At 39.6% G+C, this 576,716-nt stretch overlaps 7 protein-coding genes, 2 long non-coding RNA genes, 1 other non-coding gene and 1 pseudogene across 16 annotated transcripts in view; 5 read left to right on the top strand and 6 right to left on the bottom strand.

Moving 5' to 3' along the window:
• The window catches only part of LOC138428860 (phospholipid-transporting ATPase ABCA3-like), a 248,510-nt gene extending 70,850 nt beyond the window's left edge, over window positions 1–177,660 (bottom strand). The window contains exons 1-16 of the mRNA XM_069569793.1: window positions 177,586–177,660; window positions 159,754–159,769; window positions 156,866–156,993; window positions 152,900–153,020; window positions 100,410–100,591; window positions 89,179–89,341; window positions 84,456–84,517; window positions 83,541–83,678; window positions 60,616–60,745; window positions 55,746–55,900; window positions 55,343–55,498; window positions 54,817–55,027; window positions 52,375–52,525; window positions 32,731–32,829; window positions 30,239–30,392; window positions 28,560–28,857 (exon numbers count right to left, since the gene is read on the bottom strand). Coding sequence (XP_069425894.1) covers window positions 28,560–28,857; window positions 30,239–30,392; window positions 32,731–32,829; window positions 52,375–52,525; window positions 54,817–55,027; window positions 55,343–55,498; window positions 55,746–55,900; window positions 60,616–60,745; window positions 83,541–83,678; window positions 84,456–84,517; window positions 89,179–89,341; window positions 100,410–100,591; window positions 152,900–153,020; window positions 156,866–156,993; window positions 159,754–159,769; window positions 177,586–177,660 — 2,239 coding nt within the window. The remainder of the gene's footprint in view (window positions 1–28,559; window positions 28,858–30,238; window positions 30,393–32,730; window positions 32,830–52,374; window positions 52,526–54,816; window positions 55,028–55,342; window positions 55,499–55,745; window positions 55,901–60,615; window positions 60,746–83,540; window positions 83,679–84,455; window positions 84,518–89,178; window positions 89,342–100,409; window positions 100,592–152,899; window positions 153,021–156,865; window positions 156,994–159,753; window positions 159,770–177,585) is intronic.
• Window positions 177,661–219,544: 41,884 nt separating this feature from the next.
• On the top strand, window positions 219,545–247,402 carry CRYM (crystallin mu). Of its 2 annotated transcripts, XM_069570298.1 has the most exons (10): window positions 219,545–219,634; window positions 221,268–221,484; window positions 223,784–225,338; window positions 225,826–225,979; window positions 227,904–227,966; window positions 233,513–233,614; window positions 240,815–240,998; window positions 244,345–244,466; window positions 245,158–245,242; window positions 247,054–247,402. In XM_069570298.1, the coding sequence occupies exons 3-10, from the start codon at window positions 225,169–225,171 to the stop codon at window positions 247,116–247,118; spliced, it is 945 nt and encodes a 314-aa protein (XP_069426399.1). In that variant the 5' UTR covers window positions 219,545–219,634; window positions 221,268–221,484; window positions 223,784–225,168; the 3' UTR covers window positions 247,119–247,402. The 2 variants fall into 2 exon arrangements, with proteins under 2 accessions (XP_069426399.1, XP_069426400.1); XM_069570299.1 differs by lacking the exons at window positions 219,545–219,634; window positions 221,268–221,484; window positions 233,513–233,614 and having other exon boundaries at window positions 224,879–225,338.
• A 493-nt stretch (window positions 247,403–247,895) lies between these two features.
• LOC138429129 (uncharacterized) lies at window positions 247,896–249,554 on the bottom strand. The gene is made up of 2 exons (XR_011252696.1): window positions 248,679–249,554; window positions 247,896–248,126 (listed from the first exon to the last, which is right to left on the bottom strand). It is a non-coding gene; the product is annotated as an uncharacterized lncRNA (long non-coding RNA).
• A 1,690-nt stretch (window positions 249,555–251,244) lies between these two features.
• ANKS4B (ankyrin repeat and sterile alpha motif domain containing 4B) lies at window positions 251,245–299,739 on the bottom strand. 3 transcript variants are annotated; one of them, XM_069570297.1, is made up of 5 exons: window positions 299,652–299,739; window positions 284,790–284,869; window positions 284,180–284,327; window positions 262,190–262,431; window positions 251,245–253,174 (listed from the first exon to the last, which is right to left on the bottom strand). In XM_069570297.1, exons 4-5 carry the CDS (start codon window positions 262,351–262,353, stop codon window positions 252,100–252,102), a joined length of 1,239 nt encoding a protein of 412 aa, XP_069426398.1. In that variant the 5' UTR covers window positions 262,354–262,431; window positions 284,180–284,327; window positions 284,790–284,869; window positions 299,652–299,739; the 3' UTR covers window positions 251,245–252,099. The 3 variants fall into 3 exon arrangements, with proteins under 3 accessions (XP_069426398.1, XP_069426397.1, XP_069426396.1); XM_069570296.1 differs by having other exon boundaries at window positions 284,198–284,327; XM_069570295.1 differs by lacking the exon at window positions 284,180–284,327.
• Window positions 265,416–298,252, top strand: ZP2 (zona pellucida glycoprotein 2). 3 transcript variants are annotated; one of them, XM_069570292.1, is made up of 19 exons: window positions 265,416–265,459; window positions 278,513–278,550; window positions 286,641–286,720; window positions 287,551–287,634; window positions 288,049–288,143; window positions 289,588–289,740; window positions 290,459–290,500; window positions 290,648–290,812; window positions 291,761–291,857; window positions 291,945–292,126; window positions 292,807–292,933; window positions 293,725–293,912; window positions 293,996–294,087; window positions 294,188–294,312; window positions 294,464–294,653; window positions 296,238–296,373; window positions 296,448–296,544; window positions 296,957–297,040; window positions 298,057–298,252. In XM_069570292.1, the coding sequence occupies exons 4-19, from the start codon at window positions 287,577–287,579 to the stop codon at window positions 298,200–298,202; spliced, it is 1,977 nt and encodes a 658-aa protein (XP_069426393.1). In that variant the 5' UTR covers window positions 265,416–265,459; window positions 278,513–278,550; window positions 286,641–286,720; window positions 287,551–287,576; the 3' UTR covers window positions 298,203–298,252. The 3 variants fall into 3 exon arrangements, with proteins under 3 accessions (XP_069426393.1, XP_069426392.1, XP_069426394.1); XM_069570291.1 differs by lacking the exon at window positions 265,416–265,459 and adding an exon at window positions 265,673–265,803; XM_069570293.1 differs by lacking the exons at window positions 265,416–265,459; window positions 278,513–278,550 and adding an exon at window positions 286,484–286,545.
• An 18,690-nt stretch (window positions 299,740–318,429) lies between the features above and the next one.
• Window positions 318,430–339,478, bottom strand: LDAF1 (lipid droplet assembly factor 1). 2 transcript variants are annotated; one of them, XR_011252695.1, is made up of 6 exons: window positions 339,279–339,416; window positions 336,263–336,456; window positions 327,770–327,938; window positions 325,946–326,084; window positions 324,485–324,655; window positions 318,430–319,006 (listed from the first exon to the last, which is right to left on the bottom strand). XR_011252695.1 is itself a non-coding variant. In XM_069570307.1 (5 exons), the coding sequence occupies exons 2-5, from the start codon at window positions 336,356–336,358 to the stop codon at window positions 324,574–324,576; spliced, it is 486 nt and encodes a 161-aa protein (XP_069426408.1). In that variant the 5' UTR covers window positions 336,359–336,456; window positions 339,279–339,478; the 3' UTR covers window positions 323,760–324,573. The 2 variants fall into 2 exon arrangements, 1 of the variants encoding a protein (XP_069426408.1); XM_069570307.1 differs by lacking the exon at window positions 318,430–319,006 and having other exon boundaries at window positions 323,760–324,655; window positions 339,279–339,478.
• Window positions 319,904–320,953, top strand: LOC138429127 (trafficking protein particle complex subunit 6B). The gene has a single exon (XM_069570314.2). The coding sequence runs from the start codon at window positions 319,999–320,001 to the stop codon at window positions 320,473–320,475; it is 477 nt and encodes a 158-aa protein (XP_069426415.1). The 5' UTR covers window positions 319,904–319,998; the 3' UTR covers window positions 320,476–320,953.
• Window positions 339,476–574,209, top strand: DNAH3 (dynein axonemal heavy chain 3). The gene is given in 61 exon segments (XM_069570315.1): window positions 339,476–339,606; window positions 344,704–344,753; window positions 349,840–349,944; window positions 350,458–350,680; window positions 355,317–355,389; window positions 355,931–356,096; window positions 358,399–358,588; window positions 359,393–359,588; window positions 365,106–365,231; window positions 366,586–366,781; window positions 368,924–369,103; window positions 374,285–374,421; window positions 377,291–377,396; window positions 377,550–377,728; window positions 389,312–389,496; window positions 390,907–391,030; window positions 396,605–396,758; window positions 397,516–397,660; window positions 403,917–404,128; window positions 407,901–407,992; window positions 413,487–413,601; window positions 421,588–421,704; window positions 423,127–423,306; window positions 423,986–424,122; window positions 426,808–427,009; window positions 428,872–428,964; window positions 432,980–433,090; window positions 439,885–439,999; window positions 445,755–445,953; window positions 447,701–447,809; window positions 448,036–448,149; window positions 448,910–449,086; window positions 451,331–451,422; window positions 453,465–453,684; window positions 454,385–454,519; window positions 461,987–462,098; window positions 463,884–464,125; window positions 466,631–466,731; window positions 469,709–469,814; window positions 473,416–473,545; window positions 483,328–483,573; window positions 500,715–500,818; window positions 504,168–504,462; window positions 507,625–507,804; window positions 510,127–510,488; window positions 510,733–510,876; window positions 512,067–512,733; window positions 514,203–514,368; window positions 516,234–516,450; window positions 519,484–519,666; window positions 530,092–530,290; window positions 541,903–544,044; window positions 551,284–551,509; window positions 554,808–555,052; window positions 557,073–557,189; window positions 560,516–560,670; window positions 561,471–561,638; window positions 563,923–564,065; window positions 568,223–568,427; window positions 569,435–569,572; window positions 573,812–574,209. Coding segments are annotated over 60 exon segments (12,291 nt in total). The 5' UTR covers window positions 339,476–339,606; window positions 344,704–344,714; the 3' UTR covers window positions 574,166–574,209.
• On the bottom strand, window positions 385,016–386,181 carry LOC138429124 (protein SET-like; annotated as a pseudogene).
• TRNAW-CCA (transfer RNA tryptophan (anticodon CCA)) lies at window positions 438,446–438,518 on the top strand. The gene has a single exon. It is a non-coding gene; the product is annotated as a tRNA-Trp (tRNA).
• Window positions 547,032–557,791, bottom strand: LOC138429130 (uncharacterized). Its single transcript, XR_011252697.1, has 3 exons — window positions 557,183–557,791; window positions 554,923–555,079; window positions 547,032–548,041 (listed from the first exon to the last, which is right to left on the bottom strand). It is a non-coding gene; the product is annotated as an uncharacterized lncRNA (long non-coding RNA).
• Window positions 574,210–576,716: the final 2,507 nt, after the last annotated feature.

The following is a 576,716-nucleotide window of genomic DNA, read 5'->3' as shown; positions in this document are numbered from 1 at the left end:
TAGATGGGGAAACAGTGGAAACAGTGTCAGACTTTATTTTGGGGGGCTCCAAAATCACTGAAGATGGTGATTGCAGCCACAAAATTAAAAGATGCTTGCTCCTTGGAAGGAAAGTTATGACCAACCTAGACAGCATATTAAAAAGCAGCGACATTACTTTGCCAAAAAGATTCTGTCTAGTCAAGGCTATGGTTTTTCCAGTGGTCATGTATGGATGTGAGAGTTGGACTGTGAAGAAAGCTGAGTGCCGAAGAATTGATGCTTTTGAACTGTGGTGTTGGAGAAGACTCTTGAGAGTCCCTTGGACTGCAAGGAGATCCAACCAGTCCATCCTAAAGGAGATCAGTCCTGGGTGTTCATTGGAAGGACTGATGTTGATGCTGAAACTCCAATACTTTGGTCACCTCATGCGAAGAGCTGACTCATTGGAAAAGACCCTGATGCCGGGAAAGATTGAGGGCAGGAGAAGGGGATGACAGAGGATGAGCTGGTTGGATGGCATCATCGACTGGATGGACACGGATTTGGGTGGACTCCAGGAATTGGTGATGGACAGGGAGGCCTGGCATGCTGTGGTTGATGGGGTCGCAAAGAGTTGGTCACGGCTGAGTGACTGAACTGAATTGAATGTAAATAGCACTGCTATTCATAATAGCCAAGGCACAGAAGAAACCTAAGTGTCCATCAACAAATAAATGGATAAAGAATATTAATCCTTTATCATTCAGCCATAAAAAGAATGAAATAATGCCATTTACAGCAAAATGGATGGACCTAGTGACTATCATACTAAATGAAGTCAGACAAAAGTAAATACTATGATATCCCTTATATACAAAATCTAAAAAATACTACAAATGAACTTGCAAAACAGAAACGACACATAGACAAAACAAAAACAAAAACAAAAACGTATGGCTACCAAAGAAGAAAGGGGAGGAATAAACTAGGAGTATGCGATTAAGAGAGACGCACCTTGAAATGTTAAATAAACAAAAAACAAAGACATGGCACAGAAAAATATATCCACTATCATGCAATAACCTGTAACAGAAAAGAATCACTTTGCTGTACACCTGAACCTAACACAATATTGTAAATCAACTCTATTTAATTAAAAAATAAAAATACATGGAAAAATCTTCATTCTGTTAACAATCCACATACACTTTACACATTTTAGCTAAATTTCACCGAGAAAATGTATTTCACTCAGTATTAATTCTCTCAAACTTCTTTTCCTCCTTCAACCTGTCAGTACCCAAACTGATTTGTAAGGACCTCCACTTCTTTATTTTTTGCACTTTGAACTTTTTATTTTATATTGGAATGTACCCTACTAACAATGTTGTGACAATTTCAGGTGGACAACAAAGGGATTCAGCCATACATATACATGTATACATTCTTCCCCAAACTCCCTTCCCATCCAGACTGACACATAACAGTGAGCAAAGTTCCCTGTGATCTACAGTAGGATCTTGCTGGTTATCCATTTTAAATATAGCAGAGTGTATATGTCGATCCTAAACTCCCTAACTATCTCTTCTCCACATTCTTCCTCATGGAGGAATAAGTTCATTCTTTAAGTCTATGAGTCTGTTTCTGTTTTGTAAATAAATTCATTTATATCATTTCTTTTTAGATTCTGCATATAAAGGATATTATACGATATTTCTGTTTCTCTGACTTCACTCAGTATGATAATCTCTAGATTCATCCATGTTGCTGCAAATGGAATTATTTCATACTTTTTAATGGTTGAGTAATATCCTGCTGTATATATCCACCACATCTTCTTTATACATTCCTCTGCTGATGCTTTTGAACTGTGGTGTTGGAGAAGACTCTTGAGAGTCCCTTGGACTGCAAGGAGATCCAACCAGTCCATTCTGAAGGAGATCAGCCCTGGGGTTTCTTTGGAAGGAATGATGCTAAAGCTGAAATTCCAGTACTTTGGCCACCTCATGGGAAGAGTTAGTTGACTCATTGGAAAAGAGTCTGATGCTAGGAGGGATTTGGGGCAGGAGGAGAAGGGGATGACAGAGGATGAGATGGCTGGATGGCATCACTGACTCGATAGATGTGAGTCTGAATGAACTCCAGGAGTTGGTGATGGACAGGGAGGCCTGACATGCTGCGATTCATGGGGTCGCAAAGAGTCAGACATGACTGAGCGACTGAACTGAACTGAACTGCTGAAGCAACATTTAGTTTGCTTCCATGTTTTGGCCATTGTAAATAGTGCTGCAACGAATATAGGGATGCATGTATCCTTTTGAAACATGTTTTTATCTTAGTATATGCCCAAGAGTGGGATTGCAGGGTCAAATGGTAGCTCTATTTTTAGTGTTTTAAGGAATCTCTGTACTGTTCTCCGTAGTGGCTGCTGTTATTGTTCAGTCACTCAGTTGTGTCCATCTCTTTGCAACCCCATGGAGTAGCTTGCCAGGCTTCTCTGTCCTTCACCATCTCCTGGAGCTTGCTCAAACTCATCTCCATTGAGTAGGTGATGCCATCCAACCATCTCATTCTATTGTCGTCCCCTTCTCCTCCTGCCTTCAATCTTTCCCGGCATCAGGGTCTTTTCTAGTGAGTCATCTCTTAGCATAAGGTGGCCAAAGTATTGGAACTTCAGCATCAGTCCTTTCAATAAATATGGAGGGTTGATTTCCTTTAGGATTGACTGGTTTGATATCCTTGCAGTCCAAAGGATTCTCAAGAGTCTTCTCTAGCACCACAGTTCAAAACCATCAGTTCTTTGGTGCTCAGCCATTTTTATGGTCCAACTCTCACATCCATGCATGGCTACTGGAAAAATCATAGCTTTCACTATATGGATGTTTGTCTGCAAAGTGATGATGTCTCTGCTTTTGAATATGCTCTCTAGGTTTGTCATAGCTTTCCTTCCAAGGAGCAAGCATCTTTTAATTTCATGGTTGCAGTCACCATCTGTAGTGATTTTGGAATCCAAAAGAATAAAGTCTGTCACTGTTTCCATTGTTTTCTCATCTATTTGCTACGAAGTGATGGGACTGGATGCCATGATCTTAGTTTTTTGAATGTTGAGTTTTAAGCCAGCTTTTCCACTCTCCTCTTTCATTTTCATCAAGAGGCTCTTTAGTTCCTCTTTTCTTTCTGCCATAAAGGTTGGGAGGAGTGTCATCTGCATATCTGAGGTTATAGATATTTCTCCCAACAGTCTTGATTCCAGCTTGCGCTTCATCCAGGTGGGCATTTCTCATGAAGCACTCTGCATATAAGTTAAATAAACAGGGTGATAATATACAGCCTCGATGTACTCTTTTCCCATTTTGAATCAGTCCATTGTTCCATGTTTGATTCTAACTGTTGCTTCTTGACCTGCATATAGTTTTCTCAGGAGGCAGGTAAGGTGGCCCAGTATTCCCATCTCTTTAAGAATTTTCCACAGATTGTTGCAATCCACACAGTCAAAGGCTTTAGCATACTCAATGAAGCAAAAGTCAATGGTTTTCTAGAATTATTTTGCTTTTTCTATGATCCAACAGATGTTGGCAGTTTGATCTCTGGTTCTTCTGCCTTTTCTAAATCCAGCTTGTACATCTGGAAGTTCTCAGTTTATGTATTGTTGACGCCTAGATTGGAGAATTTTGAGCATGACTTTCCTTGCATGTGAAATAAGTCCAATTATGTGGTAGTTTGAACATTCTTTTGCATTGCCTTTCTTTGAGATTGGAGCAAAAACAGACTTTTCCAGTCCTATGTCCACTTCTGAGTTTTCCAAATTTGCTAGTGTATTGAATTTAACACTTTAACAGCATCATCTTTAAGGATTTGAAATAACTCAGCTGTCATTCCATCATGTCCACTAGCTTTGTTCATAGTGATTCTTCCTAAGACTTCCTTGACTTCACACTTCAGAATGTTTGACCCTAGGCAAGTAATCACACCATCGTGCTTATCTGGCCCATCGTGCTTATCTGGGTCATTAAGATTTTTTTATACAGTTTTTCTGTGTATTCTTACCAACTCTTCTTAATAACTTTAGCTTCTGTTATCTCCACACCATTTCTGTCCTTCTGGGGTGGCCAATGAGGAGATACCCCTCGTCCAAGGTAAGAGAAACCCAAGTGAGATGGTAGGTGTTGCGAGAGGGCATCAGAAGGCAGACACACTGAAACCATAATCACAGGAAACTAGTCAATCTAATCACATGGACCACAGCCTTGTCTAACTCAATGAAACTAAGCCATGCTGTGTGGGGTCATCCAATGGGAGGGTCATGGTGGAGAGGTCTGACAGAATGTAGTCCACTGGAGAAGGCGATGGCAAACCACTTCAGTGTTCTTGCCTTGAGAACCCCATGAACACTATGAAAAGGCAAAAATGATAGGATACTGAAAGAGGAACTCCCCAGGTCGGTAGGTGCCCAATATGCTACTGGAGATCAGTGGAGAAATAATTCCAGAAAGAATGAAAGGATGGAGCCAAAGCAAAAACAATACCCAGTTGTGGATGTGACTGGTGATAGAAGCAAGGTCCAATGCTGTAAAGAGTAATATTGCATAAGAACCTGGAATGTTAGGTCCATGAATCAAGGCAAATTACAAGTGGTCAAACAGGAGGTGGCAAGATTGAATGTCAACATTCTAGGAATCAGCAAACTAAAATGGACTGGAATGGGTGAATTTAACTCAGATGACCATTATATCTACTACTGTGGGCAGGAATCCCTTAGAAGAAATGGAGTAGCCATCATGGTCAACAAAAGAGTCCAAAATGCAGTACTTAGACACACTCTCAAAAACTACAAAATGATCTCTGTTCTTTTCCAAGGCAAACCATTCAATATCACAGTAATCCAAGTCTATGCCCCAACCAGTAATGCTGAGGAACCTGACATTGAACAGTTCTATGAAGACCTACAAGACCTTTTAGAACTAACACCCAAAAAAAGATGTCCTTTTCATGATAGGGGACTAGAATGCAAAAGTAGGAAGTCAAGAAACACCTGAAGTAACAGGCAAACTTGGCCTTGAAATACGGAATGAAGCAGGGCAAAGGCTAATAGAGTTTTGCCAAGAGAACACACTGGTCATAGCAAACACCACTAGATGGTCAACACCGAAATCAGATTGACTATATTCTTTGCAGCCAAAGATGGAGAAGCTCTACACAGTCAGCAAAAACAAGACTGGGAGCTGACTGTGGCTCAGATCATGAGCTCATTATTGCCTAATTCAGACTTAAATTGAAGAAAGTAGGGAAAACCACTAGGCCTTTCAGGTATGACCTAAATCAGATCCCTTATCATTATACAGTGGAAATGAGAAATAGATTTAAGGGACTAGATCTGATAGATACAGTGCCAGATGAACTATGGATGGAGGTTCGTGAATTGTACAGGAGACAGGGATCAAGACAATCCCCATGGGAAAGAAATGCAAAAAAGCAAAATGGCTGTTTGGGGAGGCCTTACAAATAGCTGTGAAAAGAAGAGAAGTGAAAAGCAAAGGAGAAAAGGAAAGATATAAGCATCTGTATGCAGAGTTCCAAAGAATAGCAAGGAGAAATAAGAAAGGCTTCCTCAGCGATCAATGCAAAGAAACAGAGGAAAACAACAGAATGGGAAAGACTAGAGATCTCTTCAAGAAAATTAGAGATACCAAGGGAACATTTCATGCAAGATGGGCTCGATAAAGGAAAGAATGGTATGGACCTAAGAGAAGCAGAAGATATTAAGAAGAGGTGGCAAGAATACACGCAAGAACTGTAGAAAAAAGATCTTCAAGACCCAGATAATCATGATGGCATGATCACTCACCTAGAGCCAGACACCCTGGAATGTGAAGTCAAGTGGGCCTTAGAAAGCATCACTATGAACAAAGCTAGTGGAGGTGATGGAACTCTAGCTGAGCTATTTCAAAACCTGAAAGATGCTGCTGTGAGAGTGCTGCACTCAATATGCTAGCAAATTTGGAAAACTCAGCAGTGGCCACAGGACTGGAAAAGGTCAGTTTTCATTACAATTCCAAAGAAAGGCAATGCCAAAAAATGCTCTCATCTCACACGCTAGTAAAGCAATGCTCAAAATTCTCCAAGCCAGGTTTCAGCAATACGTGAACAGTGAACTTCCAGATGTTAGGGCTGGTTTTAGAAAAGGCAGAGGAACAAGAGATCAAATTGCCAACATATGCTGAATCATGGAAAGAGCAAGAGAGTTCCAGAAAAACATCTATTTCTGCTTTATTGACTATGCCAAAGCCTTTGACTGTGTGGGTCACAATAAAGTGTAGAAAATTCTGAAAGAGATGGGAACACCAGACCACCTGACCTGCCTCTTGAGAAACCTGTATGCAGGTCAGGAAGCAACAGTTAGAACTGGATAAGGAATAACAGACTGGTTCCAAATAGGAAAATGAGTATGTCAAGGCTGTATATTGTCACTCTGCTTATTTAACTTATATGAAGAGTACATCATGAGAAACGCTGGACTGGAAAAAACACAAGCTGGAATCAAGATTGCTGGGAGAAATATCATCAACCTCAGATATGCAGATGACAACACCCTTATGGCAGAAAGTGAAGAGGAACTCAAAAGCCTCTTGATGAAAGTGAAAGCGGAGAGTGAAAAAGTTGGCTTAAAGCTCAACATTCAGAAAACAAAGATCATGGCATCTGGTCCTATCACTTCATGGGAAATAGATGGGGAAACAGTCGAAACAGTGTCAGAGTTTATTATTTTGGGGCTCCAAAATCACTGCAGATGGTGATTGCAGCCATGAAATTAAAAGACGCTTACTGCTTGGAAGGAAAGTTATGACCAATCTAGATAGCATATTAAAAAGCAGAGACATTACTTTGCCAACAAAGGTCCATCTAGTCAAGGCTATGGTTTTTCCAGTAGTCATGTATGGATGTGAGAGTTGGACTGTGTAGAAAGCTGAGTGCCAAAGAATTCATGCTTCTGAACTGTGGTGTTGGAGAAGACTCTTGAGAGTCCCTTGGACTGCAAGGAGATCCAATCAGTCCATTCTAAAGGAGATCAGTCCTGGGTGTTCTTTGGAAGGACTGATGCTAAAGCTGAAACTCCAGTAGTTTGGCCACCTGATGCAAAGAGCTGACTCATTGGAAAAGACTCTGATGCTGGGAGGGATTGGGGGCAGGAGGAGAAGGGGATAACAGAGGATGAGATGGCTGGATGGCATCACCGACTCAATAGACATGAGTTTGGGTGAACTCCGGGAGTTGATGATGGACAAGGAGCCCTGGGATGCTGCAATTCATAGGGTCGCAAAGAGTCAGACATGACTGAACCACTGAACTGAACTGATGTGATATCTCATGGCAATTTTTATTTGTATTTCTCTAATAATTAGTGATGTTAAGCATCTTTTCATGTGCCTTTTTTCCATCTGTATGTCTTATTTGCAGGGACTTCTACTTCTAACATTACGATTAAGAAAAACAAATCATTATTAAGAAAAACTAGAAAGCTTGAATAATATCAAATATGGTTGAAACAATCAGAAAATTAGCAAAGCAACTATCTTTGGAAATACAAAGACCTAAGAGAAAAAGAAAACTCACCTAGTCAAAAGTTTTATACTACTTTTCCCTTCTGTACAGTTGTAGAAATAGAAGGTCGAGAAGCATCACAGAAAGTTGAGCAAAATACTACAGTTAATAAGAACTTACAGATGTTTCATGATGCTTAGAATAAAAAACAGAAGTTTCAAGCTTATCAAAGAAGTCACAGTATAAAAATTCAAGATAGAGAAGCTGATAGAAGTGAGCCTTATACTCAGTCTCAGAGCGTGGGCCATATCAGACATGAAGCTTATTTTTTATGGTCCATAAGCTAAGAATTATTTTTACATTTTTAATTGATGAAAAATAATATAAAAAAAGATGAAGGTGGAGAAGAAGAAAGAAGAGAGAGAGGAAAAAAAGAAGAGGGATGTGGAAGGAAGGAAGAGGTGGAGATGGAAGGAGGACGACAAGGAGGAGGAAGAAGAAAGAGGACGAGGAAGAGGGAGAACACAGAGACTGTATGTGGACTATGAAGTCTAGAGATGTTGTGGGGAGGGAGGTGGGGGGGGGTCATGTTTGGGAACGCATGTAAGAATTAAAGATTTTAAAATTTAAAAAATAAAAAAAAACAAAAAAAATAAAAATAAAACATATATCATGTGGCTTTTGTACAGAACATGCTGGATGGCTCTTGTTTTAGTAGCTGAAAAGAAAATGAGAAGCTTGCTTTATGCTACTTCGACAAAAAAAATCATTTCTTGATTCCTAAGAGTAAAAGGTGAAAGGTTAACAAATTGAAGGTAAAACTATCCTTAAAATGTTGAGGGAAATAAGTAAAGAATCAGGGAGAAAAAAAAATCTCATTCAGGGAGAAAAACTAGAGTTCAAGGCTCACTAAGAACAGAGAGATCTGGGAAATACTCTCAGTCTTTCAACCGATATATTTGAGCAGTTATATTCCAAGAGTAAAGATAAATACAATAGATCAGGTCTTATAAGACTAAATCAATATTATATCCCTTCAATCCTATTAAAGTCAGCTATCCTGTCCTGGCTATTATAAACAGTGCTGCGATGAACATTGGGGTACATGTGTCTCTTTCAATTCTGGTTTCCTCGGTGTGTATGCCCAGCAGTGGGATTGCTGGGTCATATGGAAGTTCTATTTGCAATTTTTTAAGGAATCTCCACACTGTTCTCCATAGTGGTTGCACTAGTTTGCATTCCCACCAACAGTGTAGGAGGGTTCCCTTTTCTCCACACCCTCTCCAGCATTTATTGCTTGCAGATTTTTGGATCGCAGCCATTCTGACTGGTGTGAAGTGGTACCTCATTGTGGTTTTGATTTGCATTTCTCTGACAATGAGTGATGTTGAGCATCTTTTCATGTTTTTGTTAGCTATCCGTATGTCTTCTTTGGAGAAATGTCTATTTAGTTCTTTGGCCCATTTTTTGATTGGGTCGTTTATTTTTCTGGAGTTGAGTTGCATAAGTTGCTTGTATGTTTTCAGGATTAGTTGTTTGTCAGTTGCTTCATTTGCTATTATTTTCTCCCATTCAGAAGGCTGTCTTTTCACCTTGCTTATATTTTCCTTTGTTGTGCAGAAGCTTTTAATTTTAATTAGATCCCATTTGTTTATTTTTGCTTTTATTTCCAGAATTCTGGGAGGTGGATCATAGAGGATCCTGCTGTGATTTATGTCTGAGAGTGTTTTGCCTATGTTCTCTTCTAGGAGTTTTATAGTTTCTGGTCTTACATTTAGATCTTTAATCCATTTTGAGTTTATTTTCGTGTGCAGTGTTAGAAAGTGATCTAGTTTCATTCTTTTACAAGTGGTTGACCAGTTTCCCCAGCATCACTTGTTAAAGAGATTGTCTTTACTCCATTGTATATTCTTGCCTCCTTTGTCAAAGATAAGGTGTCCATAGGTGTGTGGATTTATCTCTGGGCTTTCTATTTTGTTCCATTGATCTATATTTCTGTCTTTGTGCCAGTACCATACTGTCTGGATGACTGTGGCTTTGTAGTAGAGCCTGAAGTCAGGCAAGTTGATTCCTCCAGTTCCATTCTTCTTTCTCAAGATTGCTTTGGCTATTCGAGGTTTTTTGTATTTCCATACAAATCTTGAAATTATTTGTTCTAGTTCTGTGAAAAATATTGCTGGTAGCTTGATGGGGATTGCATTGAATTTGTAAATTGCCAGCAAAAAGACACAGATGTGTATAGCGGACTTTTGGACTCAGAGGGAGAGGGAGAGGGTGGGATGATTTGGGAGAATGGCATTGAAACATGTATACTATCATGTAAGAATCAAATCGCCAGTCTATGTCTGACGCAGGATACAGCATGCTTGGGGCTGGTGCACAGGGATGACCCAGAGGGATGTTGTGGGGAGGGAGGTGGGAGGGGGATTCATGTTTGGGATCGCATGTACACCCGTGGTGGATTCATGTCAATGTATGGCAAAACCAATACAGTATTGTAAAGTAAAATAAAGTAAAAATAAAAATTAAAAAAATGTCAGCTATCCTGAATATAACTGAGTAAATAAATAAATAAAGCCACTCAGAAGGATAATCTTAGCTTAATCCTCTACAGACTAGTATTTTAACATAATGTCCAGTATTCACTAAAAGTTACCAGATATTGTAAATGTGATCAAGAGAAAAAAGTAGTCAAAACACACCAAATATAAGGGTTAAAATAATCATAATTTGGAACAGGACCTCTGCCCTGCATTGGGGAAATTTCCCTGACGTGGAGATCAGTGACCTGCAATGTCAGTCAGTCAATTAGCAGGACCTGGGGATCATTGAAGAAGCAGGAGAGTTCCAGAAAAACATCTATTTCTGCTTTATTGATTATGCCAAAGCCTTTGACTGTGTGGATCACAATAAACTGTGGAAAATTCTGAAAGAGATGGGAATGCCAGACCACCTGACCTGCCTCTTGAGAAACCTATATGCAGGTCAGGAAGCAACAGTTAGAACTGGACATGGAACAACAGACTGGTTCCAAATAGGAAAAGGAGTACGTGAAGGCTGTATATTGTCATCCTGCTTATTTAACTTATATGCAGAGTACATCATGAGAAATGCTGGGCTGGAAGAAGCACAAGCTGGAATCAGGATCGCCGGGAGAATATCAATAACCTCAGATATGCAGATGACACCACCCTTATGGCAGATAGTGAAGAGGAACTCAAAAGCCTCTTGATGAAAGTGAAAGAGGAGAGTGAAAAAGTTGCCTTAAAGCTCAGTATTCAGAAAATGAAGATCATGGCATCTGGTCCCATCACTTCATGGGAAATAGTTGGGGAAACAGTGGAAACAGTGTCAGACTTTATTATTTTGGGCTCCAAAATCACTGCAGATGGTGATTGCAGCCATGAAATTAAAAGACGCTTACTCCTTGGAAGAAAAGTTATGATCAACCTAGATAGCATATTGAAGAGCACAGACATTACTTTGCCAACAAAGGTCTGTCTAGTCAAGGCTATGGTTTTTCCAGTGGTCATGTATGGATGTGAGAGTTGGGCTGTGAAGAAGGCTGAGTGCCAAAGAACTGTGTTGGAGGAGACTCTTGAGGTCCCTTGGATTGCAAAGAGATCCAACCAGTCCATTCTGAAGGAGATCAGCCCTGTGATTTCTTTGGAAGGAATGATGCTAAAGCTGAAACTCCAGTACTTTGGCCACCTCATGCAAAGAGTTGACTCATTGGAAAAGACCCTGTTGCTGGGAGCGATTGGGGGCAGGAGGAGAAGGGAGTGATAGAGGATGAGATGGCTGGATGGCATCACTAACTTGATGGACGTGAGTCTGAGTGAACTTCAGGAGTTGGTGATGGACAGGGAGGCTTGGCGTGCCGTACTTCATGGGGTCGCAAAGAGTTGGTCACAACTGAGCGACTGAACTGAACTGAACTAAATGACCTAGTGGTTTTCTCTGCTTTCTTCAATTTAAGTCTGAATTTTGCAAACTACTTCAGCACTCTTCCTTTTAGAACTGCGTGAAAGTGAAAGTGAAAATCTCTCAGTCATGTCTGACTCTTTGTGACCCCATGGACTATATAGTCCATGGAATTCTCCAGGCCAGAATACTGAAGTAGTTAGCTGTTCCCTTCTCCAGGGGACCTTCCCAACCCAGGGATTGAATCCAGGTCTCCTGCATTGCAGGCAGATTCTTTACCAACTGAGCTACCAAGGAAGCCCAAGAATACTGGAGTGGGTAGCCTATCCCTTTTCCAGTGGATCTTCCCAACCCAGGCCTCAAACTGGGGTCTCTAGCATTGCAGGTGGATTCTTCATCAGCTGAGTTACTAGGGAAGCCTGAAAACCCCTTGAACAGTATGAAAGGGCAAAAAGATATGAAACTGAAAGATGAACCTCTGAAGTCATTAGGTGTTCCATATACTACTGGAGAAAATTGGAGAAGTAGCTCCAAAAGGAATGAAGAGGCTGAGCCAAAGCAGAAACGATGCCCATTTGTGGATGTGTCTAGTGGTAAAAGTAAAATCCAATGCTGTCAAGGACAATATTGCATAGGAACCTGGAATGCTAGGTCCATGAATCAAGGTAAATTGGAAGTGGTCAAATAGGAGATGGCAAGAATGAACATCGACATTTAAAAATCAATAGATGAAGTGGATGAAATTGGGTAAATTTAATACAGATGACCATTATATCTACTACTGTTGGCAAGAAATGCTTAGAAGAAATAGAGTTGCCCTAATAGCCAACAAAAGAGTCCAAAATGCAGTCCTTGGATGCAATCTGAAAAACGACAGAATGATCTCTATTTGTTTCCAAGGCAAACCATTCAATATCGAGTAATCTAAGTCTATGCCCCAACCAATAATGCCAAAGAAGTTAAGTTGAACGGTTTTATAAAGATCTACAAGACGTCTTAGAACTAACACCAAAAGAAATGTCCTTTCATCACAGGGGACTGGAATACAAAAGTAGGAACTAAAGAGATACCTGGAGTAACTGGAAAGTTTGGCCTTAGAGTACAAAATGAAGGAAAGCAAAGTCTAACAGAATTTTGCCAAGAGAACACACTGATCATAACAAACACCCTCTTCCAACAACACAAGAGATGACTCTAAACATAGACATCACCAGATGGTCAATATAAAAATCAGATTGATTATATTCTTTGCAGCTGAAGTTGGAGAAGTGCTTTAGACTCGGCAAAAACAAGATCAGAAGCTGACTGTGGCTCAGATCATGAACTCCTTATTGCAAAATTCAGACTTAAATTGAATAAAGTAGGGAAAACCACAAAGCCATTCAGCTATTATGTAAATCAAATCCCTTATGATTATTCAGTGGAAGTGACAAATAGATTCAAAGGATTAGATCTGATAGCAGAGTGCCAGAAGAACTCTGAACTGGGTGTTTGTAACATTGTACAAGAGGTGTGGATCAAAACCATCCCCAAGAAATGACATGCAAAAAGGGACAGTGGTTGTCTAAGGTGGACTTACAAATAGCTGAGAAAAGAAGAGGAGTGAAAAGTAAAGGAGAAAGGAAAGATACACCCATTTGGATGCAGAGTTCCAAAGGAAAGCAAGGAGAGATAAGAAACCCTTTCTAAGTGAACAACACAAAGAAATAGAGTAAAACAATACAATGGGGAAGACTACAGATCTCCTCACAAAAGTTAGAGATAACAAGGGAACATTTCATGCAAGGATGGGCAGAATAAAAGAAAGAATGATAAGAACCTAACAGAAGCAGAAGATATTAAGAAGAGGTGGCAAAAATACGCAGAAGAACAGCAAAAAAAAAAAAAGTCTAAATGATCTAGATAATCATGATGGAGTGATCACTCACCTAGAGGCAAACATCCTAGAGTGGGCATTAGTTCAATTCGGTTCAGTCGCTCAGTCACGTCTGACTCTTTGCGACCCCATGAATTGCAGCACGCCAGGCCTCCCTGTCCATCACCAGCTCCCGGAGTTCACTCAGACTCGCGTCCATCAAGTCAGTGATGCCATCAAGCCATCTCATCCTTGGTTGTCCCCTTTTCCTCCTGCCCCCAGTCCCTCCCAGCATCAAAGTCTTTTCCAATGAGTCAACTCTCCGCATGAGGTGGCCAAAGTACTGGAGTTTCAGCTTTAAGCAGCATTCCTTCCAAAGAAATCCCAGGGGTGATCTCCTTCAGAATGGACTGGTTGAATCTCCTTGCAGTCCAAGGGACTCTCAACAGTCTTCTCCAACACCACAATTCAAAAGCATCAATTCTTCGGCGCTCAGCCTTCTTCACAGTCCAACTCTCACATCCATACATGACCACTGGAAAAACCATAGCCCTGACTAGATGGACCTTAGTTGGCAAAGTAATGTCTCTGCTTTTAAATATGCTGTCTAGTTTGGTCATAACTTTTCTTCCAAGGAGTAAGCGTCTTTTAATTTCATGGCTGCAATCACCATCTGCAGCGATTTTGGAGCCCCCCCAAATAAAGTCTGACACTGTTTCCACTGTTTCTCCATCTATTTCCCATGGAGTGATGGGACCGGATGCCATGATCTTCATTTTCTGAATGTTGAGCTTTAAGCCAACTTTTTCACTCTCCTCTTTCACTTTCATCAAGAGGATTTTGAGTTCCTCTTCACTTTCTGCCATAAGGGTGTTGTCATTTGCATATCTGAGGTTATTGATATTTCTTCCGGCAATTTTGTGTTACTTCCAGTCCAGCGTTTCTCATGATGTACTCTGCATATAAGTTAAATAAGCAGGGTGACAATATACAGCCTTGACATACTCCTTTTCCTATTTGGAACTAGTCTGTTGTTCCATGTCCAGTTCTAACTGGGCATTAAGAAGCATTATTATGAACAAAGCTAGTGGAGGTGAAACAATTCCAGCTGAGCTATTAACCTGTGGTGGATTCATGTTGATGTATGGCAAAACCAATACAAAAAAAAAAAAAGGAACAGATGAATACTAACAAAAATAAAATAAAATAAAATCCTAAAAGATGACACGGTTAAAGTGCTGCAGTCAATATGTCAGAAAATTTGGAAAACTCAGCAGTGGCCAAAGGATTGGAAAAGGTCAGTTTTCATTCCAGTCCCAAAGATGGGCAATGTGAAAGAATATTAAAACTACCACACAATTGCACTCATATCATATGCTATCTAGGTAATATCCAAAATCCTACAAACTATGCTTCAATAGTATGCGAACTGAGAACTTCCAGATATTCAAGCTTGATTTTGAAAAGGCAGAGGAACCAGAGATCAAATTGCCAACATCCATTGGATCATAGAAAAAGCAAGGAAATTCCAGAAAAACATCTACTTCTGCCTCATTGACTATGCTAAAACCTTTGACTGGGTGGATCACAACAAACTGGAAAATTCTTAAAATGGTGGAAATACCAAACCACCTTACCTGCCTCCTGAGAAACCTACATGCAGGTCAAGAAGCAACAGTTAGAACCAGACATGGAACAACGAACTGGTTCAACATTGGGAGAGGAGTATATCAAGGCTGTATATTGTCACCCTGCTTATTTTTCTATGTGGTTACCTCATGCAAAATGCTTGCTGAATGAAACTCAAGCTGGAATCAAGACTGCTGTGACAAATATCAATAACCTCAGATATGCAGATGACACCAACTTATTGGCAGAAAGCAAAGAGGAACTAAAGAGGCTGTTGGTGAAAGTGAAAGAGGAGTGTGAAAAAGCTGGCTTAAAACTCAACATTCAAAAACCTAAGATCATGGCATCCAGTCCCATCACTTCTTGGCAAATAGATGGGGAAAAATGGAAACAGTGACAGACTTAATTTTCTTGAGTTCCAAAATCACCGCAGACAGCAACTGAAGCTATGAAACTAAGACATTTGCTGTTGAAGAAAAACTATGGCATATTTAGACAATTGAAAAGCTGAGACATTACTTTGCTAATAAATGTCTGTATAGTCAAGGCTATAGCTTTTCCGGTAGTCATTTACGGGTGTGAGAGTTAAAGCATAAAAGAGGCTGAGTGCTGAAGAATTGATGTTTTGAACTGTGGTGCTAGAGAAGACTGTTGAGAGTTCCTTGGAGTGCAGGGAGATCCAACCAGCTGATCCTAAAGGAGATCAATCCTGAACTTTTTTGTATGGACTGATGCTGAAGCTGAAGCTCCAATACTTTGGCCATCTGATGCAAAGAGCAGACTCATTAGAGAAGACTCTGATGCTGGGAAAGATTGAAGGCAGGAGGTAAAGGGGATGACAGTGGATGAGATGGTTGGATGGCATCACCGATTCAATGAACATGCATTTGAGCAGACTCCAGGAGAGATTGAAGGACAGAGAAACCTGTTGTGCTGTAGTCCATGAGGTCGCAGAGTCAGACACGACTGACTCACTGAACAACAAATTGGACAGTCAAGGCCACTTTTTTTTTGCTTCTTGTTGACTTGATCAGGCCCTGCTATCTGTCACAGGCCAGTACCACCAAACCCACTTGTAGCTAGTCTCTCCAGCAATGCACTTGCCTGCCCCTAATTCAACCCCTGTCACCAGCTTCCACTCTAAACTGCATAACCAAGTTGAGAGTGTGCCACCATAGGAGAACATGCTGACAGCTAGGGATTCCACAGGTTCCAATGAGCCCAGAGCTGTTCACATCCCCTGCTACCTTCCTTGGCCACCATCATTCTGCACATGTCCACAACTGTCCTTCACTATATAGGCAGTTGCAGGTGGCACCTACAGCCAAGTGTATGCTCTAGACTCCATGGCTGCCTGATCTGATTCCTAGCTGTTTCACCGGATGCACTGCTTAGGACTCCAATAGCCATTACAACCACTGAGTACCCCCAACACACACACACCCACACACAGAGTGTTTGCCAAGGACTAAACAGATGAAAGAAAAAACATTTAATGAAATACAGCATCCTTTCATGATGAAATGTCCAGCAGTTTTGTAGAAGGAATATACCAAAACAATAAAGGGCATATGTTAATAACACAAATCCAAGACATCATCATACTCAACAATGAAAAGTTGAAAACGTGTGTGTTTTATAAAAATGTAAACCTTTGAATATGTGTTCAAGTAATAATTAACAAGGGAGCCAAGAATTTCAATGGGAAAAAGACCCTTAATAAACGGTGTTGGGAAAACTAGATACCCACATGCAGAATGAATCTGGACCCCTATTTTACAACATTCACAAAATTAACTCAAAACTGATTAAGGATTTAAAAATAAGTTGAAGTTATAAAATTGCTAGAAGAAAACAGGAAAAACCTCCCCAACATTCTTCTTTATATTGGTACTTTGGATATGACACCATAATCACAATTAACAAAACCAAAAGTAAACAAGTGAGAATACATCAAACTAAAACACTCCTACACAGCAAAGGAAACAATCAACAAAATGAAAAGCAATCTAAGGAATGGGAGAAATTATTCACAAACTATGTATCTGATGAAAAGCTAAAATACCAAATACAAAAGGAATTCATACAACTCAATAGAAAAATAATACTAACTCAGTTTAAAAATGTGCAGAGTACCAAAATAGATAGTTTTCTAAAGAAGGCATACACGGTCAACAGGTATATGCAAATGTGCTCAACATCACTAGTCATCAGGGAAATATAAATCGAAATTACAGTAAACTATCACCTAACATCTGTCAGAATGGCTATCATATAAAAGAAAAGAGATAAGTCCTGACAAGAATGTGAAAAAAAGAGAACACTTGTATACCATTGGTAGCAAAATAAAGTGGGATAGCCACTATGTAAAATACTATGGAAGTTCCTCAAAAAGTTAAAAAGATAACTACCATATGATTATTACTATGGAAGATATATTACGATGGTAGATATATACACTTCTGAGTATATATCCAAAGGAAATAAAATCACTGTCTTAAAGAAATATCTGCACCCCTCCCCATGTTCACCACAGCATTACTAACAATATTCAAGGCATGGAAACAACCTGATTGTGTATCAACAGATAAATGAATAAAGATTTATGTCTACCTATTTATAGAGAGAAATGGTAATTTCCTGGTCCTGGGCTGGGAGGTGGGAGAAATGGGGAGATGTATGTCACAGGGTACAAATTTCCTGTTATAAGTTCTGGAATCCAATGCACAGCATAGTGACTATAGTTAACAATATTGTGTCGTATACTACTACAGAGCCGACCTTTAAAGTTATAACCGCACAATGAAAAATTGTAACTTGCTGAGGTTATGGATTTATTAACAAATCTTTTGCATCAGTAATTTTGCAATATGTATGTATATAAAATCATCACATTGTATACTTAGAACACACAAAACGTCATTTGTCAGTTGTATCTCAATAACTATGGGAAAAAATAGACTTTCTGTTCAGGTCTCTTGAGATTCAATAAGAATTTTAGGATTTTTCTATTCTCCTTCCTCCAAATAACTTGGATTTTGATAGGGCCAGCACTGAAACTGAATGTTTTGAGGGGAATATTGACACCTTAGCAATATTAAATCTGCTTATCTATGAATATAGAGTATCTTTTCATTTATTTGTATCTTCTTTAATTTCTTTCAGCAAGGTTTGTCATTAAACATGTCTTTCATCTCCTGGGTTAAGTTTATTCTTAAGTATTTTATTCCTTTTTTGGTAAGAAAATGTATTTTATTTATTTATTTTTTAAATTGAAGGATAATTGCTTTACAGAATTTTGTTCTGTCAAAACACAACATGAATAACCATAGGTATACATATATTCCCTCCCTCCCATCTTCTTCCCCATTCTACCCCTCTAGGTTGATACAGAGCCCCTGTGAGTCTCCTGAGACATAAGCAAATTCCCGTTGGCTCTCTATTTTACATATGATAATGTAAGTTTCCATGTTACTCTCTGTACATCGCACCCTCTCCCCATGTCTGTAAGTCTGTTCTCTATGTCTGTTTCTCCATTGCTGCTAGGTCACTTCAGTCGTGTCCAACTCTGTGCGACCCCGTGGACTGCACCTACCAGGCTCCTCTGTCCATGGGATTTTCCAGGCAAGAGTACTGGAGTGGGTTGCCATTGCCTTCTCCATTGCTGGCCTGCAAATAAATTATTCAGTATCATCTTTCTAGATTTCGCATATATGTGTTAGTATATGATATTTATGTTTCTCTTTCTGACATACTTCACTCTGTATAATAGGCTCTAGATTCATTCACCTCATTAGAAATGATTCAAATGTGTTCCTTTTTATGGCTGAGTAATATTCCATTGTGTATATGTACCACAACTTCTTTATCCATTCATCCGTCAATGGACATCTAGGTTGCTTCCATGTCCTAGCTAATGTAAATAGTGCTGCAATGAACAAAGGGATACATGGGTCTTTTTCACTTTTGGTTTCCTCAGGGGATATGCCTAGGAGTGGGATTGCTGTGTCATATGGTGGTTTTATTCCTAGTTTTTTAAGGAATCTCCATATCATCTTCCATAGCATTTGTATCAATTAACATTCCTACCAACGGTGCAAAAAGGTTCCCTTTTCTCCACACCCTCTCCAGCATTTATTGTTTGCAGACTTTTTGTTGATAGCCATTCTGACCAGTGTGAGGTGATATCTCATTGTAGTTTTGATTTACATTTCTCTAATAATGAGCGATGTTGAGCATCTTTTCATGTGTTTGTTAGCCATCTGTGTCCTCTTTGGAGAAATGTCTGTTTAGGTCTTTTTCCCACTTTTTGACTGGGTTGTTTTTCTGGCATTGAGTTGTATGAGCTGCTTGTATATTTTGGAAATTAATCCTTAGTCAGTTGTTTCATTTGCTATTATTTTCTCCCAATATGAGGGTTGTCTTTTTGCCTTGCTTATAGTATTTTAGTCTTTTGATGCTGTTATAAATGAAATGTTTTTCTTAATTTTGTTTTTGGATTGTTCACTGTTATGTATAGAAATGCAACTAATTCTTGTGTGTTGATTTTGTACTTTGCAACTTTTCTGTATTGGTGAACTCATTTTTTTTTGTGGGAACTTAGGACATTTTGTATATAAGATCATGTTGAGAACAGAGGTAATTTGAACTTATCGCTTTCCAATTTGGATGTCTGTCTCTTTGCTGCTTAAATTCTCTAGCTAGCACTCCTAGAATTATGTTGAACAGAAATGTAAAAGCAAGTATCTTCATTTTGTTTTGATCTTAGAGGAAAATCTCTCAGTGCTTCAATATTGACCATGATTTTAGCTGTGGGCTTTTGATACAAATGTATTTATTATGTTAAGGTAGTTTCCTTCTGATTTGTTGAGCATTTTCTATCATAAAATAATTATCACTCTGTGAATTGTATTTTCTCATCAGTTGAAATGATCATGCAGTTTTTTTTTCTTTCATTCTGTTAATGCAACATGGACTGGTTTTCATGTGTTCAACCATCCTTCCATTCTAGGAATGAATCCCACTTGGTCATTGTGAATAATCCTTTTAAGGTCCTTTTGCCTTGTTTGATAGTATTTTGTTACTGAGTTTTGCATTGACATTTACTAGGGATATTGGTCTGCAGTTTTCTTATAATGTCTTTGTCTGGCTTTAGTGTCAGGGTACTGAATGCATTTGAAAGTGTTCTGTCTTTTACAATATTTTAGAAGAGATTGAGAAAACTTGGTATTAATTCTTTTCTAAATATTTGGAAAAATTCACCTGTGAAGTCATCTGGCCCTGACTGCTCTTTGTTGGGAGTCTTTTTAAAAAATTATTGATTCAATTACCTTACTTTTTATAGGATTTATTTGATTTTATATTTCTTCACAATTCAGTTTTGTGCATTTCTTGGACTTTGTCAATTTCATCTAGGTTCTCCTATGTAAAATCAGCAATAGTATTCCCTCTTTCATTTCTGGTTTAGTAATTTGAGTCTTCTCTTTTCTCCTTGTCACTCTTTGTAAATTTTCCTCAAATATATTGATCTTTTCAAAGAAACAACTCAATTTTGTTCACTTTCTCTATTGTGTTTCTATTCTTTATTTTGTTCATATCTGCCCTAGTTTTTATTATTTCTTCTTCCTGTTAGCCTTGTGTTTAGTTATTCTTCTTTTTCTAGTTTCTTAAGTTGTAAAGTTAGGTGGTTGCTTTGATAGTGTTCTTTTTTTAAATTTATTTTTAATTCAACTATAATTGCTTGACAATGTTCTGTTGGTTTCTGCTGTACAACAATGCAAATCAGCAAAATGTATACATATGTCCCCTCCCTCAGGAGCCTCCCTCCTATCCCCAGCTCCATCCCACCCTTCTAGGTTGTCAGTTTTCTTCTTTTATTTTATTTTTTAAATTTAAATTTATTTATTTTAATTAACATACACATCACACACTGCTTTTGCTACATTCCTTAATATGATATATTTTCATTTTCATTTGTCTCAAAGTATTAATATTTTCTAATTTCTCTTGTTATTTCTTATTTGACCTAATGATAGTTGAACATTGTTTTTTGCATTTCCACATTTGTTATTTTCCAGTTTTCTTGTTATTCTTATCTAGTTTCATTCAGTTATGATCAGAAAGTACACTTTGTAGGATTTCCATTTTTTAAGTTTATTAAGATTTATTCTGTGGCCTAGCATATGATCTATCCTAAGGAATCTTTCTTGTGCATGCAAGAAAAACGTGTATTCTGCTGTTTGTTGAGGGAGGTGTCCTTTTTTGTCTGTTAAGTCTAGTTGATTTATGACATTGTTCATGGTCTCTCTGTCCTTGTGGATCTTCTGTCTTACTGTTCTATTTACTGTTTAAAAATATGATACTGAAGTTTCTGATTATTATTGTATAGTGTTTATTGCTCCATTGTGTCAATGTTTGCCTCACATATTTAGGATATTTGGTGCTATGTTTATAATTGCTATAGATACCCTTTTAGATTACATCCTCTTTGTGTCTTAGTCTTATAACACTTTTTGGTTTAGAGTCTACTTTGCCTGATATTGGTATAGTTCATTCTGCTCTCTTTTGCTTACTATTTGCATGGAGTATGTGTTCTTATCCTCTCACTTACAACATATGTGTGTCCTTGCCCAATAAATTAAAATCTGCCACTGCTTCCACTTTTTCTCCCTCTATTTGCCATAATGTTGATGGGACAGGATGCCACCATCTTAGTCAAATGCTTAATTTTAAGCCAGTTTTTTCACTCTCCTCTTTCACCCTTATTAGTTATTCTTAATTTTCTGCAATTAGAGTGGTATCATATGCATGTCTGAGGTTGTTGATATTTCTCCCAGTAATCTTGATTCCAGCTTGTGGAATAAAGTTTAGCATTTTGCACAATGCACTCTGTATATAAGTTAAATAAGTAGGGTAACAATATACAGCCTTGATGTATACCTTTTCTAAATTTGAATCAGTGTATTGTTTCATGTTTGGTTCTAATTGTTGCTTCTTTCCTGCATACAGGTTTCTCAAGAGACAGGTAAAGTGGTATGGTATTCCTATCTTTTTAAGAATTTTTCATATTTTATTATGATCCACACAAAGGCTTAGTGTAGTCAATGAAGCAGAAGTAGATGCTTTTTGGAATTACCTTGCTTTTCCTATCATGAAATGGATGTTGGCAATTTGATCTTTGGTTCCCTTGCCTTTTCTAAATCCAGCTTGTACATCTGGAATTTCTTGGTTCATGTACTGTTAAAACCCAGCTTGAAGGATTTTGAGCATTAGTTTATAGCGTGTGGAATGAGCACAATTGTATGGAAGTTTGAATATTCTTTGACATTGCCTTTCTTCGGGATTGGAATGAAAACTGAACTTTTCCAGTCCTTTGGCCATTGCTGAGTTTTCCAAATTTTCTGACATATTGAGTGCAATACTTTGACACCATCATCTTTTAGGATTTTAAATGGCTCAGCTAGAATTCCATCACCTCCACTAGCTTTGTTCATAGTGATGCTTCCTAAGGTCCACTTGACTTCACACTCCAGGATGTCTGGCTCTAGGTTAGTGAGCCATCGTGGTTATCCAGGTTATTAAGAACTCCCCCCACCCACCTTTTTAAATAGTTTTTCTGTGTATTCTCACTTTTTCTTAATGTCTTCTGCTTCTCTTAGGTCCTTGCTATTTCTGTCTTTTATTGTGTTCATCTTTGCATGAAATGCTCCATTGATATCTCCAATTTACTTAAAGAGATCTCTAGTCCTTCCCATTCTATTGCTTTCCTCTATTTCTTTGCATTGTTCACTTAAGAAGGCTTTCTTATCTCTTTTTGCTATCCTCTGGAACTCTGTATTCAGTTGGGCATATCTTTCCTTTTCTCCTTTGCTTCACTTCTCTTCTTTTCTAAGCTGTTTGTAAGGCTTCCTCAGACAACCATTGTGCCTTGCTGACTTTTTTTTCCTTGATGGTGTCACCAGCTCCTGTATAGTGTTACAAACCTTCAACAATAGTTCTTAAGGTACTCTGTCTACCATTTCTAATTTGTTGAATGTATTCATTATCTTCACTGTATAACCACAGGGATCTGATTTAGGTCATACCTGAATGGACTAGTGGTTTTCCCTACTTTCTTCAATTTAAGTCTAAATTTTTCAATAAGTAGCTGATGATCTGAGCCACAGTCACCTCCAGGTCTTGTTTTTGCTGACTGCATAGAGCTTCTCCATCTTCAGCTGCAAAGAATATAATCAGTCTAACTTCAGTATTGACCATCTGGTGATGTCCGTATATAGAGTTGTCTCTTGTTTTGTTGAAAGAAAGTGCTTGCTACGACCAGTGCATTTCTCTTCACAAAATTCTGTCAGACTTTGCTCTACCTCATTTTGTATTCCAAGGCCAAACTTACCTGTTACCCCAGTTATCTCTTAACTTCTTCATTTTGCATCCCAATCCCCTATGATGAAAAGGAATCCTTTTGGTGTTAATTCTAGAAGGTCTTTTAGTTCTTCATAAAATCATTCGACCTTAGCTTCTTTGACATTAGTTGTTCGGGCATATATTTGGATTATTGTGATATTGAATGGTTTGTCTTGGAAACGAAACCAAGATCATTCTGATGTCTTTGAGATTGCACCAAAGTACTGCAATTTGGACTCTTCTGTTGGCTATGAGGGCTCCTCCATTTCTTAGGGCTTCTTGCTCACAGTAGTAGATATAACAGTTAACTGAATTAAATTTACCCATTCACGTCCATTTTAGTTCACTGATTCCTAAGATGTTGATGTTCACTTTTGCCATCTCCTGCTTGACAACATTCAGCTTACCTTGATTCATGGACCTAGCATTCCAGGTTCCTATGCAATATTATTCTTTGCAGCATTGAACTTTACCTTTAACACCAGATTTTAGTGATTTACAGTTACTTTTTAATCTTTTGTCTTTCAAATCCTGTAAAAAAGTAGGATTATAAACCAAAATTGTAATAATATTGGTTTTTACTTTTATCCATGTATTTAGCTTTACTCTAGAATTTTTATTTTCATATGGCTTTGAGTTACTGTCCAGTGTCCTTTCATATCGCTTTGAAGAAGAATCTTTAAATTTTCTTTTAGGGTAGATTTCATAATGAACTCCCTCAGTTTTTATCTCGGAATATCTCAATTTTTGAAGTGCAGTTTTGCTAAATATAGACTTCTTGGTTCACCATTTTTTTAGCTTTCATTAAATATATCATCCCACTGCCTTCTGACCCACAAGGTTTTAACTGAGAAAATTTCTGATAATCTCATTAAGGATCTCTTGTACATGATTGTTTTTCTCTTGTTGCTTTCAAGATTCTTTGTCTTTCAACAGTTTGATTATAATGTATCTCACTGTGGATCTCTCTCTGGTTGTCCTACAAGGAGTCTATTGAGCTTCTTGTATTAGCATATCCAAGTCTTTCCTCAAATTTGGAAAATTTTCAGCTTTGCTTTTTCAAGTAAGTTCTCTGTCCCTTTCTTTTTTTGCCTTCTAGAATTTTCAGAATGTGTAGCTTGGTCTGTTTTATATTGTATGATAATTTCATTAGATTTTGTTCAGTTTTCTCCTTTCCCACCCCCCCCCCCTTTTTCTGCTCCTCAAATTCAATAGCTTCAAGTATTATGTCTTCACATTTGCTGACTGTTCGTCTTCCTGCTCAAGTTTGCTGATGAATTCCTATGGTGGAGTTTTCAATTCAGTTTTGTATTTTTTAGCTTCAGAATTTTTGTTTGGTTCTTTTAAAAATTTGTCTTTGCTGATATTCTTACCATATATGGCTTTCTTGACTTACTTCAGTATTTTGCTCATGTTTCCTTTAACTTAGTGAACACATTTAAGAGAGTTAAAGTCTTTGTCCCATAAATCCAAAGCTTGTGTTTTCTAGAGTTGGTTGACTGGAGCATGTTTCTGTTTATTTGTATAGCATGTGATTTTTTTTTTGACATCTGGGATTTGAAAAAAGTTGCTATCCTAGTCTTTGCAGATTGTATCTCAGCAGAGACAGAACTTACTAATCTGTCTTGCATAAAGGTTTAATTTTTCTCAGAACATTTCTGGGCATATATATCCTCCGGGCTTATGTATATGTTTTTCCTTCATCTCTTCACTATATATGGCTGCTTTTAAATGTATTAATATCCCTATGAATTTTACCTTTGTTCCCTTTTGGGACCCTAGATGTTCTACTGTATTGTGATACCCATAATATCTTGTCCCTGGTGCCTGCATGTCTGCAGTCCCCCTTGTAGTTTTCATACCCTGGCATCTATCACTGCTTTCAGCAACTTTAATATAATATCCAAACTATGGCACTGTTCTCATTTGAGCCCTGAGTCAAGTAAATCAAATTTAGTTCTTTGCACAGTTCTCAACTTGGCCTGAATGTTGAAAAAATTCTACTCTTTTCATCCCAAAGGAGCAACCAGTAAATGCATAGCTTTCTACCAACTCAGTGTACTGTCTCATAGAGGGTGATGGTGTAAAGATAAGCAAAAACACCACAGATACCCTTACAGTTTGCATGTAGCTTTTTTGACTGGGCATTCACTTGATTGTTGCAGACACTTCACCAGTTTCTATAAGAAGCTATTTTAGCTAAACTCTCTCTCTCTTTGTGTGTGTGCGTGTGTGTGTGTTTACTAGCTATTTCTATAGGACAAGAATTTTTTAATATATAAATTTATTTATTTTAATTGGAAGCTAATTACTTTACAATATTGTACTGGTTTTGCCATACATCAACATGAATCTGCCATGGGTGTACACGTGTTCCCCATCCTGAACGCCCCTCCCACCTCCCTCCCCGTACCATCCCTCTGAGTCATCCCAGTGCACCAGCCCCGAGCATCCTGTATCCTTCATCAAACCTGGACTGGCAATTCATTTCATATATGATATTATACATGTTTCAATGCCCTTCTCCCAAATCATCCCACCCTCTCCCTCTCCCACAGAGTCCAAAAGACTGTTCTATACATCTATGTCCCTTTTGCTGCCTCACATACAGGGTTATTGTTACCATCTTTCTAGATTCCATATATATGCATTAGTATACTGTATTGGTGTTTTTCTTTCTGGCTTACTTCACTCTGTATAATTGGCTCCAGTTTCATCCACCTCATTAGAACTGATTCAAATGTATTCTTTTTAATGGCTGAGTAATACTCCATTGTGTATATGTACCACAGTTTTCTTATCCATTCATCTGCTGATGGACATCTAGGTTGCTTCCATGTCCTGGCTATTATAAACAGTGCTGCGATGAACATTGGGGTACACGTGTCTCTTTCAGTTCTGGTTTCCTTGGTGTGTATGCCCAGCAGTGGGATTGCTGGGTCATAAGGCAGTTCTATTTCCAGTTTTTTAAGGAACCTACACACTGTTCTCCATAGTGGCTGTACTAGTTTGCATTTCCACCAACAGTGTAAGAGTGTTTGTTCCCTTTACTCCACACCCTCTTCAGCATTTATTGCTTGTAGACTTTTGGATAGCAGCCATTCTGACTGGCGTGAAATGGTACTTCATTGTGGTTTTGATTTGCATTTCTCTGATAATGAATGATGTTGAGCATCTTCTCATGTGTTTGTTAACCATCTGTATGTCTTCTTTGGAGAAATGTCTGTTTAGTTCTTTGGCCCACTTTTTTGATTGAGCTGTTTATTTTTCTGGAATTTAGCTGCAGGAGTTGCTTGTATATTTTTGAGATTAGTTCTTTGTCAGCTGCTTCTGAAGGCTGTCTTTTCACCTTGCTTATAGTTTCCTTTGTTGTGCAGAAGCTTTCAATTTTAATTAGGTCCCATTTGTTTATTTTTGCTTTTATTTCCAATATTCTGGGAGGTGGGTCATAGAGGATCCTGCTGTGATTTATGTTGGATAGTGTTTTGCCTATGTTCTTCTCTAGGAGTTTTATAGTTTCTTGTCTTATCTTTAATCCATTTTGAGTTTATTTTTGTGTATGTAGAACAAGAATTTGAGGCTTCTTAGCCTACTAATTTTCTCAAGAGCTACTTGAATAATTTTTAATTAAGACAACAGCAAGACGCTAGAGCTTCTCCAGTGGCTCAGGCAGTAAAGAATCTGCCTGCAGTTGGGAGACTTGGGTTCAATCCCTGGGTTGGGAAGAGCCCCTGGAGAAGGGCATGGCAACCCACTTTAGTATTCTTGCCTGGAGAATTCCCATGGACAGAGGAGCATGGTGGGCTACAGTCCATGGGGTCACAAAGAGTTGGACATGACTGAGTGACTAACCACAGCAGAGAAAGATGATAAAAGGACTAACAAGAAGGAAGATTTAATTTGATCCTTATTATTAATATATATCTGAAATATAGTCTTTTAATTTTTGTATCAACAATATAATGTAGTGAAAAAGAATAACATTTTGAATTGGGCAAATTCATTTTCTCTCTCTCTCTTCCCTCTTCTCTTCTAAACAACTGTGTCATTTTTAATTAATAAGTGTTCATTTAGTCATCCAGTAATGGAGGAGAAAAAAATGTATGATTTACTGACAGGCTTTATGCCACCCAACCTATAATGTTTATCAACATACAATCAAGATAATGGTAGAATTAACCAACATCTCTGAATGCACTTTCACCTCTCACAATAGAACCTAAAAGATAAACCTGCTAAACTGCATAGGTAATATGTTAACATGAAGTAACACTGTTAACCAGATAGCAGCTGAAGGAAATACAAATGAATTACCTGGCAGGAAATGGTCAGTCTTGTAAAAGGACAGACTTGCCTCTTACTGGGATGATCTAGTGTAGTGTGAGTTAATATTATAATCTCTTAAAATCTAATCCCTGCTCTAATACATACTAGATGCATGAATTGGGGTGGCTCACTTAACATCTCCAAACCTTAGTGTCCCCAACTTTAGGAAATATTATTGTTATAGAAATAGACAATGCAAATACTTAGAAAAGTTCTTGCCAAAAGTACTTGTTCAGTACATATAATCGGTTACTATTACTACTTTACAAGTAAATAAGTTCTGAGTAGCCTGCCCATAAAGCTTTCACCCATACTTGTTTACCCATTTTTAGATACGGTCAATCTAGATACATACATTATAAGGAGTCTTTCAGGATTTAGGACCATCAATACCACACTGTAAGACTGGTTTTATGTGAAATTCTGTGCTACATTTCACAAAAGAAAATATTCTGGTACTTGAGTCCATTCCTTAGAAGGTGAGGGCTTCCTTGATAGCTCAGTTAGTAAAGAATCTGCCTGCAATGCAGGAGACCTGGGTTTGATCCCTGGGTTGGGAAGATCCCCTGGAGAAGGGAAAGGCTATCCACTCCAGTATTCTGGCCTAGAGAATTCCATGGACTGTATAGTCCATAGGGTCACAAAGGGTTGGACACGACTGAGCGATTCTCACTCACTTTCACTTGGAAGGTGTAGGAAATGGCTGGTAGATGACCCATACTCCAGCACCTCCATTAATAATTAACTTTTGTAGCCAGTAATTTCAACTGATTGTTCTTGCATCTGGTTTAGTTGTCTTTATGAGATTACAAAAATAAAAATAAAAATAACAAGTAACTAAATATTCCAGTTAAGACCTTTTTTTGGAAAAACACAACAGGTCTTTACCTACTAGCAGTCATTTTTTTTTTTGAAGGAGGCTTACCTTTTACTTCATGAAGTTTCTGTTTCTTAGCCTTTAGCAAGATCTCAAGATTTTTTACAAAATTCATAGTAAACTCAGAATTTCCAGAAATTGAGAAGGGCACAATTGTTTCACCATATTGTTCCAAATCCATTTCTCTCTCAAGTTCTTCACCTCTTGAAAACTCCACATCGCTCATCAAAAAATAAAAAATACCCAGGAGTGCTAGTATCTGCAGCAAGATCAAGTTCCAGTTGCGCCAAGAGAACATTGCTCTTTTCATGAACATGGCAAAGAACTGCTGACTGTAAAGAGTCCACTGACAAGACAGAAGATGGCATTACAGCATCACAATGGTCACAATATTTAATGAAATTCATTAATATTTTAAATCTTATGATCGAGGATGTATACAAGTTTATAAATATACCCTTGAACAGAAAGAACATAACCATAGTTCACAGACTAGGTGACAAATAAGACTTCTTATTTGTATAATGTGTTGATTGCAAGGATTAATGCTTCCATCTAATTACACTGAAAACCTCAAAAGGATCACTAACACATTCATAGCGTCTCTGACCAGAGCAACATCACATCTATCTTTCTTAGCCAATATTAAATTGTAATATTTCCAAATTCTTAGCCACTGACCACCAGAGAAGTCCCATCAATCAGTATTTTCTGAATGAAACAACTAGCATTTAGATGTTGTCACTGACTGGAAATAAGGTAAAGTTTAGAAGGATTCTTTTTCACATTGTTTTCTGACTTTTAAAAGATGGATTATTAGATATATTTTTGGATGACAGAATATAGCAATACAATTAATTTTTCTACACTATTCTGCAAATCTTTCATTGTCTGCATCTTTATAAGAAGGGGGAAATAAGGAAGAGTGATATAGCAGAAATGTGCAAGCAGGGAGAAGAGGAAAATTATATTTTAAAGTATCCAATTCATGGCAAACATTCCAAAGGTCATATTTTACTTGGTGTTAACTCATTAAAATGTCTCACAGAAAATTAAATTAAAGCATAAATATGTTAAATAATTTGTTTAAAGTCAAATAGCTAGTGAATAGAGCAGGAATTCCAGTTCTCTCTGGTTCAAAATTCCACTCATTAGTTGTACAATATCAACTCTGCTTCACAACTGACTCATCAGCCCTCTCAGTGAAAGTATGCTTATGGGCAACTCTGAGAAATATATCTTCCACATCAGAATCCCTAGTGTTTTGGGGGAACACTATAGGGAGTATTTAGTTAAGAGAACAAGGACAGAAATGCTTGTCAGTCCAATGAAATTTCCCATGGTAATGAAGAAAGATACTGAATTGGGAGTAAATAGTTCACTAGGAAATATCAATTCACTTCAATTCATAAATTTAAATAGTTTTATGTACATGAATAGTGATAAGTTTTATAAGAAACTTTATCAACTCTGAGTGGACTAACAGTTCAAAACTGTGATAAGTGACTCTGAGGAATAATAATGGGAAGAGTAAAAATCTAATTCCTACTATCATATTTTACTTTTGAATTAAAAAACTAACTGAATTGTTTTACATACTACTCCTTACCTGAACTTCTTTGGCTAAGAACTCAAACTCTACTTTTAATTCAATATTAAAATGAAATATTATAACTTTTATCTCATACAAATATATACAAAATTATATTCTTAGCGAAGTTGCTCACCCCAGTATTAAATGTAACATTAGAGTGCTCATTCAAGTTGGAGGGAAAAGATGATCTCTCAAAATTTCTAGGGACATTCATATTCTGATTTATGTCTTCACTTTCATCTTCACTTTTTAGGGTCTGCAAAATCGGATTATTCGATTGACTGACCCTACACACATAGAAAAAGAAAATTATTTTAACCAGAATAGTGGTTTCTAAATACATAGTTCATTATAAAATTTTCAAAAATTGAGTCAAAATTTTTAAAAAAATCACTGGCTAGAAGTTGTTAAATCTGTAAAAACTGATATTGATAATATACAGCAGTTTTATTTTCATAATGCTTCTAAGCTTATTTCAGAAAAATTAAACTAAAGAGGCTCTTTAGTTCTTCTTCACTTTCTGCCATAAGGGTGGTGTCATCTGCATAGCTGATGTTATTGATATTTCTCCTGGAAATCTTGATTCCAGCTTGTGCTTCATCCAGCCCAGCATTTTGCATCATGTACTCTGCATATAAGTTATATAAGTAGAATGACAATATACAGCGTTGATGTACTCCTTTCCCAATTTGAAACCAGCCTGTTTTTCCATGTCTTGTTCTAACTGTTGCTTCTTGACTTGCATACAGGTTTCTCAGGAGACAAGTAAGGTGGTCTGGTATTCCCATCTCTTTAAGAATTTTCCATAGTTTGTTGTGATCCACACAGTCAAAGGTTTTGGCATAGTCAATAAAGCAGAAGTAGCTGTTTCTCTGGAGCTCTCTTGTTTTTCCTATGATCCAATGGATGTTGGCAATTTGATCTCTGGTTCCTCTGCCTTTTGTAAATCCAGCTTGAACATCTGGAAGTTCATGATTCACATACTGTTAAAGTCTGGCTTGGAGAATTTTGAGCATTACTTTGCTAGCGTGTGAGATGAGTGCAATTGTGTGATAGTTTGAGCATTCTGTGGCATTGCCTTCCTTTGGGATTGGAATGAAAACGGACCTTTTCAGTCCTGTGGCAACTGCTGAGTTTTCCAGATTTGCTGGCATATTGAGTGTAGCACTATTAACAGCACCATATTTTAGGATCTTCCATCAATTCCACTAGCTTTGTCCGAGGTAATGTTTCCCAAGGTCAACTTTACTTCACACTCTGGGATGTCTGACTCTAGGTGAGTGACCACACCAAAATGGTTATTCAAGTCATTAAGACCTTTTTTGTATATTTACTGTGTATTCTTGCCACCTCTTCTTAATCTGTTCTGCTTCTGTTAGTCTCTGTCTTTCATTGTGACCATTTTTGCATGAAATTTTCCGCTTGGTATCTCTAATTTTCTGAAGAGATCTCTAGTCTTTCCCATTCTATTGTTTTCCTCTCTATCTTTGCAATGTTCATTTAAGAAAGACTTTCTTATCTCTCCTTGCAATTCTTTGGAATACTGCATTCAGTTAGGTGTCTTTCCCTTTCTCCTTGTCTTTCATTTCTATTCTTTTCTCAGCTATTTATAAGCCCTCCTTAGAAAACCACTTTGTCTTCTTGCATTTTTTTTTTTCCTTTGGGATGGTTTTGGTCACCTCCTCCTGTACAATGTCACAAACCTCCGTCCATTGTTCTTCAGGTACACTGCCTACCAGATCTAATCCCTTGAATCTACCTGAATAGTCTTTGTTCTTCCTTACTTTCTTCAATTTAAGCTTGAATTTTGCAATAATGATCTGAGCCATAGTCAGCTCCTGGTCTTATTTTTGCCAACTGTATATAATTTCTCCATCTTCTGCTGCAACCTAGCTAATCCATCTAATTTCAATATTAACTATCTAGTGATATCCATGTGTGGAGTCATCTCTTGTGTTGTTGGAAGAGAGTGTTTGCTGTGGCCAGTTTGTTCTTTTGGCAAAATTCTGTTAGCCTTTGTCCTTCTTCATTTTGTACTCCAAGGCCAAACTTGCCTGTTACTCCAGGTACTTCGTAAATTCCTGCTTTTACATTTCAGTCCCCTCTGAGAAAAAATCCATGTGGTCATTTTCATTAGTTTTCAGTGATTGTGGTTTTCATTCGGGAAGCTATGAGATTGGAGTTCTTGCTTCTTCTGGCTTCTCTCTTTGCTCTAGGCCAGTACTAACAATTCTACCCACAAAATACACAGACATTCAATTGTAATCCCAAAGTTTCAAATAATCTTATGATATATTCCTCTGCTCTAGGTATTCCATACCTGGATTTAGTTTTTTGTGCAGTTTCATAGTCTCATTTTTTTTCATTGAGTATCCTGCTTCCTAACTCTCTGAACTGATATTCTCACTCTAGTTCCATGAGTCACAGCAGCCTTAGCACATGAGGCAAGCAATGTACATAAACTGATATGTTTGTGATTCATAGAAGATAATCATAGCTAACAATCCATTACTACTTCAATTATTCTAGCTCCACACATGATGGGTCTTGCTTTCAAAATGAAATCTGATTTTAAGGAAAATAAATTTTTTTTCTACTCTCTTGCTCCCATGCATCATTACTTACCTAATGAAAACCTCTTCCATTGTAGTGATGGAGATACCAAAGCTAGCAATACCCAACTCTTCCTGTCTTTCTTCCATTTCAGTGAATAGATCTTTAAACCTAGGAGAAGAAGGTGAAGGAGCTAGTACTCGGAAGGTGATTTTCACATTAATATTTTTGTTGCCTTCAACAGTGGGGGAAAATGTAGTTTATCCTTCGCTGCAATGCTGATCATAGTTTCCATGGTAGGTGATAAATCAGGAATGTGGAATATTCCTGGAATATACATGTATGACTATCACCACCAAAGCTATAGACATACCAATCACCTCCTATAATTTCCTCCCATCCTTTTTATTATTTTTTGTTTTTGTGGTAAAAACACATAATCTGAGATCCATTCTCTTAGTGTAAATATTCAGTTCAGTTCAGTTCACTCACTCAGTTTTGTCTGACTCTTTGCGACCCCATGAATTGCAGCACACCAGGCCTCCCTGTCCATCACCAACTCCTGGAGTTCACCCAGACTCACGTCCATCGAATCAGTGATGCCATCCAGCCATCTCATCCTCTGTCGTCCCCTTTTCCTCCTGCCCCCAATCCCTCCCAGCATCAGAGTCTTTTCCAATGAGTCAACTCTTCACATGAGGTGGCCAAACTATTGGAGCTTCAGCTTTAGCATCATTCCTTCCAAAGAAATCCCAGGGCTGATCCCCTTCAGAATGGACTGGTTGGATCTCCTTGCAGTCCAAGGGACTCTCAAGAGTTTTCTCCAGCATCACAGTTCAAAAGCATCAATTCTTCGGCGCTCAGCTTTCTTCACAGTCCAACTCTCACATCCATACATGACCACTGGAAAAACCATAGCCTTGACTAGACAGACCTTTGTTGGCAAAGTAATGTCTCTGCTTTTGAATATGCTATCTAGGTTGGTCATAACTTTTCTTCCCAGGAGTAAGTGTCTTTTAATTTCATGGCTTCAATCACCATCTGCAGTGATTTTGGAGCCCCCCAAATTAAAGTCTGACACTGTTGCCCCATCTATTTGCCATCAAGTGATGGGACCAGATGCCATGATCTTCATTTTCTGAATGTTGAGCTTTAAGCCAACATTTTCACTCTCCTCTTTCACTTTCATCAAGAGGCTTTTGAGTTCCTCTTCATTTTCTGCCATAAGAGTGGTGTCATCTGCATATCTGAGATTATTGATATTTCCCCTGGCAATTTTGATTCCAGCTTGAGCTTCTTCCAGGCCAGCATTTCTTATTATGTACTCTGCATATAAGTTAAATAAGCAGAGTGACAATATACAGCCTTAACATACTTCTTTCCCTATCTGGAACTAGTCTGTTGTTCCATGTTCAGTTCTAACTGTTGCTTCCTGACTTGCATACAGGTTTCTCAAGAGGCAGATCAGGTGGTCTGGTATTCCCATCTCTTTCAGAATTTTCCACAGTTTATTGTGATCCACACAGTCAAAGGCTTTGGCATAGTCAATAAATATTAAGTATGCAATATTGTTATATGTAGCCACTATGGCGTATAGTTGATCTCCAAAACTTATTTATCTTTCATAAACCGAAATTTTGAATAAACTGAACATCAACTCCCTGTTTCCCCCTCCTCCATTCATCAGCTCTGGCAACCACAGCTCTACTCTCTGCTATTATGAATTTGACCATTTTAGATTCCATGATACAAGTGAGATCATACAGTGTTTGTTTTTGTGTGTCTGTTTTATATTACTTAGCATAGTGTCCTCTAGGTCCATCCATTCATGCTGTCACAAAAGACAGGATTTACTTCTTTTTTAAAGTTGAATTATATTCCATTGTATATACAATTTATTTTCTCTTTATTCATTTGTAGGTGGACATTTAGGTTGTTTTCATATCTTGCCTATTGTGAATAATGCTGCAATGAGCTTGGGAGTACAGGTGTTCTCTGAGATCCTGATCTCAATTCTTTTGATTAATACCCAGAAATGAGATTGCTGGATCATGTGTGGTAGTTTTATTTTTCACTTTTTGAGAAATCTCTATGCTTTTTTCCTACACAGCAAAATCTTAAGCAATACATAGTAAATGCAACTCTTAAAAGCAATTATATAGAGAAAGATTGTGAGAACAGTTTTGTGGTCTTTGTACATTTGCTCACACAGATATCGGAGAAGGCAATGGCACCCGACTCCAGTACTCTTGCCTGGAAAACCCCATGGGTGGAGGAGCCTGGTAGGCTGCAGTCCATGGGGTCGCCAAGAGTCAGACATGACTGAGCGCCTTCATTTTCACTTTTCACTTTCATGCACTGGAGAAGGAAATGGCAACCCACTCCAGTGTTCTTGCCTGGAGAATCCCAGGGACGGGGGAGCCTGGTGGGATGCTCTTTATGGGGTCACACAGTCGGACATGACTGAAGTGACTTAGCAGTAGCAGTCACATAGATATAACAGCAGACTCAAGCCCCCAAAAGTCTGAAGAAGAAAACAAAAATTTATAATGAATCAGTCAAGCATTATTATTAGCACTGTCCTTTTTATGATTTAAAATGTAGTAAATTAAAATGTTTGAAGCTCCAATATTTTGGCTACTTGATGTGAAGTGCCAACTCATTGGAAAAGACCCTGATGGTGGAAAAGATTGAAGGCAAAAGGAGAAGGGGAAGCAGAGGATGGGATGGTTAGATAGCATCACCAAGTGAATGGACAAGAATTTGAGCAAACTCCAGGAAATAGCGCAGGACAGAGGAGGTTGGTGTGCTACAGTCCGTGGGGTTGCAGAGTCAGACACAACTTAACAACTGAATAACAACAACAAAATTCAATTGGGATATCAAGATGGCAGGGTAGGAGGATGTAACACTCACATTTCCCCAGAAACACATCAAAAATATACGTACATGTGAAACAATTCTCACAAAAACTAACTAGAAACTGGCAGAACTCCAGTCAACCAATGTTTGCAACTAAAGCTGCAAGAAAGATCTCCATGTAACCAGGTAGGATGGAGAAAAGGCATTAAGTCAGGGTCTTTGCCCCTGGGAACAATCTATAAGAAGAAAATCAACACAGCCACACCCTTTCCCTGAGGAGTAAAGAGTCTGGGCATATCAATCCTATGGAGGAAATGGGCCCCCTTACCAGCTGGGAAAACTGCTAAGAGAGATAGATGGGCTAGAGATGCCTAGCTCCCTAACAGTGTATACATGTTGGCTTACTGACAATCAAGGCAGAAACAGCCTTGCACTGGAGGCTGCTGCCTCATTGCACTTTGCAATTTTAAGGGAGAAACAATTGACCCTGCTCATTCCACACCACAGCCTTGTTCAAGTTCTGTGCAGAGACCCAGTCTAGCTCTGCAGAAACTGACCAGGGTGCTTGGGGTGTGAAACAGGCCAAGTTGTGGAGGCCTTTGTCAGCAGATGTGGCAATGGGGGATATTGTCAATGTGCACAGAGGGCAGTTCCACAGGAGCTTGCAGTGATAAGTGCTAAATCTCAGGCAAACAGACCCTGGGAGAGGAATTAATATAGCTCTGCAGAGACAGCCCAGAAAGCCTGGGGGTGTGAATCAAGTGAAATGGCAATAAACATTGTCATTGCATAGGAGAACATAGTACTTTGTCTCCCAGTGAGGGCACTCCAGTTCAGCTTAGCATGAGATGTGGGACAGAGAGGTCCTGAGAAAAGTATGCCACAGAGGCAGTCCGGATCAGGTGAAAGCACAGCCACCTCAATTCATACAGCCACAGTGTCCCAACACCCAGTCACAGCCTTGTACTAGATCTGAGATGAACACAACAGAGGAATGGATAGGCATCTATGAGCCTCTGTGATTTCATGGGCTTCACATGCTTCAACAACCACCTTATTTAGGGCAGAGCTCACACTCAAGGGCAATGGAGCCATATCAAACCTGACACTCAGGACTTCAAATACAAAAACAACTGAGGGGCAGACTCTGCCCCTGATAGGGTAGCAATAGTCACAGAGCAAAGAGGAAACCCCACCTTACATCTTGCACAGACTTTAAATCTCCCAACACCAACCACACCCTGTATCAAGGAGATAAATGCCAGCACACTGGGCTCAGTGTCCATACCAAAACCAGTACTAACACAAAAATATTGGACACACACAGTTTGCACAAGTATACTCCCATATAAGAACAACCCTTGAAGTTGAAAGTATGCTGTATGTGCTATTCTCAGTTGCTTCCATTGTATCCAGCTCTTTGCGACCCCATGGATCATGGCCCACCTGACTCCTCTGTCTATGGGATTTTCCTGGCAAGAATACCTCAAGTTCACAGTAGGTAACTGTTTCTCATAAACTCATAGAGACAGAGAAAGTCAAATAAAATAAAGTCAGAGGAACTACTCCCAATTAAAAAGAAAATGAGAAATACCCTGAAAGAACAAATAATGAAACAGTACTCACCAGTTAACTAAAACCAAAAAGAAGTAATAAAAATGCTAACCAAATTAAGAAAAGCTATTGATACAAATGCAGATCACTATAAAAAAGAACTGGAAAATATAAAGGTGAACCAATCAAAAATAGACAATTCAACTGCTTAAATAAAAACCAATCTGGAAGCAATGAATATTCACAAAATAACATAGAAGAATGAATATGTGATTCAGGAGAGACAATGATTGAAGTCACCCAATCAGAACAGAAGACAGATTAATAAAAAATGTTAAAGCAACATATAATATCTAGGGGATAATAAAAATTATGCCAGCCTGTGCATAATAGGGGTTCCAGAAGAAGAAAAGAGAGACATGGGTACTAAAAATGTACTTGAAGAAATTATGGCTAAAAACTTCTCAAACTTAAGTAAGAAAACAGGCATCCAGGTACAGGATGCACAGTGTTGCAAAAAGATGAACCCCAAAAGACTCACATTGAGAAATATCATTTAAAATGGCAAAAGCAAAAGATAAAGAGAAAATTCTAAAGGCAGCAAGAGAAAATTAAGAATCATCTACAAGGGAGACTCCATGAAGCTATTGGTTGATATTTCTACAGAAACTTTGCAGACCAGAAGGGAGTGACATGATATAATCAAAGACCTGAAAGAGAAAACCTCATAACTTAAGTACCCAAAAAGATTATCATTTAGAATAGAAGAAAAGATAAAAAATTTCCTTAGACAATCAGAAACTAAAAGAATTCAGCAGTATCAAACCTACAATAAAAGAAATATTGAAAAGTCTTCTGTAAATAAAGATAAAAAAGAATCTACAGGAAAAAACAATCACAATAATAAAGGCAAACAAATAAAAAGAATGAAGATTACTAAAGTAAACCAAAGTATAGATTAAAAAATAAAACAAAATTCAAAAAATTTAAATGAATTATAACTACAATTAACAATAAAAAGACAAACATGAAAATAGGACATAAATGATAAAATCTGGAGGAAGGGAGTAGAAAAACATATATCTTTTAGAATGCATTTTATTTTGAATGACAATCTTTTTAAAGCAAGTAGATACACTTGTAGATCAACATACTTGATTTTCATTGATTTCAACCACAAATAAATGATATACATTAGATTCATAAAAACCAAACTCAATCATATTACAGAAGAAAATTATCAAGCCAAAAATGAGAAAAACAAAAAGAAGACAATATGAACAAAGAAAAACTGTAAAAACAACTGGAAAAGAAAGATTTAAATGGCTGTAAGTACATGCTGCTGCTGCCGCTGCTGCCGCCAAGTCACTTCAGTCATGTACGACTCTGTGTGACCCCATAGACAGCAGCCCACTAGGCTCCTCTGTCTCTGGGATTCTCCAGGCAAGAATACTGGAGTGGGTTGCCATTTCCTTCTCCAGGAGATCTTCCCGACCCAGGGATCGAACCCAGGCCTCCCACATTGCAGGCAGACGCTTTAACCTCTGCATACCTATCAATAATTACTTTAAAGTCAATGGACTAAATCCTCTTATCAAATGATATAGTGTAATAGATGGGATAAAAACCAAGAACTTACAATATGCTGCCTAGAAAAGATTCACTTCAGGGCAAAAACACATATGCTGAAAGTGAGGGGATAGAAAAAGCTGTTTCAAACAAATGGAAATTACAGGAAAGCAGGGATAGCAATACACATATCAAAAAAATAGACTTTAACACAAAGGACATGAAGAAAGACAAAAAAGAACATTATATAATGATGAAGAAGCCAGTACACTCATCAACATACATGCATATAGGTGCACCTTAAATATTTAAAATAAGTATAATAAATTCTAACAGACACAGAGAGGTGGACAATAATACAATAATAGTAGGAGACTTTAATACCTCATTGACATCAATGGACAGATAACCTAGACAGAAAAGTAACAAGGCAACAGAGGTCCTAAATGACAAAATAGATCCATTGGAGTTGATATCTACAGGGCACTACACAATCTCCCCAAAATATAACAAAAACCAGAATACAAATTCTTTTCAAGTGGAAATGAATGATCTAAGATAATATCACAAAACAAGCTTCAACAAATTTAAAAGGATAGAAATTATTTCAAGCCTTTTTTATGACCACAGAGGTGTGAAACTAGAAATCAACCACAGAAAGTAAAACAGGAGTAGAACAAACAGCTGGAGATCAAACCTGCTACTAAAAAAACAAGAAGGTCAATGGTAAAATCAAAGAAGATATCAGAAAAAAAAAACTCAAGGAAATGAAAATACAACCTTACAACATCTATGGGATATAGCAAAAGGACTTCTAATGGGGAATTTTATAGTCATTAAGGCCCTTCTTGAGAAGAAACATCTCAAATAAACAATATTATCCCCCACCTAGTGGAATTAGAAAAAGAAGAACAAACAAAACCTAAAGTTGGCAGAAGGGAGGAAATAATAAAGATGAGAAAGGAAATAGGATAGAGATTAAAAATAGAAAAAAATCAATAAATCTAAGAATTGCTTGTTTGAAAAGAGAAACAAAATTGATAAACTTCTGGCAGATCTCACCAAGAAGAAAAGAGAGAGGATTGAAATAAACAAAATAAGAAATGAAAGAGGAGAAGTAAAAACCGATACCACAGAAATACAAAAACATTTTTAAGAGAATATTACAGTTATATGGCAACAAATTAGATGATCTAGAACAAAGGCACAAGTTTATAGAAATATATTGTTCTTGTTGCATAGCTGTTAAGTCATATCTGACTCTTTTACAACCCCATGGACTATAGACCCCTAAGCTCCTCTGTCCATGGGATTTTTCAGACAAGAATATCAGTGGGATGCCATTTCCTTCTCTAGGGGACCTTCCCGATCTAGGGATCAAGCCTGTATCTCATGCATTGGCAAGTGGATTCTTTATCACGGAGCCACCTTGGAAGCCCTTGTAGCAATATACAGCCTGCCAAAACTGAGTCCAGAAGAAACAGAAAATTTGAGCAGACCAACTATCAGAAATGAAACTGAATATGTAATTTAAAAACAATGGTCCAGGACCAGATGCCTTCACTTAAGAATTCCATGAAACATATGAAAAAGAGCTTACACCTATCCTGCTTTAATTATTCCAAAAATTGAAGAGGAAGGAAAACTGCAAAATTATTTCCATGAAGCCACTGTCACTCTATTACCCAAAAAAGACAAAGACACTATACCTACACATTTGACAAGTCAATATCTTTGATGAATATAAATGCAAATATCCTCTACAAAATGTTGCAAACTGAATGCAACAGTACATAAAAAGAATCAAACAGAATGATCAACTGGACAATTCCAAGGTTCACAAGAATGGTTCAACACATACAAATCAGTGTGATATACCACATTAACAAAAGGAAAGACAAAAATACATGGTCATCTCAGTAGACTCATAAAGAGCTTTTCATAAAATTCAACATCTATTCATGATAAGAACTCTCACCAAAGTGGATATAGAGGGAAGATGTCTTAACAAAATAAAAGCCATTTATGACAAACCCGCTGTCGACATAATACTCTATGGTAAAAAGCAGAAAACTTCTTCACTAAATTTGGGGAAAAGACAAGGATGCCCATTCTCACCATCCTATTCAGCATGGTATTAGAAGTAGTAGCTGCAGCAATCAGATAGGAAAAGAAATAGAAATACAACCCCATTGGAAGGGAGAAGTAAAATGGAACTATTGATAGATGACATGATACACTATACAGAGAAACATAGAGTCTCCACATAAAATCTATTAGAACTAATAAAAGAATTCAGCAAGGAAGCAGGATACAAGATTAATACACAGAAATCCTTTGATTTCATTATGCTAATAAGTAAATATCAGAAAGAAGAGGAAAAAGCCAATCCATTTAAAAGTCTAACCCCAAAATCTAGGAAATAGCTTAATAAAGAATGTGAAAGATCTATACGCTGAAAACTATAAAACATTGATAAAGGAAATCCAAGGAGATTCCAAAAAATGGAAAGCTGTTACATGTTTTTGATTTGAAGAATTAATGTTCTTAAAATGGCCATACTACCCAAAGGAATCTACAGATTAATGCAATCCCTATCAAAATGCTGATGATACTTTTCACAACCAGAATAATCTTAACATTTCTGTGGAACCACAAAACATCCAAAATTGACAAAGAAATCCCAAGAAAATAAGAACAAAGCTGAAGGCGTAACCCTTTTAGACTTCAGACATAACAAAGCTACAGTAATCAAAACAGCATGGTATTGACACAATAACAGACATATAGATTAATGCAACAGAATAGAGTCAATTATGATAAAGGGGGCAAGAATATACAATGGAGAAAAGGGAGTTTCATCAACAAATGATATTGAGAATACTGGACAGCTACATGCAAATCAATAAAATCAGAACACTTCTTCACATCATATACAAAAATAAACTTGAAATGGTTTATACAAAAATATAAGATGTGACATCATAAAACTCCAAGAAAAGAATGTGAAAATTTTTTTCTGACATAAATCATAGCAATATATTCTTAGTCTGTCTCCAAAGAGAAAATAAATAGAAACAAAATGAGCAAATGGGAGCTAATCAAACTTAAGGTAAACCATTCAGTATCACAGTAATCCAAGTCTATGCCCCAACCACTTCAGCTGAAAAAGCTGAAGTTGAATGGTTCTATGAAGACCTAAAACACTCCTAACATCAAAAAAGATGTCCTTTTCATCATAGGGGACTGAAATGCAAAAGTAGGAAGTCAAGAGCTACCTAGAGTAATAGGCAAGTTTGGCCTTGGAGTACAAAATGACAAAAGCTAGGACAAAGGCTAACAGAGTTTTGCCAAGAAAATATCCTGGTCATAGCAAACACTCTCTTCCAACAACACATGGACATCACCAGACAGTCAATACTGAAATCAGACTGATTATATTCTTTGCAGACAAAGATGGAAAAGCTTGAACAGTCAGCAAAAACAAGACTAGGAGCTGATGGCGGTTCAGATCATGAGTGCCTTGTTGCAAAATTCAGATCTAAATCAAAGAACACAGGGAAAACCACTGGACTATTCAGATATGATCTAAATCAGATCCCTTATTATTATACTGTAGAAACGGCAAATAGATTCAAGGGATTAGATCTGGTAGACAGAGTGCCTGAAGAACTATGGACAGAGGTTCTAAACATTGTATGTGAGGCAACTACCAAAACCATCCCAAAGAAAAAGAAATGCAAGAAGGCAAAGTGGCTGTCTGAAGAGTCTTTACAAATAGTTGAGAAAAGAAGAGAAGTGAAAGACAAGGGTAAAAGGGAAAGATATACCCATCTGAATGCAGAGTTTCAGAGAATAGCAAGGAGAGATAAGAAAGCATTCTTAAATGAACATTGAAAAGAAATAGAGGAAAACAATAGAATGGGAAAGACTAGAGATCTCTTCATGAAAACTGGAGACATCAAGAGAACATTGCATGCAAGGATGGGCACGATAAAGGACAGAAATGGTAAGGACCTAACTGAAGTAGAAAATATTAAGAACAGGTGGCAAGAATACACAGAACTCTACACCAGAAAGGTCTTAAAGACCAGGACAACTACGATGGTGTGGTCACTCACCCAGAGCCAGGTATCCTTGAGTGTGAAGTCAAGTGGGCCTTAGGAAGCATTACTGTGAACAAACTAATGGAAGTGATTGAATTCCAGCTGAGTTGTTTAAAATCTTAAAAGATGATGCTGTTAAAGTGCTGCACTCAATATCCCAGCAAATTTGAAAAACTCAACAGTGATCAGAGCACTGAAATGGGTCAGTTTTCATCCCACCTATGAAGAAGCACAATGGCAAGAATGTTCAAACTACCACAAAATTCCACTCATTTCACATGCTAGTAAAGTTATGCTCAAAATCCTTCAAGCTAGATTTCAAGAGTATGTGAATCGAGAACTTCTAGATGTATAAGCTGGATTTAGAAAAGGCAGAGAACCAGAGATCAAATTGCCAACATTCGCTGGATTATAGAGAAGGCAAGGGAATTCCAGAAAAATATCTACTTCTGCTTCATTGACTATGTGAAACCCTTTGTGGTCACAACAAATTGTGGAAAATTCTCAAAGATATGGGAATACCAGACCACTTTATCTATTTTCTGAGAATCCTATGTGTGGGTCAAGAAGCAACAGTTAGAACTTGACATAGAATAACTGAGTTGTTCAAATTGACAAAGGAGTGCAACAGGTTGTATATTGTCACTCTACTTATTTAACTCAAAGGCAGAGGACATCATGCAAAATGTCAGGCTGGATGAAACACAAGTTGGAATCAAGATTGCCAGGAAAAATAGTAACAACCTCAGATATGCAGATGGTACCAATCTAATGGCAGAAATGGAAGAAGAACTAAAGAGCATATAAATATGGATGAAAGAATACCGTGAAAAAGCTGGCTTAAAACTCATAATTAAACACAAATAAGATTATGGCATGCAGTCCCATCACTTCATGGCAAATAGAAAGGGAAAATGTGGACGCAGTGATGGATTTTATTTTCTAGGGCTCCAAAATCACTGCAGATGGTGACTACAACCATGAAATTAAAAGATGCTGGCTCCTTGGAAGGTAAGCTATGACAAACCTAGACAGCACATTAAAAAGCAGAGACATCACTTTGCCAACAAAGGACTGTATAGTCAAAGCTGTTGTTTTCCCTGTAGTCATGTATGGATGTGATGGTTGGACCATAATGAAGGCTGAGTGCTGAAGAATTGATGCTTTCGAACTGTGGTGCTGGAGAAGACTCTTGAGATTCCCTTGGACAGTAAGGAGATCAAACCAATCAGTTCTAAAGGAAATAAAACCTGAATATTCATTGGAAGGACTGAGGCTGAAGCTCCAGCTCTTTGACAACCTGATAGGAAGAGCCAACTCATTTGAAAAGACTCTGATGGTGGGAACAATTAAAACACAACAGGAGAAGGGAGCAGCAGAGGATGAGATGACTGGACACTATCACCGACTCAATGGACATGAGTTTGAACAAACTCTGGGAGATAGAGAAGCACAGGGAAGTCTCAAGTGCTGCAATCTATGGGGACACAGATAGTCAGACATGACTTGGTGACTGAACAACAACAACAATGAAAGACAAGGGGTTAATATCCTTAATATCACACACACACAAAAAACAACTCTATCATAAATTGGCAAAAGATTTGAACAGACATTTTTCCTTAGAAGTCACATAGGTGGCCAGGAAGTGCATTAAAGGATTCTCAACAGTGTAAATTATTAGAGAAATGCAAATGAAAAGCACAATGAAGTATCACCTCACACAGTTCAAAATGACTGCTATCATCAAACAATCTATAAATAATAAATGTTGGAGGGGTTATGGAGAAAAATTCTCCCTCCTACTCTGTTGTTTGGAATGTAGTTTGTTCCAGTCACAATAGAAAACAGTTTGCAGTTTTCACAGAAAACTAAAAATAGAGCTGTGATATGATCCAGCAATTCTGCACCTAGGTTTGCATCCAGAAAAAAAAAAATCTTACTTCAGAAAGATACATGCATCCAGTGTTCATAACAGCATTATTTCTAATATCAAAACATAGAAAAAACCCAAGTGCACAACAGACTATTGGCTTAAGAAGATGTGATCAATAGATCTATCAATCAATAGGTAGAATATTACTTAGCCATAAAAATGAACAACATTTTGTTGCCATTTGCAACAAAATGTATGCACCTAGAGAGTAGTATACTTAGGAAAATCAGATAGAGAAATAAAAATATTGTATCATTTATTTGTGAAATCTACTGTAATGCAAACAGATCTACATACAATATGAGTGCTAAAGGAGAGTGGGAGGGAGAGATGGACAAATTAGGAGTATCAGATTAACAGAAACAACTATATATAAAATAGATAAGCAGCTTGGACTTACTGTAAAAGAAATTATTTTCTTTATCTTGCAATAACCTGTAATGGAATATACTCTGAAAAATAATTTTGTACACTTTGCTGTATATCTGAAACTAACACAATATTTTAGATCAATCGTATTTCAATAAAAATATAGTAAATGAAGAAAACGTGGATAATACAAACATTTAGAGAAGAAAATAAAAATAATCTCTGATATGATCCTATACATACAAAACCATAACGATGCCACCAGAAAACCACTAGAACTCATCAACACATTTCTTCAAAATTGCAGGATCCAAATTTATATACAGAAATCTGTTGCATTTCTATATACCAGCAATGAGCTAGCAAAAGAGACATTAAGGAAATGATCCAAATTAGCATTGCATCAAAAAGTATAAAATACCTAGAAATATACCTACATAAGGAGGAAAAAGAACTGCACTTTGAAAACTATAACACTGATGAAAGAAATTGAAGATGACAAAAATGGAAAGATACACTGTGTTCTTGGATTGGAAGAATCAATACTGTTAAAATAACCACACCATCCAATGCAATCTACAGATTCAATGCAATCCCTACCAAATATTCAATGGCATTTTTCACAGAACTAGAACAGAAAATTTTTTAATTTGTATGGAAACACAAAAGACCCACTAGTAGCCCAAACCATCTCAAGAAAGAATAGAATTGGAAGAATCAGACTCCCTGACTTCAGATTATGATACAAATCTATAAGCATCAAAACAGTACGGAACTGGCACATAAACAGCCACATAAGTCAACAGAACAGGGTGGCAATCCCAGCAGTAAACCCATACACTTACAGTTACTTAATCTATGACAAAGAGGAAGGAATACACAATGGAAAAAAGACAGTAAAGCAATAAATGATGCTGGGAAACCTGGACAGCTACTTGTATAATAATGAAATTATAACATTCCCTAACACCATATACAAAAATAAACTTGAATGAAAGACCTAAATGTAAGACTGGATACTATTAAAGTCTTACAGAAAAACATGCATAGAACTCTTTTTGACATAAATCACAGCAATTTTTTTAAAAATTCATCTCCCAGAGTAATGGAATCAAAAGCAAAACTAAACAAATGGGACCTAATTAAAATTAGAACCTTTTGCAAAGCAAAGAAAACCATTAAAAAATGAAGAGACAACCTACAGAATGGGAGAAAATATTTACAAATGATGTGACTGACAAAGAGAATAATTTCCAAAATATACAAACATCTCATACAACTCAAAATAAGAAAAAAAAGACACCCAAACAAGCCAATAAAAAATGTGCATGAATGGCCAATAGGAACATGAAAAAATGCTCAACATTGCTAATTATCAGAAAAATATAAATCAAAACCACAATTAGTTATCAACTTACATTAATGGCTATAGTCAAAAAGTCTACAAATAACAAATGTTAGAGAGGCTGATTAGAAAAAATAACCCTCCTACACTTCTGGTGGGAATGTAAATCAGTCCAGCCATTATGGAGAACTATATGGAGGTCCCTTTAAAACTAAAAGTGGAATTGAGGTAGGAGATACCTACCTCTGGCCTCTGGGTCAGAAACCTGATATTTGTCAAGTGGAGTAAAATTCAAGCTTTGTTCTAACCTAGATACTCCAAGGACAGAGCTAGTGGTAATAGCTGAGCTCTGCTAGAGCAAAGAAATGTGGTGTCCACTCCTGAGGTCAAGGAAGACTTCCTTGTTGGCACCACACAGGAAAGCTTCTTTGGAGGTCAAAAAGGGAGGAGACTCCACCCCATAGTAAGCATGGACATGCACTCATAGTGGATGCATGGATCCTTCTGTAGTGGGATCCATCTTAAAAAGGTGCACCCACACCTTGGGGAAGGTTCATAGTGTGGAACACCCAGGGTTCAGGTGTGAAGAACCAAAAAAGATAATTGGCCGAATGTAGACAAAAACCCAGAAGGACTATCCTATATCAGTGACCTATTTCACCTCCTTACTGCACTCCTGCTCACTCAGGACACCTGCACTCCTCTCTGGATGTGTATCTCTGCCTAGTTTCTGGAATACTGTGCTCCCCCTCATTAGAGGGGATGCCCATATTCTTTCTCTCTGGGTGTGTATCTCTGCTCTGTTTCTGTGTTGGATAAACAAACTGTTTTCCTATGTGCTCTCCCATACATTGTGCTGTATCACTAACAAAGAACTTTGTACTTGTTTTTAATTTTTGCCTCCTTGAAACATTCTTGATTTCAAACAGGGGCAAGAGCCAGGGACTCTTTGCTTCTAGCTAACCCTGGTGGTTTAGTGGCTAGGACTTGGTTTTCATCCATGTTACCCAGGTTTAATTCCTGAGCAGGCAACTAAGATCTTTCTTCAGGACCTCTCACTGCTCTCCCTTCAAGATCAGAATTACCTTATGGTACAGCAATTTCATTACTGGGCATGTTTCCAGAGAAAGGTCTAATTTAAAAAGACATATGCACCCCAATGTTCATTGCAGCACTATTTACAACTGCCAAGACATGGAAACAACCTAACTGTCCATTAACATATGAGTGGATAAAAAAAAAATATGTGATACATATATATTGGGTTGGCCAAAAGCTTCCTTCAGATTTTTTTTCTGTAAGATGTTATGGAAAGACCTAAATGAACATTTTGGGCAACCCAACACAATGGAGTACTACTCAGCCATAAAAAGAAGGAAATAATTCTATTTGCAGAAGCATGGATGAAACTAGAATTTATCATACTAAGTAGCCAGGCAAGGAAAGACAAATATCATATATTACTTATATGTGGAATCTAAAAAAATGATACAAGTAAACCTATGTACAAAACAGAAACAGACCCAAAGACAGAAAACAAACTTTTGGTTCCTAAAGTGAAAAGGAGAAGGGATAAATTAGGAGTTTTGCGTTAACATACATACTCCTATATGTAAAATAGATAACCAACTGTAGCCTACTGTAGCACAGGGAATGATACCTAATATTTTGTAGTAAGCTATAATGGAAAAGAATCTGAAAAAAAAAAAAAATATATATATATATATATATATATAGAGAGAGAGAGAGAGAGAGAGAGGGAATAGTGAAAGTCGCTCAGTTGTGTCTGACTCTTGCGACCCCAAGGACTATGCAGTCCATGGAATTCTCCAGGCCAAAACACTGGAGTGGGTAGCCTTTCCCTTCTCCAGGGGATCTTCCTAACCCAGGGATTGAACCCGGTCTCCCTCATTGCAGGCTGATACTTTACCAGCTGAGCCACCAACGAAGCCCCATAAACATATATATGTATAACTTCATCATGGTGCCATACACCTGAAACTGACACAATATTTTAAATCAACTAAATTTGATTAAAAACAAACAAACAAAACAGGAGGCCCAGAGATTGCCCAAGCTCCTTCTGCCCTCTGAGGATACAGTAAGTAGATGACTGTCTCTGAATCAGGAAACAGGCCTCATCAAATACCAAATTTGCCAATGCAATTTTCTTGGACTTCCCAGCTTTTAAACTGCAAGAAATACATTTCTGTTATTTATAAATCCCTCCCCCAAATCCTGGTTTGGATTTGCCTGTTCTGAACATGTCATATAAATGGAATATACAAAGTATAGCTCTTATTAATGGAAGAAAATTGTTTTAAAAGGTCGTGTTGCTTTCTTCTGTACAATAATGTCAATCAGTCATAATTATATATAGATACACTCCCCCTTAAGCCTCTCTCCCCTTCCCCCATCCCCCCCCCTAGGTCATCACAGACAACCAGGATGGGCTTCTTGTGTTATATAGCAAATTCCCACTAGCTATCTATTTTACACATGATAGTGTAAACATATATATGTCAATGCTATTTTCTCAATTTGTCCCACCCTCTCCTTTTCCTGTTGGCTCCACAAATCTGTTCTCTAAGGATGTGACCTTTTCAGTCTAGCTTCTTTCACTTACTGTAGTAATTTCAAAGTTCATCCATGCTGTCCATTCAGGTCAGCCACTCAGTCATGTCGGACTGTTTGAGACCCCATGGACTGCAACACACCAGGCTTCCCTGTCCATCACCAACTCCCGGAACTTGCTCAAACTCATATACATTGAGTTGGTGATGTCATCCAACAATCTCATCCTCTGTTGTCCCTTTCTCCTCCTGCCTTCAATCTTTCCCAGCATTAGAATCTTTTTCAATGAGTTAGTTCGCATCACATGGCCAAAGTACTGCAGCTTCAGCTTCAGCATCAGTCCTTCCAATGAATATTCAGGATTGATTTCCTTTAGGATTGACTGGTTTGCTCCTTGCAGTCCAAGGGACTCTCAGGAGTCTTCTCCAACACCACAGTTCAAAAGCATCAATTATTCGGTGCTCGGTTTTCTTTATGGATCAACTCTCACAGCCATACGTGACTACTGGAAAAGACATAGCTTTGACTAGACGGACCTTTGTTGGCAATGTAATGTCTCTGCTTTTTAATATGCTGTCTAGGTTGATCATAGCTTTTATTCCAAGGAGGAAGCATCTTTTAATTTCATGGCTGCAATCACCATCTGCAGTGATTTTGGAGCCAAAAAGATAAAGTCTGTCACTGTTTCCATTGTTTCCCCATCTATTTGCCATAAAGTGATGGGACCAGATGCCATGATCTTAGTCTTTTGGATGTTGAGTTTTAAGCCAGCTTTTTTACTCTCCTCTTTCACTTTCATCAATAGGCTCTTCACTTCCTCTTTGCTTTCTGCATAAGGGTGGTGTCATTGGCATCCCTGAGGTTACTGATATTTTTCCTGGCAATCTTGATTCCAGCTTGTGCTTCATCTAGCCTGGCTTTTCGCTTAATGTACTCTGCATATAAGTTAAATAAGCAGAGTGACAATATACAGCCTTGATGTACTCCTTTTCCTATTTGGAACCAGTCTGCTGTTCTATGTCACGTTCTAACTATTGCTTCTTGACCTGCATACAGATTTCTCAGGAGGCAGGTAAGTTGGTCTGGTATTCCCATCTCTTTAACGTTGTTCCACAGTTTATTGTGATCCACACAGTCAAAGGCTTTGGTGCAGTCAATAAAGCAGAAGTTAAAAAAAAAAAAAAACCACAGGAATTCCCTTGCTTTTTCTAGTTCTTTGTATATGCTGTGTAACTTTTTTTAAATTATTAAATGTGTCTTTTGCAAATATCTTCTTTCATTCTGTGTCTTGTCTTCTAATTCTCTTGATATTGCCAAACACAGAACAAAAATTTAATTTCATTGAAGTTCAGCTTTTCAGTTATTCCTGTCATGAAAAGTGCTATTGGTGTTGTAATTTAAATGTCATTGCCATTCCTAAGGTCATCTAGTTTTCCTCCTATGTTATCTTCTAGGAGATTTATAGTTTTTTGTTTGAATTTTGGCCTTATCACCCATTTTAAGCATTTAGGTTATTTTCTTTGCATGTGGATGTCTGACTGTTCATTCCATCACCATTTGTTGAAAAGTATCTTTTCTCCATTGCTTTTCCTTCCTTGTCAAAGACCAGATGACTATATATATATATATATTTTTTTTTTCTGGGTTCTCTGCTTTGTTCCATTGTTCTATTTTTCTGTTCTTTCACTAATACTATACCATCTTGATTATGGTAGTTTTATAGTAAGTCTCAGAGTTGGTTTCTGTAAGCCTTCTAACTTTATTCTTTTCTTTCAATATTGTGTTGATTAATTTGAATAAACTTTTTATAAACTTTGGGATCAGTTTGTTGATACCCACAAAACTTACAGAGATTTTGACTAGAATTACATTGAACCTATAGATCAAGTTGGGAAGAACTGACTCCTTGACAGTATTGAGTCTTCCTATTCATAAAAATGGACTATCTTCATATTTATTTAGTATCTTGATTTCATTCATTAGAATTTTGGAGTTTTCCTCATATGTATTTTATTAGCTTCCAAAATAGAAAATTTTGGAGTTTTCCTCATATGTATTTTATTAGCTTTATACCTAAGTATTTTGCTTTGGGCAATACTAATGTCAATGGCATTGTGCTTGTAATTTTAAACTATATTTGCTAATTCTTGATATATAGAAAAGTTATTGACTTTTATATCAAGTTTGTATCCTGCGACCTTGCTACAATCATTTACTAGTTCCAGAAGGGTTTTTTTGTTTGTTTGTTTGTTTTGGTAAATTCTTTTGGACAGTATGCAAAAGATGATTGTATTATCTGCAAAGAGTTTTATTCCTTTCTTCCCAATGTATGTACATTTCTTTGTCTTGTGTTATTGCTTTAGCTAAGGCTTCCAGCATGATGTTGAATGCAGTGGAGAGAAAGGACTTCCTTTCCTTGTTCCTGATCTTAATGGGAAAGCTTTGAGTTTCTCACCATTATGTATGATGTAGGCTGTTGGGATTTTGTTCGTTAGAAAGTTGAAGAAGTTCCCCTCTATTAATCTTCTTTTGAGAATGCCAATTAGTTTGCTTCAAGAGAATATCAAGCTGCCATTCTGAAGGAGATCAGCCCTGGGATTTCTTTGGAAGGAATGGTGCTAAAGCTGAAACTCCAGTACTTTGGACACCTCATGCGAAGAGTTGACTCATTGGAAAAGACTCTGATGCTGGGAAGGATTAGGGGCAGGAGGAGAAGGGGATGACAGAGGATGAGATGGCTGGATGGCATCACTGACTCGATGAACATGAGTCTGAGTGAACTCCGGGAGTTGGTGATGGACAGGGAGGCCTGGCGTGCTGCGATTCACGGGGTCGCAAAGAGTTGGACACTACTGAGCGACTGGACTGAACTGAACTGAACTACAACTTGAAAGAAGATGAAATTGGCACAGTCCCTGGAAGTTTATCATAAGTATTCTTATTTTCCTCTTCTCTTAATCAAGATAAACATCCCAAGTACAATTAATATTTTTTTTCCTCCTTTTGGTAACTAGCTTGGTTAACTGTTATGGTCAAATTGCCTGTTTCCTGTAGTTTCTAGGAAACTATATGGCAAGGTCTGCCAGATAGGCCACTTTTTTCTTATAATCTCAGCAAATCAGTTGAACAAAATTTGTGCAAATAGCTTATCATTTCTTGTCATTACTTAACACCAGACTGTAAGAAATAGAAATAAAGATACCAAGACAAACTAAATGCAAGCTAAGTTATATAACTTCCCTCTGTGCAGACAGTGAAATCTTTAGGAAGTAATTTTTTTTTTATCATTACTTGTCAAATGACAGCTGCACACAATCTTTGTCAAGTCAGAGGAAACTTTAAAAAGTAATAGTGATTTCTTATAACCCCAAACTATTATCTAACATTCTCTGGATCCATACCTGTTTGTGTACTCCTTGGGTAGGATAAATGATAATTCAGCTGCAACATTATTCTCCAATTTGGCTTCTGGTACATGATATTTAATCAGTTTGGAGATTTCTTTAACATCACAATGAGGATCCTTTACAATAATTAAGTGGTATCCCACACCTGAAAAAGTCCATTTAAAAGGTCAAAATTTTTAAAATGCAATCTGCCCCAATCAAACACATAAATATACTCTACCACCAGAAAGCACAGGATCTTGCTTGTTTAAAATTTCGTTTTTACAAGGCATCAATACTGTGTTTAAGAGCAAGTGATCTTTAATCTTTGAGATTTACTGGTTTCATATTTTCACTAAAATTTAAACCTGTTAATTTTTATGGGAGGAGAGTTTGGAGGAGAATGGATTCATGCATATATATGCCTGAATCCCTTTGTTGTTCACTTGAAAGTATCATAACATTGTTAATCACTTATACTCCAATACAAAAGAAAAAGCTTAAACACTTTTCTATTGTTTTATATATTAAAAAATTTCCTTCCTTCTGTCATTCTTTCCATACTTAATGTTCAATGATCACATTTCAGGTACATGCCATTAAAGTGGAAACTTTTACTTCACCATATTAATGAATGAAAACTTCAAAATTTCACCTCACGGTACTAGGAAGTCTTCCCTTCATTATTGTGACAATGGGCTACATGGACTATCGTCACCAAGTGTTTCTGACCCTTTTACGATTTTATATATACATACATACATACACATACACATTTATGTATATGAAAGTGAAAGTGAAGTCGCTCAGTCATGCCTGACTCTTTGCGACCCCATGGATAGTAGCCTGGACCAAGCTCCTCCGTCCATGGGATTTTCAAGGCAAGAGTACTGGAGTGGGTTGCCATTTCCTTCTCCAGGGAATCTTCCCAACCCAGGGATCGAACCCAGGTCTCTCACATTGTAGACAGACACTTTACTGTCTGAGGCACTGGATTATAGACACACATAATTATTTTTCCTGTCATATTCTTATTTTAGCATACATTACTTTAGGCTATCTTTCTATTATATTTTTGAATGGGGCTTCTGAATTTCTAAATTTGTCTTACACATGCATTCACACATCAAATGCAAACCACTCTTGCTGTTTTCAATGTCCTGTCCATCAGACTTAATTTCTCACTGATTCTCCCCCAAAGACTCTTGATGCCGGCTGACTCCTTTGTCCCAGGAGAAAAAAGGTGCATTTTTATCCTTATACTTTTATTACTTACTTATATCATTTTCTAAAATAGAGGTGTTCTTTCCTTCATTGCCTTTTTAAGGTCAACAACTAAAAGCATTAATATACTTAGGTAATAATTTTGTGCCTACAACTAATCTGCTATAGGAATATTAACTTATATGTTCCCATCTGTAAGTGAAAAAACATTCAAAAGTATGAGTCCCTTTATTTCTGATATTCACCAAATATACTGCTTAAAACTCAGCTCAATATCCTCTTTGAGATAGAGTAAAGGGAAAATGGTAGCATGTTAGAGTGTAAAACAAGGGCTTTGTTGTCAGAAGAACCCAGGTCCAAAACTCTGCCACTTAACTGCATGATTGACTCAGACTTAAGAATAAGCGGCAGTTTTCTGCTCCATAAAAATGGTGAGGTTATGAAGAGGAGATGAGATAAACGTGTATAAACATTAAATGTAACTCACCCAAAATAAGTGTGAGTTGAATGAATGAATTCAAACACCAAATTAATGATTAATAGAATAATGTCAGTTTTAACTATTCTCATTGATTTGTATGCTCCAATTCTGATGCCTTGATATGCTTACTGGTTTGAACCTTGTAATTTTGGAACTCAATTATATATGATATTATGGCTCATTTTTAATGTACTGGTCTTACTGACTAATCAGACTATATTCTTATTAAAATCGATTGTTTTATTTCACTATTTATTCATATCCTGTTCAATAAATTCCTATTGATCAACTACCACATTTCAAGATGATTTCATGAAAATAAACTAGAAAGTAATTAGCTAATTACACCAGAGGGGAGTGATGCTGATTTGGCAATAGAGAAAGAAGGGTCAGAGATATTGAGTCACTCATTTTCTCCCCTACAAGTTATCAGTCTATGAACCAAATACCTTGGAAGTATTACTTTATTCCAACAAAAACTAACTTCAGTGGAAGCCAGGTGAGAGAAAGAAACATGAATTTTTTGAGGTCAGTAATAGAATGAGTTTTTAAAGTTAGAATATACTCATCGTATCATAATGAAAAATAATAGGAATAGATAGATAAATTACAAATAGCCAATTTAAATAGTTTAGATTTAATGCAATAGGACACAAGAAGTTTTGTGTAAAGGAACAAATATTATAATAAAATTATGTTAAAGAATGTTATTCAGGCATTAGCATCCAAACAGTGATCAAAGGGAGACAGACCATAAACTTTTTTCAGGAAAATTGTAGAGCCACAGCACTGCAGAGTACCCTTCGCCATGATAGCTATACGGTCACCCAGGACATCAGCTTCATCCATGTGGTGGGTTGTCAGTAAGATGGTACGATTCTCTTTATGCTTCTGAAGGACATCCCAGGTGAATCTCCTTGAGACTGGGTCCATGCCAGATGTTGGCTCATCAAGTATCACCACCTATAGATCAGAAGAACAATTCCATGATCATATTTAATTCATGTTATGCTCTTTATGTGATAACTTACTATTTTACATGGGGGATATATACAAAGCTAAAACACATAATCTAGACTATATTAAGAACTTTGAAAAATTAACAATAAATTAAAACCCCATAACCATATTTTATCAACTGGATCAATGATGGAAATACCCTCTGATTATCATTTGGGAAGTTCCATCTAGAGAGTTAGATTCATATCAGCTCATAGGTTGTGTCAGCTCAGTTTTATATATTAGCTGGGGCAGGGACCCATGTTAGTGGTTCTTTACCTTGGAGTCTCCTATAAGTGCTATAATAATGGAGAGTTTACGCTTCATTCCTCCACTCAGTGACTTTGAAAGGGCATCACGCTTTTCTATCAGGTCAAAAGATAGCAGCATTTTGTTAATTTCTTTAGAACGTATTTTTGGAGGTACTCCTTTTATCTAAAAAAGAAGCCAGAGTTTACATGGTGCTTCCAACTTTGTCCTTAGAAAAATCCTTTCATCAGGATTTTTCTTACACAGTTATCTAGACATGAGCCTTTTCTTCTCTTTTCCCCCCTTTATAGTTAAGGAACAATGTCTCCAAAAAAATGAATTTCCACTAAATAAGGATAAAGATGTTGGTTCTTTGTCACACTGCCTGAAGCATATGAAAAGAGTGGGAAAAAAGAATATATCTCTGGCTCACCACACAGTAGAAATAGAGATGTTCTGACACTGTCAAGTGATGGAACAATATGTCATCCTGGGGGCACAAGCCCAAGCTTTTCCTGACTTGAACCATATCTTTTGAGATATCATATCCACTAATATACACCTTTCCACTGGTAGGACGATAGAGACCTAGAGTTAAGCATAAGACATGACAGAAACAGTTTCAGTGCGAGAATCTGACAATACACGGTTCATTAGCACCTCCTTAATAGTCTATTTGTAGACTACTTGAAAGAATTATGAGTACCTCTTACAAAGAAAGTGACCTGGTACCTTCTGGTAATGGGGAAATTTTTAAAAAATCTATATATTCTGGTTTCTAATGAGTATAAAAATATTAATTGAGTAATAAAAATACTTAGAATTTTCTGTTTCAGTGTTCTGTGCTACTGTCTATTTGACAATATAGGCAAACCACAGTATAATCTTACCAACTTGCGATTCATCCAACTTGACATTTTGCATGATGTTCTCTTCATAGAAGTTAAATAAGCAGGGTGGCAATATACAGCCTTGTTATATTCCCTTCCCAACTCTGAACCAGTCATTTGTTCTATGTCCAGTTCTAACTGTTGCTTCTTGTCCCACATACAGGATTCTCAGGAGAAAGATAATGTGATCTGGTACTTACATCACTTTAAGAACTTTCCACAGTTTGTTGTGATGCACACAAAGTCTTTAGCATAGTCACTGTAGCAGAAGTAGATGTTTTTATTGAACCCCCTTACTTTCTCCATGATCCAACGAATGTTGGCAATTTGATCTCTGGTCCCTCTGCTTCTTTGAAACCCAGCTTGCATATGTGTAAGTTCTCAATTCATGTACTGCTGAAGTCTATTTTGAGCATAACTTTAGTAGCCTATGAAATGAGCACAATTGTATGGTAGTTTGAACATTCTTTGGCCTTGTCTTTCTTTGGGATTGGAATGAAACTGACCTTTTCCAGTCCTGTCATCACTGCTGAGTTTTCCAAATTCGCTGGCATATGGAAAGCAGCACTTTAACAGCATCATCTTGTAGGATTTTAAATAGCTCAAGTGGAATTCCATCACTTCCATTGGCTTAATCATGGTAATGCTTCCTAAGGTCCACTTCACACTCCAGGATGTCTGGCTCTAGGTGATTAACCACACCACTATGGTTATCAGGATCATTAAGACCTTTCTTGTAGAGTTCCTCTGTGTATTCTTGCCAACTCTTCTTAACCTCTTCTGCTCTTGTTAGTTCCTCACCATTTATGCCCTTTATCATGACTATCCTTGCATGAAATGTTCCTTTGATACCTCCAATTTTCTTCAAGAGATTTATAGTCTTTCCCATTCTATTGTTTTCCTCCACTTCTTTGCATTGTTCATTTTAGAAGGCCTTGTTATCTTGCCTTGCTATTCTCTGGATCTCTGTATTTAATTGGGTATGTCTTTCCCTGTTCTCTTTATCTTTGCTTCTCTTTTTCCTCAGCTATTTTAAAGCTTCTTCAGACGACCACTTTGCTTTCTTGCATTTCTTTTTCTTTGGAATGATTTTGGTCCCTGCATCCTGTACAATGTTAAAAACGTCCATCCAGAGTTCTTCAGGCTCTTTGTCTACCATATCTGACCCCTTGAATATACTTGCCACTGCACTGTGTAGTTGCGCATATTGTACAAGTACCACATGCTACTAAGCTGGAAACTTTAAATTGAATAATTTTATGTTATATGAATTTTTCCTCAACTAAAAATTATCATTCAAAAAATTACAAGACATAACCCTTGGGCTTCAAGCTACTTTTAATTGAGGAAACAACTGTCTCAACAACTGTGATACATGATACAATTAATTCATTCCGCAAGTATTTATTGAAAACACTGTAAGGCCAGACCCCGGGGCCATGATGGGCAGCCCCTTCTCTCCCCCGCCGGTGGGCGAAGTCCCTAACGGAAGGAGCCTCCCAGATCCTGGGGACCAATGACAGCACACTTCACCAGCTAAAGCTGCCCCACCCCAGCCACGTAGAAGGACCTATCAGCCCACGACGCCTCGGCCTGGCGACCTATCCGAACCCCCGTCCATTAACCTGACCATCCCTTACAATGAACACACATAAGCCACCTCCAGCACGGTCTGGGCGTGGATTTCCTTGACCTGCCTCTTTCAGGTCCCAGAACCTGCCCCGGAGTGCTTCCCCATTAAAGCCTGTTAGACACTCTTTTTGGTGTCCTGGTCGTCTTTTACCTACCACTTACTGTGGAAGAAATTACTCTAATCCCTTGGGACATAGTTACCAAACAGAGGTAAGGATGATTAATTGTGGTTGATGGGATCAGGAAGTAGCTTTTGAGCTGAATCTTCATGAATGAGTAGAAAATTTCAAAAGGGAAGTGGTGGTTTAGGCATTCCTGGTAAGGAAAAGGGAATGTGCATATACACATTAGGAAGTGCATAATATATGTTCTGAGATACCAAATGCATTGGTTTCCAATGGCTGCTGTAGCAAATTACCACAGAGTTAGTGTTAAAACAAAAGAAAGTTATTCCATTACAGTTCTGGAGACTGGAAGTCTGAAATCAGTATCACTGGGGTGAAACTGAAGTGTCAGCAGGGCCTCACTCTCTACAGAGACTCTGAGGGAAAAATCCATTTGTCTTTTTCGGATTGCGGTGGCTGCTAATATGTCTTATCCTGTGAAGCAACAACTCTGGTTATCTGGGTCCAACATCACCTTGCCTACTCTCTTCTTGTCTTCTATTCTTCTGCCTATCTACAATCTCCCTCTGTCTTTCACTTATGAGGACACTAGAGATTTCATTTAGGATTCAGCCAGATAACCCAGGATTATCTCATTATACAGCCCAGGTGTCACACACCCCAACAAGCTTCTTGGCACAGAACTATCCAACCCCATGCAGGGATCCATCTTACCAGGAAAAACCCTACTTGCCCATGACACTTGGGACCTTTAGGGTATCTGGATTGCTGGTTCTTGATCTTCCTAAGAAATATTGTGGAGCAAACCCATTTTTATTTAGGATTTATTTAGTCATTTAGGATTTGGTTCTGTGGGTTTTTAATTTTTTTGGTAAGTAAACAAAAACTAATTAAACAAGGTCTGCTGAAGTTGTGAATTGAATCACGCTTGACTTTTCAGTGAGAAAGACAGACCACTTCACTGCCCTGCCTCCTCACAAGGGTCAGGGCCCGCACCTTTTTCCTCCCAGGCAGAAAGTGGAAGCCACCTTGGCTGGAGCAGCCCACCACACCAAGCAGACCCCAGGGATTTATTGTTGTCTTTCTGGCCAGGTCTGTGCCTAATACATCAGCTTCTCCACACTACATGTTGGGCATAGACCTGGCCAGAAGACATGGCAAGGAGACGATTATCTTCGGGGACCACTGTCACAAAATGTAAAGCATGGAATATGTTCTAAGATGAAATATATAAAAATATTTAATAAGTGGCAGTTGATATTATACTGAAGACAACAATAACAATATTCACTAATAATTATGTGGAATTAATTAGGAAGTAATGATTAAGAGCTTTAACTAAGTTTCAGAAGTATTTCAAAGATAGAAGCTAACAAAGAATTGTTGTTTTACGTCATTTCTTTCCTCAAAGATAAGGCTACTTATAGTTGACCTAAACTGGGAAATTCATCCTTGCTCCAATCTTTCACTTGACACTCTGGTATCATTTTGGTCATTCCTATTCTCTATCTGTTCTCTAGCCATATAATATTCCCTATTTTCTTACTTCCTGGCCCTGAATATTCTTAGAATATGCATCTCCCCTTTCTTTTATGATTCATTACACCTTGTACCAATCTCAAATTAGATTTTATTTCCCCTTTGCTCATAGACCTTGCCCGCAGTATTACATCAAGGTGACAGGACAACACCCAACACTCAAGCTTTATTTTTTACTTCTCGAGATGTTATAAAATTCCTATTTACTTATCAAATCCTTGCTCAACTATAAGATCTTTGAAGGGAAAGACTTTCTGCTCAACACTGCATTCTTAGTTTTTACCCAAATATGTGGCATATTAATGTATACTAATGATATGAGTAAAGTTTTGCCTCATCTGTAATTTACTGAATCACTTGAGTAATGAGAACACTTTCTGGGATAATAGTGAAGTCATCTATCTTAATAGGCAACAGGATTATTCAGAAGTATGCATATGTCAAAATGCAGCAAATGAATACTTAAAATTTAAGCATTTTTTAATTAAAATTTTATTCCAAAAGAAAAATTCTAGTTAATGATATGCATTCTAAATTATTTATCAGGAAGCATCTTAATGTCTAAAATTAATTTTCAGATGCCTAAAAATGGAATCAATAGATCTGTGACAAATATATAAAATGGTAAAATGGTAAAATCTAGTCAGTGGGTGTAAGGGTGGTCACTAAAAATCTTTCAACTTGGATGTGAGTAGAAATTTTCTTATTAAATATAAAAGTATATTCATAAGAACATATAATACACATTATACAATGAAACAATGTACATCGAACAAATTAGGATGGTTTCCTATGAAGGGAACAGGGGAACAGAAGAAAGTAATGTAAAAGGAAATTTAAAGGTATAGGTAAGTGAAAGTAGAAAGGCTCTCTAGTCTTTGCATTGACCAATGAGGATGGTGCACTAAAAAGTGAGAAGTGGGATGTACCTGAGAAACAAAAATAAACATTGATTTTTAAGCTCAATAATAAGTGATTTTACACTTTATAAAGAAAGCAGATTAATAAACAGCCATATGTATCATTTAAATAACAATGTCAATGTCAAGAAGAGTACACAAAAGCTTCAAAGCTTAATCCACAGTATCTGTGTGTCAAAATAACCATGAATCTTTACCTGTGAGGACAGATAAGGTAGTAGTCTTCCCTGCTCCATTAGGACCAAGAAGGACAGTGATTTGCCCCTCATATAAATTCAAAGACAAGTCTTGAACTGCTAGTACTGTCATATTTTGCAATGTGAATTCCTGTGAAAAGGAAAAAAAAAACCACAAACCTTATATCTATTACTATTACTTATAAAGGGCATGCATTTATATCAGTTATCTATAGAATAAGAAAATGAGACCATTAATCTCAAAAGGTAAAATCAAAGTATAAAAGAAAAATATCATTAATAATTATATTTGGAAGCAAAATGTGGATAGAAGTTCAAAGGAGGCCCATAAGACTTTTTCTGAACAATTTCATGGAGTCCCACTTTGATCTATTTACTGTCATGAAGCTGATATATTACAATCTGTTCCAGTCAATGTCTTTCTGCTAAATTCCTGAACTTAATGCAAAAACTCATTACATGTAGTTGTCCTATAAGCACTTCAAACTCTACTAATTAGTTAGTTCAGTGGCTCAGTTGTGTCCAACTCTTTGCAATCCCATGGACTACAGCATGCCAGACTTCCCTGTCCATCACCAACTCCCAGAGCTTGCTTAACTCATGTCCATTGAATCGGTGATGCCATTCAATCATCTCATCCTCTGTTGTCCCCTTCTCCTCCTGCTTTCAATCTTTCCCAGTATCAGCATCTTTTTAAATGAGTCAATTCTTCGCATCGCATGACCAAAATATTGCAGCTTCAGCCTCAGCATCAGTACTTCCAAAGAATATTCAGGACTGATTTCCTTTAGGATAGACTGGTTGGATCTCCTTGCAGTCCAAGTGACTCTCAAGAGTCTTCTCCAACACACAGCTCAAAAGCATCAATTCTTTGGTGCTCAGCTATCTTTATAGTCCAACTCTCACATCCATACATGACTACTGGAAAAAAGCATAGTTTTGACTAGACGGATCTTTGTCTGCAAAGTAATGTCTCTGCTTCTTAATATGCTGTCTAGGTTGGTCATAGCTTTTCTTCCAAGGAGCAAGCTTCTTTCAATTTCATGGCTCCAGTCACTATCTGCAGTGATTTTGGAGCCCAAGAAAATAAAGTCTGCCACTGTTTCCATTGTTTCCCGATCTATTTGCCATGAAGTGATGCGACTGGATGCCATGATCTTAGTTTTTTGAATGTTGAGTTTTAAGCCAGCTTTCTCACTCTTCTCTTTTACTTTTATCAAGAGGCTCTTTAATTTTTCTTTGCTTTCTGCCATAAAGGTGGTGTCATCTGCATAACCTAGGTTACTGATATTTCTCCTTGTGCTTCCAGCTTGTGCTTCATCCAGCCCAGCATTACCATGATGTACTCTGCAAAAGCAACGACATTACTTTGCCGACTAAGGTCCGTCTAGTCAAGGCTATGGTTTTTCCTGTGGTCATGTATGGATGTGAGTTGGACTGCGAAGAAGGCTGAGCACTGAAGAATTGATGCTTTTGAACTGTGGTGTTGGAGAAGGCTCTTGAGAGTCCCTTGGACTGCAAGGAGATCCAACCAGTCCATTCTGAAGGAGATCAACCTGGGGATTTCTTTGGAAGGAATAATGCTAAAGCTGAAGCTCCAGTACTTTGGCCACCTCATGCAAAGAGTTGACTCATTGGGAAAGACTCTGATGCTGGGAGGGATTGGGGACAGGAGGAGAAGGGGACGACTGAGGATGAGATGGCTGGATGGCATCACGGACTCAAAGGACGTGAGTCTGAGTGAACTCCAGGAAATGGTGATGGACAGGGAGGCCTGGCGTGCTGCGATTCATGGGGTCACAAAGAGTTGGACACAACGGAGCGACTGAACTGAACTGAACTCTGCATATAAGTTAAATAAGCAGGGTGACAATATACAGCCTTGATGTACTCCTTTCTCAATTTGGAACCAGACTGTTGTTCCATGTACAGTTCTAACTGTTGCTTCTTGACCTACATATAGATTTGTCAGCTGGCAGGTAAGGTGGTCTGGTATTCTCATCTCTTTAAGAATGTTCCACAGTTTGTTGTGATCCACACAGTCAAAGGCTTTGGCATAGTCAATAAAGCAGATGTTTTCCTGGAGTGTTCTTGCTTTTTCTATGATCCAACAGATGCTGGCAATTTGATCTCTGGTTCCTCTGTCTTTTCTAAATCCAGCTTGAACATCTTGAAGTTCTCGCTTCACATACTGTTGAAGCTTTGCTTAGAGAATTTTGAGCATTACTGTACTAGCATGTGAGATGAGTGCAATTGTGTGGTAGTTTGAACATTCTTTGGCATTGCCTTTCTTTGGGATTGGGATGAAAACTGACCTTTTCCAGTCATGTGGCCACTGCTGAGTTTTCTAAATTTGCTGACATTTTAAGTGCAGCACTTTCACAGCATCATCTTTTAGGATTTGAAATATCTCGACTACAATTACATCACCTCCAGTAGCTTTGTTTGTACTGATGCTTCCTAAGGCCCACATGATTTTGCATTCCAGGATGTCTGGCTCTAGGTGAATTATCACACCACTGTGGCTATCCAGGTCATTAAGATCCCTTTTGTATAGTTCCTCTGTGCATTCTTGCCATCTGTTCTAGTATCTTCTACCTGTTAGATTGATACCATTTCTGTCCTTAATTGTGCCCATCTTTGTGTGAAATGTTTCCTTAGTATCTCTAATGTTCTTGAAGAGATCTCTATTCTTTCTCACTCTGTTTTCCTCTATTTCTTTACATTGGTCACAAAGAAGGCTTTCTTATCTCTCCTTGCTATTCTTTGGAACTCTGCATTTCACATGGGTATATCTTTCCTTTTTTCCTTTGCTTTCTTTTCTCAGCTATTTGTAAGGCCTCCTCAGACAACCATTTTGCCTTTTCTCATTTTTTTTTCTTGGAAATGGTCTTGATCACCGCCTCCTGTACAATGTTATGAACCGCCATCCATAATTCTTTAGGCACTCTGTCTATCAGATGAAATCCCTTGAACCTACTTGTCATTTCCACTGTATAATTGTAAGGGATTTGACTTAGGTCATACCTGAATCATCTAGTGGTTTTCCCTACTTTTTTCTGTTTAAGTCTGAATTTTGCAATGTTGACTCTCCATTTTCAGCTGAAAAGAATATAATCAATATTATTTTGGTATTGACCATCTGGTGGTGTCCATGTGTAGAGTCGTCTCTCGTGTTGTTGGAAGAGGGTGTTTGCTATGATCAGTGCTTTCTCTTGGCCAAACTCTATTAGCCTTTGCCCTGCTTCATTTTGTATTCCAAGGCCAGACTTGCCCATTACTTCAGGTATCTCTTGACTTCCTACTTTTGCATTCCAGTCCCCTATGATGAAAAGGACATTTTCTTATTGAGTGTTAGTTCCAGAAGTTCTTGTAGGTCTTCATAGAACTTCAGCTTCTTGTGGCTCTGCTGGTGAAGAATTTGCCTGCAGTGTGGAAGCCCTGGGTTTGATCTCTGGATTGGGAAGATCCCCTGGAGAATGGAAAGGCTATCCACTCCATTATTCTGGCCTGCAGAATTCCGTGGACTCTATAGTCCATGGGGTTGCAAAGAGTCGGACACCACTGACTGACTTTCACTTTCACTCATCTGAAAATGTATTCCTCCTGCTATATTCCTTTTCTGAGTAAGTTGCACCATTATCTATCTGGATGTACAAGGCAGAAGCTTGGGATTTCCTTGCCCACAGCTCCCTCTGTCTCATCTACTAAAATATATCAGTCACTTATCCAGCGGATCCACACTGGTTGCCTTGTAAAAACACAATGCCTGAAGGACACTAGAGCAAATTGTCAGCTTTTCCATGGTTGAGGCAGTGCTGAGAGCAGTGCCGAAACAGTGTACTGTATGACCCTGCACAATGGGTGACAGATGACACAATGGAGTGCAGTCCCTGATGGACAGCTCTGGTGGAGGAATACTTGGTGGCTCCTCTCCCAGTGGGAGCACTGCAATACCACCTACTTCACAGTGCAGCTCAGAAACAGATGAGGGGTTCCTACTCCAACAACTAAGGTGCAGACCCTACCCCTGATATGGCTGTGGCAGCCACAGGGTAAAGAGGAGGCACTGCTTAACATGCAGGGCAGGTTCTGATCACCGTAAGACAAGTCACACTGCATATCAAGCGGATAAAAGCCAGGACACACTGAAGAAAGAAGCAGCAGTCATCCATACTAAGAACAGCATTGGCATCAACAATATCAAAGCCATTCAGGCTACACACGGATGCTACCACATCAAATAGCCTTCTAAGACCATGGTAGATAATTGTTTCTCCTAAACTCACAAAGTAAGAGAAACATAGATAAAAGGAAGTAGAGGAACAACTCCCAGCTAAAAGACCAAGAAAACTCACCTAAAAGAACAAACAGTGAAACAGACCTCTTCAGCCTGATAGACACAGAGTGCAAAAAGGAGACAATGAAAGGCTATCAGTAAAAATTCAGATTATTATATAAAGAAACCAGAAACTATAAAAAACCAGGAAAAATTAGAAATGTCATTTGCTGAGGCAAAAGCTGAGCTAGAAATAATGAATAGCAGATTGAATAATACAAAATGTATAAGTGATGAATAAATTCCAACAAAAGAAGTAAAAGTAAAGGAGATCAAAAAATATACTTGAAGAAATTATGACTGAAAACTTTCCAAACCTAAAGAAGTGAAGTGAAGTGAAAGTCGCTCAGTCATGTCTAACTCTTTGTGACCCCATGAAGTATACAGTCCACGGGATTCTCCAGGCCAGAATACTGGAGTGGGTAGCCTTTCCCTTCTCCAGGGGATCATCCCAACTCCAGGAGTGAACCCAGGTCTACCACATTGCAGGCAGATTCTTTACCAGCTGAACTACTGAAGTGAAGTGAAGTGAAATGAAGTTGCTCAGTCATGTCTGACTCTTTGCGACCCCATGGACTGTAGCCTACCATGCTCCTCTGTCCATGGGATTTTCCAGGCAATAGTACTGGAGTGGATTGCCAGGGAAGCAAAAAGAAAAAAGAAAAAAAAAAGGAAACAGATATTCAGATACAGGAAGAATAGTGATTCCCAGACAATATGAACCCAAGCAGACTTACACCAGACATACTATAAAGTGGCAAAGAAAGAAAGTCAAAGTGTTAGTTGCTCAATCATTTCCAATTCTTTGCAACCCCATAGATGGTAGCCCACTGGGTTATTCTGTCCATGGAAATCTCCAGGCAAGAATACTGGAGTGGGTTGCCATTCCCTTCTCCAGGAGATCTTCCCAACCCAGGGGTCAAACCCAGGTCTCCTGAATTGCAAGCAGATTCTTCTGTCTGAGCCACCAGGGAAGCAAAAGTTAAATGTAAAGAGAGGATGCTGAAGAAAAGGAGAGAAAAATAAAATTTGATTGCAAGGAAATCTCCTTAAGGCAATCAGCTGGTTTCCCTATAAGAATATTGCAGGCCAAAAGGGAGTAGCAAGATACATTCACAATCTTGAAAGAGAAAAATCTGCAACATAAGATACCCTTTCCAGAAAGATTATCACTTAGAATAGAAGGAGAGATAAAGAATTTCTGAGACAGGAAAAACTAAAAGAACTAAACTAAAATGAACCTTATCATAAAGGAAATATTGAAAGATATTTCCAAAATAGATAAGAAATAAGAATCCATAGAAAAGAGAAAATGAGAATTGAAAAGGAAATTACTTAAGTAAACCAGTATACAGATTAAAAAAATAAATAAATAAAATAAAAAATTTTTTGTGAAAGCAGTGAACAGCAAAAGGGTAAATATGAAGATGTAAAAGAGGACAACAAAGTCAAAAAGTGTGAAGAAGGAGAATAGCAAAATGCAGATATTTTTACAATGCATTAGAGCCTATAAGAAAGTCAGTCTAAAGCAGTTAGATATAGAAAAATGTTAACATACTTGAAAAACAAGATAATCACAAACATACAATAGTTTCACAAAAACCAAAAAACAGAGAACACAAGCATAATTAATACAAAAGGAACTAATCAAACAAAAAAAGGAAGAACAAAAAGAAAAAGAAAGGAACAAAGAAGAAATCAACAAAGAAACACAGAATCAATGGGAAAATTAGGTTTAAAATGGCAATAAATACATATCTATTGATAATTACCTTAAGGCAATGGCTTAAATGCTCCAATCAAAAGACAGAGTGGAAGATTGGATTAAAAACACACACACGAATCTAGCTGCCTAGAAGAGAATATTCAGTGCAAATGACAGACATAGGCTGAAAGTGAGAAGATGAAAAAGACATTTCATTCAAATGGAAATTAGAGGAAAGTGGGTGTAACAGTACTCATACGAGAAAAAAAATAGACTTTAAACAAAGACCATAAAGAAAAATACAAAATAATATTATAAAAGAATAAATGCAAGAAGAGTGTATTACACTCATCAACAAATATGCACATTTTAGGGGTATAACTGAATCATTTTGCATCCAAATACATAAAACAAACACTAACAGTATAAAGGTGGTGCAGTGGTAGAGAATCTGCCTGCCAATGCCAGAGACTCAAGAGATATGGGTTCAATCTCTGGGTTGGGAAGATTCCCTGGAGTAGAAAAGGGCAACCCACTCCAGTGATTTTGCCTAGGAAATTCCATGGACAGAGGAGCCAAGCTGTCTACAGTCCATTGGGTTGCAAAGAGCCAGACATAACTAAGTGCCAGATTTTAACACCCAACTCACATCAGTGGACAGATTTTATAAACAGAAGATTAATAACACAACAGAGAAATTAAATGATACAATAGAACAGTTAAGTCTTCTTGATATATATAGGGTATTACATTTAAAAAACAAAAAAACACAGAATACACATTCTTTCCAAGTGCACATGGAACAGTCTCTAGGACTGACCACATACAGGGACACAAGATGATTCTCAACAAATTTAAGAATATGGAAAATATTTCAGCTATCTTTTCAGATCACAATGGCATGAAACTGGAAACCCACCACAGAAAAGAAATAAGAAAAAAAAAAGATTACATGGAAACTAAACAACATGTTATTAAAAAATCAGTGAATCTTATAAGTAAGGAAATAAAAGTCGCCTGTATTCCACCCAAGGGCTGTTTTAACAATTTTTATTCATAGTAATTTTGTAGAAAATTTTGCAGTTTTCCTCAATGAGACTACACACATACATGCACACAATTTTCTATTCTGTATTTTCTCTAAACTTTTAGAATTTCTCATTTCTTTCTATATTCTTTATATGTGTATTTAGCTTTTACAAATTATTGTATAATACAGTAATGATCTTAGTTTACTTTATATTTCTCTTACCATGGAAAAATTTTTAAATTTTTATTTGATAGCATTGCAGTGATATTTTTGTGTATATATACCCATGTTTTTAAATTATATCTCCAAAATAGATTTTTAAAATTGAAGCATTAATCAGAGGATTAAAATATATTTATTTAAGTTTATTGATAGAGATTGTTAATTATTTTGTGGTAGATTTTTAAATTTCTATTTTATATTGGAGCATAGTGGATTAGCAATACTGTGTTAAATTCAGGTGTACAGCAAAGTGATTCAGTTATATATATATATATGTAGATATATGTATATATATATCTATTCATTTTCTAATTCTTTTCCCATTTATTACAGAATATTGAGCAGCATCCCATGTGCTATACAGTAGGTCTTTCTTGGTTATAGTATATACATGTCAATCCCAACCTCTCAGTCTATCCCTCCTCCCAATTCTTTCCCCAGTAACCATAAATTCATTCTCTAAATCTGTGAATCTGTTCTGTTTTGTAAATAAATTTATTTGTATCATGTTTTAAGATTCTGCATATAAATACTATCATATTATATGTGTCTTCACCTGACTTGTTTCACTTAGCTTCACTTTGTCAACAAAGTCCGTCTAGTCAAAGCTATGGTTTTTCCAGTAGTCATGTATGGATGTGAGAGTTGGACTATAAAGAAAGCTGAGCATTAAAGAATTGATGCTTTTGAACTGTGGTGTTGGAGAGGACTCTTGAGAGTCCCTTGGACTGCAAGGAGATCCAACCAGTCCATCCTAAAAGAAATCAGTCTTGAATATTCATGGGAAGGACTGACGGTGAAGTGGAAACTCCAATATTTTGGCCACCTGATGCGAAGAACTGACTCATTTGAAAAGACCTTGATGTTGGGAAAGATTGGAGCCAGGAGAAGGGGACGATAGAGGATGAGATGGTTGGATGGCATCACTGACTCAATGGACATGAGTTTGAGTAAACTCTGGGAGTTGGCGATGGAAAGGGAGGCCTGGCGTGCTGCAGTCCATGAGGTCACAAAGAGTCGGACACGACTGAGCAACTGAACTGAACTGAACTGAGTATGATAATCTCCAGGTCCATCCATGTTGCTGCCAATGACATTATCTCATTCTTTTTAATGGTTGAGCAATATTCCATTGTATATATGTACTACCATTTCTTTTATCATTCCTCTGTTAATGGATATTTAGGTTGTTTCCATATCTTGGCTATTGTAAACAGCATTGCAATGAACATTGGGGGTGGGGGTGTATGTATCTTTTTGAACCATGTTTTACTCTGGATATACGCCCAGGAGTTTTGCCTCTGGACCACATTGCAGCTCCATCTCTAAGGAACCTCCCCATATTGTTCTCTATAGTGGCCCTACCAATTTACATTCCTTTCAACATTGTAGAAAGGTTCTCTTTTCTCTATACCTTCTTTTTTTAAATATAAATTTATTTATTTTAATTGGAGATTATTTAATGTTTATTTTTTGCTGATATTTTGATGATAGCCATTCCAACAGGTATGAAGTGATACCTCATTATAATTTTGATTTTCTCTAATTATTAGCAAGGTTGAGCATTTTTACATGTGACTCTTGGCCATTTATATTTTCTTTATAGCAATTTCTAGTTAGGTTTTCTGCCCTTTTTTTTTTTTTTTAAATCTTGAGCTTCATTGTAGATTTTGGAGATTAATCCCTTTGGTAATATCATTGCAAATATTTTCTCCCATTCTGTGGGTTGTTTTTCATTTTTTATGGTTTCCTTTGCTGTGCAAAGGGCTTCCCTGGTGGCTCAGAGGTTAAAGCATCTGCCTGGAATGCAGGATACCTGGGTTCTATCCCTGGGTCGGGAAGATCCCCTGGAGAAGGAAATGGCAACCCACTCCAGTACACTTGCCTGGAGAATCCCATGGAGGGAGGAGTCTGGTAGGCTACAGTCCATGGGCTCACAAAGAGTTGGACATGACTGAGCGATTTCACTTTCACTTTCACTTTGCTGTGCAAAAGCTATTGAGTTTAATTAGGCCCATTTGTTTATTTTTGTTTTTATTTCCATTATTCTAGGAGGCAGCTCAGAAGAGACATCACTGCAATTTTGTCAAAGAGTGTTCTGCCTGTTTTCCTCTAAGAGTTTTATAGTTTTATATTAATCTTTAATACATTTTAGGTTTATTTTTGGGTATGGTGTTAAAAAATGTTCTAAGTTCATTTGTTTTACATGTAGCTGTAGGTTCCTTCATTGTATAATTTGCCTCATTTGTTATAGATTGACCATAGTGTGTGCGGGTTTATTTACGGGCTTTCTACCCTGTTCCATTAATCTACATTTCTGTTTTGTGCCAGTAGCATACTATTTTGAAGACTATAGTTTTGTAGTATAGTCTGAAGTCAGGGAGCCTGTTTCTTCCAGACGTTTTCCTTTTTCAAGATTGCTTTAGCTATTCAGGATCTTTTATGTTACCATACAAATTTTAAGATTTTTTTTAATTTTTGTGAATAATGTCATTGTAATTTGATAGGGACTTCATGTAATCTGTAGATTGCTTTGGGTAATATAGTCATTTTAACAATATTGACTCTTCCAATCCAAGAACATGGTATATTTTTCCATTTTTCTGTGTCATTGTCTACTTTAATATAATCAAATAAAAAGCATTTTTTAATATATTGGAAAACTTTCATTTGCAATTTGATTATTATGAGTTACTTTCAAAGTAAATAATCCTTCTGTAAATAAAATATTTATATATTAACATGTATTACATATAAATTCCTATTTCCACATATCAGCTTTATTTACAATGATGCACATTTGCAAAATACAGTGAAGAAGTATATTTTAGTTATTATTAATCTAAAAACAAAAGTATATGATCAAAAATAAGTACCTTAAAATACTTTTATAATTCATGTTCTTTTACTAGATTTAATGTTACTTTTTAAATACATTTATAACACTAAAGAAATAAAAATTGTTAAGGAAATGAATTCTCTAACTGAGGAACTGGAGATAATTATGAAATAATTCTTATTGGCTTTTTGCATTATAGTAAGAAAGAATGTACATCAGAGTTTTATTTTAAAATAACATATAATATTGATGTAATAATACAGACATGTAATCTTTAGATTTGTACTGGATGAATTGTATCAATTTATCTCTGAGAATTTCCCAACATCCTGTTTGGATACTTGGGAGTCTATAGTTTAGAGCCCAAAGGAGAGATTTGAATTGGATAAATTTGAGATTCCATCATACAGATAATAATTAAAGCCATACACACACACACACACACACACACACACACACACACACACATGCACACACATTATTATATAGAGAGCGCTTCAATTTCTTTTAGAAGGAGGTACATTAGACAAAACAAATACATGAATGCTATTAAGCCAGGAATAATATCTTTGCATGTATGTAAAAACCTCTGGCTGAATCAGGGAGGCCATTGTTGTTGTTGTTCAGTCACCCAGTCACATCCAACTTATTGTGACTACATGGACTGCAGCACACCAGGCCTCCCTGTCCCTCACTATCTCCCAGAGTTTGCCCAAGTTCATGTTCATTGCACTGGTGATGCCATCCAGCCATCTCTTCCTCTGACACCTTTTTGTACTTCAATCTGTCCCAGTATCAGGGACTTTCCCAATCAATTGTCTGTTCATGTCAGATGACCAAAATACTGGAGCTTAAGCTTCAGCATAAGTCCTTCCAGTGAATATTCAGGGTTGATTTCTCAAGACTGACTGGTTTGATCTCCTTGCTGTCCAAGAGACTTTCATAAGTCTTCTCCAGCACCACAGTTCAAAGACATCAATTCTTTGGCATCTTGTCTTCTTTACAATCCATCTCTCACAACCATATATAACCACTGGGAAAATCTCCTCTAGGGAGGCCAGTAGATATGTATAAATACATAGATAAGGCTTTGCTGAAGTTTCTAATGTACTGGTCCCTCCCCCTGAAAATATGCACATTTTAGTAAATAAAAGGTATCCGAAAATGTTTTTTAAAAGTGAGTCAGTGATAAAATCCAAGAGCAAACTTAAAAATACCTTGAGACAAATGGCAATGAAGACACAGTCATACAGAATCAATGGGATGCAGCAAAAGTAGTTCTTAGAGGGATGTTTATAGTGATACAAGCCTTTCTAAAACAATGATAAAAGTCGTAAATAAACAACCTAACCCACCACCCAGAAGAATTAGAAAAAGAACAAACAAATGTAAAGTAAGCAGAAGGAAGAAGATAATAAAGATCATAAAGAAAACAAATAGAGATTTTAAAACCACTGGAAGCTTTTGATTTAAATTAGGTCCAGTTGCTTATTTTTGTTTTTATTTTCATTACTCTGGAAGGTGGGTCATTGAGGATCTTGTTGCAATTTATGTCAGAAGGTATTCTGTCTATGTTTTCCTCTAAGAGTTTATAGTTTCTGGCCTTAAATTTAGGTCTTTAATCTACTTTGAGTTCATTCTTGTGTATGGTATTACAAAGAGTTGCAATTTCATTCTTTTGCATGCAATTGACCAGTTCAGTTTTCCTGTCACCGCTTGTTGCAGAGATTGCCTTTTTTCCATTGTATATTTTTGCCTCTTTTGTTAAAGATAAGGATCTATAGCTGTGTGGATTTATCTCTGGGATTTCTATTTTGTTCCATTTATCTATATTTCTGTTTTTGTGCCAATACCATACTGTCTTGATGACTGTAGCTTTGTAGTATAGGCTGAAGTTGGGAATGGGAGAAAATGACAGCAAACAAAATAACTGACAGAGAGTTAACCTCCAAAATACACAAGTGTTCCATGCAGCTCAATACTATAAAAATAAATAATCCAATAAAAAAGTGAGCAGAAGACCTAAACAGACATTTCTCCAAAGAAGACATACAGATGGCTAATAAACACATGAAAAGATGTTCAATGTCACTCATTAATATAGAAATGCAAATGAAAAACACAATGAGGTATCTCACCAGTCAGAATGGCCATCATCAAAAAGTCTACAAACAATAAATGCTGGAGAAGGTACGGTGAAAAGGAAAACGTCTTACATTGTTGGTGAGTATAAAAACTGATACAACCACTATGGAGAATGGCATGGGGATTCCTTAAAATACTAGAAATAAAACTACCATATGACCCAGCAATCCCACTACTGCGCGTATACCCCAAGGAAACCAGAATCGAAAACACATGTACCCCAGTGTCCATTGCAGCACTATTTACAATAGCTAGGACATGGAAGCAACCTAGATGTCCCTTGGTAGATGAATGGATAAAGAAGTTGTGGATACATATACACAATGAAATATTACTCGGCTATAAAAAAGAATGCATTTGAGCCAGTTTTAAGTCAGAAAGAGAAAGAGAAATGCCATATATGAGAACATATATATGGAATCTAGAAAAATGGTCCTGATCATCCTATGTGCAGGGCAGCAAAAGAGACACAGATGTAAAGAACAGACTTTTGGACTCATTGGGAGAAGGAGAGAGTGGGATGATTTGAGAAAATAGCATTGAAACATATACATTACCATATATAAAACAGACAAGCAGTGCAAGTTTGATATATGAAGCAGGGCACCCAAATCTGGTGTTCTGTGACAACCTGGAGGAACAGGGTAAGGAGGAAAGTGGGAGGGTGTTCAAGATGGAGGAGACACATGTATACCTATGGCTGATTCATATTGATGTATGGCAAAACCCATCAAAATATTGTAAACTAATTATCCTTCAATTAAAATTAATTAATTAATTTTAAAAACACTAGAAGAAATTCAATAAAACCAAGAGTTGATTCTTTGAAAGGGTAAACAAAATTGATAAATTTCTGCACAGTCTCATCAAGAAAGGAAAAGAGAATATCCAGTAACTATAATTAGAAATTAAAGAGAAGAAATCACAACTGATATCACAGAAATACAAAATACCATAAGAGAATAATATGAAAAGTTATATGCCAATAAATTCAACAGCCTAGAAGAAATGGACTCTTTAGAAACATGCAGCTGTTCAAAACTGAAGGGCTGAATCAAGAACAATTAAATAACTTGGATGAATCCATCACTACAAGTAAAATAGTATCCATTAAAAAAAAAAAAAACTTCCTACAAACAAAAGTCCAGAGCCTGATGGCTTCACTGGCAAATTCCACCAAACATGCAAAGATCTTCTACCAATTTTTCTCAAACTCTTCCAAAAGACTGAAGAAGAGAAAATACTTTCAAAGACATTCTGTAAAGCCATCATTACCCTGATACCAAAAACAGACACAGACACTACCAGAAAAGATTTCAGAACCATATCTTTGGTGAATATTGATGTGAAAATAGTCAAAATGTCAGCAATTGAGTTCAACAGCACATTATAAAAAATATCACACACCACAACAAAATTTAAGTCATGGCTAGTTCACAAGGATGATTCAACACATGCAAATCCATCCATGTGATCCACCACATCAAGATAAATCAAAAACCACATGATTATCTCAATAGCTGCAGAAAAAGGCATTCAATAAAATTCAACATGTGTTCATGATTTAAAAAAAAAACTCATACCAAAGTAGTTATTGAGGGAACATGTCTCAACATAATAAAAGTTATTTATGACACATCAACATCCAATATGATACTCAGTTGTGAAAACGGAAAACCTTTTTGTTAAAATCCCACTCTTACCACTTATATTCAACACAGTATGTAATTCAAAAAGTGCATGCAAACCTATCTTCATGGTAGCAATATTCCCAATAGCCAAGACATGGAAACAATATAAATGTCCATTGACATATGAAGAGATAAAGACAATGTGGTACACATACACTATAGAATATTACTAAACCATAAAAAGAATGAAATAATGCCATTTGAAACAACATGGATGGACTTCGAGATTATCATACTAAGTTAGAGAAAGACAAATATATCATATCACTTATATTTGGAATCTAAATTATGACACAAAAGTATCTACAAAACAGAAACAGACCCCCAGTTCAGTTCAGTTCAGTTCAGTTCATCTCAGTCACTCAGTCGTGTCCGATTCTTTGCGACCCTATGGACAGAAGCACGCCAGGCCTCCCTGTCCATCACCAGCTCCCGGAGTTCACTCTAATTCATTTCCATCAAGTTCGTGTTGCCATCCAGCCATCTCATCCTCTGTCGTCCCCTTCTCCTCCTGCCCCCAATCCCTCCCAGCATCAGAGTCTTTTCCAATGAGTCAACTCTTCACATGAGGTGGCCAAAGTACTGGAGTTTCAGCTTTAGCATCATTCCTTCCAAAGAAATCCCAGGGTTGATCTCCTTCAGAATGGACTGGTTGGATCTCCTTGCAGTGCAAGGGACTCTCAAGAGTCTTCTCCAACACCACAGTTCAAAAGCATCAATTCTTCGGCGCTCAGCTTTCTTCACAGTCCAACTTTCAAATCCATACATGACCACAGGAAAAACCATAGCCTTGACTAGACTCTATTATTCATAGAATAGATAAATAACAAGGTGTTATTGCATAGTGCAGGAAATTATATTCAATATTCCATGATAAACCACAACAGAAAAGAATCTGAATCACTTTGCTATACAGCAGAAATTAATACAACATAAACTATACTTCAATAAAAATACTATAGAAAAATAAATATGATTAATATGCAAATATCTCCAGGTCTTAAGGAACAACATGAAAAATAAATGTATAATGTAAGTAGAAAGAAACTTTAATGCGGAATCAAAAGGAAACGTTAAAGAGCAATAACAATGTGACAGAAGTGAAGAACACTTTTGATGAGTTCACTAGTGGACTGGACATGGCTGAGAAAAGAAGACACAGTAAGCTTGAAAACATGACAATAGCAACATCTCAAAGTGAAATAAGAAGAAAAAAGAATGAAAATGATCAGAACAGAATCTCCAAGAACTGTTGGACAGTTACAAAAGGTGTTGTCTATGTATAATATAATGGGATTGCCAGAAGGAGAAGAAAGAGAGAAAGGACCAGAAGATATGTTTGAAGAAATGATGACTGAGAATTTTCCAGATGAATGATAGATGCCAAACTATATTTCTAGGAAGCTCAAAGGAAATTCAGCAGGATAAAGACCACACACACAAAAATATCTAGACCAAAGCATGTATTTGCCAAAAACCAAATAATAAAAATCTTGAAAAATAAAAATATCTTGAAATAAGCCATGGCTGAGTGGTCTAAAGCCCTGCGTTAAGGTTGCAGTCTCCCCTGGAGGCATGGGTTTGAATCCCACTCCTGACAAGCCAACCTAGGGCTTCCCTTGAGGCTCAGTTGGTAAAGAATCCACCTGCAATGTGGGAGACCTAGGTTCAATCCCTGGGTTGGGAAGATCCTCTGGAGAAGGGAAAGGCTACCCACTCCAGTATACTGGCCTAGAGAATCCCATGGACTGTATAGTCCATGGGTTCACAAAGAGTCAGACATGACTGAAAGATTTCATTTCACTTTACTTGAAATAAGCCAGAGATCAGAGAAGAATAAGGATTAAATTACATAAGACTTGTATAAGCCGCTGACAGGTAGAAAAGGAGGAGAGGATAAAACAGGTAACAAAGAATAAGTGCGATAAGTATAAGAAAGTTACAGTTGGTGATGCTCAAACGCTGAGTCATGTTGGACTCTTTTGACCCCATGGACTGTAGCCGGCTTCTACAGGCTTCTCTGCCTATGGATTTTCCAGGCAAGAACCCTGGACATGTTGCCATTTCCTACTCCACGGGATCTTCCCCACTCAGGGATCAGACTCTTGCATCTCCTGCATTGGAAGGCAGATCCTTTACCAGTGTGCCACCTGTACTCTCAATTATAGATATTAATATTAAATATTGATGGTAGTTTAGTCACTAAGTTATGTCCAATTCTTGTGACTCCATGGACTGTAGCCCACACTAGGCTCCTTTGCCCATGGGATTTCCCAAGCAAGAATATAGTAGTGGGTTGCCATTTCCTTCTCCAAGACCTAGGAATAGAACCCAGGTCTCTTGAGTTGCGGGGGGAATCCTGCATTGCAGGCAGATTCTCTACTGACTGAGCTATGAGGGAAGACTCATTTAAATAATATTCAGTTCAGTTCAGTTCATTTCAGTTGCTCAGTCGTATCCGACTCTTTGTGACCCCATGAATTGCAGTACGCCAGGCCTCCCTGTCCATCACCAACTCCCGGAGTTCACTCAGACTCACGTCCATCAAGTTGGTGATGCCATCCAGCCATCTCATCCTCTGTTGTCCCCTTCTCCTCCTGCCCCCAATCCCTTCCAGCATCAGGGTCTTTTCCAGTGAGTCAACTCTTCACATGAGGTGGCCAAAGTACTGGAGTTTCAGCTTTAGCATCATTCCTTCCAAAGAACACCCAGGGTTGATCTCCTTCAGAATGGACTGGTTGGATCTCCTTGCAGTCCAAGGGACTCTCAAGAGTCTTCTCCAACACCACAGTTCAAAAGCATCAGTTAATATTAATTCACCTATATTAATAATAACTTTATATAATCATGATCTAAATGCACCAATTAAGAGACTGAATTTTTAAAAAGATGGGACTATATATTGCCTACAAGAATTCCACTTTGGGGGCTTCCCTGGTGGTCCAGTGGTTAAGAATCTGCCTTGTAATGCAAGGGACACTGGGGTTCATCCCTGATCTGGGAAGATCCCCATGTGCCGGGGGACAACTGAGCCCTTGCCCCACTACTACTAAGCCTGCGCTCTGGAGCCTGTGAGCTGCAACAACTGAGCCTGCATGCTAGAACTACTGAAACCTGCATGCCCTAGAGTCTATGCCCTGCAATAAGAGAAACCACTGCAATAAGAAGCCTGTGCACCACAATGAAGGGTAGCCACTCTTTTCACAATGAGAGAAAACCTATGCAGAGCAATGGAGATCCAGCACAGCAAAAATAATAAAAATCATAAATAAAAGAATTTCAATTTAAACACAAAGACACAGAAAAATTAAAGGTGCCTGTGACACCAAGATGTCATGCACCTCTGCTATGTCTAAGGTCTCCTGGGTTGAAGGCTCCATTTTCAGGGATGGGGGTGGTAAAGGTGGAGAGGGAGCCGGTGTCATGCCACATCTGGGGTGATTGAGTTTGAGGGCAGGCAGAATCATGGGAGCGTCTATGGCTAAAGGGATGGTGTCACAGCCCCAGCTGCTGCTGCTGCGTGGTCTACTGTGGCCAGAGGTGCCACTTAACCAGGAGACTTGGTTTGTATGAGCTGCCTCTCCTGCTGCTTCTGGGTTCTCTGGAGCTGTGGGCTCAGCCAGGGGTCTGGGATTGCAGACACTGCCTCCACTGCTCCCACTTGCCACCACCTCATGTGTTCCTAGTCCACTTTATACAGTTGCACAGATGTATGGAATCCTCTGGCAACCATGTCTATTGCACAGAAGCAACTTTGCTGAGTTATGGATATTTTACTGGTTGTAGAGTGAAGTAGAAAGACAAAGCAACTTACGCTGCTGTGATGCTGACACCACCCTATCATTTCACATTTGTTTTTAATTGTAGCACATGTACCATATTAATATGTTAATAACACAAAATATTGAAAATACATAAATATATGGGGACATGCACTATCTTCTCACTTTCTATAAATATAAGACTGTTCTAAAAATAAAATATATTTATAGTCTATCCCTAATTGAAAGAAAAAATCATCAATTGTCATGAATGAGAAAAATCATATCTACTTCCCTCCTTGACCTTTGCAGATTAGGATATCAAGTAGAGTGAGAGCAGGTAGGTAAAATTAAGATAACATCATTTCATTTATTGATGATAGGAAATTCAGTCTTCCCAGGGCCATGGTTGAGGATAAAGTTAAATTACCCAGGGAGTTAGGTAATGATAAGATAACAGAAACAGTAAGGTTAAACATTTATTAGAGAAATATGTTTGAAACCACAGGGACAAAAATTGGTTATTTTTCAAAGACCAGTAGGTACAAGTGATGGTAGAGAGGGAGAAGTAGTCGGTAAAGGAAGAGAACGAACTCTTCTAAATATCTACTATGTCCCAAGCACTGTTTGGTTTTATATATCACATCTCACAATTAACCCGTAAAGCAAACCTATATGGTAGCTACCATTCCCCACATTGCAAATGAAGAAAATTAAGCTCAGATATTTTAAGAAATAAAAAATACATGGAAGAGGTGGGAATCAAACATATTTGTTTTATTTTATTTTATTTTTTTTTTAAGGAATCTACCTTCCATTTTATTCATTTACATATTCTCTCACATAAAAGGATACAGAAATCCATCGGTTTTTAACCAAATCAGAACTACAGTTTTTCAGATTTATTTATTTATTTTTCCCCCCAATTTTATTTATTTATTTATTTATTTTTAATTTTTAGTTTTTTATTTTTTAAATTTTAAAATCTTTAATTCTTACATGCATATTTGTTTTAAAATTCGTCTCTTAAACCCTTTCTGCTAACTTGAACAGATGCTGAGAAAAGGACAAATATAGAGAGTAATGGAAAAGTAATAATACATTATAGTTAAAGTGCATTGTATCTACATTTTCTCCTTAAGCCTTCATCTTGATATTTGTTTTAAATGTCATCTCTCTGCTGATAAATTTCAAATGCATATCAGGCTTTAAATTTGCCTAAACTCTAGACTTCTAAAACTGTTTGATATCTCACCTGGATGTTTGTTTAAATGGTACTTCAAACTTATATCCAAAAGAGATCTGTTAATTTCCTCAAGCCTTCACTTTTAATTAAAAAAAAAACTATAATTACTCTCCAGTCTTTTCCATATCTGTAAATATCACCACTATCCACTCAATTGTTCAAGTCAGAAACCCGAATCAAATGAGTTTCCTCCTCTTCCCTCAACCTGCTGCACTCTTTACAGTTCTAATTACAGAAAACAGCCTTAAACTGTTCACTTCTCTCTCAAATTCACTGACACCACCTTAGTCCAAGCTGTTATGATTACAGAAACTTCCTTATTCATCTTCCTCTCGGTAATTCTCCACACCACAGTCAGAGAATATTTTCAAAGCATAAGTCAGATTATGTCCTTATAGCAATCATACTCTTTTAGTGACTTCCAACTATTTTTCAAGTCCAAAGTTTATTGAACTTTACTGTGACCTCATGGTTCCTACCTGATCTGGCTTCTATCTCTTCAAACTTGTTTCAACCATTTCTTCTTTGTTTGCTTCTTCAAATACATAACAATGCTTTTTCCACCTCAGAACTTGGATTTAATGTTCTGTTTTAATCTTTTATCTCTCACTTTTCAACTCCCTGATTCATCCACATCTTTCAGATTTCAACATAAAGATCACCTTCACAGAGAGGCTTTCCTTCACTATTCCATCAAAACGACTTCTCATTCTTGTTGTACGTCCAAGTTATTATCCAATCATCTTGTTTCCCTCATGATGTAATACATTCTATAATACATGATATAATCATTTTTTTCGGAGTCTTACCTTTATCCCTTCAGGCAGACTTCCAGTCAGACTTCACCATTGACTCAGTGGTGGCTTCATAGAAGGTAGCACTAGCACCTCAGCAAGCCTCATCATTACCACATCCAGTGGCTTCTCTCTCCAGGACTGAAGCAAGAAGTTTCCTGGCATGTTTCTCTGTCACCAAGTACAAAGTTTTTCCAGTTGCCAGACATAGCCTATGGTACCTCAGCAAACTTACCATTCACACAATCACAGAACCACAGCCTTCAGTAAAGTAAGTTTGACCTCATCCTTGGTAGATAGGAAGAAACTTTTCCAAGTTTGTTCTTCCAGTGAGTGCTGCCCCCTGAGCCTTAGAGGTAGTGACTATTCTCTAGTCTACTATTTCTATATCTTTAAAGTTTGACTTATTCCTATCAGTATTTTTACCTGTTTTTACTACTAAATTCTTTGCACTAAAATTTCTGTATTACTGGAGAATAATTTCTGTTTCCTAGCTCAACTTTGAATGATATACTGACACATAGGTTTCTGAAATTGTTATATTGATTTTTATTGCTGTAAATATAACCTTTTTCCATATCCTTGCTACTAATACTATTGTCAAATGTTTTTATTTTAGCCATTCAGATGAGAATATCAATCTTTAAATATATTCTTTATTTCAGTATTCATAGTTCTTGTAAAATCTTTCTCTGCTAACTCCTATTTCTAGATAATCTGTGTGTCTGCTTCCATGGTATGTTCCTATTCTTAGTTACTGGTCACTATCTCACACCTCTTCACAAGTCTAGTAATTCTTTATTTGTGCTATGCATTTTGTATAAAATAACCAAGGAGGTGCCAGCCATCTTCCATCTGAAAGTAACCCCTTTTCTTGATTAAATAGATAAGGGAAAGAGGTGATCAATTACATCTAACCTGGAATTCAGTGAAGTGAAAAACTGATCAGAAGTTTAAAAAGATTTGAGCTATCCTAGTTCATTCTTACTCTGTAAGAACGGTCCTCTTAAACTTCTGATGGAATAGCTTGCAGGTAAAGGAGACTCTATTCTGTTCTTTATAGTTTTGAATATAGTTCTTTACTTTCTACTTGTTACAACTCCAAAGATGCCAGGTGTCTAGGGTGGGGAGGCCAATCGTGTGCTTTTACTCTAGTGTGACTTTGGCTTCTGAGCTTCACAGGTTTACAGATTTCATGCTGCCCTTTAGAATCCTTGATCTAGTTTCCCAGAATCCTACTTAAAGCTCTTTACATCAGTTTAAATATCTCAAAGGGAAAATTGATCACATGAGACCACTTCATGCTTCCAAAATGTCATGCCAGCCAACTATAACCACCAAAAGGCTCAAGTGCCTCTTTATTTCAGTAGAGTTCTTATTTGGAGTAGAGGGTGCAGGGATTGATTCTCAGTCCCTAGTTAGAAAACAGCTACAAGGGAGAAAATGGCCAGTATTTCTAAGGTCAGTTTAAAAGTATTGCTTATTCTTCAGAACTGAAAATAATCTAGTCCTTACAGCTTCTGCAGTTGTCTGATAAATATAGTTTATCTGGTTTCTTCTACTGTTTTTAGTTTGAGTGTCAGGCTACCAAGAACTTTCCCATCCTACCTGGAGGCAGAAAGTGAAAGTGAAGTCGCTCAGTCATGTCCAACTCTTTGTGATCCCATGGACTGCAGCCTACCAGGCTCCTTTGTCCATGGGATTTCCCAGGCAATAATACCGGAGTGGATTGCCATTTCCTTCTCCAGGGGACCTTCCTGACCCCAGGATCGAACCCAGGTCTCCCGCATTGTAGACAGATGCTTTACCCTCTGAGCCACCAGGGAAGTCCTTCTTTGGAGGCAGGAGTATCCCTAACTGTTTGCTTACATTTCCTTTAAAAGGGAGATTTTATCTGAATATTTTACAACTATATTTCCAGTACCAATCAGTTTCTACAACATAATAGGTGCTAAGAAACTACTTGTTGAACTTCTGAATAAATAAATAAATAGTACATAGAAAGTGCTTGGTTCTGCCAGTACTCATAAGTCTGGATATGCAAGTCTGGGGGAAAGAGCTAAGAAAATATGACCTACTACACAAATTAGAGGAAGCCCTCAGGGACAATCTTGGTGGAAAAGTGAAAACAGAGATGAGAAAGGATATGGGTGGTGAAATGGCTCATGTGGCTGTTAATATAAACCCATCATAAATCATAAATCACAAAATTGTGATTTGAATGGACTTCCTGAGAAAATACAATAAAAAGACAGTTTTACATCTACAGTGATGTGATAAAGACAGAATCATAATGCAATATGCTGGAGGCAGAGAAAACCATAATAGGATGAAAAGTCTTATCCTCTTCCTAATACCCATAAGTGATTAGCAGAAATTTTGAAGAGATATCTGAGTTTCCACAAATTGTGAGATTAGAGGTTTAAGTTAAGCTGAAGTATCTCCTTGAGGCCCAAGAGAATGCCAGCAGATATATGGGTTACCTGAATGATACATGCCTGCAGTTTATCCAGATAAACTGATATGTCTAAGAACATGTCCTTGCAGAACACTTCAAAAGAGGATAGTGTGAACAAATGGCCTAATATATAACTTGTAGAATAAGTAAAGCCAGAGTGAACAGAAATTTATATTTACATAACATGTTTTCACAGCTCCAATGAAAAATTAACTCTTATGATGGAAGAATTGTAGCAGAGACAAAGCCGAATTTTATTCAGAAGTAAATAGAGGAAAACATGGATTTTTATTTTTTTGCATAAATTTTCATTTTGTCTCCTTAAATAATCAGATTGCTGACTATAACATTTTATAAACATCATATGGAAGTAGGGTTATGGCCAGTGAAAAACATTTGTTATTTTTATTGTTCAGTTGCTAAATTGTGTCTGACTCTGCAACCATATAGACTGCAGGATGCTAGGCTTCCCTCTCCTTCACTATGTCCCAGAGTCTGCTCAAATTCATGCCCATTGAGTTGGTCATGCTATCTAACCATCTTATCCTCTGCCACCGTCTTCTCCTTTGCCTTCAATCTTTCCCAGCATCAGAGTCTTTTCCAATGAGTCAGCTCTTTGCAACAGAAAATTAATTTACTATGTGTTGTAAATTACTTTCCAATAGTACAGGGGGAAAGAGACCTGTAAATAATACCTTGTACAAATGTTGAATCCTGATACCAGCCATCAAACCAACAGGTTCTTCTTCAAAGTAAGCATTTTGAACTGTACTAGTAACAGGCATATCTTCCTTTTTCCTAATGCTTGTAGCCTTTCCAAGCCAGTAGCCTTTCTAAGAAAAGAAGAAAAACAATCTATCATGTGACCAAAAAATAAGATGTTCCTAAACTTGAAAACATTTTGACTCATTTCACTTCAGTTTGAGATGGGTTGCAGCAGATAACTTGAAATGAAATTTGGAAGTAAATAGCCTATAATTTTAATTCCTACAGAATAACTACAAAATATCCTATTTAAAATTTCACTTTAATATGGCTCAGCAAAAAGCATTCTATCATTCTGAGTCAGTCTCTTTCTTTGGATATGTGGTAAAGATCCTTAAAGATTGCTAAGACCCTTTCAATGAATTTGTGAGTTCAAAATTGCTTTCATAAAAACACTTTAATATATGTATTCTTTTTCATATACTGTTCCATTATGGTATACTCCTAGAAAATAACTCCTAGAATGTTTGGTTTTGAAGGTCAGTGGGGCTTACTTTCAGAAGTCTTAGGAGGCTAGGGGAAGTAGACACTTCACTTTTAGAGGGCGCACAAAAAATATCACATTCTCCAGGACCCAGAGAAGAAGCAGTAATTTGAAAGAGGCCTGGGTAATGCTGTTGGGTCTGCTAATCTTGGAGAGACCTCTGGAAAGGTATGAGGCCACTACAGCTCACCTTGTGGATACAGACACTGGTGGCAGCCATTTGGGAGAGCTTATTGTACCATATGGACACTTGCTGGCAATCACCATTTTGGAATCCTCCTTTTAGCTGATTAGCCTTTAGGGCTCAGTCATTCCCTTGCCCAACAGCCTGTAGAAATCAACTAGGCAGCAGATGGTCTACCTTCAGACCTTCTGAGCCCACAGCACCAACAGTATGTCCCATTCCAGCTAGGGGCCCAGGACCTGGCCCCACACATCAATGTGCAGGCACTACAAGCAGGACCCCCAGAACCATGCAGCTGGGCCCTGGTATATTCACAAGTGGGTAGGCATTAGCCCCAGAATCCCTACCCGTGATCCTGCTCTAGCCTTGGGAACAGTCTCTCCCAGAAGTGGGTGGATACTAACCATAGGACAACCAAAGCCCCACAGTCTGTGGTCCAAGCCCAACTACCAACAGGCCAGCACCTGCCCTAGGACTGGCTGGGCCCTGTGCCCAGTAACAGGTCAACAAAGCTTTGAGACATGCCAGATCCCACAGACAGCTGTGTCAGGAACCAGTCCCAGTCACCAACAGTCCAATAGTAACTCTAGGATCCCTAGATCCTACAGCCAAACCATAGGACCTAACTCTGCCTACCAATGAACCATCACTAGCTCTAGGGCCTGGCCTCACCCACCATTGTGGGGGCAAAATCCCCAGGATCTTCTGGACCCCAACTCCACTTATCAGTGAACCAGTAACAGGCTCAGGGCTCCACAGGGTTCAGAATCCAGCCACCTCATGACCTGGCCCCAGAAACTAGTGTTCAGCAGCCCTTACACAAGGAAGGGCCTGGCAACCAACCAGACTAAGGCTAACAAAGCATGCCAGATTACCTATGGTAATCAGCCCACCACAACAGAAGGACCCACATAGCCTAAATAGGGGGCACACCTAGGACATATAGCTCTTGTAATGAAAGGTGAGTGTGCTGCTGGGATGCATTAGACTTCTCCTTCAAGGCCACTTCTCCAATGTTGAGAAATGTAACTAATATATCAAGTACACAGACATAAAAACAGCAAGTCAGGGGAAATTTTGAGACAGAGGAATATGTTCCAAATGAAGAAACAATATAAAAACCCAGAAGAACTAGGTAAAGGGGCAATAGACAATCTCCTTGAGAAAAATTTTAGAGTAATGACCATAAAGATCATCAAAAAAGCTAAAGAGAATGGATGCACACAGAATGAAGTTAGAAACTTTCAACAAAGAATTAGAAAATCTAAAGAGCTACCAGAGATGAAGAATACAAAAACTGAAATGAAAAATACACTAGAAAGAATCAACAGTAGGCTAAATAATATGGAGGAAAAGATCAATAAGCTGAGTATCAATAAGACAGAGTATCAGAAATCATTGATGCTTAACAAAAGAAAAGAATGGAAGGCAATGTGGACAGTTAATGATACTTCTGAGATGATATCAAGCATACCAGTATTCACATTATAGGGGTCCCTGAAGGAGAAAAGAGAGAGAAAGTGTATAAACATATCTGGAAACATAATAGCTAAAATATTCCCTAACCTGGGAAAAGAAACTGTTATTCAAAACCAGTAAGTGCAGAGAATCTCATACAGGATGAATTCAAAGAGGAACACAACAAAACACATTGTAATTAAAATGACAAAATTAAAGATAGAGAGTATTAAAAGCAGCATAGGAAAAGCAATGCATAACACTCAAGAAAACTCCCATAAGATTATCCACAATAAGCACCTAAGAGATACAGAATATAATTAGATGTAAAATATAATATCAAAAACAGTAATTATGAGGGGAGGAGAGTACAATGCAGGATTTTTAATTTGAAATTAAGAGATCAACAATTACATGTTTGTGTGTGTGTGTGTGTCTATGAATGTGAAAGTTATTAGCTCAGTCTTGTCCAACTCTTTGTGACCCCACCAGGTCCTCAGTCCATAGAATTATATATAGTGATAGTGAAGTCACTCAATCATGTCCGACTCTTTGCAACCCCATGGACTGTAACCTACCAGGCTCCTCCATCTTAATTCTATATATATTTATGCTAATTATATATATATAAATGTATGCTATATATATATATGTAGATGGTAACCTCGGAGAAAGCAATGGCAACCCGCTCCAGTACTCTTGCCTGGAAAATCCCATGGAAGGAGGAGCCTCATAGGCTGCAGTCTGTGGGGTCATGAAGAGTTGGAGACGACTGAGAGACTTCACTTTCACTTTTCACTTTCATGCACTGGAGAAGGGAACGGCAACCCACTCCAGTGTTCTTGCCTGGAGAATCCTAGGAACAGGGGAGCCTGGTAGGCTGCCGTCTATGGGGTCACACGGAGTTGGACATGACTGAAGCGACTTAGCAACAGCAGCAGTAGCAGATGGTAACCTCATAGTAACCACAAACCAAAAATCTATCATAAAAGAAGAAAGGAAAAAAAGAAGAAAATAACTCCAAAAACAAACCCAAAACATTAACAAAATAGCAATAAGAACATACATATCAATAATTACCTTAAATGTAAATAGACTAGATGCTCTAACCAAAAGACACAGAGTGGCTGAATGGTAACATGAACATGGAACACCTGTATATCTTCTTACAAGACTCGCTTCAGATGTAGACACACACATAGGCTGAAAGTGAAGGAATAGAAAAAAGGTGCTCCATGCAAACAGGTTCAAAAGAAAGCCAGAGTAGTGACATTTTATCACACAAAAGAGACTCTGCATAGTGATCAAGGAATTGATTGAAGAAGATGTAATAATTTTGAACATCTATGCACCCAATGTTGCTGAAGCTGAAGCTCTAATACTTTGGCCACCTGATGCAAAGAGCTAACTCATTAAAAAAGACCTGATGCTGAAAAAGGTTCCAGGCAAAAGGAGAAGGGGGAAGTAGAGGATGAGATGGTTAGATGGCATCACCAACTCAATGGACATGAATTTGAGCAAACTGGTGTCCTGCAGTGCATGGTGTCACAAAGAGTCAGATAGGACTTAGCAATTGAACAACAACATTACCTCTATCTAGTTGATGGTTTTAGCTATCACCTCCTCAATTTCCCATCCTCCCAGACCCTGAAGCTAACCATACATTAAAAAGGTCACACATAATAATCAAGTGGGATTTATCCTAAGGACATAAGTATGGTTCTATTTCCACATATAAATCAATACGATACACTCCATTAACAAACTGAAAAAGAAAAAAAAACATATAATCTCAATAAATGGAGAAAATATTTTGACAAAATTAGAATTCCATTTATTATATTAAAAAAAAAAACCCTCTAGCAAATGAGTATAGAGGCAACATATCTCAACAATAATCCAGGCCATATATAAAAAGCTGACATCATACTCAACAATGAAAAGCTGAAAGCAGGAACAAGACAAGGATTCCACTATAACCACTTTTATTCTACATAGTATTGAAAGTCCTAGCCACAGCAATCAGAGAATAAAAAGAAATGAAAAGAAAGAAAACTCACTATTTTCAGATTATATACTATACATAGAAAATCCTAAAGTTGCTAACAGAAAGCTACTAAAGCTCATTAATAAATTATGCAAAGTTGCCTGATACAAAATTAGCATATAGAAACCTGTTGCAGTCAATACTCAGAAAAATAAATTAAGAAAATCAACCTATTTACAACTGCATCAAAGATAATAAAATACCTAGGTATAAACCTATGTAAGGAGGTAAAAGATCTATCCTAATAAAACTATAAAATACCATTAAAAAATTAAAGACAACACAAATAAATGGAAAGATATCCTTTGTTCATGAGTTAGAAGAATTAATATTTTTAAAATGACCATTCTCCCCAGGGCAAAGTACAGATCCAATGGAATCTCTCTCAAAATACCAATGATATTTTTCACATAACTAGAACAATAAATTTTAAATCTGTATAGAAACACCCAAACTGCAAACAGCCAATACAGTTTGAGAAAGAATGGAGCTAGAACTATCATATTCCCTCACTTTAGACTATGCCATGAAACTACAGTTATCAAGACAGTATAGTACTGGCACAAAAACAGCCGTATAAATCAATCAAACAGAATAGAGAGCTTAGAAATAAACCCACACAGATATGATCAATTAATCTATGACAAAGGAGGTTAAAACTGGATGGGGGGGGGGTGGTCCTAAGATGGCAGAGGAATAGGACTGGGAGACCACTTTCTCCCCCACAAATTCATCAAAAGAACATTTCAACGCTGAGTAGATTCTACAAAACAACTTCTGAATACTGGCAGAGGACATCAGGCACCCAGAAAAGCAGATCATTGTCTTCAAAAACAGGCAGGAAAAATATAAAAGACGAAAAAAGAGACAAAGGAGGTAGGAAGGGAGCTCCATCCCAGGAAGGGAGTCCCGTCCTGGGAAGGGAGTCTTAAAAAGAGAAAAGTTTCCAAACACCAGAAAACACTCTCACTGCTGAGTCTGTGGTGAGCCTTGGAAGCACAGAGGACAACATAACAGGGAAGAAAAATAAATAAATAACTAAAACCAACAGATTACAAGCCCAACGGTAACTCCCCCAGTGGAGAAGCAGTGCAGACGCCTGCATCCGCCACTAGCAAGTGGGGGCTGGGCAGGGAGGCACGGGCTGCAGTGCTTTTTAAGAATTGGGCCGGAATGCCCTGAATGTAACCAAAGCAAACTAACTTGGGCTAGCATACCAGACTGTGGGATAGCAACCACGCGAAAAGCTCTAACATAAGACACCACCAGGACTGCGCACAGAACAAAGGACGGAACAGAAGTAGCCGGCTGCAGACCATCCCCCTCCGGTGACAGGCAGCCAGAGCCATAAGGCCTGGAAGGGGGCAATTGCAGCCGCAGAGAGACTTTACCTACCAAACTGCAAGCAGGCTGCTTTGCTAACTAAGACTTCTTGGGGTTCTGGACTGTCACCATTTGCCTGACAAGGGGCACGAGTGGTACACCCATAAAACTGAGCAGCAGGGAAAGGCGATAAGTTGCAGCGACTGCCCTCGCCAAACACCTGAGCCACTCGGTCCTGGGAAGGGCACAAAACGCAGGCCCAACCAAATCTGCGCCTCTGAGGGCTACCTGAGAGCAGAGCCTGAGTGGCTTAGACCAGGGAGGTGCATGCAGCCTAGGGCTGGCTTCAGACGGTTCCTGGTGGAGCAACGTAGAGCCTGAGCGGGGTGCACCGTGTACAGGGGCATGCCCAGTGTGGTTGAGACACTGCGAGCACATGCCAGTGTTATTTGTTTGCAGCATCCCTCCCTCCCCACAGTGCGACTGAACAAGTGAGCCTAAAAAAAAAAAAAAGTGTCCACCACCGCCCGCCTTGCATCAGGGCGGAAATCAGACACTGAAGAGACCAGCAAACAGAAGAAGCTAAACAGAGGGAACCGCCTTGGAAGTGACCCCACACTGCCCACAACACCAGAGAAAGTCCCAGAAATATCTTTACTATTTTTACGACCATTCTTTCTCTCTTTTTTTTTTTTTTTTGGATGTTGTTGTTTGATTGTTTTTCCTTCTCCTTTTTTTTTAACTTTTTAAAATTTTTAAGTCCTCTATTTCTCCTTTAATGTTAATTTTTATAACCTACTATCACTTTTCAAAAAAAAAGAGACCCTATTTTTAAAGCAAACGCCGTATATATTTTTTTCCTGTGGTTGTTGTTGTTGTTTTTTAATAATCTTCGTGACTTTTTTTTTCTTCTTGTTTTTCTCCTTTTCTTTAATATTGTATTTTTGAAAATCCAACCTCTACTCTAGATTTTTAATCTTTGCTTTTTGATATTTGTTGTCAATTTTGTACACTTAAATACCCAATCTTCAGTACCCAATTTCACCTGAGAGCGAGATTACTGGCTTGACCACTCTTTCCTCCTTCGGACTCTCCTTTTTCTCCACCAGGTTGTCTCTGTCTATTCCCTCCTCCTTCTCTTCTCTACCCAACTCTGTGAATCTCTGTGTGTTCCAGACGGTGGAGAACACTTAGGGAACTGGTTACTGGCTGGATCTGTCTCTCTCCTTTTCATTTCCCTCTTTTATCCTCTTGGCCACCCCTGTCTACTTCCTCCCTCTCCTCTTCCCTGTATAACTCCGTGAACATCTCTGAGTGGTCCAAACTGAGGAGCGCACATAAGGAAGTGATTAATGGCTAACTTGCTCTCTCCTCTTTTGATCCCATCTCATATCATTCCAGTCACCTCTAACTACCCCCTCCCTCTTCTCTTCTCCACATAACTCAATGAACCTCTCTGGGTGTCCCTCAGTGTGGAGAAACTTTTCATCTTTAACCTAGATGTTTTATCATCAGTGCTGTATAGATGGAGAAGTCTTGAGGCTACTGTAAAAATAAAACCGAAAACCAGAAGCGGGAGGCTTAAGCCCAAATCCTGAGAACATCAGAGAACTCCAGGGAATATTAATCAATAGGAGCTCATGAAACACCTCCATACCTACACTGAAACCAAGCACCACCCAAGGGCCAACAAGTTCCAGAGCAAGACATACCATGCAAATTCTCCAGCAACACAGGAACACACCCCTGAGCTTTATACAGGCAGCTCAAGTTACTCCAGAACCATAACATCTCATAACTCATTACTGGACACTTCATTGCACTCTAGAGAGAAGAAATCCTGCTCTATCCACCAGAACTCTGACACAAGCTTCCCTAACCAAGAAACCTTGACAAGCCACTGATACAACCTCACCCACAGCGAGGAAACTCCATAATAAAGAGAACTCCACAAATTCCCAAAATACAGAAAAGCCACACCAAACGCAGCAATATAACCAAGATGAAGAGACAGAGGAATACCCAGCAGGTAAAGGAACAGGAGAAATGCCCACCAAACCCAACAAAAGAGGAAGAGATAGGGAATCTACCTGAGAAAGAATTCCGAATAATGATAGTGAAAATGATCCAAAATCTTGAAATCAAAATGGAATCACAGATAAATAGCCTGGAGACAAGGATTGAGAAGATGCAAGAAAGGTTTAACAAGGACCTAGAAGAAATAAAAAAGAGTCAATATATAATAAATAATGAAATAAATGAGATCAGAAACACTCTGGAGGCAACAAATAGTAGAATATCGGAGGCAGAAGATAGGATTAGTGAAATAGAATATAGACTGGTAGAAATAAATGAATCAGAGAGGAAAAAAGAAAAATGAATTAAAAGAAATGCCGACAATCTCAGAGAACTCTAGGACAATATGAAACGCTCCAACATTCGAATTATAGGAGTCCCAGAAGAAGAAGACAAAAAGAAAGACCATGAGAAAATACTTGAGGAGATAATAGTTGAAAACTTTCCTAAAATGGGGAAGGAAATAATTACCCAAGTCCAAGAAACCCAGAGAGTTCCAAACAGGATAAACCCAAGGCAAAACACCCCAAGACACATATTAATCAAATTAACAAAGATCAAACACAAAGAACAAATATTAAAAGCAACAAGGGAAAAACAACAAATAACACACAAGGGGATTCCCATAAGGATAACTGCAGATCTTTCAATAGAAATGCTTTAGGCCAGGAGGGAATGGCAAGACATACTTAAAGTGATAAAAGAAAATAACCTACAGCCCAAATTACTGTACCCAGTAAGGGTCTCATTCAAATATGAAGGAGAAATCAAAAGCTTTACAGACAAGCAAAAGCTGAGAGAATTCAGCACCACCAAACCAGCTCTCCAACAAATGCTAAAGGATATTCTCTAGACAGGAAACACAAAAGGGGTGTATAAACCCAAATCCAAAACAATAAAGTAAATGGTAACGGGATCATACTTATCAATAATTACCTTAAACATAAATGGGTTGAATGCCCCGACCAAAAGGCAAAGACTGGCTGAATGGATACAAAAACAAGACCCCTCTATATGCTGCCCACAAGAGACCCACCTCAAAACAAGGGACACATACACACTGAAAGTGAAGGGCTGGAAAAAGATATCCCACGCAAATAGAGACCAAAAGAAAGCAGGAGTAGCAATACTCATATCTGATAAAATAGACTTTAACACAAAGGCTGTGAAAAGAGACAAAAAAGGCCACTACATAATGATTAAAGGATCAATCCAAGAAGAAGATGTAAGAATTATAAATGTATCTGCACCCAATATAGGATCACGCAATATGTAAGAAAAATGCTAACAAGTATGAAAGGGGAAATTAACAATAACACAATAATAGTGGGAGACTTTAATACCACACTCACATCCATGGACAGATCAACTGAACAAAAATTAACAAAGAAATGCAAACTTTAAATGATACAATAGACCAGTTAGACCTAATTGATATCTATAGGACATTTCATCCCAAAACGGTGAATTTAAACTTTTTCTCAAGTGCTCACGGAACCTTCTCCAGGATAGATCACATCCTGGGCCATAAATCTAAACCTGATAAATTCAAAAAAAATCGAAATCATTCCAAGCATCTTTTCTGACCATAATGCATTAAGATTAGATCTCAATTACAGGAGAAAAACTATTAAAAATTCCAACATATGGAGGATGAACAACACGCTTCTGAATAACCAACAAATCACAGAAGAAATCAAAAAGAAATCAAAATATGCATAGAAACTAATGAAAATGAAAACACAACAACCCAAAACCTGTGGGACACTATAAAAGCAGTGCTAAGAGGAAAGTTCGTAGCAATACAGGCATACCTCAAGAAACAAGAAAAAAGTCAAATAAATAACCTAACTCTACACCTAAAGCAACTAGAAAAGGAAGAACTGGAGAACCCCAGAGTTAGTAGAAGGAAAGAAATCTTAAAAATTAGGACAGAAATAAGTGCAAAAGAAACAAAAGAGACCATAGCAAAAATCAACAAAGCCAAAAGCTGGTTCTTTGAAAGGATAAATAAAATTGACAAACCATTAGCCAGACTCATCAAGAAACAAAGGGAGAAAAGTCAAATCAATAAAATTAGAAATGAAAATGGAGAGATCACAACAGAGAACACAGAAATACAAAGGATCATAAGAGACTACTATCAGCAATTATATGCCAATAAAATGGACAACGTGGAAGAAATGGACAAATTCTTAGAAAAGTACAACTTTTCAAAACTGAATCAGGAAGAAATAGAAAATCTTAACAGACCCATCACAAGCATGGAAATTGAAACTGTCATCAGAAATCTTTCAGCAAACAAAAGCCCAGGTCCAGATAGCTTCACAGCTGAATTCTACCAAAAATTTCGAGAAGAGCTAACACCTATCCTACTCAAACTCTTCCAGAAAATTGCAGAGGAAGGTAAACTTCCAAACTCATTCTATGGGGCCACCATCACCCTAATACCAAAACCTGACAAAGATGCCACAAAAAAAGAAAACTACAGGCCAATATCACTGATGAACATAAATGCAAAAATCCTTAACAAAATTCTAGCAATCAGAATCCAACAACACATTAAAAAGATCATACACCATGACCAAGTGGGCTTTATCCCAGGGATGCAAGGATTCTTCAATATCCACAAATCAATCAATGTAATTCACCACATTAATAAATTGAAAAATAAAAGCCATATGATTATCTCAATAGATGCAGAGAAGGCCTTTGACAAAATCCAACATCGATTTATGATAAAAAAAAAAAACCTCTCCAGAAAGCAGGAATAGAAGGAACATACCTCAACACAATAAAAGCTATATATGACAAACCCACAGCAAACATTATCCTCAATGGTGAAAAATGGAAAGCATTTCCTTTAAGTCAGTAACAAGACAAGGGTGCCCACTTTCACTGCTACTATTCAGCATAGTTCTGGAAGTTTTGGCCACAGCAATCAAGCAGAAAAAGAAATAAAAGGAATCCAAATTGGAAAAGAAGAAGTAAAACTCTCACTGTTTGCAGATGACATGATCTCTATGTAGAAAACCATAAAGACTCCACCAGAAAATTACTAGAGCTAATCAACGAATATAGTAAAGTTGCAGGATATAAAATCAACACACAGAAATCCCTTGCATTCCTATACACTAATAATAAGAAAGTAGAAAAAGAAATTAAGGAAAAAATTCCATTTACCATTGCAATGAAATGAATAAAATACTTAGGAATATACCTACCTAAAGAAACTAAAGACCTATATATAGAAAATTATAAAAAACTGGTGAAAGAAATCAAAGAGGACACTAATAGATGGAGAAATAAATATACCATGTTCATGGATTGGTAGAATCAGTATAGTGAAAATGAGGATACTACCCAAAGCAATCTACAGATTCAATGCAATCCCTATCAAGCTACCAGCGGTATTTTTCACAGAGCTAGAACAAATAATTTCACGATTTGTATGGAAATATAAAAATCCTCGAATAGCCAAAGCAATCTTGAGAAAGAAGAATGGAACTGGAGGAATCAACCTGCCTGACTTCAGGCTCTACTACAAAGCCACAGTCATCAAGACAGTATGGTACTGGCACAAAGACAAATATAGATCAATGGAACAAAATAGAAAGCCCAGAGATAAATCCACACATCTATGGACATCTCATCTTCGACAAAGGAGGCAAGAATATACAATGGAGTAAAGACAATCTCTTTAACAAGTGGTGCTGGGAAAACTGGTCAACCACTTGTAAAAGAATGAAACTAGATCACTTTCTCACACCATACACAAAAATAAACTCAAAATGGATTAAAGATCTAAACGTAAGACCAGAAACTATAAAACTCCTAGAGGAGAACATAGGCAAAACACTCTCCGACATAAATCACAGCAGGATCTTCTATGATCCACCTCCCAGAATTCTGGAAATAAAAGCAAAAATAAACGTATTGAATCTAATTAAAATTTAAAGCTTCTGCACAACAAAGTAAACTATAAGCAAGGTGAAAAGACAGCCTTCTGAATGGGAGAAAATAATAGCAAATGAAGCAACTGACAAATAACTAATCTCAAAAATATACAAGAAACTTATGCAGCTCAAGTCCAGAAAAATAAATGACCCAATCAAAAAATGGGCCAAAGAACTAAATAGATATTTCTCCAAAGAAGACATACGGATGGCTAACAAACACTTGAACAGATGCTCAACATCACTCATTATCAGAGAAATGCAAATCAAAACCACATTGAGGTACCAATCACACCAGTCAGAATGGCACTGACCCAAAAGTCTACAAGCAATAAATGCTGGAGAGGTTGTGGAGAAAAGGGAAGGCTCTTACACTGTTGGTGGGAATGCAAACTAGTACAGCCACTATGGAGAACAGTGTGTAGGTTCCTTAAAAAACTGGAAATAGAACTGCCTTATGACCCAGCAATCCCACTGCTGGGCATACACACCGAGGAAACCAGAACTGAAAGAGACACGTGTACCCCAATGTTCATCACAGCACTGTTTATAATAGCCAGGACATGGAAACAACCTAGATGTCCATCAGCAGATGAATGGATAAGAAAGCTGTGGTACATATACACAATGGAGTATTACTCAGCCATTGAAAAGAATACATTTGAATCAGTTCTAATGAGGTGGATGAAACTGGAGCTGATTATACAGAGTGAAGTAAGCCAGAAAGAAAAACACCAATACTGTATACTAACACATATATGTGGAATTTAGAAAGATGGCAATGACAGCCCTGTATGCGAGATAGCAAAAGAGACACAGATGTATAGAATGGACTTTAGACTCTGTGGGAGAGGGAGAGGGTGGGATGATTTGGGAGAATGGCATTGAAACATGTATACTATCAGGTAAGAAACGAATCGCCAGTCTATGTTCGATACAGGATACAGGATGCTTGGGGCTGGTGCACGGGGATGATCCAGAGAGATGATATGGGGTGGGAGGTGGGAGGGGGTTCAGGAGTGGGAACTCATGTACACCCATGGCAGATTCATGTCAATGTATGGCAAAACCAATACAGCACTGTTTGGGCAAAATAAAGTAAAAATAGAATTTTTTAAAAAATAAAAGGAGCAAATGTATGAAAAAAAAAAGACTGGATTGGAGAGAAATCTCTTCAATAAGTGGTACTGGGAAAACTGGAGAGCTATATGTAAAATAAATAAGGTTAGAATGCTTTCTAACACTATATACAAAAAGAAACTAAAAATGGATTAAATACCTAAATATAAGACTGGAAACCATAAAACTCATAGTAGAAAACATAGGAAGAACACTCTGACATAACTGATAACAATATTTTTTTGGATCTCTTTCCCAAGCCAGAAGTAACAAAAGCAACAGCAAAAAAATAAGGGGGGGGGGACATAATCAGCTAAAAAATGTTGTAGAGCAAAGGAAACGATCAACAAGGCAAAAAGACAACCCACTGAATGGGAGAAAATACTTGCAAATGATGTAACTATTAAAGGGTTAATATCCATCCCACTCCCCCAAAAAAGCCAGCTCATATTACTCAACATCAGAAAAACAAGTAGCTCAAATAAAAAATGGGCAGAAGAACTGAATTCACAGTTTTTCATATAAGATATACAGATGGCCAACAGGCACATGAAAAGATGTTCAACATTGTTAATCATCAGGGAAATGTAAATCAGAACCACAGTGAAATATCACCCCACATCTGTCAGAATAGCTATCATCAAAAAGAACACAAATAACAAACGTTGGTAATGATGTGGAGAAAAGGGAACCCTCCTATTCTGTTGGTCAGAATGTAAATTGGTGCAGCTACTATGGAAAACACTATAAAGTTTTCTCCAAAAACTAAAAATACAACTAACATACAACCCAACATTCCACTCCTGGGTATATATCCCCACAAAAGAAAAGCACTAATTTGAAAATATACGTGCATCCCCCACAATGTTCATAACAGCATAATTTGCAAATACCGAGATATGGAAACAACCTGAGTATTCATCAACACTATGGATAAAGTACAGATAGTGAAGTGAAAGTCGCTCAGTTGTGTCCGACTCCTTGTGACCCCATGGACTGTCCATGGAATTCTCCAGGCCAGAATACTGGAGTGCGTAGCCTTTCCCTTCTCCAGGGGAATCTTCCCAACCCAGGGATTGAACCCAGCTCTCCTGCATTGCAGGCAGATTCTTTACCAACTGAGCAACAAGGGAAGCCCAAGAACACTGGAGTGGGTAGCCAATCCCTTTTCTAGGGAATCTTCCCAACTCAGGAATCAAACTGGGGTCTCCTGCATTGCAGGTGGATTCTTTACCAACTGAGCTATCAGGAAAGCCCTGAAGTATAGATAAAGTATTCCTATATATATACATATATATGAATATGAAAATCTGTCATTTGTATCAACATTAATGGACTTGGAGGACACTATGTAAAGTAAAACAAGTCAGAAAGAAAAATATAAACAGTGTATGATATCACTTATATGTGGAATATAAAAAATACACCAAACTAGTGGATATAACCAGAGAAGGCAGTGGCACCCCACTCCAGTACTCTTGCCTAGAAAATCCCATGGACAGAGGAGCCTGGTAGGCTGCAGTCCATGGGGTCGCTAAGAGTCGGACACGACTGAGCGACTTCATTTTCACTTTTCACTTTCATACATTGGAGAAGAAGTGGCAACCCACTCCAGTGTTCTTGCCTGGAGAATCCAGGGATGGCAGAGCCTGGTGGGCTGCTGTCTATGGGGTTGCACAGAGTCGGACACGACTGAAGCGACTTAGCAGCGACAGTGAATATAACATAAAAGAAGCAGACTCACAAATATAGAGAACAAGCTAGTGGTTACTAGTGGGCAGAGGGAAGTGGAGAGGGGCAGTATAGGGGTAGGGGAATAAGTGGTACACACCTTTAGGTTATAAAACAATCTACAAGATACATTGTGTAGCATAGTGAATAAGACCAATATTCTATAACTATAAATGGAGTATAACTTTTAAAACTGTGAATCACTATATTGTATATCTGAAATTTATGTAATATTATACATTAATTATAACTCCATAAAAAGTAAAACAAATAAAAAAATACATTATTTTCCTTTTTACACTGTTGATATTTTCACTGCTGGTATAAAAACAATATTGAGAAAAACTGTGATGCCTTAAAACAAATCAAACAGTAGCATAAAACTGTACTAAATGCAATTTTTTCACAACTAGACACAGTAAAAAAAAAACTGTTTCATTTAATTGCATCATTGAGGAAAGAGTAAAAGTAATTTTCTAAGTCTTACTCCTTGAATATGAATTTTTATTATTCTGTATAATGAAAGGAGAAATATACACAATGCATTTCTGTAGCAGATCAAAATATAATGGGAGTCCTAAATTATTTGTAATTGTGTTGTGGGGTCAACTAGCCACTTTTTAAAATAGAAAGGCAATTTTACCTGAGAGGATGATAGACATGAAAATTATAGTTAATCAAGACTTAGATATCTAATAGACATCTTTTTTACAAATTAATAAAGCAGTGCTTCATTTCAAGAAAAAGAACTGACAATATTTGTCACCAATGAAAAAAACTGAGGTTTCTGCTGAAAAGTAAAATTTTAAAAAATTTTTATCCACTATTGTGTAACATATTTCCAATTCTGGCAAAATACCTTGATGACATCATATTCATATTAATAAATGTGAACCTTTGATGATGTAATAAAGAAATGTGTCATCACTTAGAGGATATGTATTGGTGAATGAATTTTTTCCAAATAATCAAGATAAATTATGAAAAATTTATGCTTGGTTAAATATTTATTCAATTTGAAAGATATACTAATGGATATTATTTTAATAGATTAAGAAATGTTCAGTAATATGTTTTCAGATTCCAAAGTTTAATCAATTGCTAGTAAATGATCATCAGTTAAGTTTTAGTGAACAACCATACACAAACTTAAGGCTTCCAAAATATGCAACTTTTAAAAACTACATGCCTATGTAAGGCTGCATTTTTTTCAAATATTTTAAACAAAACAATAATGCAACAGATTGAATGCAGAGTCAGATACTAACTATCCAGTGAGAATCCAGTTATCTTCAATTAAGCAAACATGAAAAATATAAAACATGACATTATTCTCACTAATTTTTTTAATTTTGAAAATAGTTTTATCCACCAAAATAAAATGTTACATAGTTCAATATATACTGGGTTTATCGGTGATATATTTAAATAAGTTGATAAATATTTTCTAAATTTCTCAGTTTTAATTTCCAAATATGATAAATACTAATAGATATAATTGACTCTGAAGTTCCTTGGGGAGCTCAATAATTTTAAAAGTGCAGATACATGAAGCAGGGCATTCAAAGCTGGTGCTCTGGGACAACCCAGAGGGATAGGGTAGGGAGGGAGGTGGGAGTGGGGTTCAGGTTGGGGGACCACATGTGTACCCGTGGCTGATTCATGTTGCTATGGCAAAACCACAACAATATTGTAATTATCCTCCAATTTAATAAATTGCTTAATTTTTAAAAAAAGAAAAAAATGCAGAGGTGTTCTGAGAATCACTTGCTTTAAACAGACCGATAAAGAAGAGGATTGAAAATGGAGGACAGATAAAAAATGTTCCCCATTTTGCTATGGCTTTCAGTTCAGTTCAGTTCAATTCAGTTTAGTCACTCAGTCGTGTATGACTTTTTGCAACCCCATGGAATGCAGTATGCCAGGCTTCCTGTCCATCACCAACTCCTGGAGTTTACTCACACTCTTGTCCATTGAGTTGGTGATGCCATCCAACCATCTCATCCTCTGTCATCCCCTTCTCCTCCCATCTTCAATCATTCCCAACATCAGGGTCTTTTCAAATGAGTCAGTTCTTTGCACAAGTGGCTATGGCTTTGATTTTAAGTAATTTGGACTAATAGTAGAAAAAAAGCATATAATGGTAACCAGATATCTGACATAATTTATAATCTCCTCACTAGGGTCTAAGGACCTTACCACTCATTCGTTCAGATACAGATTTTTTATAGAAAACCATTTAATTCTATTATATATGTTACAAAGTTAACTCACAGCAGCTTTAGTTGAGAAAGAATTAAAGCTGTATTAGTATCATAAGACTGTGTGGATGGTGTTAAAATTAAATAATGTTCACTATTCAACAAACTCAGTATATATGAACTGGAGTTTCTCTCAATAACAGAAATAATTAGAACTTACCTGCATAAAGAAATACCATGGCTTGGGCATACCATACTTTCCTGGAAAGACAGCATCTATATACCAGGCCAGAAGGCCATATAAGAAGGCATCAAATAAAAGCATTCCCATAATCTGAGCAAGAGTGAGTTCATCATCTGGGCTCACTTGTGACAAGAAGTTATTCCACTTAGCACCATATTCTGAAATATAATAGGAAATAGTTACTTCAGGTGCCCAAATGTGACTAAAACAAAATTACTCATCAACTTTATAATTAAGCAATGAAGAAAAGTGCACTGATATTCTCTAGCTATAGATACTACTTACTACTTTCTGATACTTTAGATTTTAGGTTTCTCAAAAAGATAATGAAGTAGTAGCAAAAGGGGTCTCTGCCTAGAGCCAAACATGTTGATTGAAATGTTGGTAGGTGACTGAAACAAAAATAAGCAATCATCAGAAGTCCATAAAATAAGACTCAAAGCAATAAGCAGACCTATTGCTTGAGATGGTGGTCCTATCTCTCCATTCTCTCTCATGCTGATTTCCATCAAAATAACCATCAGGATATATAAAATTGGAAAGATATTCATCAGTATAAAAAAAATAAGGTTCAGCTTCCAGTTTCTGGTTTGGAAAAAGAACTTAGAAGTCACTACTCCATCCTAACAAGTAGGAAGCTGAACTGAAAAGTCTGTAACTCTTCTTAGATCAATCAGATAAGTGAGGTCACAGGGCAATACACTGTCTCTAAAACTGGAGAGCCAGATAGGCAAATACAGAGAATATAATTTAATGGAATAGAAACTCTAAACAGAATCTCTAAAAGATCCAGTGCTACAGTAGAAAATCCTAAACTATAATTAACAAATTGCTGGGGCCTTACTAGGACAAGTCTAAAGAATTAAAAAGTCCAGGGGTGTCCAAGTCATAAGGAACTTGTGAATCCATGTTTTTGTCAATTTACCTCCAAGATCCTTATCAGTTTCTCATGGCAAATATACGAGAAAACTCCCCTCGTGCTTCCAGGAATCATGGAAGAAGGGAAGAAGGAACCATTTTGAAACGTGCCAGTGCATTCTATTCTTAATTAGGCCTGATTCATGAGAAAGTATTTTACCAGAGCATAACCTACCTAGGGGAAGGAAAAGTCCAACCTGCTCTAGTCATCTTGTCTCTTCTAAACAGGAGGAAACCGAGAAGCACTGATGATTTCATAGATCAGCAACATAAGCTCATCGAAAGACTAAAGCCCAATCATAGTACTATGGAATCCTTTCTCTCCCCACTACACCTTACCAATATGTCACTAATGTCCTATTCACTATATTTCCTTTTCCCTAGACCCTTATGTACATATTTTAATGAAAATTTGTACCGCAAACTAAAGGGAGGGGGGAACACCACAGTTTGAAGAAACTAAAGCAGCATCAGAATCACTCTGATATGCAAAATGTTGGAAATACTAAATCAGGTCTATTATAGCATTGAAACATGTATATAATCTTATGTGAAACAGATTGCCAGTCCAGGTTCGATGCATGAGACAGGGTGCTCAGGGCAGGTGCACTGGGATGACCTTGAGGGATGGGATGGGGAGGGAGTTAGGAGAGGGGTTCAGGATGGGGAACACATGTACACCCACGGCTGATTCACGTCAATGTATGGCAAAAACCACTACAATATTGTAAAGTAATTAGTCTCCAGTTAAAATTAATTAATTAATTAAAAAATAAATAAACCAGGATTATTTAAAACCATGATTAACATGATAAGGTCTTTAATGGAAAAAGTACATAGCATGCAAGAATAGACTGATAATGTAGAGAGATGGATAAGAAAGAATCAAAAAGAAATGCTAGAGTCCTTGGCATGGCTGTGGTGGGGAAAACGATGGGCAGGAAGGAGGGAGAAAAGCCTGAGAACCCACAGCTAGCTAAAGCCTCTGGAGTAATGGGACAAAGTGCCAGTTGAGAAGTGCTGAGAAGCAATGAGCTGAAGGAGAAACTTCATTGCTCAACAATGCTTATAAAGATCTACAAGCTTGGATTTGGTAGTCAGACAACAGAGAAAGAAAGCATCAACTTTTTTATGAGACTTGTATCAAGTATGCCTGAGCTAACAAAGCTGTTTCAGCTCTTGCTCCAATAAATCCTTTCAGCAGCATCAGCTTTTAAAGAAGATGAAGAGAGCAAACCAGAGGAAATGCCTCCTAAGAATAAAGATGGGGGAAAATATTGGACAAACACTAACATCAGGAAGATCAAACTCCTTCAATAACAGAAAACATGGGTTTTCTGACAACCAGGAGCTACGGGAGGGAAATATAAAACCTCATCTTGGAAAAGTCCATGACTAAGACCTGTTAAATAAACTATCATGAAATTAAGGTATGATGCAGATGTAATTTAAAATGAGCAGTTTCCTTTATTTTTTTTTTTTAGTTTTTTATTTTTTAAATTTTAAAATCTTTAATTCTTACATGCGTTCCCAAACATGAACCCCCCTCCCACCTCCCTCCCCATAACATCTCTCTGGGTCATCGCCATGCACCAGCCCCAAGCATGCTGCATCCTGCGTCAGACATAGACTGGCGATTTGATTCTTACATGATAGTATACATATTTCAATGCCATTCTCCCAAATCATCCCACCCTCTCCCTCTCCCTCTGAGTCCAAAAGTCCATTATACACATCTGTGTCTCTTTCCCTGTCTTGCATACAGGGTCGTCATTGCCATCTTCCTAAATTCCATATATATGTGTTAGTATACTGTTTCCTTTAAAAAAATTTTGTATATAACTATCTTTGGAGCCACTTAAATAAAAACAAAACATTATCACATGAGAGCTTGAAATTAGAAGTAATTTGTACACAGACTTCAATACATTTGCTAATTTTGTCATTTCATACTATTAATTTCCAAAGATTGCAGACAATAAAGAAATTAGAACCTTTTAAAGAATTGCCTATTTTTAGATACAACTGATTAGACTAGCTCACTAAGCCAGAGCAAAAAGTTACTATCTATTTAAACTTCAAGCAATTACTCTTTACCTTAACTCTCTCATTACCTAGAGCAGTCTAGCTCCCAGGAACTGCCTTATAGAAAAGCAGTACTGTATTAAGAGGAAAATGCTACCAGACCATGGACTAAAAGTAAATTTAGATAAAAAATAACTACAGCATTTTTTTTCCTTATGGGCATTTGGTTTGTTTCAAGTCATCACCAAGTAGGTATAGCATTGCTATCAGTGAATACAACTGTTTAGCTCTTTAAAAAACATATTTTAAGACTTTCCTGGTGGTCCAGTAGTTAAGAATCTGCCATACTATGTAGGGTACACCAGTTTTGCGGGGTGTGGAGGGGAGGAACTAAGCCCACTTGCCACAGTTGTTGAAGCCCCCATGCTCTAGAGCCTGTGCTCTGCAACTAGAGAAGGCCCATGCACCACAAGGAAGAGACAGTAGAGAAAAAATAAAATAATAAAAATATATTTTAAAATGTTATGTAAACTGTTGAGTATGTTAAATAGTACACTTCAACTTAATGAGTCATGTCTACTTTCATTGGAGAAGTAGAAAATCCTGGAAAATCCCATGGACAGAGGAGCCTGGTAGGCTACAGTCCATGGGGTAGCAAAGAGTTGGGCATGACCGAGGGACTTCACTTTCACTTTTCACTTTCAGGCATTGGAGAAGGAAATGGCAACCCACTACAGTATTCTTGCCTGGAGAATTCCAGGGACAGAGGAGCCTGATGGGCTGCAGTCTATGGGGTCACACAGAGTTGGCCACGACTGACGTGACTTAGCAGCAGCAGCTACTTTCATTAATCTTCAAAAAACAATCCTTCGCTATCAAAGTAAATCAGTATTTTGAATGTGCTTCTTTTTATGCTGTTATTAGAGCTGGAAGCAAGCAATAGGAAGCTGTTTATTTTGAAATACAAACTACAACCCCAAATTTTAATATGTATGTTGTTTAATATTTGGCTGCTTTTAATTTTTAACTGTATAAACATCAAATAATTACATTTCATAAAAATGGAAAGTAAAAAAGATGCACTTTCTATTACATTGTCAAAGCATTTGTAAAAGCATTTACTAACTTGTAAAATCCAATTTGAATTGATCTTAATACAGGATTTCTTGTTATAACACTATAATATTGTATCTTAAGTGTATACATTGAACAACAGCCTCTGAAAACAATGGCCTTTCAAAACACTTCCTACATTTTCCATAGAAGGAAAGTCAGTCCATCTTTAAATATTTTGTGGAATCTCTGACCACATATACTTTGTTAAATCTGTGTGTCGTATGGTGGTTAGGAGTTGTTTGTTTCTGTATTTTTTAGTTATATGTAGACATGGAACAACAGACTGGTTCCAAATAGGAAAAGGAGTACGTCAAGGCTGTATATTGTCACCCTGCTTATTTAACTTCTATGCAGAGTACATCATGAGAAACGCTGGACTGGAAGCAACATAAGCTGGAATCAAGATTGCCGGGAGAAATATCAATAACCTCAGATATGCAGATGACACCACCTTTATGGCAGAAAGTGAAGAGGAACTAAAAAGTCTCTTGATGAAAGTGAAAGAGGAGAGTGAAAAAGTTAGCTTAAAGCTCAACATTCAGAAAATGAAGATCATGGCATCCGGTCCCATCACTTCATGGGAAATAGATGGGGAAACAGTGGAAACAATGTCAGACTTTATTATTTTGGGCTCCAAAATCACTGCAGATGGTGACTGCAGCCATGAAATTAAAAGACGCTTACTCCTTGGAAGAAAAGTTATGACCAACCTAGACAGCATATTCAAAAGCAGAGACATTACTTTGCCGACTAAGGTCCGTCTAGTTAAGACTATGGTTTTTCCAGTGGTCATGTATGGATATGAGAGTTGAACTGTGAAGAAGGCTGAGACCCGAAAAATTGATGCTTTTGAACTGTGGTGTTGGAGAAGACTCTTGAGAGTCCCTTGCACTGCAAGGAGATCCAACTAGTCCATTCTGAAGGAGATTAGCCCCGGGATTTCTTTGGAGGGAGTGATGCTAAAGCTGAAACTCCAGTACTTTGGCCACCTCATGTGAAGAATTGACTCATTGGAAAAGACTCTGATGCTGGGAGGGATTGGGGGCAGGAGGAGAAGGGGACGACAGAGGATGAGATGGCTGGATGGCATCACTGACTCGATGGATGTGAATCTGAGTGAACTCCGGAGTTGGTGATGGACAGGAAGGCCTGGCGTGCTGCGATTCATGGGGTCACAAAGAGTTGGACATGACTGAGTGACTCAACTGAACTGAACTGAAACATTTTAATGTGCTGGTTAAATGTATAGTCAAATACAAGAGAAACATACTATATGTTGTTTCTTCATACCAACAATTTCCTTGAAAACTCCTACAGTGTTTAATTTGGAGGCAGCTTTAGACTATTCTCTTGGTGAAAACTACTTGCTGAGCCATTTTAATAGGTAATAATGTCAGAGAAGCAGACTCAGTATATTGTATTATATGTTCTTATATGTAATTATCCTAAATAACTCAAAGTAAAACAATGGAAATACATATGGAACTATAAATTCCTACTTACATGATTTAATTATATCAAGATACATAAACTGAACTTGAACTTATTTTAATTTAGACACACTAGCCATTTTAGTCCATTTTACTGTTTATGTTAAAATAACATTTCTTTCCTAAATATTATTTTCTTGACCATGGTGCACTATTGGTGGGAATACAAACTGGTACAGCCACTATGAATAATAGTATAAAGTTTCTCAAAAATTTTAAACATATGTTCCAGTGATCCAACTAAATATATATATACACACAGAAAAAGAAAACAGGACTTTAAAGAGGTATCTGCACTCCCATGTTCACTGTAGCATTTTTCAAAATAGCCAAGACATAAAAACTATCTAAGTATCTATCAACAGACAAATAAAGAAAATGTGGTATATATATTCACAATGAAATATTATTCAGCCACAAAGATAAAGAAATCTTGCCATTTTCAACAACATGAATAAATCTGAAGGACACATTATATTAAGTGAAATAAGTCAGACACATAAAGAGAAATATTGTGTGATCTCACTTACATGTTAACAGTGTTTGTCAAGGGCTGTGGTTTGGGGGAAACTGAAAGATGTCTGTCAAAGGATTCAAGCTTTCAGCTATAAGATGAATAAATTCTGTGTAGCTAATGTACAGTATAGTGAATATAGTTAATAATTTAAATATGCTTGAAATTTGCTGAGAAAGTAGTTCTTTTTTCCTACTGTAATTATTTTAAAATTTAAATTAATTTATTTATTTTAATTGGAGGCTAATTATTTTACAATACTGTAGTGGTTTTTGCCATACATCAACATGAAATTTCTAAGTGTTCTTAACACACACACACACACAAAGTAACCATGGTAGCTCAGCTGGTAAATATTCCCCTACAATGCGGGAGACCTGAGTTCAATTCCTGGCTCAGGAAGTTCCCCTGGAGAAGGGATAGGCTACCCACTCCAGTTCATGGGCTTCCGTGGTGGCTCAGATGGTAAAGAATCCTCCTGCATTGTGAGAGACCCGGGTTTGATCCATGGGTTGGGAAGATCCCCTGGAGAAGGGTATGGCAACCCACTCCAGTATTATTGCCTGGAGAATCCTCGTGGACAAAGGAGCCTGGTGGGCTATTGTCCATGGGGTCGCAAAGAGTTGGATAAAACTGATCGACTAAGCATAGCACAGCACATGGTGTTGTATGTGTTAATTAGCTTGAATATGATGACTATTTCACGTATGGATATAAAATCATCAAGTCGTACTGTTGCACACTTTCAAAGTATATACTTTTGTGACTCATACTTCTACAAAACAAAAACAGAATTTAAAAAGCGGCATGTTTATTTTAACTGAGGTAGAAAGTATTTGATAATATCCAACACTTCAATTTCAATATTGAAAATTTAAAAATCTTAACAAAATCATAAAAAAGGGGTGCTTTCTTAATCAAAACAAAGATCCCCTATAAAAGATCATCTATTTTAAAAAACCCCACAACTAAAAATCGCACTCAGTGGTGAAGGACAGAAAGCTTTCCTTAGTGATCAAGAACAAAATAAGCATGTACACTCTCCCCCTTCTATTCAACACTGTATTTGATGTTATATTCATGAAAATTAGCCAAGATAAAGAAATAAAAGGCAACCAAATTGGATAGGAAGAAGAAAAACTATCTTTACTCACAGAACTTATGTACAGAAAATCCAAAAGATTCCATGAAAAAAAGAAATGTTAGAGCTAGTAAGCATTCAACAAAATTTCAGGATACAAAGCCAACATACAATAATCAGTGGTATATCTACAAATCAGTAATACATAATCAAAAAGGAAGAAAACCAAGAAATCCCTCCAAAAACCAAAAAGCACCCCCAAATCAGACAAGACACTGATGCTGATGCTGTGAAATATATATATATATATATATATATATATATATATATATAGGCATATATATCCACCTGCAATGCAGGAGACCCTGGTTCAATCCCTGGTTTGGGAAGATCCCCTGGAGAAGGCAAAGGCTACCCACTCCAGTATTCTGGCCTGGAGAATTCCATGGATTGTATAGCCCATAGGGTTGCAAAGTGTGGAACATGACTGAGCAACTTACACTTTCACTATTGCATTGAACCTACAGACTATTTTAAGTATTAACAAAGTACTCTTCTAATACCTGAACACAGGATGTTTTCCTACTTACCTATGTCTTCTTTAATTTCTTTGAGCAATGTTTTGTAACAGTCAGTATGTGTGTTGCACTTCTTGTTTAAATATATTCATAAGCATTTTATTCTTTTAATTCTAATGTAAATGGAATGATTTTCTTCATTTCCTTTTTGTTGCTTATTACAGATTGGTAGATATACCACTGATTATTGTATGTTGGCTTTGTATCCTGAAACTTAGTTGAATCTGTTTATTAGCTCTAACATTTTTGAAATATCAATAGCACTTTTTGCTGAAATAAAAAAGCTAAACTGTAAAACTTACATAGAATTGCAAAAGACCTTGAATAGCTAAAACAGTCTTGATAAAGAACGAGATTAGAAAACTTACACTTCTCAATTTCAAAACTGCCAAATTGTGTGATACTAGCAAAGGATAGATATACAGAAGAATACAATACAATTGTGAGTAATGGTGAATTTATTTTTTACAAGATGCTATGAAAAATTGGGAACAAAGTCTCTTTTCCATTAGTACTGTTGAGATAACTGGATATTCACATGCAAGTTGAGTTCAACTTGCAATACATAGAAAAAGTAACTTAGATTGAAAAATTCAACCTAATAGCTAAAGCTATTTTTTTAAAACTGTTACAAAAAACACGGGGGCAGATACTCATGACTTTCAATTTGGCAAACAGACAATACCAAAACATAAACAATGAAAAAAGAGATAAATTGAATGTGATCAAAAATATAAACCTTTGTCTATGAAAAAGTACTATCAAGAAAGTGAAAATACAACCTACAAAATAGATGAAAATGTCATATATATAATAAAGGGCTTGTATCTAGGATATATAAAATTCTTACAACTGAACAAAATAAACAACTGACTTAAAAATGGGTAAAGGAGTTGTACCAATGTGCAACAATTCTCCGAAGTTGTAGTACCAATGTGCAATAATCACAAGAAAAGATGCTCAGTATCATTAGTCACTGTTGTTTTTGTTGTTCAGTCACTAAGTCACTATAGCATGTCGGGCTCCTCTGTGCTCAACTATCTCCCAGAGTTTGTTCAGACACATGCCCATTAAATCAGTGATGCTAACTAACCATCTTATCCTCCACAGCCCCTTCCTCCTTTTGCCTTCAATATCCCCCAACATTAGGATATTTTGCAATGAGTTGGGTATTTTGCAATGAGTTGGCTATTCAAATCAGGTAGCTAAAGTATTGGAGCTTCAGCTTCGTCCTTCCAATGTATATTCAGGGTTGATTTCTTTTAGTCCAAGGGAATCTCAAAAGTCTTCCATAGCACCACAATTCAAAAGCATCAATTCTTTGGCCCTCAGACTTCTTTATGGTACAAATCTCACATCTGAACATGACTACTGGGAAAACCATAGCTTTGACTATACTGACCTTTGTTAGCAAAGTGATGTCTCTGCTTTTTAATATGCTGTCTGTGTGTGTGCAAAATTGCTTCAGTCTTGTCTGACTCTTTGTGACCCTGAACTGTAGCCCACAAAGCTCCTCTGTCCATGGGATTCTCCAGGCAAGACTACTGGAGTGGGTTGTCATGTCCTCCTCCAGGGGATCTTCCCAGCCCAGGGACTGAACTGCCATCTCTTATGTCTTCTGCATTCTTTGTCACTAGTGCCACCTGGGAATCCCAAAACGCTGTCTAGGTTTTTAATTTCACAGCTTTCCTTCCAAGGAGCAAACATATTTTAGTTTCATGGCTGCAGTCACCATCCACAGTGATTTTAGAGCCCAACAAAATAAAATCTGTCACTGCTCCCAATTTTCCCCCTTCTATTTGCAATGAAGCTATGGGACTGGATGCCATAATTTTTAATATGGAGTTTCAAGCAAGTCTTTTCATTCTCCTCTTTCACCTCCATCAAGAGGCTGTTAAGTTCCTTTCCCTTTCTGCCATTAGAGTGGTATCATCTGCATGTCTGAAGTTGTTGCTATTTCTCCCTGCAAACTTGATTCCAGGTTGTGATTCATCCAGCTTGGCATTTTTGCATGATGCTCTCTGCATAGAAGCTGAATAAGCAGGGTGATAATATACAGTCTTGACGTGCTCCTTTCCCAATTTAGAACCAATCAGTTGTTCCATGTCCAGTTCTAACTGTTGCTTCTTGACCTGCATACAGATTTCTCAGGAGTCAGGTAAGGTGGTTTGGTATTTCTATCTCTTTAAGAATTTTCCACAGCTTTTTGTGATCTACACAGTCAAGGCTTAGTGTGGTCAATGAAGCAGAAGCAGATGTTTTTTTGAAACTCCCTTCATGATCCAATGAATGTTGGCAATTTGATCTCTAGTTCCTCTGTCTCTTTGAAACTCTGTACATCTGGAAGTTTTCAGTACACGTACTACTGAAGCCTAGCTTGAAGGATTTTAGGCATAACCTTGCTAGTCTGTAAATGAGTGCAAATGTACAGCAGTTGGAATATTATTTTGCATTGCCCTTTTTTGGGATTGAAATGAAAACTGACCTATTCCAGTCCTGTGGCCATTCCTGAGTTTCCAAATTTGCTGACATATTGAGTACAGCACTTTAACAGCATCATCTTTTGGATTTTAAATAGTTCAGCTGAAATTCTATCACCTCCACTAGCTTTGTTTGTAGTAATGCTTCTTAAGGTCCACTTGACTTCTCACTCCAGGATGTCTGGCCTAGGTGAGTGATTACAATATCATAGTTATTCGAGTCATTAAGACCTTTCTGATCTTCCCAGGTGGCTCAATAGTAAAGAATCTGCCTGCCAGTGCAGGAGATGTGCCTTTGATTCCTGGGTTAGGAAGATTCCCTGGAGGAGGAAATGAGAGCTGGACCATAAAGAAAGCTGAGTTCTGAGGAACTGATGCTTTTGAATTGTGGTGCTAGAGAAGACACTTAAATTCCTTGGACAGCAAGGACATCAAACCAGTCAATTCTGAAGGAAATCAATCCTGAACATTCATTGGAAGAGCTGATGCTAAAGCTGAAGCTCCAATAATTTGGCCACCTGATGTGAAGAGCCACTCACTGGAAAAGACCCTGATGTTGGGAAAGATTGAGGGCAGGAGAAGTGGGTGACAGAGGATGAGATGGTTGGATGGTATCACTGCTTCAGTGGACATGAGTTTGAGCAAACTTCAAGTGATAGTGAAGGACAGGGAAGCCTACGGTTCACGGGGTCACCAACAGTCAGATATGACTTAGCTACTGAACAACAGAAGGAGGAGAGAGAGAGAAAGGAACTGAGAAAATATCTGAAGAGATAATAGTCAAAAACCTGACTAACTTGGGAAAGAAAATATTCAAGGATGAGGAAGTGCTGAGAGTCCCAAACAGGGTATGCCAAGGAGGAAACTTGCCAAGACACTTAGTAATCAAGTCAACAAAAATTAAAACAAGGAGAAAATATTAAAGGCAACAAGGGAAAGCAACAAGTAACATACAAGAGAATATTCTTAAGGACATCAGATGATTTTTCAGCACAAACTCTAAAGGCCAGAAGAGAGATATTTAAAGCGTTGAAATGGTAATGTCATCCCAATTTTACAGCTGAGGAAACTGAGGCTTAAACAATTTAGTAAGAGACATTCAGGAATTAGGGCTTGAAGTATTAATGTTAATTCTCTGGTACATTTCTGATAGATTCTCTGAGAAGTTTATTGAGTTTTTTTTTTTTTTAAGTCACAAAACTTTGGAGTTAAGGAGCATTGATGATTCTTGATGCTGTTAAAGTGTTGCAATCAATATGTCAGCAAATTTGGAAAAGTCAGCAATGGCCACAAGATTGGAAAAGGTCAGTTTTCATTCCAGTACCAAAGAAGAGTAATGCCAAAGGATGTTCAAACTACCTTACAATTGTGCTCATTTCATATGCTATAAAAGTTATGCTCAAAATCCTTCAAGCTAGACTTCAGCAGCATATTAATTGAGAACTTCCAGATTTCAATTTATATACAAGCTGTGTTTAGAAAGGGAAGAGGAGCCAGAGATCAAATAACAAACATCCATTAGATCATATAAAAAGCAACGAAATTCTAGAAAAACATATCTTTCTGATTCACTGACTACATTAAAGCTTTGATTCTGTGGATCACAACAAACTGTGGAAAATTCTTAAAGAGGTGGGAGTACCAGACCACATCTTGAGAAATCTGTATGCAGGTCAAGAGGCAACAGTTAGAATCTTATAACTGACTGGTTCAAATTGGAAAGGAGTACAACAAAGCTGTATATTTTCCCACCTTGCTTATTTGTCTTATATGTAGATTACATTATGGGAAATGCCAGGATGGGTGAGTCACAAGCTGGAATCAAGGTTCAGTTAAGTTCAGTCGCTCAGTCGTATCCAAATCTTTGTGACCCCATGAATTACAGCACACCAGGCCTCCCTGCCCATTACCAACTCCTGGAGTCCACCTAAACCCATGTCCATTGAGTTGGTGATGCCATCCAGCCATATCATCCTCTGCCGTCCCCTTCTCCTCCTGCCCTCAATCGTTCCCAGCAGAAGGGTCTTTTTAAATGAGTCAGCTCTTCCCATCAGGTGGCCAAAGTATTGGAGTTGCAGCTTCAACATCAGTCCTTCCAATGAACACCCAGGACTAAGCTCCTTTAGGATGGACTGGTTGGATCTCCTTGCAGCCCAAGGGACTCTCAAGAGTCTTCTCCAACACCACAGTCCAAAAGCATCAATCCTTCCATGCTCAGCTTTCTTTAGGTCCAACTCTCACATCCATACATGACCACTGGAAAAACCATAGCCTTGACTACATGGACCTTTGTTGACAAAGTAATGTCTCTGCTTTTTAATATGCTATCTAGGTTGGTCATAACTTTCCTTCCAAGGAGTAAGCGTCTTTTAACTTCATGGCTGCAATCACCATCTGCAGTGATTTTGGAGCCCAGAAAAATAAAGTCTGACACTGTTTCCACTGTTTCCCCATCTATTTGCCATGAAGTGATGGGACCAGATGCCATGATCTTAGTGTTCTGAATGTTGAGCTTTAAGCCAACTTTTTCACTCTCCTCTTTCACTTTCATCAAGAGGCTCTTTAGTTCTTCTCCACTTTCTGCCATAAGTGTGGTATCATTTGCGTATCTGAGGTTATTGATATTTCTCCCAGCAATCTTGATTCCAGATTGTGCTTCCTCCAGCCCAGAGTTTCTCATGATGTACTCTGCATCTAAGTTAAATAAGCAGGGTGACAATATACTGCCTTAACATACTCCTTTTCCTACTTGGACCAGTGTGTTGTTCCATGTCCAGTTCTAACTATTGCTTCCTGATCTGCATATAGGTTTCTCAAGAGGCAGGTCAGGTGGTCTGCTATTCCCATCTCTTTCAGAATTTTCCACAGTTTATTGTTATCCAGACAGTCAAAGGCTTTGGCATAGTCAATAAATCAGAAATAAATGTTTTTCTGGAACTCTCTTGCTTTTTTGATGATCCAGTGGATGTTGGCAACTTGATCTCTGGTTCCTCTGCCTTTTCTAAAACCAGCTTGAACATCTAGAAGTTCATGGTTCATGTATTGCAGAAGCTTGACTTGAAGAATTTTGAGCATTACTTTACTAGCGTGTGAGATGAGTGCAATTGTGAATCAAGGTTGCCAGGAGAAATATCAACAACCTCAGATATGCAGATGATACCACTATAATGGCAGAAAGTGGAGAGAATCTAAACAGTCTCTTGATGAGGGTAAAAGAGAAGAGTGAAAAGCTGGATTGAAACTCAATATTCAAAAAATTAAGATCATGGCATCTGGCCCCATCACTTCATGGCAAATAGAAGAGGAAAAAATGAAAACTGACAGATTTTATTATCTTGGGCTCCAAAATCATGGCAGATGGTGACTGCAGCCATGAAATTAAAAGAGGCTTGTTCCTTGGGAGGAAAGTTATGACAAATCTAGACAATGTATTAAAAAGCAGACGTAATTCGACAACAAAGATCCGTATAGTCAAAGCTATGGTTTTTCCAGTGGTCATGTATGGATGTGAGAGTTAGCCTGTAAAGAAAGTTGAGTACCAAAGAATGGATGGTTTTGAATTGTAGGGGCAGAGAAGACTCTTGAGAGTCTCTTGGACTGCAAGATCAAACCAGTCAATCCTAAAGGAAATCAACTGAATATTCATTTGGAAAGACTGATGCTGAAGCTGAAATTCCAAAACTTTGGCTATCTGATGTGAAAAGCCAACTCATTGGAAAAGACTCTGATGCTAGGAAAGACTGAAGGCAAAAGGAGAAGGGGTGGTAGGGGATGAGATGATTACATTGCATCACCAACTCAATGGACGAGAATTTGAGCAAACTCCGGGCGATAGTGTAGGACAGAGGAGCCTTCAGTCCATGAAATTGCAAAGAGTCCAACACAACTTAGTGACTGAACAACAAAACAACAATATTTCTTAGTCTAATTCTTATCATACAACACTACCATCCCACTGCTGGGCATACACTCTGAGGAAACCAGAACTGAAAGAGACATGTGTACTCCAATGTTCATCACAGCACAGTTTACAGTAACTAGGACGTGGAAGCAACCTAAATGTCTATCAGCAGATGAATGGATAAGAAAGCTTTGGTATATACATATATATATATATATATATATATATATACACACACACATATATACATATATATATGTATATATACACAATATGAAATATTACCCAGCTATTAAAAAGAATGCATATAAATCAGTTTGAGAGGTGGATGAAACTGGAGCCTATGATGCAGAGTGAAGTCAGAAAGAAAAACACCAATACAGTATATTAATGGAATTTAGAAAGATGGTAATGACCACCTTATATGCGAGATAGCAAAAGAGACACAAATATAAAGCACAGACTTTTGGACTCTGTGGGAGAAGGCGAGGGTGGGATGATTTGAGAGAATAGCATTGAAACATGTATATTACCATATGTGAAACAGATCACCAGTCCAAGATCAATGCATGAAACAGGGCACTCAATGGACAACCCGGTGCAATGGACAACCCTGAAGGATGGAATCGGGAGGGAAGTGGGAGGGGTTTCACGATGGGGAACACACTACACCCATGGCTGATTCATGTCAGTTCAGTTCAGTCGCTCAGTCGTGTCCAACTCTTTGTGACCCCATGAACCGCAGCATGCCAGGCCTCGCTGTCCATCACCAACTCCTGGAGTCCACCCAAACCCATGTCCATTGAGTCGGTGATGCCATCCAACCATATCATCCTCTGTTGTCCTCTTCTTCTCCTGCCCTCAATCTTTCCCAGCATCAGGGTCTTTTCAAATGAGTCAGTTCTTCCCATCAGGTGGCCAAAGTATTGGAGTGCAGCTTCAACATCAGTCTTTCCAATGAACACCCAGGACTGATCTCCTTTAAGATGGTTGAATCTCCTTGTAGTCCAAGGGACTTTCAAGAGTCTTCTCCAACACCACAGTTCAAAAGCATCAATTCTTCCATGCTCAGCTTTCTTTATAGTCCAACTCTCACATCCATACATGACCACTGGAAAAACCATAGCCTTGACTACATGGACCTTTGTTGACAAAGTAATGTCTGCTTTTTAATATGCTGTCTAGGTTAGTCATAACTTTCCTTTCAAGGAGTAAGCGTCTTTTAATTTCAAGGCTGCAATCATCATCTGCGGTGATTTTGGAGCCCAGAAAAATAAAGTCAGCCACTGTTTCCACTGTTTCCCCATCTATTTCCCATGAAGTGATGGGACCAGATGCCATGATCTTCATTATCTGAATGTTGAGCTTTAAGCCAACTTTTTCACTCTCCTCTTTCACTTTCATCAAGAGGCTCTTTAGTTCTTCTTCACTTTCTGCCATAAGTGTGGTGTCATCTGCATATCTGAGGTTATTGATATTTCTCCCAGAAATCTTGATTCCAGTCTGAGGTTCCTCCAGGCCAGCATTTCTCATGATGTATTCTGCATATAAGTTAAATAAGCACGGTAACAATATACAGCCTTAATGTACTCTTTTTCCTATTTGGAACCAGTCTGTTGTTCCTTGTCCAGTTCTAACTGTTGCTTCCTGACCTGCATACAGGTTTCTCAAGAGGCAGGTCAGGTGGTCTGGTGTTCCCATCTCTTTCAGAATTTTCCACAGTTTATTGTGATCCACACAGTCAAAGGCTTTGGCATAGGCAATAAATCAGAAATATATATTTTTCTGGAACTCTCTTGCTTTTTCCATGATCCAGTGGATGTTGGCAATTTGATCTCTGGTTCCTCTGTCTTTTCTAAAACCAGTTTGAACATCTGGAACTTCATGGTTCACGTACTGCTGAAGCCTGGCTTGGAGAATTTTGAGCATGATTCATGTCAATGTATGGCAAAAATCACTACAATATTGTAAAGTAATTAGTCTCCAACTAAAATAAATGTATTAAATTAAAAAGCTTTTTTAAATAAAGGAATTATCTATAGTGGCTTGAACTTATCCAAGGCAGCAAACATCTAGCCTAAGAGCACAACTCCTCTGCTCCTAATTCGTTTCACTTTAAGTACTGTTTGACCTTCTCACAAATGATCTGAAGTTTGAATCTTACTTGAAGATTCCACTCTTTAGAAGGTGAAAACTTTATATGACTAATAATTATATAATACATTTAGCTTGTAATTCTTCCAAATATTTTTTTGCTGTTAGCACATATGCATTTTATTGCCTACTGTCTGTGCCTGTTTTTCTTCCGTGTTTCTGGAGTTGGTGTATGTGCTTTATCTAGATCAACAATGCCACTGAGAAACATAGATTACAGTTTTTCAGAAGACAAGAGTTACACAACGTAATGAGTGTTATGCTTATTATTTCATTTAACTCCAATTTCATAGCCAACTAGTATATTTTGAATGTTTAAAACAAAGGACGTGGATTCAGCACAGTGTTCTGTTCCTGTTATAAACTGAGGAATTTTGAACAATTCACTTAACCATTCAGTTTCCTTATCTCTTTAAGAAGAATGCTAAAAATAATAATAGTAACAATAATTTAAAATAACTACAGCTAATATTTGCTATTATATACTTTTGTAGATTTTGTTGTAAGAAAATTTAAAAATTCATGCTTAAAAAGTTCTATGGAATGGAAAGCACATTTCAGTTTAACTGTCAAAATAGAATACTGGAAGATGGTGACAAAGACTAGAAAATGTGATGCATTTGAATATGGTGTTTTCTGTTCAAATGGCATGTGAGTTAACAGTTTTGTCTATTGTTAAAGGCAAATAAAATCACAGATTATTACAAAGCAAAAAACAGCAATGAAAGTGAAAAATCTGCCATCAAGAATCCTCTAGCCAACAAGGCTCTCATTCATATTTGATAGAGAAATCAGATCTTTATAGGCAAATAAAACTTAAAATAATTTAGCATTATCAAACCAACTGTATAACAGATGTTAAAGAAAGTTCTCAAGGTGGAAAAGAAAAGGCCACAGCTAGACTACAAACAACAAATATTGGTGAGGATGCGGTGAAAAGGGAATTTCAGTACACTGTTGGTGGAAATGTAAACTGGTACACCCTGCATGGAAAGCAGTATGGAGGTCCATCAAAAAACTAAAATGAGAACTACCATATGATCCATCAATGCCGCTTATGAGTATATAGCCAAAGAAAACAAAAATGCTAATTTGAAAAGATACACACGCCCCATTGTTTGTAACAGCATTATTTACTGCAGCATTATTATAGCCAAGATGTGGAAGCAACCTAAGTATTCACTAATGATGAATAGATAAAGAATGGTACACATATCGATACATGCAATGAAATATTAGCCATAAAAAGAATGAAATTTGACCATTTGCTACAATAGGATGGACTGGAGGGTATTATACACAATGAAATAAGTCAGAAAGACAAATGCTGTATGTTATCACTTATATATGGAATCGAAAAACAATCTAATGAGTATACAAAGACAGAAACAGGCTTAAAGAGAAAAAACTTGTGGTTACCAGTGGGGAAAAGGAAGGGGAACGAGGAATAAGGGGTTTGGGGTTTAAGAGGTACAAACTATTATATATAAAATAGATAAGCTACCAGGATACATCAAATGGCACAGTGAATATAGCCACTATTTTATAAAATCTTGGAATGGAATATAATCTATAAAAATATTGAATCACTGTGTTGTACACCTGAAACAACTATGATATTGTAAATCAACTATACTTCAACATAAAAATAATGATGAAGGAAACTTTGTGTTGAAGGCTATACAGGAACTCTCAGTACTCTCTGTTCAATTTTTTATAAACCTAAAACTGTTCCAACATCTGTTGAATCATTGAAAAAGCAATAGGCCTCAGGTTCATCCCCTCATTAGAGCTGAAAATGCATTGCTTTTTATAGCTGAGTAATAGTCCACTGTGTATACATACCACAACTTCCTTATCCATCCATTGCCAATGGATATCCAGGTTGCTTCCATGCCCTAGCTATTGTAAATAGTGCTGCAGTGACCACTGGGGTACATGTGTCTCTTTCAAGTCTGGTTTCCTCAGGGTGTATGCCCAGCAGTGGAATTACTGGGTTGTATGGCAGTTCTATTGCCAGTTTTTTAAGGAATCTTCACACTGTTCTCCATAGTGGCTATACCAGTTTGCATTCCCACCAACAGTGTAAGAGGGTTCCCCTTTCTGCACACTCTCTCCAGCATTTTTCATTTATAAATTTTTTGATGATGGCCATTCTGACTCATGTGAGATGATACCTCATTTCAGTTTTTATTTGCATTTCTCTAATAATGAGTGATGTTGAGCCTCTTTTCATGTGTTTGTTAGCCATCTGTATCTTCTTTGGAGAAATGTTTGTTTAGTTCTTTTGCCCATGTTTTGATTGGGTTGTTTGTTTTTCTGGTATTGAGCTGCTTGAGCTCCTTGTATAGTTTGGAGATTAAGCCTTTGCTATTATTTTCTCCCATTCTGAGGGCTGTCTTTTCACCTGGCTTAAAGTTTCTTCATTGTACATTTTAATTAGGTCCTATTTGTTTTTGTTTCCATTACTCTGGGAGGTGGTCATAGAGGATCTTGCTGTGATTTATGTCAGAGAGTGGTCTGCCTATGTTTTCTTCTAAGAGTTTTATATATTCTGGTCTTACATTTAGGTCTTTAATCCATTTTGAGTTTACTTTTGTGTATGGTATTAGAAAGAGTTCTAGTTTCATTCTTTCACATGTAGTTGACCAGTTTTCCCAGCCCCACTTGTTGTAGAGACTATCTTTTCTCCATTATATATATTTTGCCTTTCAAATATAAGGTGTCCATAGGTGCATGGATTTATCTCTGGGTTTTTGATTTTGTTCCACTGATCTATATTTCTGTCTTTCTGCCAGTAACATACTGTCTTGATGACTGTAGCTTTGTAGTATAGTCTGAAGTCAGGAAGGTTGATTCCTCTAGTTCCATTCTTAATTCTCAAGATTGCCTTATTCAGAGTCTTTTGTGCTTTTCTATAAATTGTGAAATTGTTTGTTCGAGTTCTGTGCAAAATACCATTGTTGGTTTGATAGGTTTTGCGTTGAATCTATGATTGCTTTAGGTATTATACTCATTTTCACTATATTGATTATTCCAATCCATGAACGTGGTGTATTTTTCCATCTATTTGTGTCATCTTTAATTTTTTCATATAATACAATCAGTGTTTTATAGTTTTCTGGTCTTTTGTTCCCTTAGGTATATTTATTCCTAAATATTTTATTCTTTTCATTGCAATGTTGAATGGGATTCATTCCTTAGTTTTTCTTTATATTTTTCATTGTTAGTGTATAGGAATGCAAGGGATTTCTGTGTATTAGTTTTATATCCTGCAACTTTACTATATTCATTGTTTAGGTCTAGTAATTTTCTGGTGGCATCTTTAGGGTTTTCTAGGTAGAGGATCATGTCATCTGCAAACAATAAGAGATTCTTCATTTCCAATCTGGATTCCTTTTATTTCCTTTTTTTCTCTAATTTCTGTGGCTAAGGCTTCCAGAACAATGTTGAATAGTAGTGGTTAGAGTGGATACCCTTGTCTTGTTCCTGATTGTAGAGGAAATGCTTTCAGTTTTTTGCCATTGAAGATGTTTGCTGTGGATCTGCCGTATGTGGCTTTTATTATGTTGAGGTATGCCCCTTCTCTGCCTGCCTTCTGGTATATCATAAATGAGTGTTGAATTTTGTCAAAGGCTTTATCTGCATCAATTGAGATAATCATATGGCTTTTATCTTTCAATTTGTTAATATGGTGTATCATGTTGATTGATTTATGAATATTGAAGAATCCTTTCATCCCTGGAATAAAGCACACTTGATCATGATGTATAATCTTTTTAATATGTTGTTGGATTCTGTTTGCCACAATTTTGTTGAGGGTTTTTGCATCTATGTTCATCAGTGATATTGCTGTGCAATTTTTTTTGTTTTTTTTTCATGGCATCTTTGGTTTTGGTATCAGGGTGATGGTGGCCTCATAGAATGAGTTCAGAATGGGAGAAAATAATAGCAAATTAAACAAATAACAAAAAATTAATTTCCAGAATATACAAGCAGCTCATGAAGCTCAATATTAGAAAAGTGAACCACCCAATCAAAAATTAGCAAAAGAACTAAACAGACATTTCTCCAAAGAAGACACACAGATGGCTAATAAACACATGAAAAGATGCTTAATTTCACTCATTTTTAGAGAAATTCAAATCATAACCACAAAGAGGTATCATCTTATGCTGGTCAGAATGGCCATCATCAAAGAGTCTACAAACCATAAATGCTGGAGAGGGTGTTGAGAAAAGGGAACCCTCTTGCACTGTTGGTGGGAATGCAAACTAGTACAGCCACTATGGAGAAAAGTGTGGAGATTCCTTTAAAAACTGGGACTAGAACTGTAATATGACCTAGCAATCTCATTGTTGGGCAGACACCTTGAGGAAACCAGAAGTGAAAGAAACACATGTACCCCAATGTTTATTGCAGCACTATTTACAGTAACTAGGACATGGAAGCAACCTAGATGTCCATTGGCAGATGAATGGATAAGGAAGTTGTGGTACATATACACAGTGAAATATTACTCAGCTATAAAAAGAACACATTTGAGTCAGTTCTAATGAGGTTGATGAAACTGTAGCCTGTTATACAGAGCGCAGCAAGTCAGAAAGAGAAATACAAATACTGTATATTAATGCATATATATGGAATTTATAAAGATGGTACCAATGACCCAATGTGCAGAGCAACAAAGCAGATACAAATATAAAGAACAGACTCTTGATCTCAGTGGGAGAAGGTGAGGGTGGGATAATTTGAGAGAATGGCTTTGAAACATGTATTTTACCATATAGATGACCAAAGACATTCAATGCATGAGGCAGGGTACCCGAAGCCAGAGCTCTGCAACTACTCAGATGGATAGGTTGGGGAGGGAATTAGGAGGGGGTTCAGAATGGAGAGACACACATATACCCATGGCTGACTCATGTTGATGTATGGTAAAAATCATCAGGATATTGTAACTTTCCTCCAATTAAAATAAATAAATTAATTAAAAAATTGTAAATCTACTAAATGTTCATGCATAGTTGATTATTTAAATGAACTATGCCACATCCACACAATGTATCTGTAAAAAAATAATAAATATACCTGTATTCATAGGGAAAGATTTCTAGAATATATTGTTGGCTGAAAAAAAGCACATTGTAAATGTGTATACATTATACCAATAATTTTACTTAAAAGTGAGATAAATATGAAAATATACAGTATTGTTAATCTTCTTAGAATATAAATCACAGAGAAGATAAAACAGAAATAAATAAGACTTACCTACAAGGGAACAAAGTACTGGTATGTGAAGGGAATGATTTTTATCTGAGTATACTTTATTTTCTAGGATTTTACTTTTTAAAATCTGTGTTAATATCTACATATTTAGAAATTCATATTAAATAAGCAATGATGGTGAGATTAGAAATATGGCAGAAACAGATGTACATATCCATATTTCAAAAGAATAACATAACCACACTAAATGTAATACTTCCCTGGTAACTCAGATGGTAAAGAATCTGCCTGCAATGCAGGAGACCCAGGTTCAATCTGTGGGTCGGGAAGGTCACCTGGAGAAGGAAAAGGCAACCCACTCCAGGATTCTTGCCTGGAGAATCCCATGAACAGAGGAGCCTGGTGGGCTACAGTACATGGGGATGCAAAGAGTCAGACACAACTGAGCCACTGAAAGTAATAAGAAATACTAATTTAATAATTTTTGAACACAGTACTTTGACTACCTAGACTCAGATTAAACATAAAAAGATTTGCAAGCAATCACCATACTTAAAATGTTAGTTCTCTACAGTGGAGTAGATCAACATTTCTGTAAGCTTTTATGAGTATTGCAAAATTGAGCAACTTAATAGTTATTTTGACAATGGTGGGGGTCAGATTTCTCATGGTTGGAAAGGGAAATAAATATAAGAAATTGAAAAAGGTAGGAAGAACTTATTTTGGTAGGAAGAACTGCATGACTTGTGGGGGTATTAGTTCCCCACTAGGTATTGAATCAGGCCCTCAGCAGTGAAAATGCAGAGTCCATACTACTGGACTGCCAGGAAATTGATATTAAATTGAAACTAGATGTAACAGTGTGAACTCATATATTTTAATATATAGATATTGAGCATAATGTCTTCAGCTTTGGTGTTATTGACATTTAGAGCTAGGTGATTATATCAGCAGCAGTCCTGTACTTTGTGGGATGTTTAATAGCATCTCTGACTGCTACCCACTAGATATCAGTAGCACTCTTCCACCAGTTATGACATTTAGAAACCAGAAATATCGCTAGACATTGTCAACGTTCCCTAGGCAGCAAAATTTCCCCCCAAATAGGCCACTGATATAAAGGCATGAAAACAAACAATTAAACATTTGTATATACATTTACATGTACATATTTCATGTATAAATTTATATATACTGTATACATACATAGTATATAAATATCATTTTTATGATAAAAATAGTACAAACCAGGAAAAATATTTAAGAGACACTAAAGTTTCCTTTTACCCACTTTCCACTTACTATACTGCCAATCCCAGATCACCTACATTTTCTTCCTAGGAATCAAATCATCAAAGTACATTTTTTATAAAGAAAAAACCCACCCTTCATTTCCAAATTGCTTATAGAATTAATCCCCAAAGCTACTGCAACATTTGAAAGGAGACAGGAAGCCAGCTTCCCCATGTGGCTCAGCATTCCATACATGGTGATGACTACTACAAATGGAAAGAAGGAAAGGAAAAAGAGGAAACCTCCAACAGAAACAGCCAGTGTAGCTGAAATGTAAGATGGAAAACATAGTCAGTACACAACATACAAAATCTTGAAGTAGAAATACCCCTATTTTACTACAAAAGAGCTCTAAAATGTAAACTCTAGAAGAGAAATTGCCTTGTTCACCACTGTGTTACCAGTGTTGTTCATTACTGTATCATCAGCATTTAAGCAGTGCTTAACAGAGAGTAGTTGTTTAATAAATATTTAGCTTGCTTGCTTGAATGAATGGATGAGTAGCATGAGGAAGGAACTTTTCTGGAATTTGCTCTTTCTTATACAATGATGTGAATATTTACTTATTTAAAGACGAATTGATCCTTATGTTTATAAAATCTTGCCTTTTAATTTTTATTTATGACCACTTAGCTTAATAACCTCTAGAAGTACAACATCCCTCATCACATCATAAGAATATACCTACCTAATTACCATTTATTTTGGAATTTTTGAAACTGAAAAGTTTTAGTCACTTTCTCAATACTCTGTCTTATATTTCAAATTTTTATTTATTATATTTTATAAAAATACACTAAAAAGACTGACAACAAAATCATCAAAGAGAGTCATCTGGGTTAGAGTGATTTGTACCATGAAAAGTGAAAGTTAGTTGCTCAGTCATGTCTGACTCTTTGCAATCCCATGGACTCTAGTCTGCCCGGCTCCTCTGTCCATGGAATTCCCCAGGCAAGAGTATTGGAATGGCTCACCATTTCCTTCTCCAGGGGATCTTTCTGACCCAGGGATATACTTGTTTTAGGCAAGTAAGTCATTCATTGATATTTGCCTATTTTATGTTACTCTTTGGCATGTCACCTTCAAGCAACACACACCAGTATTCCTGCCTGGGAATTCGCATGAACAGAGACTCCTGGCAGGCTACCGAGCGTGCAGTGGCAAGAGTCAGACACAGCTTAGTGACTAAACCACTGCCACTATCTTCAGGCTTACTTTGACATAATTCTCTCCACCCATAGCTTTCCTAAGCTCTGTGGTAGAGTGTAGTTATTTTGCTCTATTTTGTAAGAACAAGCCAACAGCAGTGTTGCTGCTGAAAATAATAAAAATACAAATTTCTTTACCATAAAACATTTGCTTCATGTTACTTATGCCCTACATGGTTGAAAGAAGGCAATATTTTAATTGTTTAGCATATAAGATAGATATAAAAGCCAAAAAACGGTGAAGGTTTGTTTTCTGAAAAACATATTTTACTTATTTTTAAAATAAATAATAGAAAATGACCACAGGAGAAGTAATTCTACAAATTCCCTAACTAGGCCAGTTTGAATTTATTCAGTCACACATCCCTCTTGTAAGTGAGAACAGGGCAGAAAATTCTTTTTTTTTTTTTTTTGGTATATTTGATAATGTTCCAGGTATGTGATAAGTGATCCAAAGACTTCATTGAGTGAGTGAATGAATAAATAAATGCTTTCACATGACCATATTTTAGTTTATATCCTCTTGTCACATGTGATCTTGTGTTGATTTTTATTCTCATTTCCTATGCATCCTATGCTATTAATATAGTAATTTTCACTAATTTTTGCCCTTCCTCTCAAATCACTTCGTTTATATGACATGTATATTTTTAGACAAATTTAGAATGCAAGCAGAAGCTCTATATGAAGTGGCAACTAAAACTTAGAAGAAACTACCATATAAAATCCTCTTTTAGTCAATTGAAACAGTTAAAATGTTTCACAGAGGGAGTCTTGTACTCACTTTTACTGAAGAATGTGGTAATCAGAAAGCCAAAGGTTATGGTGGCCACAACAAAACACAGGAAAAAGACAAAGATGAGGGACGGGTCACTGTTTCTGAGGATAACTATAGGTACAATCTACAACACAATTGTGAAACCAGTTTAGTCACACTGGAAGTGGTGTCTCAGGAAAACAAGGAGGTGAAATAAAACAGCCTTAAAACATTTCTGTACCCCCAAGTGAAATGGCAAAATCTAACTAAATAACTCATTTCCCATGGAAGGGATCAATGGTTTGTGTCTGCTGATAGACTGAGCAGCTTCTGAATTCCCCAGAGGGTCAATCATAAACACATCTATTCTTTTGCAACCCAAACCACACAGCTCCCACCCACAATTATTTTATCCCTCTCAAAGTGTAGCTGCAGCATGATGCATTCAAACAGATACTTGCCTTGACACATAAAATCACGCACAGTATACAGACGATAATTAAAAACATCAGAAGGAACGTGACAAAATAAGATGCCCAGAGCATACCATTACTGAGCCCTATCATGAACTGGTACTCCTGTGGGAGAGTCAACACAGAACAAATACCGTGAAAGTGATATTTTCAAAACACAATCACAAATATTATCTGACTTAATCCCCATAAAAACTTATGTAGGTTAAATATCATCATTGTCATTCTGCAAAGAAACCAAGTCTCAGAATAGTCAAATGACCTGATCGGAATCATTTAACCTAGTGAATGACAATGCTGTGATTTCCAAACTGGAATTTTGAGTAACTTACCAGTTATGGTTCTAATCTAAGAAACAGTTCATTATAAATTTAAAACATAAATTCTAGGATCACTTTTCTCGTTATGATGTCTCAGGACATATTGGAAGAAAGTAAATAACTTTTAATATTATTATAGATGAAAGCAGGGAAATCTACAGCCCATGGGCCAAATCCAGTCTGCCTCATATTTTTTGTAAATAAAGTTTTGTTGACACATAGCCATGCTCATTCACTTCTGTATTGTCTGTGGCTGCTTTCATCCTACAACAGTAGAGTTGATAGTTGTGAAATGGTCTGTAGAACCTAAAATATGATACTGTCTTATACAGGAAAAGTTTGCAAATCTCTAATTTAAACCAAACCCCTCCAATTTTACAGATCAGAAAACCAGACCCAGAGAGGGTAAGTTGCTTTTACAAATTTATACAGCAGCAAACTCACTGCTCTGTGCTCCTCCTGTTCTATCATGCTGCTTCTCCTTATTTCAGAGGCTACTTTTCCCTGGACAAGCACAGACTGGAGACAGACTCCCTGTTTGAATCCTGACTTGCCCCTTGGCAATAAAAAGACCTTAAACCAGCTCCTTTACCTCTCTCTGTCTCAGTGTCCTCATTTATGAATACTAAAATTTGAATAAAACTATGAGCAAGAAAGAGTTCACAGTTTTAGCAATGAGTTTCATAAACTATAATTCATCAGAAGTCAATGGATACAGACACTTGATATTTCAAGTTTTAACAAAGGCAGATCAAAATTCAGTTACAAGATGATCATTTTAATTTAAACAGCTATTTAACAAAGCAAAATTAGTGGTAGTAGTTTCCAGGGGTGATTAAAAATAGATGTTTCCTACTATATTTGATTGCTTTCCAATGTCCTTGCAATGAATTAAGGTACATTTTATTATGCAAAGGAACCATATAAGGAAATAAAGTATTAATTAAGAGATTGGAAAACTTTAAAATAACAGATTTACTAAGAATTGGTGACAAAAGAGTCCTTTGAAGCCAGTTTCAACAAAAAAATCAAAACGAGAAAGTTGACAGTGAAGTAATTTACATGACACCAAAACCTCACGGTAGTCAGACTTTAATGTGGAGATGTGTAATGTCCACATGCACACACTGAGAGAAAAATACACTAAATCTTAAAAGATTTTGCATCTGGGTGAGTAACCCAGGGATTTATGACAGATAGTCTTGTTTTCCATGTCTATTTTGTTTTTTATTAAACATGCACTGTAATAGCCATGATATTTTAAAAGAAAAATAATTTGGAATTCAGTGCCTGTATTTTCAACCACTAAGGAATTGAAACTGACTAAAATAAAGCAGCCAGGCTTCCCTGGTGACTCAGTGGTAAAGAATCTGCCTGCCAATGCAGGAGATGTGGGTTCCATCCCTGGGTTGGGAAGATCCCCTGGAGAAGGAAATGGCAATCCAATCCAGTATTCTTGCCTGGAGAATCTCATGGACAGAGGAGCCTGGTGGGCCACAGTCTATGAGGTCACAAAAGAGTCAAACACAACTTAGTGACTAAACAACAAAGTAGCAGCTAAGGCAACAACTAGCCAAGACCCTTAGATAGGAGGACACTGTCTCTACTGTTCCCTCATACAAGATATCTAATAGAAAACAAAACATTCAGAGAATGCTTCCCCTTCTGAGCTAGATGGGGCAAATGGGACCAGATTTACCCTCCAGCTAGAAACAACGAGAGAGAGAGAGAAAGAGAGAGAGAGAGAATGGAATAATACAGCCATAGAAAATATGGAACTCTTGCATTCACAACAACATGAATGGACTTTGAGGGTGTTATGCCTAGGGAAATGAGTCAGATGGAGAAAGTTAAGCACTGTATGATATTACTTACATATGAAATCTATGAAAAATCTTATATGAAATATCAAGAACAGATTGGTGTTTGCCAGAGGTTTGTGGTGGGGGATGGGTGAAGGTGGTTAATAGTTACAAATTTCCAGTTACAAGATAAATATGTCCTGGGAATTAATGCATAGCACAATGATAACAGTTAACTATACAGTATTGTATATTGAAAGTTGCTAAGAAAGCAATCTCAAAAAGTTCTCACCACACACACACAAAATGTATTAATATATGGTGATGGATATTACCTAATTTATTGTGGTAATCATTTCACAAGGCATGCATATATTAAATCATTATGTTGTATACCTAAAACAAATACAAATGTTATACATCAATTATATTTCAATTAAAAATAAAAATGATTGATGTAAAGTGACAGTTAATTTTTAAGACATCTTAATTTCCATGACCTGGTGATAAAGGACAGTAATCCTTTAGAGGAGAGAAACATTGAGATAAGCCCTATGCTCACCGAGCTAGTTGCTAACTAGTTGCCCGGCTAACTGGAGTGAGAACCCAGCAATGTCCCTGACAGGAGAAGACAGGGCTGGGAATCCAGGGAGGACAAAGTGGCTGAAGTTTGCACAGCCAAATAACAGGGTTAATCAGAGACAGATTTCCAGAGATCTTTGGAAGGCGCTCTTATAGACTTTTTAGTATTCACCAGCATATATGTGTGAGAAATGTCCCAGGGTAGTGAAAAGAACCATTTTAAGGATTAGAGATAAAAATATCTAGAGCTCACATTTGCCTAGAAATATTTCTTGTTTTCCCCAAAAAGTAAAACCATGTAATTTATAGGTCATAGGTAGACTATAAGGATTTTGTGTTAATACTGTGTTAATACAGTATTTGTAGGTCATTGGTAGGCTGCTGGTGCTGCTAAGTCACTTCAGTCGTGTCCGACTCCGTGTGACCCCACAGACGGCAGCCCACCAGGCTCCCCCATCCCTGGGATTCTCCAGGCAAGAACACTGGAATGGGTTGCAATTTCCTTCTCCAATGCATGAAAGTGAAAAGTGAAAGTAAAGTCGCTCAGTCGTGTCTGACCCTCAGCGACCTCATGGACTGCAGCCTTCCAGGCTCCTCCATCCATGGGATTTTCCAGGCAAGAGTACTGGAGTGGGGTGCCATTGCCTTCTCTGCATAGGTAGGCTATCTATAAGGATTTTGTGTTAATATAGATTTAGCTGTAGACCTGCATTTCTTAACCTCAGTACTACTGGGAACATATTCAGTGCAAAATATTGTCCTAAGTGCCTCATATACATTGGGACTTCTCACTTAGTGGTATTTCTATTTTGGAGTAATTCCTCATTGTACATTATAGAATGTTTAATAGCATCCTTGGCCTCAGCTTACTAGGTGCCAGTAGCAATAGTTCTCACTGTATTAATGTCTTTTAGTTCAGTTCAGTCACTCAATCATGTCCGACTCTTTGCAACTTCATGCATCACAGCATGCCAGGCCTCCCTGTCCATCACCAACTCCTGGAGTTCACTCAAACTCACGTCCATCGAGTCCATGATGCCATCCAGCCATCTCATCCTCTGTTGTCCCTTTCTCCTCCTGCCCCAAATCCCTCCCAGCATCAGAGTCTTTTCCAATGAGTCAACTCTTTGCATGAGGTGGCCAAAGTACTGGAGTTTCAGCTTTAGCATCATTCTTTCCAAAGAACACCCAGGGCTAATCTTCTTTAGAATGAACTGGTTGGATCTCCTTGCAGTCCAAGGGACTCTCAGTTTAGTCTAACACCACAGTTCAAAAGCATCAATTCTTCGGTGCTCAGCTTTCTTCACAGTCCAACTCTCACATCCATACATGACCACAGGAAAGACCATAGCCTTGACTAGAAAGACCTTTGTTGACAAAGTAATGTCTCTGCTTTTCAATATGCTATCTAGGTTGGTCATAATTTTTCTTCCAAGGAGTGAGTATCTTTTAATTTCATGGCTGCAATCACCATCTGAAGTGATTTTGGAGCCCCAAAAACTAAAGTCTGACACTGTTTCCACTGTTTCCCCATCTATTTCCCATGAAGTGATGGGACCAGATGTCATGATCTTCATTTTCTGAATGTTGAGCTTTAAGCCAACTTTTTCACTCTCCTCTTTCACTTTCATCAAGAGGCATTTTAGTTCCTCTTCACTTACTTCCATAAGGGTGGTGTCATCTGCATATCTGAGGTTACTGATATTTCTCCCGACAATCTCGATTCCAGCTTGTGCTTCCTCCAGGGCAGCATTTCTCATGATGTACTTTGCATATAAGTTAAATAAGCAGGGTGACTATATACAGCCTTGATGTATTCCTTTTCCTATTTGGAAGCAGTTTGTTGTTCCATGTCCAGTTCTAACCGTTGCTTCCTGACCTGCATATAGGTTTCTCAAGAGGCAGGTCAGGTGGTTTGGTATTCCCATCTCTTTAAGATTCCCATCACGAGATGGTCAACACCAAAATCAGATTGATTGTATTCTTTGCAGCCAAAGATGGAGAAGCTCTATACAGTCAGCAAAAACAAGACCGGGAGCTGACTGTGGCTCAGATCATGAACTCATTATTGCCAAATTCAGACTTAAATTGAAGAAAGTAGGGAAAACCACTAGACCATTCAGGTATGACCTAAATCAAATCCCTTATGATTATACAGTGGAAGTGAGAAACAGATTTAAGGGACTAGATCTGATAGATAGAGTGCCTGATGAAGTATGAACGGAGGTTCATGACATTGTACAGGAGACAGGGATCAAGACCATCCCCATGGAAAAGAAATGCAAAAAAGCAAAATGGCTGTCTGGGAAGGCCTTACAAATAGCTGTGAAAAGAAGAGAAGTGAAAAGCAAAGGAGAAAAGGAAAGATATAAGATATCTGAATGCAGAATTCCAAAGAATAGCAGGAAGAGATAAGAAAGCCTTCCTCAGTGATCAATGCAAAGTAATAGAGGAAAACAACAGAATGAGGAAGACTAGAGATCTCTTCAAGAAAATTAGAGACACCAAGGGAACATTTCATGCAAAGATGGGCTCAATAAAGGACAGAAATGGTGTGGACCTAACAGAAGCAGAAGATATTAAGAAGAGGTGGCAAGAATACACAGAAGAACTGTACAAAAAAGATCTTCACGACCCAGATAATCATGATGGTGTGATCACTCATGTAGAGCCAGATATCCTGGAATGTGAAGTCAAGTGGGCCTTAGAAAGCATCACTACAAACAAAGCTGGTGGAGGTGATGGAATTCCAGTGGAGCTATTTCAAATCCTGAAAGATGATGCTGTGAAAGTGCCGTACTCAATATGCCAGCAAATTTGGAAAATGCAACAGTGGCCACAGGACTGGAAAAGGTCAGTTTTCATTCCAATCCCAAAGAAAGGCAATGCCAAAGAATGCTCAAACTACTACACAATTGCACTCATCTCACATGCTAGAAAAGTAATGCTCAAAATTCTCCAAGCCAGGCTTCAGCAATACGTGAACCGTGAACTTCCAGATGTTCAAGCTGGTTTTAGAAAAGGCAGAGGAACCAGAGATCAAATTGCCAACATCCACTGGATCATCGAAAAAGCAAGAGAGTTCCACAAAAACATCTATTTCTGCTTTATTGACTATGCCAAAGCCTTTGACTGTGTGAATCACAATAAACTGTGGAAAATTAAATCTTTAGACATTACCAAATGTCCTCTGGGAGCAAACTTGCCCCCAGATGAGTTGCCTGCTGTCCTGGAATAAATGCCTGTCTTGTTCTACATATTAGAAATTTAAAAGCAAGACTCCAAAGAACAATATTGTTTCCAGATTACTTAACTCAGTCTCAAAATAAAACTGAGGAATATAGAATACAGAAAAATCCAAGTCTCAACAAAATAATATTTACAATGTCTGACCTCCAATTAAAAACTTACCAGGTATGACATGCAGTTTCAGAGTTGGGCCTAATGTCTCTACCCTTTGGTGTTCACAATTCTTTGTGAATTCCCCTTGTATGAATGGGTCATGCAAGTTGTTTTAACCAACCAGAATGTGGCAAGAGTGATTAAATGTCACTTCTGTGATTATGTTACAAGGATTATAGCACTTGTCCCACTCTGAGACTCTCTCCCTTGCTAAATTTGATGATGCTGTTGGCCATTTTAGAAGGACCTAATGTTATTGAGGCAAATTATTGAGGGTAGTATCTGGCCCACAGCCAAAAAGAAACTAAAATATTCAGTACTACAACCATAAGGAACTGAATTCTACCAACAACTACATAAGCTTAAAAGTGATTCTTCTCCTAGTTGAGGTTCAGTGAGTTTACATGTGTGTGTGCTCAGTTATGCCCAACTCTTTGTAATCCTGTGGACTGTATAACCTACCAGGCTCCTCTGTCCATGGAATTTTCCAGACAAGAATACTGGAGTGGGTTGCCATTTTCTTCTCCAGGGAATTTTCCCAACCCATGGATTGAACTCACATCTCTTGCATCTTCTGCATTGGCAGGCATATTCCTTACAACTGTGCCACTTGGAAAGCCCCAGTGAGTCTATATCCATGGGTAATACCTTGATTGCAATCTTGCAGAAAACCTAGCTAAGCCTTCCTTGACTTCAACACACAAAAAGTGTGAAATAAAAAATGTGTGCTGTTAGAAACTATTATCTCGGGTAATACTGTTAAACAGCAATAAAAATATTAAAATCTATAAATCTACACTAAAAAGTTTAAAATCTAATCTACAGATACAAAAGCTCCAGGAAATCTAAGCACAGGGAACTTGAAAAAAAAAACAGACCAAAGCATACCATAGTCAAATTCCTGAAAACTAGGGGAAAAAAGAAGAAGAAGAAATCTTAAAAAGGAGATTAAAAAAGGATATATTATGTACAGATGGGCAGAAATACCCATCTTATTTGAAGCAACAAGACAATAGGTCAGATATTAAAGTACTCAAACAAAATCATTGCCTTAGAATTCTTAACACAATTTAAGTATCTTTCAAAAATGATAGAAAAATAAAGACCTTGCCAAACATGCAAAAACTGAAATAATAAATCAACAGAGGAATAGCATTACCAAAAATAAAAAAGGAAATCCATCAGGCAGAAGGAATATATAAGAAGATATAAAGATGAATCTGGACCTGCTTAAGGGAAAAACAAGACAAGAAATGAGAGTGACGTTTGTTGTTCAGTAGCTAAGTTGTGTCCAACTCTTTGTGACCCCATGGACTGCAGCACAACAGGTTTCCCTCTCCTTCACTGTTTCCTGGAGTTTGTTTAAACTCATGTCCATTGAGTCAGTGATGCCAACCAACCATCTCATCCTCTGTTGTTCCTGACTCCTCCTGCCCTCAATCTTTCCCAGTATCAGGGTATTTTCAAATGAGTTGTCTCTTTGCATCAGGAGGCCAAACTATTGGAGCTTCAGCTTCAGCATCAGTCCTTCCAATGAATATTCAGGGTTGATTTCCTTTAGGAAAGACTGGTTTGATCTCCTTATAGTCCAAGAGTCTTCTCCAACATCACAGTTTGAAAGCATCAATTCTTCAGTGCTCAGCCTTATTTATGGCCCAACTCTCACATTTGTACATGACTACTGGAAAAACCTGCAGTGATTTTAGAGTCAAAGGAAATAAAATCTGCCATGGTTTCCACTTTTTCCTCATCTATTTGCCATAGAGTGATGGGACTGGATGCCATGATCTTAGTTTTGTGAATGTTGAGTTTTAAGCCAGCTGCTTCACTCTACTCTATCAATCATCCTCAACAAGAGATTCTAGTTCCTCTTCACATTTTGCCTTTAGAGGGGTATTATCTGCATATTTGTCTGGAGAAGGAAGTGGCAATCCACTCCAGTACTCTTGCCTGGAAAATCCTATGGATGGAGGAGCCTGGTGGGCTGCAGTCCATGGGGTCACAAAGAGTCACATGACTGAGCAATTTCACTTCACTCACTTCACTTGCTTCATACTTTATCAATGGAGAAGGAAATGGCAACCCACTCCAGTATTCTTGCCTGGAGAATCCCATGGACAGAGAAGCCTGGCAGGCCATGGTCCATGGGGTCACAAAGAGTTGGATATGACTGAGGTGACTAAGCAATGCATCTGCATATTTGAGGTTGTTGATATTTCTTCTGGCAATCTTGATTCCTGCTTGTGATTCATCCAGCCCAGTATTTCGCATGATGTACTCTGCATATAAGTTACATAAGCAGGATGACAACATACAGCCTTGGCATACTCCTTTCTCAATTTTGAAGAAAGTATAAAACCTTTTTCCTTACTCTTTAAATCTTAAAATCTTCTACCTTGTTATTCAAATATCTTTAGAAATGTAATTTTTTTAACCAAAAATCATAGCAATATATTGTGATGAAGCAAAATATATGACAAAATGGCAAATGTGAATAATATAAACCCAAACCAACTGTGAAAATTACACAACTTATTACCAGAGAATTACAACTAATAAGAAAACAAAGTTAAATTGAATAAATAGTAATCAAAATGATTACTTTTGTGCAATCTCAAAAACAACAGAATGATCTCTGTTCATTTCCAAGGCAAACCACTCAGTATCACAATAAGCCAAGTCTATGACCCAACCACTAATGATGAAGAAGTTGAAGTTGAATGGTTCTATGAAGACGTACAAGAACGTCTAGAGCTAACACTGAAAAAGATGTCCTTTTAATTATAGGGGACTGGAATGCAAAAGTAGACCATCAAGAGATACCTGGAGTAACAGGCAGGCTTGGCCTTAGAGTACAAAATGAAGCAAGGCAAAGGCTAACATTTCCCAAGAGAATGCACTGGTCATAGCAAACACTCTCTTCCAACAACACAAGAGATAACTCTACATGGACATCAGCAGATGGTCAATACTGAAATCAGATTGATTGTATTTTTTGTAGCTGAAGATGAAGATCTCTACAGTTAGCAAAAACAAGACCAAGAGCTGACTTGTTTGTCAGATCATAAACTCCTTATTGCAAAATGCAGACTTAAATTGAAGAACATAGAGAAAACCACCAGGCCTTTCAGGTATGACCTAAATCAAATTCCTTGTGATTATACAGTGAAAGTAACAAATCGATTCAAGGGATTAGATCTGATAGAGTGCCTGAAGAACTAGGGATGGAGGTTCATAACATTGTACAAGATGCAGTGATCAAAATCATCCCCAAGAAAAGCAAATGTAAAAAGGTAAAATGGTTGTCCAAGGAGGCCTTACAAAGAGCTGAAAAAAGAAGTGAAAGACAAAGGAGAAAAAGAAAGATATAACCACTCGAATGAAGGGTTCCAAAGAATAGCAAGGAGAGATAAGAATGCCTTTTTAAGTGAAAGTGAAGTAGCTCAGTCGTGTCCTACTCTTTGCAACCCATGGACTGTAGCTCACCAAGCTCCTCCTTCCATGGGATTCTCCAGGCAAGAATACTGGAGTGGGTTGCCATTTCCTTCTCCAGGGGATCTTCCTGACCCAGGGATTGAACCCAGGTCTCCCACACTGTAGGCAGACACTTTAACCTCTGCACCACCAGGGAAGCCCCAAAGTGAAAGTGAAGTCGCTAAGTCGTGCTCGACTCTTTGCGACCCCATGGATAGTAGCCTGCACCAAGGTCCTCCATCCATGGGATTTTCAAGGCAAGAGTACTGGAGTAGGTTGCCATTTCCTTCTCCAGGGAATCTTCCCAACCCAAGGATCGAACCCAGGTAGACAGACGCTTTACCGCCTGAGCCACCAGGGAAGTCCTTTTTAAGTGAACGTTTAAAAGAAATAGAGGAAAACAATAGAATGGGAAAGACTAGAGAGCTCTTAAAGAAAATTAGAGACACCAAGGGAACATTTCATGCAAAGAGATGCACTATAAAGGACAGAAACTGTATGGGCCTAAGAGAAGCAGAAGATAATAAGAATAGGTGGTAAGAATATATAGAATAACTATATAAGAGAGATCTTAATGACCCAGATAACAATGATGGTGTGATCACTCACCTAGAACCAAACATCCTGGAGTGTGAAGTCAAGTGGGCCTTAGGAAGCATCACTATAAACAAAGCTAGTGGAGGTGATGAAATTCCACCTGAGCTATTTCAAATCCTAAAAGATGATGCTATTAAAGTGCTGCTCAATATGCCAGCAAATTTGGAAAATTCAGCAGTGCCCACAGGACTGGAAAAGGTCATTTTTTATTTCAATACCAAATAAGGGAAATGTCAAAGAATGTTCAAATTACTGCACAACTGCACTCATTTCACATGGTAGCAAAGTATTGTTCAAAATCCTTCCAGTTACTTCAACAGTATGTGAGCCCAGAACATCCAGATGTACAAGCTGGATTTAAAAAGGCAGAGGAACCAGAGATCAAACTGCAAACATCCATTGGATCATAGGAAAAGGAAGAGAATTCCAGAAGAACATCTACTACACTAAAGTCCTTGACTGTGTCAATCACAACAAACTGTGGAAAATTCTTAAATTTTACCAGACCACCTGACCTGCTTCCTGAGAAACCTCTATGCAGGTCAAGAAACAACCATTGGAATCAGACAAGCAACAACGGACTGGTTCCAAATTGGGAAAGTATTGTCACCCAGCTTATTTAACTTATATGCAGAGTATATTATGAGAATAGCCAGGCTGGATAAAGCACAAGCTGGAATCAAGATTGTGGGGAGAAATATCAGTAACTTCAGATATGCAGATAACACCACCCTTATGGCAGAAAGCAAAGAGGGAATAAAGAGCTTCATGATGAAAGTGAAAGAAGAGAGTGAAAGAGCCTGCTTAAAACTCAACATTCAAAATGAAGATCACGACATCCTGTCCCATCACTTCATAGCAAACAGATGGGGAAACAACGGAACAGTGACCGACTTTTTTCTCTTGGGCTCCAAAATCACTGTGGACAGTGACTGCAGACATAAAATTAAAAGGCACTTACTCCTTGGAAAAAAAAGCTATGACAAACATGGACAGCATATTAAAAAGAAGAGACATTACTCTGCTGACAAAGTTGTGTATAGTCAAAGCTATGGTTTTTCCAGTAGTCATGTACAGATGTGAGAGCTGGACAATAAAAAAGGCTTAGGGCCAAAAAATTGATGCCTTTGAACTGTGGTGTTGGAAAAGACACTTGAGAGTTCCTTGGACAGTAAGGAGATCGAACTAGTCAATCCTAAACGAAATCAACTGTGAATATCCACTGAAAGGACTAATGCTGGAGCTGAAGCTCCAACGCTCTGGTCACCTGATGGGAAAAACTGACTCATTGGAAAAGACCCTGATGCTGGGAAAAATTGAAGGCATGAAGAGAAGTGGACCATAGAGGATGAGATGGTTGGATAGCATCACCGACTCAGTGGCTATGTGTTTGAGTAAACTCTGGGAGATGGTGAAGGACAGGGAAGCCTGACATATTGCGGTCTATTTAGGTCACAAAGAGTCAGACACAACTGAGCAACTGAACAACAACAACAAAATCTTTAAACAAGTTGGAAGAGATAACCATTAGAAATCCACACACACCTAACAAAAAAGTACTTCAGCCTGGAAGGACTGAAAAATACAGCCTAAGCAAAGCTTACATGCTAAGACTTTATCAGGAGGTTCATTCATAGAATAGCAAGAATGAGAGAATTAAGATGTGAAGGAGAGAAAAAAAAATTGAATGTAATGTGTTTAGCATACTGGCCACAGGCTGATAAAAAGAAATGTATTCAAATGCTATTATTCCACTAAGTCAAATGGAAGCATCAGGCCTTAAGATAGTCCACTGCAGGGAGAAAGGCAACGAAATTTATGTCAACTCTTTATTATCTCTTCACTCCATGGTCAAAGTTCAGTTGGCTGGTTGACAACTTCCCTGAGTTTCTGAGTTGGGTGACCTGAAGATTCCATGAAGCCACTGTGGATGAAAGATCCCTCACTCCATGACACAAGCTCTTTCTTTGAGCCCAGAAATGAATAGAACTAGCTCCCAATGCAGGAATAACATTTGCCATTCCAAACCCTGTTCCTTAGAAGGGAGTTTAAAACAACCAGCAATGTTATTAATAGAAGACAAGGTGATAACATTGGTGGACAGGCTCTCTGTGAAGAAATAAGTCAAGTCATGCAAAACAGGTGAAAATAAGCAAATCCCATGTACTGGGTCCCCTACATGTAACATCAACATGTATAAAGCTAAAACTGACAATTAAAAGGAAAAATTAGACAACTCAACTTAGAGGGGTGGGAATGGGTGGGAGGTTGGAGGGAGATTCAAGAGGGAGAGGACATATGTACACCTATGGTTAATTTATGTTTATGTAAAACAGAAATTGAACCAATATTATAAACCAATCATCAATCAATTAAAAATAAATAAATATTTAAAAATAACGGGGAACACATGTACACCCATGGTGGATTCATGTTGATGTATGGCAAAACCAATACAATATTGTAAAGTAAAAAAAAATAATAATAAACATAAAGGTAGATATTTACTATACTTCTCACAATAACTGATAACAACTAATAGATAAAACGAACATGAACAATGTGAATAACAAAATTGATGTAATATGTACAGAAAACTGCACCCTTTTAATGCTCAGCACAAATTGTTTTTCAGTGCACATGTGATAACATAACACTTGTTAAAATTGGCTATATTCTAGTCCATAAAGCATGTTTCAATAAAATTTTAAAAAACTGAAATAAAAGACTGGCACCTAGTATGTTATTGTGTTTTTTAAACACATTAAAAACCATTCTGTTCTATTAAGTTCACAATTGTGAGCTTCAAAATCTGCTGAATGATCCTTGATCAAAATACAGATTACAAACATTCAAGAAACATTTTCATTCTTTTCATAGAATGGTCTGAGAATTGTATTTTCTTTGGCTTCCAAACCAGAGGTTAATGATTTAGTAAATGTGGATGTATGTTAATTGAATGTCCTCTTTAGGGAAAGATTACCTATACCTTTCATTGATATCTGTGAAGATTTCTTTATTTCAACCACATCAACTAACAGTGATGACTTCCATTGCTATTACGAAGATACATCAGGATCTTAACAAACTGCTAGCTTTTGATCCTTAAAAAGCAACTTGTAACACTATTTTAAACTTATAATGGTCCTTGAAATTTTATAAATGTCCTATGGGTCAAAGAAAAAATTAACAAAGAAATTAGAAACTATTATGAAATATATGATAAAGAAAACATTGTATTTCAACTTATAGGTTGTAACAAAAGTTGATTTGACTTAAATTTAGAGGCTTATGTGCAAAGATTAGAAAAAAAGAAGGTCTAAAGAACAACAAGGAAGAGAATGTAGGGAAACTCAGCCAGCAAAAACTGGCCATAGAAAGCAGGAATCATAAAGGAAAGACTTTATTACTTTAAATTTCAGAACTTTTACAAGTCAAAGACACCATTAAAGCAAGTTACAGGTTGGGAGAACACACTTGCAATACATACATCACATAAAGAGCTTGTATCCAAAATATACAAAGAATCAGTGAAAATCAGTGAGAAAAGACACAACCCAACAGAAAAGTGGGTTCAGTTCACAAAAGAGAATATCCATGTAGCCAAAAAGCATGTGAAAAATTGTTCAACATCATTAGTTGACAAGGAAAATTAAATTAAAACCACAATGAGTTTACCACTATACCCTTTCCAGAATGGTTGAAAGTTTAAAAGGCTAATACCACCAATTGTTGGCATACTTATGGAACAAGAGTAAAACTCTTTTACATTACTGATAAGAGAATGAATTGGCACAAATGAATTTTTTAGAAAAAAAATTCACTTTATTTAACAAGGTTGAAAATATGTATATTTTATACTCTACCAATCTTAATCTTAGGTACATATCCAACAGAAAAATGTGCACATCTTCACCAAAATATATCCTTCAATAAAAAATAAATAAATTTAAAATAAAAAAGTATAAAAGGGAATATTTCATTGAGAGAAAAACTATTGCTAATATATTAGCATATATCTGTTTTTTTTCTCTGATACACATGCTTTTTGCAAAAATGGGATATCTGCATTGTTTCAGGATATGCTTTTTTTCATTTAACATTATATTGGGGGCCTCTCAACTCTTATTGAATAAACCTACAGCTTCATTAAAAAAAAATATTCACATTGGTTTACTCTAATAGGCCAATACTTGAACAACTAAATATTCATCAGCAATAGTGACAAACTGTGGTATAGTCGTAAAGTGTAACACACAACAATGAAAATGGCCACATTGCATCTATACAGAAAATGTCAATAGCTCCCACTGAAACAAAAGAATGGCTATTATATGGTTCTATTTAAATAAAGTTTTTAAACCAGGCAACACTAATATACAATTTTAGAATTTAAATAGTAACTATTTTTAGAGAAGAGAGATGTAGTTATTTAGATGGGATGCAAAGGGGTATCCAGATTACAGGCAATATTCTATTTCTTGGCTGGAACAGTAGTTGTGAGTTCATGTTTCAAAAATCTGTACACATTGGTATGTATTTATTTTAATTCAAGTTTTTAAATGAAAAATCAAATAACAAATAATTTAAACTACATGATCAACATTTGTGTAACAGGTCCTGGAGACACAGAGAGAAAATTAGCAAGCTGAAGTTTAAAGTTGAAAATAGATTTCAAGGAGATTATTCACTAAGGAGGAAAAAAGAGAAAAATATGTGGTAGTCAGGGAAATGGCTAGATGATGAAAAATTAACAAGAGCTTGCAGTAGAAAATGACAGTTCCAAACATGGAGAGAAAGGAACAGAATGTATGCTGGTTGACACACGCTGCACACAGGGGACAAAGGGAATGGAAAGATAACTAACCATTGATAGCTACATAATATTTCCTATGTGCTAACAATTAAGATCTCTTTAATTATCACACAACTCTATGTGGTAAGAGTATTTTTACCTCCATTTTACAAATGAGGCCCAGAGAAGTTAAGAAAGTTGCCCAAAAGTTATAGGGGTAGGAAATGGCAGTACTCAGGTGCTACATATACTATACTACACTGATAAGACTTAGGTTTCAACCTGGGTGATTTAGAGGGTGATACATGGCAACCCTGGAGAAGGCAATGGCACCCCACTCCAGTACTCTTGCCTGGAAAATCCCATGAATGGAGGAGCCTGGTAGGCTGCAGTCCATGGGGTCACTAGGAGTCGGACATTACTGAGCAACTTCACTTTCACTTTTCACTTTAATGCATTGGAGAAGGAAATGGCAACCCACTCCAGTGTTCTTGCCTGAAGAATCCCAGAGACGGGGGAGCCTGGTGGGCTGCCGTCTATGGGGCTGCACAGAGTCAGACAAGACTGAAGCGACTTAGCAGCAGCACATGGCAACCCACTCCAGTATACTTGCCTGGAGAATCCCATGGGCAGAGCAGCATGGTGGGCTACAGTACAGGGTTGCAAATTAATGGATAGATGGATAAATTAATGGCTTTCTCTCTGACTTTAGAGCCACTGCTCTTTATAATATGATCTTGATTTGACTTGATATTAAAAAGATCCTCAAATCTTGGAATTGAAGTATATATTAGGGTCATAATTTATAAGCTTGTATGATTATTTCTTTTTTTGTTCATTTTATTCCAAAGAAGATTCAAGACATTTAATATATGATTTCTCTTCATAGTATTCTATTCAAATAGTCAATAAAATTTCAAGCCAGATCAAGAATTTAGATAAAAGAAAAACACCAGCAAATGACAAATGACATAGTATATATATGCTATGCCCAATCTATATTTGTATGTTGCTATAGTGTTATAATCATTCATTAGTAACAAATGTATAGACATAGTCCAAATCTATGCATAAACCTGTTCCACAGGCCCAAAATGAAACAAAGAAAGTGAATTTACCTTTAATCTGGTTTCCTTTTCCATAACAATGGTCCTGATAAGAGTAAGTTCACTTAGAGAAAATATAAGTAAAACTGCTAAAGGGAAGAGAGATAAAAAACTTAAAAAAAATTGATCTTTATAATAAGCAGGGTATGGAAATCTGCCAACAAAAATGGTGACATTTTCAAATAACATTTCCGCAGCTCTGCCAGTATGGTACACAATGATGGCCTTATCTAAGGCATGCTGCACAAGCAGGAATCCGTCTTTGTAGTACTCTAAGTGAAAAAACAAAGATTGCCAAGTTCAGTATATTAGGAAACAGCAAGGCAAGCACAGAAGGCAATTCAGGTAATTCAAAGTCTTTAACTCATAAAACAAAGCAAATTCACATAACTTATAATAGTTTTGAATATAAAGAGATAATAAATAGCATGGAATTGCATTACCACCTTCCCCAAACTAAAATACTTGCATCTAAATGTTACAGTTGGTTTATGCAGTATTATCAGTCAAAAAAAAAAAAATGAGAATTCAAGGAAATATCAGATATACTTTTCTTCTTTTTAAAAATTTATTCTATTCTTATTTATTTTTTAAATTTAATCTTATTTATTTTAATAGCAGGCTAATTACAATATTGTATTGGTTTTGCCATTCATCAATATGAATCTGCCATGGGTGTACATGTGTTCCCCATCCTGAACCCCCCTCCCACCTCCTTCCCTGTATCATCCCTCTGGGTCATCCCAGTGCACCAGCCCCAAGCATCCGGACTGGCGATTCATTTCTTATATGATATTATACATGTTTCAATGCCATTCTCCAAAATCATCCCATCGTCTCCCTTTCTCACAGAGTCCAAAAGCCTGTTCTATACATCAGTGTCTCTTTTGCTGTCTCGCATACAGGGTCATCGTCACCATCTTTCTAAATTCCATATATATGCATTAGTATACTGTAAAAACTCAAAATGGATTAAAGATCTAAACGTAAGACCCAAAACTATAAAACTCCTAGAGGAGAACATAGGCAAAACACTCTCTGACATAAATCACAGCAGGATCCTCTATGACCCACCTCCCAGAATATTGGAAATAAAAGCAAAAATAAACAAATGGGATCTAATTAAAATTAAAGCTTCTGCATAACAAAGGAAACGATAAGCAAGGTGAAAGACAGCCTTCAGGATGGGAGAAAATAATAGCAAATGAAGCAACTGACAAAGAACTAATCTCAAAAATACACAAGCAACTCTTGCAGCTCAATTCCAGAAAAATAAATGATCCAATCAAAAAGTGGGCCAAAGAACTAAACAGACATTTCTCCAAAGAAGACATAAAGATGGCTAACAAACACATGAAAAGATGCTCAACATCACTCATTATCAGAGAAATGCAAATCAAAACCACAATGAGGTACCACTTCATGCCAGTCAGAATGGCTGGGATCCAAAATCTGCAAGCAATAAATGCTGGAGAGGGTGTGGAGAAAAGGGAACCCTCTTACTCTGTTGGTGGGAATGCAAACTAGTACAGCTACTATGGAGAACAGTATGGAGATTCCTTAAAAATCTGGAAATAGAACTGCCTTATGACCCAGCAATCCCACTGCTGGGCATACACACCAATTGAAAGAGACACGTGTACTCCAATGTTCATTGCAGCACTGTTTATAATAGCCAGGACATGGAAACAACCTAGATGTCCATCAGCAGATGAATGGATAAGAAAGCAATGTTCATCGCAACACTGTTTATAATAGCCAGGACATGGAAATAACCTAGATGTCCATCAGCAGATGAATGGATAAGAAAGCTGTGGTATGTATACACAATGGAGTATTACTCAGCCATTAAAAAGAATACATTTGAATCAGTTCTAATGAGGTGGATGAAACTGGAGCCTATAATACAGAGTGAAGTAAGCCAGAAAGAAAAACACCAGATATACTTTTCTATACCAGACACATGCATAGAAATTAAGCTTAAAACAAGATATGACATAATTCCATTTACAACAGTATTGAAAAGAATAAAATACATAGGAAGAAACTTAACCAAAGAGGTAAATTACTTGTACACTGAAAACTACAAAGCATTCCTGAAATTAATAAAGAAGACACGAATAAATTAAAAGATATCCTGTGCTCATGAATTGGAAGACAATACTCATACTAATCAAGAGTTATCTGCAAATTCAATATAATCTCTATCAAAACCCCAAATGCATTTTTGTAGAAATAAACAAAAATCCTAAAATCCAGATGAAATTGCAAAAGATTCTGAGTAGCCAAAATAATCCTGAGCAAGAAAAACACTTATTCTTGTAAGCTGGAGGACTCATATGTCCTGATTTTAAAATATATTAGGAAGTTACAGTAATCAAGAGTATGGTACTGGCATAAAGACAGACATAGAGACAAAAAAAAAACAAAAAAAAAACAGATGACCCAGAAATAAACTCTCATATATGGTCAAATGATCTTTTCTAAGGGCATTGGGCAAAAAAATACAGTCTCTTCAAAAGAAATGGTGTTGGATAAACTGGAAGTCCACATGCAAAAAAAATGAATCTGGATCCTTACCTTATACCATAACCAAAAATTAAATGAAAATGGATTGAATATCTAAACACAAGACCTGACATTGTAAAACTCATCAGTTCAGTTCAGTTCAGTTTCTCAGTCGTGTCCGACTCTTTGTGACCCCATGAATTGCAGCATGCCAGGCCTCCCTGTCCATCACCAACTCCCGGAGTTCACTCAGACTCACGTCCATCGAGTCAGTGATGCCATCCAGCCATCTCATCCTCTGTCATCCCCTTCTCCTCCTGCCCCCAATCTATCCCAGCATCAGAGTCTTTTCCAATGAGTCAACTCTTTGCATGAGGCAGCCAAAGTACTGGAGCTTCAGCTTTAGCATCATTCCTTCCAAAGAAATCCCAGGGCTGATCTCCTTCAGAATGGATTGGTTGGATCTCTTTGCAGACCAAGGCACTCTCAAGAGTCTTCTCCAACACCACAGTTCAAAAGCATCAATTCTTCAGTGCTCAGCCTTCTTCACAGTCCTACTCTCACATTCATACATGACCACAGGAAAAACCATAGCCTTGACTAGACGGACCTTAGTCAGCAAAGTAATGTCTCTGCTTTTGAATATGCTATCTAGGTTGGTCATAACTTTTCTTCCAAAGAGTAAGCGTCTTTTAATTTTATGGCTGCAATCACCATCTGCAGTGATTTTGGAGCCCAAAAAGATAAAGTCTGACACTGTTTCCCTATCTATTTCCCATGAAGTGATGGGACCAGATGCCATGATCTTAGTGTTCTGAATGTTGAGCTTTAAGCCAACTTTTTCACTTTCCACTTTCAGTTTCTTCAAGAGGCTCTTTAGTTTCTCTTCACTTTCTGCCATAAGGGTGGTGTCATCTGCATATCTGAGGTTACTGATATTTCTCCCAGCAATCTTGATTCAGGCTTGTGTTTCTTCCAGTCCAGCATTTCTCATGATGTACTCTGCATAGAAGTTAAATAAGCAGGGTGACAATATACAGCCTTGACATACTCCTTTTCCTATTTGAAACCAGTCTGTTGTTCCATGTCCAGTTCTAACTGGTGCTTCCTGATCTGCATACAGATTTCTCAAGAGGCAGGTCAGGTGGTCTGGTATTCCCATTTATTTCAGAATTTTCCACAGTTTTTTGGGATCCACACAGTCAAAGGCTTTGGCATAGTCAATAAAGCAGAAATAGATGTTTTTCTGGAACTCTCTTGCTTTTTCCATGATCCAGCAGATGTTTAGAAGAAAACAAAGGGCAAATTATTCGTGACATTGGATTTGGTGATGATTTCTCAGACATGACATCAAAGCACCTGGACAAGCAAAAATAAACCAAGTAGACTACATCACACTTAAAAATGTTTCCACAGCAAAGGGAACAATCAACAGAATGAAAAGACAATTAATGAAATGGGAGAAAATATTTATAAACCATAAAATTTATAAAAGGCTAATATTCAGAATATATAAAGAACTTCTACAACTCAACAACAACTATACAACCATATTAAAAAATATGAATGACTTGAACAGATATTTCTTCAAAAAAAATATACAAAGGGACAAAAAGCAAATGAAAAAAATAATCAAATTCACTAATCATCAGGGAAATACGTATCAAAACCACAAGATGCCACCTCACACCTGTCAGGATGGCCACATCCAAAAACAGAGAAAATAACAAATTTTGGTGAAGATGTAAGGCAATTGAAATCCTTGTGAACTACTGGTAGAAATATAAAATGGTGCATTTGCAATGGAAAACAGGATGGAGGTTTCTCAAAATATTACAAATAATTGCCATAAAATCCAATAATTACATTTTTTGGAATATACAAAGAATTCAAAACAAGATCTCAATGAAATATCTGCACACACATATTCATTGTAGCATTATTCACAATAGCCAAGAGATGAGAGCAACCTAAATGTTCTTTGATAGATAAATGGATAAACCAACTGTGGTATGTGTTTGTGTGTATACACCCCAGTGCCAAACAGGCTGAAGTTGAATGGTTCTATGATGACCTACAAGACCTTCTAGAACTAACACCAAAAAAAGATATCCTTTTCATCATAGGAGACTGGAATGTAAAAGTAGGAAGTCAAGAGATACCTGGAGTAACAGGCAAATTTGGCCTCAGAGTACAAAATGAAGCAGGGCAAAAGCTCACAGAGTTTTGCCAAGAGAATGTACTGATAATAACAAAAATCCTCTTCCAACAACACAAGAGACAACTCTACACATGGACATTACCAGATGATCAATACCTCAATCAGATTAATTATATTCTTTGCAGTCAAAGATGGAGAAGTTCTACAGAGTCAGCAAAAGCAAGACCAGGAGCTGACTGTGGCTTGGATCATGAAGTTCTTATTGCAAAATTCAGACTTAAATTGAAGAACATAGGGAAACCACTAGACCATTAGTGTATAACCTAAATCAAATCCCTTACAATTATACAGTGGAAGTGACAAATAGATTCAAGGGATTAGATCTGATAGACAGAGTGCCTAAAGAACTATGGATGGAGGTATTGTACAGGAGATGGTGGCCTAATACCATCCCTAAGAAAAAGAAATGCAAAAGGGCAAAATGGTTGTCTGAGGAGGCCTTATGAATAGCTGAGAAAAAAGAGAAGTGAAAGGCAAAGGAGAAAAGGAGAGATATACCCATCTGAATGCAAAGTTCCAAAGAACAGCAAGGAGAGAGAGAGAGAAAAAAAAACAACCCTTCCTAAGTGATCAGTCGAAAGAAACAGAGGAAAACAATAGAAAGGGAAAGACTAGAGATCTCTTCAAGAAAATTAGAGACACCAAGGAAACATTTCATGCAAAGATGGGCTCAATAAAGGACAGAAATGGTATGGACATAAAAGAAGCAGAAGATATTAAGAAAAGATGGCAAGAATACACAGAAAAAAAACTATACAAAAAAGATCTTGATCCATATAAGCACAATGGTGTGATCACTTACCTAGAGCCAGACATCCTGGAATGTGAAGTCAAGTGGACCTTAGGAAGCATCACTACTAACAAAGCTAGTGGAGGTGATGGAATTCCAGTTAAGCTATTTCAAATCCTGAAATATGATGCTCTGAAAGTGCTGCACTCAATATACCAGCAAATTTGGAAAATGCAGCAGGGGCCACAGGATGGGAAAAGGTCAGTTTTCATTCCAATCCCAAAGAAAGATAATGCCAAAGAATGCTCAAACTCCTGCACAATTGCACTGATCTCACACACTAGCAAAGTAATGCTCAAAATTCTCCAAGTCGGGCTTCAGCAATACGTGAACCATGAACTTCCAGAAGTTCAAGCTGGATTTAGAAAAGGCAGAGGAACCAGAGACCAAATTGCCAACATCCATTGGATCATTGAAAAGCAAGAGAGTTCCACAAAAACATCTACTTTCGCTTTATTGACTATGTCAAAACCTTTGACTGTGTGGATCACAACAAACTGTGGAAAATTCTTCAAGAGATGGGAATACCAGGCCACTTTACCTGCCTCCAGAGAAATCTGTATTCAGTCAAGAAGCATTAGTTAGAACGGTACATGGAACAATAGATTGGTTCCAAACTGGGAAAGGAGTACGTCAAGGCTATACATTGAAACCAGGCTTATTTAGCTTCTATGCAGAGTGAATCATGCAAAATGTCAGGCTGGAATTAAGATTGCCAGGATAAATATTAATAATCCCAGATATGCAGATGACACCACCCTTATGGCAGAAAGCAAAGAGGAACTAAAGAGCCTCTTGATGAAAGTGAAAGAGGAGAATAAAAAAGCTGGCTTAAAACCCAGCATTCAAAAGACTAAGATCATGGCATCTGATCCCATCACTTCATGGCAAATAGGTGGTGAAACAATGACAGATTTTATTTTCTTGGGCTCCAAAATCACTGCAGATGGCAACAACAGCCATGAAATTAAAAGATGCTTGCTCCTTGAAAGAAAAGCTGTGACCAACCTAGACAGCATATTAAAAAGCAGAGACATTACTTTGCCAACAAAGATCCATCTAATCAAAGCTATGGTTTTTCCAGTAGTCATGTATGGATGTGAGAGTTGGACTATAAAGAAAGCTGAGTGCCGAAGAACTGATGCTTTTGAACTGTGTGTTGGAGAAGATTCTTGAGAGTCCCTTGGACTGCAAGGAGATCAAACCAGTCAATCCTAAAGGAAATCAGTCTTGAATATTCATTGGAAGGACTGATGCTGAAGCTGAAACCCCAGTACTTTGGCCACCTGATGTGAAGAGCTGATTCATTTGAAAAGACCCTGATGCTGGGAAAGATTGAAGGCAGGAAGAGGAGATGATGGAAGATGAGATGGTTGAATGACATCACTGGCTTTCTGGACATGAGTTTGAGCAAGCTCCAGAAGTTGGTGATGGACAGGGAAGCCTGGCATGCTGCAACCCATGGGGTCACAAAGAGTTGGACACGACTGAGCAACTGAACTGAAATGACCTATGATGGAATATTATTCAGCCTTGAAAAAGAAGAAAATTCTGTTATATGCTGCTGCTGCTGCTGCTGCTGCTGCTGCTAAGTCACTTCAGTCATGTCCCACTCTGTGTGACCCCATAGACGGCAGCCCACCAGGCTCCCTCATCCCTGGGATTTTCCAGGCAAGAATACTGGAGTGAGTTGCCATTTCCTTTTCCAATGCATGAAAGTGAAAAGTGAAAGTGAAGTCGCTCAGTCATGTCCGACTCTTTGCGACCCATGGACTGCAGCCTACCAGGCTCCTCTGTCCATGGGATTTTCCAGGCAAGAGTACTGGAGTGGGGTGCCATTGCCTTTTCCCTGTTATATGCTACAAGATGGATAAATCTTGAGGACATTATGCACAAAAATACAATCAATGCATGATTCCACTTAAATGAGGTATCTAGAGTAGTCAAACTCATAGAAACAGAAAATAGAATGGTGGTCTCCAAGGCTGGAAGAAGGGGAAAATGAGGAGTTGTTGCTTAATTGGTGCAGGGTTTTATTTTTGCAATACTAAATAGTTCTGGAGATCTGCTACACAATAATATACCTTTGTTGTGCACTTAAGAAAATGATTCTCATGTTTAAATACTCTTATTACAATTTTTGTAAATATCACTTTCAAATTTCACTGAACTAATTCTGATCATCTCTTCTACCACAGCTGATTTAACTGGTCCAGATCCTAATAATTAATACCATAGATTTTTACTGTTGATGGGGATTTAAAAGGTCACTTACTCCAAATACTCATTTTTCACCTTTAGAAACTTGGTCCAGAGTGGTTAAGCTCATAAAGGTACTGACTAACAGAGTCTGAGAAAGAAACATCAAAATACTTGACTCCCAGTCACTATACATTTACAAGGAGAATATCTCTTCATATCAGTTTTTAATATTAATTTGCTATGCAATACCATTCAATAGGTGAAATCTGTCTAATTTTTCTTTCTTTATAGTAGGTTTGGTTTTTTTTTAAATCTGTATTTTTACTTTATTTTACTTTACAATACTGTATTGGTTTTGCCATACATTGACATGAATCTGCCACGGGTGTACATGGGTTCCCCATCCTGAACCCCCCTCCCACCTTCCACCCCATATCATCTCTCTGGATCATCCCCATGCACCAGCCCCAAGCATCCTGTATCCTGTATCGAACATAGACTGGCGGTTTGTTTCTTACCTGATAGTATACACGTTTCAATGCTGTTCTCCCAAATCATCCCACCCTCTCCCTCTCCCTCAGAGTCCAAAAGTCCATTCTATACATCTGTGTCTCTTTTGCTGTCTCGCATACAGGGTTATCATTACCATCTTTCTAAATTCCATATATGTGTGTTAGTATACTGTATTGGTGTTTTTCTTTCTGGCTTACTTCACTCTGTATAATCGGCTCCAGTTTCATCCACCTCATTAGAACTGATTCAAATGTATTCTTTTTAATGGCTGAGTAATACTCCATTGAGTATATGTACCACAGCTTTCTTATCCATTCATCTGCTGATGGACATCTAGGTTGTTTCCATGTCCTGGCTATTATAAACAGTGCTGTGATGAACATTGGGGTACACTTGTAGTAGGTCTTTTAAGGAAAGCCTCCCTTGAGGAATAGCATATATTTAAATGTTTTATGGGACCAAAGCTTCTTTTTGGTTTTAAACTACTATTTTTCCACTAAGATCATGCACTTTTCAATTAACTTACTCACTCTCACAACTACACTTAGGATGCAGCACACTAATTTTAAAAAAGGCCACTTTTGATTAGAGAAATACTCAACGTTTTTGATAAAAATGACAAGACACTACACAATCCCACCACTCTAACTTCATTTTCATACAGCCATTCTAGTTTTTATACAGACCATTATACATTTTCATAATTCTATCCATATGGTTCTGTATTTATCAGCTTTGATAATGATTATTTTTCATCACTACACAGTAGTCTGTCATACTGATATATCATCATGTTCTTGATAATGGTAAACTACACATAGCTTTTGTCTTCTGCTGAATAATTTAGTAAAGACAGATTCTTAGGATTGTTAGTTAATTCAAGTCCTCTATTGTTTGTTTCTTTGTGGTGTGTGTGTGTGGGGGGTGCTTCACCAATGGCTCAGACGGTAAAGCATCTGCCTGCAGTGCGGGAAACCCAGGTTCAATCCCTGGGTTGGGAAGATCTCCTGGAGAAGGAAATGGCAACCCACTCCAGTACTTGTGCCTGGAAAATTCCATGGACTGAGAAGCCTGGTAGGCTACAGTCCATGAGGTCACAAAGAGTTGGACACAATTGAGTGGCTTCACTTTCACTTTCTATTGTTTTTTTATCCTTAAAGTTAACCTACGTAATTTAAAAAAAATTTAAAACTACCATTACATAATGAAACTTCATTCATCAAAATAACTGCCCCAAATAATACAGGAACCATAAACACGCAAATAGTTTTAATAAATGAAGACGTGTCTATGTCAGCAGAGCCAACATTTACCAAAACAGACTAAATAAATGCATGGATATACATTGATAAAAGTTCAGGAAATGATCGAAGGTAATACAAAGATACTTTCCAAGTGTATCAGTTCAGTTCAGTCGCTCAGTCATGTCCGACTCTTTGCGACCCCATGGGCTGCAGCATGCCAGGCCTTCCTGTCCATCACCAACTCCCAGAGTTCACTCAAACTCATGTCCATTGAGTCAGTGATGCCATCCAAACATCTCATCCTCTGTCCTCCCCTTCGCTTCCCACCTTCAATCTTTCCCAGCATAAGGGTCATTTCAAATGAGTCAGTTTTTCCCATCAGGTGGCCAAAGTATTGGAGCTTAAGCTTCAGCATCAATCCTTCCAATGCATATTCAGGACTGATTTCCTTTACGATGAACTGGTTTGATCTCTGCAGTCCAAGCGACTCTCAAGAGTCTTCTCCAGCACCACAGTTCAAAAGCATCAATACTTTGATGCTCAGCTTTCTTTATAGTCCAACTCTCACATCCATACATGACTACTGGAAAAACCATAGCTTTAACTAGACAAACCTTTGTTGGCAAAGTAATGTCTCTGCTTTTTAATACGCTGTCTAGGTTGATCATAGCTTTTCTTCTAAGGAGTAAGCATCTTTTAATTTCATGGCTGCAGTCACCATCTGCAGTGATTTTGGAGCGCAAGAAAATAAAGTCTGTCACTGGTTTTCACTGTTTCCCCATATATTTGCCATGAAGTGATGGGACTGGATGCTATGATCTTAGTTTTCTGAATATTGAGTTTTAAGCCAACTTTTTCCACTCTCCTCTTTCACTTTCATCAAGAGGCTCTTTAGTTCTTCACTTTCTACCATAAGGGTTGTGTCATCTGCATATCTGAGGTTATTGATATTTCTCCGAGCAATCTTGATTCCAGCTTGTGCTTCTTCCAGCCCAATGTTTCTCATGATGTACTCTGCATATAAGTTAAATAAGCACAGTGCCAATATACAGCCTTGATGTACTCCTTTCCCAATTTGGAACCAGTTTGTTGTTCCATGTCCAGTTCTAGCTGTTGCTTCCTGACTTGCATACAGGCTTTTCAAGAGGCAGGTAAAGTGGTCTGGTATTCTCATCTCTTTAAGAATTTTCCAGAGTTTGTTGTGATCCACACAGTCAAAGGCTTTGGCATAGTCAATAAAGTAGCTGTTTTTCTGGAACTCTCTTGCTTTTTCAATGATCCAACAGATGTTGGCAGTTTGATCTCTGGTTCCTCTACCTTTTCTAAATCCAGCTTGAACTTCTGGAATTTCATGGTTCATGTACTGTTGAAGCCTGGCTTGGAGAATTTTCAGCATTATTTTACTAGTGTGTGACATGAGGGCAATTGTGCAGGAGTTTGAGCATTCTTTGGCATTGCCTTTCTTTGGGATTGGAATGAAAACTGAGCTTTTCCAGTCCTATGGCCACTGTTGAGTTTTCCAAACATATAAAGTTTTCTATATGCTTGTTTTACCATCAAAACTAAATTTAAAAAACTTACTGTCACAATTCACAAACAAACACATTTCTCACATGTTGAAAAAAATGTTAAATGACTGCCAGATTGGACAACCAAAATAATAATTAAGTGTGGTTAAGGATATGCTCACCAGGACTTCCCCCTTCTGCAGAGGTAGGGTTCCTGGGTCCTACAGAGGGATTTACTGGAAAGAGAAGTTCTGTAAACCATGGAGTATTTTTTTCAGAATGGTAACGCAGACGATATTTTACCTAGAATGAACAATAATAGAAAACAAATATTTTAAGCCAATAAACATCAAAAAGCAAATACTAGCCATGAAAGGTACATAAAATACAAAGTTAAAAGTTGTGTTTTGAGGACAAGTGAGCAATTCAGAGTTCTAAATGAGGAGAAACGACAGTATCATTGTCAACAGGGAACAAGTAGCAGGACTCACATCCTATAATCACAGTCATAATTTAAAATTGACTAAATTTACATGTTTCCTCTTTTATCTCCATGGCATTTTGCCTTTGAGTTTCAAAGACACAGTAGTGGTACCTTCTTTGATCATTATGAATGAATTTTCTACACAGAGAACTGACCTGCCTACTTCCCTGGTGGGAGAAAGAAATGACAACCCACTTCAGTATTCTTGTCTGGGAAATCCCACAGACAGAGAAGTCTGGCAGGCTACAGTCCATGGGGTCACAAAGAGTTGGACATGACTCAGTGATTAAACAACAACTTCTCTGGTGTCTTCCCTGGTAGCTCAGTGGTAAAGAATTCACCTGCTAATGTAGGAAATGTGGGTATGATCCCTGGGTTGGGAGATCCCCTGGAGAAAGAAATTGCAACTCACTCCAGTATTCTTGCCTGGGAAATCCCATAGACAGAGGAACCTTGTGGGCTATAGTCCATGGGGTCTTAAAAAGTCGGTCACCACTTAGCGACTAAACAGCAGCAACAACTGGTGAAAATTCAGAAAGTTCTATTATTTCATTTCCCATCATGTTAGTCAAATATGGTAGGGCAAAAATATAACTCCCTCTTCAAAATAATGAATGACACATAAGGAAAAACCCAGATGAAGAAGAGAAGGAATGATAACATTTAAATGTTGAATGTTGCCTATTTTAAGTATTAAATGAAAAAATAATTATCACTGTGTCTGAAGAGATAAGTAAGCTAAAAGTGTAAATTATGGTAGAATCTGAGTAGCTTAACAAGACGAAAGATTTCTGTCACCAATGATCAAGGGAGCAGAACAGAGAAAGTGAGAAGGAACAGGCACCTGCACTATGTCTAAGTAAAAATTCACATAATTCAGTCATTTATAAACAGAGTTTTAACTAGCTACAGCATGCTTAAATATCTTAGTACACAATCCTTGATCTCAGAGAACTCAAAAAGTGTTAAAGGAGCACAGAGGAGGGAAGAGGACACTTTGCACTTACGACAAGAGTTTCCTAGAATGAATGACAACTATCCAAAGAAAATGAGGGACCTCTAGAGAACACATTTCCTCCCCAAAAGAGGATAATGTGACCAAAGGCAGAGGAGCAAGAGACAACATAGTACATGCAAAGAACTGCTACTGGTTCAGTATTGCTACAACTTAAATTTCAAAGAAAGAAGAGACAAAAATGGGGCTGGAAGGGTATTCAGAAAGAGGTCATTGATGGCCTTGTATCCCGCGCAAAGAAACTTCTGTAGTCAATGGAGCACCCCTGATGTCTTTAACATAGCAGAGCAACCTGATCTTTTCTGTGTTCTTAATGAATTGTTGGGGTGTCCATGTGGATAGATTAAGTCTTGCCTGGGAAATTCAGCTAACATATAAAGTTCAGCTACATAAGAGCCACAGGTTGAAGAAAGAAGGAAAGTATAGTAGGTCTACATTATCCATGAAGTCAGAAAGCAGAGATAAGAAATTTTGTTTGGTAATGTGTAGAAAAAGAGAACAGGTATCTGGGAAAATAACCTGGGGGAAAAAGTTTCAGGAATACATTTCAAATGGTAGACACAGAGAATCAACAACAAAAATGAAGTTTGCAACTGTACCAAAGTTTCTTGATATTTGGGCCAAGGGGTCCACATATACCAATGAAGTTATATAAGAACAAGCATTTTTTTTTTCAGGCAGTAATTAGCACAAAGTAGACATATATGAAAAGAATAAAGTGAGTTTCTTCCCTTCTCCTGGCAAATACTTGCTTCTTAAATGCTGGATCTGGCTCTATGCACAGATACTATAGCTTGATCATTTGTGTCAACCCTACATAGAATATCTCTCTCTGGTAAAGAGACACACCAAGTTACCAAGTTCAAAACACTCCACCTTGAGCAACGTTATGAGAGTCTTCTTCAGTGGCTGCAGGTGTCCTAATTCTGATGCAACCTGGCTAAAGCCTAAGAACTGTTGCTGCTGCTGCTGCTGCTGCTAAGTCACCTCAGTCGTGTCCAAATCTGTGTGACCCCAGAGACGGCAGGATTCTCCAGGCAAGAACACGAGTGGGTTGCCATTTCCTTCTCCAATGCATGAAAGTGAAAAGTAAAAGTGATGTTGCTCAGTCGTGTCCAACTCCTAGCGACCCCATGGACTGCAGCCTACCAGGCTCCTCTGTCCATGGGATTTTCCAGAGACTTAGAAGAGAAATTAAGTAATTTATTCAAAAGAAAGAAGCCTTTCCTGTTGGAATCTGCCAGTGTATGCATGCATGCTAATTAGCTTCAGTTGTGTCTGACTCTTTGTGGCCCAATGAACTGTAGTCCACCAGACTCCTCTGTCCATGGAATTCTCCAGGTAAGAATACTGGAGTGGGTTGTCATGTCCTCCTGCAAGGGATCTTCCCCACCCAGGGATCGAACCTGCAACTCCTGTGACTACTGCATTGCAGGCAGATTCTTCACCTCTGAGCCAGTGGAAAGCCCTTGCTAGTGTATACATATCTGGCTTTATTTTAAAGATCAAACTTAAAATATATAAAGGACATGCAAATTAGCTATTAGTGGTGTTACAGAAGCTTCCATGGCCACCAGAGAGAGAATCAAGAATTCTCAAAGTTAAAGCAATTACCTCTTTGGATATGTAGCAACAATATATTAAAGCATGACACCAAGTGCAAAAAAAAAGAGGTATTTAGCAGGCAATTGTCCTAACAAGAAGGCAGAGAAACTCCTTCTAAAGCTCACAATCCCAGTAATTAAAGCTGCCACAGCCAAAAAAGTTCCAGACATGAGCTGGGCTGCTTTTGCATTTGTTCACTGTTCACATAGTAACAACTTTATTATAAACTTGACTTCACATGCAAAGTCAGAATGGGAATTACACTTAAAATCAACACATTAAAAAGTTTAAATATCGTATATAGGTATGTACTGTCTGAAATTCTAGAGATATATAAACAGGTAACAGATATTACTGCCCATCTTTTTTATGTATCTATATTATTATTTTCTTAACCACAATTTTCAGGCCTGGAAACATCTACCTGGCCAGGTTGATTGGCAAAATAAATATCCTTACTAAAGTTCCTATTACTTCATTTTTCTGAATACAAGACCTTAAGAGTGGGTGAGCGTCACTCAGTCGTGTCCGACTATTTGCGACCCCATGGACTATACAGTCCATGGAATTCTCCAGGCCAGAATACTGGAGTGAGTTGCCATGTCCTCCTCCAGGGGATCTTCCCAACCCAGGGACAGAACCCAGGTCTCCTGCATTGCAGGCAGATTCTTTACCAGCTGAGCCACCAAAAGCCCAAGAATAGTGGAGTGGGTAGCCTATCCCTTCTCCAGCAGATCTTCCAGACTCAGGTATCAAACAGGGGTCTCCTGCATTGCAGGCGGATTCTTTACTAACTGAGCTACCAGGGATGCCACAAGACCCTAAGGTACAATTTTATTCTTATCAGCGCAATGTGATGACTAAAAGCACAGGTATTAAAATAAGTTGGAACTATTAAAAGATTCAAATTCCTGCTCTTATATACAGCAGTTATTATCTTGAGCAAGTTATAACTTTTGCTATGTATAAAATCATGATATTACCTTCATTTCATTAAAACCCTGAAGCTTTGAAATATAAAGTCTTTAGATAAAACTTTCTCACCTTAAGTGGCAATCTGTCATTACTGTTTTTGAAGTCATGATCAAATATGATAGCAGCCAGCACACGAGCAGAGTGATTTTCATATTTAATATACTTTTCAAAATCTTCTTCTGAAGGAAAGCCGCGAACTGTACAGAGAAAAACAAGCATCATACAAATGCAAAATGTCTAATGATTATTCCTATCTTCCTATCATTACCATAAATACCATAATCCTGTCATAGTATTATAAAATTTAGAACATTATTACTCAAATATTGCCATCACAGATGTCCTCGTGAATATCTGGGGTACACAAAATTATTATGTATTATAAACTGTATATGTTATTTTGAATGTTTAGCCATTACAATAACTGTATATTAAGGCAAACTGGGACAGGAGAATTTTCTATTGTGTTTTGAAATCTAGTGATTTAAAGGAAAAAAGGTGAAGAGAAATGACACTTATTTCTGTGGGAACTATGATATTTCAGAAACTAACCTTAAGTTGTAGAATAAAACTACATTTCCAATTATATTTCTCATTCACAAGTGAATCTGTATGAAATTTGGAAATACATTCTCCCAAAACCACCCATACACAATCACACACATACAAGTAACTTAACTGACTGAAGAATTTTCATAGGAAGTAAAAACCACAATCACTGCTAACCAAAATGATCACATGGATCACAGCCTTGGGTACAATGAAGCTATGAGCCATGCTGTGCATGGCCACCCAAGACAGATGGGTCATGGTGGAGAGTTCTGACAAAACATGATCCTCTGAAGAAGGGAATGGCAAACTACTCCAGTTTCATTGCCTTGAAAATCCCATGAACAGTATGAAAAGGCAAAAAGAAATGATACTGGAAGATGATCCCCACAAGTTGGTAGGTGCCCAATACACTACTGAGGAAGAGTGGAGAAATGGCTCCAGAAAGAATGAAGAAGCTGGGCCACAGTGGAAATGACTCTCACTTGTGGATATGTCTAGTGGTGAAAGTAAGTCTGATGCTATAAACAAGAATATTGCATAGGAACCTGGAATGTTAGGTCCATGAATCAAGGTAAATTGGATATGGTCAAGGAAGAGATGGCAAGAGTGAACATCGACATTTTAGGAAATCAGTGAAAAAAGAATGGACAGTAATCAATGAATTTAATTCAGATAATCATTATATCTAATTGTGGGCAAGAATCCCTTGGAAGAAAGGGAGTAGGTCTCACAGTCAACAAAAGAGGGTGCAATCTCAGAAAGGACAGAATGATCTTGGTTAGTTTCCAAGACAAACTTTTCAGCCTTACAGTAATCCAAGTCTATGTCCCAACCAATAAAGCCGAAGAAGCTGAAGTTAAACAGTTCTAGTAAGACCAACAAGATGTTCTAGAACTAACAAGAAAAAAAGATGTCCTTTCCCTCACAGGGGACTGGAATACAAAGTAAGAAGTAAAGAGATACCTGGGGTAACAGGCAAGTTCAGCCTTAGAGTACAAAATTAAGCAGGGCAAAGGCTAACAGAGTTTTCTGAGATAACACACTGGTCATTGCAAACACTGTCTTCCAAAAACACAAGAGACGACTCTGCACATAGACGTCATGAGATGGTCAAAACTGAAATCATATTGATTTCATATTCAATATTTCATATTGAAATCATATTCTTTGCACCCAAATATGGAGAAGATTTATACAGTCATCAAAAACAAGATCTTGAGATGAATGTGGCTCAAATCATGGGCTCTTTACTGCAAAATTCAGGCTTAACTTGAAGAAAGTAGGGAAAAACATTAGGCCATTCAGGTATGACCTAAATCAAATCCTTTATGATTGATTATACAGTGGAAGTGACAAATACATTCAAGGGATTACGTCTGGCAGATAGAGTGCCTAAAGAACTATGGAAGGAGGTTCATAACATTGTACATGAGGTGGTGATCAAAACCATCCCCCAAAAGAAGAAATTCAAGAAGGCAAAGTGGTTGTCTGAGGAGGCCTTAAAAATAGCTGAGAAAAGAAGAAAAATGAAAGGAGAGGAGAAAAAAAAAAAAAAAAAAAAAAAATATATATATATATATATATATATGTAGCTGAATGCAGCATTGCAGAATATAGCAAGGAGAAATAAGATAGCCTTCTTAAGAGAACAATGTAAAGAAATAAAGGAAAACATCAGAACAGGAAAGACTAAAGGTCTCTTTGAGAAAATTGGAGATACAAAGGAATATTTCTTGCAAAGATGGGCACAATAAAGGACATAAATTGCAAGGGCCTAAGAGAAAAAGAGATTTGCGAAAAGTTGGCAAGAATACACAGAAGAACTATGTAAAAAAAAGGTCTCAATGACCTGGAAAACCACAATGGTGTGCTCACTCACTAAGAGTCAGACACCCTGAAATGTGAAGTCAAGTGGGTCTTAGGAAGAATTACTACAGCAAAGTTAGTGGAGATGATAGAATTACAGCTAAGCTAGTTCAAATTCTAAAAGATGATGCAGGTAAGTTCTGCACTCAATATGGCAGCAAGTTTGAAAAACTCAGCAGTGGCCACAGGATTGAAAAAGGTCAGTTTTCATTCCAATCCCAAAGAAAGGCAATGCCCAAGAATGCTCAAACTACCATACAATAATGCTGATGTTACATGCTTGCAAGGTAATGCTCAAACTCCTTCAAGCCAGGCTTCAACATTATGTGAGCAGAGAACTTCTAGAAGTACAAGCTGGATTTAGAAAAGGAAGAGAAATCAGAGATCAAATTGCCATCATTCACTGGATAATAGAAAAAGCAAAGGAATTCTAGAAAAAAATCTACTTCTGCTTCATTGACTACACCAAAGCCTTTGACTGTGTGGATCACAACAAACTGGAAAGTTCTTACAGGGGTGGGAATACTGGACCACCTTACCTGCCTCCTGAGAAACCTGTATGCAGGTCAAGAAGAAACCGTTAGAACCAAATATGGAACAATAGATTGGTTCAAAATTGGAAAAGCAGTAAATCAGGCTATAGAATGTCACTCTGTTTATTTAACTTATGCAGAGTACATCATACAAAATGTCAGGCTCAACGAAGCACAAGCTGGAATCAAGATTGCCAGGAGAAATATCAATAACTTCAGATATGCAGATGACACCACTCTTATGGCAGAAAATGAAGAGGAACTAAAGAGCTTCTTAATGAAGGTGAAAGAGGACAGTGAAAAAGTTGGCTTAAAACTCAGCATTCAAAGACTAAGTTCATGGCAACTGATCTCATCACTTCATGGCAAATAGATGGGGAAAGAGTGGAAACAGTGGCAGACTTTATTTTGGGGGGCTCCAAAATCACTGCAGATGGTGACTGCAGCCATGAAATTAAAAGATGCTTGCTCCTTGGAAGAAAAGCTATGACCAACCTAGACAGCATATTTAAAAGCAGAGACATTATTTTGCCAACAATGGTTCGTCTAGTCAAAGCTATGGTTTCTCCAGTAGTCATGTATGGATGTGAGAGTTGGACCATAAAGAAAGCTAAGCATCGAAGAATTGATGCTTTTGAACTGTGGTGTTGGAGAAGACTCATGAGAGTCCCTTGGACTGCAAGGAGATCAAAGCAGTCAATCCTAAAGGAAATCAACTGTGAATATTCATTGGAAGGACTGATGCTGAAGCTCCAATACTTTGGTCACCTGATGGGAAGAACTGACTCATTGGAAAAGGCCCTGGTGCTGGGAAAGATCGAAGGCAGGAGGAGAAGGGGACGACAGAGGACAAGTTGGTTGAATGGCATCACCGACTCCATGGACATGAGTCTGAGCAAACTCCGGGAGTTGGTGATAGAGATGCCCAGTGTGCAGCAGTGCATGGGGTTGCAAAGAGTCAGACATGACTGACCTAATGAACTGACTGACATCATGCAAAACTCCAGGCTGGATGGATCACAAGCTGGAACCAAGATTGCTGGGAGAAATACCAACAGTTTCAGATATGCAGATGATACCACTCTAATAGCCTAAAGCAAAGAGGAACTAAAGCCTCCTGAGAAAGGTGAAAGTGGAGAGTGAAAAAGCTGGCTTAAAACTCAACATTAAAAAACTATGATCTTGGCATCTGGTTCCATCACTTCATGGCAAATAGGTGGGGAAAAAGATTAAGCAGTGATAGATTTTATTTTGGGGGGGCTCCAAAATCACTGTGGATGGTGACTGCAGTCATGAAATTAAAAGACACTTTCTCCTTAGAAGGAAAGCTATGAAAAACTTACACAGCATATTAAAAAGCAGAGACATCACTTTGCTGACAAATGGCTATACACAGTCAAAGCTATGATTTTTCCAATAATCATGTAAGGATGTGAGAGTTGGAACATAAAGAAGACTGCGTGCTGAAGAATTGATGCTTTTGAACTGTGGTGCTGGAAAAGACTCTTGAGGGTCCCTAGGACTGAAAGGAGAACAAACCCAGTCAATCCTAAAGGAAATCAACCCTGGATTTTCACTGGAAGGACTGATGCTGAAGCTGAAGCTCCAATACTTTGGCCCCTAATGTGAAGTGCGGATTCACTGGAAAAGACCCTGATACTGGAAAGACTGAGAGCAGGAGGAAAAGGGGACAACAGAGGACGATATGGTTGGGTGGCATTACCACTTCAATGGACAGGAGTTCGAGCAAACTCGGGGAAATAGTGAAGGACAGGGAAGCCTGGCGTGCTGCAGTCTATGGGGTTGCAAAGAGTCAGTGGCAACTTAGCCACTGAACAACGTCAAAGTAAGAAAGATATTAAAGTCTTTGATAGCCTCTATATCAAGAAACATAAATAGAATATTAAGAAATAAGTTTTTAAAAATGTATATCCATGCCAACAAAGGTCCGTCTAGTCAAGGCTATGGTTTTTCCAGTGGTCATGTATGGAAGTGAGAGTTGGACTGTGAAGAAAGCTGAGCACCAAAGAATTGATGCTTTTGAACTGTGGTGTTGAAGAAGTCCCTTAGAATGCAAGGAGATCCAACCAGTCCATTCTGAAAGAGATCAACCCTGGGATTTCTTTGGAGGGAATGATGCTGAAGCTGAAACTCCAGTACTTTGGCCACCTTATGCGAAGAGTTGACTCATTGGAAAAGACTCTGATGCTGGGAGGGATTGGGGGCAGGAGGAGAAGGGGACAACAGAGGATGAGATGGCTGGATGGCATCACTGACTCAATGGATGTGAGTCTGAGTGAACTCCGGGAGTTGGTGATGGACAGGGAGGCCTGGCGTGCTGCAATTCATGGGGTCGCAAAGAGTCAGACACGACTGAGTGACTGAACTGAACTGATCCATGTTCAAGGATTTAAAGAAAGCCACATTGTGAAAATGTAAAAATTGACATATAGAGCCAATGCAACACTAATAAAATTCCAAATAGAATTTTTATGTAATGTTAGAAGCTGATTCTTAAACTTGTATAGAAATACAAGGGTGGGGGGCGGTCCTAAGATGGCAGAGAAATAGGACGGGAAGACCACTTTCTCCCTCACAAATTCCTCAAAAGAACATTTCAACGCTGAGCAAACTCCACAAAACAACTTCTGAAGGCTGGCAGAGGACATCAGGCAACCAGAAAAGCAGACCATTATCTTCAAAAACAGGTAGGAAAAATATAAAAGATGAAAAAGGAGACAAAGGAGGTGGGGAGGGAGCTCTGTCCAGGGAAGGGAAGCCTGTCCCGGGAAGGGGATTTTAAGAAGAGAGGTTTCCAAACACCAGGAAACACTCTCCCTGCCGAGTCTGTGGCGAGCCTTGGAAACACAGAGGGCAACATAACAGGAAGGAAAAATAAATAATTAAAACCAACAGATTACAAGCTCAACAGTAACTCCCCCAGCAGAAAAGCAGCACAGACGCCTGCATCCGCCATTGGGAAGTGGGGGCAGGGCAGGGAAGCACGGGAGGCGTGGGCTGCAGTGCTTTGTAAGAATCGGGCAGGAACGCCCCACGCGCAACCAGAACGATCTAACTTGGGCTAGCAAATCAGACTGTGGGATAGCTACCACGCGAAAAGCTCAAACATAAGACACCTCCAGGACCGAGCACAGAGCAAAGGACGGAACGGAAAAAGCCGGCTGCAGACCATCCCCCGCCGGGGACAGGCAGCCAGAGCTGTAAGGGCTGGAAAGGGGAAATTGCAGACCTGGAGAGACTTTACCTACCAAACTGCAAGCAGGCTTCTTTGCTAAGACTTCTGGGGGTGCTGGACAGTCACCATCTGCCTCACAAGGGGCGCCAGCAGTCCACCCAGAAAACTGAGCAGCAGAGGCAGAAAAGGCGACAAGTCGCAGTGACTGCACTCGCCAAACTCCTGAGCTACTCGGACCCGGGAAGGGCCCAAAATGCAGTCCCAACCGAATCTGTGCCTCTGAGAGCTACCTGAGTGCCGAACCTGAGTGGCTTAGACCAGGGAGGTGCATGCAGCCTAGGACCAGCCCCAGATGGTTCGTGGCTGAGCATTGCAGAGCCGGAGCGGGTTGTGCGCTTCGAGAAGGGACAGGTCCAGCGGGGCTGAGACACTGTGCGCACACGACAGTGCTATTTGTTTGCAGCATCCCCCCTTCCCCACAGAGCGACTGAACTAGTGAGCTTAAAAAACCAGCAAACAGAAGAAGTTAAACAGAGGAAACAGCCTTGGAAGTGACCCCACACTGCCCACAACATCAGAGAAGGGCCAATATATTTTTACTATTTTTAAAATCATTCCTTTTTATTTTTTTTCTAATTTTTTTAATTATTAAGTCTTCTATTTCTCCTCTAATTTTTATTCCTATAACCTACTATTACTTTTCAAAAAAAAAGACTCTTTTTTTTTTAAGGCAAACACCATATATAGTCTTTGGGTGGTTGGTGGTGGTGTTTTTTAATAATTCTTGTGGCTTTTTTTCCTTTTCTTTTCCTTTTTCCTTTTTCCATCTGCTTCTTTTCTTTAATATTGTATTTTTGAAAATCCAACCTCTACTCTAGATTTTTAATCTTTGCTTTTTGTTTTTTGTTGTCAATTTTGTACATTTAAAAACCCAAACTTCACTACCCAATTTTACCTGAGAGCGAGATTACTGGCTTGACCGCTCTCTCCTCCTTTGGACTCTCCTTTTTCTCCACCAGGTGGCCTCTGTCTCTTTCCTCCCCCATCTCTTCTCTATCCAACTCTGTGAATCTCTGTGTGTTCCAGACGGTGGAGAACACCTAAGGAACTGGTTACTGGCAGGATTTGTCTCTCTCCTTCTCATTCCTCACTCTTATCCTCCTGGCCACCTCCGTCTACTTCCTCCCTCTCCCCTTCCCTGTATAACTCCGTAAATACCTCTGAGGGGTCCAGACTATGGAGCGCACATAAGGAAGTGACTACTGGCTAGCTTGCTCTCTCCTCTTTTGATCTCACCGCATCTCATTCCAGTCACCTCTAACTACCCCCTCCCTCTTCTCTTCTCCTTGTAACTCAGTGAACCTCTCTGGGTGTCCCTCAATGTGGAGAAACTTTTCATCTTTAACCTAGATGTTTTATCATCGGTGCTGTATAGATGGAGAAGTCTAGAGGCTAGTGTAAAAATAAAACTGAAAACCAGAAGAAGGAGGCTTAAGTCCAAAGCCTGAAAACATCAGAGAACTCCTGAATTCAGGGAACATTAGGCAATAGGAGCTCATCAAATGCCTCCATACCTACACCGAAACCAAGCTCCACCCAAGGGCCAACAAGTTCCAAAACAAGACATACCACTCAAATTCTCCAGCAACACAGGAACACACCCCTGAGCTTCAATATAAAGGCAGCTCAAAGTTACTCCAAAACCTTTGACGTCTCATAACCCAATACTGGTCATTCCACTGCACTCCAGAGAGAAGAAACCCAGCTCCACCCACCAGAACTCCAACACAAGCCTCCCTAACCAGGAAACCTTGACAAGCCACTGATAAAACCCCACCCACAGTGAGGAAGCTCCATAATAAAGAGAACTCCACAAATTACCAGGATATAAAAAGGCCACCCCAAACGCAGCAATATAACCAAGATGAAGAGACAGAGGAATACTCAGCAGGTAAAGGAACAGGAGAGTTGCCCACCAAACCAAACAAAAGAGGAAGAGGTAGGGAATCTACCTGAGAAAGAATTCCGAATATTGATAGTGAAAATGATCCAAAATCTTGAAATCAAAATGGAATCACAGATAAATAGCCTGGAGACAAGGATTGAGACAATGCAAGAAAGGTTTAACAAGGACCTAGAAGAAATAAAAAAGAGTCAATATATAATGAATAATGCAATAAATGAGATCAGAAACACTCTGGAGGCAATAAATAGTAGAATAACGGAGGCAGAAGATAGGATTAGTGAAATAGAAGATAGAATGGTAGAAATAAATGAATCAGAGAGGAAAAAAGAAAAATGAATTAAAAGAAATGAGGACAATCTCAGAGACCTCCAGGACAATATGAAATGCTCCAACATTCGAATTATAGGAGTCCCAGAAGAAGAAGACAAAAAGAAAGACCATGAGAAAATACTTGAGGAGATAATAGTTGAAAACGTCCCTAAAATGGGGGAAGGAAATAATCACCCAAGTCCAAGAAACACAGAGAGTTCCAAATAGGATAAACCCAAGGTGAAACACCCCAAGACACATATTAATCAAATTAACAAAGATCAAACACAAAGAACAAATATTAAAAGCAGTAAGGGAAAAACAACAAATAACACACAAGAGGATTCCCATAAGGATAACAGCTGATCTTTCAATAGAAACTCTTCAGGCCAGGAGAGAATGGCAAGACATACTTAAAGTGATGAAAGAAAATAACCTACAGCCCAGATTACTGTACCCAGCAAGGATCTCATTCAAATACGAAGGAGAAATCAAAAGCTTTACAGACAAGCAAAAGCTGAGAGAATTCAGCACCACCAAACCAGCTCTCCAACAAATTCTAAAGGATATTCTCTAGACAGGAAACACAAAAAGGGTGTATAAACCTGAACCCAAAACAATAAAGTAAATGGTAACGGGATCATACTTATCAATAATTACCTTAAACGTAAATGGGTTGAATGCCCCAACCAAAAGGCAAAGACTGGCTGAATGGATACAAAAACAAGACCTCTCTATATGCTGCTTACAAGAGACCCACCTCAAAACAAGGGACACATACAGACTGAAAGTGAAGGACTGGAAAAAGATATACCACGCAAATAGAGACCAAAAGAAAGCAGGATTGGCAATACTCATATCCGATAAAATAGACTTTAAAACAAAGGCTGTGAAAAGAGACAAAGAAGGCAACTACATAATGATTAAAGGATCAATCCAAGAAGAAGATATAACAATTATAAATATATATGCACCCAATATAGGAGCACCACAATATGTAAGACAAATGCTAAGAAGTATGAAAGGGGAAATTAACAATAACACGATAATAGTGGGAGACCTTAATACCCCACTCACACCTATGGACAGATCAACTAAACAGAAAATTAACAAAGAAATGCAAACTTTAAATGATACAATAGACCAATTAGACCTAATTGATATCTATAGGACATTTCACCCCAAAACAATGAATTTCACCTTTTTCTCAAGTGCACACGGAAGCTTCTCCAGGATAGATCACATCCTGGGTCATAAATCTAAACCTGATAAATTCAAAAAAATCGAAATCATTCCAAGCATCTTTTCTGACCATAATGCATTAAGATTAGATCTCAATTACAGGAGAAAAACTATTAAAAATTCCGACATATGGAGGCTGAACAACACACTTCTGAATAACCAACAAATCAAAAAAGAAATCAAAATATGCATAGAAACTAATGAAAATGAAAACACAACAACCCAAAACCTGTGGGACACTATAAAAGCAGTGCTAAGAGGAAAGTTCATAGCAATACAGGCATACCTCAAGAAACAAGAAAAAAGTCAAATAAATAACCTAACTCTACACCTAAAGCAACGAGAAAAGGAAGAACTGGAGAACCCCAGAGTTAGTAGAAGGAAAGAAATCTTAAAAATTAGGGCAGAAATAAATGCAAAAGAAATAAAAGAGACCATAGAAAAAATCAACAAAGCCAAAAGCTGGTTCTTTGAAAGGATAAATAAAATTGACAAACCATTAGCCAGACTCATCAAGAAGCAAAGAGAGAAAAATCAAATCAATAAAATTAGAAATGAAAATGGAGAGATCACAACAGACAACACAGAAATACAAAGGATCATAAGAGACTATTATCAGCAATTATATGCCAATAAAATGGACAACGTGGAAGAAATGGACAAATTCTTAGAAAAGTACAATTTTCCAAAACTGAACCAGGAAGAAATAGAAAATCTTAACAGACCCATCACAAGCACGGAAATTGAAACTGTCATCAGAAATCTTCCAGCAAACAAAAGCCCAGGTCCAGACGGCTTCACAGCTGAATTCTACCAAAAATTTTGAGAAGAGCTAACACCTATCCTACTCAAACTCTTCCAGAAAATTGCAGAGGAAGGTAAACTTCCAAACTCATTCTATGAGGCCACCATCACCCTAATACCAAAACCTGACAAAGATGCCACAAAAAAAGAAAACTACAGGCCAATCTCACTGATGAACATAGATGCAAAAATCCTCAACAAAATTCTAGCAATCAGAATCCAACAACACATTAAGAAGATCATACACCATGACCAAGTGGGCTTTATCCCAGGGATGCAAGGATTCTTCAATATCCGCAAATCAATCAATGTAATTCACCACATTAACAAATTGAAAAATGAAAGCCATATGATTATCTCAATAGATGTAGAGAAGGCCTTTGGCAAAATTCAACATCCATTTATGATAAAAACTTTCCAGAAAGCAGGAATAGAAGGAACATACCTCAACATAATAAAAACTATATATGACAAACCCACAGCAAACATTATCCTCAATGGTGAAAAATTGAAAGCATTTCCCCTAAAGTCAGGAACAAGACAAGGGTGCCCACTTTCACTGCTACTATTCAACATAGTTCTGGAAGTTTTGGCCACAGCAGTCAGAGCAGAAAAAGAAATAAAAGGAATCCAAACTGGAAAAGAAGAAGTAAAACTTTCACTGTTTGCAGATGACATGATCCTCTACATGGAAAACCCTAAAGACTCCACCAGAAAATTACTAGAGCTAATCAATGAATATAGTAAAGTTGCAGGATATAAAATCAACACTCAGAAATCCCTTGCATTCCTATACACTAATAATGAGAAAGTAGAAAAAGAAATTAAGGAAACAATTCCATTTACCATTGCAACGAAAAGAATAAAATACTTAGGAATATATCTACCTAAAGAAACTAATGACCTATATATAGAAAACTATAAAACACTGGTGAAAGAAATCAAAGAGGACGCTAATAGATGGAGAAATATACCATTTTCATGGATTGGAAGAATCAATATAGTGAAAATGAGTATACTAGCCAAAGCAATTTACAAATTCAATGCAATCCCTATCAAGCTACCAGCCATATTTTTCACAGAACTAGAACAAATAATTTCAAGATTTGTACGGAAATACAAAAAATCTTGAATAGCCAAAGCAATCTTGAGAAAGAAGAATGGAACTGGAGGAATCAACTTGCCTGACTTCAGGCTCTACTACAAAGCCACAGTCATCAAGACAGTATGGTACTGGCACAAAGACAGAAATATAGATCAATGGAACAAAATAGAAACCCCAGAGATAAATCCACACACATATGGACACCTTATCTTTGACAAAGGAGGCAAGAATATACAATGGAGTAAAAAGACAATCTCTTTAACAAGTGGTGCTGGGAAAACTGGTCAACCACTTGTAAAAGAATGAAACTAGATCACTTTCTAACACTGTACACAAAAATAAACTCAAAATGGATTAAAGATCTAAATGTAAGACCAGAAACTATAAAACTCCTAGAGGAGAACATAGGCAAAACACTCTCTGACATAAATCACAGCAGGATCCTCTATGATCCACCTCTCAGAATTCTGGAAATAAAAGCAAAAATAAACAAATGGGATCTAATTAAAATTAAAAACTTTTGCACAACAAAGGAAAATATAAGCAAGGTGAAAAGACAGCCTTCTGAATGGGAGAAAATAATAGCAAATGAAGCAACTGACAAACAACTAATCTCAAACATATACAAGCAACTCCTGCAGCTCAATTCCAGAAAAATAAACAACCCAATAAAAAAATGGGCCAAAGAACTAAATAGACATTTCTCCAAAGAAGACATACGGATGGCTAACAAACACATGAAAAGATGCTCAACATCACTCATTATCAGAGAAATACAAATCAAAACCACAATGAGGTACCACTTCACACCAGTCAGAATGGCTGCGATCCAAAAATCTGCAAGCAATAAATGCTGGAGAGGGTGTGGAGAAAAGGGAACCCTCCTACACTGTTGGCGGGAATGCAAACTAGTACAGCCACTATGGAGAACAGTGTGAAGATTCCTTAAAAATTTGCAAATAGAAATGCCTTATGAGCCAGCAATCCCACCGCCGGGCATACACATTGAGGAAACCAGAATTGAAAGAGACACATGTACCCCAATGTTCATCACAGCACTGTTTATAATAGCCAGGACATGGAAACAACCTAGATGTCCATCAGCAGATGAATGGATAAGAAAGCTGTGGTACATATACACAATGAAGTATTACTCAGCCGTTAAAATGTATACATTTGAATCAGTTCTGATGAGATGGATGAAACTGGAGCCGATTATACAGAGTGAAGTAAGCCAGAAAGAAAAACACCAATACAGTATACTAACACATATATATGGAATTTAGAAAGATGGCAATGACGACCCTGTATGCAAAACAGCAAAAAAGACACAGATGTGTATAACAGACTTTTGGACTCAGAGGGAAAGGGAGAGGGTGGGATGATTTGGGAGAATGGCATTGAAACATGTATACTATCATTTAAGAATCGAATCGCCAGTCTATGTCCAATGTAGGATACAGCATGCTTGAGGCTGGTGCACGGGGATGACCCAGACAGATGTTATGGGGAGGAAGGTGGGAGGGGGGGGTTCATGTTTGGGAACCCATGTACACCCGTGGTGGATTCATGTCATTGTATGACAAAACCAATACAGTATTGTAAAGTAAAATAAAGTAAAAATAAAAATTAAAAAAAAAAGAAAAGAAATACAAGGGTGAAGAGCAAGGTGAGATGGCTTCCCCTACAGGTTATCAGAACATGATAAAATTATAGTGGTTAAGATAGAATCAGACTGACACTGGATATACAAATAGACCAATAGAACTCATAAATACATTCATGAATATACAGAACATTAATTTATGATAAAATTGGAAATACAGAGTAGTAGGTAAAGAGTGGTCTTTTCCATTAAAAAGTAAGTAGTCAAATGAATATCCAAATGGGAATAAATGAAATCTCATATCATTAAAAATAAAAGTTCCTTATATATTATAGATATCTATGCAAAACAAAAAAAATCCCCGAAATACCCATGTCAGGGAGGGTAAGTTTTCCAAACAGAACACAAAGAACAATAAACTCTAAGGATAAGATTGATATATTAGGCTTTTTAAAATTAAGAATTGCTATAGGTTGCCACCAGTGGTAAAGAACTGGCCTGCCAATGCATGAGACATAAGAGATGTAAGTTTGCTCTCTGGGTCAGAAAGATTCCCTGGAGGAGGGCATGGCAACCCAATCCAGTATTCCCAATCCAGTCCTAAATATTCACTGGAAGCACTGATGCTGAAGCCGAAACTCCAATATTTTGGCCACCTCATGTGAAGAACTGACTCATTGGAAAAGACCCTGATGTTGGGAAAGATTGAAGGCAGAAGGAGAAGGGGATGACAGAGGATGAGATTGTTGGATGGCATCACCGACTTGATGGACATGAGTTTGAACAAGCTCTGGGAGTTGGTGATGGACAGGAAAGCCTGGCATGCTGCAGTCCATAGGATCGCAAAGAGCTGGACAAGACTGGAGCAACTGAACTAAACTGAACTGATTCTTTTCCATTATTGTATATTATTGTATACCACAGCATACTGAATATATTTTCCTGAGCTATATGGTAGGTCCTTATTCATTATACATTCTGTATATACTAATTTGCATCTGCTAATCCCAAATTCCCAATCCTCCATCCTCCACCCTCCTCCCCCTTGGCAATGACAAGTCTGTTCTCTGTAAGTCTGTTTGGTCTCATAGATATATTTCTTTGTGTTGTGTTTTAGATTCCACATGTTATAGTATATGGTATTTGTCTTTCTCTCTCTGACTTACTTCTCTTAGTATGATAAGGTCTAAATTCACCCATGTTGCTTCAAATGATATTATTTCATTCTTTTTTAAGACTGAGTAATTTTGCCTTATATATGTATATATACAATATATACAATGACATATAGATAATGGCATATATATAATGTCATCTTCTTTACCCATACATACGTCAATGAACATTTAGTTTGTTTCCTCTTGGTTACTGTAAATAGTGCTACAATGAACATATGGGTGCGTGTGTCTTTGAATTATAGTTTTGTCTGGGTATATGCTACCAGGAGTGGAATTGCCTACCATATGGAAACTCTGTTTTTAGTTTTTTCAGGAACCTCCATACTGTTTTCCATACTGTCTGAACCAATTTACATTTCTACCAACAGTGTTAGAGAGTTTCTTTTTGTTCACAACCTCACCAATACTTATTATTTGTAGACTATTAAATAATGTCCACTCTGACAATTGTGAGATGATAACTTATTACCATTTTGATTTGCATTTCTCTAATAATTAGCAATGTTTTGAGCATCTTTTCATGGGTTTTAGGCCATTTGTATGTTTTTCTTGGAGAAATGTCTATTTAGATCTTCTCCCCATTTTTTGATTGACTTTTGATTGTTTGTTGTTGAGTTCTATGAGCTATTAGTATGTTTTGGATTAAGGCTTTGTCAGTTGCATTATTGCAAACATTTCCTCCCAGCCTTTACATTTTGTTTAAGATTTCCTTTGCTATACAAAAATTTATAAGTTTGATTAGGTTCCATTTGTTTATTTTTGCTTTTATTTTTATTGCCTTGGGAGACTGATCTGAGAAAATATTGGTATACTTTATGTCACTTGCCTACATTCTCTTCTAGGAATTTTATGGTGTCCTCTTACATTTAAGTTTTTAAGTCATTTTGAGTTTATTTTTGTGCATAGTGTGAGGATGTTTTGTTAACTTCTTTGATTTACGTGTGGCTGTTCAGCTTTTCCAGCACCACTTGCTGAAGACAATGTCTTTTCCTCATTGTATATTCTACCTCATTTGTCAAGGATTAATCATCCATAGGTGTGTGAGTTTATTTCTCTCTATTCTGTTCTAGTGATTCATAGTCTATGTTTTGGTGAATAGCATGCTGTTTTCATTATTTTAGCTTTGCGCTATTGTCTGATGACTGGAAGGGTTATGCCTCCTGCTTTGTTCTTTTCCCTCAAGATTGCATTGGTAATTCTCAGTCTATTATGTTTCCACGTAAATTTTAAAATAATTTGTTCTAGTTCTGTGGATAATTTGATAGGATCACATTAAATCCATAGATTGCTTTGGGTAGTATGCCATTTTAAATTCTTCAAATCCAAGAGTGTGGGATATCTTTCCCTTTCTTTGAATTATCTTCTGTTTCCTTTATTAATGCTTCATCAGCATATAAATCTTTCACCTCCTTGGTCAGTATTTTTTATGTGATTTTAAGGGAATTGTTTATTTGCACTTGCTTTTCCTAACTTTTTGGAGAATTTTTGCATATGTATTCATTAAGTATAATATATTGGCCTGTAATTTTCTTTTATGCTAGTGTCTTTATCAGGTTTTGCTATCAGGGTGATGGTGTCTTCATAGAATGTCTTTGAAAGCATTCCTTCCTCTTCAGTCTTTTGGAAGAGTTCAAGAATGATTGGTATAAGTACTTCTTTGTATGTCTGGTAGAATTCTCCTGAAAGACATCTGACCCCTGACTTTGTTTGGAGGGAGCTTTTTTTAAGAGAACTATTTTATTTCTAGAGATTAATCTGTTGAAGTTATCAATTTCTTTTATTGATTTCATTTTTGTGGGTTGTATGTTTCTTAAAAGTTGTCCATTTCTTCTAGGCTGTAAAATTTGTTTCTTGTATAATTGCTCATAAAATTCTCTTATGGTTTTCCATAATTCTGTGGCATCAGTTGTTATTTCTCCTCTTTCATTTCTTATTTTGTTTATTTGGATCTTTTCTCTTTCCTTCTTGATGAGCCTGGACAGAGGTTTGTCAACATTGTTTACTCTTCAAAGAACCAGCTCTTGATTTTATTGACTGTTTTTTTAATCTCCATTTTATTTTTTTCCTCTCTAATTTTATTATCTCCTTCCTTCTGCTGACTTTACATTTTATTTGTTCTTTTTCTAATTATTTAAGGTGGTGAGTTCAGTTCAGTTCAGTTCAGTTGTTCAGTCATGTCCGACTCTTTGCTACCCCATGAATCGCAGCACACCAGGCCTCCCTGTTCATCACCAACTCCAGGAGTTCACTCAGACTCACGTCCATCGAGTCAGTGATGCCATCCAGCCATCTCATCCTCTGTCGTCCCCTTCTCCTCCTGCCCCCAATCCCTCCCAGCATCAGAGTCTTTTCCAATGAGTCAACTCTTCACATGAGGTGGCCAAAGTACTGGAGTTTCAGCTTTAGCATCATTCCTTCCAAAGAAATCCCAGGGCTGATCTCCTTCAGAATGGACTGGTTGGATCTCTTTGCAGTCCAAGGGACTCTCAAGAGTCTTCTCCAACACCACAGTTCAAAAGCATCAATTCTTCGGCGCTCAGCCTTCTTCATAGTCCAACTCTCAGATCCATACACGACCACTGGAAAAACCATAGCCTTGACTACACAGACCTTTGTTGGCAAAGTAATGTCTCTGATTTTTAATATGTTGTGTGGGTTGGTCATAACTTTCCTTCCAAGGAGTAAGCATCTTTTAATTTCATGGCTGCAGTCACCATCTGCAGTGATTTTGGAGCCCAAAAGATAAAGTCTGACACTGTTTCCACTGTTTCCCCGTCTATTTCCCATGAAGTGATGGGACCGGATGCCATGATCTTCGTTTTCTGAATGTTGAGCTTTAAGCCAACTTTTTCACTCTCCACTTTCACTTTCATCAAGAGGCTTTTGAGTTCCTCTTCACTTTCTTCCATAAGGGTGGTGTCATCTGCATATCTGAGGTTACTGATATTTCTCCCAGCAATCTTGATTCCAGCTTGTGTTTCTTCCAGCCCAGCATTTCTCATGATGTACTCCGCATAGAAGTTAAATAAGCAGGGTAACAATATACAGCCTTGACGTACTCCTTTTCCTATTTGGAAGCAGTCTGTTGTTCCATGACCAGTTCTAACTGTTGCTTCCTGACCTGCATACAGGTTTCTCAAGAGGCAGGTCAGGTGGTCTGGTATTCCCATCTCTTTCAGAATTTTCCACAGTTTTTTGGGATCCACACAGTCAAAGACTTTGGCATAGTTAATAAATAGGAAATAGACGTTTTTCTGGAATTCTCTTGCTTTTTCGATGATTCAGTGGATGTTAGCAATTGGATCTCTGTTTCCTCTGCCTTTTCTAAAACCAGCTTGAACATCTGGAAGTTCATGGTTCATGTATTGCTGAAGCCTGGCTTAGAGAATTTTGAGCATTACTTTACTAGCATGAGATGAGTGCAATTGTGTGGTAGTTAGTGGATTGGAATGAAAACTGACCTTTTCCAGTCCTGTGGCCACTGCTGAGTTTTCCAAATTTGCTGGCATATTATCTTCAGTTTCCTTTTTTTAAAATATAAATTTAATTGGAGGTTAATTACTTTACAACATTGTATTGGTTTTGGCATACATCAACATGAATCCTCCACAGGTGTACACATGTTCCCCATCCTGAACCCCCCTCCCTCCTCCCTCCCTGTACCATTCCTCTGGGTCGTCTCAGTGCACCAGCCCCAAGCATCCAGTATCATGCATGAAACCTGGACTGGCTATTCGTTTCATATATGATATTATACATGTTTCAATGCCATTCTCCCAGATCACCCCACCCTCTCCCTCTCCCACAGAGTCCAAAAGACTGTTCTATATAGCTTTGTCTCTTTTGTTGTCTCGCATACAGGGTTATTGTTACCATCTTTCTAAATTCTATATATATGCATTAGTATACTGTATTGGTTTTTTTCTTTCTGGCTTGCTTCACTCTGTGTAGTAGGCTCCAGTTTCATCCACTTCATTAGAACTGATTCAAATGTATTCTTTTTAATGGCTGAGTTATATTCCATTTTGTATATGTACCACAGCTTTCTTATCCATTCATCTGATGATGGACATCTAGGTTGCTTCCATGTCCTGGCTGTTATACACAATGCTGCGATGAACATTGGGGTACACGTGTTTCATGGTTATCAGCATATAGATCTTTCACCTCCTTGGTCAGTATTTTTTATGTGATTTTAAGGGAACTGTTTATTTGCACTTGCTTTTCCTAACTTTTTGGAGAATTTTTGCATATGTATTCATCAAATATAATATATTGGCCTATAATTTTCTTTTATGCTAGTGTCTTTATCAGGTTTTGCTATCAGGGTGATGGTGTCTTCATAGAATGTCTTTGAAAGCATTCCTTCCTCTTCAATCTTTTGGAAGAGTTCAGGAATGATTGGTTTAAGTACTTCGTTGTATGTCTGGTAGAATTCTCCTGAAAGACATGTGACCCCTGAATTTTGTTTGTAGGGAGCTTTTCTTTAAGAGTACTATTTTACTTCTAGAGATTGATCTGTTGAAGTTATCAATTTCTTTTATTGATTTCATTTTGGTGGGTTGCTTTTTTTTTTTTTTTTTTTTGGATGTAATGTCCTATAGATATCAAGACTAACTATTCTGTTGTATCATTTCAAATCTTTGGTGCCTTTTGGATCTGTCCATTGATATGAGTGAGGTGTTAAAGTGAAGTGAATTTGCTCAGTCCTGTCCGACTCTTTGCGACCCCATGGACTGTAGCTTACCAGGCTTCTCCGTCCATAGGATTTTCCAGGCAAGAATATTGGAGTGGGTTACCATTTCCTTCTCCAGGGGATCTTCCTGACCCAGGGATCGAATCCAGGTCTCCCGCATTGGAGGCAGGCGCTTTAACCTCTGAGCCCCTACTATTATTGCATTCTCATCAATTTCTTACTTCATGTCTGTTTTATGTATTTGGGTGCTTCTACATTAAGTGCACATATGTTGACAAGTGTAATATCCTCCCCTTGTATGAATCCTTTTACCATTATTTAGTGTCCTTCTTTTTCTTTCTGTCACTTGTTTTAAAGTTCATTTTGTCTGATTATGAGTATTGCAAACCCTGCTTTCTTGCCATTTCCATGAATATCTTTTTTCCATCCCCTTACTTTCAATCTAGGTGTGTCCTTTGCCCCAAAGTGGGTCTCTTGTGGGCAGCATATTTTAGTCTCTTGTTGTTGTTGTTGTTTTTTTTTTTCTATCCAATCTTCCACTCTGTGTCTTTTGATTGGAGCATTTAGTCCACTGACTTTTAAGGTATGATAGATATGTATTTGTTGTATTTACTGGGTTTCCGTTGTAGCTCAGTCTGTAAAGAGTCTGATTGCAATGCAGGAGACCTGGGTTCGATCCTGGGTCAGGAAGATCCCCTGGAGAAGGAAATGGCAAGCCACCCCAGTATTCTTGCATGGAGTATCCTGTGGAGAGAGGAGTCTGGCAGGCTACAGTCTATGGGGGTCACAAGAGTCATACATGACTGAGTGACTAAGCACACAGCAGCATGTATTTATAACTATTTTAAGCCTCGTTTTCCCATTGGCTTTATATTTCTTCTTATATCTTTCTTTTTTGTTTTTCTTTTTATGCTTTGGTGATTTTCTTTTGTTATTAGGCTTACATTCTCTTCTTTTTAGTTTTTATGAATTTATTGTATGCTTTTGATTTGTGGTTAAGGGAAGTATATTAAACCTTTCCTACATCTACTTGCTTTAGACTGGTAGTCACATAGGCTCAAAGATATTCTAGGGACAAAACAATCTACATTTTCTTACTCTCTTCCCCCACATTTTATGATTTTGATATCATCTTTTACATCTTCATGTCCATCCTTTTGCTGTTCCTGTGGTTATTTTTGTTCATTATTGCTTCTATAGAAATGTTTTTATTTTTAAATCTATATACTGGCTTATTTCAGGGCTTCCCTGGTAGTTCAGATGGTAAAGAATCTGCCTGGGTTCAGTCCTTGGATTAGGAAGACCTCCTGGAGAAGGAAATGGTAACTCGCTCCAGTATTCTTGCCTGGAGAATTCCATGGACAGAGAAGCCTGGCAGGCTATATCTATGGGGTTGCAAAGAGTCAGACACAACTGAGCAACTAACACTTTCACTATGTACTGGCTTATTTAAGTGATTTGCTTTCCAATTATGATTTCCTATTTCCTATAGATTCTTATTTCTTTTTGATTTAGAGAAGACTAAATAAAAACTAAAGCTTCCTTCTTTAGGTTTAGGAAGCTTTCAGCCATAATTTTTCAAATATATTTTCAATCCTCTTTTTCTTTTTCTTCTGTGGCTCCTATTATGTGTAGATTGGCACGCTATATACTATCCCATAAGTCTCTTGTAATGTTATCATTCTTTTCAAAATTTGACTTTTTGTCTGTTGTTCTGACTGTCTGATTTCCAATACTGTATCTTCCAGATCACTTATGCATTCTTCTGCATTATTCATTCTGCTATTCATTGCTTTTAGCTCAGCTTTCATCTTGGCGAATGGTTCTCTAATTTTTCTTGTTTCCTTTTTATAGTTCCTATTTCCTTTTTATAGTAATCTGCATTTCTATCAATAATTTTTTTAATTTCTTCAGAATTTTTATTATCTCCTTTTTAACTCAGTGTCTATTAGACTAGAGAGGTCTATTGTTTTAAAGAGGTCTATTGTTCTTCCTTTCAGAGGAGTTATCTTGGTCTTTTAATTGGGAGTGGTTCCTCTGCCTCTTCATTTTACTTATACTTCTCCTGCTTAATGAGTTTAGGAGGAACAATTATCTACTGTGGTTTTAGAGGGCTGTTTTTATGTAGGAGTGTCCCTCTGCATAACCTGTGTGGATTTAACCATTTTTGGTGTGAGAATTATTTTTTAGTGTAGCTGTCTGCCACCTCTTACTTCAGTGTGTGCTGGCCATTATCTTCCTGATAGAAAGTGTGACTGACATTGTGGTGACTAGAGCCTACACTGGATACTGATCAGGTCATCTTCTTTTACTCTGTTGTTGTCACTGCCCTGTCAAGGCTGGTTCTGTTCCCTAGTTGTTGGAGTAGACATGCCCAGATTCATTTCTGAGCTGTTTCTTCAGTATGAGGTATGCTGGATTAGGGCTCTCCCACTAGGATAGAACAACTGAGTATTCTGCCAGCGCCGTTCACTGGATGAGTATACTCTGCTGTGTCACCTGTCACCCATTGTGTGGGCTCACAAAATGCACTGTTTCTGGCACTGCCCTTGGCCCCATCTCAGCCTTGAGAATGCTAGCAATCAGCCCTGGTGTCCCTCACGTGTTGTTTCCACAAGGCCATCAATGCAGATATGCTGAAGGCAGGTTCTAAGACCGCAGTAGTCATGCACCTAGACCTGCTTGTGGGAGCTATGCAGCCAGTCCAGACTCTATCCTGACCCTGCCCCCATATGTATGTGCCCACAAATACACAGCTGCTAAGGCCAGACCTGTCCTGTCCACAGGAACACCCATTGTCCACTCAGATGTCCTACATATGCTGAATTTACAAACTGGGGGTGGGCAGATAAGTAAATCTGAGATTTGCACAGCTGTGGGAAGAGATTTCAGACTTGCTTCCTAGGTCCCACTGCCCCTGCAGCTCAGCTGTGGTTTCAGCCTTGCCTCTGCAGTGGATAAACCACTGAAGTCTGTTCCCAGAGCCCACCAAGGAGGTGGCTGGGGTGTGGGAGCCCAGAGCCCATAAAGACCAGGGCCAGCACATGGAGAAAGAAGCTGCATTGGCAACCCTACCCCTTCCTTCAAGCACCACTTAACAATGGCTTGTTGACCAGGCTTCTATAGTAGGCCCAGACTTCTTCAAACACCCTTGGTTGCTGCCTTACCACACTCCAGCCCCTTTTGGCTGTCTCTGTGCAACCAATAGAAAGCCTTTCCCTGGGTCTGTCCTCTAAACACCAAGTTCAGCACCCAGCCCTTGTCTGTACCATGGACATGTATCTCAAGCTGAAGAGTTCAGGACAATGGCACAGCCCACCTGTTCAGGTCTCTCTCTGCTCCGCCCACCTACCAAAAGCTGGTTCTTGTGCTCTTCTCTGAGACTCTGATGCTCCCTTTCTGTCCCAGCTGATCTCCGCACCAGTGAGGGCGCTTCCCTTGGTATGAGAATCTTTCCTGTTTTTCAGCCCCCTATGGGGCACAGGTCCTTCATTGCTATATGTGGGCTTTCTCTAGTTGTGGTGAGCAGGGGCTACTTTCTAGTTGTAATGTGTAAGCTTCTCTTGTTGCAGTGGCTCCTCTTATTGTGGAGCATGGGCTCGAGGGCACATGGACTTCAGTAGTTGCAGTGCATGAACTTAGTAGTTGTGGCTTGAAGGCTCTAGGGTGTGTGGGCTGAGTAGTTGTGGCACACAGGCCTAGCTGCCCCACAGGAAATTATATCTTCCCAAACCAGGGATCAAACCCATGTTGCCTGCATTGGCAGGCAAATTCTTAACCACTGGACCACCAGGGAAGTCCAGTAGAAGTATTTTTAATGTATGTGTGGCATGAGGGCATGTATCTCCATGTCCTTCTACTCCATGGTCTTGATTGGAGCCCCTAGTAAGGTGTTTTTCTTAAGTTTTAATTCTTCAGTATAGCAGTAAAAACTGAATGTGGAAGTTTTCCAAATAAAGACTTTTACGTCTCTCTTCTTATAGTCATTAGGTTATTTTGCTAAGGAGTTAGTTCAACTGAAAATAAAAGAATGTATCAGAAATCATCAGGAAAGTTTCTCATCTTCCTTTAAGTTAGCAGTTTATAAGGAGACATGTATTAAGCTATGCCACCATGTACCTTCAGCTCACCAGATCTCTATTCCAGTCTTCAGCAACACTCTCTCATGATGGCCTCAATATGACTGAATGACAATGTGTCTTAAACTTTTTCACTGATGGACCCATAATAGGAAAGCATAAGAAGTAGCAACCTGTTCTCTGTCCTCTACCTCCACAAACAGGGGTACTTGACAGGTAACCTAAACCAGCCCATCATAAGCACTAAAGTTCTTTAGAGAGTCATGGTTTATATTTTTTAAGTTGATGGGAATTTTGCATTAAGTTACATAAACATAACACTTTAATTTTTAAAGATGGTCACTTAGATGACAAAGTATCTACCCTTCCCTCCCATCTCAAAACCCTTGAAATGAAAAAAAATGTATAATTTTAAAAACATATAACATGATCAATACATGAACACACATATGTCAAAGCATGAGACAAGACTGGAGGGATTCTTATCAAATTTCTGACAGTATTTTTAACTGTGGGGTCAATGAAGAGAAATTGGGTGCAGAGTAACGAGAGTGTAAGGACATAAGAATTGAATAAGTTTTCTGTAATTCTACACTGTTTTAATTTTCTCTCTAAATACAATCCTATATCACACTTAGGTAATATATTTTACAAAATGTAAAATCAGTGGCCTCAAGTAAAGTTTATGCATCCAGGAAAGAACTACCAAATTTATTGTGAGGCTTTGTGTCCTTTTGACATACTCAGGAACTTACCTTAATTTAAGAAGTACAATCAGAGACAAAGATTTCGAATTATATAACTTGTCATCTAATTCTAAACAGTATATTTTGTTTAGGTGTGTTTGATTTTTTTTACAAAGTTCATAACATTATATTTGAGATTAATGTACAAGTTATAAGGGTCACTGAAACATGCCTTCTCTACAGCAAATTAATAATTATTCTACAAAAATATTTTAAACATCGCAATTTCTAACCTGTAAGGTTGGCATTTAAATCATTTTTCACTTTCTCAGTAATATTTTTTGCCACATCACTTCCAGAAGGCACATAAACCAATTCAAATTCCTTTTTCTTATTAGTGAGGAAAGTGGGAAGTTCATTCAAGGGAAGAGACCGGAAAAAAGTAGCTTGTATAAGTTCCCTTGTGGAATGTTTGCGCAGAAGCAAAATCAATGTACAGAACAGCACTGTCATGGAAATTTCCACAATTAAAGAAGCCATCTTCCGTTTCTACAAGAGAAACAAAATTATACTAATTAAATTTAGAGTATTATATGTGTGTACGTGTGTAGTTACACTTGTGTACATACATGTATACAATACATATATATATATATCATTCAACTTCATTCTACAAAATGAATGGTTCTCTGGATTGCCTTTTTCACCCTTTTCTCATTATACTATTGATTTTATTGGTTTGCCCTATTGATACTCTTCAGATTTAGAAATCTACCTTCAGTCATGGAACGAAAGAGGAAAAATACCCATAAACTGAAATGAAATGAAGGAATTATTAAAATTTTTCTTTTCAAATTCATTAGCCTTTACAGCCATTTCTCAAAGATACCTCCACTTACCTTTAATATGAAATTTTTCCAGAGGAGGACGGCAAACTGGTTAAGCCACAAGGTATCCATTTTACCACAAAGAATGAAAGTTCAATACTAAAAAAAGAAGAAATTTTTAAAATTTAGATTACCTGCCAAAATGTTAAGTTTAGTTAAGTAAAATGATTACTTCACTGTTCTACTCTTTTCATCAACCTTGAAAGATAATCTTTTAAAAAGCTTGAAATAAATACTTATCTGTTCTTTTTTTATATTAATTCATTAAATTCATATCTAATGATCTTCTAACAAGTATGAAAATATTTGACAATAGAGATGCCAACATCAGTAAGTTGCAACTCCATGTTCACAAAGAAAAATGTAAACTGCAAATGCAAAATATTAGTTATTAAAAGGAGGGAGGAATGAACTGAAAGGGTAGCTTTGCTATGCATACACTATTACATATAAAATAGATAGCTAGTGGAAAGCTGCTGTATAGCACAAGGAGCTCAGCTTGGTGCTCTGTAATGACCTAGAGGGGTGGGATGGGAGGGTGAGTTTGGAGGGAGGTTCAAAAGGTAGGGGATACACACACACACACACACACACACACACACATTATACATATAGCTGATTCACTTTGTTGTATAGCAGAAACTAACACTACATTGTAAATCAATAATACTCCAACTAAAAAAAACAAAATATCTATTATTATTTTGATAGATTCTGAGAGAAATTCTCACAAAATATAATGTTGTTGAATATTTACTGCTTGTTTAATACATTTTCTGTGCCTTGTTCTATATTAAGCATTAAGTATATTTAAACAGTCATAATTTTTTCCTCATGGTGTAGATAGTAGGGCATAGTAACTAAAAATCTGAGATCAGAAGTTAGGGTTCTTGAGTTCAAATCCTAGCTTTGATCAAAATTATTAACCTATGTCTGCTTATCACAAATAAAATCAGAAAAATTATAGTACTTATAAGGTTTTTCCCTTGGTGCCATTTGCTACCAGGGCAGGGGTAACTAAAAGGCTATGAACTTTTAATTATCATAAAATATGCATAATATAAAATTTACCATTTTTAGATGTACACTTCAATGGCAGCAATCACATTCACACTGTTGTACAACCATCATAACCTAGTATTTAATAATCTTTAGTCCTTCATATAAGTGGAAACCCTTACCTGTGATAGTGACCTTTGTGACTGACTTATTTCACTTAGCATAAAATGTCTTCAAAGTTCATCCATATTGCAGTATGTCAGAATTTCCTTCCTATGCAGTAATTTTAACAGCCTCATTGGACTATCAAAGTCAGAATTGACTTCAAGAAAAATAAAGACGTGTTGTGTGTTACATTAACACTAAGAGGTGTTTTAAGTTCCCTCACTTTGAGTGAACCAAAAAGAGTAGCCAGGGGATATAAAGACCAAAACCAGAACTGGTACTTCTGAACTTTCAGTGGCAGGCAAAAAAGGAAGTGAGTGATTTCTGGCCAGAAGGCAAAAAATGAGTGCCTCAGAGAAACTGAAGGTACTGTGGAGAGAGAGGAACAGGAGGAGCTCAGACTTGATCAGAGATTAAGTGATTCTGATCCTAGTTACTGTGCCAATCACTTTGATTACTGAACCATACAGACTCTGCCCAGGTCCCAGAAGGATCTAAAGAGAACAAGAGAATCTTTTAAAACTTCTTTGACATTGCAACCACAGGCCACAGAAGTGGTTTGGAATTTGTGGCTTAAACCTAACCAAGAAGGGTTGCCAGATAAAAGAGAGGATGTCCAGTTAAATTTGAATTTCAGATAAATAAGACTTTTATTGTTTGGGGTATACTTATACTAAAACGTTATTCATACTTTATCTAAAAATCAAATTTAATTGAGTATTCTGTATTTTACTTGTTAAGTCTGCCAACTCTAAAACCAGGTCAGTTGCTTACTAAACAGAAGTACTGAGATTTTCCATGGAACTTTAAATAGGACCTGGATTCTCATAGTTTAATATACAAAATATCCAGAATACAATACAAAATTATACAGCTCACAATAAAATACAAAATCTCATTTTGCATAGGAAAAGATAATAAATGGATACCAGTGATGGCATGGCATAGATGTTTCAATTATCTGAAAAAGACTTTAAAGCAGCTACCATTAAAATATTCAAGACAGCAGCTGCAGACTTGAAACAACATTTAAAATAGAAAAAAGCATCAGGAAACAAATGAAAGATATAAAGAAAAATCAAAGACAAATTTTAGAACCCAAAGTAATCAAAATAAAACACTCACTGGATAAACTCAATGGCAGAATGAAGATGACAGAGGAAAGACTCAGTGAACTTGAAGATAGATTACTAGAAATTATCCAGTATGAAGAAAATGGCAGGAAGTGGGGGTTAGAAAAAATTAATAGAGCCTCAGACATACATGAAATAACAAAAATAAAGCCTAGCATATTACTCATCAGAATCTCAGAAGACAGAAAAGTGTGATGTTGAAAAAATATTTAAAGATATAATGGTTGAAAAGTTCCAAATGTGATACAAAGTGACATTACAAGAAGTTGAGCAAACCTTAAACAAGATAAACCAAAGAAATTTATGTCTAGATACATCATACTCAAATGATTAAAACTGAAACAAAAACTCTTTTAAAAATGACAGAGGAAAACCACCTTATATCTCCTAATGTCTCCTTGTGTCTATAAGGAGACATAAATTTGAAAAACAGCAGATTGCCATCAGAAACTGGGGGAACCAGTAGGAAAAAACCAACATTTTTTAAGTTCTAAAGAAAAAAACCTTTTAACCTGGAATTGAATATTCAGCAAAGAAATCCTTCAGAAACACAAGTCTGAAATAGACATTCACAGAAGAAGGAAAACTGAAATATTCCACTGATAGCTGGTCTAATCTACTAAGCTCTTCGGAGAGAAGAGAAATGATAACGAGGAAACTTGTAACATAAGAAATGAAAAAAAAAAAGCAACAGAAATGGTAAGCTTCTGGACAAAAAAAAAATATTATTCTTGTCTTCTTGCATTCTTTAGAAGGATATAATATGAGCTAATGAAGTTTACAATAAATTAAAATGTAATATGAGAAAAATATAGTATAAGGGGGAAAAGAGTAAAAAGGACCTATGTGCTGTGCTGTGCTCAGTTGCCAAATTGTGTTGGACTCTTTGTGATCCCATGGACTATGTAGCCTGCCAGGCTCCTCTATCCATGGGATTTTCCAGGCAGTGATAACAGAGTGGGACCTATATGATAATTAGATTTCTGTATTTCAATTGAAGTGCTAAAATGTTAGTTCTAAATAGAGTATGGGTTAAGATTATATTTTGTAATTCCTAGTGCAACAATTATGCTTCCCTGGTGGCTCAGAGGGTAAAGTGTCTGCCTACAATGCAGGAGACCCGGATTCAATCCCTGGGTTGGGAAGATCCCCTGGAGAAGGGAATGGCAACCCACTCCAGTACTCTTGCGTGGAAAATCCCATGGACTGAGAAGCCTGGTAGGCTACAGTCCATGGGGTTGCAAAGAGTCGAACACAACTGAGCGATTTTCATTCATTTCAGTGCAACAATTAAAAAATGTATAAAATCACAATGGGTAAATTGGAACAGAAAGGAAACTAGATAGTAAATTAATTCCACGTGAAGAAATAAAGAACACCAATAAAAGTTAAAATTTAAATATAAAGCAGTATTCAGTTCAGTTCAGTTCAGTCGCTCAGTCGTGCCCGACTCTTTGTGACCTCATGAATCGCAGCACACCAGGCCTCCCTGTCCATCACCAACTCCAGGAGTTCACTCAGATTCACATCCATCGAGTCCGTGATGCCATCCAGCCATCTCATCCTCTGTCGTCCCCTTCTCCTCCTGCCCCCAATCCCTCCCAGCATCAGAGTCTTTTCCAATGAGTCAACTCTTCACATGAGGTGGCCAAAGTACTGGAGTTTCAGCTTTAGCATCATTCCTTCCAAAGAAATCCCAGAGTTGATCTCCTTCAGAATGGACTGATTGGATTTCCTTGCAGTCCAAGGGACTCTCAAGAGTCTTCTCCAACACCACAGTTCAAAAGCATCAATTCTTTGGTGCTCAGCCTTTTCACAGTCCAACTCTCACAACCATACATGACCACAGGAAAAACCATAGCCTTGACTAGAAGGACCTTAGTCGGCAAAGTAATGTCTCTGCTTTTGAATATGCTATCTAGGTTGGTCATAACTTTTCTTCCAAAGAGTAAGCGTCTTTTAATTTCATGGCTGCAGTCACCATCTGCAGTGATTTTGGAGCCAAAAAAAAAAAAAAAGGTGACACTGTTTCCCCATCTATTTCCCATGAAGTATTAATGGTTTGCAACTCATTTTTCCTATATGATTTAAGAAAACTACATTAAAAAATTATAAAAATCCATGTTGATTTCACAAACAATGCAAAGAAATGCAAGTCTTGAAAATAAATTTAAGGGAAAGAGAGGTAAGTATGAGCAAATCTTCATATACTCTTGAAATTGTTGGTATTAATTAAAACTAGATTATTCTAGATTAAGACACTGGTTAGAATTCACAAGACAACCACTAAGAAAATTACATATATATATGTATATACAATTATATATATAACATGAATAAAGAAATTTAAATGGTACATTACAAAATATCTTCCAAAAAGGAGATCAATAACAAAAGGATACAAGTAACAAAAATGAGATAAGACATAAAGAATACAAATAGCGAAATGGAAGACGTCTTTCCTTATTGTTAATTACATAAAATGTAAATGAATTAAACTCTCTAATTAAAAAGCCGCAACTGGCATAATGTATATAACAGTTTGAGTCAACTATACATAGTCTCCAAGAGACTCACTTTAGGCCCCAAAACAAAAGGAAGTTAGTTAAAGATGGAAACATATATTCCATGCAAATAGTATCAAAAGAAGAGCTGGCATAACTGTATTAATATCAGACAAAAATAGACTTTAAAAAATTATTAAGAGACAAAGAAGGACACCATATAATTATAAAAGAAATGATTCAAGAAGATATAACAACAATTCATAAACATATATGAATCTAACAACAGAGGCCCCAACATATATGAAGCAACAACTGACAAAATCAGGTGATAAATAAAAATAGAAATAAAAAAAGTTCAAAAACAATCGTTGGAGACTTCAATACTTCTCTTTCAATAAAAAATAGGACAACTAGAAGATTAACAAGGAATATAAGTTAATGAACACCATAAACCAGCTAGACTTAATATATATAGAACAATCTAGCCAACAATGACAAAATAGACATTTTTCTCAAGTGCACATGAAACATTCTCTAGGATAGACCATTAGGTCACAAAACAAGTCTCAATAAATTTTAAGAGACTAAAATCATACAAGGTATTTTCTATGACGAAGTAATTCAATGACATGAAATTAGAAACCAGAAGGAATTCAAGTTCCAGCATCACAAGGAAATTTGAAAAATTCACAAATATGTGGAAATTAAATGTTGTGCTGTGCTCAGTCATATCCAACCCTTTGTGACCCCATTGACTGTAGGCCACCAGGCTCCTCTGTCCATGGGATTTTCCAGTCAAGAATACTGGAGTGGGTTGCCATTTCCTACTCCAGGGAATGTTCCTGACACAGGAATTGAACCCATATCTCTTGTGTCTCCTGCCTTGGCAGGCAGATTCTTTACCACTGAACCACCTTGGAAAGCCTCAGAAATTAAATAACACACTCTTAAACAACCAGTGAGTCACCGAAGAAATCACAAAAGAAATTAGAAAACAATTTGAAATAAATGAAAACAACAGTATCACGTACTACAACTTAAGGGATGCAGTGAAAGCATTTTAGCTATAAACTCCTACATTTCCAAATCAATAATGATTTCAAGTCAATATCTTACACTTCTACTTTGAGACTATAAAAAGAACAACAAACTAAAACTACAGATAACCAAAGGAAATAATAAATATTGCAGCAGAAATTAAATAGAAAACATAAAGACAGTATAATTTTTTAGAATTCTTGGTTCCTTTAAAATATCAACAAAATTCATGTCAATGTATGGCAAAAAAACACTACAATATTGTAAAGTAATTAGCTTCCAATTAAAATAAATAAATTAATTTTTTTAACTGAATAAAAAAGCTTAAGGTATTAGGAATGTACACAACTCAAACAAAGAAATCAACAAAAGCAACAAACTATCTTGACTACCCAAAATAAGAGAGAAGACTCAAACTGCTAAAACTGGGAAAGAAAGAAAAGTTAATTACTACCAATCTTATAAAAAAATTTTTTTAAAATTATGACAATACTATGAATGATTGTTAGCCAACAAATTTGATAACCTAGATAAAATGACTCACTCCTAGAAACAAACAACCAACCAAATCAACTCAAGGATTAAAGATCTAAATGTAAGACCAGATATTATAAAACTCTTAAAGGAAAACATAGACAGAACACTCTCTGACATAAATCACAGCAAGATCTTTCTGGATCCACCTCCAATAGTAATGAAAATAAATACAAATGATAACTAATTAAACCTAAAAACTTTTGCAAATTAATGAAAAACATAAACAAAATGAAAAGACAACCCACAGTATGGGAGAAAATATTTGCAAATGAAGCAACAATAAGAGATAAATCTCTAAAACATACAAACAGCTCATGCAGCTCAATTTAAAAAAAAAATGGGTGGAAGATCTACACAAACATTTCTCCAAAGATATACAGATGGCCAAAAAGCATGTGAAAATATGCTCAGTATCACTAATTATTCAGTTCAGTTCAATTCAGTCGCTCAGTCGTGTCTGACTCTTTGTGACCCCATGAATTATCGGGAAATGCAAATCAAAACTACAGTTCTCACATAAGTCAGAATGGCCATCATCAATATCTACAAACAATAAATGCTGGAGAGAACGTAGAGAAATGGGAACCTTCTGATACTGTTGGTGGAAATATAAATTGGTACAGCCACTACCAAGAATAGTACAGGGGTTTCTGAAAAAACTAAATAAAGCTACCATAATCCAAGCAATTCCACTACTGTGCATATAACCATAGAAAATCTTAATTACATGCACCTCAGTGTTCATTCTTTGGCATTGCCTTTCTTTCGGATTGGAATGAAAACTGATCTTTTCCAGTCCTGTGGCCACTGCTGCGTTTTTCAAATTTGCTGGCATATTGAGTGCAGCACTTTTACAGCATCATCTTTCAGGATCTGAAATAGCTCCACTGGAATTCTATCACCTCCACTAGCTTTGTTCATAGTGATGCTTTCTAAGGCCCACTTGACTTCACATTCCAGGATGTCTGGCTCTAGATGAGTGATCACACCATCGTGATTATATGGGTCGTGAAGATCTTTTTGGTACAGTTCTTCTGTGAATTCTTGCCACCTCTTCTTAATATCTTCAGGTTCTGTTAGGTCCATACCATTTCTGTCCTTTATCAAGCCCATCTTTGCATGAAATGTTCCCTTGGTATCTCTAATTTTCTTGAAGAGATCTCTAGTCTTTCCCATTCTGTTCTTTTCCTCGATTTCCTTGCATTGATCGCTGAAGAAGGCTTTCTTATCTCTTCTTGCTATTCTTTGGAACTCTGCATTCAGATGCTTATATCTTTCCTTTTCCCCTTTGCTTTTTGCTTCTCTTCTTTTCACAGCTATCTGTAAGGCCTCCTGAGACAACCATTTTGCTTTTTTGCATTTCTTTTTCTTGTTGGTGGTCTTGATCCTTGTCTCCTGTACAATGTCACAAACCTCATTCCATAGTTCATCAGGCACTCTATCTATCAGATCTAGGCCCTTAAATCTATTTCTCACTTCCACTGTATAATCATAAGGGATTTGATTTAGGTCATACCTAAATGGTCTAGCGGTTTTCCCTACTTTCTTCAACTTAAGTCTGAATTTGGTAATAAGGAGTTCATGATCTGAGCCACAGTCAGCTCCCAGTCTTGTTTTTGTTGACTGTATAGAGCTTCTCCATCTTTGGCTGCAAAGAATATAATCAATCTGATTTCAGTGTTGACCATCTGGTGATGTCCATGTGTAGAGTCTTCTCTTGTGTTGTTGGAGGAGGGTGTTTGCTATGACCAGTGCATTTTCTTGGCAAAACTCTATTAGTCTTTGTCCTGCTTCATTCTGTACTCCAAGGCCAAATTTGCCTGTTACTCCAGGTGTTTCTTGACTTCCTACATTTGCATTCCAGTCCCCTATAATGAAAAGGACATCTTTTTTGGGTGTTAGTTCTAAAAGATCTTGCAGCTCTTCATAGAACAGTTCAACTTAAGCTTCTTCAGCATTACTGGTTGGGGCATAGACTTGGATTACCATGATATTGAATGGTTTGCCTTGGAAATGAACAGAGATCATTCTGTCGTTTTTGAGATTGCATCCAAGTACTACATTTTGGGCTCTTTTGTTGACCATGATGGCTACTCTATTTCTTCTGAGGGATTCCTACCCGCAGTAGTAGATATAATGGTCATCTGAGTTAAATTCACCCATTCCAGTCCATTTTAGTTCACTGATTCCTAGAATGTAGACGTTCACTCTTGCCATCTCTTGTTTGACCACTTCCAATTTACCTTGATTCATGGACCTGACATTCCAGGTTCCTATGCAATATTGCTCTTTACAGCATCGGACCTTGCTTCTATCCCCAGTCACATCTACAGCTGGGTATTGTTTTTGCTTTGTCTCCATCCCTTCATTCTTTCTGAGGTTATTTCTCCACTGATCTCCAGTAGCATATTGGGCACCTACTGATCTGTGGAGTTCGTCTTTCAGTATCCTATCATTTTGCATTTCATACTATTCATGGGGTTCTCAAGGCAAGAATACTAAAGTGGTTTGCCATTCCCTTCTCCAGTGGACCACATTCTGTCAGACCTCTCCACCATGACCCGCCCATCTTGGGTTGCCCCACGGGCATGGCTTAGTTTCATTGAGTTAGATAAGGCTGTGGTCCTAGTGTGATTAGATTGACTAGTTTTCTGTGAGTATGGTTTCAGTGTGTCTGCCCTCTGATGCCCTCTTAAAACACCTACCATCTTACTTGGGTTTCTCTTACCTTGGGTGTGGGATATCTCTTCACAGCTGGTCCAGCAAAGTGCAGCCACTGCTCCTTATCTTGGATGAGGGGTATTTCCTTACCGCTGCCCTTCCTGACCTTCAACGTGGTATAGCTCCTCTAGGCCCTCCTGCACCTGCACAGCCACCGCTCCTTGGATGTGGGGTTGCTCCTCCCGGCCACCACCGCTGGTCTCAGGCATGGGGTGGCTCCTCCCAGCTGCTGCCCCTGACCTTGGACGCGGGGTAGCTGTTCTTAGCCATTCCCGCGCCTTCGCAGCCTGGCACTCTCAGCCGCTGCCCCTGACCTCAGACGTGGGGTAGCTTCTCTCAGCCACGCTTAGTGTGCCGGTCGCAGCCGGCTGCACTTATTGGGCCGGTCGCAGCTGCCGGTGCACAATTGCACTCATCTCACACGCTAGTAAAGTAATGCTCAAAATTCTCCAAGCCAGGCTTCAGCAATACGTGAACTGTGAACTTCCTGATGTTCAAGTTGGTTTTAGAAAAGGCAGAGGAACCAGAGATCAAATTGCCAACATCTGCTGGATCATGGAAAAAGCAAGAGAGTTCCAGAAAAACATCTATTTATGCTTTATTGACTATGCCTAAGCCTTTGACTGTGTGGATCACAATAAACTGTGGAAAATTCTGAAAGAGACAGGCATACCAGACCACCTGACCTGCCTCTTGAGAAATCTGTATGCAGGTCAGGAAGCAACAGTTAGAACTGGTCATGGAACAACAGACTGGTTCCAAATAGGAAAAGGAGTACGTCAAAGCTGTATATTGTCACCCTGCTTATTTAACTTCTATGCAGAGTACATCATGAGAAACGCTGGGCTGGAAGAAACACAAGCTGGAATCAAGATTGCCAGGAGAAATATCAATTACCTCAGATAAGCAGATGACACCACCCTTATAGCAGAAAGTGAAGAGAAACTAAAAAGCCTCCTGATGAAAGTGAAAGAGGAGAGTGAAAAAGTTGGCTTAAAGCTCAACATTCAGAAAACAAAGATCATGGCATCTGGTCCCATCACTTCATGGGAAATAGATGGGGAAACAGTGTCAGACTTTATTTTGGGGGGGCTCCAAAATCACTGCAGATGGTGACTGCAGCCATGAATTTAAAAGACGCTTACTTCTTGGAAGAAAGGTTATGACCAACCTAGATAGTGTATTCAAAAGCAGAGATATTACTTGGCCAACTAAAGTCCATCTAGTCAAGGCTATGGTTTTTCCAGTAGTCATGTATGGATGTGAGAGTTGGACTGTGAAGAAGGCTGAGTGCGGAAGAATTGATGCATTTGAACTGTGGTGTTGCAGAAGACTCTTAAGAGTACCTTGGACTGCAACGATATCCAACCAGTCCATTCTGAAGGAGATCAGCCCTAGGATTTCTTTGGAAGGAATGATGCTAAAGCTGAAACTCCAGTACTTTGGCCACCTCATACGAAGAGTTGACTCATTGGGAAAGACTCTGATGCTGGGAGGGATTTGGGGCAGGAGGAGAAGGAGACAACAGAGGATGAGATGGCTGGATGGCATCACTGACTCAATGGACATGAATCTGAGTGAACTCTGGGAGTTGGTGATGGACAGGGAGGCCTGGCGTGCTGCAATTCATGAGGTCGCAAAGAGTCGGATGCGACTGAGCAAATGAACTAAACTGAACAGTGTTCACTGCAGGACAATTTACAATAGTCAGAACATGAAAACAATCTTAATGTCCGTCAACAGAAGAACATTGATAAAGAAGATGTGGTACATACAGAGAATGAAATATTATTCAGCCATTTAAAAGAACAAAATAATGCCATTTGCAGTGACATAGGCAAAGATAAATATCATATGATATCATATGATATTGCTTAAATGTGGTCCACTGGCGAAGGGAATGGCAAACCACTTCAGTCTTCTTGCCTTGAGAACTCCATGAACAATATGAAGAGGCAAAAATATAGAACGCTGAAAGATGAACTCCCAGGTCAGTAGGTGCCCAATATGCTACTGGATATCAGTGGAGAAATAACTCCAAAAAGAATAAGAGATGGAGCCAAGGCAAAAACAATACCCAGTTGTGGATGTAACTGATGATGAAAGCAAGGTCCAATGCTGTAAAGAATAATATTGCATAGGAACCTGGAATATTAGGCCCTTGAATCAAGACAAATTGGAAGTGCTCAAACAGGAGATGGCAAGAGTTAATGTCAACATTTTGGGAATCAGTGAACTAAAATGGACTGGAATCGGTGAATTTAACTCAGATGACCATTATATCTACTACCATGGGCAAGAATCCCTTAGAAGAAATGGAGTGGTCATCATAGTCAACAAAAGAGTCCAAACGCAGTACTTGGATACAATCTCAAAAATGACAGAATGATCTCTGTTCGTTTCCAAGGCAAACCATTCAATATCACTGTAATCCAAGCCTATGTCCTGACCAGTAATGCTGAAGAAGCTGAAGTTGAACGGTTCTATGAAGACTTACAAGACCTTCTAGAACTAACACTCAAAAAAGATGCCCTTTTCATTATAGGGGACTGGAATGCAAATGTAGGAAGTCAAGAAACACCTGGAGTAACAGGCAAATTTGGCCTTGGAGTACAGAATGAAGCAGGACAAAGGCTAATAGAGGTCTGCCAAGAGAACTCACTTGTCATAGCAAACACCCTCTTCCAACAACACAAGAGAAGACTCTACACATGGACATCACCAGATTGTCACCACCGAAATCAGACTGACTACATTATTTGCAGCCAAAGATGGAGAAGCTCTATACAATCAGCAAAACCAAGACCAGGAGTTGACTGTGGCTCATATCATGAACTCCTTATTGCTAAATTCAAACTTAAATTGAAGAAAGTAGGGAAAACCACTAGACCATTCAGGCATGACCTAAATCAAATCTCTTACAATTATACAGTGGAAGTGAGAAATAGAGTTAAGGGACTAGATCTGATACACAGAGTGACTGATGAACTATGGATAGAGGTTAGCGACTTTGTACTGGAGACAGGGATCAAGACCATCCAAAAGAAAAAGAAATGCACAAAAGCAAAATGGTTGTCTCAGGAGGCCTTACAAATAGCTGTGAAAAGAAGAGAAGCAAAAAGCAAAGGAGAAAAGGAAAGATATACCTATTTGAATGCATAGTTCCAAAGAACAGTGAAGGGAGGTAAGAAAGGCTTCTTCAGTAACCAGTGCAAAGAAATAGAGGAAATCGATAGAATGGGAAAGACTAGAGATCACTTGAAGAAAATTAGAGATACCAAGGGAACATTTCTTATGCAAAGATGGACTCAATAAAGGACAGAAACGGTATGGACCTAACAGAAGCAGAACATATTAAGAAAAGGTGGCAGGAATACACAAGAGAACTATAAAAAAATGATCTTCACAACCCAGATAATCATGATGGTGTGATCACTCATCTAGAGCCAGACATCCTGGAAAGTGAAGTAAAGTGGGCCTTAGGAAGCATCACTACAAATAAAGCTAGTGGAGGTGATGGAATACCAGTTGAGCTATTTCAGATTCTGAAAGATGATGCTGTGAAAGTGCTGCACTCAATATGCCAACAAATTTGGAAAACACAGCAGTGGCCACAGGACTGGAAAAGGTCAGTTTTCATTCCAATGTCAAAGAAAGGCAATGTCAAAGGTTGCTCTAACTACTGCACAATTGCATTCATTTCACATGCTAGTAAAGTAATGCTCAAAATTCTCCAAGCCAGGCTTCAGTAATACATGAACCATGAACTTCCAATGTTCAAGCTGGTTTTAAAAAAGGCAGAGGAACCAGAGATCAAATTGCCAACATCCGCTGGATCATGGAAAAAGCAAGAGAGTTCCAGAAAAACATCTATTTCCTCTTTATTGACTATGCCAACGCCTTTGACTGTGTGGATCACCATAAAATGGAAAATTCTGAAAGAGGTTAAAATACCAGACCGCCTGACCTGCCTCCAGAGAAATCTGTATGCAGGTCTGAAAACAACAATTAGAACTGGTCATGGAACAACCGAATGGTTCCAAATAGGAAAAGGAGTATGTCAAGGCTGTATATTGTCACCCTGTTTACTCAACTTATATGTAGAGTACACCATGAGAAACTCTGGGCTGGATGAAGCACAAGCTGGAATCAAGATTGCCAGGAGAAATATCAGTTACCTCAGATATGCAGATGACACCACCCTTATGGCAGAAAGTGAAGAAAAACTAAAGAGCCTCTTGATGAAAGTGAAAGAGGAGAGTGAAAAAGCTGGCTTAAAACTCAACATTCAGAAAACTAAGGTCATGGCATCCAGTCCCATCACTTCATGGGAAATAGATGGGGAAACAGTGTCAGACTTTATTTTTCTGGGCTCCAAAATCACTGAAGATGGTAACTGCAGCCATGAATTTAAAAGATGCTTACTCCTTGGAAGAAAAGCTGTGACCACCCTAGATAGCATATTAAAAAGCAGAGACATTACTTTGACAACAAAGTTCTGTCTAGTCAAGGCTATGATTTTTCCAGTGGTTATGTATGGATGTGAGAGTTGGACTATAAAGAAAGCTGAGCACCGAAGAACTGATGCTTTTGAACTGTGGTGTTAGAGACTCTTGAGAGTCCCTTGGACTGCAAGGAGATCAAACCAGTCCATCATAAAGGAAATCAGTCCTGAATATTCATTGGAAGGACTGATGCTGAAGCTTATATTTCAACATTTTGGCCACCTGATGCAAAGAGCTGAACATTTGAAAATATCCTGATGCTGGGAAAGATCGAAGATGGGAGAAGGGGACAATGGAGGAAGAGATGGTTGGATGGCATCACTGACTCAATGGACATGAGTTCGAGTGAACTCTGGAGTTGGTGATGGACAGGGAGGCCTTGCGTGCTGCAGTCCATGGGGTTGCAAAGAGTCGGACATGACTGAGCAACTGAATTCAACTCACTGACATGTGGAATCAAAAAATGGTACAAATAAACTTTTTTACAAAACAGAAATAATAGTCACAGATACAGAAAACAAACTTATGGTTACCAAGGGTAAAGGGGGAGGCAATAAATTGGGAGATTGGGATTGACATATACAATTGCTATATATAAAATAGATAACTAATAAGAACCTACTGTATAGCACAGGTAACTCTCTTCAGTGCTCTGCAATGACCTATATGGGGAAAGATTCTAAAAAAGAGATGTATATACAACTGATTCACTTTGTTGTACAGCAGAAACTTACACAACATTGTAAATCAACTACACTCCATCCAATAAAAATTAATTTTTAAAAAGAGGATACTATAAACAACTGTGAGACAAATTTGATAACCTAGATGAAGTGACAAACTCCTAGAAACCAAGGCAACTCAAGAACAAGTAGAAAAGATGAATGACTTATAATAAGAGATTGAATCTGTAATCAAAAACCTGCCAGCAAAGAAAATGCCAGTCAGATGGCCTTAATGGAGACTCCTATTAATGTCTAAGAATGATTTACACAAATCCTTCTGTTTGATTTTCCACACATCAACTAATTTCTAAATTCTTTGGCACCTCAACGGAGTGTCCTGCTATTCAGTTCAATTTTGAAACTAATTACCTGGAGTTAGCACAGACCCTAAAGTTTAAAGGCTCAGCCTAACAAGCCTACCCTCACTTCAGATTCCAGCCACAACTAGGTTTCTCAGGTTACCCACACTTCTGCCAGGCTAACCACAAATTCAGGAGTTCCTGCCATACCCCCTCAGGTTCAATAATTTGCTAGACTGACTCAGAACTCAGGAAAGTGCTATACTTACAAATATAGTTTACTACAAATAAACTGTCAGATGAAGAAGTACATAGGAGAAGCAGTGGGAGACACAGTGCTTCTGTGCTTTCTCTGGTATGCCACACTGCCAGCAAACTGATATCTTCACCAACCCAGAATCTGACTAGGTTTTTTCCGAAGACGATATTCAAATGGCCAAAAGGTACATAAAACAGTGCTAAGCATCACTGTCATTGTGGAAATGCAAATCAAAACCACAATGAGCTATTATCTCACACCCGTTAGGATAACTATTATCAGTAAGACAAAAGTGTTTATGATGTGGAGTTAGGGAACCTTTGTACACTGTTGGTGGGAATGTAAATTGGTACAGCCATTACGGAAAATAGTATGAAAGTCCTCAAAAAATTAAAACAGGACTATTATATAATGCAACAATTCTACTTCTGGGCATATATCTGAAAGAAATTAAACCACTAGGTCAAAGAGATATCTGCACCCCCATGTTCATAGCTGTATTATTTACAATAGCCAAGACATGGAAACAACCAAAGTGTCCACCAATGATAAATGAATATGGAAAATGTGGTATGTATGTATACACAGAGACAAGAGAGAGAAAGAGAAAGAAAATTTTGCCATTGTTGCAATACAAATAGATCTTGAGGGTATTATGCTAAGTAAAGTTTCAAACATAGAAAAACAAATACTTTATGATCTCATTTGAATGTGAAATCTTAAGGAAAACAAACTCATATACAGAACAGATTCATGGTCATCAGAAGCAGGGGGTGGAGGTGTTGTAATTGGATGAAGGTGGTCAAAAGGGACAAACTTCCATTAATAAATAAATACTGGGGATGTAATGTACAACATGCTGACTAGTTAATACCACTGTATGGTATCTTTGAAAGTTAACTAAGAGAGTCAATTCTATAAGTTCTTAACACAAGGAAAAATATTATAACTATGTGAAGTGATGAATATTATCTAATTTTATTGTGGTGATCATTTTGCAGTATATACGTATGTCAAATCTTTATGCAGTACAACTTACATAGTATTATATGTCAATTATATCTCAACAAACCTGGAAGAAAAAAAATTACTTTCTGGAAAAAAAAAGAAAACTGTATAGCAATATCTCTTATAGAAACTAAAGACCTATATATCAAAAACTATAAAACACTGATGAAAGAAATCAAAGAGGACACTAATAGATGGAGAAATATACCATGATCATGGATTGGAAGAATCAATATAGTGAAAATGAGTATACTACCCAAAGCAATCTACAGATTCAATTCAATCCCTATCAAGCTACCAGCGGTATTTTTCACAGAACTAGAACAAATAATTTCAAGATTTGTATGGAAATACAAAAAAAAAAAAAAAACTCAAATAGCCAAAGCAATCTTGAGAAAGAAGAATGGAACTGGAGGAATCAACTTGTCTGACTTCAGGCTCTACTACAAAGCCACAGTCATTAAGACAGTAAGGTACTGGCACAAAGACAGAAATATAGATCAATGGAACAACATAGAAAGCCCAGAGATAAATCCACACACCTATGGACATCTCATCTTCGACAAAGGAGGCAAGAATATACAATGGAGTAAAGACAATCTCTTTAACAAGTGGTGCTGGAAAAACTGGTCAACCACTTGTAAAAGAATGAAACTAGATCACTTTCTAACACTGTACACAAAAATAAACTCAAAACGGATTAAAGATCTAAATGTAAGACCAGAAACTATAAAACTCCTGGAGGAAAGCATAGGCAAAACACTCTCAGACATAAATCACAGCAGGATCCTCTATGATCCACCTCCCAGAATTCTGGAAATAAAAGCAAAAATAAACAAATGGGATGTAATTAAAATTAAAAGCTTCTGCACAACAAAGGAAACTATAAATAAGGTGAAAAGACAGCCTTCTGAATGGGAGAAAACAATAGCAAATGAAGCAACTGACAAACAACTAATCTCAAAAATATACAAGCAACTTATGCAGCTCAACTCCAGAAAATAAATGACCCAATCAAAAAAATGGGCCAAAGAACTAAATGGGCATTTCTCCAAAGAAGACATACGGATGGCTAACAAACACATGAAAAGATGCTCAGCATCACTCATTATTAGAGAAATGCAAATCAAGACCACAATGAGGTACCATTTCACACCAGTCAGAATGGCTGCGATCCAAAAGTCTACAAGCAATAAATGCTGGAGAGGGTGTGGAGAAAAGGAAACCCTCTTACACTGTTTGTGGGAATGCAAACTAGTACAGCCACTATGGAGAACAGTGTGGAGATTCCTTAAAAAATTGCAAATAGAGCTGCCTTATGACCCAGCAATCCCACTGCTGGTCATACACACCAAGGAAACCAGAGTTGAAAGAGACACATGTACCCCAATGTTCATCGCAGCACTGTTTATAATAGCCAGAACATGGAAACAACCTAGATGTCCAACAGCAGATGAATGGATAAGAAAGCTGTGGTACATATACACAATGGAGTATTACTCAGCCGTTAAAAAGAATACATTTGAATCAGTTCTGATGAGATGGATGAAACTGGAGCCGATTATACAGAGTGAAGCAAGCCAGAAAGAAAAACACCAATACAGTATCCTGACACATATATACGGAATTTAGAAAGATGGCAATGATGACCCTGTATGCGAGACAGCAAAAGAGACACAGATGTATAAAATGGACTTTTGGACTCTGAGGGAGAGGGAGAGGGTGGGATGATTTGGGAGAATGGCATTGAAACATGTATACTATCATGTAATAAATGAAGTGCTAGTCTATATTCGATACAGGATACAGGATGCTTGGAGCTGGTGCATGGGGATGATCCAGAGAGATGATATGGGGTGGGAGGTGGGAGGGGGATTCAGGATTGGGAGCTTGTATACACCCATGGTGGATTCATGTCAATGTATGGCAAAACCAATACAGTATTGTAAAGTAAAATAAAGTAAAAATAAATAAATAAATAAAGTTTAGGTGTTAAAATGAGAAAAAAAAAAAAAACCACCTCAACAACATGCTAGCTAACTGAATCCGCAGAAAATCAAAAGGACTATACCAAGTGAGATTTATTCCAGGAATATAAGGTTGTTTTTCATGTGAACATATGAAACATAATACACATATCAAGAGAATGAAGAAAAATCCCACATGACCTCAAATGATACAGAAAAAGCATTTTACAAAATCCAGCATCTTTACATAATAATAACACTCAGTGAACTCAGACTACAAGAGGATTATCTCAAAGTGATTAAGGACATCTATTGAATACTCTAATATTGTAATGGTGGTGTCTAACTCATTTATAACTCTAGCATAATGGTATAAGACAAAAGTATTAAAAATAAAAACAGCTAAAATAATTTATTAATAGATACACAAAATAAAAAGATGTATACTGTGACATTAAAAAATTAAAAGTATGAAATATAGTATAAAAATCTAGAACTTTTATATGTATCAAAGTTAGGTTGTTATCAGCTTAAAATTGATTGTTATAACTAAAAGATGTTTTATGTAAACCTCATGGTGACTGCAAAACAGGCACCTATAGTAGATACACAAAAGATATAGAACTCAAAACATACTACTATGGAAAATTACCAAGTCACAAAGGAAAAGAGCAAGAGAGGAAGAAAAGAACAAAGAACTACAAAACAGCCAGAAAAAGCAATTAACAAAATGGAACGATTAAATCTATTTTTACCAATAATTACTTTAAATGTAAATTGGTTAAATTATCCAATGAAAAGGCAAAGAGTGGCTGAATGGATAAAAAGATTCACTTCAGCTTTAAGGACACACATAGGCTCAAATCAAGGGATAGAAAAAAACATATCCCAGGCAAATAGAAACCAAAAGAGAGCACTGGTAACAATAAGTCGTTGCTATTGTGTAGTCACTAAGTCATGTCCAGCTCTTTGGGATCCCATGGACTATAGCCCACCAGCGTCCTCTGTCCATGGGATTTCCCAGGCAAGAATATTAGAGAGGGTTGCCATTTCCTGCTCCAGGGGATCTTCCAAACTCAGGGATTGAACCTGAGTTTCCTGCTTGGTAAGCAGATTCTTTACCACTGAGCCACGTGGAACACTATAAGTATATCGGATTAAATAGACTTTAAGTCCAAAAATGTAACAAGAGATGAAGAAAGTGTATATTATGATACAGGGATCAAGTAACTAAGAAGATACAACATTTATTAATATTTATGTACCCAACCTCAGAGCACCTAAGTATATAAGGCAAATATTTAAAGAACTGAGGGGAGAAGCAGACAACCATACAATAACAGTAGATTCCCATCACCAGTCTCTAAGGCAGTGTGCATGCCTGTGAAAATACCCTGCGGTCATGGAACTGCACACTGACAGCCCACACAACTGCTTGTGGGCCCAGCTCTGGAGACATCTCCTGTCACTGGCCTGTATCACTAAACTCACCTGCAGCTGTCCCTACCAAATGTACACCTGCACTCATCCAGCCAGGTCCCCATTAAGCCCCCATTGCTGAGCATGTCTCATGTGAGATCCTGCAGCTACAAAATTGTATACCAACAGTCAGGACCTCTGTTGTCCTTGGCTCTTGTTACTGACACTGGTTCCTACCACTACATGTGTATCTGCAACCAGACTCTGCCACTATATAGGCACCAGTTGGTGGCATGCACACACCACCAGCAGCTCCATACAACTGCTGCTTGCCCTTGTATGTAGCCTCTGGACCTAGAGACACCACTACCAAGGATCCCAACAGCCCTTGTAGCCATTGTAGATATCCCACTATGCTCACCAAGAACCACACAGTTGTCAATCCTGCAGACTCCTGTAGCCTGACCCAAAGAGATATCATGCCTTCACCCCTGCCCTGGACCCAGAGCTGCCACATGCCCCTGCACTTGGCAGTCTGTGACACTAGATACAGAGTCACAACACACTCCCATGCACCAAAGATCTTTCATTACCAGAGTCAGTCCATAAAGTCTGCAAGAAGTGACTATTTCTTCAATTGTGCAAACACCTACACAAGACTACCAGAGTCACAAAGGATTGGGGAATCATACCAAAGGAACATACCAAACATCCAGTAACTGACCCCAAATGGAGATAATTTAATTGTCCAACAAAGAATTCAAAATAATTATTCTAAAGCTTCTCAAGAGAACACAAATGAACAATATAAGAAAATCAGGAAAATAATACAGGAACAAAATGATAGGTTCAATATGGAGACAAAAAAAATCCCATTTACAAAAGCATCAAAAATAATAAAATATTTAAGGAATAAATATAAGGAAGTGAAAGATCTATTCATTGAAAACTCTAAGACACTAAGGAAAGAATATGAATATACAAATAAATGGAAAGCTATCCCATGTTCATAGATAAGAAAAGTTATTGTTAAAATGTTCCTACTGCCCAAAATCATGTATACCATAAATGCAACCTCTAGGTTTCCATAGCCAAGGAATAAGGGAGATGGAGAGTGGTTAGCAAAAGAGTACAAACTTTCAGTTGTAAGATAAATAAGTTCTGAGGATCTAACGAAAACATGGTGACTATAGCTGATAATACTATACTGTATAATTGCAATTTGCCAAGATTGTAAAATGTAAGTGCTCTTACCAAAAAAAAAGGGAGCAACTTTGTGAGGTGATTGATATGTTAATAAACTTTAATATGGGAATTCTTTCACAAGGTATATGTAAATCATCATGATGTATACTTCTAAATAAATGAAGACTAGTAAGGAGAGATAAGAAGGACTTCTTAAATGAACGATGGAAAAAAATAGAAGAAAACAATAGAAGAGGAAAGGCTAGAGATCTCTTCAAAAAAATCAGAGATATCTCAGAAAAAATTCATGCAAGGATTGGCAGAATAAAGTATATAAATGGTAAAGACCTAGCAAAGCAGAAGTGATTAAGAAGAGTTGGCAAAAATACACAGAAGAACTATACAAGAAAGGTCTTCATGACTCAGATAACCATAATGGTGTGGTCACATACCTACAGCTGGGCATCCTGGAGTGTGAAGTGGGCCTTAGGAAGCATTACTACAAACAAAGCTAGTGGAAGTGACAGAATTCCGGCTGAGCTATTTAATATCCTAAAAGATGATGCCCTCAGCATGCCAGCAAATTTGGAAGACTCAGCAGAACTGGAAGAGGTCAGTTTTCATTTCAATCCCAAAGAAGGACAATGCCAAAGAATGTTCAAACTATGTACAGCTGCATTCATTTCACACGATAACAAGGTTATGCTCAAAATCCTTCAAGCTAGACTTCAGCAGTATATGAACTGAGAACTTCCAGCTGGTTTTGAAGAGGCAGAGAAAACAGAAATCAAATTTCCAACGTTTGTTGGATCATTAAGAAAGCAAGAGACTTCCAAAAAAAATCTACTTCTGCTTCATTGACTATGCTGAAGCCTTTGACTCTGTGGATCACAACAAACTGGAAAGTGCTTAAAAAGAGATAGGAGTGCCAGACCACCTTACTTGTCTCCTGAAAAACCTGTATGTGGGTCAAGAAGCAACAGTTAGAACCAGACAAAGAATAACTAACTGGTTCCAAATTGGGAAAGGAGTACAAACAAGGCTGTATATTGTCACCCTGCTTATTTAACTTATATGCATAGTACATCATGCACAATGCTGGGCTGGATAACTCATAAATTGGAATCAAGATTGCCAGGAGATATGTCAACAACCTCAGATATGCAGATGATACCACTCTAAAGGTGGAAATTGAAGAGGAACTAAAGAGCCTCCTGATGAAGGTGAAAGAGAAGAGTGAAAAAGCTGGCTTGAGACTCAATATTTTATTTGCAGGGCAACAGTGGAGGAACAGACATACAGAACAGACTTATGGACATGGGGAGAGGGAAGGAGAGGATGAGACGTATGGAAAGAGTAACATGGAAACTTACATTACCACATGTAAAATAGGTAGCCAATGGGAATTTGCTGTATGGCTCAGGAAACTCAAATAGGGGCTCTGTATCAACCCAGAGGGGTGGTAAGGGGAGGGAGACGGGACGGAGTTTCAAAAGAGAGGGGATGTATGTATACCTATGACTGATTCATGTTGAGGTTTGAGAGAAAACAGCAAAATTCTGTGAAGCAATTATCCTTCAATAAAAAATAATTTAAAAACCTAAAGATCATGGTATCTGGTCCTATCACTTCGTGGCAAATGGAAGGGAAAAAAGTGGAAGCAGTGACTGACTTTACTTTCTTGGGCTGCAAAATCACTGCGGGTAGTGACTGAAGATGCTCGCTCCTTGGAAGGAAAGCTTTGACAAACCTAGTTCAGTTCAGTTCAGTCACTCAGTCATGTCCGACTCTTTGCGACCCCATGAATCGCAGTACTCCAGGCCTCCCTGTCCATCACCAACTCCAGGAGTTCACTCAGATTCACGTCCATCGAGTCAGTGATGTCATCCAGCCATCTCATCCTCTGTCGTCACCTTCTCCTCCTGCCCCCAATCCCTCCCAGCATCAGAGTCTTTTCTAATGGGTCAACTCTTCACATGAGGTGGCCAAAGTACTGGAGTTTCAGCTTTAGCATCATTCCTTCCAAGGAAATCCCAGGGCTGATCTCCTTCAGAATGGACTGGTTGGATCTCCTTGCAGACCAAGGGACTCTCAAGAGTCTTCTCCAACACCACAGTTCAAAAGCATCAATTCTTCGGTGCTCAGCTTTCTTCACAGTCCAACTCTCACATCCATACATGACTACTGGAAAAACCATAGCCTTGACTAGATGGACCTTAGTCGGCAAAGTAATGTCTCTGCTTTTGAATATGCTATCTAGGTTGGTCATAACTTTTCTTCCAAGGAGTAAGCGTCTTTTAATTTCATGGCTGCAACCACCATCTGCAGTGATTTTGGAGCCCCAAAAAAATGAAGTCTGACACTGTTTCCACTGTTTCCCCATCTATTTCCCATGAAGTGATGGGACCAGATGCCATGATCTTCATTTTCTGAATGTTGAGCTTTAAGCCAACTTTTTCACTCTCCACCTTCACTTTCATCAAGAGGCTTTTTAGTTGCTCTTCACTTTCTGCCAGCGTATTAAAAAGCAGAGACAAGATTTTGCTTACAAAGTTCTGCATAATCAAAGCTATGGTTCTTCCAGTAATCATGTACAAAAGTAAGAGTTGGGCCATAAAAAAGGCCGAGCAGTGAGAAAAAGATATTTTCAAACTGTGGTGCTGGAGAAGCCTCTTGAGAGTCCCCTGGACTACAAATCAGTCAATTCTTAAGGAAATCAACCCTGAATATTCATTGGAAGTTATGATGTGCAGTTGAAGCTCCAATACTTTGGCCACCTGATGCAAAGAGCAGACTCACTGGAATTGGAAAAACCCTGATCCTGGGAAAAACTGAAGGCAAAAGGAGATGAGGGCAGCAGAGGATGGATGGTTGGATGGCATTACTGACTCAATGGACATGAATTTGCACAAACTCTGGGAGATAGTAGAGGACAAAGGAGCCTGGCAAGCTGCACTCTACAGGGGTACAAAGAGTTGGACACAACTCAGGGACTGAACAACAACAAAATAAATGAAGACATCCACCATTCATGTTAAATTCAATATGGTTAATACGACATGCCTGTGTGCTAAGTCACTTATGTCGTGTCCAACACTTTGCAACCCTATAGAGACTTCCAGGTTCCTCTGTCCATGGGATTTGCTAGGAAAGCATACTAAAGTGAGTTACCATGCCCTCCTCCAGGAGATCTTCCTGACCCAGGGATCAAACTCACATTTCTTATGCCTCCTGCAGGTGGTTTCTTTATCACTAGCACCATCTGCAAAGCCCATTAATATGGCAGTACTCTCCAAATACATACAACATCCAACTGTCTTTTTGCAGAAATGAATACACTCCTCCTAAAATTCACACAGAATTGCAGGGAACCTTGGATAAACAAAACTTTCCTTACAAAAGGACAAGTTATGAGATCTCACATTTCTTGATTTCAATACTTTCTACAGAATGACAATAATGAAAGCAGTATGATACTGCCATAAACATAGATATGTAAATCTAATGAAATAGAATTGAGAATCCAGAAATAAACCCATACATCTATGGTCAGTTGATTTTCAACAATAAATAATAGTCTTTAGAACAAACAGTGCTTAAATAACCAAATATGCATGAGACTGGAAGACAGGAGTGCAGTCATTTTTTTAAAGGACCGAGGGAACAGCCTTGCATAAGCAGGCTTCACAGACCCCTTAAAATAAAGTACCTAAAAGCTTAGGTCTCTTTAGGTATTGACCCAAAGACCCACAGGAGTAAAAGATAAACTCTTTATCTGTCCCATATGCACATAGTTTCCAAAGAACAAAATTGAGACTATAAATTTGCCACCTAGAAACCTTCAAGATGGCAGAAGAGTAAGATGTGGAGATCACCTTCTTTCCCATAAATATATCAAAAATACATTTGTGTGTGGATAGCTCCTACAGAACACATACTGAATGCTGCCAGAAAACCTGACTTCCAAAACGTCAAGCTAATCTCCACATAATGGGGTAGGGCTATAGATATAATGGAAAAAAAGAGAGGGGGAGAGAAAGCAATCAGGAAGGAACCTGTGCCTCAGGGAGGGAGCTCTGAAGGAAGAAAAGTTTCTGCATACTTGTAAACATCTCAAGGATGGGGACAGGGGTGGGCACTTCAGAATCTCAATGGAGAGTGCAGCAACAGGTGTGTGGAAGGCGAATTGGAGAGACTTCTGCACACAGATCAGTGCCTACCAGCACTCCCCAGCTTGAAATGCTTGTCTGCATGCCCACTGGGGTTTGGGGGCCACTGAGTGCTGAGGTTCAGAGACTCAAGGGAGAAGACTGGGGTTGATTGCCATGAAGACAGTCTGAGAGGGCCAGTATAACACAGCTGAGGAATCCCGGATAAAGCCCGAGCCTGCCAGAGATAGAGATCACTGTCAAGGGGACCCTCTAACTCTGTGCACTCTCAGACAGCAAGACGACACTTTCAAAAGTGTCAGAGGTGGGGCGAGTCATGGCTGCAGTCTCCAACCCTAGAGGTGGGTTTGATGGCCATCACAGTTTCCACCAAACTGTGAGCAGGTGCAGGTCACTGCCCACACCTTCCTGGGAGACTGTGCAGCCCGGTACTGCCAAGGAATCCACGACCTGGGGCCAATTCCCCTAGGAGAGTGCATGACCCATCTTAGGCTGTAGCAACTTATGCAGGCCTCTGCTGCTGCAGGTGCTCCTTGCACATCCCCATTGTGTCTGCCATATCCCTCCCTCTCCCCTGAGCAGTGGTTTTCACCCATTCTGGTCTGGGAGGGGAACAGATGCCACAGGGTGGCCTACAAACAGAATGCGGGGCAAAACCAAAACCGAGCACCAAGGGCTGTGTGACCAAAGAAGAGGAAGGAAATTCACTCGGGCAGCCATAGGAGTAGCGGATTAAATCCCTGCAATTGGCTTGAGACTGTGGACTTTGAGGTAAATTGTGGACTTTGGAAGCAAGTACAAGCTAGAATAAGGCCAGATCTAAGTCTGAACTGACAACATAGTGCCCATAGCAGATCCAGAGACCTTCCTAGAAATACTGGAGTACTTCCTAAGTAGGCAGATTGACTGGAGCTTACTGTAGGAGAGAGGATACTGACAACTGAGGCCACAGGAAAATATTCTTCTTACTGCCACTCTCTCTATATATATTTTTTATTATCTTTTTTATTTTGTCCTATTGTTTTTACTTTTTATTACTCCTTTAATTTTTATTTTTACTTACTTTTTCCTTATTTATGCTTTTATATTTAAATACATTTATTTTTTCCTATTTCTACAGTACTTTTTCATTACAAATTTTTTTACCCACGTTTTTCATTTTGTATTTTTACTAATCTAGTTTTAGTGCTTGTTTTCATTTAATTTTATGGTTTGATTGCTCTCTTTTTTTTTTTTTTGGTTCCTCTTTGTATTCTTTTTTTTCCCCTCTTCTTTTCTTTTTCTAAGTGTGAGTATGTGAAGTTTTTGTTTAGTTTTACCTCTGTTTAGTTTTACCTTTACCATCTGTCTCTGGGTTTTATCAGTCCATTCTTTTTTTTAGTTTATATATCTGATCCTTTTTTATTATTTTTCTTTCTCTTTCTCCCCTGTGCTGTGTGACCTGTCAAGTCTTAGTGATACAGCCAGGGATCAAGCCTGAAATGCCAAGGTTGGAGGCCCAAGTTCAGGATGTTGGACCAACAGAGAACTCCAACCACATGGAATAGTAATTGATGAGAAGATTCTCAAAGGCCTTCATTTCAACAATAAGACTTGACCCCACCCAAAGGCCAGCAAACTCCAGTGCCAGATGCCTTATGCCAAGCAGCTAGCAAAGGAAGAACACAATACTACCCATTAGCAGACAGGCTACCCAAAGCCATACTATGCTCCAGACACTCCAGGTATCTGCAGTGTCAAGGGCACTGCAGCACTGCCCTTCAGAGAGATGAGACCCAGCTCTACCCACCAGAACGCAGGCATCAGTCTTCCCCACCAGAAAACCTTCAAAAGACACTAATTCAACCTCAGTCCCTGGGAGCAGGCTCCATAAGTAAGAGAAACTATGATCTTGTGGAAAGGAGACCCCAAAGAGAGTAAATTAAACAAAATGAAAAGAGAGAGAAAACAGTAGCCATGAAAGATCATGGTAAACACACACACACACATACACACACACACACACACACAAGACCAAACAAATAAAGAAGAATTAGACAGTTTACCTGAAAAAGAATTCAGAGTAAGGATAGTAAAGCTGATCCAAACTCTCAGAAATAAGATGGAGGCACAGAAAAATAGAATGGAAACACAGATTGAGAAGATACAAGAAATGTTTAAGTACCAGGAAGAAATAAAAAACAATCAGCAATGAACAACATGATAATTGAAATTAAAAAAAAAACATAATAAAGGGAACCAATAGCAGAATAACTGAAACAGAAGAATAGATAAGTGAGGCTGGGAGGTAAAAAAGTAGAAATAACTGAAGCATAGCAGAATAAAGAAAAAAGAATGGAAAGAAATGAGAACAGTCTCGAGACCTTCAGGTCAACAATAATCACATGAACATTTGAAATATAGGAGTCCAAGAAGAAGAAAAAAAGAAAATGTATAAGAAAATATTTGAGGAGATTACAGTAAAAAATTTCCTAACATGGGAAAGGAAATACCCACCCAAGTCTAGGAATCCCAGAGAAGCCCACACAGGATACACCCAAAGAGAAACATTCCAAGACACATATTAATTAAGCTAACAAAAGTTAAACACCAAAATATTAAACACAGTGAGGGAAAAGCAAGAAACAATATACAAGGGAATTCCCATAAGGTTAATAGCTGATCTTTCAGCAGAAACTATGCAGGCCAGAAGGGAGTGGCAGGATATACCTAAAGTGAAGAAAGGAAAAACCTGCAACCAAGATTATTCTATCCAGGAAGGGACTCATTCGGGCTCAATGGGGAAGTAAAAAGCTCTACAGATAAGCAAAAGTAAAGAGAATTCAACACCACAAGCCAGCTTTACAACAAATGTTAAAGGAACTTCTCTAGAGAGGAAACACAAGAGAAAGACCTACAAAAAACAAAAGAAAACTAACAAAATTAATGGTAATAGGGTCATACATATCACTAATTACCTTAAGTATAAATAGATTCAATGCTCCAACCAAAACACACAGACTAGGTGACTGGATACAAGAACAAGACCTATATATATGCTGTCTAAAAGAGACACATTTCAGACCTAGAGACACATACAATGGAAAGTGTGGGTATGGAAAAAGATACTTCATGCAAATGAAAATCAGAAGAAAGCTGAAGTAGGAATACTCATATCAGATAAAACAGACCTTAAAGTAAAGACTGTTACAAGAGAAGAGGAAGGACATACACAATGGTTAAGTGACAAGTTCAGGAAGAAGATATAACTGTTATAACTATTATATATGCACCAAACATAGGGGCACCTCAATATATAAGGCAAATGCTAATAACTTAAAAGGAGAAATTGACAGTAACACAATAATGCGAGGGACTTAACACACTACTCACACCAGTAGAAAGATCATCCAGACAGAAAATTAGTAAGGAAACACAAGCCTTAAATGACACATTAGGGCAATGGATCTAATTGATATCTATTGGGCATTACATCTAAAAGCAGTATAATACACTTTTACCTCAAACGCACACAGAACATTCTCCAGAATAGATCACATCTTGGGTCCCAAATCAAGCCTCAGTATATTTTAAAAAACTGAAATTGCATCAATCATTTTTTTCTGACTACAATGCTGGAAGATTATATATTAATTACAGGAAAAAAAATTGTTAAAACACAAATATATGGAAGCTAAACAATACACTTCTGAATAACCAAGAGGTCACTGAAGAAATTAAAAAAAAAAATTTAAAAACACCTAAAACAAATAACAAAAACACAACTCAAAACCTATAAGAGGCAGCCAAAGAATTGTTAAGAAGTCTATACTTAGGAATAAATTTACCTAAAGAAACAAAAGACCTATATATAGAAAGCTGTAAAACACTGATGAAAGAAATAAAAGATGATACAAATAGATGGAGAAGTATATGATGTTCATAGATTGGAAGAATCAATATAGTGAAAATAAGTATACTAACCAAAGCAATATACAGATTCAATGCAATCCCTATCAAGCTACCAATGGTATTTTTCACAGAATTAGAACAAATAATTTCACAATTTGTATGGAAACACAAAAAACCTCGAATAGCCAAAGCAATCTTGAGAAAGAAGAATGGAATTAGAGGAGTCAACCTGCCTGACTTCAGACTATACTACAAAGCTATAGTCATCAAGACAGTATGGTATTGGCACAAGGGCAGAGAGACAGACCAATAGAACAAAATAGAAAGCCCAGAGATAAATCCACGCACCTATGGACACCTTATCTTTGACAAAGGAGGCAAGAATATACAATGGAGAAAAGACAATCTTTTTAACAAATGGTGCTAGTCAACCGCCTGTAAAAGAATGAAACTAGAACACTTTCTAACACCATACACAAAAATAAACTCAAAATGGATTAAAGATCTACATATAAGACCAGAAACTATAAAACTCTTAGAAGAAAACATAGGCAGAACACTCTCTGACATAAATCACAGCAAGATCCTCTATGACCCCCTCCTAGAGTAATGAAAATAAAAACAAAAATAAACAAATGAGACCTAATTAAACTTAAAAGCTTTTGCACAATGAAGCAAACTATAAGCAATGTGAAAAGGCAACCTTCAGAATGGGGGAAAATAATAGCAAATGAAGCAACTGACAAAAATTTAATCTCCAAAATATTCAAGCAGCTCATGTGGCTCAATATCAGAAAAATAAATGACCCAATCCAAAAATGGGACAAAAAACTAAATAGATATTTCTCTAAAGATATATAGATGACTAACAAACACATTAAAAGATGCTCAACAAGACTCACTATCAGAGAAAGGCAAATCAAAACCACAATGAGGTACCATCTCAGACCAGTCAGAATGGTTGCCATCAAAAAAAGTCTACAAACAATAAATGCTGGAGAGGGTGTGGAGAAAAGGGAACCCTCTTACACTGTTATGGGAATGCAAACTAGTACAACCACTATGGAGAACAGTGTGAATATTCCTTAAAAAACTGGAAATTGAACTATATATGATGCAGCAATTCCACTGCTGGGCATACACACCAAGGAAACCAGAACTGAAAGAGACACATGTACCCCAATGTTCACTGCAGCACTGTTTACAATAGCTAGGACATGGAAGCAACCTAGATGTCCTTCGGCAGATGAATGGATAAGGAAGTTGTGGTACATATACACAATGCAATATTCAGTTCAGTCAGTTCAGTCGCTCAGTCATGTCTGACTCTTTGCGACCCCATGAATCACAGCACGCCAGGCCTCCTTGTCCATCACCAGCTCCCGGAGTTCACTCAGACTCACATCCATCAAGTTAGTGATGCCATCCAGCCATCTCATCCTCTGTTGTCCCCTTCTCCTCCTGCCCCCAATCCCTCCCAGCATCAGAGACTCAGCTATAAAAAAGAACACATTTGAGTCAGTTCTAACGAGGTGGATGAAACTGGAGCCTATAATACAGAGTGAAGTAAGCCAGAAAGAGAAACACCAATACAGTACATTAATGCATATATATGGAATTTAGAAAGACAGTAACAACTACAACCCTATATTCAGGATAGAAAAAGAGACACAGATGTAAAGAACAGACTTTTGGACTATGTAGGAGAAGGTGAGGTGCGACAATATGAGAGAATAGCACTGAAACACGTATATTACCATATGTAAAATAGATAACAAGTGCAAGTTTGATGCATGAAGCAGGGCACTCAAAGCTGGTGCTCTAGGACAACCCAGAGGGATGGGGGGTAGGGGGGCGTGAGGTGGAAGAGGGGATCAGGATGGTGGGACACATGTACATCCATGGCTGATTTATGTCGATGTATGGTAAAACCACCACAATATTGTGAAATAATTAGCCTCCAGTTAAATGAATAAATTAATTTTAAAAAGAAGGAAGTTCATAGTAATGCAAACCTACCTTAAGAAATGAGAAAAACATCAGATTAACAACCTAACCTTACACCTAAAACAACTAGAAAAGAAAGAACAAAAAGATCCAAAGTTAGAAGGAAAAAAATAATTAAGATCAGAGCAGAAACAAATAAAAAAGAAATGGAGGATCCAATATCAAGGATCAATAAAATTAAAAGCTGGTCTTTTGAGCAGACAAACAAAACCGACAAACTGTTAGCTAGATTCATTAAGATAAAAAGGAAGAACATAAATCAATTAAATTAGAAATGAAAAAAGTTACAACAGACAGTGCAGAAATACAAAGGATCATAAAAGACGACTATGAGCAATTGTATGCCAATAAAATGGACAACCTGGAAGAAATGGACAAATTCTTAGAAACATACAACTTTCCAAGAATGAACCAGGAAGAAACAGAAAATATGAACAGACCAATCACAAGCACTGAAATCAAAACTGTGATAAAATCTTCCAAAAGTCCAGGGTCAGATGGCTTCTCAGGTGATTTCTATCAAACGTTTAGTGAAGCGCTAACATCTCTCCTGCTCAAACTCTTCTAGAAAATTGCAGAGGGAGGAAAGTTCTCAAACTCATTCTATGAGGCCACTATCACCATGACACCAAAACCAGATGAAGATACCACCAATAAAGAAAATTACAAGCCAGTATCACTGATAAATATAGATGCAAAAATCCTCAACAAAATTCTAGGAAACAGAATTTTCTCCAACAACATATTAAAATGCTCATACACCATGATCAATTATACTTTACCCCAGGGATGCAAGTATTCTTTGATATATGCAAATAAATCAACATGATACATCATCATATTAATAAATTGAAAGATAAAAATCATATGATCTCAATAGATGCAGAGAAGTAATAAGACATTAGCAAAAAAAACATAAAGAGAGAAATGCACATTAAAATGATGTATAACATAGCCAGATTTATTTAAGAATGTCTTCTAATTCCAAATGGAAATGATATTCAACAATGTAAAACTGCAATTACTTTTGCACCAACCTAATACCATTTTCTTGGATTGGAAGAATCAATATTGTGAAAATGACTATGCTATCCAAAGCAATATACAGATTTAATGCACTCCCTTATCAAATTAACAATGGCATTTTTGACAGAACTGGAACAAAAATGTTTGCAATTTGTATAGAAACACAAAAGACTCTGAATAGCTAAACCAGTCTTGAGAAAGAAAAATGGAGCTAGAGGAATCAACCTTCCTAACTTCAGTCAATACTACAAAGCTTCATTCATCAAGATAGGAGGACACTGGCACAAAACAGAAATATAGACCAATGGAACAAGACAGAAAGCCCAAAGATAAACCCATGCACCTATAGACAATATCTTTGACAAAAGAGGCAAGAATATATAATGGAGAAAGGGCAGCCTCTTCAATAAGTGGTGCTCGGAAAACTGGACAGCTGCATGTAAAAGAAACTAGAATGCTTCCTAACACCATCTACAAAAATAAACTCAAATGGATTAAGGACTTAACTATAAAGACAGAACATATAAAATTCTTAGAGCAAAACATCAGCAGAACACTCTGACATAAATCACGGCAACATACTCTTTGACCTACCTCCTAGTATAAGGGAAACAAACAAATAGGACCTAGTTAAACTTAGAAGCTTTTGCACAGTAAAGTAAACTATAAACAAAGTGAAAAGATAACCCACGGAATGGGAGAAAATAATTGCAAAAAAAGCAACTGAAAAGGGATTAATTTCTAAAATATATAACCAGTTCATGCAGTTGAATATCAGAAAAACAAACAATCCAATCAAAAAATGAGCAGAAGACCTAAACAGACATTTTTCCAAAGAAGACATACAGATGGCTAATAAATATATGAAAAGGTGCTTAACATCACTCATTATTAGGAAAATGCAAATCAAAACTACCATGAGTCAGATGGTCATCATCAAAAAATTCTACAAACAACAAATGCTGGAGAGGATGTGGAAAAAAGGGAACCCTCTCTTACACTGTTGATGGGAATGTAAATTATATAGCCATTGTGGAGAACAGCATGGAGATTTCTTAAAAATGTAGGAATAAAACTACCTTATGACTTCTTAAAAATGTAGGAATAAAACTACCTTATGACCTAGCAATTCCATTACTGGGCATATACCCTGAGAAAATCATAACTCAAAAGACATATATACCCCAATGTTCACTGCAGCACTATTTTACAATAGCCAGCACACAGAAGCAACCTAGATATCCATCAATAGATGAATGGATAAAGAAGTCCTGGTACATATATACAATCGAATCTTACTCAGCCATAAAAAGGAACAAATTAGATTGCCGGGGGAAATATCAACAACCTCAGATATGCAGATGACACCACCCTTATGGCAGAAAGTGAAGAGGAACTCAAAAGCCTCTTGATGAAAGTGAAAGAGGAGAGTGCAAAAGTTGGCTTAAAGCTCAACATTCAGAAAACGAAGATCATGGCATCCAGTCCCATCACTTCCTGGGAAATAGATGGGGAAACAGTGGAAACAATGTCAGACTTTATCTTTTTGGGCTCCAAAATCACTGCAGATGGTGACTGCAGCCATGAAATTAAAAGATGCTTACTCCTTGGAAGAAAAGTTATGACCAACCTAGATAGCATATTCAAAAGCAGAGACATTACTTTGCCAACTACAGTCCGTCTAGTCAAAGCTATGGTTTTTCCAGTAGTCATGTATGGATGTGAGCATTGGACTGTGAAGAAAGCTGAGTGCCGAAGAATTGATGCTTTTGAACTGTGGTGTTGGAGAAGACTCTTGAGAGTCCCTTGGACTGCAAGGAGATCCAACCAGTCCATTCTGAAGGAGATCAGCCCTGGGATTTCTTTGGAGGGAATGATGCTAAAGCTGAAACTCCAGTACTTTGGCCACCTCATGCGAAGAGTTGACTCATTAGAAAAGACTCTGATGCTGGGAGGGATTGGGGGCAGGAGGAGAAGGGGATGACAGAGGATGAGATGGCTGGATGGCATCACTGACTCGATGGACGTGAGTCTGAGTGAACTCCAGGAGCTGGTGATGGACAGGGAGGCCTGGCATGCTGCGATTCATGGGGTTGCAGAGTCGGACACGACTGAGCGACTGAACTGAACTGAACTGAACTGATAGTGAGGTTGATGAACCCAGAGCCTGTTAATCAGAATGAAGTCAGAAAGAGAAAAACAAATATCATATATTAACATATATATATATGGAATCTAGAACAATGGTACTGATGAACCTATCTGCAGAGAAGGAATGATGAAAAAACGTAGACAGGGGACTTGTGAACATCATGGGGGATGGAGAGGGTGGAATGAATTGAGAAAGTAGCATTGACATGTACACACCACCAAGTGTAAAATAGATAGAATGTGGGAAGCTGCTATATAATACAGGGAGCCCAGCCTGGCACTCTGTGAAGACCAAGAAGGGTGGGATGAATGGGTACTAGGGAGGCTCAAGAGGGAGGGTATGTGCCTGTGTATATACGTATGAAGTGAAGTTGCTCAGTCGTGTCTGACTCTTTGCGACCCCATGGACTGTAGCCTATCAGGCTCCTCTGTCCATGGGATTTTCCAGGCAAGAGTGCTGGAGTGGATTGCCATTTCCTTCTCCAGGGGATCTTCCCAACCCAGGAATCGAACCCGGGTCTCCCACATTGCAGGCAGACGCTTTACCATCTGAGCCACCAGGGAAGCCCTGTATATATTTATTTATTAAATATGTTATTATATTGGAGAAGGAAATGGCAATCCACTCCAGTACTATTGCCTGGAAAATCCCATGGACAGAGGAGCCTGATAGGCTAAAGTCCATGGGGTTGCAAAGGGTCAGACACGACTGAGAGACTGAGCAAGCGATGTTATTATATATATATAGTTATGACGGATTCACGTTATTGTAAGGCAAAAATCAACACAACATTGTAAAGCAATTATCCTCCAATAATTTTTTTTTAATTGACACCTAGAAGAATCACTGAACTCCGATTTCCCTGACTGCTGCTGCTGCTAAGCCGCTTCAGTTGTGTCCAACTCTTTGTGACCCCCAAGGACTGCAGCCTGCCTGGCTCCTCTATCCACGGGATTCTCCAGGCAAGAATACTGCAGTGGGTTGCTGTGCCCTCTTCCAAGGGACCTTCCTGACCCAGGGATCAAACCCATCTCTCCTGTGGCTCCTGCACTGCAGGAGGATTCTTTATCACTGTGCCACCAGGGAAGCCCAAAGACCTGACAGACATTCCCAAGAATTTTTTGCAGGACACAGATCCCCACCAGATGAAAACTGCTGACTGCAAGCATGTAGGCCCCACACTGGTTGAAACCAGAAGGTTGATGATGCTTGAAATTTAACCTTGATGCCAGCCAATTCAAAAATCAAACACAAGCTGATCAGGTACCTTGCAGCACCCTACCTCACATTAAACCTGTTCCTCAAAACTTACCATGGAGTTACTGGGCAGTCTTTTCTGCCTTCTCCCTTGTGGACAAAATATCACACAAATAAAAAAACTTTGCTTGCCTAAGAGCCTTGTGGTAGGAATATTTATTTCTATCGTATTGCTGCCCAAGAATGTGGAGAGGGCCTGATAACAGGCAAATGCAAATGAATAAATTTGGACTCTAACCTCACAATATATACAAAATTATTTTAAAATGGATCAAACACCCAAAAGTAGGAGCTAAAACAATAAAATTTTTGAAGGAAACATAGGAAATCTTCATAACTTGGATTCAGCAATGCATTCTCAGATATAACATCAGAAAAAAACACATTAATTGAGCTTCACCAAGGCAAAAACTTTTGAGCATCAAAGGACAAGAATGTGAAAAGACAAGACATAGAATGGAATATTTTCAAATCATTTTCTGATAAGGATTTCATATTATGAACATACAAAGAACTCTTACAATTCAACAACAAAATGACAGACTAGTAAAATAACGTGCAAAAGGAGCTATAGACATTTCTCCAAAAGAAATTATACAAATGGCCAACAAGTACATGAAAGGATGCTCAATATAGTCACTGTGAAGGGAAGTCGCTCAGTTGTGTCAGACTCTTTGCAACCCCATGGACTGTAGCCTACCAGGCTCCTCCCTCCATGGAATTCTCCAGGCAAGAGTAATGGAGTGGGTTGCCATAGTCACTAGGGAAATTTAAATCAAAACCACAATGTGCAAACACCCACTAAGAGCTATAACTTAAAATATTTTAATTTTTAAACAGAAAATAATATTGGCAAGAATGTAGAAAACTTGAACCCTCACACACTGCTAGTGGAAATGTAAAGTAGTATAGCAGCTGTGGAAATATTTGGCCATTCCTCAAAGTTAAACATATAATTACCATATGACCTTGCAAGTTTACTCCTAAGTTTCTAGGAATAGAAATCATACACCAATGCAAAAATATGTTCACTAAAGTTCATGGTAGCATCATTCATAATACTCAAGTTGAAACACCCTGAAAGTCTCTGAGAATGGATACACAGAATGTGGTATTATCCAAAATGTAGTTACATGACACAAAACTCATGAACCTTGAAACTATGTCAAGTGGAAGAAGCCAAACACAAAAGACCACGTATTATATGATTCTATATTTATATATGTGTGAAGGAAGAAATTTTCACAAACTGAGTTACGAAGAAGTCATTCTCGCTTATACATGATTTAACTTGAATTTTACGCTAGCTAAAACAGCCTGTTTGTAGCCTATCAAACATAACCTTATGCATCTGCTTTAATTACTAAAGAAAAAGGTACATTGATCTAAAGTTTAAAAGTCCCTGTTAAAAATAAAGATTAAATGCCTCCCTTCCTGAGATGTCAGTGCCGATACTTCTTGGATGATAAGACTCCTTTTCTAGGTGCCAAGGCCATACTGACACGTTATATACATTTCTATCTATTTTTGTTTGTTTGTTTTTGTGAAACCTTAAAGAAATGTATTCTTACTTGTTTGGTGTTCTTTCTGTTAGGCAAGAAGTTAGCCAAGAGCAAGGAAAGGTGGCTCCTTTCAGCTAAACATCCAGTGGTCGCCTAATCCCACCAAGCAATTTAGCACCCCCACCAAATATGCCCCCATCAACGCTCCAAAATAGTCAAGGGGCCAGAAAAATCACCCACCAGCCAAATAGTGGGACTTTCCCTACTCTGGCACACACACACACACCTCACACCATCATGTACTAAAGTAATCTTTTGGTGCCCATTGGACTCATTAACTACTTACAAATATTTCATGAATATACACACCTAATTATAACAGACTGAATTATGAAAAGGACATGCGCAGTAGAGCATCTTGTTATATAGCCCGCAGCTGTCAATCAAGTCTGTCAATCGATAATCCCCTGGATTATGCAAATGACCTTGCCTTAAAATCTCTGTTCCCCAGCCTTCCAGGGCCATTGCCTCCGTTTGCATGGCCCACCTCTCTCAAGGTATTCTCTCTCTTCTTCGTGTGTGCTCAGTGGCGTCCCACCGCTTCCCGACCTGTTCTTTCTTTCCTTATTGTTAAGAAACTTGCTTTCAACAGGTATTACCTTAGATTCTTCTCTGCATCCTTACCAAGAATGAAGGCCACAGGAGAGGCCTCCAGACACTCCTCCACTAACATTTGCTCTGATGAGATATAACACTACGCAGAAAACCACCATGGCTTCCCTGGAGCAGTTTCTCAGTTATCTAAAAGCCAGTCTCCCAGGCTGCAGTCCTCACGTTGATTCAACTGAAACGGTTTTCTTTTCCTGTTCTCACTTGGCTTATTGATTATTTCCACTAACATAAGGAATGTCCAGAATTGGCAAATGCATACAGACAGAAAGTCAATTTGTGGTGCCAGAATGTGGAAATGGGGAGTCTGAAGACAGACTGTTCCTGAGTACAGGGTTTATTTTAGGGAAGATTAAAATGTTCCACAATTAGTGGTGACAGTTTCACAACATAATGAATGTAATTAAAGTCACTGAATTCCTATAATTTAAAATAGTGAAACTGGTGACTTTTATCTTGATTTTCTTAAAAAACGAAAATCCTATAGGATGAATAAAATGATATCCCTACATTATAGCTGAGATTTAGAGGTCAAGTCACTTGCCTGAAGTCAAATTAAAATCAAAACTGACTGAACCTTCCAAAACTTTCCTTCTAATCACTAAGTTACAACCAAAATTAAAAATTAGAAGTTAACTGTAATTACCTAGTTGGGATTTTGTGCATTTGTGGCGTTTTTGAGGAGGTGGGGTGGAGAGGGGGTGGGGGCGTGGCGCAGCGGGAGAGCGTTCTTGGGCTGGAAGGCAGACAGGGGCAAGCAGAGCATAGGGAGTAAGAGGGTTTAGGGAAGAGAAGAAAGGGCGAGAAGGTCCGTACGCTCACCGCTCAGGCCTCGGCAACTGCCTCCGCCTCGACGCAGAGGGGCGCTAATCAACTGAGCACCACGCCTCCTTCCAACGCTTTCCCCAACCGCCCCGCCAGCGGCCCGCGGACAGGTTTACAGCCTCCGCCGCGCGCAGACCTCGCAAAGGCGCGGTCCGACCCCAGCATCAGGTAGGCAGGAAGACCCAATCAGCGCTGCCTTGGCCCCTTCCCCGTCCACGGGCCCAGTCCCCAGCTTGTCCATTCCCGGCAACCTGCATGCTCCAGGGGCGCCCAATCCACGTTTCTCAGGCTTCCCAAATATTTCACCACTCGCTCCTGGCCAACCGCACAGTCCCCTACTTCCCCGAATAGAGACTAGGAGTGAGACATTTGCCTTGGCTATGATATTTAAGGGGAAACCAACTCAATAATCAAGATAAATACTTTCATGTGACATTTAAAATTTTTTTCAAAATAAAAACCTGAAAGTACTGTGAGGTACTGTAGGGGAGATGAAACAAAAGGAAGAGTCAGTAATCTTGACTATCTTTATTTAAAAATCTGTTCTTTTTCTTATGGAATTTTTTGGTGTTTTTTTTTTCAATATTGCATTAATTTTTTTTTCTTAATCTTTAGTACTGAGTATTTTGAATTCTGAGTATGTCCCTAAATTTTACACTGGAAAGTGAGTACTTCAGTCACTGTGCTTAACTTAGGCTAGTGACAGCCCTCCCCTACTGTCAGCTTCAGTGTGGTAGTGGCAGAAAGGCTAGGAAAGTGCAAGTGGCCACCTTCTCCTCAGAGCCTGTTGGGGGCTAGCAAGAAACTTCCAGAACTGCAAACCCTCTAGATGTGTCCCAGCACAAGCTCTCAGTGGAGGGCAGGGACAGGAGAGTTAACCAGCATTCTGGCTACTGGCCACTACAAAACTAATGTTTATTAATATTCTTTCTAGTAAGTCATTCCTACTAACAGTGTTTTCATTATTTTAATGATATAAACTAAAAAGCATGAAGAATACTCACATAATAAACACCTGACAGCTAAGTGAAGATCATATCTGACTCTTTGGGACCCCATGGACTGCCTCCCAGGCTTCTCTGTCCATGGAATTCTCCAGGCCAGAATACTGGAGTGGGTAGCCTATCCCCTTTGGAGGGGATCCTCCTGACCCAGGAAATGAACCAGAGTCTCCTGCATTGCAGGCAGATTCTTTACCAGCTAAGCTACCAGGGAAGCCTGCCTGCCAGCTAAACATTTTACAAGATGAGTTCCTTTATGCCTCACCACAACTCTGGGAGATTGGTGCTGATATTACTATCTGATTTTACAGTGCAAGTAACAGGATCAGAGTGGTTAAGTCTGTTTAAGGTTATCCAGCATGTACAGTGACAGAACTAGAATTCAGATCCAAATTGGCTAACCCCACCCAGAACCCTTACTTAGGAATCACAAAATGCATTATCCTCTACCAGCAAGTGATTTGGTGGGGATTTCAGCTAAAAAAGCCTTAAAACTCCAATTAAAAAACACTCAGAAACAAATTGAGATGTTAGAATATCCGTTCATACAATGTATCAGATCTATGAGGAAAGAAACAATATGATTTCCATGGAAACTCCTTGTAAACTAATCCTAGAAACATATTTTACTATTATACAAAAGTATGCTAACTCCATAGCTCAGCCAAGTGGTGTGACAGCAGCAATCCCCTCTTCCTCTGCAGCATTTGGGCCAGTGTTTGTTGTACACTGATTGATCTGCTGTCAGTCCATGCTGCAAAACCAGCTTCTAACCTGTATTCCAAACCATTGCTCCTCAGTTGGCCACCGCACCCGTGCTGGTCCCCTGGAATTCCAACCAGCTTCCTAAGAAACACTGCTGCTACCATCAGGCTGGGGAGGAGAAAGAAGGCTGCCCTCCCCTTTTATGATGACTTCTTTCCAGACTCTTGAGTTAAAACCAGACCATAATGTTTGGCAGCTAAAACTAAGACCTGGGTGATATTACCCAAAGCCACATAAGGAAGATGATTTGAGGTAATTCAGAGACCTTTTGAATAATCTTTTGAATATTGTCTCCAATACTTTGGCCACCTCATGCAAAGAGTTGACTCGTTGGAAAAGACCCTGATGCTGGGAGGGATTGTGGGCAGGAGGAGAAGGGGATGACAGAGGATGAGATGGCTGGATGGCATCACCGACTCGATGCACATGAGTTTGGGTGAACTCCGGGAGCTGATGATGGACAGGGAGGCCTGGCGTGCTGCGATTCATGGAGTCACAAATAGTCGGACACGACTGAGTGACTGAACTGAACTGAACTGATTGTCTGTTGAATAATCATGCATTTGTGCTTAGTCGCTCAGTCATGTCCAACTCTTTGTGACCCCATCGCCTGCCGGGCTCCTCTGTTCTTGGGGATTCTCCAGGCAAGAATACTGGATTGCCATGCCCTTCTCCAGAGGATCTCCCCAACCCAGGGACCAAACCCAGGTTTCCTTCATTGCAGGCAGATTCTTTACCGGCTGAGCCAACAGGGAAGCCCAACCATGCTTTTATTTTTAGCATCAGTAGAAACAAAGTTAGCCTGCTATTGTAGTTTAATATACTATTTCAATAATTTTGAATTTGCATTAGAAACTTTTTAAAATTATGCATTTATTTTGATGCAAATTCAAAATTATTGAAATAGTATATTAAACTACAATAGCATGTAAATTTTGTTTCTACTGATGCTAAAAAGAGTAGTAAAAGTCTTAACACAATATATTTAAAGTAAATAATAAAAGAGCTCTCAGAAGCTATTAGAGCATCCACAGAACCTGGCAGTTGGATTCCTAGCATGTATGATCACCTAAGAACTCTATTCTGTCTGCCCAGGTTGTACAAATGCTGATCCTAACGAGATACTGCATATTGCATAACATTAGTTTTGAAAAGGCTTTGGATTTTTTGGAACCAGTTAGTTGCCTGAGACTCCAGTCCCAGCAGAACTAATTCAGTCAAGACCAATTTTCCCAGTGCTACTTTACTGAGGACCTGGGTGATGTTACACAAAGCTGTATAAGGAACATGATTTGAGGTAATTTACAGACTAGTCCTGTTCCTCCAAGATTTGCTAGAAACAAATACAAAAACATTCAACTTGACCAGGGCTCAACTTTTATTCATTTTTTAAGTTGTTTTTTCTTTTTTAAATGTGGACTGTTTTTAAAGTCTTTATTGAATTTGTTACAATATTGCTCCTGTTTTCTGTTTTGGCTTTTGGCCACGAGACATGTGGGATCTTAGTTCCCTGACCAGGGATTGAACTGGCACCCCCTGCATTGAAGGGTGAAGTCTTACCCATTGAACCGCCAGGGAAAAGTCCCATGGCTCAACTTTTAAATTCACAACAGTGAAGGGGAAAAAAGATATCTGGCTCTCCTACTTCATTTCTCTTTTAGTTGGTATTCAGTTTTGCTTTTTCTCCCTCAGAATAATGAGTCAAACTGCTGTTTTCTTTATACCTCTGTTATTTTCTGAATCCAATAAATGTTATATCATCATAATTATAACAACACAAATAATGAACATAAACACTTCTGTCATCCCAGCAGCCCTGAGCATGCACTTCTAGAGATGGTGAACTGAAGAGACAGAATTGTAATTAAAATAAGCTTTTCCCAACCACAACCTCATCTTTTTTTTTTTAAACGATAATAGAGGTTTTCATGTATTATGTGGCTACTCTGTACCAAGCACTGTGCTAAGTACATTAAGTGTGTGTGTGCGCGCGCACACTCAGTGTTGTCTGACTCTTTGCGACCCCATAGACTGCAGCCTGCCAGGCTCCTCTGTCCATGGGATTTTCCAGGTGAGACTACTGGAATAGTTTACCATTTCCTGCTCCAAGGGATCTTACCCACTCAGGGATAGAACCCATGTCTCTTGTGTCTCCTATGTTAGCAGGCAGACTCTTTACCACTGTGCAACCTGGGAAGCCCTAAGTATATTACATACGATTTATTATTTCATTGATACAATATTATGGAACGGAGACTTACCCAGTGGCTCAGCAGTAAAGAATCCACCTGCAATGCAGGAGACGTGGGTTCAATTCCTGGGTTGGGAAGATCCCCTCAAGAAGGAAATGACAATTCACTCTAGTAATCTTGCCTGGAAAATCTCATGGACAGAGGAGCATGATGGTCTATAGTCCTTGCTGTTGTTGTTTAGTCATTCAGGCACATCCAACTCTTTTGCAACCCCATGGACTATGTAGCCCGCTAGGCTCCTCCATCCATGGGATTTTTCAGGCAATAATATTGAAGTGGGTTGCCATTTCCTTCTCCAGGGGATCTTCTCAACCGATGGAGTCTCTGAAGAATTGGACATGACTGATGGACATGAGTTTGAGTGAACTCCGGGAGTTGGTGATGGACAGGGATTCATGGGGTTGCAAAGAGTTGACACGACTGAGCGACTGAACTGAACTGACTGACTAAATAATAACAAGTCTGTGCCAAGCATTGTGCTAAGCACATTTTATATGATTTATTACTTCACTGATACATATTTTGACACTTACTACACCGTCTTTCATTATGATGTGACCATTTCCTAAGAAATGCCCTAGGTAGCTCCCAGTGAAAATATCAAGGGAGCACAACTTAAGCACAGAAGTCTCCTTACCCATATCCCAAGCTACACTCCTGCTCATTTGTTTCATCCTCTGATGGGTTATAAGACCCATCTTTCTAAATATTTAATCTCTTTAACCATGTAATTCCCTTCCAAAGAATCACCCTCCTTAGCCTCTTGACTTCAAGAAGCATCCCAGTCTTATGCCTGGTGCTCCTAGATAAAACTAGTTGCTGGTTCCAGTCTTACAAGATACTGTTCTCAAGGAGACAACATTCCTTCCACTCCTGGGTTTCACCTGGCTCGAAATGCCCTCTCCCAACCTCTCTGCCAATGTAGCCTAATGGTTAAGAGTAGAGTTTTGGAGTCTCACTTCAAGGGCAGATCCCAACTCCTCTGCTGATATGACATCTGATGCATTAAGCAATTTGTAACTAAGGTCATTATATCTTGCCCTGGGAACTTTCCCCTTTTCTAAAGGTGGATTAATTAGTTGAATTGGTTAATCCCAAGAGAAAACTGTGCAACAGGCAGGCAACTGGGGGTGGGGATGGAAATGGGGGTGGGAAGGAGTTTGGGATAAGGGACTCCAGATGGAGACAGAATTGAAAGGAAAATGGTTTTTAATAACCTTCTATCGCCTTACATCCAAGACCTCCTAAGATGTAGGCAATAATTTAAGAAATAAGGGAGCCTGTCACTGTTCACCCTCGTCTCCTCTGTCCCCTCTTTCTCTGGCAGCAGGGCCTAGACAGCAAATAGTGGAGTTGGTGGAGACAAAAGTGGGGCGCCAAACTAACACGTTTTGCAAGGAATGTGACCACAGCTAACTACAGGAGAGAAAGTGGACCCAAGGATACCAACTCCCAGCCCGCCGGCTGCCTCAACTCCAACCTAGGGGAAACCGCGACTGGAGCGGACCCAATTCTCCCAATCCTGCAGATGGGGGTGGGAAGAAAACGGCTTTGCTCCGCCCTCCGAGCTGGGCGCTGATCTGTAGGCGGCAGCGCTCCCCGCTTTCCCCGGCTCTCATTTAGGGCGCAGCACTAGAAACGCGGATCGCCGTGAGCGCTCTGAGGTTAGAAGTCCGGCGGCGACATGAGCTCGAGGCCGGTGTTCCTGAGCGCGGCTGATGTAGAGGACCACCTCCGCAGCTGCAGCCTGCTCATCCCGCCTCTGGAGACCGCTCTGGCCAACTTCTCCAGCGGCCCCGACGGAGGAGTCATGCAGCCTGTGCGCACCGTGGTGCCAGTCGCCAAGCACAGGGGGTAAGTGAGGAAGGCCGGGTCCGGGGCTGGAGAAGCTGAAAAGGAGGAAGGGGAGGGGTGAGAAGGGAAGCAGCAGGAGAAAAGAAAGGAGGGCTTCCCTAATCCTTACTAATAACACCTAATTTGTGCAACCTACTGTGGGCGCTTTAAAGCCGTTATCTGGTTTCATTCAACACACTCCATATGTACGTGGCTATTGATGCAGCTATTTGCTGATGGGAAAACCAAAGACTCAAGAGGTGAAGCGAATGACCCAAGGTTATGGCAGCTAGTAAGTGGCAGAACTTGGGGTGGTTTTTCTCATCCAGAGGCAGACTCGAATGTACTCTGCACACTGCTAAAGGCAACGGCAGAGGGATGGGGACAAAGGAGGGAGAAGGCCAGTAGGGCAATGAGTGAGGAAAGAGAAAGAAAAGGACATAGGGGCTTGATAGGATGTCTCCTCATTGGCGGGAAGGGGTTGAAGTTGCTCCCTCTCTTCTTCTAGGTTCCTGGGGGTCATGCCCGCCTACAGTGCAGCAGAGGACGCCCTGACCACCAAGCTGGTCACCTTCTATGAGGGCCACAGCACCACCCCCACTGTCCCCTCCCATCAGGCTACCGTGCTCCTCTTCCAGCCGAGCAATGGCTCCCTTCTGGCGGTGAGCAACTCTCTGCCCAGGGGTTTAGCGGGGGCCCCTGTGCACAAAGCTAGGCTCAGAATTTAGGCAAGGAGGAGTATTGAATGTGACCACATATGCCCCTCTCTGAATGACTGGATGCCAGTGACTGTGTAGGTTACCTGTGACTGTGTATCTGTTTCTAGGACTGCCTGAGGATGTAACCCAGCATCAGAGACCACTGCTGCTTCCAGTATGTGAACTTGTGGAAGTAATGATCTTGTCGTTCTTGTAGGGATCTTGTCCTGTACCAGTTACTACAAATATACAGCTTGCACAAATCCAGTAGCTAAGGAAACTTTTAACATGAATCTGTAACATGTAGTTACATGAGTTACAGATTAGGGGCACTCTCTAATACGTGGGAGTATTTTCTAAGAGGAACACGGTGACCTGTTTTAACATTTAATGATAATATCAAAAAAATAGTAGTCATCTGTATTTGTGAATTACTTTGTGTATGTCAGACACTGTTCTAAATACTTCATATGTATTAATGCTTTTAATTCTTAAAACCACTCTGTGAGGTAATTGTATTACCCCATTTTGTAGATGAGAAAATTGAGTCATAGAGCAACTATGCCAAACGTTGCCAAGTTTACATAGCTAACAGGGGCATGGATGGACTGGACTTCATACCTACTCTGGGTAAGCCCAGGGCCTATACTGTCTTAGCATAGTAGACTATGCTCCTCTGCCTTTCTAACTGCCACTTACTGGGCACTTATTATGTGCCAGACAAGAGAAATTGATCTCATTCAATTCTGACAACTTTCCTCTAAAATTTTCTCAGAATTTCAGGCTCCCCAAGGAAGCTGGCTATGTATTACTCCTCTGAAAAGAGTCTTTAGTTCTTGACAATTTCTGCTCACCCAATGGAAATGACATCCATACTACTTACCAAGAGTGCTTACTGAGGAAATTGGTACCACCTCAGGCTTTGGAACTAAATGACAAGGCCTGAAATTCTTCCTGAATCTGACTGATAGCCAAACAGTTCACTTCCTTGTCCATAAAATGAGACTACTGATACTATTTGATGAGGACCAATTGAGATGAATAATATAAACAGAGGACAGCAGAGCAAAGGATGGTGGTGATTACTAGCCAGGTATAATTCAGAACCACCTGGGGAGATTTTAAAAACAATGTCGTCTGGGTCCTATCCCTAGTGATCCAGATTCAGTTAGCCTAAGGATATATCTGAGCATCTGTATCTTCACAAACCTACTCACGTGTGCAGGAGGAGTTGAGCGCCACCGAGGCAGAGTTTCAGGGCCCTTGCACAGATGTCAGGTGACTTACTTTGAGAATCCTGGGGCAAATAAAGCAAATGGGCATTTCTTGAGGGCTGGCCATATGTTAAATGTCTTCATTTTTGCCAGTGCTTTTAAACCTCACAAAAACCCTCTGAATGGTTGTCATTATCTTTGTTTTTACAGGTAGGAAAAACAAAGTGCTTATAGATTAAGATATTTGTTCAAAGTTACATTTCTTATAAGTGGAGGAATTGGTTCCAGGCAAAACACCTTTCTTGCAGACTATTATGATGCTTTCTGGCGCTTCCCAGGTACTGGTGGTTAATGATCCACCTGCCAATGCGAGAGACACAAGAGACGCAAGAGACACAGGTTCGATTCCTGGATCAGGAAGATTCCCCAGAGTAGGAAACGGCAACCCACTCCAGCCAATATTCTTGCCTGGAGAATTCCATGGACAGAGGAGTCTGGTGGGCTACAGTCCATGGGGTTGCAAGGAGTCAGACACAACTGAACCCCCCCCCCCACACACACACACACATACACACACACGATGCTTTCTAGGGCTGACTCTTTTAGAGCATTTTCTCTCTGCTTAAGCGGTGAATCCAGATGCCCCTTCCTCACTGTTTCTTCTTTCCTCCAAGGTCATGGATGGAAATGTCATAACTGCAAAGAGAACAGCTGCAGTGTCTGCCATTGCCACCAAGGTAAGATTAGTGCAAGCTGGTGGGTGGAATTGAGTATCTCAAATCTGAAGGTCTAAGTAGAGGTGAGGAACATTTTTATTTTCTATGGGCATAGATGAAACATCATATGCCAAATATAGGCTGTTAGGTGAGCACAGTGATTCACAAAATGATTGGCTACCACAATGAGCCCAAGATTCTAGATACCTTACATGTGCTCTTTCTGATCATCACCCCAGCCTTGATGATTATCTCCTTTTGCCAAGTATAGGAAATATGACTCACAGAGGTTTTGCAAGTTGATCAGGATCACACAGCTAATAAATGGCAGAGCAGGAATTTAAAACTTGACCTCTTGGCTCCCAGACTGCTTTCTTGCCCCTGATCCACACTGTTCCTGGCAAATCAGTGTGGTTGCCCCATAAGCCAGAGTCGGGACTGCACAAAAAGCAGAGGGGACAACATATCTGAGCCAGACAAATGTATTCATTCAGATCCTATCATGTATCAGGCACTGTTCTAAATGTCGGAGATGTGGTAGTGAACAAACCAGAGGGTGATATACACAGAGCTGGTGAGACAATAAATAAAATAAAAAGTGAAATTTGTAGTATGATTTGCTTAGAAAAAAAAATTAACCAACAACAAACCCTTTTGGAGTTTAATAATAGGCTAGGGTTTGCTCCTAAACCACCACCCACACCACCAATTAGAAGGATGAAAATAAAGCAGAATCGAGGGTATTGGGAAGCAGTGGCATTTAAAATTATCAAGGACAGACCTCACTGAGGTGACATTTGAGTAAAGACAAAAAAAAAATGAGTGACTGAAACAGGAGGAGGCTAGGAGCCCTTGAGGCAGAAGAAATAGCAAGTGATACAGGTGATAATATTTCTAAGCAGTGCAAGGGCATCCTACAAGAAGAACAGTATTTTTAGAGGTTAGGGTGAAAAAGAAGAGGTATGGATAGGAACAGTTAGAGTCTGGAATCTTTCACATTAAACATCTGGGAGTGCTGACTTATGAGGCCTAAGCAGAAAGGAAACGTGGGGTCCAGTGGAAGGTTGGAGCAGAAAAGACCAGATGTTCAGATTGTGAGTGTTTGAAGGTCTTCTAAACACACGATGATAAGGGAAGAATGTGGGGATAAATCTGGTAATTATGTAGCAAGGGATTATACTACAGTACGTACCTTGAGGAACTGGGTTTTTTTTTGTTGTTTGTTTAATTATATCCAGACCCAACTCAGATTAAAGTAATCAAGGGACTCTGAGGTATGTTCCCTGGTAACTTAGAGGGACTCTTAACAATATTGCCCTACATTTGAAAATGTCTTTGATTTTTTTCCAAAATAATTTTCAACCCACTGTCTCAATTTATTTTTGAGTTTGTGTGAGGAAGGCAGAGCAAGAATTACTGGCCTCATTTTGTGCAGAAAGAAAATGGAGACTAAGATTTCCTGAAGTCCGACAGTACAGGTAGCTGTAGGTCTTCCTGTACCAGGTCAATAGTTTCCAGCCCAGGCTGTGCAGCAGCAGCCTCTAGAAAAAAAAAAAAAATTTTTTTTAATTCAGGTTCCCAAAACCATTGAATTGAAATCGCTGAAGGTAAGACCAAAGAATCTAGGTGTTTTGGATTTTTATGGTTTCTAGTTAATTCTGATGATCAACCAGGTTAATTCTTCTAGACCCAGCTCTCAGTTACACTGTGCTTTTTGAATGGATAAAAATATGCACTCCAAGAAATGTTAAGAATCATTGAGTTGATGCTCCAGAGTTTAGGCTTAAACTGCACCACTTTTTCCCTAGGGACTCGGTTGGGCTATTTCAATAAGGAGCAAATATTTATTTTACTTTTTGTGCTATAGGAGTAGAATGTTTTCTTTTCCATCACTTCTATTTTATTTAGGGCTTTTGGGAGAAGGACAAGTATTAGGAAGTTCTTGGGTTTGATGGACACTGTAACTTTGCATCTGGGTTGCACATACCCTGAGTTGGGGACTCTGGCATGCTTGACGATATGTATCAGGGTTTATTCTTGATGTGCAATTATTCAACAAATACCTAAGTGCCCACCAGGCACCAGGTCCTGTTCTCAGCATGGGACATAGAACCTGCAGTCACGGAACACAGAGTGCATTTGGGGAGACAGATATTAATCTAAAGATCGCACCAGTTAATGGGAAAACTACAATCCTGACAGATACATTGAGTGAAAGGGGAGCAAAACAAAAAGTGGAGGGTGGGGAGTGTCTTGCTCCAGGCCGTGGGATTTACCACGGCTTATGGGCTTCCCTTGTGGCTCAGCTGGTGAAGAATCCGCCTGTAATGCAGGAGACTTGGGTTCGATCTCTGGATTGGGAAGATTCCCTGAAGAAAGGGATGGTTACCCACTCCAGTATTCTTGCCTGGAGAATTCCATAGACTATATGGTCCATGAGGTCACAGAGTCAGACATGACTGAGAGACTTTCACTTCTTTTGTGAGGGTTAGCTGAGCTTCAGTTCAGTTCAGTTCAGTTCAGTTCAGTTGCTCAGTCATGTCCGACTCTTTGCAACCCCATGGACTGCAGCACACCAGGCTTCCCTGTCCATCACCAACTTCCGGAGCTTACTCAAACTCATGTCCATTGAGTCGGTGATGCCATCCAACCATCTCATCCTCTGTTGTCCCTTTCTCCTCCTTCTTCTCCTGTCTTCAATCTTTCCCAGCATCAGTGTCTTTTCAAATGAGTCAGTTCTTCACATCAGGTGGCCAAAGTATTGGAACTTCAGCTTCAACATCAGTCCTTCCAAAGAGTATTCAGGACTGATTTCCTTTATGATGGACTGGTTCAATCTCCTTGCAGTACAAGGGACTCTCAAGAGTCTTCTCCAAAACCACAGTTCAAAAGCATCAATTCTTTGGCACTCAACTTTCTTTATAGTCCAACTCTCACATCCATACATGACCACTGGAAAAACCATAGCCTTAACTAGATAGACCTTTGCTGGCAAAGTAATGTCTCTGCTTTTTAATATGCTGTCTAGGTTGGTCATAGCTTTTCTTTCAAAGAGCAAGTGTCTTAATTTCATGGCTGCAGTCACCATCTGCAGTGATTTTGGTACCCAAGAAAATAAAGTCTGTCCCTGTTTCCATTGTTTCCCCATCTATTTGCCATGAAGTGATGGGACCGGATACCATGATCTTAGTTTTCTGAATGTTGAGTTTTAAGCCAACTTTTTCACTCCTCTTTCACTTTCATCAAGAGGCTCTTTAGTTCTTTGCTTTCTGTCATAAGAGTGGTGTCATCTGCATATCTGAGGTTATTGATGTTTCTCCCGGGAATCTTGATTCCAGCTTGTGCTTCATTCAGCCCAGCATTTCATGTGATGTACTCTACATATAAGTTAAATAAACAGGGTGACAATACACAGCCTTGATGTACTCCTTTTTCGATTTGGAACTGAGGTCCAAAATAGCTGAGCTTGCATTAGAATAATAATAGGACTTACTGTGAGGAGCAGAAGTGAAAGTACTCCAGGCAGAGGAAAGAACCTGTGGAGAGCGAAGCCCTGTGGTTGATAGAGGCATGTGTGCTTGGGGAGCACCAAGGAGGCTTCTTGCCTGAAAGACCAGAGGTGCAGAGAGTGTGTCCAGAGGGGAAGCTGAGCTGACCAGAGTGCCAGACCACACAAGGCCTTAGTGAATGCAAATGAAACATAGTCTTTCAAACTCTTTAAGAAACCTAGCAGATTCATATATATGTTTTTAATTATCTGCATGCTCTAGGAAAAGAATGAAGTGGCACCAATCCTATTATGATTTAATAAATATCATACATGTTATACCATTTAGGAAAAGAGATGTTAGTTATAACATTATTATCAGGGCAGCAACGTGTCAAGCAAGAGAAGCAAGCAGAATTACAGATTTACTCTCAGAGGTTAAAGGTTACTTTTACAGGAAACTGCAACAATTTCTGAAGCCCACATGTACTTCCAAGAATAGATTTATATTAACTGAGAACTGAAAAAGAATTATTTAGTTAAAGAAAAATTACCTAATTCTCTTTACTGAGTGGGAACATAAGTTATTGTCATTTTGAAACCTTTTCAAATCAAGTTTCTTTGAGCCATAGTTGATAGCCGAAAATGGTATCTCTCCTGTGCAGATGCAGGAGAGAGAATCTCTAATCACCTGCTAATATTTGAGACTCCTTTTTGCTAGTGATTAATGATTAAAAACACTTTTGTTTTTAAGGTTGCACTCCAGAATCTCAATAATGGTAATTATTGATACAGAGCAGATCAAGATCAACTTTTATTAAATGAAATAGAGAAAAGACAGAAGATGGTCTTATTTAACATGGATGATTTGAGGAGCAAGTGATGTCCTTTCTCAATGCCAGTAGTTCTTAAGTGGAAACAGTTAAGACCAACTGTTGCCAGAGACCAACTGCCCCAGAGACAATTAGCAGTGTTTGAAGACATTTTTGGTTGTCACAACTGAGAGCATAGGGGGTGCTAATGGACAGAGGCCAGGGATGCTGCCAAGCATCCTGCAGTGCATAGCACAGCCCTCCCCCTGCCAACTACCCAAACCCTGCCAACAAAGAATTATCCAGCCCAAATATCAGTAGTGCTGAGGTCAAGAAACCCTGCTCTATTTCTCATAGGTAATAGTAGAAACATGCCAATTCTGCACAAATAAGACTGTCTCTGGGTGGATTCACGTCAATGTATGGCAAAACCAATACAGTATTGTAAAGTAAAATAAAGTAAAAATAAAAATTAAAAAATAAATAAATAAATGAAAAGCAAAAAAAAAAAAAAAGACTGTCTCTGTTTTAATGGGACTTACACACCAGTACAAGAAAATAAATTTGTAAACAAACAAGTGTTATGAAGTGGTAAATTCTATCAGAGAGGTCAGAAAGACTTTACTGGAGAGTTGATCATACAACCTCACCCCCAAATAAAGATACACATATACCCTAAGAAGGTCCCACAAATGCCATCTCTACATTCCTCTTTAAAGGAAGACAGAGGCTGAGACAGGATCAACAGAGAGTAGGCACAGCAAATATAGCTTGAGAACCTAGGTTTGCAAGGATTCATGGATTCCAAAAGCAACTCACAGCTCTGAGAAGTAGGTTGGCTTATCATGTCCCTGAGATGGGGTAGCACAGGAGAAAGCATGTGGGCATTGGAGAATGAATGATGAGGTTTTGGAGCCCTACTGTGCCATTTAATCATTACAGGGCTCTGAGCAAGTTACATAACTTCTTTGGACCTCAATTTCTTCATCTGTAAGAAGAGGATAACTGTGGGCGCATCTAGCTCATGGAGTCAATTGTCTGGACTAAAAGAGATCATGAAGGTTAAGCATTGGTATATATTAGGTACCCAGTGAAGGCTTTTCTCTCCCTCCCGCACCATACAGAGTGGAAATGAAAATACAAAATGATATCTCCTTGATTGCCTGAGAGGTTTTGAATGAAGGTCCCCTGATTCTCAAACTCTACTTGATCCTCTCCTGACTTCAAGAGTCTCTCTTGATCTTTTCTATCTCCTTTCTGTCAAATAGTTTTTGAAACCACCCAACAGTGAAGTGTTGTGTATCCTTGGAGCTGGGGTCCAGGCTTACAGCCATTATGAGGTCTTCACAGAACAGTTCTTCTTTAAGGAGGTAAGTCCAGGGAGGGAGGTGAGGGATGTGGGGGGGAAGCAGCAGTGACATTTCTCTGTACTCCTTTGTTAAAATATAAGTTATGCTGAAATTGTCAGGTTGGGAGTACAACCATCTGGACCATTCTTTTAATGACTTGTGTGAAAGTCCTTTGGAGATGAAGAGTTGAGGGGAAGGCCTGAGTCGCTTCTTCCAGTTTCTTAGTTTGTAGAGTACACCTAGGTACACAGAGCCTACTCAGTTACTTAAAGGATTGTATTATATCCATTGCATACATGCAGTTTTTCTTTTGGCCCCTTTCTGTTGCTTCTCTTAGCAGAATCTGGGGTCCTTAAGTATTCAAGGGTTAGGAATCCAGGAACTGACAATGAGGTCTGGAGAGCAGGAGGCCACAGCGTGCCCCTTCAAAGCCAAGACATCAGTCCACCCTTCCCCATTCTGCCTGGCTCACATTTCCTGTTATTTTTGATACACTTGATACTGCTTATATTTGATTTTTTTTCTATGTGTGTGAGAGGGGTGGGGCAGATTTAAGGTGTGATTTTTTATGATAGAACTAATACCTCTGCTTTGAGAAATGAAAATATAAGGAAGAAAAAAAAAGAAAAATTCCCTTTTATCTATTTTCAAAGACAAGTAGTTAACATTTCTAGTCTTCTCTCATCTGCTTTTCATAACATAGTTTTATGATTTTTTATGCTTTTTACCAAGGTATAATTGACATACAATATCATATTAGTTTCAGGTGTACATCAGAGTGATTGGATATTTATAGGCATTTCAAAATAGTCACCATGATAAATCTGGTTACCCTTTGTCACCATACAAAGTTATAGCATTATTGACTGTATTGTCTATGCTGCTCATTGTATCCCCATGACTTAATTGTTTTATAACTAGAAGTGTGTACTTAATCCCCTTCATCTATTTCACTCATCCCCAGCTCCTCCCTCACCCTTCCGGCAATTACCACAAGTAGTTTTTTTCATTTATTCTCTGTGTGTATATATCAGCTTCTCAATTATTTTGTTTGTTCATTCATTTGAGGTTTTTTTTTTTTTGATTCCACATGTAAATGAGATCATATACTATTTCCCTTTCTCTGTCTGACTAATTTTGCATAGCATAAAACCCCTCAAGATCCACACATTTTTGTCTCAGCTAACAAGATTTCATTATTTTTATGGATGAACAATATTTCATTGTGTGTGTGTGTGTGTACACACATGATAATTGCTTTATCCATTTATTAATTGATGGACACAGGTTGTTTCCATATTCTGATTATTGTAAATAATGCTGCAGTGAATATGGGGGTACCTACCACTTTTTGTCTTACTGTTTTGTTTTCTTCAGATAAATACCCAGAACTGGAATTACTGGATCATTTGGTAGTTTTTGTTCTCTATTTTTTATTTAAATTAAAAAAATGTTTACAATCTCATGTTGGCTTCTGCCATACAACAATGTAAATTATACATACATCCCCTCTCTCCCTAGCCTCCCTCCTCTGCCCCCATCCCATCCCTCCAGGTCATCACAGAGAGCTGGACTGGGCTCCCTGTGCTACACAGCAACCTCTCACCAGCTACTCTTCTTACACCTGATACTGTATGTATGTTGGTGCTACTTTCTCAACTCATGCCACTCTCTCCCTCCCACACTGTGTCCACAAGTCCATGCTGTATATCTGCATCTCCATTCCTTCCCTGAAAATAGTTTCATTAGCATCATTTTTCTAGATTCCATATATATGTGTTAACATACTATATTTGTTTTTCTCTTTCTGATGTGCTTCACTCTTTATAATAGGATTTAGGTTCATCCACCTCACTAGAACTGACCTGATTCAAATTTGTTCATTTTTATGGCTGAGTAATATTCCATTGTATATCTGTACCACATCTTCTTTATCCATTCACCAATTGATGAACATCTAGGTTGCTTCCAGGTCCTGGGTATTGTAAACAGTGCTGCTATGAACACTGGGCTACATGTGTCTTTTCAATTATTTTTTTTCTCAGGGTATATGCCCAGTAGTGGGGTTGCTGGATCATATGGTAGTTTTATCCCTAGATTTTAAAGGACTCTCCATAATGGCTGTATCAGTTTACATTCCTACCAACAGTGTAGGAGGGTTCCCTTTTCTCCACATCCTCTCCAGCATTTATTATTTGTAGATTTTTTGAAGATGGCCATTGTGACTGGTATGAGGTGATACCTAATTGTAGTTTTGATTTGCATTTCTCTCAGAGTTAGTGATGTTGGAGAAGTGTCTTTAGGTCTTCTGTCCATTTTTTGATTGGGCTGTTTGTTTTCCTAATATTGAGCTGTATGAGCTGCTTATTGGAGTATAGTTGATTCACAATGTTGTATTAGTTTTAAGTATACAGAAACATGATTTATATGTATATATTCTTTTTCAGATTCTTTTCACAAATTAATACAGAATATTGAGTAGAGTTTCCCATGTACTACAATTGGTTATTGTTGATTATCTGCTTTATATATAGTAGTGTGTATATGCTAATCCCAGCCTCCAAATTTATCCCTCACCTTCAGCCTTTCCCCTATGGTAACTATAAATTTGTTTTTGAAGTCTTTGAGTCTGAAATAATCTCATTTGTATCACATTTTTAGATTCCACATATAAGTGATATCATATGATATTTGTCTTTCTCTGATTTACTTCACTTAGTGTGGTAATCTACAGGCCATCCATGTTGCTGCAGATGGCATTGTTTCACTCTTTTTATGGCTGAGTAATATTCCATTGTATGTATGTAGCACATCTTCTATATTCATTCATCTGTCTATAGACATTTAGGTTGCTTCCATGTCTTGGCAATTATAAATAGTGCTATAGCGAACATTGGGGTATATGTATCTTTTCAATGTATGGTTTTCTCTGGATGTATGCCCAGGAGTGGGATTCCTGGATCATATGGTAGCTCTATTTTTACTTTTTTAAGGAACTTCCATACTGTTTTCTATAGTGACTTCACCAGTTTACATTCCCACTGTGTGGGAGGGTTCTATTTTCTGCACATACTCCACCAGCATTTGTTGTTTGTGGACTTTTTGATTATGGCCATTCTGACTAGTGTGAAGTGATACCTCGTAGTTTTGATTTGCATGTCTCTAACAATGAGTGATGGTGAACATCTTTTCATATGCCTTTTGGCCATTTGTATGTCTTCTTTGAAGAAATGTCTATTTAGACCTTCCGCCCATTTTTTAATAGGGTTCTCTTTAAATTGAGCTGCATGAGCTGTTTGAATATTTTGGAGATTAATCCCTTGTTGGTCACTTCATTTGGAAATATTTTCACCCATTCTGTGGGTTATCTTTTCATTTGTTATGATTTGTTTTGCCGTGCTAAAGCTTTTAAGTTTAATTAGGTCGTATTTGTTTATTTTTGTTTTCAATTCCATTACTCTAGGAAGTAGACCCAAAAAGTTATTATTGTGATTTATGTCAAAGAGTGTCCTGCCAATGTTTTTCTCTAAGAGTTTTATAGTGTCTAAGCTTACATTTAGGTTTTAATTTACTTTTAGTTTATTTTTGTGTGTGATGTTAGAAAAATGTTCTAATTTAATTTTTTCAATGTAGCTGTCCAGTTTTCCCAGCACCACTTATTGAAAACACTGTCTTTTCTCCATTGCATCATCTTACCTACTGCACTAGAGAGCAATTATGGATGGATATGTTTATCTCTGGGCTGTCTATCTTGTTCCATTGATCTATATGTCTGTTTTTAAGCCAGTATCATTACTGTTTTGATTACTGTAGTTCTATAGTATAGTCAAAAGTCAGTGACCCTAACTCCTTGAGCACCGTTTTTCTTTCTCAGGATTGCTTTGGATATTCAGAGTCTTTGGTGTTTCTATACAAATTTTTAAATTTTTTGTTCTAGTTCTATGAAAATGCCATGAGTAATTTGTAAATTACCTTGGCTAGTATAGTTATTTTAATAATATTGATTCTTCTAATCTAAGAACATGGTATATCTCTCCATCTGTTTGTGTCCTCTTTGATTTGTTTCATCAGAATCATAATTTTTGGAGTACAGGCCTTTGCCTGTTATGGTAGGTTTATTCCTACATATTTTATTCCCTTTGATGTGAGGGTGAATGGGATTGTTGCCTTAATTTCTCTTTCTGATCTTTTGTTGTTAGCCCATAGAAATATAATAGATTCCTGTGTGTTAATTTTGTATCCTGCAATTTACTGAATTCATTGATGAGCTCCAAGTTTTCTTGTAGCATCTTTAGGATTTTCTGTATCATCTGCAAACAGTGACAGTTTTATATCTTCTTTTACTTCTTTTTCTTCTCTGATTGCCATGGCTAGTACTTCCAAAACTATGTTGAATAAAAGTAGTGAGAGTAAACATCCTTGTCTTCTTGATCTTAGAAGATTTTGCTTTCAGCTTTTCAACACTGGGTTATCTGTGGGTTTGTCATATATGTCCTTTATTAGGTTGAGGTATGCTCTTTCTATGCTCACTTTTGGAGAGTTTTTATCATAAATGGGTATTGAATTTTGTCAAAAGCTTTTCCTGCATCTACTAAGATGATCATATGGTTTTCGCTCTTCAGTTTGTTAATGAGGTGTATCACACTGATTTGCAAATATTGAAAACTTCTTGCATCCCAGGGATCAGTCCTGCTCGATCATGGTGTATGGTCTTTTAATATATTATTGGGTTCAGTTTGCTAGTAGTTTGTTGAGTACTTTTGCATGTATGGTCATCAGTGATATTGGCCTATAATTTCTTATTTTGTGGCATCTTTGTCTGGTTTTGGAATCAGGTGATGACAGCCTCATAGAATGAGTTTGGGAGTGTTCCTTCCTCTGCAATTTTTGAAATAGTTTCAGAGGGATCATGTTAGTTTTTCTCTAAATGTTTGATGAAATTCACTCATGAAGTTGTCTGGTTATGGACTTTTATCGTGGGAGTTTTTTACTCGTGTTTCTGATTTCAGTGCTTGCAATTGATCTGTTCATATTTTCTACTTCTTTGATTCAGTTTTGGGAGATTTGTCCTCTTCTCATAGGTTGTTCATTTTATTGACATGTAGTTGCTTGTAATAGTCTCATGATCCTTTGTATTTTTGCGGTGTCAGTTGTGACTTCTCTTTTTTCATTTCTAATTTTATTACTTTGAGTCTTCTTTGTTTTTTCTTAATGAGTCTGGCTAAAGGTTTCTCAATTTTGTTTATCTTTCCAAAAAAGCCAGCTTTTAGTTTCATTGATATTTCCTGTTGTTTTCTTTGTCTCTATTTAATTTATTTCTGTTCTGATCTTTACAACTTATTTCCTCCTACTAACTTTGGGTTTTGTTTGTTCCTGTTTCTCTAGTTGCTTTAGGTGTAAGCTTAGGTTATTTATTTCATATTTTTCTTGTTTTCTGAGGTAAACTTGTATTGCTATAAATTTCCCTCTTAGAATTGCTTTTGCTGAATCCCAGAGGGTTTGGATCATCATGTTTTCATTTTTTATTTATCTCTAGGTGTTTTTTTTCCTTCCCCTTTGATTTCTTCAGTAATCCATTTGTTGTTTAGTAACATATTGTTTAGCCATCACATGTTTGTGTTTTTTGCAATTTTTTCCTTGTAGTTGATTTCTAATTTAATAGCAATGTGAATGGTGGACTTAATAGTTTCTTTGCAAAAATATTTATTAAGGACCTCTGCCCATTTGTAAATAAGATTGTGTTTTTTTATATATTAAGTTTTATAAGTTCTTTGTATTTTTTGAATATTAACTTCTTATAACATAGTTTTAATCATTAATCTTTTAATCATAGTTTTAATAGTTTTCACCGAATGTTGTAACATCAGTTTTCCAGATTACCTGATATTTGTATAGTATTTCATAGTTTTCTATCAAGAATGGTAGTGTGGTTAACCATTTTCTTATAACTGGGCTTATTATACTGTTTTCACCTTAATTAGTGAACTTATTCACATATAACATTTATTTCTATACTTATTATATTTCCGTATGAGGGCTTAGGAAATAAGCCCTTATTTTCAGTTGAACGTTGACAACTGCTACTGCAGACATTAAAATATATTAAATAAGCTAGCAAGTCCCCACTTCCTGGTGATGCCAGTGACCACCCTCTCCCTGCAAGCACTTCCCAGGAATCTAATTGTAGCTACTATTCTTGACCTCTGCTCTGCTGCACCATTCACTTCTGTAAGTAAGTGTTAGTTGCTCAGTCATACCCAACTCTTTGTGACCCCATGGACTCTAGCCCACAAGGCTCCTCTGTCCATGAAATTCTCCAGACAAGAATACTAGAGAGGGTAGTCATTCCCTTCTCCAGGGGATCTCCCAGACCCGGGGATCAAATCTGGGTCTCCGGCATTGCAGGCAGATTCTTTACCATTTGAGCCACCAGGTAAGTCCCGATTCACTCCTGAAATCCTACCAATTTTTAATTCCTTATGTATCCTTCAGAGATCAAGCTGTTCCATGCACAGCACTGCACATCCTGTTTGTTAATCTCACACCTGTTATGACTCCCCTGAGGCTGCTGCTTCTGCTGCTAAGTCGCTTCAGTCGTGTCCGACTCTGTGCGACCCCATAGATGACAGCCCACCAGGCTCCCTATCCCTGGGATTCTCCAGGCAAGAACACAGGGGTGGGTTGCCATTTCCTTCTCCAATGCATGAAAGTGAAAAGTGAAAGTGAAGTCGCTCAGTTGTGTCCGACTCTTGGCGACCCCATGGACTGCAGCCTACCAGGCTCCCCCAAACATAAACTGTGAGTTTGATGCTGACCTTGTCAGTTATGATTTGCATTGACATACATGTAAACTTAGGCCGAATGAGGTTAAATAGCTTCAGAAACAGTAAGTGACAGAGCAAAGTTTGATTCTAAACTTGTCTAGCTCCAGAATTTGCTCTGCTAATCACTAAGCTATATAATAGCTATTACACTACTGAGGCTGTGTGTCTCAAGCTAGAATTGAAAAACCTCCCCGCTTCCTGACATGGAAATGGAGTAGAGAAGGGTCATTTTCAAATCTGGCCTAGACAAATGTTCATTCACCATAAGGAATGATTTAAATAACTGCAGCCTTAACTCTAGAGTAGTTCAACTTTTCTATGTAACTCCTAGGTTTGATGAAATGTAAACAGCCAAATAATCACAGCACCAATGTCCCTTTTATTCCCCTGAATGAAGGTGAGAATATGGAACCGCACCAAAGAAAATGCAGAGAAGTTTGTGAACACAGTGCCAGGAGAAGTGCGGATCTGTTCATCGGTCCAGGAGGCTGTGACAGGGGCAGATGTGATCATCACAGTCACCATGGCAACAGAGCCCATTTTGTTTGGTGAATGGGTGAAGCCTGGGGCTCACATCAATGGTAAGCAGAGTGGCTCCATGAACACTGGGTGGCCAGACTCTCCCTTGACTGGACCAAGGGGCTGCCTCTGCAGAGTTGTTTTACTCATGCAGAATGCCTGAGCTTTTTAATGGCCTCAGAAACATTTGAACCTTAAAGAAACAGTATGCACTCCAAAACATGAAACAAAAATCACAAACTCAAAACTAATAAGTTTAATTAAAATTTTATAAAGTATAATATGCAAATGATCAATTATAACTAAGTTCTTAAATGTCATGAAATTTAATTACAAAAGCCAAATGACTCACTTGTTCTTACCAACACTTAGAATTAATTTTTTTAATTATAGCACAAAATACATTTTATGTGACTAAATGCATTTATGTGAATGCTTTTTCATATGTGAGGTAAGATAATTGGGACTTTAAACATAAGAGTTCCTTGGGCTCCTAAAGATCCTTAGATGACCCTGGGGGTTATAGCAAGATCTGGTCTATATTAAATACTTACTATAGCAGGTGCTGTTCTACATTCTTTGTTATGTACTATATCACTGAATCTTGAAAACAGCCTTATTAAGTAGGAACTATTGTTATCATGACCCCTGTATGGTAGGCAAACCAAGGCATGGAAAGATTAAGTAACTTGCCCAAAGTCAAAGGTTTTTAGAGACAAAGCTGGGATTTGAACTGAGGCAATATACCCTCAAAGCCTAAGATCTTAAATGATTCCCTATGTTATCTTTTAGTAAGAAAACTGGTCTGGTTAGCAAGCAATTGAAGGCTAGAGAATTTAAACATGGTACCAGTGCCCCATGTTTTAGTGACAGGCACATAATGTGAACTCTAAGATTTCTGCACACATGTGCAAAGGCCAAGTATCATGATTATTTGTTCTTTCACAAATGTGTATGGAATCCCTACCATGGTTCAGGCACTGTTTTACCTGCTGGAGAAGCCAAAGTAAACCAGCCATCAAGGTCACTGCTTTCCTGCTGTTTACATTCTAGAGAAGGGAGGTAGACAATAAACAAATAGATGAGCTAAATAGTTCCAGCTAAAGGTTAAGTCCTATGAAGGAAACAAAACATGTATGATTGAGGAATGGGCCATAGAAAATTGAAGGTTTCAGCCTGTATGGGACCCATATTATGAATGTGAATCCAGGGGATAGGTCTTATTGTTCATAAAGCCAGACTCGAACAGTAAGACCATTTCTAGAAGGACTTGCAACTTCAAGAGAAGTCACTTCTGGGTAAAATGGACAAGAGCTGAATCTTCAAAAAGACAGAGTTGATTTTTATTTTCCAGCTTAAAGTAGAACATATTTGCTATCTTAGTTTCTGTGGTTAGGAGTCTAGACATGGGTTAGCTAAGTCCTTTGCTCATGCATCCAGGCTGCAATCTCATCTAGAGCTTGGAGCCTTCTTCCCAGCTCACACGGTTGTGGCAGTTCTTTGTGTTGTAGGACAAGGATGCAAGTTACCTTGGGGCTGCTCTCAGCTCCAGTAGGCTGTCCACATTTCTTTTCATGTGGATGCTCTACCTTCGAAGATAGCAACAGAGAATCTCCCTCACACTTGTTGTATACCTCTCACACTTCGAATGTCTCTCTAGGAAGAGCTAACTTGATTTGGAGTTGAAGAGTCTGGTATCTTTCCCTGGTCTAAAGACAAAATTGGTTTGTGTGTTTAGAGGCACTAAATATACTAAAGAAAAGTATGTTACAAGGGCAATTGACAGGGAAACACCAACAATGGATTTTACTTACTTTACAACTTGGCTAAGAGTTAGGCCCAATTCCATCCTTCCCTGCATGCCCCTCATTCTTTCTTGGCATCCCACCAGCCAGTGTCTGACCCTCACCCAATGTAACCCCACTGAAGGAAGGCCAAAGCCCAGCCTGAGTCAGGCCCCTCCCTTTGCTTCCTGGACCACCTCCATTGGCTTGAGTGGCCTTATGCAACCCTTTGAGAATTCACCATGCTCCAAATTAGGGGGAACAAGTGCAATCAGAAGAGGTGGCTTGAGAGGCTAGGGTTTTTCCCACCAGCTTATGATTTATTTACAAGCTTCATTAGTTGGTGCTTCTGTTCTATAGAACTCCTCACACAAACAACCTTCAAGATGGACATTTCACATCAGTGTCTTTGACAATTAGAGTGTGGGAGAACAACAGGAGAGGAAACAAGTAGAGAAAACTGATTGGCAGTGAGAGAAGGCTTACAAATGCTGCCTTATATTTGTATAAAGCTTTATAGCCGTTTCCAAAGACTGGCCGCCATGGGCTGGATCCAGCCAGCAGATGTGTTTTGTTTAGGCCATAGAGTGTTAAGTGTTCTGAAAACCAAGAAATAACACATGCAAATAGATTTCCTGCTTCTCTTTTTGCAAAAGGAGCAGGAGGCTGGGGGGAAGGCTAAGAGTGGCCCTGCATTCTTACTTGGCAACGGTTCTGCTTGAGCAGAATAGTTAGTGTCCCCTTTAGAAGGGCCTGCTTTCTTCTCTGTACTGAGTTCTCCACCATTTCTAATCCAGTTCTGCTGACCAGTGCTGCTCATTTTCATTACCTTCCTGGCCCTGCAAGCATTTGATTCAGTCTCAGCATTATCCTATGTCCCAATGCCAGGAGGCATGATTCCTTGGATTCATCATTATGGTTCTGGGCTCTGCAGAGGATGTGAAACCTTGGTGCTGGGGTGCAACCAGTTTCCTGTTGACTGGGGCTTCTCTGTGACCCTGAAACTGGGCTTTTTTTTTTCCTCATGAGGTGAGAGAAGTGGTTGGGAATGAGGAATGGGAATGATTGAAGAGCAAGCAGACAGACAGAAGATAGAGGAGTGAGGGGTATTAATAAGCTCCAAGTGATGTCTCTGTTTTAAGGTTTGTGTAAAGAAATTGCTGCTCCTGATAAGCAGAAGAAACTGAAAAGCATGTGTTCTTTTAGAGTCGTAGATGCACTTATTGGATATATAACCTTGGCACATACCTCTTCTTTGAGCCTCAGTTTGTGTACCTTTTAAATGGGAATCAGAAATGAATGTGCTTGTGAGGACTTGAAATAGTATGTGTGAAACATCCCAGTGATAGTAGGCACACAGTACATGAATGCTAAGTTGCCTCAAAATATTTTTTTATTAATGAGAATGGACATGAAATGGAAAGGAAAAAATGCCAAGTGTCATTCTTCTTAGTGAACTCAGTCTTGTTGTTTGGGAGGGAGTTGGCCTGGGGAAATGAGGCATTCCACAGTTGTTCCCCCGTGTCCTCTGTAACTTCCTTTTCCCCACCCCTTTCATTCTTTGGAGCCTGTAGTATCCCCTGTGACTACTTCAAGGCTCAGGGTCTGTTTTGCTGTCATTTAGCCATCGGCGCCAGCAGACCTGACTGGAGAGAGCTGGATGACGAGCTCATGAAACAGGCTGTGCTGTATGTGGATTCCCAGGAGGCTGCCCTGAAAGAGTCTGGAGATGTCCTCTTGTCAGGGGTGAGCCGTCTTTCTGTTGCTGATATCTGACTGTCCTTACCTGGATCCCAGGGTTTCATTAATACCCCCTTCTGTCTGGCCTGCTCCAGATCTCCGTAACTCCCACCTCTTTGTGGGGTGACAACTGTCAAGTATCTTTCCATCCTTTTTAATTCCCTTCCAGAATAATGTGGCCATTATGTGGTGACATGTGTTTTCCTGTTCCCTTTGCCTTAAGAGATCATCTTGACGGCCTTTTCCATTGGATTGGGCTGTCCTGTAAAGCAGTAGGGTTGGAAGATAGGAGCCCCTGGAAACTTTCCCAGTATGGCCAACAAATCAGGACTAGTGTTGACCGCTTTCTGACCTTTTTTCATAACCAGGGCACAGCAGTAAGAAGGGGCTGCCAAAATGAGTGTTCAGATAAGAACAGGCCTATTTCTTCACTGATACAGTGTCCTGGCAGGACATTCCCCTGGCTGCAGATTTGTATTTCTGCAATCATGGTATCACAAAAGCAGATGTGCCCACATCTCATCCCCAAAAAAAAGATTTAAGGGAGAGGCATCCTCCCTGACACCATTCAGTTTACAGAAGGTCGTTTTATCAAGTTATCCCTTATCCAGGTCAGGGACACCCTGTCCTGGCTTCAGAAGCTGGTCCTGAGCCATATTAGCTCCATGACCTGGGTCGGTGTGTGTTCATTTGACAGGCCGAGATCTTCGCTGAGCTGGGAGAAGTGGTGAAGGGAGTGAAACCAGCCCACTGTGAGAAAACTACTGTGTTCAAGTCTCTGGGTAAGAGTCATTGCTCCCAGGGCACAAACTTAACCAGAACACAAGGTAGGTTTACCCATTGGTGGGAAGAAGAATGAGTCAGCAGGCTCCATAACTGAATCATTGTGCAGTCTATCACTTAGGTTAATTATTTACGTCTTGGCATAGTGGTAAAGCCTGTGAACTCTGGAACTGGGCAGTCGTGGGTTGGATTCCCCTCTATGCTATTCCTTAGACATGCATCCTTGGGCAAATGATCTCACCTCTTTGAGTCACAGTTTTCTCACCACCTGTTACCTAGAGTTTTTGTGAGAATTAAGTGAGATGTGTGTATAAAATGATTTGCCCATAACAAGCATCAGCATTAAAACATTTAGACTTTGATCTAAATGAAACTCAGAGGAAGATATCCTTCAAAGGTGGAGGGGCAGGAGAAAAAAGGTGTTTAAAAACAGGGAGCTTAAGAGAAATAACAGGGAGACCCAACCTGAGGGCAACCCAGACAGGAAGTACAGCCGGACCTTTTTTCCGCCTCCTTCCCTAACTTTCTGCTTGCTGACTTAAGAAGGTCTTTGATGGGGAGCACCATTACCACCTTGAGTTAGCACAGGCAGAAGCCCATCAAAGAAGGGGCTCCCTTCTTTGGCTGGTTTGCCTGTCAGCCCAGCTCTCCCACTTTAAGGAAATGGACACATATGATAACAGAGCTAATATTCAGCTCCTACATCTAAAATATTGAAGTACTCTCAAAATGGTTGGTAAATAGTTGCTGTCTGAGCCCCTCAACCTTGCCAGACCTCACATATGTTTTAATGATCAAGCACCCAAAGTGTTAATGCTTGGCAGAGTTTTAAGAGTATTCTGCCCACCCAGCACCCATGCCAGTCAAAGTGTATCTATGCCTTACCATCTGTTAAATATATTTTTAATTTTTCATGCATAGAAAGACAGGCAAACACAGTATAAGCTTTATCTAGAGCCTAGTTCATACATCACACTGATCTAGTTGAGTCTGAAAGAGTTTCATGGTTCCTTAGCAGATCAGAGGTCAGCTGCCCCCCTTCAGCAGACACAGCACTGGAAACCTGATCTACACTCCTGAGCGATTTTTACTTTCTCACTTTTGGGGGTTGGTTTACTGGCACATCCCTTCATCTAGCAGATACATCTTAAATACCTACTATGTATCAAGCTCCATACTATGTACAGTGATAGTTACAAAAATAAAAGCCAGCCCCTGGCCTTTAAGAACATATTCCCATTCAAGGTTAAGGATATTTGCCCCAAACTATAAGATAAAGGGGGGATTGCTGAAGGACTTAGGGTTTGGACTAGATCAAAGGTCCAACAAACTACAGAGCATGGGCCAAACCCAACCTGCCATCTGTTTTCATACAGCCCACAGTGAAATGGTTTCTACACTTTAAATGATTGGGGGGAAAAGGAATATTTTATGACACATAAAAATTATAAGAAATTCAAACTAAAGTGTCCATAAAGAAAGTTTTCTTGGAACACCATCAGGCTCAACTGTTTACCTGATGTCTAAAGCCGCACTTGTACTACAGCAGAGGTGAGTAACTGCAAGTAATTGGCATGCAAAGCCTTAAATATTTATTATCTGGCTGTTTACAGAAAGTTTTCTGACCCCCTGAACTTTGGTGAGCCTTGTTTTACCCTTCACAGACTCTTCAAGCCTAAACTCACCTCTGGGTGCTTAGCCCTTGTTACCCTGATGGACACTGTATTAGGGAACTGCTGGTTCTGGGACCCGGGCTGTTTGGGGGAAAGTTGTTCTGACAAAAGTTGAACCAAATTTCTGTCCATTCCAGGAATGGCGGTGGAAGACATGGTTGCAGCCAAACTGGTATATGATTCCTGGTCATCTGGTAAATAAACAAAGGAACTTTGTGTCAAGTGGATGCTACAGCTCAAAGGGTGTTAACACTAGTTGTCTCACAATCTTTTCATAATCTCTGGATTAAAAGAAGGGTTCTAGTGATCTGTAGTTTTATGCATACTGTGTCTTACCTTAAATAATGAGATCCTCTTTTGTGTTTGTAGTTAGAAACCAAAACTAAGTGGTTGTTCTGTGTCATGCCAGATTATACTAGTGGTCCTTTTTCCCAGTATTTCACTACCTTTCGTAATTCCCTGAAATAAAGCTTTTTTCCAATTCTGCGGTTTTTGTTATGGTAACTTCTATCCTTCACAGCAAGGAAAGTGAAGGGATCAAGTGCTCGTGTTCACTCCCTGAAGGCTCTCCAATGGCTGTAGTTAATTTTTTTCTATTTTATTAATTGAGATACAATTTACATACCATAAGTCCACATTTTGAAGTGGTGGATATAATTCAGTATTATTAGTATATCCACAGCGTCATGCAACCATCACCACTGTCTAACTTCAGAACATTTTCATCACTCCAAAAAAAAAACCCAGTACCCATTAGCAGTCGCTTCCCATTCGTCTCAGCTTCCAGCAATCTACTAATCTACTTTCTGTTTTTATGGATTTGCCTTTTCTGAAGTTTTGTATACATGGAATCATATATCACGTAGTCTTTTGCTTCTGACTTCTTATTATTGAAATTTCAAGGAACACAGAGCTTTCTCTATTGCTCAGAACTCCTTTGGTCACGATCGATAGAGAACACAACCCAAACTACCTTAAATTGAATGAATGAGTGAGGGATAGAATTTATTGGCTCTTGTAATTCAGAAGTATATAGGTAACTGGAATCCAAGGGTTCCAATTGTTATCAGGATCAGGACCCAGTCTTGCTCTTCTGTTCCTTGGCTCTATTTTCTTCAGTGTTGGCTCCATCATCAAGTAAGCTCTCCCCTGATAGTGGCAGGATAGGTACCAACAGCTCTTGATTCATAGCCTGTCCTCTTCAGCAGTCCTAGCAGAAATAGACATTCTCTTCCTTAACAGTTGAAAGTCTCAGAATGGAGACACACTGGACCATCTAGGGCCTATGCCCATATACATAACGTAGTGGCTAAAGGAAATGAAATACTCTGGCCAGGTCAGATCCAGGTAACTATCATCACCTGGGGAATCTGTTTCCCCTATTATCCAGGCCTGGGTCACATGCCCCCACCTTAAATTCAGCAGTACAATCAGCCCATCTGACCACATAAGCTAACAAAACAAAAGGAGTCTCTTACCAGAAAGAGGGAAGGCTGTATACTGGGTAAGCAAAATTTATAGATATACACTGCAGTGTCAGCACTGAAAAGGCTGTTAAGAATCATGTAGTCCAGCCTCTTCAGCTTACAGATGGGGAAGCTGAGGTGCAGGGGTGCTTTTCTCAGGTTCCCTGAATCACTAACAGAGCTGTGTTGTCCATGTCCTGCCAAAGACCCATTCAAATTCTCCCTCTCTAAGGCTTGCCTAGGCTGGTGCTAAGTCAGCAGAAAGAAAAGCATATTATTTTGCTTTGTTTTCTTACCCAAATTCCTCCTGGCAGGTCCTCTTCATGCTCTATGTAGCTTAGCCAAAAGTTTGGCATGTCAGCCAGGTTGTCTAGCCTTTGCACTAAAACAAAATACCCACATGATCTACTCTGCACACCTCAAGTGACTATGGAATCTTTGGGGGGATCTTAATGGTCACAACTCTAAGGAATGTGTAAAGAGGGTGTCTGATAATGAGATTACCAAAAACACCTTAATTCATTCATAGATTTCTTCTTTCATTTTTAAGAGTTCCTACAATAATTCGTGCTAGGCTGCTAACAGGAAAAAATAGTCCTCACCCCAAAGAGCACAGATAACTCTCCCCAGCTATTTAGAGTTAGGGCAGGAAATGGATCTAGAATAGACTGTGCAATAAGAAGTTCTTTGCCTTTCAAGGTTACTCTTTTCCATTTCACATTGCCCATCCACCTCAAATGCTTGCTTTGTGAACTACTGAGGTCGACAAAAATCCTAGGAATCAACAGACCAGAGTAATCTGCATCCTGCCCCCAGTCTAGGCATCTCATCCAGTTGTTCAGCAGTGTTTATTGATTATCTGCTCTGTGATGCATTGGCACTTGGTGAATATCAGTGAATATAAGACAGAGAAAATTTCCTGTCCTAAAGGACTTTACATGGTAGTAGAGCAGAACCTAGCTTCTCTGCTAGGGAAGTGGGCAGAGGAGAATTCCCAGGAGCTAGAACTCTTTAATTTGCCTCCTTTGTGCCTTCATGTGTTAAGTTGTTGGTTTTGTTTAGTGACTATGTCCAACTCTTTGCAACCCCATGGTCAGTGGCCCACCAGGCTCCTCTGTCCATGGGGTTTCCTAGGCAAGAATATTGGAGTAGGTTGCCATTCCCTTCTCCAGGCAATCTTTCCAGCACAAGGATTGAATTCAGGTCTCCTGCATTGCAGGCAGATTCTTTACTGTCTGAGCCACCAGCAAAGCCCTCATATATAAGAGCCAAAGTAATTCTGTTTGGTTCTTACACTTTAAACCAATTTTGCAATAATCACTGATGTAGAATTTACCCTTTAAGTGGAACAGGAGTTACTCAGAAATGTAGATGAACCTACGGAGTCTATAAGCTGGAATACTTTAATAAAAATATAATGCAACCATTTGGGGGGAAAAAATACCTAACAACCCATGTTAGCCTCACTGTTTTATGTTAGTAACTGTTATTACATAAAAGGATTATGTTTGCACCTTTCTTTTTTTTATTCAGCAGTTTAATTGAAGTTTTATGTGAGGTTTTAAAATCTACATGTTCTTCAAATTCATATCCCTTTTCTCATCACAGAATTCATGTAAACTCCAATGGAATTTTCCTGGTGAGAGCTTCCAGTCCTGCTGGGCAAACATCCACTTCCCATATTTCTGAGCAAATTGTTACCTCTCCAGTAGGGCAACATGGAAAAATTTCAATTAGAAACAATCAAATCCCATGAAGCAGACTAAATCCTATAATGCTGAATTCCAGTAACATTTTTGCTGGCCTATCTTTTCTCATTTTCCCCAAGAGTACTTTTTCTATTTCTTATTCTGTCTTCCAAGTACCAAAGCTGGTTTCCAGCTCAAAATTCTTTGTACCACCCCCATGCCACCTCTCATTTGCTATAATACATCATCAAGCTTTCTATATTATTTTTAACCTCTAACTGATATACAAAGCACTGCTGTAAAGCATCCTTTTTTTGCTAACAGTAGAACTCTCCTAGTGGTTTATATTTCTCTTATATCTTAACAGTGTCTCATCGGGTAGATTCTGGCATCTACTTGGAGAGAGGATCCTGGCCTCTACAATAATGAAATACTAATAGAGAAGGACTCAGACACTACTACTTTTTTTTGAATGCCTTCTAAAATTGCTTTCATGTACATTATTTCATGTACAATTGCAGTTTATTCCAGAACAATGCAATGTGATATTTGTAAACATAGTAATCCCGTAGTGTAAAATATTTATTCAGTGACAACTTTCAGTCCATTGATTGAAGAAGAATGTACCAGTTGTTCATCAGATTTAAGCATTTGTGTCCTCCATGGTTCCTCTTGAAGTAACACAAACAGCTGTGAATAAGGAAGCATGCTGAAGCTATATCTATGTTATACACGTAATCAGTGGTAAATTCCATTTAATGTATGTCTGGCTATAAAAATCCAGTGAAGCTTAACTATTCAAGTAGGGTTTCATCTTGAATTTGAGATTACCATTCAAATAACAGCAGCAGTGTTAGTGTTGACAGTTTATATTGTAGAACCTACATGTATTCAGATGTGCAGAAATGGTGATAGACAACAGTAAATAAGATATATATATATAATAACCATACAAAAATTCAACTTTTACAATTGAATTTTCCCAACAAAGAACCTAGATTTCTTTTTCCTTTTTAAGTTTCAGGAGGCACTTAGGCTTAGGAAAAAATCATCTAACCATCTAAAAATCATCTAATCTTCTTTTCTGTATTTTTATTTTCCACTCCCTGTCTCTCTTGTCTTAAGGATGATCTTATTCTGCTAAGACTGCTGTAACAAAATATCACAGACTGGGTGGCTTAAACAACAAAACTTTATTTTCTTATAGCTCTGGAGGCTGGAAGTCCAAGATAAAAGAGTTAAAAAGTTTGGTTTCTCTTGAGGCTTCCTTTTGTGGCTTTCAGATAACTGCCTTCTTGCTTTATCTTCACATGGCCTACTCTTTCTCTTCACATAGCAATGCAAGCACATCACCAGTGTGTCTACCTCTTCACAGGATGACTGGAGTTAGAATCCCTAGACTCAAGATCAGAAATTAAGCATATAAATTTTGGAAGGACAAAATTTAGTCCATACAGGTACCGTACATTCTATTTCATCTCTCTCTCTACCTGACATTCTCTCTGTTCCCAAGTAGGAATGTTACAGACCCATTTCTATTACTTGTAAACATGTAAACATCTACTGATTGGGGTTAGACACATTCAAGTTAGGCATCAAGCCACAGGCCAATGGAGGAATTTTAGTTTCCATCAACAGGTAAAGTCATGGAGCTAAGGATCAGAAATTAGGCAGCAGCTAGAGTGATAGGAGACTATAATTTTAAGTTCAGAGTTAGGAAATAAAGTCTTTTCTATTCTCTGTCATCCATTCAATCCTTTCTATATTCAAAAATATCAAAAAGATAATTGAAGAGAAATGTCATTTCCTTATTCCCATTTCTTACCTCCTTGAGTGGTTTATATGAATTTAGGTACAGAGTATTTCTCAGAGTAGAAATTGGGGCTTCTCTCTTAGGTGGACACCTCCAAAACCCTAGAAATCCAGTAGTCTGGTATTGGGTATAGAGTAGGTATTGCCTGGAATATCTCCAGGGGGCCGCAGCATCACCCCCACCTCTACAGACTCACCCCATTGACCCAACCCTCCATCAGAGGTTGGTGTCAACCAGCTGCCCAGGCTGTTGTAGCGCCCGCTTCCTTCTATTTATGGCATTAAGAACTTTCTTCCTGGGACCCAGCTGCATGTGTATGCTCTGAAGGTCCTCATCAGAGCAAAGCAGCAGAGCTTCCAGATCAATTTGCTCTCTCATGAAAATAGGAAGGAATTCTTCCAAGTAGTGGGACTGCAAGAACACTTCCAGGGCAGTAGCATCAACCACGTCTTCCTCCCATTCCACTTCATCCTCATCCCAGGGCAGATCACCTTCATGGTTGTTTTCCTCTCCCTCTTCATCAGCCTCAGCTTCTCCTTGCCTCTGAAACAATTCACTGGACATTGTAAGCCCCAGCTCTCTCCTGCTGTCTGAGATGTCTTCAGGGCTGAATATTCTATTCCTTCCAAAAACAACATTTCCTAGACCTGGACGGTTGAGAATGGATTCGTGTTGCATACAGCTGTCCCCCTTTGCAGACAACTGGAGCTTCTCTATGAAGTCCCCTGAGAATTCATCTTCCTCATCCTCTCTGAACACTTCCATCACATTCTTCTGTCCACTTCTGCTCTCATTCCCTAACTGCTCTGCTGTATCTTTGTTCTTCTTGAACTTAAGCTTGAGGGTATCTTTAATACCCTTAGACAGTGACCCAAATGTGTTAGAAGCAGAAGCATTTGAAAGCAGTGACCTAGTGAAAGTTCCCTTGGCAGAAGAAAGAGTCCCAGATTCCTCCTTGCTGTATGTGCGGGCCATCTTATTTTGGTGCTTCTCCTGGAGCCTCTCACACTCTTTGATCTGCTTCTTGACATTCTTCTGAGCCTGCTCCTTCTGCCTGGTGACTTTCTTGGGGTTCATGATGTTCTGGGCAGTGGCAGCCTTATCCAGAAGAGCAACACATTCATTCTGCTCTCTGCTGGCAGCAGCATCCAGTGGAGACTGTAAGTCATTGTCCAGAGCAAAGATGTTGGCACCAAAGTTGATCAGGAATGAGACGCAGTGGGCATGACCATTGGAGGCTGCATAATGTAAAGGAGTATTTCCCCAGATGTCACATCTATTAGGATCCCCTCTAGAAGAGAAAATATAAACAATACATACTAATTTTCTCTCTGAAGATGAGGTCTAAGAAATAAAAAAATAAAGAACAAAATGCAAGCTAATCTTGCCTTGACATTGTTACAAGATAACTTTGAAAGCCCAGGTATGTCACATTTAAGCATCACGTGGCCAGAAACAATCCATATCTACCCTGTATCTCATTTTTCGAAGCAAAAAAGCTTTCTAAGAAACTCCCAAAATGAGTAACTTTCATATCTTATTGGCCAGAATCAGATCACATACCTAGGAGAAAGAAAGTAGAGCTACCTTATTTATCTAAGATCAATTAGATGTTTCCCCTAGATAGGATTACCCCATGCTATGCTGGTAAATGTTAACAACCATCTCATTAAGGGAAAAGAATCAAACACTGATTTATATAGCATGTGGTGGTAAATACCCCACCACAACACATTTTAAGCACTAATATGACATTACTGGACACAGAATTTGGAAGAGAGGCATAGTAGCTATTGATTATAAATTATTCCCACCACATAGATATTTAATAGATGTATGCAATCTTAAGAGCAAAGATAATAGTAAAATGTGGTAAAATAATTATAAAGGAATAAGTTTTGAGTATTACCTTTTTAATATAATTTATTAAATTTAAGTTTATATAATTTTATTTTTGTTTATCTGATTCAGACTTCCTAAAAACTTAGCAATCATCTCTCCTGAGCTTGTTAGATAGAGCTGGTTCTGAAACCATATCCTGTACCTTAAAGGATCAAGGTTCATAAGGTAGAAACAAGATAGAAACAAAAATGATAGCATCAAGAACACCAAACCTGTTTCACAGAGTACCAGGGAAACCACAGATGTGGAAACAACTTGCAGAAAGCCCTTCCAACTGAGCATGAGCATCATACAGACGCCCCAAGGGACCTGAATGACTGATAGTGCACTCTGGATATCACAGACTGAAAACCCATTACATGTTACATACTGGACCCTTTCACCTCTAAAACTGCACATGTAACCCATGAAGAGGCATGAAGGACTGTCCAGCCTTCACTCTTGAAACTTACATTGAAACTTACACTTACTTTCCATCATTTGTTTCTAAGCAGCCTCCTCCTCTTTTTCCTTACTTCCACAGTAAATACCCCATTCAAAAGCCAGTCAAGGAGATGAATCTAAAATAGTGCCTCTTGTCTCGTTTTCCACCCTTCAACAAAACCTTTTCTCTCTGCAAAGACCATTGCCTTGGTCTTTCCATTGCACAGTGGGCAACAAACCCACTTGCTCAGTTACAGTTCCAGCACACAACTGTTACCCTCCTCTGAGTCATAGGTAAGGAAATAAATAACAACAAAACTGGTTTTCCAACAGCAAGAAAGAAAAGAGGAATGGATGTTGGGCAGGAAGCAGTGTCTAATATAACTAATATTTGTACAAAGCGTCTATTGATTCTTCACTTTACTTTCATGTAATAATGAATGGTTTGGGCATCCCTAATGGCTCAGATGTAAAAGAACCTGCCTATATGCAGGAGACCCTGATTTGATCCTTGGGTTGGGAAGATCCCCTGGAGAAGGGAATGGCTACCCACTCCAGTATTCTTGCCTGGAGAATTCCATGGATAGAGGAGCCTGGTGGGCTATAGTCCATGGGGTTGCAGAATCGTACATGACTGAGTGACTAACACTACAATGGTTTAAGGTAGAATTGGGGGCAATATTAGATAGCATTAAGGGTACATGGTAGGTAAAGAAGATTTGTGGAATGAATGTCTACTAGAATCCTGCCCCAGGCTAAATCACCACCCTTTGCCCTTCTCCTGTGAGGCCTTAAGTTACAAACAAGCATAAATGAAAAGTAATAACTTACTGTTAACTATGGCTCTGACCCCAAGCCACTGTTGAGAACTCTGATAATACAAGTACTAAAGGGCACCTTCCTTTGCCCTAGTCCAGACTCCAAAATCAGGATCTCTGCAACCTTTGGCCAGGCTAGCCCCATGGGATGGCAGGAGAGAGAGTCTGAGAAGGTGTTTAACATTCCTGGCAAGCAGCAGGTGAAACAGGAGAAAAGGTCCATGCCCTTGCACCTGGCATGTTAATACACTGTGTCCTTCTGTTCCTTGCTAGTTAAAGTTTGGTCCATAGACCAGCAGCAGTAACATCACCTTCAAATTTGTTGGAAATGCAGAATCTTGGACCTCATCCCAGACTTCCTGAATCAGAATCTGAAGTTTAACAAGATCCCCAGGTTAAGTTCACTGCAGGTTAAGACCTGCACTAGTTAAGGTGACCCAACCAGTGTCCTGTAATTTAGTGAATCAGATTTGTATTATAATTCTTCCATGGGAAACTTTGGTTTCTTCATGCTTGTTCATTACAAAGCACTTACACATTCACTGCCCCCACCACCACTACCACCAATCACAATCTTTCTCTTAAAAAAGAAAAAGAACAACTCTCAGAAGGGTAAATAAGACCAAGCACTCAGTTGATTTGCCCGCCAGTTCACTGCAGTACACTTTGGATCAGGCCTGCCTGCATGTCTAATGGTCTCCAACACAATATGGTCTTATGTTAACTCACCTCAGCTTTACATTTTATCTACAATGAGGCCTCAAGTTCAGTTTTTCTAGGACTCATTGTCCTCATCTATAAATTGAGGATAATATTACCTACTCATTGAACTATAATATGAATAAAGTCAACATACATAAAGCATTAGAAAAGCGCTTGGTACATAATGAATACTAAATAAATTTTACCTGTTATCATTTCCTTTGACTCTAAACTCAAAACATTTAATTTCATATTTTTTTTCTTGTACCCATTCTGGTAGATTCCTGCAACACTACAATAACTCTTCTGGCCTTTCAACACTTATAATCTTAATTTGTCAAGTACACCCTGCCCTGTTTAGACAATATGTCTCAGAGGGCAAAAGCCGTGTGTTTTGTCCTGTGTATGGTATCTTCCATATCTCCTAGCAGATGTCTCAGAAACAACCTAAAGAAGCCAAGATGTGATGTAACTAACTTAATGGGGCCACGTCTTTTTTTGTTTTTGTTTTTTTTTCCAACGAAGTCATAGTTAAGTTCAAGCTCCATCTAAAAAGAACAGGCTAATTGCTATCCTGAATAAAAGCAGACACAATATTGCCAGAGCTTCCATTTTCCAAACGAAACCAGAAATCTAGAATTTCAGGTGAAGCTTTTTGATTTTTAAATGTTGGCTTAAATTTAAGAGAAAATTACAGTGAGGTCCAAATTAAACATGCTTGTGGGCTAGAGCCAGCCATAAGGTGACAGTTGGCGACTTCCTTCTGAGGAGAGAGAACAGCAAGTGTAAGCAGATGCACATATAGGTGATATTACATGTTTGGGACACCAGAAATATACTCAGTGTGGCCAGAGACAGAGGAAGGGAAATAAGTTCAAAGAGGAAGGAAAGAAAATGAAACTGAATCTAAGGAAAGCAAGTATTAAATAACACGGTTCTGTTGCACAACCCTTTTCAAAAGGAGTCTGGTCAGTCTGCCTGATTAGTTGTCTTGGATCAAGAGGCCTTTTTCAATCTTAAAATAGTTGTATATCTTAGGGAAGCACAGTACCCTCAAAGATGGAATTTCACTTTTCATTTATTTTAATCAAATACCACATTCAAAAGACTTCAAAGAGAGGTTGTAAAACATCTAAGACATTACTGCAAATATAAACATATGGGTTAAATTTGCCTGATATTAGATTGGGTAAGTTAAAAAAGAAATTATTGAGAGGAGTGAGTTTGGGTGAGGATGTGACAAGTATAAAGAGGTTGAATTAAATCCACATGCTTCAGGTCATAAAACAGTGGAATTTTCCCCACCCAAGGGAACTTAAATGATCCTTCAAAAATGGGAAGAACATGAAGAAAACCTGAGGTGACCCTTAAAGATTGTTCCTCTCTTAAGAAACACAAAATTCCAAATTTAAAGATGAACCTGTCAGTAAGCTGATTCATGAGTTGCCCTGGAACATTTAAGCTACTTCCACTTGCAGAAATTCTATTTACAGACAACTTTCCAAATTGATGTACTACTTACATTAAAATTTTTTCTATTGACAATTTGGGGGTTCTTCTTAACTCTGTCTTTCAATCGGTGTCCTTCACATTTTTTGATAGAACCATTACACATCCCTGTCCAGATATTCAAAAACTCATCCCCCTCATTTGTTGATCTGAATCTGATATTGATGTCATATTGTTTCTGTGGTCTAAATTCATAAAATTTTTATTTGATTTTTTTTCTATCCCCTTTTTTCCCCAAAGAGAAACTCAATGAAAAGATTTTAAGTAATCATATTTTGCCCTTGCTTTTTGGTAGATTAGTACACTTTGGAAATAATTTTTAAACCTGGATTTTTATTATTGTTGCAAAATAGGCAATTTTCTTTTATTAAATTACTCTGAGCATCTGTTCCATTTCAATTTCTCCTTTTGAAGTTGATTTGATTTTTTCTGGAGTTGTTCTCAGAAAAAAAATCACTTTTTCAAAAAATGTTTTTCTACATAAGAAGGAATATTTAGACTCATTCATAATCAAATAAATGCAATTGAAAGTAATACACCACCATCTGTTTGCCTATCAGATAGGCAACAAATAAAAAGAATAATAATACTCAGTTTTGTCAGGAGTGTGAGGAAATGAATACTGGAGGAAGCATAGAATGGTTCAAATTTCCTGGCATAGTATGTGCCAAAAGACTGTAAAACATAGTGCTCCTTTGAATCAACAATTCTGCTTTAAAGAATTTATCCTGAGGAAATATCAGACACTTGTGCAAACATGGGTCATCAAGGATGCTCATTCCATCTTATACAAAAACTGGGTTCAAATTAAATGTCATGAACAAATAAATGATTAAATAATTGTAATGAAACTATAAAGTAGGATACCATATAGCCACTGAAAATAATGTCATGGATCTCTCCTTTTAACTGCAGATGGTCAATACTGTATTATTAAGTAATTAGAAATATAATCCAGAAGAGTTTGTATACTGTGATTGCCTTTGTGTGTGTGTGTGTGTGTGTGTGTGTGTGTGATTGCCTTTTTAAGGGCTGAACAGAGGTATATTTAAGTGTATGTTCTTAAAGGGAAACATCTGAAGGAATATATACCCAAATGTTAATGACTGAGAATTCATGTGATTTTTGCTTTATTAAGTATATTTTCCAATACGATGTGAAATGTTACAAGAAGTTTGTATTCCTTTGAGAATCAGAGAGGAAAAAAATTATTTTCACTTTAGAAAATGAAACTTTAAAAAACCCATGCATGTTTTAAAAGCAAAATTAAATTCTGTATAACTGAGGCCATCTTCCCAATGTAAAACATGTAATTATTGCTTTCCATCTTTAAAAGTAAAAAAGGAAGAAAAACAGTTTTTAACAAAGCCAGAGTATGGATATTATTGCTTGCCACATGATCCATAATTCAATCAGGTAGAGACAGAAAGACACTAAAATCATCAGATTGCAGTAGACCTCAATAAATGATTAACATCTAAATTCCATTTTTGATTGGTTTTACTTTTTAGCCCCCTTAAATGTAATGGGCATTTTGTTCTCACACAAGTGCTTAAAGATTGGCTATGATCAAAATCTGCCTGCAATGCAGGAGACCCAGTTTTGATCCCTGAGTTGGGAAGATCCCCCTGGAGAAGGAAATGGCAACTCACTCCAGTATTCTTGCCTGGAGAATTCTATGGACACAGGAGCCTGGTGGGTTACAGCCTATGGGGTTGCAAAAAGTCAGACACAACTGAGTGAACAGCACACACATGCAGTGATCAAAATGGGTGGTGACCTGTGAAAACCTTTTTATATAAGACATTTTTATAAGTTTATACCAGGCCAACTTAACAGATCTTAAATGATTCTGGAGTGAAGGAAAAAAATCTGGGATGTATTAATACTGATCCAGAAGACAAGAGTTTAGAAGGAAGGACTAACCAGGGTTAGAATGTTGATGCTCATAATCAGTTTTTAATAAATACCAAGCAATGGACTGGATTTTGACATTATATTGAGAGAAATTACCATGCCAAATAAATACATAAAAAGTAGATTATATATACAAAATGCTTAGGGACAAATGACTAGCCACTTGGAGAAGACATAGTTAGATCACACTCTCAAATCTTAAATCAAAGAAATAAAATATGAGCTATTTAAAATTAAAAAAAACTAAAGTACTAAAGAAAATATGTGTCAATATATAGGCATGACCTCAAAGTTGGAATTACATAGTAAAATTGATAGACTTAAGTACATAAATATATATATTTAAATTTATATTTTCACTGATATTAAATATCTGATGTCAAAAATATGAATTATGATTTGTGAAAATATTTGGAAATACAATGACAAAGGCTGATATTCTAACTTTAAAAAATCAATGAGAAATGTTGAAGACTCCAATATATAAGTAGGACAAGGTTATAAATACTTAGCTCACAAAAGTGGAAATACAATGACTTCAAAATATAAAAAAATTTTCAACCCTGCCAGTAACCAAAGAACATTAATATATTGTGCATTGATATATCATTTCAAACCTACAATGTTGACAGAAATGGGTGCTCACTTTCTAAAGAGTAATTTGTCAATAGACACCAAAAAAGTCTTTAAATGGTATACGTGCCAACTGATCCAGAAATTTCACTTTGAAGTATTTGTTCTCAAGAAAACATGAGCAAAGATTTACGTACAAGGATAATTATCACAGCACGATTTAAACCATGGGAAACAAGCTAATTGTCCAAAAGAGAGATTGACTAAGAAATATATTTATATTTTATATTCATTAACTAGAATACTAAGAAGTTCCTGATAATTAAACTGTAAAAGAATATATGCTGACATGGAAAAAATGTTTATGATATATTGAGTTGTAAAAAACAAAACAAAACAAAACTGCATACCACACAAAAAGTGTTTACTTAGTATACTATTTCATGTATATGTACAAATAGGCATGGATAATTATTTATATATAATATATACATTTTAATATATATGTGCATATATTTGTGGGTTCTATATATATTTTAGACACACTATATATTTGACATAACAGGATATCTTATTCTTTATAATCTGTGTGCATACATATAGTTTAATTTGGGGGGCTTAGTTTATGTTAGTTTTGTCATACATAAAGGCCATAGTACAATTTGTGTAAGAAAATGTTTCAGGCTTACAGAGAGAGAGAGAGAGCATAGGAGAACATCTAGGCCTTCTCATTTAAATTGGACCTTAAAATGGGAAAGGGTTTTCAGCACTGGTTGTGAAATTGTAACTGACATCTTATACTTCCTGCAGAGGTGATATACTTTGAGTAGGTGAAGAAAGTTTGGGAGAAGAGGAAAGATGATACAGTGTTACAATCTGGAAGAGTTTGGCTGAAAGGGTCGGGGTAGAGGGTGATGTCTAGAAAAACAGAAGTTAAAAGGAAAAGTACAGCAGCTCCACTCACTTCCTCATTTATAGTCTTCAACTCAGGAACTCTCGCCACCTTTGGTTCTTTAACTCCTTAAAGTGCCTCTCACTTCAATAAAGGATGCCAACATCCAACATCCTGTCAAAGCTCAAACTTGATCCTCCTCTTCTTTCTACTCACTCAAAGTTCAGTCAATTATAACCAATTCTACATCCAAACTGCCCTCCATCCACATCTCTCTGTTCCCACTGCCACTTTTCTATCCAGTTTGCCCCTCATCTCAACCATCCAAACAGTCCCTGAACATTTTCTTTAACTGCTATACAACTGCCTGAGGAAAATTTCGTAAACAAAAAGCTACCAGGTGGCTCTCCTGCACAAACCCACCACAGTGCCTTTCCGTATCCTTAGGGGAAAGTTCAATTCCTTAAAAGAGTCTACAAGACTCTTGTGTCTGGCCTGCTCACTTACAACTTGGCCTATCCCCACTCAAGCCATATCCAGCCACACTTGACCTTTTCAGGGCCTAGAATACAGTGCTCTTCCTCAGGAGAAACACTTCCTTCCACCTTCATCTGGCCAACTCCTTATCATTCAAACTCCAGTTTAGATGCTCAGGAAAACCTTCCCTCACTACCTAGATTAGGATACCTGTCTTATTTATTTAGTGTTCTCTCTTTACCCCTTTATAACACATTCATGACATTTCCTCTCTCAAATATATTTGAAGATGGGAAGAATCATACTTCTCTCGTTGATCTAGCAAAATGGCTGACAGAGCAGATATAGGTATTAATAAATACATACATTATATATTATTATGTATAAATTCACTTGCCTCCTTTACTCACATTTCCTTTTTTACTTTCTTTAGTCTTCTTGGAGTTATAGTTGTCAATGGTGACTAGCCCCTCCAGCAACACGTAGAGGGCAAGAGCTAGCTAATTTCTGCTTTAGAATTTGAAGGGAGAGTATATGTACATGTATGTATTTGACAGCCAGAGTGGTAATTAAGATAATCTGAAGGTCCCTTTTATAGCTTATAAAGCCAGAAATTCCATCTAAGAACCAAGAGCTTGCACTTCGATTGAGTGTTTTTTTTAAGGCTATGGGATTTTAATGGCACAGATGAAAAAAGAAAAAACAAAAAACACATCATTTGTTCCAATTATACTTGACGTCTTAAAACCTGGTAGATCACTGATCTTTTTAAAAGAGTCAAGCATTTACAAGTCATGGAAAGAAGTTTTAAAGCCACAGAATTCAAATATCTTACCCTCAAGGGAAATAACAGTGACTTAGAGTTCAGGACTTCTGTGTGTGTGGCTCATAAGGGATCAGCCACCCCGTGGTGCAGTTCTCAGTGTGGAAAGAGAATTTATCACTGGGAAATTTTCTCATTTCCTCTAAAAAGGCAATTTTTACACAGACTAGAATGAGAGCAAAGTATTTTCACTAATTCCCTGCCTCTTGCTCCTATCTGCAAAATCCTCCCATAAACAGTTTCCAGTCAAAACCATTGGGTTGAACTTACCCTCTGCTGCAGATTATTTCTAGGGCTTCCAAGTTCCCATGGTAGGCTGCTAGGAGTGTAGGAGTCATGCCATCTTCATCAGAAAGATTCAGATCTCTCTTCGTAGCCTCCTTCAGAAGTTCCAGGTAACTATCACTAGCAGCTTGGTGATAGCGAGTGGACATTTTTCTGCTCTCCGAAGCTTTGCCAAATATCACTGTCTAGGCGGAACAGGATGTCAGTGAAGCAGCCTTCCTACAAAGCTGGTTAATCAGTGACAAGGAACAGTGTCAGCCAGGGCAAAGCTCACTCCAGCCTCCCTCCATGGAAAGCAGCCAGTACGATTCACAGCACTGAACTTAGACCTTTTCTCTCTGGAATAGCCATGACATTGAAAATTGAGGACTGCTATGTTCATCTTGAATGTCTTAAAAGAGACATTTTTCTTGTCTCTTAACAAGTTTTGAATGTAATATTGGTCATCTAGGCACAGAATGAAGAAAATAATTTCAAAACAACTCAGAACTAGGCTAGCTCATTGGAGCAGTCCATTTTTCTAAAGTGCTGTACTGAGGTATAATTTACACATTATGAAATTCATCCATTTTTAAGTGCAAAATTCAATAATTGTTACTAAATTTAGAGTTATGTAATTGTCATGATGAAACCAAGCAGGCCCCTGTAGGAACTTCCCAGAGACAAACCCTCTCCTTACCACTCCACTAACTCTTGTTTGTAGAAAAGCTGTAGCCTTCTAGGCCCTTTCCAAGTTCTAAAGAGCAAATTTAATCAGAGAAGTGAGAAAAGGTAGAAACAAAGAAAAAGTCAAGCAAAACAAAGTAATAGTTTAGCCATAAAACAAAGTCAAGGGCATTTAGTTCCTCCTTAATGCTTATAGATAATATCCTAAACAACATGCTTGAGCTATTTTGTAGACACTAAACTCCTCACTAGGTGGAAAAAGTTAACTGCATGCTGACCATCAACACATAAGACTCCAAACCAGTTGGAACCAGAGGTTGATGACTGAGATTTTCAAAATATCACCCTGTTACTTCACCAATAACCAATCAAGAACTGTGGATGAGCTGGTCACACACCCTGTGACCCTTTTCTTCACACTGTCTTTACAAACCCTTCCCTGAAAGCCACTGGTGAGTTTGGGTCTTTCAAGTAAAAATTTTTGCTTGACACCCTGTGTGGCTCAGATGGTTAAGTGTCTGCCTACAATGTGGGAGACCCGGGTTCAATCCCTGGGTTGGGAAGATCTCCTGTAGAAGGAAATGGCAACCCACTCCAGTATTCCTGCCTGGAGAATCCCATGGATGGAGGAGCCTGATAGGCTACAGTCCATGGGGTCACAAAGAGTCAGACACGACTGAGTGACTTCACTTTCACTTTCCCTGCAATAAATGCTGCATTTTCCTTCACCACAACCTAGTGTCAGTGGATCAGCTTTGCCACACAGACAGTGAGCAGACCCAACTTCTGTTTGGTAACAACCATAATCCAGTTTTATAGTATATCTGTAACACCTCAAATATCCCTCATGCTAATTTGTAATCACTCTTCTTTCTCACTCGCAGCCTCAGGAAACCACAAATCTGTTTTCTGTCTCTATAGATTTGCTATTTGTAGGTATTTCATGTAAATGGAATCATACAATATATAGCCTTTTGTAGCTTCACATAAATTTTTGAGGTGCATGCATTTTACAGCGAGTAACATTATTTCCTTCCCTTTTATTTCTGAATAGTATTCTGCTATACTAATACACCAAATTTTCTTTATTCTTTCAACAGTTGATAGACATTTGAATTGTTTCCACATTTTGTTATTATGAATACTGCTACAAGTTTTGGTGTGGACATATACTTTCACATATCTAAAGTATAAATCAACAAATGGAATTGCTCAATTATATGGCAATTTATATTTAACTTTTTAAGAAGTTGACAAACTGTTTTACAAAGTGACTGTGTAGATTTTCATTTCCATCAGCAATGTATGAAACTGTTCAGTTCAGTCGCTCAGTCGTGTCTGACTCTTTGTGACCCCATGGACTGCAGCACACCAGGCTTCCCTGTCCATCACCAACTCCTGGAACTTGCTCAAACTCTTGTGCATGAAGTCAGTGATGCCATTCAATCATCTCATCCTCCATCGTCCCCTTCTCCTCCTGCCTTCAATCTTTCCCAGCATCAGGGTCTTTTCAAATAAGTCAGTTCTTTACATCAGGGGGCCAAAGTATTAGAGCTACAGCTTCAGCATCAGTCCTTCCAATGAATATTCAGGATTGATTTCCTTTAGGATTGACTGGTTTGATCACCTTGCAGTCCAAGAGACTCTCAAGAGTCTTCTCCAACACCACAGTTCAAAAGCACCAATTCTTCAGTGCTCAGCTTTCTTTATGGTCCAACTCTCACATCTATACATGACTACTGGAAAAACCATAGCTTTGACTATACAGACATTTGTCAGCAAAGTATGCCTGCTTTTTATTTTTTTTTATTTTTATTTTTTTTAGTTTTTTATTTTTTAAATTTTAAAATCTTTAATTCTTACATGCATGCCTGCTTTTTAATATGCTATTGAGGTTGGTCACAGCTTTTCTTCCAAGGAGCAGGTATCTTTTAATTTCATGGCTGCAGTCACCATCTGCAGTGATTTTGGAGCCCAAGAAAATAAAACGTGTCACTGTTTTCATTGTTTCCCCATCTATTTGCCATGAAGTGATGGAACTGGATGCCATGATCTTTGTTTTTTGAATGTTGAGTTTTAAGACAGCTTTTTCACTCTCCTCTTTCACCTTCATCAAGAAGCTTTTTAGTTCCTCTTCACTTTCTTTCATAAGGGTAGTGTTATCTGCATATCTGAGGTTATTGATATTTCTCCCAGCAATCTTGATCCCAGCTTGTGCTTCAACCAGCCTGGCATTTTGCATATAAGTTAAATAAGCATGGTGACAATATACAGCCTTGATGTACTCCTTTCCCAATTTGAAACCAGTCTGTTGTTCCATGTTTGGTTATAACTATTGCTTCTTGACCTGCATGCAGATTTCTCAGGAGGCAGGTAAGGTGGTCTGGTAATCCCATCTCTTGAAGAATTTCCCACAGTTTGTTGTGATCTACACAGTCAAAGGCTTTGGTGTATGAGACTGTTAGGGAAATTGAAATGGAGAAATTCTTGTTCAGTCTTCAGAAGCAGGAGAGCAGGCTTCTGACCTTGCTGCTGACCTGCCTGTACACTACTCAGACTCCATGCCTGCCTGCAAGCACAGAAAGCCAGGTAACCCTTTAGATAAGAAAGTAAGTGGCTCTTGGAATTCTTGAGCCCCTGGAGGTCTGGCCAGCCACATGGGGTCTAACGAAACCCTTTGACTCACAAGATAAATGGCACTGTAAAAAGGTTAAAGTAAAACAGTAACTGCATTTTAGTGTGCAAACTGATGATGATATCAATTTGCAACCTGGGATTATAAGCAGGAGCCCCCGAAAATGCAATTTGAAATCTCACCAGTGGAGTGGATACACTGCCCAAGGTCATTTCCTAACTGGGACTCCACATTGCTGTTTACGAGGGACTTCCCAGTGCTGTTTAATTCTGGATGTTGGTCTGTGCAATTTGGTGATGTATGTGCTGTTAATTCTCTCTATTGTTTCTTGCTTTTATTTTAATGACTGTATATTGAAGTTAAGTCAAATAATCTTCTACAAAAATTCAGATTGTTCATTTGTGTGTAATGAGTGGTTTCTTTTGTTAACAAATCCTTTGAATCTAAAATGAAAGTAAAACTTTTGGCAAAACAGAGGCTTTAAGCTTTTTCATATCCTTGCAGCCTTTATTATTTGCCTTTTCATTTAAAGTTATCTTAATGGATGTGAAATGGTACCACTGTTGTTTAAATTTTTTTTTCATAATAAGTAACAATGTTGATAATGTTTTAAGTGCTTATTAGCTATTTTACATTTAAAAAAAATTTTATTAGGTTGTCTTATTATTATTGAATTATAAGAGTTCTTTATATGTCCTAGATAAAAATCCTTCATCAGATATAGTTTGAACTTAATGAAAATGAAAACAAACATTTCAAAATTTACAGGACACAATTAAAACAGAACTGGGAGAACTTTGCAGTTTTTAATGCTTATGTTGTCAACAGAAAAGAAGAAAAATCTCAAATCATTAACTTAAACTTTTGTCTTGTGGAAATAAGGAAAAGAACAGAAAAATCAGTGTAAATAATGAACATAATATAAAACCAAAACATGGTTCAAATATATCTGTAATCAAAGTAAGTGTAAAGAGGCCAAATTCACCAATTAGAAGATTCAGCCATGTCTTATTTGTAATAGACACACTTAAAACATAAAATTGCAAAAAAAAAAAAAAAGTGAAAGCAAAAAAGGGAAAGTTATATCAAGAAAATACTAACAACAAATTGGTATAGCTATATTTGTATCAGACAAAAAGGTAGTTTAAGCCAAACAATTACCAAGGATAAAGAGATAGTGATGAAAGGAAAAATTTATCAAGAAAATATGATAGTTCTAAACTTGTATGTACCAAATAATATAGCCTCAAAATAGAAAAAAACAAATATTAACAGAATTTAAAGAGAAAGAACAAATCTGCTATCATAGCAAGAGATTTTAACATCAGACTTAAGATTAGGAAAGGTATAAAAAAATTGAATACAATTAAAAAGCTTTATCTAACAAGCCTGTATAGAACACTGTATTCAATAGAAAATGCATGTTCTTTAAAAGCACACTGAGAATGCTTGTAACTTTCTGTTATATGAAATAGAACCTAATAGAACCCATGCAGGCCTCAACAAACATCAAATAGTAGGTTTCATGTAGATCATATTCTCTGAAGACATTGCAATAAAATTAGAACCCATTATCCTTATACAACTGTTTAACTGTTACATGTTTTTTGTGATATAACTTTTCCATCATTGTCATCATCTTGCATGTATTTTTTCTTCTATTTAATGCATTATAAATATTTCCCATGTTGTTACAAAATATCTAATATGCTTGGATAATAGTTGGTATTGATGTGAAGGAGGTATATATTTGAAGTCTGTAACTGTTTATTCCTTATCTATTTTCATTTAAGTCTTTATTCTGCTGCTGCTAAATCACTTCAGTCGTGTTCGACTCTGTGTGACCCCATAGATGGCAGCCCACCAGGCTCCCCTGCCCCAGGGATTCTCCAAGCAAGAACACTGGAGTGGGTTGCCGTTTCCTTCTCCAATGCATGAAAGTGAAAAGTGAAAGTGAAGTCACTCAGTCTGACTCTTAGCGACCCTATAGACTGCAGCCTACCAGGCTCCTCCATCCGTGGGATTTTCCAAGCAAGAGTATTGGAGTGGGGTCTTTATTCTAAGATAAATTAAACCCACTCTGAAAAAGCAAAAGCTTTCATCTGAAAATCCTTACAATAGTTAGCTTTAAAGGTCAATATTTGTTTCTTTTTTTTTTTGGTTTCTATGAGAATAGTGGAAGCTGTAGAAGCAAAACCTGGAAGGCAACATTATTTATTTGTTTTTTTTTTAAAGGAATCTTTTTTTATCCTAGAAAAAGTTAAATATCCAAATATGACTGTGGACCTTTTCAGAACAAGTTAACATTGTTTATCATTTCTGCCTGAGCCACTAAAATTTAGACACAGTTGCATTCATTAATGTACTCTAAAATAGAAAATCATATGTAACCTGAGAAAGGGCTTCTCAAAGATAAACAGATTAATAGAATACTCTGTTCTTCTATACAGTATTGTGTTCTATTCTATTCTACAGTGATAGAATGCTAAGTGCCAATCATAGAAGGAGTCTGCTGACAGATAAAGATCATAATGGTGATAATAATGATAAGGATGATGAGAAGAGGAGAAGAATAAGAATTAGGGTAGAAGCAAAGGAAAAGGAAGCCAGAGCAATTATAAAGGAGAGGAATAAGGACTGCAAGTGGAAGACAAAGAGGAGAAAGAAGAGTTTCTCAACTCCAGTAGTACTTATGACTTGGACTTAAACTCTTCCTATGAAATGGTAAAAAACTGAGATACACACACACACACTCATATATATATTTGTTGTTGTTGTTTAGTTGCTCAGTCATGTCCAACTCTTTGCAGCTCCATGAATTATAGCCTGCCAGGCCCTTTTCCCATGGGATTTCTCAGGCAAGAATACTGGTGTGGGTTGCCATTTCCTTCTCCAGTGCATCTTCCTGACCCAGGGATATAACTTGGTTTTCGTGCATTAGCAAGCATATTCTTTACCACCACCTATATACATAGGCTTCCCTTAGCACCCTTTGGCATTTCCCTAAGAAAACTTCCTAGAGAAGATTGGATGGGAAGGGAGAGGGAAAGCAGAAATAAATCTTTCTGAACTTGAAACTCCTCTTTACCTTATTCCTTAAAGAGGAGGTTGAGAAAGAGTTGAACTTGGAGCTAGATAGAGTCCATATGGTCTAATGCAAGTTATTCCATCTATTTGAATCTCTATTTCTTTGTGGATAAAGTTGGAGGAGATTGTTCATGATCCTATCATCAATTCCTTACGAGCGGTTGGATAATTGCATGGTAACTGTGACTTCTGACTATATTTTTCTTATGGAAATAAGTGTTTGAGTCTGTTCCAGCAGTATGCTGCTATTCTTTAGGAAAGTCAGAGAAGACCTGCCATACATACAGAGATTTTGAAGATTAGACTTAAGTGGTGATGACCATTCCCTGTATTGGTCTTCTAACTAGCTAGTTAAGGCTCTCATCAACCTTCCTGTTGCAACAAACCCTGCTACCCACATCTCCCTTTACTCCTGCAGTATTAGTATAACTTTAGTGAAACGTCCTGCAAGTGACTTCTGTGTCACTGGTTGCTGCTTAGGTTCAGAGGAGTAGGCTCTATTTCCTTCTTTGTTTTTCTAAAACTCCAGAAACTTAACCTGTTACCAGGATCCCCAAGAATGTAATTCTGAGAGCCCTTCTGCCTAGATACCACTTCTTTTTGCCAAAGACTTGTAGGAAAACAGGGTTAATGAGCTTCCATAGACAGTATTTGCAGAGATCCTCTCACCAGTGGGTCTCCTTTTCCCCACAGAGCAATGCCATTTTCAACTCTTCATTGTTGTGTTTATAATTTTGTGACCTCTCTTGTTTAATAGCAGCTACCTGATAGCTGCTTCCCTGGTGGCTCAGAGGTTAAAGCGTCTGCCTCCAATGTGGGAGACCTGGGTTCGATCCCTGGGTCGGGAAGATCCCCTGGAGAAGGAAATGGTAACCCACTCCAGTATTCTTGCCTGGAGAATCCCATGGACAGAGAAGCCTGGTAGGCTACAGTCCACGGGGTCGCAAAGAGTCAGACACGACTAAGCGACTTCACCCTCACCTTCACCTGATAGCTGAGTGGTCTGAACAGGAGTCCCATGTACCATGAAGGCAATCCTGGTCAAGTAGCCTTTGGATGGAGGATTTATTCAGGACTCTGATCTATCTATATAAGAGAGTTGTATATGATCCTTTGCTCAGGGAGAGGAAAAGAAGAGAAAAAGACTAGTGCTAGGTAATACTTCCAGTCCACCGCAAGAAAAGTGCCACCATGCCAGCAAAGTGGAAAACAATCTTCTCCTTTGTTCTGAAAAACCATTCACTGCTCTTTGGGAAAGAAATTCAACAGCTTGTGCAACCCATGTTTTTATTAATGAGATTGCCCCCTGAACCGCAAGGGATCTGGCTTTCAAAAGCACACATTGTTTTCTCTTCAAAGCTATTCACATCTAATTACAGAGGAAATTCCCTTGTCTGGTAGGGAGGCACAATTTTTATGTAGTAAGGAAAATGAAAAGATCCAAGCAGAAAATTTACTTTTAACAAGATTGCTTCATCTAATGAGTATCTGATTAGAAATTCTATTGAAAATAAAAGCAATAATAGAAAGTAAATGAAAATAAAGGGGATTACAAAAGCCCTGTTTTTAGCCAGAAAACTTAGATGAATCAGGCAAGGGCAGAACCAGGCATCATTAACACACAACTAACTATATGTGTTGAATGGGTTTATGATAAATATATCTGTTGCAGTAGAGACATTTTCATATGGATTATTCAGAAATGTCACTTACACGTGTATTTTTTCTCTTCATCACAGTACTAAAACTGTTGAACCTATTTGATGTGGACTTTTTCTATTAAAAAGAGATTTCAACAACCCTGCTTTTCATTTAAACTCATAGGTAACTCAAAGCACAAAGAAACTTTCTTTCCCACACTGAAGACCATTGGTGGTGTTTTCCTTTGAAACACTGTTAAACACAAACATGAAGCAATCAAAAGAACCATTGTCTTCCTTTTGCTTTTTCTTCTTCAAATGAAAGCATTTATGAAAATATTTAGGTGGATAAATGGAGTATTGAAATTATAATGTCCCTGAAGTATTGATGGGGTTTAATTTATTCACATAAGTTTCAAGACATTCAAAGTCCTTTTTTTTTTTTTTTTTTTTGCCAGAAAAACAGACAGAGCTGTTATTGTACCATCTGGTCTGCATGAGGCATATCTTGGCATCCCTTAACTGCACATTTTATAAATGCTAAACTCCAGATGGCAATACATTGTAACAGTGGAGAGCTTTATAAAGGTTTCCAAAAAACAAATTCTTCAAAATGTGAATATTAGATACTCTAAGCAGGGGCTATGAATTTAAATTTCATACTTGGATTAACTGACTTTGTTAGCTGGACAAATTTCCTTTTATCTAATGCCTTTTCCCTTTCCTAATTAATTGTGGTTTTAAGAATTGAAAAGCTCAATCAACATAAATCATATAACGTGATTCCTCACCCAAAGTTTAAGTTCTATAAAAACTTCAGAAACAGCGATCACTGGGAAACCTACATTAGCTGCCATTTTGTTTCAAGATAGCAGGATTATGACATAGGGGAGGTGTGTTATAGCAGTCTTAAAGCAGATTATCAAATAGCATTAAAACCATTTCTCAAAGCTGATAGTTAGACTGGGAAGACAGGAAAATGTGAATGTTGAGCATTGTACTGAAATAAAGCCAAAATACAGTAATAATTAAGAACATAGATTCTTAAGTCATAAAGGAAACTTCATTTCCTTAAATTTTTTTCTCTGTCATCTGCATTTTTCTTTTCAAAAATAAGGACAACAATTGGGATCTGGAGTTTTCATCATCCTGTACCCAAGTGGCTCAGTGATAAAGAATGTCTGCCAAGCAGGAGATGTAGGTTTGATCCCTGGGTTGGGAAGATTCCCTGAGAAGAAAATGGCAACCCACTCCAATATTCTTGCCTTGGAAATTTCATGAACAGAGGAGCATTGTGGGCTACAGTCCATGGGATTGCAAAAGAGTTGTACACAACTTACCAACTAAACAACAACATACCTTACAACACAGCAAAAAGAACATATATCTTATAGTCACACAGAGTTTTATTTCAATCTGAGAGTTTATAGTGGTTCTCTAAGGCTGCCACCTGATGTGAACAGTCAATTCACTGGAAAAGACCCTGATGCTGGGAAAGATTGAAGGCAAAAGGAGAAGAGGGTGGCAGAGGATAAGATGGTTGGTTAGTATTACCAACTCAAAGGATATAAGTTTGAGCAAACTCCAGAAGATAGGGAGAGACAGGGAGGTCTGGTGTGCTGTAGTCCATGGGGTCACAAAGAGTCAGATACAACTTCGCAACAACAACAACAAAGCCTGCTATAAATAGTATCTCAAACCAGGTGGCTTAAATATCAGAATATTTTTTCTTAGAGTTCTGGAAGATAGAAATCTGAGATCAAAGTGAGGGCAGAATTGGTTTCTTCTGAGGGCAATGAGGAAAAGATTTGTCCCAGGCCTCTGTCTTTGACTTATAAAAGGTCATCTTTCCCATGTCTTCACCTTGTCTTCCCTCTGTATATGTCTATGCCCAAATTCCTTCTTCTCATAAGGACACAAATCATATTGTATTAGGGCCTACCCTAAAGACCTCATTTTCAATTAATCATCTCTGTAAAGACCCTAGTTCCAAATACAATCACATTCTGATGTACCTAGGCTTTTTTGGAGGAGCGCAGGGGAGCTTCAACTTTAATTCTTGTCATTTTCATTTGTATGAAATATCTTTTTCCATCCCCTTACTTTCAATCTATTTGTGTCCTTGGCCTAAAGTGGGTCTTTTCTGGGCAGCATATTGTAGCCTTGTTTTTTTAATCCAATCTGCTACTCTCGGTCTTTTGATTGGAGCATTTAGTCTGTTGGCTTTTAAGGTATTGATAGATATGTATTAATTTCCATTTTAAATGTTGTTTTCCTATTGATTTCGTATTTCTTCTTTATCCCTTTGCTTTTCTGTTTTCCCTTTTGTGGTTTGATAATTTTCTTTTGTATTATGTTGTGCTTATGTTCTTTTTCTTTTGGTTTTTGTCAATCTATTGTATGTTTTTGATTTCCAGTTACCCTGTTATTCAAGTATATTAACCTTCTGTGCTTCCTGTTCCTGGATATCTGTTGAATTTGAGAAGTTATCAGCCATCATTTCTTCAAATAACTTTTCAATTTCCTTTTTACTTTCTTTTCTTTCTGGGATCCCTATTGTGTGTAGATTGGCACACTTTACATTCTCCCATAGGTCTCTTATTCTGCTTTCATTTTTTTCATTTGGTTTTTCAGTCTGTTGTTCTGACTGGGTGATTTCCATTATTCTATCTTTCATATCATTTATTCACTCTTCTGCATTATTCATTCTGCTATCATTGCTTTAGCTTAGCTTTAACCTTGGTGAACAAGTTCCCTAATTTTTCCTTTTACACTTTCTAGTTTCTTTTTATAGTGATCAGCATTTCTAATTCCTTCAGTATTTTCATTATCTCTTATTTTGAACTCATGTCTATTAGCCTGAACAGATCTATTACATCATTTGTTTTTTCAGGAAAATCCTCCTGATCTTTTCATCGGGAGTGGCTCCTCTGCTTCTTTTAGTTATGTCTCTTGTTCCATGAGTTTAGGAGAAACAATTATATACTGTGGTCTTGGAGGGGCTTTTTTCTAGGGAGCGTCCCTGTGTCATTTGTATGGATTTATTTTTCGGTGTGAAAGTTATTTTTAGTGTGTCTGCCTCCTGCCTCTTTCCTCAGCATTTGCTGGCCATTACCCCTTGATAGGAGGTGTGACTGGTGTTTTGGTGACCAGAGCCTGCACTAGACATTGAGCAGGGGCTCCTCTTTGCTATGTGGCTGTCATGACCCTGTCATGGGCCAGGCATGTTCCCTAGTTGTTGGAGTAGAAGCCTTCAGATGCATTTCTGAGCTGCGTTTCTGAGCTGCAGTGTGAGGTAAGTGGAATTGCAGTGCTCCCACTGGAAGAGGAGTTGCTGAGTATTCCTCTGCCAGAGCTGTTAACCAGTGACAGTGCTCTGTTGTGTTATCTGTCACACATTTTGCAGGCTTACAAAGTGCACCTCGGTTGGCACTGCCCTTGGCCCCATCTCATCTTTGGAAATGCTGGCAATGAACCCTGGTATCTACCAGTGTTCTAGAGGGGTTCTGTGGGAATTGTTCAGTTTGTAGATGTATTTTTGATGTTTTTGTGGAGGAGATGAGATCCAAATACTTCTAGTCCACCAACTTGATGTAAATGGATTAAATGCTTCAACTAAGAGATATAAATTGGCTGAATGGATACCAAAACAAAATCCATGTACATATTGTCTATAGGAGAACCACCTCAGACCTAAGGACACATACAGGCTGAAAGTGAGTATATGGAAAAAGATATTCCATGCAAATAAAAATCAAAAGAAATCTGGAGTAGCAATACTCTTATCAGGCAAAACAGACTTTAAAATAAAGACTGTTACAAGAGATAAGAGTTTCCCAGGTAGCACTAGTGGTAAAGAACCTGCGTGCCAATGTAGGAGATATAAGAGATGCAGGTTCAGTCCCTGGGTCAGGAAGATTCCTTGGAGAAGAGCATGGCAATCCACTCCAGTGTTCTTGCCTGGAGAATCCCGTGGACAGAGGAACAAAGAGTCAGGCATGACTGAAGTGACTCATGCACACACAAGAGATAAGGGACTCTCCATGAAGATCAAGGGATTGATCCAAGAAGAAGATATAACAACTGTAAACGTATATGCACCCAGCATAGGAGCACCTTGATATATAAGGCAAATGTTAACAGACTCAAAAGGGGAAATTGGCAGTAACACAACAATAGTGAGGAACTTTAGCACGCCCTGACATAGGTGGACAGATCATCCAGACAGAAAAGCAGTAAGAAAGCACAGGCCTTAAATGACACATTAAACCAGATGGATGTAATTGCTATTTATAGAGCATTTAATCTGAATTCAGCCAAATACACATTCTTCTCAAGTATATGGAACACTCTCCAGGATAGATCACAAGCTGGGTCACAAGGCAAATCTTGGTAAATTTAAGAAAATTGAAATCACTTCAAGCATCTTTTCCAGCCACAACACTATGAGATTAGAAATTAACTACAAGAAAAAATATAAAAAGCACAAACACATGGAGGCTAAACAATGTGCTACTAAGCAGACAATAGGTCAGTGAAGAAAACAAAATGGAAATCAAAAAGAATCTAGAGGAAAATGAAAACAAAACAAACAAAAAATGACAAACCAAAAGCTATGGGACACTGGAAAAGCAGTTATAAGAGGGAAGTTTACAGTTCTATAACTATGTTTCAGGAAACAAGAAAAATCTCAAATAAACAACCTAACCCTACCCTAAAGCAACTAGAGAAAGAAGAACAAACAAAACTCAAAGTTAGCAGAAGGAAAGAAATTATGAAGATCAGAGTGGAAATAAATGAAATAGAGATGAAGAAAATGGTATAAAAGAATAATGGAACTAAAAGCAGTTCTTTGAAAAGATGAACAAGATTGATATGTGCTTATTCAGATTCATCATGGGGAAAAAAAGGAAGAGGACTCAAATTAATAAAAGGAAAAGTGGAAAAGGAGAAGTTACAATGAACACCACAGAAATACAAAGAATCATAAGACTACTACAAGCAACTATTTGCCAATATAATGGAGAGTCTAGAAGAAATGGAGAAAGTATTATAAAGGTACGATCTTCCAAGAGTGAACCAAGAAGACAGTAAATATGACCAGACTGATAAGTACTAAAATTGAAATGGTGATTAAAAACTTCCAACAGGCAAACGTCTATGACTAGATGGCTTCACATGCAGATTACATCAAGCATTAAGAGTTAATACCTATTCTTCTGAAACTCTTAAAAAATTTCAGAGAAAGAAACACTTCCAAACTCATTCTATGAGGCCACTATCACCCTGATGCCAAAACCAGACAAAAATATCACAAAAAAAGAAAGCTACAGGCCAATACCCCTGATGAAAATATAATCCAGCAATAACTCTTGCATATATCCAGAGAAAACCATAATTCAGCAAGATACATGCACCTCAGTGTTCATTGCAGCACTATTTACAATAGCCAGACATGGAAGCAACCTAAATATCATCAACAGAGGAATGGATAAAGAAGATATGATACATATATACAATGGAATATTACTCAGCCAATAAAAAGAATGAAATAATGCCACTTACAGCAACATGGGTGAACCTAGAGATTATTATACTAAGTAAAAGTAAATCAGAAAAAGACAAATATCATATGATATCACTTATATGTGGAATCTCAAAAAATGATACAAATGAACTTGTTTACAAAAGAGAAACAGACTCACAGACTTTGAAAACAAACTTGTGGTTACAAAAGGGGAAAAGGGTGGGGGAGGGATAATTTAAGAGTTTGGGATTGACATACACATACTACTGTATCAGTTCAGTTCAGTTCAGTTCAGTTCAGTTGCTCAGTCGTGTCTGACTCTTTGCTACCCCATGAATCGCAGCACGCCAGGCCTCCCTGTCCATCACCATCTCCCGGAGTTCAATCAGACTCATGTCCATCAAGTCCGTGATGCCATCCAGCCATGTCATCCTCGGTCGTCCCCTTCTCCTCCTGCCCCCAATCCCTCCCAGCATCAGAGTGTTTTCCAATGAGTCAACTCTTCTCATGAGGTGGCCAAAGTACTGGAGTTTCAGCTTTAGCATCATTCCTTCCAAAGAAATCCCAGGGTTGATCTCCTTCAGAATGGACTGGTTGGATCTCCTTGCAGTCCAAGGGACTCTCAAGAGTCTTGTCCAACACTACAGTTCAAAAGCATCAATTCCTCGGCACTCAGCCTTCTTCACAGTCCAACTCTCACACCCATACGTGACCACAGGAAAAACCATAGCCTTGACTAGATGGACCTTGGTTGGCAAAGTAATGTCTCTGCTTTTGAATACGCTATCTAGGATGGTCATAACTTTTCTTCCAAGGAGTAAGCGTCTTTTAATTTCATGGCTGCAGTCACCATCTGCAGTGATTTTGGAGCCCAGAAAAATAAAGTCTGACACTGTTTCCATTGTTTTCCCATCTATTTCCCATGAAGTGATGGGACTAGATGCCATGATCTTCATTTTCTGAATGTTGAGCTTTAAGCCAACTTTTTTGCTCTCCTCTTTCACTTTCATCAAGACGATCTTCAGTTCCTCTTCACTTTCTGCCATAAGGGTGGTGTCATCTGCATATCTGAGGTTATTGATATTTCTCCCAGCAATCTTGATTCCAGCTTGTGTTTCTTCCAGTCCAGCGTTTCTCATGATGTACTCGGCATATAAGTTAAATAAGCAGCGTGACAATATACAGCCTTGACGTACTCCTTTTCCTATTTGGAACCAGTCGGTTGTTCCATGTCCAGTTATAACTGTTGCTTCCTGACCTGCATACAGATTTCTCAAGAGGCAGGTTAGGTGGTCTGGTATTCCCATCTCTTTCAGAATTTTCCAGTTTATTGTGATCCACACAGTCAAAGGCTTTGGCATAGTCAATAAAGCAGAAATAGACGTGTTTTTTTGGAACTCTCTTGCTTTTTCCATGATCCAGCGGATGTTGGAAATTTGATCTCTAGTTCTTCTGCCTTTTCTAAAACCAGCTTGAACATCAGGGAGTTCACGGTTCACGTATTGCTGAAGCCTGGCATTGAGAATTTTGAGCATTACTTTACTAGCATGAGATGAGTGCAATTGTGCAGTAGTTTGAGCATTCTTTGGCATTGCCTTTCTTTGGGATTGGAATGAAAACTGACCTTTTCCAGTCCTGTGGCCACTGCTGAGTTTTCCAAATTTGCTGGCATGTTGAGTGCAGCACTTTCACAGCATCAACTCTCAGGATTTGAAACAGTTCAACTGGAATTCCATCACCTCCACTAGCTTTGTTCTTAGTGATGCTTTCTAAGGCCCACTTGACTTCACTTTCCAAGATGTCTGGCTCTAGATTAGTGATCACATCATCATGATTATCTGGGTCTTGAAGATCTTTTTTGTACTGTTCTTCCATGTATTCTTGCCACCTTTTCTTAATATCTTCTGCTTCTGTTAGGTCCATACCATTTCTGTCCTTTATTGAGCCCATCTTTGTATGAAATGTTCCCTTGGTATCTCTAATTTTCTTGAAGAGATCTCTAGTCTTTCCCATTCTGTTGTTTTCCTCTATGTCTTTGTATTGATCGCTGAAGAAGGCTTTCTTATCTCTTCTTGCTATTCTTTGGAACTCTGCATTCATATACTTATATCTGTCCTTTTCTCCTTTGCTTTTCTCTTCTCTTCTTTTTACAGCTATTTGTAAGGCCACCCCAGAAGCCATTTTGCTTATTTGCATTTCTTTTCCATGGGGATGGTCTTGATCCCTGTCTCCTGTACAATGTCACGAACCCCATTCCATAGTTCATCAGGCACTCTATCTATCAGATCTAGGCCCTTAAATCTATTTCTCACTTCCACTGTATATAATCAACAAAGACCGACTCTATAGCACAGAGAACTCTACTCAGTATTATATAATGACCTATATAGGAAAAGAAACTGAAAAAGAAACAATTTATGTATAACTGAATCACTTTGCTGTACACCTGAAACTAACACAATAGGGCAAATCAACTATATTCCAATATAAGATAAAAATTAAATTATCAATTAAAAAAGAAAAGATACATGCATGCTATACCCATGAACAGAGGAGCCTGGTGGGTCACAGTCCATGGAGTTGCAAAAGAGTCGTGCATGATTTAATGACCAAAAACAACAACAAAAAACAATAGTCATAGCAGCACTGTTTACAATAGCCAAGACATGAAAATGACCTAAATGTCCAAGGAATGGATAAAGAAGATGTGAGATATATAATAGTCATAAAAAATGAAATAATGTCTTTTGCAGGAACATGGATGGACCTAGAGATTATCATACTAAGCAAAGTAAGTCAAAAAGAGAAAGATAAGTACCATACAATATTACCTATTTGTGAAATATAAAATATGATACAAATAAATGTATCTACAGAACAGAAGCAAACTCACAGACACAGAGAACAGACTTGTGGTTGTCGAGGGGGAAAGAGGTGGGAAGGGAAGGACTGGGAGTTTGGGATTAGCAGATGCAAACTAGAGTATATAGGATGGATAAACAATAAGATCCTACTGTATAGCACAGGGAACTATACTCAATATCCTGTGATAAATGACAATGGAAAAGAATATGAAAAAGAATATATGTGTGTGTGTATGTGTGTGTATATATAACTGAATCACTTTGCTGTACAGCAGAAATTAACACAACATTGTAAATGAATTATGTTGTTGTTCAGTTACCCAGCTGTGTTCAACTCTTTGCAGCCCCACGGACTGCAGCACACCAGACCTCCCTGTCCCTCACCATCTCCCGAAGATTGCCCAAGTTCATGTCTGTTGCATCAGTGATGCCATCCAACCATCTCATCCTCTGACACCCTCCTCTCCTTCTGCCCTCAATCTTTCCCAGCACCAGGGACTTTTCCAATGAGTTGGGTGTTCGCATCAGGTGATCAAAATACTGGAGCTTCAGCTTCAGCATCAGTCCTTCCAATGAGTATTCAGGGTTGGTTTCCCTTAAGACTGACTGGTTTGATCTCCTTGCTGTCCATGGGACTCTCATGAGTCTTCTCCAGAACCCCAGTACAAAGGCATCAATTCTTTGGCGCTCTGCCTTCTTCACGGTCCAGCTCTGAAAAACATACTAGACCACTGGGAAGAGCATAGCCTTGACTACGGGCCTTTGTCAGCAGAGTAATGTTTCTGTTTTTCAAGACCATGTCTAGGTTTGTCATAGCTTTCCTGCCAAGTAGCAATCATCTTCTGATTTCATGGCTAGAGGCACCATCCACAGTGATTTCAGAGCCCAAGAAGAGGAAATCGGTCACTACTTCCACGTTTTTCCCCTTCTATTTGTCATGAAGTAATGGGGTCAGATCTTAGTTTTTTAAATATTTAGTTCTAAGCTGACTCTTTCACTCTCCCCCTTCATCCTCATCAAGAGGCTCTTTAGTCCTTCTTCACTTTCTGCCATTAAAGTGGTATCATCCACATATCTGAGGTTGTTGATATTTCTCCTGCATATCTTGATTCCAGCTCAGCATTTCTCATGATGTGCTCAGTATATAGGTTAAATAAGCAGGGTGACAATAGACAGCCCTGTCATATCATACTTCAATAAAATATTAAAAGTATTGTGGGGGACAAATTCATTCCATAACAGCTTACTACTTAGTAGCTAATCAGCTTGGGGGAAATTCACTTAAGGAGCCTTTATTTCCTTTTCTTATTCCTATCTTGAAGGTTATCCATCATTGTCCAGCATAGGACCTATACACAAAGGGCAAAAATGCCCTTCCCTCCTTCCTACAGTGACTTATTAGGGTTTCTGAGGACCATCTATTCTTTCCCAGTGTTCTGTGTGAAATGTGAATGATAAAGGAATGGGTTTATAAAACCCTCCTGAGAACCAAAAGAGGAAGGGGTAGATTAGAAATTTAGTGAAAGGAGATTTAACAGAATTAAGGGTTACTTGAATAGACAACCCTTCAGGAAATAAGTGGAGCTTCAACCTGTGTTACCCTAATCAAGACCCAAATTCTATAGAGAGCTTGTTTGATAGCTTCAGTCTTGTGCCCACCCCTTGTCCAAAGGGTGATGCAAGCAGCTTGACTGGAAGTCTCAGTAAGATTGTATATAATGGGAGATTTTCCTGAAGCCCATCGTGGTATTGCTACCAAAAGAAAAGATCATTTGTGCTCATGGTTGGTCATGTCCAACTCTTTGCATCCCCATGGACTGTAGCCCACCAGGCTCCTCTGTCCATGGAATTTTTCAGGCAAGAATAATGGAGTGGATTGCCATTTCCTACTCCAGGGGATCTTCCTAACCAAAAAATTGAACCCATGTCTCTTGTGTCTCCTGAACTGGAAGACAGATTCTTTACCACTATGCCACCTGGGAAGTCAGAGAAAAGGATACCGGACAGAAAAGAACATACATCTGTGTATTTAAATTTACTTAGTTATGCTTAGGTTTTATTTGTCACATACATAGACATTTGGTATCTCCCATCAGAAAGCATAACCCTTAAAGCCTGTCTTTGTCTGCACTTGTACAAATGTGTGTGTTGCTTCTTTTGAGACTCCACAGTTTTACAGTTGCTCAGCACATTGTCCCTCAGAAAATACCTGCACTTCCATAATGTAAAACTGGGCTCATTTTGAAATAAGAATTCTAAATTGTAGTCATACACAACTATTGCCACAATCATGCTCCTTAACAAACCATCCAAAATTGAGTGGCTTAAAAGAATAAGCATTAATTTAACTCATAAGTCTCTTCTTGACTTATAATTGACTCATAAGTCAATTCTTCTGTGCTCAGATGACCTTGGCGTGGCTCACTCATTCACCAGCAGTCAACTGGCAGGTCACCTGGGAACTGGTTGCTTTAGCATGGATTCAGCTTAGATGTCAAGGCTACGGTTTTTACAGTAGTCATATATGGATGTGAGAGTTGGACTATAAAGAAAGCTGAGCACAGAAGAATTGATGCTTTTGAACTGTGGTATTGGAGAAGACTCTTGAGAGTCCCTTAGACTGCAAGGAGATCCAACCAGTCCATCCTAAAGGAAATCAGTCCTGAATATTCTTTGGAAGGACTGATGTTAAAGCTGAAACTCCAATACTTTGGCCACCTGATGCAAAGAGCTGACTCATTTGAAAAGACCCTGATGCTGGGAAAGATTGAAGGCGAGAAGAGAAGGAGATGACAGAGATGAGATGACTGGATGGCATCACCAGCTCAATGGACATAAGTTTGAGTAAACTCCAGGAGTTGGTGATGGACAGGCAGGCCTGGCATGCTGCAGCCCATGGGGTAAAGAATCGGACACAACTAAGCAACTGAACTGAACTGAACAGCTTAGATGACCTGTCTCTGCTCCTTGTGATTCTTTATCATCTGGGAGGCTACTCTGGGTTTGTTCTCACAGTGAATGAAGAATGCTACCAGAGAGTGCATATGTATATGGGCTTCAAAAGACCTAGCCTCAGAACTGGTGCTCCATCTTTTCCATCACATTCTATTGGCCAAAACAAGTCACAAAGTCAGTCAGATTCAGGAAGGAGGAAGAGCGAGGAGGACCAGGCTAACTGCAAAGCACCCTGCAAAAAATGGGAGTCCACAGAGGGGTGGAAGATTGGGACCTTTACAACTGACATACCACATCATCTTAAGAGCTTAAACATTTTATGTTCTATCAACTGGAGGGACTACACCATATTGCCAAGGAAATCTTTATCTCTGTGGTAACCATTATCCTAGCTACTAGGTATAGAGTAACCTGTAATATTTGTAATTGTACAAGTTTTTATTTAGAACTTCTGAGCCTTCTCTGTCATTCATTTAAGATGCCCTATCTTTCTATTAACAGATCAATCTAGCCTTTTATATGCCCTTGTCCAATTTCTTTCTGAATCCATTACTGTTACAAAGCTCATTCAATTTCAGTTTAGCTAAAGATCCAAAGGGTGAAAATAACATTAACATTGTATAATTAAAGGAGCTACCATATGTTTTTCAAGAATATTCTCATTAACATAGTCTATCTTATGTTTACAAGTTAAATTCATATTCTATATTTGAAAGCTATGTTAAGCTATGTTAGCCTACATTATAGAAGATTCTATATTTCTTATTTATCTAATACCACTAAATTATATGGGGCTTCCCTGATAGTTCAGTTGGTAAAGAATCCACCTGCAATGCAGGTGATCCCAGTTCGATTCCTGGGTTGGGAGGATCCCCTGGAGAAGGGAAAGGCTACCCACTCCAGTATTTGCTTTCCTTGTGCCTCAGCTGGTAAAGAATCCACCCACAATGTGGGAGACCTGGGTTCAATCTCTGGCTTGGGAAGATCCTCTGGAGAAGGGAACAGCTACCCACTCCAGTATTCTGGCCTGGAGAATTCCATGGACTATATGTATAGTCCATGAGGTCACAAAGAGATGGACACAACTGAGTGACTTTCACAACCTTCTGAAGCTAAATTATAGTCAGTGCTATCTTGTACTTTTAAAGCTACATGAACTGCAAGAGAAGCATGGAGTTTTAGAACACCCACTCATACACACACACACACACACACACACACACACACAGAACCATAATGAATTAGAATAAGCCTGGAAGTAGGTATCAGAAGACTTGGTTTCTCCCTGGAGCTCTGCTAACTTTCTATGACTTTGGGCAAGTCACAAAAACCTCTTAGGCTTATTTTCTTCATTTTATATTGAGAAATTGGACTTTGGAAGTTGTATGAATCAAATCCACTCACTTGGGCAATATATCTTTATATCACTAAGTTTGAATTCATGGGCCTTTCATTCTATAACCTTTACAGATCACTTATATACAAATCAGATTTAATTTTATTGATTTTAAATTACTTTACCTTGTTATTTATCAGCAAGACAATTCAATCAACTGAATGAAATTTAAGAAAAAGTACCACTCCTATCTCCCTATTCCTGTTACAAGAATGATATATTATATATATTTATAGCCAGTACAGCAAGAGCTTAAACAAATCAGAACAGACTACAGTTGTGAATGTCCAGCATAGCTGGATTGGCTCAGACTGTCTAGATACCTAGATACCTGCACTGACTCCTTCCTCAAGTGACTCATTGGCTCTCTGGTAAATAAATGTAGACACACACTTATATACCCACACATAAACAGATAAATGGATAGGAAACACGTGTTTCTCATTTTTCTTTTTTTAAGTAAAATATGAAAACATACTAATACAGTTCCAATAGTCCAATTTATTGTGGATGCTTTAGTATCAATATTCACAGACCCCATTTAATTCATATATTTTAGTATTTGAAGAGTATTTCAGAGTTTATCTAACCATCTCCTGATGATAACAATTAGGGCATCTTCAATTAATATTTTTACAGTTGTGAAAAGTAAGGCAACAGAATTGGAAATTGAGAATTATAAACTATTGTTTAAAAGAACAGCATTTCAGAAAATAAAGACAGCACCTGCCCAAAGGAGGCAACAATATTGCATTGTTGTTATGCATGACAACCTAAAACTCTCCTCAAGAAATGCCTAATGATTAGCAGGTGAGACGAGGCCTCATGTCAAGTAGAGACCATGGCATTCACAGAAGAGGAGAAGGAACACCTTATAGTTATAAACACACTTAAAATGTCTCATTGAAAAGAATGTGGAAAACATACTTTTGAAAGAGATCCTACTGTTTATTTAGTAAAAGATTAAGTGTCTATCTTTTTGGAAAGATTTGTTTTCCTAACTAATAAAATGAGACACTACTTGATTGCAGAGAGCCATGCCTTCCTCATTCTCAAAGTTAACCACACCAACACATTTGTATCCTTGTGCACTTATGCAGAATTGATTCTTAGGGAGTCTGGAGCTAGTTGTTCAGTGACTGTCCCAAGTGCAGCATTGGCTGGGTTGGGGCAAGGCAAATGAAATTAATCTCTGGCACACTCACCACCGTCATCATTCTCACCAGTTCTCAGAGTGGTCCTCCTTATCTCCATGCCTCCTGCTCAGGGCTTTTGTGCTGCCCCTTCATCATGCAGAACCCCCAGTTTAGGGATCTGAGCAGAGCTTCCCTTTCCAAGGCAACACCTCACACTCTGGAGAAAAAGGCATAACTTTGGGAGAAGCAAGTCTAGGGTGGGGCCTGGGAAGGTGGAACACATTGATCTATTACCTCTCTGACTACCTTCTTAATTAGTCTCTCTGAATCTTGCCCCTACATTCCATCCTCGTGGATGGAATGGTCTTCAAATCTCTCCAATGGTCTTATCATAGTCTTAACTATCGTGGTAACAAATTACCTTCACAGTTATAGAAAAAGTGCCACTTTTGGGAAATATGCTTAGGAGTAACTATTACTATCATGCTTTTGCTCAGAATCTAAATCCTTTCACCACCTCTATCTTCAAAATCCTGCTTCTCCTGGATTTTGCTCCCTCTCCTCCATCCACTGGTATATAATCAACTGATTCCCATAAAGAAGTTAATCACTGACAATCATTCATTTTCTTGTCTATTTCCCTTCAGATATTTCCCGTTTTCCTGATCATAAGACTCACCTGGTTTCTTAAACATATGGTACCCCAGTTTCCTCCCCTGGAGAGTCTGAGTCAGCAGCTTCTGGGTGGGACACAGGAATCTGTGATATTAACAAAGAGCCCCATGTGACCATTTTTAAATTTTTAATTGGAGGATGATTACTTTACAATGTTTTGTGGCTTTCTGCCATACAACAAACCGAATCAGTCGTAACTATATAGATATCCTCTCCCTCTTGAATCTCCCTCCTGCTCACCCCATCCCTTTAGGTCATCACAGAGTGCCAGGCTGGGCTCCCTGTGTCATATAGCAATTTCCCACTAACTATTTTACACACGGTAGTGTATATATGTCAATACTACTTTCACAAATAGTCCCACTCTCTCCTTCCCTTGCTGTGTCTTCAAGTCCATTCTGTACATTTGTGTCTCCCTTCCCTCCCTGAAGATAGGTTCACCAGTACCAGCTGTGACTGTTTGGATCAAGGGAGTTAGGGAAACCACTACTCTGACGAACAGTATTTCAGACACCTGTAACAGGGAATGAAGATTAGTCCTCGAGAAACATCGTTAACACATAAAGACATAAAGAGCAACACGGAAATAAATAACTGTAAATGCTACCCCACTAACTTGTACAGAATTTGAGCATTATCACCTGTTATGGAATATGGTCTGCAGACATCACGGTGTCTCAGTCTGGTCCTGGCCCTGACACCAAGTTGTTAAAGCTTGAGCAAGTTGTTTTCCTCAGATTCCCCACCTATAAACTCCCAGTTCTTACACAGTATGACATTCTTATTTAGATCACTATTCCTTTTGACCCAGAATTTCTACTTCTAGTAATCTATCCTGGGAGTTAACCAGGGAAATGTACAAGTCCAGCAGATTGGTTATAATAATGAAAACATTGGAAGCTGTATTAATGTCCATCATTAGAGAATAGCTAAACATTGATTTATCTAGACATTGAGTACTATGCAACATTAAAAATGGTAATGGAGATCTTTATGTTTGATATGGAAGATGTCCATGACATATAAAGTAGTAAAAGCAGGTTACAAACATAACTTATACTTCAATCCCAGGTTGTTATTTTTTCTTTTTTAAGTGCGATGTTTGTAGAAAAAGACCATAGAGTTACACACCTAAGTACTAGCAGTGGATGATTTTTTCCTTTCTCTATATCCTTCTTTAATTGTCTGTATTTTTTGAAGTAAACTTAAAATCTATACTTGGGGGAAAATAATGTTTCATCCTTTTTAAAAAGGTACTTCTTCATGCACATTGCCAGGGTGATATCCATAATAGCCAGGAGACCAGGAGTAACTTAAAGGGAAGGTTTGTTACTTAAAGACAGTGTAAACAAGAGACGATCTTTACTCCAAAAAAATCCTACCAGTTTGTCCAAAAGATCCTATTTTTCCTAGTGTTATGGGAAACTGTACCAATTCATTCACCTGAGCCAATTTCAAGGAACTAAATTCGCTGCAGAGCAGCCGGTGGAAAACCAAGGCAAGTGTCAGGAAGGGCAAAACTCTGCTTATTTTAGGCCTTCTGGAAAGGCTCTTCCCAAATCCCTGCCTCTCAGCTGGGAGGGCTAGAGAAGATTCAGGTGACTCCAATGGGGAGAGGGCGGGGACCAGCCTGCTTCCTGCTATAAAAGCCAGAGCAGCACGCCCCTCTGCCTGGCTGATTTGGTGGTATCTTCAGTCATGGCATGCAGGCAGAGAGGAGACAGTGGGAGACCCTCAAGCTGGTTCCGTGCAGACTGGAGGTAATTCTAGGGGCAGAAGGAAGGGGACATAATGCCTTGTCTGCTGAAGCTCACTCCTCTTTAATCTTCTCCCTCATGTCCTCCTGCTCCTACAGGTCATTTTTTCTATGCTTCATCCTTTTGGCTTCGGTGAACTCAATAGATGTTAATCAGTTGGTGGATCCTGCCTTCCCAGGTAGGCCTCTTGGGTGAGGGAAATGCCCTTAAGCATCTCTGAAACGGATTGCAACTAGGGTGCCTAGATGGCCAGAAAACACAAAAGTGAGTTAAACGATCTCCAGTCATTCTTTTGCCTATCTTGATCAAGTCACTTCAGTTTTCCCATAGCTTACCTATAGCTTGCTCTGCAGCTAAAGGCAAGAGCTTGGAAAAACACCTGCACTACCTTCTACTTCCTCACTGCCTCCAGCTTTACAACATCCGAAGAATAGCAAACCACATACCAAGCCCTCATCTTTGGGAGCAGTCATCTTCAAACACATACTCATGCTTAAGGAAAGCATCAACAATAACAGGCAAAATCACTTGTAACGAGGAGTTTCTCAAGATTTTCACCTGAGCCAGAGGATGCAGAGTGTCAAGCTATCGGCAGATTATTCAATCTTCAAAATATGTGTTCTTGGAGTTACCTAGGGAATCTTTTATTGAATTGAAAGATCTTTAGACAAAACTTTTCCCCAATTCTTCACAGACCTACCATCTCTATTTCCATCAGGGTTCCAGGCTGGTTCCCACATGCATACTTGTTAACCCGAATCCAGGTTTATCCTGGATAGAAAGTCCTAGGCATTTAATTGATATCTTCATTACAGTCCTTGGTATCTTACATTGTAGCTATGTATTCCTATCAACTTGTAAGCTCCCCAGGATGGGGATTAAGCTTTGCCTCTCCCAACTGGCATCCTCCCCGATGCCTGTTACAGAGGAAAGTTTCCTCAATACACTTCTGTAGAAATCATGCCTCCTGTATTCAAAGATGCCCCACGTGCTTTCTTTGCTCTTCAGGTACTGTCACTTGCTATGAAAATAGAATGGTAGTGGAGTTCAAAAGAACTCTTGGCAACAAGATTCAGCATGCATCTGTGGTGGGTAAGTAATGTGTATTGTCTCATTTAAGTCTCACTTAGTAGGAAGCCCTTGGCTCAAAGTCATCACCATTTTCCAGTGAGCAGAATACGCAAACTCTGAAGCAGTTGGTGCTCAAATCCCATGATGTCACAGGGTCCTTGAACTGCATGGTGACTCCTAAGAGTGGAAGACCTTGTCTGTCTTTGGAAATCTGTCTTATCTCAGGAATTCCCTAAGAAAAGTCTATCTTCAAATCACAGCATCTCTCAGAGCTTGGGTTATATCCCAGTCGGGAAAATAAAAAGAAGTGATTGAAGTACCTTAGAAATAGATTTGCAGTCTTGGTTATGTAGCTTTGGTTGACTCTGTCAGTGAAATAGAAGATATAAATACATCTTGGCTAGCTTCTTTCTAAAGCTGCTCTTGTTTCTGTAGATTCCCTTGGTCTTAAAATGCTGAACTGCACTTATGTTCTGGACCCTGAAAGGCTCACCCTGAAGGCCCCATATGAAAACTGTACCAAAAGAGTGGTAAGTAATTGAGGAGTAATTTGGAAAGTAGTAACCTAGGAGTTAAAGCTTTGGAGTAGAGCAGTGGTTCTCAATCCAGGTGATCTTTCTCTTTGGTCATCCCAGAGAACATCCTGCAATGTTTGGAGACACTTACCACAGCTGGTAGGGGAGGAGGGAAAGGGCAGTTACTGGCCACCTGGTGGGTACAAGCCAAGAATATTGCCAAATAACCTCCATTGCATACAGGAACTCTCAATAAAGATATATTAGACTCAAAACTCCAATGCTGAGCTTACAAAACCCTTGAATTGAGGCTTTGGGCTTTATTTCTGTCTCTGCCACTATCTATATATGATTTGGAGTAAGTTAGCTAACCTTTCCAAGCCTCTACTTGCCTACTGGAAAATGGATTATGATGTCTTTCCATAACGTATCTAAAGACGAATGACACAGTGAAGGACTAGGCATAGTATGTAGACACAGCAAATGATCAAACATGAGCTATTTTGATCTACACCCCTCAAGGAAAGGGGGATGCTATTTTGGTGCTGGCAAATGGAGTGCTGGTACCTCTATGCTGGAAGGTGAGCGACAGCTGAAAAATAGGATTTTCTACTGTCAACCAATAGTGCTACCCAATCACAGTTATTAGGAGCAGTAAAAGAAGCCTAAGTCCTTTTCAGGCTTTATGTGCAAACAATCACTTGGGGAACTTGTAAAGTACAGAATTTACTTAGTTGACTTAATAGGTCTAGGGTACATCCTACAAGCCTTAATAGTCTACTTGATCTGATTCTACTGAAGCTCTCCTGTAATTAAAACTTTCCCTTCTAAAACTGACTTTCCCAACTTTAGGGAGCTTAGTGTTGTATTCCTTTAGAACAAGGTCTGCAGAATATGAGCTGTGTATGGCCACAGCCAGTCCATGATCTATGTGTGATGGTCATCAAACTAAAGAATGGCTTTAGTTTTTAAGTGTTTTAAGTGTTAAAAGCATACGTGGCCTAAAAAGTCTAAATATTTACTAACACTTTACAGAAAATTGTCAGTTGACCACTGCTTTAGGCAGAGTTCCCTGAGTCAGGGGAAATGGCAAAGATGGCTCTGTCCAGCACCCAGCACAATGGCTGCTAATGTAGGTGCTCAATAAGTATTTCTATCTCTTGATAGAGGCAGCAAACCCAATAGGACCCTGATACTCAGACATAGGGTAAATGTAAAGGGAAAACAAAAACTGGACTGAGCCCTGAAACTCAAGGAACTATTCTCTGCCAATGAATGAATCCTAGGATATCTAAAGAGGCTAAAGAATCTCCTGGTATAGGAATGAGGGACTTTTCTAGAACTGTGCTACTGATGACTTCTAAGGGGTTTGCTAATCAGCTGAGTCAGATGGTATTTTGGAATCTCCTTTCTCATTGAAGTTCTAGCACTCTGTCCTTACTATTCCATTTTCATACAGCTTGGCCAACACCAGATGACCATCACATTCATGAATGACAATGCTGCCCATAGACAAGGGACTGTCTTGTATCACGTCAGCTGTCCGGTTATGCAAGCAGAAAGACATGAACAGCATTCGGGATCCACAATCTGCTCAAAGGATTTCATGTCTGTGAGTGAAGCAGGCTGACTGCTTCTCATCCAGCTACCAAAGGGGGAATGTGATCTAGAGAGAGCTGGACTTCAGAACAAGATCAGGATTGCAATCCTATATTTCACTACTGACTTGCTGTGTGGCTTTGGGTTGATTTCTTAACCTCAATGAGACCTTTTTTTAAATCTGAAGTGGCAGACAATAACACCACATAGGGTGACTTTCAAAACTAAAAAGGTAGATATAAGCACTCAGCGCATCATGTTTTAGCAATAAAAAGGATTCAGTTGGTAGCTTGACAAACTGGATATTTATGTACAAGGCCCTATACCAGATGCTAGGAAATCATAAATGAGAAGAACAGCCCAGTCACATACTCATGGACTTTATAGTCTCAAGTGGCTAATAGCAACAGTGGACAAAAATACTCATACTTTATTATAACAGTGATGGAACTGCATGGCTTGACAGGACTTAGTGTCTCAACGTACAACTGGAAGGGAGCTTTAGATCTTCCAATTACATTGAGGTCTTGAAAGCTCAATGGGGAAATGATGTCTAAGGGCACTTTTAGGATTCTTGACTGGTCCTGTGTTTCTACTATATCCCACACCAGCCCTCACACTGTAAGAACCAGACAGCAGTTGCTCTGGGTATTTTCCATGTACCATCAGATAGCATGACTTCAGAGATCTCCAAACCAAAGCTTCACATCATCCTTTTTTTTTTCTTCCAGTTTACCTTTCACTTTTTTCCTGGCATGGCTGATGACACTGCGGTATGAAAACTATTTTTTTTAATTACAAGCCTAAATAAACCTTTAGCTCTATATTAAAGGTGGCATAACTTCAATCTTGGTTAAAATATTAAATAGTCTTGGAGTTAAGGTGAGCACCAGCCCTCTAAATGAAACTTTTGCCTTTAGGGTCCCAAACCTCAGGTGGGATGGACAGTTACAGTTGGTGATGGTGAAAAAGCCCAAAATCTGACCCTTCAAGAGGCCCTGATGCAAGGATATAATCTCCTAATTGAGAACCAGAAGATGAGCATCCAAGTGTTATTCCATGCCACTGGAGTGACTCACTACTCGGTAGGTGTGAAATCTGTTTGTACCACCATTCAGGCTCAGACCAGTATTTCTAAATGCAAGCATAATCTCAACCATTCCCTCAAATTGAGGTTATAACTCATTCAATAGCCAAGTACTGTACTAAGTATGAAAGATGGCGAGATACAATGGTGAACAAAATGTTTCTTCAGTTTTTCTTCTCCACAGATCTAAGTTCACTAAATGTGGAGCTACAGTAGTACTAAACTAATGAAGGTGTTCTGTTTTATCATTGACATGTCTAATGTTTACAGTGAAAGTGAAGTCGCTCAGTCATGTCCAACTGTTTGCAACCCCGTGGACTGTAGCCCACCAGGCTCCTCCGTCCATGGGATCTTCCAGGCAAGAGTACTAGAGTGGGGTGCCATCTCCTTCTCCAGGGGATCTTCTCGACCCAGGGATCGAACCCAGCTCTCCTGCATTGCAGGCAGAGGCAGGCAGATGCTTTAACTTCTGAGCCACCAGGGAAGCCCAGTAGGTACTGGCATTTTGGGGACCAACAATCAAGATACTACATTAAATCAGTTAATGTGCCAAAGTACTTAGAACAGGTCTTAGCACCTACATATTCAAACATCAGCCATCTTAACCATACTGCTATACATTGAGTATAAACAAACTGCTGAATCTTAAACATTCTCTCTGAATGCTGATACCATAAAAGTCATAAAACAAGAGCTCTTACTGCTTAGAAATGATCAGCTACAGGTCATGAGCAGAAATCACCTTGCCAGATGTTATAAAGTATAAGATTTTAAAACTAGAACTAGTTGTTCACCTGTAGAACAACTATAGGGTGAAATACCTGAACTCTACTTGGGCCAGGATGGTGCTCCATAGTTGAATATGTTTGCCCTGACTGTTTCTAGCATTGGTCAAAAATTCAAGTAACTCAGGTAAACCAATGTCTTTGCAAATGCCTCTCTTCAGCAAGGTAACAGCCATCTCTACATGGTGCCCCTGAAGCTCACGCATGTGTCTCCTGGGCAGACGATCATCTTATCATCACGACTCATTTGTGTGTCAGGTAAGGCCTAGGAAAGGGCAAGTCCAATTGTGGAAGATATTGTTCTAAGGGCTTAATCAAAGCTGACCATTCTGTCATTCCTTCTAGACCCTGTGACCTGTAATGCCACACACATGACTCTCACCATACCAGAATTTCCTGGGAAGTTAAAATCCGTGAGCTTTGAAAATAAGAATATTGCTGTGAACCAGTTGTACAACAGCGGGATTGTTATGGAAATAGCAAATGGCCTCAGGTTGCATTTCAGCAAAACTCTCCTCAAAACGAAAGTATGTTCCATTGAAACTTAGCCTTTTAGACCATTGTGATTTGGCTGCTGACTTATCCATAAATTCTAATTGCTAGTATAAAAAAAGATTCAAAAATTTTGGAGGCCTCATTTGAACAGCTTGCATAAGTAATTCTCAAGTAACTGAAATTCACTCCCAAACACCAAGTCTTTTTCAACTTCAATGGAAATTTTCCTTAAGTGTCTTTGTTCACTGAATAGTACAAACTGCTATTAAGCATCTAATGATAAACCTCTCATGGCCTATTAAAAACAGGACAATTTGAACCAAACTAGTGTTCTCTGCTATCCTCAGTGAAGCCAGTATTGACTGATGCAATTGCCAGGGACACAGAATAATCTTATGTTGGTGTATATGTTGCAATAACATCTTATAACTCCTGGATTTGCAAGGTACTCAGCTCTTTGGAGGTTGAATTAACAGATCAAATTCCAATGTCTAGTACAAAGAGCATGCAGTGCTAGGTACTTGAGGGCATGAACTTAGAGAAATTTTCTGCCTCAGGAAGAATCCGGTCTAGAGAAGTGATGGGATCTCTTGCTCTGGTTTAAAGGAAAACCATATTCAGTCTGGAGTGTGCCTTGCAGATTTCAGGGCACTTCCTTCCTATCTACCTGCTCAACAGGCTGTAGCTGCTAACTGACATTCTTCCATTTCAGTTCTCTGAAAAATGCCTACCCTATCAGTTCTACTTATCTTCACTGAAGCTGACATTTTATACTCAACTGGAGATGGTATCCATGGTGATTTATCCTGAGTGTGTCTGCGAGTCCACAGTTTCTATAGGTAAAGATCATTTTCTTGAATAGTTCCTACATTCTACATTCTCTTAGCTTTTACATGGGGGAAAGTGTACAGGAGTTCAAATAGTAAGCTCTGTACTGCTTATACTTTAAGGAAATGGAAGACTGGTTAGACCACAAATAGCAGTCTAAGTTGCTATGATAGGAATCTAAGGAAGATAACAGTTCCAAAATACACATACAGGGAGGTTTCACAACTGTTTAATGTTTTTAAGTAACCTGGGTATGCTTCATGTTAGAAGTCTGAGCCCACCATCTAAGTAAGATTGCTTTAAATCTGAAACTAGAGGGACTGAGTATTTCCCCAAACTCTTAAATTCCTCAAAGAATATGGAAGTTGGTATTTGCCCTTGTTTACTATTGCCTCTGTGCTTCTTTTTATTTGTATCAGGTCAAATCGAATAGAAAAAATTAGTTGTTGCTTCAACTTCCCCTAAAACCAAGACCTGTGAGTCTTGAAAAGGGGGACTTCAGGACACAGGCACTACACTTTAAGCCACATCGGGTTTCATCATGGCTTTCTTAGCCCACCTGGTGCCTCTTCCCATGTCTCCTGCTCCTTCTTTCTTTGGATGAAAAATCCTTAGACAGAGCAAGCCTCACTACTGTCTAGGTACCTTGGGGTCTCCCCTTGTAATGCAAGCTGCTTGTCAAGTTATTTTCCCAAATAGACTTAAATTCTGTTGCCTCCTGATGAAAATCCAAACTTCATTAAATTTCAAACTAGGAATGACAATAGTCACATAGACACTTTTTAAACTCCCTCCACGATAGTTTCAGGGAAGCTGTGTACTCAAGATGGGTTTATGGACGTCAAGGTCTACCGCCATCAAACAAAACCAGCTCTCAACTTGGACACTATTAGGGTAGGAGACTCCTCCTGCCAGCCAATCTTTAAAGCTCCATTTCAAGGACTGGTGAAGTTTCACATACCCCTGAATGGATGTGGAACAAGACGTAAGGTTAGTATAAGATTAGTATTGGCACACAGCAAGAGATTAAGACTTACACTTGAGATAACTAACCACTTTCTCTAACCTTTAAGTTTGAGAATGACAAAGTCATCTATGAAAATGAAATACATGCTCTCTGGGCGGATCTTCCTCCAAGCACAATTTCCAGAGATAGTGAATTCAGGTGTGACACAATTGCTACTTAACTTTTTTAAGTGCCAGAATAAACTTGAGCAGTCTTTTAACCTAAAATTCTCAACACCCCCACCTACCCACTCTTACAGAATGACGGTGAGGTGCTATTATAGCAGCAGTAACATGCTAATAAATACCAACGTCAAAAGCCTTCCTCCTCCAGTAGCCTCAGTGAAGCCAGGTCCACTTGCCTTGACCCTGCAAACCTACCCAGGTGAGACATTATAACCTAAAAAATCTGCTTAAAAACTTCCAGGGGACTCATTCCTAAAATGAACTTTACACCAGACTAAAGTAGTTGCCATGCTTAAGCTTCTGTTGCAACCATCAACTACTTGAGTACCAGAATGGCTTCTCCATTTCAGATAATTCCTACCTGCGACCATATGGGGACAAGGACTACCCTGTGGTGAGATACCTCCGCCAACCAGTTTACTTAGAAGTGAGAGTCCTAAATAGGACTGACCCCAACATCAAGTTGGTCTTAGATGATTGCTGGGCAACATCCACCATGGACCCAGCCTCTCTCCCTCAGTGGAATATTATCGTGGATGGGTATGTATTCTCCACATAAGGTAGTCCAGCTAATCAAACTGCCAGTAAAAAAATAATAAAACGCTCTTGAGCTTAAAAGGAGCACTATATCAAAGGCCCTGATTTTTGTTCTTATTTCTTACCAACCAGTCCTCAGTCCAATAAGTTGACTCCTATCTTTCTTATTATCCTTGAATCTAAAAGTATCCTTCCCAAGGAAATAATGACTTTAATACTCTAACATCTGGAAAGAGAATAGATTTCTAGTTCCTATTTACTGAATAACTTTTTTGCTCATTGATAAGTCGTGTCTAATTCTTTGTGACCCCCTGTGACCTATCAGGCTCTTCTGCCCATGGGATTTTCCAGGCAAGAATACTGGAGTGGGTTGCCATTTCTTCTTCCAGGGGATCTTCCCAGCTTCATTGCCAGATTCTTTACCACTAAACCACCTGGGAAAGGTGCATTGAATGCATGTGTGTGTGTCACTTAATCGTGTCTGGCTATTTGTGATCCCATGAGGTATATAGCCCACCAGGCTTCTCTGTCCATGAAGTTCTCCAGGTAAGAATACTGGAAGGGGCTGCCATTCCCTTCTCCAGGGGATCTTCCCTACTCAGGCATTGAACCCAGGTCTCCCTCATTGCAGACACATTCTTTACCATCTGAGCCACCAGAGAAGCCCATTGAATAACTACCATGTGCCAAAAAACAATGCTCTGTACTCCAGATGCATTATCTAAACTCACAAAACTCCATGAGCGACACTAGCCCCCTCACTTTATAAAGAAACCCAAGCTTACTACTTAAATAACTAGCCCAAAGTAATATTTAGTCAGTGATAAGACATGAATGGACTTCCCCAGTTACTCAGTTGTAAGGAATTCACCTGCAATGTATGATCTGCAAGAGCCCTGGGTTCGATCCCTGGGTTGGGGAAGATGCTCTGGAAGGAGGGAATGGCAACCCAATCCAGTTCTTCTGCCTGAAGAATTACATAGACAGAGGAGCCTGGTGGGCTATAGTCCTTAGTGTCCCAAAGAGTTGGACACATGAAGCTATAACCCTCTGCTAGCATTTAAAATAAAAAATGGCAGGAGCTCGCTACCCTTTCTTTATCAGCAACATATACTAACTGCCTGGGACATAATACTCAGACTCATAAGAATTAAGCCATTGCCATCTGAAGAGCTACATAATTCTTGATGAGTATAGCTGGCATACAAATAGGTATTGACACTTAACACAGAGTAGAAGAAAACCTAGCACAAGTAACTTACAACTTCATGGATACTGTTGGATGGTCAAGTCAGAAGTATATGAAATAACTAAAAGTACAGGCAGAAGCTCTAAAGGAGGGCATGGCAACCCACTTAGTATTTTTGCATGGAGACTCCCCATGGACAGAGGAGCCTGGTGGGCTACAGTCCATGGGGTTACAAAGAGTTGGACACGACTGAGCAACTACTGAGCGACTAAGCACAGCACAGGTAGAAGATAGAGCAATAGTCTTGAAGGTGTTACATGTGACTGAATTTAAGCAAACACTGAGTTTGAGTCTGAGGTGAATTCAGCTGATGTCCCACCCTGAAATATACCTTCCAGCTGTGAATACAACTTGGACAACCACAGAACCACCTTCCATCCGGTTGGCTCCTCGGTGGCCTATCCTAATCACTATCAGAGGTTTGATGTGAAGACCTTTGCCTTTGTGTCAGAGGCCCCAGTTGTCTCTCACTTGGTAAGTGATTAACTAGTTACCTGGGACAGGTGGCCTGAGACATCAGCTCCACTCAACTCTTGTCTCCTCTCCAGGTCTACTTCCACTGCAGCGCCTTAATCTGCGATCAACTGTCCTCTAACTTCCCCCTGTGTTCTGCGTCTTGCCTTGGGTCATCCAGAAGCAGGCGAGGTACAATTTTCAAGTCTTCATTTAATATGAGTTTACTTTAAGCAAGCCTGATCCTTTCAGAGTTTAGGAATGAGTGCTTTGTTTTTCATCTAATCCAAGATCCCAAGAAACCTGGGAGTCTGTGATGGACAGGTTCACAATCAGTCCCATGGACAAATTTGTGTTTGTACCTAAACTGTAGCCTGATCTTCTGAGACCCTCCAAAAGTTGTTCTTCTGAGTCTATGTAGACTCTGAACTTTGTCTTCTGATAGTCTCTGATAGTTCATCCTGCTCTTACAGTAAGGTGTATGCTCTCTCCTGTGAAGGGAGGCAAGATTACATAGAGCAGGGAGTCCCTACAGAGCAGGTGTACCCTCAAAACACTTCTCACCACTACTCGTTATCCCAGAGGTCAAACTGTCTATCTGCAGCCACAGGGGCCACTGAGGAAGAGAAGATGATAGTGAGTCTCCCAGGCCCCATCCTCCTGTTGTCAGATGGCTCTTCATTCAGAGGTATGGATTTAAAGCCTTGGGTACTCTCTTAACTGAAACTCTTGGTTTTATGTCAGACTTAAGTGTGCACAGATAATATACGTGTGTGCTCAGTCGTGTTCAACTCCTTGTGGCCATATGGACTGTAGCATACCAGGCTCCCCTGCCCATGGAATATTTCAGGCAAGAATACGGGAGAGGGGTGCCATTTCCAACTCCAGGGGATCTTCCTGACCTGGGGATCAAATGTGCGTCTATTGTGTCTCTTGTGTAAGATGCAGGTGGATATCTTACTATTAATGCCACCAGGGGAGCCCACAGATATCAAATGCTTATGATTAAACAAGAGAACGCACCTCTCCCCGGCAACAGGTTCTGTTAAGTCTGTGTACCCTTCCTAGAATCCCTTTCCTGCAAGAAGGATCATTTAGTCTACCTACTGTACAGAGACCTTTCATTGTTAATAACTAAGAAAATTCTAGTTTTGTCACTAATGCCACATTAGAATCCTTAAATCTTGGTCCTCAAATATTGGGCCTACTATAGAAGAATTTCAAGCTCTTTGAAAAGACTAACAGGTCAGAAGACATGTGCTTACTATTACAAAACTTTAGTCTTTACTAAATTATGTTAATATATCTTCATCCCAGATAGTCTTAATTTTAGGCCTAGAACTTGAAATTAAACTCACTTAAATCGCTAGCTACTAACTGCAAGAAATCATGCACTTGGGACAACTAACCATATATATCAGTGCCAGAATGTTAAACAAGCTGGGAATGAGATCCTTCCAGGTGTCAGCCCATCTGATCTGAGTGAAAGCAAGTAGGAAGTGGGAACAACCGTGGGAGTGGAGTAAGGCGAGAAGGCGGCTGGCTTGAGGGGGAAAGACTACACTCTTTTGCAAGCTCCCAAGTGAGCCCTTTGAAGCTTATTTTCACTTCCTTCTCTGGGTAACTTTAATTGTAAAGCTTCAGCTTCAACTTAAACCAAGTGTAAGTGATCTTAAGACTTGAATATGTCTGTTTCCTTCCCAGATGCTGTGGATTCTAAAGGGCATGGGACTACTGGATATGTTGCTTTTAAAACTGTGGTTGCTGTAGTTGTCTTAGCAGGTGTTGTGGCAACTCTAAGCCTAATCAGCTACCTGCGCAAGAAAAGAATCACAATGCTAAACCACTAATTGGATTTTCAAATAAAATGTGGAAGTAAGCCTCTTGTTTCTTAAATTTAGATGGAGTTCAAGGACTCTTTCTTGAAATCATTTTTCTTCAGAGACTATAGTACCTTTCCACAGTCCTCTTGAAAGGCTTTGTTCTGTGTGGATGTGAATAAGGGTATTCCTGACTTAATCGCTTCCTGTCACTAGCTTTTTCTGCCCTCTACCCCCAAAACTGGCAGTGTCAGAGAATTCAATAATGGGACTTAGTGACAGTCTGCCTCTAAGGGTATATTTAGGTGGCTTTAATGTCTCTTACCCTATCCATTCATATATACAAGATGAGGGCAAATCACTCCTAATCACTGGAATAACTTCTCTTCTCTAAAAGGGAAAAGAAGCTAGGTATTCCCAAGGAAGTAACCTAGTATCATACTTAAAGTAGTATTTCCTACCTCAAATTACTCTTTCCGATGAGTAGACAACTCCCCTGGGAAATTAAGGGATTCAGTTATTCTCCCATGCATTCCCAGTCTAATTAAAGACCTGTACTCTTTCTTTGGGGGATGGAAAGGAAGATTCTAGCTTCATTAAGAGCAATTACAACATTCGTGGTCTCATTAAAACTACACAGCTGAACATAAGCCTCATAGCTGGGCCTGGAGAGCTGCTTTTTACCCGCTACTCAATTATTACTTCCTCCCGAGGCTACCCCCTCTTAACTAGGCTGTAATTATGTCAAAATGATTAGTCTGCCTCACACTGTAGTTCTAACAAACCATATTCAAGGTGTCTAATGTAGACATTAATTTGTATCCTTCAACTAGAAAAAAAGTCTGGATCTAAGCCAGAACCTGTGCTGTGAAAAGCTGTACAGCTTCTGAATCTCTGTACATAATGGTGGTAAATAGAAATATAAACATTTTTAGTGTTTGGACTTTACCCTTCAACTGAGACTTGTCATACTCCTGGGTTTTTCAAAACCTTCAAAGAATATTATATATACTTTGTCATCTTGTGATACTGTAGGTCTTTAATAATGAATCCTTTGCCTTTTATGCAACAGAGCCTTTGATTCTAACTCCTTTTAAGAGTTAGATGATAAAATTCAACCCTGGTATAGGGAAGGAAACCATTACACTGATATATTGCACAGTCTTGTCTTCCTAGAGTAATAAGGTCAAAATTCAAGTTCTTATGACGACTATTTTTTGGACAGTGCTTTATAAGAGAATAAGGCATTAGTCTGTCACTGATAAAAACAAATGGTCTTGGATTCAAAGTTTCCTGTGGCTACATCATGTTAGTATTACATATTAGAATCAGAATTGTTGCATTGCTGCATGAACTTCTTAAAATGGCATTTAAAACTGCTGGCTACTTAAATGGTTTTCAGATCTCATATGGTAGGCTGAATAATGACCACCCCCTAAAATGTCCACATCCTAATCACCAGAAACAGAATGTTGTTACCTAGTCATGGTCCCAAAAGGACTTTGCAGGTGTGGTTAAGAGTCTTGACATAGGAAGGTTATCCAAATGCGCTCAATCACAAGGTTCCCTGTAAAACAGACATTAGAGTCAGAAAAGACATACCAGGGGAAGCAGAAGTTAGAAGGATATTGTCCACAAACCAAGGAATGTGAGATGCCTAAAATAGCTGGGAATGACAAAGAAATGGATTCTCCCCTAGAATCTCCAGAAGATCACAGTCCTATTGCCCCATTTTGGACTGCGAATCCCAAGGATATAAAACAACTCATTTCAAACCATTACTTTGTACTAATTTGTTACAGCAACAACAGGAAACTAATGCACTTTCTAAGGAGCTGCTACTCACAACTTGTAAAACACTTTGCTAGAAACTTGAGCCCTAACAAATTTGTCTAAGATGTCAGAGTATATTGATAATGGAACAGGAGCCTCACATCCCCAAGATGGTCTATTTGTGTCAGAGGCCAGAATCAAAGTGATCTGGGCCTGAAGGCTGCCCCAGGGCAGGTTGGTTCTGATATATTTGATATTTTCTTCTGAGAGAAGAAAGCCAAGCAGGCTATAGAGCAGCTGCTGGAATGAACACGTGTTGCCATGGTAGCCTGAAATAAGTATAATTAACAGTTGCTTAAAGTCATGTTCTCATAAAAAAAAAAAAAAACCAGAGTTAGTAGAAGCAAAGCATAAAGATCAGAGAGAAGCAAATGAAAAAGAGGGGAAGGAGACAATAACAAAGATCAAAAAAAAAACAAAAGCTAGCTCTTTGAGAAGTTAAACAAAATGACAAACCATTAGCCAGAGTCATCAAGAAAAAAATAAAATTAGAAATGAAAAAGAAGTTACAACAGAAAACAAGTACAAAGGATCACCAGAGACTACTGTGAGCAACTATGCCAGTAAAATGGACAACCTGGAAGAAATGGTCAACTTCTTAGAAAAGTATAACCTTCCAAATGGAAACAGGAAGAAAGAAAATAACAGACCAATCACAAGCATAGAAATCAAAACTGTAGTAAAAAATTTTCCAAACAAAAACCCAGAGTCAGATGGTTTCACAGGCAAATTCTACTAAAAGTTTAGAGAAAAGCTAACACCTATCTAGCTCAAACTCTTCCAGAAAGTTGCAGAAGAAGGAAAACTTCCAAACTCATTCTAGAAGGCCACTACTACCCTGATACAAAAACCAGAAAAAAGATGCCACAGGAAAAGAAAATTATATGCCAATATCTCTGATGAACACAGATGCAAAAACCCTCAACAAAATTCTAGCAAATAGAATCCAAGAACAGATTAAAAGGATTGTATATCAGGACCAAAAAAGCTAGTGAACGTGATGGAACTCCAGCTGAGCTAATTCAGGTCCTAAAAGATGATGCTGTTAAAGTGCTGCACTCATAAGCCAACAAATTTGGAAAACTTGGCAGTAGTCACAGGACTTGAAAAGACCAGTTTTCATCCCAATCCCAAAGAAAGGCAATGCCAAAGAATCTTTAAACTACTGTACATTGCACTCATTTCACATGCTAGCAAGGAAATGCTCAAAATCCTTCAAGCTAGGCTTCAGTAGTATGCGTACACCAAGAACTTCCAGATGTACAAGCTGGATTTAGACAAAGAAGAGGAACCAGAGATCAAATTGCCAACATGAACTGAATCAGAAAAAGCAAGGGAACTCTAGAAAAATCATCTACTTCTGCTTCATTAACTATGCGAAAGCCTTTGTGTTCAGTTCAGTTCAGTCTCTCAGTCATGTCTAACTCTTCGTGACCCTATGGAACACAACAGGCCAGGCCTCTCTGTCCATCACCAACTCCTGGAGTTTACTCAAACTGATCTCTATTAAGTCACTGATGCCATCCAACCTGGTGGGCTGCCATCTATGGGATCACACAGGGTCAAACACGACTGAAGTGACTTAGCAGCAGCAGCAGCAGCCATCCAACCATCTCATCATCTATCGTCCCCTTCTTCTGCCTTCAGTCTTTCCCAGCATCAGGGTCTTTTCTAATAAGTCAGCTCTTCGCATCAGGTGGCCAATGTATCAGAGTTTCAGCTTCAGCATCAGTCCTTCCAATGAACATTCAGGACTGATCTCCTTTAGGATGGACTGGTTGGATCTCCTTGCAGTCCAAAGGACTCTCAAAAGTCTTCTCCAACACCACAATTCAAAAGCATCAATTCTTCAGCACTCAGCTGTCTTTAGAGTCCAACTCTCACATCCATACATGACTACTGGAAAAACCATAGCCTTGATGAGATGGACCTTTGTTGTCAAAGTAATGTCTCTGTTTTTTAATATGCTGTCTAGGTTAGTCATAACTTTCCTTCCAAGGAGTAAGTGTCTTTTAATTTCATGGCTGTAGTCACCATCTGCATTGATTTTGGAGGCCCCCAAAATAAAGTCAGCCACTGTTTCTACTGTTTCCCCATCTATTTGCCATGAAGTGATGGGACTGGATGCCATGATCTTTTCTGAATGTTGAGCTTTAAGCCAATTTTTTCACTCTCCTCTTTCACTTTCATCAAGAGGCTCTTTAGTTCTTTTTCACTTCCTGCCATAAGGGTGGTGTCATCTGCATATCTGAGGTTATTGATATTTCTCCCGGCAATCTTGATTCCAGCTTGTGCTTCATCCAGTCCAGCATTTCTCATGATGTACTCTGCATAGATGTTAAATAAGCAGGGTGACAATATACAGCCTTGACGTACTCCTTTTCCTATTAGGAACCAGGCTGCTATTCCATGTCCAGTTCTAACTTTGCTTCCTGACCTGCATACAGATTTCTCAAGAGGCAGGTAAGGTGGTCTGGTAGTTGCATCTCTTTCAGAATTTTTCACAGTTTGTTGTGATTCACACAGTCAAATGCTTTGGCATAGTCAATAAAGCAGAAGTAGATGTTTTTCTGGAACTCTCTTGCTTTTTCAGTGATTCAGTGGATGTTGGCAATTTGATCTCTTGTTCCTCTGCCTTTTCTAAAACCAGCTTGAACATCTGGAAGTTCACGGTTGTTCACATATTGCTGAAGCCTGGCTTGGAGAATTTTGAGCATTACTTTACTAGTGTGTGCTGCTGTTGTTGCTAAGTCGCTTCAGTTGTGTCTGACTCTATGCAACCCCATAGATGGCAACCTACCAGACTCCCCTGTCCCTGGGATTCTCCAGGCAAGAACACTGGAGTGGGTTGCCATTTTCTTCTCCAATGCATGAAAGTGAAAAGTGAAAGTGAAGTTGCTCAGTCATATCTGACCCTTAGCAACCCTATGGTCTGTACCTACCAGGCTTCTCCATCCATTGGATTTTCCAGGCAAGAGTACTGGAGTGGGGTGCCATTGCCTTCTCCTACTAGCGTGTGAGATGAGTGTAATTGTGTGGTAGTTTGAGCATTCTTTAGCATCTCCTTTCTTTGGGGTTGGAATGAAAACTGACGTTTTCCAGTCCTGTGGCCACTGCTGAGTTTTCCAAATTTGCTGGCATATTAAGTGTAGCACTTTCACAGGATCATCTTTTGGATTTGAAATAGCTCAACTGGAATTCCATCACCTCCACTTACTTTGTTCGCATAACGCTTCCTAAGGCCCACTTGACTTCACATTCCAGGATGTCTGGCTCTAGGTGACTGTGTCGATCACAACAAACTGTGGAAAATTCTTAATGAGATAGGAATACCAGACCACCTGACCTGTCTCCTGAGAAATCTGTTTACAGGTCACAAAGCAGCACTTGGAATAAGACATAGAACAATGGACTGGTTCAAAATTGGGAAAGGAGCACATCAAGATTGTATATTGTCACCCTGCTTATTTAACGTCTATGCAGAGTACATCATGTGAAACGCTGGGCTGGATGAATCACAAGCTGGAATCATGATTGCCAGGAGAAATATCAACAACCTCAGATATGCAGATGACACCACAGTTAGGGCAGAAAGAGAAGAAGAACTAAAGAGCTTCTTAATTAAGGTGAAAGAGGAGAGCAAAAAAAGCTGACTTAAAATTTAACACTCAAAAAACTAAGGTCATGGCATCTAGTCCCATCACTTCATGGCAAATAGATGGCAAAAAAGTGGAAACAGTAGTAGATTTTATTTTCATTGGCTCCACAATCACTGCGGACAATGATAGCAACCACAAAATTGAAAGAAATTGTTCCTTGGTAGAAAAGCTATGAAAAACCTAGACAGTGTATCACAAAGCAGAGACATCATTTTTCCAACAAAGATTCATCTAGTCAAAGCTATGGTTTTTCCAGCAATCATGTACAGATGTGACAGTTGGACCATAAATAAGGCTGAGTTTTGAAGAATCGATGCTTTCCAATTGTGATGTTCAAGAAGACTCCTGAGAGTCCCTTGGACAGCAAGGAGATCAAGTTCTAAAGGAACTCTGAATATTCACTGAAAGAACTGATTCTGAAGCTGATGCTTCAGTACTTTGGCCAACTGATGTGAAGAGCTAACTCATTGGAAAAAGACCCTGATGTTGGGTAAGACTTAGGGCAGGAGGAGAATGGGGCAGCAAAGGATGAGATGGTTGTATGGCACAACCAACTCAATGGACATGAGTCTGGGCAAACTTGGAGATATAAAGTACAGGGAAGGGTGGTGTGCTACAAATCATGACATCACAAAGAGTCAGACACAACAGTGACTGAACAACAATGACATCATCGTGATCAAGTGGGCTTTATCCCAGGAATGCAAGGATACTTTAATATAAGCAAAGCAATCAATGTGATACACTGTATTAAAAAATTGAAATATAACAACCATATGATCATCTCAATAGATGCAGAGAAAGCTTTTGACAAAATTCAACACCCATTTATGATAAAAAACTCTCCAGAAAGTAGGCACAGAAGGAACATACCTCAACATAAAAAAGGCCATATACAACAAACCCACTGCTGCTGCTGCTGCTGCTGCTGCTGCTGCTGCTGCTGCTAAGTCGCTTCAGTCGTGTCCGACTCTGTGTGACCCCATAGACGGCAGCCCACTAGGCTCCCCCGTCCCTAGGATTCTCCAGGCAAGAACACTGGAGTGGGTTGCCATTTCCTTCTGCAATGCATGAAAGTGAAAAGTGAAAGTGAAGTTGCTCAGTCGTGTCCAACTCTTAGCGACCCCATGGACTGCAGCCTACCAGGCTCCTCCACCCATGGGATTTCCCAGGCAAGAGTACTGGAGTGGGGTGCCATTGCCTTCTCCCAACAAACCCACAGCAAACATTATTCTCAATGGGAAAAAACTGAAAGCACTTCCTCTACGATCAGCAACAAGACAAGGGTGCCCACTTGCCACTATTATTCAACATAGTTTGGGAAGTACTAGTCACAGCAATCAGAGAAGAAAAAGAAATAAAAAGAATCCATATTGGGAAAGGAGTAAAACTCTTACTGTTTGCAGATGACGTGATCCTATACATAGAAAACCCTAGAGATGCCACCAGAAAATTACTAGAGCTAATCAATGAAAATAGCAAAGTCACAGGATATAAAATTAATACGCAGAAATCCTTTACATTCCTACACATTAACAATAAAAAATCAGAGAGAGTAATTAAGAAAATAATGCCCCTCACCATTGTGACCAATAGAATAAAATACCTAGGAATAAACCTGCTTTAAGAGACAAAAGACTTGTATGCAGAAAACTAAGACACTGATGGAAGAAAGATGGCAAAAACAGATGGAGAGACATACCATGTTTCCTGGATTGGAAGAATCAATATTGTGAAAATGACTGTAGTACCCAAAGAAATCTAAAATATTCAATGCAATCTCTACCAAACTATCAATGGTATTGTTCACAGAACTAGAACTAAAAATTTCATAATGTATGGAAACACAAAAGACCCTCAATAACCAAAGTAATCTTGAGAAAGAAGAATTGAGCTAAAGGAATCAACCTTCCTGACTTCAGTGTATACTACAAAGCTGCAATCATCAAAACAGTATGGTCCTGGCATAAAAACAGAAATATAGACCAATAAAACAAGATTTAAAAAAAAAAGCCTAGCGATAAACCCACACAGCTATGAGCAAAACCTTTGACAAAGGAGGCAACAATATTCAATGAAGAAAATATTGAAGTCTCTTCAATAAGTGGTGCTAGGAGCACTGGACAGCTGTGTGTAAAAGAATGAAATTAGAACACTTCCTAACACCATACTCAAAGATAAACTCAAAATGGACTGAAGACCTAAATATAAGACCAGAAACTACAAAACTCTTAGAGGAAAACATAGGCAAAACATTCTTCGACATAAATCACTGCAAGATTCTCTATGACCCACTTCTCAGACTAATTGAAATAAAAACAAAAGAAACAAATGGGATCTAACTAAACTCAAAGACTTTTCACAGTGAAGGAAACTATAAACACGGTGAAAATACAGCCCTCCAAATGGGGGGAAATAAAAGCAAATGAAACAACTGACACAGGATTAATGTCCAAAGTATACAAGTATACAGCTCAATACCAGAAAAACAAACAATCCAATCAAAAAGTGGGCAGAAAACCTAAAGCAGACATTTCTCCAGAGAAGACATGCAGATAGTTAATGAACACACAAAAAGATGCTCAACATCTCCCTTTATTAAAGAAATGCAAATCAAAACTATAAGGAAGTATCACCTCACACTGGTCAGAATGGCCATCATCCAAAAATCTATAAACAATAAATGTCGGAGAGGATGTGGAGAAAAGGGAAACTTCTTGGACTGTTGGTGGGAACATAAATTGATATAACCACTATGGAGAACAGTGAAGATTCCTTGAAAATCTAGGACTAAATCTACCATATGACCCAGCAATCCCACCAATGGGCCTACACCTAGAAGAAACCATAATTGAAAAAGACACATGTACCCCAGTGTTCATTGCAGCACTATTTAGAATAGGCAGGACATGGAACCAACCTAGATGCCCATCAGCAGAAGAATGGATAAAGAAGTTGTGAAACAAATATACAATGGAATAATACTCAGCCATAGAAAGGAACACATTTGAGCCTATTACACGAAGTGAAGTAAGTCAGAGAAAAACAAATATCGTGTATTAACTCATACATATGGAATTTTGAAAGATGGTACTGATGAACCTATTTGTAGGGTAGCAATGGAGACACAGACATTAAGAACAGACCTATGGACACAATGGTGGAAGGAGAGGGTGGGACAAATTGAGAGAGTAGCATGGAAACATATACATTACCATATATAGAATATATGGCCAGTGGGAATTTGCTGTATAATGCAGGGAACTCAAATCCAGTGCTCTGTGGCAACCAAGAGGGGTGGGATGGGATGGGAGGTGGGAGGGAGGTTCAAGAAGGAGGGGCATATGCATACCTATGGCTGATTCATGGTGATGTATGGCAGAGACCAACACAAAGCTACAAAGCAATTATCCTCAAATTAAAATAAATTAATTTTGAGAAGAGGGAACCCTCCTACACTGTTGGTGGGAATGCAAACTAGTACAGCCACTATGGCGAACAGTGTGGAGATTCCTTAAAAAATTGCAAATAGAACTACCTTATGACCCAGCAATCCCACTGCTGGGCATACACACAGAGGAAACCAGAATTGAAAGAGACACATGTACCCCAGTGTTCATCGCAGCACTGTTTATAATAGCCAGGACATGGAAACAACCTAGATGTCCATCAGCAGATGAATGGATAAGAAAGCTGTGGTACATATACACAATGGAGTATTACTCAGCCGTTAAAAAGAATTCATTTGAATCAGTTCTGATGAGATGGATGAAACTGGAGCCAATTATACAGAGTGAAGTAAGCCAGAAAGAAAAACACCAATACAGTATACTATCACATATATATGGAATTTAGGAAGATGGCAATGACGACCCTGTATGCAAGACAGGAAAAAAGACACAGATGTGTATAACGGACTTTTGGACTCAGAGGGAGAGGGAGAGGGTGGGATGATTTGGGAGAATGGGAATTCTAACATGTATACTATCATGTAAGAATTGAATCGCCAGTCCATGTCTGACGTAGGGTTCAGCCTGCTTGGGGCTGGTGCATGGGGATGACCCAGAGAGATGTTGTGGGGAGGGAGGTGGGAGGGGGAGTCATGTTTGGGAACGCATGTAAGAATTAAAGATTTTAAAATTTAAAAAATTAAAAATAAAATAAAATTTTAAAAAAAGTAAAAAAAATTAATTAATTAATTTTTAAAAATCTCTGATGTGTGGGTCTCTATAGTAACGTTTACTTAAGTTGTATATAAGAAACACAGAGCTACTCTTGCACAGTTAAAACTGGTTGAGACCACCAACCATTCAGCCAGGCCTGTGCAAGTATCTGATAGGTGACCTTCTGATGTCAGAAGGCTAGAAACTCCATTCTCAGATCATGTTAGTGCCACCATTTTCTGAGTATGCATGCCATGAAGAAGCTTTTGACTCAGACATGCCTGTGTAGAGCATTGATTATCTCACCTTTTTCCTGCCTCCCATCACCTTCTCCTGCACCTTTGACCACCCTATACTCTTCACACAGCAATACCCCAAGCCTCTTGCCTTTGAGGAGACAGGACCTGAGACTTGTTCTTTTGTCTCTTTACTTGATTGCCTTGTGAATAAACCCTTTCTCTGCTGTAAACTTCAGTGTCTCAGCACTTACTGGGCAAACAAAACCAGTTCAGTAACAGCTTTGCCAGAAACTGGTGAGCAACATAGAAATTCAGGTCCTGCTCCACACCTACAGACTCAGAGTCTACCTTTTACCCGCCTGAACACATGCACATTAACATTTAAGAAACATAGTTTATGGCTGCCCTGGAAATCTCTGCCCTCTTCCTTAAGCCCTCTCCTTCCTTCCGAGAGAAGGTGCCTTTAGAGCTTGAGCTCCCCTTCTCCATTCACTGGCGTATGAACAACAGCCTGTCTTGACTCCCTGGTGGCTCAGACAGTAAAGCATCTGCCTGCAATGTAGGAGACCTGGGTTTGATCCCTGGGTCAGGAGATCCCCTGGAGAAGGCAGAACTCTTGCCTAGAAAATCCCATGGATGGAGAAGCCTGGTAGGCTACAGTCCATGGGGTTGCAAAGAGTCAGACATGACTGAGCGACTTCACTTTTGCTTGCAAAAAAATGAAAAAAAAAAAACCACACACACACACACACACACACACAGTCTAAAACTTCTTCTAATCCTCAAGGTACTGTTGCTTCTCAGTTGAGCCACCTTCAGATCGCCTGATGTGAGTGCCCTCTACTGGCTTAGAAATTAAGCATTTCCTTTAGGAAACACTTCTGTTGCATTTCCCTCTGCTGGGTGTTTAGGGTTTTCGAATGGGGCTTGAAGCTCCTAAACAGGGCCATAAGGACTACTAAAGCATATGAATGAGGCTTGAGTCTCCTCCTGAGTTTTGGAAAGCTGATTAACGTCTATAGCCAGAGCAGTGGAGCCCACATCCTCTCTAGCTCAGATGGCTCTGATTCCCAATTACCAAGTAGTCTGCTTTCCTGATATTTCATCCTTGCCACTTCTGCTTTAACCGAAAGCAGGGAACAAAGGAAGAGTGCCTAAGGGAGCCAGCTGATGGTGGATTCCTGGCTTAATCACTAGATATCTCTGAGACCTTCAGAAAATGATTTGCTTGCTCACCCAGTTTCTTCTGCAACCCGTTGTCTAGTAAGGCATGGAAATGAGAAGAGAAGGATCTCTCAGAACTCTTATGAAAAGTCAGAGATCACAACAGATGTGAAAACTCTTAGAAAACCTGAAATATTTCACAAATGTGAAGGTATATATGTCCCTGAAACTACTAGTGTAACCAGCTGCTCTGGTGCAGAACTAGCCAACTCCAGCCCCACCCCAATCCAGAGCTGCTCTTACGTGGCCTAATGCTGTTTATATAATTCTCATTATTTGTCTAGATCGAGGATTCTCAACCTTGGCACTGACATGTGGACCCAATAGTTCTTTGTTGTAAAGGGCTGTTCTGCACATTGTAGAATGTTGAGCAGCAGCCATGGCCCTGACCCACTAGATGCCAGCAGAATTCCTCCCAAACACACACAGTCATGACAATCAAAAACCTCTCTAGACATTGCCAAATGTCCTGGAGTAGGGGTGGGACAGGTCATCCCAAATAGATTACTGCTCTAGATTCAGTCTACTCAGTCCTTCTAATCAATGCAAAATATTGTGCAAGAGTTCCTACATAGAAGGTTCTGGGATACCCAAGGGGAAAGATAGATACTGTTTCCATTCCCAAAGCACTAGCAGAAAAGAGGCAGGTAGGGCAGGTGTGAGGAAGGAAAAATATAAGGGAATGGCAACAGACAAGAGACCATCTAGTCAAGCAAGGGTTTGATTTTTCTAGTGTTTTGTAGCACTTTTATAATTTAGAGATCACTTGCCTCAGTTTCCCAATGACTCACATTGGGCAGAATTTTTGTTACAGACTGAGAAAATCAATGACCAAAGAAGCTATCATTCACTTACCATGCCTGGTCCACGAGAGCTGTTAATTGGAGTAACATGTACATAAGTGAGACATGACTTCACTGGGGGATGAGCCTTGAGCTGGATCCTGGAAGGTGGAAATATTTGGAAACAGGAGGTATGGAGTGGGATACTCCAACATCATTGATCTTCGACTTCTACCACACACACAATAGACAATAGATAATTCACCAAAAAGACATATCCAAGAGTCATGCCAGATGTGGGTGTAAGGCTCACCTCCTACCTCTTCCCCAAGAAAATAAAGAAAGAGCTTCGATAATTCATAATTGTCAGAACTCTCACCAGTCATGGTGTGTGCGTGTGTGCATGTGTGCATTTGTACACATGCTTAATTACTCAGGTATACATGTGTGTGTGCACACATAATAAATCACTCATGACATGTATGTGTTTGCACACACTCATGTGTTTTGAGGGGTGCTGTGGCATAGGTAAGAGAAAGCAAGTTATTCTCAAGTTCCATCCCATTTCTAACGAAGTTCCATTAGTCATCCTCAACTTTGTGACAACTCACACCTGATCACACCTTGCCAGGCGTCACAACATCTGGGCTGCATCTCCTTTTCTATTCAGAGGAGACAGTTAGAAGCCATACAGAGGTGGTGGTTGAAATAGCACTTCTATGTGCACAACTCTAGAGGGAACTACTGTTTATATTCCATTTTATGAGAACAGGGATCCCTGAAGTTACTTGACACAGCAGCAAAGGTTATAGGAACTGACAAACAATGTCTGTGACAGCATGGATACTGATCCCAGGACTTAAGGCAGGTGGAGGCCTTAACACCTAACAGCACATTGATTACAAAGGTGGGCTCTTGAGTCAGGCAAGCTGGGCATGAATCCCACTTCTGCTTCTATGTACCTTAAACAATTTAACAACTCAATTTTTCAGCTTCCTCATTTCTAAAGTTGGTAGTAGTGAGGATTGACTAAAAACATGTATTGAAGTGTAGAGGGCTGAAGATAGCACTGACATATGGTAAAAACAAATACCTATAATTATACTGATATATTAACATTCTGCCTATATAACATCAGTTTTCGCCCTCTGGGGATTAATTATCTTTTTAATTTTAATTGATTTACCTTTCCAAATAAGAACACATTGAACTGCACCTAAAAGGTCAACAGTACCATTTTTGCCTAAGTATAATTGATATACAATGTTATATTAGTTTCAAGAGTAAATCACTAAGTCAATATCTTTGTGCATTATAAAATGATTATCACCATAAGTCTAGTTACCATCTATAACATATGAAGCTAATTCAGTATTACTGACTATCTTCCCAATGGTTAACCTGACATATCCATGATACATGGAGTAACCAGGGAGTCCCAACATTCTTCCAAGCTTGGCTACCAATAGGGTTTTTAAATTTTCATTTGTTATTAACTAGAGGATAATTGCCCTTCCACTAGAGGACTGGAATAAAAACTGATCTTTTCCAGAACTGTGACCACTGCTGAGCTTTCCAAATTTGCTGCCATATTGAGTGCAGCACTTTAATAGCATCATCTTTTAGGATTTGAAATAGCTCAGCTGAAATTCCATCATCTCCATTAGTTTTATCCATAGTAAGGCCTCCTAAGGCCCATTTGACTTCACAACCCAAGATGTCTGGCCTAGATGACTGAATACACCATTGTGGTTATCCCATTCATTAAGGCCTTCTGTGTATCCTTGCCACCTCTTCTTAATCTCTTCTGCTTTTGTTAGGTCCATACCTAACAGAAGGTTTCTGTCTTTCATTGTATCCATCTTTGCATGAAATATTCCCTTCGTGTCCCTAATTTTCTTCATGAACCAAGAGCTTGCAGATGTACATGGTAGATTTAGAAAAGGCAGAGGAATCAAATTGCCAACATATGCTGGATCATAGAAAAAGCAAGGGAATACCATAAAAAAATATCTACTTCTGTTTCATTGACTATGCTAAATCCTTTGACTGAGTGGATCACAAGAATATGCGGAGAATTCTTAAAGAGATGGGAATACCACACCATGTTACCTGCCTCCTGAGAAACTTGTATGCAGGTCAAGAAGCAAGAGTTAGAACTGGACATGGACAACAGACTGGTTCCAAATTGGAAAAGGAGTATGTCATGGCTGTATATTATCACCTTGCTTATTTAACTTATATGCAGAGTACATCATGTGAAATGCCAGGCTGGATGGAGCACAAGCTGGAATAAAGATTGCGGGGAGAAATTAAATAACTCCAGATATGCAGATGACACTACTCTAAAGGCAGAAAGTGAAAAGGAACTAAGAGCCTCTTAATTAAGGTGAAAGAGGAGAGTGAAAAAGCTGGCTTAAAACTCAACATTCAATAAACTAAAATAGTATCCAGTCCCCATCACTTCATGACAAGTAGATTGGGGGAAAATGGAAACAGTGACAGACTTTATTTTCATGGGCTCCAAAATCACTGCAGACAGTAACTGCAGCCATGAAATTAAAAGACACTTGCTCCTTGGAGAAAAGCCATGACAAACCTAAACAGTGTATTAAAAAGCAGAGACATCACTTTGCCAACAAAGATTCGTCTAGTTCTTTGGGATTGGAATGAAAAGGTTTCACTGCAATCCCAAAGAACAGCAATGCAAACTACTGCACAACTGCACTCATTTCACATGCTAGCAAAGTAATGCTCAAAATCCTTCAAGCTAGGCTTCAACAGTGTGTGAAATGCGAACTTCCAGATATACAAGCTGGATTAGAAAAGGCAGAGGAATCAGAGATCAAATTGCCAACATCTGTTGGATCTTAGGAAGACCTAGAGAATTCCTGAAAAGCATCTACTTCTGCTTCATTGACTACACTAAAGCCTTTGTGTAAATGAAAACAAACTGTAGAAAATTCCTCAAGAGATGGGAATATTTTACATGCCTTCTGCAAAACCTGTTTGCAGGTCAGTTTGCAACAGTTAGAACCAGATACGGAAAATGGACTGGTTCAAAATTGGGAAAGGAGGATGTCAAGGCTGTATATTGTCACCCTGCTTATTTAACTTATGTGCAGAGTACATCATGGAAATGCAGGGCCAAATGAAGCACAAACTGGAATCAAGATTGTGGGGAGAAATATCAATAACCTCAGATATGCAGATGATACCACCCTTATGGCAGAAAGCGAAGAGGAACTAAAGAGCCCTTTGATGAAGGTGAAAGAGGAGAGTGAAAAATCTGGCTTAAAACTCAACATTCAAAAAATGAAGATCATGGCATCCGGTCCCAGTCCTTCATGGCAAATAGATGGGAAAACAATGGAAACAGTGACAGATTTTATTTTCTTGGGCTCCAAAATCACTGCAGATGGTGACTGCAGCCGTGAAATTAAAAGATGTTTGCTCCTTGGAAGAAAAGTAATGACAAACCTAGACAGCATATTAAAAAGTAGTGACATTATTTTGCTGAAAAAATGTCCAATAATCAAAGCTATGGCTTTTCCAGTAGTCATGTATGAATGTGAGAGCTGGACAATAAAAAAGGCTGAGTGCTGAAGAATTGATGCCTTCAAACTGCGGTGCTGAGAAGACTCTTGAGTCCCTTGGACTGCAAGGAGATCAAACCAGTCGATTCTAAGGGAAATCAACCCTGAGTATTCATTGGAAGGACTGATGCTGAAGCTGAAGTCCAATACTTTGACCACCTGATGCAAAGGGCTGACTCATTGGAAAAGACTCTGATGCTGGGAAAGATTGAAGGCAGGAGAAGGGGACAACATAGTATGAGATGGTTGGATAGCATGATTGACTCAATGGACATGTGTTTGAACAACTCCTGGAGATAGTGAGGATAGGGAAGTCTGGTGTGCTGCAGTCCTTGGGGTCACAAAGAATTGGTCATGACTGAGCAACTTAACAACCACATGAGGATAATTGCTTTACAATATTGTGTTGGTTTCTGCCATGTAGAAACATGAATCAGCCATAGGTATACATATGTCTCCTCCATCTCGAATGTTCCTCCCACCTCCCATCCCATCCCACCCCTCTAGGTTCTCCCAGAGCACCAGACTTGAGCTCCCTGCATCATACAGCACATTTCCACTGGCTGTCTAGTTTTACATATGGTAATATATATGTTTAAATGCTACTGTCTCAATTTGCGCCACCCTCTCCTTCCTCTCCATGTCCACAAGTTTGTTCTCTATGTCTGTGTCTCCACTACTGCCCTGCAGATAGGTTCATCACTACCATCTTTCTAAATTCCATATATATGTGTCAATATATGATATTTGTTGTTCTCTTTCTGACTTCCTACACTCTGTATAATAGACTCTAGGTTCATCCACTTCATTAGAACTCACTCAAGTCCATTCCTTTTTATAGCTGAATAATATTCCACTGTGTATATGTACCACAACGTTTTTATCCATCCATCAATGGACATCTAGACTGATTCCATGTCCTAGATATAGTAAACAATGCTGCAATGAACACTGGGGTACATGTGTCTTTTTCAATTGTGGTTTTCTCAGGATATATGTCCAGGAGAGGGATTGCTGTGTCATACAGTAGTTTTCCCCTTCATGAATCACAGCCTTGTTGTGGCAAAGGTGCTTGCATTACTCAATGAAGCTATGAGCCATGCTTCACAGGACCACCCAAGATGGATGGGTCATAGTAAGAGTTATGATGAAACATGGTCCACTGGATGACAGAATGGCAAACCACTCCAGTATTCTTGCCATGAGAACCCCATAAACAATACAAAAAGGCAAAACTATATATACAACACCAAAAGATGAGCCCCCCAGGTCAGAAGGTGTCCAACATGCTCCTGGGGAAAAGGGTATGGCAATTACTGATAACTCCAGAAAGAATGAAGCACCTGGGCCAAAGTGGAAAAGATGCTCAGTTGTGGATATGTCTGATAGTGAAAGTCTGATGTTGTAAAGAACAATATTGCATAAGAAATGGGAATGTTAGGTCCATGAATCAAGGTAAATTAGATGTGGTCAAGCAGGAGATGGCAAGAATGAATCTCGACATATTAGAAATCAGTGAACTAAAATGGATAGAAATGGGCAAGTTTATTTCAGATGTCCATTATATCTACTACTGTGGGTAAGGATCCCTTAGAAGCAATAAAGCAGCCCTTATAGTCAATAAAAGAGTCCAAAATGCAGTACTTGGGTGCAATCTCAAAAACGAAAGAATGATCTTGCTTCATTTTCCAAGGCAAACCACTCAACATCAAAGCAATTCAAGTCTATGCCCCAACCACTAATGTTAAAGAAACTGAAGTTGACCAGTTCTATGAAGACCTGTAAGACCTTCTAGACCTAACACCAAAAAAAAAAGATATCCTTTTCATCATAGGGGATTTGGATGCAAAGTAGGAAGTCAAGAAATAACTGGAGTAACAGGCAAGTTTGTCCCTGGAGTACAAAATGAAGCAGGGCAAAGGCTAACATGGTTTTGTCAAAGGAGCACACTGGTCATGGCAAATGCCTTTTTCCAACGATACAAGGGAAGACTCTACACATGGACATCACCAGATGGTCAGTACCAAAATCAGATTGATTATATTCTTTGAACCCAAAAATGGAGAGGTTCTATACAGTCAGCAAAAACAAGACCTGGAGCTGACTGTGGCTCAGATCAAGAGCTCGTTTTTGCAAAATTTAGGCTTAAAGGAAGTAGGGAAAACCATCAGGGCATTCAGATATGACCTAAATTAAATCCCTTATGATTATACAGTGGAAGTGATGAGTAGATTTAAGGGATTAGATCTGGTAGACAGAGTGCCTGAAGAACTATTGACAGAGGTTCCTACACTGCACGGGAGGCAGTGATCAAAACTATCCCAGAAAAAAAGAAAGGCAAGAAGGCAAAGTGATTGTCTGAGGAGGCTTTACAAATAGCTGAGGAAAGAAGAAAAGTGAAAGGCAAGGGAGAAAGGGAAAGATACATGCAACTGAATGCAGAGTTCCAGAGAATAGCAAGGAGAGATAAGAAGGCCTTCTTAAATGAAAATGCAAAGAAATAGAAGAAAACAATAGAATGGTAAAGACTAGAGATATATTCAAGAAAATTAGAGCTATAAAGGGAACATTTCGTGCAAGGACAGGTACAATAAAGGACAGAAACTGTAAGAATCTAACAGAAAGAGAAGAAATTAAGAAGAGGAGGCAATACACAAGAGAACTATACCAAAAAGGTTTTAACGACCCAAATAACCATGATGGTGTGGTGACTCTCCTAGAGCCATATATCCTGGAGTGTGAAGTCAAATGGACCTTAGGAAGTATTACTATAAACAAAGCTAGTGGAGGTGATGGAATTTCAGCTGAGTTATTTAAAATCCTGAGAGATGATGCTGTTAAAGTGCTGTATTCAATATGCCAGGAAATGTGCAAAACTCAGCAGTGGCCATAGGACTGGAAAAGGTCAGTTTACACTCCAGTTCCAAAGAAGGGCAGTGCCAAAGACTGTTTGTACTACCACACAATTGCACTCATTTCACAAGCTAGTAAGGTTATGTTCAAAATCCTTCAAGCTAGGTTTCTGAAGTACATGAACTGAAAACTTCCAGATGTACAAGCTGGGTTTCAAAGAGGCAGAGTAACCAGAGATCAAATTGTGAACATTCACTGGACCCTGGAGAAAGCAAGGGAGTTCCAGAAAAACATCTACTTCTGCTTCATTAACTATGCTAAAGCCTTTGGCTGTGTGCTGTGTGGATCACAGCAAACTGGAAAATTCTTAAAGAGAAGGGAATACCAGAACACCTTATCTGCTTTCTGAGAAACTATATGTAGATTAAGAAGAAACAGTTAGAAACAGACTTGGAACAATGGACTGGTTCAAAATTGGGAATGGAGTATGACAGGGGTGTTTACTGTCACTCTGCTTATTAAACCTATATGCAGAGTACATCATCCGAAATGCCAGGCTGGATGAAGAACAAGCTGGACTCAAGACTGCTGAGAGAAATATCAACAACCTTAGATATGCAGATAATAGCACTCTAATAGCAAAAAGCCTTGATGAGGGTGAAAGAGAAGACTGCAAAAACAGGCTTAAAATCCACCATCATCCATTGGATCATCGAAAAAGCAAGAGAATTCCAGAAAAACATCTACTTCTGCTTCACTGACTACACAAAAGCCTTTGACTGTGTAGAACACAGCAAACTGGAAAATTCTTAAAGAGATGGGAATACCAGACCACCTTACTTGCCTCCTGAGATATCTGTATGCAGGTCAAGAAGCAGCAATTAAATCTAACACGGAAAATGGACTGGTTCCAAAATGGGAAAGGAGTATGTCAAGGCTGTATATCACCCTGCTTATTTAACTTATATGCAGAGTATGTCATGCAAAATGGTGGGCTGGACAAAGCACAAAGATTGCGGGGAGAAATATCAATAAACTCAGATATGCAGATGATACCATCCTTATGGCAGAAAGCAAAGAGGAATTAAAGAGCCTCTTGATGAAGGTAAAAGATGAGAGTGAAAAAGCTGGCTTAAAACTCAACGTTCAAAAAACGAAGATCATGGCATCCAGTCCCATCACTTCATGGCATCCAGTCCCATCACTTCATGGCAAATAGATGGGGAAACAATGGAAACAGTGACAGACTTTATTTTCTTGGTTTCTTTATCTTGATTTTGATTTCTTCAAAATCACTGCAGATGGTGACTGCAGCCATGAAATTAAAAGATACTTGCTCTTTGGAAGAAAAGTTATGACCAACCTAGATAGCATATTAAGACATTACTTTGCCAACAAAAGTCTGTCTAATCAAAGCTATGGTTTTTCCAGTAGTCATTTATGGATGTGAGAGTTGGGGCATAAAGAAAGCTGAGTGCTGAAGAATTGATACTTTTGAACTGTGGTGCTGGATAAGACTCTTGAGAGTCCCTTGGACTGCAAGGAGATCAAACCAGTCCATCCTAAAGAAAATCAGTCCTGAATATTCATTGGAAGGACTGATGCTGAAGCTGAAGCTCCAGTACTTTGACCACCTAATGAGAAGAGCTGACTCACTAGAAAAGACCCTGATACTGGGAAAGACTGAAGGCAGGACAAGGGGATGACAGAGGATGAGAAGGTTGGATGGCATCACTGACTCGATGGACATGAGTCTGAGCAAACTGCAGGAGCTGGTGATTGATAGGGAAGCCTGGCATGCTGCAGTCCATGGGGTCACAGAGTCAGACACAACTGAGCGACTGAACTGAACTGACTAAAGATCATGACATTTGTCCCATCACTTCATGGCAAATTAGAAGGGCAAAATGTGGAAACAGTGGCAGATTTTATTTTCTCCAAAATCACTGTAAATGGTGACTGAAGACATGAAATTAAAAGATGCTTGCTCCTTGGAAGTAAAGCGATGACAAACCTACATAGCATATTCAAAAGCAGAGATATCACTTTGCCAACAAAGTTCTGTGTAGTCAACATATGGTTTTTCCAGTAGCCATGTACGGATGTGAGAACTGGATCATAAAGAAGGCTGAATGTTGATGCTTTCTAATAGTGGTGCTGGAGAAGATTGCAAGTCCCTTGGACTGCATGGAGATCAAACCAGTCATTCCTAAAGGAAATCAACTGTGATGATACCTGAAGGACTGATGCTGAAGCTGAAGCTCCAATACTTTGGCCACCAGATGTGAAGAGCTGACTCATTGGAAAAAAACCTTGATGCTGGGAAAGATTGAAGGTAGGAGAAGGGGACGACAGAGGATGAGGTGGTTGGATGGCATCACTGATTCAGTGGACATGATTCTGAGCAAACTCTGAGCAATTGTGGAGGACAGGGAAGCTTGGCGTGCTGCAGTCCATGATGTCACAATCAGATATGCCTTAGTGACTGAAAAAAACACAGAAAAAATTTTTAAATGGTAGTTCTTAGTTTTTTTAAGGAATCTCCATACTGTTCTCCATAGTGGCTGTATCAATTTACATTTCCACCAACAGTGCAAAAGGGTTCCTTTTTATCCACACCATCTCTCTAGCACTTATTGTTTGTAGATTTTTTGATGATAGCCATTCTGACCGGTGTGAGGTAATACTTCATTGTAGTTTTGTTTTTCTCTAATAATGAGTGATGTTGAGCATATTTTCGTATGTTTATTAGTCATCTGTATGTCTTCTTAGGAGAAATGCCAGTTTAGGTCTCCTGCCCACTTTTTGATTGGGCTGTTTTTCTGGTGTTGAGCTGAATGAGCTGCTTGTACATTTTGGAGATTAATCCTTTGTCAGTTGTTTTATTTGTTATTATTTTCTCCCATTCTGAGGGTTGTCTGTTCACCTTGCTCACAGTTTCCTTTCCTGTGCAAAAAGTTTTAATTGGATCCCATTTATTTCATTTCTCTGGGAGGTGCATAGAGGATCTTGCTTGATTTATGTCAGAGAGTATTCTGCCTATGTTTTCCTCTTTAGAGTTTTATAGGCTTTGCTCTTATATTAGGTCTTTAAATCCATTTGTTTTTGTGTAAGGTGTTAGGAAGTATTTTCATTTTTTTACACATAGCTGTCCAGTTTTCCCAGCACCACCTATTGAAGGGGCCATCTTTTCTCCATTGTATATTCTTGCCTTCTGTTGTCAAAGATAAGGCACCCAGAGACTCTCCCGTTCAGCCGTAGGGCTGAGTGGCCCTGGGGTGAGCTCGCCCCGGGACCAGACTCGCTCCGTTACCAGCCTTTAGGAAGCTGCGTGGATTCCTGGTCTCCTAGCAACGAGGGCCTGGCCTCGGACTGAGCCGGCCGCGTAGCTGTCCAAGCGGTTGGGGCGCTATCCAGAATCCCCAAGCCGGACCCAAACGGGAGCCGAAACCTCGAGCTTGGAAGAATAAGCAGGAAATGGCGGACGAGGCGTTGTTTTTGCTTCTGCATAACGAGATGGTGTCTGGAGTGTACAAGTCCGCGGAGCAGGGGGAGGTGGAAAATGGACGCTGTATAACTAAACTGGAAAACATGGGGTTTCGAGTGGGACAAGGATTGATAGAAAGGTTTACAAAAGATACTGCAAGGTTCAAGGATGAGTTAGATATCATGAAGTTCATTTGTAAAGATTTCTGGACTACAGTATTCAAGAAACAAATCGACAATCTAAGGACAAATCATCAGGGCATCTATGTACTTCAGGACAACAAATTTCGCCTGCTTACTCAAATGTCTGCAGGAAAACAATATTTAGAACATGCATCAAAGTATTTAGCATTTACATGTGGCTTAATCAGAGGTGGCTTATCAAACTTGGGGATAAAAAGTATTGTAACAGCTGAAGTATCTTCAATGCCTGCCTGTAAATTTCAAGTGATGATACAGAAGCTATAGAACCTACTGAAATGCAAGGCTTTACTAGTGTAAAGAGATAAATTATTCCTGTATAAAGTATTTCAGATGGCAATGATTTAATTACATTGTTGGACATTTGTACTGATATAAGCTATTTGCTAACTTGTATAATGAAAGATGCACTCTTAAGCAGGAGGAAGGTTGTATTTTATCAATTTCAGACAGACCTTAAAGCAGGTAGAGACATTCTACTATAACATATACTTTACTGAAACTATTCAGAATGAAAACCTAATTTCAAATAACTAAACACCAATGCAGGACCCTTATTTAAACATTTTTATTTGCTTAGAGTGATACATATTTAACCAGAAATGGAGAAGCAAAACTCAGGGTTTGGTAAATTAGTGTAATGAAAAGTATGCACCAATCAGAATCATTTGTGTAAAAATGAACAAATTTTGGTTTATGAATTTTAGTTATTAAAAAAGCAAATAGTACACTAAAAAAAAAAAAAAAAAAAGATAAGGCACCCAAAGACGTGTGGGTTTATCTCTGGGCTATTAACTATAGGTTACCTATGTGCTTCTGTTCCACTCAGTTTCAAATAACAGTGCACCATGCACTTTGACAACTATTCTTTATGGGCCTATTCTGTGGCGGGCACTCTGCTGGGTTCTGTATATTATTTTATTTCATTTGTCCATCAAGGCCTCAGGCTCCAGTAGTGTGACAGACAGAGCCTGAATTGCAAACTTTGATTTGTATGTCACATCTTGGCAGAATTGGCGAATCATTTCAGCCCTGAACCCTAATTTCATTTACTCTAAAATCCAGAGGCTAAGGAAATATGAAGAATGAGAAGCCAACAGATATAGCCTGTGATGTAAAGGACTTAGCACTTTTAAGTGCAATGGGAAAACACCTTGTACCTTGCAGTTTGCAGCAAGGCTGTTTATATGATCAGAAAAATGTCTTTAAATGATCTCTTGCCTACTCTCTGGATAATATTCCATAAGAAGGCTGTGTAAAGCTCTCAGCACTGAAAATACTTCCAAATCTTATATCCCCAGCCCAGATCTACTCTCTAAGCCATTGTTCATTTGACATTCTCTTGGTGTCAAAAAGGTGTATTCGACTTAATATGAGAAAAGCTCAGATGCCATCTCAGAAAATAGTATCACTGACTACCCACTGGCTCAAATTAAAAATTTAGGTGCCATTCTGTGTGCCCCTTTCCTCCACTACCCACATGCAATCCATCACCAAATGCTGCTAGCTCTCTACACTAGTGTAAACCATCCTCTGCTGTGGACCTCCGCAGACCTCCTAACTGGCCTTTTGACCCCCAATCCATCGGCCACAAGTGATCTTTAAAAATCTAAGTCTAATCTACGTTTCTCTTAATGCAAAGTGTGAAATTCTTTATCATCTTCCCTTTGCTCTTTGCTGTAAATTTCTTACCCTATGAGGTCTTGCATGATGGGCTCCTGTCTGTCCTCCATTTAGCTTCTACTCACCAAGTTCAGTCACATTGACATCATTTCTTTTCCTTAAGCTCCTTCCAGTCTTGGGGCTTTGTGATCCTGTGCCCTCTGCTAGGAATACCTGCCCCCCAGCTCTTGGCATGGTGACAAATTCTCATTCTGTGGTTCAGAGATTGCTGTGATTGACATGGCCTGCCCCTTCGGCTTTCTTTAATTCACTTATCATAATCTGATATTTTGTTTACTTGTTGTAGCAGGTAGACTGTAAGGTGGCGTCCATGATTCCCATCCGCGATATGTGTTCCCTTGTGTGATCCCTCTTCTTAGTGTGAGTGGGACCCGATTGCTTCTAACCCACAGAATGTAATGAAAGTAACAGGTTGTATGTGATTATGTGTACATGATTATGTGTTACAGCATGTAACGTCCATCTTGCTTACAGACCCTCTTCCTTGGTAGTTTTAAAGAAGCAGGCTGCCAGGTTATGAGCTTCTTTATGACAGGGATTGAGGAACTCAGCCCCAAAGCCTACAAGGAAATGGGTGCAGCCAATGACTATGTGAGCTTGGATATGGATCCTTTCCCTGTTGAGCCTCAAAGGAGAACCCAGCCCTAACATCACTGTTATTGCAGTCGTGCAAAGAACTCAGCTTAGAGAAGGCAATGGCAACCCACTCCAGTATTCTTGTCTGGAAAATTCCATGAACAGAAGAGCCTGGCAGGCTACAGTCCATGGGGTCACAAAGAGTCGGACACAACTCAGTGACTAAACAACAAAGGACCCAGCTAAGCCAGATCTCTATTTCTAACATACCAAAAATGTAGGATAACAAACATGCTCTTTGTAAACCGTTATGCAACAAGAGATAACTAATACACTTGTTAAGTGACTCCTACATTAGAAAGTAAACTTCAGGAGGCAAAGGGCCTTTTCACTCTTCATTTCTGAAGCTCAGAACCCAGCAGGGTATTTAGTTTAGACAGCTAGTAGCAGACACTTGCATGTAAGTAGGAAACATTCAATAAACGGTAACTTAATATTACACTCCCATGTATTGGCAGGGATATGTAGTTCTTGTTCTTTAATAGAGTTGAAGTCACCTTTAGGAACAGGTGTGGCTGACTGTCATGGGATATAGAAAAGTACCAATTAAGGGCTTCATGTTCTCCTGAATCAAATAGCAAGTACCTGCTTCTGTCTGCCCTTTTTCCTTTGGGGTCAGATGGTCTTCCCATCTCTAATACCCTATCACTCCCACCTATGCAGAGTCAGAGGGGGCTTACCCACTCCCTCTCCTAGTTCCTGAATGCATATCTGTCCTTGCCCTGATCCGTCAGCATATTCCATCCCCCACTTTCTCCTGCAGTTGGTTCAGGGTTGCCCACGTGACCCAAGTCTGTCCAATCAGAGCCAAACTCAGAAAATCTGAATGTACTATTGGAAAAGAGCAGCCTCTTTGCCCAATATGGAGTGCTAACTATGAGGCTGATATAAAATTAGAGCTGCCGGGACCTCCACACGGGGACGGATTGTGTAAAAGTCATTTAAGACTGAGAAAAGTGGTGCTGAGAGATGAAGAGAGACAGATGTTTAATGATATCACTTGAGACCCTGGATCCAGCAGTGCCTAAAGACCTAACTCTTGGTTTTTTATTTCAGTGAAATGAATCTCTTCCCCCTCTGCTTCCATTTTTTAAAGCCATTTTGAGTTGAGCGTCTACCATTAGCAACTAGAAAACCCTTATTACCCAGGATCTGCCATTAAATTGACACAGAAGGAATGAATGGGTATGATGTCTAGAGAGAATTCTGAAATAAAAATAAAGAAAAAAAGCTCATCTAAATAAATATTTATTTAATAAAATACCATAGCAAATAAACTACTGAAATAGAAACCCCATAGGATTTAAAAATTTTTGTGGTTGTTTAGCATTTGCATAGGACTTTTTGAAGAAATGGCTTAACAAGACAACTTCCTTAATACAAAAGTGTCAAGTGCAAATATTTTAAATAGTAACATCACTGAACAGTATTCAATGGTGGAAACGATACCTTTAGACTTTGGAAAAAAAGCTCTTGGCCATAAGGATAAGATTGGACTCTATTTTCTAACTTTGTCTGAGAGGTCATTATTCCCAAATGCTATTTATCTTTCTGATAAAAGGCTCATAAGATGGAAGAACTTGTTCTGTTTTGGATTTTTCCCCCTATCTTTTTTTTCAAATGAGTGAAGAATAAGCAGCTCTCATTATAAAGAAAGAAAAAGTAAAAACAATCTATGGTTACCCAAACTGGACTTTAGATACAAGATCTGAGCCTTTGGGAATCAGGTCACTGGCCTGTAGAGGCTCAGGACCTTGTCAAAGTCAGGTCTGGATCTCTGGGGAAGAGATGAGAGGCTCAAAGAGCCACCAAGCCAAAGGGATTCTTTGCTGATTCTCCTTGTAAGGGTGGGTCAGCTGATGGAACTGACCCAGAGTAACAAGATCTCCAAAACTGTCTACTGTAGGACCCAACAAATAAGTGAAAAAGCTAGAGGACACCTCCAGGAAGTGTTTACCCAGTCCCTTGTAAGTCATAATCCCAAGCGGCAAAGATGATCCAACAGTGTTCCAGAGATGAATAAAACCTTTGGTTCCATTCAGCTGGTCATTCCTGGTAGAGCCCCTCTATGTGTGCAGACTTCATGGCCAGCGGACAGTCACCACTGGAGTTGTGTTGTGGCAACAGCCTGTTTGGTAACAAGAGGAAATGATTAGTTCTAAGGCCTCTTTAAAGAGCAATGTTGAGTGTACAGGACTGAATAAATGACATTCTTTGTTGGTTTATTTTTGGCCGCTTCTTGCAACCAGATCAGATTTGGGGCTACACTAACTTTACAGATGAGGAAACTGGGGATGCCAGAGGTTAAAATGCCTGAGTTAGGGGTAGAGGTTATGATCCTTTTCCCTGTTCTAATTTGGATATTACATTTTCTCCAATTATTATTTGTGTCCTTACAACAATCCAGTGAGAGAGGCAGAGCAAGGAGTAGCCCTGTTTAACCCATGAAAGAAAACTGAGAACAGAGATGTTGGATAGCTAGTTCAAGATCACACAGCTAAAAAATGGCATAGCTGGGATTCAGACCCTATCACTAAATCCTAATTAATTATTTCTTTACATCATTAACAGAAGGGAGATGTAGTAGGGGGAGAGAACTAGGTCTGTCTTTTTTCATCCCAGTGATGATAGATTTCAGAGGAAAGTGAGAGCGGAGGTAGCACTATTGATATTAACTTAACTGGCTCCATGGATTCTCTCTGAATTTCAAGTAGCCTTCCTAACACTGATATCGCATGGTGGGGAACTATGGCACACACCAGAGCTTGGCTGACCAACACACATTCTTAAAGCTTTTTTCCTTGTGGGCTTGTACTCCATTTCCCAGCCTCCTTTCCAGTTTAGAATGGCCATCTGCCAAAATTCCAGCCAATGAGGTCGTTTGAGGTAAGAAAGTAGGAGGTTCTGGGAAAGATTTCATTTACTTGACAAAAAAGATCACACTCAATTGGTGAGGGAGGGCTCATTCATTTCTCCCTTCATCCTGCCTTGAATGTGGTTGGTTGAGCCAGGGCCACAGCAGCTTTCCTGTGGTCATGAGGTGACAGGTCAATGGGGTAACACAGAAAAGCAGAAGGTGCCTGGTACCTTGAGGACACTGGGTTGGCTCTGTGCCAATACTGAGCTATCTCCAGCTTTTTGTTATGCAATAAAAATAAATTCCTATTTGTTTAAGCTAGTATCTATTTAGGTTTTTCATTACTTGCCACCAAAGCATTACTACCTTACTACCTGATAATTAAAAAAAGAAAAAGAAAAAAAAATTGAGAAGGAAACCTCACTTCTCCATAAGAGATGTGAGGATACTAGGCACTTCCTAGCTTTGGAGACTGAGTGTGATGTGACCAGGGTTAGGGTGTTATTTGTGAAAATCTCCCCAAATGGTAAAGACTGAGTTATTGCACTGACATGCACCTACCTGAGAGAAAACCAGTAGTTGATCAGGCTGGAGACTACCATGTAGGACACCATGATCGTCGCTGACATGACGAGTGACACAAAGCCCAAGCCACAGAGGACACAAAGCAGTGAGAGGCCGCCCACAGAGATGACCAGTCCTAGAAGAGAGCAAGTCAAAAGAATCATTCATCTGAAACAGACTGAAGATGCCAAACCCTGTACCAATGGGTTTAGAACAACAGTTAATTCAGAAGCTTTAAGTGCAGAGATTTCCCATAAAAATCCAGACTTCTGGCATTGCTTAAGAAGGGAGATAGTCTCAATACCCATATGAGCATCATTGCATGGCACCAACTGACTGGCCTTCCAGTTTCCTCCAGGCCCCACTGTATCCAATTGTATCATTCTTGGACTGCTTTGTTCACTTCTGCTATCTGCCTTGCCCATGGGTATTTGAATTTGAAACCCCCTCACCCTCAAGGTCAAGGATGGACTCCCAATGGAATCTTCTAGAAGGAGTTAGCCAAGGCAGTAATAGGGGTGGTAAATTATGTCCAATGTTTCAAAGTGCCTAACAAATACTATAACTCGCACTTATCTACAATCTATGGAAATAAAGCCTATGCAGGCTAAGTAAAGTAAAATCTAAACATTTGATTACATCTTTTACAACCCCACCTGGCAACCATTACACAGTAACCGTCAGGTCTGAAGGATCATTTTACCCATCATTATTTTTAATGGGAATATTAATGAGTTAGCATCTAATAAGTGCAGATCAAATACATTTTTATAATATGGGATATATGGGGAAAATAGTAAAAGGTACTACAGAAAGAGCACAGCTTTTTATAGTTGACATGACTGAGTTTAACCCTAGTTAAGGATTTATAGTATGAATTCCTGGGCTTCCTTAGAGTTCTAGTTTCTCATCTGTAAAAGGAATATAATAACTACCTCTAAGTGATGGCATGACAATTAAATAACCATCACACACGTGACAGTCTGTGGTAGTTTTTGTCTGCTCAGCACACTTCCTCTTGCCTTCCTCATAGCCAAATTTCCCGTTCCAGTGTAGATTTAATAACATGGCAAATGCTCCATGGAAGACCTCCTTCCCCTTGCCTCACAAGTGGTCAAATTGCCCACCTGGTACTCCACAGTGACAGTTTCAGGGATGGACCATGGAAAGGAAGGAAAGTAGAGAAAGTAAACAGATGTGCTGTCTCTTCATAAAGATTCACAAAATCCTAGATCAGTATTTTTCAAAGGATGGCTAACCACCACAAAGAAATGGCAAACATCTCTTTGTGGATTGTGATCTGGTTTGAAAAGGCAAACTGAGCCGATCAGATTTACTTTCTCGGTAATTTTAACTTAGCAACTCAGGGAGAAGCTGACAACAGGCAGGGGGACATCAGGAGGAAAGGTGAAGGGGGACCCTCAATACTCAGCAAGACACCTGGCATGCAACAGATGCTCAGACTGCAGAGTAAACGGCTTCTCTGTTTAATGACAACAGTTAGCATTCATGGAGAAGCTACTCTGTGTCAAGGACTGTGCTGAGTACTTTACAGAACTGTAGGTTTCAATCCTCACAATGATCTGAGACAGTATTATTACATCCCTAATCTTACATATGAGGAATTTGAGGCTCACAGAGAGTAAACAACGTGTCCAAAATCACACTGGGGGAGGTAGAATTCTAACAGACTCCAGAGTCCATGTTTTAACTACTCTGACAAGCTGCCTTGGTTGATGTGACTTTGACAAGAACAGCAACATTTGACAGCAGTGGCAGGTGCCCTGAGTCATTTTCCAAGAGGGTAACTGAGTAGGATACCTTCCAGTAATATGACTCCCACTAAAGCAGCCAGGGAGGTAAGCACCACGAGGAGCAGGAAGAAGCCGACAGGAACAGCTGATACGGCAACAAACACCAGCAAGGTGAGGGTCAGAAAAGGATGCCGGTCCAGGTACTGACCCACTGGAGACTGCATAAAGGAAACCACCTGTAGACAAAGCAGAAGAGCGGGTGTGAAAGCCATGTCTGAATGCCAGGTTGATGAATTTGCCCGAACTGCAGGAAGTATAAGCCAAGGTCATAAGGTTGGAAGGCCCGCTGATAAGAAGTCAACAATAATAATCCTCCCAAGACATTAATTGCCCCAGCAACAACTTAAGGCAGCTGTGGACAGGGGTAAGTGTGAGGGCCCACCCAACCTCAAGTCTTGTGAAAGAAGGAAAGACCCAGGCACTACTGCTTCACACACACCCTCTCGGAAGACATACTCAGCATATGCTCTGATGTGGTGGCTCAGATGGTAAGGAATCTGCCCATGATGTGGGGAGACAGGGGTTCGATCCCTGGATTGGGGAGATCCCCTGGAGAAGGGAATGGCAACCCACTCTACTATTCTTGCCGGGCGAATTCCATGGACAGAGGAACCTGGGGGGCTACAGTCTATGGGGTTGTAAAGAGCCGGACGACTGACTTCAACATATGTTCAAATGGCTGCTTACCTCACAGCTGAGGCTACTGAGGGAGGTTAAGTCCTGGCTACTTGGCATCACCTGGGAGCCTGTTGGGGTTTTTTTTTTTTTTTGGTGGGGGGGGGATCTTTAATGAATTTGTTACAATATTGCTTCTGTTTTATTTATTTAGTTTGGCCAGGAGGCATGTGGGATCTTAGCCCCCCACCCAGGAATCAAACCCACACCTGCACTGGAAGGTGAAGTCTTAACCACTGGACTGCCAGGGAAGTTCCTGGAAGCTTGTTAGAAATGCAGCATCTTGGGCCCCAACCCAGATGTGACAAATCAGACTCTGTTTTTTAACAAGAGCACCAGGTGATCTGTACACACATTAAAGTCTGAGAAACAGTGGGGATGAAATGACTCGCCTAGAGTCACATGGCTTCCAAGTGGCAAAATCTAGGCATTCAAAGCTAAATCTTTCCCTCTGGATGTCACACGTTTGCAATGGCTGCCATTTCATTAGGAGAAAATGTTATGTCATCAACCTGATACCCATCAAGCCACAGCCTGATGACTGCTGAGAGCTTATGCTGTGTTAAAAGGTAGGTTATCTTCCTCCACCAGGCAAAAGGGTTTCTGGAGCTTGCTCAGTAGGGGAGGGCCGCTTTAATACAGAGCAGGCCCTCGGTATCTGCTGTGAGATCTCACTGTATCTCACTGTTCGCTGAACCCATGGTAGGCAAGGAGACAGCGGGGAAGCTGGGAGAAAACTCGAAGAGCTGTAGGAACTGCAGACACGTTTCTCTCTCCAGGCTGGCACAGGAGCCATAGCAGCAGATATAGCATAACATAATCACAGCACAACACATCATAACACACACCCCAATACAACACAACACAGCACAGCCTCAAGGGCGCGCCAGGCAGAGCTTAAATATGATTAGAGAACAAAAGTAGCCCATGGCCAAGCAAGTACCTCGTGAGGCACATGCGCAGTGCTATAAGTGATCTCAGCTGTTACATAATCATCATTTACAAAACATGGGGCAAGAGTGAGAGGACATGGGGCAAGACAGCCTGACCACACCATCTTAGCTAATCTGCTCTTACAGCACCCTCTTAAGGGTAGGCTTCCCTCATCTTCTTAGGCTCCATGCCATCTCTCTCTCTCCAGTGCTGGCATGCTGGTTCCCATTCCCTTGAAAGCCTCCATCATTCCAGAACTCTTCCCCATCAAACATGGTCCTTCCTTTGGGCCATGTAGGCCAGCAGGTAAATTGAAGACATAATTCAAGCTACAGTAATCATGGGTGCCACTAATCAAAACACATGCTCCTAAATGACTTGTTCACCCAAGTGATTCAGGAAGTTGGAGACAAGCTGGAAGGCATGAGGGTTCTGTAGTTCAAGTTGATGATGAAAAAGCACAGGACTCACTCTGTTTAACTAGAAAAGGAGCCACAGCTATCGGTCTTGGGGCTTCAGTATTGACAGACTTTACTTCCTGCCCGGCCACAAAATGGCATAAGGTACACTGGTTACATCGCCTCCAGCTACTCCTTTCTGACAAAAGCTATCTAAGACTTTGCTATTCAGCTTCTCTTGTCAGAGGCTGACTGTGTCAGGAATCACCTCTGAGCTAGAAATACCGTGTGGATACTCCAGCATCAGAACCCAGTGAGATCTTCTGGTTAGGGCTGTTAAGAGGTGAGAGAGAGGCAGAGGGGCCATGGGAGTAGGGCTAGTTCTTCGAGCTGCCTCAGATCTTGGATGCTTTCCAGCTCTAATCCACAGATACCCTGAGTAAACCCCCAGATGTCATCTGGCAGAATAAACTGTTCTCTCTGATCCTCATAAACAAGAGATCCAGCAGTCACAGTGGGGAGGAGCAGATGAGGCTGGAACACCAGAATTCCAGGCTTAGGACTTCATACCCAGACTGTCCAGTACAGGAGCCACATGTGGCCCTGAGCACCTGATACATGGCTAGTGTGACCAATAAACTAGATTTTTAATCTAAATTTAAAAATTGCTACTTGATTCAGTCATTGAAAACAGTTAATTATATTTCAAATAAGTTGGGTATGTTTCAAATAGTTTTCCAATTATACATTTTATGAAATCTGAATAGAGACCAAGTATCTCCAATGGAAAATTAGCATGTGAATTGAGAGGTGCACTGAGTGTATTTAAAAAAGAATGCTTCATGACCTAGAAGGGTGAGATGCGGGGAGGTGAGGGAGGCTCAGGAGGGAAGGTATACATATATCTATATATGTATATATATGTAATTATGACCAATTTGCATTGTTGTATGGGAGAAACACTTGTAAGGCAGTTTTCCACCAATTAAAAAATAAAATTTGTTTAAAAAGTAAGATATCTCACCAATGATTTTTAATATTGATTATAGGTTGAAATTATATTGTGTTTATATTGGGTTATATAAAATATATTATTGAAAATTAAATTTACACAGTTCTTTTTATGTTTCTTAATATGACTACTTGAAAATTTTAAACTATATATGTGGCTCACATCCTATTTATATTGGAAAGTGCTCACTCAAACTTTATCTAGAAAAAAATAAGAAGCAAACTGCTGGCTTTGGGGCAAGACTGTCATACAACCAAAGGAATAATTTTTTTGACTAATGTAAAGATTTTAATATTTTTTAATGGCATATAAGTGCTTTACAATGTTGTGCTAGTTGCCACTGTACAACACCATGAATCAGCTGAAGTATACAATATCCAGTCCCTCTTGAGCCTCCTTCCCACTCTTCCATTCCACTCCTCCAGGTCTTCACAGAGCACTGAGCTGAGCTTCCTGGGCTATAGAGCAGCTGCCCACCAGCTATTTTACACATGGTAGCATATATATCCAACATGATTTTACACGTCGTAGCATATAGATCCAACCAGTCCATCCTAAAGGAAATGAGTCCTGAATATTCACTGGAAGGATTGATGTTGAAGCCGAAACTCCAATACTTTGGCCACCAGATGCGAAGAACTCACTCACTGAAAAAGACCCTGATGCTGGGAAAGATTGAAGGCGGGAGGAGAAGGGGATAACAGAGGATGAGACGGTTGGATGGCATCACCGATGTAATGGATGTGAGTTTGAGTAGGCTCTGGGAGTTGATGATGGAGAGGGAAGACTGGCATGCTGCAGTCCATGGGGTCGCAAACAGTCGGACACAACTGAGCAACTGAACTGACTGAGCATATATATGTCAATGCTACTCTCTCAGATTGTCCCACTCTCCCCTTCCCCCATGTCCACGTCCATTCTCTATGTCTGCATCTCTATCCCTGCCCTGCAAACAAGTTCATATGTACCATTTTTTTAGATTCAAAGGAATACTTTTTTAAAAAAGATGAACCTGGCAGTCCTATGGAAGAGGCAACAAGGAAGATTTGCAGGGAAACTAGCAAGAGATAATAATGGCCAAAACTAGGTTGATGGCAGAGGAGGAAGACATGCTGTATGAAAGAGGAATGAAAAATGAAAAATCAACAGGACCATCTGGCATGGGGATCCAAGAGAAGAAATGCAGGAAGGGACTACTTATAGTCCTTAAAGAAATCTAATTTTTTCTTAACCTCTTCTAAATCTGGGGCCTACAACCAAAAAATATAAAGTCATTCAGATATGCAAAGACACCAATTTGAGATGCGCACAATTAAGCCCAGCAATTGTCTTCCCTTAGGGAGGATGGCCCTGCTCTGACAGTCTGTCTCAGAAGGGGAAGATATGATTCAGTTATGCCTAGTAATAATAGAGAATATTCATTAAATACTCAAGTGCCAAGTACTATTTTAAGGACCTTCAATAAACTTCCTATTTCTGTCTACAATGCTACGAGATAGATAACAAGGGAAAATTTAACATTACTTAAATTTGGGAATTAGAATATAGCAATTAACTTTTCATTCTCCCAGGCAACAGAGGGTGACACAATGGAAGGACAGAAAGTGGAAGAGCTTATCACTCAGGAACATTTTCCATCCCTACCTTGAAATAGATCCAGGTATTCTAATCAAGATTTTACAGGCATGGTGCAGTGCTGAATAACCCAGGAATGCAAAGTTGGAACAGACTGGCACCATTAAGTGCCAGACTCTGTGCTAAGGCCTTCTCAAATAGCATCTGAGATCATCCTCACAACAAATCTATGAGCCTGGCATTGCTTATTTTAGAGGAGATGAGATGTAGAGTCAGTGAGCCCGAGCAACTAGCCCAAGGTCGGACAAAGATGACTTATTTTAAAACGCACACATGAGTATGGGAGGTTCCAAAGTAGGGACAATGCGGCCAGTGTTTAAGGACATAAAGCCTCCACCTGGAACTATTTAGAAGACAGGCTAATTCCCTGGTCTGAGAACAAAAAAAAAATGATCAGTATCCACTGTCCTTTGCTACCAGAAGGGCTCTGGAGGGCAGAGGAATCAGGATTATTTAAAATCACTGGTAATGACAAATCCAAGGTTCTATGTGATAGTTTCTTCTAGATTATGGTCCTATAATTCAGGATTGGAACCCAGGTGCAAAGGAGGTAATTCAAAAACATCCTTTGTGGAAGGAAAGGGCCAGCATGAGAGCAAAACTATTTTGTCACAGGTAATCCACATGGAGATAGCACTGACAGGGTGGGGTTGGGAAGCGGTATCTGCCCAGCCCATGCTCGCTCTCTCTTCTCTCCTCTCTGAAAACTGGCCCCTCCCACAGCAGGGGTATACCCCTGAAGCCATGCTTATACCCATGAAATGAAAAGTCCCAGCCCAGCTGCCATCTCCCTGGTTATAGGTGACTTGGTCAGGCAGATTCTTGCTCCTAGGAATCAAGCACTCTCAAGACAAAGTTCCACAGCGGGCTTCAGCTGGGAACTGGAGGAAACGTGAGGAGTTAAAGGCAAGTGTGTCTGCCCAAGTGAAGAGAACAGCAAAGGAAGCCAGGCTGCAGAGAGAGAAGAATGAAGCTGATACACAAGGAAAAGTTATAATGAGGAGCAATACGGTTCAAGAGAGGGTATTGAGAGTTACTTCTGACCCCAGCGACCCCTCCTGAGGCTCCGCCCTGCTACTTCTTGCCTTTGGCTTCTGAGACAGCATTACATTTCCCCAAAGTTCTGGCAGGTTCCACTGTTTGTTTAAGCTATTTTGGGCAGGTTTCTGACTCTGTCAGCCTAAAAGTAAGACATTAAGACTTTATGTTCAAGAGGTTTCCTAAAAGAGATGATGGAGTTGTTTCACAAACACTCAATCTGGAAACCATCTATTCTTATCTGGAACTCAAAGGGCTTATGAACTCTAAGGACATAAATTACTTAGGACAAAGAAATCACCTAATATCATTGAAGCAAGGGGATGACTATGTAAATTATGGTATATCAATCTGAGGGAAGTTTCTACTACAAAAAAAAGCAATTGGTAGGAAGACCTATGCTTCAATCTGGAAAAACACCAATATACAATATCAAACAAAGATATGGAACTACATCTGCCATAATTAAAAACACTGTATCTAAAAATTACATACTGAAGAGGCCTAATAATAACAAAAACAACAAAGATAATACCACCACTGGATTTATCAGTGATGGGTTTACAGGTGATTTCCCTTCCTCTGTCTGCCAATATTATTGTTTTTAGTAAACACAATTAATACTAATTAATTCAATTAATATAATTTAAAAATTTAACAGAAACTACTCTACCTCAGGACTATCTGAAGAACATCAAGGCTGAGCCAACTAATGACCCCTCCCTCATTCTGGGAGTCGATTGCCCTGGAAGTTATCTAGTCCAAACCCACTCCACTGACCATGGCTGAGGATCTAAGGTGAAAAAACGAAGAAATGTCAAGAAGTCAGAGTTCATTTGCTTTGAAATGCCTACCTTAGAAGGTAGATGTGAATATTAAATAAGTTAAGACATGCCAAGTGCCTAGCATATAGTAAGTGCTCAACCATGGTTAATTAATATACAGTCAATTTCTATTATTTGCAGAATCCTTATCTGTGAACTTGCCTATCACTAAAATTGATTTGTAACCCCAAAATCAACCCTTTAAGGTGCTTTTATGGGCATGCACACAGCAGCGAAAAACTTGAACTGCCTGAGGCACGTGCTCCCATCTGAGGTCAAACTAGATTAACACTCTGCCTTCTTGTTTCAGCTCTTTACACAACTGTCCTTTTCATGGTATATTTACTGCCACCTCTTTCTGCATTTTTACGGGTTTCTTGTGTTGGTGGTGGTGATTTTCCCATTTAAAATGTGTAGCAGTACTGGCTTGTATTCCTAGGAATAAGAAGGCTGTGATATGCCTTAAAGAGAAAAGGCAAACACCAGACAAACTTCATTCAGGCAAGAGATACAGCTGCCTATATAGTATAAGCTGTTGGCCTGGAGTTCAACCTTAATAAATCAACAGTATGTATAGGATAAAGGTCCCTTTAAACAAAGACACACAAAATAGGTTATGGTTTTATTGGCTGATGAAAATGTTGGCACCAGAAGTTTGCCAGAACCTATTTCCCATTTGAGGAATGGTTCAACCTGTCTGTGAGATGCAATTGGAATGGTTCAGTGTCTGAGGTGAGTCAACAGAACTAACACAGATAATGAGAATCAACTGAAAATGTAGATGAGTATGAGCACCTTTCTCACTAACGTTAGTAACAAGAATCTCAGCCTGCTGACTAGAAACTTACTTGTCTCATCTAAAAATAGCTTGCTAAATGCAGAGTGCCAGAGGCATTTTGGGATGAGTTCAGAAAAGATCCCTATAGAGTATACTGCTCTAGACTACAAAGGCATGGGTCCTCAAAGAGATCCTAGTGGAATTGTGGCATCGAATACAAAAATCAGATCATCAACCAGCTCACTTTGTTACATACATATATGTATTTTATGGGTATATTGCATAGAAAAAAGTCTAGAAGGACATTCAACAAAATGTTAATAATATTATCTCTGAGAGCTGTTTTTTTCTCCTGAAAGAATACTGAAAGACATGGAAGAAAACAATAGATATAAAAGTTCAAAAAACCAAAATATACTGTCTCAAGTCTCACTGCCATTGAATGGCTACTGAGCACTTGTTAAGTGGCTAGTTCAAATGGAAATGTGCTATAAGTGTAAAATACACAATGATTTCAAAAACTTAGTAAAAAAGAATATAAAACATCTCAACTTTTATGATTAATATTTTTATAATGATTACATGTTAAAATGATACATTTTAGATATCTCAGGTTTAGTAAAATAACTATTAAAATTAAGTTCACCTGCTTTTTTACTTTTAAAATGTGGTTCCTAGATAATTTTAAGTCACACATGTGTTCTATGTCATATTTACACTGGACACTGGGTTTCTAGTGAAACACTGGACTCTAGTAGTCTCTCATTTTTAGGGTAACAGGTCAAAATTATAACAAAACAAAAGGATGGTACCTGTGGCACAGACTGAGAGTTGCTTCTATCTCCAGCTAAAGAATTACACTTGCTACAAGGGATGATTAGAAAACTAAATTCTGGTCTGTGAGATGCAACTGGAAGTTTTGTGTATGTGTGACTTTTAGGAAGTCTCCTTAAATTGGAGGTGGCTTGCAAGTCTTTTTCTCCCCATAACATCTTACTGCCTAGAATGTGGATTCAATGGCTGATACTCTAGCAGTCATCTTGGTCAGTGAGTTTGAAGGTCACAACTTAAACATGACATGGTGGTGAGTTAGAAAGATTCTGACCTATCTCCAAATTTCTCCTACTTAAGGGAGAAATAATTTTCTACGGTGTTAAGCTAGTGTTATTTGGGAATTTTCCATTATGTGCTCTGATTAGAAACTGACCTTTGAGTTACTCTGGACAGATGCTATCAGCAAAGACAGCTTCCTCTGCAGCTCCTGCAAGTCCTTTGACGCACTCGGGGGCTCCTCTTTTGCCATCCTGAAACCCACTTCAGTCTCTTTAAGGATTAATTCTACCAGGAAGCTCTTCAATGCAGGGCACCGTCAAATCTCTCATGTCACCTTGTCTCTTGTCACTGGAGGAAATGAAAAGTATCTTAAACCATTAGTGGCCTCCACTCAGTTGACCCAACGAGGGCTTCTACTGTCCTCACACACTGACGATGGGCATAGAGATGAAGGGTAACCAGGCAGTATCCACCAAAATATCAAATTGTACACACCTTGACCCAAAAATTTATTTTCCAGGAACCTGAGTTTCCAGGCTAAATAATGATAAATTCATACAATGGAGTCGGAGAAGGCAATGGCACCCCACTCCAGCACTCCTGCCTGAAAAATCCCATGGATGGAGGAGCCTGGTAGGCTGCATTCCATGGGGTCGCGAGGAGTCGGACACGACTGAGCAACTTCACTTTCACTTTTCACTTTCATGCACTGGAGAAGGAAATGGCAACACACTCCAGTATTCTTGCCTGGAGAATCCCAGGAACAGGGGAGCCTGGTAGGCTACCGTCTATGGGGTCGCACAGAGTCGGATACGACTGAAGCGACTTAGCAGCAGCAGCATACAATGGAGTATTGTATAGCCATTAAGATGATGTTGACACTTATTTAATGAAAATATGTCTATGATGTGAAAAAATTATAAAATACCGATTATTACATTTTATGTATATATCCATAATATACATATATCCACAGTAAAATAAAAGATCTAGATGCACATATAATAAAATGTTAATGGTATCATCTCTGAGAGCTTATGTTTATTTTTTTAGCCTGATAAAATGCTGAAAAGAATACAGAAGAAAGTAAGGCTGAAGACACTATTTTGAGTCCCACTGCCTTTTTTTTTGCCAGAAAGCCTTCTCAAACATATGACCATGGCCAATTTCTTTATTTACTACCCACACTAAATAGGTTGGCTCCCAATCACATTATGCCATAAATTACTCTCTATTTACTTGTAAGTCTCATTTCCATAATAAGAGAGGGACAAACTTTGCCACAATTATACTCTGTGACTCAATGGCCTGGAATTTCCAGGACGGTCCCAATAATAAAAGCTGTTTGTTAAATTATATATCTATTTTTTAAACCATTTTAATTTTTATATAAACAAATACATTATTATTTTATATTTTCCAGAACAATACTGTAAGGCTGGGCTGGACACAGAGATATCTTTTCCATTATTCCTTACAACTTATCTCCTGACCTATAGCACAAGTGCTAAAAGATTCTATCACAGTGGACAAAATTAACTGAGAGACGTTCATATTTATTTACCATACTCAACATCCCACATGGTAATTATGCGAGATGGGAAGTGATGATGGTGGTTTAATTGGTAAATCATGTGGAATCTTGGGACCCCCGTGGACTGTAGCCTGCCAGGCTTCTCTGTCCATGGGATTTCCCAGGCAAGAATACTGGAGTTCTTCTCCAGGGGATCTTCCTAACCTAGGGATTCAACTTCCCTAATCTCAAATCTGTAACAGGCACAAACAAGCCCAGCTACCGTCACTGGTTCCCAAGGCCTTGGAAACCTAGGGGCCATCCGGACCGGTCTGGGAAGTTCAGTGTGGATAGTCTCCCGCATTCCACGCAGATTCTTCACCACTGAGGCACCAGGGACGACACATCTCCTAATATCTATAGGGTCTGCTGTTGTTGTTTAGCTGCTAAGTCATGTCGGATTCTTTGCGACCCCATGGACTGCAGCCCGCCAGGCTCCTCTGTCCATGGGATTCTCCAGGCAAGAAGACTGGAGTAGGCTGCCATTTCCTTCTCCAATAGGGTCTAGTAGCAAATTAAAGCACATTTTTAATCACCCAGCTAGAGATTCTCTGCTACAATCCCTTTTGTGAAACAGGAATCCCCTGGACTGGACAGGACTAGACCCTTCATCCCTATATTCTGTCTCTGAAGCTGCAGCTGGCACAGATTAGAATTGGCCATGTTCCCAGCACTCAACTCCCCTAATCTCAAATCTGCAACGGGCAGGAACAAGCCCAGCTCCCATCACTGGTTCCCAGGGCCTTGGAAACCTAGGGGCCATCCGGACCGGTTTGGGAAGTTCAATGTGGATAGCGTGGGTAGAAAGCCATTGGCCACAGCCATAAAATGCAATCAGCTGGCCACCAATCCCCAGCCCCCCTAGTCACTCACTCCTCGGAGGGGCCTCCTCAAGCAAAGACAGGTCTCAGGAGGAGGGAAGGGGGCAACCCCTTAATCCGACGCACCGCACAGTTCCCCGCCTTCTGCCTTCTCCAGGCCTTCCGGGCTGAGCCAGGAAAACACAAGCCAAACCGCCCTTTCCCTTCCACGGCCCACCCGCTAAAAGCCCCCCTCTCTTCCTCGCCCACCCGTCCCAGGACAAACGGAAACCCTGAACGTTCCAGCCGGGATGGAGAGAAGTCGCACCGAGTACCCCGTCATTAATTTGGGGAGGAGAATCCACCTTTGGTACCTCCTGCAGCGACGGGGCAGGGAGACCCCGTAGGGATGAGGGCATCCATTTTTTTATGATTCCTAAAGAGGAGGTGTGGAGACTTCCCAACCAGGTTTCCCAAGAAAGGGAGGGGTCTTCGGGGTTGGATAGGGGTGGCAACCCTTTACCGAAAGCAGTAGCAGGTGTAGGAGTGTGTGTGTCGCAGGGGCTGGGGAGGCATGAGACCTCCCTTAGTAGGAGGGGGGTGTGTGTTTGTGTCTAGCAGCGGCCGGGAAGGATGGGACTCCGCGTGTGTGTGTGCGCGTGTGTGTGTGTGTGTGTGTGTGTATGTCACCGACTCCCCTTTCAACCCACCTCCTCCCCCGCGCTCCTCCATTTGTCCAGCCCGGCCCAGAGGTCTAGCCAGCCGGGGCCCTCGGTTCCCCAAGCCCGAGTTCTCACCTGGTCCCCGGGGCCGTGGTGCAGGAGGAGCAAAGGAGAGCTGACGGAGCCGTGGGGTCGGCGCGTGAGCCTCCGCCCTCGCCCGCGCCCCAGCCAGCTACCCACCTCCGCCGCGTGGCCCCGCCCCGCTCTTCCCCTTCCTTTCCCCGCCCCTCCCCTTCGCTCGGCTCCAGCCTCCGCCGTTCTCCCAGGGCTGCCTCCTTCAGCATTTTGGAGCTTCCGGGAGAAACCCGAACGAGGAGCACGTGAGGAAACTAAGGCGCAGAGAGAGTTGTCGTTCCTACACTCTTGGCTTGTGGTGAGGGTGCCCCGGCCATCTCTGAGACAGGTGAACTGGCAGGTATAAATGGGTTTTCACAGGGTCTTAGGGCTTCTGCCTAAATACCCTGAGCTACCTCTTCTGGAAGCATCTCTGGAGCTCAGGACAGACGAGTGATGATTCCTTTACTGGAAGGTTTTCACCACTACTTCTCAAATGCAAACATCATGAGCCAATGAGATCCTTAAAAACTCTGTTAGATTAGTATCTCCATTTTATACATAAAAACGTCTAATCCAGAGCCAGAATGCATGTTCCCTGACCTGAAATCCAGCCCTATAGTAGGGTTTTTTCAAGGGACAGCGCCATTGACATTTTGGGCAGAAAAGTTCTGTGTTGAGGAGACTGTCCTATGCCTTGTAGGATGTTTAGCAGCATGCCTGACCTCCAACCACTAGATGCCAGTAGTACTTTCCTTCCCTGCAAACAACCAAAAATGTCACCAAACATGAGCAAATGTTCCCTGCACAGTTGTCTAGGTTGAGAACAAGTGCCATAGAACATATTGGTGAAGACAGTGAACCGAGGCCCAACAGTGCTAGACTCTGGTCCCAAGTCAGACTCTTACTATGAGGCCATGGAAGAGTTATCTCTCTGCGACCACTTCATCTGTAAAATGGAGAGAAGGATAGACTTGAGAAATCGGTCCACTACTGCACAGTTCTCAGGTTCCGTCCATCTGGGGACATGTATTGATCTACTTTCATCTGTGACTTGGGTCAATAGCCCCCTGGAAAATAGCTCTTGAAGAAAGAGAAGAGCAATCACAGGGTTGTAGTGAGGACTGGTGCAATAATGGCTGTAAAGAACTTAGCACCTATCAGGAACATGGAAGGAGCCCAGAAATATTTAATGTATTGTGCTTTTTTTAACCTATGTTTTTTCAAGGTTATTTGGTTTCTTTTTTTCCTTTTTTTTATTGCAGTAGAGTTAGCATATAACATATGACATATAAGTATTAGTTCAGGTGTATGATTTGATATTTGTTTATATTGCAAAATAATCATCACACTAAGCAGTTAACATCTGTCACCATATACCATGACAGAATTTTTTTCTTGTGATGAGAACTTTAAAGATTTACTCTATTCACAACTTCAAATAGGTGATACAGTTTTTACTTCTTTCACTGATTTTGCCCATCCATCAAAGATGTATTAGTTCTACCAACTAATATTTCTAGAAATAATCAGGCTAGTGGATTGAGAAATAAGCTTAGTGTATATAATAATAATAAGCTAAAGGATCCTGCTCTAACTCCTAACTCTGCAAGAGCCAAGAAAGGGAGAAGCTAGTGGTGAAGATAGGAGGACCAACAGATGTGTCCCTAAATTTTTACGATTCAGGCAGTTCTGTCTGGTTTCATGCCTTTTGTTCAGCTGAGATGTGATGGTTGCCCCACCCAGGAAAGGGTCGGTTATTTTTTTTATTATTGTTTTGGAGGGGTTTTTCCTTTAGAACATAACTGAACCCCTCCTTCCCTGGTGGGTGTTGCTTTGGAAAGCTGAAGTCGGGCCTCCATTGGAAATTTTGTTCAAGGATGCCATCTAGGGGTGACTCTGTGAATCTTCTAATTCCTTCCACTCCCATTTTTGCCCAGACAGATTTTGCTTTTCCTTGTGTGTTGGCTGACTCCTGTACAACACTATAAATTCCCCGATGGTGGGAATCTTAGCATGTATTTGCAACACAAGGACTTGGCTCTTGCTGTGTTATGGGTCAATAAAATAAATCCATGTGCAGCTTCTTCTACACCTTTCCACAGTTACTTACCCTGGCTAAGAACTATTTTCAGCCTCAGTAAAGATCTGCCAGAAGCACTGGACCCTGAATTAGAAATATGTGAAAAATTCTGGCAATAGATTGAGACTCTAAACTGTTAATAAAGATGAAGATAACCTAGAACCGAGCTGACCTCTTCTCCCATATTGCCAGATTTAGCAAATAAAAATATAGGACACTCAGTTCAGTTTGAATTTCAGGTGAGCAACAGATAACTTTTTCATATGAGTATGTATGGGCATCCTGTATTTTATCTGGCAACCCTATATGCTTGAAGTTAAGGGATTTGAGGCCTGCATCCTCACTTGGAAATTATTGAACAGCAGATTAAGTCAGCAAACAATTCTGGTGCTAGTGAGGTGGTCTGGGTTAGAGGAGAGGTGATGGAATTTTCATTCTCTTTGGAAGATATTTTATTTATTTTCTATCTTTCTTCAGACTACATGTAGGCTTTTGGGTAAAACCATGGAGCAGATACCACAGTCAAGTTCCAACTTTGCCATTGACCTAGCTGAGTGGCTGTGCAAATTACTTAACCTCCCTGTGTCTCAGTTTCCTCAGTTATAAAACTTGGGATAATTGTATTTATCTTCTCAAATTGAGAAGATTTGGAAACATGATGCTCATTAAGTGCTTACCACAGTGCCAGCGGCTGATATATATCAAGAAATGAAAGCTATGATTATTACTTTGATGTTTTTGTATACACATAGACTTAAAGCCTTAAAGCACACAAAATTTAAGGTGTGCTTAAAATTTAAATTTAAAATTTAAAGCACACACACACACAAGGTCATGGGGTTCATGGGTGCCCTACCAGGCCCTTTCTAAAGCACTTTGCTTTGTTGGATTACAGCTGCTGGGTTTTTCTTGTGAGACATGGAGTTTCATATCCTTTTATAGGAGACTTAGTAATAAGTCTCTATGCACCCACAAGGTCATGGGGTTCATGGGTGCCCTACCCCTTTCTAAAGCACTTTACTTTGTTGGATTACAGCTGCTGGGTTTTTGTGTGTGTGTGTGCGACATGGAGTTTCATATCCTTTTATAGGAGACTTAGTAATAACCCCATTTCTGTCTAAAGTCTTAAACCCTGTCAGTGGCTCATTTATTCTAAACACTATTTGAAGCTGTTATGTATACTTTATGGTAGAGAATGCAAGTGTAAGGAATGAGGAGCCTCAAGGTTATTTTTTAAGTATGGAAAGCCAAACTTTGAGGAAGAAGTAAGAAGAAGGAGAAGTAGAAGTACTTGGTACTATATAATGCTCATCGTAAGATCTAGAAATGTTTGTGCTCTGGGCAGGCGCTTTATGGAAAGAACACTGAACTCTAGAGTCATAAGGACAGGGTTCAAATTGTGTCAGCACTACTTGCGAGTCCTGGCAACTTGGATAAGTTATATATCTTTCTCAGTGTTTGTTTCATCAATCATAAAATGGTAACATCATGGAGTTTGGGGGGGAATTGAATGAAAAAACATATGTAGAAGCATGTCTCCCAAAAGAGCTCAGTAAATCGAATTTGGGAGAAGGCAATGGCACCCCACTCCAGTACTCTTGCCTAGAAAATCCCATGGACGGAGGAGCCTGGCAGGCTGCAGTCCATGGGTCGCTGAGGGTCGGACACAACTAAGCGACTTCCCTTTCACTTTTCACTTTCATACATTGGAGAAGGAAATGGCAGCCCACTCCAGTGTTCTTGCCTGGAGAATCCCAGGGACGGGGGAGCCTGGTGGGCTGCCGTCTATGGGGTCGCACAGAGTCGGACACGACTGAAGTGACTTAGCAGCAGCAGCAAATCGAATTTGATTTTAAAAGAATTTTGAAAGTGACCACTTAACATGTGGTTTGAATGTCTGTCTGCTGTGCTTAGTTGTTCAGTTGTATCTGACTCTTTTCAATCAGGGACTGTAGCCCACCAGGCTCCTCTGTCCGTGGGGATTCTCCAGGCAAGAATACTGAAGTGGGTTTCCATGCCCTCCTCCAGGGGATCTTCCCAATCCAGGGATTGAATGGTGTAGCACTTAATCATATCTTTCATGTGTGAGCATATATGTGCATGTGTTTCTGTGTTTATCATGAGAATGATATTTAGCCACATTTACAGACTGCCTACTCTGTTGAGTGACCAAACTGTCCCAGTCTGCCCAGGACTAAGGGAGTTCCTGGGAAACTAGGACAAGTTGGTCATCCTTCTACTATGTGCAAATTGCTTTACAGGCATTATCTCATTAAACTCTCAAAGCCACCTATGAGGTAGGTTGTCACATTTTTGGCATTTTACATTATAAAGGACACTTGGAGAGATCAAGCAGTTTACTCAAGCCACATAGCTAGTTAATGGGAAGGGCAGAATCTGAATCCAGACCTGTACGACTCTAGGACCCAGGAATTTAACCATCACTCTGTGTGCATTGGGCTTCGCTTGTGGCTCACCTGGTAAAGAATCCCCCTGGAATGTGGGAGACCTGGGTTTGATCCCTGGGTTGGGAAGATCCCCTGGAGAAGGGAACAGCTACCCACTCCAGTATTCTGGCCTGGAGAATTCCATAGACTGTAGAGTCCATGGGGTTGCAAAGAGTCAGACACAACTGAACAACTTTAAGTTTTCTGCGTGCTTTTAGACTCCTCCAAAGGCACAGCCTTTAATTGCCTCTCACCACCTGAATCATTGCTAAACACCTTCCCACCTTCCTTTCTGTCACCAAAACTTCCTGCTGCCCAGATGGCCTCCAGCAAAGGGAGAGACCTAGACACAGAGCTGAGTCAAGCCCAGTCTTGTATCTGGGCACAGCCCCTCCTTCCCTAGCAACAGACGCCAAAGCCTTGTGACTGGCTCCAGGACCTGGATACAAGCTCCTCCAGTGTTAAAATAAGCTGAGAGGAGGAGAAAAGAAGAATTCAGGCCCCAGAGGGATAGTTTGGTGAGTTGCTTCCTCCCTCTTCTTTGTGTTAGTGTGTAACTGTGCTTCAGATTTTTCTCTACTGTGAACTCAGTGTGTTCCTGGAAAAGTTCCAAGAGAAGGGCCCCTCAGTGGAAGGGAAGTACGGCCATTGCAGGAAGCCACAGCACAGAGCCAGCAGAACCCCAAGGCTGCTGTTTCATTCTCCAGCTTTCCTTTCTCTCCTCTTCTACCAAGAAACTCTCAGTGGGCTGAAGTCTATGACCTCAGAGAGGCAGCCCTGTGAACAGAGCTTTCAGAACATCTGTAAAGTTCCATGATCTGTGACATCCCCATTATGCTATAAGGAAGTGTGAATCTCAGAGCCACTGATAGAAGAGGAAGAAACTGAGAGAGCCCGTTGTTCCTTTTTCTAATAGGTCCAATTAGAATGGACGACATGAATGACACGGATTGCACATCTCAGAAGGTAGGCGTGAATTTTAAAATGTGTTTCTTTCTTTGTTCCGTTCAGTTCAGTTGCTCAGTTGTGTCCAACTCTTTGCAACCCCATGGACTGTAGCACACCAGGCTTCCCGGTCCATCACCAATTCCTGGAGTTTACTCATACTCATGTCTATTGCATCAGTGATGCCATCTAACCACCTCATCCTCTGTCATCCCCTTCTCCCGCCTTCAGTCTTTCCCAGCATCAGGGGCTTTTCAAATGAGTCAGTTTTTCGCATCAAGTGGCCAAAGTATTGGAGTTTCAGCCTCAACATCAGTCCTTCCAATGAATATTCAGGACTGATTTCCTTAAGAATGGTCTGGTTGGACCTTCTTGCAATCCAGGGGACTCTCAAGAGTCTACCGCAACACCACAGTTCAAAAGCATCAATTCTTCGATGCTCAGCTTTCTTTACACGTGTAGTATTTTCAGCAATGTAGGGAATTTGAAAGTAGGTAGGAAGGAGGCATTTCAATCACAAACCAATAGCCGTGTTAGATCTCCTTGACCAAGCATGTGCATGCCTGCATGCTCCATCCCTTCAGTCACGTCTGGCTCTTTCAAACCTATGGACTGTCCCCACTAGGCTCCTCTGTCCATGGGATTCTCTAAGTGAATATACTGGAATAGGTTGCCTTGCCCTCCTCCAGGGATATTCCCAACCCAGGGATTGGACCCATGTCTCCTGCATCTCCTGCATTGCAGGCAGATTCTTTACCCACTGAGCTACCTGGGAAGCCCCTGACCAAGCATGTATATTAATTTTTTGTTGTTGTGTCCTTGAATTATGCTTTGTGATGCATTAGGCTTTTGGACATCTTCAGATTTTGTTGAGAAAATTTCAGGAATAGACACCTTTCTTTCCCTTCTCTTCCAAGGCTATTAGACCATATATTCCATCCAACAGCTCCCAACACTGGATGTATGTAAGAATATACTGGGGAGTCTCTTGAAAATATGGAGATTTGGCCTCACTCCTAAAGATTCTGATTCAGAAGGTCTGGAGTAGAGCCCTGCAATCTGTATTTTTAGCTACGATCCTAGTGATTCTGGTGTTCTGATCCTCAAGTGAGCATTTGAGAACTGTTTCCATGAAAGACTTGCAAACATCATGTACAGTTAGAAATAAGGCACCTGAAAGGAACAATTCTACCCAATCTAAGTGGCAGAATCCTGGTGGAAAAGCTAAGATCCATTAATTTGCTGTATATTGAGGTGTCCAGAGGAGCATTTTAAATCAAAATTTTGTAAAATTAAAGTTGATTTGTTGAGGGGGAAAAAAGTGAATTTGTTGACAATTACTGAGCCTACCCACGAAGTAAAAACACTCTTCTATTTACCAGAGAGAACACTTAAGCATTAATATTTTTAACAGACTGTTCTGGGTAGCCAGGTAGGTCTTACAAATCTCCACCTCTTTCACCTTGAAGGGGCCACAGGGAGTTCTTAACCAAGTATGTTTAAGAAAACTCTCTTCTAGATCTGCTGCTCTTGTATGTGTCCCATGTATGCCTGTTCCATGAACTGAGCTGTTTTCTGCTATCATGGTTTTTACAGTTCGATGTGTATAAATCTTAGTCTGTGCCTGTGAACCAGCTCAAAGTTTAATTTGTTTCTCAGAGGTTCAGCTTCTCTCCATTATGTTCTGAAAAATGCTCAATGTTAGTTTGCTTTCTTGCAAAATGTTGTTTTGCTTCTGCTCCAGTATTCTTGTCTGGAGAATTCCATGGACAGTGGAGCCTGGTGGGCTATAGTCCATGGGGTCGAAAAGAGTCGGACATGACTGAAAGCGACTTAGCACTAGCACTAGCACTTTCTTTATTATCCCAAGAATGGCTTTTCTCCTTGTATGATGACTCAGCTGCCTCTGTGTGTATCTCTTGGCTGACCAACTCTCAATATAGAGGGACATAAATATGTCTGACTCAAATCCAAAAAGGAATCTATGGGCTTAAGTAACTGAGAAGTCCAAGTTGGTTCCTGGGTCTAGATGATGTCACTGAGAGTCTTTCTCATTCTGTTGCTCTGCTTTATGATGGTTTTAGCCTATGGAAGGCTTTATTTTTTTCACATAAAGCAAAGATGGCTGTTTAGACTATCTCTTTCCCAATGGCTCTAGCAAAAGTGTTAGGAACAGCTATGATCAGTCCACCGTGGGTCACATGTCTATCCCTGAACCAATCATAGTGTCTGGAGGAGAGAGTATTCTGGTTGGCCAGACCTGTATCACATGCTCTGGCCTGGACACAGGTGCTGGACACTGTACAACATGGACTGAAATTGGAGTAGAGCCAGTTATGTCCACTAGGGCTATATTCTGCCTGCTTTGCTAGTAAGAGTAACCTTCCAATATGTCTGAGGGCTGAAATCAGGTTTATCCTAACCATAAACAGAAGCATGAATGCCAAGACACCTCCTGAATAATGTTAGTAAAATGTTGATACTAACTTCAGTAGTGAAAGAGCAGGCTCTTGGTTGTGGTTGGTTGATTCTTAGATCCTTGAAATTGAGGTCAAGAGCAGAGAGACAGACACAGTGATTTAAATCAACAAAGCAAGTTCTCTAAGCAGAACGATAAGGTCATCTTGTTTAAGGTGGAGCCTGAGCAGCCTCCACTGCAAAAGGTCAGGGTTTTTTGGTTTAACTACTCCTTCCCTCTCTTGTAACTTAAGATGTCCAAAATCTGTTTTTGTTTATTGTTTTTTAATGAAGACTTTCATTTTAAACAGATTCAAAATTTAGGCCAAGGGAAATATTACCACAGACCATGAAAACTTCTTGCTTGCCAAGACAAAATGCAGGCAGCCCTAACTTATCAATCAGTATATGTTGTACATATGAACTCCTGAAGGAAATCATGAACAATTTCATTTCCCAAAAAGGACTATTGCCGAAATCTACCTTGGATGACCAGATTCCTCGCAGGTTGATGCTGAATTTTTTCATTTTGTTCACCTCTTAAGTGCACATCTTGATACTAACTTCAGTAGTGAAAGAGCAGGCTCTTGGTTGTGGTTGGTTGATTCTTAGATCCTTGAAATTGAGGTCAAGAGCAGAGAGACAGACACAGTGATTTAAATCAACAAAGCAAGTTCTCTAAGCAGAACGATAAGGTCATCTTGTTTAAGGTGGAGCCTGAGCAGCCTGATTCTGTTAGTGGGTCTGATGCACCACAATTTTTGAAACCACTGAATTAGGCCATTAGATCAGTGAACGTATTATATTTTTTAAAATTCCCAGGCTCAGTATGCATTTTTTTAAGAGTTTGCAAGTTTTTATTTAATTTTAAAATCAACATGTTCTCAAAACAATTGCCATTTCCCATGTGTTGGGATGCAAAATAGTGTGTATTTAAAAGCACCTCTTCATGACTAGTATGTCTTACCTTACCTTATGGTCCCATTACTCCATGGCAAACAGAAGAGGAAAAAGTGAAAGCGGTGACAGATTTTTTTTCTTCTTGGGCAGCCATGAAATTAGAAGATGCTTGCTTCTTGGAAGGAAAGCTTTGACAAACCTAGACAGCATATTAAAAAGCAAAGATGTCACTTTGCTGACATAGGTCCATATAGTCAAAGCTCTGGTTTTTCTAGTAGTCATGGACTGATGTGAGAATTGGACAGCAAAGAAGGCTGAGCACAGAAGAATTGATGCTTTTGAACTGTGGTGCTGGAGAAGACTCTTGAGAGTCCCTTGGACAGCAAGGGCATCAAGCCAGTCAATCCTAAAGGAAATCAACCCTGAATATTCATTGGAAAGACTGATGCTGAAGCTGAAGCACCAATACTTTGGCCACCTGATGCGAAGAGCAGACTCATTGGAAAAGTCCCTGATGCTGGGAAAGATTGAAGGCAAAAGGAGAAGAGAATGGCAGAGGATGAGATGGTTGGGTAACATCACTGATTCACATGAACTTGGGTGAACTCCAGGGGATGGTGAGGGACAGGGAGACTTGGTGTGCTATAGTCCATGGGGTTGCAGAGTCAGATGTGACTTAGTGACTGAACAACAGCAACTTAATAACAAAATGTCCTACCTATCCCCCATGAACCTTAGTTTCAGCTAGAACTGGATATAAAAATCTCGTACATGCCTGGCACATAATATTTAGAATAATGGCAGATGTTATTATTGTTAATGTTATTATTTTATGAGGTTGAGTCATCAGTGAGGAATTGGTTGGGGCATGGGGATGACTAACATCTGACTCATTTACCGCCTATATGTCTACCTTCTGCCAGTTACCCTGCATGACTTAATTTGCTGACCTAAATAAATCAAATCTATCTAATAATGTCTCATCTTACACAGGAGTTCAGTCCACAGTCATTGCCTAAGGTGAAAAACCACAGAGCCAAAATTGCACAGGCAGATCTCTTTAAACTACCTTTAAAGTACTGTATAGCAACATCTCTCAGTAAATCCAGCCCAGATGTTTCCCTCCGTCACAGCTCCAGATGAAGTCGTTGTCTTGCTTCTAGGGCTTGGGTGCAGGAAAGAAACACAGGGCACCTCTCAACCCTGAAATCAGCTCTGAGGTGAAGAAGCACTAAGAACTGCGTGTGGTCATGGGAGCCACAGGTTCACCTCTGTCTGAGGCTCACTCCCAAGAACACACTCCCCGAATGGAATGGTGGACTCAAACACCCACACTCTTTAAATATATTCTTTTCTTTTCACAGGAAGCACAGAGTTATTTATACCACCACATAAGCAAATTTCTGTTTGGAATTTTGCCAATGTGCAATGCAAGAGTCAATTTTTTTTTTTAAGTCAACCCCTTTAATTACAGCCCAGGGTAGGGAAGCTGGGAGTACCCTCAGATTTGGGTTCTTCCCAGGGGAAAAATACACGAATATGCTCGTAGAAGGGTAGCCATGAGGAGATGCTAGAGAAGAGACAATAACTCTTAAGAATTGAAACCAATGGATAGTGGTGAGAAGGGTGTTTTATGGCAGAACTTTGTGCCTAAATCCTTTTCTAAGGAACTTTTTACTCATTATGCACCTCAGAGGCTTGGAAATCTTTCCTAATTCCTGAAGAGTGGCTTTGTATTTGTTTCCCACAGATCCCCAAAAGTGACTCCATACATCACATGAGCCACTCGCAGATGCGGCCAGAGTTGCCCCCTCTGCCTGCTTCTGCTAACGAAGAACCATCTGAACTCTATAAGGTACATTCACCTGGCTGCTACTCTTCTGCTGGTAACAGTTGGGGGTCAAACAGACTTGACAGGTAGGATTAGAGGCCTCAGTCATTTCTGCCACTGGAAGAGGCTATCGCACAGTGGGAGAAGAGCTATGTAGTAGCACAAATCTGGCCTTCTCAGTTACCTGCTGTGTTATTTAAATTCTCTGAACGTCTGCATATTCAACTATAAAATGAGAACAATTATTTCTACCTAATAGCCATGTACATAACAATAAAGACAATAGATGTAAATTACCTGATCACAAATTTACTGCATGTTGAAAATCAACTGTTATCCTTGCCATCAGAAAGCATGCTCACGGTGGTCAGAGAGGTAAAATTGGTGTCCATTCCAAAAGTATTTGCACTCAGTGTGCAGAATGTTAGGCATGTGGGATGCCATGAGTCTCAGTGTGAGTGGAGCCTGGCCGAGAGGAGTCCAGGCTCCCCGTGTGATGTCCCTCACATGACTCACTCTGCATTTCTCCCCTTGTAGACAGTCATGTCACACAGCTTTTATCCCCCCTTGATGCAACGCACATCATGGACCCTGGCTGCACCCTTCAAAGAGCAGTGCCACCACTGTGGACCCAGTGATTCCATTGCCAACAACTACTCCTTGACAGCTCGGGACCTGAAGCTGAAGGACCTGCTGAAAGTCTACCAGCCCGTCACCATCAATGTCCCCAGGGAAAAGATTGTTCAGGGGCTGCCGTCAGGTATTTCCTGCAGTGTGTCATACCCACTTAGAATGGGGTTTTGGGAGATTTCTAATCCTGGGTTCTAGTCCTGGGTCCACCTTTTCTATAGATAACTTTGGATAACCTCGTGATGCCTCAGTTTCCTCATCTATGAAATGGGAATGATTGTAAAGGCTAGCATTATGTTTAACATACACCAAGCTTCTTGTTGACTGCTCAGTTCAGTTCAGTTCAGTTGCTCTGTCATGTCTGACTCTTTGCGACCCCATGGACGGCAGCATACCACGCCTCCCTGTCCATCACCAGCTCCCAGAGCTTGCTCAAATTCATGTCCATTGAGTTGATGATGCCATCTAACCTCCAACCATCTCATCCTGTGTCATCCCTTTCTTCTCCTGCCTTCAGTCTTTCCCAGTATCAGGGACTTTTCAGATGAGTCAGTTCTTTGCATCAGGTGGCCAAAGTATTGGAGTTTCCTCTTCAGCATCAGTCCTTCCAATGAATATTCAGGACTGATCTCCTTTAGGATTGACTGGTTTGATCTCCTTGCAGTCCAAGGGACTCTCAAGAGTCTTCTCCATCTCCACAGTTCAAAAGCATCAATTCTTCAGTGCTCAGCTTTCCTTATAGTCCAACTCTCACATCCATAAATGACTACTGGGAAAGCCATAGCTTTGACTAGACAGACCTTTGTTGGCAAAGTAATGTCTCTGCTTTTTAATAATGCTGTCTAGGTTGCTCATAGCTTTTCTTCCAAGGAGCCAATTGTCTTTTAATTTCACGGCTGCAGTCACCATCTGCAGTGATTTTGGAGCCCAACAAAATAAAATCTGTCGCTGTTTCTGTTGTTTCCCCATCTATTAGCCATGAAGTGTTGGGACTGGATGCCATGATATTAGTTTTCTGAATGTTGGGTTTTAAACCAAGTTTTTTATTCTCCTCTTTCACTTTCATCAAGAGACTCTTTAGTTCTTCTTCACTTTCTGCCATAAGGGTGGTGTCATCTGCATATCTGATGTTGTTGATATTTCTCCCAGCAATCTTGATTCCAGCTTGTGCTTCATCCACCCCAGCATTTTGCATATAAGTTAAATAAGCACGGTGACAATTTATAGCCTTGATGTACTCCTTTCCCAATTTGGAACCAGTCTGATTTTCCATGTTCAGTTCTAACTGTTGCTTCTTGACCTACATACAGGTTTCTCAGGAGGCAGGTCAGGTGGTCTGGTATTCCCATCTCTAAGAATTTTCCACAGTTTGTTGTGATGCACACAGTCAAAGGCTTTGGCATAGTCAATAAAGCAGAAATAGATGTTTTTCTGGAACTCTCTTGCTTTTTTGATGATTGAACAGATGTTGGCAATTTGATCTCTGGTTCCTCTGACTTTTCTAAATCCAGCTTGTTGATTGCTGCATAACAAATTACTCCCAAACTCAACAGTTTAAAATAAGTTCCCTTTGTTATCTTACAGTTTTTGTCAAGAATCTGGGCATGGCTTAACTAGCTCAGAGTCTCTCACAAGTGTACAATCATGGTATCCAAGGGCACAGTCATCTAAAGGCAACCAAGGAAGGATCTTCTTCCAAGCTTTCTCACCTCCCCCACTTCCTGTTGGCCACAGACATCGGTTTCTTACCAAATGGGCCTATCCACAGGGCAACTCACAACATGATTCCTAGTTTCCCTTGGAGGAAATGAGATAGAAGAGAACCAGTAAGGTAGAAACCACAATCTTTTGGGAGCTTAATTTTGAATGTGACATCCTACGGTTTTTGCCATTTTCTCTGTGTTAGAATCGAGTTGCTAAGTCCTGCCCACACTCAAGAGGACTATGCAAGGGCATGATTCCAGAAAGTGGAGATCCTTGGGGGCCATCTTGGTGGCCAAAAGTACCATAGTACTTTTTGTGTATTAATTTGTCTAATCCCACTGGGTACACATATGTCTGCTTAAGGATATCCATTGGTAGTTTTTGTTAGAGATATGTTGGAGATTTGCAATCTGCCTGCTGTCTCAAACTCATTTTCATGTTTTTCTTCATTCTTTCTGTGCTGTGTCTGGTGAATTTGTCAAGTATATCTTCCAACTCACTAATTTGCTCTTCAACTCTGTTCAGTCTTGAGTTTATCCTGTATAATAAATGTTTTTTATTTTAATAACACTGTCTTTCATTTTCAGATTCCTTAATTGGTTTTACTTATGAGTGCCACCACCCTGGCCAGTTTCTTATTCTATTCTTATGGATATAACGTTTTCAGTATCACTTGGATTATCTTAAACATTTATTTTGGAGCAATATTAGTATTGCTATATTATTTCCATTTTGTAAATATTTCCCTCAGTTGTTGAGTTTGTTTGCTATCTTTCTTATATTGGTTTTTCTCAATGTTTTTCTCTTATATTGGTTTTTCCCATGTGTTATGGGATTTTAGTTTCAGGCTTATGTTGAGAGCTTTTCCCCTTCTTGCTACCTGAATTTCCCATTTGTTGCTTAATTCACACACAATAAATTGCACAGATCTTAGTGTTCAGTTCAGTGAGTTTTGTCCATTGTTTATACCACATTTGTATATAGCCACCACCCAAATAAGATATAGGGCATTTCCATTACTAGAGGAAGTTCTCTTGTGCTCCTTTCCCATCAGTTCCTTCCTCTCCCCAGTACCATCCTGCCCCCTTTCTGATTTCTGTCACCATAAGTTAGTTTTGATTGTTCACACATATAAATGTACTCAAACAGTGTACTCTTTTGACATACCTTTTAAAATCTTGCCTTTCTTCCTTATGCCTTCATCTGGCATCTTAGGACCCCAAATTAGTACCAGATCTTATTACTGATGGCTTAGAACTTCCACCCTAAGGTGCTGTTTTAGGGATGTCGTAGATCTGGTCCCTGAGGTTATGTTAGGCTTGGCCTAGTTATTACCAGTCTTTCTTTGCTATCTGTGGCCACTGTGTGAACTGAGAATGCAGCTGCTTTATCTGCATGACAGTGTTGCTGGCTTTTCAGCCTGTCTTCATGGGTAGGGCAGTCATGGCTTTATACTGTGAACCTAGCTTCAGTCCCCACAATCACGGTGTGTTTTGGATTTCATTATTCCTCCAGGTATCAATCACCTAATTATTTTCACCTGCTTTTGGTGCCAGAAGCCAAGTTTAAGATTTTTACTTCACACTGTGTTTAAGTTCACATAGAAGAGCTTCTTTTTGAACAATGCATTGTCTTTTTAATTTTAAAGAATTTTTTCTATTATTGTTATATTTGCAGTTGTTCTTATTCAGCTGCTAAATCATGTTCTTCTCTTTGCGACCCCGAACTGTAGCATCTGAGGCTTCCCTTCACTGTCTCCTAGAGTTTACTCAAAATCATGTCTGTTGAGTCAATGATGCCATTCAACTATCTCATCCTCTGCTGTCCCTTCTCCTTTTGCCTTCAATCTTTCCAAGCATCAGAGTATTTTCCAGAGAGTCAGTTCTTCACATCAGGTGGCCAGAGTATTGGAGCTTAGCTTCAGCATCAGTCCTTCCAGTTTATATTCAGGGTTGATTTCCTTTAGGATTGATATTTGGAGTAGATTGAGGAAATCAAAGTATGAACTCAGACTACATCTTGATTAAGAGTCTTCAATCCTCTGATTCTCTCAAAATATCAATTTCCTATTAGTATGTATTCAACATGTCTAAAATGACATGTTAATTTCTTAGACTAGACTCTTAAGCAAGTATCCAGTTAAGGTTTAATAGTAGAGTTTTATATATATATATATATATGTATACTTTATATATATATACATTTTGTATCTCTATACATTTTATTTTATTTTTTAAATATTTATTTATTTTTGGCTGTGTCAGGTCTTAGTTGTGGCATCAGGGATCTTTTGTTGTTGTGTGCAGGCTCTTTGTTGCTGGGTGTGGGCTTCTTTCTAGTTGTGTCATGTAGGCCCTAGAGTGTGCAGGATCAGTAGTTACAGCACATGGGCTTAGTTGCCCCACAACATGTGGGATCTTAGTTCCCCCAGCAAGGATTGAACCCAAATTCCTTACATTGGAAGTTGGATTCTCAACCACTAGGCCACCAGGGAGGTCCTGGTAATATAGTTTTATATTGTATTTATTAAATTTATTTATCACAAATGGTATTTATTGCATTACCTTCTATTTGTTGCAAATTATATCATTTTTTCTATTTGCAATAATTATATTTATTGAAAATGATACTGGTTTTTCTATTTGTGATACTCATAATATTTCCTTTAAAGTAAATAGCTTAAGTTTAAAAGTCTGACTCTATTTAAAGAAAAATATTTAGCAATAATACACGTAATGTTTAGAAAATAGAGCACATAGGATTGGGGGGTAAATTGAGGATATATTAATATTTGTCCAGTGTATGAGAGAACAGAAGGTGTGCTCATGCCTATTTCACAGTTGAGAAAGCTGAGGCTTGGAGTGATGGTCACTTCTTCAGGGTCGCACAGGTAGTTAGCGGTACAGGTGGGACCAGGCTCTGCATCACCTGCTTCATCCCAACACACCAAGTCCACCCCTCTTAGTGTTCTCCTGGACTGCCCTAAGACTTGCATCCCTGTGGGCAGAAGATGGCCCAAGGTCACTGCCCATCACTGATATCTTTCTTCTCCACTGTTCTAGCAAATAAAAGCTCATCAGAGCCTAACAAGAAGAAAATGAAGTTCTCCCCAAAAGACAAAGAGGATCTCACTGGGTAAGGTGTTTCTATAGGCACAAGACACTAGAATGAACTGACAGAGAAGGCAATGGCACCCCACTCCAGTACTCTTGCCTGGAAAATCCCATGGACGGAGGAGCCTGGTGGGCTACAGTCCATGGGGTCACTAAGAGCCAGACACGACTGAACGACTTCACTTTCGCTTTTCACTTTCATGCATTGGAGAAGGAAGTGGCAACCCACTCCAGTGTTCCTGCCTGGAGAATCACAGGGACGGTGGAGCCTGGTGGGCTGCCGTCTATGGGATCGCACAGAGTTGGACACAACTGAAGCAACTTAGGAGGAGGAAGAGAATGAACTGAAGGTTATAGTCTCATGAAAGCCACACTCTGCTTCTTGACTTTAAAGCATTCCTGGATACCTAGTTACTTATGTTTTTTCCCACTAATACTCTGAATCCAATTTATTAAGGCTCTAAATAAAAATAAATTAGCTAACTAAGCAAAACCAGTGCTTACAAACTTATGAAGTATGAAGTGTTCATGGAACCAGGCACTAAGCTGTGTCTACTTTTCAGGATGAAGTCAGCCTCAACTTCCTTACCTATGAAGAAGGAGGTTGTGACATCTTTGACTTTCCCAGAAAGCAGACCAATGAGTCCAGAAGAACAGATTGATGTGATGTTACAGCAGGAGATGGAAATAGAAAGTAAAGAAACCAAACCATCTGAATCAGACTTGGAGGTACATTCTTATTGCCTCCTTTCTCTCAATTTGCTAGGTATTACTCTTGACATCTCAGTGATTCTAAACTGGAGAAAAGCAGTAGTCACCTGAGGAATGTTTTAAAAATACTTAAGTCCAAAGATAGGCAGGTTGATTTCCCTTCTTCTTTCTCAACATTGCTATGGCTATTCAAGGTGAAGTAAGTTAGAAAGAGAAACACCAATACAGTATATTAACACATATGTATGGAATTTAGATAGATGACAATGATGACCCTATAGGCAAAAACAGCAAAAAAGACACAGATGTATAGAACAGACTTTTGGACTATGTGGGAGAAGGCAAAGGTGGGATGATATGAGAGAATAGCACTGAAGCATGTATATTACCATATGTAAAACAGATGACCAGTGCTAGCTCAATGCATGAAGCAGGGCACTCATGAAGCTCTGGGACAACCCAGAGGGATGGGGTGAGAAGGGCTTGGGGGTGGGTTTCAGGATGGGGGGTCACAGGTACACCTGTGGCTGATTCATGTCAATGATGGCAAAAACCACCACAATATTGTAAAGTAATTAGCCTCCAATTAAATGAATTATTTTTTAAAATAAATAAAGATACTGAAGTCCAGACCCCATGCAGACTACTGAATGAAGGTGTGCATGCGCGACTCTTCTGCTTTAGTAAGTCTTAGAAACCTGTGCCTTCAGGTCCTCTTAGAACATAGATTGCAAAATGGCTGCATAGAACATAGGCTGGGGTTGCCAGATTTTGAAAAACAAAACAAAAAACATGGCCCCAGTTTGAATTTCAGATAAACAATGAATATTTTTTAGTATATTCCAGTGCATCTTGTATTTTATCCAGCACCCTGACCATAAGTTAAATATGGCCTACAGATGTGTTTGGGAAGTGAAAAAAATCTCACATAAGCTTAGATTTCTAACCTCTCTTGAAAAAATTAATATATTTGAGACTGAACAATAGCTACCTCCTCTGGATGAGAAATACATTCTCTGGTTTGTCAGTCTCCACAATTCCTCATTATTTTATTATGTCCAGCCAACATTCAGTTATTAACATTACCAGCTTGGTCCCAGATAGACTTTTGAGCCTCTAACCCCTAACTTGAAAGAACTGCAAAGCTTTAGAGCAAAGAGCTTTTGAATTTATAGTGTATAGTAAAATGATTAACAATAAAAGCTAATAGTGACTGAGAATGTGCTATTAGCAAAATTCCATACTAAACTTTCTAGATGCTTGACCCCATTCACAACCTAGGGACTGTGATTATTCCTGTTGTCCAGTTGTGGAAATTGGGGTAGGGACTGTTTAATCAACTTGCTCCAAGTTATACAGTCAGTAAGAGGCAAAACTAGAATTTAGACCAGTCTGGCTGATCCTAACATTCTGTGCTCTTAAGAGCACAGAACAACAGCAACATTTCTCAAATTTGCCTGAAAATAAGAAATTGTCTGGGGTTCTTGTTAACATATTCTAAATGCCCTAGGAGGAAGGGGCCTGTGGATCTGCATTTTAAGAGGAGCCTCTCTCTTCACCCCAAGCAATTCTTATAATGAGAGAACTTTGAAAGTTTGTCCTTTATTAAGGTTGGAGAGATGCAAGTTCAGCCTTTTCTGACCACAGATAATTGGCACAGAAGGTCAAAGCCGATTTCAAACCCTTTCCTATACTTTGTGCCTCTCTTATCTGAAATTATTCATTTCTAGAGCCATTCAGCCATCTAGCAGCTTAGAGGCAAGCCCTAAATAAACCAAACTTCCTAATGTCACCAGGTCACACTGGGCCTGTTTGTTCAGTTCATGTGTTTGTGTTTTCTAAACTCAAAAGTCCCATGGTTGAATTAGAATAATTATCATAAGTCTCACTCAGACTTGGGGGTTTTTCCGTAAGCCATAGGATCAAGTACTTTCTTCCTATAGGGTCGTTGTTATGAAGGAGGGTGAATTGACTCCATTTGAGGAGCTTGTGATTCCTCTTCTTAAAGCTCGCCAGATATGTTATCTCCATGCCCTGGGCTTAGTCCGGTTTCCACTGCTCCTGTTTGCATGACGTTTGACAAATCCTTCCTTATACAGCCCTGAGATCTCTCTGGCTTTGGTTGACTCCTCCAGAGCCATGGGGAATACTCACCAACAATTTGTTACAGCGAGCGTGATGTCATGGACCAAGAAGTGAGTGAAGGATGGATCAGTGCTGTATGAACAGGGTACTTTGGCAGCTGATGGGTGTGGGCAAGTGGGCACAGGTAGCCAACTGATTATGATCATTTTGTTGCTGGTTGGTTTGTTTATGGAAGAGATACTACTACTATTTGACCAGTGGAATCCGGAAAGACATGATTGCCCCTGAGGAGGACAAAGTGATGGTTCGGATTTCAAAGCTGATTTCAAACACGCTGCTGACAAGTCCCTTCCTGGAACCCCTGATGGCTGCCCTTGTGGAGGAGAAGGAAAATGACTATTACAGCAGCCTCATGAAAAGCATTGGTAAGGCTGTGCGTAAATGGGGCAGGGTTCCTATTTGGAGGGCACCTTCTTTCCTTTCTCTGTCAGTTCTTCTCTCTGTTTTCTCAGAAAAATGCCAAAAACATTGTGTAACTTTCCATTCAGTTGCTCCCCCACACTACCACCATCACTCACGTCCATACCAGTACTTATCACACTTCAGTGTGCATCTGTGCAACCTAAGGATCTTATTAAAGAGCAGATTCTGATTCAGTAGAGTTTGGGAGGGCCCCACGATTCTTCACCTCCAACTAACTCCCAGGTGATGCAGGTGCTACTCACCCTGGGCACAGCATAAGTAGCAGGGGCCCATAGACATTTAAAATGTAGCTCAAGACCTCTTCCCTCAAGTATTTTGATCTCTGCAACCCTCAGTGATCACTCCGTCTTCTGCGTTCATAGCACTTCTCGCTTCTACTTTCAACTCATACCATTTTGGAACTTCTCCTGTGCCATTGTTTCTCTATAGCCTTTAACACTGGCCTTGTCTTTCTCATGGGTCTCAGCTCCCTTATTAGACATTTACTGATGTATCATCAGTCCTCACTCCCTTTCATGTTTAGCTGCATGTCATATGCACACAGTAGGTCATTGGGAAATGTTTGATGATGGTAATGTGAAAAGTGAAAGTGAAAGTCTCTCAGTCGTGTCCGACTCCTTGTAAATGAGGGAACATTTCCAGGTGTAAATGGACAGAAGCTTGTTTACCTTCTAAGTGTTGAAACTGAGAGCACAAAGTGCTCAAAGCCTCTGATTAATAACAAGTGTTTGCCCTCTTGGTTATAGTTGATTACATCCTCATGGACCCCATGGAGAGGAAAAGACTCTTTATTCAGAGCATCCCCCGGGCATTTCCTCAAAGGGTGATCCGGGCCCCTGTGCCCTGGCACAGTGTCTACAGGAATGCCAAGAAATGGAACGAAGAGCACCTGCACACAGTGAACCCCATGATGCTCAGCCTGAAGCAGCTGTGGTTTTCGGAGTAAGACGTGCCTCCTGTCCCTTTTTTCCCTCTCTTTATTGCTTCCACATGTAAGAGATCATCTTATGTGGGAGTAGCCTTGCCCTTGAAGTAAAATGACGGAAATCCTAGACCCAAGTTGCATATGGTAAGGGATAACTCTCTGTGCAGAGCTAGGTGGCCCTCCTTTGCGCCTCCACAGCACCCGGTGCCTATGTATAGGCCCTGGAATATACTGGTTAAGAGCACTCACATGGGGCCAGCTTGCTCCGGTCCACCTCTAACTGCTGCTTCATAAGTAACATCCTTACCTCTAAATTTGGGATAAGACTTCCTACTTCATAGCGCTGGTAGGAGGGATAAATAATTTAGAGTACTTAGAACAATGCCTGATACAAGTATCCAGTAGGTGTTAATTAGACCTCCATTATGAGGTCTATAACACTGAATTATAATTGTACCTTTACTAGTTTGACTCTCTCTAGCCTATGAAATGTATGGGATGGGGGCTTGAGTCTTCTTATTTCTTTTCTTTCCCCAATTCTTTTTTTTTTTAATTTAAAAAAAGCATAGTTGAAGTATAGTTTAGTTGAAGTATAGTTAATTTACAATATGTTATATTATGTTAATTTTTGCTACACAGCAAAGTGATTGTATACATACATTCTTTTTCATGTTCTTTTCCATTACGGTTTATTACAGGATATTGAATATAGTTCCCTGGGCTATATAGGAGGACCTTGTTGTTTATCTATTCTATACATACTAGTTTGTTGTTTCTCTACTGTAGATATACTATTCTGTATATACTAGTTAGTTTCCACTAACTCAAACTCCCATTCTGTTCCTTTCCTATGCTCCCTCCCCCTTGGCAATCACAAGTCTATTGTCTAGGTCTGTGAGTCTGTTGCTGTTTTATAGATAAGTTCCTTGTGTGATATTTTAGAATCCACATACAAGTGGTATTAGATGGTATTTGTCTTTCTCTTTCTGACTTACATCATTTAGTATGATAATCTCTAGGTCCATCCATGTTGTTAAGGCATTATTTCATTCTTTTTTCTGGCTGAGTCGTATTTCATTGTGTATATGCACCACGTCTTCTTCACCATTCATCTCTCAGTGGGCATTTAGGTTATCTCCATGTCTCAGAGGTTGTAAATAAATGCTGCTATGAACAAAGGGGCTCTTGTTGCTGCTGCTTAGTCCTTCAGTCGTGTCCGACTCTGTGTTGACCCCATGGATTATAGCCCACTAGATTCCTCTGTCCGTGGGGATTCTCCAGGCAAGAATACTGGGGTGGACTGCCATGCCCTTCTCCAGGGGATCTTCCAGACCCAGGAATCTAACCTAGGTCTTCCACACTGCAGGCAGATTCTTTACTATTTGAGCCACTAAGGAAGTCCTGGTACATATATCTTTTCAAATTAAAGTTTTTGTGTGAATATATGCCCAGGAGTGGGATTGCTGGATCATATAACAATGTATTTTTAGTTTTTTAAGCTAATTCTTTCATGTAACTCAGGGCCAGTGCAGAGTTGGCATACAATAGTCTCACTTATATTTATAGGTCACTAAATTGACCACAGATATTGTAGAAGTTCAGAGGAGGCAGAAGTCACTTTTTCTCTCCCATTTTTCTAAATTAAGATGTTATTCACATACTTTAAAATCCACCCTCTTGAAGTGTGCAATACAGTAATTTTGAGTATACTCACACATTTGTACAACTTTCCTGAAAATATTGGGAATGTTTTCATTATCCCCTAAAGAAACTCTGTAGTCATTTGTAGTTACCCCACTTCTCCCTTCCACTCAGCCCCTGGAAGAACATTAATCTGCTTCCTGTCTCCGTGGATTTACCTATTCTCAATATTTTACATAAATGGAATCATACAATATGTGGCCTTTCATGTCTGGCTACATTAAGTTAGCAAGATTCTTGTTTTCAAGATTCATCCATATTGAAGCATTATCAATACTTCATTTCTTTTTATGGCTGAATAATATTCCATTTTATTGTTATACACATTTTTTTAATCCATTAATCAATTGCACTGGGAATAATAAAGACTGATATTTTTTTTTATGAGCCCCTCAAAAATGAATGTGAATCCTGGTGGGAGAATGAGGCCACCAGAGTTCACCAAAAGGTCAGGTTAATGAAATGATGTGCTATTACCATGTGGGTTTTTTATTAGAAAAATTGGAGGCAGATATGTGTGTGATTGTGATTGGTTAAACTTAATCAGTAGCTCAAATATTTGGTTTGAGGAGGATCTATAGCTTTGTATGTGTTTCATCTTTGGGGAACCTTATTACTTGGGTAACTTACTTGTTTTTCACATTCTTAGTTTTATCTGTATTTTAAAAAGTAATTGTAGGTAGAGTCAACCTTGGATAGAGACCATCAATCATAAGAAATAAGCACATTCCTTTCTTTGAATTCAGTTTTCTAAGGCATTAGAGGTGCTAGTCCAGACATGAGAAAAAAGTAGTTTTCCAATGAGGCAGAAGTATGTAATAATAATTTATAGAAATTGTATAGATAGAGTAGGCTCTGAAACTAACCAGCCTAGGTTCTCATTCTTGCTCTGTCCCTGATGAACTGTGTGATTTGGGCAAGTTAATCTCTCTGGACCCCTATTTCTTTATATGCAAAATGGGATTGTTGGGTGAAGTGCTTAGAATAGTGCCTGACATACAGTAGTTGTTCAATAAGTTCTGCTTTAAGTAGAAGCATGTTTATGTCCTCAAAAAATAAATTAACATAGAAATTAACAAGAAAGTTAGCCACAAGGCTGATAAAATTGCCAGAAGTTCAGTGCCAAGAGAATGTACACATGAATTTAATTTGATCACATAAAGAAAATGACAAATTATTATTAGCTTTTACTATAAGAAGAATTCTTATCACTTGCTCTTTTCCTAATCTATTCCTTCTTCTTTATATTTATTTATTTTTAATTGATTGCTTTACAATATTGGTTTGATTTCTGTCATATGTCAACATGAATTAACCATAGGTGTACATATGTCCCCTCCCTCTTCAATCTCTCTTCTACCTCTTTCCATTTTCCACCCCTCTAGGTTATTACAGAACCCCAGTTTGAGTTCCCTGAGTTATACAGCAAATTTCCATTGGCTGTCTACTTACATATATTAGAGTATATGTTCAGGCTTTTCTGGTGACTCAGACAGTAAAGAATCTACCTGCAGTGCAGGAGACCTGGATTCAATCCTTGGGTCTGGAAGATCCCCTGGAGGAGGGCATGGCAACCTACTCCAGTACAACTGCCTGGAAAATCCCCATGGATGGACAGAGGAACCTGGCAGGCTGCAGTCCATAGGGTCACACGGAGTCACACACAACTGAAGGGACTCCATAGTAACAGCAGCAGGGTATATGCTTCCATGCTACTCTCTCCATTCATCTCACCCTCTCCTTCCTCTTCCCCACCCTGTCCATAAGTCTGTTCTCCATATCTGCACCTCCATTCAGTTCAGTTCAGTTCAGTCACTCAGTCGTGTCCAACTCTTTTTCTGTTCTGCAAATAGGTTCATCAGCACCATCTTTCTAGATTCCATATATATATGTTAATAGACAATATTTGTTTTTTTTTCCTGACTTTCTTCACTCTGTATAATAGGCTCTAGGTTCATCCACCTCATTAGAACTGACTCAAATGTGTTCCTTTTATGGCTGAGTAGTATTCCATTGTATGTATGTACCACAGCTTCTTTATCCATTCATCTGTCAATGGACATCTAGGTTGCCTCCATGTCCTAGCTATTGTAAATAAAGCTGCAGTGAATATACCTTACAGTGGGCTCTGTAATAACCCAGAGGGGTAGGAAGGTGCAGGAGGTGGGAGGGAGATTCAAGAGGGAGGGGACATATGTACACCTATGGTTAATTCATGTTGATGTATGGCAGAAATCAAACCAATATTGTAAAGCAATCAATGAAAAATAAATAAATATAAAGAAGAAGGAATAGATTAGAAAAAAGGCAAGTGATAATCGTTTTTATAGTAAAAGCTATACATTTAATAACTTGTAATTTTCTTGATATGAGCAAATTAAATTCATGTCTACATCCTCTTGAAATACATGTGTCTTTTTCAGTTTTGCTTTCTTCAGGGTATTTACCTAGAAGTGGTATTTCTGGGTTGTAGAGTGGTTTTATTCCTTGTTTTTTAAGGAATCTCCACACTGTCTTCCATATTGGCTGTATAAATTGACTGTGCAATATAAACCAAAATCATTTAGGTTTTTGTCAGCTGAACCAAAAAATTAGCAATGAGAAAGATTTGTTAAGGAAATGCTATAGAGAAATGTTCTTATGTGACCTGTAATGTTTAGGTTTAAACATGTTAAGAGGTCACCTAATGATCAATGAAGGGAAGCATTTAAGGGCCAGAATGAGGGTCATGGTCTGAACAAAGAATAGTTTTTTCTGGCCAGTGTGGGAAGTTTATTATGGTTGAACTAAAGATGAGTGACATAATTATCAGATGATGACCAGGGGATATCAAACATATATGGAGAGTGAGGTCCTTGAGTTCTGTCCTCCCCAGCAGTGCTTTGTGACTGGTCAGACAAGATGAAGACTAAGTTCATCACCTCCATCAAAAAAGAATAGAAATGTAGGCTGTAGGATTTTAGGAGTATGCAGGAAAGTGCCTAGTGGGTCATTATAGTGGATGTTGAAAATGAGAAGTGAGAACTGGGGCAAGCTAAGAAAGTGAGCAGAGATCTGGTTGGGGAAGTTGTGGGCACTGATGGTTTCAAAGAGTGATTAATAAACAAATGAATAGGTGTCAGGCAGAGAAATGCTGGCCCTGTGAGCTTAAAAAAAAAAAAAAAGGGCCTTGGGGAGTGTGGTAAAGGGCAGCACCTCCATTAACCTGAAAGAAATAGGAGAAAAAAAGATCATCAGAGAGGGCAGGAAGAGATCCAAGTGTTCATTTAACAAATATTTACTGAGTTCCTGCACTGTGTACGGCAATGTCCCAGGAATGCTCTGGGTGTCTTGGTGAGTCTGCCAGCTGTCAGAGGCAAGTCTATAGGGGTTTTGGGTCCAGAACAAAGTGGTCCTCCAATCTGTCTTGCATAGTTCACCAAGGGGCCACACTGAGGACTGCATACAACTCACTTGATCATGAAGGTGATGCTTTGCTTGCCTTGTCCTCTTGTGTCTTCACCTGTCTTATCCTGTATTAGAAAGAGCTTTGACTTGTCATATCCTAGTTTCCAATCAGCCAAATGCCAAGTCAGTGTCAAAATCCCACTACCCAGAGAAGGACACATAGGAAGGCTCAGTAACAGCTCCTGAGTTTCTCTACTCCTTGCAAGAGTTCTTGTGGACTATCCACTCCCTCCTCTGACTCTCAGATTTTGCATATATAATTAGTTTTAATCTGTTTAAATCTCCTCTCACTGGAAAATGAAAATATATTTCCTCTGAATCTGTCATACTAAGTTTTTTATTAAGCATCTTCTTGGCTTAGGATGTTTTGCCCTCTCTTTTCGCAGATTTAGAGACCTCAGGTTTGTTCGAACAGCAGAATTACTGGCGGGAAAATTACCTCTGCAGCCTCATGAATATCAGGAGGTCATTCAGAAACACTGCATGGAAGCACGCCAAATCCTTCTCAACAAGTCAGTATCTGGCCTCAGAATGGCTCTGGGTCACAGTGTCATAAAAATCAAAAGTTCTCTGAAGTGAAAGCTGGTCTCCAGCCTGGGGTGGTACGCAGATTTTGCTGACTTCTCTCTAACACCTCCCCTCCACGTTTCCATCCCTGAGAGCCTCTGTGCCTCCTCACATACACTGCTCTTTGACCCTCACTCCTAGTCTTCCTTTGCCCTTTTGCAGCTTCCTCATTACCATTGCTTGTTGAGCACTTCCATTCTCTCCCTCTGAAATCCTTTAGGCCTTGCTGGGTTACACACACAGTGGTAGTTGCTCAGTTGTGTCCAACTTTTTGCTACCCTATGTACAGTTGCCCGCCAGGCTTCTCTGTCCATGTGATTTTCCAGGCAAGAATACTGGAGTGGGTTGCCATTTCCTCCTCCAGGAGATCTTCCCAACCCAGGGATTGAACCTGGGTCTCCTGCATTACCATCTGAGCCATCAGGGAAGGATAATGCATTTGAATGACTTGTATTCAGGCGGCCCAGATAGACACCTATAAATTTCCAGGGATGAGAGTTTTCAGTCACTTAATTCTTTTTTCCTTTGCAAATGCGTACAGGACTGTGTCCAGAGCCAGAGAAATTCCCTTATGTGAAATGATGGTGATAATATCTACTAAGCGGTTTTTATTATCAGAGAAAATATTTATGCAATAGCTGGCATATAGTAGCTCTTAAATGTAATTATTACCTCTACAACTATGACTATTACCAGTACTTCCCTGATTATTAGAGTAATACTTTTCTAGCAGTCAGAAAAAAGACTTGATAAGATGCAAATGCCAGTAGTTCCTGTTGGGAATTAGAAATTGGGGGAATAGGATGAAAGGGAAAATGAAGCATCCATTTCTTCTTTTGGTTTTCTAATTTCTGCTCTCCACTTCTGAGTAGCCAACACCACACTGGAGTTTCTCCTCCCAAGTTTTCTTCCTTTTCTCCTTTTTCTTTTCCCCTGTAAAGTTTCAGTCAGAAAACAGACATCTGCCAGGGAGAGAAATTGGATAGAACATTTCAGTTCCTTATGCCCTTTTACCCCAATCTCTGAATATAATAATCTATAGACACCTTCATCTTTCAGCAGGACTGTCCACTGGGTCTTGCTAAATGGGAAAACAGTCTCTCAATCCAAATCTTATTCCTTATTTCCCCAGAAAGGGGTGATGGCAGGTGAAGTGGCCAGGGATATGAGAGTACCAACTTGCGGAGCTGCTTAGTGGGAAAGGAGCAATCTGCCTTGTGGTGGAGAATTGGGAGTGGCTGAGAGGACATCTTGGAACTTGGAAGGGATTCTCAGTCAGATGCCCTGCTTTCTTTACAGATGGATCCCCACCTGTGCCCAGCTATTTGTCTCCCGGAAGGATCAGTGGATCCATTTTGCTCCCAAGAGTGACTATGACTCCTCTCGTAACATTGAAGAATATTTTGCTTCCGTTGCATCTTTCATGTCCCTCCAGCTCAGGGAGTTGGTCATCAACTCTCTTAAGGACCTCGTTTCCTTCTTCATGATACACAAGGTATGTAGGGGATCAGCAGTAGACTCTTTGGAGTGGAATCAAGACTCAGTATTTAATCTTGTAAGGTCCTCAGCTGTAAGCTAGGCCAAAAAGTAAAATTCTTGACTTGAACACATATGTGGTGATTATTAGTTTATAAAAATGATTTATTCAAGTACATGGCAAGTTTTCCCAAGATAATTACCTACTTCTATATAGTAAAAATCTATAGAACTAGAGAAATTAATTTAAAGAAAGAGTGAATAAAATGGAATGTTTACCTCCTACTGTAGAGGAGTGGTCACTTTTTCATCCTCTCTGTTTGAAAAAAAAGGAATTGAAAAGGGTTTGTTATCAAGCTTTTGGCTTGCTATCTAGGAAGTGTTGTGCATGTTCACTGCAGATACTGGCTTTTATTCTTTGGTTTTGGAATGGATACCTCTAAAAACAAAAGACTTCATTGACCTAATTAATAACTTCTTTCATGACACTACTTAAGTGAAGTCTAGATAAAAACTAAAGCACTAAGACAAAAATTAAAACACTGTGATAGTTTTCAAAGCATCATAGACTCCCTTAAATTTAGATAACGTGGGAAATCAAGGAAGATTTTTTTGTATTTTATATGATGTGCCATTTTAATTTAAAAAGAGTGATAAAATTTAAAATTGCCTGGTTAGAAAGGTTAAGTTCTAAGCATTTTGCCAAATAAAGTAAAAATGAACAGTTGACCTTTTATTCAAAAAGTATAAACCAATGCTGTCAAATTTAGACTGCACTGTTAGCATTCTACAGTGAACTAATCTATACATATCATTGCAATCATCTTTTTAGCTAAGCAGAAGAAGAGACTCAAACTCAACCAAGTTTCATTCTAAAATTCCAAACAAAGGGAAAACTAAAATTTGCATATATCTTAAAGAAAGAAATGTATGGGTATTTGATACATAGTAGACATTCACCTAATACTTATCAATAATCCTTAGACAGATCTAGAATTTCTAGATCCTAAATTGAATCTTTAGAATCAATTATTTGAGCAAATACTTTATAACTGCCTCATGCCAATTTTATTAGGCACTATGCCTTTTATGAAAGGTATCTTGTGTTACTAACCTGTGTTAGGAATTAGAAATGTCTCGACATCAGTTCTTTAGCAGCTGAGCTATAGCTTCCCTGGTAGCTCAGCTGGTAAAGAATCTGCCTCCAATGCAGGAGACCCCAGTTCGACTCCTGGGTCAGGAAGCTCCCCTGAAGAAAGAATAGGCTACCCACTCCAGTATTCTGGCCTGGAGAATTCCATGAACTGTATAGTCCATGGGATCACATTGCTGAGAGACTTGCACTTCACTCAACTTCCATATCAATATTTTTACTGCAGAAAGGTTGACATTTTGAGTGTCTAAAATATATGCTAATTAGCAACTCCATGTGGGATGTACAGATAAACTCTTATACTTTTGAATTCAGTCAACAAATTTCTATTGAGCCCTTGTGCATGTGTGCTAAGTCACTTCAGTTGTGTTTGACTCTTTGTGACCCTGCGGACTGTAGCCTGCCAGGTTCCTCTATCCATGGGATTCTCCAGGCAAGAATACTGGAGTCGGTTGCCATTTCCTCCTCCAGGGGATCTTCCCAACCTAGGGATCAAACCTGTGTCTGTTATGTCTCCTGCATTGATAGGCAGGTTCTTTACCCCTTGTGCCACCTCCTCTTATGATGTATTATATGCTATCTTGGATATTTTGGAGTACATAGATGGTTCACACACAGATCCTGTTCATGTAAATCTCATGAGAGAAAGATAAAATACCACACGGAAGTGGAAATAAGGAATGTCAGAGGTAGAAGATTATTTCTTGATGGGGAACACGGAGGCTTCCCAAAGGAGGAGATGTTTGTCAGAATTTTAACAGATGGGGAGGATTTGGAAATACTGATAAAATAATTTCCAAGCAATGTAAACATACTTTGAAGAAGAGGGAGAGGGTGAACTCAAGTGGGCTAAGCCATACTTAGCCCTTATTTTAAATATGAACAGGGCATGGCACCTTTCATTTCCTTTTCTGGTACTCATGTAGTGCTATGAACAGGTAAAAGTCACTCCTTTGATTCTAAAAGGTTCCATATTGTAATAATCACCATATCTTATGTCTCCTGAAGGATGGAAATTATTTTGAGGAGCCCTACCAAGAAATGGAGTTCTTTATACCTCAGCTGATTATGATCAAGCTTGAAGTCAATGAGCCAATTATTGTCTTTAATCCATCTTTTGATGACTGCTGGGAATTAATACATAACTCTTTCTTGGAAATTATTAAGAACTCTAAAGGGATTCCCAAGGTATAGTACTCAATTATTTGTTTGTATTTGTATTCACATATTGAATAAAACATGTTTAAATGGCTGCTTGTGCAAAGTAGGGTTTTACTATGGGAGATATAGCCTGAGTACACCCTGTTGTCACCCCGAAAGAGAATTTGGGCCTTAAAGAAATTTCCATGCATCCCATTAACAAAGACACTGAGATCTACTTTGTGAGCAAGCAGAGTTACCTGTATGATGCCAACGTCAAAAGGGCAGATGTGTCCCAAGCCATATCCATCTTGGATTAATAATTCATGATGAATCAGTTGCTATGCACTTTGCCAAGAATTATCATAAGACTGTATCTCATTTAGTTCTTGAAGCTCCATATGTTTGTTTATTAGTTTGTCTCAGGGAGAGATTAAACCTTCCCTTCCTGGCCTAGGGAACTTAGAAAAGGAAACCTTTTTCCAAGTTTCCTTTCCAGGGTGACTTTACTAATCAGATTTCAGTTATTAGCAGACTTTTAGAACTGGGCAGGATCACCCACGTGAGTGGGACTCTTTTGCATTCCATCTTCTGTCTCCTTCTGGATGGTTGATGTGGCGAGATGTGCAGCCCCACATAGGGAAGGGACTTGTGAGATGTTTCTACCCAGCTCATCTCTGCCTCCCATTTTCCCTCCCTCCCCATGTATGATGCTCAGGTACCCTTAAGCATGCTTCTCTTTGCAGTCCTGTACTTAGAGGGTTCTAAGATCTCATGATTAGAGTTGGAGTTTTTAAGAAAGCATGTGAAGCTGCATGTTCCAGCTGGTTTCACCAGAGAACTCTAAATTGAGGGTTTTAACCCAGCCGAGTCAGAGTAACAGGAAAACTGGATGTGCAGAGAGGGAAGAAGTGTGGGCAGCTCTCCTACAATCAATATCCCTGGGAAGGAAATGAAAGAGAAGACCCTGTAATTTGGAAGGATAAGTGTGGGGCTTGGAGACAGATAAAGTATACACCATTCAAGTTCCCCTTCACTGCTGTTGATCAGCAATGTTTACAAGCAGCTGGGTTGGGAGAGCCCAGGGCTTATGTGGCTGGTAGTAGATTTAGTGAATTGTAATGCCAAGAAGACACAGTCATAAGTCACAGTTTGTACCAGGTTTGAAAGCCAGACCCAAGTAAATGCTGATGACTCTTCTAGACTAAGAAAAAGCAGCCCAGGATCTGAGTTCTCCGTCTAAAGATGCCCAGGGCACAGTCTCCCTCCCTGAACCCCTCATACTGTATTGTCTGTGATCTGGCTAGTGACATTTTAAAAGAATAACCCTTCAGATTGAATATCTAAGAAGAATACCTGAGAGCAGCAACAAGTGGACAGTACCCTATCTCCTCTCAGTCCTGCCTTATATATAAACATGAATTTTAAAAGTTAGAAAAAATATTAGCATGAGATGTTTGAAAACTGTACTCAAGGTGCAAAAGAAAAGTGTATTTGTGAGAAAGTTACTAAAGAAACAGCAGTAAATATTAGAAGATATTTGTTGTAGCCAAAAGTTGAGAAAAATATGAATCTGTAATACTGATTGAAATGAAAAGAGGCATAAATAAAAGGAAGCTGGATGAGCTAAGGGAAGGATTTTATAAAATTGCAATAATTAGAATTTAAAACAGCACTAGCAGTTGATGCATTGCTTTCACAATTGTGAAATAAGATTGCTTGGGTCAGTCTCTCCTGGAAGAATTTTCTAACTCAAAGTGCCAGAGAAATGCCAAAGTTGGAGAAGTATACAAGAGAAAATACTGAAGGTGATGACAAAACGGAGAAGTCTGGGATCAGAGAGCCAGGGAGATAAGCAGATAGTAACAATGATTACCTTATGGCAGAAAGTGAAGAGGAGCTAAAAAGCCTCTTGATGAAAGTGAAAGAGGAGAGTGAAAAAGTTGGCTTAAAGCTGAACTTTCAGAAAACGAAGATCATGGCATCTGGTCCCATCACTTCATGGGAAATAGATGGGGAAACAGTAGAAATAGTATCAGACTTTATTTTTTGGGGCTCCAAAATCCCTGCAGATGGTGACTGCAGCCATGAAATTAAAAGACGCTTACTCCTTGGAAGAAAAGTTATGACCAACCTAGATAGTATATTCAAAAGTAGAGACATTACTTTGCCAACTAAGGTCTGTCTAGTCAAGGCTATGGTTTTTCCAGTGGTCATGTATGGATGTGAGAGTTGGACTGTGAAAAAGGCTGAGCGCCAAAGAATTGATGCTTTTGAACTGTGGTGTTGGAGAAGACTCTTGAGAGTCCCTTGGACTGCAAGGAGATCCAACCAGTCCATTCTGAAGGAGATCAACCCTGGGATTTCTTTGGAAGGAATGATGCTAAAGCTGAAGCTCCAGTACTTTGGCCACCTCATGCGAAGAGTTGACTCATTGGAAAAGACTCTGATGCTGGGAGGGGTTGGGAGTAGGAGAAGGGGACGACAGAGGATGAGATGGCTGGATGGCATCACGGACTCGATGGACGTGAGTCTGAGTGAACTCCAGGAGTTGGTGATGGACAGGGAGGCCTGGCATGCTGCTATTCATGGGGTCGCAAAGAGTCGGACACGACTGAGCGACTGAACTGAACTGAACAATGATTACCTGGAAAGAGCACTGTTGTTCTTGGCTCAGTTTTACAGACAGCTCTGCAGGGTATAAGAGAGCCAGCCACTGTTTTAAAGGTGTGTTTTTTTAATCAAAGTATAGTTGATTTACAATGTTTCACATTTACAGTAAAATGATTCAGTTATACATATAATGGCACCCCACTCAAGTACTCTTGCCTGGAAAATCCCATGGACAGAGGAGCCTGGTAGGCTACAGTCCATGGGGTCGCTGAGAGTTGGACACGACTGAGCGACTTCACTTTCACTTTTCACTTTCATGCATTGGAGAAGGAAATGGCAGCCCACTCCAGTGTTCTTACCTGGAGAATCCCAGGGACCAGGGAGCCTGGTGGGCTGCCGTCTATGGGGTCGCACAGTCGGACACAACTGAAGTGACTTAGCAGCAGCAGCAGCATACATATACATGTATATATATTATTGTTGTTCAGTTGCTAAGTTGTGTCCAACTTATATACATATGCTTTTTCAGATTCTTTTTTATTATAGGATATTACAAGATACTGAATATAGTTTCCTGTGCTAAACTGTGGCTCTTTGTTGTTTATCTATTTTATATACAGTAGTGTATATCATTGGGAAAGACCCTGATGCTGAGAGGGATTGGGGGCAGGAGGAGAAGGGAATGACAGAGGATGAGATGGCTGGATGGCATCACCAACTTGATGCACATGGGTTTGGGTGAACTCCAGGAGTTGGTGATGGACAGGGAGGCCTGGCATGCTGTGATTCATGGGGTCACAAAGAGTTGGACACGACTGAGTGACTGAACTGAACTGAGTGTATATCTGTTAATTCCAAATTTCAAATTTATCCCTCCATCTCCTTTCCCCTTTGGTAACCATAGGTTTGTTTTCTATGTCTGTGAGTCTGTCTCTGTTTTGTAAATAAGTTCATTTATGTCATATTTCAGATTCTACATAAAAGTGATATCATATGGCATTTGTCTGTCTCTTCTGACTTTTTAATACTTTACTTAGTGTGATAATGTCTAGATCCATCCATGTTGCTGCAAATGGCATTATTTCATTCTTTACTGTGACTGAGTAATAGTCCACTGTGTGTGTATATATATGTATGTATGCCATATATGTGTATATGCCATGTGTGTGTTTATATATATATATATATATATATATGCCACATTTTCTTTAGCCCTTCTTCTGTCAGTGGACATTTAGGTTGCTCCCATGTCTTGGCTATTGTAAGTAGTGTTGCTGTGGTCATCACAGCGCATGGATCCTTTCGAATTAGACTTTTCCCTGGCTATATCTCTTATGAGTGAGATTTCTAGATCATAAGGTAACTCAATTTTTAGTGTTTAAGGAACCTCCATATTGTTCTCCCTAGTGAAAATCAGCCACATTTAAAGTCATTTTTCAATTGAAGACTTCCCCCAAGAGGCAGTCTTTTTATCCTGCTCACCTGTGATCTATTGCATTACCTGAATACTCCAGTCATGCTGCCCTAAACCATTTCATTCATATCCTTGCTTTCAAACACTGTCTATAGTATGCCTATAGCAAAGAAGTTGCTCCTTCACTGGTTTTAAAACCTTTGGGTTGTCCAAAGAGGGAAGAGAAAGTTCAGTTGCACTTGCTTTTGCCACTTTCTAAATTGATGCATTCTCAACAACTGCACATAACCCATATAACTCAGTAAAGCATTCAGAAGAATCTTTTCTGAGACAGATCACTAAAAGCCTTCTTAGCAGAGAGGGCAGTGGAAAGCAATGGACCCCCAACAAGGACTTGCAGCCTGCATGAGCCATGCAACTGAGAACATTCTTAGAAGTACACATGTGCCATTAAGAAGTTAGAAAGTTGAATTCTCAGGAAAAAATTTATTTTGTGCCTCAGATCACAGAGACATAGCTTTTCCCCCTGAACTGAAAGAAGACTCTAGTATCTCTCTCCCTTTCTTCAGGTGAGAAAATGAAAGTCCAGAGAAAGTAGCTTACCTAAGGTCACATAGTCAGGTAGTGGAAGAGTTTGAATTGGAAAGGATGCTTCTAGTAGCTTATCATTAGAGAGGAAAAGTATTTGGTAGGGGGAAGGAGTACCACTGTAATATTTATTCAGTCACACAATGATTATTGAGCACTTACTATGTGCCACACTCATTAGGCCTCTCACCATAGTGAAGAAGTCAGATACGATCCAGGCCTTTATGGCATTGATATCCCAGAACAAATCTAGAACAGCTCATTACACATTCATGCAATTACAGTTATGATGAGTGTCAAGAGGGATAAATTTAGAGTGTGAGCTTTAGCAGGGAAACCTAACATCCACTGGGGGCCCAGGGGGACACTTTAAGGAAATGAAAGTTTAAAAAGTAGGGATTTGAAACGAGTAATCCAGTAAGAGGAAGAAGAGGGAGAATAAAATTAAAGGGAATAGTGGAGTGATTCCGGCACCATCTAAGGGAAAATGGAGTTGAAATGCAGCTGATGTCCCTGGAAATGAGTACATTGCTAGAGATTTTAGTTTGATGCCATCTTCCTCCTTGTGTCTTGTGGATGTCTTATGACATTTAAAAGTGGTTTCTACTCTTTAGGTGGAATCTATCCTGTTCCCAGAGTTGAAAGGATATAATCTGATACTTGGAACTGTTAATGCTGATGAAAAACTGGTTTCTGACTTTGTGGATCAAACTTTCGAGGTATTTCAGAAAAATCAAGTTGGTCCCTGCAAGTAAGTTGGTTTAGTTGTAACTTAGCCATTTTGGCATTGATTTAGATAGAGTTCCTACCTATCATCAAATAAATAATCCCTATTCCCACAGAACTGAAATAATACGTAATAAGTAGCCAGTACTTACTTACATAGGGATTATTATTTATCCCCATTTGCAGATGAAGAAACCATAACTTTCCCAATGTTATACAGCAAATAGATAGGAGAGCCAGAATTCAAATTAGAGGTTTACCCCTATTATCTGAAAGCCTTGGCACCAGATAGATTCTGGAATTTAGAAATTCCTGAATTTTAACCAGTGGTCACCAGTCCTACCAGGAAGCCTTGAAAAACCCCTGGACCAACCTCACTCACCAGGTGACAGACACCAGAAGCAAGAAGAACTATAGTCCTACAGCCTACAGAACAGAGACCACAAACACAGAAAGTCTGACAAAATGAGATGGCATATGTTCTAGACAAAGAAAGAAGGTAAAACCCCAGAAGAATAACTCAGTGAAGTAGAGATAGACAATCTTCCAGAAAAAGAATTCAGAATAATGATAGTGAAGATGATCCAAGATCTCAGAAACAGAATGGATATACAGACTAAGATAAAAGAAATGTTTAGCAAAGAGCTAGAAGATTTAAAGAACAAATAAACAGAGATCAAAAATATAGTAACTTAAATGAAAAATCTCTAGAAGGAATCAATAGCAGAGTAAATGAGGCAGAAGAATGAGTAAGTGAGCTGGAAAATAGATTGATTGGTAGAAATCACTGCCACAGAACAGAATAAAGGAAAAAGAATGAAAAGAAGTAAGGACTGCCTCAAAGACTTCTGGCATAACATTAAACACACCAGCATTCACATTATAGTGGTCCAGGAAGGAGAAGAGAGAGAAAAATGGACATGGGAAGATATTTGAAGAGATAATAGCCAGTAACTTCCCTAACATGAAAAGCAAACACTCAAGTCCAGGAAGTGCAGAGAGTCCCATACAGGATAAACCCGAGAAGGAACATGCTGAGACACATATTAATCAAACTGACAAAAATTAAGGACATAGAACATATTAAAAGCAGCAAGGGAAAAGCAACAAATAATATACGAGGGAACCCCATATGGTTATCAGCTGATTTTTCAGCAGAAACTCTGCAGACCAGAAAGGAGTGACACAGTATATTTAAGTGATAAAAAGGAAAAACCTACAACCAAGAATACTCTATGCAGCAAGGCTCTCATTCAGACTTGACAGAGACATCAAAAGCTTTCAGTTCAGTTCAGTCACTCAGTCGTGTCCGACTCTTTGCAACCCCATGAATGACAGCATGCCAGGCCTCCCTGTCCATCACCAACCCCAGGAGTTTACTCAAACTCATGTCCATTGAGTCGGTGATGCTATCCAGCCATCTCATCCTCTGTCATCCCCTTCTCCTCCTGCCCCCAATCTCTCAAAAAGCTTTATAGACAATTAAAAGCTAAGAGAATTCAGCACCACCAAATCAGCTTTACAACAAATACTAAAGGAACTTCTCTAGGCAAAAACAAAAAGCCCACAAACAGAAAAAAGAAAATTATGAAAGGGAAATCTCACCAGTAAAGGCAAACATACAGTAAAGAAAGAAAATCATCCACACACAAATATATCAAAATCAGCGATCATGAAAGGAAGAGAGTTCAACTGCAAGATATTGGAAATGCATTTGAAATTAAGATACCAGCAACTTAAAACAGGCTTGTGTGAGTTTGTGTGTGTGTGTGTGTGTGTATATGTGTAGGCTGCTATGTCAAAACCTCATGGAAACTGTAAATCAAAAATCTACAATAGATAGGCACACAGAAAAGAAAATGCAATCCAAACACAACCCTAAAGATAGTCATCAAATCACAAGAGAAGAGAACAAAAGGAAGGGAAGCAAAAAAGACTAGACCAAAAAATTCTGTATTATGAGAGGCTGTCCTTTATATGATAGGGTGTTTAGCAACATCCCTGGCTTCTTCCTGTTAGTAAGACCCTCCCTACTTTTGACAACCAAAAATGTATTCAGACATGGCCAAATGTCCCCTGGGGACAAAGTCACCTCCAGTTGAGAACAGCTGCTTTGTCTATTCTGAAAATCATGGCCTCAGATTTGGAAGCTCTGCCCTCATGAATTCAACCTAGGGTCTTCTGTTAGAAACCTCTGTTTTCCCTGTTTATTCTTATACATATAGTTTGTTTTTCTGGACTGACAGTTCCAGAAGCTTCTCAGTATCTTAGTTTCAGTCTCTGAAGTGTTGACCAACTCTTGGAAGTATACCGCTGGGCTCTGCAAAGTTAATTCTGCCTACTCTGTGTCATCTTTATTTTATTTCAAACATATTTTAAGTCAGAGCATCCCAAAACGTCCTCCAATTTTGAGAAAATCTGTCTAGCCATTTTTACATCATCTGACAACAGACAGAGAGAAACTGAATTCTGTTCAGTAGACTTTAGGTTCATTAGTTCCCGAATATTTGTCTTAAAATTTAGACATAGAATTTTAGAACTAGAAGGAGGAATAGGAAGTATTGTTTATTGCACATTTACTGTATGTTAGGCATAGTATTAATTACTTTATATTATAGCTTTACAACAATCCAATGAAGTGTTGTTTCCACTAAAAATTAAGGACACTGACCTTTGAAAACTAGAAATATTTTGTCTAAGTTCATGTAGCTCAGAAGTGGCAAAATTGGAATGTGAAGGTAAAGTTCTGGATTCCCAGTTCACTGTACCTTTTGCCATGTGTTTCTTTCATAGTTTGACCTAGTTTTTATATTATCTCTTTGTTTGCCACTCTGACTAATCTGATTTGGTGACCTGTATTTGTATGTTTGATTTTCTGCTCTTCAATATGGAAGATACTTAAATGTATACAAAAAGTATGATGACTTATTGGATAACACAGCAGAACAAAACATCACTGCATTCCTGAAAGAAAATCATGAAATTGAGGATTTTGTAACGGTAGGAGATGCCACTTGACTTTTTTTTTTTTTTTTTGTATCTTGGTTACATGTGGTACAGTCCAAAAACACTGTATTGGCTGGGGATGAGGCTAGGGGCAAATGCATAGAGGCTAAAGACAAATTAAACTACTGAATCTACTCTTTTCTACAGAGGATCAATAGCATTAAAAAGCGGAGAAATGAAATTGCATCCATGCACATAACTGTGCCCTTGGCCATGTTCTGCCTAGACACCATGACCCTAAATTATGATCTCTGTGAGCGAGCCCAAAATCTTAAAGACCGTCTGATTCAATTCCAAGTGGATGTAAACCGGGACACCAATACCAGGTATTATTGTTGCATGCAGGGAAATAGCAATGATAATAGGCACAACGGGAGAATGAAAAAGTGGATCGAACTTGTAACTTCCAATTCAACTTGTTTCTGCCCAAAAGTGAGGGTTTCAGGGACTCTAGGTTCAGACAAGATGATAAACAATAAGGAGAAAACTATCTGGGACTTAGAGTAGTTGTTCAGTCGCTCAGTTGTGTCTGGCTCTTTGTGATCCCATGGATTGCCACGTGCCAGGGACTTAGAGTATGAAGATGGAAAGAATCCTGAGGCAGTTAGTCTCTGATGCTTCAGCCTTTGCTTTCTTGCAGACAACTTCAGAGAGATATTACCTGGCAATCTGAGCTCACAGGCCCTCTCATTGGCTACCTGTCACACTCGAAGACACAGGGTGCTTACAATCAGCCCTTGAATCTCTTCTATGCAGATTTCTACTGTCTGGATGTGGGGATTCTGTTCAATTCAGTTCAGTTCAGTTGCTCAGTCGTGTCTGACTCTTTGCGACCCTATGAATCGCAGCACGCCAGGCCTCCCTGTCCATTACCATCTCCCAGAGTTCACTCAGACTCACGTCCATCGAATCACTGATGCCATCCAGCCATCTCATCCTGGGTCGTCCCCTTCTCCGCCTGCCCCCTATCCATCCCAGCATGAGAGTCTTTTCCAATGAGTCAACTCTTCGCATGAGGTGTCCAAAGTACTGGAGCTTCAGCTTTAGCATCACTCCTTCCAAAAAAATCCCAGGGCTGATCTCCTTCAGAATGGACTGGTTGGATCTCCTTGCAGTCTAAGGGACTCTCAAGAGTCTTCTCCAGCAACACAGTTCAAAAGTATCAATTCTTCGATGCTCAGCCTTCTTCACAGTCCAACTCTCACATCCATACATGACCACAGGAAAAACCATAGCCTTGACTAGACGGACCTTAGTTGGCAAAGTAATGTCTCTGCTTTTGCATATACTATCTAGGTTGGTCATAACTTTTCTTCCAAGGAGTAAGCGTCTTTTAATTTCATGGCTGCAGTCACCATCTGCAGGGATTTGGGAGCCCAAAAAAATAAAGTCTGACACTCTTTCCACTGTTTCCCCATCTATTTCCCATGAAGTGATAGGACCGGATGCCATGATCTTCGTTTTCTGAAAGTTGAGCTTTAAGCCAACTTTTTCGCTCTCCTCTTTCACTTTCATCAAGAGGCTTTTTAGCTCCTCTTCACTTTCTGCCATAAGGGTGGTGTCATCTGCATATCTGAGGTTATTGATATTTCTCCTGGCAATCTTGATTCCAGCTTGTGTTCTTCCAGTCCAGCGTTTCTCATGATGTACTCTGCATAGAAGTTAAATAAGCAGGGTGACAATATACAGCCTTGACGTACCCCTTTCCCTATTTGGAACCAGTCTGTTGTTCTATGTCCAGTCCTAACTGTTGCTTCCTGACCTGTATACAGATTTCTCAAGAGGCAGGTCAGGTGGTCTGGTATTCCCATCTCTTTCAGAATTTTCCACAGTTTATTGTGATCCACACAGTCAAAGGCTTTGGCATAGTCAATAAAGCAGAAATAGATGTTTTTCTGGAACTCTCTTGCTTTTTCCATGATCCAGCGGATGTTGGCAATTTGATCTCTGGTTCCTCTGCCTTTTCTAAAACCAGCTTGAACATCAGGGAGTTCACAGTTCACTTATTGCTGAAGCCTGGCTTGGAGAATTTTGAGCATTACTTTACTAGCATGAGAGATAAGTGCAATTGTGCGGTAGTTTGAGCATTCTTTGGCATTGACTTTCTTTGGAATTGGAATGAAAACTGACCTTTTCCAGTCCTGTGGCCACTGCTGAGTTTTCCAAATGTGCTGGCATATTGAGCGCAGCACTGTCACAGCATCATCTTTCAGGATTTGAAATAGCTCAACTGGAATTCAATCACCTCCACTAGCTTTGTTTGTAGTGATGCTTTCTAAGGCCCACTTGACTTCACATTCCAAGATATCTGGCTCTAGATTAGTGATCACATCATCATGATTATCTGGGTCATGAAGATCTTTTTTGTACTTTTCTTCCATGTATTATTGCCACCTCGTCTTAATATCTTCTGCTTCTGTTAGGTCCATACCATTTCTGTCCTTTATCAAGCGCCCATCTTTGCATGACATGTTCCCTTGGTATCTCTAATTTTCTTGAAGAGATCTCTAGTCTTTCCCATTCTGTTGTTTTCCTCTGTGTCTTTGCATTGATCGCTGAAGAAGGCTTTCTTATCTCTTCTTGCTATCCTGTGGAACTCTGCATTCAGATACTTATATCTTTTCTTTTCTCCTTTGCTTTTCACCTCTCTTCTTTTCATAGCTATTTGTAAGGCCTCCCCAGACAGCCATTTTGCTTTTTTGCATTTCTTTTGATGCCTGTCTCCTGTACAATGTCATGAACTTCATTCCATAGTTCATCAGGTACTCTATCAGATATAGGCCCTTAAATCTATTTCTCACTTCCACTGTATAATCATAAGGGATTTGATTTAGGTCATACCTAAATGGTCTAGAGGTTTTCCCTACTTTCTTCAATTTGAGTCTGAATTTGATAATAAGGAGTTCATGATCTGAGCCACAGTCAGCTCCTGGTCTTGTTTTTGTTGACTGTATAGAGCTTCTCCATTTTTGGCTGCAAAGAATATAATCAGTCTGATTTCGGTGTTGACCATCTGGTGATGTCCATGTGTAGAGTCTTCTCTTGTGTTTTTGGAAGAGGGTGTTTGCTATGACCAGTGCATTTTCTTGGCAAAACTCTATGTTTTGCCCTGCTTCATTCCGCATTCCAAGGCCAAATTTGCCTGTTACTCCAGGTGTTTCTTGACTTCCTACTTTTGCATTCCAGTCCCCTATAATGAAAAGGATATCTTTTTTGGGTGTTAGCTCTAAAAGGTCTTGTAGGTCTTCATAAAACCATTCAAGTTCAGCTTCTTCAGTGTTACTAGTTGGGGCATAGATTTGGATAACTGTGATATTGAATGGTTTGCCTTGGAGACAAACAGAGATCATTCTGTCGTTTTTGAGATTGCATCCAAGTACTGCATTTTGGACTCTTTTATTGACCATGATGGCTACTCCATTTCTTCTGAGGGATTCCTGCCCACAGTAGTAGATACAATGGTCATCTGAGTTAAATTCACCCATTCCAGTCCATTTTAGTTAGCTGATTCCTAGAATGTCAATGTTCACCTTTGCCATCTCTTGTTTGACCACTTCCAAATTGCCTTGATTCATGGACCTGACATTCCAGGTTCCTATGCAATATTGCTCTTTACAGCATTGGATCTTGCTTCTATCACCAGTCACATCCACAACTGGGTATTGTTTTTGCTTTGGCTTCATCCCTTCATTCTTCAATCTTAAACTCTATATCATGCCTTCATTTTACTGATGACCATATGTTAGTCAATACGTTTTTTGTTGTAAGGGGTAGGAGGTGTGACTGGCTAAGGTAAAAAAGAAATTTGGAATCTGCATGTTGAAAAGTTTAGGAGTTGCTAGCCTCAGGCCCTCAATACTACAAATTAGGATGTAGTCTCCCTCCCTCTGCTTGCTGTCTGCTGTGTCAGCTTCATTCTCGGACAGGTTCTCTCCAGTTTGTGGGCACCAGCAGCTCCAGACTTAATCCTCCCAGGTTCTCATTCACAGGGGAAAAAAGATTTACCTTTTTTCCAATGCTGTGCCACTGGGCAAGTGAGGCACTAGGCTGACTTGGATTGTTTGGATAACACCAAGGCAAACACCATTGTCAAGAGGATGGTTTAGATCTGGGTACTATTCTCATCTCTAGAGTGAATGTCAGCCTTACCTAAACCATGAGAATCAAGAAAAGGAAAGAGAGGGTACCCCGAGAAGAAGTAGGCTGTGGTTACTAGAAAAAGAAATGATGCTAAGATACTGGGACAGTAAATTTCTGCTACTCTGCTTCCCACTTCAGTACTCTTGCCTGGAAAATCCCATGGACGGAGGAGCCTGGTAGGTTGCAGTCCATGGGGTCGTGAAGAGTGGGACACAACTGAGCGACTTCACTTTCACTTTTCACTTTCATGTATTGGAGAAGGAAATGGCAGCCCACTCCAGTGTTCTTGCCTGGAGAATCCCAGGGACCGGGGAGCCTGGTGGGCTGCTGTTCTATGGGGTTGCACAGAGTCGTACACAACTGAAGTGACTTAGCAGCAGCAGCTTCTATTTGAATGTTACAAAATGTGTCTTATTTTTAGCTCTCTTTCTCAGACAGCTTTAAATGATAGACTAAAATGATTTAACACTAATAATCATTATTAATGTTATTTTATATATCATTCATTTATTTGTAGATAAGTATAAATTTAGCATTTTGTGGCACTTTTAAGATTTATAAACTACATATCAGAAACTCATCAGTAAATTAATGATGATAATAGTTACCATTTTTCCAGTACACATTGTAGTCCAGGCACTGTGTAAGTGCTGAACATTCAATATCTAATCAGTCTTTACACCAACCCTAAGAAGTTGTTCATTATTCTCTCCTTTATGTTGATAAAGAAACTGAGCCTCCAGGAGATCCTTAAGTGGCACATGCAGGGTTAACCTAGTTCATTTTGACTCCAGAGCCATACTCTTCCACCACTGCATTCAACTTTCTGACTGAGTAATGAAATTGTGGGATTTCTGTTTTGGGAGCCAGAAGTCTTGATTTTGAATCCAAGGCCTTCCATTTACTTGTTTGTGTTCTCTGGCTTTACCTCTTGGATCTTCAATTCCTTTGCCTATAGAATAAATATTTGGGACTAGGATAGTAAAACATTTTCAGCCTTCGAACTACTAGGACACTTCCTTTTGGAAAGTTTGAGCATCAGGTAGTTGGGTTTTTTTTCCCTTAAGTATTTGTTCCTGTCAAATCAGGGCTTCCCCAGTGGCTCAACTGGTAAAGAATTCTGCCTGCAATGCAGAAGACCTGGTTTTGATCCCTGGGTTGGGAAGATCCCCTGGAGGAGGGAAAGGCTAACCACTCCAGTATTCTGGCCTGGAGAATTCCTTAGACTATATAGTCCATAGAGTTGCAAAGAGCTGGACGTAACTGATTGACTTTCACTTTCACATCCTGTCATATCAAGTAACATGGTGCCTTGGTTGGTCCATGCTTTCTTCCCCATCAAAATAAATGTATAATTTCCTTTGGTCTTTTTAATATAAATGAAAGTAAATGTGTCCCCTTACAAACCTGGGGATTTCTAAGAGCCCAGAAACAGAAACTCCTGGTCAGTGATTGAGTTCTGAAGTTTCGTTCTACCTTGAAAATAGTGGCTCTGACTCATTTGTTCTTCTCAGCCATCCAATGAGGTAGGTAAAACAGATATAAAACTACTGAATGGAGAAGAGGCCTGGGTGGTGGGGGAGAAAAAACTCACTTGCCCAATTAGGTGGGTTTGAATCTTCTGAACCAACATCCCACCCTCACTACTTTTTTGTCCTGTGATTGCTGAGTGAAGTAACTTCTTGTTTCCAGTGACAGGTGTGCCCTAGAAAGGGATGCTCTGGCCATAAAGGCAAGAGGCACCTTAAGTGCATCGGTAATAAAATGGGCATGCCATCTATTTCCACTATAGGTGCATTGGTCTAAAGTTGCTAAAACAATGACTTGAAATATTGATCAGAAATTCCATGGCCCTGAGCAGAGATATAAGAAGTTATCCCTCAGGTCTGAATGTATGTTTCCCTCGGGGTGGAAAATCTTGTCCAAAAAGTGACAATAAAGTAGAGAGGCCATCAGTTCAGTTCAGTTCAGTCACTCAGTTATATCCGACTCTTTTTGCAACCCCATGAATTGCAGCACGCCAGGCCTCCCTGTCCATCACCAACTCCCGGAATTCACTCAAACTCACGTCCATCGAGTCAGTGATGCCATCCAGCCGTCTCATCCTCTGTCATCCCCTTTTCCTTCTGCCCCCAATCCCTCCCAGCATCAGAGTCTTTTCCAATGAGTCAACTCTTCGCATGAGTCAAGGCTATGGTTTTTCCAGTAGTCATGTATGAATGTGAGAGTTGGACTGTGAAGAAAGCTGAGTGCAGAAGAATCGATGCTTTTGAACTGTGGTGTTGGAGAAGACTCTTGAGAGTCCCTTAGACTGCAAGGAGATCCAACCAGTCCATTCTAAAGGAGATCAGTCCTGGGTGTTCTTTGGAAGGAATGATGCTAAAGCTGAAACTCCAGTACTTTGGCCACCTCATGCGAAGAGTTGACTCATTGGAAAAGACTCTGATGCTGGGAGGGATTGGGGGCAGAGAGACCATAGATTGATGCAAAATATACTGGTTTCCCTTATGCCATCACTACACCATACAGAGAATAGCCCTGTGCTTACAGGACCCCTGGATCTTTATTTTAAATGATACTGTCAGTGCATGTAGAAAACAGTGTTTGTTGTGCTTAAATTATCCCTGGATATTGCTAAGGTGTTTTTTTGGTCAGATTTCTGATATCATCAACCCATATTCAGGACTTTTAGAGGATCTAGTAGTTAATGGGTATAAAAGAAAGACTCAACTCAGTCTAACTTGTGAGCAGCAAAATCTACATCTTCCCTACTGTGTGTTTTCTGTGTGTCTCCTTTACTTTTATATAGAACTCTTCGTTCTGGTCACTGCCGGTCACCAAATGTATAGAGGACTTTCCCCACACAAATCAGTTCAGCTGGGTGCCCTGCAATTCAACTTAATTCTGACACTGTCTTCCCAGAGGTAGCATCAGCTTCCACAGGTTAAGGGCTCAGTCCTATAAGACTGTCTCTCATAATTTCAGACACCAGTCACAAGTTCAAGTTGTGCTTCTGTGCTTTTGACCAACCAGCTGTAAATTGAAAGTTCTAGTGACCCTGTCCTTGAGTTTAATTAATTTGTTCCAGGCCTCTAATCATGGCTCAGTCTTTCCAGTGGCCAGCTCATCCAGGAGTCACCCTGAGTCACCTCACTAGAATGAAGGCTACTCCTATCACCCATAAAGTTACATGGATTTCATGGGCTTAGTGCTAGGAACTGGGGCCAGAGGCCAATATATAATTTTTGTTGAGACGGGAAGGGAGAGAAATGAATTTGGGAACAGAAAGGGGTAGAGATTATTTTCCTACTGAATTCTGCTCAAGGTATCCACGCCCCCCCCCCAAATAAGTTGTGAACCATGGTATAAAGGAGAAAAGAGACCTCAAAAACAGGGCGACAGAGCACAAGAGGAGGAAAAATAAAAAGACTGCAAGTTGCTCCCAGGGACTGGAGAAAATTTTAAAAGGTTGGAATCCATCAGTGTTCCATTAGTAATCTTTTCCTTCATCTTTCTCTCCTTCCTCTCCCTCATCATCATCTTCATCTTCTTCACCTTCATCCTCATCCCCTTCTTCATCAATATCTTCCAATCCTTCTTCCTCTTCATCATCATCGTCTTCCTCTTCTCCTTTCCCTTCCTCATCATCCATGTCAGGAGCCAAGTAGTACTGTAATGCATTTGGCTAAATATCATCTTTGATGACCTCTCCTAACTCATCTGAGTCCCTTGGACTTCAAGGAGATCCAATCAGTCCATCCTAAAGAAAATCAATCCTGAATGTTCATTGGAAGGACTGATGTTGAAGCTGAAACTCCAATATTTTGGCCACCTGATGTGAAGAGCTGACTCGTTTGAAAAGACCCTGATGCAGGGAAAGATTAAAAGCAGGAGGAGAAGGGGACAACAGAGGATGAGATGGTTGGATGGCATCACTGACTGAATGGACATGAGTTTGAGTAAACTCCAGGAGTTGGTGATGGACAGGGAGGCCTGGCCTGCTGCAGTCCATGAGGTCGCAAAGAATTGGACACAACTGATGGGCTGAACTGAACTGAACTCATCTGCACCTGCTTCAGAATGATCAGTAAACCAGGTGAAGAAGCTTTCTGGTTTCTCCTGCTGTCTCTTCCTACTGGCTTTATTCCATGTTTGCATTGATTGTTTCATCAGATCCTTTCCAGATTTCCATTTGATTTCAGTGGACTTTGAAGATGGATCACCACTCTCATTCAGATGAAATTCTTTGGAGAGAATTTTATTTTCGAAGTAAGGGTTTTCATCAAAAATAAAAATCTATTTTGTAACCTGATTTAATGTCTTCAAATTCTGTCACTTCAACTCTTGTCAAATAATGCAGCGCCTCTTCATCCTCCTCCCCAATGTTGTTACTCCAAAATTTGGGATTTTGGCGATTAATTCGGACCTCTTTTGAAAAAATGGTTGGCGGAATTTGTTATATTTCTGTTCTATTTTTAAAAATCTCCTCACTGGCTTGTTCATTAAGTCTGTCTATTCCATTTTGTACTTCATCAACATGTTCAATTGCTTCTTGCTGTTCTTTTTCTGAGGTTTCGTCCGCCGCGTCGAGGTTGGAGTTGAGCTGCTTTTGACTGACAGTGGCCGCGGGCACCAACATGGTGCCGCTTTCGGGGTGGGACGGGGGCGGGCAGCGGGGAGGGCGAGAGAAGGGAAGGCGACGGGCAGAGACTTCCTTTCACGGCACACGCGCGGGCGCTCGCGGGCGCCGCCTTCCGGCGCACTTTCGCTCACTCTGTCCCTGTCCCTGGCTCTGGAGCGCTGGGGGAGCGGGTGGCGGCGTTGGGAGGACAGGCGGCTAGGCTCCCTCAACTCAGGCTCCGCGCTCCAGCTTGATGTTCCATCTCCCCAAGCCGACTCCTCCTCCACCTCCTCATCACGGCGAGGGCAAAACTATGATAGCTATTGTGTTTTTAAATTTTTATTTATTTTTTAATTGAAGGATCATTGCTTGGCAGAATTTTGTTTTCTGTCAAACCTCAACATGAATCAGCCCCTCCCTCCCGTCTCCCTTTCCTTCCCACCCCTCTAGGTTGATACAGAGCCCCTGTTTGAGTTCCCTGAGGCAAACAGCAAATTCCCATTGTCTATTTCCCATACGGTAATTAAGTTTCCATGTTACTCTCTCCATGCATTGCACCCTCTCCTCCTCTCTCCCCGTGTCCATAAGTCTGTTCTCTATGTCTGTTTCTTCATTGCTGCCCTGCAAATAAATTCTTCAGTACCATCTTTCTAGATTCTGTATATATGCCTTGAAAGTGAAAGTTGCTCAGTCATGTCTGACTCTTTGTGACCCCAAGGACTGTATAGTCCATGGAATTCTCCGGGCCAGAATACTGGAGTAGGTAGCCTTTCCCTTCTCCAGGGGATCTTCCCAACCCAGGGATCGAACCCAGGTCTCCCACATTGCAGGCAGATTCTTTACCAGCTGAGCCCCAAGGGAAGCCCTTATATGATAATTGTTTTTCTCTTTCTGACTTACTTCACTCTGTATAATTGGCTCTAGGTTCATCCACCTCATCAGAACTGACTCAGATGCATTCCTTTTTAGGGCTGTGTGATATTCTATTATATATATGTACCACTGCTTCTTTATCCATTTATTTGTTGATGGACGTCTAGGTTGCTTCCATGTTCTAGCTATTGTAAGTAGTGCTGCAGTGAACATTGGGGTACATGTGTCTTTTTCAATTTTGCTTTCCTTAGAGTATATGGCTAGGAGTGGGACTGCTGGGTCATACGGTGGTTTTATTCCTAGTTTTTTAAGGAATTTCCATACCATCTTCCATAGAGGCTGTATCAATTCACATTCCCACGAACAGTGCAAGAGCATTCCCTTTTCTCTACACCCTCTCAAGCATTTATTGTTTGTAGACTTTTTGATGATGGCCATTCTGACTGGTGTGAGGTGATATCTCATTGTAGTTTTGATTTGCATTTCTCTGCTAATGAACTATATTGAGCATCTTTTCATGTGTTTGTTAGCCATTTGTATGTCTTCTTTAGAGAGATTTCTGTTTAGGTCTTTTCCCCATTTTTTGATTGGGTTGTTTGTTTTTCTGGTATGAGCTGCTTATATATTTTGGAAATTAATCCTTGGTCAGTTGTTTCATTTGTTATCATTTTCTCCCTTTCTGAGTGTTCTCTTTTCACCTTGCTTATAGTTTTCTTTGCTGTGCAAAAGCTTTTAAGTTTAATCAAATCCCACTTGTTTATTTTTGTTTTTATTTCCATTACTCTAGGAGGTGGGTTATAGAGGATCTTGCTTTGATTTATGTCATCGAGTGTTCTGCCTATGTTTTCCTCTAAGAGTTTTATAATTTCTGGTCTAACATTTAGGTTTTTCATCCATTTTAAGTTTATCTTTGTGTATGGTGTTAGAAAGTGTTGTAATTTCATTCTTTTACACGTAGCTGTCCACTTTTCCCAGCACTACTTACTGAAGAGGCTGTCTTTGCCCCGTTGTATATTTTTGCCTCCTTTGTCAAAAATAAGGTACCCATGAGTGTATGGGTTTATTTTTGGGTTTTCTGTCGTGTTCCATTGGTCTATATTTCTGTTTTTGTGCCAGGATCATAGATTTTGATGACTGTAGCTTTGTAGTATAATTTTAAGTCAGGAAGGTTGATTCCTTCAGCTCCATTTTTCTTTTTCAAGACTGCTTGGTTATTCAGGGTCTTTTGTGTTTCCATATGAATTGTGAAAATTTTTTGTTCTAGTTCCATGAAAAATAACATCGGTAATTTGATAGGGATCACATTGAATCTGTAGATTGCATTTGGTAGTATAGTCATTTTCACAATATTAATTATTCTTACCTAGAAGCATGGAATATCTCTCCATCTGTTTATGTAATCTTTGATTTCTTTCATCAATGTCTTATCATTTTCTGTATACAGTTATTTTGTCTCCTTAGATAGTTTTTTTCCTAGATATTTTATTTTTGTTGCAAGGGTGAATGGGATTGATTCTTTAATTTCTCTTTCTGATTTTTCATTGTTAGTATATAGGAATGCAAGTGATTTCTGTGTATTGATTTTGTATCCTTTGACTTTGCTAAATTCACTGAATAGTAATTTTCTGGTAGTATCTTTAGGGTTTTCTATGTATAGTATCATGCCACCTGCACACAGTGGGAGCTTTACTTTTTCTTTTCCAATCTGAATTCCTTTTATTTCTTTTTCTTCTCTGATTGCTGTAGCTAGGACTTCTAAAACTATGTTGAATAAAATGGGTAACCTGGAAGACATGGACAGATTCTTAGAAAAGTTCAGTCTTCCAAGACTGAACCAAATAAGACTTAACTCTTACTTGTTAAGAGTATAAGGTTTGGAATCAGTTAAACCAGGTTCAGATCCTGGCTCTGACACCTAAACATCATGTTGCTTTGGATAAAGTTACTCAGCCTCATTTCTTCCATTATAAAATGTTAATAATATTAATAGTTCCTAACTTTAAAATTTTGTGAAAATTAAATGAGTTAATACTCATTCAGTGATTAGAATGGTCGTGGTAAAGGGCATAGTACATGTCATATATTATTACCATTTCTACTGTTATTATTTCTAAATATGGTATGCATGTGAATATTATCCATCAAGAATTGACAGGTAGAGAAAATTTGGAAAACCTTGTTCTAATCTCCAAATAGTAATCATGTCTGCTTAGTATAGTGGGTTTCATAAGAAAGTTATTTTAGATGTTGATGATGGCTGTTACTTTCCCTGTAGCATCTGTAATCAGTACAACCTCATTGCCGACAAAGTCAGTGAGATTCCTGTCAACACTGGGGAGCTAGTATTCCTCATTGAATTCTTAAAGAAATCCAGTGATGTCACCGTGTTCAAACTCAGGAGGCAACTTAGAGATGCAGTTGAACGGCTGGAGTTCTTGATGGACTATGCAGATTTGCCCCGTAAGTACAATGTCATGTGTGTACGTGCAAATGTATGTATATATTTATATGTTTAGATATAAGGAGCCGGAAAAGAAGAGTTCACAATCCTCCCACTAAATATCTGTATCAGAAGAGCTGCTTTTTAAGTGTGTCTCTATATTGCTGCTGCTAAGTCACTTCAGTCGTGTCTGACTCTGTGCGACCCCATAGACGGCAGCCCACCAGGCTCCCCCATCCCTGGGATTCTCCAGGCAAGAACACTGGAGTGGGTTGCCATTTCCTTCTCCAATGCGTGAAAGTGAAGGCGCTCAGTCGTGTCCGACCCTCAGCGACCCCATTAGACACACTAATTCCACACTCTTATCCAGAGAAATTTGAATCAAATGATGAGAATCTTATTGGTAGACAAAAAGAAATATCTAGGGACTTGGCTGGTTCTTAGATGCCTGTCTTTCCCTCTTATGTGTGGTGTTCCTAAAAAAGTCTCTTTCAAATGCAGAGTGCTTTTGTAAATGGGTAGGTTTCATTCATCTATATCTTAATACAGTCCTACCTTTGAGGAAGCCAGGGCACTTTCCTTCATGCTCCTGCGTATTTTAAGAGGAAAGAAATGGTTGGGACCCTTCATGGCTTATTGAGCCAAGTTAGGACTCAATAAGGACCTAACTTTGTAAGGACCAGGTTCTGAAGGAAAAGCTAATATCACCTCTACAAGTCACATTTCAGAACATTTTTCCATCTGGAAATACCTGTGAATTATCTGGTGTTCACCATGGTTAGGGAGGAATTGTTACGGGAGGGAGAAATAGGGACTGGGAGTGAAAAATTGGTCCCATAACCATCCACCTGCACATTCGTGAGCTGTACTCTTGACCATGTGAACACACACTGGAGTCCCTCATTGTGGTCTCTACCCCCTAAATTCCCAAGAGTACATAGGAAACCCAGGGCATTTTAACTGACCAGAGCCATAAAATGGGTAGGGTATCTGGCATTGATATTACCATTGACCTTTAACCCAGACTGAAATTCAGATGAGGTGAAATAGTTTAGAGAATAGTACCAAACTTTAGCTAGGATTCTACTCAGACCTAGCCCAAGAAGATAATGAAGTGCATAGTGGTTAGAACACAGGCTTTGGAGTTGGTTAGTTCTGGGTTTGAAATCTGCTCTGCTGTCTCCTAGCAGTGTGACCTTGACCACTCGGCTTAACTTTGTTTCCCATCTGTAAAAACAAAGATGATCATACCATCTACCTTCTAGCCTGGCCCTTGGTAAGTGCTCAGTAAATGTTGGGTAACATTCATCAATAATGGGCCCATTCATTAATTGCCACCCCTATACTCACTTCTGTTGACCTCTTATTCTGCTGAATTAATTCATTGCAAACTGAGCAGTGTCCTAGAGCAGACTGTGTGTGTTTTGCAGAAGAGGATATCAAACTGAACAGCACTCTGTTCCTCTGGCCAGACCAGATTGAAGATATCTTTGAAAACAGCCGGAACCTTCTGCTTAGCAAGAGGGATCAGGCAGAGATGGATCTCATTAAAAGGTACAGGAAAAGTCTGATGTTTAAGAAATGATATCCAGCTTTATAATATGCTATATGTTCCTGGTTCTGTCTAGGGCCACTCTCGATCCAGCAATGCGTGGGTGAAGGCTCATGACAATTGGTGGAGAAGGAATTTCCTTTTGTTTCCCACTAAGGGATATTCTCTGTAAGCCTGCTTCACTGTAGTAACTCCAACCAATGCCTTCCCTCCCTTCCTTGAACAATTGAAATTTAGTGCCGCAGAGAGAAAAAGACAAAAATAGTAGCATATAAGAGCAGCCTTACAATAATAATAGCAAAATTGTCAGCCTTACATTTAAGACCATGGATCTGTGAGATATCAAGACAGGGATAATAAAACATGGTTGGTAGCTGAAAAATTGCCAGTTTTGCAGTTGATCTCATTCAGTGCTAATCTGCCTGTACTCATTTTTTCATTGAGTATTATGGCTTTTTACTATCTGCTGTGTGCTCTATTCTAGACACAAAAGTGTCTTTGACTGCTAAATAAAGATTTTAATACAATGACTAAATATCACATACTGAAGAAGAGAATGGGAGATTGCACTCAAGGATAATACCAAGAGAGGAAGTTGCTTGGGACTGTTGCTTCACAACAACCTTTGCCCAGCAAAACAACAAAAGAGATATATATGTTTGTTTCTATCTACAGCCTTCTTCTCCCTCTACCTAAATGGCTGCTGTCCCCAGAACCCAGAATTTAGCCCAATGAATAGATACCTTTTAACAAATGTTTTTGTTGTTGTTCAGTTGCTAAGCTTTGTCTCTCTGCAACCCCATGGATTGCAGCATGCCAGGCTTCCCTGTCTTTCACTATCTCCCAGAGTTTGCTCTAACTCATGTCCACTGAGTCTGTGATGCTATTCAACCAACTCATCCTTTGTTGTCCCCTTCCCTTCCTGCCCTTGATCTTTCTTAACATCAGGATCTTTTCCAATGAGGCAGTTCTTCACAGCAGATGGCAAGAGTATTGGAGCTTCAGCTTCAGCATCAGTCCTTCCAATGAATATCCAGGGTTGATTTCCTTTAGGACTGACTAAAGGAAATCAGTCCAAGGGACTCTCAAGAGTATTCTCCAATACCACAATTTGAAAGCATCAGTTCTTCAGTGCCCAGCCTTCTTTATGGTCCAATTCTCACATCTGTACATGGCTACTAGAAAAATCATAGCTTTGATTATACGGACCTTTGTCAGCAAAGTGATGTCTCTGCTTTTTAATATGCTGCCTAGGTTTGTCACGGAGAAGGTGATAGCACCCTACTCCAGTACTCTTGCCTGGAGAATCCCAGGGACGGGGGAGCCTGGTGGGCTGCCGTCTATGGGGTCGCACAGAGTCGGACACGACTGAAGTGACTTAGCAACAGCAGCAGCAGGTTTGTCATTACTTTCCTTCCAAGGAGCAAGCATCTTTTTTCCTTTTTTAGAACAGTTTTAGGTTCACAGAAGAATTGAGGAGAAAGTATAGGGTCCTCCTATACTCCCTCACCCCTTACACATAGCCTCCCCCCTCAGTGGAACTGAGTTTTGATACCTCACCAAGACGCAAAACCATTTTAAAAGCTAGATGAACAGGAGCAAATTTCTTCATCTTTTTTGAGCCTAAGTGTCCTCATCTGGAAAATGGGGATAGTAGAATCAGTCTCAGTTCATCTCATTTTGTGAGAGGTGTCATTGTGTTAAGGGATGAAATCAGATGGTCTGAGGTGATGCCTAAGTGATATCCAGCACATGGCAGGCATTCAAGAGCAGTTAGCTTCTTTTGCACATTAGCAATGACTTCTTTAGGGAGAAAAATGCTTCTTAACTTTCAAACCACTACCTGTAAGCAGACTTTGAGAACATTACTCTATGACCATTCACAGTAACTGTTGAAGTTAAGAGGACTGAGAGGTGGCTCTGGAAGAAATTGGAACACGTGTCATTTATGGTGAGAGGAGAGTGCCAGACTTCTTGGAGAGGGGCAGCTCAAGCTTGACCCATCACTTGGTATCTGAGCTCTCAATCACAGAGCTCAGCAGAGAAGCAGCTCTATGGACACCTGCAACCCTGGGCTCAGCCCTCTCTTTAGTGAACTCTTAAATTTCCTGTCCATCATTTTTGCATAAATCCTGCGAAAACCTGTAAGGAGGGCTTAGAAATACTCATTTATTCATTCGTCTTCTATGAGAACAGTCCCCTTCCCTCTCTGAGACTTAACCTTATTTTCCCAGGCCACAGTAATTTTTTTTACTTCAATGCCAATTTCCATTTGTTGTCCCCATCCCTTCTCACAATTTCTATCCAACTTCCTCTGTCCACTCCATGCATGGTTGGCTGATTCCTGCAGTCTCTAGCTTTCAGCTCCTGTGTCTGTTGGATCCAGAAAGGCAGGGCCAGTGGAAAGCCCTCTCGAGGTTGGAGAGTGGCTGCTGTGCTGCTTCTCTCCCTCCCTACTTGTTCCTGGGGTTCTGGCCAGTAGCTGCATCCCTCCGGGATAACAATTCTTTCTCCTCTGTGTTTCCAGTTCTCATTGTCCCCTCAGGCCTAGGGATCATAGTGACTTCCCTCTGAGGTTACTAGTCTCTGGATGCTTCATTCTCCTCTCTTTGTTCCTGTAACCCTACCCACATCTCACCTCTGTAAGTAGTCCCTTCATTGAAGTCTCTTTCTTTGAACATCAGAGTAAATTATGTTTCTTGCCAGAATTCTTAACAATATAACATTTTAAAATTATTGCAGTATTCTCCCACAGACTTCAGGTGATCCTAGGAATAGAACTCAATTTACTTAACCAAATTTCCCGAGTGCCTACTAATTACTAATGACATACTTATATATATGTATATACTATGGATTTGAAAGCACTTTAAGAAATTGTAATGTGCTAAGCAATTATAAAAAATTTAAAACAATACAAACTGTTATAAAAAATATTTTACAGTGATGTAATACACAGCATATGGAATATAGTCAATATTTTATAATAACTTTGGCTAATGTCTAATATCTATAAAGATATCAAATCACTGTACTATACAACTGAGACCAATATAATATTGCAAGTCAACTGTACTTCAATAAAATTTGTAAAAGAGAAGTTTTAAGCGATAGGTAACTAATATTTTCCAATAATCACTGAGTTTGTATACTACTTCGCTCTGGGAAGAATTCAAAAGTGGTTTTATCAGGGATTTATCTTTGTGTGTAAGTCTGTATTTGGCATCTAAAAAGAATTTTAATGATGTGAAAAGGCAGTCAGCAGCACCTAATTGTGTGGACAACAGGAGAATCAGCTTTCCTCCCATTTTGTTCCACTCAGTGGCAGGTTCCAAGGGCCTAAAAGTAACCTGGAATGTGCATGACAAACATCTCAGGAATGTGAGCTGCTCTTTGCCATGAGAGTGCATCTTGTGAATAGAAAGAAAGGTGTCTTAGGGAGAGTACCCAGATTGTGTTCTGGGGTGTCCAGGGAGAACATAGTGCTTTGCAAATAGCAAGTTCTCACTCTTTTGATGAATGAATGAATGAGTGAGTGAATGAATGAGACTTTTTTCCTAATAAGGATATTCTCTGAAATTAATACCTATCAGAGTATAAAATCACAAAACAAAAGCAAAAACTTAATGCTATGTGTCTCGTTGCACTTATGTTTTCTGAATCCTTAAAACTTTGGTGAAAAATAAACATGAGAGGCAGTAGCCACCTTGCCTGCTTTCCTCTTGGGTTCCTGTATCCATTTCTCTTCTCTGAGGATACAGAGAAGAAAAGGGACATGGGAGGTGGAAGATAAGGCGGATAAGACAGAAGCTCTATGAAGGAAAAGAATGGGAAAATGGAGCGCAGTGGTTGCATTCAAAGGGCAAATCCAAGAAGGGCTCATGTAAATGTAACTTGAAGAATGAGAAGGAGCCCATTAAGGCCAGACTGGGGAGGGAGAGAATAGAAGGATGTCCTATTCTATTGCAGGTATCAAGCATAACCAATGGCTCCAACTTGAGACTACCTTTGCCTATAAAATGAGAGAGTAACATCCCATCACTTTTGCCATATTCTTTGTTAGAAGTGAGTTGCTAGCTCTAGCCCAAACTCAAGAGGACGGTTATACAAGGATATAAATACCAGGAGGTGTGGCTCTTTGAGGACCTTACCAGAGGCTACTTACCACATAGTGTAGTTAGAAATAAATTCAAATCAAACCACTGAAAATTAACTCTTTTAAATTATTTTTAAGAAAAAAAAAAAGAACATCAAAACTGTGTAACAAAATAAAGTATTTTTAAGATAATAGCCAAATATATGTTACTATAGTTGTTCTCCATGGCAAATTCCCCTTATTCATTCAATGAATATTGATGGTATTATGCCAGATGCTTCTTCTAAGTGCTGGAGATTCAATAAGGAATTAAGGAGATTAAAACTGCATTGGTAGAGTTTAAATTCTAGTGAATGAGACTGAACAATTTTATAGTGATTATTATGTACCAGGCTCAATTTGAGCATTTTGTATATGTTAGCTTACTAGAGCAGGCACTTTATCCATCCCTGTTTTATCTGAGGCCTAAAGAGTTTAAAGAACTTGAACAAGATCACATAGCTACTGTGTAGCAATGTAGGGACTTGAACTAGTCAGTCCAGCTCTAGAACCTATCCACCTAACACTATGCTAATCTACCTCTTAGGAAAAGGGAGAAATACATTTGAGAACTGCTTTGTTGATAAATATGAATAAAGTAGATAAATCTCTGGAATAGTCTCCCCTGATCACTCTAACTAAAGTAGCTCCTCACTTCCGTCCACTAGGCATTCTGCTCTGTTCTGTTTTCTTCAGAGCATTTATCACTATCAGAAATATCTTATTTCATATTTATCTAGGTATGGTTTTATCTATCCATCCATTCATTCATCCATTCATATATGTTTACTGTTTGGGTTTCCCCAAACTGAAATACAAACTCCATAATGGTAGGGAGCTTAAGGGTGTACTTCACAAATATATTCCTGATGCCTAGAGCAGTTCTTGGAATTAGACATTTAATAATAAGTATCTAATAAATAAATAATATGTATATGCATGAATTTTATACATGTATATATTTTATTAGGGCTTCTCTGGTGGCTCAGTGGTAAAGAATCCAGCTGCCAATGCAAGAGACACAGGTTCGATCCCTGGATCAGAACAATCCACTGGAGTAAGAAATGGCAACCTACACCAGTATTCTTGCCTGGGAAATCCCATGGACAACACTAGCCTGCCATGCTACAGTCCTTGGGGTGACAAAAGAGTCAGATATGACTTAGCAACTAAACAACAACATATATTAAATAGCATATATATTATAATACATATTTTATATACATTTACCTGTATGAGAAACATCTGGAAATATTTAACCACCGATAGGTTCACAGCAGCTGTCTCTGGGAGGTAGGATTACAAATTATGTATAATAGCATATATTTGTAAGTTTTACATCTATGGTATCAGAAGATCATATTCTCCCCAGGCTTGAATATGGCTGAACAGTGCTGATAAATGGAAAATCCAAATATGATTGGATTGTCTTTACTTTCAGGTGCTCAGAATTTGAAGTGAAACTTGAGGGCTACAGCAAGGAACTAGAAGGTTTTAGGAAACGTGAAGTAATGACTACAGAAGAAATGAAGAACAATGTTGAAAAGCTTAATGAGCTTTCAAAGAACCTAGATCAAGCACTGGTGGAATTTGAGGTTCGGGGTCTTGGGATGGGCACTTATGACTGTACTGCTCTGTTGGTCCTTGGTTATGTGTTTTCCTAACATCACCTGTCAGGTGGATAGTATTAGTTGATTGACAGGTTCTTTCTCTGGTACTATCAACTACCTTTCCCCATACTCCTACATTATATCAGCTTTGTTAGTCACTGAGTACATAAAGAAGAGTTATTAATATAATGGAATAATTGCTGACATGTATCAAGCATGTATTATGTACATAATGTACAAAGGACTTCCTATGTGAAATGTCACTTAATATCCATAATAAGTCTTTGGGGTAGGTACTATATATTCATTTATCTCTATTTAAAATGGGAGAACTAAGTCTTGGAGAAGCTAAGTAACTTGCCCTGAAGTTGTCTACAGTAGTAAGTTCTTTAATCATTAAAGTTCTTACCTTTGAGCACAAGAAGGTAACATTGTGTTAACAGTTAAAGTACATATAAAAATTCGTGAAAATGGGTATATGTGTTACGGTGGAAGCAAAGATGATGGAGCAAGTGGCCAATTATTGGAAAGTTTCACTCACTGATCTCAGGTGCCATGACCCTCAGAGGTAACAGAGAGACCTTCTTGCTTGAATTCATACCTTATTTTCTGGTCTTACTCTCCAGATGAACATGCATCTTCCTCAACTTGGTTTTCAAAGCGCTGAGGAATTTGCCATGGTGGCTTCTGGGGTTCAAAAGAACCACCCACCCAATAAACAGCATCCCCTTTTGCCCTGCAGTTGATCAATAAGGAGGAGGAGCTGTTGGAAAAGGAGAAGAGTACCTTCCCTCTTCTGCAAACTGTGATGACCAACAAAGTGCCTTATGAGCAGCTGTGGGTGACAGCCTATGAGTTTAGCACCAAGTCAGAGGAATGGATGAATGGTATGCCGCAGTTTCACTCTACTCGGACAGAATGGGAGTAGGGTAGCAGAATCAACCCAGCCAGTTCTGAAATAAGACTGGGACTTCAGATTCTAGCTGGACTTTTTATCATATTCTCATATTCTGGATTAAGGCAACAATAGTTAAATTTTTCTGATGTGATAACGATGGAAGGTGGGGATCAAAAAGCTAGACCTGTAGCTAGGATATATTAGAATGGGCAACCACTCAAAGCCATGGATTGGATAGTGACTCAGAGAGGCAAGTGGTGGGAGGATAAGATGGCAGCTCCCCTATTATGCTGATGCTTTATGCCAGGGCTTCAATATAATAAACACAACTATGAGGAACACCTTTGTTGCCAATTTTCTGGATACAATAATGATAATTTTCTTAGGATAAATTACTGGAAGTGAAATGGCTAGATCAAAGAAAAGGTTGTAATAAAAATATAAGGATTTTAGAATTTACTTTTATTATTGGTATTGCTTTCCAGAAAAGTTATGTTTTAATTTAATATTCTTCTAGCAGTATTTGAGTGCCCATTCCTCATACCCTCAACAAACATGAGAAATAAGAGCTTTACTTTTATTCTCAAAAAAGTGTTTTTTTCTTTAATAGAAGTTGAATGTTTATTGATCAATTGAATTCCTTGTTTAATAAGTCTATTTATGTGCTCTCTCACTTTTTTCTATTAGTAAACCACCTTATTTAAATAATTTTCCATTTTGAATAATATTTTTATGGATGCATTTTAGTTTTTCAAGTACTCAATCATATCTACACATTTAGAATATTTTACCTTATTTATCACTTTCACACCTCTTTTAAAATTCACTTTTCTGTGTTAACTAGCACTTCCAAATTAAACAGTAGTTATAATGAACACCTTTGTCTTATTCCTGATTCTAATGGAATTCTTCTAGAATGTCACCTTTAAACATGATGCTTTTTGTTGATTTGAGGCACAAAATATTTATGGTGTTAAGGAAGTATTTATAATTTAGCATGTCTTTTTGTTAGATATAATATATTTAAAATTTTTATATTTTGTTTATCAGTTCCAATGACTTCAATAAACTTCCTTGTACTACTCCTTCCTAATCACACTCTCTACAGCCTTAACACCTAGCAACTATTGATCTCTTCATTGTTACTACAGCTTTGTCTTTTTGAGACTGTCATATAAATTCCACTTTCTTTTTCAAATTATAATCCAACTTTTACAGCACCTTTGTCTTTATATCTCTTGTATAAAATTTTAGAATCAGCTTATTCATTTATATATGAAATCTGCTGGAATTGTGATTGGAAATATATTACATCTAGAGATCAATTTGGAAAAGAATTGATATCTTTACCACAAAATCTTCCAATCCATGGACATTGCACATCTAATTATTTTGATCTTCTTTGACTTCGTTTTGCCAATGTTTTGTAGGTTTCAGCATGTTTTGTTAAATTTACATGTATTTCTTTTTATTTGTTGTTGTTCAATTGCTAAGTCATGTCTCACTCTTTGTGACCCCTTGAACTGCTCCACACCAGACTTCCTGTCCTTCACTATCTCCCAGAGTTTGTTCAAACTCATGTCCATTGAGTTGGTGATGCCATTCAACCATCTCATCCTCTATCACCCATTTCTCCTCCTGCCCTCAATCTTTCCCAGCATCAGGGTCTTTTCCAGTGAGTCAGCTCTTCACATTAGGTGACGAAATATTGGAGCTTCAGCTTCAGCATCAGTCCTTCCAATGAATATTTAGAATTGATTTCCTTTAGGATTGACTGGTTTGATCTCCTTGTAGTCCAAGGGACTCTCAAGAGTCTTCTCTAGCACCACAATTCAAAGGCATTAATTCTTCAGTGCTCAGCCTTCCTTATGGTCCAACTCTCACATCTGTATGTGATTGGAAAAACCATAGTTTTGGCTATATGGACTTTTGTCAGCAAAATGATATCTCTACTTTTTCATACACTGTCTAGGTTTGTCATAGCTTTTCTTTGAAGGAGCAAGCATCTTTTTAAGTTCACAGGTATAGTCACCATCTGCAGTGATTTCTGGAGTCCAAGAAAGTAAAATCTGTCACTGCTTCCACTTTTTCCCCATCTGTTTGCCATGAAGTGATAAGACTGGATGCCATGATTTTAGGTTTTTGAATGTTGAGTTTAAAGCCACCTTTTTCATGCTCCTCTTTCACCCTCATCATGAAGCTCTTTAGTTCCTCTTCACTTTCTGCCATTAGAGTGGTGTCATCTACATATCTAAGGTTATTGATACTTCTCCTGGTGATCCTGATTCCAGCTTCATCCAGCCTGGGATTTCACATGATGTACTAAACAGGGTGACAATATATAGCCTTGACATACTCCTTTCCTAATTTTGAACCAGTCCATTGTTCCATGTCTGGCTTTGACTGTTGCTTCTTTTCCTGCATACAAGTTTCTCAAGAGATAAGTAAGGTAGTCTGGTATTCCCAGTTCTTTAAGAGTTATGATGTATATTTTATACATATATTTTATATAAAGCTATGATACATGTATTTAAATTTTGTTGTGTATATTAAAACAATTGGGATTTGGCAGCATTTTTTTAACCTATTTTAAAATTAATTTTGTTTTCTCACTGTCAAGTTTTAGAGTTCTTTGTATATTTCAGACAGCAATCATTTATCAGATATATGTTTTGCAGTTTTTTTCTACTAATCTTTGGCTTATCTTTTCAATCTTTTTACAGTGTCTTTCACAAAGCAGATTTTAATTTTAATAAAGTTTAGTTTGTCATTTCTTTCATAGATCATGCCTTTAGTTTTGTATCTAAGAAGTTAGCACCAAACCCAAGGTCCTCTAGATTTTTCTGCTATGGATCTCTGCTGTGTATCTCCTAGAATTTTTATAGTTTTGCATTTTACATTTAAGTCCATGATCCATTTTTATTAATTTGTGTCAAGGCTGTATACTTTGCATCTACATTAGTTTTTGCATGTGGATATCTAGTTATTCTAAAACTATTTGCTGAAAAGTTTCGCTCTCTTTTTTATTCCCTTTGCTTCTTTGTGAAAGATTAGGTGACTATGGTGGGCCTTATTTCTGGGCTCTCTATTTTGTTCCACTGACCTATTTGTCTCTTCTTTTACCCAAAATACACTTGATTATCATAGCTGTATGGTAAGTTTTGAAGCTGGATAATGACAGTCCCCCAACTTTACATTTCTCCTTTAATATTATATTGGCTATTCTGGGTCTTTGCTGTCTCCACATAAACTTTAGAATCAGTTTTGTCAGTATCTACAAAAAAAACTTGTTGGTATTTTGATTGGGATTGTGCTGAATCCATAGATCCAGCGGGGAAGAACTGACATCTTGACAACATTGAATTTTCCTATACATGAGTAGTAATTTTTTTCTGCACTTATTTCCTTCTTCCTTAATTTCTTTCATTAGAGTTCTATAGTTTTCCTTATACGGACAATGTACAAATTTTGTTAGGTTTATGCCTAAGTGTTTCAATTTTGGAGGGTGCTGACTCGATGGACATGAGTCTGAGTGAACTCCGGGAGTTGGTGATAGAAAGGGAGGCCTGGCGTGCTGCAGTTCATGGGGTCGCAAAGAGTTGGACACGACTGAGCAACTGAACTGAACTGAACTGAATGTAAATGGATATGTTTTTAATTTCCAGTCCACACTGTTTGTTAATAACATATAGGAAAGCAATTAATTTTTGTGTATTAACCATGTACCCTGCAACTTTGCTGTAGCTGTGAATTACTTTCCGGAGATTTCTGTTTGTTATTGATTCTTTCCTATTTTCTATGTACATGATAGTGTCATATGCAATTAAAGTTTTGTGTCTTCTTTCCCAATCTGTATCCTTTTATTTCCTGTCTTGTCTTACTGTATTATCTAGAACTACCACATAATGATGTTGAAAAAGGAGTGGTGAGAGGGGACATTCTTGCTGTGTTAATTGACCATAGCTGTATGGGTTTATTTCTAAGATCTCTGTTATGTTCCATTGATCCATGTCATTTCTGTGCCAATAATCATGCTCTTTTCATTACAGTAACTTTGTAGTATTGTCTGTAGTCTGGAAGGGTTATGAGTCCCACCTTATTCCTTTTCCTCTGGATTTCTTTACCAATTCTGAGTCTTTTATGGTTCTATATAAATTTTAGTATTGTTTGTTGTAGTTCTGTGGGGATAAAAGGTCATGGGTACTTTGATAGAAATCATGTTTAATCTATAGATTGCTTTGGATAGTATGGCCATTTTAGCTTCTTTCAGTCCAAGAGCATGGGATAAATGTCCATTTCTTTGAATCATCTTCAGTTTCCTTTATGAATGTTTTGTAGTTCTTAGTCTTTCACCTTCTTGCTCAGGTTTATTCCTACATATTTTATTTTATTTTTTGGATGAGATTTTAAAAGATTTTAATATTTCTTTCCTGATATTTCATTGTTAGTATAAAGAAATGCGACCAATTTCTATATGTTAATCTTGTATCCTGCTACCTTGCTGAATTCATTTTTCAGTTCTAGTAGCTTTTGTGTGGAATCTTTAGGCCTTTTTATATAGCGTATCATGTCATCTGCATATAATGACAGTTTTACTTCTTCCCTTTCAATCTGGATACCTTTCATTTTTATTTTTCTTGTCTGATTGCTATGCCTAGGACTTCTAATGTTATACTGCATTAAGGTGGTAAAAATGGACATCTTTGTCTTGTTCCAGATTTTAGTGGGAAGCCTTTTCACTGAATATTATAAGGGTTGTGACATCTCACAACTTTTGATGTTAATTTTTATTTTCATTTACCTCAAAATATTTTAAAATTTCTGTTGATATTTCTTTTTTGACCATGTGTTATTTAGAAGTATATGGTTTAATTTCCTAAGTATTGGGGGATTTTTCTAACTATCTTTTCTGTTATTAAGTTATGAGAATAAAAATTCTTGCCTCAGTTCCAATATTAGGGAGAAAGTATTCCATCTTTCACCATTAAGTGTAATGGGTTTTTCGCTTTTATGTTTTTAAACCACTTTTTTTTTTAATTTTAAAATCTTTAATTCTTACATGCGTTCCCAAACACGAACAAAACCACTTTTCTGTAGTCTGAATGACATATAAAAAGCTGTATATACTTAATATGTATAAAAATATAATGATAGTGTAGGTTTTCATACATGCTCTGTATCAGGCTATGGACATTCTCTTCTATTCCTAGTTTGTTTAAGGATTTTTATCATGAATGGATATTGGACTTTGTCAAATGCTTTTTCTGCTTCAATTTACATTGTCATGTGATTTTCCTTCTTTTGACTGTTAGTATCATGTATTATATTGCTTGATTTTCAAATATTAAATCAACCTTGCATTCTGCTGATAAACTTCACTTAAACATGGTATATGATTCTTTTTATATATTGTATCTTTATATATATATAAAGAAATGTGCATATTTTTCCTTCTTTGAAAAAAATTTTAATATTCTAGTTCTTAACAAAATTGTGTGGGCTGATAAAGTATGTTATTTATTAATGAAGTTATATGAATAAGTTTATTTTTAGTCTCAGCAGCCCTGAAAGAAAAGTGTTTTTGAGTTAATTAGCAACATCATAATATAAGAGTTAATACTAATTTGAAATATAAAAGGAGAAGAAAGCAGCAGCATGGGAAGACTGAATGTGAAACCCAAATGTTAAAAGATATCTGGGAAAGAAAAAAAGAAAATGAATGTTTTGGCAAAGTTTTTTTTAATGAGATGTCATTTTCTGCTTTAAAGAATATCTATTTTTAATATTCAACCTTGCATAAAATCTCTCAGAACTGTACAATTAACTCCCATGTTCCTATTCACCCACGTTCTCCAATTGTTAATATTTCACAGCATTTGTGGAACACCTTTTGATACTTCTGTAATAGGATCTACAACTTAACTCTAACAATTGCTTCCATACTAACATTCTATGCCAGGCATTATATTAGCCACTTTATTTGTCTCATATAATTTTTACAGCTACCCACCTAGGTACCCATTATTATCCCTGTGTCCCAGGTCAGGCTACTGAGGCTTAGAAAAGTTCAATTAGTATGCCCAAGGCTTCACTGGTTAGGTAGAGGTTTCAGACCAACTCCAAAGCTTGTGCTTGTTAACAGTGTCATACCATAGACATAATTATAAATTCAGAGAATTAAGGTATGTGTGATTAACACTATTTGGTGATCTGACCTTTCTCCCACCCCATCTTTTCTATTTCAGGACCCCTCTTTTTACTGAATGCTGAGGAAATTGCAGAAGAAATAGGGAATATGTGGAGGACAATATACAAATTGACCAAGACCTTAGCGGACATGCCTGCACCTAGGCGCTTAGCAGAGAATGTGAAAATCAAGATTGATAAATTCAAGCAGCACATCCCTATCCTCACCATTTCCTGCAACCCAGGAATGAAAGACCGGCACTGGCAGCAGGTCCTTGTCACTGCCCACCCCACCAGCCCAGCCCATTTCTGGTCCTGATAGCCCTTTGGAAGGCAGGAACCATTAATGGGTCAAAACTTTGCTTTCTGAAAGGAAAATCTACTTGAGGCCAAGAGAGTAAAGGTGGTGATACCCTTCCTGCCTCTCCACATGAACAGGCTGATCCTTTTCTTTGGGGACCCCATTGCTGGTGGTTGAGTATTAGTCCAGCCAGTGGCCACAAAAGCTCTCTTTATCTGCTTTCCTAAGCACCTCGCTGTTCAGGGTCCTAAAGACAATAGTGCTCAGTTGCTCAGTTGTGTCTGACTCTTTGGGGCCCAGTAGACTGTAACCCACGAGGCTCCCTTGTCCATGGAATTTTCCATGCAAGAATACTGAAGTGGGTTGCCATTTCCTACTGCGGGGGATCTTTCTGACCCAGGAGTCAAACCCATGTCTCTCTTGTCTCCTGCATTGGCAGGCAAATTCTTTACCACTAGCACCACCTGGGGAGCCCCAAAAGATGATAAGGGTCTCAAATTACAATGAGAGGGGCCTGGATTTGTTCCTTGACCTAGGCTACACAAAAGTGAAAGTCTATTTCTGGGGGCTCCTAATGATGCCAAATGATTCCTACTTCAGCTTCATCATCCAGCAGGCTATGTTCAGAAATAATTTTGCACTGTTTTCTTCAGCCCTTTTGAGTCCATAAATGAGAATAATAATTATTCTCCCTGAAAACGATGGGATTTTTACAAGCAATCTAGTGTGAGGGATTTTTACAGGCAATCAAGGTGACAAATGTGGTGTGAATACTAATAAGAAAAAAGGAAACTCACTGTGTTTCTAAAATGATGATCACATTCGAGAGCTAGCAATGGCCTTGAAACATCTTCTACCAGGGAGTTGCTCTGTGTGGAGGCGGAGATGAGACTGGCTCTCCATGCACAGATCCCTCCCTGAAACTCCCTCTCTGCAAAGCATGCACAAGATCAGGGACATTCTCTCTAGAAGCAGTCTGAGAGCACCCTTATTAGGAGTTTTGAAATTCAAGACATAAGCATAGGACTTAAAGAACAAAGCAAAGACATCTAGTAGACTTTGGGTCTTGAACTGCCTCAGCAGAGAGATCTGTACGGGAATAGCTGCCTCACTTGGTACTCACGGGGTGCCTCTCCCTGTGGACCTAACCTGACTAGAACTTTGACCCATTTAGAGAGTGAGGTAGCCAGATGCCCTCTAGCAGTGCTAGTTCTCTCCATGAGATGGCATTATAGAAAGTATCCTCATCAATGGCATTTAAACAGTGTTACAGGGGAGGCTCAGAAAGCCTTCCTCTCTCCATCTGCTGCTTCCCCTGTGATAGTATTCTCATAGTTGGGCACTTTAAAAATCCCAACCGTTCCTAGACGTTAATAATTCTCGCTTATAAGCCACTTAGATGGACAGACTGGGGGAGAAATTCGCTGGAATTAAAATAATAACAATAATAGCTAAAGTGTACTGAGTACCAACTATGTACTGAATACTGTTATATACTTTATGTGGATTCTCTCATTTCATCTTCCCAACAGTGCTTTGAAGAACAATAAATTGTCTCCATGGTCATAGAGGACGCATTCTCAGTTCTAATTCTCAGTGCCAACTCAGGAGATTCTTGTTCACAGATTTGGCTCTGGCGGGGGTTCTATAGGCTTAACCATCTGTAGCTCTCAAGGCTACAAAATGGATTTTCTAGGGTTGTGAGGTGGTTGTTTTGAGATTTCTGTCTGTTTCCCAGAACTTGAGCAAGAAAGTCTAGTCTCCATGTTTGAAACATAGAATTTATTGCTACTGCGGTTTAAAACAGGATAGAACAGGTAATGCTGCACTGATATGTACCAAAGCTGACTCTCTAGGATGCTGCTGCCCAGTGGAAATAATAAGCATGCATGTAATTTTAAAGTTTCTAGTAGCCACATTTTTAAAAGTAAAAACAGGTGAAATAAATTGTGAATATGTTTAACCAAACATGTCTAAAACATTATCAGTTCAATAGATAATCAATATAAAAATGTTAATGTGATCTCTCTTTGAAATATGGCATGCTTTTACAAAATTCCAGCACGTTTCAATATGAATTAGTTGCATTTCAAGTTCTCAAAAACTGCAGGGGGTTAGTGGCTACATATTGGATAGTATAACTTCAGCTCTTAGAGTTAGAAAACCAGATACCTTTTTAATCTGTATAATTAACAAAGCAATTTAAAAATAAAACTACAAATCTCTGAGTCTTTCACAGGCCAAGTGCTATGCCAAGTGCTTTACACAGTTATGTCATTTAACCCTAGAGATAATGTGTTATTCTAAAGTCATACTTGCAGAATTAGAGAATAAATGAGAGCCCAGAGCCACCAGAAACAATTGTGCGGTTTGTTCTTGAGGGAATGCTATTTTTGTGCCCTACAGTTTGAATTGTGCTTTCTAGAGTTATGCAGTATATAATCTGTACAACTATACCTAGAAGACCTATAGGAAACACTAATGTATGGTGGATGAGAGATTTGGCATCAGAATTAGATCCAAGTCCCAATTCTGAAATGGCTATTATGATCTATTATTATGATCTATTAGCCAAATGGTCATAAACAAGATACTTAATTTCTTTGTCTCAGTTTCCTTTTATGTAAAATGGGAATAATAATGTATTAGTACCTTCCTCACCTTGTTGAGAGAATGAAGGAAGTACGTAAAGCTCTTACAACAGTGCCTATCACATAGTAGGCCTGCAGTAATATCACTTTTGTTATTTCCGTTACCTCGGTGGTCCTCCAGGTGATCTCAGAACCCAGATTGGAAGCTGTGTGAATTGCTTTCACTCCACAAGTGCTTATTGATGCTACATTCCAGGCCCCAGGGACACAGGGCTGAATAAGACAGAACGTGATGCAACTTTCATATCCCTTCCTGTTCTGATATTCTTTAGTCCTACTGGAGCTGGACTGATACAAAACTGGGCAATAGGGAAGGTTTTTTACAGAGCTTCATTCCCCCAACCCGCATGCTCTTCTTGAGCACACATAACCCTCATGCTGCCCAGATCTCTCAATCCCTATAAAAGGGCTCAAAAGCCATCATAGACTTCATCAAAGACTGTTCACGGGGATATTTTCACTTAAAAGATAAAGTTGGGTAATATTTACACCAAAGGAATGGTCATAACAAGTGCTAACATTTCCAACCAGTTAGTACACTGAGTTGGAAGGAAGATTTTCCTCTTTCCCAGCACCCCCAGATCACAGAATCTGGGAATCTGCCTGTCCCATGTCCTCATGACTTCCTCATTTGATTCAGCACATCCAGCAGCTTCTGAGCATAAACCACATTTTGCCCTGGTTCACCACCTGAGAGCACAAAACTGGACCTAGTTGTGAGGACTGTTAGGTAGTGTGGGACCCGTAAGGTGCCCACATGTTTGCATTATGCCAAGTTCTGGTGGGAGAACAACCCCCAGTAAACCAGACACAGTGCAGGCTGGGCCCTACCTAGGCTGCCTCCCAGATCCTTAGACCTGCACTGTCCAGTTCGTTAGCCACTTGCTACACTCAGCTATTTAAACATAAATAATTAAAATTAAATAAAATTTGAAAATCAGTTCCTCAATCATATTAGCCACCATCTCAGGGCTCACCAGCTGAATGTGACTGGTGGCTCCTGCACAGCTATAGAACATTTCAGTCATCACAAGAAGTCTACTGAACAACACTAATTTGGACAACGCACACTTGTTTTTTTCTCTTTGCAGATCAGTGAGATTGTCGGCTATGAAATAAAGCCCACTGAAACGACTTGTCTCTCAAATATGCTGGAATTTGGATTTGGCAAATTCATTGAAAAGTAAGACTTCTCCTTTCAGAAAGTTTTTGGTCAAGGTATCTGTAATTTCCTATACTTGTGTGACTGAATGGCCATATAGCAAGCCACATTTCTCATTTTGGTTTAGGATAACCTCTATTTCAGCTGACTAGCAACCCACTCCAGTGTTCTTGCCTGGAGAATCCCAGGGACGGGGGAGCCTGGTGGGCTGCCGTCTATGGGGTCACACAGAGTCGGACACGACTGAAGTGACTTAGCAGCAGCAGCAGCAGCAGCAGCAGCAGCTGGTGAAGCTTTCATCTCCAGCTGTGGAGTTTCTGTTTTTTGTTTAATATTTATTTATTTGGCTGTGTCAGGTCTTAGTTGCAGGATCTTTGATCTTCATTGTGGCATGTGGGATCTTTAGTTGCAGCATGTGGGATCTAGTTCCCTGACCAGACATTGAACCCAGCCCCTTGCATTGGGAGCGCAGAGTCTTAGCCACTGGACCACCTAGGGAAGTCCCTCCAGTTGCAGAGTTGATGTCAGATTATGACTAGAAAATTGAGTTAGAGATTCTATTTCAAAAATAAAAAATTTTAAAGAGTTCTTTGAACCTGAGCTCCAAGTCCAGCTAGACTTTGGGCAAGACCATAGCACTTTTCTGGGCCTCAGTTTCCTCCTTGTTAAACAACAGCAACAAACAGGAGGGGCTCTCTGAGCTAAATGAAATATGGTCAAATGAGAGATCTCTTCACTTGCTTTCTCTCATTCTCCAAATGCCCCTAGAGTTTGCATGTGAGAATTTGTACTATTGAAACTGCTGTTTTTATGACCAGAGATTCTCAGAACCCTGTTTGCTTTTCCATACTTCCTTCAGGGTGATGGATGGGAAGATGTGTTCCTGAGACTAAAGACCCCATTAGGCAGCTGGGTTTGGGCTCACTAAACACACATGGTTCTCAGACTGTGATCCCAGTCCAGCTGCATCAGCATCACCAGCAAACTTGTTAGAAATGCACATTCTCAGGCACCACCCCAATTTGTTCAATCAGAAATTCAGGGGGTGAGCACTGCAATCTGTGTTTTAACAAATCCTCCAGGTCAGTGTTGTGCAGTACAGGAGCAGCTTGGTACATGTGGCCTCTCATCCTTTAAAATGTAGCTATTCTGAATTTGATGTGCTGAGTGTATAAATATAGGCTGGACTTCAAAGATTTATTAAGAAAAAAGGCAAAATACTTATTTTAAATAGTGATTATCTGTTGAAATTATAATATTTTGGACTTATTGTTATTGTTGTTCAGTCGCTCAATCATGTCTGACTCTTTGCGAACCCATGGACTGTAGCATGCCAGGCTTCCCTGTCCTCCACTGTCTCCCAGAGTTTGCTCAAACCCATGTCCATTGAGTCAGTGATGCCATCCAACTATCTCATCCTCTGTCACCTACTTCATCTCTTGCCTTCAATCTTCCCCAGCATCAGGGTCTTTGCCAATGAATCAGCTCTTTGCATCAGGTAGCCAAAGTATTGGAGCTTCAGCTTTAGTATCAATCCTTCTAATGAATATTCAGGACTGATTTCCTTTCCAATGAATAATGAATATTCATTGACTGGTTGGATCTCCTTGCTTTCCAAGGGAACCTCCAGAGTCTTCTCCAGCACCACAACTAGAAAGTATCAATTCTTCAATGCTCAGCCTTTTGTATGGTCCAACTCTCATATCCATACAGGGCTACTGGAAAAATCATAGCTTTGACTAGATGGACCTTCGTCAGCACAGTGATGTCTCTGCTTTTTAAATCACTGTATAGGTTCATCATAGTTTTTCTTCCAAGGAGCAAATATCTCTTAATTTCATAGGTGCAGTCACCATCTGCAGTGATTTTAGAGCCCATGAAACTAAAGTTCTGTCACTGTTTCTCTTGTTTATCCATCTATTTGCCATGACGTGATGGGACCAGATGCCATGATCTTCATTTTCTGAATGTTGAGCTTTAAGCCAACTTTTTTACTCTCTTCTTTCACTTTCATCAAGAGGCTTTTGACTTCCTCTTCACTTTCTGCCATAAGGGTGGTATCAGCTGCATATCTGAGGTTATTGATATTTCTCCCAGCAATCTTGACTCCAGCTTGTGCTCTTTCCAGCCCAGCATTTCTCATGATGTACTCTACATAAAAGTTAAATAAGCTGGGTGACAATATACAGCCTTGACATACTCCTTTTCCTATTTGGAACCAGTCTGTTGTTCCATGTCCAGTTCTAATTCTTGCTTCCTGACCTGCATATAGGTTTCTCAAGAGGCAGGTCAGGTGGTCTGGTATTCCCATCTCCTTCAGAAATTTCCACAGTTTATTGTGATCCACACAGTCAAAGGCTTTGGAATAGTCAATAAAGCACAAATAGATGTTTTTCTGGAACTCTCTTGCTTTTTCCATGATCCAGTGGATGTTGGCAATTTGATCTCTGGTTCCTCTGCCTTTTCTAAAACCAGCTTGAACATCTGGAAGTTCACGATTCACGTATTGCTGAAGCCTGGCATGGAGAATTTTAAGCATTTACTAGCATGTGAGATGAGTGCAATTGTGTGGTAGTTTGAGCATTCTTTGGCATTGCCTTTCTTTGGGATTGGACACATCATTTTTACCAGGTTTATGTAATTTTATTTAAGGGCCTCATTTTCCCCAGTAAGATGTTCCCAAGAAATAGCAGCTATAGAACAATTATGCTGCACTGAGTATTTTATATGCATTAGCCAACTTATCCATCACAACAACCTAATATTCTAGGTAATTTTAGTCACGTTTTACAGATGAGAAAATAAATTGATTAGAGAAATTAAGTAACTATCCAGAGGTCACAAGAACCAAGACCTGAGCCCAGGCTAGCTGACTTCAGAGCCTTAACTGTTACTGTTTACTGCCTTGAAAGATAAACCCATGTTTGGAGACAGAGGGTGAGCAAATACAGAGCATACTGCCACGCTTCTTGCCACCGTGCTCAGTTGTGACAAATCCAGAAGTGGTGATGCCTTGGCCAAGTTGTTAACCTCTGTGTGCCCAATCTCCTTATCTGTAAAATAGAAATAATAATAGTAGCTAGGTGATCAAGAGTTATTGTGAGGATTATGAGATAAGGCATGTAACCCGAACTGACTTAATTTTTAAGTTCTCAGCTACCACCTATTAGTGAGGTATGGTGCCCTCTATAGCCCACTCTCTGTAGTTAAGGTAGTTTTATCACAGCCCACAGTTAGTTAGGGGGCTTCCCTGGTGGCTCAGACAGTAAAAGAATCTGCAGTGCTGGAGACCCAGATTTGATCTCTGAGTTGGGAAGATCTCCTGGAGAAGGGAATGGCTACCCACTCCAGTATTCTTGCCTGGAGAAATCCATGAACAGAGGAGCCTGGCAGGCTACAGTCCATGGGGTCACAAAGAGTCAGACATGGCTGAATGACTAACAGTGCATTTGGATAAGGTCAATTTGATATACTTCACGGACTCCCAACCTTATTAATCCTCTCCTGCAATTATCTGCATAATCATAAGTCATAAGGCACATTTCCAAGCATTTTGTCTTATTTAATTATACCAAAACCCTTGATATGGGCAAATGGGGACTGAAGGCCTGTCAAGTGACTTAGTCACAGCCACACATCCAGCCTATTTGTCTCATACTCATCTAGGTTGACACCTGCCTTTATTATTCTCTGTGCTCACTCGATTTAGTTGTCTCCTGAGAAGGTCACATTTAGGATGGTGGCCGTGCTGCTGAGGTGTTCATCTGGCGTTATCATGCCTCTTCTACTTCCCTCTGTGAGGCCAAATTTGGGTTTTCAGCTCAATTCAGTTGTCCTGTTTGGCTGACCACATGTGAGCAATTCTGTTGCTCCTCTGATAGGGCAGAAAGCACATTGTTGGGGAGAAAGAAACGCTGGATTAGGAGTCAGAAGAACTGGTATCTAGTTCTTCAGTCACACCTGGATTTAGCTCTCCTGCAGAAAGAAGAAGAAAGGAATCTATCTTCCCCTTCTCTCACTATGTCTCTCTTTCTATGGAACCTCTAGAGGGGCTGTTCCATGGACGGGCCCAATGCATCAGGAAAATATCAGATATGTTTTTCAAAAGTATGGACAGAAAGTGGAGAAAAAGCCATCATATAAATTAACGGAAGTTCTAAGATCTGAATAAGAAGTAAATAATAAATCAAACCTGCGTCTCTTAAGTCTGCACTGGCAGGCAGGGTGTTTACCACTCATACCACCTGGGAAGCCCAATAATTCTGAAGTAAATAGGAATAATAAGGAGTAAATGAAAATGGAAAAAAGGTTTTGTTTTAATGCTTAAAATAGTGGTTCTCAACTGGGGATGTCCACTCCGAGGGGATAGTTGGCAACACCTGGAGACATTTTTGGTTGGTGCAACTGGCAAGGGGTGAGGACTAGGGGAGTCAGCCACTGGCATCTAGTGGGTTGAGGGCAAGGATGCTACTAAACATCCTGCAGTGCACAGGACAGCTGCTCACAACAAAAAATTACCTCCTTGTATTAGTTTTCTAGTGCTGCTGTAACAAATACCATAGTCTGATTGGCTTAAACAACACAAATGTACTTGCTCACAATTGTAGGTTTGAAGTCTAAGGTCAAGGGGGTTTTTCTTGGGGGTGGGAGCAGGGGATAGGGACTGAGGGCTGGGATTTGGTTTCTTCCAAGGCCTCTCTCCTTGCAAATGACTGCCTTCTCCCTGTGTCCTCATGTGGTCTTCCCTCTATGTATGTATCTTAATCTCCTCTTCTAATAAAGATACCAGTCATTGGTCCAGTGGCTAACACTTTGCACTCCCAATGCAGGAGGCCCAGGTTCAATCCGTGGTTGGAGAACTAAGATCCCACATGCCACAACTAAAGACCCAGCACAGCTAAATAAATAAATACTTTTTTTAAAAAATGATACCAGCCATATCGGATTGGACCCACTTTAATGACCTCATTTTAATTTAACTACATCTTTAAAGACTTATTTGGGTTTTCGAAATAAGTGGTAAAGAACCCACCTGCCAATGCAGGAGACATAAGAGACCTGGGTTCGATCCCTGGGTCAGGAAGATTTCCTGGAGGAGGGCATGGCAACCCACTCCAGTATTCTTGCCTGGAGAATCCCATGGACAGAGGAGCCTGACAAGCTGCAGTCCATAGGGTCACACAGTCAGACACAACTGAAGTGACTTAGCATGCAAAGAACTATTTATGTCCAAACAGAGTAATTCACATTATGAGGCACTGGAGGTTAAGACTTCAATATGATTTTTGGAGAGATACAATTCAGCCTTTAATATAGCCCCAAAAGTCAACAGTGCCAAGGGTAAAGAAATCTTGCAAAACACTGGAGATACTGGTAAATGTTAGAGTAGGATGGTAAACTTCTTGTAAAATTAAAGGCTTTTTAAATTTCTCTAATGGCTGAGCTGAAATTCCTCCTTTAATGTATTTTTGATGCCTCCTCTGTTGATGTTACTATCACTCTCTTTCCTCTTTAGACTGGAGCCCATCGGTGCAGCTGCCAGTAAGGAATACTCTCTGGAGAAAAACTTGGAGAAAATGAAGTTAGACTGGGTTAACATGACGTTCAACTTTGTGAAGTACAGGGACACTGTGAGTCTCAGTCCAACAGTTCAATCCCCTGAGAGCAGCCCATTTATTATGTAGTAAATTACAGAAGGGATTCATTTCAAAATTGCAAGCGAATCAGGAAGAAGGATCTCTAATCTGTCTTAAAATTTTTTATTGATACATAATTGACATATAACATTTGTAAGCTTAAAGTATATAACGTGTTGATTTAATACTTTCACATATTACACTATGATCACCAGCCAATATGATTACCATTAACACCCCTATCATGTCACATACCTATCCTTTCCTTTTTGTGGTAGGATAGTTAAGGTCTAGTCTTAGCAGCTTTGAAATTTTTAATACAATATTGTTGTCTATAACCACTATGCTGTTGCATTAGATTGTTTCCTCCTGTCTGCCTTCCTGTGCCAGTCAGCCTTCCTTCCAGACACCATGGAGGGATGCATTTTCAAATGAGAAAAGCCTTTTAATTCAGAGCAACAAGCTTTCTGTTGAAAAGGAGCTGAACAGCCTCCTGAATTAGCATCCCCCAGGGAAGGCACCCCAGGTCCCTCAGAAATATAACTGAGGTAGACAGTGCTCAGCACTTCTCAAGTGTTATTAAGTGCAGGAATCACCTGAGAGTCTTTCTAAAGTGGAGGTTCTGATCCAGCAAGTTTAAGCTGGGTCCCGAGGTTCTGCAATTCCAGCAAGCTCCCAAGTAACACTGAAGCTGTGGTCTCTGGACCACATTTTGAAGAGCAAGGCTGTACACTTTCTTTTCACATAAACCTGCACGGTTTGCTCAGCCATCTTCAGATGCTGGCTTGTTCTTGGGGTGGGCCATGAGAAGGAGAGCTTGCTGCTTGGGTGAGGCAACAGGCAGAAACTCATATCATGCAGGGCATCGGCTCTTGAAGCAGTGCATCTCAACCCTGGTACTCTTTCTGGTCACTCAATTCCAATGTGCATGTGTTGAGGGTGGCTGGGGAGGGTTTCCACACTACCATGCTGGATATGACACCAGCTGGGTGCCTTACAATTCAATTCAATTGTAAGTAGACACTATCTACCCAGAGATTCCATAGGTTAAGACTACAAGACTGCCAGTTCCCCTCACCCCTGACTTCAGATGCCAGTCTCAAGCCCAGGTTATCATGCTTCTGACCAACCAGCTATAGATTGGAGGTCCCTCCTTGGGTTGATTTAATTTGTTAGAACTCAGAAACAGTTTACTTAATAGATCACTGGATTATTATAGGACATGGGACCCAGGAGCAGCCAGATGGAATGCCTTGGGCAAGGTATGGGAAAGTGGTATGGCACTTCCATGCTCTCTTTGAGCATGCCACTCACCTAGATCTCATGTTCACCAACTCAGAAGCTCTCTGACTACCCTCCTTTTGAGTTTCTATAAAGGCTTCATTACTTTGCATAATTGACTAAATCATTGGCCATTGGTAGTTGAACTCAGTCTCCATCCCCATTCCCCTGCCAGGAGACAAGTTGGTGGACTAAAAGTTCCAACCCTCTAACCACTCTCCTGACTCTCCTGACAACCAACTCCCCACCTTAGGTGTGGTACAAAAGCCACCTCATTAAGCAAACAAAATCTCTGTCATCCCTTAGGAAATTCCAAGGGTTTTAGAAGCTGTGCAAACAACAGGGACAGAGGCCAAATATCTGTCTTACTATAAATCACAACATCACTCTGGCCTGGAATTCTGTGTTTTTAAGGCACCCCTGACTTTTTTCTTATTCTCCTTGCTATTCTTTGGAACTCTGCATTCAGATGCTTATATCTTTCCTTTTCTCCTTTGCTTTTCACTTCTCTTCTTTTCTCAGCTATTTGTAAGGCCTCCTCAGACAGCCATTTTGCCTTTTTGCATTTCTTTTTCTTGGGGATGGTCTTGATCCCTGCCTCCTGTACAAGAAAATTAGAGATACTAAGAGTAAATTTCATGCAAAGATGGGCTCAATAAAGGACAGAAATGGTATGGACCTGACAGAAGCAGAAGATATTAAGAAGAGGTGGCAAGAATATTCAAAAGAACTGTACAAAAAAGATCTTCATGACCCAGATAATCAAGATGGTGTGATCACTCACATAGAGCCAGACATCCTGGAATGTGAAGTTAAGTGGGCCTTAGAAAGCATCAATACAAACAAAGCTAGTGGAGGTAATGGAATCCCAGTGGAGCTATTTCAAGTCATGAAAGATGATGCTGTGAAAGTGCTGCACTCAATATGCCAGCGAATTTGGAAAACTCTGCAGTGGCCACAGGACTGGAAAAGGTCAGTTTTCATTCCAATCCCAAAGAAAGGCAATGCCAAAGAATGCTCAAACTACCACACAGTTGCACTCATCTCACACGCTAGTAAAGAAATGCTCAAAATTCTCCAAGCCAGGCTTTAGCAATACATGAACCGTGAACTTCCAGATGTTCCAGCTGGTTTTAGAAAAGGCAGAGGAACCAGAGATCAAATTGCCAACATCCGCTGGATCATGGAAAAAGCAAGAGAGTTCCAGAAAAACATCTACTTCTGCTTCATTGGCTATGCCAAAGCCTTTGCCTGTGTGGATCACAATAAATTGCGGAAAATTCTGAAAGAGATGGGAATACGAGACCACCTGATCTGCCTCTTGAGAAACCTATATGCAGGTCAGGAAGCAACAGTTAGAACTGGACGTAGAGCAACAGACTGGTTCCGAATAGGAAAAGGAGTGTGTCAAGGTTGTATATTGTCACCCTGCTTATTTAACTTCTATGCAGAGTACATCATGAGAAACGCTGGACTGGAAGAAGCACAAGCTGGAATCAAGATTGCCAGGAGAAATATCAATAACCTCAGATATGCAGATGACACCACCCTTATGGCAGAAAGTGAAGAGGAACTCAAAAGCCTCTTGATGAAAGTGAAAGAGGAGAGTGAAAAAGTTGGCTTAAAGCTCAACATTCAGATAACGAAGATCATGGCATCTGGTCCCATCACTTCATGGGAAATAGATGGGGAAAGAGGGGAAACAGTGTCAGACTTTATTTTTGGGGGGCTTCAAAATCCCTGTAGATGGTGACTGCAGCCATGAAATTAAAAGACGCTTACTCCTTGGAAGAAAAGTTATGACCAACCTAGATAGCATATTCAAAAGCAGAGATATTACTTTGCCAACAAAGGTCCGTCTAGTCAAGGCTTTGGTTTTTCCAGTGGTCATGTATGGGTGTGAGAGTTGGACTGTGAAGAAGGCTGAGTGCCAAAGAATTGATGCTTTTGAACTGTGGTGTTGGAGAAGACTCTTGAGAGTCCCTTGGACTGTAAGGAGATCCAACCAGTCCATTCTGAAGGAGATCAGCCCTGGGATTTCTCTGGAAGGACTGATGCTAGAGCTGAAACTCCAGTACTTTGGCCACCTCACATGAAGAGTTGACTCATTGGGAAAGACTCTGATGCTGGGAGGGATTTGGGACAGGAAGAGAAGGGGACAGTAGAGGATGAGATGGCTGGATGGCATCACTGACTCGATGGACATGAGTCTTGTGAACTCTGGGAATTGGTGATGGACAGGGAGGCCTGGCATGCTGCGATTCATAGGGTCGCAAAGAGTCGGACAGGACTGAGTGACTGAACTGAACTGAGGAGTTAAGTTGAGGAACCTGATAACAGCTCAGTTGCTTCTGGCCAGTCATCAGAGTTTTTTATTGAAGTAACTATAGATAATGGTCAACAGCAGAGTGAGAATCAAGGTACCACTTTGTTAAATAGCTGGACACACCTCCCACTACAGAGCTACTGGTAAAAGGTGGATGAGAAAATATATTCTAGCTCCAAAGTAACCACCCAGATATAAGCCTGAAGGAATTGAAAACAGAGTGAGAAAGACCAGACCTACCACAGGGGACAGCCCCTATCAGCTTGCTTGCCACATGGCCCAAGAAGAAAAGTCCATCTATAAGGACTAACTTTTAAGACATAGTAACCCTCACTAGTAAAATATGCCAAATAATTATTGAGTCAGAGGTCCCAAACTTTCTTGGTTCATGGTGCTGTTCTTATCTGATTACTTTTAAAATGGTTCCCTCCCTAGTCCAAAAGAAATACTTAACAGCTTTGTTTATGAAGTAACTGAGTTCAGACAACTTAAATATTTGTACCCCATCAACTTAATAACTGAAAAAAAGTACATATAATTTGTATTTTATTTTAAAATCAGTTCAGTTCAGTTCAGTCGCCCAGTCGTGTCCAACTCTTTGCAACTCCATGAATCGCAGCACGCCAGGCCTCCCTGTCCATCACCAACTCCTGGAGTTCACTCAGACTCACGTCCATCGAGTCCGTGATGCCATCCAGCCATCTCATCCTCTGTCGTCCCCTTTTCCTCCTGCCCCCAATCCCTCCCAGCATCAGAGTGTTTTCGAATGAGTCAACTCTTCACATGAGGTGGCCAAAGTACTGGAGTTTCAGCTCTAGCATCATTCCTTCCAAAGAAATCTCAGGGCTGATCTCCTTCAGAATGGACTGGTTGGATCTCCTTACAGTCCAAGGGACTCTCAAGAGTCTTCTCCAACACCACACTTCAAAAGCATCAATTCTTTGGCACTCAGCCTTCTTTACAGTCCAACTCTCACATCCATACATGACCACAGGAAAAACCAAAGCCTTGACTAGACAGACTTTAGTCGGCAAAGTAATGTCTCTGCTTTTGAATATGCTATCTAGGTTGGTCATAACTTTTCTTCCAAGGAGTAAGCGTCTTTTAATTTCATGGCTGCAGTCACCATCTGCAGGGATTTGGGAGCCCCCAAAAATAAAGTGTGACATTGTTTCTACTGTTTCCCCATCTATTTCCCATGAAGTGATGAGACCGGATGCCATGATCTTCGTTTTCTGAATGTTGAGCTTTAAGCCAACTTTTTCACTCTCCTCTTTCACTTTCATCAAGAGGCTTTTGAGTTCCTCTTCACTTTCTGCCATAAGGGTGGTGTCATCTGCATATCTGAGGTTATTGATATTTCTCCTGGCAATCTTGATTCCAGCTTGTGCTTCTTCCAGCCCAGCATTTCTCATGATGTACTCTGCATAGAAGTTAAATAAGCAGGGTGACAATATACAACCTTGACACACTCCTTTTCCTATTCGGAACCAGTCTGTTGCTCTATGTCCAGTTCTAACTGTTGCTTCCTGACCTGCATATAGGTTTCTCAAGAGGCAGATCAGGTGGTCTTGTACTCCCATCTCTCTCAGAATTTTTCACAGTTTATTGTGATCCACACAGTCAAAGGCTTTGGCATAGCCAATAAAGCAGAAGTATATGTTTTTCTGGAACTCTCTTGCTTTTTCCATGATCCAGCGGATGTTGGCAATTTGATCTCTGGTTCCTCTGCCTTTCCTAAAACCAGCTTGAACATCAGGAAGTTCACAGTTCACATATTGTTGAAGCCTGGCTTGGAGAATTTTGAGCATTTCTTTACTAGTGTGTGAGATGAGTGCAACTGTGTGGTAGTTTGAGCATTCTTTGGCATTGCCTTTCTTTAGGATTGGAATGAAAACTGACCTTTTCCAGTCCTGTGGCCACTGCTGAGTTTTCCAAATTTGCTGGCATATTGAGTGCAGCACTTTCACAGCATCATCTTTCATGACTTGAAATAGCTCCACTGGAATTCCATCACCTCCACTAGCTTTGTTTGTATTGATGCTTTCTAAGGCCCACTTGACTTCACATTCCAAGATGTCTGGCTCTAGATGAGTGATCACACCATCGTGATTATCCGGGTCGTAAAGGTCTTTTTCATACAGTTCTTCCATGTATTCTTGCCATCTCTTCTTAATATCTTCTGCTTCTGTTAGGTCCATACCATTTCTGTCCTTTATCAAGCCCATCTTTGCATGAAATGTTCCCTTGGTATCTCTAATTTTCTTGAAGAGATCTCTAGTCTTTCCCATTCTGTTGTTTTCCTCTATTTCTTTGCATTGATCGCTAAAGAAGTTTTTCTCATCTCTTCTTGCTATTCTTTGGAACTCTGCATTCAGATGTTTATATCTTTCCTTTTCTCCTTTGCTTTTTGCTTCTTTTCTTTTCACAGCTATTTGTAAGGTGTCCCCAGACAGCCATTTTGCTTTTTTGCATTTCTTTTCCATGGGAATGGTTTTGATCCCTGTCCCCTGTACAATGTCACGAACCTCATTCCATAGTTCGTCAGGCACTCTATCTATCAGATCTAGGCCCTTAAATCTATTTCTCACTTCCACTGTATAATCGTAAGGGATTTGATTTAGGTCATACCTAAATGGTCTAGCGGTTTTCCCTACTTTCTTCAATTTAAGTCTGTATTTGGTAATAAGGAGTTCATGATCTGAGCCACAGTCATTTCCTGGTCTTGTTTTTGTTGACTGTATAGAGCTTCTCCATCTTTGGCTGCAAAGAATATAATCAATCTGAATTTGGTGTTGACCATCTGGTGATGTCCATGTGTAGAGTCTTCTCTTATGTTGTTGGAAGAGGGTGTTTGCTATGACCAGTGCATTTTCTTGGCAAAATTCTATTCGTCTTTGCCCTGCTTCATTCTGCATTCCAAAGCCAAATTTGCCTGTTACTCCAGGTGTTTCTTGACTTCCTGCTTTTGCATTCCAGTCCCCTATAATGAAAAGGACATCTGTTTTAGGTGTTAGTTCTAAAAGGTCTTGTAGGTCTTCATAGAACCATTCAACTTCAGCTTCTTCAGCATTACTGTTTGGGGCATAGACTTGGATAACTGTGATATTGAATGGTTTGCCTTGGAAACGAACAGAGGTCATTCTGTTGTTTTTGAGATTACATCCAAGTACTACATTTTGGACTCTTTTGTTGACCATGATGGCTACTCCATCTCTTGAGGGATTCCTGCCCGCGGTAGTAGATATAATGGTCATCTGAGTTAAATTGACCCATTCCAGTCCATTTGAGTTCACTGATTCCTAGAATTTCAACGTTCACTCTCGCCATCTCTTATTTGACCACTTCCAATTTGCCTTGATTCATGGACCTAACATTCCAGGTTCCTATGCAATATTGCTCTTTACAGCATCGGACTTTGTTTTCTATTACCAGTCACATCCACAGCTGTGTATTGTTTTTGCTTTGGCTCCATCCCTTCTTTCTTTCTGGAGTTATTTCTCCACTGATCTCCAGTAGAATATTGGACAGCTACTGACCTGGGGAGGTCTTCATTCAGTATCCTATCATTTTGCCTTTTCATACTGTTCATGGGGTTCTCAAGGCAAGAATACTGAAGTGGTTTGCCATTCCCTTCTCCAGTGGACCACATTCTGTCAGACTTCTCCACCATGACCTGCCCGTCTTGGATGCCCTCATGGGCATGGCTTGGTTTCATTGAGTTAGACAAGGCTGTGGTCCTAGTGTGATTAGTTTGACTAGTTTTCTGTGAGTATGGTTTCAGTGTGTCTGCCCTCTGATGCCCTCTTGCAACACCTACCATCTTACTTGGGTTTCTGTTACCTTGGGCGTGGGGTATCTCTTCATGCTGCTCCAGCAAAGCGCAGCCGCTGCTCCTTACCTTGGACGAAGGGTATCTCCTCACTGCTACCCTTCCTGACCCTCAATGTGGGATAGTTCCCTCTAGGCCCTGCTGCGTAACTGAAGTTATTTGCTGTGAGTTTGCTGTAGTGCCCTGGGGACATGGTTTCAGAATCAAACCTAATCTATGCAGATTAGCAGTTGATTCTACCTTAGGGAGCCAGGAAAGCAAGTGAACAGAAAATCAGAAACACAGAGAAGAGGACAGAACTCTTTCTCCTCCAGACAGCAGATACTAGTTGCAGATCTAGGTTTGGACCACATTTGATAACTGCAAAGGAGGTATAAAAGTCTTTAAGAATATTTTCAAAGTAGAAAATAGAAAACTCTCTCTCCTATAAGACATAGTGTCCCACAGAGGTGGAGATCTGAGCAGTGAGTCCTTTGGGGATCAGTATGAAGTTGTGGGAAAGGGGTCTGATTTTAACAGGGTGGGTCATTTTTATTTGCAGGATACAAGCATCTTGTGTGCAGTTGATGACATTCAACTGTTACTTGATGATCACGTGATAAAAACCCAGACCATGTGTGGCTCTCCATTTGTCAAACCAATAGAAACTGAATGCCGGGTAAGAGGAAATGAGATGGAACGTTTTGTGATGGCCCATTAGGCTCTGGCTTTCTTGGAGGAACAGAAAGTTTTTGTTTTGTTTTTACTTTTTTGACCATACCATGAGGCATGTAGAACCTTAGTTCCCTAACCAGGGATCTAACCCGCACCCCCTGTAGTGGAAGCATGGAGTCTTAACCACTGGACTGCAAGGAAATCCTAAAAGAAGATTTTTAAGTTCAATTAAAAAGAAAACCCACTTTCTCTTGATAAAAAGCAGCAACAACAAAAGACTGAAAGTGTGTCCAACTTGTTATGATCGCATGGACTGTAGCCCAAGCAGGCTCCTCTGTCCATGGAATTCTCCAGGCAAGAATGCTGGAGTGAGTTGCCATTTCCTTCTCTAGGGGATCTTCCCCACCCAGGGATTAAACCTAGGTCTCCCATGTTGTAGGCAGACTCTTTACCAAGTGAGCCACCAGGGAAGCTTATAAAGACTGAAAGCAATAACCAAGTAAGCCTTTGTAATAGTTCGGTAGACTGAGGTTTTGTGACAGTCTGCTAAAAGAGAAGATAAGTGTTTTGAGTACACCAAACAAAAATACATTTGGGAAGTATCTTATCAGTTTTAGAAATCTAGAATGTAAATTACTGGAGGTTAGCCTCCTTTGATCATTGTTTGTAGAAGTAGAATAGGCTAAGGACAGAGACTCAAGCCAGACTGTCTGTGTTCAAATTCTGACTCTGTCCCTTATTGGTTGTGTGACTTTAGACCAGTTACTTGAATATGTCCGTTTCTGCATCTGTAAAGTAAGTTTTATAATAATATCTTCCTCGTGAATCTGTTGGATTAAATTGGTTTTCACGTACATAAAGCACTTGGACCATCACTTGGCACAGAGTAAGCCTTAAAACTATTATTGTTATTGTTGTTTTTTAAGATGACCCTGAAAATCAGGATATTTTTAAAATCCCTTTTTAGGCTTGTTTTTTTCTTAATTATTATTATTCTTTTTTAGACTTTTTTGTTATTATTCCTTGTTTTTTTATTCCTTTTATTATTCCTGTTTTTTTTTATTATCCCTTAAAAAGTTAAGGTGAACCTTAACTTTTTAACTATCTCTTTCAAGATGCTTTCCAGTGTAAATTTTTTAAACAAGCTTGTAGCAGAGCTGACACTTTCAGTTAATTAGCAGCATTGTTGTTGTTGTTGTGATTATTCCACTAGGAACTCTATAAGGATAAGGAATCTTGTTTTCTCTTTCATTGCTGTATCCACTTTGCCTACAAAAGTGACCAGGACATAGGGGTCACTCAGCAAGTATTTGTGGAACAAGTGAATGACTGAATAAGTTAATGAATGCATCCATTTGTTTAGTCAGTGGGTCTGTGATGCATAGTGGCATGTTAATGATTCAGATGTGAAATGCTAAATTCACAGAAATGGGAAGAAAAGCTAGTTCGTGTGCAGGAAATTTTGGATGCCTGGTTAAAGTGCCAAGCCACTTGGCTGTACCTGGAACCAATCTTCAGTTCAGAGGACATCATAGCCCAGATGCCAGAAGAGGGCAGGAAATTTGCCATCGTTGATAATTACTGGAAATCACTTATGTCCCAAGCTGTGAGTTTTCACTCCCTAGCACATCTTACCATCACAAATGTGAGATGCCATATAGATGTTCCACATTATTCAATCCTACCATGTCCCTTGAAATCTATAAGTAAACTGGATTTTATCTAAGCTGATTTTTGCAAATACAATATCTTTATAATTTTTAAATTTCTGGTTATTTGTTATTAAAAATTAAAACATGGGAATAGGAAATATGAAAATTAGTGGCCTTTTGAAGTCCCAACTTCATAGAGGTAATTATTTAAATTTGGATAATTTAGCTCCCATTCCTCATGAGATATAAGACTTTATTTGTTACAGGATAATGTGCTAAAGCTTATAAATTGAGAATAATTTTAGAATTCAAATAATTCACTATATTCAGTTACTCAGTTATTTAACAAATGTTCGAGGGGCAAGAACAGATAAGTATAGAATATCATGGTCTGATTCCACAATCCCAGTAGTTAAAATATAATTGACTTTGTTGCTTTTAGGTGCCCAACCCCAGCCCATTCAATCATGGCCAGAGCAAAAGGGTATTGTTATGAGCAGTCACCCTTGTGGGATTAGGAGGTGATTAGGCTGGGAGGGTCATTAATCGATGCATTAGTCACACACTCATTACAGCAATCAGTCTCAGAATCTGGGAACCTCTTGATGATTATCACCTTTTTATGGAACCCAGGTGAAAGATACGAGGGTTTTGATGGCAGCAGACCAGCCACGGATGGCTGAGAGACTTCAGGAAGCCAACCTTCTGTTGGAGGACATCCAGAAAGGGCTGAATGATTACTTGGAGAAGAAGAGACTGTTTTTCCCCAGGTATCTAGTATTGTTCTTTTGTTTGAATTTGCCCTCTTGACCCATATATTGGTAGAATTACATTTTTTTTTATACTGAGAGTTGGCTTCTACTCATCTATTCCATGAGCTTCTCTGATGGCTCAGTCGGTAAAGAATCCACCTGCAGTGTGGAGACCTGGGTTCAGTCTCTGGGTTGGGAAGATCTCCTGGAGGAGGGCATGGCAACTCACTTCAGTATTCTTGCCTGGAGAATCCCCATGGACAGAGGAGCCTGCCAGGCTACCATCCATAGGGTTGCAAAGAGTTGGGCACAACTGAGCGACTAAGCACGCGTGCACACACACACACACACACACACACATCTATTGCATATTCTTTTGAGGTTTTCCACTCCCCAAGAGACAGCCCTCAGGGGTAAGGCATGTCTTCATAGTCACTATTTAGAGTGCGGTTGAATGGACCCCAGTGGAGCCAGCATGGTCAGACGCCCAGTTAGAGGGGTACGGTACTCAAAAGCCTGGACTTTGGAGTTAAGCAGACCTCAGTTTGAGTCATTAGCCACATATGGCTATCCAGCACTTGAAATGTGGCTAGCGTAACTTAGTAAAATTTTAATTTATTTAGTATTAATTCTTTAAAGGTAAATAGCCACATTTTGCTAAGGGCTTCAGTGTTGGATAACACAAATATAGCACAGATAGTGAAAAAAACCTTAACTTGGAAGCACAAAACTTTGTTAAGAAGAAACCTTTGAAATATGAGCTTCTAATCATATGCCCACTAGTGTTTTTCCTAATAAAAATATGAATAATAGCCAACATTAATACAATATTTACCATATGCCAGGTCACCACTTTAAGTGCTTAAACATATTATCTGATTTAGCCCTTACAATAATCCTATGAAGTTGCTTACATTGTTTTTACCCCAATTTTACAAATGAGGAAACAAAACTTGCTAAGAAGCATAAGACTGGTAAATGGACAAATTCAGATAGTCTGGATAAGATACTCAGTTATTTAAATTCTCTGAGCTTCATCTTCTCCCTAAGTTAATTAACTACATACACAAAGTATCAGTATTTGTTTGTGTATTTTTATGGAATAAAAGTAAGCGCTCTCAGAAAAGACTTTGAAAATGTTCTTGATAGTCACATGTTTTAAATGAATTTTATCTTGAAAATACAGAGTGCTAAATAAAATTTTTAGTTTTAAATTATACAAAATACTAATTATTACTCTTGTGGCTATTGAGCCTTATTCATTATCACACATGATGAATCCATAGAGATCACCTATTTGAATTTCACTTGGGAGTGGGAGAAATCGACATCCTAATTAGATAACAGTTAGTCAACCAGCCAACAAATAATTATTGATTTATTCCTATCCATTCAATGCTACAGTTACAGTGTGTTAATTTGCTTTGCTGCATAACAAGCCACCTCCAAACTTAGAAGTTTAAAACATCAACTGTTTACTGAGCTCACAATTCTGTGGGTTGGAAAACTAGGCAGAGCTCAGCTGGGTAGTTCTTCTGGCCTCATCAGGGCTCACTCATGTTGATCACAGTCAACTGGCAGACCATCGCCTCAACCACTTGTCTGGTGGTGAGCTTCCTGTTGGCCAGGGCAGCAAGGATAATTGGCCCAAATGTCTTTCAACCTCCAGAAAGCTAGCCTGGGTTTATTCATATGGTGATGGTTGCAGTGTTCCCAAAAGCAGCAAGAGTTGAAACTTCAAGGCCTCTTGATGTCTAAGCTTGAAACTAGTGCAAATTCATGTCTTCTAAAATCTATTGGCCAAAGAAGAACTCAGAGCCAGCCAAGTTTCAAGAGATGTGAAAACAGACTTCACCTCTTGAACAAAGAAGTTACAAATATTGTGACCTTTTGTAGATAGTGAAGGGCAGAAAAGCCTGGTGTGCTGCAGTCCATGGGGTCACAAAGGGTTGGACATGACATAGCAACTGAACAATACATACAGTGAAAACTGTCATTATATGATCCTTCTATTACTGAACTTAAAACCTAGTGGTTACTGTAGAGATTTATCCCTAGAACATTTTCTGAAAGTTTGCTATCCCTGCCTTTAAGGTCTAAGCAAGAGAGTGAAGCTATCTTATCACTCTAATATAAAACATGATAAAGCCCTCTGCACATAAATAGGCTCATTATTAATGTGCACTTATTTCCCACCTGTAACATTTTCTGAGAATAAGGAAAGATAAGGAAGTTTTCTTTCCTCCTGCCCAGTAGTTCTCAACACTGATTGCACATTAGAATCACAGGGATTTTTAAAAATATAAGATCCCAGATCAGTATTGGAATCTCTGGGCAGTGGAACCTTGGCATTGAAACTTTTTTTCCTAAACTCTGCAGATGATTCTAAGCTGTAGACAAGGTTAAGAACCACTGCTCTGTTTAGATGTCTTTCAGCTAATACCAACTCCTCACACACAGCCATATAAAACCCACATATACCAGCTTTCATCTTTTTTTCTTTTTTTTTGCTCTGAGTCAAAACTGTCTTCAGTCTCTATGCCCTAGATGAAAAATGGTGAAGGGGAGTTGGCCTTAGATAAGGCCCTAGAAGTAGCTGGTGTTCACTAGAGTGTCATCCACCTGTAGGGGAGTATCACTTTTGTTGGGAATAGAAGCTCTTAGAAGAGATTCCAGTAGCCATCTTGCTTTGCTTTGAAATAGGTTCTTCTTCCTATCAAATGATGAGCTGCTGGAGATATTGTCAGAGACAAAGGACCCTCTCCGGGTGCAGCCACACTTGAAGAAGTGCTTTGAAGGAATTGCCAAGCTGGAGTTTACAGACAGTCTGGAGATTGTGGGCATGATCAGCTCAGAAAAAGAAATCGTTCCATTCAAACAGAAAATCTACCCAGCTCAAGCCAAAGTAATTCCATTTACCCATTTTTGAGCTCTTTTCTTTACAACAGCCAAACAGAGAGAAGCAGATTATATGTTGGTTAAGCATTTAGACTCTGGTTTCAGACTGAGTGTGGAACATTTACATTCCACAACTTAATGATGGGGTAACTTTGGGGCTTCCCTAATGGTTCAGCAGGTAAAGAATCTGACAGCAATACAGGAGACACGGGATATGTGGGTTCAATCCCTGGGTCAGGAAGACCCTCTGGAGAAGGAAATGGCAACCAATCCAGTATTCTTGCCTGAAAAATCCCATGGGCAGAGGAGCCTGGCAGGCTACAGGCCAATGGGTCGCAGAGTCGGACATGCCTGAGAGACTAAGCACGCAGCACAGCCGACTTTGGGGAAGTAATCTTTCTGGGTCTGCTTGTTCATCTCTAAGATGGAGACTATACTGCAATTCACATGGCACCCTAAATTTGTGGGAAATTTTCAATAAAACTTGATGTGGAGACAGTAGCAGGAACCAGATCCAAACAACTTACTGTTTAAATCCGCATGAGCAGATCTAAATTCAGAGATCCAATCAGATCAATAAACTGTCCAGTAGGGGCAGGTGTTTTTAAAGGTCAATAATACATCATGGATATGATGCCATTTAACTCACACTTTTTATACATGTGCCCTTCAAGTAAAATGTAAGTTACTTCCGCTCTTGCTGAACATGCCAGCAGCTCACAGTAGAAGTAGACTAGCGTTCTTGGCCTTGCTTGACAGACCGTTTTTGCCACCCACACAGTTAAGTTTCAGCAACTAGGAATCACACCTTGGAACCAGACACCAGCTAGCACTGAAGTCAGCAGGTACAGTTACCTGAAACTCTAACACTGAATAATATGCTGCATATTCTAATTACCTGTAGAGATTCTAAAAACTCCATTTGCCCTGGTTGCATCCCATACCAATCAAATCAGAAGGTCTGGGAGTGGGGTTCAGAAATCCATAACTTTTAAAGAACTCCAGGTGATGCCAATACCCAGCAAAGTTTGAGGACCACTGGAATAATACAAGAATTAAAACTGTGCAATTAGAAATGGACAATTTATTTTATGAACTTGTAGACTGAAAAAATGTACCACCCAAAAGTTGAGTTCTGTTTTATTCAGCATACATTCTTAGAATGTCAAGTTAGAGAGGCAACATCTTAGGTAAGCCAGAGAAAACTGCTGGAGGTTGGAGGGGAGCCAGGATATTTAGGAGTTTTGCAACTTCTGAATGTCAAAAGATTATTGTTAATGAAAGAAAACCAGATATCGCAAGTTAAGGAATTGATTGCTTTTCTAGGTATGAGAAGATGCAAGAGTCTGGGCTCACTGATCAGTCCTTTGATATCCACCTCAGCTATCTGGGGCCAGTATCCTGTGTTTTCACATCCTGAGTTTCCTCAAGCTGCACCCTTGGGGGTGACTGCAGCTTGTAGGCAAGCATTCTTTGTCTCCTTCCTGAGTTCCTTCAGGGCTCACCTTCAGGGGACACAGGGTGGCTGCGGTTGCTGGTGGCTGCAACTTCTTTTATTTACTGACATGACAGGCAATATCTTATTTCTCAATCTGAAGTATAAATGTATCACTTGTCTCCTAAGAAGCTGTCTTTCAGAAAATGTGAAAGAAATGTGTGTTAAAGTTTCTATTGTCCCTCTTTTGAAACATACACTTCTGAGAATACAGTAAATAAGGGTAACCAATAGTTAAAGAATATTGGCTCGGAGATGTACAAACCTTTGGCCTCCCTCCAGCCCTTTGCTGAGACAAAGCTGACCTCTGCCCATGGTCCCTCTCTCCAGGCTTGGTTAACTGTCACTGCCTCTCTGTCTGTCTCAACCTGCAGGGCATGGTGGAAAAATGGCTCCTGCAGGTGGAACAGATGATGCTTGCCAGTATGCAGGAAGTTATTAAACTTGGGATTGAAGCATATGTCCAGGTAAATGAAAACCGGGGTACACATGCCAGGGTGTTGGTACACCAAGAGAAATTTTGGGGCCAAGGTTAAATGGAAGCCTGTCTTCCACTAAAACCCATCCCTCTCCTGATAAGTAACACCTGACCCCTCTGTGCCTCTTTTCTTTTTCCCTATAAATCCTGGGGCAGTATATATAGTTCTAAATATGAAAGGTTTACAGTTATAAGCGGCCCATACCAGTATATCCTATGATTACTGTGGGCCAGTCCTTTCTGTGAAAATAATTGATGGCAAGAGGTTTATTTAGAGCCCCTTCCCAATTAAGCATCCCCTCTCCTAGGTTTTTCATTAACATTACACATGCCCTGTTTACTTAAAAAAATTGCACAATGTGAAAATTACAAGGTAAGTTTTATTTGGGGCAACAAGAAGACTGCAGTCTGGGGAACAGCACTTCAGATAGCTCTGAGAAATTGCTCCGTAGAGGTAGGGAGCAGGTCAATATACGTGTGATTTTGGTGAAGGGGGAATACATGCAATCAAGCACATATTTTTTCAGGTTTCTGCTAGTCACAAGGAGCACTCGTCACCATGAAGGGTATTGGTGCTTTTCTGGATGTAAGGAGATATAAGAATTGAGCTAATAAAAACAGCTCCTGAAAATGTCTATCTGAAGACCTGTGCTGCAAGTTTTTCTCAAAGCACAGAGTGCCTCATTTCTGCTCTCCACCCTGAACTCCTTTTAGGGGATGCTGAAAATCAACTGCAGCAGCACATGATTTAATCTGTATAGAGGTAGATGGCAAAGTGGCAATTTGTAGTTAACACTCTAAAGGGCACAACTCATTTAGCTCCCAAAGCTTTAGGTGACTTGTATAACAGAAGGTGTAAGGGATAAGAACCTGTGACAATTACTCGTAAGTTTACTGTTGGCAGACTAGATCTTTCAGTTCAGTTCAGTTGCTCTGTTGTGTCCAACTGTTTATGATCCCATAGACTGCAGCACGCCAGGCTTCCCTGTCCATCACCAACTCCTGGAGCTTACTTAAACTCATGTCCATCCTGTCAGTGATGCCATCCAACCATCTCACCCTCTGTCATCCCCTTCTCCTTCCTTCAGTCTTTCCCAGTATCAGGGTCTTTTCCAGTGAGTCAGTTCTTCATATCAGATGGCCAAAGTGTTGGAGTTTCAGCTTTGGCATCAGTCCTTCCAATGAATATTTAGGAGTGATTTCCTTTAGGATTTAGTGATTTGATCTCCTTACAGTCCAAGGGACTCTCAAGAGTCTTCTCTAACAGCACAGTTCAAAAGCATCAGTTCTTCGGCGCTCAGCTTTCTATATGGTCCAACTCTCATATCCATACATGACTACTGGAAAAGCTGTAGCTTTGACTAGATGGATCTTTGTTGGCAAAGTAATGTCTCTGCTTTTAGACTGCTGTCTAGGTTGGTCATAGCTCTTCTTCCAAGGGGCCTCTCATCACGAAGCTTCCATAAGCCTCTTATCCTTATCCATCAGAGGGCAGACAGAATGAAAACCACAATCACAGAAAACTAATCAAATGAGTCACATGGACCACAGCCTTGTCTGATTCAATGAAACTATGAGCCATGCCATGTAGGGCCACCCATGACGGATGGGTCACAGTGGAGAGTTCTGACAAAGCATGGTCCACTGGAGAAGGAAATGGTAAACCACTTCAATATTCTTGCCTTGAGAACCCCGTGAACCCTTATGGCAGAAAGCGAAGAAGAACTAAAGAGCCTCTTGATGAAAGTGACAGAGGAGAGTGAAAAAGTTGACTAGATCTTTAGTCTCCTCTATTTTAAGTGTTTCTAACTTTGAGGCCCCCATCCCTACCCCCAGGGCTTTTTCCATTAAAGGAATATTCAATTAACACCTTCCCAATGATGTACCCAGGACTGACACTGTTGCCTCTCTCAGTAGTATTTGTATTGTAAATGAAAAACCAAGTCCTTTGTCCCCTGATACATTATAAATCAAAAATTGCTGCTGCTGCTAAGTCACCTCAGTTGTGTCCGACTCTGCAACCCCATCGACGGAAGCCCATCAGGCTCCCCCGTCCCTGGGATTCTCCAGGCAAGAACACTGGAGTGGCTTGCCATTTCCTTCTCCAATGCACGAAAGTGAAAAGTGACAGTGAAGTCACTCAGTTGTGTCTGACTCTTCACGATTCCATGGACTACAGCCTACCAGGCTCCTCCATCCATAGGATTTTCCAGGCAAGAGTACTGGAGAGGGGTGCCATTGCCTCCTCTGAATCAAACTTAATCAAAATTTAAGTTAATCAAAAATTAAGTTAAAGAAAAATGACTACCTGCATGAAGTTATTTCATGCAGTTGCATCTATAGCCAGACAAGCTTTTTCTGTAAAGAGCCAGATGGCAAATGATTTTCACTCTGCAGGCAATATACACCAGTCACAACTATTTATCTTTGCCTTTGTAGTGCAAAAGCATGCTTAGATGATAGGTTCAACAATGGCCTGACTGTGTTACAACCTAACTTCAGACATGGCTCTCAACCCATAATTTGCCTGTCTATGGATAATTTCTATCTATCTACAGAGAAGTTTAAAAAAGTTAGGGGATGTCATGGCTATGAAAATTGTGGGACAGCATTGCAATATTATGTAGCTATCAAAAAGAGTAGTTATATAAATACTTTCTGGACAACACCTTGATTATATAGGATATTGATAGAAAAAAAAATGCACAACATTGAAAAGAGCTCCGTTATCATAGTCCTTTATGTCTCAGCATAGGAAAAAACTCAGCAAGAAGCAAAGTGATCGGTAAAAAGTGATTTATTAGAATAAGATGCTTGTGAGGCTTACAAGTGGGCAGGCAAGAGAATACTATACCCCAAGAACCCACAGGGCTACAGTTTCATAATCAAAGAAAAAGTGGGTAAAGGAAGAACTTCTTTGTCTTTCTCAAGTAGACATTGTGCTTCCATCATGAGCTCCTCCTTCAGGTTGGGCAGGGGAGTTTTCTTGTCCCTACATGACCAAGCTAGGTCCACAGATTATTGTTTTTCATGCCTGCAGAGAGCATATCCTAGGAGCCATTAACGTACTGAGTTCACTGGAAAAGATGTGGCTCTCATGCCCCCATTGTTTTGTTGTTTTGGGGGCATGTCTTATGCTTCTGTTGCATGGTTTTGTTGCTAAACAAGCTGCTTGGTCTTGTAGTTAAGCAAACCTGCTTTCTTGCAAAGTCGTTATCTTACAGGGGTCTCCCATATTTATTCTAGTTACAATCCCCTAGTGAGATTAACTATTTAATCACCTACTTTGTCCCTGTACCCTATCCCTGTTACTGTGAAAGTTGTGAGCTGAGTTTTATTTGGGGCAAAATGAGGACTATAGCCAGGAGACAGCATTTCAGATACCTCTGAGAAACTGCTCCCAAGAGGTAAAGGAAGGAAGGTCAGTGTATATGTGATTTTGGTGAAGGGGGAGTATACACAATCAAGCACATATTATTTACAGAAGGTGTTTTCTAGTCTCATGAAGGTTACTGCTAATCACAAGGAGCAGATAACCACCATGAAGGATTTAGTGTTTTTCTAGATAAGAGGATTTGCAAGAATTGGGCTCATAAAATCATCTCCTGAAAATATCTATCTGAAGACCTGTTCTGAAAGTTTTTCCCAGAGCATAGGGTGACTTATTCCTGATCTCCACCCTGAACTCCTTTCAGAGGGGTGTTGAAGGTCAGCAGCTGCAGCAACTCATAATCAATCCTTGTAGATGTAGATGGCAAGTGCCAATTTGTAGGTGATGGAATTAATGAAATTGTTGGTGAGGATCTTTTTCTTTTCTATAAAATTCAGGGAGGAAGACATAAATCAATAATCCCAGAAATGTTAAGATTTGTATGTAACCTTTGAGGCTGGGGATGACTTTTGTTTTTGTTGAGGGGATAAGATTGTGGTGGATATTTTAGGAAGTCAGTTTAAATCACACAAGATGAACTGACCCTGCAAACTGCCCTCCTGCGCTTTCCCAGGTCCCCCGTAATCAGTGGGTCTTGCAGTGGCCTGGCCAGGTAGTTATCTGTGTCTCCTCCATCTTTTGGACCCAGGAGGTTTCCCAAGCCCTGATTGAAAAGACCTTACCGGTAAGTGAGCCTGTCATGAAGCTTATAGTGGAGATTTAAGCTAGATTATGATTTGAATGACATATAATTAGACTGCCATTTTTCTAAAGAAAAAATAAACAGGCCCATGGTGTCACAGAAGTCAGGGTTTGCTTCAGGACACATGTTTGGAATTAGGACTATCCTCAAGTTCTGTAGTGTAGGAACTCTCGCATTTCTTCCTAGATAGAAATTCTAGGCTAAAGGATCTTAACTTTTATCAGCCTTTCCTTCCAAGTGCCAACCTGGCAGAATTTGTACCAACAGAGACCTCTTCATCTTTTTCCTGTGCCAAGAAGCCACCTGGTCCTGTTTTCCGCTCTTCTTTCTCCACCATATCCCTTTTCACCACCCCCAGTCAAACACTCACCCACCTCTAGCTTTTTCTTCAGCTTTCTCTTGAAACCATGAATACTCAGATCCTGCTTGTCTTCAGATACAGACACACATATTTCCCCTTAACTCTACCACTAATGCCTATACTTGAGAGTTCAGGACCTAGATGGACTTGAGTTCAACTTCTGACACCTTCACCTGTTAGCTATGTGACCATGGGCAAGTTACCTAACCTGAGTCTCAGTCTCCTTGTCTATAAAATGAAAGAAATTATACCACCACACCTTACTACTGAGCAGGGTTAAATGAGATGCTGGTAAATTATTCAGTATTAAGATTATAGGCTATAAACCCCACAGGGAAAAGGCCATGTCTGGTTTGCTCATTATTATATCTCAGGGGGTTATTGCAGTGCCAAGTAGTTGCTTAATAAATATTTTTTGACTGAGTAAATGGTAACTCCATTCCCAACATTTTTACCATGGTGTAATTTTCTATGATTATCGCATCAGATCTGCTGTCATCACCCCTATATATGATTATCTGGGAACCAGAATATATTTTAATTTGCTATATTTTGCTTTATACATTAAAATTAGAACATTAGTATTTGACCAAGTTGCAAGTTTTGGCAAGGGAAGCAGCTTCGCAGAGATCATGGGGGAGGTCGAGGCAGGAGCAGGGTAATAACCAGCACCCCAAGTTCCCAGCACAATGGGGCCGGAGTCCAAGAAGCACTGTGCACACCCTTCCGGGCAGCCAGGCTTGCTGAGCCTGGATAATAATGCCGAGGAACTGGAGGGGAGGAAAAGAGGGGCCAGAGCTCGGCCAGCAGAGGGCCATGCAGGCAGCAGATTGTCCCCAGGTTGGCCAGCAGCAGAAGCCAGGCCAGGGAGCCCTCCACTCCTGGACATCCTCCAACCTTGGCTCCAGCCTTCTGTAGACCCCCTTCCTAGCAAATACAACAGGGCCTTGGCTCTGCGCCACTCCCCCCCCCCCCCACCCCAGGCAGCACACTGACAGACACCCTGCAGCCTGTGAAGGTCTACACACTAAACATGGACCAGCGGTGGGACAGCCAGGGCACCAGGCATGTCATCCAGCTACATGGAGTGGCTGAAGGCATGTCCTTGCTAGTCAAGGCCTGATAAAATGTGGTACCTTGGAGAAAGGAATGGCAAACCATTTCAGTATTCTTGGCTTGAGAACCCCATGAACAAAATGAAAAGGCAAAAAGGTGACACTGGAAGATAAGCACCGCCCCCTGCAGGTCAGTAGGTGTCCAATATGCTACTAGGGAAGAGTGGAAAAACAACTCCATAAAGAAGGAAGAGGCTGGGCCAAAGCAGAAATTTCATTCAATTGTGGATGTGTCTGGGGGTAAAAGTAAAGTCCCATGCTACAAAGAAAAACATTGTATAGGAACCTGGAATGTTAGGTCCACGAATCAAGGTAAAGTGGATTTTGTCAAGCGGGAGATGGCAAGAGTGAACATCAACATTTTAGGAATCAGTGAACTAAAATGGATGGGAATGGGTGAGTTTAATTCAAATGACCATTATATCTACTACTATGGGAAAGAATTCCTTCGAAGAAATGGAGTACCGCTCATAGTCAACAAAAGAGTCCAAAATGCAGTATTTGGATGCAGTCTCAAAAATGACAGAATGACCTCAGTTCATTTCCAACAAACTATTTAACATTATAGTAATGCAAGTTTATGCACCAACCACTGATGCCAAAGAAGCTAAGTTAAACAGTTCTATGGAGACCTATAAGACTAACACCAAAAAAAAAAAAAAAGATGTCCTTTCATCATAGGGGCCTGGAATGTGAAAGTAGGAAGTCAGGAGATACCTGGACTAACAGGCAAGTTTGGCCTTGGAGTACAAAACGAAGCAGGGCAAAGCTAACAGAGTTTTGCCAAGAGAACAAACTGGTCATAGCAAACACTGTCTTCCAACAACACAAGAGATGACTCTACACATGGACATCACCAGATGGTCAGTACTGAAATCAGATTGATTATATTCTTTGCAGCTGAAAATGGAGAAGCTCTATATAGTTAGCAAAAACACAACTGGGAGCTAACTGTGGCTTGGATCATGAACTCCTTATTGCCAAATTCAGACTTAAATTGAAGAAAGTAGGGAAAACCACTAGCCATTCAAGTATAACCTAAATCAAATCCCTTACTGTTATATAGTGGAGGTGACAAATAGATCAAGGGGTTAGTTCTGGCAGACATAGTGCCTGAAGAACTATGGATGGAGGTTGATAACATTGTATAGGAGGTGGTGACCAAAACCAACCCCAAGAAAAAGAAATGCAAGAAGGCAAAGTAGCTGTCTGAGAAGGCCTTACAAATAGCTGAGAAAAGAGGAGAAGTGAAAGGCAAAGGAGAAAAGGAAAGATACAGAGTTCTAGAGAATAGCAAGGAGAGATAAGAAAGCCTTCTTAAGTAAACAATGAAAAGAAATAGAGGAAAGCAGTAGAATGGGAAAGACTAAAGATCTCCTAAAGAAAATTGGAGATACCAAGGGAAATTTTCATGCAAAGATGGGCACAATAAAGGACAGAAACAGCGAGGACTTAACAGGAGAAGAGATTAAGAAGAAGTGGCAAGAATACACAGAAATGTACAAAAAAGATTTTAGTGACTCAGGTAACCACAGTGGTATGGCCACTCAACTAGAGCCAGACATCCTGGAGTGTGAATTCAAGTGGGCTTTGGGAAGCATTACTACAAACAAAGCTAGTGGAGGTGATGGAATTCCAGCTGAGCTAGTTCAAATCCCAAAAGATGATGCTGTTGAAGTGCTGCACTCAATATGCCAGCAAATTTGGAAAACTCAGCAGTGGCCACAGCACTGAAAAAGGTCAGTTTTCGTTCAAATCCAAAAGAAAGTTGATGCCAAAGAATGTTCAAATTACTGTACAGTTGCACTCATTTTGCATACTAGTAGGATTATGCACAAAATCCTTCAAGCTAGACTTCAGCAGTACATGAAGTGAGAACTTCCAGATGTACAAGCAGGGTTTTAAAAAGGCAGAGGAACCAGAGATGAAATTGCCAACATCTGCTGGATCATATAAAAAGCAATGCAGTTCCAAAGGCAATATCTACTTCTGCTTCATCAGTTATGCTAAAGCTTTTGACTGTGTGGATCACAACAAACTGTGGGGAATTCTTAAAGAGATGGGAATACCAGGCCACTTTACCTATCTCCTGAGAAACCTGTGTGCAGGTCAGGAAGCAACACTTAAAACAGGACATGGGACAACGAACTGGTTCAAAATTGAAAAAGGAGTGTGTCAAGGGTGTATGTTGTCACCCCGCTTAGTTAACTTATATGCAGAGTACATCATATGAAATCCCTGGCTAGATGACTGGAATCTAGCTGGAATCAAGATTTCCGGGAAAAGTATCATCAGCCCTCAAATACGCAGATACTACTTTAACAGCAGAAAGTGAATAGGAACTAAACAGCCTCTTGATGAAGGTGAAAGACTAGAATGAAAACGCTGGCTTAAAACTCAGCATTCAAAACACTAAGATCATGACATCTGTCCCTTCACTTCACGGCAAATAGATGGGGAAAAAATGGGAACAGTGACAAACTTTATTTTGGGGGGCTCCAAAATCACTGTAGACAGTGACTGTAGTCATGATATTAAAAGACACTTGCTCCTTGGAAGTAAAACTATGGCAAATTAGACACAGACAGCATATTAAAAAACAGAGACATCACTTTGCCAGCAAAGGTCCGCATAGCAAAGCTATGGTTTTTCCAGTAGTCATGTACGGATGTGAGAGTTGAACCATAAAGAAGAGTGAGCACCAAAGAACTGATGCTTTCAAATTGTAGTGTTGGAGAAGACTCTTGAAAGTCTGTTGAACTGCAAGGAGATCAAACCAGTCAACCCTGAAGGAAATTAACCCTGAATATTCATTGGAAGGACTGATGCTGAGACTGAAACTCCAGTACTTTGGCCACCTAATGCAAAGAGCTAACTCATTGGAAAAGACCTTGATGCTGGGAAAGATTGAGGGCAAGAAAAGAAGGGGGTGACAGAGGATGAGATGGTTGGATGGCATCTCTGACTCAATGGACATGAGTTTGAGGAAACTCTGGGAGACAGTGAAGGATAGAGAAGACAGGAACCCTAACCCTGCAGTCCACAGGGTCGCAAACAGTTGGACATGACTGAGTGACTGAACAACAAGCAGCTTCACTTTTTACAGATTTATTGTTCATAATTCCTAATAGATGTGTTGCACTTTACACTTGAAAACTGCTTTCATGTACATAATTTGAAACCTTAGAAACACTAAAAACTCTGGCTTTTGCAACTGCATCTGTGTGCTACAATTTCCTACCTGTGAAGAATAGAATGCTTCCCATCACACACTCAAGGTCTGGAGTACCATGCATGTTGAATGATGTGCCTTGGCATCCTAAAGTTGTTGGTACAAAATTTCTATCCATCCGTCTATCACCGACCTATTGTTCATTTAACAAATATTTGTTGGACATCTGCAACTGGAACTTTGCTAGGGAAAGGCAATTAGAAGTGAATCAGTCATTGCCCTTGACATGAATTTACAATCAAATGAGAAAGATTTTTTTTTAAAGGCTCTTTTATCAAACTGTGATAAGGAAAATACAGGGATCCAGAAATCATGGAAAGGAAGGAGAAAACTAAAAGTAAGAGAGGGTAAGATGTCCCAGAAAAAAACAGGGTCTAAGAGGAGACATAAAATATAAATAGGGAGTAGTCAAGCACAGATCAGGAGGAGGAGCGTGAGAGAGAGAGACCAAAATGTGCAAAAATCTGACAACGAGAAGCACGGTGCATTCCAGCAACTAAAGGCAATTTGATCCAGAATTGCTGTGTAATGTGTGTGGTTAAGAGAGATGTGGGGAACAGTTCTGTCCCCAGTGGCTTGCAGACATACCAAGGGCAACAGGGATGCATCAAAAAGCCTTTTAGAGGACTTCCCTAGTAGTCCAGTGGCTAAGACTCTATGCCTCCAATGCAGGAGGCCCAGGTTCGAGCCCTGGTTAGGGACCTAGATCTCTCATGCTGCAACTAAAGATCCCACGTACTGCAACTAAAGCACCCACATGCTTCAACTAAGACCTTGTGCAGCCAAACAAACAAATATTTTAAAAAGACTTCTTTGCTATGCATTAAGGATATTATAATTAATAATACCCACTATTATTTACTGGACACTTTATTCATACCTGTCCTTCATGAGGTTGCAAAGAGTCGGACAAGACTGAGCAACTTCACTTTCGCTTATTCATACCAGACATTGTGCCAAGTGGTTTACCTTTGTTGTTCAGTTGCTAAGTCCTGTCCAACTCTTTGTGACCCCATGGACTGCAGCACGCCAGGCTTCCCTGTCCTTCACAATCTTCTGGAGTTTGCTCAAACGCATGACCATTGAGTCAGTGATGCCATTCGACCATCTCATCATCTGTCACCCTCTTCTCCTTCTGCCTTCAATCTTTCCCAGCATCAGGGTCTTACTCCTCAAAATCACTTGAAGAATAGCCTTAATTATCTAGATTTGACAGATGAGGAGACAGAGACAAAGAGGGTTAAAATCATTTGCCCAGAAGCACATAACAAAAAAGTAAGGAAGGTGAGATGAGCATAGGGTGGTCTCATATGTTCTTCGTTCATTTTTGTTGTTTAACTCACTTTGAAATAAAGTCAGACCGGCAAATAACATTGCAAAAATAATACGAAGAATTCCCATACACCCTTCATCCAGGTATATTAACATATTAACATCTTACATAACCACAGTACAATATCCAACAACATTGATACAATATTATTATTTAACCTTTTAAACTCATCTTTTTGTAATTCTGGATCCAGTCCAAATTACACTTAGTTTTCATGTTTCCTTTGTCTACTTTAACCTAAAAGAGTTTAGTTATTTTTGTTAATTCTGGCTTCGTGTCTAATTTATATATATTGTAAAATTCATCTTTTTTAGGGTGCATTTCTGCATTTTGACAAGCACATACATTCGTGTAACCATCATCACAGCCAAAATACAGAACAGTTCCACACACCCTAAAATTTTCTTCGTGCCCTTTGTAGGCACTATTCTCAGCCTTTGGCAACTATCATTCTGCTTTATGCCCCTATAGTTTTATCTTTTCCACAACATTATAAAAGTAAAATCATACAGTATCTGGACTTTCAAATCTGACTTATTTTGGTTAGCATTATCCTTTTGAAATTTGTCTCGAGGTTAATGACTGGGGCTGAGGGAAAGGGAGATTGAGGGATGACATCTAGGAGTCTGGTTTGGACCATGGAGTGTGGATGGTATCATTCCAGAGAAGGGATTACCAGGAGAATTACCAGGAGAATACAACTTAACACGTTGTTCCCTCCTATGCCCCTGCCAGGATTTTCTGAAGAAGAGCAATGATCAGATTGCACAGATTGTTCAGCTGGTACGAGGGAAGCTGAGCAGTGGAGCTCGACTCACCCTCGGGGCCCTCACAGTCATTGATGTCCACGGTAAGCAAGGTTTTCCTAGCATTAGTGACTGTTTAGTAATAGCTGCCAAGCTTGCCTCCCTCCTTTCTGGATGGAATGATTCAGGTTCCTTTTTTCATTAGGGAGAGGCTTTTCCAACTGAGAATAAATGAGGGGGTAAAGAAGAGAAATCAACACTTCTGTGTATCTCCATCTTATGTTTTCCCTCCCATCCCCAACTTTATTTCCAAGAACCCCACCACCAGCACCAAATAGCTCTCTGAGAACGTGATGGCCACAGCCATTTCTGAGATTTACCAACTCGAAGTAATTTCCTTCTACTGATCTTAACTAATAATTTTTTGTCAAGCTTTGTGCTAAGTGTGTGGTATACATTGTCTCATTTTTATATACATTTCACAGATTAAGAACCTGTGGTTTATAGAAGCAAATAACTTGCCGAGGCACACAGCTAGTAAGTAGCAGAGGCTCTTTTGTAATTTGAACCTGTGTCTGATTCCAAACCCAAAAACTGGAAATGGGCAGTGCTGCAGGGAGAGAATAGGTAAGAGAAGATACATTCCAAGAAAGAGAAAGAGGGAAGGAGGAAAGGAGGAGGAAGAACTGGAGTCTTTATATAAAACAAACCACCCTCACACCATCATCACCAAGGAAACCAGGGCTGAACCAAACTGGTTGCCTGGTAACAGTGTCTCTTTTGCTCACACACCCAGCTTCCTACTGGTATTTCATACATGTTACTCTCCATAAAGTTGATGCTCATTTCTTTTCCTTTTTTTTCTTTTCTTTTGGCCACATGGCTTGTGGGGTCTCAGTTCCCCAACCAGGGATTGAACTCAGGCCATGGCAGTGAAAGTCTGAAATCTTAACCACTAGGGCACCCGGGAGCTCCCTGATGTTCATTTCAATCTGATTTCATTTGGATACATTAGCATAAAATATGGAGGAGAGAGGGAGAAGGTGTTCTTCATCTGGCTACGTATTTAACTTGTAGGAGCAATAAGTGAAGGCATGGTTACTGCCCAAGATGCTTCAGAGTGGTTGAGTTTATACACATGCACACAGATACACATTCATGCGTGAACACATGAACATACACTGCCTTGGAAAGGCATCCCCAACCCAGTGCCTTGAGATTCAACTTGTTCTTGGATCTCTCACACACACCTGTTTTCTGGGTCCTCCCAGGAACCTGGATTGGAATTAAATTCCTCAGGAAGAATGAAAGAGTGTAATTTTGGTGTAATCTTCTGCAAGGACTCTTCAGAATTTTGGATTTTACTGTAATAAAGATTTCTCTCACAGAGAGGGAGTAGACTTACAGAAGTGTCCGTTTGCAAAGTTCCATTTCTGAGATCCTGATTCCAAGCACTATATTAGTTCCGAGGTTGAAATAACAGTTGCCTTGTGAGTTACCTAAAAAATAATGATTTGCATAAACTATGTCCACTCATCAACTTCAGGGCTCCCATCACTGTGAAAATATTAAATTAAGCTCACAATCCTATTACAGAAAGGATAAAACCTAGAAATATGTCTCTTACTTAGTTTCTCAATACCTTCCTTCCATGGAAAGACAAAACCTAACATGGGTTCATGAGATCCCTTCCCTTGCTAAGTATATCAGGCCAGGCTAATTGTATTCTCCTAGGATATCCTAGGGAGAAGGCAATGGCAACCCACTCCAGTACTCTTGCCTGGAAAATCCCATGGACAGAGGAACCTGGTAGGCTGCAGTCCATGGGGTTGCGAAGAGTCAGACACGACTGAGCAACTTCACTTTCACTTTTCACTTTCATGAATTGGAGAAGGAAATGGCAAGCCACTCCAGTGTTCTTGCTTGGAGAACCCCAGGGGTGGGGGCGTCACACAGAGTTGGACAAGACTGAAATGACTTAGCAGCAGCAGCAGGATATCCTAGAGGCCTGGAAGAGGGCTAGAAGGATAGCACTGATGATGAGATAGCATTTGTGGTAACTACATACTGAAAAGCACTCTGGGTCACTTTCCCAAGAGTTTAGGGATGATAACAGTAGTTAATATTGGGTTGGCCAAAAACTTGTTCATTATTTTCCATAAGATGGCTCTAGTAGCACTTAGTTGTCTTAAACTTCATTTGAAACATTTCTCTTAGATTGTATTGTCACAGCTGTCATATAAGTTCAGTACAGTTCAGTTGCTCAGTCGTGTCTGACTCTTTGTGACCCCAAGTATTGCAGCACACCAGGCTTCCCTGTCCATCAACTTCTGGAGCTAACTCAAACTCATGTTCATCAAGTCCATGATGCCATCCAACCATCTCATCCTCTGTTGTCCCCTTCTCCTCCTGCCTTCAATTTTTCCCAGCATCAAGGTCTTTTCAAATGAGTTTGTTATTTGCATCAGGTGGCCAAAATATTGTAGTTTCAGCTTCAGCATCAATCCTTCCAATGAATATTCAGGACTGATTTCCTTTAGGATGGACTGGTTGGATCTCCTTGAAGTCCAAGGGACTCTCAAGAGTTTTCTCCAATACCACAGTCAAAAATATCAATTTTGGGGCACTCAGCTTTCTTTATAGTCCAACTCTCACATCCATATATGACTACTGGAAAAACCATGGCTTTGACTAGATGAACCTTTTTTGGCAAAGTAATGTCCCTGCTTTTTAATATCCTGTCATATATGTTGGTCATAACTTTTCTTTCAAGGAGCAAACGCTTTTTAATTTTGTGGCCGCAGTCACCATCTGCAGTAATTTTGGAGCCCAAGAAAATAAAGTCTCTCACTGTTTCCATTGTTTCCCCATCTCTTTGCCATGAAGTGATGGGACCAGATGCTGTGATCTTAGTTTTCTGAATGCTGAGTTTTAAGTCAACTTTTTCACTCTCTTTTTTCACTTTCATCAAGAGGCTCTTTAGTTTTTCTTCTCTTTCTGCCATAAGGGTGGTATCATATGCATAACTGAGGTTATTGATATCTTTCCCAGAAATCTGGATTCCAGCTTGTGCTGCTTCCAGCCTGGCATGTCGCATGATGTACTCTGCATATAAGTTAAATAAGCAGGGTGACAATATACAGCCTTGATGTACTCCTTTCCTGATTTGGAACCAGTCTGTTGTTCCATGTCCAGTTCTAACTGTTGCTTCTTGACCTGCATACAAATTTCTCAGGAGGCAGGTAAGGTGTTCTGGTATTCCCATCTTTTTCAGAATTTTCCACAGTTTATTGTGATCTACACAGTCAAAGGCTTTGGCATAGTCAATAAAGCAGAAATAGATGTTTTTCTGGAACTCTCTTGCTTTTTTGATGATCCAAAGGATGTTGGCAATTTGATCTCTGGTTCCTCTGCCTTTTCTAAATCCACCTTGAACATCTGGAAGTTCACAGTTCACGTACTGTTGAAGCCTGGCTTGGAGAATTTTGAGCATTACTTTGCTACCGTGTGAGATGACTGAAATTGTGCAGTAGTTTGAAAATTCTTTGGCATTGCCTTTCTTTGGGATTGGAAAGAAAACTGACCTTTTCTAGTCCTCTGGCCACTACTGAGTTTTCCAAATTGGCTGGCATATTGGTTGCAGCACTTTCACAGCATCATCTTTTAGGATTTGAAATAGCTCAGCTGGAATTCCATCAGCTTCCCTAGCTTTGTTCATCATGATGCTTCCTAAGGCTCACTTGACTTTGCATTCCAGGATGTCAGACGCTAGGTGAGTGATCACACCATAGAGGTTATCTGGGTCATGAAGATCTTTATTGTATAGTTCTTCTGGGTATTCTTGCCACCTCTTCATATCAGCATGCATTAAAAAAAAAAAAAAACTTACAGATTTGGTGAATTTCTCTGTTGTTGTTTTTCAATCATTCAGTCGTGTCTGACTCTTTGTGATGCCATGGACTGCAGCACACCAGGCCTCCCTGTCCTTCACCATCTCCTGAAGCTTGCTCAAACTTGTGTGCTTTGAGTTGGTGATGCCATCCAACCATCTTATATTCTGTCATCCCCTTCTCCTCCTGCCTTCCATCTTTCCCAGCATCAGGGTCATTTCTAATGAGTTGGCTCTTCTCATCAGGTGGCCAAAGTATTGGAGCTTTTGCTTCAATACATCAATCCTTCCAATGAATATTCAGGATTGGTTTCCTTTAGGATTGACAGGTTGGATCTCCTTGCAGTCCAAGGGACTCTCAAGAGTCTTCTCCAGAACCGCAGTACAAAAACATCATTTTTTCGGCACTCAGCCTTCTTTATGGTCACACTCTCATCCGTACATGACTACTTGGAAAAACCATTGCTTTGACTGTTGTAGACCTTTGTCAGCAAAATGATGTTTATGCTTTTAAATATGCTGTCTAGGTTTGTTATAGGTTTTCTTCCAGGAAGCAAGCGTCTTTTAATTTCATGACTGCAGTCACCATCTGCAGTGATTTTGAAGCCCAAGAAAGTAAAGTCTGTCACTGTTTCCATTGTTTCCCCATCTATCTGCATAGCCATTTTAATATTGAAGATGGAAGAAAAAGCAACATTTTCAGCATATGCTGCTTTACTAACTCAAGAAAGGTAAAAACACAACCGAAATGCAAAGCGAAAAAAGAAAAAAGGTTTGTGCAGTGTATGGAGAAGGTGCCGTGACTGATCGAATGTGTCATAGTCGTTTTTGAAATTTAATGTTAGAGATTTCTTGCTTGATGATGCTCCATGGTTGGGTAGACCTGCTGAAGTTGAGAGTGATCAAATAAAGACATTGATTGAGTACAATCAACATTATACACGCAGGGGATAGCTGACATATGCGAATATCCAAATCAAGCATTGAAAATCATTTGTCCCAGCTTGGTTGTGATAATCACTTTGATATTTGGGTTCCACATAAGTTAAGCAAAAAAACCTCCTTGACCATATTCCCCAGCGATTCTCTTCAATGTAATGAACAAACTGTGACAGGCAATGAAAAGTGGTACTGTACAATACTGTGGTATGGAAGAGATCATAGGGCAAGTGAAATGAACTATCGCCCATCACACCAAAGGCCAATTTTCATCCACAGAGTGTGATGTTGTATATATGATGGGATTGGAAGGGAGTCCTCTATTATGAGTTTCTTCCAAAACACTAAACAATTTATTCCAACAAATACTCCTCCCAGTTAGACCAACTGAAAGCAGCACTTGACAAAGAGCATCCAGAATCAGTCAACAGAAAAAAACACATAACCTTTCATCAGGATAATGCAAGACCATATGTTTCTTCAATGACCAGGCAAAGCTTGTCAAAAACTGGTCATCAAACTGGAAGATCTGATTTGTCTGCCATATTCACCAGACATTGCGCCCTCAAATGTCCATTTATTTCAGTCTTGACAAAATTCTCCTAATGGAAAAAATGTCAGTTCCCTGGAAGACCTGGGAAAATGCCACCTGGAATAACTTTTTGCTCAAAAAGATAAAAATTTGAGGGAAGATGGAATTATGAAGTTGCCTGAAGATTTACAGAAGGTAGTGGAACAAAATTATGAATATGTTGTTCAATAAAGTTCTTGGTGAAAATGAAAAAAAAAATGTGTCTTTTTTTTACTTTAAAACTGAAGGAACTTTTTGGTCAACCCAATACTATAAATTTATATACTGTATAAATAAAGATGTTGCTTGAAGTTTAGAGATGGGCAGAGAGGGTAGTTGGACCTAAAATTGTTGAGATCGAGTGGTCTGGATGACATCCTCAGACCCTTCTGAGGAATCCGTGAAGATGGGAGGATGCCGAGGACTCTGCAAGTGTGTTTCCATGTCTGTGTCCCCACAGCTCGTGATGTGGTAGCCAAGTTATCTGAGGACAAAGTCTGTGATCTGAACGATTTCCAGTGGATCTCCCAACTGCGCTATTACTGGGATTCCAAGGATGTACAGGTGCAGATGATTACTACAGAAGCCTTATACGGCTATGAGTACCTGGGAAACTCCCCCCGGCTGGTGATTACACCCCTCACTGACCGCTGCTACAGGTAAATTCTGGGCCTCCCCAGACCTGAAGGGTGAATAGAGAATTCCAAAAGGAAAATCTGAGAAAGAAGTTTGGAGCAGCTTGAGTTTGTTACCTTTACCTTCTGTATTCTAGATCCTCAGATTTTAGAATTTTTACCTTAGTCATTGTGGACTCCCAAATGGGCATTTTAGGCCATAGGAATAAATGAGAAGCCAGTAGGAGTCCTAATGCAAAGTATTGTGTTCAAACCAACAACTAGAACGTTGATGCCTATCCTTGAAAATGGCACAGTGCTTAAGAAAGCTCTCCAATGGCAGGAATCAAGAAGGTGCCAGGAGATCCCATGGCCAAGAGATAGAAAAGGAGCCAGGTAAAGACCCAGGCAAGGGGTCTCTGAGCTCTGCCACCCAGTCTGATGAAGAGGTTGGGCCATTCTGTGCTCAGCAAATTGCTTTGCCACTTTCCTTGAAATTCACAACTTTAGAAACTTGGATTTTGTGAACTTGTCAATTTTGTGATGTTTAGATTTTTCTTTGATTTTATATATTGTTTGAGGGCAACTTTTAAATTATAAAGGTAGTACTTGAGTATTTTTTTTTCTTTCAAAGTCCTCAATCACTTGTTTTCTATGTTCTATGACTTCTTCAGTCATTTATCTATTCTGCTCACTATTCAACAACCATTTCTTGAACTTTACTGTACATGATGTGTGACCTCCAGGAATCCTCAACCTAATGGGGTAGAGGAGAGAGACACACTCAGGTGATAAGAAGAAAGTGTGTTAACTGACATTATAGAGGCTCATACACAGGGCTGTGGAACCACAGTTGATGTATCATTCATTTCTAATATTTATCTTATGCCTCCCATATGGAACTGAACAATGGGTTCTGAACTCAAGAGTTCATAATCTAGTGGGAGAAATATATTTATTTTTCATTATTCCATTAGCACTGGTGATCTTTGGAATGCAAAGGGTTTTTCACTTTCATTTGATTCATTTAGTATCAGTTCAGTTCAGTCGCTCAGTCATGTCCAACTCTGTGACCCCATGGACTGCAGCACTCCAGGCTTCCCTGTCCATTACCAACTCCCGGAGCTTACTCAAACTCGTGTCCATCGAGTTGGTGATGCCATCCAACCATGTCATCCTCTGTCGTTCCCTTCCCCGTCTGCCTTCAATCTTTCCCAGTATCAGGGTCTTTTCTAGTGAGTCAGTTCTTCACATCAGGTGGCCAAAATATTGTAGTTTCAGCTTCAGCATCAGTCCTTCCAATGAATATTCAGAAGTGATTTCCTTTAGGATGGTGTGGTTGGATCTCGTTGCTGTTCAAGGGACTCTCAAGAGTCTTCCCCAGAACCACAGTTCAAAAGGGTCAATTCTTCTGCGTTCAGCTTTCTTTATAGTCCAACTCTTATATCCATATATAACTACTGGAAAAACCATGGCTTTGACTAGATGGACCTTTGTTGACAAAATAATGTCTCTGTTTTTTAATATGCTGTCTAGGTTGTCATTTAGTATGTATATATTCATTTATCCATTCAATCATTCATTCAAACAAATGCTTATAGGTGCCACCCATACACCAGGCACCAAGGTTACAACACTGAATAAAATGGAATTTTTTGTGATGATGATGTATTGCCCATATAATCAGGGAAAATCATGTTTAATTATTTGAGTCAAAACAAAATAAACCAAAAGCCAGTTTGTTTCTTGTGCTTGAGGACATGGCATTGAGTTCTTATTTTCTTCCCCTTAGGACATTGATGGGGGCTTTGAAGCTGAACCTTGGAGGAGCCCCAGAGGGTCCAGCTGGGACAGGCAAGACAGAAACCACCAAAGATCTGGCCAAAGCTTTGGCCAAGCAGGTAGGAAAATGCTGTCCATCCTCACACTCTTTTCCCATCCCTCTCTGGAGCCGTACCCAGGGAAGTTGGCATGAAGTTCAAGATGGCTTAGCGTACCAGGCAGAGTGGGGCCCCAGCTCCTCCAGTAGAATGAGAAGAGGGGAGCCCCACCTCTGTTTCAAGGTGCAGGGTGATTCAGGTGGGTGAAACCCATCCTAAATGGAGCCCACATCCTCTCTCTCTCTAGTGTGTGGTCTTCAACTGCTCTGATGGCTTGGATTACAAAGCCATGGGGAAGTTCTTCAAAGGACTAGCCCAGGCTGGAGCATGGGCCTGCTTTGATGAGTTCAACAGGATTGAGGTAACCCTGCTACTAGGCTACTGAACAAAGGGTTTGGACATGCAGGGGCTTTTTTTCTGGGCTCTCAGTTCCTCCGTGACAGTGCTTATGTCTCCTCTATGGCCCCTGGCACAAAGTAAGTACTCCATGAACCAAACAAAAACAGCCCCAATGAGACAAAATGCCTAGGGTATACATAAGAATTCTCACCAAATTCATTCACTCACTTGCTCATTCAAAAATTTACTGAGCAACTACCCTATGTCAGATATTGTGTATGTGTTCATAATACAGAGATGAGCAAGGAACAGTTTTGCCCTCTAGACTGTTATAGTTCAGCCAAGGGAGATAAAAATTAAATGATACAAGTAGAATATGAGAGAAGTCTATATCAGTGGTACAAAGGAGTCATCACAAATGAATAAGTGGTTAATTCTATTTGGGTAGGCAGTTGAGATTAGGGAATGTAAGTATGCAATTTGAACCAATAAACACCATACATGCATACTATGGGTGAGGTATTATGCTAGGTACAGGAACAAAGATAAAATACTTACACATACACACACACACACACACACAAACACACACACACACGCATATACACACCAGTTTTCTGTTCTTTTCCCAAAACTCTAAATCATGCTCCTAACTTTGAATGTGAAGATCTTATTCTCAGGTGATGGGGTTCTTTCTTCGCTAGGTGAAGGATACTATGGCAGAGTGGGGTGGGTGGCTGTCAGAAGCAGGAGCTCAAATCAACCAGCCATTCTCACTCCAGGTAGAAGTACTATCTGTGGTAGCTCAACAGATTCTCAGCATTCAACAAGCCATTATCCGGAAGCTAAAGACATTCATCTTTGAAGGCACCGAGCTCTCTCTAAACCCAACCTGTGCGGTCTTCATCACCATGAACCCTGGGTATGCTGGCAGGGCTGAGCTGCCAGATAACCTCAAGGTAAACATCAGAGTGGGAAATACGGGGTGTACTTTATGATATAGAAACCTTTGGAAGTATCCAGGCATCTCTCAGAGAAGCCAAATAATAGACCATGTGATATTTTTCAACTATGAGAAGTGAAGATGTTATTTGGCTTCAGAACTCAATCATCTCCCCAACTCTAGCTTTCATGAGGTGGGAGAAAATATATACCATAATAACCAATGGCAAAGAGGAAACAATGAACACTGGAATAAGTGTCACTATTTCTGATGTCTACAAGGGTCAGACAGTTCATATAAACGAAAAAAGCCAAATAGGCCTGATAGGAACTCTGACAGATATCCCACCTAGAGGCAGCAGCCCCTACTTATCCCCAGGCTACTCTGGCCAAGCAGGAATTTGGGGACCTTCTCATTTTTTCAGGAAAAAACAGAAATTTGGATGGTTACATAAAATCTTATTTTTAGATCCTGGCTTAATGCAAAAACTAAAATCATTGTAGGCAAAATAAAATCATTGTAGACCAAATAAAACAGATTGGCATATAAGAGAGCATCAAAGATCAACACAGAGAACGCTGGTAAACCAAGACCAGAGTACATGGAGCTAAGCTAGTTAGGCCCAAATGGTGTCCACACCAAAGCAGAATGTTCCAACCAGCTAAAGAGATAACAAGAAAGCTAATATGTCCTCGAGACCTACTGCTCAACTGGCCTGAGCTACAACCATGGCAGTAAGCATTGGTCCTGCTGCTACGGGAAAAGGAAAGTGCCTCTGAAGTAGGGGAGAGAGGATGTAGGGGAGGCCATCTTCAAGGGGACAGGCACTAAATGACCTTAGCATGCTGCTCTCATAGATGAAAAAAACCCAAAGTGCAAAGTGACTGGGTCTCTACCTGTGGAGCATCTAGCCCCCCAACTGCATGAAGAAAGGGAGACTTCAAGACCCACTTCTTTATGGGTTTTCTTTCAAATTATTGCTCCATTCCCTCCAGTGAAAGACACAAGAGAGACCTGGACAAAAACGTATATTTACAATAGCACATGATGCTCCATCTGCTAGAAATGCATTCTGATTAGTTCCTGGAATCTAATTCAAGTATACCACTCCTCCTCCTCCCTGGGAATAGAAAAGAAGTCAAGGAAATCCCTACGAGTGACCCCTCCTCTCTAGGTCAGCATAGACCAGTAGACACCAAAGTCGAATCTGAACCCGCATTTCTCATTTTATAGTGCACAATTGTAAGTCCCTCCTGCATCCATCCCAGCTAACAACCATGCTAGATCTGCAGAAACAACGTTCATGAGACAGTGTAGCCTAGCAGAAAGTACTCAGGGTTGGTGTCAGGAAGTCTGGATTCTAGTCTTGGCTCTACCTCTAACTGCATGACTGAAGCAAGTCTCTTCTCCTCTAAGATCTAAAATACAAAGTCACTTCAGTCACGTCCAACTCTTTGCAACTCTATGGGCGGTAGCCCACCAGACTCCTCTGTCCATGGGATTCTCCAGGCAAGAATGCTAGAATGGGTTGCCATGCCCCACTTCAGGGAATCTTCCCTACCCAGGGATCAAAGCCACAAATCTTATGTCTCCTGCATTGGCAGGTGGGTTCTTTACTGCTAGCGCCACCTGGAAAGCCCCAATAGTAACAATACCTGATATTTATTGAGCCCTTACCATGTGCTATACACCTTTTTAAGCACTTCACTTATATAATATAATTTGTCCTCATGATAACTATGAAGAGGGCATAGTTGTTAGTAGACCTTTTTGAGGTTAAAGACCAGCAGTCTAGAGGGGTTACCTAACTTACCCATGGTTGGTATGTAGCAGAACAAGGACTTGATTTTTTTAAATCAAGATCTGTCTAACTTCAGGATTCTTCTGCTATGTAATTATCCTGCATCCCTGAATGACTTCTGATGTCTACATTGAACACCAGAAGGCTCCAATAGTTGAATGAAGCTATTGAAACTCCACTTGGCATAGGAAGATGAAGTGTTGCTAGGATACTGGCACCTAAAGCCTTCTACACAACCATTGAGGGACCCAATGTATTTGGACAAGGCTAGTGGGGAGGTTCCTGGAGCAGTGAATCCATCTGTAAAGACAGTCTCTGCACTGATTTGTGCACAGACCTCCTTTCCTGGATTGTCACTGGGTGGTCTGAATGATCATGTTATTTCTCTTTGCCTCTTTAGATGTGCCTTCCCAGTTTTCACCTTACGCAGTTAGGTTCTGAATGGCATTTCTTTTCCAGGCCTTGTTTCGGACAGTGGCCATGATGGTGCCAGATTATGCCCTCATTGGAGAAATCTCACTCTACTCTATGGGATTTCTAGACTCCAGAAGGTACATTATATTGGCTTTCCAGTGGGTTTTAAAGGAAGAGTGATGGAATGACTTTTTGTAGGGTGGATTCAAGGTAAATTGTCCATTGGAAAACAAAAAAGAGAAACTTGAGATATATGCTCTTACTCACAAGTTTATCTGAATGTACATAGCCCTGGTCTCGGTCTTGACCCCTTCTTTGACTAGGAAATGGCCAAGACTCCCAAGAAAGAGCCCTCCATCCCTTATATGTACCTGGACTACTTCTAAGGAAGACTCACTCATTTCTTCTCTATCCCTCACTGTTAACACACACACACACACATTCCTAAATGACTGAAAGACATGAAATTATTTCAAGATTGAGTTGTTATTGACCAAGATTGAAGAGGAAAAATTAATATAATTTAGAATTAACTTTGTTATCAATATAATATTTATGTACTCCCATCAACTTGATTACCTCTCATTCAAGTATTACCCAGTTTTCTGAGACACAGACATACACAAGCATCAGTGTCTTTTTCAAATATAACCAGAATTGTGAATATTCACTATAAAATGGCTTTTATTGATCTATTTCAAATTTTACATTTATCTTTTCACATTGCTTGGCCATAATCAATTGATTTTTTTGTCACCACAGATATCTCCACAAGGCCCAAAGTGTCTTTGTGGTCTGGAGGTCATTGCTCTTAATGCACAGGGTTATAGATGTTCTCAACAGAATGTGTCATCCTTCCTAGGCTAAGAGGCTGCCTCAGTCATTAGAGGTTTAGTTTATTATTTTCTATAGGAGACTTGGCTTACATTGATTTGCCTATTCAATTCATTTATTCAATTGGCAAACCTTCATTGAGCCACCTACCTTATGCCCTGCCCAGTCCTAGGTGCTGGTGAGCAACACAGTCTTTGCTTTTAAAGTAAATCAGTCTTGTTAGACAGGAGTCCTGCAAGGAAAATATGCATCAGTATATTAGTTAGGGTAAACCTCACCTCCAAATTCCAATGGCTTAGCATAGTAAAAGTTTTATTTTTTACTCCCTGGAAATCCAAAATGGGTGTCTGTGGTCAGAGGAGTTCTTCCCCAAGGAACCCAGGTAACTTATATCTCACAGCTATAACACATGAGCATGGAGGAGCTTATAGAGGAGGTTTTTATGGATCAGCCCTTAAAGTGGCATACTTCTACTTCATTCATATGCCACTGGCTAGGAGTCAGCAATGTGGCCACCCCTGTGGGGAAGGCTGGGAAATGTGGTCCGCTATGTGCTCAGGAAAAATGAGATATGGTAGTACACATGAGCATACATGTATTATGTGCTGAGTATATTAATTTTTGAGATTTTTTTTTTAAATTAAAAGATGGATATTGAAAAAAAATTGTAACGTTACAGAAGCGCAAAATTGAGTGTCCCCTGGTGGCTCAGACGGTAAAGCATCTGCCTCCAGTGTGGGAGACCTGGGTTCTATCCCTGGGTCAGGAAGATCCTCTGGAGAAGGAAATGGCAACCCACTCCAGTACTCTTGCCTGGAAAACCCCATGGACAGAGGAGTGTAGTAGGCTACAGTCCATGGGGTCTCAGAGTCAGACACAACTGAGCGACTTCACTTCACTTCACTTCATTGTGTCCCTTAGTAGTCCCACTCTATAGGCACTAACATTGTTAATCATTTGATGTAATCTTCCCAAATGTGTATATGTGTGGCATACACATGTACTCATATATACACATAAAAGTATAAACACGTACAGTTTCTTATATAGTACATATTACACTTATGTATGTGCTTGCTATTTTTCATCCTGCCTTTAAAAGAGAGTTATAGTACTTCCTTAGCTCATTAGTAACTCCATGGGATTTCCCAGGCAAGAGTACTGGAGTGGGTTGCCATTCCTTCTCCATAACTCTATAAGGAAACCTTCAAATGATAAGATTTTTCTATCATGTTCATGGGCAAGCCTCGCTTCTGAAGGGACAGGGCACAACATGTTGGTAATGTCTGCTGAGCAGGACATGGGCCTTACTGGAGGGTCTGCAGACATGTCTTTGCCCTCCCAGTCTTGCTCAGAAGATTGTTGCCACCTACCGCCTGTGTTCAGAGCAACTCTCCTCCCAGCATCACTATGACTATGGCATGCGTGCTGTCAAGTCTGTGCTCACTGCTGCTGGCAACCTGAAACTCAAGTATCCAGAGGAGAATGAGAGTGTCTTGCTGCTCCGGGCCTTGCTTGACGTCAACCTGGCCAAGTTCTTGGCTCAAGATGTCCCACTGTTTCAGGTATGCAATGGTTTGGGACCTTGGCTAAGCACTGAGATTCTACTTCCCAAGATGAAAAAAATTTTGGCACCTCTTCCACTCCTTACACCCTGGCCCATTCTCTAGCCAGCATCCCTATTGCCAGATACCCTCCCCCAAATATTAAGTAATAATGGTAATAGCAATATCCCTAATTCTTGATTTTTAATAAAAAAAATGTTTATTAAAAAAATTAAACTAAAAAATAAAATTAAACTAAAACTAAATTTTAAAAATTAAAAATTAACTAAAAAATAAACTATTTTATTTTTTAATAAAAATAGTTTCACTGATAGGATAATATTTGCTGTTGAGTGTGAGTAGTTAGTTGTTTATATCAAATATAATTAGTTTTGTAACTATTTTAACACCTATCTTCCTTACTAGGCTGTAAGCTCTTAAAGACAGAAAGCATGGCTATTTTGTTCATTCCTAGTGTAATGACTGGAATAGCATAGACATGGGCTATTTTCTGACTTTTTAAATTATTGGAAAGAAACAGCATGTTTAACAAATTTTGTTGGAATTTTTAATTGTGGATGAGGTATATGATTTTGGTATAGGAAAACTGAGGTTTGGAATTTTCCAAGGATTCCTGCTATTTGTAGAATCCATTAAAAAAAAAGTTGAGGTTATATATCTGATAATTCATCCTTTTCACATCTTGAATTTTTGTTAACAGGGAATTATATCAGACTTGTTTCCTGGAGTTATTCTTCCACAGCCAGACTATGCAGTTTTTATGGAAGTACTAAATGCAAACATCAAAAAGATGAAACTTCAGCCAGTACCTTGGTTTATTGGAAAAATTATCCAGGTTGGTTCCATGTACCTATGTGGAAATGTACCTGTTTATTGTTTGCTGAGGTCAGAAATCAGAAAGAACTATGGTAGATTGGAACTGAACTGATGGCAATTGGAAATTAGAGCTGGAGGTAGAGATGAAGACACGTAACAATCCACCTTCAATTTTCATTTCTAGAAGTTGATGTTTAAAATCCAATATTTTTCCTATCACCATCTTCCCTGGGGTTTCTTTTTTTTTAATTTAGGGATGAAATAGAACCTTTTGGGGCATTGTGCTTTGAATTAGTCAAGACTTTTTTGGTTCCCAATGAGAGAACGTGAACATGAAAGTTCCTCAGTTGTGTCTGACTCTTTGCAACCCTGTGGACTATATAGTCCATGAAATTCTCCAGGTCAGAATACTGGAGTGGGTAGCCTTTCCCTTCTCCAGGGGAGCTTCCCCACCCAGGAATCAAACCAGGGTCTCCTGTATTGCAGGCAGATTCTTTACAAACTGAGCTATGAGGGAAGCGCCCTCCCAATGATAGAAATTCAATTCAAACTGTCTTAGTCAATAAAAGGGAATTTACTCACCTAACTTGAAAAGTCCAGAAATATGTTGGCCTCAGGCATAGTAGGATACAGATTTTATTTAGATAATATCAGGAATCCATCTCTCTTCATTTCTGGATTCTGCTTCTCTCTGCGTGAAAAACTGATTCTCAGGGAGGCCTCCAGTAACCTCAGACTTAAATTGTCTCATGTTCGAGTCCAGAAGGAAAAAGAACATCACTCTCAGAGTGTCCTCAGCAAAAAGTCTCAGTATTAGCTTTGGATGGTGTTGATAAAGTCACATGACCATCCCTGAAGCAATTACAAAGATATGGAGACAATAATAACCCCACCTCTGCCAGAAGTGGAGATGGAGTCAGAGCCACCCAAGTCAAGTCATGTGGACTGAAACATAAAGTGGTGGTTCCTCAGGGGAAATCAAGGTGCTGTTATTAATACATGAAAGAAGTGTCTCTGTAGTCTCAATCTTGGAGAACCTTAGTGAAACTTCACCTAATTTCAGGTTTCCTTCCCTACAATCACTTTCTATGTAAAACTACCTTAAAGACATAAACAGAATAATGTGAGTCTCAAATGCACTTTTTCTGCGGAATCATAGGGCAGAACTACAAGGGACCTTAAATGCCATCTGGTGTTTGGCCCCATAAGAACACTGGCATCCAGAGAGGGAACAGATTTGGATTCACATAGACCTAGTTTCAAATCTCACCCCATTCCATTTTTTGCTGTGAGATTTTAGGCAAGTTAGTTCAACATTCTGAGCCCCAGTTTCCTCATCTATAAAATAAAGACAGTAAAATCTTTCCCATAGAGTAATATTGAGACAAGAGATATGTAAATTGCCAGATATAGTGCCTGATTACTATATCATTGTCAACCCCACCATCTCCACAGACATGCAAAGCATCATCATTTCATAAAATCATATTGTTATTGAGAATCAAAGATCAAGATTAGGACCCTGGTCTCTAGATTCTGAATCAAAATAAAATTTCTAGGAATAAAAATTTTTCCCAGGGCTTCCTTGGTGGCTCAGTGGTAAGGAATCCAGCTGCCAGTTCAGGAGACACAGATTCAATTCCTGATCTGGGAAGATCCCACATGCTGCAGAGTAGTTAAGCCCATGAACAACAACTACTGAGCCTGTGTTCTAGCACCTGGGAGCCGAAACTATTGAGCCCATGTGCCGCTTGTGAAGCCCACAAGCTCTAGAACCTATGCTCCACAATAGCAAAAGTCATCGCAATGTGCAGCCCGCACACTGTAAATAGAGAGTAGCCCTTGCTTGCCGCAACTAGAGAAAAGCCCTTGCAGCAACAAAGACCCAGCACAGCCAAAACCAAATAATTAATTTTTTAATTACTAAAAAAATTTCCCCTACTCTCTCATTAAAAGAATAATATTTTTCCCTACTATGTCATCAAGTGTGGTAGTTTTGACACAATTCATTTAACCCAATATTGAATCCCAATTATTCATTGGGATTTTATAGATGCACTATATATCAGTTCAGCTCGGTGAGTTCAGTCGCTCAGTTGTGTCTGACTCTTTGTGACCCTATGGACTGCAGCACTCCAGGCTTCTCTGACCATCACCAACTCCTGGAGCTCACTCAAACTCATGCCATCAAGTCCGTGATGCCATCCAACCGTCTTATCCCCTGTCATCTGCTTCTCCTCCGGCCTTCAATTTTTCCCACCATCAGGGTCTTTTAAAATAAGTAAGTTCTTTGCATCAGGTGGACAAAGTACTGGAGTTTCAGCTTTAGCATCAGTCCTTCCAATGAATATTCAGAACTGATTTCTTTAGGATGGGCAGGTTGGATCTCATTGCAGTCCAAGGGACTCTCAAGAGTCTTCTCCAACACCACACTTCAAAAGCATCAATTCTTTGGCACTCAGCATTCTTCACAGTCCAACTCTCACATCCATACATGACCACTGGAAAAACCATAGCCTTGACTAGACAGACCTTTGTTGGCAAAGTAATATTTCTGCTTTTTAATACGCTATCTAGGTTGGTCATAACTTTCCTTCCAAGGAGTAAGCATCTTTTAATTTCATAGCTGCAATCACCATCTGCAGTGATTTTGGAGCCCGCAAAAATAAAGTCTGACACAGTTTTTCCACTGTTTCCTCATCTATTTCCCATGAACTGATGGGACCAGATGCCATGATCTTCGTTTTCTGAATGTTGAGCTTTAAGCCAACTTTTTCACTCTCATCTTTCACTTTTATCAAGAGGCTTTTGAGTTCCTCTTCACTTTCTGCCATAAGGGTAGTGTCATCTGCATATCTGAGATTATTGATATTTCTCCTGGCAATCTTGATTCCAGTTTGTGATTCTTCAAGCCCAGCATTTCTCATGATGTACTCTGCATATAAGTTAAATAAGCAGGGTGACAATGTACAGCCTTAACGTACTCCTTTTCCTATTAGGAACCAGTCTGTTGTTCCATGTCCAGTTCTAACTGTTGCTTCCTGACCTGCATATAGGTTTCTCAAGAGGCAGGTCAGGTGGTCTGGTATTCCCATCTCTCTCAGAATTTTCCACAGTTTATTGTGATCCACACAGTCAAAGGCTTTGGCATAGTCAGTAAAGCAGAAATAGATGTTTTTCTGGAACTCTCTTGCTTTCTCCATGACCCAGCGGATGTTGGCAATTTGATCTCTGGTTCCTCTGACTTTTCTAAAATCAGCCTGAACAACTGGAAGTTCATGGTTCATGTATTGCTGAAGCCTGTCTTGGAGAATTTTGAGCATTACTTTACTAGTGTGTGAGATCAGTGCAATTGTGTGATAGTTTGAGCCTTCTTTGGCATTGCCTTTCTTTGGGATTGGAATGAGAACTGACCTTTTCCACTCTTATGGCCACTGCTGAGTTTTCCAAATTTGCTGGCATATTGAGTGCAGCACTTTCACAGCATCATCTTTCAGGATTTGAAATAGCTCAACTGGAATTCCATCACCTCCACTAGCTTTGTTCATAGTGATGCTTTCTAGGGCCGACTTGACTTCACATTCCAGGATGTCTGGCTCTAGATGAATAATCACAGCATCGTGATTATCTGGGTCATGAAGATCTTTTTTGTACAGTTCTTCTGTGTATTCTTGCCACCTCCTCTTCCTCTTAATATCTTCTGCTTCTGTTAGGTCCATACCATTTCTGTCCTTTATCAAGCCCATCTTTGCCTGAAATGTTCCCTTGGTATCTCTAATTTTCTTGAAGAGATCTCTAGTCTTTTCTATTCTGTTGTTTTCCTCTATTTCTTTGCATTGATCACTGAGGAAGGCTTTCTTATCTCTCCTTGCTATTCTTTGGAACTCTGCATTCAGATGGGAGTCTTTCCTTTTCTCCTTTGCTTTTCACTTCTCTTCTTTTCACAACTATTTGTAAGGCCTCCTCAGACAGCCATTTTGCTTTTTTGCATTTCTTTTCCATGGGGATGGTCTTGATCCCCATCTCCTGTAAAATGTCATGAACCTGCATCCATATTTCATCAGGGACTCTATCTATCAGATCTAGGCCCTTAAATCTATTTCTCACTTCCACTGTATAATCATAAGGGATTTGATTTAGGTCATACCTGAATAATCTAGCAGTTTTCCCCACTTTCTTCAATTTAAGTCTGAATTTAGCAATAAAGAGTTCATGATCTGAGCCACAGTCAGCTCCCAGTCTTGTTTTTGTTGACTGTATAGAGCTTCTCCATCTTTGGCTGCAAAGAATATAATCAATCTGATTTCAGTGTTGATCATCTGGTGATGTCCATGTGTAGAGTCTTCTCTTGTGTTGTTGGAAGAGGGTGTTTGCTATGACCGGTGTGTTCTCTTGGCAGAACTCTATTAGCCTTTGCCCTGCTTCATTCTGTACTCCAAGGCCAAATTTGCCTGTTACTCCAGGTGTTTCTTGACTTCCTGCTTTTGCATTCCAGTCCCCTATAATGAAAAGGACATCTTTTTTAGGTGTTAGTTCTACAAGGTCTTGTAGGTCTTCATAGAACTGTTCAACTTCAGCTTCTTCAGCGTTACTGGTTGGGACATAGGCTTGCATTACCGTGATATTGAATGGTTTGCCTTGGAAATGAACAGAGATCATTCTGTCGTTTTTGAGATTGCATCCAAGTACTGCATTTTGGACTCTTTTGTTGACCATGATGGCTACTCCATTTCTTCTGAGGCATTCCTGCCCACAGTAGTAGATATAATAGTCATCTGAGTTAAATTTACTCATTCCAGTCCATTTTAGTTCGCTGATTCCTAGAATGTCGACGTTCACTCTTGCCATCTCTGTTTGACCACTACCAATTTGCCTTGATTCATGGACCTGACATTCCAGGTTCCTATGCAATATTGCTCTTTATAGCATCAGACCTTGCTTCTATCCCCAGTCACATCCACAGCTGGGTATTGTTTTTGCTTTGGCTCCATCCCTTCATTCTTTCTGGAGTTATTTCTCCACTGATCTCCTGTAGCATATCAGGCCCCTACTGACCTGGGGAGTTCCTCTTTCAGTATCCTATTATTTTGCCTTTTCATACTGTTCATGGGGTTCTCAAGGCAACAATACTGAAATGGTTTTCCATTCCCTCCTCCAGTGGACCACATCCTGTCAGACCTCTCCACCATGACCCATCTGTCTTGTGTGGCCCCACATGATATGGCTTAGTTTCACTGAGTTAGACAAGGCTGTGGTCTGTGTGATCAGATTGGCTAGTTTTCTGTAATTATGGTTTCAGTATGCCTGCCCTCTGATGCCCTCTCGCAACACCTACCATCTCACTTGGGTTTCTCTTACCTTGGACTTGCTTTATCACTTATCTGTACATCCATAATCCACTTATCTTACTTTTTATGTATTTCAAAGTAATTTGCAGGCCTACAGGTAAACTTTTATATAGTTTAAATATTTTAGTACCAATTTTGAAAAACAAAACATATGAGGAGATCCCTGGTGATCCAGTAAATAAAAATTGACCTTCCAATACAGGGGACTCAGGTCAAATCCCTGGGTGGGAAACTGAAATCCTACATGCTGCAGGGCAACTAAGCCTGTGCTTCATAATGCATGCTTCAGTGAAGACCCAGAACAGCCAAAAATATATGTATGGAGTTACCAAGCTTTTTGTTATATTGATACCTTAATAATTCATTTTGGGCTTTGCTGATAGCTCAGTCGGTAAAGAATCCACCTGCAATGCAGGAGACCCTGGTTCAATTCCTGGGTCGAGAAGATCCCCTAGAGAAAGGGTTAGGCTACCCACTCCAGTATTTTGGGGCATGCCATGTGACTCAGCTTGTAAAGAATCTGCCTGCAATGTGGGAGACCTGGGTTTGATCCCTGTGTTGGGAAGATCCTCTGGAGAAGGGAAAAGCTCCAGTATTCTGGCCTGGAGAATTCCGCAGAAGTTCCCCATTTATAGTCCATGGGGTTGCAAAGAGTAGGACATGACTGAGAGTCTTTCACTTTCAGTAATCTATTTAAAGGTGTGTGAGGAGGAAGGTGAGAGACTATTGAAGCATAAGTGCCTTTCTTCTTTCTAATGCACAGTCAACTCACTTATCTTTATTCTATCTGAAATGTCTTTCCTATTTCAATGTAAACTTTGCTTGATGGTTAGGGATTTTTTTTGTTTTATCCTCTGCATCTATAGCATCTAGAACAGTGTCTGGCACATAGTAGGTGTTTAACAAATATTTGCTGACTCACTTTTATCAGTACCTGTACCACCCCTCTATTGTCTTCATTTAGACCCTCTGTATAACTCACTTCCAAGGTGAAAAATATGTTAGTTGCTCAGTCATGTCTGACTCTACGCAACCCCATGGATTGTAGCCCGCAGGCTCCTCTGTCCATGGGATTTTCCAGGCAAGAATACTGGAGTGGATTGCCATTTCCTCCTCCAGGGAAGGTGAAAAATAATGAGAACATAATCTTTAAAATAAAAAGCTTCACGTACTCCCTTTTTCTGAGAGATTCACAGTTTAGAAGGAAAGAGAAAACATGAAATGTCATTTATATTAATTTCCATTTCAGCTATCATAGACTACTCATCACAGACAGACAGAACAATTAGAAAATTTTAAAAATGAGCTTCCACTTCGCTATTGATTCTCAAGGGTAAGGGCTAAAATTACATGGAAAGTCATTTGTATTTTACAGCATCTCTCCTGACTCATAAAATACATTTTAATCTATTGAGAATTCAAATTAAGTCAGAGTAGAATTTAGGCCTTGAGAAAGGAAATTTCCAATAGAAATACAATTTGCTAAAATGACCACTGTTTCCTTTTCCTCTTTAAAAGCAAGTAGAAATGGTGTAATGGAAAGATTAGCAGCATTGAAATCAGAGGCCCTGTGGTTAAATCCTGGTTCCACCACTGATGAACTTGGACAAGGCAGTTAACCTCTCTTGGGCTCAGTGTTCCCACCATTTGAAAGTAGTTAATGATGCCTGGTGGCTCAGTTGGTAAAGAATCCACCTGCAATGCAGGAGACCTGGGTTCAATCCCTGGGTTGGGAAGATACCCTGGAGGAGGGCATGGCAACCAACTCCAGTATTCTTGCCTGGAGAATCTTCATGGACAGAGGAGCCTGGTGGGCTGCAGTCCATGGGGTCACAAAGAGTCAGACATGACTGAGCAACTAAGCACAGCACACACAGCACAAGACATGCCTGAGTGGGTTAAATGAAATGACTTAGGTGAATCAGTTCATGTTTAGCACTTGGAGAGGTACAGAGTAAATAGTATTTCTCACCCCTTAAATAATCTGAAATGCACACATATATTATTATTCACGCAAAAGACGTTTAAGCAATAGATGAAAAAACATGACTGTAGCCCTCATTCCTTGTTGACTTCTGACTAATTGCAATTCTGGGAGGTTTGCAATGATTAACTTCTTCCATGATGTTTCCTCCCAGATCTACGAGATGATGCTGGTAAGACATGGCTATATGATTGTTGGAGATCCCATGGGTGGCAAGACCTGTGCTTATAAAGTGTTGGCTGCAGCTCTGGGTGATTTATACGAAGGTAAAACTCACATCCCTGACTTCCAGGGAGAACAGGTGTCCCCACTTAGTTGACTGGTTCCAGAGAGATGATGCTAGGCTGTTAGCTTTGCCATCCCTGGATTTTAACATTAGAGCCAGAAATAGAACGTGGCACACAGGGTTCTGCAGGCAGAAAATAAAGAGGAGAGCTTCTAACAGGGGGTTTTATGTGCATCATTAGGCTGGAGGAATTTTCTCAAATGCTGAACTGTGGTTTCTCCAAAAGCTTCCCAGTGAGAGGGAAACTCCTGCCACTTACCTACACAAAATTGTTCTAAAAACAGATCACTGCATGGTTTCTGTTTTCTTTCCATTCCTTCTTTGCCTCTCTTTCTTTGTCTTCCCTTTCCCTTTTTTTCTGCCTCCCATTCTCCCTCCCTTCCATCCACTCTGCTTCCCTCCCTCCCTCCTCCTTTCCGTCTTTCCTTCCTTTCATTTAATGTAGAAGATAAGGCCTCAGAGTTTTGAATCAGACGCAGACCTTGGGCAAGTTACTAAACCTCTCTTTGCCTGTTTTCCCAGAGGCATCATTGTGATAATGGGATCATTGTGATAATTAAATGAGATTATACAGGGCTTCCCTGGTGGCTCAGATGGTAAAGCATCTGCCTGCAATGCAGGAGACCTGGGTTCAATTCCTGGGTCAGGAAGAACCCCCGGAGAAGGAAATGGCAATCCACTCCAGCACTCTTGCCTGGAAAATCCCATGGACGGATGAGCCTGATAGGCTACAGTCCATGGGGTCGCAAAGAGTCGGACACGACTGAGCAACTTCACTTTCATACAGGTAAATAACTTAGCACAGTGTCTGCTCAACAAATAAAAGCTATGTCTTTTGCCAGAGAAACAGTTTTGGGGGTTTTCCTTTTATAAAACACAAAGCTGTGGTTTCGAAAAGCAGTGCCTCGCTCTGCTTGTGTTTACACAATCCCTTCCAGTATGCTTTGTTTTAATATTTTTTGTAATAACATTGAGTTACTCTTGGATTTTTGTTTTCAGTACTCACTTGACATTAAAAACTAATTTGGGCATTTCCAAGTTAAATAGTAATTTAGGTATTGAATATAGTTTAGGAAACTAAATGAAGAGAAAGGAGGCTACCCCATTGTCTTTGCCTCAGGATTCTGCAGGAACAATTCTTGGTTCATGGTTCTAGTTCATGGTTCATGCACTCCAGTTTTTCCTTACTTTGAAGGATCACGTAAAAGTGTGGTTACTTTCTGTTATTACATATGATGTACCATCCATCAGCCTGTGTATTCCAGTTAGGTCCTGGTGCTCTATTCTCAGGGAACACTTACTGAGCAATGAAAGAAGAGGTTTCAGGGCTTAGCTGGCCCTTCAGATAGAGGAAAAGGAAAGTAACCATCTTTTACCTGTCAGTTGTTTCCTCATCTCAAGTCAAAGCCAAGGTTCTAGGGTAGCCATGAAAGCCAGATACATAATTATATGTCATCTCTCTCCTTTACTGCTGAGTTATTTTAGGCCCAGACAGACTTTATTTAGATCTAAATGGCTCATTTGACTTGTTTGAAATGAGGATCAGAAGACAATATGGTGAGAAACTAATAGCTGTAATAACCCAACAATTTAAGGCATTGCCTATCCAGTTATCCCAATTTTTATACAGAGTATAAATTTTATAAGGACTATGTTTGGATGGCATGCTGATAAATTTGTTTGACCTTTTAGATGGCATTGACTCTTGTCTAATGTTCTGGTCTCACCAGAAACTTTGTAACTTGTGTTGGACCTTCTTGTCCAGCCAAACAGATGGAAGAGTTTGCTGTGGAGTATAAGATCATTAATCCCAAGGCTATCACCATGGGGCAGCTGTATGGGTGCTTTGACCAAGTGAGCCACGAATGGACAGATGGTGTCCTTGCCAATGCTTTCCGAGAGCAAGCATCTTCTTTGTCTGATGACCGCAAGTGGATTATATTTGATGGACCAGTGGATGCTGTTTGGATTGAAAATATGAACACTGTTCTGGATGACAATAAAAAGGTACCTGTCTGATATCACTTTTACATAGATGGGGAATAAACTCTTTTACCGAAGAGAGTGATTGATCAAGACTATATAATATATACACTTATTTACACTGAGAATAAATGCCACATAAGAAAGTAACAGTTATTGATTCATGAATTATACTTTTGTTTTTACCTGTAGTAGGTAAGTTGAGTGTGTTTTGAGATAGTGTTGTATAATGGTTTAAAAGCCTTAGTTCTGGCTTTAAATTAGACTACTAGCTCTACAATTGAGCAAGTTGGGCAATTCACATAACTTCTCTGAACCAATTTCTTCATTTGTAAAAAAGGTAGTAATAAAATAGGGGTGTTGATAATTAAGATAGTCCATACAAAGCAACTGATATATGGGATGGATTTTGGTTATCCATTGCTGTATAAATAAAGATGCAAACTACCATAATACTTAGTGGCTTAACTTTGCTCATGATACTGTGGATTATAAATTTTAAAAAGGCTAAAAAGGGCCAAGCTAATCCTCATGATGTCATCTGGGGTGGCTAGCGCTAGAGGAGCACAGCCATGGTAGCTTCTTCACTCAGTTTTTGGGGGCTCTTTCCTCCTTGACTTGTCTGTCTCTCCGTAACTCTCTGTCTCTGTCTCTCTTGGTCTCTCTCTCTCTCTCTCTCTCTCTCTCTCTCTCTCTCTGCCTCTCTTTCTCTCAAATAGCATCTTATCCTCCAGGCCTATCCACATGACTTGGGCTTATCATTTGGTGGTCTTGGAGTAGTGGCACTCCTTACCTGGTGGTTGATTTGCAAGAGGCAGGAAATTAAAATCTCTGCTTGGAATTGGCACAGCACGACTTTCTCTGAATTTTGTTAAGTCAAAGAAGTCACAGAACCGTTCCAGATTCAAGGAAGTAGAGAAATAGATGCCACCTCTTGATGGAGGTGGGTGAGATCACACTGGAAAAGTACACGTGGGTTAGGAGATATCACAGCAATCTTTGGAAGATACATTCTGCCTACTGCAGTAAGTGTAGTGGCAAAGAGCTTAGTCTCTGGAGCTGGACAGCCTGGGTTCAGATCCTATGTTACCACTCAGCAGTCATGTAACCTCAGGAAAGCTATACCTATACCTCAATTGCATCATCTGTAAAATGAGGATAAGAGTGTCTGTATTATAATATTGTTAGCAAGATTAGATAAATTAATATTTACAAACTGCTTATAATAGCACCTTGCATGTAGGAAGTGCTGTAGAAGGGTTAGAATAAAATAATATTTATCACCATTTCAAGGAAGAGTTCTTACACTGACTATACTTCCTTATCAAATCGAGATATATTTTCCAACTGCATTTACATTTCACAAGACTAATAGTGAGTCATGCTCAACAATGGAAAGCCTAATTATCCAGATTACACACATATACTAATAATAGCATGTTCATAATTTTGATTATAAACATATAAATATAGAAGTGAGTTTTATTCCATGATATGGACTATGTTGTGTAAACTAATTGTACACATGTATTGGTTGGTCCTGAGACCAGAAGTATAAAGAGTCAGTGAAATTCCTGATGGCTCTTCTCAGCTCTGAATGAAATCAAACTACTGTCACAGCTATGGGTCTATTTTACTTTTTCTGATACTCAGAAATGACACTGTTAGTGGTGTTAGTCCCATAACAGCTGTGACCTTTCTGGGGTTGCAAGTAATGACCTGATTACAGACATGTTTGATGTGTGTCAGGTAATTTGCAAGAAGCTCTTTAAACCTCAACTTAGGAAGAGAAACATGGAGCAATGGAATTTCTTTTCCCCTGAGATACCAAGGCCTCAGGCCATCTTAGGACTTAAACATCTCACTTTAACCCATGTTGGGAAATGAGAAGCAGTGCCACAGACTTAGTGTATATACTCAGAGGCTGTCCTGTATATTTGCACTACTTTCTATGGGGATATACTTGCTAAACACTAGGGCTTCTAATGATCTTTCCATTTCAAAAATGATACGGAGATATTCTTGTCACTGTAACCCTGGACCAGTCCCTGAGGGATTCTAGAAGGAGTCTTCGTGGGAAACTTGAGAAAATATAATAGGATGCCAGTGTGCAATTAAGTTCTGTGTTAAACACTGAGGAAGGAACCATGAAACTAGCTGTAATCTGATAATTTCTAGATTCTTCATCTAAGGCTGCCATTCAGTGTTTCTCTGATTTCCCTATTTAACATTACATCTCACCAGACACAACATTCTTCTCTACTTTTTCTCCAAAGCATTTTCATCCTTGTATAGCCTACATATTTTGCTTATCATCCGTTCCTCCCAGCAGAATGCAGACCTCAAGAGGACAGGAATATTTTTGTTTGTTTTATTCTGCACAGCTAGCATTGTGTCTGGCACAGAGTAGGTGCTCAAGAAACATTTGTTGAATGAATTCAAACCATCTCTGTCTCCACTGAGGCCTTTTACTTACAGTTAGAATTCAAGCAATTTGCTGTCCTCTACCCCTCTTCTTTGTACTTTCAGCTGTGTTTAATGAGTGGAGAGATTATCCAGATGAGCCCCAAGATGAGTCTGATCTTCGAGCCAGCTGACCTGGAACAGGCCTCCCCAGCCACTGTGAGCAGGTGAGTCAGCTTGCATGAGTCCCTGAGGTAAGGCAAAGCCTCACTAACCCTGCTGCTGCTGCTAAGTCACTTCAGTCATGTCTGACTCTGTGAGACCCCAGAGATGGCAACCCACCAGGCTCCCCCATCCCTGGGATTCTCCAGACAAGAACACTGGAGTAGGTTGCCATTTCCTACTCCAATGCATGAAAGTGAAAAGTGAAAGTGAAGTCGCTCAGTTGTGTCCAACTCCTAACGACCCCATGGATTGCAGCCTACCAGGCTCCTCCGTCCATGGGATTTGCCAGGCAAGAGTACTGGAGTGGATTGCCATTGCCTTCTCCATCGCTAACCCTAAGCAGGAGGAAAGCTCTAAAAATCCACAAATATGTTTAATTCTAGCAGATCACCTATATTACCTTTTGTCAGATTTTGTCATAAAATCAGTCCTCAAACCACACTGATGGTAGGAATAAAAAATCAGGTAAACACTTTGGATAAGATGCTTTTGAACTGTGGTATTGGAAAAGACTCTTGAGAGTCCCGTGGACTACAAGGAGATCCAACCAGTCCATCCGAAAGGAAATCAGTCCTGGGTGTTCATTGGTGTTCCTCAGCCTGATGCTGAGGCTGAAACTCCAAAACTTTGGCCACCTGACGTGAAGAACTGACTCATTTGAAAAGACCCTGATGCTGGGAAAGATTGAAAGTGGGAAGAGAAGGGAATGCCAGAAGATGAGATGGTTGGATGGCATTACCAGTGCAATGGGCAAGAGTTTGAGTAGGCTCGAGGAGTTGGTGATGGACACGGAAGCCTGGCGTGCTGCAGTCCATGGGGTCACAGAGTCAGACACAACTGAGTGACTGAACTGAACTACCTCCTAAAGTTGGACCTTCATATGCCCTATGGCTGAGCAATTCTGCTTGTGAGTATATACTGAAAATAATCTTGTGCCCATGTACAACAGGAGACATGTACCAGAATTTAAAGAGTAGCACGATTCACAATAACACTTAGAAATGACCCAAATGCCTATTAATAGGAGAGCATTCAGTTCAGTTCAGTTCAGTCACTCAGTCGTGTCCGACTCTTTGCAACCCCATGAATCGCAGCACACCAGGCCTCCCTGTCCATCACCAACTCTCGGAGTTCACTCAGACTCACGTCCATCGAGTCCGTGATGCCATCCAGCCATCTCATCTTCTGTCGTCCCCTTCTTCTCCTGCCCCTAATCCCTCCCATCATCAGAGTCTTTTCCAATGAGTCAGCTCTTCGCATGAGGTGGCCAAAGTACTGGATTTTCAGCTTTAGCATCATTCCTTCCAAAGAAATCCCAGGGTTGATCTCCTTCAGAATGGACTATTTGGATCTCCTTGCAGGAGAGCATTAGGAAGTATAATAAAATCACAGATTGTCATTCAAAATAAGTGAACTGTACTGATAAGTGACTATATAGATAAATCTTAGTAAAATTAAAGATAAAATCTTAGCAGTATTATATATAAAAGTAAGCCTGTAGGGCTTTTCTGGTGGCTTAGTAGTGAAGAATCCACCTGCCAATGTAGGAGACACGGCATTGAACCCTGATCTGGGAAGATCCCACATGCCCCAGGGCAACTAAGCCCGAGTGCCACAACTACTGAGCCTGTGCTCTAGAGCCCAGGAGCCACAGCTACTGAAGCCCGCATGCCTAGAGCCCACGCTCCACAGCAAGAGGGGCCCCTGCAATGAGAAGCTTGTGCACCGCAACTCGAGAGTAACCCCTCACTCGCCACAACTAAAGAAAAGCCTTCACAGCAACGAAGACCTAACCCAACCAAAATTAAATAATAACTAGATATTTTTTAAAATGCAAGAAAAGTAAGCCTGTAATATCACATGCAGCATAGTATCCCCTTTTAAATTATTAAAACCAACTGAACAACTAAATATGTGTATGTATATAAAACCATAAGAAGGTAAGAAATCAAAAGATCAGTGAATGTGAGAGTCAAGATTCTGTGTAATCTTAGGTGGGGAAAGCCAGGGGGATAGGATAAGGGAGACTTTATAATTAGATAAAGGTTATTCTCAAAACCGTAGTTCCTGCCTAGGTGTTGGGTTCATGGACACTGATTACATTATTGAAAACAATTAACTAAGAAAGGTCATGCATGGGCTAGTGATGAGAGTGCTGAGGATAATAATTAATTCAATCATGTACCTCCCAGTCTATAACAAATAAAATAATAAAATAAAAATAAGCTCACATTCCCAAAGGCAATGTAAGGGAGTAGAAAGAGCACATGGCAAGTTAGACCAGCCTGAGGTCCCACCTTGAATACACCACTTGCTAGCTGTGTGACCTCTTCCAAGTCAATTAGCCTCTCTGAACTACTGTCTCCTCATGTCTAACATGTAAACCATAAAAAGGAATGTTTAGAAATGAAGGCCATTAAGACTTAGCATAGTGGCTGACACATAGTAGGTGCTGAATAAATGGTAGCCAGTGTTAGTAACAAAGAGGAGTGTGCCTAGATATAACAGAATGGGGAAACACTTGCTAAATACAATGTTACATGTCAGTACATGGTAATGGGCTAACATTATGAAAACTATAATAGCAGTTTTCATTGATTAAGAGTGTTCCATATGCTAGACATAGTGCCAAATTCTTTATTGGCCTTTCATTTAACCATTATAATAATCTTACAAGCTACTTATTTTTTATATTCCTCAATTTATAGACAAGGACTCAAATTCAGAGATAGAAAAGAAATTTTTCCGAGGTCACTCAATTAGGATCTGGGGCTGAGATTTGAATACAGGTCTCTGATTCTCAAGACCCCACTCTTATCACTGGTCTCTACCCTTTCCTGGCAAAACCTGTGCATCTTTCCTTTGGCTTGGAGCTGGTGAAGGTCTGTGCTCCAACCCAAGCTCCAGCCTATTTACCTCACCCCTACATGCTTGGGAGCCCAGTGTGAACCAGGATGGGCCTCTGTTTGTGCTTTCCAGGTGTGGGATGATCTACATGGAACCCCATCAGCTAGGCTGGAAGCCCCTGAAGGATTCATACATGGATACCCTGCCGTCCAGTCTCACTGAGGAGCATAAGGAATTGGTGAGACCCTCTGGTCCCTTTCCTTTCTGTCCTTCCCTGTCTCCCGACTCCTCATCTCCAAAGGCCTTCTAGGATCGTTTTCACATTCATAATTACGGAAGGCAAGGAGGGGCAGGAAATTCCCTGATTGTCCCCAGTTACATTGCTTCCTGGCTTCTTGCCATTATTATTTTATTTTATTTTGCATGTGGAGCTGGAATTGTGTAGTCAATTTCTGCTTTCTCTTCCATCTCCTCCATTACTTTTTGACTCCTCAGTGGAGAATTCTGGTGCTTGAGAAATGTTCTGTATGATTACTGGGATGTCACCCCTTGACCCTTTGCCCACCAGCAGAAATGCCTTTGGAAGTTGCTCTAGAGGTGTACCAGGTTAGGAAGATCTGTGTTCTTTTTCCTGCCACTTCCCATCCCTGTAACCTAGACTCTATACCTCCTAAATCTAGGGAGCTAAAACCAGTGAGAAATTCTCTTAGTGCAGCTAGTAAGAGTGTCCGTTTTCTTCTTCCCTCCCTAAAAGATGTGTGAATGTTCAGGTTAGATTAGAACACATGCAGATGATGGAAGTAGGAAGGGAGAATGAGTGCTTATGATACTTCTTGCCTTTTGCTGCATTAACAGGGTTCCCTAGTAAAGTTTCCCACAGAAGAAGCCAAGAAGGATTTGAGTTAGACTCTCTTCTCACTGTAGAAATGCTCTGGGGATCTGCATAGAATGGCCCTTTTCCTATCGCATGTGTATACATGTACTATATACATGTCTGTATATACATGTATGTACTATATACATGTACTATATACATATATATAATGTACACATTATATATATATATATATATATAATGTTTATTTACAGACACATGTCCAGATGCATAGTCAGAAGCCAGTCTACACATGCACAGGAAGCCTTCACAGACTTCCCAGTGCCCTGAGTAGTCTAACTTCTTACCAGGACTTCTGAGATTGTGATTCCACCCAGCCTGCCCCTTCAGCCTCATCGCCTACACTCCTCTCAGACTCAGCTTATTACCTTCCAGCCCTAGGGTCTTGTTTCCATTCCTAGAAAACCCCAGATTTTACCTTCTCAAGGCTTTTGCACTTTTTATTCCTCTTTCTGGAAATCTTGCCCCATTTAGTCTCATAAGGGTTGATTCACCTTTGTCACCCAGGTCTTAGCATAAAGCCCCGATTCTCCAAGAAGTCTTCCCTGACCACCCTATTAAAACCTTCTTGTTTTATCCAATTGTAATACATTTATTTGTTTCCTGCTAGTACATTCCAGGATTTGTAAATACTTAAGTCATTTCCTTGCTTGTTTAATTATTTATTGTCTCCCCTGCCCCTGAAACTGTAAACCATGAGAACAGAGACCTTGTCTATCTTGTTCATCATTTATCTTTAGCACCTATCACACTGTATTTAATAGATGCACAATAAATATTTGCTGACTGAGTATCACATATCCAGGTACTCATACATAGTCATTGTTGTTGTTTAGTCACTTAATTGTATCCAACTCTTTGCAACCCCATGGACTGTAGCACACCAGACTTCCCTGTCCTTTACTATATCCCAGAGTTTGCTCAAACTCATGTCCATTAACTTGATAATGCCATCCAATCATCTCATCCCATGTCATCTCCTTCTCCTCTTGCCCTCAATCCTTCCCAGCATCAGGGTCTTTTCTAATGAGTCCGCTCCTCATATCAGGTGGCCAAAGTATTGCAGCTTCACCTTTAGCATCAGTCCTTCCAATGAATATTCAGGGGATTTCCTTTAGGATTAACTGGTTTGATCTCCTTGCTGTCCTAGGGACTCTCAAGAGTCTTCTCCAACACCACAGTTCTAAAGCATCAATTCTTCGGCACTCAGTGTTTACAGTCCAACTCTCACATCTGCACATGACTGCTGGAAAAACCAGAGCTTTGACTTTATTGACCTTTGTCAGCAAAATACTGTCTCTGCTTTTTAATACACTGTCTAGATTTGTCATAGCTTTCCTCCCAAGGAGCAGGCATCTTTTAATTTCATGGTCGCAGTCACCATCTGCAGTGATTTTGGAGCCCAAGAAAATAAAGTCTGTCATTGTTTCCTCATCTATTTGCCATGAAGTGATGAGACCAGATGCCATGATCTTGGTTTTTTGAATGTTGAGGTTTTTTTAATTTATTTTTTTATCGAAGGATAATTATTTTACAGAATTTTGTTGTTTTCTGTCAAACCTCAACCCGAATCAGCCATAGGTATACATATACCCCCTCTCTTTTGAACTACTCTCCCATCGAATGTTGAGTTTTAAGGCAGCTTTTTCACTCTTCTCTTTCACCTTCATCATGAGGCTCTTTAGTTTCTCCTCACTTTCTACCAGTAAGATGGTGTCATCTCCATATCTAAGATTGATAATATTTCTCCCGACAATCTTGATTCCAGCTTATGATTCATCCAGCCCAGCATTTCCCATGATCTACTCTGCAGATGTTAAATAAGCAGAGTGACAATATACAGCCTTAATATACTCCTTTGCCAATTTTAAACCAGTCCGTTATTTCATGTCCGGTTCTAACTGTTGCTTCTTGACCTGCACACAGGTTTCTCAGGAGACAGGTAAGGTGGTCTGGTAGTCCTGTCTCTTTAAGAATTTTCCAGTTTGTTGTGATCCACACAGTCAAAGGCTTTAACATAGTCAATGAAGCAGAAGTAAATATTTTTCAGGAATTCTCTTGCTTTTTCTATGATCCAGCAAACGCTGGCAATCGATCTCTGGTTCCTCTGGCTTTTCTAAATCCAGCTTGTATATCTGAAGTTTCTTGGTTCATGTACTGCTGAAGCCTAGCTTGAAGGATTTTGAGCATTACTTCCTAGCATATGAGATGAGTGCAACTGTGCCATAGTTTGGACATTTTCTTTAGCATTGCCCTTCTTTGGGATTATACATATAAAAGCATCTATACATTTATATATGCACACATATCCACATATAATCACCTATGAGTGTATTTAATGATGACATGCCTAATTGCAAAAAAAAATAACAAGGTAATTTTCAGTAAGAGTCACAAAGTTTAAGAAAAAACACTAAAGTAAGAAGAGAAAATCAAGTAATTTCTTCTGAAGAGTAAGTGGGTAGGAAGCAGAGCCAAGAGATAAGAATCATCATACCCACCAGGAAGTATGTACATACATACGTATATGTGGGGAATTACTGAAAATAAGCCTGGGCCTCTCAGTGTCCACTTCCTACAGGAGTCCTGCCTTATAAATGCCAGTCAGTCATTTCGAAACCAGTTGTTTAGAATTCCTAACATTTTTATATAGAAAAGTCAGATATAGTGGCTTCTGGAACCTAAAACTGTTTCATGTATCCTATAGCTGACCCATAGTGGCTCCAAGCTTTTCTTGCATATTCAGCTCAGTAGAATGGGAGGAATGGGCATAGTCAGTGGACTGTACATTAAATAGGAGCTAGAGGCACAGGTCTTGTTGCCTATGGATTTTCTTCACTATACCTAGACTCAAAAGTCATCATTAGTCTTATCTTCAGCTTCCTTGAGGTGTACCAAGTTCTTAAACACACTTGTTAATGTCAGATTTTACTTTTACTCTTAGGTCAATGACATGTTCATGTGGCTTGTCCAGCCCTGCCTTGAATTTACTCGCCTTCAGTGTAAATTTGTGGTCCAAACATCTCCCATCCACCTTGCCTTCTCAATGATGAGACTGTACTCCTCTCTTCTTGGTAAGTACTTCCCTACAATTCTTAACCCAAACAAGGGTATGCCTTGGCTATTTTTATGCTCCCACCCCTGCTAGTCCCCCCATAAGTTACAATGAGACTAGCATTTTGGTCAAGAACAAACAAGTCTTTTGAGTGTACATAGTAGAGTTTGCTGGAAAGAGTCCATATATTTTGGCTTAATCTTTCATTGACTTCCTGGGTATTCTTGTGCAAATTGGCCCATATTTCCTCAGGCTTAGATTCTTCCAGACAATAGGAATAATAATTCCTGTTCATCTTTACCTATCAGGGACATCCTGGAGGAAAATGAATTTAGATGGCATGTGTAAATGTGTGTCAGAAAAAAAGACTCTGAAAAGAGTAAAATAGGAAGTGTTTCCCATGTTAAAAAAATACATATTACAAAAAATCTGAATTCACAAAGAACATGCATCCACTATAAGAAAACTGATCACTTTGGTCTCCAAAACTATGGAACTACTCCAGGACATGGAGAACCACTGGTTTAAATGAATCATTGTTTTAAATGTCCTGGAGAAGTTCTCTATAGCTGTCTCCCACAAACCAAATTTCACAGAATTCCACTGGAAGTGACAGAATATATGTTAATTTGGAGAACTTTTCAGTTCAGTTCATTCACTTAGTTGTGTCTGACTCCTTGTGACCCCATGGACTGCAGCACGCAAGGCCTCCCTGTCCATCACCAACTCTGAGCGTTTACTCAAACTCATGTCCATTGAGTTGGTAATGCCATCCAACCATCTCACTCTCTATCGACCCCTTCTCCACATGTCTTAGCGTCCACATATAAGTGATATCATACGGTATTATCCTTCTCTGTCAAGTTATTTCCCTTTAGCATAATGCCTTCCCAGTCCATCCATGATGCTGCAAATTGCAGAATTTAGTTCTTGTTTATGGTTGTATATTATTCCAATATGTATGTATACCACATCTTCATCCATTCATCTTTTGATGAACACTTAGGTTGCTTTGAGAACCCCATGAACAGTATGAAAAGGCAAAATAATACGATACTGAATCAGGAACTCCCCAGGTCAGTAGGTGCCCAATATGCTACTGGAGATCAGTGGAGAAATAACTCCAGAAAGAAAGAAGGGATGGAGCCAAAGCAAAAACAATACCCAGCTGTGGATGGGACTGGTGATAGAAGCAAGGTCCGATGCTGTAAAGAGCAATATTGCATACGAACCTGGAATGTCAGGTCCATGAATCAAGGCAAATTGGAAGTGGTCAAACAAGAGATGGCAAGAGTGAACATTGACATTTTAGAAATCAGCAAACTAAAATGGACTGGAATGGGTGAATTTAACTCAGATGACCATTATATCTACTACTGTGGGCAGGAATCCCTCAGAAGTAATGGAGTAGCCATCATGGTCAACAAAAGAGTCCAAAATGCAGTACTTCGATGCAATCTCAAAAACAATAGAATGATCTCTGTTCATTTCCAAGGCAAACCATTCAATATCACTGTAATCCAAGCCTATGCCCCAGCCAGTAATGCTGAACAAGCTGATTTTGAATGGTTCTATGAAGACCTACAAGACCTTTTAGAACTAACACCCAAAAAAAGATGTTCCTTTCATTATATGGGACTGGAATGCAAAAGTAGGAAGTCAAGAAACACCTGGAGTAACAGGCAAATTTGACCTTGGAATGCAGAATGAAGCAGGGCAAAGACTAATAGAGTTTTGTTAAGAAAATGCACTGGTCATAGCGAACACGCTCTTCCAACAACACAAGAGAAGACTCTTCACATGGACATCACCAGATGATCAACGCTGAAATCAGATTGATTATATTCTTTGCAGCCAAAGATGGAGAAGCTCTATACAGTCAACAAAAACAAGACCGGGAGCTGACTGTGGCTCAGATCATGAACACTTTATTGCCAAATTCAGACTTAAATTGAAGAAAGTAGGGAAAACCACTAGACCGTTTAGGTATGACCTAAATCAAATCCCTTATGATTATACAGTGGAAGTGAGAAATAGATTTAAGGGCCTAGATCTGATAGATAGAGTGCCTGATGAACTATGGAATGAGGTTCGTGACATTGTACAGGAGACAGGGATCAAGACCATCCCCATGGAAAAGAAATGCAAAAAAGCAAAATGGCTCTCTGGGGAGGCCTTACAAATAGCTGTGAAAAGAAGAGAAGCAAAAAGCAAAGGAGAAAAGGAAAGATACAAGCATCTGAATGCAGAGTTCCAAAGAAGAGCAAGAAGAGATAAGAAAGCCTTCTTTAGCAATTAATGCAAAGAAATAGAGGAAAACAACAGAATGGGAAAGACTAGAGATCTCTTCAAGAAAATTAGAGATACCAAGGGAACATTTCATGCAAAGATGGGCTCGATAAAGGACAGAAATGGTATAGACCTAACAGAAGCAGAAGATATCAAGAAGAGGTGTCAAGAATACACAGAAGAACTGTACAAAAAAGATCTCCATGACCCAGATAATCATGATGGCGTGATCACTCATCTAGAGCCAGACATCCTGGAATGTGAAGTCAAGTGGGCCTTAGAAAGCATCACTATGAACAAAGCTAGTGGAGATGATGGAATTCCAGTGGAGCTATTTCAAATCCTGAAAGATGATGCTGTGAAAGTGCTGCACTCAATATACCAGCAAATTTGGAAAACTCAGCAGTGGCCATAGGACTGGAAAAGGTCAGTTTTCATTCCAATCCCAAAGAAAGGCAATGCCAAAGAATGCTCAAACTACCTAACAATTGCGCTCATCTCATACACTAGTAAAGTAATGCTCAAAATTCTCCAAGACAGGCTTCAACAATATGTGAACCATGAACTTCCAGATGTTCCAGCTGGTTTTAGGAAAGGCAGAGGAACCAGAGATCAAATTGCCAACATCTGCTGGATCATGGAAAAAGCAAGAGAGTTCCAGAAAAACATCTATTTCTGCTTTGTTGGCTATGCCAAAGCCTTTGACTGTGTGGATCACAATAAACTGTGGAAAATTCTGAGAGAGACGGGAATACCAGACCACCTGACCTGCCTCTTGAGAAATCTGTATGCAGGTCAGGAAGCAACATTTAGGACTGGACATGAAACAACAGACTGGTTCCAAATAGGAAGAGGAGTATGTCAAGGCTGTATATTGTCACCCTGCTTATTTAACTTATACGCAGAGTACATCATGAGAAATGCTGGACTGGAAGAAGCACAAGCTGGAATCAAGATTGCCGGGAGAAATATCAATAACCTCAGATACGCAGATGACACCACTCTTATGGCAGAAAGTGAAGAGGAACTCAAAAGCCTCTTGATGAAAGTGAAAGAGGAGAGTGAAAAACTTGGCTTAAAGCTCAACATTCAGAAAATGAAGATCATGGCATCCGGTCCCATCACTTCATGGGAAATAGATGGGGAAACAATGGAAACAGTGTCAGACTTTATTTTTCTGTGCTCCAAAATCACTGCAGATGGTGACTGCAGCCATGAAATTAAAAGACGCTTACTCCTTGGAAGAAAAGTTATGACCAACCTAGATAGCATATTCAAAAGCAGAGACATTACTTTGCCAACAAAGGTCCGTCTAGTCAAGGCTATGGTTTTTCCAGTGGTCATGTATGGATGTGAGAGTTGGACTGTGAAGAAGGCTGAGTGCCGAAGAATTGATGCTTTTGAAGTGTGGTGTTGGAGAAGACTCTTGAGAGTCCCTTGGACTGCAAGTCCATTCTGAAGGAGATCAGCCCTGGGATTTCTTTGGAGGGAATGATGCTAAAGCTGAAACTCCAGTACTCTGGCCACCTCATGCAAAGAGTTGACTCATTGGAAAAGACTCTGATGCTGGGTGGGATTGGGGGCAGGAGGAGAAGGGATGACAGAGGATGAGATGGCTGGATGGCATCACGGACTCGATAGAGGTAAGTTTGAGTCAACTCCGAGAGTTGGTGATGGACAGGGAGGCCTGGCGTGCTGCAGTTCATGGCATTGCAAGGAGTCGGACACGACTGAGTGACTGAACTGAACTGAACTAACTAGGTGGCTTTTGCCTCCCTGGTGGCTCAGAGGTTAAAGCATCTGCCTGGGATGCGGGAGACCCGGGTTTGATCCCTGGGTCAGGAAGATCCCCTGGAGAAGGAAATGGCAACCCACTCCAGTACTTTTGCCTGGAGAATCCCGTGGAGGGAGGAGCCCGGTAGGCTACAGTCCATGCGGTTGCAAAGAGTTGGACACGACTGAGCAACTTCGCTTTCACTTTTCACTTTCACTTTCGGTTGCTTTTATATCTAGGCTATTATGAATAATGCTGCTATGAACATTGGGTGCATGTATCCTTTTGAATTAGTGTTTTTGTTTTTTTTCAGTGTATATCTAGGAGTGGAACTACTGAGTCATCAGTCAGTTCCACTGTACAATCGTGTCTGATTCTTTGCAACCACATAGACTGCAGCCTGTCAGGCTTCCGTGTCCATCACCAATTCCCAGCTTGCTCAAACTCATGTCCATCAAGTTGGTGATGCCATCCAACCATCTCATCCTCTGTCATACCCTTCTCCTCCTGCCTTCAATCTTTCCCAGCATCAGGGTCTTTTCAAATGAGTCAGGTCTTTGCATCTGGTGGCCAAAGTATTGGAGTTTCAGCTTCAGTATCAGTCCTTCCAATGAATATTCAGGTCTCATTTCCTTTAGGATGGACTGGTTGGATCTCCTTGCAGTCCAAGGGACTCTCAAGAGTCTTCTCCAACACCACAGTTCAAAAGCATCAATTCTTCAATGCTCAGCTTTCTTTATAGTCCAACTTTCATATCTAGACATGACTGCTGGAAATGCAATAGCTTTGACTAGATGGACCTTTGTTGACAAACTAATGTCTCTGTTTTTTAATATGCTGTCTAGCTTTGCCATAACTTTTCTTCCAAGGAGTAAGTGTCTTATAATTTTATGGGTACAGTCACCATCTGCAGTGATTTTGGCACCCCTCCCCCCCCCCCCGCAAAAATGTCTCTCACTGTTTCCTCTGTTTCTCCATCTATTTCCCATGAAGTGATGGGACCAGATGCCATGATGTTAGTTTTCTGAATGTTGAGTTTTAAGCCAACTTTTTCACTCTCCTCTTTCACTTTCATCAAGAGGCTCTTTAGTTCTTCTTCACTTTCTGCCATAAGGGTGGTATCATCTGCATATCTGAGATTATTGATATTTCTCCTGGCAATCTTGATTCCAGCTTGAGCTTCCTCTTGATGAAAGTGAAAAAGTAGAGTGAAAACTAACATCATGGCATCCACTCCCATCACTTCATAGCAAATAGATCAGGAAACAGTGGAAACAGTGGCTGACTTTATTTTTCTGGGCTCCAAAATCACTGCAGATAGTGACTGCAGACATGAAAGTAAAAGACACTACTCCTTGGAAGGAAAGTTATGACCAACCTAGACAGCATATTAAAAAGTTCTTTTTAATATTACTTTGCCAACCAAGGTCCATCTAGTCAAAGAGATGGTTTTTCCAATAGTCATGTATAGATGTGAAAGTTGGACTGTAAAGAAAGCTGAGCGCCAAAGAATTGATGCTTTTGAACTGTGGTGTTGGAGAAGATTCTTGAGAGTCCCTTGGACTGCAAGGAGATCCAACCAGTCCATCCTAAAGGAGATCAGTCCTGGGTGTTCATTGGAAGGACTGATGTTGAAGCTGAAACTCCAGTAGTTTGGCCACCTGATACAAAGAGCTGACTCATTTGAAAAGACCCTGATGCTGGGAAAGATTGAGGGGAAGAGGAGAAGGGGATGACAGAGGATGAGATGGTTGGATGGTATCACTGACTCAATGAACATGAGTTTAGGTAAACTCTGGGAGTTGGTAATGGACAGGGAGGCCTGGCATGCTGTGGTCATGGAGTCACAGATTCAGACATGACTGAGCAACTGAACTGAACTATACACCAATGGAATGGCATAGAATGTCTAGATATAAATTCATGCATGTAATGTCAAATGATTTTCCACAAGCATGCTAAGACCATTCAATGCAGAAAGGACATTCTTTTTTCTTTTTCCTCTTTTTGTTTGTTTTTGCCTGCACCACATGTCATGCAGGACCTTTTAGCTCCTCCACCAGGGATCTAATCCATGCCCTCTGCAGTGAAAGTACTGATTCTTAACCACTGGACTGCCAGGAAGGTCCCTAAGACAGTCTTTTCAACAAGTGATGCCAGGAAACCTGGATATCCACTTAGAAATAAAGGAAGTTGGACCTTTACTTAATGCTATGTACAAAAATTAACTCAAAACAAATGGAAGACCTAAACATAAGAACTGTGTGTGTTCAGTCACTTCAGTCATATCTCTTTTCAACCCAATGGACTGTAGCCTCCAGGTTTCCCTGTCAGTGGGATTCTCCAGGCAAAAATACTGGAGTGGATTGCCATGCCCTCCTTGAGCAGATCTTCCCAAACTAGGGGATGAACCCAGGGTCTCCTGTGGTTTCTGTATCACAGATGGATTCTTTTTTTTTTTAGTATAAATTTATTTATTTTAATTGGAGGTTAATTACTTTACAATATTGTATTGGTTTTGCCATACATCAACATGAATCCGCCACAGGTATACACGTGTTCCCCATCCTGAACGCCCCTCCCACCTCCCTCTCCGTACCATCCCTCTGGGTCATCTCAGTGCACCAGCCCCAAGCATCCAGTATCATGCATCAAACCTGGACTGGCGATTCGTTTCTTATATGATATTATACATGTTTCAGTGCCATTCTCCCAAATCATCCCATCCTTTCCCTTTCCCACAGAGTCCAAAAGACTGTTCTATAGCTCTGTGTCTCTTTTGCTGTCTTATATAGAAGGTTATTGTTACCATCTTTCTAAATTCCATATATATGTATTAGTATACTGTATTGGTGTTTTTCTTTCTGGCTTACTTCACTCTGTATAATAGGCTCCAGTTTCATCCACTTCATTAGAACTGATTCAAATGTATTCTTTTTAATAGCTATGTAATACTCCATTGTGTATATGTACCACAGCTTTCTTATCCATTTATCTGCTGATGGACATCTAGGTTGCTTCCATGTCTTGGCTATTATAAACAGTGCTGCAATGAATGTTGGGGTACATGTGTCTCTCTCAGTTCTGGTTTCCTCAGTGTGTATGCCCAGCAATGGGATTGCTGGGTCATAAGGCAGTTCTATTTCCAGTTTTTTAAGAAATCTCCACACTCTTCTCCATAGTGGCTGTACTAGTCTGCATTCTCACCAACAGTGTAAGAGGGTTCCCTTTTCTCCACACCCTTTCCAGCATTTATTGCTTGTAGACTTTTGGATAGCAGCCATTCTGACTGGCGTGAAATGGTACCTCATTGTGGTTTTGATTCGCATTTCTCTAATAATGAGTGATGTTGAGCATCTTTTCATGTGTTTGTTAGCCATCTGTATGCAATCCCTATCAAGCTACCAATGGTATTTTTCACAGAGCTAGAACAAATAATTTTATAATTTGGATGGAAATACAAAAAACCTTGAATAGCTAAAGCAATCTTGAGAAAGAAGAATGGAACTGGAGGAATCAACCTGCCTGACATCAGGCTCTACTACAAAGCCACAGTCATCCAGACAGTATGGTACTGGCACAAAGACAGAAATATAGATCAATGGAACAAAATAGAAAGCCCAGAGATAAATCCACGCACCTATGGACACCTTATCTTTGACAAAGGAGGCAAGAATATACAATGGATTAAAGACAATCTCTTTAACAAGTGGTGCTGGGAAAACTGGTCAACCACTTGTAAAAGAATGAAACTAGAACACTTTCTAACACCATACACAAAAAATAAACTCAGAATGGATTAAAGATCTAAACGTAAGACCAGAAACTATAAAACTCCTAGAGGAGAACATAGGCAAAACACTCTCCAACATACATCACAGCAGGGTCCCCTATGACCAACCTCCCAGAATATTGGAAACAAAAGCAAAAATAAACAAATGGAACCTAATTAAACTGAAAAGCTTCTGCACAACCAAGGAAACTATAAGCAAGGTGAAAAGACAGCCTTCAGAATGGGAGAAAATAATAGCAAATGAAGCAACTGACAAACAACTAAACTCAAAAATATACAAGCAACTCCTACAGCTCAATTCCAGGAAAATAAACGATCCAATCAAAAAATGGGCCAAAGAACTAAATAGACATTTCTCCAAAGAAGACATACAGATGGCTAACAAACACAGATGGATTCGTTACCACTGAGTCACCGGGGAAGCCCTAAACCTTTAAAAATTATAGAAGAAAGTCTAAGGTAGAGAGCTATTTGGAAATTATTTCTTGGATATGACACCAAAGGCACAGCAACAAAAGAGAAAAAAGACAAATAGAGTCCATGAAAATTGAAAACTACTGTTTTCAAAAAATTCTATCAACAAGAGTAAAAAGACAACTCACAAGTGGCAGAAAATCTTTATAAATCATATAAATGATAAAGGATGAATATCAAAAGACTCTGTTAACAGACTAAAAAGATGACTCACAAATGGGGGGAAATCTTTACCAATCATATATATAATAAGAGATGAATATCCAGAATATATAGAGAATTACTAAAATTTAACCACACAAAAACAAACTGACTAAATAATAGTCAAAGGTCTTAAATAGACATTTCTCCAAAGATGCACAAATGGTTTATAAGCACATGGAAAGATGCTCAACATCACTAATTATTAGGAAAATGCAAATCAAAACCACAGTGAGATACCATCTCATACCTATTAGGTTGGATACTATCCAAACAACAACAGTACTAACAATATTAACAATCAAAAAGAACAAGTGTTGATGAGGATGTCAAGAAACTGGAACCCTTGTGCACCATTGATGAAATGTTAAATGGTACAGTTGCTATGGAAAATGGTTTCTCAGTTCCTCAAAATTAAAAGTAGATTTACCATATGACTTAGCACTTCCACTCTGGGTATATATGTAAAGAAATTGAAAGTAGGGACATAGAAAGATATTTTATTTACAGCAATATTATTTTTGAACATAGAGCCTGTGTTCATAGCAGCATTATTCATAGTCACCAAAGATGAAAGAAACCCAAGTGTCCACCAATCAATGAATGGATAAATAAAATGTAATACATGCATACAGTGAAATATTATTCACCTTAAAAATGAAGGAAATTATGGAGAGTTCCCTGGTGGTCTAGTGGTTAGGATTCAGTGCTTTCACTGCCCTGCCAGGGTTCAATTCCTGGACAAAAAACTGAGGTCCTTCAAGCCACATGGCACAGTCAAAATAAACATTCTGATAACATGCTGCAAAACAAATGGAGCTTGAGAACACTGTACTCAGAGAAATAAGCTAGTCAGAAAACAACAATATTATTTCACCTCTAAGACATATCCAGATTAGTGAAATTTATAAAGATAGAAAGTAGAATGCTATTTGTCATGTTGTGGGGAAGAAGGTAATGAATTAATGTTTAATGGGTATAGAGTTTCAGTTTTGCAGGATGAAAATAGTCCCAGATGTGAATACTGGTGATGGTTGCACAAAAACATGGATGAATTTAATACCACTGAACTTTAAAATGGTTAGGATTGTAATCTGTATGTTATGCATATCTTACTACAATAAAAAATTTTATTTTAATATATGTAGAAAAAGGATCGGGCCACTCATTCAATAACAGTCCCCTCCCCAGGCCCTTCAAGGATAGAAATACCCAATTCATATCTATTGCACTCTGCACTTTTTTCTGAGATTCTTATTCTTGCTTTTAGATGAAATCAGGGCAATAGAAGAGGAGGAAAGTGAATTATTTGAAGGCCTGACAAGCCAACAGATCTTCCTCTGGCTACAAGGTCTGTTCCTTTTTGCCTTGGTATGGACGGTGGCCGGCACCATCAACGCAGACAGCAGAAAGAAATTTGATCTGTTTTTCCGCAACCTGATCATGGGTATGGATAATAATCACCCAAGACCCAAAAGCGTCAAACTCACCAAAAACAACATCTTTCCAGAAAGAGGTAACTTGGTACCTGTTTGTTTTGTCTCCCTATAGTGGTTTGGAGCATATGTTCCAAACCCAGTCAAAATGTGAGATCCATGTAAGGCCTTTACAAAAGCCAGGAAAGATTTTATAGGTTGCCTAAGGAGGTATACTTCTTCAGAGCTGGCCCATGTATGTAGAGATGGGTGACCCTGAAGTCAGGTCTTATGAGTTAATTTAACTACTAATTGTTAAATTAGAAAAAGTCAATATGACTTTTTAAAATTATCTATAATCTCAGCAGTATAATAGGCCCCAGGGAACAACATGAGAAATACAACCATGTCTTTTTTTTTTTACTCCCTTCTAGTCCTATTCTCTGTATTTACACATGTCATATCATGGTGATTATGGCTTTAACATTTTTCATTATAATCTAATATTTTTCATTATAATCTAACATTGAAATGTTTATGGTTTTGCTACATACATTATCTTCAAAATGATCACTTTAATCACGTATTAATGTTCTATGTGTTCAGTTCAGTTCAGTTCAGTCGCTCAGTTGTGTCCAAATCTTTGCGACTCCATGAACCGCAGCATGCTAGGCCTCCCTGTCCATCACCAACTCCCAGAGTTTACCCAAACTCATGTCCATTGAGTCGGTGATACCATCCAACCATCTCATCCTCTGTTGCCCCTTCTCCTCCTGCCCTCAATCTTTCCCAGCATCAGGGTCTTTTCATATGAGTCAGCTCTTCACATCAGGTGGCCAAAGTATTGGAGTTTCAGCTTCAACATCAGTCCTTCCAATGAACACCCAGGACTGAGCTCCTTTAGGATGGACTGGTTAGATCTCCTTGCAGTCCAAGGGACTCTCAAGAGTCTTGTCCAACACCACAGTTCAAAAGCATCAATTCTTCGGTGCTCAGCTTTCTTTATAGTCCAACTCTCACATCCATACATAACTGCTGGGGAAGCCATAGCCTTGACTAGACAGACCTTTGTTGACAAAGTAATATCTCTGCTTTTTATTTATTTTTTTAATATAAATTTGTTTAATTGGAGGCTAATTACAATAGTGTATTGGTTTTGCCATACATCAACATGAATCCGCCATGGGTGTACACGTGTTCCCCATCCTGAACGCCCCTCCCACCTCCCTCTCCGTACCATCCCTCTGGGTCATCTCAGTGCACCAGCCCCAAGCATCCTGTATCCTGCATCTAATCTGGACTGGCGATTCATTTCATATATGGTATTATACATGTTTCAATGCCATTCTCCCAAATCATCCCACCCTTGCCCTCTCCCACAGAGTCCAAAATACTGTTCTATAGCTCTGTGTCTCTTTTGCTGTCTTGCATACAGGGTTATTGTTACCATCTTTCTAAATTCCATATATATGCATTAGTATACTATATTGGTGTTTTTCTTTCTGGCTTACTTCACTCTATATAATAGGCTCCAGTTTCATCCACCTCATTAGAACTGATTCAAATGTATTCTTTTTAATGGCTGAGTAATACTCCATTGTGTATATGTACCACAGTTTTCTTATCTTCATCTGCTGATGGGCATCTAGGTTGCTTCCATGTCCTGGCTATTATAAACAGTGCTACAATGAACATTGGGGTACACGTGTCTCTTTCAATTCTGGTTTCCTCAGTGTGTTTGCCCAGCAGTGGGATTGCTGGGTCATAAGGCAGTTCTATTTCCAGTTTTTTAAGGAATCTCCACACTGTTCTCCATAGTGGCTGTACTAGTTTGCATTCCCACCCACAGTGTAAGAGGGTTCCCTTTTCTCCACACCCTTTCCAGCATTTATTGCTTGTACACTTTTGGATAGCAGCCATTCTGACTGGCATGAAATGGTACCTCATTGTGGTTTTAACTAGCATTTCTCTGATAATCTCTGCTTTTTAATATGCTTTCTAGGTTGGTCATAACTTTCCTTCCAAGGAGTAAGCGTCTTTTAATTTCATGGCTGCAATCACCATCTGCAGTGATTTTGGAGCCCCCCAAAATAAAGTCAGCCGCTGTTTCCACTGTTTCCCCATCTATTTGCCTTATATCAAGGCTCTATATTGTCATCCTGCTTATTTAACTTATATGCAGAGTACATCATGAGAAACACTGGGCTGGATGAAGCACAAGCTGGAATCAAGATGGCCAGGAGAAATATCAATAACCTCAGATATGCAGATGATACCACCCTTATGGCAGAAAGTGAAGAAGAACTAAACAGCCTCTTGATGAAAGTGAAAGAGGAGATGAAAAAGTTGGCTTAAAGCTCAAAATTCAGAAAACTAAGATCATGGCATCTGGTCCCATCACTTCATGGCAATAGATGGGGAAACAGTGGAAACAGTGGCTGACTTTATTTTTTTGATGAATCATGCCACAGTTTTATAAATTTTATTTATCTTTTCCTAGAACCAGCTTTTAGTTTCACTGATCTTTTCTATTGTTTTTTAGTCTTGATTTTATTTATTTCTCCTCTGATCTTTATTATTTTTTTTCTTTCTACTAACTTTGGGTGTTATTTGTTGTTCTTTTTTCTGTTTCATATAGGTGTAATATTAGGTTGCTTATTTGAAACTTTTCTTGTTTGCTGAGGTAGTAAGCTTATAATGCTGTAAATTTTCCTCTTAGAACTGTTTTGCTGTTTCCCATAGGCTTTGGATTGTCGTGTTTTCACTTTCATTTGATTCTCGGTATTTTTGCTTGTTCTCTTTGATTTATTCAGTGACCAATTGCTTGTTTAGCCTCCACTTATTTGTGTCTTTTGCAGTATTTTTTCCTTATGGTTGACTTCTGGTCTCATAGCTCGTTGTTGAAAAAGATACTTGATATGATTTCAATTTTCTTAAAGTTACTGAGGCTCTTTTGTGGCCCCGCATGTGATCTGTCCTGGAGAATGTTCCATGTGCACTTGAAATAATGTATATCATGCTACTTTTGGCCAGAATGCTCTGTGAATGTCAATTAAGCCTGTGTGATCAAAAGTGTCATTAAAGACAAGCATTTCCTAATGTATTTTCTCTCCAGATAATCTGCCCTATGATATAAGTGGGGTGTTAAAATTCCCTATTATTATTGTGTTACTAGTTATTCCTTTTATGTCTCATGTATTTTTCCTTATATATATAGGTGCTCCTATGTTTGGTGCATAGATATTTACAGCTATCTTCTTGGATTGATCCCTTGATCATTATGTAGGGTCTTTCTTTGTTTCTTGTAACCATCTTTATTTTAAAGTCTGTTTCATCTGATATAAGTGTTACTACTTTGGCTGTCTTTCTATATACATGGAATACACTTTTGAATTCACTCACTTTCAGTTTGCGTGTGTCTCTAGGTCTGCAGTCAATCTCTTGTATCCTCAGCCATTCTGTCTTTTGGTTGGAGCATTTAATCCATTTACATTTAAAGTAATTATTGAGATGTATATTCTCGTTCATTGTTTTGGAGTTGTTTCTGTGATCCTTTTTTTCTTTCTTTTTTTGTTCTCTTAAGATTTGATAACTATCTTTAGTGTTACAGTTGAATTCCTTTTACTTTGTGTGTGTGTGTATATATTATAGATGTTTGGTATATGCAACTATGAAGTTATATGGCAGTCTGTGTGTTTGTGTGTGTGTCTGTGTATAAGTTGCTGAGCTCTTCATTTCAAGTACATTTTAAAAATACTGCATTTGTACTCTCCTCCCCTCACTATTACTAGTTTTGTTACCATATTTTACATGTAATTGTATTCTGTGTCTCTTAAATGCTTATTGTGGATATAGATTTTACTACTTCTTTTCTTTAAATTTATTTTTAATTGACAGTTAATTGCTTTAGTATTGCATTGATTTCTACCAAGCATCAAAATGAATCAGCCATAAGTTTACCCGTGTGCCTTCCCACTTGAACATCCCTCCCACCTCTGTCCCCATCCCACACTTCTAGGTTGTTAATGAGCCCTTGTTTGAGTTCCCTGAGTCATGTATAGCAAATTCCCATTGGCTATCTAGAATGTGGTCCACTGGAGAAGGGAATGGCAAACCACTTCAGTATTCTTGCCTTGAGAACCCCATGACAGTATGAAAAGGCAAAATGATAGGATACTGAAAGAGGAACTCCCCAGGTTGGTAGGTGCCCAATTGGCTATTGGAGATCAGTGGAGAAACAACTCCAGAAAGAAAGAAGGGATGGAGCCAAAGCAAAAAAAATACCCAGCTGTGGATGGGACTGGTGATAGAAGCAAGGTCCGATGCTGTAAAGAGCAATGTTGCATACGAACCTGGAATGTCAGGTCCATGAATCAAGGAAAATTGGAAGTGGTCAAACAGGAAATGGCAAGAGTGAACGTCGACATTCTAGGAATCAGCGAACTAAAATGGACTGGAATGGGTGAATTTAACTCAGATGACCATTATGTCTACTACTGCAGGCATGAATCCCTTAGAAGAAATGGAGTAGCCATCATGGTCAACAAAAGAGTCCAAAATGCAGTATTTGGATGCAATCTCAAAAGCAACAGAATGATCTCTGTTCGTCTCCAAGGCAAGCCATTCAGTATCACAGTAATCCAAGTCTATGCCCCAACCAGTAATGCTGAGGAAGCTGAAGTTGAACAGTTCTATGAAGACCTACAAGACCTTTTAGAACTAACACCCAAAAAAGATATCCTTTACATTATAGGGGACTGGAATGCAAAAGTAGGAAGTCAAGAAACACCTGGAGTAACAGGCAAATTTGGCCTTGGAGTACAGAATGAAGCAGAGCAAAGACTAATAGAGTTTTGCCAAGAGAACACACTGGTCATAGCAAACACACTCTTCCAAAAACACAAAAGAAGACTGTACACATGGACATCACCAGATGGCCAACACCGAAATCAGATTGATTATATTCTTTGCAGCCAAAGATGGAGAAGCTCTATACAGTCAGCAAAAACAAGACTGGGAGCTGACTGTGGCTCAGATCATGAACTCCTTATTGCCAAATTCAGGCTTAAATTGAAGAAAGTAGGGGAAACCGCTAGACCATGTAGGTATGACCTAAATCAAATCCTCTATGATTATACAGTGGAAGTGAGAAACAGATTTAAGGGCCAAGATCTGATAGATAGAGTGCCTGATGAAATATGGACAGAGGTTCGTGACATTGTAAGGGAGACAGGGATCAAGACCATCCCCATGGAAAAGAAATGCAAAAAAGCAAAATGGCTGTCTGAGGAGGCCTTACAAATAGCTGTGAAAAGAAGAGAAGCAGAAAAGCAAAGGAGAAAAGGAAAGATACAAGCATCTGAATGCAGAGTTCCAAAGAAGAGCAAGAAGAGAGAAGAAAGCCTTCTTTAGCGATCAATGCAAAGAAATAGAAAAAACAACAGACTGGGAAAGACTAGAGATCACTTCAAGAAAATTAGAGATATCAAGGGAACATTTCATGCGATGATGGGCTTGATAAAAGACAGAAATGGTATGGACCTAACAGAAGCAGAAGATATTAAGAAGAGGTGGCAAGAATACACAGAAGATCTGTACAAAAAAGATCTTCATGACAAAGATAATCACGATGGTATGATCACTCACCTAGAGCCAGACATCCTGGAATGTGAAGTCAAGTGGGCCTTAGAAAGCACCACTATGAACAAAGCTAGTGGAGGTGATGGAATTCCAGTGGAGCTATTTCAAATCCTAAAAGATGATGCTGTGAAAGTGCTGCACTCAATATACCAGCAAATTTGGAAAACTCAGCAGTGGCCACAGGACTGGAAAAGGTCAGTTTTCATTCCAATCCCAAAGAAAGGCAATGCCAAAGAATGCTCAAACTACCTAACAATTGCGCTCATCTCACACACTAGTAAAGTAATGCTCAAAATTCTCCAAGCCAGGCTTCAGCAATACGTGAACCGTGAACTCCCTGATGTTCCAGCTGGTTTTAGAAAAGGCAGAGGAACCAGAGATCAAATTGCCAACATCTGCTGGATCATGGAAAAGCAAGAGAGTTCCAGAAAAACATCTATTTCTGCTTTGTTGGCTACGCCAAAGCCTTTGACTATGTGGATCACAATAAACTGGAAAATTCTGAAAGAGATGAGAATACCAGACCACTTGACCTGCCTCTTGAGAAACCTATATGCAGGTCAGGAAGCAACAGTTAGAACTGGACATGGAACAACAGACTGGTTCCAAATAGGAAAAGGAGTACGTCAAGGCTGTATATTGTCACCCTGCTTATTTAACTTATACGCAGAGTACATCATGAGAAATGCTGGGCTGGAAGAAGCACAAGCTGGAATCAAGACTGCTGGGAGAAATATCAATAACCTCAGATATGCAGATGACACCACCCTTATGGCAGAAAGTGACTGCTGCTACTGCTAAGTCACTTCAGTCGTGTCCAACTCTGTGTGACCCCATAGATGGCAGCCCACCAGGCTCCCCTGTCCCTGGGATTCTCCAAGCAAGAACACTGGAGTGGGCTGCCATTTCCTTCTCCAATGTATGAAAGTGAAAAGTGAAATTGAAGTCGCTCAGTCGTGTCCGACTCTTGGCAACCCCATGGACTGCAGCCTACCTGGCTCCTCCATCCATGGGATTTTCCAGGCAAGAGTACTGGATTTGGGTGCCATTGCCTTCTCCAGGCAGAAAGTGAAGAGGAACTCAAAAGCCTCTTGAAAGTGAAAGTGGAAAGTGAAAAAGTTGGCTTAAAGCTCAACATTCAGAAAAACAAAGATCATGGCATCCAGTCCCATCACTTCATGGGAGATAGATGGGGAAACAGTGGAAACAGTGTCAGATTTAATATTTTTGGGCTCCAAAATCATTGCAGATGGTGATTGCAGCCATGAAATTAAAAGACACTTACTCCTTGGAAGAAAAGTTATGACCAACCTAGATAGCATATTCGAAAGCCGAGACATTACTTTGCCAACAAAGGTCTGTCTTGTCAAGGCTATGGTTTTTCCAGTGGTCATGTATGGATGTGAGAGTTGGACTGTGAAGAAGGATGAGCGCCAAAGAATTGATGCTTTTGAAGTGTGGTGTTGGAGAAGACTCTTGAGAGTCCCTTGGTCTGCCAGGAGATCCAACCAATCCATTCTGAAGGAGATCAGCCCTGGGATTTCTTTGGAAGGAATGATGCTAAAGCTGAAACTCCAGTACTTTGGACATCTCATGTGAAGAGTTGACTCATTGGAAAAGACTCTGATGCTGGGAGGGATTGGGGGCAGGAGGAGAAGGGATGACAGATGATGAGATGGCTGGATGGCATTACTGACTCGATGGACATGAGTCTGAGTGAACTTCAGGAGTTGGTGATGGACAGGGAGGCCTGGCGTGCTGCGATCCATTGGCTTGCAAAGAGTCAGACACGACTGAGCGACTGAACTGAACTGAACTGAACTGAATGAGACTGAATGCCGTGATCTTAGTTTTTTAATACTTAGTTTTAAGCTGGCTCTTTCACTATCCTTCTCTTTAGTTCTTCACTTTCAGCCATTCAAGTGGTATCATCCGCATGTCTGAGGTTGTTGATGTTTGTCCCAGCTATCTTGACTCCAGCTTGTAACTCATCCAGGCCAGCATTCCTCATGATGTGCTCAATGTTTAGGTTAAACAAGCAGGGTGGCAGCAGACAGCCCTGTCATACTCCTTTCTCAATCTTGAACCAATCAGTTGTTACATACAGGGTTCTAACTGTTGCTTCTTGACCTGCATACAGGTTTCTCAGGAGACAGTTGAAATGGTCTGGTATTCCCGTCTCTTTAAGAGCTGTGAAAAGCTCTTAAAGAGACGGGACACATCCGCAACAGAGCATCGTTTACACTTAGGCCCAGCCACTTCCTTCTTTCTGGTGCTATTAGTTCTCCTCCACTCTTCCCCAGTAGCATATTGGACACCTTCAGACCCAGGGGACTCATCTTTCGGTGTCATATCTTTTTGTTCTTTTATACAGTTCATAAGGTTCTCACAGCAAGTATAGTGGGGTGGTTTGCCATTCCCTCCTCCAGTGGATCACATTTTGTCAGAACTCTCCACTATGACCCATCTGTCTTGGGTGGCCTTACATGGCATGGCTCATAGCTTCACTGAGTTGTGCAAGCCCCTTCACCGTGACAAGGCAGTGATCCATGGAGGGGAAAATACAGTATATGCATACAATTAAATATTATTCAACAATAAAAAGAAATGAAGTAATAATGCATACTACAACATGCATGAATCTTAAAAACATTCTGGTGAATAAAAGAAGCCAATCACATAAAAGTATCTATTGGATGATTTCATTTATATGAAAAATCCAAAAGAGCAAGTCCATAGAAACAAAAAGTGTATTAGTGGTTGCCTTGGGGGCAAGCAGGCTGGTGAGAGATGGGAAGAGGATTTGAAAAGTGACAGCTAAGAGGTATGAGGTTTCTTTTTGGTGTAATGAAATGTTCTAAAATTGATTGTGGTAATAACCGTACAACTCAGTGAATATTAATATATTCATACATACATGTATATTTAGTAAACCATTGAATTATACAATTTAAATGGGTGAATTATAGCATATGTTAATTATATCTTAATCTATCATTTTAAAGTTTGTAAATGAAGTGTTAAAACCACAGAATCCAAGACAAAGAGGAATTGAAAACCAAAGAAACAAATAGAGAACTAAACAGTATTAGTAATGATCTGATAAATTAGGACCAGCAAGAGATAAAACATATAAATCTAGACATCTAACAAATGGCGTAGAGGAAAGGTTTGAGACAACTACACTTGCTATTGAAGACAGTCTAAAAATATGATTGATATGGAGACCTTACAGTGTTAATTCCTTGAGTAGGTACCCCAATAAATAATGTAGACAGTATATACCAAGAAACAAATGTAGAAATTTTTCCTAAAATGAAGACGTATTTCTGTAAGTTTTAAGAGTATTCTGTGTTCTAAGAAAAACTGATACAGAATAATTGATTTTTAAAATCTGATTAAATTATTGGACTTCCAGGATAAAAGTGATTCCATCAGGCATCCAGATAGGAAAAAAAAAAAAAAGCAGTGAAAGTGGAAATATCTGATGGGCCTCAAACTTCTACACAGCAAGCTTGACTGAAAGAAACACGGAAACAATGTTCTGCAAAACTCTAAGGGAAAGAAAATGTGACCTTAGAATACTACTCTCAGCCAAGTCACTTTTCAAATACAAAGCGGCAGACATTATCAAACATGCAAGATCTGAGAGAACTGAGCCTTCTTAAGTCCCTTCTTGGAAATAAAAAATTAAATCAGCCAACTAATCAATCAAGATAAAGAACTGAAGTAGTCTTGTGTTAAAAGACCCAAGTGTGACTGTTGAACCTATTAAAATAGAGATCTAAGACCTTAAGGTATGGAAGAATTATAGTTGCAAACAAAAGGTCAGTGTTATAATCCCTGAAAAAGTAAGACACTTGCTCCTTGGAAGGAAAGCTATGACAACCTACCCAGTGTATTAAAAAGCAGAAACATCACTTTGCCAGCAAAGGTCCATATTGTCAAAGTTGTGGTTTTTCCAGTAGTCATGTACAGATGTGAGTTGGACCATAAAGAAAGTTGAATGCCAAAGAATTGATGTTTTTGAATTGTGGTGCTTGAGAAGACTCTTGAGAGTCCCTTGGACTGCAAGATCAAACCAGTCAATCTTAAAGGAAATCAACCTTGAATAATTCATTGGAAGGACTTATGCTGAAAGTATTGAAGCTGAAGCTCCAATATTTTGGCCACCTGATGTGAATAGCTGGTTCATTGGAAAAAGATCTTGATGCTGGGAAAGATTGAAGGCAAAAGGAGAAGGGAGTTGCAGAGGATGAAATGGTTAGATAGAATCACTGACTCAGTAAACATGAGTCTGAGCAAACTCTGGGAGACAGTAATGGACAGAGGAGCATGGCATATTGCATTCCATGGGGTCATGACTTAGTGACTGAGCAACAACAGTATCATCAAGAACAACAAAGAGAACCAAAGGAGAGGAAATGGAAGAATGAGAGTTTATCATATCATAGTCCATAAAGGAATCAATAAAATTGATCTAACATTGAGTCATATGTATTTTCAAATGAAATGTGATACCAGGATTTACTTCAAAATATTCCAGTCTAAGAAAGAAGGAAGAAAGAAAAGGGAGGAAGTGAGAAGGGAAGGAAAATGAATATGATGGTTGTTGATGTTGTAGAAATGCACAAAACAGTTGTAAAATGTTGAAGATTATGAAAGCTGGATAATGGGTACATGGCAGTTTATTATACTATTCTCCTTTTTTTGTTGTCAGCTACATACTGGCACTTACCAGCTACCTCTACAAGGATTAAATCACATGCTGCTGTTTCTGCTGATTTTAAACACCCCTGAAAGGAATTCAGGGTGGAGAACAGAAATGAGGTACTCTGTGCTCTGGGAAAAACTAGCAGAATGGGTCTTCAGACAGATATTTTCAGGAGCCAACTTTATGAGCCCAATTCTTGTATTTCCTCATATCTAGAAAAACACTAAAATCCTTCATAGTGATGACTGCTCCTCGTGACTAGCAGAGATACATTCTGCAAAAAATAAAGTGCTTGATTGCATGTACTCCCCCTTCACCAAAATCACATATATATTGACCTTACCCCCAACCTCTTTGGAGCAATTTCTAAGGGCTATATGAAATGCTGTTTCCCAGTCTATAGTCCTCATTTTGCCCCAAATAAAATTTAACCTGCAATTCTCATATTGTATATTTTTTCAAGTCAGCATTGTGTATTTTAAATTTTTTTCACAATGAAAAGTTAAAATATAATAGCAAAGTTGGATTAAATTACTTTTTAAATTATAATGACTTTAAGCCCTAATGGCTGAAAATTTTTGTTGTTGTTGTTAAGAAGCATCTCCTGCTAAGGGGGTAGATATTAAAAGTTTTCATCACAAGAAAAAAATTTTTTTTAGATTGGAGTGTTTCAGCCCTCTAACTCAAGACTCTCTCTCTCTCTCTCTCTCTCTCTCACACACACACACACACACATACACACAGCCTACAACCACCAGTGCTGTCCTCTTTGGGTCAATTATAGATGAGTCCTGTGCCTGAAGAAGCAAGTCACTTGTGCCTGCTGCTGGGCTGGCTAGGCAATGGAACTTGCAAGCCTCTCATGCCCAGTACTCCTGTGAATCACACAGCCCAACACTTGTCTCACTGAATCCTAGGTATTTCCTCCATGTCCTCTTCAGGTTTTTCTCACATTAAAAAAAAAAATATATATATATATATATATATATATATATATATATATATATATATATATATATCAGCAGGCTTTGCAACCAGTGTCTCATATACTCCTCATAGCATTCTCTAGATGAGGAAATTGCAGCTCAGAAAGGGTGTCACTCATCCAGGGCCCCACAGTGAGTCAGTGAGGAATGGTTGGATGAGAAGCCAGGTCCTTCCCTGACACTCTTCTTATTCCCACTTCTCATCTTGAAGTGCAACAAAGAAAAAGACTTCCAACAATTACAGAGGCAGAGCTTCATTGGGGAAAAGGACCATAGGAACTCTGTGTTATTTTTGTGAGGGAAGTAGGGAGTGATTTTGGATGAATATTGTGATTGTATTTGGAAGAATGGGTGGAATGAGAAAGTGATTCAGAATCACCGCTGTGTATTGACCAGAGGCCAGAGACCAGGGGCCTCAATGCTGCCCACCTGTCCTCCCACACCAAGAGGATCTGGAGGGCAGCAGTTCAGTTGTTCTTACCTTACACAATAGATACTGAGGGCCTACAGTGTACTTGCTTCATGTCTGCTCAGGCATTTGTTCAATAAGCACCTACTTTGTAGTTTTTACTAAGCACCTACTATGTACTTCCCTGGTAGCTCAGATGGTAAAAAAATTTGCCTGCAATGCAGGAGACCTGGATTCAATACCTGGGTTGGGAAGATCCCCTGGATAAGGAATTGATTACCCACTCCAGTATTCTTGCCTAGAGAATTCCATGGACAGAAGAGCCTGGTGGGCTATAGTCCCCTTGCTCTCACAGAGCTCACATTCTAGTTGAGGAAGACAGGCAATAAATAAGTAGGCTCATAGAATAAGATAATTGGAGATATACTAAGTGCAAGGATGGAAAAACACTGGCATGTTGATGAAGACCCTCAGGGGCTCTACCTGAAGTGTTCAGGGAAGATCTCTCTGAGGAGGTGACATCTGAGCTGAGATCTGAAAGGTAAGGAACAAGCCAGGTAGAGAGCAGGGGGAAGAGCTGCGAGGCATAAAGAAAAGCTGATGCAAAGCCCTGAGGTGAGAGTGCATGTGGTATGTTTGAAGATCAGAAAGAAGATGCTGCAGTAAAGTGGGTGAGTAGCCTGCTTCACATAATGTATATTAAGTGGACATTGGAAAGTCATCAGGAACAACATACAGAGCAGGTTATCTCCAGCCCACACTGAGGGAGCTCCTGAAAATGCCCAGAGATTCCATGACTTACCCAAGGTCACAAGATCAGCAAGGGGCACATGTTGCCCCATAATTTACACTTTACTACTGCTACCTGGTGCTGGACCATAGGCCTCCAAACCTGGGGAGCCTGGGGTTTGAGTCTTGGGAGGCCCCAGAGACTCAACAGCTCCTTCAGTGTTGCCCAGTGGAAGGCACTGCTCTTCCTCCATGGCTTCTGGGATCAGGTTCACACAAATGTCCCCAGATGGGGGAGTCCCTGCTAGACTCCGCAGACACTCAGGTCTGTACAGCACAAAGGCATCTCCAGGTCTGTGACTCCAGCTTGACCTTGAGCTGCTCCACCTTTGCAAATCAAAGTTTAATCATCCTGACTTCTCACAAACTACCCTGTAGCCCTGTAACCCTCCAGCTCTGCTACAACTAGCTTTTGCTCCCTCCTTTCTGCTGTCTCCTTAATTACCAGTCCCTCCAGTCCACCCCTCCAGCTCGGTCCCCAAGGCCCACCTGTTCCACGTTTTTCTCTCATCAGCACCTTCTCTCCCTCCTTCCCTTTTCCTCCTGCCATACAAACCTAGCAAAACCTCAACCTTGGATCAATACACCACCTCTCTGTTTTTTTCCACTTATACTCCAGAGCTGTTGAACAGTACAGGAGAAAGTCATATAAGCAGAAGGCTTAACATGACTTTCATGGCCTCCAACCTCAGCTTGGGGAATCAGAAAGACCACAGACTTTGGACTCAAATAGATTTGTTTTGGAACATAGATGCAAAACTTATCAGCAAAATACTAGCAAATTGAATCCAACAATACCTTAAAATGCTTATATGCCACAATCAAGTAGGATTTAATAATTTCCACAAACCAATGTAAAACACCACATTAAACTGAAGAATAAAAAGCATATGATCATCTCAATAGATGCAGAAAAAAATGCTTCTGATAAAAATCAACATCCATTTATGATTAAAAACTCTTCAGAAAGTGGACATACAGGGAACATGCTTCACATAATAAAACAATATGAGACAGACCCATAGCTAACATCACATTCAATTATGAAATGCTGAAAACATTTCCTCTAAGATCAGAAACAAGACAAAGATGCCTTCTCTTGCCACTTTTATTCAATGTCGTTTTTGAAGCTCCAGTCACAGTAATCAGAAAAGAAAAATAAATAAAAGGAATCCAGATTGGAAAAGAAGAAGTAAAAAAAAAAAATCCTAAAGTTACCAGAAAACTACTAGAGCTCATCAAAAAATTTGGTAAAGTTGCAGGAGACAAAGTTAATATACAGAACTCTGTTGCATTTCTATACACTAACAATGAAATATCTGAAAGAATTTAAAGAAACAATCTCATTTACCATTGCATGAAAAAGAATAAAATACCTGGGAATAAACTTACCTAAGAAGCCAGAATACCCATACTGTGAAAGCTATAAGACACCAATGAAAAAAAGTGAAGACAACACAAACAGATGGAAAGGTATACCATGTTCTTGGATTGGGAAAATCAATATTGTTAAAACACTACCCAAGGCAATCTACAGATTTATGCAATCCCTATTAAACTATGAATGACTTTTTCACAGAACTAAAACAAGTAATCCTAAATTTTATATGGAACCATAAATGACCCAGAATTGCCAAAGCAATCCTGAGAACAAAGAACAAAGAACATAGCTGGAGGCTTCATGCTCCCTGAGTTCAGACTATACCACAAAACTGCAGTAACCAAAACAGTATGGTACTGGCACAAAAACAGACATATAGATCGATGGAACAGGATGGAGAGCCCCAAAATAAACCCATGCACTTATGGTCAATTAATCTACAACAAAAGGAGGCAAGACTATACTATGGACAAAAGACAGTCTCTTCAATAAATGGTGCTGGAGAACCGGGAGAACTACATGTAAAAGGATGAAATTGGAACATTCTCTAACCCCATATACAAAAATAAACTCAAAATTGATTAAAGACCTAAATGTAAGAGTGGATACTATATTGTAACATTCTCTAACCCCATTTACAAAAATAAACTCAAAATTGATTAAAGACCTAAATGTAAGAGTGGATACTATATTGTAACATTCTCTAACCCCATATACAAAAATAAACTCAAAATTGATTAAAGACCTAAATGTAAGAGTGGATACTATAAAACTCCTAGAGGAAAATACAGGCAGAACACTCTTTAACAGGAATCACAGCAATACATTTTTAGACTGAGTCTCCTAGAATAATGGAAACAAAAGCAAAACTAAACAAAATGGGACCTAATTAAACTTAAAAGCTTTTGCACAGCTAAGGAAACCATAAACAAAACAAAAAGACAACCTACAGTTTGGGAGATAGTATTTGCAAAAAAAATGCAACTGATAAAGGATTAATTTCCAAAATATACAAACAGCTCATACAACTTAATATCAGGAAAAAAAAATGGACAGAAGACCTAATGACACATGTTTCCAAAGAAAACATACAGATGGTCAACAGGCACATAAAAAGATACTCAATATCACTAATTAAAGAAATTGAAAACTACAATGAGGTATCACTTCACACCAGTCAGAGTGACATTCTCAAAAAGTCTACAAATAACATGCTAGAGAGGGTGTGAAAGAAAAATTAACCTTCCTACACTTTTGATGGGAATGTGAACTGGGGCAGCCACTACAGAGAACAGCATGGAGGTTTCTGAAAACCCTAAAAATAGAGTTACCATATGACCCAGCAGCCCCACTCCTGGACATATTTCTGGAGAAATATAACTCAAAAATATACATGTACCCCAATAATAATGGCTGCACTATTTACAAAACAGCCAAGACATGGAAGCAACCTATTAATAAATGTTCGATAGATGAATAAAGAAAATGTGATATATATGTATATATCACATATATATATATATATACACATACACACACATACATACATACAATGGAAATCTACTCAGTCAGAGAAAAAAATGAAATGCCATTTATTGCAACATGGGTGGATGTAGAGACTATCATATTAAGTGAATTCAAACAGAAAGACAAATATCATATGATATCACTTATATGTGGAATTTTTAAAAATGATACAAATGAACTTATTTGTAAAAAAAGACTCACAGACATAGAAAACTAATTTATGATTACCAAAGGGGTAATGGGTTAAGAGGGATAAATTGGGAGCTTGGGATTAACATATATACACTACTATAAATAAAAATAGATGAGAACAAGGACCTACTTCATAGGACGGTTCAATATCTCATAAAAATATACAATGGAAAAGAATCTGAAAATTATATATTTATATGCTATATATATATATATAGCTATATATATAGCTCTATTTATATACATATATACATATATGTATATGGTTATATATATATATTTGTATATAACTGAATCATTTTGCTGTACACTTGAAACTAACACAGCTTTTGTCTGCAGCCATACCACCCTAAATGCACCCAATCTCCTCTGAAACTAACACAACTTTATGAATCAACTATGCTTGTTTTAAAAAAGTTTTCCTCACAAGGAAAAAAATTCTAACTATGTATGAGGATGGATTTTATAAGAATAGGATCAGTTATTTTTTATTTATTTATTTTTGGCCATGCGGGGTCTTTGTTGTCTTGCCTGGGTATCTCATTGTCGTGTGCCAGCTTTCTCTAGTTGTGGCAAACGGGCTAGTCTTCGTTGCAGTGCATAAGCTTCTCATTGTGGTGGCTTCTCTTGGTGCAGAGCACAGGTCCTGCAGCGCACAGGCTTCAGTAGTTGCGGCTCGCGGGCTCTAGAGCTCAGGCTCAGTAGTTGTGGTGCACAGGATTAGTTGCTCTGTCCTAGGTGGAATATTCCCGGACCAGGAATCCAACCAGTGTCCCTGCACGGGCAGGTGAATTCTTAACCTCTGGATCACCAGGGAAGTCCCTGGATCATTTAATATTACATGCATTATATATTAATATATACAGTCTTTATTATAGTCATTTTATAATGTGATCATTTCACTTTGTGTAAAAATTGAATCATTTCATTTTATACCTGAAACAAATATAGTCTTTGTCAATTGTACCTCAATTGAAAAAAAAGAAACCACTTTTAGAAACCAGTATCTCCTGTTGTGAATGATGATTATCTGAAGTTCAGAAGGTCCCTCAGTTTCACTTTAGTCTCCTAGTTTAAATAAAATTAGATTTAATGTTTTTATTTTTCAATAATATGATATATTAAAATATATATTTTATTGTTAGATTATGTTAAATAATTCATATATATTTGTGTATATGTCTGTATGATATATAATATTAAATGATCCTATCCTAATAAAATTCTTTCTTTCATGTACCTATACTTCCACCTTCAATATGTTTGTATGCCTCAAGAGAGAAAGGATTGCTGTTGAAAGTAATCTCTGATTGTGAGATTTGGAGCCTTTTGTTTTCTCCCTTTTTTGTTCTTTTCAATACTTCCTGTTTATAACATATATTATATATATTATTTATATTATCATTATTTGTATAATCAACAACTATTATTTTTATATATATAATAAAATCATTATTCTTTACAAGATGTTTTTCTAGTTTATACAGTTACCAATACTGATAGTCATACATTTCAGATGCCTACGGCTGAGGTAGTTAAATATCTCAAATATGAAATGTAAACCTCTGATGTGCTAATAACTTGTTCTATTTCTTTGGGTCCAGGAAGCATCTATGATTTTTATTTCCTCAAGCAAGCTAGTGGACATTGGTGCACATGGACAGAGTATATCACCAAAGAGGAGGAAAATATCTCTGCAAATGCAAAGGTAAAAGAGTTACTGGTCATAGAACCTCAGTAATGACCTGATATTCAGCAGAGTGGAGACGTTAACATCAGATCTGGGTTAGTTAAAGAAATTACTTTAGAAAAAGTGAAAGAATTTACTTTAGAAAAATGTTCAAACATGACTTGAATTGAGCCTTCAAAAGCGTGGACTTTATTTATTTATTTATTTATTTTTTACTTTATTTTACTTTACAATACTGTATTGGTTTTGCCATACATTGACATGAATCCACCACGGGTGTATAAAGCATGGACTTTAGAATCAGAGAGTCCCAGATTTCTTATTCAGTCTTCACCCTCTCTGCCTCAGTTTACTCAACTACACAATAGAATGAAAAATATCTAAATAATGGTTGCAAAGATTGAAGACATTATACATGAATCGGTGGCATTCACATTGTGCTAGATCATACTGTTGCTATTCTAATTATTGTCAGCATGAACAATTCCAGGTGGTCATCAGTCCCCTTCTCAGATATCTCAGCCAAAAAGATCCTTGCCTTTTCTTTAAAATCCCAAGAGAAAGATTTCTTTAATCAGAATTCTCAGAAAAATGGATACTGATTAATAGATTCTCTGGTTAGCAGAAGATTCACTTACAACTCCTACTCATTTTCTTGTGGAAATTTTTCCCAGATGTGCACTTTCATGCCTCTACTTGCATATCTGGTGGACAAAATTTATCTTTCTTGGGGTAATTGTAGTTTCTTCAGGCCCTAGGTAGAGTAGTAGATGGTGGATGGAAATGTGGCAATATTGGAAACAAAATCAGACACCAGACAGGACCACAGTTGCTTGTGAGAAGGGTGCCACAGGCAGGAGTGAATGTGTGATGAGTTCAGGACTCACATGGAGACGGAAAAGACTGTAAAGAACCCCTCAGCACTGAGGTTCCAAGCTTTCATTCTCCTTAAGAGCTTCATCACCTGAGCTCCAGGGGTGTGAAATCTTGCTGCTGCTGCTGCTGCTGAGTTGCTTCAGTCGTGTCCAACTCTGTGTGACCCCAGAGACGGCAGCCCACCAGGCTCCCCCGTCCCTGGGATTCTCCAGGCAAGAACACTGGAGTGGGTTGCCATTTCCTTCTCCAATGTATGAAAGTGAAAAGTGAAAGTGAAGTCACTCAGTCATGTCTGACTCTTCGCGACCCCATGGACTGCAGCCTACCAGGCTCCTCCATCCATAGGATTTTTCAGGCAAGAGAACTGGAGTGGGGTGCCATTCCTACAAATGAGTCAAATGCAGAAAATATTTTAGTTATGCAGGGAATTTTTCACTTGTCAAAAAACTGTTCTAGCCCCTGAAAATAAAAGTCCGTGAAATCCAACTTGCTTTAAATTCCCAGTCTTGATACTTGGTTTAGCATTCAGTATCACTTACTGGCTATGTGACTTTGGCCAAGTTGGCCATCTTCCAGTCTCAATTTTTTCATCTGAAAAAGTGAGCTAATAATACAGCTGCCTCAGAGGGCTGTTGGGAAAACTGCAGGGAATAACACAGGCAAAACATCCATAGCTCAGTACCTGTTAATTCTCTTCCTTGCCATTTCAATTTCTCTGTTCTATCTGCTCCTTTTACACTGGTCAAATTATTAATCAAAATAAGGCAAGCTTAGTCTAACAGTATACACACAGCCACCACACTGTGCAGTCTCTGTTGGTGCCATTTGCATTATGGTCTAGTTTTGCTTTCAGTTCAGTTCAGTTCAGTTGCTCAGTCGTGTCTGACTCTTTGCGACCCCATGAATCGCAGCATGCCAGGCCTCCCTGTCTATCACCAACACCCAGAGTTCACTCAAACTCACGTCCATCGAGTCGGTGATGCCATCCAGCCATCTCATCCTGGGTTGCCCCCTTCTCCTCCTGCCCCCAATCCCTCCCAGCATCAGAGTCTTTTCCAATGAGTCAACTCTTCGCATAAGGTGGCCAAAGTACTGGAGTTTCAGCTTTAGCATCATTCCTTCCAAAGAACACCCAGGACTGATCTCCTTTAGAATGGACTGGTTGGATCTCCTTGCAGTCCAAGGGACTCTCAAGAGTCTTCTCCAACACCACGGTTCAAAAGCATCAATTGTTTGGCACTCAGCTTTCTTCACAGTCCAACTCCCACATCCATACATGACCACTGGAAAAACCATAGCCTTGACTAGACGGACCTTTGTTGGCAAAGATAGGGGCACCATTTATATAAACCATAGTGTGGGTGGTGCTCCCTAGAGTTACACAGCACAGTGGCTCCATGCTCACTAGCCTCTTCCAGTCTAGACATATAAGTAGACTTCAGCGTATGATTTAGATCTTACTGCCCCTTCCTCTGTGGCTACTCTCTTGGCTCAGTGTAAAGAATTTGCATGCCAATGCAGGAGACGCAGGTTCAGTCCCTGGGTTGGGAAGATACCCTGAAGAAAGAAATGGTAACCCACTCCACTACTCCTGCCTAGGAAATCCCATAGGCAGAGGAGCCTAGCAGGCTAAAGTCTATGGGGTCACAAAAGAATTGGACATAACTTAGCGACTGAACAAAAGCAGACCCCTTCCTCTACCCATCATTGGAGGGACCAAAAGCAGCCATATGGTTGATGATAGGGTTCAAGCTCAGAAAAGCCAATCTAAAGCAAGGTTTTCTACTCAAAGTAATAGAGATTCTAGGAATCCAAGACCAAGCCCTTAGAACCCAGTCAGAGTCTGCATACCAGGCAGAGTGTTGCGATTTCCATATTGCTAAAGGGATTAATAGGAGGAACCAAGAATATGAGCCTTCGGAAAAGCAGATTAGAAATAAGCACAAGGAATGGGGGTCAAGGGTCATACCTAACCCTTCTTGGACAGGCAATATAGATGGCATATGGGAGGTGGATCTTTCCTAGGGCAAGGCGAACAGCGTGGCTCAAAGAAAAGGTCTCAGAGGGCAGGGGCTGTAGACCCAGCCTTACTCTAATTGGTGTTTATAATATGACATTTCAGTAGTTAAGAATACAGTCCTTGGGATCAGACAAGCTGGGATTAAAATCTTTGCATTTCTGTTTACTTGCTGTGTTGGTGAGGTCTGGATCTGTTTTCTCATCTCTAAAACAGACGATAGACAGTTATTGTCTATATTTACATACAAGATTTCATTTAACCTTCAAAACAGCTCAGTGAACTAGATGCCATTTTTATCCCCATTTCACAGATGAAGAAACTAGGCTGCTAGAGAGGTAAAATACTCAAAATTATAAAGATAAATAAGAGACAGAGCTGAATGGATAGTAAGGATAAAACTCAAGTCTCTTGAATACCAAGACACAATCTCCTGGTCCCAGTATCAAGATTCACTATGTCTTTGTGGCACAGGTCTCAGAACTCATCATCCCCACCATGGAGACAGCCCGACAATCCTTCTTCTTGAAAACCTACCTGGACCATGAGATTCCAATGCTGTTCGTAGGACCCACGGGCACAGGCAAATCAGTCATCACCAACAACTTCCTTCTTCGCCTTCCCAAAAATACTTATCTGCCCAACTTCATCAATTTCTCTGCCAGAACTTCAGCCAATCAGACGCAGGATATCGTAATGTCCAAGCTGGATCGCCGGCGGAAAGGCCTTTTTGGGCCTCCCATAGGGAAGAAAGCAGTGGTATTTGTGGGTAAGGCACTGGCCTGGATCTGGAAACACCAAATTCTTCTGTTTTAAATTGCAGCAAAACAGAATCTCCCTTTGTAGGACTGCTGTATATTCATTTTACTGTCTATGGAAGATAAAATATTTCTTGTTAATATAATTCCACATTCCTTCCCTCCCCTCCTATTTTCTTTCCTTCTTTTCTTCCATCTTTCCACCCTTCTTCTCTCCTTCCTCCCTTTCTTGCTTCTTTCATTTTTTGTTTCTTGTCCTTTCCTTCATTCATTTCCAAGTTCTTTTAACTATGTACTATCTGCCAAATTCCATGTTGAGGCATGGTACAGGCCTTTTTGCCTGAGCAAGGATCCCAGTTACTCCTGGGATGAAGTTGAGCCCATGGATCAGGCCAAGTTACTTTGTGGTGACAGTAGTTATGTTCAGAAGGGGATTGTAGTGTTTGCTCTCTTGTGTCTTCAGAAGCAACTCACACACTGTGATAAGCTTCTATTCCATTAAGTGCCGGATAAATATGTTATCAGTGTATGAAGAAATCTAATAGTTGCCAAATAAGCACATTGTTTACAAAGCACTTCCTCATTTATTTCTTTTGAGCCTCACAACCCCTTGAGTTTACTGGCCATCATGATCACTTTGTTGTTGTTATTCAGTAGCTAAGTCATGTTCAACTCTTTGCAACCCCATAACTGCAGCAAGCCAGGCTTCCCTGTCCTCCATTATTTCCCAGAGTTTGCTCAAGTTCTTGTTCATTCAGTCGATGATGCTTTCTAACCATCTCGTCCTCTGCCACCCACTTCTCCTTTTGCCTTCAGTGCTTCCCAGCATCAGGGTCTTTTCCAGTGAGTTGGCTCTTTGCATCAGATGGCCAAAGTATTAGAGCCTCACTTTCAGCATCAATCTTTCCAATGAATATTCAGGGTTGATTTCCTTTAGGACTGACTGGTTTGATTTCCTTTCAGTCCAAGGGACTCTCAAGAGTCTTCTCCAGAACCACAATTTGAAAGCATCAATTTTCCAGTGCTCAACCTTTTTTATGGTCCAACTCTCACATCCATACACAACTACTGGAAAAACCATAGCTTTGACTATATGGACTTTTGTCAGCAAATTGAAGTCCTTGCTTTTTAACACACTGTCTAGGTTTATCACAGCTTTCCTTCCAAGGAGCAAGCATCTTTTAATTTCATGGCTGCAGTCACCATCCACAGTGATTTTGGAGCCCAAGAAAGAAAAATCCGTCACTGCTTCTACTTTTTCCCCTTCTATTTGCCATGAAGTGATGGAACTGGGTGCCGTGATCTTGGTATTCTGAATGTTGGGTTTTAAGCTAGCTTTTTCACTTTCCTCTTTTGACCTCATCAAGAGGCTCTTGGCTGCTCTTCATTTTCTTCCATTAGAGTGGTATTATTTGCATATCTGAGGTTGTTGGTATTGCTCATGACCATCTTGATTCCAGCTTGTGACTCAGCCAGCTTGGCATTTCACATGACATACTCTGCATATAAGTTAAATAAACAGGGTAACAATATACAGCCTTGTCATACTGTTTTCCCAATTTTGAACCATAAAATTTGAACCAATTTTGAACCAGTAATTTGTTCCATATAAGGTCCTAACTGTTACTTCCTGCTCTGCATACAAGTTTCTCAGGACACATGTAAGGTGGTCTGGTATTCCCATCTCTTTAAGAATTTTCCACAGTTTGTTGTGATCCACACAGTCAAAAGTTTCCTCGTAGTCACTGAAGCAGCAGTTTTTCTGGAATTCCCTTGCTTTCTCTATGATCTGACAATGTTGGCAATTTGACCTCTGACTCCTCCACCTTTTCTAAACTCAGCCTGTAAATCTGGAAGTTCTCAGTACAGGTACTGCTGAAGCCTAGCTTGAAGGATTTTGAGTTAACTTTACTAGCATAGGAAATGAGCACAATTGTCTGTTAGTTTGAACATTCTTTCTTTCTTTTCTTCTTTTTTTTTTTTTTCACAGCTCTTCTTTGGGATTGGAATGAAAACTGACTTTTTTAAAAAATCTGCTTTACTAGTCAATTAAATGAGGCTCTGAAGGTTAAATTCCCTGTTCAGGGTCAAACGTCTTGAAAATTCTGGAGCCACAAGACAAAACCAGGTTTCTTGGTGCCAAATACATTATATTTTCTACTCTCTTACTGCTGATTCATAGAACTGTGATTTAGTAATTCCCTGCTCTTCTGCATTATCTCATGTTCTGTCTTTAAAATTAAGGTATTGATAGTAAATGTGGTGTGTATTTATATCCTTGCCAATTAACAACAGCTCCTTAAAGGCAGGGATCATATTTTCTTTTCCCTTTCTTGTCCTCCCTCTCTCCTTTGCCCTTTCCTCTCATCTGTTCTCCCTTCCTATTTTTATGGTATATCCAGAAGCAATTTAAGCTTTGCAGTCAAACAGACCTATGTCCAAATCTCACTTTTTAACCCTAAGTATATTATTCCATTACCTTCAGTTCCTCACCTCTAACATAAAGGTAATACTACCTTCCTTATAAAGTCATCACCTTGAGTAGATGAGATAACATGTATAAAATTACTAAAATGTTACATGACACAAAAATGGGCATTTAGTCAATGTTCATTGGAAATTATTGAGTGCCTTCTATGTGCCAGTACTGAACAATGTACTATTGGAGAAAATCAATCCCTACCCTGGAGGAAATAACAATTTATCCTTGCCTTTTTGATTTTGCTCTTCAGAAACCCTAGCTTGAATCCTTTCTGTTATTGGAGTTCCCACTATTACCTGGTGGTAAATTAAATACTCTGTCAACTTTCTCACCATCATATCCCTAGAAATTAACAAAATGTCTAGCACATAGTAGCTATATATATTTTGGGTGAAGGAATGAGAAAAATTTTATTATCTGTTTGTTAATGCCAATCTATGCATCCTTCCACAGAGGATCTCATGCACAGAGATCTCAATAAATGCACAGAGATCTCAATAAACCAGGAAAGCCAGAGCCCTGGAAAATCTCTTCCATTATGGTGAAAATGTTCACTGGCTGAGCCCTACCTAGAGTGAGGGTGTAACAACTGAGTATGGACTCTCCCATGGAAGGATAGTCATCTGCTACCTCCTGAAAGAGCAAAAGATCCCATAGATTTACAATCTGTGGCCATTACGTCTTTCCCCAGATGACCTCAACATGCCAGCCAAAGAGATATATGGAGCACAGCCCCCCATTGAGCTCCTACGGCAATGGATTGACCATGGTTACTGGTTTGACAAGAAGGATACTAATAGGCTGGACATCGTTGATGTGCTGCTTGTGACAGCCATGGGCCCTCCTGGGGGAGGAAGGAATGACATTACTGGTATGTGAAGGAGAGAATTCATTACTTTTTGCCCCACCCCCTGCAGAACCAGACCATCTTTGTGGATGGGGGGGCTAGTTCAAGGCAGTCTGTCCTGGTGGAAAATAGAGAAAGGTGTATTTAGGCCAGAGACACTTGAGTTAGATTCAAGGAGTGGCATTTGAATATGCCTTGTTGAAAGTTGTATGAAATAGGATGAGAAGATGAAAAGAGGATTTGAGGAGTCTTTGGCTAGGCATAGAGGAACAGAGAGTCTCACGAAGAGGTAAGTCCTGTGTGGTCAGCTTGTGTTCTAGGAGCAAGGCTAGACCAGAGGTTCTCAACTAAAGGTGGATGACAGATTCACCTATTGTGTTTCTCACAATTCTTTGGAGCCAGATAGGCCTAAATAAAATAATAAACAAACAAATAAATAAGATTTTCAATTCATTTACAATTGTAAACCTTCAGTTTATATATTTTATGTCAATTAATTCTCACTAAAACCAGTGAGGCAGGAGAGATCTATTCAAAAGGGAATGTCTGTTTCCCGTACATATCAAGGAAATAGTAATTGCTAACATTTGCACAGCAGTTGACAGTTTTCAAGCTATGTCACAAATATGACATATTGAAAAGATCTTAAAGACCAATGCCCAAAACTGCCAGGAACACATCTATGGTCAAGTGAAATTGAGTCTATTAATTTGCTGCAGCAAGGGTGTCTACATAGCATGGAGAACCATGAGAGTGCCTGGTGAAAGGGCATTAAATGGGCTTGTGCTGGATGATGTGAAAAAGGCTTAAGAAACCAGGGACTCTGTACTAGATTGGGTAGTCTCAGGGAACGGGGACAATTTGAAGAGTAGGTATCTTAATTTTTTTTCTGTACTTAGTAAACAACTAGAGTCATTCATATTAGTTTGGGGGGGGGGAAGTTTTCATGATTTCAGAGCAAACTTGTTTCTGTCTTGTTCCATCATAGCTAGGGTGTGACCTCATTTGATGTTGATATTTAAAGAGATTGTGTTCACTGGAGAACCAACAGACTAGCTGATAATTGTCAGACCAGCTGCCAGCTGTTAGAGCTCATATGGGAAAACTGAGGCTCAAGGCATTATCATATGGTGGTGGAGAGCATGGTTTGGCAGAAGACTGATCTTGGTTTTGGTAACATGTAATAAGCATTAGCACACATTAAGTACTATTTGTATGCTTATTATCAAAAAATACATGACTTCCTCAAGTTCATCCAACTCTCCATATTTCCCAATCAATGTGTAAAATATTATTCCAGCATTTTTTTAAAAAAAGGTAAACCTACATATGTCAGTACATATGGGTGATAAAAAAAAAAAAACATAAAGAAATGCAAGATAGTAATTACTTTAAAATCAGGATAAAAAAATAAAATAAAATAAAATAAAATCAGGATAGTGGTAAGCTTTGAAGGGAGACATGGAGAGGACTATGATTGGGATGGGATATGTGGAAGGGCTTCTATGAAGGGCTGGCAAAGTTGTGTTTACTGACGTGGATGGTAGATGTAAGGATGTTAACTTTATAATCTTGGTGATTTTCTGTATCTGTGCTTTACTTTATACAGTAAAATAGTTTTTTAAAAAGATATGCAGGCAAATCACAGAGACAGAAAATCTATTATTAGTTACCCAGGGCTGCAAAGAAATGGAAAGTGATGAAGGTAAAGGATTTCTTTTTGGAGTGATTATTCTGCTATTGATTATGATAATGATTGCACAACTAAAATACTAAATATTTATTGAATTGTGTACTTTAAATGGATGAATTTTATAGATATAAATGTGTGGATATCTAATATTAGATACACAGATATAAATGTAGAGCTGTAAGAACACCAAACTAACAGTGATTAATTTGGGAGGGGAGAGAGAATGGATTTAGTGTGTAGGAGGAAAGGGTTACTTTCTGTAAAAGTATTTCTGAATTATTTGATTATTTTACAAAAATGACATATTGCCATTATCTAGTAACAGTCTTGAGCACTGGGCTGACCCTAATACCAGAACTTCTGCAGTCATGGAGATGTTCTGTATCTATACTGTGCAATACAACATCCGCTAGTCACATGTTTATCCTTGAGAAGTTGATATGTGGTTGATGAGACTGAGGAAATACATTTAATGTTACTTAATTTTAATTCATGTAAATTTAAATAGCCACATATGGCTAGAGGCTGCCATGTTGAATAGCACAGCTCTAAAACGTAAAGGCAGAGGAAAAATTGTTCTATATCTTAGGGTTGCTACGCCCAGGAGGCAAGTGTGAGTGTGTGTGCACATTCATACCTTTGCATGTTTCCAGGACGATTCACTCGCCATCTGAATATCATTTCCATCAATGCCTTCGAGGATGACGTATTAACCAAGATTTTCAGTTCAATCGCTGACTGGCACTTTGGAAAAGGGTTTGATGTGGTGTTTTTAAGGTAGGAGGTTCCTGTATTATTGGCCTGGGGTCCTCATTTCTGGCCCTTCCTTAACTGGTCTGCCTTCTCCTTCCTCCCAAGGTATGGCAAGATGATGGTACAAGCAACGATGACAATTTATAAAGCTGCAGTGGAGAATTTCTTGCCAACTCCCTCCAAGTCACACTATGTCTTTAATCTGCGGGATTTCTCACGAGTGATCCAAGGGGTATTGCTCTGCCCTCACACGCATCTGCAGGTCAGCTGCTGTCATTTCTGTTATCAAGTTCATTCAGTGATATCCTTGGCTATGTGGAATATATAATGATAATAGTAATAGCTAACTTTTATTAAGCATTTAATCTGTGCTAGGCATTGTGCTAAGGATTTTGTAAGCATTGTCTCATTTAATCCTCACAACAACCCAGGACTTAGAAACTGTTCAAAAACTACTGCCTCAGCCACCATGTGCCATTCATTCAAATAACTGACTGAATTTTCAGGATGTAGAGAAGTTTATCCGGCTTTGGATTCATGAGGTTTACCGGGTCTTCTATGACCGTCTGATTGATCATGAAGATAGACAGGTCTTTTTTAACATGGTAAGGGAAACCACCTCCAATTGCTTCAAGCAGTCTGTGGAAAAGGTAAGCAAGACCCTGTGATCTTTCGACCTCAGAAATTGCCCCAAATATGTGATCATGCTAGTCTCAGATTTCAGGCTCCCTTCCTAGTAGAGACTTTATTGTTGTTATTCAGTCACTCAGTCATGTCCAATTCTTTTGCAACCCCATGGACTGTAGCCCACCAGCTTTTCTGTCTATGGGATTTTCCAGGCAAGACTACTGGAATAGGTTGCCATTTCCTTCTCCAGGGGATCTTCCTGACCCAGGAATCAAACCCGGATTTGTTGCATTGGCAGGCGGATTCTTGACCACTAAGCCACCAGGAAAGCCCAAATAGAGACTTATAGCTCTGCTTTCTGAATCTCAAGAAACAGTGTATTGAGCCAATTAGTCACTTGATTTGGTGATATACTGTTGTTTTTGTTGTTCAGTCACCAAGTCATGTCCGACTCTTTGCAACCCCATGGACTGCAGCCCTCCAGGCTTCCCTGCCCCAAGTAATATAATAGTTGGTCCAATTTCACTTGACTTTCCAGGTAACATATAAGTTTAGATCCATTCAAACTTATCATTTATGAAAAGATGTTTTGTTTGTAATTAATGTAAAATGCATTTTCAAGGTCAAGTAACTTTTGAGTTAAGAAATAAAAACACCATGAATTTTTATTGTTTGATTGATGCCCTGTGTAAAGCCCAAGTGATTTGCATCATCTAGTTCTACCCCTACTTTTAAGAAGCTATGATTTCTCCATAGAAAGAGTGCAAGTGTTTCATATTTCATCCAGAAGCCATGTACAGAAGCACTGCTAGTTTCTAATATCAGAAAGAAGAAGCATCTAAAACATTTCTACTCTAGGTACAGAATGGGGAACAGGGGTAAGGCCTGCACCTCTATTTGGTGAAGAAGCAAGTACAAATGATCTCACCTTTTGACCACCTCCTCCTGGGATCTTATAATCTGTCCACCAATGTTTTAATCACTTAGAAAACTGATTGACCCTTGCTTTCACACTCTTTTCTCAATTGTCCTTTCATCATAGTCTTTACAACCATCAAATACACATATTTTGTTTAAAAAACAAAACTGTTGTGAACCGTGACTTTCAAGAATGTGCTCAGAGGAAATAAACACATCTCCTGTTCCCTCCTTCTAGTTCCCACTACCACGGTAGTTGGAGTGAATGCCTGGCTGAAACTTATCTTTTCCACAGGTCCTCATCCACCTATCACCCACTGGAAAGATAGTTGATGACAATATCCGTAGCCTCTTCTTTGGAGATTTCTTCAAGCCAGAAAGTGACCAAAAGATATATGATGAGATCACTGACTTAAAACAGCTTACAGTGGTCATGGAGTATTACCTGGAAGAGTTCAACAATATCAGCAAGGCCCCCATGTCCTTAGTGATGTTCAGGTTTGCCATTGAGCATATCTCTAGGATCTGCAGGGTCCTGAAGCAGGACAAAGGCCACTTGCTCCTGGTGGGCATTGGGGGCAGTGGGCGGCAAAGTGCCAGCAAACTGTCCACATTCATGAACTCATATGAGCTATACCAGATCGAGATCACAAAGAGCTACTCAGGCAACGATTGGCGAGAGGACCTGAAGAAGATCATGCTCCAGGTTGGTGTGGCCACCAAAAGTACTGTGTTCCTCTTCGCTGATAATCAGATCAAGGATGAGTCATTCGTTGAGGACATCAACATGCTTCTGAACACTGGTGATGTGCCCAACATCTTCCCTGCTGATGAGAAGGCTGACATTGTAGAGAAGATGCAAATGGCAGCCAGGACAGAAGGCGAAAAGATCGAAGTCACTCCTCTTTCTATGTATAACTTCTTCATTGAGAAAGTGAAAAAGAACCTTCACATTGTCCTTGGTAAGAATGAGAAAATTCGTTTTGCCCTTTTCCTTGGATGTTTCAGGATCTCCTTGCCCTAAGCCCAGTCCTCTTACAATGGTGCCAGAATTGATCCAGCCAAGGCACCTAACCTGACCAACAGTCAGTGCCTGGAATTCCTGTGCAAAATTCCATTCTCCTGAAAAACTACTTTAAACCTGTTCCATTCTCTTCAATTCTCTGATTTCTGCTCTGAACCCTCTCCTTCCTTTTATTTTTTTATTTTTATTTTTTAGTTTTTTATTTTTTAAATTTTAAAATCTTTAATTCTTACATGCGTTCCCAAACATGAACCCCCCTCCCACCTCCCTCCCCACAACATCTCTCTGGGTCATCCCCATGCACCAGCCCCAAGCATGCTGCACCCTGGCAGCCTTACAGAATAACACCTGGCATTTTTCTCTCTGTGAATATCATCTCCAATCTGTCCAGAAGCTTAGGGGTCATGTTTAATACTTCTCTTCATTACCAGGTCCTGTCAATTTTTGCCCTCTTGTGCTCATATCAACCCACTTATCTCTATCTCTGCCACCTTCAAATTAGCTAAGCTGCTATGAATATCATCTCACCCAGACCTCACCTCTATAGCCTTCTAACTGTTCTCTCTATGTCCACTCTGTCCATTCCAGACATTTAAGTTCCACTGAATCAGAATGCTTTCCACTGTCAGGATTTGTTTTTCTTGTATTGCAAATCTGTTCATTGTATATTTACATACATATACACACACAAATTAAAACACCTGAATTACTTTCCATTCAGATAAAGACCAAAGTCCCTAAGCTATAGTTTTATAAGACCACCTGCCAGTCTGTCCCCTGCATCCTCTCCACTCTCATCTCAAACCATGCTTCCCTTTCTTTTTTTAGCCACACTGACTTTCTCACACTTCCACCTATGCATTATGCTTCCTCCTAGCAAGTGCCTGGTATACATTGAATCTAAATAAACAATTAACAGAATTTGGGGCATAGACTCCAAAATTTGTGGTAGGATGGAGATGAGGTCAGAAACAAGCTGATAGGGCCCCCACAGCAGCCTCCATAAGTAGCTATGTATAGGGCACCCATGGTTCCCTGAGGTCTATGAGTCAGGACAAATGGGACAAATGGGACAAATGGGACAAATGGGTCAAAGGGCTTAAAACACTCTGACTATATGATCCTAAAGACCTAGAATGGATAACATAGGATAATATGAATATTGAAAACCAGACAGAAGACTCTTGTAATAAACTGACTTCCCATCACAAAGTTGCATGAAAATATCCCATGACTCCCCTATGCTTTCCAGGCACTCATCCTGACTATTTCCAATTATACTCTGGAGTGCCAACAGGAAACATGACTACTCCCTTATCCCCATTAGAATCCTTGGAATGACCTGTCTGTCCCTTTTGGCCTCCTTGACTGGGAGAAAGAGAACTAATGAAATCTGCTTTTCATTAGCCATGAGTCCAATTGGGGATGCCTTCCGGAACCGCCTGCGAATGTTCCCTTCTCTAATCAATTGCTGCACAATTGACTGGTTCCAGTCTTGGCCCACAGATGCCCTGGAGTTGGTGGCCAACAAATTTCTAGAAGATGTGGAGCTTGATGACAATATTCGGATAGAGTAAGTGCTAGCTGCATTTTAGTACCCCAAACAAATATTTCAAGTGAAAATCAAGATATTGGCTCTGTTCTTTTTGCTGTTTTAAGATTTATCGATTTATGTATGTTCTGTTCTATTCAGTCACTAAGTCATGTGTCTGACTCTTTGTGACCACCTGGACTGCTGCATGCTAGACTTCTATGTCCTTCTCTGTCTCCCAGAGTGTCCACTGAGTTGGGGATGCTATCTAACCATCTCATCCTCTGCTGCCCCCTTCTCCTTTTGCCTTCAATTTTTCCAAGAATCAAGGTCTTTTCCAATGAGAAATAAATTATAAATAATAAATACCATTTAGATATTTAATAAAACACCTTTGTTGAAAAAAGAAGAATATTTCACTGTTCAGAATTGTTCTAGAGGTGTACTCTTGCCATAGCTATGAGAACCTGGCTTTCAATAATCTTAGAGCATGCATTCTCAACAGGGGAGATATCGCTGCCTAGGGGATGGTACTTGTGAGGGATTTTGTTGTGAAAAAAATATTCTGTGTGTAAAGCACAGATACACAAAATAAGCACTGAATTTTGGCTAGAGTAAGAGAAAGGAAAGACTGTTGACCATTCTAAGTGTCCTATGAATGTAAGGGTCATGTCACCTGCCTTGTATAGTTCTATATCCTTAGTGCCTAGTACATAGTAGGTTCGAATACTGCTTATTAAATGAGTAAATAGAAAATGAAGAAGTAGGTAGTGGTCAGAATGTTCATTGCTTTAAATTCTTTTTAAGATCTTTGAACTTTGTTCTCTAGGCCCAGGAATGCTTAACCTGGGTCTATAGGCTCATGCATGACCAGAGCTCAGAGGGTCAGTGAATGTGAGTGGGGGAAAAGTACATCTTCATTTTCATTGACATCTAACTGGTACTTTGCATTTCTTTCAATGATGAACATAGGCAATAAACCCCCATAGGATTGTGTAGGACCTGTGACTTTGTTACCAATAGGAATCGCAGTTATTTTCATAACTCATTCAGTCATTACAGATGCACCAATTTATCATCCCCTTCAAAATGATGGTAGTTTTCAGACCTGTTGTCCAATCTTACTATTTAATGCTGTAGTTGGCAAACTATGATCCATGGTTGAATCCAGTTCACAGCCTTATTTTTGCAAATATGCTTTATTGGAAAACAGCCATGTACACTACAGTGGCAGAGTTGAATAATTGCTACTTGAGACCATGTGGCTCACAAAGCCTAAAATAGTTACTGTCTGGTCCTAACCAGAAAAAGTCTGCTGACCCCTGATTTAACATGTAAATAAAATCACACATATTGAGACTTACCTGCAGTAGTTAAGAATCCATGCTTCCAGTGGATTCTTAACCAATGCAGGGTGTGTGGGTTCAATCCAGGTCAGGAAACTAAAATCCTACATGCCACGAGGTGCAGCCAAACACACACACACACATACACATTACTGTATCATAAATTTGGTGTTTAAAATATTTAGAAAACTCCTTAACACAATTGGCTTCTTTTGTAATTCTATAATATATTATTTTATGCATTAAAATATTATTCTAATAAAATATTATTCTGAAAAGTCCAGAGGTTTCATCAGACTTCCAAAGATTAAAAACTCCTGCTTAAACCCTGGTGATTCACAAAAGTGATTAAAGGTAGAAATTGCCTGATCAAAGTTCATTCTAGTAAGAATATATACCTCCCCAATCCTTCTTAAGGCTCTGTTGACATGCTTCAAAGAATTGGGGGTTCTAGCTGGCCACTGTGAGTGGCTTTCTCACATCCTTACTTCTGTAAACCAAAGCTGTGCTAGATCTCTGGTGCAAGCTGGGCCTGTCTGACCACCTTTGTGTCCTCAACAGAGTCATCTCCATGTGCAAATATTTCCAGGAGAGTGTGAAAAAGCTGTCACTTGATTATTACAACATCCTTCGAAGACACAACTATGTTACCCCCACCTCCTACCTCGAATTGATCCTAACATTCAAGACACTCCTGAATAAGAAGAGGCAAGAGGTTGATATGATGAGGAATCGATACCTGACAGGCCTGCAGAAACTTGAATTTGCAGCTTCACAGGTAAGCACAGAAAAAACAGTACTGGGACAAAGAGGTCCAGAGCTAACTGGATGCGGTGAAGCACTTGTTCAGATGCAGAAGTCAAGAGAGCACAAAAATAAAGACAGCATCTGACCCTGTGCTCACCTCACTCACTTGACCTAATCCATTACAATAAAATCCAATAGTATACATAAAAATACAATGGTATATATAAAATATGAGGCTTCCCTGGTGGCTCAGAGGGTATATGGTGACTCAGTTCAGTTCAGTTCATTTCAGTCGTTCAGTCGTGTCCAACTCTCTGCGACCCCATGGACTGTAGCACGCCAGGCCTCCTCGTGCATCACCAACTCCCAGAGTTTACTCAAACTCATGTCCATTGAGTCAGTGATGCCGTACAACGATCTCATCCTTGCTGTCCCCTTCTCCTCCTGCCTTCAATCTTACCAGCCTCAGGGTCTTTTCTAATGAGTCAGTTCTTCACAGCAGGTGGTCAAAGTATGAGAATTCCAGCTTCAGCATCAGTCCTTCCAATGAATATTCAGGACTGATTTCCTCTAGGATGGACTGGTTGGATCTCCTTGAAGTCCAAGGGACTCTCAAGAGCCTTCTTCAACAACCACAGTTCAAATACATAAATTTTTCAGCACTCAGCTTTCTTTATAGTTCAACTCTCACATCCATACATGACTACTGGAAAAACCATAGCTTTGACTATACGGACCTTTGTTGGCAAAGTAATGTCTCTGCCTTTTTTTTTTTTTTTTAGTTTTTTATTTTTTAAATTTTAAAATCTTTAATTCTTACATGCGTTCCCAAACATGAACCCCCCTCCCACCTCCCTCCCCATAACATCTCTCTGGGTCATCCCCATGCACCAGCCCCAAGCATGCTGTATCCTGCGTCAGACATAGACTGGTGATTCAATTCTTACATGATAGTATACATGTTAGAATGCCATTCTCCCAAATCATCCCACCCTCTCCCTCTCCCTCTGAGTCCAAAAGTCCGTTATACACATCTGTGTCCTTTTTCCTGTCTTGCATACAGGGTCGTCATTGCCATCTTCCTAAATTCCATATATATGTGTTAGTATACTGTATTGCTGTTTTTCTTTCTGGCTTACTTCACTCTGTATAATCGGCTCCAGTTTCATCCATCTCATCAGAACTGATTCAAATGAATTCTTTTTAACTGCTGAGTAATACTCCATTGTGTATATGTACCACAGCTTTCTTATCCATTCACCTGCTGATGGACATCTAGGTTGTTTCCATGTCCTGGCTATTATAAACAGTGCTGCGATGAACATTGGGGTACATGTGTCTCTTTCCATTCTGGTTTCCTCGGTGTGTATGCCCAGCAGTGGGATTGCTGGGTCATAAGGTAGTTCTATTTGCAATTTTTTAAGGAATCTCCACACTGTTCTCCATAGTGGCTGTACTAGTTTGCATTCCCACCGACAGTGTAGGAGGGTTCCCTTTTCTCCACACCCTCTCCAGCATTTATTGCTTGCAGATTTTTGGATCGCAGCCATTCTGACTGGTGTGAAGTGGTACCTCATTGTGGTTTTGATTTGCATTTCTCTAATAATGAGTGATGTTGAGCATCTTTTCATGTGTTTGTTATACTATCTAGGTTGGTCATAACTTTTCTTCCAAGGAGTAAGCGTCTTTTAATTTCATGGCTGCAGTCACCATCTGCAGTGATTTTGGAGCCCAAAAAAATAAAGTCTGACACTGTTTCTACTGTTTCTCCATCTATTTCCCATGAAGTGATGGGACCAGATGCCATGATCTTCGTTTTCTGAATGTTGAGCTTTAAGCCAACTTTTTCACTCTCATCTTTCACTTTCATCAAGAGGCTTTTTAGTTCCTCTTCACTTTCTGCCATAAGGGTGGTATCATCTGCATATCTGAGGTTATTGATATTTCTCCCAGCAATCTTGATTCCAGCTCGTGTCTCTTCCAGTCCAGCATTTCTCATGATGTACTCTGCACATAAGTTAAATAAGCAGGGTGACAATATACAGCCTTGACATGCTCCTTATGTGCTAATATACTGTATTTGTATTTCTCTTTCTAACTTACAAAGATGCTAATGATGATCCTATATGCAAGACAGCAAAAGAGACACAGATGTAAAGAATAGACTTTTGGACTAAGTGGGAGAAGGCGAGGGTGGGATGACTTTGAAACATGTATATCACCAGATATAAAATAGATGACTTGTGCAAGTTCAATGTATGAAGCAGGGCATTCAAAGTTGGTGCTCTCGGACAACCCTGAGGGATGGTGTGGGGAGGGATGTGGGAGGGGTTCAGGATGCGAGGACACATGTGTACCCATGACTGATTCATGTTGATATACGGCAAGAGCCACCACAATATTGTAAAGTAATTATCCTCCAATTAAAATAAATTAATTAATTAAAAAAAATTTTTTAATTGCATGAGGGTAAATTCCAGCCCCTTATCAGGAAAATCTAATGTGTTAAGTTGTCTGAAAAATGGTCCAACTCCCCTGAGAGGTGGTGACCTCCCCATCAGTAGAAGTATTCAGACAGTGGCCAGAAAACTACTAGACAGGAATGTTGTAGAGGGCATCAGACTGTTGGGGGAAAAATATGAACTTTAAAGTTCTGTCCTTCCCAGGTATCTCAGCCATGTATATTCCTTCACAGACTTTAAAAAATGTAGGAGTTTTTCCCCTAACTTACTTCTGTCTTTCCCTGCCCCCAGTACTAAAGTGTAGTGTAGGCTCAATACAAGAATACCTTTTTTTTAATGTTGTATCTTTTTTTAAAAAATTTATGTATAGCACCTATCATGGAGCTTGATAATTATAACACATAGCTTGAACTAAATAATGAAATATTACAAGATCAAAGAGAGAAACTCCAGCCAACAAATATGTACCCAGTACCATTAACATCATTTGTATTTTCTGCATGTATTATCAGTTAGAGAATCATTTCAGCTTTTGTAAGCTGTTCCATTTTGGGCATTTATATAGCTGACCTGGCACCCCACCCATCCTCTCTCCTTGCTAGGTAGCCGTCATGCAAGTAGAACTGACTGCCCTCCAACCCCAACTCATTCAGACCTCTGAGGAGACCGCTAAGATGATGGTGAAAATTGAAGCAGAGACTCAAGAAGCTGATGCCAAGAAACTGCTAGTGCAAGCAGATGAAAAAGAAGCCAATGCTGCTGCTGCCATTGCTCAAGGAATCAAGGTATAACTTGCTGAGAGGCAAGAAAGGGAACCAGCAATTTCAGGGTTCTTCTATTATCTCACTAGAGCCTAACAGAGTCTCACAGAATATACACGGTCATGCCTGTCTTGCAGAGGGAAAAAATGAGAAATGAAAGGTTAGTTTCCCAGCATCACATAGCTAGTAAAGGACACCTGGTTCTCTCCAGGAAGAATTGTTGTTTTACAGATACTCTCCATCTCAATCAAAGTCGTATAAGCCCCAGCAGGATCTAACCCTGTCTCATATTTCTTTCTTCTCATTGATTCTTTTCTGGCCCCAATGGCTTCCTAGCTATTCACTAAACAAACACAAGGCATGTCCCACCTCAGGGCCCTTGCACTGGCTGTTTCCCCTGACTATCTCCTTCACCTCAATCATGTTTTTTCTCAAATGTAGCTGGTATAAGGTGTGGAGTAAATATTTGTCAAATGACAGAATGTTGAATCTAGAGGACCCCATTTGAAGATAATTTTTGTACCAAAGAAGAAAAGTCCTGGGAAGGGCTTCACCTGTATTCAGATATTAGAAGCAAATCTGATTAATGTTCATGTTATATATTTCTCCAAGCGTTTTCAAATATACAATTCCATTTGAGTATCACAATGACTTTGGACTTACAGTAATGACAGCCATCAAGGTCTGGAAGCCAACAACAGTGGAGTTCAGTGGTAAACTGACTTGTACAACCTGTTGGTAGGATCCAACTCCAAGGCTCATGGCACTTAGCTGAAGATACTTGTCCTTGTGCCCCACATAGCAGTTAGAAAAATTCTTTTGACCGTTCTTCAAACAAGAGCTTGAATAAGATTTAGTTTGTATCTCATTTCTAGGTCATGGGGCACTTTTTTCAAAAGAATAGGCCTTTTCTCCAGTGAGTCCTGAGATTCACCTGGGTCCAGTCCCTGGTCTCAGAGTTCCACGATGCACGCCCTGGATAAGAGAGGCATGCTCACTCATAGTCCTACTGGTAGGACTGCCAGTGGAACCATGAAAGACCATAAAAGACATTGGCCACTGGTCACATAATGTAGCAGGTAATTTACCATTCTATAACAAGATGATAATAAGAGCTACTACTTACCAGCACCATTATGGTGTATTTGAAAGTAAAGTGAAAGTCGCTCAGTCATGTCCGACTCCTTGTGACCCCATGGACTGCACAGTCCATGGAATTCTCCAGGCCAGAATATTGGAGTGGGTAGCCTTTCCCTTCTCCAGGGGATCTTCCCGACCCAGGGATCAAACCCAGATCTCCCACATTACAGGCAGATTCTTTACAAGCTCAGCCACAAGGGAAGCCCAAGAATACTGGAGTGGGTAGCCTATCCCTTCTCCAGCAGATCTTCCCGACCCGGGAATCAAACTGGGGTCTCCTACATTGCAAGTCAATTTTTACCAGCTAAGCTACAAGGGAAGCCCATGGTGTATTTGGTATTCCTTTATTTAACAAATATTTATTGAACACTTACTTTTTGCTGGTGCTTTTCTAGGCAGTGGGGAAATGGGAGTGAATAAGAGAGTTTCTTCTCTCTTCTCTCCTCTACTTGATTTACATTAACTTTCATCATCCTAGCAGCCCTGCAAGGCAAATGGTATCATTCCTAGTTTACAAATGAGAAAATCATGATACAAGAACTAAAATGATTTGCTTAAGATCACAGAGTAACAATGTGATTGAATTGGGATTAAAATTCACAGCTCTCTGATTCCAAAGCCCTTGCATATGACCATTATTCCAGGAGTTACAAAAATTAGCAGCTGTGCAATATAATATGCTATGATACATACAGTATTTCTTTTAATTTGAAATAGTTATCAACTTTTAAAAGTCAAAAGATTTCAAGTAAAAATTCTAAAATTTCAGCTTTCCTTAGAAAAAATTGGTCTCTTGGGTAACATTGGACTTTCATTCCTGGGTCACATCCATTGGCAGCATTAAATAGATGCTGTCCTTTGTGTGTTCCAGCTCATCAAACTCCCAGTCAGCTTACCTGCCACACTCATATCAGCCCCTGTGCTGAGTGCTTAGTCGCCCAGTCATGTCCAACTCTTTTCAACCCCATGAACTATAGCCCACCAGGCTCATCTGTCCATGCGGATTCTCCAGGCAAGAATACTGGAGTGGGTTGCCATGTCCTCCTCCAGGGGATCTTCCCAACCCAGGGATCGAGCCCAGCTCTCCTTCATTGCAGATGGATTCTTTACTGTCGAGCCACCAGGGAAGCCCGGTGGCTGGCCCCTAGAGCATGTGAATTTGCAACTCTTCCATGGTTCTATAGAAGAATCAGGCATGTCAGGGCTCAACTTTGCTCTGTCCATTCCTAACCAGTTTCCTAACCTATAAAATGGAGATCCTGAGAGAAAAACATGTAAAGCTTATTGCATGTGTCCAGCACTCAATCAGAGCTTAACAGCCCATGTTTACTATCCTCCAAAATTGTCATTCTTGACCCTGTGCCAAGTGGACTTGCCTGTTTTATGAAGACCAGTCTCTCACCATGTGCAAGTATTCTCACATATAGGGTTCTGTTGTACAGTGTCAGGGGAAAACAGTGACTTGCTGGAACAGGAGGGAGGCAAGAGGTGACATCAGGTTTATAAGGAGATGGCCCACCACACCCATTCCTGGGCAATAAACTGCTGCCACCTAGGGTTTTGGTGTGAAGGATGAGGTCTAGTGTTCTGCCATCCCATCCCCAAGTACTGGGAGCGACATCCTGGAGGTGAGTCAGGAAGTGGAAAAAACTCTCCAAGGAGGAGAAGAAAACCTGTGCTTGCTCTAAGGCTTTTTTTGTAAGGACCAGAAACCCCTCCTGAACCTCTCATGGCTACAGTCCTTTTCCACACAAGGATGGCTGATTTTCTTTAAACTCTTCACACACCTAGAAATGAGGGAACCTGGGAGAGCACCCAGTGTGGTACTTAATGAAGTTCAGAGGTTCTGCAATGGAATGGGATTCTCACTAGGAGGATCAGGAGATTGGCAAGAAAAGAGTCAGTCCTCAAACACTTTGCTCCCAAGTAAAATGGATTGCTTAAATTGGTCCATTCTTTTTAAGCTAATGTGCCATTTCTTTCCCCCATAATGAGAATCATAACTAATGCCAGAAGTACTGCAGAGTTGATTACATTTTGTCAGTAAGCACTGTGATTCATAAGCCTTGAACAGCCCTGCTTGCTCTGTGCACTGCTAAGCTACAGGGGTCATTTTTAATTATAATTTCTTATCATGGAAGCAAATGATGTAACAGTAATAACACATACAAAATGACTTTTAAGAGCTCAGCTTTAACACTTTTCCACTTTTCCAGGCTTTCCTCTAGTTCCTGTCTGTACACGTGGATAGGTTTATTATTGCAACCATGGCATAATTGTGGCTTGTTTTATGGTTTTGTTTCCTTAACAGCTTATCACAAATGTTTTTCCAAAATGTCATATAATCATTTTAATAACCATTTTAAGTAGGTGCTTCACCCATCAAGTAGCCATTCCCCTATTGGGCATTGAAGTCTATTATTTCCTGCCTTGTTCTCAGTGTTTCCAGAGTATCAGTTTGAGTCTTTCAACAGAGCTGTGTGCCAGAATCACCTTTGGCGTTTTAAAAATGCAGATTCCCAGACCCCTCTAGCTCACACCAGACTGAATGAATCAGAACCTCTGGGTGTGGAACTTGATAATGTGGATGCTCTAAATGCTCCTCAGTGACTCTGATGTGCAGTCAAGATTGAGAATCACTGTTAGAGATAATGTTACAACTAGAGGCCTTTTGCACCTTCATGGATCGCAGCCTTGTTGTGGCAAACGAGCTTGCTGTGTAAAGCAATGAAGATACAAGCCATGCTATGCAAGACAGACAGGTCATACATAGTGAAGAGTTCTGACAAAACATAGGCCACTGGAGGAGGAAATGGCAAATCACTCCAGTATTCCTGCCAAGAAAACCCCATGAACAGTATGAAAAGGCAATAAGATATAACACCAGAAGATGAGCCCCCCAGGTCAGAAGGTATCCAATATGCTACTGGGAAAGAGCAGGGAAATTGCTTCAGGAGGAAAGAAGATGCTGGGCCAAAGTGGAAATGACACTCAGTTGTGGATGTGTCTGGTGGTGACAGTTAAGTCCAGTGCTGTAAAGAAAAATATTGCGTAGAAACCTGGAATGTTAGAATCAAGGTAAATTGGACACGGTCAAGCAGGAGATGGCAAAAGTGAACATCTACATTTTAGGAATCAGTCAACTATAATGAATAGAAATGGGTGAATTTTAATTCAGGTAACCATTATATCAACTACTGTGGGCAAGAATCCCTTAGAAGAAATGAAGTAACCCTCACAGTCAACAAGAGTCCAAAATGTAGTACTTGAGTGTAATCTCAAAAAAGACAGAATGATCTCAGTTTATTTCCAAGGCAAACCGTTCAGCATACAATAATCCAAGTCTATGCCCCAGTCATTAGTGCTAAAGAAACTGAAGTCAAATGGTTCTATGAAGACCTACAAGATCTTCTAGTTCAATTCAGTTGCTCAGTTGTGTCTGACTCTTTGCGACCCCATGAACCGTAGCTCGCCAGGCCTCCCTGTCCATCACCAACTCCCAGAGTCCACCCAAACCCATGTCCATCAAGCTGATGATGCTATCCAACCATCTCATCCTCTGTCGTCCCCTTCTCCTCCCTCCCTCAATCCTTTCCAGCATCAGGGTCTTTTCAAATGAGTCAGTTCTTCACATCAGGTGGCCAAAGTATTGGAGTTTCAGCTTCAACATCAGTCCTTCCAATGAACACCCAGGACTGAGCTCCTTTAGGATGGACTGGTTGAATCTCCTTGCTGTCCAAGGGATTCTCAAGAGTCTTCTCCAACACCACAGTTCAAAAGCATTAATTCTTCTGCGCTCAGCTTTCTTTATAGTCCAACTCTCACATCCATACATGACTATTGGAAAAACCATAGCGTTGACTAGACCGACCTTTGTTGGCAAAGTAATGTCTCTGCTTTTGAATATGCTCTCTAGGTTGGTCATAACTTTCCTTCCAAGGAGTAAGTGTCTTTTAATTTCATGGCTACAATCATCATCTACAGGGATTTTAGAGACCCCAAAAAAAAGTCAGTCTCTGTTTCCACTGTTTCCCCATCTATTTCCCATGAAGTGATGGGACCAGATGCCACAATCTTAGTTTTCTGAACGTTGAGCTTTAAGCCAACTTTTTCACTCTCCTCTTTCACTTTCATCAAGAGGCTCTTTAGTTGTTCTTCACTTTCTGCCATAAAGGTGGTGTCATCTGCATATCTGAGGTTATTGATATTTCTCCCAGCAGTTTTGATTCTAGCTTGTGCTTCTTCCAGCCCAGCGTTTCTAATGATGTACTCTGTGTATAAGTTAAATAAGCAGAGTGACAATATACAGCCTTGATGTACTCCTTTTCCTATTTGGAACCAGTCTGTTGTTCCATGTCCAGTTCTAACTGTTGCTTCCTGACCTGCATACAGGTTTCTCAAGAGGCAGGTCAGGTGATCTGGTATTCCCATCTCTTTCAGAATTTTCCACAGTTTATTTTGATGCACACAGTCTATAAGACCTTCTATAACTAACACCAAAAGCATGTCCTTTTCATCACAGAGGAAGTAAGAAGTAAAGAGATATTGGAGTAACAGACAACTTTGGCTTTGGAGTACAAAATGAAGCAGGGCAAATGCTAACAGTTTTGCCAAGAAAACACATTGGACATAGCAAACATCTTCTTCCAACAACACAAGAGACGACTCTATACATGGACATCACCTGATGGTCAATACCGAAATCAGCTTGATTATATTTTTTGCAGCTGAAGATGGAAAAGCTCTATACAGTCAGCAAAAAGAAGACCTGGAGCTGACTGTGGCTTAGATAACAAGCTCCTTATTGCAAATTCAGCCTTAAATTGAGGAAAGTAGGGAAACCATTAGGGCATTCAGGTATGACCTAAATCAAATCCCTTATGATTATACAGTAGAGGTGACAACTAGATTCAAGGAATTAGATCTGTTAGACAGAGTGCCTGAAGAACTATGGACAGAGGTTCATAACATTGTACTGAAGGCAGTGACAAAAACCATCCCAAAGAAAAAGAAATGCTAGAAAGCAAAGTGGTTGTCTGAGATCTGAGATGTTGTAAAAATAGCTGAGGAAAGAAGAGAAGTGAAAGGCAAGGGAGAACGGCAAAGATATACACAACTCAATGCAGAGTTCCAGAGAATAGCAAGGAGAGAAAAGAAGACCTTCTGAAATGAACAATGCGAAGAAACAGAGGAAAACAACTGAATGGAAAAGACTAGAGATCTCTTCAAGAAAATTGGAGATAGCAGGGGAATATATCTTGCAAGGATGGGCATGATGAAGGACAGAAACAGTAAGGAGCTAACAGAAAGGAAAGAGATTAAGGAGAAGTGACAAGAATACACAGAAGAACTATTAAAAAAAAAAAAAAGAACGTCTTAATGACCTGGAAAACCATGATAGTGTGGAAACTCACTGAGAGCAGGACATCTTGGAGTGTTAAGTCAAGTAGGCCTTAGCAAGCATTACTACAAGCAAAGCTAATGGAGGTGATGGAATTCCAGCTGAGCTATTTCAAACCTTAAAAGATAATGCTGTAAAATGTGGCTGTCAATATGTCAGCAAATTTGGAAAGTTCAACAGTGGCCACAGAACAGGAAAAAGTCAGTTTTCATTCTAATCCCAAAGAAGGGGAATGCCAAAAACTGTTCAAACTACCATATGATTGTGCTCATTTCACATACTAGTAAGCTTATACTCAAAATCCTTCAAGCTATGTTTCAGCAGTATGTGAACTAAGAACTTCCAGAGGTACAAGCTGAGTTTAGAAAAAGCAGAGGAACCACAGATCAAATTGCTAACATCCACTGGACCACAAAGAAAGCAAGGGAATTCCAGAAAAACATCTGCTTCTGCTTCATTGACTACACTAAAGCCTTTGTGTGGATCACAACAAACTGTGGAAAATTCTTAAAGAGATGGGAATCCCAGGCCACTTTATCTGTCTCCTGAGAAACCTGTATGCAGGTCAAGAACCAACAGTTAGAACTTTACATGGAACAACAGACTGGTTCAAAATTGGGAAAGGAGTATGTCAAGGCTATATATTGTTACCTTGCTTATTTAACTTTAATGAAGAGTTGTTGTTGTTCAGTGACTAAGTTGTGTCCAACTCTTTCCAACCCCATGGACTGCAGCACGCCAGGCTTCACTGTTCTTCAGTATCTTCTGGAGTTTGCTCAAAATCATGTCCATTGAGTTGATGATGCCATCCAACCATCTCATTCTCTGTCACCTGCTTCTCTTCCTGCCCTCAATCTTTCCCAGCATCAAGATCTTTTCCACTGAGTTGGCTCTTCACATCAGGTAGCCAAAGTATTGGAGATTCAGCTTCAGCATCAGTCCTTCCAACCATATTGAGGGTTGATTTCCTTTAGGATTAACTGGTTTGATACTGGAGTGGGTTGCCATTCCCTTCTCCAGGGGATCTTCTCAACACAAGGATTGAACCTGGGTCTCCCACATTGCAAGCAGATTGTTTACCATCTGAGCTACCAGGGAAACCTAATTGGCTATACATCAATACAAAATCAAAAGTTTAAAGTTAAAAAAAAATGCTGGCTTTAAACTCAACATTAAAACAAAAAACTAAGATCATGCATCTGGTCCAGTCACTTCAATGCAAATAGAAGGGGGAAAAGGGGAAGCAGTGACAGATTTTATTTTGGGGGGGCCCTAAAATCACTGCAGATGATGACTGCAGCCATGAAATTAAAAGATGCTTGCTCCTTGGAAGGAAAGCTATGGCAAACCTAGATAGCATATTATAAAGCAGAGACATCACTTTGCCAACAAAGGTCCATGTAGTCAAAGCTATGACTTTTCCAGTAGTCATGTATGGATATGAGAGTTGGACCATAAAGAATGCTGAGTACCAAAGTACTGATGCTTTTGAATTGAGGTGCTGGAGAAGACTCTGGAGATCCCTTTGGACGGCAGGGAGATCAAACCAGTCAGTCCTAAAGGAAATCAACCCTGAATATTCATTGGAAGGACTGATGCTGAAGCTGAAGCTCCAATAATTTGACCACCTGATGTGAAGAGCCGATTCATAGGAAAAGATCCTCATGCTGGGAAAGACTGAATGCAGAAGGACAAGGGGACAGCAGAGGATGAGATGGTTAGATAGCATCCTCGACTCAATGGGCATGAATTTGAGCAAACTCCAGAATATAGTGAAGGACAGCGGAAACTGGCATGCTGCAGTTCATGGGGTTGCAAAGAGTTGAACACAACTTAGTGACTGAACAACAAAAGAGGCCTTTTGAGTCATTTGATGAACAACCTTGCTGGAACCCAGGCCTTACCCCTTAGGAAAGAAGCACAGCCATCACAACATTGGGAGGCATAATGTGACAGTGGGTCATAAAGAAGACTGAGTGCCAAAGAATTGATGCTTCAAATTGTAGTGCTGGAGATGACTCCTGAAAGTCCCTTGGACAGCAAGAAGAGCAAACCAACCAATCCTAAAGGAAATCAACCCCAAATCTTCATTGTAAGAACTAATGCTGAAGCTGAAGCTCCAATACACACATACATGTAAGAAGGTGGAACCTCCTTTATTTTGTTTGCTTATCAAAATAAACCTGCAGGACATAGATTTTGACACATGCAGCTTTTGACATGCTCTTGTGAAATTTCACTTCAATCATGACTGTGTTATCACTCCCTGGGCTGGGAGACTACCAGAAAATTCACTGAGTGGGGAGCCAGGGGCCCAAAGTTGGAACTTGGCTCAGTGACTAACCAGTTTTGTGGCCTTGGTTAACTCATTTTTTTCTCCCAAGACCTCATTGTTTTGTTGTTGTTGTTATTGTTGAAGGAAAAGAATTGGACTCCTAAATACAGTTGTATTTACAGGAGATTGGGTCCAACCTTCCCCATCCTATCCCCTCCTCTGGCCCCACAGATACCAAAATGCTCAGATGCTCAAGCCCCCTGCCTTCTGGATCTGTGGTCCCAAATCCACAGTTACAGAGGGCCAACTGTAATCTATACAGAATTTTATAATGTTGAGATTTCCTTTTTTAAAAAAAATTGAGATATAATTCACATACCACTAATAGTCACCTTTTAAAATCATGCAATTCAGAGGGGTTTTTTTAGTATATTCACAAAGTTATACAGTCATAACTACTATGTAACTCTAGAACATCTTCATCACCCAAAAAAGAAACCTATATTCATTAGTAGTCACTAACCATTTCTTCTACCCAGCCCTGTCAACCACTAACCTACTTTCTGCCTATATGGATTTTCCTTTTATGCACATTTTATATAAATGGAATCATATAGCAGGTGCCATTTTGTGTCTATCTGGCTGGTTTCACTTAGCATAATGTTCTCAAGGTTTATCCATGTTGTTGCATGAATCATTACTTCATTTCTTTTTATGGCTAAATAATATTCCATTGTATTAGTTTTGTTTTTAAACAAAGAAATAATGGACAAAACATATTCCGTTCTCTTTTTCCCAGGACTCACTACCCAGCTCTAGTCTTTATCCCCATTCCTCATCCTTAAACTCTGGCCTTAAGCATCACCCTGTCCCCAGGTTCACCCTATCCCATTTCTGAGCTATAGTGCGTTCTAGACTCTCACCCTATCTCTGACAATCTCCCACCCCTCATGCCTTATTCCTCCCCAAACTTGCCGTAATCCCCTTCTCATCTGTCACTCACAGAGAGGCTTCATTTTTCACTTCATCTCTCAACCCATCATTGATCAGTTGGTATGAAGTCACTCATGGCATATATCCCCTGGGAATTAGTTAAAAACCAAAAGCTTGATTTTGTAAAAGATTATAGACCAGGTTTGGAGAAGGCAATGGCAACCCACTCCAGTACTCTTGCCTGGGAAATCCCATGGACGAAGGAGCCTGGTAAGCTATAGTCCATGGGGTCGCTAGGAGCCGGGCACGACTGAGCGACTTCACTTTCACTTTTCACTTTCCTGCATTGGAGAAGGAAATGGCAACCCACTCCAGTGTTCTTGCCTGGAGAATCCCAGCAATGGGGGAGCCTGGTGGGCTTCCGTCTATGGGGTCGCACAGAGTCGGACACGACTGGAGCAACTTAGCAGCAGCAGCAGCATAGACCAGGTAAATTGTCAAAAGTCTCAGGCATCCAAACCACAGCTCCTAAATGCATGCATGCTTCCCTGCTGCCTTTCAGAGCCATCCTTGCATGCAAACCTCCAGGAGAAGACACTGTCCTGGGAGGACACTGGGGCAGGAAGCACCTCTTCCCTGCTTCACCCTCAGTATGCCGGGCGCCGGGCACTCACCCTTTCTGTCCCTGTGCTGCCTACAGAATGAATGTGAAGGGGACCTGGCAGAGGCAATGCCGGCGCTCGAGGCTGCCCTCGCTGCACTGGACACACTGAACCCGGCAGATATCTCACTGGTGAAGGCCATGCAGAACCCACCTGGTCCTGTCAAGCTGGTCATGGAGAGCATCTGTGTGATGAAAGGGCTGAGACCAGAGAGGAAGCCGGACCCCAGTGGCAGTGGTAACCCCTTCCAGCACCCTTCCCAACCCAGAGGCATACACAGGCTGCCCTTTCCTGACAGGAAGGGTGCCAGCATCCCCACTCATCCTGTCCCAGGCCTGCGGGCCGTATCATGGTGTCTTAGGGGAAATAAGATAGGCCCCAGGATATGGGTGTACTCACTTGTGTTTCTTCACCATGCTCTCTCCTCTCAGTCAGTAAGGAAAATGCAGGCATCTTTAGGTGAAGCCAAACTCAGTCAAGGCCCCCACCGATTGTTACAAAAATGAAGGTCATGCAGACAAGAGGACTGATAGGGAGCAAGCACACAGAGTAATATGTGGGTGAGAGGGAGGGGGAGAAACAAAAAGAGCTTGCAAGAGAAAGATAAAGGAGAAACTGAGAAAAAGAGAGAGAGACACTGAAAGAGATAACCAGAGGGAAAAAGAGACCGAGACAGACACAGAGAAATGGAGAGAAAGATAGTGAGACTGAGCAAGAAATAGAGACCTGGAACCTACATGCATGCACATAGGCATGAAGAGATCGTAAACAGAGAGAGAAAGAGGTTGGGATGAAAAGAAATCTGGAGGAAGAAAGGCAAACACAGGCAGGGGTGAATGGGAGAGTGAGAGACTCTTACAGTGTCAGATACAGATGACAGAGAAAGATATTGGCAAGAGAGAAAAGCAGAAATAAGCTAAGACACAGAAAAGCTGAAAGTGAACAATGGAGACAGAGCGGAAACACACACACCCCCACACCTCCACCCCCCCACCCCCGCCCCCCAGAGATACAGAGACATACAAAAATCGAGAGTGGGTGGGAAGAAAATAGACCAGAAAGAAGAGAAATAGAGACAGGGAAACAAAGACACACACACAGAGATGGTGGTAGGAGGTGAAGTGGAGCGTGAGCCACTGGTGAAGGATTAGAGGAAGAAAGACAGGGATAAAGGAGGCAGAGAGCGAAACTTACAGGCCTGAGGAAGACAAGGATACAGAAACTCAGAAGACGGGAGAAAAGGAATAGGGGAGAGAGAGGAAAGTTTATATAATAGAGCCTAGAAGCATGAATAAGTGAAAATTCATTCTTAAAATTTAAATTAGATGTAGAATCTTGCACTAAAATCAGTGTCTTAAAACTGAAAGAAAAAGTGAAAATGAAGTTGCTCAGTCATGCCCGACTCTTTGCGATGCCATGGATGGTAGCCTGCACCAAGCTCCTCCATCCATGGGATTTTCAAGGCAAGAGTACTTAAAGAGTCTTAAAACTGAACAAGGACTTTAAAAACTATCTCCTGTGATATTTCTTGTCTTTTGAATCCTTGTATCCTTCAAACAGTCCTGCTATTCCTCCATTGCTTCTGAAATGTTAGAAATTCCTGATCCCTCCTTTGGGAGACTCTGGCTTCTGCTTCCCAGTGAATAGCATTCCCTCTTGGCTGGTTTCAGGACAAAAACCACATGAAGAAATGCAGAGGTGATCAGAAACAGACAAATAGGGAGAAGATGTTACAGGAGACTCCTCTAGGGAAGCATCTGAGGTGTAATAAGTTAGTCTGAGGAAAGATGAGCTAGCCAGTGCTTTTCTACTCTGGCTGTACCTGGTATACCTGGGAACTCAAAGGATGCTAAAGCCCCTGCCCCCGTTCCTAGAGATTCTTATTCCTTTAGCCTAGGGTGTGGCCTGAGCATTAGTATTTTTCTTAAAGCTCCTAGGTGATTCTAAGGTACAGCCAAGATTGAGAACTACTGAAATATGCACAGCAGGGTCAGGTCTCAAAAATCAGATCTCTTCTTCGATCATTTGATGTTGGCCACAGGATGCATCATCCACCTTTCTTATTTTAAAATTGAAGTTAACTTTTTGTAAAGTTAACACAAAAATTAACACAAAATAACTCACAGAATTTAGCCAGTATATTGGAATAGAGCAAAAGCACAAATAAATTAATTTTGTACTTAGTCGCTCAGTTGTGTCCGACTCTTTGAGACCCCTGACTATAGCCCGCCAGGCTCCTTTGTCCATGGGGATTTTCCAGACAAGAATGCTGGAGTGGGTTGTCATGTCCTCCTCCAAGGGATCTTCCCAACCCAGGTCTCCCACATTGCAGGCGGATTCTTTACTGTCTGAGCCACCAGGGAAGCCCAAATTAGTTTTGGATACCTTAAATTTAAACAAAGCAGATCATTTCGTAGGATGCAAACAAAAACTTTTATTGGAAATATTTGTTTGGCGTCTAAGCTTGCTTTAGAAATAGGACATGTTTGACTTGTTGTATCTCTAATACAATATCTCAAGTACAACACTTTTTTTTTTAACTTTTTATTTTGTAGTGAGGTTTAGCTGATCAATATTATGATAGTTTCTGGTGAACTGTGAAGTGATTAAGCCATACATATACATGCATCCTTTGTACCCCAAGCTCCCCTCCCATCCAGACTGCCACATAACACTGAGCAGATATTTTTTGATGAGTGGAGCTTGGCAAGTGTCTATCATCAAAAAGAGTGACTTTTTTCTAACACATTGACAAAAGGAGTACTTCCTGGGATGGGATCAGGGCTCACTCATTTATTAGTCATCATGAGGGGTGCTAAGGTGAACAAAGGCCCTGTTTCATTTCAGGGCAGACTGAGGACAGCCCTCTGTCTGGTTGCAAGTCTGCAAGTTGCTTCCCCCGCCCTCACTCTTTCTCTGGAGACACTCAATCACTCACTCACTCACGCACTTCAGTTCAGTTCAGTTCATTTCAGTCACTCAGTCGTGTCCAACTCTTTGCGATCCCATGAATTACAGCACGCCAGGCCTCCCTGTCCGTCACCAACTACCGGAGTTCACACAGACTCACGTCCATCAAGTCGGTGATGCCATCCAGCCGTCTCATCCTGGGTCGCCCCCTTCTCCTCCTGCCCCCAATCCTTCCCAGCATCAGAGTCTTTTCCAATGAGTCCACTCTTCGCATGAGGTGGCCAAAGTACTGGAGTTTCAGCTTTAGCATCATTCCTTCCAAAGAACACCCAGGACTGATCTCCTTTAGAATGGACTGGTTGGATCTCCTTGCAGTCCATGGGACTCTCAAGAGTCTTCTCCAACACCACACTTCAAAAGCATCAATTCTTCAGCGCTCAGCTTTCTTCACAGTCCCACTCTCACATCCATACCTGACTATAGGAAAAACCATAGCCTTGACTAGACGGACCTTTGTTGGCAAAGTAATGTCTCTGCTTTTGAATATGCTCTCTAGGTTGGTCATAACTTTTCTTCCAAGGAGTAAGCGTCTTTTAATTTCATGGCTGCAGTCACCATCTGCAGTGATTTTGGAGCCCCCAAAAAATAAAGTCTGACACTGTTTCCCCATCTATTTCCCATGAAGTGATGGGACCAGATGCCATGATCTTAGTTTTCTGAATGTTGAGCTTTAAGCCAACTTTTTCACTCTCCTCTTTCACGTTCATCAACAGGCTTTTTAGTTCCTCTTCACTTTCTGCCGTAAGGGTGGTGTCATCTGCATATCTGAGGTTATTGATATTTCTCCCGGCAATCTTGATTCTAGCTTGTGCTTCTTCCAGCCCAGAGTTTCTCATGATGTACTCTGCCTAGAAGTTAAATAAGCAGGATGACAATATACAGCCTTGACATACTCCTTTTCCTATTTGGAACCAGTCTGTTGTTCCATATCCAGTTATAACTGTTGCTTCCTGACCTGCATGTAGGTTTCTCAAGAGGCAGGTCTGGTATACCAGGTGGTCTGCATTCCCATCTCTTTCAGAATTTTCCACAGTTTATTGTGATCCACACAGTCAAAGGCTTTGGCATAGTCAATACGGCAGAAATAGATGTTTTTCTGGAACTCTCTTGCTTTTTCCATGACCCAGCAGATGTTGGCAATTTGATCTCTGATTCCTCTGCCTTTTCTAAAACCAGCTTGAACATCTGGAAGTTCACAGTTCACATATTGCTGAAGCCTGGCTTGGAGAATTATGAGCATTATTTTACTAGCTAGAAGGACTGATTCATCCCAAAGATGACAAAACATGCTCTATCAGACCCACCTCCCATATTTGGAAAAGAATATTCAAAATGTTAATATGTGCTTATGGATCGAGTTGCCCTCTTCGTGTATGACTGGGGAAAAGGGCAACATTCATTAAATTCATGTTAAAAACTGATAATCAAGCACTGTTCCAGATTGTAATAAGCATAGAAGGAGCAAACAAGTTTTTAAATGTATAATTGATTTACTATATTAGTTTTAAATGTATAACTAGTGACTCAAGATTATTATAGATTATAGATTAGGTTATAGATTATTATAGGTTACCTAGATTATAGATATAATCTATTTATCTAGAATATATAAAGTTATTATAAAATACTGACTATATTCCCTATGTTGTACAATATATTCTTCAGCTTACTTACTTTAATCATAGCAGTTTGTACTGCATAATCCCCTGCCTTTATATTGCTACTCTCCCTTCCATCTCCCCACTGGTAACCACTACTTTGTTCTCTAGATCTGTGAGTCTGTTTCTGTTTTGTCATATTCATTCATTTGTTTTATTGTTTAGATTCCACATATAAGTGATAACATATAGTACTTGTCTTCCTCTGTTAGATTTATTTCACTAAGCAATGTCCTCCAAGTCCATCCATGTTGCTACATGGCAGTATTTCATTCTTTCTTATAGCTCAGTAATATTCCATTGTATTCAATATCTTCTTAATCCGATCATCTCTTGATGGGCACTTGGGTTGTTCCCATATCTTGGCTATTGTAAGTAATGGTCCATGAACATTGGGGTGCCTATATCTTTTTGAATTACTGTTTTTGCTTTTTTCCAGATACGTATCCAGGAGTGGAATTGTTGGATCAATTTTTAGGTTTTTGAGAAGCCTCCATACTGTTTTCCATAGTACCTGCACCAATTTACATTCCCACTAACAGTATTTGAGAGTTCCCTTTTCTCTACATCCTCTCCAACATTTGTTATTTGTGGTCTTTTTGATGATAACCATTCTGACAGGTGTGACATGATACCTCATTGTGGTTTCAATTTGCATTTCTCTAATAATTAGTGATGTTAGGCATCTTTTCAGTGTGTGTTAGCTATCTGTATGTCTACTCAGGAAAAATGTCTATTCAAGTCTTCTGAACATTTTTTGATTGGATTGTTGTTTTAAATACGGAGTTGTATGAGCTGTTTATAGATGGATATTAGCCTCTTACTGGTCATACAATTTGTAAATAATTTCTCCCATTTCAGTAGGTTGTCTTTTTGTTTTGTTCATCATTTCCTTTTCTGTGCAAAAGCTTTTAAACTTAATTAGATCCCATTTGTTTAGTTTTGTTTTGCTTTTGTTTCCTTTGCCTTGGGAGAAGAATCAAAAAAAAATTTGTTATGATTTATATCAAAGAATGTTCTGCCTATGTTTTCTTCTAGGAGTTTTATGGTTTCTAATCTCATATGAGTGAGTGAAGTCGCTCAGTCATGTCCAACTCTTTGCAACCCCATGGACTGTAGCATACCAGGCTCCTCTGTCCGTGGGATTTTCCAGGCAAGGGTACTGGAGTGGGTTGCCATTTCCTTCTCCAGAGGATCTTCCCAACCCAGGGATCGAACCTGGGTCTCCCACTTTGCAGGCAGACACTTTACCATCTGAGCCACCAGGGAAGCCTTTTATTTAGTTTTAAATCCATTTTGAGTTTATCTTTGTGTATGGTGTTAGGAAGTGTTCTGATTTGCTTCTTTTACATGTAGCTGTCCAGTTTTCCCAGCACCACTTATTGAAGAGACTATCTTTTCCCTGTTGTTTATTCTTATCTCCTGTGCTGTGCTTGGCTCCTCTGTCCATGGGGATTCTCCAGACAAGAATACTGGAGTGGGTTGCCATGTCCTCCTCCAGGAGATCTTCCCAACCCAGGTCTCCCACATTGCCGGTGGACTATTTACCATCTGAGTCAAAAGGGAAGTCCTTTTTATCTCCTATATCATGAATTAATTGACCATAAGTGAGTATGTTTATTTCTGGGCTGTCTATTCTGTTCCATTGATCTTGCATCTGTTTTGCTATATCAGTCCTATACTGTTTTGATTACTGTAGCTTTGTAATATTGTCTGAAGTCAGGGACTGAGATAACTTCAGCTTTGTTCTTTTTTTCTCAGTATTGTTTTGGCTGCTCAGGGTCTTTTGTTGTTCTATATACATTTTAAGATTATTTTTTCTAGTTCTGTTTTTAATATTTTGAAAGGTTTTTACATTAGATTGCTTTGGGTAATATGGACATTTTAATATTAATTCTTTCAATTCATGGCATGAGATATCTTTCCATTTATTTGTACCATCTTCAATTTCCTTCCACAGTGTTTTATAGTTTTCACAGTATAGGTCTTTCACCTCCTTGGTTAAGTTTATTCCTAGGTACTTTATTCTTTTTGATGATTTTAAGGAGATTGATCTTTGCTTTCTCTTTCACTATTAATGCATAGAAAAACAACAGATTTCTGTATATTAATCGTATCCTACAACATTACTTAATTTATGTTTCAGTTCTAATAATTTTCTTTTACCCCTATGCCCTGTTCCTTTCTATTTATTATTATATCTATCATGGATTTTTGATTTGTGGTTACCATGGGGGTAATATGTGTTGACCTATAAAGTGTATCTACTTGTTTAAATCTGAGAGTCATTTAAATTCAAACACATTCTAAAATATTTATATATTCACTCCCCTCCTCCATGTTTTGTGCTTTTGCTGTCATATTGTACAGCTTTATGTTTATCCCTTAACTGTTTATTTAGTTATAGTTGATTAAACAATTTTTCTCTTTTAATCCTCATACTAGGTTATTTAAGTGATTAATCCACAGCCTAGTGGGATTTTCCCTTTCCTATAAATTCTTACTGCTTGTTATAGCCTTTTCTTTTCCACTTAAAGAAGACACTTTAACACTTCTTTTAGATTTGGCTAGTATTGATGAAATCTTAGGTTTTGCTTGTCTGAGAAGTTTTTATCTCTCCTTCAATTATGAATGATAGTATTGCTAGTATAGTATCCTACGTTGTAGGGTTTTTCTTTTCAGGACTTTATATATATAATTTCACTGCCTTCTGGCTTGCAAAATTTCAGCAGAAAAAATCATCTGATACCCTTATGTAAGTTCCCATGTATGTGACTGTCTTTCTTTTGCTGCTTTTAGAATTCTCTCTTTATATTCAATTTTTTGCCATTACAATTATGATACCTCTATATCACCTCCTAGGAGCACATGTCCCAACCTAATTGCTTCTACTCCCTTCCTGCACAACTCCATGTGGATCTTTGCTTACAGCCTTGGTTGTCAAAGAATCTTCCTGCCAGTTTCCAGTTGGTTTTCAAAAAAATTTGCTCCACATGTAGATATATTTTTTATATGTTCATGGGGAGAAGTAAGCTCAGTAACATATTACTCTGCAATCTTGTTGCCCTCCCCCAGAAGCTTACAGCTTTGAGGAAGAAGCACACAGTTAAAACTAAACCAAAAAAAAAAAAAAATATATATATATATATATATATATATCACAGATTGCTATTTCTGGCAATCTATAAAGCAATCTATAAATCTGGAAATCTATGGATATTCTGGCCTCTGATATGAAAGAAAATGCTCCATAGTTCAGTTCAGTTCAGTTCACTCACTCAGTTGTGTCTGACTCTTTGCAACCCTATGAACCACAACACGCCAGGCCACCCTGTCCATTGTAAACTCCCAGACTTTACCCAAACTCATGTCCGTTGAGTCAGTGATGCCATCCAACCATCTCATCCTCTGTCTCCTCTTGCCCTCAATCTTTCCCAGCATCAGGGTCATTTCAAAGGAGTCACCTCTTTGTATCAGGTGGCCAAAGTATTGGAGCTTCAGTTTCAACATGAGTCCTTCCAATGAACACCCAGGACTGATCTCCTTTAGGATGGACTGGTTGGATCTCCTTGCAGTCCAAGGGGCTCGCAAGAGTCTTCTCCAACACCACAGTTCAAAAGCATCAATTCTTTGGCACTCAACTTTCCTTATAGTCCAACTCTCAAATCCATACATGACTACTGGAAAAACCATAGCTTTGACTAGATGGAACTTTGCTGACAAAGTAATGTCTCTGCTTTTTAATATGCTCTCTAGGTTGGTCATAACTTTCCTTCCAAGGAGTAAGTGTCTTTTAATTTCATGGCTGCAATCACCATCTGCAGTGATTTTGGAGCCGAAAAAAATAAAGTCAGCCACTGTTTCCCCATCTATTTGCCATGAAGTGATGGGACCGGATGCCATGATCTTCGTTTTCTGAATGTTTACCTTTAAGCCAACTTTTTCACTCTCCTCTTTCACTTTCATCAAGAGGCTTTTGAGTTCCTCTTCACTTTCTGCCATAAGGGTGGTGTCATCTGCATATCTGAGGTTACTGATATTTCTCCCATTCTAGCTTGTGCTTCTTCCAGCCCAGTGTTTCTCATGATGTACTTTGCACATAAGTTAAATATGCAAGGTGACAATATAGAGCCTTGACATACTCCTTTTCCTATTTGGAACCAGTCTGTTGTTCCATGTCCAGTTCTAACTGTTGCTTCCTGATCTGCATGCAGGCTTCTCAGGAAGGTCAGGTGGTCTGGTATTCCCATCTCTTTCAGGATTTTCCACACTTTATTGTGATCCATACAGTCAAAGGCTTTGGCATAGTCAATAAAGCAGAAATAGATATTTTTCGGGAACTCTCTTGCTTTTTCGATGATCCAGCGGATGTTGGCAATTTGATCTCTGGTTCCTCTGCCTTTTCTAAATCCAGCTGGAACATCTGGAAGTTCACGGTTCACGTATTGCTGAAGGCTGGCTTGGAGAATTTTGAGCATTACTTTACTAGTGTGTGAGATGAGTGCAATTGTGCAGTAGTTTGAGCATTCTTTGGCATTGCCTTTCTTTGGGATTGGAATGAAAACTGACCTTTCCAGTCCTGTGGCCACTGCTGAGTTTTCCAAATTTGCTGGTATATTGAGTGCAGCACTTTCACAGCATCATCTTTCAGGATTTGAAATAGCTCCACTGGAATTCCATCACCTCCACTAGCTTTGTTCGTTGTGATGCTTTCTAAGCCCCACTTGATTTCCCATTCCAGGATGTCTGGTTGTAGGTGAGTGATCACACCATCATGATTATCTGGGTTATGAAGATCTTTTTTGTACAGTTCTTCTGTGTATTCTTGCCACCTCTTCTTAATATCTTCTGCTTCTGTTAGGTCCATACCATTTCTGTCCTTTATCGAGCCCATCTTTGTATGAAATGTTCCCTTGGTATCTCTAATTTTCTTGAAGTGATCTCTAGTCTTTCCATTCTGTTCTTGTCCTCTATTTCTTTGCACTGAACACTGAGGAAGGCTTTCTTATCTCTCCTTGTTATTCTTTGGAACTCTGCATTCCAATGGATATATCTTTCCTTTTCTCCTTTGCTTTTCACTTCTCCTCTTTTCACAGCTATTTGTAAGGCCTCCTCAGACAGCCATTTTGCTTTTTTGATTCCTTTTTCTTAGGGATGGTATTGATCCCTGTCTCCTGTACAGTGTCATGAACCTCCATCCATAGTTCATCAGGCACTCTGAGATCTAGTCCCTTAAATCTATTTCTCACTTCTACTGTATAATCATAAGGGGTTTGATTTAGATCATACCTGAATGGTCTAGTGGTTTTCCCTACTTTCTTCAATTTCAGTCTAAATTTGGCAAGAAAGAGTTCATGATCTAAGCCACAGTCTGCTCCTGGTCTTGTTTTTGCTGACTGTATAGAGCTTCTCCATCTTTGGCTGCAAAGAATATAATCAATCTGATTTCAGTGTTGATCATCTGGTGATGTCCATGTGTAGAGTCTTTTCTTGTGTTGTTGGAAGAGGGTGTTTGCTATGACCAGTGCATTCTCTTGGCAAAACTCTATTAGCCTTTGCCCTGCTTCATTCTGTACTCCAGGCCAAATTTGCTTATTACTCCAGGTGTTTCTTGACTTCCTACTTTTGCATTCCAGTCCCCTAGAATGAAAAGGACATCTTTTTTGGGTGTTAGTTCTCAAAGGTCCTGTAGGTCTTAACAGAACCCTTCAACTTCCGTTTCTTCAGCGTTACTGTTCAGGGCATATAGACTTGGATTACAGTGATATTGAATGGTTTGCCTTGAAAATGGACAGAGATCATTCTGTCGTTTTAGAGATTGCATCCAAGTACTGCATTTTGGACTCTTTTGTTGACTATGATGGCTAATCCATTTCTTCTAAGGGATTCCTGCCCACTGTAGTAGATATAAGGGTCATCTGAGTTTAATTCACCTATTTCATAGAGAGATGGCTTTTAAAGTGAGCCTAAAGTTTATTCAGGAGCCAGCTAGATCCATTTACAACCTAGGTGAAGAGCTCATGTTAGGAAAGCACTTGGGATCATCAGGAAGTTGAAGGAAGCTTCTTGTAATTAAAGACCAGGGAGCAAGGCAAAGATGAGATTTCAAGGAGCTTGGGATTTGAGATCTTTTTTTTTTTTTCAGAGTGGTTTTAAGTTCACAGAAAAATTGAGTTGAAGATACAGAAATTTCTCATATATCCTCTGCTCCCACTCATGCATGTTGTTCAGTCATTCAACAGTGTCCAACTGTTTAAGACCACATGGACTTCACCTACCAGGCTTCCCTGTCCGTCACCATTTCCCAGAGCTTGCTCAAACCTATCTCCATTGAGCCGATGATGCCATCCAACCATATTGTTCTCTGTCATCCCCTTCTCCTCCCTTCAATCTTTTCCAGCATTGGAGTCTTTTCCAATGAGCAGGCTCTTAACATCAGGTGGTCAAAGTATTGGAGCTTCAGCTTTAGCATCAGTCTTTCCAATGCATATTCAGTGTTGATTTCCTTTAGGATTGACTAGTTTAAGCTCCTTGCCATCCAAAGGACTGTCAAGAGTCTTCTCCAACACCATGGTTTGAAAGCATCAATTCTTTGGCACTCAGCCTTCCTTATGGTCTAGCTCTCACATCCATACATGGCAACTGGAAAAACCATTACTTTGACTATATAGACCTTTGTCACACACACATGCATAGCCTCCCTTGTTATTAACATCTCCCACCAGAATGGTGTATTTGTTTATAGTTGATGAACCTACATGGACACATCTTATCATCCAAAGTCCATAGTTTACATTAGGTTTCACTCTTGGTATTATGCATTCTATGAGCTTGAATAAATATGTAATGACATGTATATTCTCTGCCCTAAAATTCCTCTGTGGGGTCTTGGTTTTGTTTTGTTTGTTTGTTTGTTTTTGCTAAATATGAGGAGTAGCCCCTGCAGGGCTGCAAATTTCAGGCAGGATGTCTTAATAATAGTCTTATCTCTTAGCTAATAGGAAGTTGCTATATAACGCAGGGAGCTTATCCCAGAGCTCTGTGACAACCCAGAGGGGTAGGATGGAGGGGGCGCTTGGAGGGAGGCTCAAGAAGGAGGGGATATGTGTGCATTTCTGATTGATTCATGTTGTTGTATGGCAGTAGCCAACACAACACTGTAATTATCCTCCAATAAAAAATTTTTTAAATAGCTTTATCTCTAATTCTTGTCCCAAACAGGTAAAATGATAGAAGATTACTGGGGGGTATCAAGAAAGATTCTCGGAGATCTGAAATTCTTGGAAAGTCTCAAGACGTATGACAAAGACAACATTCCTCCAGTGGTCATGAAGAGGATCCGGGAAAGGTTTATCGATCACCCAGATTTCCAGCCTGCTGTAATTAAAAATGTATCATCTGCATGTGAGGGTCTGTGCAAGTGGGTGAGGGCCATGGAGGTGTATGATCGTGTGGCCAAAGTGGTGGCTCCCAAACGGGAGCGGCTAAAGGAAGCTGAGGGGAAGCTGGACACACAGATGCAGAAACTGAACCAGAAGCGAGCAGAGCTGAAGCTAGTGGAAGACCGCCTCCAGGCCCTGAACGATGACTTTGAAGAGATGAATACCAAGAAAAAGACATTGGAGGGAAACATTGAAATCTGTTCCCAAAAGCTGATCAGGGCAGAAAAACTGATTAGTGGTCTTGGAGGAGAGAAAGACAGATGGACAGAAGCCGCTCGGCAGCTGGGCATCCGTTATACTAATCTGACGGGGGATGTGTTGTTGTCCTCTGGGACTGTGGCTTACCTGGGGGCCTTTACTGTGGATTATCGGGCTGAGTGCCAGAAGCAGTGGTTGGCCCAATGTAAGGACAAGGTCATCCCTGGCTCCAGTGATTTCAGTCTTAGCAATACATTAGGAGATCCTGTAAAAATTCGTGCCTGGCAGATTGCTGGGCTTCCCATTGACTCCTTCTCCATTGACAATGGCATCATTGTATCCAATTCCAGACGCTGGGCCTTAATGATTGACCCTCAGGGGCAGGCCAATAAATGGATCAAGAATATGGAGAAAGCAAATAAGCTGTCAGTCATCAAGTTCTCAGATACCAACTACGTGAGGACACTAGAACACGCCCTGCAGTTTGGTGCCCCAGTCTTACTAGAAAATGTTGGGGAAGAGTTGGATGCCTTTATTGAACCCATCTTGCTCAAGTCCACATTCAAACAGCAAGGGGTTGAGTACATGAGGCTTGGTGAAAACATCATTGAATACTCCAGAGATTTTAAGTTATACATCACAACCCGTTTGAGGAACCCACATTACCTCCCTGAGGTGGCTGTGAAAGTCTGTCTCCTCAACTTTATGATCACTCCCTTGGGCCTCCAAGATCAACTCCTTGGCATCGTGGCTGCCAAGGAGAAGCCAGAACTTGAAGAGAAAAAGAACAAGTTGATTGTGGAAAGTGCCAAGAACAAGAAACAGCTAAAGGAAATTGAAGATAAGATATTGGAGGTCCTTTCCCTTTCTGAGGGCAACATACTTGAGGATGAGACTGCCATCAAAATTTTGTCTTCTTCCAAAGTGCTGTCTGAAGAAATCTCTGAGAAACAGGAAATTGCTTCAGTGACAGAAACACAGATTGATGAGACCCGTATGGGCTACAAGCCAGTGGCTGTTCATTCTGCCACCATCTTCTTTTGTATCTCTGACCTGGCCCACATTGAACCCATGTACCAGTACTCCCTGACATGGTTCATAAACCTCTACATGCAGTCTCTGGCCCATAGCAAGAAGAGCGAGGAACTAGAGCTACGGATTGAGTACATCATTGATCATTTCACCCTCAGCATCTACAACAACGTCTGCCGCTCTCTGTTTGAGAAGGACAAGCTGCTTTTCTCCCTCCTCTTGACAATAGGAATCATGAAAGAGAAAAAGCAGATTAATGAGGAAATTTGGTACTTTCTTCTAACTGGAGGCATTGCCCTGGACAACCCTTTCCCCAACCCAGTTTCTGAGTGGCTGTCTGAGAAGGCATGGGCAGAAGTGGTCCGTGCATCTGCATTGCCAAAACTGAAAGGCCTTATGGAACATTTGGAACAAAATGGTAATGAATGGAAGTTCATCTATGACTCAGCCTGGCCCCATGAGGAAACATTCCCTGGATCTTGGAAGTTTCTTCAAGATTTGGAGAGGATGGTGATCCTCCGATGTTTGCGGCCCGACAAAATGGTTCCAGCCGTTCGGGGGTTCATTGCTGAACACATGGGAAATGTATACATTGAAGCCCCTACGTTTGATCTCCAGGGGTCCTACAATGATTCCAATTGCTGTGCACCGTTGATATTCGTGTTGTCTCCAGGTGCAGACCCAATGGCAGGTAAGGGTAGAATGTTGTCTGAGGAATATTAATAGATGGATAACAATAGCTTGTCCCTATTGAGCAGGAATCTCAAACTCAAATGGCTTTGAAGGGCAATCCAGTTAACAGACTAAGGCAGGGCTGGGACTACCTTTTCCCAGGCAGTCTTTTCTGGCCTAAAGAGGGCAGCTCTTTTGTATTGTGCCATTTGATAATGTGATCTTAGGATGACCAGATTATCTGCTTATTCAAAAAGAAACCAGAAATTACCCATTTTAAAAAAATATTTATTTATTTGGCTTCGTCAGGTCTTAGTTGCAGCATATGGCATCTTCCTTGCATCATGTGGGATCTTTCTTTATGGTGTACTGGCTTAGTTACTCTGTGGCATGTGGGATCTCTGTTCCCTGACCAGGCATTGAACTTGTGTCCCCTGCACTGCAAGGCAGACTCTTAACCACTGGACCACCAGGGAAGTCCCAGAAATCACCCATTTTTAAATCTTGATAACTCATTCAATTTTTTTCTTAAAAAACTTTGAGAGGGTTAGCCAGGGCTAGATTTAGCCTGGTGACTGCTAGTTTATCACCTTTGTCTTAGACCATTTTCTCAGACCATTGTTTCTCTCAGCTATGCTTTTTTCTCTTCTTTGACTCTTTAAATTTTTTGAGTAATTAATGCCTCATGTAGTCAAAAAAAAAAAATGCAAAAAGCATAGGGTTATGGCTCCATTAGGACCATTTTGTTACCTCAACAGACATTTGGCAAAGTGGGAGAACATTTTTGTTCTCACAAATAGAGGGTACTACTGGCATTTAGTAGGTTAAAGTAAAGGATGCTGCTAAACAGCCTACAATGCCCAGGACAGCCCCCACAACAAAGGATTATCCAGACTATAATATAAATAGTACTGGGGTTTAGAAGAGCAAAAGGTACATCTTCCTCCTAACTGTCTCAGAAATAATTGCTACTAGTAGTTTGTGTAATTTTTCAGAAAGTGTGTGTGCATGTAAAAGGGTATGAGTTATTGATAGAAATAGGTTGTTTTCTATTCTGTTCAGTTCGGTTCAGTCGCTCAGTCGTGTCTGACTCTTTGAAACCCCATGAATCACAGCACGCCAGGCCTCCTGTCCATCACCAACTCCCGGAGTTCACCCAAACTCACGTCCATCGAGTCAGTGATGCCATCCAGCCATCCCATCCTCTGTCGTCCCCTTCTCCTCCTGCCCCCAATCCCTCCCAGCATCAGCGTCTTTTCCAATGAGTCAACTCTTCGCATGAGGTGGCCAAAGTACTGGAGTTTCAGCTTTAGCATCATTCCTTCCAAAGAAATCCCGGGGCTGATCTCCTTCAGAATGGACTGGTTGGATCTCCTTGCAGTCCAAGGGACTCTCAAGAGTCTTCTCCTGTTAGGGGATCTTAAAGCTTTAGTTTTCTCTGTTGTTGAATGAAAAAAGAATACCAGAAATGTAAGTGACAAGATTGCCAGCTCTCCTGTGAAAACAGAAATTTGACATGTATTTTGACCTTGTTAGAAACCCTGCTTCAAAGAAAATCAGAAGAAGGAGCTGAAATAAACTGGTATTTTTCCAGGTTCCAACACTTAAATTATTGTTATTGTCAAAGCTCAGTTCATGACCCCTTACTAGCATCTTGCTTCTTCCCTATGTTGTTTCTGTGTAGGCTTATGTGGTAGGAAAAATGAGGGGAAACTAGGAAAAGTAGAGAAAAGAAATGGAGGAAACAGTAGAATATGCTCTGTAAAATGATGATGTGTTGAGAGAACAGGCCTGTAAAATATAATGGTGTATGTAGCTTATTCCTGTCCCTCTATACTAGAGGCTTCATCAGATTCAGCTTGGATGATGTCCGAGGCAACCGCAGATGCTGTGTCCCTCATAGCGTGTCGCATTAGGAGACAGATACTGTCTGGTTGTCGTTTATCATTAGACTGATCAGTGGGTTTAGGAGTTGTCAGTGTGATTCACGTCAATACTCCTCTCCTGCCTCCTTTATAAAATTTCCCATCGGCCTTTCACCTAATATGGTGGCTCTCACTCTTGGCTGCACATTGAAATCACCTAAAGAACTTTAAGAAAATCTCCATGAAAAAACAAATACTGTATAATATCACTTATATGTAGAATCTAAAATATGGCACAAATGAACCTATCTATGAAACAAAACCAGACTCACAGACATAGAGAAGACCTGTGATTGCCAAGGAGGGGTTGGGAAGGGAAGGCTTGGAAGTTTGGGGTTAGGAGAGGAAAATTATTGTATATTGAATGGATAAATAATAAGGTCCTACTGTATAGCACAGAGAAATATATTCAGTAGCCAAGGATAAACCATAATGGAAAAGAATGTATATATAACTGAATCACTTTGCTGTACAGCAGAAACTAACACTACACTGTAAATCAACTATATACTTTGATAAAAATAAATTAAAAGCAGCCAGTGAGAAAAACAAGATAACCTACAAAGAACAGCAGTTAGACTAGCAACCAGTGTTTCAATAGCAACAATGCAGTCAGTGGAATAATGCCATCATTGTGCTAAAGGAAAATATGCAAACATAAAATCTATCTTTCAAGAATGGAATGAAATAAAGAGAACATCTTAATTAAAAACTGAAAAGAAGAAAGAAAATCTTCATGTGCACGCTTTGCCTTCTACCAATTAAATTAAAATCTTTGTAGGTTAGACCCAGGCACTGTGTTTTATAAAGCTTTTTGGGTAATTTCAACATGCAGCCAATGTTGGGAACCAATGACCTAATGGTTTTATTGGCCTTAGAAAATCATTACCCAGATGCATTATTGCATTAGGGACTGCAAAATGATGATAATTTAATTCTATCATTCCTCCCTCATAAATTAGCTGGAACTCTTCCATCAAGAAGAATTTTTCTTTATCAACTCTTTGGTTTACTCAGGCAGCAAAGGTTCTTGCTCATACACTATTTACCAGCTTTCAGAGTAATGAAAGCACTAAGAAGGTGGCTTTCTGGTACATTTATTAGTGCATGGGTTTTAACATAGTGAATGTTTCACATATAGTACTGTTTTACTCCACCCCTGCCATCATTCCTTTTGATGCTCGGATTATTCATCCTTTAGCCTATTAGGATAGGAGTACTTCCATGGCGATATGCTTTTCACATAACCCCAGTAGTTTTTGATGACTTCCTTGCTGTGTAGAACTACCATATATCATTCAGGCTTATCTTGAACAAATGTTTCTCCAAGGAACTCCAATTCCTTTATTGGGTCATGGTATTTGGAAACCTAGGGTTCCTGTCACTACGGAGTACATCATTGATTGCAGACCTTACTTTCCACTCATTATCTTTTTGGCTGCATCCACCCTGCTGTTTTCATGCTAATTTTTAAAATGTATTTCTTTCTGGTTGCAATGGGTCTTCATTGCGGCACATGGGCTTTCTCTAGTTGTAGAAAGCAGGGGCTACACTTCATTGAAGTGCATTGAGGAGGCTTCTGTTGTAGCGGAGCACAGGATCTTATGCATGGGCTTCCATAGTTGCAGTACCTGAGACTCAGTAGTTGTGGCACAAAGGCTTAGTGTTGCTCTGTGACAGTCTTCCCAGACCAGGGATAGAACCTGTGGCTCAAAAGACTTCATGTGATCTTTGGGTTTCCCTGGTGGCTCAGATGGTAAAGAATTTGCCTGCAATGCGGAAGACCCAGGTTTGATCCCTGGGTCAGGAAGATCCCCTGGAGAAGGGAATGGCTACCCTCTCCAGTATTCTTGTCTGGAGAATCCCATGGACAAAGGAGCCTGATGGGCTACAATCCATATGGTCACAAAGAATCAGACACGATGGGAGAGAGTAACACTTCCACGTTGAATTTTTATCTTCAATAACAATGCTTTCCATTTCTAGAAGTTTTATTTGTTTTGTTTCAAATTCATGTATTTTTTTCCCATAGAAGTCTGAAATTTAGGCTGACTCAGGAAGCAATGCAGAAACTTGTCACTGGCTTAGAGCCTGGGTAAAAACAAAAAAGCAACAATTGTTTGGTGAGAAATTAAAATACCAAGCCTAGGCTACATGCAGATGAGGCTTTTAGAGTTATAGTACCCTGTGTATGGGATTCTTAAGCTGAGAAATTTCCTGCAAAACTGATCCAGAAGGGGAAAACCCTGGGGACACTAGTGTTTGTATATACAAAATTGTTCTGTTAGGGCATTCCTTAAACCCACAGTATGTCAGACTCCCACAGAATAACACAAACTTGCTGATTGTGAACTGACAAGAAAAAAAAAATTATAAACTAACACATCACTATAAGGGGTAATCAGCACATCAAACAATTAAGAGAATTAATACCCTCCCCAGGATTATGGGGATATTATGGGCTGAATTTGTCCCTCCCAAGTCTGTATGTTAAAGGCATAATTCCTAATACCTCAGAATGTGACTGTATTTGGAGATAAGGTTTTTAAATAGTTAATTGTGAGGTCATTAGGGTAGGTCCTAATCCAATATGACTGATGTCCTTAGAAGATTAGAACACAGATATAATGACAGGGAGAAGTCCATGCAAGGTCACAGTGAGAAGATGACATGAGGAGAAAGTGAAAGTGAAGTTGCTCAGTCTGTCTGACTCTTTGCGACCCCATGGACTGTAGCCTGCCAGGCTCCTCTATCCATGGGATTTTCCAGGCAATAGTACTGGAATGGATTGCCATTTCCTTCTCCAGGGGAGCTTCCCAACCCAGGGATCGAACCCAGGTCTCCCACATTGTAGCCAGACACTTTACTGATGTAAGGAGAAAATGGCCACAAACAAGCCAGGAAAAGAAGCTCAGAGGAAACCAAGCCGGCCAGCACTTGGATTTTTGATTTCTAGCCTCCAGTACAGAGAGAAAATAAATTTCTGTTGTTTAAGTCATCCAATCTTTGGTTATTTGTTATGGCAATCCTAGCAGATTAATATTGTCTCTGGGACAGACCATAAAAGAAACACACCTAGTTGAGCTATTTCAAATCCTGAAAGATGATACTGTGAAAGTGCTGCACTCAATATGTCAGCAAATTTGGAAAACTCAGCAGTGGCCACAGGACTGGAAAAGGTCAGTTTTCATTTCAATCCCAAAGAAAGGCAATGCCAAAGAATGCTCAAACTACCTCACAATTGCACTTATCTCACACGCTAGCAAAGTAATGCTCAATATTCTCCAAGCCAGGCTTCAGCAATATGTGAACCGTGAACTTCCAGATGTTAAAGCTGGTTTTAGAAAAGGCAGAGGAACCAGAGATCAAATTGCCAACATCTGCTGGATCATGGAAAAAACAAGAGAGTTCCAGAAAAAAACATCTATTTCTGCTTATTGACTATGCCAAAGCCTTTAACTATGTGGATCACAATAAACTGTGGAAGATGCTGAAAGAGATGGGAATACCAGACCACCTGACCTTCCTCTTGAGAAACCTGTATGCAGGTCAGGAAGCAACAGTTAGAACTGGACATGGAACAACAGACTGGTTCCAAATAGGAAAAGGAGTATGTCAAGGCTGTATATTGTCACCCTGCTTATTTAACTTGTATGCAGAGTACATCATGAGAAACACTGGGCTGGAAGAATCACAAGCTAGAATCAAGATTGCTGGGGGCAATATCAATAACCTCAGATATGCAGATGACACCACCCTTATGGCAGAAAGTGAAGAACAACTAAAGAGCCTCTTGATGAAAGTGAAAGAAGAGAGTGAAAAAGTTGACTTAAAGCTCAACATTCAGAAAACTAAGATCATGGCATCTGGTCCCATCACTTCATGGGAAATAGATGGGGAAACAGTGGAAACAGTGTCAGATTTTATTTTGGGGGGCTCTAAAATCACTGCAGGTGGTGACTGCAGCCATGAAATTAAAAGACGCTTACTCCTGGGAAGGAAAGTTATGACCAACCTAGATAGCATATTGAAAAGCAGAGACATTACTTTGCCAACAAAGGTCTGTCTAGTTAAGGCTATGATTTTTCCAGTGGTCGTGTATGGATGCGAGAGTTGGACTGTGAAGAAGGCTGAGTGCCAAAGAATTGATGTTTTTGAGCTGTGATGTTGCAGAAGACTCTTGTGAGTCCCTTGGACTGCAAGGAGATCCAACCAGTCCATTCTAAAGGTGATCAGTCCTGGGTGTTCTTTGGGAGGAATGATGCTAAAGCTGAAACTCCAATACTTTGGCCACCTCACGCGAAGAGTTGACTCATTGGAAAAGGCTCTGATGCTGAGAGGGATTGGGGGCAGGAGGAGAGGAGGACTACAGAGGATGAGATGGCTGGATGGCATCACCAACTCAATGGACATGAGTTTGAGTAAACTCCGGGAGTTGGTGATGGACAGGGAGGCCTGGAGTGCTGCGATTCATGGGGTCACAAAGAGTCAGACCCGACTGAGTGACTGAACTGAACTGAACGGAAAAATCATTAAAGAAGAAAAACTCAAAAACAAATATAACACTGGCTGCCTCTGAGGAAGAGAGATGTGAAAGAGATCTACTTGAAATTTCACTGTCCAAATACCAGTTTTCATGGTAGGTTTGTAAAAGCCCAGTTCCTAAATTAACTTATTTACAAAGCAGAAATAGAGTCACAGATGTAGAAAACAAACATAGTTACCAGCGGGCAAAGAGGGTAGGGATAAACTGGGAGATTGGGATTGACACATACACATTACTATGTATAAAATATATAACTAATAAGGACCTACTGTATAGCACAGGGAACTCTTTTTAATATTCTGTAATGACCTATATGCGAAAAGAATCTAAAAAAGAGTGGATACATGTATTTGTATAATTGATTCACTTTGTTGTACACTTGAAGTTAACACAGACCCCGTGGACTATAGCCTGCTAGGCTCTTCCACCCATGGGATTTTCCAGGCAAGAACACTGGAGTGGATTGCCATTTCCTTCTCCAGGGGATTTTCCCAACCCAGAGATCAAAACCTGGTCCCCCACACCACAGGCAGACTCTTTACCATCTGAGCCACCAGGGAAGGCCAAAATACTCGAATGGATAGCCATTTCCTTCCCCAAGAGATCTTCCCAACCCAGGGTCTCTGGCACTGCAGGCAGATTCTTTACTATCTGAGCCACAGGGGAAGCCAGATCAACTATACTCCACTAAAAATGAAATGTAAACCCCCTTTTCTGTGTTGTTATTGTAAATATGGTCTTAAGTAGCCTGTTCTCTTTCAAAAGTCCTTTTTCTTCCTAATTTCAGGCCTGCTGAAATTTGCTGATGATCTTGGCATGGGAGGTACCAAAACACAAACCATCTCCCTTGGCCAAGGCCAAGGCCCTATTGCTGCCAAAATGATCAACAATGCCATCAAAGATGGGACCTGGGTGGTCTTACAGAACTGCCATCTGGCCACAAGCTGGATGCCTGCTCTGGAGAAGATCTGTGAGGAGGTGATTGTTCCTGAGAGCACCCACGTGGGATTCAGGTGAGATGTTGTCCCACCACTGTGTCTCTGGGCCCCAGTCTTGAGCTCCATATGTCATGGTAATGACTGGGAATCCAAACAAGACAGTTCAACCCTCAAGAAGCTCTCAGTCTAGTAGAAGGCAGACCATATATGAATAATGTTGATACCATGCAGTACCTGCTGTACTTGTTTGAACACGAATGGACAAGGAAGTTGAGGAAGGCCTTGAGTATTGAAAGATAAATAGGAATTTTCCAGGAAGGACATTCCAGACAAAAGGGACATTTGTAGAAGCAAAGGAAACACCAAGAAGTTATCTTGTGATTCTGGGGTATATGCTGTGAGAAACTGTTGTAGGGAGGTGATATGATATGTCTGAAAAGATAGATTTAATACCAGCAAATTAGTTTTAAAACTTATTGGTCACCCCCCCCCCAAAAAAAAAAGAATCCCACCTGTAGTCTAGCTACTTGCTCTATCTTCTATTTCTGGAGATCCATAGAATTTTAATCAGTATTGGAAGCAGCCATTTGTTTTCTATGAACTTTAAAGTCCAGCAAGACTAGGCCTAAATTTTTGCATTTAGAGAATGATGAAATGAACCAGATAGGCTTTCAAGTCTTTTAACTTAGATTTTCAGTGATCTTCTTATTCTGGACCGGGGTGAGCAAACTATGGCTGAATCCAGTCTGCAGCCTATGTTTGTATAGCTTGCAGTCTAAGAATAGCTTTACATTTTTTTATGGTTGAAAAAATTGAAAGAAGAATAATACTTTATGACATGTGAAAATGATATAAAATTAAATTTCAGTGTCTATAAATAGAATTATAAAGTTTTATTGAAATATAATCATATTCACTCACATAATGTCTACAACTGCTTCTATGCTTCAAGTTGTTGTGACAGAGACCATATGGCACACAAAGTCTAAACCACTTACTATTTGATCCTTGATAGGGAAAGTTTGCCAAATCCTGTACTAGGCAACAAAGTTTGCTAGTTATTTTTATTTTAGTTATGTCTGGCTGAAAATAGAAAAGTGTTTGGTGTTTATTTACAAAGCCAGATTAGGCCATAGTTGATTGTATTCATGTAAGGCTCATACAAGTTTAATGTAGAAGTTTAAGAGGAAATCCATTAATTTCAAGGATTCTATTTTGTATGGGATGCTGAGTTGTTTCATTTATTATCAGTTACATACTCAATGAAGAAAAATTATTCATGTTGACATCTAAGACTTCTTGACCCCAAAGTTGGAGAAGGAAATGGCAACCCACTCCAGTACTCTTGTCTGGAAAAGTCCATGAATGGAGGAGCCTAGTAGGCTACAGTCCATGGGATCACAAAGAGTCAGACACAACTGCATGACTTCACTTTCACTTTCACTTTTAACTTAACCCCGAAGTCACAAGCTTACGTGCTTCCACAAGCCAGCAATGTAACATAAATGACTGAAGGGGATTGGGCACAAGAAATATTCCACTTTCCACATTGCAGTAGCTATCATCATGGGCATTCAGCCTCAGTTGAATATCAGTAGTGGGTGGTGGGGACTGTGGTAAACTAGAAGCACATGCCCCTTAGACGGTAAAGCATCTGCTTACAATGCAGGAGACCAGGGTTCAATTCCTGGATTGGGAAGATCTCCTGGAGAAGGAATTGGCAACCCACTCCAGTACTCTTGCCTGGAAAATCCCATAGAAGGAGGAGCCTGGTAGGCTACAGTCCATTGGGTCGCAAAGAGTCGGACACGACTGAGCGACTTCACTTCCATTTCCACTACTGCCTAATGACAGCTAACTGTTGCCAAGCAGGCATGAAGGCCTCTTGTGTCCAGATTTTCTGATTATTTTAAAGGAAAGATGGGAAACTAGAATTTTAAAGAATGAAAACGAAAGGAAGTGAAGTCACTCAGTCGTGTCCAACTCTTTGCAACCCCATAGACTGTAGCCTACCAGGCTCCTCCATCCATGGGATTTTCCAGGCAAGATTACTGGAGTGGGTTGCCATTGCCTTCTTCAGAGGATCTTCCCGACCCAGGGTTCGAATCTGGGTCTCCTGCATTGTAAGCAGACGCTTTACCGTCTGAGCCACCAGGGAAGCCAGAATTTTAAAAGAAAGCCTAGATTTGTAAAAGCTGGCAACTACTTCAAAAATATGTTGCAGCACTGTGTTGGTTAGCATGGTGAGAGTTAAACATCAGCCAGCTGCAAACTGAGGTTAGGTCATAGGCCACCAGTTTATGGCCTCTCCTTCCCCTCTGAGCCCTGTGCCTGGACCATAGCAGGCTGCCCACCAGCCCTTACCACATCCCCAACATTTCTTCCTCCATGTGGTTGTTCAGCCTGTGTCTTTAATGACTTTTCACCCCCAAATCTGCCTGTTGGAAATCTTTCTAATGTCTAGCAAAAAAAACTCCACAAAAATGAAACAAAACAGATGCCACATATGTATGTAGCTTGAGCCTGAGTAAGAAAAGCAAATGAAAGACAATATGCCAACATGTTAACCTGTAGATGGTAAAATTATATATATATATGTTTCTTACTAAATACTTTTGCCTATGTTCTCATTTTTTTATGGACATAGATAAATTTTTATTATTTAAGAAAAAAAGTCTTCCATATTCTCAAGACCCATTTCCAATGCCACTGGCCTCTATGACAGAAGTCAGCAAACTTTTCCTGTAAAGGGCCAGATAGTGAATATTTTAGGCTCTGCAGGCCATATTGTCAAATGCAGCTATTCAACTTAGCTATTGTAGCATGAAAGCATCCCTAAATAATTTGTAAATAAAGGGGTGTGGCCATGTTTCAATAAAACTTTATTTATAAACATAGGTTAAGGCTAGATTTGACTCCCTGGCAGTAGTTTGCAGACATCTGCTCTCCCCACCCCATGTATCCCCACAGCCTATTACTTCCCTTCCTCCCTGCAGTCTTGATTTTAAAACTTCTTGGCACTGCTTGTCTTTTCTCCCCTCCTCAGCTCCCATTTCCCTTCCCCTCCTCTGCACACCCCCCACCCTGCCCCTGACACCCCCAGCAGCAAGACTGTGAGTAATCTGGAAGCAAGAAACAAAGTGTGTCCTTGTAAACCCCACCTGACCTTGCTATACCTCTGTTTCCTCACTGGCAAAGGGGATGGTAAATCAGAGGGTGGCTGTGAGGATTAAAGTAAATGAAGGGACATAAATTCTCAGCATTGGGTTCAACATCTATCAGAGTATAAAAAAATGGTAGTTATTTTTTTTGTTACTGTTTTTTAATATATGTATTACATTGCTCTAAATAATTGGATCTGTTGCTTTTCTAGACTCTGGTTAACCAGCTATCCATCAGAGAAGTTTCCAGTCAGCATCCTCCAGAATGGGATTAAAATGACCAATGAGCCCCCTAAAGGGCTCCGGGCCAATCTTTTGCGCTCTTACCTCAATGACCCCATCTCAGACCCCGTGTTCTTCCAAAGCTGTACCAAAGCAGTAATGTGGCAAAAGTTATTGTTTGGCCTTTGCTTCTTCCATGCCATCGTTCAAGAGAGGAGAAACTTTGGACCCCTAGGTGAGAGATGACAGCATACCTGGATTGCTGGGGGAAAGATCACAGACAGATGTAGAAATGCATTCAAGTTTGTACTCAGGGTTGCCAGTAAAATAAGGTGTAAGAAAAAAGATAAGGTATAAGTACATTCCATGTAATATTTGGGGTATATTTATACTAAATATGATTTGTTGTTTATCTGAAATTAATTTCACTGAGTGTCTATGCATTTTTCTTTAATAAGTCTGACAACCTTATAACCAGATTAGGATTAGGGTCAGGGAAAGAGGTGATGCTCCAGAATCAGAGGTCTCCTAATTACTGAAGTTATGTGATAATGAGAAGATTGAAAGCTCTTCCCTTTGGTGTGTATTTGCCTAGCTTGGGTACAATGGCCATTCTCCAGGGAATTTTCACCAGGTACTTTATAACAGTTTAGGTTGCTCTCTTTACATGTGCATAACAATGAAAGAAATACAACTGGGAAATCTGTCTGTGCTTCTTCTTGCAAAAAATAAACATAAATTTTTTTTATTAATGTAACCTATCCATGGCCTAACTTGAGTGACTTAGTGTTCTTGTTGGAACAAATCATCAAACTAAATACAGATCTCAAGTCACCATGATTTTAAGGATGGATTATTTTTCTCATGGAGAATGGATGGATATCCATATCATTTCTCATGGATCATTTTTCTCATTATTAATCCCATGGGCTGCCTCTGATTCTTTTCTTGAAATGACCCACCCCAAGGTATTCTTAGCAATTTGGGAGGGTTACCAAAGGAGGCAAACTGTCTTCTTGGTGATCCTCTCCGAGCATTCTCTTTCCTTCTACCTGTCCCAGCTGGCTCCACACCACCTGATCTTCCCCTTAGGGTTTCAGGGATGAGACAGCCAAAGTGGACACTCCCTCTACACTTGCATCTCACACACCACATTCTTCCATCCATGCCTAACCTCCAAAAATCCATACAACAATTTGGCTTATAGTCCACTGCCCAGTTCTGTTTTATTTGCCAGAACACAAGTTTTGGGGTTTTTTTTAAATTTATTAATTAATTTATTAATAATAAATAATTGTTGGCTGCACTGGCTCCTCATTACTGCCTGAGGGTTTTCTCCAGCTCCAGCGAGTGAGGGCTACTCTTCATCGCAGTGGCTTTTCCCATTGAAGAGCACCAGCTCTAAGGTATGGGCTCAGTAGTTGTGGCACATAGGATTAGCTGCCCCGCTGCATGTGGAATCTTCCTGGACCAGGGATCAAACCTGTGTCCCCTGCATTGGCAGGCAGGTTCTTAATCACTAGACCACCAGAGAAGTCCAAGTTTTTGTTGTGTTTAATTTGAATGTGAATTGTTTAGGATGAAATTAAACATCTCCTTTGAATGCAGGTCCCACCACACCCTACTGTCTTACATCAGGCCTGCTTCATACATTTATGTTACTTGTATAGCCCCACTGGGCATTTATCATTATAAACTTTGGAAATACAGTGCAAGGAGGGGAATTCTCAAAGCTAACTTAGTATTGCTCAATCACAGATCCTGCTCTCTACCTGGTCACTAAGTTGTATCTGAGTCTTGCGACCCCATGGACTGTAGCCTGCCAGGCTCCTCTGTCCATGGGATTCTCCAGGCAAGAATACTGGAGTGGGTTGCCATTTCCTTTTCCACTAAACCTATGCTTTAGTGCTATTTTTGGCATTCTATGCGCCATCTCCTTCTCCAATGCATTACCATGGTATTCCAGCCAGGGTGAATAATCCTATTCCACAAATCCCAGGATGGTAACATCTTCCTTAACAAATGGGGAGATCCATAAGGAAATTGACTTTAGAATGGATGTTTTCTTCAGGCAGTACGTCTCCCACGCTGGCAGTAAACGCCAAAGCTAATTGTTGCTAATAGGTGCTTAATATTCATGGGACTGAAAAGAGGCTCTTGATCCATTATGATGTTTAACTTTACCAGCCTGATCTCGGAGTGGGAATTAAGAACTCTCATCCCTGAAGCATCTGATTCATCTTTGCCTCATGCAGGTTGGAATATTCCTTATGAATTCAATGAATCTGACCTGCGGATTAGTATGCGACAGATCCAGATGTTTCTGAATGATTACAAGGAGGTGCCATTTGATGCTCTGACCTACCTGACAGGTATTTATGGGAGGAGGCTTTGACAACCATAAACCTCCACAATTATGCTCCACCTTCCTGCTCCTCTGCTCCCAGCTCCATTCGTTTACTCACTTATGCCTTCAACAAACATTGAGCTCTTACTGATGCTGGTCACCATGCTGGATATTGTAAAACAAGAAAAAAAAACATACCAAAAAATCAAGATCAATCCCTCCCCTTAAGTGGTGCGCAGTCTACAAAGGGAGAGAAATATAACAAAATAAATGACAATACATTGGTAAGTTCAATAAGAGAAACATTTATAAAGTAGACAGGCAGCACAACAATTAAATTTCAGATATGGGCTGGGGATGATTAGGGATAACTTCCTTAAGGCATTAAAGATGGTTTTGAGGGATAAGTAGGGTTTTACAACTGGAAGAAGAAAGTGGGAGTGAGTGGTGAAAAAAGAAGGCGAGTGCTCCCAGCAGAGACACCCTGAGGTGAAAATGACCCTTGCTGGTTTGTATTAAAGCAATTCATCAGTGGTCTTTTATTAACCGTTCAATATATACCAGTACATAATATGGGAGAATGTAAATATATAAAACTTGGTCACTGCCCTCAAGAAAAATGCCATGTAACCCTAGAGAGAGGAGATAGAATATAGATGGGCTAAATAAGTGGATTACTATGGCCAAAAGTCAAAGTGCAGCTCAAAAGAAAAACCTGGGCATCTTCAAGGTCACTTACAAGTTTCTCCTTCAACTCTGGATCCTTTCCCCAGTCAAATGGCAGGTGCGTTATCTACATCATTCAGTTTTCACAGTAATCTTATAAGCTTCATGTTAGTGACCCTGTTTTACAGCTGGCAAAACTAAGATCTTAGCACAGGGGTTCTCAGCTAAGGGTGATTTTACCTCCTAAGGGACATTTGACAAATTGAAGAGACATTTTTTGTTGTCACAACCAAATGGATGTGCTACCGGGTAGAGGCCAGGATGCTGCTAAACCTCCTTCAGTGCACAGGACAGCCCCCTACAACACAGAACTACTCAGGGCACAACATGTCAATCATGCCAAGATTAAGAAATTCTGCTTTAGAGTGATTAAAGTAAAAGATGACACAGACCTTACTTCAACACAGTGTCCCCTAAAACAAAACCCCAAGTGACATGCACAACATAAGTTCAGTGGATTTTAGTTTGGTGAAAGAACTTTTCCAAATAAGTGAGCCATATTCCCATTATTCCAGGCCACACAGAAGCACATCCCAGAGCTCTTCTTCAGATCACAGAATGCGTGCATAAGTGTCCTGGAATATGGTCTTAGCGCTGAACTGCCTGGCAGCTTATTAGCCAACCCACCCCAGTTGTGCCAGCTGGCCTGAGAATACTCACTTTCCAACTGTACCAATCAGGATAGACTAGTTAGGCTAAGATGACATGCAATCTCCAAATCTCAAGGATGTAAGACACCAAAGGTCTATTTCTTGCCCATCCTGTTATACATATCCAGTGTGAACTGGCAAGGCTCTCTGTTCATTGTAATTGTCTACCAGAGGCACAGTTGGCAAAGGCTTTACCAACTTTTGATGCCACCATCTCAACATATACTTGTGTGGTCACTGCCACAGGGGTAGCACTGAAGAGCTCATGTTGGGAATTAAATATGCAAGAAGTTGTCACCTGGCCACACCTTACTGCAAGAAGTGTAGTGAGGGAGTGTAGGAGAAGGGAAGGGTAACCTTCCTATGTGCCTGGAAGGAAAGACGAACCAGATGGAGATGACTATCAGAGCTCTGAGACCAAGAGACAAACTAACCAAAGAGGTAGGTCTTGTTTGGAGAGTGGTGATCTAAACAGATGGACTGAAGTCGAATACATTCTTAATCTGGTACCCCCAGCTCTGTGGCAGAGCCAATGGGAAATCTTGAAGAGATATAATACAAATCCCGTCTCTGTAGAAACTTGTGTTCTTACTGTAAAGAAGAGATATATAAGTAAAGAAATGCACTTTCCCTCATAAACCCAGGGCCTTAAGGGTACCCCCCGAGGTAGACTTTGCTGATGAGGGGGTGGTGGTGGCACCCTGAGCCATGACCCTGCACCTCAGGTTTACCTTCACCTGCAGTCCCTCTTTGGTCCCTTCTAGCACTGCCAGGCTGACTTCAGCGGGGAACCACTCTCCTAGTGTCACCATAAACCTATTTACAGCTGGGACAAGCTGTAATGTTCACGCTAAATTTTGCTAAAGGCCTGAGAAGTCAACACAGAGAGATCTAGGTGGTGGTTTAAGGTAAAGCAGTTTCCATAGGGCTCAAATTATTACTCAGTAGGTATAAGCGTCCCCTTAGTCTCTTACTTCTCCCGTTATGAGCCACCAAAATGTTCCTCTTAGTCATTTAGACCCCTCCAATGCCAAAAGAAGCTGAGGCCTCTTCAACTTGTCATATTTCCTGCTTCATGTCCATAGACCTGCCCTTTCCTAGCATGGTTGGAATTGGAAATGAACCCACCCTTCAGGAGAGGTTTTGCATGTGCGCACGTGTGCACATGCACATACACACACACACACACACACACAGATGTGTCTTTTTCTTTCAGACCAATGTGTTGTTCCCAACTTCCAAATATCAGGTAATACACACACTATTGAATCTGATCCAGCTAGAAAATGCATCCTGGGTTGCTGTCTCCTCAAAAGAATTACCTAATTCTTTTTGTAGAAATCTGAGTGTAGAAACCTGAGCTACGGAGAATGATGTTGATGATGGGGATGGGGGTAAGAGAGCCATATCTATGGATAATCTCAATTTTCTAAATTTGTGAAAGCAGTAATTGAATGTCTTCTATATGCCAAGCATTGTGCTAAATGTTTTATAAGTATTGTTAACCACAACCATGTGAGATGGGTATGCAGTTATCTCTTACTGACAGATGAGAAACTGCTAATAAGCGGCAAAAGTTGCAGCCTAGAAATTGGCTGAAATTGGACCTCAGTACTGTCTCATGCCACAGTTCTTACCCTGAACCACATTTCTATGCTGCTTTTCACATATATGTACACATATACACAAATGTCCAGACAAATATCTGGAAGATGCCTAAATGTTAACAGTTACCTTTGTTGAAATAATTGGTGACAGCATTGCTTTGTTTCAGTTTATTGCTATTTTCTAAATTCTAATATAGGAACATGTACTATTTTTGTAGCAACCATAATACCATAAAGGCCTGGTCTTAAACTAAGCTGAGCATGGTATTTAGCAGCCCTGTGTCTCATTGTTGGCTGGAGGAATCCTCTGTTTTAGATTAATGACTAAGTTCATTATGGATTCAACTTCTTCTGTTGGCTGTCCCCAGGGGAATGTAATTATGGAGGCAGAGTAACGGATGACAAAGATAGGAGGCTCCTGCTATCCCTTCTGTCCACGTTCTACTGTAAGGAAATCGAGCAGGACCATTACTTTCTTGCTCCTGGAGACACTTACTACATCCCTCCTCATGGCTCCTACCAGGTAAGGGGCAGGAGGAGCTTGCCAGCCTCCATGTCGTTAGGGTTGCAGTTGTATCCAAGGAGGGCCCAGGGATAGCTTGGGTTTCCTGACTTGGGTCCATAAGCTATTTCAAATCCTTCAAAAAACCTACAAGATAGACTGTATTACTATCTAGTGAATCCTAGGCATTTGGTAGACAAGATCTTTCAAAATATGGGGTCCATCTGGGGGAAAAGGGAAGGGATGGTTAAGATGAAGCTTTGCTGGTGAACAGGTTGGAAGCTGCTACTTGGAAACAAAGGTTCAGAAGGTGGCACAGGGAGGGATAGAAAAACTGGATGGGAGAATGATAAACAGAAGAAGAAAACAAGAGATCTGAAGGATGAAAAGGGCTTACTTTTATCAAGTACCTGTTATATACCAAGGCTTTATTCCTTCATAACCTCATTTATCTTCCCATTTGCAGATATGGAAACTGGGCTTTCGGGTGAATAGCTCAAGGTTACACAATTAGTTTAAGATGGAGCTAGGACCCAAATCCATTTCTGTCTGAATCCAAATCCAATTTTGTCCCCAAAGCCAAGATTGCTGGTGGAGCAGGAAGATAACCCATCTACCTTCGTATTCATACTCACTGTTCAGAAACCTGCAGGAGGGAAAGCTTGTGATGTCTTGGCCCTGGTGGTGTGTGCATGTGTGTGTGTATGGCCTGTGCTACCGAAACAGTGTGATTTCTATGTGGGTCTGGTCTGGCCAAACCCTGGGTTATCTGTGGGACCCCAAGAACCTGAACTTACATTAACTGAAGATTTTCTTTCCAGTCGTATATCGACTATCTCAGGAACCTCCCTATCACAGCCCACCCAGAAGTGTTTGGCCTCCATGAGAACGCTGACATCACCAAAGACAACCAGGAAACCAACCAGCTATTTCAAGGGGTGCTCCTGACCCTCCCTAGGCAGTCAGGAGGGAGTGGCAAGTCCCCTCAGGTAAGCAGGCTTGAATTCAATTTCCTAGGCAATCTTCCCTCTAGTGAGGATGCAGGATTATGGGTGATGATGAAGAAGGAAGAAAAGTGGAGGCGTGGCAGACCCCTGAGGAAAGGCATGGATCTCTGGTCTTACTGTTGAGAGCCCTTAAATACTGAGCTGGTTTCTTAAAATGTCAGTCATTCCTATATAACCTTCATGATTCATTGTTATAGCCACATATCATCTATACGCCATTTACATAACATTTCAAACCAAATCTCTTTTGCTTAAAAACATTTTAGAAACCGCACATCAGGATCGTAAGTGAAAACAAATCCAGTACCATTTTGATAAAGTCATGACAGCCGCAAAAAGAAAATGAAGGCTTAACATTATTAGGTTCTTCCAGCTGCTGCTGCTGAGGTCTTGCTGGCTCCTCGGGCAAAGAGGAGGATCAACAAGTGTTACAGAGCATTTAATTAGTCCTGACCTGACTTGAGACTTTCTCCTTGAAGGGAATGAAAAGAAAAAGGTGGCTAAAACTTGACAAGAGAGTGACTTTCTCACCATGTGATTCACTATTATTTCTCCAAGTCCTGGAGACACCTGGAATCATTTTGGGTGCCTCCTATGACTGTGAAGAAAGCTGAGCTCCGAAGAATTGATGCTTTTGAACTGTTGTTTTGGAGAAGACTCTTGAGAGTCCCTTGGACTGCAAGGAGATCCAACCAGTCCATTCTGAAGGAGATCAACCCTGGGATTTCTTTGGAAGGAATGATGCTAAAGCTGAAGCTCCAGTACTTTGGTCACCTCATGCGAAGAGTTGACTCATTGGAAAAGACTCTGATGCTGGGAGGGATTGGAGGCAGGAGGAGAAGGGGATGACCGAGGATGAGATGGCTGGATGGCATCACTGACTCGATGGACATGAGTTTGAGTGAACTCTGGGAGATGGTGATGGACAGGGAGGCCAGGCGTGCTGCGATTCATGGGGTCGCAAAGAGTCGGACACAACTGAGTGACTGAACTGAACTGAACTGATGATCATTTCACTTGGTCTACAGATGAGGGCAAAATGAGCCATACAAGATATGACCCACTTCAAGGCACTCATAAACCCAGAAGCAGTGCCAGATCCAAAACCGTATCTCCTGACTCTCCTGTTCTCTCTTTTCCTTCTCTTCTTTTCTCCAACTTCTAAGCCACCCCATGTTCAACTTTTCTCAGCTGTGGATTTTGCATACAGTTGGCTTTGCAAATCTGCAGGTTTTGCATCCTTGAGTTTGACCAAGATTGAAAATATTCAGAAAAAAATTTCCAGAAAGTTCCAAAAAGAAAAACTTGCATTTGCCTCACTTCATGATGTTTATATTGTATTTACCACTATTTACATAGCATTTACATTGTTTTAGGTAATATAAGTAATCTATAAATGATTTAAAGTATGAAGGGAAGGAGAGGTGTGCGTAGGCTATATGCAAATACTACACCATTTTACATAAGGGACTTGAGCATTTGTGGATTTTGGTCCTGCAACCAATTCCTAGTGGATTCCAAGGGATGATTGAATTTGGTTTCTTGATTTGGTTCATAGGACCATAAATGGTAATACATGTGAAGATAAAGCAGCCTGGTTTGTGTGTCTCAACTTAGGAAAGGAAATACCTCTCACAGTGGGAAGGGGGGAAGAAATATACATTCCACCCTCCCAGAATCACAGCATGGCAGGGCTGTGTGTCTCTCCCACATTCAGGTCGTACTCCTCCTCTTCCTACTCTTCCTCTAGGCCTTGTCCATTCCTTACTCGGCTAAATTCACTGGGCTATTCTTGCTCAATGCTGAGGAATGGTCTACTGCTTTCCCAGATGTCCATGTCACTGGCTCTGAGCAAAGTCCCATCTGTACCAGGAGCTGGCCTTAAGGAGCTGGCTATGAGAGCCTTGGGAGATTGTCTCCTAGGAGTGACCTTGAAGACTGGAGGAGCTCTGCAGGGTTCAGCACTTCCCTGAGGCCACCTGGCTGGCTAAGCAGGAATTTCCCACCCAACCCTCAGGCTTTCGCTCTGGCCCTGAGAACAGGACTCTAATTGTTTGGCTTAGAGGCAATGTCCTCCCTAAATCTGGGGCCAGCATGGGTAACCTCCGTACCTTCAAGGCAGAATTGGCTTCTGTAGGAGAGTTCCGAAAAGCTCCTATAGACTAAGTTTAGAAAGACAAATGCTCACTGCCTTAGGTTTACCTGGACAAAGTCCCAGCCCAGGGGCCTTGTTTCTCATTCACCTCTCTAATGCTTACACTTTAAGGAAGTGGTTGAGGAGCTGGCCCAGGACATACTCTCCAAGCTTCCCAATGAATTTGACTTGGAGTTGGTCATGAAGTTGTACCCTGTGGTCTATGAAGAATCCATGAACACTGTCCTAAGGCAAGAGCTCATCAGATTCAACAGGTGGGCTGTCTGGTCTTACTTGGATCCTGGGAGTTAGAGTGTGAGGGGAAGGATCTAATAGGCAGTAACTAGAAAGGACACTTGATAAAGGTTGCTGTGCAGAGTTGGTTTGCCCTACCTGCAGGAAGGCATATAAATAGGGGATCCCAGCATGTGTTCGGAGAAGGCAATGGCAACCCACTCCAGTACTGTTGCCTGGAAAATCCCATGGGCAGAGGAGCCTGGTAGGCTGCAGTCCATGGGGTTGTGAAGAGTCTAACACAACTAAGCGACTTCACTTTCACTTTTCCCTTCCATGCATTGGAGAAGGAAATGGCAACCCACTCGTGTTCTTGCCTGGAGAATCCCAGGGACGGGGGAGCCTGGTGGGCTGCTGTCTATGGGGTCGCACAGAGTTGGACATGACTGAAGCGACTTAGCAGCAGCAGCATGTCTTGGTCCAGGGTTAAATCATTCCTTCTATTCATTTGCTCTTATTCATTCATGTGACATCTGTAAAGTGGGGTTAAAACCATTAGGCTAATAGTGAAAGAAATCATTAAAGCCACTTTTATTGAGCCTTTATTACCAGATATGGCTCCAAGTACTCAAGCCTTTGCATTCAAATCACACAATAGTCTTTTTTTTTTCAGTTTTATATTTATTTGAACTATTTCTTTATTGTCCAGTAAGGTTGTTTAACACATGGCAATTTTTTAAAAAATAATTGGCATTTTACATATTATATTATATTTTATTTTTTAACCATTTATCATTTATTATTATCATTTTTTTTAACTTTATAATATTGTATTACGTGTACCCCAGTGTTCACTGAAGCACTGTTTATAATAGCCAGGACATGGAAGCAACCTAGATGTCCATCAGTAGATGAATGGATAAGAAAGCTGTGATACATATACACAATGGAGTATTACTCAGCCATTAAAGAGAATACATTTGAATCAGTTCTAATGAGGTGGATGAAACTGGAGCCTATTATACAGATAAGCCAGAAAGAAAAACACCAATACAGTATACTAACACATATGTATGGAATTTAGAAAGACGGTAATGATAACCCTGTATGCGAGAGAGCAAACGAGACATATGTATAGAACACAATAGTCTTTTAAAACATGCACAATTAGTAATCCCTCTGCTATTGTTTTACAGATGAGAAAACTGAGACCCAGAAAGGCTAAGTAATTTGTTCAAGGTCACACAGTGATTCAATGACTGAACTGAGTTTGAACTCAGACCAATCCCAAAGCCTCTGCACTTAGCCAGTATGTGAAATCAGGGTAAACATATAAAGGGTGGGGAGTTCAACCCATTGCTTCTACTCCAGGGGCAAGGAATGGCTATTATAAGATGGCATGGGGCTAAGGGCCTCTGGCTTTCTATTCTAGTTCCCCCTCATTTCTCCTCCAGAGCACAGAGCCCAGTGGGATCACCTTGATTTGATTTCTAGATAGTCAAAACTGAAAGCATTCCAAAACACCATCTAGGAGAGATAAGAACTCATCTCTTTCACCTTCAGGTCAAGGTTCTTGCTGCTCTACATACTCTATTTTTATTTTGTTTTTAAAATTTTTTAATTAATATTTTATTCTCATTGTTTTCCTCTAATTTTATTATTACAAACCCTTGTGTCAAGGGCTGACTTTCAATAGATTGCAGTGAGGGAGCTGCTCTGCTATGTAATAAACCCAGAACCAGAAGCAGATCATCCAGGGAATGGTTTAGCACCAGGTTCCCCAACAACAGTGTGGTAGGGCGAGGGGGCACCTGCCTTCCCAGCCATGCCCCATATCCCAGGACAAAAGGCTGTCTGCACCGGACCCCAGTCCTGATGCACAGCAGGGCGCACCACACCATGCCCCCAGGAATGCTGCTGGAAGCCCGCTGGCAGGGACAGTGGGGGACCAGCTATCCGAGGACAGCCGATACTCCCTTGGCGCTGCCATATCCTTCCACCTGGGTGAGATTCTGACTTAGAGGCATTCAGTCATAATCCCACAGATGGTAACTTTGCCCCATTGGCTCCTCAACCAAGCACATACACCAAATGTCTGAACCTGCGACCACAGACTCTAAATGCTGCTGTCTCCGTTTTTGCTCAATGGTCATTGCTTAGTTATAGGGATAGCCCTGACTCTGAAAGACAAGGAAACTGGAAGAATTTCATCTAAGAATTGATTGACCCTCTTAGTTTTAGTGTTACTCTCTAGAGTCAATAGTCAGTTGGCCATATGGGTGACCAAGCAAAATAGAGTGTGAGTCAAGGTTGCTGACTACTTGAGTCAATACCTTGGTATGATAGGATGCAGTCCTCATTCATCCGGACACCAGGCCAATGACTTTCCTCCTCTGCCACTCATTTGCCCCTAAGGTCATTGGAGCTCTTGGTGATTACAGTCACCTTCACTAGCCTTTGGGCTTTCCTAGTAGCTCAGTTGGTAAAGAATCCGCCTGCAATGCAGGAGACCCCGCTTCAATTCCTGGGTCAGGAAGATCCACTGGAGAAGGGATAGGCTTACCCACTCCAGTATTCGTGGGCTTCCCTGGTGGCTCAGCTGGTAAAGAATCCACCTGCAATGCAGGAGACCTGGGTTTGATCCCTGGGTTGGGAAGATCCCTTGGAGAAGGGAACAGGCTACCCACTCCAGTATTCTGGCCTGGAGAATTCCATGGACTGTGCTGTCCATGGGATTGCAAAGACTCAGACACAACTGAATTACTTTCACTAGCCTCTACCACTGGCCATTATAATATAAGAGAAGAGGGTAACAGCACTTATATTTCAGTGGTGCTCAGGATTAATTACGTTGGGCAATACTGCAACATACCTTCCCATTACCCTCTTTTTTTTTTTTTTTTGCCTATTCACCTAGTAGTATGAGAAGCCCAGAATGACAGTTCAGCTTCCAGTTCAGGGGAACCATTATTGCGTCTTCTCAGGCAAACTTTCCTCCTTGAGTACTAAAAATCTTGAAACCAGCAGAGCTCATAGTTGCAAGAATAGAAATAGAACTTTTGCAAGTAGCTCTTTAGGTGTAATAGAGGTCTGTGGTATAATCCCTCAGAGGGTAGTTTTGCTCTTAACCCCTCAGCCAAGTATATACACCAATAACGTGTTTGAACCTTAAATTCCTCTTCATATAAATGTTTAATGGTTGCACATTCAGGGATCTGTTTCTTGGGTTTAAGCATTCTCATGTCCATTTGGCTAGGAGTCCATAAATCTCTGGACATGACAAGCTCTCTCTGGTAGCAGATTCTTTGGCACTCTCAGTTCCCCCCGGACTTGGTGAGTCCCCATAATAGAGGCCAGAGCCAAAGGCAGATGATCTTAGAATCTTTTAGGCTGCTCTTCAGCTGCCTTTTCTCAGGAAGGCATGAACCTCATAGTCTATAAAAAGAATTTTGTTTTTAAAACAAAGAAGAAGCCTTAAAACTGCATTACCCTTTGACCCAGAAGTTCTGCTTTTACTAAGCTGCTAAGTCGCTTCAGTCGTGTCCGACTCTGTGCAGCCCCATAGACGGCAGCCCACTAGGTTCCCCCGTCCCGGGGATTCTCCAGGCAAGAACATTGGAGTGGGTTGCCATTTCCTTCTCCAATGCACGAAAGTGAAAAGTGAAAGTGAAGTCACTCAGTTGTGTCCAACTCTTTGCGACCCCATGGACTGCAGCCTACCAGGCTCCTCCATCCATGGGAGTTTCCAGGCAAGAGTACTGGAGTGGGTTGCCATTGCCTTCTAGTAATGTTATTTACAGTAACAACAATCTAGAAATAATATGTTTCAGCAAGAGGAATAATTAGATAAAATGGAACACCTTGCAGTCATTAAAAAGGATGATTTTAGGTAGGTCTCTATTGAATAAGAAAGATGTTCCCTTTATGCTAAGAGAGAAAAACAAATTACATATATATATATGTAATCCCATTAAAAATAATTTGTGTTTACATATAGAAAAATCTAGAAAGATATACATCAGAGTTATCTTTAGGTGGTGATTGAATTTTTTCTCATCTTTACAATTCTTCTCTCATGAACGTATATTATCTGACTTTTTAAAGGGAGGAAAAGTAAAAGGAGACTTGGAGTCAGTGCACTTGGGGTAGAATGAGGTCATTGGAGAGCCAGGCTGAGTCTTCTCCTTTGTTCTTGCAGACTGACAGAAGTGGTTCACAGAAGCCTCATCGATCTTGGCCGAGCAATTAAAGGGCAGGTTCTGATGTCCTCAGAGCTGGAGGATGTCTTCAGTAGCATGCTTGTGGGTAAAGTGCCAGCCATGTGGATGGCAAAGTCCTACCCATCACTGAAGCCCCTGGGAGGCTATGTGGCTGACCTGCTAGCCCGCCTGGCCTTCTTCCAGGTACCTCGGAATCAGGGTAACTGGGCACCTGGGATTCTCATTCAGGTGGAGAGGACATTCTGGAATGACAGGTTAGAGGTGGAAGGGGATAGGGTAGCCACAGAGCATCCTGGATTGAGCACCTTCTGGAAACTCTTACTAGGGTTGCGGACAGGAGGGAGACTTTCAAAGTCCTTGAAAAGTTTATAGCCTATAAAGGCAGGAGTAGGAATGAGAATAAATGCCACAAACCGGTGTCTCATGGGCTACATACAGCTCATGGGCTAATAGATAGATTTCGTTTGGCTACCTGGTAATTTAAAAATCTGAGGGCTTCCCTGGTGGCTCAGTGGTAAAGAATCTGCCTGTCAGTGAAGGAGACAGTGGATCGATCCCTGATCCAGGAAGATCCCACATGCAGTTGAAGCAACTAAACTGATTCACCACAACTGTTGAGCCTGCGCTCTAGAGCCTGGGAGCCACAACTATGGACCCCATGTGCCACAACTACTGAAGGCCAAGCACCCTAGAGCCTGTGCTCCTCAACTAGAGAGTAGCACCTGCTTGCTGCAACCAGAGGCAAGTTTGTGCAGCAATGAAAATAAATACAATTTTTAAAATATTAAAAAAATTAAACTTTGAGCTAGCATATAAATACTGGATTATTACATATAAAATACAGATATTTTCTTGCAAAAAAAGGAAGACCTGAATCAATGGACCTGCATACCTGCATGACAACTACTGCTGGAATTGAGTAGCTGTTGCTTAGACAAGACATATATTCTGTACTGCTATAGTCCCTTCTACTCTCTACTGTATCCCTAACACCAGCTTGCACCAGTGCTTTCTACTTCAAACTGGGAAAATAGAAGATAAAGGAAAATAGAAGATAAGACTACAAAGTCTGCCTGTTTCCAGAAAAATGAGAAAAAGCCTATTTCTTCATGGGACTCATTTTTATTATTGCCTTTGAACTATCTTTGATGTATTACTGATTTTGCATTTTTATTTCTGTGGTTCTCTAGGAATGGATTGACAATGGACCTCCTGTGGTCTTTTGGATCTCTGGATTCTACTTTACACAGTCTTTTTTGACAGGAGTCTCTCAGAATTATGCTCGGAAATACACCATCCCCATTGATCACATTGGATTTGAGTTTGAGGTAGGGGCATTTTAGGGTACAACAGCTCAAAGCAGTGTTGTCCATTGCCTTGAGTCCAAACATTTAGATGTGTTAAGGTTCAAATACTTCTGAGATGATACAAATGAAGTATTTAGCATGACTTAAAGTAGCTCCAAGGAGAAAGAAATGGCAACTCACTCCAGTATTTTTGCCTGGAGAATCCCAGAGATGGAGGAGCCTGGTGGTCTGCCGTCTAAGGAGTCACACAGAGTCTGACACGACTGAAGTGACTTAGCAGCTGTAGCAGCAGCAGCAGCAAAGTAGCTCCAAAGTTATCCCCAACAGAACCAGAGGATTCCCAATGCTTTGTCTCTTGTGTATATAAAAAGGGAATCTTTCCAGAGGAAAACTCTGCCACAGTTGTACCAAAAACAATGAAAGCATATTCCATACTGTCTATTCAACATGGTGGACTTTTCATTTGGAAGGATGTTAAAGGTCTTGTGTAGGGCTTTGCTTAAAGTCAAAGGATGCCAATAGTCAAGAATCACCCAACCTATGTTTGGAGAGAAAGGAGTAGACAGACTTTAATAGAACATTGTAGAATTTTAAATTTTATGGAAAGATCCTTTGAGATCATCTCATCCAGACATCGCAAACTAATTGCCTTAGATATTAGTTTAGTTTATAAATGAACTTGACTGGCCTTTCTTGTTGTTGTTCAGTCACTCAGTTGTGTCTGACTCTTAGGAACCCCATGGATGCACACCAGGCTTCCCTGTCCTTCACCACCTCCCAGAGCTTGCTCAAACTCATGTCCATTAAGTCAGTGGTACCATCCAACCATCTCGTCCTCTGTCGTCCCCTTCTCCTCCTGCCTTCAATCTTTCCCACCATCAGGGTTTTCTGTAATGAGTCTGCTCTTTGTATCAGGTAGCCAAAGTATTGGAGCTTCAACATCAGTCCTTCCATTGAATATTCAGGGTTAATTTCCTTTAGGATTCACTGATTTGATCTCCTTGCAGTCCAAGGGAGTCTCAAGAGTCTTCTGCAACACCACACTTCAAAAGCATCAATTCTTTGGTGCTCAGGCTTCTTTATAGTCCAACTCTCACATCCATATGTGAATAGTGGAAACACCATAGCTTTGACTATATGGACCTTTGTTGGAAAGGTAGTGTCTCTGCTTTTTAATATGCTGTTTAGGTTTGTCAAATCTTTCTTCCAAAGAGCAAGCGTCTTTTAATTTCATGGCTGCTGTCACCATCTGCAGTGAGTTTGGAGCCAAAGAAAATAAAGTCTGTTACTGTTTCCATTGTTTCCCCAACTATTTGCCATGAAGTGATAGGACCAAATGCCATGATCTTACTTTTTTGAATACTGAATTTTAAGCCAGCTTTTTCACTCTCCTCTTTCACCTTCATCAAGAGGCTCTTCAGTTCCTCTTTGCTTTCTACCATAAGGGTAGTATATTTCTCCTGGCAATCTTGATTCCAGCTTGTGTTCCATCCAGCCCAGCATTTCGCATGATGAACTCTGCATATATGTTAAAGAAGCAGGGTGACAATACATAATCTTGACATACTCCTTTCCCAATTTTGAACCAGTTTGTTGTTCCATGTCTATTCCTTCTTGACCTGCATAGGTTTCTCAGGAAGCAGGTAGGGGGTCTGGCATTATTATCTCTTTAAGAATTTTCCACTGTTCCTATGCAATATTGTTCCTTATAGCATCAAATTTTACTTTGAACACCAGACACATGCACAACTGGGCATTTTTTCCACTTTGCCTCAAACTCTTCACTCCTTATGGAGCTGTTTCTCTGATCTTCTTCAGTAGCATATCAGGCACCTACCGACCTGGAGATTTCATCTTTCAGTGTTATATCTTTTTGTCTTTTCATATACTTATGGTGTTTGAAAGGTTGTGGCTGCAAGCCATGTGTTACCCTGGGATTCATGACATTGGAGAGGATTTCAATCTGGGGCTAGAGACAAGTCTTGACTACTCGGAGCTTTTTGTATGGCTAAGTTTTTTTAAAGTATAATAGAGATAGGGAAAGCTTCTGATATATACATCAGAAGGGGACAGAGAGTACCCGCTTGCTAGTTTTTAGCAAGGCATTTTATGTCTGTTAGCAATTTTCTAATCAGAAGAGAGACACCTCCAGTCTAAGGGAGTTTCACCAGGCCCCTCTCCCACAATATACATTTTGAGATAGAATGGCACAAGGTGTGTCATCCCCCAGCCATAAAGTAATTGACATGAATACTGGTTGTTGAGTCATTATCAGCCCAAGCTTTGGAAAAAAAAAAAAGTCTTAGGTGGAACCAATTTGAAGAAAGGCAATTCTAAAGCAAATACATAGTTTCATTAACATTGCTTAAGAAAAACATTTTCATAATAAAGCAGCACTGGTTAGCTCAAGGTCTGAGAAAAGTTTAGTTCAGGCAGAATCAGGTGTTGTCAACAGAGAAGGGAAAAAAGTCTGCCACTTGCAATTTATTTCCTCCTACAGCTTGGGGACCTCATACCAAGGCTGTTAACACCCTCAGGTTCTCAAAGCAAGAATACTGAAGTGGTTTACCATTCCCTTCTCCAGTGGACCATGTTTTGTCAGAACTCTCCACCATGACCCATCCATCTTGGGTGGCCCTACACGGCATGGCTCATAGTTTCATTGAGTTAGACAAGGCTGTGGTCCACGTGATCAGTTTTCATTCCGTCTGCCCTCTGATGAATGAGGATAACAGGCTTGTGGACGCTTCCTAATGGCTGTGGGGAAAACTGGGTCTTGCTTTGGTAGGTGGGGCCATGCTCAGTAAATCTTTAATTTTCTGCTGATGGGGGGCGGGGGGTGGTGGTGGTGGGGACAACACAGTGTGTTCCCTCCCTGTGGTTTGGCCTGAGGCCACACTATGGTAGAGGTAATGGCGGTAATGGTGACCTCCTTCTAAAGTACTTACTGCCAGCACACCACAGCTCCCAGGACTGTTGTAGTCGGTGCCCCTGACCTCACGGCAGGCCACTGTCAACCCACGCCTCCGCCGGAGACTCCAGGACACTCACAGGCATGTTTGGCTCAGTCTCTTGTGGGGTAGCTGCCCCTTTCTCCTGCGTCCTGGTGCACACAAGCTTTTGTTTGTGCCCTCCAAGTGTTTGTTTCCCCAGTCCTGTGGAATTTCTGTAATCAAATCCCACTGGCCTTCAAAGTCTAATTCCTGGGGGTTCTCAGTCCTTTCGCTGGATCCCCAGATTGGGAAATCTGTTGAGGGCCCTAGAACTTTTGCAACAGTGTGAGAACTTCTTTGGTAATAAGTGTTCTACAGTTTGTGGGGCGTCTGCTTGATGGCTCTATAGTGGAGCTAATGGCAACCTCCTCCAAAAGGACTTATGTCACATACCATGCCTCCCAGGTCTGCTGCCGCCAGAGGCCCTGTCCCCGTAGCAGGCCACTGCTGACCTGTGCCTCTGCAGAAGAACACTCAAACACTCAAAGGCAGGTCTGGCTATCTCTTGTGGGGGTCACTGCTCCTTTCCCTTGGTCCTGGTGCGCACAAGGTTGTTTGTGCCCTCCAAGCATCTCTGGCAGGTCTGAGGTTTGATTCTAAATGTGATTTTGCCCTTTCTACCATCTTGTCAGGGCCTCTCCTTTGCCCTTGGATGCGGCGTTTTTGTTTTTTGTTTTTTTTTTCTTGTGGGATACTACATTCTCCTGTCAATGGTTGTTCACAGCAGCTAGTTATGATTTTCATGTTCTCACAAGAGAAGATGAGCACACGTCCTTCTACTCCACAATCTTAAAGAAGTTTATCAGCTCCGAATCTAAACAATGGTGTGCTAGGGCTGGCTCATACTAACTCACCAGAGCCAGCTACAGGTGGTTGTTAAATAATGGATATGCTGAAATTGATCATGGTGGGGCTCTTCACACCACAGAAATTGACAGAAACTATAAATCAAAGTTTTACTTTTTCTACTAGAGAACTATTTTACCAGCATGCAGCTGAATCTAACCCCTCACTTTACAGATCCATATTCAGAAAGGGGAAAGATTATACAAGGCCACTAAGGTAGGTAATAGTTAATGTGGCCTCCTGGTTCTTGTTGACTGGAAATCAGACATGGCCCATGTAGCATGTAGGAATATTATCAGAGAAGTCTCAGTGTCCTGGGAGACAGACAGTAAAGCCAGTTTTTACCTTTTCAGTCTCTTAATGCTGCCTCATTTAGGAAAATGGCAGGTAACAATGGAACTCACAGCTTCCTGTCTTTCAGGTAACCACACAAGAAACAGTCATGGAGAGTAACCCAGAAGATGGGGCCTACATAAAAGGACTCTTCTTAGAAGGTGCCCGTTGGGACAGGAAAAAGATGCAGATCGGGGAGTCTTTCCCCAAAATCCTCTATGATCCATTACCCATCATTTGGCTGAAACCTGGGGAAAGTGCAATGTTTCTGCATCAGAACATTTATGTGTGTCCAGTCTACAAAACAAGTGCCAGGAGAGGTACCCTCTCCACAACAGGGCACTCCACCAACTATGTCCTATCCATTGAACTCCCAACTGACAGGCCTCAGAAGCACTGGATAAACCGAGGAGTTGCCTCTCTGTGCCAGCTAGATAATTGATGGCATGTGTCTCAACAGAGAAAATAAAAAATAAAAAGAGTATCATTCTTGACTGATGTATAGCTTTCCTTTCTTGAGAGTCACTTGGTATGATGCTGATCACCAGGGAAGCCCCAATGATGATGACAGTTATATTAATGGAGCACTTGCCATGATCTAGGTATCTTAGCACACTCCTATAAAGTAGGTTATTATCCTTACTTTATGGGTGCAGAAACCAAGATATAGAGAAAGTAATATTCTCCAAGTCAGGTAGTTACTAAAATAGTGGAGCCTAGTTTTGAATATAGGCAATAGGATTCTTCAGCCTAGACCTTGAGTCACTAAGGTCCCTGGCTAAGCTCTTTGATTTTTTTTTTTCCTATTATTTTGCCATAACTGTCACTGAATTTTAATTGCTTCTCTACTAGTCTGTTAGATAGTATCACCAACTCAATGGACATGAATTTGATCAAACTCTGGAGATAGTGAAGGACAGGGAAGCCTGGTGTGCTGCAGTCCATGGTGTTGCAAAGAGTGTTGCTAAGACATGACTTAGTGACTGAGTTATACTCACTCTTGTCTCCATTTCAGTGATGCAAAAATGGAGGCTTAGAAAAGTAACTAGTTCAATTTTACAGCTAGCCAGTGGTACCCAAATTCTTCTTCACTAGCTTACACAGATGGGCAGAAATATCAAAGAAAGGAGACATGAGAGAACCGTTATTTGTTGCTTGCCATGGTTTATCCTTGGGCTTTTAGATATCCTGCCTGTTCCTATGATTGTCTTCCTCTGTAGAAGCTCAGGAAGACTAAGTATCTTGTCTACGATCACCCAGTTCTTTCACACTGAGGAGCCAGGTTTTGAGCCAAGGTCTGTCTGGCTCTAGAACCCATTCATTTTTCACTGCTTCGTGCTGCCTCCTTCTTGAGGACTTGGGTATACTGTGATGTGGAATTTTAGAGGAGATGTGTAGTTCCAACAACCATATCCAAGAAATTTTTAGTTTATCACTATTTCTCCCCAGGGCCAGCTGGAAGAAGAATCCCAAAGGAGATAAAAACAAAATTCTTGATGTATTCTCAACTAACTCTCATGTAGCTCTTTGGCTCTAATGGCTACCAAAGGCATTCCACTGGTCAGTTCACAGATGAGCAAAGACATAAGACTTTGTGAATCTTAATATGTCTGGCCTGGCTTCCCAGCTTCTTCACCAGAAGAAACGTTCTGACTTGGACTGTTTTTCTTGAACAAAGCTTCTGAGAACCACAAAAACATATTTCAGGAAACTTGTTTCTTCATGGCAACATGGAGTCAATCAAATTCTGATTGAGGATTCTGAATTCTGAGGTCAGCAAATGATCTAATCGATCTTAAGTGCAAAAGCAGGGCGGGGCTGGGGGGGAGGTGGTTCTCCAAATCTTGCCAGTGGGCAATAAAGAGTGAGGAGGAGACACTTTTTCTCAGCTCTAAGTACATGGCTCAAAAGCTATTTTTTTTAAAGAAACGTAACTTTTTCCAATTGAGGGAAAAAAGATCAGAATTAACAGATAGGTAGAACTGCCATATTGTCTATTATTTCAAATAGATTGTTAAGTCATATGAGATGGAAAAGTGGGCAGGAACCCAAATCCCTGAAATCTTGGACTGGTTGAGGTAAGTCAGACTGCAAATGATAAGGCAGTAAAGAGGTTGCTAAAAGGACAACTGAAATTCAATTACAGTTATCTAACTCCAGCTTCAGCAGCAAAAAGCTGATGGAGGCAGGGACTGTTTCATTCCTCAGCGGTCAAGGGACAGAACGTTTGTATGTGATGGATTAAATTTTTGTAATTAAAAAAAATTTCCCTCTGGGAAAGTGCAGTAGGTTCTTCAGAAGTCCTGGTGAATTAGAGGCTGGAACTCTGGAGCAGGAACAGCCAGAGATCAGCTCTGTGAGAAGCTGTGGGCCCTGTCTAAAAATAGCTCAGCAGATGACATCAGACAAACCTTGTCACCAAGCTAGTTCTCTCTCTCTAAAAATCTGGCTCTTGAGTAAATAGTTTTCAGTCCTTGTCAGCCTTGGAAGAAAATGTCATTAAAAGAGGGGGTGTAGGGGATGCTTCCAAAAGACCAAAGAAGATTTAATAGGGGGTTAAAGAGAAAAAGTTATTATAAACAAGTAGGTTTCATGGAAAGTTTGGGAGGAAATTATGATTTTGTGTAATAGAGTATGCATCTTTGCAAAGGCAGGTAGGCATATATAATTCACATTTAGCTTAAGATTCCTGGCACACAGAAGGTACTTAGAAGTTAACTAGCAATTAGATGGACTTTCATTTTGGAGGAGTCCTTCCATTTTGGAGGAAGGATGATTTCTACTTCTCATAGAGTAAGATAAAAATTGCATATTCAAAATCACCTTGAGTTACTTAGAAAGGGATCATGATGGGGACAGCAAGTCATGTTTCACTCAGTTCAGCACAGCTAGTTTTTCCTCCATTCCAAGAACAGGTCATTGTTTCACTGACTGACCACCAGATAAAGTAGCTGGCTTGAGTTCACAGGCCTTATATTGTTTTAGAAACACTT

This window comes from Ovis canadensis, chromosome 24, assembly GCF_042477335.2.
Source record: "Ovis canadensis isolate MfBH-ARS-UI-01 breed Bighorn chromosome 24, ARS-UI_OviCan_v2, whole genome shotgun sequence".
Taxonomy (NCBI): Eukaryota; Metazoa; Chordata; class Mammalia; order Artiodactyla; family Bovidae; genus Ovis; species Ovis canadensis.
The sequence above is the reverse complement of the archived record's forward strand: the minus strand, read 5'-3'. Positions and strand labels throughout refer to the sequence as shown.

What these genes read in the sequence shown, in the direction of transcription:
- CRYM (XM_069570298.1), top strand. Translation starts at nt 225,169, where the DNA reads ATGAGCTCGAGGCCGGTGTTCCTGAGCGCGGCTGATGTAGAGGACCAC. An exon ending in CCAGTCGCCAAGCACAGGGG is followed by an intron (nt 225,339 to 225,825) that starts GTAAGTGAGGAA and finishes CTCTTCTTCTAG; the next exon opens with GTTCCTGGGGGTCATGCCCG. An exon ending in GAGATGTCCTCTTGTCAGGG is followed by an intron (nt 244,467 to 245,157) that starts GTGAGCCGTCTT and finishes TTCATTTGACAG; the next exon opens with GCCGAGATCTTCGCTGAGCT.
- ANKS4B (XM_069570297.1), bottom strand. Translation starts at nt 262,353, where the DNA reads ATGTCCACTCGCTATCACCAAGCTGCTAGTGATAGTTACCTGGAACTT. An exon ending in GAAATAATCTGCAGCAGAGG is followed by an intron (nt 253,175 to 262,189) that starts GTAAGTTCAACC and finishes TTTCTCTTCTAG; the next exon opens with AGGGGATCCTAATAGATGTG.
- ZP2 (XM_069570293.1), top strand. Translation starts at nt 286,484, where the DNA reads ATGGCATGCAGGCAGAGAGGAGACAGTGGGAGACCCTCAAGCTGGTTC. An exon ending in TCAGCATGCATCTGTGGTGG is followed by an intron (nt 287,635 to 288,048) that starts GTAAGTAATGTG and finishes TTGTTTCTGTAG; the next exon opens with ATTCCCTTGGTCTTAAAATG. An exon ending in CGAGTCCACAGTTTCTATAG is followed by an intron (nt 292,934 to 293,724) that starts GTAAAGATCATT and finishes CCTCCACGATAG; the next exon opens with TTTCAGGGAAGCTGTGTACT.
- LOC138429127 (XM_069570314.2), top strand. Translation starts at nt 319,999, where the DNA reads ATGGCGGACGAGGCGTTGTTTTTGCTTCTGCATAACGAGATGGTGTCT.
- LDAF1 (XM_069570307.1), bottom strand. Translation starts at nt 336,358, where the DNA reads ATGGCAAAAGAGGAGCCCCCGAGTGCGTCAAAGGACTTGCAGGAGCTG. An exon ending in CTGTCCAGAGTAACTCAAAG is followed by an intron (nt 327,939 to 336,262) that starts GTCAGTTTCTAA and finishes CTTTGTCTACAG; the next exon opens with GTGGTTTCCTTTATGCAGTC. An exon ending in AACTACTGGTTTTCTCTCAG is followed by an intron (nt 324,656 to 325,945) that starts GTAGGTGCATGT and finishes GTTACCAAACAG; the next exon opens with GCTGTTGCCACAACACAACT.